This window comes from Malaclemys terrapin, chromosome 2 (assembly GCF_027887155.1).
Source record: "Malaclemys terrapin pileata isolate rMalTer1 chromosome 2, rMalTer1.hap1, whole genome shotgun sequence".
Classification (NCBI taxonomy): domain Eukaryota; kingdom Metazoa; phylum Chordata; order Testudines; family Emydidae; genus Malaclemys; species Malaclemys terrapin.
In genome coordinates this window covers 275824998-276401713 of record NC_071506.1, presented here as the reverse complement: position 1 = coordinate 276401713, position 576716 = coordinate 275824998, and the positions used below count along the sequence as shown (strand labels likewise).

The following is a 576716-nucleotide window of genomic DNA, read 5'->3' as shown; positions in this document are numbered from 1 at the left end:
AGTGCAGCCCCAGAGTTCAGAGGTTCATCCACAAAGTTCACCTGTGACGGGTTGGATCACAGAAACTCCCTCAAGACTGTCACTAGATGTGCTGGAATACCACTGAGAACAAACCCCCCTGCCAGAAAAGGCTTCCTCCACTCCCGTCTTGCTGAGCTAGACACACCAGTCAGCTCCAGCACAGACCACGAGGTTGGGCCACGCTCCCCTGGAGTTCACAGAAATTAAGATTCACTTAGCCCAGGGGCTTCTCAGTTAACAGGGACTTTCCCAGCATCCAGTATTCGGTCTTTCTGGGAGCCTAAGCCCCGAATAAATCTGTTTTACTCTGTATAAAGCTTATACAGGATAAATTCATAAATTGTTCGCCCTCTATGACACTGATAGAGAGAGATGCACAGCTGTTTGCTCCCCCAGGTATCAGTTACTTACTCTGGGTTAATTAATAAACAAAAGTGATTTTATTAAGTATAAACAGTAGGATTTAAGTGGTTCCGAGTAATAACAGACAGAACAAAGTAAGTTACCAAGCAAAATAAAACAAAGCATGCAAGTCTAAGCCTAATACATTAAGAAACTGATTACAGATTAAATCTCACCCTCAGAGATGTTCCAGTAAGCTTCTTTCTCAGACTGGAGTCCTTCCTAGTCTGGGCCAATATTTTCAGACCACGGTTGTAGTTTATGGCCTGGGTCCAACATCTCTTTGGGGTGGAGAGGTCATCTCTTGAGCCAGCTGAAGACAAAATGGAGGGGCTTCCAAGGCCTTTTATATTCTCTCTCTTGTGGGTGGAAACCTCTTTGTTCTTCTGTGCCAAATCACAGCACCAAGATGGAGTTTGTAGCCACCTGGGCAAGACACATGTCCATGAATGATTCAGCTTTTTGCAAGCCAATGCCATTGTTTACACCAGGTATCAGCAACCTTTGGCATACATCCCTCGGCCCATGCCATGTCCCGCAGCCCCCATTGGCCTGGAGCGGCGAACCGCAGCCAGTGGGAGCTGCGATTGGCCGAACCTGTGGACGCTGCAGGTAAACAAACTGTCCCGGCCCATCAGCAGATTTCCCTGATGGGCCGTGTGCCAAAGGTTCCCGATCCCTGGTTTACATGATAGTTTGAACATTCCCGGGAAAGCTCAGATGTGGATTCGTGTCTCCCCAAATCCATTGTCAGTTAAGTGTTTCTTGATTGGGCACTTACTCAGAATAGTTCTTTCTCAAGGAGTTGACCAAATGCTTCACTGATGCTACTTAGAATCAAACACATTGAGATACAAGTACATAGCCAATATTCATAACTTCAAATGCAAATATGATACACATATACAGACAGCATAATCATAACCAGCAAATTACAACCTTTCCATAGACACATTACTTGACCTCCTTTGTACAAGATTTGGTGCAACTATAGGACCTTGGTTTCAACAATGATCTATATGGTCACAGTCCATGTCAATAATGTCACGTATTTCCCACCCTGTGTGGAAGGCGGGGGGAGGGGAGGGGGGAAGGAGGAACCTTACATGCTGCACTGCTCAGGCACTCATTTGTTGCCCCAAAGGCTGATTGCCATGCCTCTATGGGGTTTGGTTCTGGCCCTCTCCGCCAGCTGCCCTGCTGGCCGCATGCCGCGCCTCTCCACCAGCTGCCCTGCTGGCCTCCACCTGCCCTGCTGGCCACTCGCCAAGATGTCTTCAGGCCCCCCCTTAACAGAGCCGTCAGTGATTTCAGCTGTTAGTAGGGCAGCCTCTTGTAATAGAGATACTGTCCCAAAGTAGGTCTAAGTATTAGACCCAAAGTATCAGTGATTCCAGCTCTGTATCAATTGAGCCTAAAGTAGCTCTTTTATTATACCATGAAGAGAGGATGGATCAAATGGTGTCAAGGACTCTTAAACAGGGCCCACACCTATAAGTACCTATCCCCACACCTATGAGTACCTATCCCCACCTTGTCTCAACTCGTTGGGCTTTGGAACCCATGTCACCTGCCTAGCGAGTGCTATTCAGTTGAGGGTGAGTCCCTCCATTGGGGTATGCCAGGTACGGTTCTGCTGCCCTCGGTTCACACAACAAGGATAACAAGCCTTTATTATTCCTGCCCCAATAACAAGGAGACTGGGGATCCAACACCAGCCACAAGTGATCATTTGGGCAAGCAATCTCATCATGCTGAACACCTAGGCAGGGTGGGTGTGTCCATGAAAACAAGATCAGCTTCTGAAGTCTTTTCCCACAGCTCACCACTAGATGTCAGGGGAGAGCTCATTCAGATTCTGCTTACACAACCAAAGCAAATGTGTTTAAAAATTGGCTGAATAGCATTACATTTTATTTTTACACCATTCACCCAGCTCTAATCAGAGTTTCCACCTAATAGAATGCCTTTCCTTCCCCTACCTTCCTGCGTACCCTGTCTGCTTTTACTAAGCACCAGCTAACACACACAGATCCCAATCCTCCCCGTTTGCAGAACTTTCTGTATTTTTTTATTATTCCAAATGAGATCATTACTTCCAGCACTGATAGCTTTACAATTGTAATTGCATAGTTTTATGATGAAGCCTTAGTAGAAAAAAATAAACATAATTGATCTAAATAATATCTATTATAAGAAGTAACTTACTGCACATAGTTCAGTAAAAGCTGAGAAATATCAAGTCATTCATAGGGGTAGGAGGGGTCAGTGTATCAGCTGGCCAGTATAAGATTTCAGTCATGGTGACCACACCAGCGGCTGCACAGCAGAGACAAAGAGGAGTAGCAGGGCTGGGAATGAGACAGGAAAGTTCTGCTGTTCAAAATTGTAGTGTAAACAAAAAAACAGATGGAAGTTGGAAAGAAAATCAGGTGGGGGGAACAGGCAGAGAATCTAGAAGGCTAGTGAGCCCGCAGGCCTACAGCCAAGCTGAGTCTAATAAAGGGACCTGACGTTGATGTGTGTCCAACTAAGGATAGCAATCTTCATATACACAAGCAGCCAAATACCATCCTATTACATGGGGGCAGACCCATTGTCTTCAGTGGAGCTCTGCCCACTTTAAATTAGTTTGGTGTAAGGTTATTCAAACAAATTAGTTGACTTCCGTGGTACTCCTCCAGGGAAGAATCTGATGTAATGTTTGTAGATACTACAGGACATATAGGCCTCTAACAGAAACACTGTGGACCTTAAAGTTCAGTTCTGATCTGAAAAGAGACTCAGTAAAATTGTCATTATGGGGAATCTGTTTCTCTCAGTGATTCCAGACTATATTTGTTCAATTTCCTTCCCTGCCCCATATTTTTTCTGGCTTGCACATCCATCACTCGTAAATTTGACCTAGCAGAATTGTATGATAGATGTTGCGATGATGCAGTCTGCAACTAAACTTAGTTAACAATAGTTATCGTGAAGCCAAGCTAGAATAGTATCCAGCTTACTCTTAGCTGTCTTGGTCTTGCAAGGCTAACAGGAGTAAAAGCTTATGTATGTCAGTCTTCTTCTTTTGTATCCATACATTAGAGCTCAATGTCCAGGTTTTGTAACCATAGGACAGCCTCTCTATCAAGAGACACTATGTATTGTAAAATGCCCTCCAGATGTCAGGCTGGGCACTCTTCCACCACATTAGTTATTGTCTGCAGCTCTGCCCCGACCGCAGAGTGTGGGAAGGAAACCAGGCCAAGCTGGTACATAGTTGTAGCAACTTTGGACAACCCAGAGAATACCCTATCGAGCCTGGTCCGTGATCTGCAATCAAGTGGACAAGGAAGCAGATGCATTGATGGTCTCCTGAATGTACGGAATGTGTTCGATTCTCTTTCCCACTGATCTTTCCACTTGGAAAGAATAGAATTTTCTGCTCCCTGGCGGGGTTGATTGCCTGTGCATAGAAAAGGGCCGGTAGCGGGCTTGTCCAAGAGCACAGGAGCTGCTGTAGCAAAGGGGTTTCAAGAGATCAGCTGTGGTGTGTCATCTCAGTTTGAAGGGGGTGAGATTCCTCCCCTGAATACGAGCAAACCATCAAGTTGGTGCTGCATGTTTCTTGTCTGAAAATGGAGCGCCAGTCAACCAGACATGGTTTCATCTGTCACGGGTTTCCAGGTAGACTTGACCGTAATGGCACCTTGTTGAAGGTCTGGTGAAGCTAAGTGCACTAGCACATACAGACTGGAGGTTGGTGTATAATTCAGGCAGCCGCTAACAAGACAAGTGGCCAAATTCAGCTTCAGGTCAACAATCTGAATGTGGTGACTGCACCCCCAGACCTCAGAGCAGTATTCAGCCGGACCAAACGCCAGGGCCAGTGCTGATATGGAATATCTTTCCAGTGTCAGCAATGCAAATGTCATCAGCATACACATACCATTCAACCAGCATTTCAGGAAGGATGTATGGTATATATTGAATAAAAGGGGAGCTAGAACTGTTCCTTATGGAAAGACATTATGAGGATGTTTAAGGCAACTGATTTTTCTCCCCTTGCAGGGTGAAACTTCAGTTGCTAATCATTTCTTGAATGAACCGCACCATTGCCCTGCAAGGAATAACTTGAAGCAGCTTGGCAGTCAGCCTGACGTACCACATGGGGTCATAGGTTGCCATCAGATCAATGAGGACTTAACCAACGTCCTTTCCTAACTCAGATGCATTTCTTTGTATTGAGACAGACAGAGATACCATATCCCTCCTGAAGCCAGCCTGAATACAAGGCAGGTGAGGCTTGACCAGCTCATTAAATCTGCATCAGGATTAATCTTTCCATCAGCCTGTAGATAACACACACTGGAGAGATCAGTTGGTAGCTTTTGGGGTCTGTGTGTTTCCTTGGCTTGGGAACAGCTTTGACATTTGCCCTGCCCGAGGTGTTTGGGATTCTGCAATCTTGGGTACAATGATTCAAAAATGGAAGACAGCCAGCTTTGGATGATTGGCCCAAAGTGAGAGACAAACTTGTTGTGGATGTTTCCTAGACCAAGAGCCTTATTGGGCTGCAGCCGATGTATAGTCAGGTTGAGCTCTTGCTCAATAAAAGGAGCCATCAGGGCCGGCCATCTCTCAGCAGCCACCATTTTAACTGTACAGCGGAAAGCTTTGTCTTGATTGGGAGCCCTGCCATTGACCACCAGCTGAGGATGCAATGGTGTTTGCTGTGATTCGGTATTCTCTTTCGCCCAGACTAGACTCTCAGCTCAGACTCTGAATCGTTTGCCAGGCTTTGCAACCGGAATGTGTGAAATTCAATTTGGAAACAGTTCCTTTCCAGCACTCTTGCCTGGTTTGATCTAGAAGGTGAAAAAGATTTCTACTTTCTTCAGAAACTTCCTGTTCGTTCGTGGCAGATTTAAATCCCTGATGTAGTCTGGTTGTGTAAGTCAGGAAAGGAAATAAATGTACTGCCTTCATGTGGCGCCCCCTCCTCAGTAGTGGAAAGCAAAGCTAATGTCGACAAAATGCAAATTCAGAGCTCGAGTTCTGATTGCAAAAAGAGAGAGACCTATACAGCCCGAAGGAGTCCTTCAATGGGGCCAGCATTACAAACCCGAGATCTATGGTCAGCTGTCAAGGTGCTGTACTTCCAATATTGAGGAAATCTCAGTGGCCAAAAGGGATATCCTCCTCCTGTTGGCCATACAACACGAAGCACACATCATCTTGCTTTGGGAAACACTATATAACCCATTCCACTACTGACACTTAACTACCAATTCCTGGGTTTGCTGTTGTCTCTCATCTCATAGGGTGTTAGGGACAGGTAGTCTACGTCAGGGAAGGTATTCCAGCAACTCCAGTCTCATCAGGTCCAAATGATGTCATCAAATGGCAGGCTATAAAACTAAAGGACCTAATTCTTATCAACATCTAAAAACCTCTGTGACGGGTTTGATCACAGAACCCACCTTGGGAGTTGCCAACTGATGTGCCAAAACTACTTCTGCCCCTGCTTTCCTGCCCCGTCAGCTTAGGACTTCAGTGCCCTGCCTGGTTTGAGCCAGATTCGCTAGCCCAGACCCAGGTCTGAATCACGTCCCCTAACAGCTGTAGGCTTACCTGAAAGCAGCTTACAGAAGTGTTCTGTCTTTAACACTCAGATGCCCAACTCCCAATGGGGTCTAAACCCAAATAAATCCATTTTACCCTGTATAAAGCTTATACAAGGTAAACTCATAAATTGTTCGCCCTCTATAACACTGATAGAGAGATATGCACAGCTGTTTGCCCACTCAAGTATTAACACATACTGAGTTAATTAATAAGTAAAAAGTGATTTTATTAAATACAGAAAGTAGGATTTAAGTGGTTCCGGGTAGTAACAGACAGAACAAAGTAAGTCACCAAGCAAAATAAAATAAAACACGCAAATCTATGTCTAATCAAACTGAATACAGATAATCTCATCCTTAGAGGTGCTTCAGTATGTTTTTTCCTCAGACTGGACACCTTCCAGGCCTGGGCACAATTCTTTCCCCTGGTACAGCTCTTGTTCCAGCTCAGGTGGTAGCTAGGGGATTCTTCATGATAGCTCCCCCTCTTTGTTCCATTCCACCCACTTATATATCTTTTGCATAAGGCGGGAATCCTTTGTCCCTCTGGGTTCCCACCCCTCTTCACTGGAAAAGTACCAGGTTAAAGATGGATTCCAGTTCAGGTGACATGATCACATGTCATTGTAAGACCCCCAGCCTTCATTCTTCCCAGCCTGACACACAGGAAGGCTTGCCTGCAAACAGAGACATCCACAGTCAATTGTCCTGGTTGATGGGAGCCATCAAGATTCCAAACCACCATTAATGGCCAACACGTTGCATAATTACAATAGGCCCTCAGAGGTATATTTCATATTTCTAGTTTTAGATACAAGAGTGATGCATTTATAGAAATAGAATGAACACACTCAGTAGATTATAAGATTTGTAATGATACCTTACAAGAGACCTTTTGCATGAAGCATATTCCAGTTACATTATATTCACTCATTAGCATATTTTTATAAAATCATATAGACTGCAACATCACAACCTCCATGTGCCAACTGGCCAACTCCTGTATTATCCATCTTCTGAGGACCTGCAGTCTATTGTGGTGATTCACACCATTCCCTTGGGGATACCCTAATGATGATCTGAACGGAGTAAGGCTAGAGGACTGGACATTGACACTCAACCTGCAGATTCTATATGATGTATGTCAGTAAAGGACACTGATACAGGATGTCTCAAAATTCACATGCAAGGAGGATCGGTGGAATAGAAAGGTGCCTTTTTTGCATTGCCACTTTTCTGATTATCACTTCACACTTCACATACTGGTGCTGTGCCGTGTTTTCAGCACCACATTTGATGCAACAGGATGAGTTAAGAAGCCCAGATAGCTTCGACTTGGTGTAAGGATTTATGTCTGATTCAAAACTAGTCTAACAGTTAGAACAGCTTTATTCTAAATTTAAAGAGTTTTAATGGCACTGGGCCATGTGCTACGATTTGCCTTCAAGGCAACTTTTTAATGGACCGTAGCTCAATTCTCACAGCATGACAGTTCTGCAGACCGAGGATTGCACTGCATTAGCTGGACCTAATGGGACAGCAGACTCGAGCTATCTTTCAAAATAAGACAGACTTGTATGCCCTGCCTCAGGAGCCTTTAATGAAACAGAAAATATAAACTATATATTCTGGGAACCTGGACTTGCTGCCGTCCTCCTGCAAAGTGACCCAAATGTTTCCCGGTCCATGGGAAATGTCAGTTTATGGGAAACGATGGAGCTACATGGGTTTACACCAGCTGATAAGCTGGTGCATAATTTCCATTTTAAGAGCAATGAGAGCCTCGCTCGCAAGGAGACCTGCAGTAGTTTAGTTGCAGTCTCATGGGTATTAACCAAGCTGTGATTAGAATGACTGGTTAAATATACACTATATTCTCCTGAAGGTTAACAGAAGAATATAAGTGCATAACAGGAGGGATAGCTCAGTGGTTTGAGCGTTGGCCTGCTAAACCCAGGGTTGTGAGAAGCAATTGCACCACCTTGTTTTAGATATAACACAGCACAAAGAGTTCCAAACCAGTGAATAGTGGAATCTGTAGTAATGAGGATCTCAAAGATATGAAAGTTTAGTGGTGTCTACTGTTTTACCCTGGGCCAAAGTTAGCAGTGAAACATTGTAGGAATTACAGCAGATTATAAAAGGGAATCACGGATTACTTATTACCTCCGTTCCTTCTCTCTTACGCTGTGCCCTCTTCTGTGGCTATATCGCTATCTGTTGATATATACAATGCCTCATAAGTGCAGCTTCCAGGGCTTTGTAAACCAAGAGAACCTCAACTCTGTTCATTGTCTGACACTGGAAGATTCGCACAATTAGGATAGGTAGTTTAGAGGTCTCCTGCCTTTGTTTAGTAATGCAAAGACGGGCAGAACGTAACAGCTTTGATTGTTGATCCAAGTGCATTATCTCCAGTCTTAGGAGTCCTCTTGCTGGTGTAGCTGATGTAGACCACTTGCTGATGTTATGGAGAGCTGATACAGTCAGGGTATGTCTTCACTACCCGCCGGATTGGCGGCAGAGCCGGGTTTATGACACGCGGGGCCCGATTAAATACTCAGCGGCGGTCCGGGACTTCGACAGCACTTGGGTGGCGGGGGGTCCGCTCAGGTTTTCTGCGGCACTGAAGGACCCCCCTCCGCTGAAATGCCGCCGAAGACCCCCGGAGCGGGGCCCCCTTAGGTGCGGGCATGGGGCCCTCTTCAGCGCGGGGCCCGATTCTGGGGAATCGGGTGAATCGGTTTAAAGCCAGCTCTGATTGGCGGGCAGCGATTGAACCAGTGGGGGTCGATTTATCGCGTCTAGTCTAGACGCGATAAATCAATCCCCGAGTGCTCTCCCGTCGACTCCTGTACTCCAGCTCGGTGACAGGCGCAAGCAGAGTCGACAGAGGAGCGTCAGCAGTCGACTCACTGCAGTGAAGACACCGCGGTAAGTCAATCCAAGTACGTCAACTTCAGCTACGTTATTCACGTAGCTGAAGTTGTGTAACTTAGATCGACCTCCCCCCCCAGTGTAGAACAGGCCTCAGGCTCTAAGATACTAGCTGTGCTGCTGTTAATGCTGCAGACTGTCAATTCATAATAACAGCTTTGGTTATAGTCTCAGCAAGAGCCTGCTTCCTAGCTATTCCTGGGAAAGTATAGTCATCGAAGCTGTCCATAGGGAAACCAACTAGGTACAAGCAGGGTTTGCTAGTGATGGGCTGGGAGAAGAACAAGGACTCCATTTGGACAAAGAATGACAAATCCTAACTCAATATTAAATGTCCTGTTTATGCGGCCAGCATTCTTTTATTGCCCGGTCTTTGTGTCACTCACAGCAGTAGCATTGTCATTGTTAATTGGTAAATAAATGCAAAATCTAGCATTAATGTAATATTTGAGATTTGAGAAATCAAGCTCTCAAAAGTTAAGGTTTATGTAACTGCTTTAACTCTTCCACAAACCTTCTCCTGGATATTTTGTGGTATAGATCACATAATATAAAACACTAAAATTTTACATTTAACAAGAAGAAAATGAATAGAAAATACCCTGGATTTTCAAAAGTGACTAGTGATATTTGCATGTCCAACTTCTGAGACACTTTAAGGGCCTGGTTTTTGCAGTGCTCAAGACACTCTGAAATCAAATCCCATTAAGGTGTCTCAAATTGGGCATTTAGAAATTAGTGACTAGTCTCTTTTTGAAAATTTAAGCTACTATTAAGCAATGTAGCAAATTAACTTTTGGGCTGTTCAGATTTTTGACTGTTTAATTGCTTAAACTAAAGATAGTTTTTCATTTAATTTCCTAGCTTTTGTTAGAGGAAAAAAAAAACCTGCTTTAAATCCTTTTGCAGATGCCACAGCATTTTAGATGTGCCTCCTCAGAGCTCATTATCTATTAAGTTATGTCAGCTTCCCTAAATCTGTCCACTAAATCACAAACCAAGGTGTCCTAAACTCAGGTTCTATCTGAGACATCCTTAACAGGGGCATCCTTAAAATGCTCCAGGTTAAACGTGTCATATGAAAATAGAGTGAATGAACTCTGTAAAGTGCTTTTCTTCAAATTAAATACACTGTTTAAGGTTTAATGTATCACTGTTTTACTATTAGTGAATTCGTATTGGAGAATGATGTTTTCATATCATCTTTAATCAAAGCTGATTTGGGGACCCCATATCTCAGTGGAGACCCTTGGTGGGAGTTCACCAGAACTCCATGATCACTACAGCTACAGTATGTAAATCATAGACTCATAGAACTGGAAAGGACCTCAAGAGGTCATCTAGTCCAGTCCCCTGCACTCATGGCAGGACTATATTATCTAGACTATATTATCCAGGCCGCTCTGAGATCTCTTCCAACCTTAATCTTCCATGATTCCTGACTGGTGTTTTTCTAACCTGCTTTTAAAAATCTGTAATGATGGCGATTCCACAACCTCCCTAGGCAATTTATTCCAGTGCTTAACCACCCTGACAGTTAGGAAGTTTTTCCTATTGTCCAACGTAAAGCACCCTTGCTGCAATTTAAGCCCATTGCTTCTTGCCCTATACTCAGAGGTTAAGAAGAACAATTTTTCTCCCTCCTCCTTGTAACAACCTTTTATGTACTTGAAAACTGTTATCATGTCCCCCTCAGTCTTCTCTTCTCCAGACTAAACAAACCCAATTTTTTCAATCTTTCCTCATAGGTCATGTTTTCTAGATCTTTAATCATTTTTGTCACTCTTCTCTTGACTCTCTCCAATTTGTCCACATCTTTCTTGAAATGTGGTGCCCAGAACTGGACACAATACTCCAGTTGAGGTCTAATCAGCGCGGAGTAGAGCGGAAGAATTACTTCTCGAGTCTTGCTTACAACACTTACTTACAATGTAACAGAGTAACTGCAAATTATGTGAATTTTTCTTTTTTAATAAAACATTTCTTAAATTTCTGCATTATGAGCCAATCTACATTCTGCCCCTGCACCTTGGAAATCAATTAAAATATAAATGTTGCTTCTTACAGTCCAATCATTATTACAGTGATGCTGCCCATATGTTTGACTGGAAGGTGATTTGGCACAAATGATAGAATTAATCTGTGATTCATGATTATAGAGCTGCTGTTGCATTTTAAAAAGTCTGTTCCGGGGAGGGAAACACTCCATGTTGCCTGAAAGATGGGCAGGAATTGCAGGGAAGAGCAACTTTAAAAGTGTAAGATAAGACCCAATTACTAAAATGTAGTTAGCACCCACAAAGGGGTTTAGCAATTCTAAAAGGAAACAGCGAAAGCATGCCTCTAAGCCGGTATTAAAACCTCATTGATCAGAAAACAATGACTTTTTCATTAGAATGGGGCTTTCGTATCATTACATGTGCATGGGTTGTTGTTATTACAGAAGGACGACATCATTTATGAAAGCACATGCTTAATTGCCTCGCTTCCAGCATAGCCAGAGAGGCTACTACTTTATGCAACTGTTGGGTTGCTGATAAGAAATAACAATAAGCCCATTGAAGAAACAGTTGGTTTAGTGAAATGACAAGGATATTGCTCCATGGAATGATGGAGATTCAATTTAAATATAAACTGACAACGTCCATCTGGTGCATAGACCACAGCAAAAGAGAGAGACTTGCACACATTCATAGAACATAAGAACGGCCATACTGTGTCAGACCAATGGTCCATGTAGCCCAGCATCCTGTCTTTTGACTATAGCCAGTGCCAGGTGCTTCAGAAGAAATGAACAGAACAGGCAAGCATCAAGTGATCCATCTCCTGTTGTCCACTCCCAGCTTCTGGAAATCAGAGGCGGGGGACAGCCAAATAATGGGGTTGCATCCCTGACTATCTTGGCGAATAGCTGTTGATGAACCTATCCCCTGTGAATTTATCTAATTTATCTAATTCTTTTTTGCACTCTATTATAGTTTTGGCATATTTGCAACCCCTAGTAGAGCCCCGTGCCAGTCTGGGATCCTGCATGTGCAGCAGGACCAGATGCCACAATAGTGGGAATGGGATAAAAATTCAACAAACAATGCGGGAGCAAGTGAGAGAGGGTATTGCAGGGTGGGACAGGAGCGGCATTAAAAAAATAGTCCTCCCATTCTGCAAACAACCTGAATGCCCTGGCCAGCAGCTGCTGCCCTCCAGCGGCCCAGCTCTGAAGGCATTGCCACCGCCAGCAGCAGCACAGAAGTAAGGGGGGCATGGAATGGTATTGCCACCATTACATGTGTGGTGCTGCTGGCACGGCGCTGCCTTCATAGCTGGATGGCTGGAGAGTTGCAGCTGCTGGCCAGGTGCCCAGTTCTGAAGGCAGTGCCGTCGCCAGCAGCAGCACAGAAGTAAGGGGGGCATGGTGTGGTAACGGGACCTGTGCATGGGTTTAGTTTGGGGAGGCACAAGGAGACACTGAGCCCCAAAACAGAGACAAAGTGTGTGTGTGTGGGGGGGGTGTCGCATGGGGTCACATGCCATTTCCCTCCTCCATTTCTGTGAGCACCGAGCTGTCCTGCTGGGCTTGCTCTGCTCAGCCCGCCTGGGAGAGGGGCTCTGTGCGTCCCGCATTGTACCCCTCCCCTCACAGCTTTTGGCTCATGGGGAGCAGAGGGGCGGGGTGGAGCAACTTTTCCCTGGTCACTGACTCAGCAGTTGGACACTGATTCCTCCTCCTCCTAGAGCCCACCTCTTTCCTGTGCAATGGGGAGTGCCCACGGGGGGAGAGGGGGAGGGACAGGGCAAGGGGGGTGGGGCGGGGCTGGGGGAAGAGATAGTGGGATAGGGCAGGGAGGTGAGACGTGGATGGGGGATGGGTTGAGGCAGGGGACAGTGGGGAGAGGAATGGGGAGGGGATGGGAAAGAGAAGGAGATACGGGAATTGGGGGAGAGCAGGAGCCTGGCATGTGGCATCCCCTCGGCAGTAGCGGCAGCCCCAGCAGGGAGGCGGCTGCAGCAGCACCAGAGCAGCGACCTCACTGCAGCAGCCGGTCCAGAGTGGCCACCAGCAGCGGCTGGGGCTCCACTGGTAAGCCAGCCTGTCCCCTCCCCCCAGCACCGGCAGCCCAGGTACCCCTCCAGACGCAGGGAGACAACCAGTGAGCCAAGGGAACAGGCTTCAGCGTGCACGTGTGTGTGTGTGTGTGTGTGTGCGTGCGTGTGTGTGCGTGCGTGCGTGTGTGTGCACTTTGCCCCTGCAATCAAACTACACCCATGGACCCGTAGGATCCCAGTCCCGCTGCAGGGCTCTAACCCCCATCATTTTTTTTTTGGTCCACCCCATTTTTCCACTCCCCCTGGCTTTGTGCCCTGGGCAGCTGCCCCATTCGCCCCGCCCTGGTTACAGCCCTTAATGGAGTTAGGAGATAGGCCAACAAGACAAGGGCCGTTTCTAAATGCTGCCTGTATCGCACATTGTCTGAGAGTACTGATGGAGACATGAGTCTATCGTACACTATGATCTGGGGTCAGATTTAATACACAACTTCCTCTTCAAATTCGCACAAAGTGGCATATGCAGCTTCGGTGGCAAAGGGTGCATGCAGCCAGTTCCTTGTCTGATTTATTCCACTGTCTCTGTGTCAGGGCTCTGGCCAGGAGCGTGTGCCGCTCTAGTATGGAAAAGTGCAGTCAAGTGCCATTTACTGCTCATTTTACTATGAGAATGCAGGGTCTCCGGACTGAGCCCTGTCCTGCAGTGCTTTGGTGTAATTAAGTGCTGTTATACCAGTTGCTCTGGTTGTTTTCTGTCACCTGGCACCATTCACTACAGCTGTTGTAACAAATTCACTGGTAATCATTGTAGTAGAAAGGGAGCCTGAGGCATAAGGCTATGTATCAGAGGCCCTGTGTGAGGCCTGAGGCCTGAACTAAAGTAGTGGTCAAGCCTTGCTAATATAAAGCTACATTAGCAAGAGACAGGCTGTGAGCAGAAGTCAGGCTCTGCCTGTGTGTCAGCTCACAGAATCTGGCAAGAACAGGGCTGGTATTACAAAATTATACACATTCCTGAGGAGTACTAAGCACAGGACACTCACGCAGACACATTCCAGAAGGATGATACCAGAACACCCCGATACCAAGTATGGTATCCACACACTCCAGAGATAACAGGAACACGCTGACCTCTCTTAAAGATAAGGTCAGGATGACAGTGTGATGAATAGAGATGTTTTGATCGAACCAACATGTACAAGGTAAAGAGTGCTAACTAACCATGTCAGAGGGTGGTAACTGACCACGTCAGAGGGACAATATGTACTTTGTATCGGTGTATAAAATAGAGTCTCAGGGGGAGTGTCTTTGTCCAGCCTAGGGGGAAGTGGAAAACCCTGCCACTGACTGAGCTGAGTCCATTGTCACGGGCATATGTGTCTTAATATCCACATAGAGTCTGTCAGGTGCTAGTATTGTGCTTCATCGACAATAAACCTGACCGAGTACCTTTGCTACTAACGGGCCTGTGGTTATTGGGCAGTTCAGTCAGTGCTATCTGGCCAGAGCCAGTGCAGAGAGAACACACACGCAGCCAACATCTGACAACAATTTTGGCCTGGATGAAACAGCATGGTCCTAACTGAAAAGAGCATGCTGAGAATCCCTCTAAGAGCCTCTGTGTCAAGGCTCAGATTGGGAGTCTGGGAAGGAACATGGCACTCTGTCCCATATGCTATGGTACTTCCATATAATTACCACATGGGCATTTCTTTCTACTCCCAGGTCTCCAGTTTTCTGTCATTCGCTGCCATTCACCATGCTCACAGACATATGACAATTGCAGCAGTCCCAGCTGAGAAATGAGCATTAGGCTCTGGGTAATACACCTGTGTCAACTCTCCAGCAAAAATCCCAGGGAAACAGTCACTGGGTCTTTCCCTCTGTCTATTAATGACTGGCACATGCAAAGAGCGGGAGAAGGGGGAATAATAAAAAGATATGTTTGGGCCCAATACAGATATTTGGCCGTCACACGTCCTAATCTGTCAATTCTTCACCATAATCTGTCAGTTTGCTAGTGGCAGCCCATGGTGATTTGTTGCGAAGAAGCAGCAGTCTCTCTTGGAGAAACTGAATGAAAAAAAGCACGAAGTTACTTCTGTATTTGTCTGACATAAATGTTGTTTTGGGACCAAATCAGCTCTAGGTATGGCCCCAAATGCACATCATACACGTGTTAGCGTGAGAAAAGCATCACTCGCATGAATCTTTACCGTTAAGAACGCAAGATCGCAAGCAAGCAAAAGGGAAATAGTTTCTACAGCCCCGCAGTATTAAAATCCTTTCTGTCTGTCTGTCCTCTTTTACAGGAACTCAGTGTTATTCAATGGAATTCACCCTGCAGACCAGGAGTGTTCTGGCTCCAGAACTGTAATCTGCCAAAATGTTCAAAAATACCAGTTCCCACCCATTCATCCAGCTGACCAAATGCACACTCATCCCCACACTAATGCAGACACATTCATTTCATTGGGTACTTAGCCCTCATAAAGCTGTCACATCTTTGATGTGCATAGCACTGTTGCTTTTTCAGAAATGTTCCGAGGAGTTACAGAGCAGAACTGAAAGGGCTGATGGTGTTTTAATGGGACAATGGCTCAGAGGATGGACAGATGTGTGGACTTTGGATCGCAGCTGAGCGGAAACCAGCAGCTGCCCACAGCTTCCCTTCACTGCTCTCATATTAAGAAATGAACAGCGCACACTAAAGGAAAAATATATTACTCTGGGTAAGTCTCTCTCCCTAAAAGGTATTAATTTAGACAGAAACGGTTACAGTATGCCAGTGGATTACAGTATGCAGAGCATGCTATAATAAGAGTAATTAAGATACCAAATATCAGAGGGGTAGCCTTGTTAGTCTGGATCTGTAAAAAGCAACAGAGGGTCCTGTGGCACCTTTAAGACTAACAGAAGTATTGGAGCATAAGCTTTCGTGGGCGAATGATGCATCCGACGAAGTGGGCATTCGCCCACGAAAGCTTATGCTCCAATACATCTGTTAGTCTTAAAGGTGCCACAGGACTCTAAGATACCAAAGGTAGTCAAAATATGGTTAATTATATCCCAGGCATTGTGGCATACGCTGTTCACTGCAGGAGCCAGGCAGGCCTTTTCTCCTGCTTGCAGCATTATGTTTTTGGCTAGAACTATGACAGTGTTTTGCCTTTCTCTGAAGTTTCAGGTACTGGCCATTGCTGAAACCGAGATACCAGACTTTACGGAACAATGGACTGATCAGTTACCACAAATTGTCTACTCCTGAGTCTTAATAAACACAGGGGGCTTGTTTCACCCTAAATCAGTTGGCTGGCTTCTGGTCCCGGGCCTTGTGCTAAAAAGACCACCCACTGGTATCATAATAGGGCAAGGCACCGATAACTCTTGCTCTGCTGGGGGTCTGCAGCTAGCTAAGACTTGAAATTTGGTTCCCTGGACACCCTCTGGCACACATTCCATGCCCTAAGCATTATTCATTTTGGCCAGCATTCTGGGATGTGATGACCTTCTCAGTTTTCAAACAAACAATAACTTCAGAAAGCAACAGAGGGTCCTGTGGCACCTTTAAGACTAACAGAAGTATTGGGAGCATAAGCTTTCGTGGGTAAGAACCTCACTTCTTCAGATGCAAGTCATATTGCAAGTCCTGTAATTACGTGTACAGTCTTTAGTTTATTATTCAGATAACAAGATACAGGAACTGTGACTGGAGAACCCGCCCCCCCACCCCCCCCCCGTTCCCCCCCCCCGCCCCTTGAGTTGATCGTATATAGCCATAAAAGCAGAGGCATTTCACTTCTTGCAGTGCCAAGGAAAACCCATGTTCTGATCCAGATAGTAACGCCCATCTGAAAATTCAGGGGTCATCAGCCACAAAGCTCTAACTCCTGACAGCAACCATGATCATGGGCCTGGGCCTGCCAGATGCTTTGCATGTTTGAGCCCTCTCGCACTTTGCAGAATTGGACCCAGGGATGTGAGGTTTGTATATACCGAGCAGCTTCATGCACTTCCCAGATCTGTCAGATCTACAGAGCATTTCTATCCAGACCAAATGTTGGAGCTGTCACCAGCACTTGATCTTAGACTATGTGCTAATAATAATAATATATTTATATGCCCACTGGTGCCAGACCAAATCAAAAAAATGGACAGAAGCTGTGGAACCACTTCTTTACAAGTGAGGTAAAGCTGTTGCAAGTGAATACTGTAGGTCTTTTAAAAATAGCACTGGGCCCCCCCAAGCAATCAACAGTCAGTCTGGATGAAGAGTCGGAAGGAGAAACATCTCTGAAAATATCCAAGACTATATTCTGGGTGTAATTTAAATATAGTGTGGTTAAAAACAGAGCAGTAGAACACGCCATCCCTTTGAAGAGTTGTCAGGAGCTGTGTTACAATGGTATACTAGTGTTACTTTAACATAATAAGCCTCTCCGTAGGATGTTTATCTCAGTCATTTACAAGAGGATTTAGCTGAAATTTGGGATTGTAAATCATCAACTCCAGGGGGTCAGAATTAGTTCACCCATCCTTTATAATAATCACAACTGAGATGGGAGACGGTTTCCAATTGGTATAATATTCAGAGCCTCCAGGTGGCTTCATGTACAAAACAGCAACCATGTCAGGAAGCCCATTCTCATTCTTCACACGTCTTTATTTGGTGTGAAACCTGTTCCTTCTCTAAGAGTTTGCTGCCCCATTGGGATGACACTACTATATGCTTTGATCAGATTGAGAGGAGAAGGAGCAAGTGGAAAGTGAGAGTGTGAATTTGGCGGGGGGGGGGGGGGGGAGGAAGGGAATAAAAACAGCAATGAAACTTGCTTGTGTTAGCCTGGATATGAAGTGTCTCACCTTGAGACTTGCACTCATTTATCACTCTCATGAGTTGTGATGTGCCATGCTGAACTACAAATTGCAAGGAGGTCAACTTAGAGGGCTAGTGTAGTAAGGCTTAGTTCTGAACCTTGGGCGCGCTTCTAACTGAACTCAAAGTCAAGCTCAGGATTAGGCTGCCTTGCTCTCTCTGATGACCCTCAGCAGGAGTGGAGAAAAAACAATGGAAATCACAAGCTAAGAAAAAAAAAAAAAACGTATTTTTCTTTTACAGTGGAAATTGCATGGCTACAGTTAGCTTTCTTTTCATCTTTGCCAGAGCATGGCAGGACATAACTTTCTCATAAGTTTGCGGGAAGTGAGGGGCAATGAAATCTGGCCCCAGGCAGATCCCTTGTGCTGCCTGAAAGTACCCCATAACTGACAGCAAAGATATAAAAATCATACAATGCTCCTTTCTGGAGCCAACACTAAGGCCTGGTCTACACTGGGGTTGGGGGATCGATCGAAGTTACGCAACTTCAGCTACACGAATAACGTAGCTGAAGTCAACGTACTTAGATCTACTTACTGCAGTGTCTTCACTGCAGTAGGTCAATTGCTGATGCTTGCCCGTCGACTCTGCCTACACTTCTCGCTCTGATGGAGTACCAGAGTCGATGGGAGATTACTTGGCGGTTGATTTATCATGTCTTTACTAGACGCAATAAATTGACCCCCGCTGGATCGATCGCTCCAGAGGTAAGTGGAGATATGCCCTAAGGAAAGCTGCAGAACATTGCACCCACCCTCCCTATCCCTGTTTTCCTATAACCCATTCTGCTCTGGTTCAGGTACCGTATGTCAATTTCACTCCATCCTCCTCTCCCATCCATGAGCGCCTCACAGTAGTAAGACCGGAATATGTCCATTTCTGGCAGTGGTGGGAATAAGGTGTATATAGGGCCTGCTCCAAAGCCAGTTGAAGTCACTGGAAAGTCTCCCATTGACTTCAGTAAGCTTTTGATCAGATCCTTACGAAAGCCAGTGCTGTACATCACATAGAGCATGTGAGATGAACATAATCTTGCCTCCTACTTATTTAATGTGCCCTGTGGGTGAAATCAGCGCCTGTGCAAAAGGCCAACATGTGGCATATGTGCCACTTAAGCCCTCAAAATGGAATTTCTCTCCAGAGAACCAGAGGTCGTGCCTTTAGAAAGATTGTGCAAAGGCAAGAAGGAGCCATTCTTCATAGTACAGCAAGATGTTTACGGCTCAAGGAAAGCAAATGAAAACAATAAAGCAGATCAATATAAACGCACCAGTGACGTCTGGTTGCATGTACTGATGTAAGTTTAATGGTGGCAATTTACAAAAAAAACCTTAAAGAATGAAAACATTTGTTTATTTTGTTTTCCTAAAAGTGAATCCTTCTCTTCAGTGGCCTAACCGACCTCTCACTCACACTGGTGTAAATCAGGAGTAACTCCACTGAAGTGAAGCGTCACCCAGGTGTAAAACCTGTGTAAGTGTGAGGAACACAAGAGTGTACACTTCGTCATTCAGCCAAGATTGAACAAAACTTGTTCTTTCTGAATTTAAATTCCTAATCCTGTGATTAGTGTTGCAATTTTAAAAGTAAATTACTACCTAATGACATACTTTTATGTTGTCCTCATACAATACTTTATTGCCATGCAAAGATTTGCCAGACAATGGCATGGTGTATTTTTTGTTGACGAATCTCAGCTAGGAGTGATACTCCGAATAAAACAGGTTCATACATCAATCACTTTTCCTTTTCATGCAGACAGTTCCTACTGATTTTATGATAAACGTAAAGAAAGGATTAAAACATGTAAGAAATAAAATATGAATGATATCAAGAAGTTATCTTTGTAATTTGTTCCAAAACAAGTTTGTTAGAGATGCAACCATTTTATTCCAACATTTGAAGAAAAAGTTTTCCCAATAATGCATAATATGATAGTCTTATTCCAGAGACAGTTGTGACTGAGTGGCTTGAATCCATGACTGGACGAAGAAGTACGAAATCCTAACGTGTCACAGACTTGGGCGTGTCAGTTAACTTCTCTGCCTCATTTTCTCTCAGTAGTAAAATGGAAACAATAGTAGCTATTTCACAGAAATGGTGTGAAAATATCAACATGTAAGTGAGGTCTGGTCTATCCACAGATTTTGTGCTGTCATAGCTATTTTAGTTGGGGGTACGGATTTCTTATTGAAATAATTCTACCAGTACAACTACTAGGGTGCATGCAGTTATACTGGCATAGTTAGTTCACTTTCCCATACAGGGATAAGCTATACTTGTAAAAAGTACCTTTATTACTATATAACTGTGTTCACACTGTGGGGGTTGTACCACTTTAACTATGCCAGTATAGTGAGAGCAGCAATGCTCTTGTGTATAGACAAGGCCGCTGTCATGTTTGAAAAAGTCCAATGAAAATGAGTCCAATATTACTATAAACCAAGTACATGTTCTATGGTACTGATTAGATTTGTTCAGTTACAATATAGTAGATACCTCTCCCCCACCCTCTTCACTCACCTTGGTCTATGTACACAAATTCATATCATTATAAAGTATATGGGCGTCTGGGTGAGGAGCATATGGAACTTGGGGAGAAGGGCAGGCGGTTGTACAGTGGATGCAGCGGCGGTCTGTGCTCTTGTTGGCTTTCTTGCAGCTCCACCACACTCCTGAGCATGTCTGTTTGCTCCCCCATTAGCCTCAGCATCGCCTCCTGCCTCTTCTCATTGCACTCACTTAATGCTTTCCTGGCCTCTGCCATTGAATGTCTCCATGCATTCCGCTGTGCCCTATCAGTGCAGGAGGACTGCATGAGCTCGGAAAACATGTCATCGCAAGTGTGTTTTTTTCGTCTTCTAATCTGCGATAACCTCAGGGATGGAGATGATAGGGGGAGCATAGAAACATTTGCACCTACAGGGGGATAAAAAGGGAGAGTAAAATTTAAGATGATACATTTCTGAGAACAAAAGGGAGACTCTTTCACAGTGAATCAAGCAATTCACAGCAGACAGCACATGTGCTTTAGGTACAAGGTCGCATTTTGCCTTTTATATTGAGTGCCTGCTGGTATGATGACACATCACACATGACTAGGCAACAGAATTTGGTTTCCAGGCAGCCATGGTAAGCCAAAGGGTATGCGGGTTTGGCTTCTAATGCCTTCATAACACATGGGAATGTTTTCAAACTGCAGCACCCTCCTTTCCCATAGCAAGCAATGCCGGTTGGGTTTGAAATTTAAAAGGAGGGGCTGCGGGTTTTGGGTGGATGTGCAGCACACCCCTTCCCTCACTCCACCGCATGGCTATTTGGGATGATCCCTTCACCCCTCCCTCCGCCACGTGGCTATTCTCAGGGATGATCCCTTTTAGCCAAGTGCAAACAGCCCAGAATAAATGGGGTCCTTTTACTGTTCCCTTACAAAAATTCCCCTATTTCAACTAGGTGACCATGAATGATATCACTCTCCTGAGGCTAACACAGAAAGATATAGACCGAATGTTGCTTGAACATGACCAAAATCCAGGACCATTCGCTGCCATGCTTTGTGCTCAGTGATTCCAGACTACTTGCTACTGGCTTGATGTGGTAAAGTGTCCTACCGTGGAGGACGAAATAAGGCAGCCCTCCCCAGAAACCTTCTTCAAGGCTTTCAGAGTACCTCCAGGAGAGCTTCATGGAGATGTCCCTGGAGGATTCCCGCTCCATCCCCAGACACATTAACAGACTTTTCCAGTAGCTGTACTGGCTGCGAATGCATCCCAAGTCTTCAGGGAAAATCAAACATTAAACACTATTGCTTTTAAACCCTGTAGTGTAGTTACAAATGTGCACTCACCAGAGATGCCTTCTCCGCCTTCAGGGTCAGGGATCCCACCTTGGGAGGGTGTTGGCTCCAGGGTGATGAAAAGGTCCTGGCTGCTGGGGAGAACAGATTCACCGCTTGCCTGCTGCGCATTTTCCCCCTCCTCCTCTTCCTCATCCACAAAATCCTCCTCCGTGTTGCGTGAGACTCCCCCCTTGCAGGTGTCCCCGGACAGTGGTGGGGTAGTGGTAGGGTCCTCCCCTAGAATTCCATGCAACTGATCATAGAAGCGGCATGTATGGGTGATATCAAAAAGCAACTGTAGTAATCTGCAAAACAAGTTTATAAACCACAGCTTCCTTTGCTCCGCCAGGGTGCCACTTGAACCATTTCCTTGGGGATTTACTGTATACAACATGCGGTGATGCATGGAACCAAAATTTACAAGCCGCAGTTGTTTCCTCCCTTCCTTATTTTTGGAAGACAGCTGGTCTCCCCGCGAGTAGCTCATTGGGTATGGAACCTTGAAGCATTGCTGATTTCTGGCACAGGATGCATAGATAAGCGTTGAGAAGCGTACCTTCACAAGCTGTTGACAACTCAAATGCAACGGAAACAACGCTTTTCAGTGACAGTATTTTCTTTGTGGCCAAAACAGCAGCAACTTCTGCAATGAAACACCATCTTTGAGAGATGGCAGTTGGAGCAAACAGAGCACAAGTCGTCCTGAGTGAAGGATTTGGGAAGAAATCTGCTAGTCACAGAGAAAGAACTGGCTGTTGCTGAGATTGCTCAAATAAATGGCTTCAAACTCTCTTGGACATGCTAACTAGATTGCTGTAACATTTTACATACTAATGCAATTTGATAACAGGCATAGCAAAAATACATCTAGGCTGAGGCTTTCACAGCTGCCAAAGGGACTTAGATGCTCCTTTCCCTTTAAAATTAATGGGAATTTGGTGTGAAAATCTTTAATGTGGCGTTGAAAACACCAGCCATATTTTATGAAGCCCCCATATGGAAAAATACTGTGGAAATATCCTACAGGGTTCTATAGGAATTTTAGGGCTTGATTTTAGAATTTGGAAGAAACACGGTGGCCCAATGCATTGGGCACTGGGCTGCAACTCAGAAATTGAACAGATCTCCTGGCTCTGCCACTGACTGGCTTTGTAAACTTGGGCAAATCACTTCCCCTCCCTGTGCCTCAGTTTCCCCTCCCTATGCCTCAGTTTCCCCTCCCACTCCTTGTCAGTCTTGTCTATTTACACTATAAGTTCTTCAGGGTAGGGGACAAAGAGCCCTGTGGCACCTTATAGACAGACGTATTGGAGCATAAGCGTCCCTGGGTGAATACCCACTTCATCAGACACATGCCTCTGACGAAGTGGGTATTCACCCTCTTTGTCGCTTTTTACAGATCCAGACTAACACGGCTACCCCTCTGATACTTCAGGGTAGGGGGCTTTCTCTTATTATGTGCATGTACAATGCCTAGCACACTGGAATCCTGATCTCATCTAGATGCTACTGTAAAACAAATCATAGTTGCTTATTTCTCGCTCCTCGGTTTTACACTGGTATAACTCCATTGTCTTTGCTGCAGTTACTCAGAATTTACAGCCGTGTAAGAATGGCCCTTAATGTGATTCTACAGAAATAAGTTTAAAAGTCTGTAGAACTTAATTGATGTTAATCAACCATAACCTTTCCCTAGCTTTTTGAATCAATTCAGAGAATTCTTTAGCAAGTGTATAATTCTCTCTTAAATCTCACAGGACGATGCGAAAAGACCTATAGAAAGGTTATCATTTTAAATCCAGTTGTACAGGATTGTTCATTTGGGGTTAGAGGTGAACTGATGTCTTTATCAGAGAGACAGTGCAGATCGCTCACACCTCCCATGCAATGCAAACAGCAGAGCTGAAGCATGGCCCCGTGGTTAGGGCACTAGCTGGGGATTAAAGAGGCTGGAGGACAATTCCCTGCTCTATTACAGACTTCCTGTGTGAGCCTGGGCAAGTCACTTAGGGGCAGATATTCAGAGGTATTTAGACATCCAGTGCCCTTTGAAATCAATTGGAATTAGGTGCCTAAGTATCTTTTAGAATCTGGGACCTAGGGTGTGTCTGCAGCTGTGCCACTGTAGTGTAGATACTTACTACAGCGACAGAAGGGTAGGTGACTATATTTCTTAAAGTAAAAATGGAATGGCCTGGGGCTCGTCCAAGTCCACCTCACCAGAGCAGCCCTCCTCATGCTTCCCGGAGCTGGGGCTGAGTGCCCGAGCCCTATGCTGTCCATGGCTGGGTTGGGGCTGACCCGCCAAGCTCTGGGCCGCCCGGGGGTGGGGTCAGCTCTGAAGGCACCGCTCCCCACCAGCGGCGGATTTCTCCGCTCTCCTGCTGGTGGGCAGCACTGCCTTCAGCTGACCCCCTGGGCAGCTGCCACCGCTCTGCCTTGCAGCCAGGACAAATGCCCAGTTTGGGTGAAAAAGTAGGGACGGCCAGGACGGAGCTGAAAAAGGGACTGTCCCGACCAAAAGAGGACATATGATCACCCTGGACGTATGATCACCCTACAGAAGGGGTTTTCTGTTGCGGTAGTAAATCCACCCCATCGAGAGGCAGTAGCTAGGACAACAGAAGAAGTCTTCTGTCAACCTAGCTGTGTCTACAGTAGGAGTTAGGCTGACCTAATTACGTTCCACAGGGTGTGATGATTGTCACTGCCTTGAGCGATGTAGCTAGGTTGACCTAAGTTTTAGGTGTAGACTAAACCTTAGTCTCGTGTCTCAGTTCCCCATCTATAAAATGGGGAGAATAGCACTTTCCTTATGTTACTGGGGTGTTGTCAGGATAAATACAGTAAAGATGGTGAGGTGCTTAGGTACTATGGTAATGGAGAGCATGTATACCTTAGGCCAATGATTCTCAGCCAAAGGTACGTGTACTCCTGGGGGTACGCAAAGGTCTTCCAGGGGGTACATCAACGCATCTAGATATTTGCCTAGCTTTACAACAGGCTTCATAAAAACCACTAGTGAAGTCAGTACAAACAAAACTTTCATACAATGACTTGTTTATCCTGCTCTACATACTAGACACTGAAATGTAAGTACAATATTTGTATTCCAATCAATTTATTTTATAATTATATGGTAAAAGTGAGAAAGTCAGGAATTTCTCAGTACTAGTGTGCTGACACTTCTGTATTTTTGTATCTAATTTTGTAAGCAAGTAGTTTTTAAGTGAGGTGAAATGGGTACACAAGACAAATCAGACTCCTGAAAGGGATACAGTAGTCTGGAAAGATTCAGAGCCACTGCCTTAGGCCATATCTACACAGACACTCAGGAAAGTTAAGGTAAAACAACTAAAAGTGTGAAGTCAATGTGCACTTTATCCCTCCATCCCCTTCTCCCCTCACATGCTCTCATTAAAGAATTAAGTGACCTTGGTTTGTTATAACTTAATCCTCCTTGAGACTGGATTTATGGCATATGACACCAATCTGTAACCCACTAACTTCCTCTTTATGTCCTGTTACTGCAGAGGTTTTAATGGGCCACTCTATGTTGAATGGGCTCTTACAACAGGGGTTTTCAATCTTCTTCCTTCTGAGCCCCCCCAACATGTTATAAAAACTCCACGGACTTCCTGTGCCACAACACTGGTTTTTTTGCATACCCAGTAGATTGAAAGCCAGGGTTGGCATTAGGAGGTAACAAGCAGGTCAATTGCCCAGGGCCCCACGACATAGGGGACCCCGTGAAGCTAAGATGCTCGGGCTTTGGCTTCAGCCCTGGCGGCAAGGCTCTGGCTTGGGCTTTCTGCCTTGGGTCCCAGTGAGTCTAATGCCGGCCCCGCTCTCTGGTTTATTTGGCGGACCCCCTGAAACTTGCTCGCAGCCCACCAGGGGGCCCCAGACCTCTGGTTGAGAACCATTGCCTTACAATAAGTGCTAACTATTATGCTAAACAATCTGTTCCACCTTGCTTTTTGCTGTGACGCTGGGAGTTCCTTTCCCAGACTCGAAGAAGAGTTTTGTGTAGCTCGAAAGCTTGTCTCTCTCACCAACAGAAGTTGGTCCAATAAAAGATATTCCCTCACTCACCTTGTCTCTCCTCCTTGAAAATTAATTTACAACAAACTATGACCACTTTACTCTGGCATGAGAGCATTAATTCTCCAAGGAGGATTAAGTTACAGGGGACTAAGGTAACGAGGGAATCCCCCTGGGGAGAACACACTTTAATTTGTGTGTATTGACTTCACACCTTTAGCTGACTCTTCTTAACTTTCCTGAGTGTCCTTGTGTAGAAGAGCCCTTAAATCAGGACTTCTGAAAATACTGCAAGCAAGTCAGTTTCCTATCACTCTGATTAAAAAGTTGGTTTCGTTTTCCTTATGACTTCAGACGGCCTGTCTTGGCTGGCAGGATTCATGTTGGCACTTACGATGTCAGTAACAATGTCTGACTAGTGCAACCTGTAGTTGTATTCCTTGATCATCGTGACATGGATGTTGTGTCATTCTCTAATTCATTCAAACCCAGTGATTGATTATCCAGTAACACCTGTGTAAATGGATCAAATTAATCAGTACAGAAATGGTGGCAGTTGCCTTACTTTCCTTTCCGTACAGACGATTGGATGCCCCAGTTTGTTCCAGTTAAGATCATATTTCAGATTATCCCGGGATTGAATGACGGTGAAGGGAAGGCAAGAACACTTGCGCTCTTCTTACTGCCATTTTCATCGACTGGCAGCAGCAGCAGCATTGAATAACAGGTGTGCTCCAGCCTTTGACATTCCTCATCAGTTTTTGGTCCATTTGAAGAATTTGCATTGTCCGTCAGTGGGAGGCTGTCCATTGATTTCACAGCAGACTTTGGACAGCACCTGGTTGATGCGTAAGTGGGGCTGGCAAGAGCACATATGCTGAGCAAACTATACTACATGGGTGGAGCACTGCCGCCTTGATACTAAGTTTGCTGGTGGCAAACCGTCCCTTGTCTATATGCACCCAGGTTTGTGGCTGCTTGGCTATGCCATAATTTACTGCTGAGAGGATTTTCTGTCTGACATAGGCTAAAGAACATAAAACCCTTTTATAATTTTTGCCAGTGGCAGTGTTATAGCAGGAAGGGTAGCCTTGTGATGAAATTCAGGTGATGATGTAGGGTCAATTCCCAGCTCTGACATGGAATTCCCGTGTGAGTTTAGGTAAGGTTCTTAATTTCTGTGTGCCTCAGGTCCTTATCTGTAAAACAGGGATGATCATCCCTCCTATTCCCTGACGTTTCTACTGAGGTTGTACATTCTTCAGGGCAAGAACTGCCTCCAGCTATGTTATATGTACAGCACCTACCACTAGGAAGCCCTGGTCTCAGTTGGAGGAAGTAAGCACTGCCATAATAGAAATAACATAACAGTGAACATTTGAGAGGAAGTATCAGAGCTTTCTGTACCTGACTGTGAGTTTTTCGACTGAGGGCACTTTGAAAAGTATCCGTCAGTCAGCCGCGGCAGCAGCTGCAGCCGGTTGAGTTTGTTTTCGACAACGTTATCTGCAGAAAAATGGGGATTCGTTAAAACAATTCATTTTCTGGGGCATCATTTTGGTTTGACTGAAATATTTGGGTTGTGGTGAAAGTTCGAAAAAAATCTCCAGTTTTCAATAAAAACTTGACATTTTTCACGGCGTCATTTCCCGACTGGCTGCTGCTGAAATATTCAGTGAAGCTCGAGTGTCCCCTCTGCGTTCCTGCTGATTCTGTTCAGCTGTCACGCCCATGGGAGCATGCAGTGCGACTTCCTTATGTATGTGCTGCTCTGGAAGATGGACGTGTTAAATGAATAGCAGTGTTCAGTGCCTCCAAACTGGGCTAAGAAGATGAATGCAATTGACTTTGATTTTACCTTTTCATTTCGGGGTGCAAAATGTTGCTCCACTGGCCAGAACCACTCACCGTTGTTCTGAGTTTCAATCGTACACCTCCTCCAAAGAGCACTTGAATATATACACTGCCGTGACACAGGGGGTGACTGCATTATGGATTCACAACTGGCCCCTTGCTCCCAGGATCAGAGCTGAAACCTAATATGCTTTCTACAGCTTCTTTTCCAAACAAATTCAGAAGCAAGGATATCAGTAAGCAGAAAGCTGAACACCTCCATCATTGTTCCTACAAACTTCACGGAACAACCCCGGGGCCCTGGTGCAGCCAGATGGCAGGAAGTGGGAGCTTAAGTGCCATTGTTATTTATAAATTTTCCCAGACTAACAGTTAAACATAAGAACATAAGACTGGCTGTACTGGGTCAGACCAATGGTCCATCTAGCTCAGCATCCTGTCTTCTGACAGTGGCTGATTCCAGATGCTTCGCAGGGAATGAACAGAACAGAGCAATTATCGAGTGAGCCATCCCCTGTCATTCAGTCTGGCATCTGGCAATTAGAGGCTTCAGGACAACCAGAGCATGGGGTTATCTTCCTGACTATCTTGGCTAATAGCCATTAATGGATCTATCCTCCATGAACTTATCTAGCTCTTTTTTTAACCCAATTATACTTTTGGCCTTCAACCATCCCCTGGCAATGAGTTCCACAGGTTGACTATGTGTTATGTGAAGAAGTAATTCCTTTTGATGTTTTAAACCTGATGCCTATTAATTTCATTGGGTGACTCTTGGTTCTTGTGTTATATGAAGGGATAAATAGCACTTTCTTATTCACCTTCTCCACACCATTGTTTTATTGACCTCTATCATATCACCCTTTAGTCATCTCTTTTCCAAGCTGAACAGACCCTGGTTTTTTTAATCTCTCCTCATATGGAAGCTGTTCCATGCCCCTAATAATTTTTGTTGCCCTTCTCTTTACCTTTTCCAATTCTAACATATTTCTTTTGAGATGACGTGACCAGAACTGCATGAAGTATTGAAGTTGTGCACATACCATGGATTTATATAGTGGCATTAAGATATTTGATGCTATTTTCTGTTTTATTATCTATTCCTTTCCTAATGGCCCCTAACATTCTGTTCACTTTTTTGACTGCCGCTGCGCACTGAGCAGATGTTTTCAAAGAACTATCCACTATGACTCCAAGATCTCTTTCTTGAGTTGTAACAGCTATTTTAAGACCCCGTCATTTGGTATGTATAGTTATATTTTCCAACGTGCATTAATATGCACTTATCAATATGGCCTTTCAGCTGCCATTTTGTTGCCCAGTCACCCAGTTTAATGAGATCCCTTTGTAACTCTTCACAATCAGCTTTGGAGTTAACTATCTTGAGTAATTTTGTATTATCTGCAAATTTTGCCATCTCGCTAACAGGGCGGCTCCAGGCACCAGCGAACCAAGCGCGTGCCTGGGGTGGCAAGCCGCGGGGGGTGGCGTGCCGGTCGCCGTGAGGGCAGCAGTCAGGCAGCCTTCGGCAGCATGTTTGTGGGAGGTTCGCCGGTCCCGCGGCTTCGGCAGCAATTCGGCAGCGGGTACGCCGAAGGCGCGGGACCAGCAGATCGCCCGCAGAAACGCCACCTAATCCGCATGACCAGCGGACCGCCAAAGGCCACCTGACTATCATGCTTGGGGCGGCAAAAAACATAGAGCCGCCCCTGCTCACTAAACTAAAACAAACTAACCAAGACAAACAAAGTGGATCAGGAATTGGATGTGCCCGATGCAACTACACATTTTAAATATATGATTAAGTTAGGGTGACCAGACAGCAAATGTGAAAAATCGGGACAGAGGGTGGGGGGTAATCGGAGCCTATATAAGAAAAAGACCCCAAAATCAGGACTGTCCCTATAAAGTCGGGACATCTGGTCACCCTAGATTAAGTCGCGTACGCTTCTTTTTATAAAGTCACTACATATAATTACCAATTTTGTATCCCTACACTAGACATATTCATCAGTGTCTCAGACAAAGATTTTCTCATTTTCTTTTTGGTGATAGAGTATTTATGATCCCTCTAGGAGGCCAGGGTCCCATTGTGCTAGGTACTGTACAAACAGAAAACCAAGACTGTTTTGCCCAGAAGACCTTGCATAGTAACCAAAATCTAACACTCTCTTTTAAAATAAATTCCTTCTACAATCTAGTTACCAGGTAATGTTTGGGATGTTGGTATTTTATGGACTGCCAGCCGGATGTGGGCCTAAGACCACAGTTTCCATTCTGCTACCACTACAAAATTCAAGGGCACATGAATGATACAACAAACAGCACAAGGATAATTTGAAAAATAAGTAGTTAAACAAAAGTTGAAGCAGGCCATCTGGTCCAGTATCCTGTCTCCTATGGGGGCCAGGGCCAACAGCTGCAGAAAATGCAGAGTTGTAAGATAACCCATGCTCACCAAAAGTTTCCTCTTAACCTCCATTAGTTAAAGCATGGCTTATGCCCTGAAGTGAGAATAAAAGAGGAGAAATAATTATTTAAAGAAAGAAGAAAAGATACAAAAGGGAGGGACTTAGCAAAAGGATGGGCAGAAGACAATAGACAAAATGGAAGCCAGACAGTAAATGGAAAGGAAGATGGAGGAGCAGTGAGAGAAGAAATGAAATGAAAATATAGAAGCAGAAAAAGGCATGACATGTGGAGTTTTTAGGACAGTGGGTTATACTTTGATATATTCATGTTATTTCCCACAATGCTGCACCTGTCTTGTATTCCATAGGGAGACATCTGACAGCTCAGATCATAATTTTGCAGGGTGGTGAAAGATGGTTGCTGATGGGGGTTGAGAGAACTTGCTGGTTATTCCCAGACATGTTAACTTAACATTATTACAATTATATTTGCAGATATTCCCCCAACCTAAACCTAATTCAGTGCGTGAATTTCAGTCTGTGTGCACCTCCAGGTGATTCTGGACAATGGGACAGTTATGTCAGATGCAGGACATTTAACAGCAGGGCCTGTACATCTTTTCTGCACTATTCGTTCAGTTCCCAAAGTTTTAATCCAGGGGGTGTTTTAATTCTTTTTAAATGACATACATCATAAAAACAATGTACTTCCTGGTGGAGCTCATCACGCTAAAGCGAACTCACAGTAGAGAAAAGGAAGGATGGGCTTGGACTTAAGGCACTGACTGAGACGGTGATCTGGATTAATTTCCTTGCTCTGCCACAGACTTCCTGTGAAAAGCAACAGAGGGTCCTGTGGCACCTTTAAGACTAACAGAAGTATTGGAGCATAAGCTTTCGTGGGTGAATGCCCACTTCATCAGACGCAAGTAATGGAAATCTCCAGAGGCAGGTATAAATCAGTATGGAGATAACGAGGTTAGTTCAATCAGGGAGGGTGAGGTGCTCTGCTAGCAGTTGAAGTGTGAACACCAAGGGAGGAGAAACTGCTTCTGTAGTTGGCTAGCCATTCACTGTCTTTGTTTAATCCTGAGCTGATGGTGTCAAATTTGCAAATGAACTGGAGCTCAGCAGTTTCTCTTTGGAGTCTGGTCCTGAAGTTTTTTTGCTGTAAGATGGCTACCTTTACATCTGCTATTGTGTGGCCAGGGAGGTTGAAGTGTTCTCCTACAGGTTTTTGTATATTGCCATTCCTGATATCTGATTTGTGTCCATTTATCCTCTTGCGTAGTGACTGTCCAGTTTGGCCAATGTACATAGCAGAGGGGCATTGCTGGCACATGATGGCATATATAACATTGGTGGACGTGCAGGTGAATGAGCTGGTGATGTTGTAGCTGATCTGGTTAGGTCCTGTGATGGTGTTGCTGGTGTAGATATGTGGACAGAGTTGGCATCGAGGTTTGTTGCATGGGTTGGTTCCTGAGTTAGAGTTGTTATGGTGCGGTACGTGGTTGCTGGTGAGAATATGCTTAAGGTTGGAAGGTTGTCTGTGGGCGAGGACTGGCCTGCCTCCCAAGGTCTGTGAAAGTGAGGGATCATTGTCCAGGATGGGTTGTAGATCACTGATGATGCGTTGGAGAGGTTTAAGCTGAGGACTGTAGGTGATGGCCAGTGGAGTTCTGTTGGTTTCTTTTTTGGGCTTGTCTTGTAGCAGGAGGCTTCTGGGTACATGTCTGGCTCTGTTGATTTGTTTCCTTATTTTCTTGTGTGGGTATCGTAGTTTTGAGAATGCTTGGTGAAGATCTTGTAGGTGTTGGTCTCTGTCTGAGGGGTTGGAGCAGATGCGGTTGTACCTCAGCGCTTGGCTGTAGACGATGGATCGTGTGGTGTGTCCGGGTTGGAAGCTGGAGCCATGAAGGTAGGCGTAGTGGTTGGTGGGTTTTTGGTATAGAGTGGTGTTAACGTGGCCGTCGCTTATTTGTACTGTGGTGTCTAGGAAGTGGACCTCCCATGTAGATTGGTCCAGGCTGTGTTTGATGGTGGGGTGAAAGCTGTTGAAATCGTGGTGGAATTCTTCCAGGGTCTCCTTCCTGTGTAAACTTGGGGAAAGTAACTCAGTGTCTCTGCCACTCCATTCCCCTCTGAAAAAGGAGGAAATGACACTTCCTTTCTGACACCCTGTGTCTGGCTTGTCTAACGTAGATAGAGCCAGCTCTTGATGGCAGGGTTTGTCTCCCCATGTGTATATGCAGTGCCTTGTGCAATGCAGCCCTAATCTCTGTTGGGACTTCTAAGCACCATAGAAATACATAGCATAGCTTTGAAAATTCAAGGAAAAATCCTAGAGCTGTGGTTCTCAACCTTTTTGGGCTCAGAACCCATTTGTATTTATGGCCTTCCGTGACTCAATAAACAATCAGAGAGTGGAGGCCCTGGGGTAGTTCAGTTGGGTCCTGCCCCTCCAGGAAGGTTGGATCCTGCCTGGCACTCACCCCCCAGTGGAGGCTCCTGCAGCTCCTATGCTGTGGGGCTGGCTGGGCTTGGGTCTTCGCTCTGGGCATTGCAACCTCTGGGGTTGCAGTGCTGCTCAGGTTTGCTCCCCCCCCCCTTTTCTGACTGGATCAAATGTGTTTGAGTGGAGTTGTGATCTGGCTCATGGGGATGCAGTGCCACTCACTCAAATTTGGCCTACCCGGACTCCTGTCATCATGGCATCTGGGCCAAACCTGAGTGGCGCTGGGACCTCCGAGGTTGCAGTGCCTGGAACAGGGAGGTGAACCCAGCCAGCCCCATGGGACAGGAGCCACAAGACCTGCCACGTGACTCTTTGAAACATTCTGGCGGCCTAGGTTGGATATTAGGAAAGACTATTTCACTGGGAGGGTGGAGAAGCACTGGAATGGGTTACCTAGGGAGGTGGTGGAATCTCCATCCTTAGAGGTTTTTAAGGCCCAGCTTGACAAAGCCCTCTCTGGGATGATTTAGTTGGTGTTGGTCCTGCTTTGAGCAGGGGGTTGGACTAGATGACTTCCTGAGGTCCCTTCCAACCCTGATATTCTATGATTCTATGACCCAATTTTGGGTCCTGACACATGAGTTGAGAAACCCTGCCCTAGAGGACCAGCTTACTCAGTCTATCACCCCATTTGTTCCTGGACCAATGTACACTAATTCAATTCAGTGGACCACATTCTGGATTAGTCTATTGATCACTACAGTATAACTGTGCTCAAATCTGCGATCCACTGGGTGTAAAAGGAATGAAAGAAGAAATTGACATTCTCTCCACAATGTCTTCCCTGGGATTGCTGTATGGTTCTCTGGCTGCATGGTGAAGTATCTTTGGCCTCATCTCTGCCTTGGTGGGGCTTCTTTGTCATCATCGCCTTTCCTTTTTGATAGGGGAAGCCCTCGTCCATGATCTCCCCTGCCAGACAACCCCAGAAACTCATCAGTAGGGCTGCAGATTCGGCATGGCATTTTTATCAAATATTACAGAGTAGTCGTGGTCAATTTAGTAAAAGTCCTGGGTTACTAAATTTACCATGACTGCTCTCTAATTTTTGATAAAAATGACCCCTTCTTTGCCCCATCAAGGGGGCACTAACTACCTGCAGCAGCACCCTCTGCTCCCTCAACCTTAGATCTGGCACAGTATGGAGAAGAGGCCTGGGCTGGCTGGAGAGTGAGCCTGCCACGCAGTCAGACCACAGGAGCGGTGTGTCAAAGGGAGCTAAGGGAGCTGTCATAAATGCTCTCCAAATCCTTCCAGGATGTAGGGCTTCAAACCACAAACTCATATGCTACCAAACCAGGAAATGCCTAGGTAAGGTCTCCCCCAAAAGAATTTTAAAGTGTAACAAGAAGAAGACACACGCCAAAGTTAGAAACACTAGGAAATGCCCAGTTAAGGTGCTGCTTTGCACACAACCCAACCATGCAACCTTAACTCTGTCCCTGGAGGGATACCAGCATCATGAGGCATTGTGCCTTTTGGAGTGGGGGAATCATAGAATCATAGAATATCAGGGCTGGAAGGGACTTCAGGAGGTCATCTAGTCCAACCCCCTGCTCAAAGCAGGACTAATCCCCAACTAAATCATCCCAGCCAGGGCTTTGTCAAGCCTGACCTTAAAAACCTCTAAGGAAGGAGATTCTACTACCTACCTAGGTAACCCATTCCAATGCTTCACCACCCTTCTAGTGAAAAAGTTTTTCCTAATATCCAACCTAGACCTCCCCCACTGCAACTTGAGACCATTACTCCTTGTTCTGTCATCTGGTACCACTGAGAACAGTCTAGATCTGTCCTCTTTGGAACCCTCTTTCAGATAGTTGAAAGCAGCTATCAAATCCCGCCTCATTCTTCAGTGTTCCTCAATGTTTTCCTAAACTACAGGAAACTCATTGAAGGAAACCTGCTAATGAATTGGTAGCCTTTTTCATGGTGAATGTTCATCTGGAAACAAGTCTGAGAGATAGCTCGCTTCGCCTGTCTGTTCCTCAGTTTCCCCTGCTGTAGAGTGGGGATAATGATACGGACCTCCTCAAGATCAACTGATGTAAGCTGCTGAATAAGAGTTGGTATCATTATGCATGCATAATTTCTAGAGGGAAATTGGGTGACTATGGGAAAAACTATTCTCTTTCCTATGTGCAGCCCCTTGACTTCAATGGACTTGTATAGGATAAAAGGAGAACTCAGCTTTCTATTTGAAAATGTGGTCCAAAAGGTCATTGTTCTAACTAGGTAAACAAAGAATCAAACACACAAGAAGCAGCTAACTGGAGTCTGGATCTTCTAAAGACAGAGTGCTCCCCTTTCAACGTTATTCTATAGGTATTAGTCTGCCTTTTTGTGTGTTTATTGTCTGAAAGGTATGAGTTATATTGAAGAATATGCATTTTCCCCCCTTCATAGGAAAATCAAAAGCAACTCCTGGGATACATGTGTAATTTTCTCTGCAAAGTGTGACTGGTGTCTCTTGGCCAGATTTTTAAAGGTGTTCAGGCACCTGAAGATGCAGATAGGCGCCTAGTGAGATTTCCAAAAGTGCCTCAGTGTCTAACTACTGTTGAGATCAGTGGGACTTAAGCACCTTAGGCACTTCTGAAAATCTCATTAGGCGTGTAAACTGCATCTTTAGGGACAGATTTTCAGGGGTATTTAGGTACTTATAAAAACAACAAAGAGGCCAGTGGCCCCTTAAAGACTAGCAGATTTATTTGGGCATAAGCTTTCGTGGGTAAAAAATCCCACTTCTTCAGATGCATGGAGTGAAAATTACAGATGCAGGCATTATTATACTGACACATGAAGGGAAGGGAGTTACCGCACAAGTGGAGAACTAGTGTTGACAGGGCCAATTCAAAGACATAGGTGCTTATGTCTTTGCCAAAGTCTTGCTGCTAGAGAAAAGGGGGCATTTTAATCCAACCTGGAGAGAGTAGGTAGAACAGGATGTTTCCAGTTACAAATAGATTGTAACAAAACTGAAGGAAGGATACTCTATGAAATTAGATGAAAGTTTTTAAACATCAGAGGAGTGAAGTTCTGGAACAGCCTTCCAAGTGGAGAAGTGGGGGCAAAAAAACTGACTTGTTTTAAGATTGAGTTTGATAAATTTATGGAGGGGATGGTATGATGAGACAGCCTACAAGGGCATGTAGCCAATCTGCAGCAAATATCTCCAATGGCCGATGATGGGACACTAGGTAGTGAGGCTCTAAGTTATTACAGAGAATTCTTTCCCAGGTGTCTGGCTGTTGGGTCTTGCCCCCATGCTCAGGTTCTAAGCATGGGGCACTACTCACTTGCAAGTTTAAACAGGTGTAAATGGTGGATTATCAGTAATTTGAAGTCTTTAAACCATGATTTGAGGACTTCAGTAACTCAGGCAGAGGTTAAGGGTCTATTACAGGAGTGGGTGGGTGAGGTTCTGTGGCCTGCAATGTGCAAGAGGTCAGACTAGATGATCATGATGGTCCCTTCTGGCCTTAAAGTCTATGAAACACGGGGCTTCAGGATCCCCCCTTTCCATGGAACTCATCTTCACCCCATTCCCTCAGGACCCTCAACTTTCTCCTGGGACTCCCCTTCTCTCCCCACCCCCAGGAGTTCCCGTTGCCCCTCCACCCCCTCAGAATCCCTTGTAACTCCCTTTCACCCCTCCGATCACCTCAGGATTCCTTCCTGGGTCTCTCGCCCCATCCCAGAAATCGACCTGGGAAACGCTGCTTTGGAGCACCCTCTGCCCACCTGCTCCACCTGCCGGGAATCCAGTACACAGGCATGGTCCTCCCCCACAACGCCCCCAGCTCCACAGCCAGGCCTGACCTCTCCCAAACGTTGCCGTGTGGGGATGCACTGGGAATTCTTATGGAGCTGTGTTCTATTCTATGCAAGCGGGGCAGACTCCCATAAAATGGAGCCATGCCTTCGCTTCTGCGTCTGGGCATTCCGCATCTGTGGAGGAGTGTCGGGATTTCCAGTCTATCGCTGGGATGGCCAAAGTACCCCAGTGAGGCTCAGGAGTCAACACTTACACTAAAAGTACCTTGATTAGCCCAAAGTCTGTTCAGCCCAATAGCACATTACAAGTGAATAACAATTAGCAGCTACCTTATTATGCCCACGTAACTACTAGGGGACGTGATCAGTTATTCGCAGCAGAGCCAGAAGCAGAACACACCACATCTTTCTGGTGCTCCGCGTGGTTCTGGCTGTCTACAGGGCTTCGGAGCAACTTGCTATTTTGGTTACCTTTTCTGATACCCCTGTACAGTAGAAAGTTTTATAGCACCCAGAACTGGTTTTAACTTTTTAGCGGTTTTTATTTACCAACTTTGTGGCTTCTATTTCGTGATTAGGTCAAACGGGTCAAACAAGTTCAGCCTAGTAATTACTTACATCACATAGGTGCCATTTTATATTACAGCAGCCATCTTACTTATGTCAGCCTAGGCCGAGTGACATATCCCTTCAAGGAGGAGCTAGGGTTTCCCACCAGAGTGTAGTTTGAGCAGCTTGCGCAGTGCTATTCTTAGGGCTATGTCTAGACTAAAACTACTACATATGAGGAGAGATTAAAAGACTGGGAAAAGAGATGACTAAGGGGGGATATGATAGAGATCTATAAAATCATGAAGGATATAGAGGAAGTAAATATTTACCCCTTCACATAACACAAGAACCAGGGGGTCACCCAATGAAATTAATAGGCAGCAGGTTTAAAACAAACATAAAGTAGTACTTTTCTTCACACAATGCACAGTCAATCTGTGGAACTCATTGCCATGGGATATTGTGAAGGCCAAAACTATAACGGGGTTCAAAAAAGAACAAGATAAATTCATAGGGGATAGGTCCATCAATGGCTAGTATCAGGATGGTTGGGGACGCAATCCCATGCTCTGGGTGTCCCTAAACCTCTGACTGCAGAAGCTGGGACTGGACATTAGGGATGGGTCGCTTAATAGTTGCCTGGTCTGTTCTTTCCCTCTGAAGCATCTGGCACCGGCCACTGTCGGAAGGCAGGATATTGAGCTAGATGGAGCATTGGTCTGACCCACTATGGCCGTTCTTATGTTCTTACAGTGCCCTGCTGTAGGGCTTCAGTGTAGACACTCAGTACAGCGACAGGAGGGGTTCTCTTATCACTGAAGTTAATCCACCTTCCCAAGAGATGGTCAGTGGGTCTATAGAAGAATTCTTCCATTGACCTAGCACTGTCTACACTGGGGGTTAGGTCGGCTTAACTACATCCCTCAGGGCTGTGGATTTTTCACACCCGTGAGTGACATAGCCGGGTTGATTTAACTTTTTAGCGTTAACCTGGCCTAAGTGAGGATAGGCCTGCAGTTATGGACACTGTCATACTCTGGGAAAGCATAGATCCTGATGGAACTGTTTGCCTCAGCTCTATCTGTAATCAGAAGCAGAATTTTTATTATGCAAAGGCCCCCTTGGAATGACTGGGACCCTGGCATCATTTATTTCAGTAGGACTTTGGGTAAAAGGTTCAAAAGTGTCTAAATCCCATTTTAAACAGTGTCTTAAGCACTTAGGAGCCCAAGTCTGACTGAAAGCTAACAAAGGTCAATGTTTCAAAATTACATCGGTGTCTAACAATGCATGTAGGTACCTCATGTGATTTTCAAAAACAACTCACTTTTTTAATATCAATGGGAGTTAGGCACCTAGCCTGCTTAGACGTTTTGAAAAATCTCACAAGGTGCATACCTGCATCATTAGGCACCTAAATCACCTAGGTGCATTCAAAAATTGTACCCTTTGTGTATTAAGCTGCAGAATTCTGTTCAGGATCTCAAACTGCACAAAGGCCTGGTGAGTTTAGATCTGGAGATTTGGTTCTGGCTGTTGCTTCCCTGGGAGTTGGATCAGTCCCTAATTAAGCACAAGCAATCTTGGACCCATGCATGACATGCCTCCTGGTATGGCTCCTTTTTCTCACCGACAAATTGTTCACTGGCTGCTCTGCTGTCAAACTGACACCATTCCCTTCCCTGCCTGAGTGATTCTTGCATGGCCTTGGTAACATTGTGAGAATGGGTCTGGTAGAGTAATAACTGTATAGAACATTGCATGAGCAGAGGATGAATTAGAATACATAAAACTGACGATGCTTTTTACGAGACAGTAGCAGCAATTAGGGATGCCTTCTGCTCTGTGAAATACAATGGGAGTTTCACCACTGACTTCCATGGCAGCAAGATCAGGCCACTTGTCCATGAACATTTCTTTATACTGCCCCATTAAGAAAGAGAACACTATGTTCAAATAATATTAAGGGTGTAAATTATGTACACGAAGATAGGAATTTCAGTTACACTTTATATGAAACATAAATGGCTAAGAGGCACTTTAAGGTTAAGGGCATCTGATGAAGTGGGGTTTAGCCCACAAAAGCTTATGACCAAATAAATGTGGTAGTCTCTAAGGTGTCACAAGGACTCCTCATTTTTTAAAAAATTATTGTATGTTACATGTTGTGGAGATACATTATTCTGAAATACAGTGGGCCAGATTCTGAGCTAGTGAAAACAGATGGAGCTCTGTTGACATGAGTGAGGTTACACTCATGTACAATCCCAGAGGACCTAGCTCAGTATCTAATAGGTGATAATGTGGAATCTGTTCATCTGACAATTTCCTGCAATATTGAGAATGAACTCTATTGAATTAAGTTAAATGGTATTGAATTAGATTAATACCTTTGTATTAAAAATGCAATTGTGTATGCCTTATTGTGGAATTCTGTGTATTTCCAAGGGAACGGTAAATAGGAGAACTGCAGGGGGTGATTAGGGAAATTCATGTAGCTTGTAACATCTTCAGAGAAATCCTGCCCACCCTCCCAGAAAGTTATGCATATACTGGTTCAAATTGGATTCTCCAGGGATCGACAGATAAAGCAAAGGGGTTTTGAATAGATAGCCTGGTTTTCAACTGGCTTAGAACCTTCTTCCTGATACAGCAAAGGAACAGGACCCCCTGCTCCGCAGAGGGCCCCAATCCTTAGGGTAGGGTTGGAAGCACTGGGCCTGCCAGAATTCTGGTAAGCTTTTTAACATGCGTAGGTTCTTTTATTGTTTTTAATATGTGTGCTTTGTAATGCTTTTTACTGTAAGAATAAAGTTGGATTGCATAGGAACTGCTCTGTGACGAGAAAGCAAGCAGGTGTTCTTGGACAACCTGTCTGTGCTGGGAAATACACAGAGAAGGCAAGGAACTGTGCAGCCTAGGAATACACTGATCAGAAAGGAGAGAGATGAGGGTCTCCACCCAGAAAGGTAACAGCTGGGGAGTTGGAAGTTAAGAGTGGGTGCCCTTGCTGAACTATTGAGGGGAAATACATGTGCAGGTGCCCTGAACTGTGACACTTGGTTCTATCCCTCGCTCTGCCACTGGCTTGCTGGGTGACCTTGGGCAAGTCACTTTAACCTCTCTGTGCCTCAGTTTCCCAGCTGTAAAAAATGGGGTGAAAAACTTTGGCCTTCTTTGTAAAGCAGTTTGAGATCTACTGGAGGAAAATGTTGTATAAAAGCTAGATGGTATTATTTATTATAATTTATAGCACATCTCAAAGAAATGCAGAATAGCTCTTTATAAATATATTACACAATGCCAGCTATGTATGCCCAGAAGCTATATTAAGGTAGAGTGTGATTTAGCAATGATATGGACTAAAGTAGTTGGGCACAATGGGGAAGGATAAGGTAGGTTTCTCTGATAAAGCATCGCTCTCCTCTCAAGTCTGAGTGTCCTTACTTCTGTGTTTTAATATTTCATCCTGTTGCTTGAAACATGTGTGTTGATGTTTAATGGACTCAGTGTTTGTTACTGACTGTGGAGCTACTGTTAATACGATCCAGTTAAACTGGCTGTGACATTTCACTTCAGCAAATGATATGAAAATAATATTCTCTGCGGCAGGTTTAGAATTGAGACCAGGTAATCCTAACTAAACCTGTCACTGAGACCTACAAATTCTGGCACTTCCACAACTGAGCCCATAGTTTTCCTGACAGAAGCTCCAAGCCAGCTGCCAAAAGCAACTTTAGTTCCCATCTATCAAAGGTGAAATACCAGGCCTCTGTCCTTGAGTGCTTGGCTGCTCAGATTTGAGTGGCGCGGCGCCAAATGTCACAAACGGAAGAGCGTGGGCCAAGAAATAAACACAAAGTAGACTTGCCCGCTGCAGCAGGGAGAGCGGTTATGGGAAGAGCTGCTGGATTATTCCAAATGTTTGTGATGCAACCTCGTTATATGCTACTGTGTATATTTTATATACTCTATATTTAGTATATTTGTAATCATGGTATCCAGGTGGCTTTGTCTGGAGTGGTGGAGTTCGCATGAGCTCATTTATGTTTGATGTTTTCTATGGTCTGCTGCAAACCCTTTTCAGTACTAAACTGGCGATGTCATCAGTGGGATCTGTGCTATGTTGGCATTGACAGCGATTCGGATATTAGCCATCTGTCAAAAGAGATTGACATGTGCTGCCAACTGCTGAGTGGAGTTCAGTGGTGGCTAATGATGGCAATGGTCTAGTGTGGAATTGATCTCTGTGCAGAGGGAGCCTGAGAGAGGCTCTTAAGAGGGGGAGGGATAGCTTAGTGGTTTGAGCATTGGCCTGCTAAACCCAGGGTTGTGAGTTCAATCCTTGAGGGGGGCCACTTAGGGAGCTGGGGCAAAATCAGTACTTAGCCCTGCTAGTGAAGGCAGGGGGCTGGACTCAATGACCTTTCAAGGTCCCTTCCAGTTCTAGGAGATGGGATATCTCCATTATTTAAAAAAAAAAAATTAAATTATTAAAATTAAGGGGCATGCAGCCTCTGTACTCCAGTGAATTTTACCCATAATGACACGACAGGCTCAGCTTTTTATAGATTGCACTGTTATTGCCGTGAGATCAAAGGCACCTTGGTCCATGGCGTCAATACACTCCACTTGTGTAGCACGGTGGGCAAAATTCTCCCGTGTGGACACCGAAGTTGCACTTGCTTAAAACTTTAAACACAAGCATTGCCATACTGACCTAACTGGCTGTCCATGTAGTCCAGTGTCTTGTTTATGGCAATAGTCAATAATAGCTGCTTCAGAGTGTAAGCCGGGGACCGAATGAGTTCTCCTCTGTCCTCTAGTTATGAACTGGGGAAAAAGGCGTCAGGTGCTGACCATATTTGCACGGACACACCTACTTTGCCTTGGGGGTTCAGCAGACAGAGTGATCAGTTTGGGCTGTCTAGGGTTACAATTCACTTTATTGAATTGAATGCAAGGGTAATGAAATGTGTTGTCCTGATTGTATGAGTGCCGAGCAGCAGAACTGTACTTAGTCTGCCCTGGTTGAAGAGTGTGGCGGGGGGGCCCACTCACTTGAGTCACTCTCTCTAAGCAGGGGGCAGGGATGCTAAGATCCAAGGGGGGATGAGAGACGAGACCGGTGTTCCTAGCTGGGTCTCGGGATTCTGTTTAAAGAGTCCTCGAGACCATTTGATTCAACTCTTCCCAGTGTTTAAGGACCAAGCTGAACAAGGACCCTGCTTGTAGGGTCTTGTGAGGTCTCATAGTCCGAGCTCCAGACTGTGCCCGAACATCTACATGACAATTTTAGCCCTGCAGCCTGAGCCATGGGAGTGCAAGTCAGCTGACCTGGGCCAGCTACAGCCATGCTGCAGGTCTTTTACTGCAGTGCAGATGTACCCTGAGAGGCGCCCAAATCACGGGGTAAGGGCTTGAGACAATTCTATTTTGCAATGTTAAGAGAAAGCCCTAGACACTGAACCCAGCCCCTATTGCTGCTGACACTACCTAGCAAAAAGGTTACAAGAGGAAAGAGTAAAACCCCCATGATGGACAATTATGCAATGTCAAGGAAGTCTTTTCCTAAACCCAACCAATACGTTGTTGGCTTATATTATTTATTTATCCAGCCCAAAATATCGGAGAAAGACTAATGTGATGATGTCTACATTTGGATCCTGATTATGCTTAGGCTGGGGCTCGGGGTGAAGTCCACACCAAGGCTAAGGCCAAATTCCATGTGTCATACTCATGATATTTCAGCTCCAAATGGCATAAAGCTCAAGAGATTGTGCTGGTGTTACAAGACTCCCATTGTCTTATGAGATAGGGAATTGATTCTCACCATTGTGAGCTCTCTCTGACTCAGATCCAGAAAACAGGAATCTTTTGGATTGGGCTCTGACCGGGAATCAAAGCACCATCCAAGTTCTCCAACATTCTTGGTGGTGAAGATTGATGCAAAGAACGCATTTAGCTTCCCAGCAGTGTCCTTATCTTAATCACTATTTTTAGCCCCTGCGGGTTGAGGAGGCCACTGATTCTTTCCCAGGCTTCCTGTTTCTGCTGTAGTTAGAGAGTATTTTTGTTTGGATTTACACGTTTAGCTATTTTCTCTTCAAAATCCATTTTGGCCCTTTCTAATTTTCCTTCTTGTAGCCTGCTCGAGTTTTATTGGCTTCACTAGGTCAGATTTACCACATTTTGAAGGATTTCTGGTTTTTGGCTTAAATAGCCTCTAAGTGCTTCATCTGCTGCTATGTATTCACAACTTTCAGTTCCTCTTAACAAGGGGTTTTCTGTGGGAATACACCTCCAGTGATCTGTATAGTGCTTGCTCTCAAGAACTAACACTGGACCAGACCCTTAGCAAGTGTAAACTGGAGTAGCTCCAGGGATTTCAACACACCTCGTTTTAATTAGAGAAAGGCTGTTTTGTAAATTGAAGTCGTCTGGATAACACTTGTATAGATCTTTATAGTTGAAATCCAGAATTTTATACACAGCAGTTCCAATGAGATGTTTTTCCTCTGTCTTTTCAGTTCAGCCTCCTAGGGAGAATCCTGTATGAAAAATGTGGTAACCCATGCGAGTCTTTATGGCTTTGAACATAATTGGCTTTAGCCTCATTAGCCTCCTGTCAATATCAGTGTGATCTAGGTATCTGAGTTTTTACCCTCAAATTAATTTGTGAATGAGGGTCACAAATACCTTTGATTGCCTGATAAATGTTTCCTCTCTCTTGAGACATAATGTATGAATCTGCTGTTAGTGAGTAACGGTTTCTATAGCAGTGAGATCCACACTAATCACGCTCATCAGCAATACACTAGTGAGTCCATGAATTCAAGACAATACCAAGCTGGGAGGGGTTGCAAGTGCTTTGGAGGATAGGAATAAAATTCAAAATGATCTGGACAAACTGGAGAAACGGTCTGAAGTAAATAGGATGAAATTCAATAAGGACAAATGCAAAGTACTCCACTTAGTAAGGAACAATCAGTTGCACATATACAAAATGGGAAATGACTGCCTAGGAAGGAGTACTGCGGAAAGGGATCTGGGGACCATAGTGGATCACAAGCTAAATATGAGTCAACAGTGTAGCACTGTTTCAAGAAAAGCGAACATCCTTCTGGTATGTATTAGCAGGAGTGTTGTAAGCAAGACCTGAAAAGTAATTCTTCTGCTCTACTCTGCACTGATTAGGCCTCAACTGGAGTATTGTATCCAGTACTGGGCACCACATTTAAGGAAAGATATGGATAAATTGGAGAAAGTCCAGAGAAGAGCAACAAAAGTGATTAAAGGTCTAGAAAACATGACCTATGAGGGAAGGTTGAAAAAATTGAGTTTGTTTAGTCTGGAAAAGAGAACACTAAGACAGGACATGATAACAGTTTTCAAGTACATAAAAGGTTGTTACAAGGAGGAGGGAGAAGAATTGTTCTTCTTAACCTCTGAGGATAGGACAAGAAGACATGGGCTTAAATTGCAGCAAGGGTGGTTTAGGTTGGACATTAGGAAAAACTTCCTAACTGTCATGATGGTTAAGCACTGGAATAAATTGCCTATGTAGGTTGTGGAGTCTTCATCATTGGAGATTTTTAAGAGCACCTGTCAGGGATGGTCTAGATAATACTTAGTCCTGCCATGAGTGCAGGGGACTTGACTAGATGACCTCTTGAGGTCCCTTCCTGTCCTATGATTCTAAGTTATAAGGTCATGATATTTCTTGACTCATACTTCATGGGGATGAACTCACACATTTGTGTCTGCTTGAGACCGCAATTTTATACTGAAATGAGCAGCTGCAAGAGAATATGGAACTAAACTGGGAGATTTTAGATGAAGACTCATTCCAGATGCAGGTTTCAGAGTAGCAGCCGTGTTAGTCTGTATCTGCAAAAAGAACAGGAGTACTTGTGGCACCTTAGAGACTAACAAATTTATTTGAGCATAAGCTTTCATGGGCTACAGCCCACTTCATCGGATGCATGTAGTTACTTAAGTCATCACTGTCTTAGGCTACAATATCTCAGACACTACAGTGATGGGCATAATATAGGCAGGCAAATAGGCAGTTGGCTATTTAGCTCTATGGTAACATTTTCCAAGATCCCATTTTCAAAAATATCTTAGGGCCAGATTTGTATTTAGGCAGCTAACGATGCAGATAGCCACCTAACGAGATTTACAAAAACGTCTAGTTGACTAACTCCCATTGATTTCATTGTGTTTCAATGGAGCTCTGCTGGTTTGCACCAGCTGAAGATCTGGCCTCTAGCCCACGGGTGTAACCCCTAGATATTGCAGACCCAGGGTTTCCCTAACAGAAGCCTCACTACAGATATGCTGCTTCTAAATGGAAAGTGTGACCTTATCTTCCATGCAAGTGGAGGGAGCCTTTCAGACTATATTTCCCTTGATTTATCTGTGCAAAGGGATTCTTTTTATAGCCCCGGCTGACCTTGTTCTCAGCAGTGACAATCCTTGTGCCATTACTCCTGTCCTACCGCTCGGAGGCAAGACCTTCCTGTTAGCTACTCTTAATGTGGATGCCATTTGAGATACTGCTTTGACTTAGGAATAAGGCTAAGATTTTGTCTCAAATATTTTTAGCAAAATCATGGACAGGTCACGGGCAAAAAAGAAAAAATCATGGAAGCCATGACCTGTGTGTGACTTTTACTAAAAATATCCATGACAAAATGGGGATCTGCAGGTCCGCACAGCGCTGAAGCGGGGCAGCTGCGCAGGGGCTCTGATCCTCCTGCAGCAGCTAGGGGCTGCCGGGTACACATGCCGCCTGCAGATGCAGGGGTCCCCCGCTGCCCATGGGATGCCGCCTCCTGCGTCATCTGGGAGCTCCAGGGTACCCCCCCCTTCCGCCCGCAGCTCTGGGGGCCCATGGCAGCTGGGAGCTTAGGGATTCTCTTGTGGCTGTGGGGGCCGGAGGCTGTGGGGTACCCCTGACACCCTCAGCTCCAAGATCCCAAAGTGGCCAGGAACTCAAGGGTTTCCCCACTGCCCACAGTGGCCGGGAGCTCTGGGGGTTCCCCGCTGTGTGTGAGGGATGGGAGCTCAAGGGTTCCCACGCCACCCATGGCAGCCAGGAGCTCTGGGCACCGCCAGAGGTAGTGGGGGTTTAAATTACTTACTTCGCATCCTCGCAGCGCGGGATCGATGGCCACGACTCCCCCGTTGACTTTGCTTCCGCCTCTCGCCGAGCTGGAGTTCAACAGTCGACGGGAGAGCGATCGGGGATTGATTTATCACGTCTACACTACACACGATAAATCGATCCCCGATAGACGTACCCTCAGAGACAAAACTACATATTCGTATGAGCCAGTAGATGGGGATCTTTCTATTAACTATGTGTGTGTACAGAGCGAAAGAGAAATCTCTTTTATATATAATAACACCAGCAACTACCTAGGTGGGCGTGTAGTTTGCCTGACCAGTGTAAACAAGGCCATAATCATTTCTTTTATTCCTTGGATTATAAAATGGTTATTCCTGGTCTATGCTGGGCAGTTCTAATATCATTCTGTTAAGATGGTTTTACCTCCAGTTGATCTGAAGCCTTTGGAGGGTGAAGAAAATCTGGAAGGACTGAGCAAGAACAAGAAGAAGAACAGTTTTGGAAAGAAATAGATGAGACAATTTAAGAAAAGAAGAGTAGGATGCTGTAAAAAGAGGAGACAGGAAGAGGTGTATTATAGGAGGAAGAAAATTTGCCTATTTTGTTTGCAGGTGGAAATCTTCAAATATCCCCGGCACTCCAAAATCATTCCTTCAGCAGAAAGCACTCGTGGGTCCAATTCTACGATCCTTACACTCAATTGCCAACCTCTGACATTAAACAATCGTCTGTCAGGCCCTCCAAAATCATAAGATTGCCTTAAAAATCATAAAGTGTATTTTCTTTTAAAATGAACAAACCAACGTTGGGGTTCTTTTTCATTGTCATCTGCTCTTGGACTCTTTAGGGGTCACATTTTCAAGCTTGTTTCAGCAACCAAGAGGGTGAGAAACTCCCTTTTTTGTTGTTTTTAAATGAAAGCTGAGATTCTCCCATCATGCCATGAAGTCAGGACTTGGGGCTTTAAAAAAAGCAACACGTTTTTAAATATATCATGAGAGTTTGCCACACTGCAATAGTACCTTACTCACCAAGTAGCTCCATTGAAATCTGTGGGCGTATCCACATAGTAAGGTAATAACATGAGTATGGGTAGCAGAATATGGTCCCTTATTAACAATAGCGTTATTAATATTCAGCGGTGATGGGTTTTGAGTGCTCAACTTGAGATACTTTATGGAGTCTGATTTTTAGCAGGGTGGGTGCGCCACCTTTCTGAAACTCAGATTCCCTTATGGTGTCTCAAGTTGGGCATCCAAACGCCCCAGTCACTTCTGAAAACCTTGGCCATCATTATTTGTACTGGGCTCTGTAAAAGACACATAGAAAAGCCTCTAAAAGCTTTCCAACGAATGTTAAATCGGATGCAATGAGTTGTGGGCACTAGGGAGGAGAGAACGGGTAAGACAGGGAGTACATGCAGCAGCAAGAGAAACTTTAATGATAAATTAACGGCACTGCCATATAATTGTATTCATTCGAGTGGTTGTTTTTAATTTTAACCCAAAACGACAGGATTTTAAATTAATCCCCTGAAGTGCTGGGAGGCTGCTGAGAATGCAGTAAATTTATACCCTCCAGATATGACCTTAATACTAAAGCTGTGAGAACACAGCCCGTGGGCACTTAAAGCAGACTTGGTTTAGAGTTTCCTTTCAAGCCAGGTTTGTCAAAGGAGTTATTAAGCTTTGTGAACTTTTCTAGCAAATCTGGGTACAGTTTCAAGCCAACCCGGACCATTTTGCAGTTTGGTGCTAAAAAACAGGCAGAGTTGTGACACCAAAAGCAGGTGAACCACGACTTGTTTTTGCTTTACCTTTTTTGGTTCATTGTGATTTGGAACTTTATTTTATTATTTGCCCCCAATGAGTTTAGAGCTAAATAGACCGGATGGACAAAAGAAGACTTGCTAATTCAATGGGGGAGGGATAGCTCAGTGGTTTGAGCATTGGCTTACTAAATCCAGGGTTGTGAGTTTAATCCTTTAGGGGGCCACTTAGGGATCTGGGGCAAAATCAGTACTCAGTCCTGCTAGTGAAGGCAGTGGGCTGGACTTAATGACCTTTTGGGGTCCCTTCCAGTTCTATGAGATAGGTATATCTCCATATATATTATTATTAACTCTCCTTTAGAGACGGGGAAACTGATTCACTGAGAGATGAAGGGACATGCCTAAGGTGACACAGAAAATCAGTGGTAGAGGTGGGAATTGATCTGTTGAGCACCAGTATCTTAAATGCAAGACCATCTCTGTTTTCAACACAAACACCAGAGGACGGTCCCTGTAAAGCACAGATATGTGCCAAGATATTAGCCATATTCAGGTGCCACTTCTGTGATAGTTAAGGTATTTACTGACACTTTGTCTGTGCTTGTCAGTGGACACTGTAACTAAAAACAGATGATGCCATCAGAATATATGAGGCACTAGAGCACTTCAAGGAATAATGGTGTGGGATTTCTTTTAAATTGCTTTTGCACTGCAGTCTTGAACAGTGAGTCATGTGTAGCCTCCTGCCAGGTGGCGTAGGCAGCACTCTTTTCGCCCAGGGTGCTTGAGTGATGCTCATCGGTGTCTCCGCAGTCTCCATCGCCGTTTGTCTCTGTCTCTGCCGCTGCGTGTTGCTGTGACTTGCTATCAGTGTCCCTGCTACTGCTTGTCACTGCCACTGCTCACAGCTGCCACCCCCACAGCCGCCTCTCGTGGCAATACTGTACTCTGAGATTCCACCACTTAGCCCAGTTCTCAGTGATTTCCCTGGGGAGTGGGGAACCTCTCTGCTGCTGCCTTTTCCATGGGCTAGTGAGTGCTGAGAAAGAACCAGGACGCTCTCAGGAATCTAGTCAGCCCCATCTTTGTACACTGGTGGAGGATCAAGTGGCTTGCAGGACTTTTTAAACAGATCCACATCACCAGCTACAACAATCTGTCTCCCCTTCTCCTGACTCTTTCTTAAATTCGGTATCACTGTCCCTTGCTTAGTGAGTAAGACTAACCCAAGGTGACCCCCTCCATCAGCTAACACTATGTACAGTCCGGCTGCCCTTTTCTCATACAGTCAGGATCCCAACCTTCCATTACCCCTGCATTCAACACGAAAGTAAAGTGTAACTCAAAACAGCCAAAATCGATCCCTTTGGCAATCAGGGGCATGGACAAGGGGGGATGGGCAAGAAGGGGCACAGCCCCCCCAATATACATCTAAAAATATGTATTTCTGCTCCAGCCCTGGGTGCTGACTGCCATTCCCTGCCCCAGTCCTGGCCACGCACTGCTCCAGACCCAGGCCTGGCTGCTGCTCCGGCCCCGGCCACTGACCCGGGCCGCTGCTCCAGCCCCAGTGGCTGGCTGCCAGCCGCTTTCTCAGCCCCGGGCCACTGCTCTAACCTACCCCTCCAAAAGCAGTCAAATTTAAATTCCTGCACATGCCCCTGTTGGCAATGCAAATCTGTCTGCTGATCCTCTAGGCAGAGAAGGAGTGTCTATATGCAAACACAATCTGCTCCAGAGGTCTTTGCCAGCAGTTCATCACTAGATGTCAGGGGAGAGCTCATCCAGACCCTGCTTACACATGTAACATTGGCAGCACTTGCTGAGAGGTTCGTAAACAGCTCTTACACTGAGAGGGCCGTGTTACTATTTTATTCAATTATCAGTCATTCATGTAAGTGGGCTGCGTCTTAGCAGAAGCAATGCAAGTGGCCACTGGAAGCTCCATTCTTCTCAGTGCCCCAGGTACCTGTGATGTACGTAAGTGCTCCATCTCTGGCAGCGAGACTATTACACATCATAACGCTGCAGGACTTGAGCTAATTTCTACACCCTCTAATAACAACAATACCCTTGTTGCCCTCCCAGCGAATCTATTAAGAAGTGCAGCCGGAGGCTGTATCTGCTTTTCTGCTGAGACCCGTCCACTCTTTATTTTGATTTTAATAATAAAAGCGATGTCTCTATGAAGGGCCCAGGCGCACTCGCTCTAAATGAATATTACAGCACAACTCCAGCAGCATTAAAACAATCAGACAGGAATGCCACCAGACACCTATGCTGAAGTTCTTTTCTAGTCCTTCCTGGTTCTGGACAGCATGCTGTCAGCTACTCCAGAAAGAAACTTATCACACAAATTATCACTTTTGCTGTGTGCCTACAAGGTCGCGAAATCTGGGGCTATTTCAGACCAAGTTGGGGAGCAAGTTCCAGATTCCTGGAGCCATCACAGAGAACAAACACCCTGCCAGCTACCCCCTCTCTTTCATAATGATCCAGCTCCAGTGTCTCTGCGGCTCATAGCTGCGGTGGTACGGCATGAGGAGAGAGGCCCTTATGCTGCTCCCTTTGCATTGCTTCAGGATTCAGAGGTTCTGGGGGCTGAGCCCCGGGCCCATTCTGCAGGGGAAGGGTATCAGATTTCACTCCCGCTCCAACCGAATAAGCTGGGTAGACCCTGGAAAGGAACAGCCTCCCCACAACAAGTTGCTCTGCAGTAGGGAGCAACGTGCCCAGAGGTCCTAAGTGTGCTGAGGAAGAATGGTCTTGTAGGTGAGACACTGGGCTGGGACTCTGCAGGTCTGGCTTCAATCCCCAGCCACTTAATCTCTCTGTGCCTCAACTCCCAAGCTGTAAAATGTGCGTAGTAACGCTTCCTTAGTCAGTATTCGCTATTTGGACTGAAAATTCTTGGATGCAGGGATTGCCTCTTAGTATGTGTGCACCCAGTGCCTTGATAATGGAGCCCTGAGCTGAGTTGAGTGCCTCTGGGCATGACCGTAATACCCACAGTAATTAGAATAGTGTTATCTCATATGGAATGTGTATGGAGAGGGATATGAAAAAAAACAGATAAGTAGAATTGGGGAGAATCATATTATATCCAAATAAGAACATAAGAACAGCCATACTGGGTTAGACCAAAAGTCCATCCAGCCCAGTATCCTTTTTACTGACAGTGGCCAATGCCAGGTGCCCCAAAGGGAGTGAACCTAACAGATAATGATCAAGTGATCTCTCTCCTGCCATCCATCTTCACCCTCTGACAGAGGCTAGGGACACCATTCCTTATCCATCCTGGCTAATAGCCATTAATGGACTTAACCTCCATGAATTTATCTAGTTCTCTTTTAAACCCTGTTATAGTCCTAGCCTTCACAACCTCCTCAGGCAAGGAGTTCCACAGGTTGACTGTGCGGTGTGTGAAGAAGAACTTCCTTTTATTTGTTTTAAACCTGCTGCCCATTAATTTCATTTGGTGGCTCCTAGTTCTTATATTATGGGAACAAGTAAATAACTTTTCCTTATGCACTTTCTCCACACCACTCATGATTTTATAGACCTCTATCATATCCCCCCTTAGTCTCCTCTTTTCCAAGCTGAAAAATAAAAGATAAGGCACTTTTCTACCAGCATATATAATGCTGATTACGGTTAATGACTGTTCTATTGTCCATTTCTGTTTGTTTACAGCTCAGAAACATTTCAGTGCTCCTGAATTTCCTGAAATCCAACCTTATTCACAAAGCTGACGCTGCAATATGTCTGAACTCCTCCATTCCAAAATATTATAAAGGCACACGCAGAAGTGCAGAGCAATGTGATGCAGTATTTGCTATCATGCTGGTTTATTGCTATCTTTTTGCAATGCTAATTGTTGTCCCTGCAGACTATAGCTGCACTGTGGAGAGTTCTGGTGTTTATTAATGTCCTACATGCACGAGTTATATGTTATTTTCTAGGATGTTTTATACGCTATTCCTTCTGCTGCAGAATTATGTAGTAATTTGACTAGCAGCTTCAGCTATACCACTTCCAGCTGTGAGCTTATGTTTCCTAAACCAAGCAGGACTGGGCCAGGCAAATACATAGAAGGGAGTGTCGTAGGGCAGACCTAGGGGGCCAGATCTTTGGGTGTAGCCCAGATGCATTGTAGATCAGTGGAATTGCAAAGGTACTGTCAAACTCACCTTTGCACTGTCCTTAGGGTGACCACACAGCAAATGTGAAAAATCAGGACAGGGAGTCGGGGGGTAATAGGAGCCTATATAAGAAAAAGACCCAAAAATCGGGACTGTCCCTATAAAATTGGGACATCTGGTCACCTTAAGTGTCCTTATATTGGAGCCTCTGTGTACCAGGCTGGTCCTCTAGCATAATTTAGGGCAGCCTGAGGCTTGTACAGTCCTACCCTCCCAGAACCCTGGGTATATACTTGAGTGGCTAGCCTCTTCTGCTGTGGGTTCACTGCGGTTGTTATTTGAGCCAGCTAGATCAAAGCTAGATTGGTTATGTCTACATCTGAGGCAGTCACTCCTGTGATTGCAGTGTAGACATGCCCTAATGCAGATTCCCAGTGCCACCCACCAGGTCCAAAATTGCACCTGGGAATTTTCACAGCATAGGGGTGGCTTCACCCAGAACTCCTTTCTCCAGCCACGCCTCTACCATGGCAGCAGGGAAGGGGCAGGATAGGAACTCTTTTATACTAGCTCTTGGCAACCACATGATTCCTCCAGGGCTAGATTCCACGTGTGGTGCAAAATAGCATGAGTGCACCAGAGGAATTACCTGAGATGGTGCAGGAAGTGATGTTGAGGATTCAGAAGAGGCCAGCATCCCCTCTGGGTTATTTCTAAGCCAATGCTCCAGCAAGATTCTTGCACAGCCCTCTGTTGATGGAGGTACCGTCCATTAGATGAGATGTAAAACCAACTCCTGGTGGCTTTCGGTCAGAAGATCCTATGGAATATTTTGCAAGACTGAAAGGAGATGAACATATTCTAGTGTGGGTAGTTGCAGCCTTTCTGCTTAAAATTGCACCTGACATTTCATTTGGATGGGGTACTCATCCCTTCCCGTCCTAAACAATCACATAGTGTTGCTGTGTACTGTTAGAGGAGGATATTCAAGACTCTTGTCCCTAATTAAGGTTAGCAAAGAGCATGGAGGTCCTCAGATAAAAGCAAATATATATGTGAAATATTATTTTTCCTTTGTGGCAGGCTTGGAAAAACGCCATTTTCCAGGCGCCCAGGACCAGTGAAATTCCAATCTGGATAAGTCAGATTTCATTACCTTCTGTGTGGCAGAGAAACAGCAAACTTGCACTTAAAAATATCAGATGCGTTGGCTGCTGTATCCAAGCCAAAAGTGGGGGCTTCTACTATAGCTTCCTTGTACCAATAAAGAGCAATACAAATGGCTGTTTTGGTCCTCTTACTTTGCTACTTTCTTCCTCTGGCCCCAGTCAATAAAATTCTCCATCCATAATACAAGAGACATGGAAGTATGACTTAAACAGACAAATATCTAATATATGAATGCTAAGACTTGTGATATACAGGAGGTCAGACAAAGGACCTATTGGTCCCATCTGGCCCTAAAATCTGTGTGTGTGTGAGACCTCCTGTATATACACACACATCCCAACATCATGGCTAGTTTGTTACAACCACATATTCTTGCTGGAGAAACAAATATGAGATCCAAGTAATCCTTGAACAAATCCCTTCACATTTCATTCCTTGTCTATTTGGAGTTTCCGATCCAGTTAATAGCATGGATGATCCAAGAAATCACTTGGTGATGATGGAACAAAGCACTGAACAAGGACATAGTTATAAAAACAAATCGATTTTAAATTAAACTGGAGAGGTCTCGTAGAGATGACGCCATTTTATGGAACTAATGCAAGAAAGGAGAAGAAGATGTTAAATTAAAATGATACTTAGAATTACATATAAAATCCCCAATCCCCATAGTATTAACATTGTGATAGCTACACATATTTTGGTTTATATAGTATTTGAAGACATAATCCCTGCCCTGAGGAGTTAGTATTCCAAAAGTGTCATTATACAAAAGGAGGGTAACTGAGCAACATGTATTCATTGATTACAATTGATTTTAGTTGTGATTAATATGGAACTCGGGAAATCCTGAAACCAAAGATAAAATTGATTCAGAAATCCTACGATTGTTGAATAACATTTCGAATGCATTCCCTGCTTACTCTGAAAAATCGATGCTAGCTAGAGATGGTTGACAATTTGTTTGTTTTTTTGGTTTTGTAACTCCTTTTTTTGGATGAAAAATGGGCTTTTAAAAACAATTACATGAACGTTTTAAAAAAAATTCAAAATGATCTGTGTTTTTTTAATAACATCGAAAAATGTTTGGTTGATTGATATTTTTATTTTTCTGATATTTTTTAAAATTTTCAGTTCTTCTGTTCCCCCTCCCCCCCACACACACTTTTTCAAAGGGGAAAAGGAGAACAATGAAAAAGGAGGGAAAGGAAAACAAGTGAGAGAAAGTGTGTGTGTGTTGGGGGTGGGAGTTCCTAAACCTGGAAAATAGAGTTTCAAAGCTGAAAATGTTCTAAACCTGAACATTTTGAATACATGAAAAATTCAGAACTGGTTGAAAATTTTATGGAGGTGTTTTGTCCCCTGGAAAATGCTGATTCAATGCAATCAAAATGTTTCATGGGAAATTATTGAAAACATTTTGTTATATAATAAAAATGTAAATGATTAATTCAAAATGAAACATTTTAATCTGATCAAAATGAAACATTTTCACCTTATATAAAGAAAACATTTTGAGAAGGTTAAACCAAAATATTTTGGAATATTTAGCTTCATGAAAAATTCCAAGATTTCTACTTTTCATTCCAATTCTGGGCAAAATCAAATTTCAAAATATCACGATTTCCCACAGGACAAAATTCCACTTTTCAACCCACTCTAAAACGTTGTTCTCTTTTAAAAACCCCACAGAATCATCACAATTGTCCAACTAGCTGTACTGCTATTGCTCATACATGTGCTTATGCTAATTTATATAGACATATTCGTAGACCATAATGGAATTTGGTTTTATCAATCGCTTCTGGCAGAGATAGCCTCAAGTTCTCCGGAGAAAATCTAAACTCCCATCCAAAGCCTATTAGTGCTGATATGTTTATCTGTGTTTATGCTGATCAGTGGGGTGTTCATTAGCAGGGATCAGACTGGAAATAATAGGCTTTGATGTATTCACGGCGGGATAAGTATTTTGCACATTTAAGTGCAGCTAGGCTGCCGGTGAAAGATTTAATGGCTGGTTGAAATGCTCATTAGTGACAATTTTGTCATGATTATTTCTGCCATTTTGGACCAAAATATTTTGAGATTTCAGTGGCTTTGAATTTGAACCGGAACGCTAGCCCTGATTTGGCGTTTAACTCTAACCACTCATATGCTTACCAAAACCTATTTAGGTTCTGGATCAAAGTGCTGCATTCTCATCTCTCTTTAATTCATAGTAGGAACACTTCCTAATATTTAAAGTGCTTAATAAAATTCCCAATATCCTTACTACTTCCTAAAAATTCCTAAAGTATCCTTACAGCACAAACCTTAATGTCCCCATCTATAGCCCTTGGTCAATGGGAATTTTTACTGGGGCTTCTGATCACAGATTATTGTTCACATTTGTATTTCTTATCACATGTGCTAGTTGTTATAAATATATGGAGATATCCTATCTCTTAGAACTGGAAGGGACCTTGAGAGGTCATCAAGTCCAGCCCCCTGCCTTCACTAGCAGGACCAAGTACTGATTTTTGCTCTAGATCCCTAAGTGGCCCCCTCAAGGATTGAACTCACAACACTAGGTTTAGCAAACCAATGCTTCAAACCACTGAGCTATCCCTCCCCCCTACATTGAAGATGTTTGTTTTCAAACAAGGTCTTTCCCCTTGCCACCTCTTTCTCCATCCTGCAATTGATCCTGCAGCCAAATTGTACGGATGGATTTGTACCATCATAGTTTTATTTGATTTACACAGGCTGTTTGAAGCTGCTTGGAAAGTAGGGAAAGAGGGAGAAATAGTTGGTGAACTTTTCCCTTTTTTGTTGAAATTTCCTGATGAGCCCTAGATGTGACACACACCTATAATGGGTCAAGACTTTCATGACATGACCAAAAGAAGTAGAAAGAGGCCGTGAGAAGGAGGAGCTGCAGGTACAACACAGGCATTGAAAATGACAGCATTAGCCAATCGCTAGGGATCTAAGGCAAACGAGCCCTCTGTGCCATCTGTTGGTAAACCAGAAGCAGACCTCATTTGCATTGGCAACACCCATTGTGCAAGTGTGATCAATTTTGCTCGTTTGAGGAAAAAAATTCACTTAATTTTTGAGTGTAGGGGTAACTAAATGTTGCTTTCCTCCTTGAAAAGGAATATAGATAGGACTAGCCAAGGCAACTGTTTGTGTATAGAAGTCTTCCTTTAAACAATTGGCAAGAGGTAGACAGCAGGTTACAGGATCCTGGATAGGAACTGAGGGGTATCTTGTTAAGCTTTCTGAAGTTCAGGTTTTAGGACGTAAGAGGGATTGGAGTGGCAGAGGGAATGGGGAGCGGGGACAGAGGAAGATCCGCAAGGAAACCCCAACAAACAGATAATCGTGGGGAAAAAGCTGGAGCTGAAGTTTATTCTTTTGCTTAAGTTACCAGTAAGCCCAAACTCCAGGAAAGAGGTATGTTTTGATTACAATACCACCAGCGTGATTCTGTTCCTACCTACACCAGGGTGAACTAGGAGTAACTCCATTAAAGCCAACACCAAGTTACATCAAGGAAAATACAGTGTAACCAGCCTCAAATTCTAGGTATACTCAGTTTAGAGCAGGGTGGGAATTTTCACCGGATTGTCTCACTTTTTAAGATACGTGGGATCTAGTGTTTAGAGCACAGGTCTAGGAGGACTATCAGGGTACTTGGGTTCTATTTCTTTCTCTACCTGTGTGTGAAGCCACTTAACCTCCATTTGTAAAACAAGGATGAGAATAATTACCTTCTTCAAAAGGGTATTGTGAAGTTTGTTTGCAAAGTACTTTGGGAGAGAAAGATGAAAGGTCCTACATGTTAGGTTGGGGGTTGTTGTTGGTTGGATGGAGCTCGGCTGTTCTCAGTGGTGGCAGATGAGAGAAGAAGGAGCAATGGTCTCAAGTTGCAGTGGGAGAGGTCTAGGTTAGATATTAGGAAAAACTTTTTCACTAAAAGGGTGGTGAAGCACTGGAATGGGTTACCTAGGGAGGTGGTGGAATCTCCTTCCTTGGAGGTTTTTAAGGCCCGGCTTGACAAAGCCCTGGCTGGGATGATTTAGTTGGGAATTGGTTCTGCTTTGAGCAGGGGGTTGGACTAGATGACCTCCTGAGGTCCCTTCCAACCCTGATATTCAATGATTCTCTGGTTTTTCCCCTAATTTCAAATTGCGTGCCAATTTTTCCTTTCTGTGAAAGAAAACTCACAGGAAATTTCATCAGTTGTTATGTCTTTTCTCCTTTTAGCCCTGGGGGAAAAAAGTCTCAAAAGGTTGAGGTGGCTAAATATTCTTTTCCTCTTTCCCACCTTTTACAGAGGGGGAAACTGAGGAACAGAGCTGGTAAGTGACTTGTGCAAAGTTTCACAGGCAGTCACTTCTGCAGCATGTTGAAAATATAATCCAGTGCTTTTAGCTTCAAATTCTAGATTATGTATTGTAAACTTTTTCTTAGTTATAGAGCATCTAGTAAGGCTGAATTCAATTCAGATAACTGGATTTGATTCTGTATAATGTTAAAAGCAACAAAGAGTCCTGTGGTACCTTATAGACTAACAGACGTATTGGAGCATAAGCTTTTGTGGGCATAAGCTTTCACATGCGTCTGACGAAGTGGGTATTCACCCACGAAAGCTCATGCTCCTATATGTCTGTTAGTCTATAAGGTGCCACAGGATTCTTTGTTGCTTTTTACAGATCCAGACTAACATGGCTACCCCTCTGATACTTGTATAATGTTAGCATTTCTGTAGATAATAATTTATCAGATAAGTCACAATTTCATTTAATTAAAAGTCTATACAAAACACATTGTCATGTCTCCATGATAAAAAACAACCAGTATGAGAACAAATTAATCAGGATCAGCGTGGTAATTGGATAAAGGATCTTGACTGGTAATTTGAAATACATAATTCAGAAGGCGATAATAACAATCAATCATTTCAAATAACAGGATTAACACATCCGAAGAAGTGGGATGTAGTCCACGAAAGCTTATGCTATAATAAATTTGTTAGTCTCTAAGGTGCCACAAGTACTCCTGTTCTTCTTTTTGCGGATACAGACTAACACGGCTGCTACTCTGAAACTTTGTTTATGTGTGTGTGTGTGTGTGAGAGAGAGAGAGAGAGTGTGAGTGTGTGGGAGAGTGTGTGTGTGTGTGTGTGTGTGTGTGTGAGAGAGAGAGAGAGAGTTTGTGTGAGTGCGCGCACGCATGTGGTTAGACTCATTATTCTGCCAATGCTTTCAGTTTAAACACACAGACGTATCACCTCATTCCCCAAAGGTAACATTAATGCCAGTTTTAATGATCTCTGGAAAAGCAGGAATCAACATTAAGATGATTCATCAAGATTATAAGATAGGTAACAAATAGTTGTAATAGCGCTCAAGGATTCCCAACCAGGCTATATAGCACAGTTCATGGTGCACCTGTCTGATCTGTTAAGGTTGTATCTGTTTAGTGATCTGGAAAAGGGGGTGATGATACTTCCCTTCATTTGTGAAGCTCTGGAGCCAGATTTCCACAGGTATTTAGAGGCCTAGAGATGTAGATAGGCACTTAGTAAGATTTTCAAAAGCATTTAAGGGCCTTAGGTATTTCACTAGGAGGGTGGTGAAGCACTGGAATGGGTTACCTAGGGAGGTGGTGGAATGTCCATCCTTAGAGGTTTTGAAGGCCTTGACAAAACCCTGGCTGGGATGATTTAGTTGGGGTTGGTCCTGCTTTGAGCAGGGGATTGGACTAGATGATCTCCTGAGGTCTCTTCTAACCCTATGATTCTATGATACCTAACTCCCACTGAAATCAATTGCAGTCAATAGGAATTGGGTGCCTAGGCACTTCTGAATATCGCAGCAGGAGCCTTTCTGCATCTTTAAGTGTCTAAATACCTTTGAAACGCTGCCCTCCGGATATCTATGGATGAAAAGCACAGTGTAAAAACTAGGTATAGTCACTGATCAGTCAGAAAGTTGTCCTATTAAAATGAAAGGTCTAAATACTGTTCACCTTTAGTCACCGGTGTGACAACAGAACAGAATTAGTTGCAAGAAGATTCCCTTTATGACTGGCCACATCCTCAGCTGGTGAAAATCAGCATAGCCCTGTGGATGTCAATGAGCAGATGCCTAGCTACCGCAACCAGGAATATGGCTGCACAGTTGAAAAATTCCTGTTTGTTTGTTTTTCTGCACTATTGGCTTCTTTAGGTTGTAAAACTGGATAAGACTAGTAATCAAACCACCACCCCCCTCTTTTAAAAGAAAGGAAAGGAAGTTAAGTATACTTTCCTAGGAATATTTAAGCAAGGCAGCTAATAGATCTGCCATCCCTACTGAATCTAAATCTCCAACTCCTTCCAGTGCTGTCAGGGCACGAACAAGGCTTGGCCATCCCTGTCTGTCCTTGGCTGCTCTTTTTAGGTCCTGTGTTGTGTTAAGTCCCTTAAGTTTTCCCTGTCCGAGTACTGTTAGACAGAGGGATTCTTGTGGTCGGCCTCTTTTGCATGGTCCTGCAGCTGTCTAGTGGCCCGCCTGCCATGGCAGATACACTGACATCATTCTTAACACGTGTCCCAGGTATCTCCATCTTCTTTTCCGGATACTGTTAGCGTTAAGGGGTTGTTAACTCTCTGATGAATCTTGGCACCTGTTAGAGCTTCATTCCACTTAATACCTCCTATTTTTCTCAGGCATATGCTTTCGAAGGCTTTCAGAAGTCTGTCTATACCTAGAAAGGTTTCCAACTTTACTATCCGTATGTTCAGGTCATAGCTGAAATACCATTTGAGTTGAAAATGACAAGCAAGTACTAGAGCAAGCCGTGACTCAGAATGTTTGCACTTAGGAAAATACCACAAAGTGACAGTCATCATAACTAATGTAGGACTAAATGACTGTAATAATTAAGAGATCCCATGCTAATGCAGTGGCATTAGGAAAGGAGTTTCTGTAGAAGTGGCATGGTTTAATTTCATGAGTGGTTACCTTTTTTTTTTTTTTGTTAGTAGAGCAAAGTGGCTGTTATGTAATTTTTTCCCCCTTCAGACTACTCGATCAAATTTGGCCTAGATCCCAGAGAACCGTAAAATGAATGGTGATCTCAGTCCACTTCTCAGAAGATGACTATCTAAAAATATTGCTGTACCGTAGCGTTACCTTCCATGTTGCTCTTTCAAAGAGCCAATTAACAGTTTCTAATTGCTTGGGGATATTCCTGGCACTCTGCCCTGACTTTGCAGCCTCTCTGATTAAGGAAAAGGTCTTCAATTGCATAGAATGGTGGGGATATTTGTTTCTAACAATTCAGTGGTTTGGGCTGGGGCATATTTTTTTTTTAAATGGATCCAAACCCTTGAGACTTCATCGTAAGTGGCCATGAGCACCAAAGATGACTGCTGCTTGGACTGTTTTCCTCTGGGAAAGGATGCAAGGCAGGAGTAGTGATCAAGATGTAACTGGGGCGGTTCAGTGCTCTGACTCCATCCAGCCGATGGCAGTGTGAAGAAAGTAACATTGCGCCCAGATGCGCCTTCTTTCTGAATTTGGACTTTCTTTAGTGACCGACCTGTCTCACTGCAGCTGAAGCAGTAGAACTGCAGGGAGAGAGGCGGGAACAGATGGAGTCCAATCAAGGCATTGGCTTTTTTTTTCTTGTTTTAAACTGGATTACACACAAGCTGGATTATTCCTTATCGAGAGCACAGTTTTGGCTTTGGCAGAGCCCTGATATGGATTGAGTCCTGATCTCAGCTACCTTGTCTCAGCCACAAAGACCAGCTTTCCTGCCTTCAGCCAGTCTGCCCCTTCCAACTTTCTGTGAGTCACCCCCAGAATGACAATTTTCCCCTTCACTGACATTGGTTAAGAGAAAGCAATGGGAGGCCAGCGTCATCCGGTCATGCAAAGGCAAGTCAAATCAGGGAACAATGATTATCAAGGCCCTACAATAAAGCACCCCTCAGGTAAAATCACTAACACTTTAAAAAATAATGATTTATTGACATCATGCTGGACTTTGAGCAGAAAGTCCTCTGAAAACCCATGTTTGAAGTTGAAGAAGATAAAAATGTGGACATTAAAGACCCGGTAACCCACATAATTTCCTCCTTCAAATAAAAATGAGAAGTTATGATAACACATAGACACTGAATTACGATATTGAAGTATAAAGGTGAAGAATTGTTAAATGATAAAAATCAGGGGTTTGTTTCTTTAATAGTTTATAATTATGAATAGTGAAGGAGTGTGGTTGAGGTAGCTTTGCAGCCAAGGCCTCAGCCTAAATTTGCCTGGTGTGAGCGTTGCTTTGCCAATTTTTTTCCTCTTACTTAAATACAGCTTAAATACAGCTGTTGCTGACAGGACAAAGGTGCTATGTTGTACTGGAAGATTTTAGGTAAAAAAAAAAGGTTAATTAGTATGATAAATACACAGACCTGTCATGCTAAAATCCCCTTTACTAGGAAACACAAGGAAGAGGTGACATGAAGCCATAATGACCCAAAAATAAGGCAAATAGCAAAAGTTGTGTGAATTGAAGCTTGCTCATGCCTATTGTGTGGACTATATAAGACAAATGCTTTATGCTCATTTGAGAAGGGCTGTAATGTAGAAATGTATAAGAATCCAAGGGAAGGGGGAGGGGCAAATTGAAGGAACAAAGCTAAAGGACCAAACCAGGGATAAGAGGTTGAGACAATCATCATGAAGTACAGAAGAGCTTCCTGGTACCCCGAGACTTGGTAAATTGGGCCCCTATCTGTTCCATCTTATCTGTTTACTGTCTGGCATAAAATATATGCTCAGACACTATAAGTGACAATAATTCCATCTGAAAATGTATAAATAGAGGTGAAAATTGACTCGTGACTCAGTTTCCTACCTTTACATTCCCAACAACAACTAAGATGGCATTTGCTGTTTCCCATTCACCCTGATGGGAGACTGCAATACTGCATTGCTGCAACCTTGTGGTGCTTTGATAGGCTAAATTAGAAGCACACTTAGGATCTCCTGCATAATTCCAAGATGGTAGTTCTCAGTGGTAAGTGGGCGCTGCTTTTTTTTTTTTTACCCGTGTCCCTGAATCCACAGTCTAAAAACCCTAGGGAAATAGTACTACCTGTCTTCGTATATTATCCATCATTTGTATTACCACCATGCCATGGATCAGTACCCCACTGTGTCAGATGCTGTACAAACACAGAACAAAAGATGGTTCCTGCCCCAAAAAGTTTACAATCCAAGTATGAGACAAAAAAACAACAGCTGTGAATTGTGTACTGAGCAGCTGGTTCTTAATTCTCTATTGTTCCCTTGGGGTTCTGTGTTAGACTTCAGAGAAAGCTGCGGTTTCGTATAATCTCTGGCTTAACCTGTCAATAGGTAGTTCTCCCCACTTGGGTCTTCTGTTAGACTGCTCTCTCATACAAGCAGTTAAACTTTTCTTTGAGCTTCAGGATGAATTTTCAAACATCTGAGGCCCCCATTATAAGAGATCAGAAATTTCCCCAGTTTGGAGTCAGTTGGGGAACATGTCTGGGTCATTTCTAATTGTGATCAAATCATTTCTAACATTCCTTAAGCACAGGTTTTACTGGAGAGCTGATAAATGATGACCCAAAGTTGGATGGTTTTTATGGTAGTAAGAGAACGCTTTTTGTTGTGGTTAGTTTCTCTTCCTATTCATGAACAAGTTATCTGAATATCAATTTGCTGGGCCGGTGTATATGCTGATAGAACAGTGGCATTTGTAAGCATAGGTAATAAATTTTGTCTAGGAGCTGTAATGAAAGGCTGCCTTCTTCATGCCCACTTTTTCCATTTAGAGGGCTGATGGAGAGTTGTGTGCAAATTTGTACATTTCATAACAAATCCATCGCTTAGATGAATTTCACAAGTTGTCGCTGTGCCGCACCCCAGGGATGCTCTGAACATATTGGAAAATCTGAACAAATCAGATCCTCCTGCTCTAAGAACACAAAGTCCTTGAAGGAGAATCTCTGTTAGCTGTATAGGGTCCATGAAACCCATCTGAGCTCTTCAGATTGCATCCTGCCCATGGCAGTGGTGCACAAACTGTATCCTGTTAATTATAATGAGCCAAATTCTGGGGCTCTTATTCTTACTGAGCAATACGCATGAGCCTTCTTTTACGGAAGACATGTTGTTTATAATATAGAACAGATAAGATGTAGCCTTAAATAGAGGGAAGTGGCCAGCCTTTAATCTTTTGTTTTACATAACAAGGAGCTGCTGATTTCCCCAAAGAAGTCTCTGCTAGCTCATTTTGAATCATAGACTCATAGGGCTAGACGGGATCACAAGGGTCATCTAGTCTAACCCCCACCAAGATGCAGGATTTGTTGTGTCTAAACCATCCGAGACAAGTGGCTGTCCAGCCGCCTTTTCACAACCTCCAGTGAAGGAGCTTCCACAACCTCCCTAGGCATCTGTTCCATTGTCCTGCTGTTCTTACAGTTAGGATGTTTTTCCTGAGATTTAATCTAAGTCTATTATAATGTAGTTTGAACCCATTGCCTTTTGTCCTGCCCTCCGTAGCAAAAAAGAACAACTTTTCTCCATCTTTTTTATGGCAGCTGTTCAAGTATAATATAAGGAGATGTACCTATCTCATAGAGCCGGAAAGGACCACGAAAAGTCATCAAGTTCAGCCCCCTGCCTTCACTAGCAGGACCAAGTACTGATTTTGCCCCAGATCCCTAAGCTGCCCCCTCAAGGATTGAACTCATAATCCTGGGTTTAGTAGGACAATACTCAAGCCACTGAACTATCATATCTGAAGACTACTAGCATAGACTCCCTTAATCTCCTCTTTTCCAAACTAAACATACCTCGTTCCTGCAGCCTTTGCTCATATGGCTTGCATTCCATCCCTTTCATCATCCTTGTTGCTCGCCACCGGATCCTTTCCATTTCTCTACATCCTTTCTATACATTGCTGACCAAATTGGGCACAGTACTTCAGCTGAGGCCTAACCAGCACCGAGTAGAACAGTACTATCACCTCCCGTCACTTGCAGGCTATGTCTCTGTTAATGCAGCCTAAAATTGCATTTACTTTTTTTGCAATAGCGTCTCCTTGCTGACTCTTGTTGAGGCTGTGATCCACCACAACTCCCAGATCCTTCTCAGCAGTGCTGCCGCCAAGCCATTTCCCCCCCCCATTCTGTATTTGTGCATATGCTTTTTCTTCCCTAAGTGTAGCACCTTACATTTGTCTTTGCCGAATTTCATTTTGTTGTCTATAGCCCAGTTCTCCAATTTATCAAGATCCCTCGGAATTTTAGTTCTATCCTCCCATGTATTGGCAACCCCCCTGCCAGCTTTGTGTTATCTGCAAACTTAATCAGTCTGCTCTCTCTACCTGCATCCAGGTCATTAATAAAGATGTTAAACAACAGATCCAGAACATATCCCTGTGGAACCCCACTTGAGACCTCACTCCAATCCGGCATCATTTTAATAAATACATTTAATATATGGAGATATACCTATCTCATAGAACTAGAAGGGAACCTGAAAGGTCATCGAGTCCAGCCCCCTGCCTTCACTAGCAGGACCAAGTACTGATTTATTCCATTAATAGTTACTCTTTGTTTGTAGTTGTTTAACCAATTATGTATCCACTTAATGGTAGTTCTGTCAAGCCTGCATTTCTCCAGCTTACATATCAGAATGTCATGTGGGACTGTGTCAAAAGCCTTGTTGAAGGCCAAGTATATTATGTTCACTGCATTCCCCCTATCCACCAAATCAGATACCCTGTCAAAGAAGGAAATCATGCTGGTTTGGCATGATTTGTTCTTGGCAAATCCATGCTCGCTGCTAGGGATCACCCCTTCATCCTCCAGGCATTCACAAAGTTGAATGTTTTATACATTGCTCTAGTAGCTCCCCAGGTATCAAAGTCAGGCTGACTGGTCTATTGTTCCCCAGCTCCTCCTTTGCCGTCTTTTTCTCCAGCCTTCCTGGACCTCTCCTGTCATCCATGAATTTGTAAATATTATTGCCAGTGGCTCAGAGATCTCTTCAGCTAATTCCTTCGGTACCCTGGGGTGAATAGCATCCGGCTCCGCTGACTTGAATTCATTCAAATTGGTCAGAAGATCTCTGATGTGTTCTTTATTTATCCTGATCTGCAGCCCTTCCCCTTTATTGTCTGTGGTAACTTCGCTAGTCATCCGGTCACATGTTATTTTTTGTGAGAAGACTGAAGCTAAGGAGGCACTGAGCAGCTTTTTCTTCCTATCATCTTCCATTACCAGCTCACCTTCTCCATTGAGCAGTGGACCCACGCCATTCTTGAACTTTCTTTTTTGTCTGACATATTTGAAGAACCCCTTCCTGTTGTAGTTAACGTTTCTCGCCAGCTGTAACTCATTCTTTCCTTGGCTTTCCTGATTTTGTCCCTACACACTTGCGCTATTCCCATGTACACTTCCTTGGTGACATGCCCCCCTCCTTCCATTTCCTGTAGGTATCCCTTTGGGTTTTTAACTAGCTAAAAAGCTCCTTGTGCAGAGACATTGGCCTCATGTGGCTCTTCTTTCCTTTGCTCTGCATCGAAATAGCGTGATGTTGAGCCTCTAGTATTATATCTTTTGAGAACTGCCAAACCCCTTCAACTCCTTTTCTTCCTAATTGGTCATGGCACTTAATGTGATGGTCTTTACATTATACCAGTGTTCACATTAGCCTGGGGTAGCTCAGATGCTGTAGATATTTATGGCGGTTTGCAAAACTGCCAAAACCCATCCATTTTTGAGCTGTAGCATTGCTTCGTTGATTAAGAGTACAAAGCCCAAGCTCATCTCTCTTAGGAACTGGATGGCAGTAGCTACTTATCTTTTTATTGGAGCACGCAGAGTATGGCAAGATGGATCACTTCTGAGCGACTGGTCAGTATGGCTCAGCTATATTTCTCCTGTGACCTGCACATTTTGGAAATAAAGGGTCTCAGAAAATATTCTGCTCGGAAAACGTAAAAGGCCAGATCTTCAGGAGCTTAGAGCTGTATAGCTGCATTGAAATCAAAGAAGCTATGAAAATTTGCATCAAATAAGGATTTGATTTGGGTCAAATTGCTTTTTTTTTTAAAACCACTGCCCAAGGAAAAGCAGTGGGGAAGGTGCAGGTGCTTACAAAATGTATGTCGGCTATCCAAGCCGAGAAGGTCTCACAAGAACAGTGCCCCCAGCAAATGACTGACCCATTTGACTGGATGGCCATGCTAAACAGCTGCAAATTAAAACAATATGCTCAGTTTTTACATTATTGACACAAGGCCAGTAAAGTCATCATTGGCCTTATTAAAGCAGCTAAACTTCTACTAGCTGGGCATAATTTATTTAAAAGGGAGAGAGAAAATATTTACCGTCTTCTTTATAATGCAATTGCTCTGCTGCATGATAATCCATCAAATGTGACAGCATCTCTCTTTTCTACACTTGCCTACATAAGTTTAATAGAAGATTAGATTTAAAAAAAAATATTTATATAAGAGCTTCCCCTGTGGAAAGTGAAAAATAACATCTCTATTTCGGCCACTCGGCAAGAACAGTGATCTGACAAGGTCTCATCGCGGTCATCTGCAAGGGACTGATGTGTTATGTTTGTGCCTGGTGGTCTTGTACTCTCCATACCTTCCTGTGTGTTACTCGCTAGGTTTTAGGCCAGTATTTCTTTCATAGGTAAGGATCTGCCATTATAAACACCATAACTTGGTTATAAAAATGTGCTCCAGGCGTAAGCATTGACACAGATTATTTCAGTTCAAGAGAGTGGTTTTGGAGAGGAGTAGGGCAGGGTGAATGAGAATTCTCTAGCTGTGTGCAACTAAAACTTCAATCCTGCAGTTGGATCTGCAGTGTCCAGTAATCGCTTGGAGCCAAGGAGTTTGATCGAGGTTTGTGTCCTTCAGTGTCTGAGTTCTAACTGATCAGCATTGCCTAACACGAGCCACTGCATAACAAAGGGTTCCAACTGGTCCTGGCCAGAGCTTTTTAAAGGTACTGTTCCTCACATCTTCCTTCCCCAGCCAAACATAACAATAATCAACATTACCATATGTAACCCCAGTTTGCTGGGAGTGGCACTCTGTCCCCCTCTAGTGGCGACTAGGCCAGCTAGAGATTAATGAGACTGCTACAGCCTCGGCTGCAAGACAAGTGTCTCTTAGCTCATGCATTAGAGGCTCATGCATGAAGTTCCAGAGGTCCCAGGTTTTATCCCACCGCCGATACCCCTGTGTGGGTCGGCGTTACAAGTGGTACATAGTTTCAAGTGATTAGAACTACTGAACTTGCTAACAATCTTCAGCCTCTGAGGTGCCCTGAGCTGCCACTCGGACCTGTCGGGCTCCTGGAAAATCAGCACTTCTGCTGTTAGAAGGCAGAAAGTCCGCTTGTTCTGTTTGAGCCATGTCCTGGGGCGTCATTGTCTCAGCCTGCTGTTGGCTGTTACAGTTCCCCACAGAATGCCCAGGGTTTATACAGACACTCAGTGACTCCTGTTTCATAGAGCACATTTTAATAAGCAGGGGAAGCTCTTAATAGAATTTAATTCACAATGTAAATGACTTCAGTTGTGCTCTACCTGAGTGCAGGGGTCTGTGTGGCAAGACGAGGGCCTTAGCTGCACCTGGGCCAGAGGTTTCACACTGATTTCAATGGGACTGTTCCCAGCATGAGCTACTGCTCGGTACAAGATTGGCAGAAACTAGGACTAGCCTTATATACGCCAGGTCTGCCTTCTCACACTCCGTTTGCCGGAAGGAGTCGCCAGGCGGTTTTAGGTAGCGGTGCTTTTATTCTGGGAAGAAGGACCATTTACAAGAGTCCCCGTAGCAGCAGAAGCATCGCCACTGTTTGCCCACATTTCACACCAAAAAAGTCATGTCGTGGTGGAAGTAAGAGTTTGGGGCCTGACACCACTGTGGAAAATACAACCATGGGCAGACAACACGGGTCTGACCAATGAGCAAATGGTGACACGTGTGGGTGTCGTTCCACTGCAGAGCTCAGCAAAGCAGGCTCCACTCAGAATGGTCACTTATGGGCTGATAGGGGAGGATAAGGGATGCCTATCAGAATGCTGTGTCCCTGCAAAGACTGAGCCTTGTTAACTGCATTATGCAAGTTTCCCGTAGAAGTGCCGTTGAGCAAAGACTGTCTTTGTGTGTGTGTTTAGCACACGTAGGACAATGGCGCCCTGGTGTGTGACTGGGGCTCCAAGGTACTACCGCAATACAAACAGATAGTCCAGTGGTCAGAGCACTAGCTGGGGCTCTGAGAGGCCTACCTCCCTGCTCCACCCCAGATGTCCTGTATTTCCTTGGCTAAGTCACTTAGCCTGTCGGTGCCTTAGTTCCCCACTGGTAACATGGGGATAGTAGCACTGCCCTACCTTACAAGGCTGTTGGGAGGATGAATGCATTGCAGAGGTGAGGCTCAGATACTGTAGTGATGGGGGGTCATGTAAGTACATAAAATAGATTTAAAAAGTCAGCACTAGTGTCTGTCATGCTACCATCTACATAGTTAAAAGGGATGTTGTGATGGGACAACTGCCCCACCCTGGGCTCTAAGGGGTTAATCGAGCCCTTGGGAGGCTGTGCAGGAGGCAGCCAATCAGAGAGGGGCTGCAAGGAGCAGCCAATCAGGGCCGGGCTGGCCCATATAAGAAGGGCTGCAGAACAGAGCAACTTCAGTCATGCCCTGGAGCTTGAGGAGGGTGGAGGACTGACTGCCTTGCATGCTGAAAGCATTAAGCATCCTGGACAGAACAGTGCTGATGGCACAGACCCAGGGAAGTAAAGGCAGCGCCTGGTGGGCTGCAGGGATCTGCAGGCTGAGACCCAGAGGCAAGGGCAAAGAGGGTGCTGGGGCTTCAGGGAAATGGCCCAGGGATATCTACGGAGGAGTCGGAGGCGGTGCCATAAGTCGTCCATCTCTAGGCTGGGACCCGGAGTAGTGGACAAGCCCGGATTCCCCCCCCTTCCTGCGTCCCCACCCGCCACTGAGGAAGTGGCTGGACTAAGGGACTGGGACATTCCCCCGGAAGGGGGGAGCACAGAGTGTGGCACAGCCGGAGGGCTGTGTCATGAAGAAGATGCTGCAGTCCTGGGAGTGACATGGGTCCATGGAGCAGAAGTGACGGCGGTGAGACACCACCAGAAGAGGGAGCACTGGCTAGCAGAGCTGATCCCTGGCACATCCAGCAGGGGGCGCTGCAGTGGTGAGTCCGACCCCGTCACAGATGTTTATTTATTTATGTAGAAATTTAGCTTCATCATGGAAATAAATAAGTAAAATAAAAAGAGAAAGAAGGTAACACCAGTGCCTGGGATATGCTAACTCCTCATATCTGATCCACAGCCATTCAAAAATACGGGGCACTCAGCCTTTTTTAAAACGTTGAATTTAAAATAAACAGCAAAAGATTTTATTTTTTTTAATCTTCCCTACCTCTCTCGCCCCCAGCATGAGGGAAAACTCTATTTACTTCAGTGGGGCCAGGATTTCACCTTAGGTCTAGTATTGCCTAGAATTTCTCTTCTGCTTGAGGTATTGGGCTAGACAGCATTCACTAGTGTATTGAGGAAGAATAGTTCCTCCCATTGCAGGCATTGTGGGGGTGAAATCCTGTGACCTGTGTGCTATGTAGGAGGTGGGATTAGATGATCATAATGGTTCTTTCTAGCTGTAAACCCTATGAATCTACTACTGATCAAAGTAAACTTGTTTGTAAAGGAATCTGCTGGTGGAAACAGATGCAAGAATAAAGGTGGAAACAGAGGCAAGAGTTTTGAAAACTTCTGTTTTGTCCACTTAACCGAGCGAATGGAATTCTTCTCCAACACATCCAAGAGGTCATTGGCCAGTTTGCTACTGTGAGATTTTGTTCTCCCAAGTGATAACCTGGGCCTTACATATATCTCGGAAGGGCAGATATGGTCGCATCATATGCCAGGAAACAGTCAAGATGTTCTGATGTACCTAATATGAGGGCACATCTTCTGCTTTCTCAGCTGGATGCTTAGCAGGGGCAGGGATATTAAGGAAACAAGCACTGGAATGGGCTACCTAGGGAGGTGGTGGAATCTCCATCCTTAGAGGTTTTTAAGGTCCGGCTTGACAAAGCCCTGGCTGGGATGATTTAGTTGGTGTTGGTCCTGCTTTGAGCAGGGCGTTGGACTAGATGACCTCCTGAGGTCCCTTCCAACCCTAATCTTCTGTGATTCTATGAAACAACAATGCTGCACCAAGGAGCCAAACCCTCAGCTGGTGTAACGTGGCTGCCTCAGTTACTGGACTAGCTGCACCTCTGCCCCTTTGCTGGTCTCTGACAGCATCCACCTCAGATCTTGGGCCTTACCTGTCTTGGGCTGGAATCTTGTGGTTCTTTCACTCCTATACCAAGATCTGTCTGTTCTACCCTGTGTATACCAACTATGTAGCACCCTGCAGGTAGACATGCCGTTTACAAGTCGTAATGGCTTGTCATTTCTGGTCTTGTGGCTGTTTCTACCGCTAGGCAAGGGGATTGAAACTATCAGCTACCCTCTGATAACTGACCACAGCATCTTAGAAATCCAATACAGGAATCACATTTCTGGGATACAGATCAGTAGTCAATACTGAGCTCCACTGCATTCATCACAATGGTGGAGCTCCTTCAATGTAAATGGAGCTGCACCACTTACCACTAGCTGGGGATCTGGCTACACATTGCTTTTCATTATTGCAAGGAAGTATCTTACTGATTAAATTTCATCCATCATTAGTAGGATTCCAAACGGCTTGTGCATATAAAATATCTACTTATCTGAGAACTTATTACTTTGTTGCTCTTTTACCTTGACTCTGTAGATCCTAAATCAAAATCATTAAACTGCAATACACATATTTATACTTTACTCCTGGGGTCAGCATTATAGAGTAAAGCAACTCCGTTTCCAAGCACAATATAAATTAACAGTTTTAATCTTCCTTGATGACATCCAGTTATGTTGGATGTTATCTGGGATCCTTGCCAAGAGGTGGTTTTAAGCAATTCTGTGATTAAGTCAATTGAGAAATGCCTATGAGTAAAGTCTTTCCAGGATGGTCTCTATCTCCAATCCCAGGATTTCAAATCACAGTCTCAATGTTACCATTGTTCATGATTTTATACCTCTAAAAATTGTGCTAGGCTCTGGGAGCCAGTGTGCTTGCAGGAGACAGACAGACAAGACCCTTGCTTCGGATTGCTGTCATGTATTGACATAGAAGTCCTAAGACACATTTGCCTGCAACTGGTTCCATGTGAACAGCCCCCTACTGACGTCAGTGAGGCTGTGGTGGGTTTAGGGATCTGAGCAGCGTTAATCAACCATCAGAGAAGTTGGTGAGAGTCAAGTATATGAAGGGTGTAAAGGCCAAGGAGAGAGCAGGATTATTTAAGTGGGCTGGGAGAGAACTGGGGGTCCTGGAATTAAACTGAGAAATGGGAAACTGCCTAAAAGCTAGATCTATTTGGCTGAGGAATTGTCTCTCCAAGGGAGTGGTTGATGCTCCATCACTTGGGAGATTTAAAACTGGGGTGAGCCATGAAAGTACTGTACAGATCCTGCGCTAGACTGAGAAAGGGACAGACTGGTCTGTGGATTGCATCCTCAGCAAGTTTGCAGATGACACTAAACTGGGAGGAGTGGTAGATACGCTGGAGGGTAGGGATAGGATACAGAGGGACCTAGGCAAATTAGAGGATTGGGCCAAAAGAAACCTGATGAGGTTCAACAAGGACAAGTGCAGAGTCCTGCACTTAGGATGGAAGAATCCCATGCCCTGCTACAGACTAGGGACCGAATGGCTAGGCAGCAGTTCTGCAGAAAAGGACCTAGGAGTTACAGTGGACGAGAAGCTGGATATGAGTCGACAGTGTGCCCTTGTTGCTAAGAAGGCTAATGGCATTTTGGGCTGTATAAGTAGGGGCACTGCCAGCAGATCGAGGGATGTGATCATTCCCTTCTATTTGACATTGATGAGGCCTCATCTGAAGTACTGTGTCCAGTTTTGGGCCCCACACTAGAAGAAGGATGTGGAAAAATTGGAAAGAGTCCAGCGGAGGGCAACAAAAATGATTAGGGAGCTGGAGCACATGACTTATGAGGAGAAGCTGAGGGAACTGGGATTGTTTAGTCTGAAGAAGAGAAGAATGAGGAGGGATTTGATAGCTGCTTTCAACTACCTGAAAGGGGGTTCCAAAGAGGATGGATCTAGACTGTTCTCAATGGTAGCAGATGACAGAACAAGGAGTAATGGTCTCAAGTTGCAGTGGGGGAGGTTTAGGTTGGATATTAGGAAAAACTTTTTCACTAGAACGGTGGTGAAGCACTGGAATGGGTTACCTAGGGAGGTGGTAGAATCTCCTTCCTTAGAGGTTTTTAAGGTCAGGCTTGACAAAGCCCTGGCTGGGATGATTTAGTTGGGGATTGGTCCTGCTTTGAGCTGGGGGTTGGACTAGATGACCTCCTGAGGTCTCTTCCAACCCTGATAGTCTATGATTCTATGCACTAAATGGTCATCCTTATTTCTGATCTCTGTTTCTGTGACAATGTTTTCGAAACATTGTTTTCACTGACATTTTCTAAACAAAACTACAATTATTTAAATCCCTCCAAAAGACTCATGTCTTCTGAGAGGGTTACAAGAAATCAGCTGACAAAGGCCCCAATCTTGCCATCTGTTCTATTCCAGCAGGCCGCCCCGTGGCTGCATAGATGAGTGTGTTCAGAACCTATGTAATGTATGCACCCCCCCATGAATTCACTGCTTATTTATGGGGAAAGGGGGATCGAAAGACATGGGATTTAATGCTGGAACTGAGGCTGAGAACTGGAGTGGTGGAAGAGGAAGGATGGAATTTTGAGTTGCTCTGAGCATGTGTGACAGAGAATCGCTGGGACCCTCTTTGTGGGTAAAGGTCACCTGCTGATGGTGACTGTGTTTGACAAGCAGGACATTTCTCAAGGTGATCCAGTGTCTGGCTAGTCTAGGTCAGCCATGAGGAAGCATTTTGAAAGCAGGTGCCTGGAAGCTTAGAAAAACACCGTATTTTCTCTTTAAACACTTCTTGGGCCAGAACCTCAGCTGGTTTGAATTGCTGTAGCTCAACTGAAGTCATCAAGGCCAGATACTCAGTCATTATAAACTGATGCAGGTTTCTCAGACCCTTCTGGCATCAGAATGCAGTATTTAGTGTCCAGCCATTTCAAAAAGAGCCAATTTCCTACATCCCTAATTTCAATTTCCCTGGACATAGACTAGGCAGCAGCAGCAAAATAAACTGGGGAATCTTAATGAGGCAGAAGGGTCGTAATTTTCATTTGTTTTAAGAGATTCAGACAGCCAGTCTGGAGTGCACTTTACTTGACCTAATGTAATTCAGCAAGACTGGTGTCTAACTCCCTGAAGGTAACAAGAGACTGTAACAAGTCTCTGGTAACTTCTGATACCTTGGCCGGTCCCTCAGGCAAATCAGTCTGAATCTCCTTCCTTTCCTATTCCTTCCTGTCCTGGGAGGATACACAGAATGCATAGAAATAGCGATATCTGGGTTAGTCTCTGTCCAGTATAGGAAGGCAGAGCTGTGGCCTTCTCTGAATCCTCCACGGCATGTTTAATAGCAGCCATTATGTTCATTGTATATGTGAGGATAGATATGGAGGCCAAGCTAAGTGATGGCCAAGCTAAGTGATATGTCCCTTGGCTCACTTGGATGGAAAATTGCCTTGTAATTCATTTCTTTGGAGCCCATGGAGGTTGCAAAGTTGTGGCAGGAGTCAGAAAAAGAGTCCACTAATGGGAGATAATTTTAGGAATGAATGAATTTACCTCCCTTTTGGGGTTGGAAGATGAAAGGTAGCCCCGAATTAATGGTCCATGTGAGCTCTAAGTCAGCTAGTCACATCCATTTACGGTCGGCTCCTGAGGCTATGACCAGAGTTTCAAGGAGGTAGACAGCTAGGATGCTGACGTGCTAGACTAGAAACTGCGTGGATTTAGAGGGAGTATAACAGGACTTTAAGATCACAGGGTCTCATTCACCTCTATATTTACTCCAATAATATGCAAATAGGACTGTGCTGATGCCATGGTGAATCAGGCCGACAGACTGAAAGCCCAAGGGGCTTTAAAATGAAAGCCATGTATTTCTGTGAAAATATGCCAAAAAGCTCCCTCTGCTGACCCCAGTGCCCCGCTGCAGGCTGACGGAGATTGTCCAGTGAAAGGAGCCTGCTGTCATTACATACAGACCACGTCTCTGAGGAAAACAACTCTGATTGCTCTAATTTCTCCACCAGAAAAGAAGAAAAGCACCTGACGTAGTTCTCCAGCCTTAGGAACCCGTGTGTCCAGATTGAACAACAAAATAACCAGCCCCACAGAAAACATTCCCTCTAGGCTTTTGCAGGTAAAGCAATAAGAGCCAGAGAGAAGAGACAATGGGAGCCATCCCCCCTTTGTGTGGGGGCATCTAGCATCTGACCAATGTGATCCCAATTGCGCCGGAAGGAAGAGCCACCTCGATTTCATGTTGATAGAATTCTACTCCGTAACGATCATGTGGTATTTGTATGGGTAAGGACTGCAACAGGCACCACATGCTTGTGCCCCACCAGCTCCCAGGATGGCTCAAAGGCCTTCACAGCCTTGAACATGTGAAGTGAGAGTACTGGGCATGTGTATATCACCCCGATCACCCTCCTTGTGGCCACAATAAAGCTTCCAGGCAAAGTGTGGAAAGCCCACTTGATCTCAATCAAGAGCATTCGCCTCTGTCTACAGTTACAGCAGCGAAACTAAATCCCTGATTGCCCAGAAGGTGGGCTGGTCACCCTCAAATTCCCAGTTTGATCCTGCATCTCTAAAAGTGTTATTCTCAGTCAAATAACATAGGGCCCAGTGGTGCCCCTGAGGTGCGTGTATAGAGGGGATTGTCTGTGGGCTGATCTCCCTGTCCTATAAGGAAGCAGGGTCAGACGCTTCTGCAGCAGCATCCGTCTCTCCCCTGGTCCCTACACTGTGCGTCTTTGGAACGAGATGGGTGAAGGGTCATGTGTGTGTATGCGCATCTTCTGCTCACCTGGTCTGCAGAACTGAAGATGGTATAATATTATTATTTGTATCATGGTAGCACCTCACAATCCCAGTCATGGATGAGGACCCCGTTGTGCTCGGCACTTTACAAGCATAGAACAAAAAGCTGGTCCCTGCCCCCAAGGAGCTTACAATCTATGGATAGCCCCAGGCCATAGCAGACGCACTGCAGTTCCACACAGAGCTGCTTCCTCACCTCTCAGGATCCACCTAGCATAGATCCATGGGAACTGGTGGCCAACCTGTTGGCCTGTTCTGATTGGTGGGGGGAATCTCACATGGATTTCTTCCCCTTTACCCCCTGTTTGCGGGTTTTCCTGAAGGACTTAGTGATAAGGCCCATCATGTTTGTCCTGTGGCTTCAAAAGATCCTTGTGCGGTCCTGGGCCACTTGCACCTACCAGTATTCATTCACCAGTCTGTCTCTGCCTACATCTTAAACCTGATGTGAGTGTATCATAAGATATAGTGGCTCCCTTCAGAGGATCTCCAAAAACTAAACGGCTGAATGCCTTGTGAAATATGGCTCACTTGAATGGAGTCTGAACATAGGATTGCTAAATGACAAATGATTCAGCCTCTAGCTAATCCAATTAGAATAATCAGCATGGGAGGTAGCATTGCATAGTTGATCTAATTGTGGAGTGGACTCTTAAATCAATGGCTCACCTTCATCTAGTTTTAGAAATAAATATATGCGACGTGACCTGCGTAGAGCAATATCATTTTGTCCAAGAGACACTTCACTTTCATTAGAATTGCAGCTTACACACTGCAACAATTAGAAACTTCCATTCTGCATCACTCTAAGCAGAGTTGCTCGTCATCAGACTGGATTCCTCTGGATTCTCCAAATGCCAATCAATGTCACAACTGGGACAAGAGAATCAAAACCCCTTTAACGCCATATTATGACAAGTCAGAGACAACGAAGCTCTGGACCTGCTTGAGCTCAGTAGACTTGGCAAGTAATACCCAAACCCTGCTGAGAATATCTTATACCATGGATAGTAGGGGCATATATATTTCTTAGCACAGAATGATAGTCCTAAACAAAATGTCCTGTGATCAGCATTAATAATCCCTTTTTACATCATTTTACAGACAAAATCACTAGGTCTCCCCAGATTTGAAAGGTAAAATGGGCACAGGGTCTAGACCTGTCCTTTTACTAGACACTCAGGCTTAATAAAGATGGGCATTAGTCTCAAAGCCCAGATGAACATCTAGAGCCAAACTTCTACCAGAGTTCAGGCAGCTTCTGACCCAGAGTTACTACAATTCCACCCTTTGAGTACCTTGAAGTCGGTGTGAGGTTTACTCTTGACTTCAGTGGGCGCAGAATCAAGCCCTTAGAAAGAAGGACAGAGCTCAGATCTGGTATAAATTGACATAACTCCGTTGCTGTTAGTGGATTTATGCTAGTTTACGACCGCGAGGATCTTCGGCCCCCAAATTTTCCTGACACTTGGGGCTGTTTGGCTCCAAGGATTTGGTTGGGGCCCGTCACTTTCATTTCGCAATTCTTTCAGGCTCAGCACTTGTCTCTACAAACACCGTAACACCAATTTATTACTTTGCTACACCAGTAATAAATCACACAGCACCTATTCCAGCCGGAGAAGCTAATAAAAAAGAAAACATTCTACAGTCATAAAACCTGGCAATAAATAGGGCACCAATTGACTAAAGCTGCAGCAATGTAACTGCAGTGTTGCACAGAAATCTAGAAAAGGCTTCTTTCCAGGCTGGCAAATATGGACCTATGCAGTAATCATAAAAGCCAGCAGCCTGATGGAAACTACCACAGGGATACTGAGCGGACCTATGCTTAGGGGGAGGGATAGCTTAGTGGTTTGAGCATTGGCCTACTAAGCTTGGGGTTGTGAGTTCATCCTTGAAGGGGCCATTTAGGGATCTGGGGATTGGCTCTGTCTTGAGCAGGTAGTTGGACTACATGACCTCCTGAGATTCTATGACAAAGAGGGGGGAAAAGATTCAGTCTCGCACCATAATACACAAGGCTTTGCTGCTATAACCATCACTTTATAAATCAGGGAAGGTCATAACTCCAATGCAAGCATTTCTCTTCTCATCCACCAGCTAGTCAAATGAAATACTCGCTGCTGAGCTAGCTAGCTTTTACAATGCTGCCCATCACCATAGTATCTGATTGCCTGCTATGTAAAATTGATACCAATAGCAAAGTCCCTAGTGGACTTCATGCTGGTATGACCACTATGGCAATTTCCTACCACACCTTTAGGAGTGCTCACTGTATTAAGTTTATGTATCATTGTGGGCCATGGACTGTCATTCCATGGGGGATGGTGACCATGGCCCTCCAGGAACTAAGACCAGTGTGGGGCGATTAGGCAAATTCACTCAGGTTGTACCATTTCCCCAAGAGACATCACCTCATGGAAAGACTCACATACACTGGTTCAAACTGGGTTCCCCAGAGAACCACAGACAAAAATAAATAGCCTCAGTTTAAACGGACTCAGGCCCTTCTTTCTGCTCCAGTAAATGGACGGGATCTGCTGTCCGAGAGATGCCACCGTCCATCCTGGGAAGGGTTAGAAGGACTTGACCTATTCCTGGGGCTGTCTGTTCTGAGCTAACAGCTCTCATGAACTTGTAACCTCAGAAAAACCTGTTGGTGGGTATAACAGAGCACAGCTGGCCCTCCTGCCTCTGCTAGGCTCAGATATAGTCACTCAGAGACCCTCTGGTTCTGAAACCACTGGTGCTTTTATTTACAAGTCTATGTTCCCACCACCTTCTCATCATACAGTGTACACAGCTCTGGGTTCCTTGTGTCTGAATCCAGGAAGAAAGGGCTTTCTCCATATCTACACTCCCTCACTCTCCTCCATCCCCCACCTTCCTTCTTCCCAGCCTCTTATATAGCCCTGGGCTAATTGGGTTGGCACCTGGCTCTCATTCCCCAATTAGGGCAGGTTCTTTCCAGCCAGCTCCACTTTATTCACCTAAATGGGGCTGGTGTGGCAGGGGACTGATTCTGCTGTCGTTCTGCTCAGTGCCCTGCCATAGTGGGGTTTGAGGGACTGATCAGAGCCCTTGTTGGAGTTCATGGTGATCTCTGGTAAGCTTATTAGCAGGTGTATGGGTTCTTTTATTGTTTTTAATGTTTTCTCTAATGTTTTCACCTTAAGAATCAATGTGCTTGCTTAGAAAGAGTTGTGTGTTAATTTAACCAAGCTCAATTACACTGTTTGTCACCTCTCAAGAGAAAGCAAAGCAGGACTGCTTAGGCAGTCTGACTTGCTGGGGAATTCACAGTGTAAGCAGAAAACTGGCCTATAAAAGCCCCAGTCAGGAGGGAGTGAGACGTGGGTCTCTACCCAGAAGAGGTGATGGCTGAGGGGTCAGAAGCTTTAAGGGGGAACATAGGTGCACTTACTTTGAACTGTGACATCTGCTTTTCCTTTATTAGGTAAAAATCTTTGTTTGGGGGGTATCTTTGTGGAGGTTGTTTGATTTATTTGTTTGGTGATTAGAGTTTTAGGGGGTGAGGGAAGGGTTATTCAGTCCCAACTTCCCAAAATAGATTTTCTTAATAAAAAATGTTTTAAGATTTTTTATTTGTTTTAACTGCAAGAACAAAAAAGCGAAACAAGACAGCCTGTTCTTTCACCCAGTAAAACCTAACCAAAGCCATAAATGCAAAAGAATGCACATGGTAGGGGACATAACCTTCTACATTTGTGTTTTACATCTGATTATAATCATCACTCCAATTCTATGTATAAAATCGAAATCTAATTGTCTCTACATCTGCTGATAAACTTGTATTTTCTAGGACTGCCTCTTCCCTTTAAAAAAAAAATTGTGCCGATGAAAGATGTCAAATTAGCAGCCTTGGGAACTGGAAATCATCTCTCTCTAGAACAGCTACCAACCCTGCCCCAGGGAAAGGTAGCGCAAGCCACTTTGCAATCTAATAGAATATCAGGGTTGGAAGGGACCTCAGAAGGTCATCTAGTCCGACCCCCTGCTCAAAGCAGGACCAATCCCCAGACAGATTTTTTGCCCCAGCTCTCTAAATGGCTCCCTTAAGGATTGAATTTACAATCCTGGGTTTAGCAGGCCAATGCTCAAACCACTGAGCTATCGGGTACCTACATGGCCCTTCGTATGGTAGTGTCTGATCACCTCCTAATTTAGTTATCTTCACAACACCCTATGCAGTAGAGCAGCCCTATTATCCCCATGTTACAGATGGGGAGCTGTGGCACAGGTTCTCCATGTTATTTAGGAGCCTAAATCCCCTTAATTTCACATAGGAAGGCTGTGGAGGAACAAGGACTTGAACCCAACTCTCCTATGCTAGTGCTTGATCATCTTTTCTACTGGGCGGGCTGATGGTCCTTAGCTGGCAGACCACTTCTAAAAGTCAGTTCAGTCTCTATGCCCATTCGGTCTTCAGACTGCCAACAATGGAACTGCCAACAAGAAGGACATTGGTGGTGGAGGTTTATGCTCTTGATGGTCTATCATGATAGACCAATCTAATTATCTGTCCATTTGTGGGATCTGATTCAGAATAGCGTCTCTATTCAGGAAATCCTATATGGACATGATTAAAGTGAGGTGCTATTCTGAATCGGAGCCACAGTGATCCAAGTTTGAATGTACCTATGTATAATGCAGGGAAGTTGATACAAGGATGCCCCAGTGTCTCTGTGTCAGTCAAGTGGTGGGGCAAATTACCACCTTATACAATGTTTGTGGGATAATATCTAGGGCCTGATCCAATGCCCTTTGAAGCAAATGGAAAAAGCAACTGCCGTCAATGTACATTGGTACAGGACCCTAATGCTCAATTCTGCAAGGTGCTGAGCACTCCCAATTGTCAGTGAAGTCAATGAGAGTTGAGGGTGCTCAACACCTCACACAGTGAGTCCCACAATGCAGCATTCCTGATGCTAGCTCACTACAGTACATACTTGGGGGCACTGGTTCTGCCCCTGACTCTGCTGATTAATGGGTGCGAATTTGTTCTGTTGTCTGTTTTCCAAGGAAAAGTTACAAAGCGAATGGCACTAAACTAAATTTTGGCACTAAAATATTGATGAACACAGAACTTGCGTATTGCAGTCACATGACATGGAAATGTACCGTGCTGCCAATGACATGTTTCTGTTGTATCCCCTCACTGCTTTTGTTTATAAAGTGTTATTGTTTTTTTAATTCAGAATATTTTATAGCACTGCCACCAATTTGCTGTGTTTAATTATTAAGAATCATAGACTTTAAGGTCAGAAGGGACCACTATGATCAGCTAGTCTGACCTCCTGCACAACACAGGCCACAGAATCTCACCCACCCACTCCTGTATCAAACCCCTAACCTGTGTCGGAGTTATTGAAGTCCTTAAAGACTTCAAGGTGCAGAGAATCCTCCAGCAAGTGACCCGTGCCCCATGCTGCAGAGGAAGGCGAAAAACCCCAGGGCCTCTGCCAAGCTGCCCTGGAGGAAGATTCCTTTCTGATCCAAAATATGGTAATCAGCTAAACCCTGAGCATGTGGGCAAGACTCACCAGCCAGCACCCAGGAAAGAATTCTCTGTAGTAACTCAGATCCCACCCCATCTAACATCCCATCACAGACCATTGGGCATATTTACTGCTAATAGTCAAAGATCAATTAATTGCCAAAATTAGGCTATCCCATCATACCACCCCCTCCATAAACTTATCAAGCTTAGTCTTGAAGCCAGATATGTCTCTTGCCCCCACTGCTCCCCTTGGAAGGCTGTTCCAGAACTTCACTCCTCTGATGGTTAAAAACCTTTGTCTAATTTCAACTCTAAACTTCCTGATGGCCAATTTATAGCAATTTGTTCTTGTGTCCACATTGGTACTGAGCTTAAATAATTTCTCTCCCTCCCTGGTATTTATTCCTCTGATATAGTTATAGAGAGCAATCATTAGCTATGGTAATTGTAAGAGGGTCTGGACTCAACCCTGCAGCGCCTCCTGTTGGTCATCCAGGGAATTAGCTCACCAGCCCCTGGAGCGCCCTCTGCCAGCCAGTGATCCGCCTGTCCTCTTCCTCAGGCTCCCGTGTCCCTCCCAGGACCCCGGTGCCCCTTGCTCTGGGTGCTGCCCCCTGGCAATACCCATACGCTAGGTCTCCCCTCCCAGGGGAACCCCCACCCACTAACCCCACCTCAGGATAAGGCCACTGCCAGTCACCATCTAGCCCCCACTCTCTGGGGCAGACTGCAGTATAGGCCACTCATCATTAGCAAGGTTGGGTTTGGACCTGCTGCCTTGGCCTAGCCCTGGGCTGCCCTCTGCAACCCCGAGTACCCCTTGGCCTATTACCAGGCCGCAGCCTGGGGCTATCCAGGCTGGAGCTCCCCAGCCTTTCCCCAGCCCTGCTCCAACCAGGTACCCTGTCTAGTTCCCTGCAGCCAGGCCCTTCTTTCTCTGCACTCAGAGAGAGACTCTTGAGCTCCTGGCTCCCAGCCTTCTTATACAGGCCAGCTGGGGCATGATTGGGGCATGGCCCAGCTGTGGCTACTTCCCCAATCAGCCCAGTAGCTTTTCCCTTTGCCCCAGCCTTCTGCCAGGGCTGTTTTAAACCCTTCAGGCAGGAGCGGGGTAACTACCCCGCTACAGTAATACAGTATTTCATACCAGCAACAGCCGTTTACAATTGTATGATTCAAATTCTCCCATCAGTACGGAATAGTGAGGGGAAAAAATTACCTCATCAACACAATAAGCTGCAGACCCCACCCCTATATCCCCAAGGCTGGTGAAGCCCCTTCCCTCATGGTCTCCAAGATCCCTCTTAATATCACTAGGCCCTGGAGTTTTAGTACTCAGTGTCTGGATGCATAAACAAATAACTCCTTCAACTTGTAGGATAGAGTTCACAGGTACAGGAAATCAAGGACCAACATAAAGATCAACCAAGTTATTCCCAGAAGGTGTAGGGTAAATTAAAAGGGGAAAGAACAGACTGAGGAATCAAAGATGTTAAATAAACAAGGTCCCAACCAATCCCACAACTACTAAATGCGTATCTAAAAGCTAAGTCAGTATAATGAGAAAGCTGCCTCCACTCTTATCTTGGTGTTGGGATGGGAGCTCAATGTAAAAGGCTGGTCTCCCTTCCATCTGGATGGAGTTCCTGGCAGCTGCAAGCCCTGGCAATCCCCTGGCTCTTGGTTCAGGGGAGGCCTTCACGGGCTCAGCTGGCACTCAGTCCTCATGGGTGCAGCAGCATCTTGGGACTTGGTCTCTCCACTGTGGAGCTGAGGAACTCCAGGTTGGCCTAAGTCCTCTAACAAGGAGAGTCAAAATGGCTGTTTTCCTTTGTCCTGCACAGTGCAACTCTGAGCCTGCTTCTCCTAGGGCTCCTCTATCTATCTGAGGTACTTATACAGCCCCCGTTACCGTAGTATCTGAGTGCCTCACAATCTTTAATGCATTTATCCCCTCAACCCCTTTGCATGGTAGGGCAGTGCAAGCATCCCCATTTTACAGATGGGAAATTGAGGAACAGGGCTAGATCCACAAAGGGGAGAGTTAGGTGTCTAGCATGGGAGTCTCAGAAGCCAGTGTAGTAAACTTGGCCCCAGCACCAGCTGCAGTTTTGAGTTACTGAGGTGCTATTAGGGCCTGCAGCTGTGATGCAGCATTCCCCATTGTGGAGCCTGTCAGAGGTAGGCTGGGCCCCAGACCCTTTCACAAGGCCAGCTACTCTCTGACAGGTGATGAAGCCAGGTCAGCCCTTTCTCACCAAAAAACCCAAACGCAAACAAAAAACACCAAGAAAGAGAACCCCATCCCATTACAGCCAAGAACCAGTGACGAGAGCACAGCTGGGATGTGGAAGACCTGGGTTCCAGCCCCTGCTCCAAATAAGGCAGAGTGGGGATTTAGAATCCGGTCTCCCCTATCCCAGCTGAGTGCCCTACCACTGGGATATCCTGGAACATACACACCCCTTGCCTGGTTGTTAAAGGCTTTCCCTTCGCCCTTCCCTGGTTCTTGTCATGCAGACAGAAAGCAGAAGACCAGAAGTCTGACACGCAGGCAATGCAATGTTTATTGGGGTTAATTCAAACAAGCATATCCATTGCTCTGCATGCTGGCAGACCCTTTTTTCTCAGTGTCCCAGTTTCCCCTTCCTTAGCAGGCATAATTATACCTATAATGTATGCCCTTGGGCCCAGCCCTTACAATTTATGGTCATGGTCCATTTTGGAGGGCCTGGGGGCTTCGGTACCACCGCTTTTGTATCCCGTGGGAGGAGTAAGGAACGAGGTTCTGCTTCAGTCAGGGACAGGCGTTTCTTTGGCCTTTTAGTGTTTCTTATACCTCATTCCCCTCACCTCTCCCGACTGGTTGCTAGAGCTTATCTCGGGAGAGGAGTGTGAGGCAGGACGGTCCTTCAAGTGTATGCTCATATATTACACTCCCACTCTGCCCAGCAACATTTTAGCTCTATCTCTTATCTCTTTCCCTCACAACTGCTTGTGGGCAGATGTAACACGCAATGTCTTTGTTCTTTGTTCACACATATTAGTAAGAATATAAAAATATCAAAAAGTCAAATGCGCAAACAAGACCCAAAATCCTATCTCAGGCAAAAATACAGGCCTGAATACTACATTATCCTCACTAGCACGCCTACCACTGGCCATGGGGGAAGGCCTAGTTTGAGACTCTCATAGGGCGCAGGTGTGAGCTAGGGCACTGAGCAGCTAGGTAGTTTTGCAAATGCCCACCAGAGGAAACTTGGGCACCATGGCAACTTTACCAGCAGAAACTTGGTGGCTGCAGGCTTAGGCAGCAGCTGAATAGGGTTTTTGAGGATCCCAGTTGTACTTAAATGTTGGCACTTAATTCCCTTTGTCGATTTAGCCCTTAGGGACTTAAGGCCAGATCTCTACTACACACTTTCTTGGGCATAACTTCGTTCCTCAGGGGTGTGAAAAAACCCACACCCCTGAGCAACGTAGTTATACCAACCTTAATCGCCATGTAGACACAAACTCTCCTGCTGACATAGCTACTGCCTCTTGCAGAGGTGGAATTATTAAGCCGATGGGAGAGCTCTCTCATGCTGGCTTAGAGCATCTTCACCAGAAGGGCTACAGCATCCCAGCTGCATTGGTGCCGTTGATGTAACTTAGGCAGACTTAATTTTGTAGTGTAGACTTGCCCTTGTTTTCTTTTGAAAGTTTCATTCCTTGTTTCTATGGCTCACCCAAGAAAGCAAGCCTCAGAAGTGAGAGTTGTCTCTGTCCATTAAGAGGCTGCACGAATGGCAGAGGAATGTGCAGCTTCCTGGATGGACTGTGGAAAAAACCAGACAAGCCCTTCAAGCTCAATTTGCTGCCATTATCCTCTGCGTTGTGGAGAGGAGACAAGAAAAGAGAGCTGAGAACTACTGCCATTACTAGTGACCTACTTCTGCAAAGCTGTTCTTGACTGCTGCTTATGCAATTTTAATTTGCCCATTAGTAAGATTAAATGCAAGCATATAATGCAGGGACAGTACGGACAATGAACATTTAACCATGCCATGATGCTCTGCTAATACTCAGAACGATACCACCAGGTGGATGGTTTTCGTTTGCGTCGGTGGCTTTCATTGTTTTTTAATGACTCAGTCAGGGACATTTACAAGGATGTTTGTAGGTGGAGGTGGAACAGCCCTCCCATTCGAAGAGATACATGACTCAGGCTCTTCAGTAGAGCCCAGATCTGGGTGGGATCCCCCCAAAATACACGCTCTTATGAGCTGGAGCTGCATAATTTGTTCAGACATTCGTTGTTTACCTTTCTGGCCATCACAATGCAGGTAGTTAGTAAAATTTAGTTCAATCACACAGTTCACCTGGTTCTTCCACTCAACCTGAGTCCTGCTCCTACGTCTGCTGCTCCTTCTTTTCAGCCAGGAGCCTCTGAGGTATCAGCCACCAAAGCACATCTCCCAAGCAACAGCATAATGCTAGCGCTCGCCAGAGAAAGCAAGGTGAACCATTGAAATACTAGGCAGGGCGTTGACCTTGCTTCCTATAACCTGGACATCGAGTCCATCGACGCCCTGGCTGACGTCATCAATGAGTGCAAAGGGGCCGTCATCATTGTGAGCCACGATGCCCAGCTGATCACAGAGACCAATTGCCAGCTGTGGGTGATGGAGGAGCAGAGTGTCAAGCAGACTGACAGCAACTTCGATGACTACAAGTGCGAGGTGCTGAGGCCCTGGGCAAGGTCATCATCAACCGGCCTCGCGATACCTGATATCTCAGAGGCTCCTGGCTGAAAAGAAGGAGCAGCAGAAGTAGGAGCAGGACTCAGGTAGCAAGGTAGAAGAACTGCTGTGATGAGAACACATCATTAAATTGCATCATGCATCACACATGGCAGCAGCAAACAAGTACTACAGTGGGGACTCTTTTGGTAGGTTTCACAGGGGCTACGTCATGTTTTGCCTCTAGGCTGTCAAGTCTAATGGTCACATCATTCATTGCAGCACCACTCCAGATGCTTTAATCTTGGGTTTTGCTTTTGAAGAAGACCCTGTATTTATTTTGGCTCGTGGCATTATTTGTTTGTTTTTATACCCTCCATTGCTGCTAATGACTGTCAGAGAAGTAGCCTGAGGCCTTGTCATGCTGTATGCAAATTCGGAAGAATTTCCCACACGCAAATACCTATTGGATGCTGTGACCTAGTTTCTTTTGGGCAAGGACTCTAGGCCAGGCTAAGGACATGCTCTGGAGAATGACAGCATTGTGGTGCAGTCATGATTGTCCCATTTGCTCCATCCTTTCAATGTGTCTGATGAGAGGAAGAAGTGGAGAGATGGGTCCACTGGACTTGCTGTCCTGGCCAGAATCTGCCTCCCATCGACTCCTAATAGAGGCAGAGCTATAAAAATGGGGTCTTGGAGATCTGAATTATTGTATGAGCTCAGTTTATACTACATTGAATGGAGTAAAGGTGATTTATTGCTCTAAGTAAGATCCTTGCACCAGTGGCCTCTTCTAGTGCTTGTGGGCTTCTAATTGCATTTCTCCATATTTCATCAATAAACATAATGATAGAAGTTAGAAATGGGAAAGCAACCTAGTCCAAGCCACTAGCAGGGGCAGGGTTATTTCTTATTGTCTGTTCATTTAGTTCTTTGTCCAGTCTGGTTTTAAATGTCTCAGATGATGGGACTTCTACCACTCCTCCCCTAACAACTTCTCACGTGACCTGAAAAGAATTCTGTGTTGCTCGAAAGCTTCTCTCTTTCACCATCAGAAGTCAATCCAATAAAAGATTTTGCCTCGCCCACCTTATCTCTCGAATAGCCTGGGACTACCACTGCTACATCAACACTGCAGACAACTTCTCATATCACACTCACGTTTCTCCTGATACCCAGCTTCAAATTCCCTTTTCTGAATTTCATCCCATGACTTCTACTTAACCCTGTCCAAACAACAGATGCAAAACCTGCAGACACCTCTCTACTGCTACAATGATCAACACCCTCAACAGCACACCTTTCAAGTTCCATGTACCCTACACATGCCAAGCACAACGTGTGGTGTACCTCATCCAGTGCACTAAATGCTCCATTAACAACTAGGTGGGTGAAATCAGACAATCACTGCGCTCTCAGATGAACTCACACAGGATAATATTAAAAGACAAAATCTCCCTATCACCTGTGGGTGAACACTTTTCACAAGGCAGTCGCTCTATATCTGATCTATCAGTCCTCCTCCTCAAAGGAAACCTGCACAACGCGTTCAAAAGACGAGCCTGGGAGCTTAAATTCATAACTCTGCTAGACACTAAAAATCCTGGACTGAACAGAGACCAGGGCCGGTTCCAGGCACCAGCCCAGCAAGCAGCAACAGAAGGGGCGGCACGTCCGGCTGTTCGGCGGCAATTCGGCAGCGGGTCCCTCGCTCCCTCTCTGAGTGAAGGACCCGCTGCCGAATTGCCGCCAAATACTGAAATGGCGGTGGTAGAGCTGACCGTGATCGTGGCTTTTTTTTTTTTTTTCTTTTTGCTGCTTGGGGCAGCAAAAACCCTGGAGCCAGCCATGACAGAGACACTGGATTTATGGCTTATTACAACAAGCTGTAATCCCTAACTCCCCCTTTTTGTCCGATGACTGCAGAGATATTAACGGGCCACTCTACTTTGAATGGTCCCTTAGAATATGTGTTAACTACTTATGCTAAACAATCAGTTCCATCTTGCATTTTAGCTGTGATGCTCCAAGTACCTTTCTCAGACCTGAAGAAGAGCTCTGTGTGGCTCAAAAGTTTGTCTCTCTCACCAAGAGAAGTTGGTTCAATAAAAGGTATTCCCTTAACCCGTGTCTTTCTAAGGGCTTGTCTACACTTAAAACGCTACAGCAGCACAGCTGCACCAGTGTAGCTGTGGCACTGTAGTGCTTAGTGAAGATTCTACCTATGATGACAGGAGAGATTCTCTCACCAGCCTAGATGCTCCACCTCCCTGGGAGGCTCCACCTCCCCGAGAGGCAGTAGCTATGGCAACAAGAGAAGCCCTCCCATTGATGTAGCGCTGTCCACATCAGGGATTAGACTGGTATAACTGCATCGCTTAGGAGTGTGGATTTTCCACACCCCTGAGCAACTCAGGGCAGGTCTTCACTACAGGGGGGGTCGATTTAAGATATGCAAATTCAGCTACGCGAATAGCATAGCTGAATTCGACGTATCGCAGCCGACTTAGCCTGCTGTAGGGACGGTGGCAAAATCAACCTCTGCAGCTTCCCATCGACGGCGCTTACTCCCACCTCCGCTGGTGGAGTAAGAGCGTCGATTCGGGGATCGATTGTTGCGTCCCGACGGAACGTGATAAATTGATCCCCGAGAGGTCGATTTCTACCCGCCGATTCAGGCGGGTAGTGTAGACCTAGCCTAAGTTATACCAACATAAGTTTGTAGTGTAGACCAGGACTAAGCCTCTGAATCATTCTAAACAATTCCCTACTTTCCTTTGTGTTTACACCCTTCAGATATTTGTAGACTGGTGTCATGCTCCCACCTTAGTAATCAGTTTGCCATGCTAAAGATATTTTTATCTTTTAACTTTTCTAAGGTTAACCCATCAGGACCTTTATAACATTCAACCTAGTTTCTCTTCTCTGATCTTCTTCCAATGTCTGATATCATAGTGCTCAGAACTGAACGCAATATTCTAAGTCAGATCTCAGCAGAGTCTTATAAAGGAAGGAGCATTATCTGCAGGTGTTTTGAAGTCTCAGCATTTGCGCTTTTTTGCGACCATACCACTTTGCAAACACATCTGCTGCAATTTACTCCCCACTTGCATGCCAAGTTCTCTTTCAGCGTTAGTTTCTCAAGGATTTTTCCCCTCTATTTGCAGATCTGCCCCTTTGATTATTGTTCCCTAGAAGCGTTACCTTGCATTTTGTCAAGACCTGCCTCATTTTCTTAGATAGTCTGGTCACAATAAGTGTCCATCCAAAAGTGCTCTGAGCATTTTTACAGTCATTAAAACTACAGTATCAAGATCAGATAGCACAAACATAGTATAGTGAGCTATCCACATGCTTCTAGCATTACCCATCAATAATAAGACTCCCTCTAGACCTATCAACCAAAATTCCCCTCCACCCTTCAAGTCATACCCCATCCTCCTATCCTATTCCAGATGCCTGAGAGGAGACGACCTTAGCACAATATCCAGAAAGTTAGTAAATCCAGACTCTGGCAGACTGAGCTGGAAAAGCAAATTCCAAATCTTAAGAGCCTTTATGGAGAACAACATGCTAGTAGTACTCTCTGAACTTGGCCCAGTGTTTGAACTTCTCAAGTTTGTAAATCCTTCTGCACTTAAGAGATGTATCTGGCCATCTCAATTCCATCCTCTACCTAATATACCACCACCAGCCAGTTACCAAAACTACATGCACATTCTATACGCCGATGTCCCAGTCAACAAGAAATCATTCCTCTTTGCAAATAATGAAGAGTCTCTCTGTTCAGGATTGCAATCGGGGACGTGAGCAAGCTCCTACTTAACTAAATGCATTTTTAAAATATTTGTGTTAGCAACATTATTCACACATGACATTCCATCGGAAAGTGCCGCAGGATACATTGTATGGTATACTGTACAATTTAATTAGCAATATTTCAGTCTGAAAGGAGCCCTGCCATTGTTGATCTCTGCTCCATTCGTCATCTGAATTCATGTGGAACCACCAGCTTTAATGTTTCTTTTTAATTGAAATGTATGCCGATACACAGTACTGCCCCGCAAAGGGAGCAATGGTCATTGCAGGCAGAGCTCAGACTCTCCATGGCTCTTGGCCCTGTTGGGAAATTGCATGCTTACGGCTCAATCCTGCACGTCACCAGGGCCGGCACCAGCCTGGCAAGCAGGTGCTTGGGGCAGCTGCTCCAGAGGGGGCGGCACGTCCAGGTATTCGGCGGCAATTCGGCGGACAGTCTCTCACTCCCGCTGGGAGTAAAGGACCTCCCACCGCAGATCGCGATCGCAGCTTTTTTTTTTTTTTTTTTTTTTGGCTGCTTGGGGCGGCCAAAACCCTGGAGCCAGCCCTGCACGTCACAAAGGACATTCCACTTGGATTGAAGTCAGTGTGAGCTGAGAACATTCAGCAGTTTGCAGCACCCAGCCATTATTTGATAGGGACTCCTTGGGTGCCTTGGGATTCTTTTCCGGGCCTGTATAATTTTGAATAATGACAAAGGGTCAAGCAGAAGGAAGCATCCTGCGTGTAATTCTAATGCTGCAGAGAAACTCTTTGAATTTCAGGGCTTCAGTGTGGACTATTCTGTGCAGATTTGTTTTCTACTGAATGCTCTACCTTCACTCAGAGTTCCACTTGACTATGTAATACCTACCCCACATTCCCAATGGAAATTCTGTGCACCCCTGTGCATCAAGGGTCCATCCTGCAGATCAGAGAGTAATATTCTACCCCAAAAAATGAAGGTGGGTGAAGCTAATGTTTCCTGCTAATCCACCTCTCCTATATAGAGGGGGTTTTTTTTGGTTGCTTTTGTGGGTATATGTGTGTGCATGAGCAACTATCCTGGCGACCATATAAGCAATAAATGCACAATTTTAAGGCTCAGTGGCACACAGTTTCAAGATTTTGGAGCCTCCGTTTTTGGGTGCCCAATTTGAGACAGCTAGAGCTTGAAACTCCAACTCCCATGAGTCTTGAGCCATTGGTGATCAGCGTGACTGACAACCAGCCACGGGAGTCACAAGTTGGAAAAACAAACAGAATTAGAAGCCGCGTTTGAAAACGGACAGTATAACTGACAGCAGCAACTTTCAAGGAAGAGCCATAAAACACAGGACATTATTCCAGCCACTGAAATGGTTTGTATTCAAATCCATGTGTCCAACTTGTAGCCATACACTCGTATATGTGAGTAAGATAAATGCCCAATCCCTTGCCAAAAAAAAAAAAAATTAACCTTGTGTAATTAGCAGAATTGAAATGACAAAACTTGTTAGCATCTGGCATTCATGTAGCTCAGAGAGTCCAGTTCTTTATAATATACAGAGATATATCTATCTCATAGAACTGGAAGGGACCCTGAAAGGTCATTGTGTCCAGCCCCCTGCCTTCACTAGCAGGACCAAGTACTGATTTTGCCCCAGATCCCTAAGTGGCCCCCTCAAGGATTGAACTCACAATACTGGGTTTAAGAAGCCAATACTCAAACCACTGAGCTATCTCCCTCCATGATTTGACTCTGCCTGGCATTTCAATAAAGGTTCAGACTGTGTCAGTTGATAAATCCAAAAATAATCAGTTCATTGTGTCCCAGCCTCAGGGAATTTTGTGTTAGTACTTGTTTTACTGGTTTTACTGTTATTTGTTTAATCAAAACCTCACAACAAAACATCTACATAATCTATGCATAGTGAAACGCAACCATGAGATGGAGTGAACGGCTCAGAGGATGGACTATGGACCCTTTCATCTCTATGGCACCTTCAGTCCCAGGTCATTAGTGACCAGAAGCTGGTACCAGCAAGGGACTGTTGAGCAGCTTATGTCATGTGATGTCATAGGATGATTTAGTTGGGAATTGGTCCTGCTTTGAGCAGGGGGTTGGACTAGATGACCTCCTGAGGTCCCTTTCAACCCTGATATTCTATGATTCTATAAAAAGAACAGGAGTACTTATGGCACCTTAGAGACTAACAAATTTAGTTGAGCATAAGCTTTCGTGGGCTACAGCCCACTTCTTCGGATGCATAGAATGGAACATATATTGAGGAGATATATATACACACATACAGAGAGCATGAACAGGTGGGAGTTGTCTTACCAACTCTGAGAGGCCAATTAAGTAAGAGGAAAAAAAACTTTTGAAGTGATAATCAAGATAGCCCAGTACAGACAGGTTGATAAGAAGTGTGAGAATACTTACAAGGGGAGATAGATTCAATGTTTGTAATGGCTCAGCCATTCCCAGTCTTTATTCAAACCTAAATTGATTGTGTCTAATTTGCATATCAATTCAAGTTCAGCAGTTTCTCCTTGGAGTCTGTTTTTGAAGCTTTTCTGTTGTAAAATAGAAACTGCTGAACTTGAATTGATATGCAAATTAGACATGTAAGTACTCTCACACTTCTTATCAAACTGTCTGTACTGGGCTATCTTGATTATCACTTCAAAAGTTTTTTTTCTCTTACTTAATTGCCCTCTCAGAGTTGGTAAGACAACTCCCACCTGTTCATGCTCTCTGTATGTGTGTGTATATATATTGCCTCAATATATGTTCCATTCTATGCATCCGAAGAAGTGGGATGTAGCCCACGAACGCTTATGCTCAAATAAATTTGTTAGGGTACGTCTATACTTACCTCCTGGTCCAGCAGTAAGCAATCGATCTTCTGGGATCGATTTATCACGTCTTGTCTAGACGCGATAAATCGATCCCGGATCGATCCCGGAAGTGCTCGCCGTTGACGCCGGTACTCCTGCTCCGCGAGAGGAGTACGTGGAGTCGACGGGGGAGCCTGCCTGCCGCGTGTGGACCCGCGGTAAGTTCGAACTAAGATACTTCGACTTCAGCTACGTTATTTACGTAGCTGAAGTTGCGTATCTTAGTTCAAAGTGGGGGGTTAGTGTGGACCAGCCCTTTGTCTCTAAGGTGCCACAAGGACTCCTGTTCTTTTTGCAGATACAGACTAACACGGCTGCTACTCTGAAACCTATGATTCTATGTGAGTTGGTGTTCTCACTCTTGAGGGCAGCTCCATGCCACAAAAACAAACTAACCTTTCTTGGCAGCCTCAGCAGAGAATTAGAGGATTGAATGTGCCTAGAGACTAATAATGGGATTTTCAGGAGTGCTCAGCATTGACCTACTCTTGCATCGCTGGGAGTTTTATCATCCACCTCAATAGGAGCAGTGTCAGGCCAATGCTAAGCACTGAAAACTCCCTCTCATCCTGGAGTTTGTCTCTTCAGCTCAGATTTTAAGAGGCTAGTGGGGGCAAGGAAGGGAAACTTTCAGTGCTTGTACTTATTCTGTGGACAAACCAAGGACTTCAGTCTCCGATGTTTGCAAGAGTACCACGATTGCTTTTTGTTTTAAAAGGAGGGAATTTCTATTAGCTAAGCTGAACATAAAATTTATGCCTCAGGCTGTAAACAGGCTATTATTATGATGATGATTATTACCACCATATGTTTAATTTCCATTTTTCTAGTGTCGGTCTGTGATGGATGCTGTGACAAATTAATCCTCACTCAAACAGATTACTTACGGAGCACAATCAAGTAATTCTGTTTCTCTTAGTTATTACAGTAAAATCTCCATTGCTCAAGTAAAGTGGAGTCTCATTATCTCATCTCCACAGGTTTAGAAGCTTAAGTCAGAGAGAGTTGGAATAATCTGTTGCTGAGCCTGACAATGCAGGATGGCTTGAGCCAAAATGTATGTGTATTTTCGGAGGTATTAAATGGATTGGCTGCTCGGTGAAGTAACTGGGCTATGTTGTTGTTATAACAGGTGAATTAAAGTTCAGCAAGAAAGACCTGCAGCAAAATATGATTGGTCATAATAAAATGCCAGATGATTTGACTCTGCCTGGCATTTCAATAAAGTTTCAGACTGTGTCAGTTGATAAATCCAAAAATAATCAGTTCATTGTGTCCCAGCCTCGGGGAATTTTGTATTAGTACTTGTTCCCAGATATTCTGGTGTATATCTCCATGTATTGTGAAAAAACTAAGGTACTGCACTCGCATGCTATCTAAACAGATCTCTGTGGGTCACTGTGATGGGCCAGGTGGTTTAGTGGTTAGCACACCTGACCTCCAGCCATTTGTCTCTCTGTCAGGGGGTGGTAGAAGTGCCCAATTCCTGACCTCATGCCGGGAGTGTTTGCAGGGCCGGCTCCAGCCCAGCAAGCAGGTGCTTGGGGCGACCAATGGAGGGGGCAGCACGTCCAGCTCTTTGGCGGCAATTCGGCGGCAGGTCCCTCAGTCCCTCTCCGAGTGAAGGACCAGCTGCCAAATTGCTGCCGAAGACTGAAGGGGCAGCGGCAGAGCTGCTGCCGCAGATCGCAATCGCAGCATTTTTATTTTTATTTTTCTGTTTGGAGCAGCAAAAACCTTGGAGCCGGCCCTGAGTTTTTGGGACTTCACCCACACTCGGACCTTTGCTCTTAAGTGGGGCGTGGTAGGGGAACCTGGGACCTCCCTCTCCACTGGGTCCCAGCCCAGGCCCTGTGGGAAATAGTGTCAGCAGGGTCCCTCCTGCAGAGAGTCTAAGTCTACCGCCCTAGGCGGCTACTTACCTATGTGCTTCTTCAGTTTGGGACATGCCCCTATAATCCAAACAGTCAATGGCTTAACAAAAGGTCTAACTGAACAAGGCCGTGAAGGACCTGCTGGTTCTCAAGGGGGGTGGTAGTTGTAGAAGGCCCTGCCTGTGGGCCTGACATGCTCTGTTGGTCCCTTTAAGGCTCAACCTTCAATCTGGCTTCCCAGAGTATTAATCTCTCCTGCAGTCTGCCCACCACCCTTTGCCTGGGTTTCTGAGCGACTTTAACCTGCTCCTCCAGGTAGAGTGTGCTGGGCAGGCCCAGAGGGGCAGGGCTACCTGGGCCCAGCATTGCCTTTTAACCCCTTCGAGCCCAGGGTGCGGTTTATATACCCCATCACAGTGCCATGTGCAGAGGGCAAGCCAAAGTCCTATGTTACTGTTATTACTTCTTATTTGTATTACTATAATGCCTAGGAGCTTTACATATGGACCAGAACTCCATTGTGCTAGGCCCTGTACAAACACAGAACAGTGCCACTTAAGTCCTCAAAATGGTGGTGCATATGCCTTATGCTGTGTATTTTCACAGCAGGTTTTTCTATTTTAAACTGGGGTGTGTGTGAGAGAGATTAATTTGGTTAAACATGGGTGAATTTCACCCTGTGAGAGTGACTTTTAGCTCCCCCCCAACACTCACTTTGTGCAATAATAGCATTGGTGGCACCAGTCAGCGGTGGTCCCTCTTCATGGTTTCAGTAAGTTATACAGTGCTCGCCACTCACAACTGCACACTGAGTGACTGGGCCTTTACTTATCAATATCATCTGCCCACTTCCAGATTTCGCCAACTTCCACTGGATTAAATCTTAGGCTGGGTCTTCAATAGAACCTCTTGCCAATATAGTAATGTCAACGGGGGGTGTGATTTTTCTTTTTTTTTTGACAATTCTATACCAGCCAAAACCCTGGTGTAGATGCAGTTATACCGGCAAGAGGCTGGCATAGCTTATTTCATTTGGGGAACTGGTATAAGCTATACTGGCAAAACTACTTTTTGCCAGTATAACCTGCATCTATACTAAAAGGATTTGCCAGTATTGCCATATTGAAACCATTTTCTAGCATAGGCCTTCATCTCCCTGGAAGTCAGTAATATCAGTAATGCCAGACATAACAATGAAAAAAGCCATGTTCTCCTTCCAGTTTGCCAAAGTGCTGGTCATAGTGAGAGCTGCAGCTTTGTCAGGACCGTGTTTTAGTGAAATCACAAATAAAGTTATGTGCAGTGTGGTTGTAGCTATATTGGTCCCAGGATATGAGAGAGACAAGGTGAGTGAGGTAATATTTTTTTATTGAGGCAACTTCTGTTGGTGAAACAGTAAAGGTTTCAAGCTCCACAGAGCTCTTCTTCAGATCAGTTGACTATTCCTGATCACCTTCCTCTCCTCCAAGTGCTTCAAAATGGATTCCTTGAGGACGTTCTCCATGATTTTGCCGGGGACTGAAGTGAGGCTGACCAGTCTGTAGTTCCCCAAGTTCTCTTTTTTCCCTTTTCAAAATATGGGCACTATATTTGCCTTTTTCCAATCGTCCGGGACCTCCCCCGATCGCCACGAATTTTCACTACACGACACTACACTACAGCTTATGTCGGCATAATTTATGTCACTCAGGAGGATGACTAAATCACTCCCCGGAGCGACATAAGTTACACCAACATAAGCACCGGTGTGGACAGCGCTATGTCGGCGGGAGAGTTTCTGCCATTCATTGGAGGTGGACCAAGTACTCTCTCTCATATCCTGGGACCAATAAAGCTACAACCACACTACACAGGATATGAGAGAGAGAGTAGTTAAGCCGATGGGAGAGCATTAGAGAGCTTACAGCAGCTCAGCTGTATCGGTGCACTTGCTGCTGTAAACTCTCTAGTGTATCTCTGCCCTAACTCTCTCCTGTCTGTCTGTCTGTCTATCTCTCTTAGGGTCTTATACTGCTGCCCATCACCATAGTATGTGAGGACCTTCCATGTAAAATCAATAGCAAAGCAAAACTAAGTCCCTAGTGGACTTCACAGAGTCACACAAAAATATTACTGTTTTGAAATTCATAACGGAGAGATTTTAGATATGGCGGTTACAGGCTCGTTAAAAGCTCATATAAAATTAGATGTCTAATGAGGCCATTCAGAATGCATTGAACTGCATCTATTGACTACATCTTTCTGTGAACATCAAGACATGAAAGTGTCTCTCAGGGTTAACGTTGACTAAGGAAAATGCTGTCAATATTTACCTTTTGGGTTAATAAATCTTATTCTCCTCAACAGAAGTCAAAACCTGGTGATTAGTCATTTTTAAAATTATCTGAATAAGAAAATTATTTGAGGAGATATGACCTGCCTGCCCTGTGCTCATAACCAACTGGGAAAGATTTCTTATTTTCATTAAAACTGACCTTGAAAAGCTCCAGCAACAAAAAGCAACGGAAATTAAGACAGAGGGAATGATCTGGAGTAATAGTATTAATTAGAGGTGGTCAAAAATCTTTAGACTGAACAGTTTTTCATCAAAACATGTAAATTCATTGAAACTGAAATGTTTTGTGAGAACAATGATGAAAAGTTTAATTTCAATAGTGTCATTTAGATTCATTTCATTTCAACTTCTTAGATTATATTCATTCTAATAGCCTATTAATATAATATTTATATGTAATATTGTGTATGTTATATATTGCTTTTCATATTTTAGTAAATGATAAAAGTTGAAACCAAATGAATCGAAGCAACAGTATTGATACCAAATGTATTTATGCTATCGTTTTTCAGAATTTTTATTTCATGGGACACTTCATCTCTTTGTTCCAAATTGGAACACATTTTTCTTTTTTGGAAATGTCAGAATTTCTGGTAGAACAGATGTTCCAGTTCCCAACCAGCTCTAACAATAAGAACAGCAAACTGTTATATAGCGCTTTTCATCAGTAGCTCTCACAATGCTTGACGAATGAGGGAAGGGTCATTGGCCCTATTTTGCAGATGGGGAAACTGAGGCACGACGGGGTGAAATAATTTGCCCAAGATCATCCAGCAGGCCAGTGGCAGAGCCAGGAATCGAAGAACCCAGGTCTCCTGAGTCCCAATCCAGTGCAGTAGCCACTCGGCCACATGCCTGTCTATCACTGTAAAGGTCTGAATTAAATCAACAGGCACAGAGTGAGTGAGGTTTCCGGCTGCAGGTTGACTCTGCAATTCATTTGCTCCACTGTAGTAACGCAGTGCAGAGGCCAGAGCCACGTATGATCTCGTGTCATATTTACAACAGTAATTAGAGGAGACCTATTTCTTCCCATAGCTCCCTCTAGAATGATGTGGCCTCCGTTTACTCAGGCTGTGTCATAGTGGGCCCGGGAAGGCCCCAGATAAAAGGGCTTTTAGTGCTCAGTAAAATTAGCACAGGTAGTGCTATTTTAAGATGGTGTGTGTGTAAGAGAGTGATTAATTTGATTAAACAGGGCAACATTTCCGAGCAGCTCATGAGGGAAGCCACGCTGTGATATCTTATCCAGACAATCTTAACTGCATGACAGTCCACGCAAATTGTTATTGGCAGATCCAGCTGTTTCTATCTCTCCACTGCTCTGTAGGTTCCTTTATTCTCGAATAGATACAAGTGAAATTATAAGAGAGAGAGAGAAAGCGGGGAAGAATGAGGCAGTGTGATGCATAGACATGGATAGCGGGACCAAAGTCTGTTTTCAGTTACTTTAGTGTAGTTCTAGAGTAACCCCATTCACACCAGTGGAGTTATTGCAGGTTTAGGCTGGTGTAACTGAGAGCAGAATCTGCCCTACTGTTCTAACTGTATGCATGTGCATGGCAAAGGAGAATTACTTGGTGTCCCCAGGTGCAGTGTTGCCAGCAAACTGCTGATATCAAAATAGTAATAACTTAACTGCTGTTCTTGCTCCTCTAACATCACTGGCATGTTAGCACTCTAGGAATTTTCATTCTGCCTTGACAAGTGTGAAAATGAATGAGTCTTTCAGACATGTTTGTAGGCAGATATAATGTTGAGGAATGGCACCTACACGTAATATTCAAAACCAAGCTGTGTCAGGGCTAAAATCGGACTTTAATTATATATTATTTCAGCGGGGTATGGCATTCATCTTCACTTCCTGTCATAAACTGGTGTGTAGTGTGCTCTTAAAAGTGCTGCTGCATTCCTTCTAAGCAGTGGCTGCATTTCAGGGACATCGACAGTGATTCAGACGTAGACTGTGAAGTGATTTGGAATCTTTAGGTATGAATGGATGGTTCCTGTGGGTGGTATTTATGTCATTATTTCAGTCATTATTACAAGCAATTATTTGGCATCCACCTATGTGGTATCTGGGCATGAATAACTTTAAGCTGGAAATGAGAAGATGGTTTCTAATAATCAGAGGAGTGACATTCTGGAACAGCCTCCTAATAGGAGTAGTGGGGGAAACCAACCTAACTAGTTTTAAGAGGGAGCTTGATAAATTCATGAACAGGATAATTTGATGGATTTGTCTATGATAGCAGGACACTGGGCCCAATGACTCAGGAAGTCCTTTCCAGTCATATTGCGTATGTTCCTAAGTCTGGTGTGTTTTAGGCTACATCTACACTACAGGGGGGAGTCGATTTAAGATACGCAAATTCAGCTACGTGAATAGCGTAGCTGAATTCGACATATCGCAGCCGACTTACCCCGCTGTGAGGACGGCGGCAAAATCGACCTCACGGCTTCCTGTCGACGGCGCTTACTCCCACCTCCGCTGGTGGAGTAAGAACGTCGATTCGGGGATCGATTGTCGCGTCCCAACGGGACGCGATAAATCGATCCCCGAGAGGTCAATTTCTACCCGCCGATTCAGGTGGGTAGTGTAGACCTAGCCTTAGAAGACTTAAAGCCAGTCAATGGCTGAGAAGGGAACAGAATTAAGGACTTCCTGGCTCTCAGTAACATACCTAATCTGCTAGTTTGGGGGGGAGGGATAGCTCAGTGGTTTGTGCATTGGCCTGCTAAACCCAGGGTTGTGAGTTCAATCCTTGAGAGGGCCATTTAGGGATCTAGGGCAGTTCTAGGAGATGGGATATCTCCATTAATTAGTTTGTGTAGCAATATTGCTACATCTATACTCACCATTTTTTACATTGCCACGTCCTTCCCCATGAATAATATTCAGTCCCTGAAATTCTGCACACACTGAAATTTCAGGGATTGCAGAACACAAAACAAATTACATGCACATTTCCAAGCCAACGTTTTCATCCGCTTTTGTGTGCTCTGATCTTGCTTATGAAGCAAGCTTCTGATCAACAATTTTAATGTTACCCAGTCTGATAATAAAATACTCCATTAAAATTGAAAATTGACTCTGCAGCGCCATATTGATTTGTAGCCACACTAGAATGAGCCGATGTCCAGGCAGTGTTCCAAGGTCATCATTGTTAGGACGCTCTGTTGGGACCTCTAGGCCAAATTTTTCAAAAGTGAAGAGTGATTTTGAGCACCTCAATTTCTGGATGCCCACCTTGAGGCACCTTACAGGCGCCTGACTTTCAGAGGGTGGATGCTGAGTACTTTCTTCTCCTCTGTCTTTCAAAAGAAGGTCTCAGAGCCAGCTTCTACTTCCTATGAGGCTGCAGAATGTTCTCTCTAGGGGGAAAGTCAAAGCCCCATCATTTGAGAATGTTTAAGATTAGGGTCCACATCCTCAGGCGGTACATATCAACATAGATCCATTTCAGTCAGGTGAGCTACACCAGCTGAGGAGCTGACCCTGGGCTGGATGTTATTAAACGTTCAGTAGACAACAGGCCTGCATGATCTAGAGGACTTACTAGGTCTTTTCCATCTCTAACTTCAGCGCATTTGCAAAGTTTTCAATATTATTTTTAATCCTTGTAGACTATTTTTAAATGTTTGAGACTGGGAGCATATGGTAGCAGAATAATGAATACAAATGGATGTGCTATGTCCCATCAGAAATGGACTCTGTGTCCCACTGCTGCCCATGAACAGTAGATGGCTTTTGATCACTGCATTGCCTACTGGGAAATTCAATGGAGCTGTTTCTTTGAGAATGTAAGAGAGCTGCAGAAGGAGGAAGAGAGAGAGAAAGAGAGAGAGAGAAGGTAAATTAGAAGATATTTAGTGGCTGAGATATGTGCCCAGGCATTCAACAGCTTTGAATAAGATTGGTCCATTGAAAGGGAAGAGTAACAAAATAGTGCTATTTATCTCAACCAATTTTCAGATACAGGTGGGCACTGAAAATTATTACGGAGATATTTGGGAAGGAGTGGATCACTGATGTGCATTTGGAGTAGGGATAAGGCATCTTGATAAGAAAAACATCACTGGGAGCCCTTTCCATGGCTGTGCAATGTGTGTGTGTGTGTGTGTTGGGAGTGGGGTGTGAGGAGAACAGAAAATGGCTTATATAAAGGCCTGCCGAGAATTGCACTGGAGTGCAGGAATTGCTCCCTCCTTATTTCTCTGAAGGAACTCAGCAGTCCATAGATGGCAGGGAGGAGCCCCCCTTCCCACCCCCCAATAAAAACCCAACCCACTGACAAGAGGAGTTGGCTGGCCATGTGTGGGGATAGTAATGGATGTGTAGTAGCAGTCATGTAGCTTCAGCATGGGCCAGGTCAAAAGCTATAATGATACAAAATTGACATGGCACACATTAATGGACTGGTCTTAAATGTAATGGTAAATGGGAATAATCTTCGAGTGGGTATGTTTCTAGTGGGATCTGCTGCTGGAATGCTATGTCCAGTTCTGGTGTCCAGAATTCAAGAAAGATGATGATAAATTGGAGAGGGTTCAGAGAAGAGACAGGTGAATGAGTAAAAGATTAAAAAACATGCCGTATGCTGATAGATTCAAGGAGCTCAGTCTATTTAGCTGAACAAAGAGATGGTTAATGGGTGACTTGATTACAGTCTATAAGTGCTTATAATGGGAACAAATATTTGAGAATGGAATCTTCAGATTAAGAGACAAGGGGGTGGCAAGATCTAACGGCTGGAAATTAGAGCTAGACAAATTCAGACTGGTGATATAACATTTTAGCAGTGAGGTAACTAACCAGTGGAACAATTTACGAAGGGGTGTGCTGGATTCTCCATCACTGGCAATTTTAAACTCAAGAGTGGGTGTTTTTCTGAAAGGTATGCTCTAATTCAAACATGAATTATTACTATGGACTGTGTCGTACAGGAGGTCAGACTAGGTGATCACAGGGGTCTCTTCTGGCTTTGGAATCTATGAATCTATTAAGTCCATTGAGGTCAGTGGGAGTCTTGTCATTGATTTCATGGGAGCTCCAAGAGGCATTCTGTCTTCATGACTCTGGATCAGTGTCACTCTGTGCCATCCCTTTCTTAGGGATGGGCCTAAATAGCACAATCTGGCTCTGGGAGCTGAGGATCAGAACTACAAAGATTGGTACTTAGGAGACAAGTAATACTTGACATTGCCCAATGTCTCAGGACTGAGGGGAAGTGTGAGGTGATGAGACATTCCTGTGCTAGGCTCCAGCCAATCCAAAAGCCAGGAACTGGTCATGTGACCCCCAGACCAGATATATAAGACCCACAGGAGGAACAGCAACTCAGTCTGCTCAACATCACTCCAGGGCTTGGAACTCTCTCTTGCCTGACGGTGGCAACAGACTCCCCAGCCTTAGCCTACTCCAGCCTTGCTCTTGCTCCAGCCCTGTTCCTAGTCCTGCTCCAGCCCTGCTCTTGCTGCTGTTCTACTCCTAGTCCTGCTCCAGCCTTTCTCTAACCCCTCCCCAGACTCCTGATTCCAGCTCTGAGCGCTAGGCCTGGCTATCTCCAGCCCAGTTGCTGACAGTTTGAGCAGACTCACCCTGGTCAGATACAGTGCCCAAGGTGGATTCCTACACCCGCAGGTGCCCTCCACAATTGAAATGAAATCTCCAGGCAACCTTGCCACTGAGATGTCAGAACTAGTTCAGGGTCTCCAGGACCAAGTGGCCCAGCTATAGCAGGAAAATGCCTTCTTACGTACTCAGGTCCCATTGGTCTTGGGCCACTCCACACCATCAGCCATGACAATCCAAGGTCTGGGCCTAAAGATCCCACTACTGGAGAGATTTGATGGGAACCAACAGAAGTTTCAAGGAGTCCTCAATCTATGTTGTCTGCTGTTCCTTTTGTGCCCATCAATGTATCCAAATGGCCAGACGAAGGTACGTGTCATCATCAGCCTCTTGACAAGCAATGCACTGGATTGGGCATCACCACTCCTGGAGCAAAAAGACCTGAATCTCAATGACTTTGACAAATTTGTTTGTGTCTTCTCACTCATGTTTGATGACCCACACCGGGCCCACTCTGCCAAAGTCGCCCTGCAGTCACTGATACAAGGCCCTCATCCCTTTGCAGCCTGTGCATCACCTGGGTGCAGACATGGCCTGGAATGAAGCAGTGCAGATTTACCATTCCTATACCATCCCTGAACGATGAAATTAAATATGAACTAGCCTGGGTTGATCCCCCGCCATCTTGGTTCGGGGGCAGGAAGAATATGTGGTGAGACAGGTCCTGGCCTCTATGCTCCTCCGAGGACCATTGATGTACCTAAAAGACTGGGAAGAGTATGGCCCAGCTGACTGTTCATGGGAACCAGCCAGTAACATACACGCACCCGACCTCCCTCATGAATTCCATGAATTGCCTCCCGACAAGCCAGGCCCAAAGACACTGGGGAAGCACCCTCAACGTAGGGGGTAATGTGAGGTGATGAGTCACTCCCGTGCTCCAGCCAACCCACAAGCCAGGAACTGGTCATGTGACTCCCAGACTAGGTATATAAGACCCACAGGATGAACAGCAGCTTAGTCTGCTCAGTGTCACTCCAGGGTTTGGAACTCTCTCTTGCCTGACGGTGGCAACAGAGTCCCCAAGCCTTAGCCTGCTCTAGCCTTGCTCTTGCTCCAGCCCTGTTCCTAGTCCTGTGCCAGCCCTGCTCTTGTCGCTGTCCTGCTCCTAGTCCTGCTCCAGCCTTGCTCTAACCTCGCCCCGAACTCCTGATTCCAGCTTTGATCACTAGGCCTGACCATCTCCATCCCAGTTTCTGACAGGAAGTTTTTCCTTGTTGATATGGCATTGGAAGGAAACAGGATGTGATAGAGAAATTCACTCTTCTTGATTGACATGCTAACAAAACTGATGTCAGCCTTTAAGGGCCAGATTGCAATACCTCTAACTAACATTGAGAAGTATCATACTAGAGGACTATTCACAGAGTAAGGTGGCACTCATCATTAGTACAGATATCAAAATCTGGCTGAAAGGGATGCAATTTTCCTTAAGACACCAGGGTACACAGCAAAACTACTTCCTCCATCTTCCAGTTCCTGCAGCATGGTAGAGGATATGAACTGAATGCTCTAACCAGTCCCCATAGACTCACCGAGAAGGTTGAGTCCCAAAGAACTCGACAAACTCCTGCAAAATAACCCTGAAATAGACTTAAAGAGCAAAGACATATGTTCAGAGAAAGCAACATTGAATCTTTGGAGACAACTGTCTACCTGATAACTACAGGCTAATAATGAAAGCAGACTTCTGGCAAAGACTCAGCGGATTAAATATCCAGGGAAGAATGCAATTAAGGCAGATGTTTAACAAATGGCTGGCTGTCAAGTTATTCTGGAAATGCATTTAGAACAACTAATTTTATCATGAAGAGATAATGGAAAGAAAAAGAAGGGGAATCAATAGGCTATAAAGTGAGCATTATCTTTGCACTGCATAGACTTTGCATACAGGCCAGCCAGCCACATCCCAACATTCCCGATCTGCTCGCCCCCAGCTGGGTTTGGCAGGCAGTGAGCACAACAACCAGATTGGGCCCTGCAGGTGGAGGAATGCATGGTCTGTGATTCCTGCTAGAACCTGAGCGTGAACTAGGTGCTGAACATCTTGGTTGTGTCAAGACTTAGGCGATTTTGCGCATGTCCACAGGCAGAAATTTAGCTGCCTTGGGCATTTAGGTGGCAGCCCAAAGGGGATTTTGAGAAGCTCTGTGGTACCTAAATGATGGATTTAGGCATCTAAGGTAGCAGTTAGGCCCCAGTCCCTTTGTGGATCTAGCTCCTGGTTGAGCTCTGTGCCTCAGTTTCCCAACTCTAAAATGGGGACAGTAGTACTTCCCTGCCTCACAGGGGTGTTGTGAGGAAAAATACATTAAAGATAGTCAGGCTTAGATACTACGGTAACGGGAACCATATCGGTACCTAGGATAGCTAGACTATACGGGCCTAGAAAATCACGCACCCTCTAAGCAGGAAATTCATGCCTCCCCAGTGCCCTTCATCCCCTATAGGCACCTTCGTGGCATGTTGAAATCCCCTCACATTTAGTTATTCTTAATGAACAGTCCATTTCCTAGGAAAGGCTTTTCAAGGATTAATGAAAACATTGCAAATGATGATTAAAAAGTGATAAAAGAACGTTGTAAAATCTCGGACAGAAGAATGGCTCTACCCACTTTGCGATTTGTTTTAGTACAAAGACAGGCTCAGTGAGATACCAATTTTATCACCCTTTCCTGGATGTGTTAATATTAGCTTGAAATGTGTTCTGTCCCAGTGGTCATTGTCTCCTGAAAAATTCTTGTTGTATGAGGGCAATGTCGTGTTTTTAGAAAAGTAATTAGAAGCCGAATGGCGTGTTGAGAGCAAGCTGTAATTGACCAATGCACGGAGCATTAATTAATAATAAGACACTTACACAGCACTTTACAGCTATCAGCTAGCTAATCCTTATGTGATGTAGGTAGGTATTATTCCCATTTCATAGATAAGGTAACTAAGACACAAATTAATCCCTGGTGTAAGAATATTGAAGTGGATAAAGATACACCAGGGAAATTTTGAGCAGATAATTAAGGGTCCCAGTCCTGCAATATGCTGCGAGCCCTGACTTCAGTGGGAGCAGACAGCACTAGGCTGTGGTAGGAAACATCTAAAGCCAGACCGCAGATCAGTGGCATGGCAGGACTTTAAAGTTGGTGTTGGTCCTGCTTTGAGCAGGGGGTTGGACTAGATGACCTCCTGAGGTCCCTACCAACCCTGATATTCTATGTTGTCAGTCTAGTACAGTGGTTCCCAAAGCCGGTCCTCCGCTTGTTCAGGGAAAGCCCCTGGCAGGCCAGGCCGGTTTGTTTACCTGCCACATCTGCAGATTCGGACGATGGTGGCTCCCACTGGCCACGATTCGCCGCTCCAGGCCAATGGGGGCTGCGGGAAGCGGCGCGGGCCGAGGGATGTGCTGGCCGCCCTTCCCGCAGCCCCCGTTGGCCTGGAGCAGTGAACCGCGGCCAGTGGGAGCCACCATCGGCCGAACCTGCGGACGCGGCAGGTAAACAAACTGGCCCGGCCCGCCAGGGGCTTTCCCTGAACAAGCGGCGGATCGGCTTTGAGAATCACTGCTCTAGTAGACAACACTGCCTTTCTAGTATCCAGAAGTGTCCAGTTGAAATTCTGTCATCATCCGTACAAATACCCTGTTCGTTTTCACCTTATAATAGCAATAGCAGCCATAACACAGAGCATGTCTGGAGGTTAATCACCATCTAAATTGCAGGAGGATAGAAGATCCAGAAATAACAGATGGGACCCACACCATGTCACAACAGAAGATTTTGCCCTTCAGGACAAACCATTACAAAGGTCGGATGAATCACAGAATCATAGGACTGGAAGGGTCCTCAAGAAGTCATCTAGTCCAGTCCCCTGCACACAAGTCAGGACTAAGTATTATGTAGACCAACCCTGGCAGGTGTTTCTCTCACCTGCTCTTAAAAATCTCTAATGATGGCAATTCCACAATTTCTCCAGGCAATTTATTCCAGTGCTTAACCACCCTGACAGTTAGGAAATTTTTCCTAATGTCCAACGTAAATCACCCTTGCTGCAATTTAAGCCCATTGCTTCTTGTCCTACCCTTGGATGTTAAGGAGAACAATGTTTCTCCCTCCTCCTTGTCACAACTTTTTATGTATTTGAAAACTGTTGTTATATCCTCCCTCAGTCTTCTCTTCTCCAGACTAAACAAACCCAATGTTTTCAATCTTCCCTCATAGGTCATGTTTTCTAAACCTTTAATCATTTTTGTTGCTCTTCTCTGGACTTTCTCCAATTTGTCCACATCTTTCCTGAAATGTGGCAAAGACTACCACAGTCTCTCATTATGTCTACTCTGCAGTCACAGGCTGTGATTGGCACTGACAATCACTGAGAGGTACTGGCACAGTGAAGCAGCGCAGGGCTCAGTGTGAATCCAGAATCCTAGTTGCTCTGGTGGCTAGCCCATGCTGCTGCTGCTTCCGTACCTGAGCTAGCTGGCGTAACGCTAGCTTGGATATGCCTACCTGAGCTGCGGTCCTACTCCATGCAATTAAAGTAGGATGTGGCCTCTGAGACAAAAGTAGTTTGTACAGGCAGAAAAGTGGAGTTTCACACACCAATCAGACCCTCGTCTGATGCAACAAAGGACATTCCTCTATGATAGGAGGGCATGCCACACTCTTGGGCTTTGTCTGACATTTTATTGTCTACACTACATAACTGATGTATTTTATGGGGAAAAGCATCAACATTTTGTCAGCTCTTTTTCATCGGCGCTCAGGACTCCATCCTTTAGGTGCTGAGCACTCTGGGCCCAATCCAGTAAATCGCGTAAGCCTGTGCGTAACTTTAAGCACATGGATAGTCTCATTGACGTGGATGGCACCATACATGTGCTTAAAATTAATCATGTCCTTAAGTGCTTTGTTTTAGTGGGCCCTGAGTGATGCCGTCAAGGAGCTGATAAAACGTTGATGCCTTTCCCCACAAAATACATCAAGACTATCTGTTATATACCCGAATCGGCGGGTAATAATCAATCTATCGGGGATCGATATATCGCGTCTCGTCTAGACGCGATATGTCGATTCCCCGAACGCGCTCCCTGTTGATTCCGGAACTCCACCAGGGCTAGCGGTGGTAGCAGAGTCGATGGGGCGCCCCGGCCGTCGATCCCGTGCCATGAGGACCCGAGGTAAGTCGAAATAAGATATGTCGACTTCAGCTACGCTATTCCCATAGCTCAAGTTGCGTATCTTACATCAAACCACCCCCCCAGCAGTGTAGACCAGCCCAAAGCCTAAGTGTCACATGCCAGCACTGAAGTTGTCCTGAAATTAACAGACAAAAATCCCTCTTATGTTCTGTTTCATTGTAACACCAACAAAAATAGATGGCAAGCTGGCTGCAAAGAAAATGAAATCCGTGCTGACAGTCAGCTTCCTCAGGACTCTCAGTGGTATGTATGCATGCGTCCTGCCCAGATCACTGCCTCCAGGCAAATTTCCATCACCCATGTCTTACAGCTGAGGAAGAAAGTCCAACCTAGTAGTGAAGGTCAGAGCAAGGCACGAGGCTTCCTGTTTCAGTGCATCTATTTTCTCTTGCTCTACTGCTGTTGGTATTGCAGAGAGCTGAATATGCTCCCTGGGTTTCTATAAACAAGCAGTTCCCATTAATGGAGGTAATGTATTTTATTCCTGATTTCCATGAACGACCTGGGAAAGGGAAGCAGGTAGCACAATGCAAGGCTCCAAAAGTAGATATTTTGTGTATAATGCCCTCCCCCAGACACTCACACACACACACACACACACACACACACTGCAAATGTTTGTGGCTACTCTAGACAGAATAGGAACTGCCACAAATTGAGGGGCAAGAAAAATCACCGTACAATGCCCCAACAGTGCAAGAAGACCTCATGCAATATGGTCCTGTGCTCATGGAACTAAAGTGAGAAAGGCTCCCACTGATTTCAGTGGCGCAAGGTCAGGATTTATGGGGCAGATTCTGCCACCCCGAACTCCTAATGAGTAGTGTCTTCAATGGGACTGCTTACAGTATAAGGTACTAATCAAGGCATCAGACTAATAATACCACCAAGCTTTTCATTACTAGATCTCAAAATGCTTTACAAAGGAGGTCAGTATCATAATCCCCATTTTACAGATGGGAAAATGAGGCGCAGAGAGGTTACAATGACTTGCCTCAGGTCACCCAGCAGGCTAGCAATAGAGCCAGGAATAGAACCCAGATTTTCTGAGTCCCAATCTAGTGCATTACCCACAGGTGCTGACTTTCATTTTTATCGGTGGGTGTGCCACTTCCCCTCTGCCCCAAGGCCCCCGTCAGCCCCTTCTCCCAAGGCTCCACTCTCTCTCCCCTCTTCCCACCTGCCGCTGAACAGCTGATCAGCAGATGGCTGGTGGGTGCTCAGCACCCGCTATTTGGGTTTTTTTTTAACATGGATGCTCCAGCCCCAGAGCATCAACGGAGTCGGTGTCTATGGCACTACCCAGTAGGCTACATTACCTCTGTTACAATAACAGCCCTGGCCACAGTCAGGAATAGGACATCATAGTGCTGTACAAACATGCTATCAAGACAGTCCCTGCCCCAGAGAGTTTACAATTGATAAAATGCAACTTGTACTCCTTAGGAAGGAGGCTTTATCAGTCCTTTCGAGAGTGGGGGTTTTGCCTAGGTAACTTTATATCTTCTGTCTATCCATCCTATGTTCATTCCTGGGTAGGTCTGCTGTATATGTCACCTTGGTCTCTGCATATAATTAGCTGTGAGGATTAGACCCCATTGGTGTAGTGTGGATTCTATCGTCTCAATTCCTGCACAGTTCTTCTGTACAACACCTGTTTACTGGGGCTGTGTGCACGGTAACCCAGTGCACACAAGCTTTCCCCTTGCCCACCCCCTACCATAATTAAAGTGACATGAAACTGCATTGATGACCCCCAGGTTTGTAGTTTTTAAAGGCTGCACTGGATTGGGCATGTTGCCCAAACAAACTTGAATTTGCTAATAAGTTCATAAGCAAAGGGGCAGCAGAACTGGGGTGGGGATTAGAGCTCCCACAGTGGAAATACTGAGGGAGAGGGCAGATCTATGCTGCTGCCTCCCACCTAGTGTTTCCTGATGCACTGCTCTCTTGGAGGGGAGGTGGCTATGGTGAGCCCCCATATACATGCCGGGGACTGGGATGGGGGGTGGGGAGACAAGAGCTGGACCTGGAGGAAGGGCTGGAGTGTCTGCTGCCGTGCAGGAGGTCGGGCCAATCTGGTGCTACCTTCCAGCCCCTACAGGTCCCAGTGGAGACCCCAGCCCATGGGAGGGGAAGAGCATGTGCTTACCGCTGCGGAGGTGGGATGGGTGACAGGCCAGGGCACTGGCATGTGGGTGGGCAGCAGGGAGGCACTGGTGCACAGGACACCAGCCACCCAGGAGAGAGGGGGGAGCACAAGGCACTGGCCACCAGCTGCCCAGGAATGGGATGCCTCATCCCAGCCTGAAGCCACCTGATTCCACCCTCAAGTCTCAGTACTCTCCTTACTCCCCCTCCTATCCTTCCACCGCCCACCCAGCAAATGGACTCATATGAAGTAGCTAATGACAGCAACTCAGTTATGAGAACAAACTCTGTGACTTGAAGTCATCTGGCTGAGGGATTTGTACAGATTTCTGCCTCGGATCTGATACTCTTCATGTGCAAGCCTGTACAGCTCGGTGATTACAGCAGCCTCCAGAGCACAATAAACCATCAGGACAGAAAACCCTTGTCAGACAACAATGCTACAAGAAGCAATCACCATTACGGCTCAGCTGTCTCCATCACTCATGTGTCTCCGTACAAGCATGAGCATTTCCGGTTTGCCTGTACACAGCAGAGCTAAAAATGGAAGATAAATGCCTAAATTAGCAATCGGAAGAAGCAGCACTCCATTTAATTTGATCAGAACACTGGAAATCGGTGTTGCGAGTAGCATGGAACATACTTTGTTAAGTTGCATGCTCCCTGTCAGTGGGTGTTTAGTATTATTCTCTGGAGGGACAACTCTTTAATTGGTGTTTAGGGAAGAACTGCGCATATTTTATTTTAGGTGAGAGAATGCAGTTATCTGATTGTTCTCCCATGCTGAGATAGTTTTCCTTTAAGCAAAGAACCCTACCCTAACTAGAAGATCTCTCTCTTATATGCTCTTACTGTCCAGCTGCTCCTTACTGTTTATTAAATTCATGGACTAAGTCTTATCAGTTGTCTGTGCAACTCAAGGATTTGACAGGTGCTCCCAAATAATGTCTCCAAGGGTTCATAAAGGCAGGAATTATAAGGGTTATGTTTTTTTGCAGGGCACAAGCTAATCACTAGTTGGAGTAGGGAAGAAATTCCCTCCCTGCTATATTTTGTACAATTAGGACCAAGTACTACACCCACCGAAATCAAAGGCGTTTTGCAATTACTTAATAGGGAATAGGATTGTCCCATGTTAGAGGGCTTTCCCTTCACCTTTTCCCCTGGCTCTTGTCACGCAGACAGAAAGCAGAAGACCAGAAGTCTGAAGTGCAGGCAATGCGATTGCGATGTTTATTGGGGTTAGTTTCCAGCAAGCATGTCCATAACTCTGATGCCGCCGAGCCTTGTTTCCAACTGTCCCATTCCACCCCTCCTTAGCAGGCATAATTATATCTGTAGTGCACACCCTCGCTCCCACCCCTTACCATTTTTGGTCATGTTCCATTTTGCGGGGTCATGCCTCTGGGGTCTTTGTTCCACCTCTTTTGTATCCCATGGGAGGGGTAAGGAGTGAGGTTGTGTTCTGGCCAAGGCAAGACTTTTCTTTGGCTTTTAGTGTTTCTTATGCCTGTCCCGCCATCCCACTTTGCCCCTACTAACTGGTTGCTTGACCTTGGCTTGAGAGAAGAGCCAGGCAGCCTTCCGGTTTATGCTCACATATTACACTCCCACCATACTTAGTAACACTTTAACTCTCTTCCTTATCTCTTCCTATTATACTTACAAACCCATTTGGTCAGGCATAAGCAACACACATAGTGTCTTTGTCCTTTGTTCACACATATTAGTGTAAGATATAAGAATATATAGATATACTTTAGAGCTTAAACCATCCTGTGCTTTGCTGCACATTGGGCTACCCACATTTGCCATCCTTTCCTGTCAACTGCCCTTCTCTCCAAATCTTCCCATTTCATGTTGAGGTGCTTGATATTCAGAACTGTTTGTTTCCATGTTATTTGCAGTCTTCCTCTCTTTCTTCTTGTGTTTTAGAGTATCTAACGGGCAAACAAAACCCAAGGTGAAGATACAGGCCTGAATCCTACATTGTCACTAACACTCCTAACATCCCCCTAACCACAGGATGGGGCCCTATTTTTAGAAGTGACCTCTGATTTTGGGTGCCCACCTCAAGCACTTTGGGCCCCATTTTCAGAGATGGGCACTCAAAATCCAGCTGACTCCGCACCTCTGAAAATTAGGTTCCTGGTATCTCCAGTGGGGCACCCCAAAAATGGAGGCACCCAAAATTAGTGGCCACTTTTGAAACTTTGGCCTGGGAGTTTTGTGCTTCCTTATAAATCAACCTGGGAGACAAGATGCTCAGCCTAGGAAGACCGTTAGTATGTCCCAGCATAGGAATTCCTATGATCTTTAGAATACACTATGAAAGGGAAAAATTAAACAAACACAGATCTTCAGCTGGTATAAACTGACAATGCTCAATTGACCTAAATGGATCTAAACCCATTTACCCCACCCCAGGATCTGGCCCCTATCAGAAAAATCAACTTGAGGTCCATGATTTCTTTTGCAGTATTCAGTTGAGTGAAGAGGTTTCGCAGTTGATAGTCAATCTCCCACATAAGTCAGTTTGAATGGATGAAATGTATAATAAGAAGCTGCAATTTAGGAAGGTGCAGCTTCATACATATGCATCTGGCAGCAAATTAAATTACTTTAAGATACCTCTACCAAGATCTGAAATAACAGTAATAAAGGGACAGTGACATGTGATACATCAAGGCAGAGTGTCCTTGTGCAAATAACTTTTGGCAGCATACTCTTATTTGCCCTTCAGAGTTTCAGTTATTTAAAATATTCATTTATATAAAATAACTACCTGAGGGGAAGCCAGTAGCAGGCACTCAGATACCATAGGGACGGGCAAGTTATAGGGCCTGATCTAAAGCCCACTGAAGTCAATGGAAAAACTCCCATTGACTTCAGTGCCTTTGGATCAGACTCATAATACCTAGAATAGAATAGAATAGAATGTCTTGAAGCTTCAAGCCTTGATCAACAGAGGCTTGTAGTGTATTCACCAAATGATAATGTAAACCATAAAATATATCAAAGCAAATGGGTTTAAATTGTCTTCTGGCTGAGAAGTTGTTGATTGTTTAGAATCAGGTAACTTCTAGCTAAGAGGGGCAGAGGATCATATTGAAAGTACTGTTTGAAATCCGAAGAAGTGAGCTGTAGCCCACGAAAGCTTATGCTCTAATAAATTTGTTAGTCTCTAAGGTGCCACAAGGACTCCTGTTCTTTTTGCGGATACAGACTAACACGGCTGCTACTCTGAAACCTGTTTGAAATCTGTAATCTGACTTTCTCAACGTGCCAGCCCACTGGCAGCTGTGGGACTCTAAATTTAAGAGGGACAGATTGGGAGGACTCTAAATGTGTCCATTTTAAAAACTGTGCACAGTGTGAGTGAACCTGCAGCGTGTCGTATGGAACTATGGCTATCCGGCACAAAAGGCATTTTGGGATGTGCATAAAAACGGCCATGCAGCTTTTCACAGTTTCATAGCTTTTAAGGCCAGAAGGGATGATCTAGCCTGACCTCCTATATACCACAGGCCAGACAATTCCATCCAGTTACTTAGGTTGCACTAATTTTAGACCTCAGGAGCCTAAACTATTTGTATGCCACAGACAGAACAGGAGAGACCGAGGTGCCAGGCCCCAAGGCCCCTGCAATGGCAGGAATTTGATAAGGAGAGAGATGCCCACATGATCCTAGCAGGCAATTCATGCCTTATGCTGCAGAGCCAGGCGAGGTTCATTTTGAATTCCTTGCCAGGACTGATGGTAGGGTGACAGTCACATGGTTGAAGTCACTTGGTATTGCTTCTGGTTCTCTGATTGGCTTAGCTGACCCTATGTACTCAAAAGGATGCTTTCGCTTGGTTTGTGTTTTGTACAGGAATGCTCCTCAGCTCTATCATGCATATATATGTATTGTACTTCAGGTTATTGTTCTACCACATCTTTTAGTTTCCCATATTCACGTCTCACCTCTGATGGCCACTGTGCACATCTCCTGCTTGTCCTTTGCTTAATAGAATTGGGTAGCTGACATCAGTGGTTCTCAAACTTTTTGTATTGGTGACCCCTTTCACACAGCAAGCCTCTCAGTGTGACCTCCCTTGTAAATTAAAAATGGGGGGGTTAATTGAATTTAACAGGGGCTTGGGGCTCTCAGCCACATGGAGCTGACAGCATGTGACCCCCCATGTAACCACCTTGCGACCCCCTGAGGGGTCATGATCCCCAGTTTGAGAACCTCTGGCTTACACTATATCCTTTCTTCCACACATTTATTTTAGCAGCTACTTCAAACTGTTCTGTCCATCCCCTGTCATCTCCATTTGCCATCCACACTATTAAATGACTCCATCAGAACAGTGCATCCAGTTCTGGTGTCCTTGATTCAAGAAGGATACTGATAACAGGTTTCAGAGAAGAGCCTCAAGAACAAAGAGAAGGTTAAGGAGTGACTTGATCACAGTCTATACATACCTACATGGGGGCCAAAAAATTGATAACTGGCCCTTCAACCTAGTAGACAAAGATTGGTGGCAGCGGTTATCCCTTGAAATGAGGATGATGTCTGCCAGGAGATGGCCGAGGAATCCAATCCATGCTCTACCAATTTTTCCACATACGTGACAGGTGGTTGCTTGGAGAGAGCTCAACTGCTGGCCGGGACACTGTACCCTTTCCTTTTCTCCTTTGCCGTTTCTCAAACTCTTGAGCAAGGAGATTCTCTTCAAAACGGGGAGAGGATTGGTGTATGATGTGATGCCATTGCAATGTATGGCCAGCCAGCTCTTCCCAATTCACGGGGTCAATGGCTCCATACTTAGATGTACTTTCACGGTGTCCTTGTAGCATTTCCTTTGTCCCCTGCAAGTCCTCTTACCATGACTACATTGACAAAAGAGGACTTGCTTCGGAAGACGAGTCTCAGCCATACGCACACAATGGCCAGCCCAGCAAAGTTCATGTTTCATGATCTTCACCTCAACACTGGTAATGTTAGCTGCAGAGAGAATGCTGGTATTGGTGCGATGATCTTCCCATCTGATACTGAGGATCTTCCTAAGGCAGCGCTGTTGGTACCACTAGTAGACAAAGGTATAACAAGATCCAATGGCTGGAAGTTGAAGCTAGACAAATTCAGACTAGGAACAAAGGGCAATTTTTTAAACAATGAGGGTAAATAACCACTGGAACAACTTACAAAGGGTTGTGGTGGATTCTCCATCACTGGAAATTTGAAATCAAGATTGAATGTTTTTACACTGTAGACTGTAGCTACTCCTTCTGTGTTGAAAATACAGATCAAGGAGACAGTTGACATTTAAAAGGGACAAAGCCCTCTAGGCTCACCTGATGAAGATCCCAGCTGCCCATCTCACCTGTCAGCATCAGTACAAAGTGCCAGCAGGAACAGTGGCATCTCCTCTCAGTGATCCCGACCCCTTGCAGCCACAGGCTGTATCACGTCATGTCAGCACAGCTTCCATTACGTGAGCTGTCCACCCATTTCAGTGAAAGTAACTGCTAAAGATACCCATCTCCTGATGGATGCCCTCTTCCTAAGAGCAGTTTTTTGCCCAAATATCTTGGCCAAGGTTTCCCCCTCTTCAAACACTCTCACACCCACGCACATGCAACATGCTGTGTGCAATAGTCAACCCCCGCGGCAGAAGACTTTCAGTGCTCCTGTATTAATACAGGACCAAATTCTGCTCTTACTCATAAGCCTTGCCATCCCAAGGGGTGAACTTCAGGCCCATAGTCTATAAAGCACTTTGAGAGCCGAAAGAACTTTTTAAATGAAAAATAATCTTATTACTTAGCACTGAACCGGAGTTTAGACATCCCTTATTTTGAGGGACTTCCAAGCTCAGCCTTCACAAGCAACTATTTGGGGTTCCTGCACTCTTGATCACTCAGTGTAGCCTTTCTATTTACTGCCTGGTCTCTCTCCTTTGGCAGCAAGATCAGAGGGGAAGACCCTGTTCTTTTGGAGCTTTACCAATTGGTGTCTTGCTAATGTTAAGGTTATACTCCCCGCTGCCTGCCTTTCACTAGGAGGGTGGTAAAGCCCTGGAATGGTGGAATCTTCATCCTTAGAGATTTTTAAGGCCTGACTTGACAAAGCCGTGGCTGGGATGATTTAGTTGAGGTTGGTCCTGCTTTGAGCAGGGGGTTGGACTAGATGACCTCCTGAGGTCATTTCCAACCCTAATATCCTATGATTCTATGATTGTAAGCCTGAGGACTCATCCAGCAACACCTCACCAATGTCAGTGGGAGTCATGTGGCCCCTGTGCAATAGGCTGGAAAATCTTCAACTGAAAAATCTTGGAGCAAAATGTTCATCCCTGATCATGCTGCTGCTGAGACCACTGTAACCTCTGTAAATGCAGAATATGCAATGGAGTGAAAAGGGGGCACTTTCCATGATGTAGTCCTTATAAAATCTACTGTTTTCATAGAATATCAGGGTTGGAAGGGACCTCAGGAGGTCATCTAGTCCAACCCCCTGCTCAAAGCAGGACCAATCCCCAGACAGATTTTTATCCCAGTTGCCCCCTCAAGGATTGAACTCACAACCTTGGGTTTAGCAGGCCAATGATCAAACCACTGAGCTATCCCTCCCCCCTTGTTTTACAAATTCAGAATCTATCATGCTTTATTTTAAAATCTGTGACTGTACGGGCACTATGCTAATGAAATGAAGTGCTATTTCCTTCGTTTCGCTGTTCTTCATATCTTTGCTGAACCACTAATCGTGGCCTGAGTTGTTAAATGTGCCAAGTGAATTTGGGTGCCTCCATTTATAGGTGACCAAGCTGAGATACTTGAAAAGGGCATGGTTTTCAGAGGTTCAGTGCTCAGCACCATGTGAAAACCAGTCCCCTTTATGGTACCCACAAGATCACAGTGCAAGATACCCAAAATCCGTAGTTACTTTTGAAAATTTAGGCCATATGCCTTTTAATGGGAGTTTTAAAAAAACAGCCAAAAAGAAGTGCACTTTCTAGTTCCCCAGTGTCAGCTGAGCCTTAACTTGTGTTGACCCATGTGCTTTGAGGTGTGCAGTCATTGCCTACCCAGAGGTCTCTCCTCAAGGGCAGTGAGATGTGAGGTACAGCTGGTGCTGAGTACCAGCGATGTAACTCGGACACCTGCCAGCGTTTTGGCACTTCCTGGTTTCCTGTCAATAGTTTGTTTATACATAAGTACACAACCCAGCAGCTTTGTTGAAAGAAGATTATATCGGGCAGCTTTGAACTTCAAACAAATATATCTTCTTTGTCTGATTGTATTGTGTGAAGAGTTGATCCTATCTTCATATAATCCCCAGTGGAGGATTGACTCTGTGTAAACTCTAAGAGTATAACAACCAAGGAAAGTTCCATGGCTTTCCCTACAGAGAAGGTAACTAACTCACCAGCAGGGGTTTCTACTTGTATCTTTCCACTCTGCTGAGGGCTGAACAGGTTTTCTCTTTATGATTCCTGAGGGGGGGAAAAAAGAGACTTTTGTGTTTGCTATTTTCACCAGTCCCCCAAATGTCAGGTCTATTGGGTAACCACAAAAAGCCATGCTACCTTCTGTCCTTCAGAGAAGGTGTTGGCCAGGTGGAAGGGGACTCTCAGAGCAAAAATCTGAGATTCACATGAATATTGTCAGTTTTGGTCTGCAGGGATTTAATCTCCCCTCCCCACATGAGTTTCACACTGAGGATGTGTTTACACTGCCCAGGGGAGATGTGGTTGCAGCATGTGTAGACATACCTGAGCTTGTTTTGATTGGCCACTTGACTATGAACCCAAGGTCCAGGGTGAGTGGTGCCAGCCCATGTTGCTGTGGCTTCACTGCTATTATTATTGGAGCTAGCTAGATCAAAGCTTGCTCGGGCATGTCTACATGTGCTGCATTCACACCTCCAACTGCAGTGTAGACGTACCCTGAGTCTCAGGTTCGAAAAAACCCAAACATTAAAGCAAAGTTGATTGGAAATGGCTGAGTTTCATCTGGAGTTGCACAGAAACCATGCGACTGTGGCAAACTCCGAGTGGTTTCAATGTGTTACCATAAACCAGCCACTCAACATGGGCCCAGCTTCTTGAAAGGCTCATAAACCCTTGCATACCATTCAGTGAAATGTTCAGCCTTTAGATACCATGTCGATAGATTCTGTATATAAACCCTGGATGAACAGACAGCATAGGAACATGGGTATTTGTATTTGTATCAGAATCTGAAACTAGGTAAGTTCTATGTGATTTCAGGTTTCATAACAAAATTTTTTTTTCAGGATAGCTGAAGTTCAGGTACTTTAGTCCTTGGCTGCTAGAGAAACAGATAAGCCTTTAAAGAGCGAAGAACAAAGGTACACAGATCTGAAATAGTTTTGTTGATTTAAGAATCCTGTGAGCCCTTAAATCTCTCTGAAACAAGCTCATGTTTTTGAAAAGTTGGTGGGGAGAAGGTTGGCAGACGCCATTAACAGCGATTCAAGGATAGTCAGAACATCGTGAAATATACTACAGGTGTGTCCTTTGGAAAGAAACATGCATTGCAAGGTTGAGGCGGGAGAGATCATGCAATTGGCAAAGTCAAACTGAGAAGTTTGACGGCTTCTGTTTATTATTTCTAAGTATGAATTAAGAAATCGACACACTGGCCTTATCAGTGCCCTCCTTTCACATCACCCAAATGACATATAAGAATGAATAAAAGATAGCTAGGACCTGTTGGATCACTAGTCATTCTGATGCAAAAGCTCAGTGCCAGATATGTACAAAATCAAGCCATTAGCAGTAAAGGCTATTTTTGACCTTGTCTTCACTAGCAGAAGGTGTATTTTTAACACAGTACTAACATGTCAAGTAACATGTGACCATCCCAGTAGATGAGGGAATTTGTAGTTTTAACAGGTTCCTAGAGTCACAATACAGACCTTATTGGCCAGGGGAGTGGGAAGGGGCTGTGGTGGTTTGAAGCCACCTTCGTGCTCTAGCGATCCTGGGCTGCTCCAGGAGAAGCCCGACCCCCAGCAAAACTTTGACAGCCCTGTGGGCCTGTCGAAGTTACAGCAGCCTCCACATGTGCAGCAGCACTGCTCCAGAGTCTCCATAGCATGGCGTGTTGTGCCCCTGTCCCCACTTCCGACATGCCTCCTAAACCAGCCTTACAGCCGTTCTCCACAATGTCTGTGCTGAGGGAATCCTCCCCTGGCTACAGTCACAACTTTTAAGGCCCCTCCAGCCATTTTACCCTGTGTAAAGGGGCTGGAAGTGGGGTAAGCATCTCACCCAAGATAGTTAACTATCACAGAAGCATAGAAATGTGGGGCTGGAAGGGACCTCGAGAGGTCATCAAGTCCAGCCTCCTCAAAAGGCAGGACCAAGTACACATAGACCTACATTAGGCACAGGGGAACTTTGACAGGAAGGGAGCATATTTACTGCCAAGATGGGCTCCATCGTAAGCAGAGTGGACCCAGACTGCTGGGACAGAAAGTTAACAAGGTTTGGAGGACTTATTTAAAGGAGGAGCATGGGGGTTTCAGTTAGGAAAAGGTAGGTCTGTATCTGGTAATACAGGGGTAGGGCAGAAGTTACAACTGAAATAGAGGAAGGCCAGGTTAAGATCAGAGATACCTCCCAGAAAAATAGCAGGTTGACCCAAATACATTGTTTTCTATCCGTGCAAGCCGGGAGGGAGGGAATATTCTGATCACTTGTCCATGGGCAGCTAAGACCACAAATATGGTTGTCTAGTAAGAAAATGTGGGGTTGTCTCCATTTTGTCTCATTCTCTCAGGAAATGAAAATGAAATATTGTCGCTGCTGTGGTTGTCTAAAGGGACTGCTCTGCCTTCTGCTTCCTCTGGCTTGATCTATTTTGTCAAGGTTTCTCATTTTTATGCCCTTGTGTTTAGTGTGTCAGACACTCCCTTCTCTGCATGCTTAGTTTTGTCCTGTAATATACATTCAAATGTCTTTGCCACTACCAGGCTGAGACTGAGACATAACTAAGATGAGACTGTGTAATAATTTGTTTCAATCTTGAGTAAAAAAAAAAAATCTAAAAACATATATAACATTGTGGATAATGCCCACATAATTTGAAATCCTTACAGATTGGCATTAAACTGTTTGACTTTCTGGCAAAACCAGCTTCTTTTGACCTCACTGATGTGGTCTCAAGCTTACAAGCGTTATCCTGTTTTTAAAACTAAAGTGCACTGTCTCTGCTTAGTTGGCCACTTCTAAGGCTCTAAACATTGCTACAAAGCCTACTCTAGCTTGGCTGAGAACTAAACTGTTGCCTTTCTGGCAAAATAACTGACTGCCTTTGGTTCAACAAGGACAAGTGCAGAGTCCTGCTCTTAGGATGGAAGAGTCCCACGCATTGCTACAGGCTGGGGACTGAATGGCTAAGCGGCAGTTCTGCAGAAAAGGACCTGGGGATTACAGTGGACGAAAAGCTGGATATGAGTCGACAGTGTGCCCTTGTTGCCAAGAAGGCTAACGGCATATTGGGCTGCATTAGTAGGAGCATTGCAAGCAGATCAAGGGAAGTGATTATTCCCCTCTATTTGGCACTGGCAAGGCCACATCTGGAATACTGCATCCAGTTTTGGGTGCCCCATTACAGAAAGGATGTGGACAAATTGGAGAGAGTCCAGCACAGGACAATGAAAATGATTAGGGGGCTGGGGCACATGACTTATGAGGAGAGGCTGAGGGAACTGGTCTTATTTAGTCTACAGAAGAGAAGAGTGAGGGGGAATTTGATAGCAGCCTTCAACTACGTGAAGGGGGTTCCAAAGAGGATGGAACTAGGTTGTTCTCAGTAGTGGTAGATGACAGAACAAGAAGCAATGGTCTCAAGTTGCAGTGGAGGAGGTCTATATTGGATATTAGGCAAAACTATTTCACTAGGAGGGTGGTGAAGCACTGGAATGGGTTACCTAGGGAGGTGCTGGAATCTCCATTCTTAGAGGTTTTTAAGACCCAGCTTGACAAAGCCCTGGCTGGGATGATTTGGTTGGGGTTGGTCCTGCTTTGAGCAGGGGGTTGGACTAGATGACCTCCTGAGGTCTCTTCCAACCCTAATCTTCTATGATTCTATATCTGACTATAGTTAAAAAGCCCAGATCCAATCTCTCTTTGAAACAGGATTAGACCAGAGTGCATGAACGTACTGTTAATGCATGTCAGCAGAGTACCCATAGGCAACTAGAGCACGTCAGGCTAGTGCAGAGTAGATTAACACCCCAGCTTGCTGAAAATTTAATGTTGACAAGTCCTTAGGCCAGGGGTCGGCAGCCTAGGCACGCGTGCCAAAGGTGGCACGCGAGCTGATTTTGCCTGGCACGCAGCTGCCAGCCAGGGTGCTGGCCGCCAGCCCCGCTCAGCCTGCTGCTGGCTGAGTGAACAGAACTCCAGGCCAGCAGAAGGCTGAGCGGGGCCGGCGGCCAGGACACCAGACCGGCAGCAGGCGCACCCCCCGGCTCCCCGCTCACTGCGCTCGGGTTGTGCGGCTCCCAGGAGTGTGAAATCCCAGGAGCCACAGAGCCCGAGCGCAGCGAGGAGGGAGCCAGGGGGCCCACGGGGACCGCTGCCCGCATGCATCTGCTGCAGGAGCCCCCTGGGGGGGGCACCAGGCCACAGCCCGGGCAGGTGCGCCCCCCGGCTTCTCCGTCCCCATGCTCAGGTTCTGCGGCTCCAGGAGTGTGAACCGCCGCTGCCCCTCCCAGAGCTCCCCTCCTCCCGCTGCCTCAGCACTCTGCGGCGGAGGAGCTGTGTGCGTGGCAGCCTGGCAGCGTGTTTTGTCTCCACATGGAGCCAGCATCTGACCGGCATGGGCATGGTAAGGGGAGTCCCAGGGGTCTGTCTGGGGGCAGGGGTGTGGATAAGGGTCGGGGCAGTCAGGGGACAGATATGGGATAGGGTCCTAGGGGGGCAGTTAGGGTGGGGAGGTCTCAGGAGCGGGCAGTCAGGGGACAAGGAACAGGGAGGCTTAGGTAGGGGGTGGAGTTCTGGAGGGCAGTTAGGGGCAGGGGTCCCAGGAGGGGGCAGTCAGGGGACAAGGAGCAGGGGGGGTTGGGGGTTCTGATGGGGGCAGTCGGGGTGGGAAGTGGGAGGGAGTGGATGGGGGCGGGGCTAGGGCAGGGCTCTCCCCTCTTTTTTGATTGTTGAAATATGGTAACCCTAGATGAGGGAGGAGCCAGGGGGGTGCATGGGGGCTGGCGCCCGCATACATCCACAGCAGCCTGCAGGAGCCCCCGGGGGGCGCTGGGCCGCAGCCTGGGCAGGAAGGGCGGGGGGGTGGCTGCTCCCCGCTAGCGGCGCCGCCACCTTTGCAGGGCTGCTGCCCCCCTGCACCGCGCCGGCTCCTCCATGGCTGCTGATCGCTGCCGCTGCAAGCGGGACACTCTGGCTCTCCGGTGCCTCCGGAAGGTGGCTCCTCTCTGCTGAGCTGCTGCAGCGGGCAAAGCCAGTGAGTGGATTCGGGGCGGGAGCCACCGAGGTGGGGTGGGGAGGGCTCGTGGGGGGGGGCTGTGCACCCTCCAGGGGAGTTCAGGGGGCGGGGAGGGGGGAACCTGGTCTGAGGAGCAGCCCCTGGGCACGGCTGGCCCCTGGGGTCTATAAAGGCTCGTTGAAATTTGCCCCTCAATGAACCGATGTGCAAGGGGGGGGGGGAGGTGGAAGCTTTGCCTAGGGTGCAAAATATCCTTGCATCAGCCCTGCCCCAGGGGGTGCATGCACCCCAGGTTAAGAACCACTGCACTAAACCGATAAGATCTGCATTTTAATTTAATTTTAAATGAAGCTTCTTAAACATTTTAAAAAACTTGTTTACTTTGCATACAACAATCGTTTATAGATTTATATAGAGAGAGACCTTCTAAACACGTTAAAATGTGTTACCGGCCCGCGAAACCTTAAATGAGAATGAATAAATGAAGTCTCGGCACACCACTTCGGAAAGGTTGCCGACCCCTGCCTTAGGCTCAGCTCATCTGTGTACTTGTCCCTGATCCTGCCTCCTTCTCCCAATGCATTATTGTATGGCTCACTTAAGTTAGAACCGCCCACCAACCCTGTGACTGGCATCTCAGTTCTGTTGCTCCACTTAGCCCCTCTTCCTTTCATGCCCTCCCCCTCTGATTGCAAGCCCACTTTTATTGCTTTTCTTTCCACCGCCTCTCTGATAAATGGCAGCTCAGTGGAGCCAATCCCAGGCTCCTCTGTTGTCCTTGCCTGACCCTTTCCTTGCCCAGATAGTTATCCTATTTGTCCTGTGTCCTTCTCTGCAATCGGGATTTTTCCCAGCCTGGATCATTTCTAATTTTTATGATTCAACGGTAAAAGTTGGAATTCAAAAAAACCCAATATATTTAAACAATGTCCCTTAAAATTAAGAGTTCACCATTTATCTGCCTCTGGAGGATGCAATCCATTTAGAAAAGTACAATTTAGATGTGCATTAGCTGCTCACTGAGGAATACCATGATGATGTGACTTCCCTTCATATACCTTTGAAACTGCTTAAACATCCCAAATTCATTTGTATCAAATGCTGTGTTCAGCACAGTGTAAAATAGCTCTGGACAAACTATACAAGTTAATGGTACCAAAGAGAAATCTGTCATGTGGAGAAACAAACTAACACGGGAACGTACATGCACGTCAACAGCTTCCACCTATATCACCTTTACCACTGGGCTGGCAAATAACAAAGAGCCACCAAACATAATGAAACACTGAGATCACCATTCACATGGCTCTGCTGTGCCGAACATGGCTAACTGAATTATGAGTTGCACTTAGGACATTGAAGCATATATATATAGTTGGAACAGAAAGTGATCTCAATTCAAGTGTCCTGGGCGTCTGGAATGAAAGCAGGAAGAGATGTGGGGCAAGTTTCTACCCTGGGATTTTGACTGGTAGTTTAGTCTCCCTACAGATACAGCTATTTTCATGGCTGTAGGGAATAAGAGGAGACTAGAGCTTCTCAGCATCTAAGAACTGAGTTTTGCCCTGTTCCTATAAGAAGTTGTACCCTAATTTAAAGGAATTCAAACGGTAGTGGGAGTTGGGTGGAGAGTCATTGACATTGATGGACTGGCGATTGTGCAAGAGGTGGGAAGAGGGCCGAGTGCTACATCTGTTCCCTACATTGTGTTGAAGGAGATGAGGTCATGGTTAGAGAGAGGGAATGCAGATATCGAGAGTTTAGAGAAGGAGCAGCACTTAGTGAAGGCAAGATCAAGTGGGTGACCGTTTTGATGAGTGGGGGAAGCTGAAAGTCAAACAAAGAGGTGAATGTAAGAATCTTGGGCACCTTGCTCACCAGGGGACCTAAATTGGTAGACACACTAGGTATCTAGCTGAGACTTTAGGTATCTAACATTAATTAGAACATTTGGCCCATGTCTATAGGTGTTTCAGCCTAGTATATGGTTCAGTGCACCATGGGACAGATCTTTAGAGGGAATCTTCCAGTAATTCTTTGTTTCACAGGATGTAAAAAGTGGTTTGAAATTTCTATCTAGGTGTGGGGAGTACAGGAGTGTTTGAGGGGATGGGTTTGAATACCATGGATATGTGCATTAAGGCCCTGATCTCAGCTCCAGGCTTTAGGTACAACCAGAATATCAGTAAATATATTAAATCCCATTCTATTATTTACTGATATTCTGGTTGTACCTAAAGCCTGCAGCTGAGATCAGGGCCTTAATGCACATACCCATGGTAAGAGACAGCCCCTGCCCCAAAGAATTTACAGACTGGACAAGACAGACCAAGGGTGGAAGATCACAATGATTGTAGTCTCTATTTTACAGCTTGAGAAGTAAGGCACAAAGAAATTAAATGATTTGCTCACTCAGTGAGTCGTGGGCAGTGCCAGGAACTGGGCTGAGTCCTATGCCAGGGCTTCAACCACAAGATCCTACATCCTCTCTGTTCTGTATCTACTTCCTTACTTGCATCCAATAATAAGCTTTGAGCCAGCCACTTAACAAACCTTAAGTGCATATTGAAAGTTAATCATGCCTGGTGCTGGCACCCCTAACTACCACCGAAGCTGCTTTTAATCCTTCCATATTTATTTTTTATTTGTAATTGTTCAACAAAAACTAAGAAAAAAAATTTAGTCACAAGCTGTTTGCGACAACTATGTCATTGATTATTCACCATCCCTCAAGTGCTTGGGCACCCGAATTACACAGTACTGCAGGGATCGGCAACGTTTGGCATGCGGCTCGCCAGGGTAAACCCTCTGGCGGGCCGGGCCGGTTTGTTTACCTGCTGCGTCCGCAGGTTCGGCCGATCGCGGCTCCCATTGGCCGCGGTTCACCGCTCCAGGCCAACGGGGGCTGCAGGAAGCGGCGCGGGCCGAGGGATGTGCTGGCCGCCGCTTCCCGCCACCTCCATTGGCCTGGAATGGCAAATTGCAGCCAGTGGGAGCCGCGATTGGCTGAACCTGTGGACACAGCAGGTAAACAAACCATCCTGGCCCGTCAGAGGGCTTACCCTGGCGAGCCGCGTGCCAAAAGTTGCTGATCCCTGCAGTTCTGTTTCTGTTCCCTACATGGAGAGTGGAAACTATATAAACAGCAGATGGTGTTGCCAGTTTATCAGGAGTCACAATATGGTGCTTTTCTTAAATCCCCAGCTCCTGGAGTCATGTGTTATGTGAGAATCTCAGCTTCTATTTTTTTAAAAAGTATGCTATAAAAGAAAAGGGCTTGGGTTCATAGGATGGGCTAAGATTTGGACCCCTTCTTATTTCTTCTGAATGTGTTCACTCTGACTTAATAAAGACCTTTCCCATATATTTTTATTAGCCTTCTTTTTCCAACTTTGAAATTCAGTGTGAATATATGTTTCCAGCATTTTTGGCCTATGCTTACCACTTCATAAATTGTCCAGAAATGATAACCGCACTTGGATTGTCTTTACAAGTTCATGGTATCAGCAGGATTAGTTAAAGTGCTTTACTTTGTCTCTCCCTCCCAAATAATTCTGAGATCAGACAGCTCACTGCCATAAATTTCATACAGAAAATGTAACGAGGCTGGAGCAAGAGATAGGAAATGCTTAAGTCTGACAATGGAAATGTGGCCACCCCTTTTGACTCTGAACTGAATATGTCCTCTAGAGTCCATTATCTCATTTTATTACAGTCTCAGTTAAAAGCAGTAAATACCTTTGAATTCAGATTTCTGGAATCACTTTACATAATATCGGAAAGAAATATTTGAGGATTTGGATGTGATCCTACTTTTATACTAGCCTATGCCAGAATACAGCACAAAGCCACCATTTTTTGTGCATCTCCTTAACTCATGAAATTATGTCTTGTTTCTCCTCTTATTGTTAAATGATAGGAGTTTGTACTTATCACTTTTCCATCGTTAGATCCCAAAGTGCTTTATCAAAGATAGCTAAACATCACTATTCCCATTTTGCAAATGGGGAAACAGAGGCAAAGAGCGGTCACTGTCTGCTGTGGGTCACACAAAGCAATTCAGGACCAGTGTGGAATAGAAACCAAAGAGTCCAATTCACCACTGTGCCATTCCAGGTTTATACTGGTGTAACTATTGGAATCAGCTACTGGTTCCATTGTAATGGTGCTATGCGGACATAAAACAGGAGTAACACATCGGTGAATCAAGCTCAACATCTCCTTGGACTCTCCTTTAAAAGACTGGCCCTCCAACCTCATTCTTCTGTATAATTTTTATTTCTCTGTTTACCTCTGGATGTGATGAATTCCTGGATTGAATCGTTCTCGTTATTTTAGTAGGGCACAACCATGCTATTAACAGCAAGATGCCAACCCCTTTTAGTGTTTCACTATAAAAACCGTTCAGTGAGGTGAAAATGTACAAAAATGGTCATTGCAGGAAAAAAATGTGTGCAGTGGGGAAGACTTTGGCCTACTTTTAATGTTAAATCTTCGCTGAATTGTTTGATGAGTGACATCTAGACCACTTTGGGCAGTTTTTCATTGTGTTAGTTACCAGGGCATAGCTACCTGTAGGAAAATATGGTTTCAATGTGCTTTGTATTTGCACACAGGGTTTTTTTTCCCTGTAACTACCTGCTTACAACCAGGGCTAGCAGATGTTTGTTTCTGTACCCAGCTGCAGACATGTGTACTTCTCTGTAGAGGGGAACAGAGATCAGTTTGTTAATGTGGTTAATCCAGTTGGTCTCTGATCTTCCATTTTTCTTGGGAAAGTTGATCCTAAAGTCATCAAGAACAATGGGTTTAAAGGGCTTCCAATCCCAAGTATTGAAAAATCGTGAGTTGTGTGCATCAAAATAATGAATTTTTTAAAAATAAGTCCCTCATAGCAGCAGGCTTTTGCATATCTCCCATTCGGAAAGAGATAAAAAACAAATAACCGTGTGGCAGAAGCTGTCATCTTCGGAACAGAAGAATGGGGTGACGGGGTGCAACTCACCACTCCAGCTCCTCCTGCCGGCTGTCACGGAGATTAGCTCTTCTCACCAGTGCGCTCTCTTCTGATGGTGCCTCACCACTGTCACTTCTGCTCTGGGACCCACATCACTCCCAGGACCGTGGTGTCCTCTTCAGTGACACAGCCCTCCGGTCAAGTTACTTCATGACTGTGGTGATGGGGGGCAGGGAGGGACCCAGGCCCGCCCACTACTCCGGGTCCCAGCCCAGGGACCCTGTAGATGGCCGCCACTTGCTGCGTCCCCTTCGACTCCTCTGTAGAGCTCCCGGGGCCACTTCCCTGCGGCTCCAGCACACTCTTTTCCCTTGCCTCAGGGCCTCAGCCTGCAGATCCCTGCAGTCTGCCAGGAGCTGCCTTTAGCTCCCTGATTCTCTGCCTGCAGCACTGCTCTGTCCAGGGTGCTTGCTGCCTTCAGCCTGCAAGGCAGCCTGTCCTCCGCCATCCTCAAGCTCCTGGGAGTGACTTCCACTGCTCTGTTCTGCAGCCCTTCTTATATGGGCCAGCCTGGCCCTGATTGGCAGCTCCTCTCAGCCCCTCTCTCATTGGCTGCCTCATGCACAGCCTACCAATGGCTCTATTAACCCCTTAGAGCCCAGTGTGGGGCAGGTCCCCCCTCACAAACGGCCACACTGGGTCAGACCAACGGTCCATCTAGCCCAGTATCCTGTCTTTCAACAGTGGATGGTAGCAGATGCTTCAGAGGGAGTGAATAGAACAGGGCAATTATCAAGTGATCATCCCCTGTCGTCCAGTCCCAGCATCTGGCAGTCAGACGTTTAGAGACAGCTTGGGAAGGGGAAAATACCAGTGTGGTGGATGAGACATGAAACTCCTGAGGTAGCTAATGGAGAACAACAGTGTCCTGATATCCATGCGGACTGAGGGCTGTGACTGGAGAAGGTGGCAGAGAGACCAAACCCAAGCTCCCTATGAGAGCAATGAAACATTTTCGCCAGCACCCTCATTGCCAGCCTTGCAGGTGTCGCCTTCACATACCCTCAGGCATCTCTGTTCCAGCTGTTATCCTTGACACCACCATCAAGTCCAAGGGGCTGGAGTCTCCAGTCCACCAAGGTCACGTTGTGCTGCTCACATGGCACAAAGTCAACTTAAATGGCCAGAGATTCCCACTAGAAAATGCGTAGGAGGAATCTCTGCCAGTGCAAGATGGCAAACGTGGCTTTGATGCCTCCTGGGCCAGCTCTACTGCTGGCTCTGTTACCTCCTATGCTAGAAGCCTCCTCCCTGGCATCACGGGAAGAGACAGGGCCATGGCAGCGTGAATCTCCACTGTGCCCAAGTCTCCTGGAGTTAGGTCCTTGAAGGACCCTGTAAGTTAAAATCCCCCCCACTGCCACCGCCGCTTTGACTTGCGCTGGGGCCAGGCAGCTGAGAATCAGGGAGCTCCCACCAGCCTCCCCTGCTCCTGAGCTGAGAGTGACTGCCGTGGAGAATCATACCCAGGATGTCTGCTTCACGGACTGTTGGTCGCCAAGCTCCCAGCACACACATAAACGTGCCTCTCCTCCACCGTCATCCATAAGAGAAGTCTCATTCATCAGCTCCCAGTATACAGCTGTGGCAGGGTCATAGTAATAAATAACCCCTTGTACTTATGCAACATCCTTCATCCATTGAACCTGAAACACTTTACAAAGGGGGGGGGGGCGCTGCACTTTACAGATGGGGTAGTTGAGGTGCAGAGAGGATAAGTGACTTGTCCAGCATCACACAATAATCCACGGCAGAATGCGGAGTAGAACCTCAGTCATCTAACTCCCAGCTTTGTGCCCTGATGTACTGTAAATTGAAAACAGCTTCCATGTATCACTTCATTTCTCTGTCCATTTAGCTATGTCTTTCTAAATGCTGCAGTTTTGATCCGACCTGCAGTCCACTCCTTCTTTGATCTTCCTAAGGCACTTTTTCATCGTTGAATACAATATTCTTTGTTTCTGTCAGGCTTAAAGCAATGCTGTCAACTTGTTTATGCTTCAGCACGAACCTTCCTTAAAGGAAGAAAGTATCCTATGACATCCCCAGAGGTTGTCGTTAAAGCTCAGAAAATGTTTAATGAAACTTTTTGTTGGTATTTTGTTGGGGAAATGCCGTTTTGTTGAAACCAAAACATTTTGCGGAGATGTATCAATTTTGAGGACGTTTTCTGAAGTCCAGTTTGGACTCTATGAGCAATTTGAGAGAAAGAGAGAGAGACTAATTGAAACCCTGATCTTTCTGTTCTGAAAATGAATGTTTTGACACAATTCTGTTTTGTTAAAACTTTTGAAAGGTTTTTTTTTCCCCTTCAGAATGAAAAGAAATTCTGAAATCTCAAAAGTTGATGCAAAATGGAATTGCTATTCCCTGGCCAGCTCTAGTTAGTATGATATTTTCCATAACAAAGAGCAACCACATAATTTCAGTCAAAATTATCTTTATTGTATATTAAGAAAACAACAAACAAGAAGGAACAAAAGTAATGTCTCCTGGAGAGAGTAGTGTGTTTCTTTACTGAATTGGTCTGTGCTGAACTGTATACAAAAGTGCTGGCTGGTTCTGTAGAGAGATTTTATGTCAATGCAAGGAGGATTGGACGTGGTGCTATTTATGAACTGGGCTTGAAACAACCAACATATTGTTCAGCCATCAAAAATTCCCTCACGTGTTAACAATCTGTGAGCAGTAACAACCTTAGCTGGTTTTGAACAAGTAAGCTACAGTAATTAAGAAAATCTCCATGGTTAATTATTATTCCTCCCGCAATTTTTTATATTGTTTCTTTTTGTTTCAAATGTGAAAGTACCATGGGAGTCTATTTCTATTGCCAAAACTAAAGATGTACATTAAAGAACACCCTAAAGGAATTCAAATATATGTTACTTGGTTCTGTGATAATCTCATCATTAAAGTGGAGACAAAGTGCTAATATTCGAGCACGCCAATATGAGCCCTAGAAACCCCACTCTTCTGCCTATAAAAATGAGCACGAGCAGATGGAATTATAGTATTTAGAATTGGTTCTACAGGGAGTTCTCAAACGGTAGCAAGCTTTGTTATTGCCATTCATTACTGAGGCCTTTTGTTAAATGCATGAAGGAAGCCGTAATTACTAAGTGCTCAGCAGGCTGGAGATTACAGCTATTGCAGAAATACTAGGACCCCTTACAAAAGAAAGGAATAAAATCATTTTTTTCCAGTGTGTGGGTTTATTCTGCAAAAAGATCACAGGGTCATCAGGGAATGAAGGACTGGAACCAAAGTTATCTGCACTCTATTCCCACCTACAGCACCAACCTGTAACATGTTTCTGGTGAGTTGAGTGTTTTGTTAGTTAACTGTGAACATTCAGCTCTAGCAGGTTTGGTTCCCCTTCAGTTACATCAATTGACTTCAGCGAAGTTACTCCCAATTTATACCTTTGTAGGGGAGAGGAGAATCAGGACTTGTGTTTTTGGTTCTCTGCTTATTAGACAGCATACAAACTATAACTATTGCTGCATCAGGAAACAGACCTGAGGCCTGAATTTGCAGCCCCTTACTTAGATAAGTCGTCCTTACTCAATCAATTAAGTTTCAGTGGGACTATTCAGGTGAGTAAGAATTACTGACATGAGAGGGTTTACAGGATCTAGCTCATAACGTTGTAGCAGAATAGCTCGACAAATCACAAAACTGGAAGACATTTTGAAGCTACTTTAAGGATCAAAACACTTGAAAATAAACGTAAGCTGATGGGACTTAAGGACATGTGTAAGTCCTCATTGGATTGAGGCATTAATGATTTAGACCTTCAAGTATGACATTCCACCTTGACATTATTGGAACTTTGATTTCTTTTCAACAAGACAAATGGGGAATGGGACTCAAATGAATTACAAGACTCAGTGCTCTTGATTAGTATGTGAGAATGGTTATTGCAATGTTCTGTGTTCTCCATCTTACACCTTGGATAACGCAATACATCACCAAAAACCATGTCATGTGTCATTCCTCAGTAATTAAGAAATAACATGGATGGTTATATTTGCATCTTACTTTCTTTCTATTCTGAAAAATAAACACTTTTTAAAAAATCTCCTCCTAAATGTCTGCATGATTATTTTATTGGCTGCCTTTCAGACTTTCCTCACATGGGGGACAATAAAATGCTACATAAAAACTCTTATTGAAAACCTACTGATTGACATTCAACTCCATAAATATGCAAGGAAGGTCCAAATGCAATTAACTTTCCCACTCTGGTATTACATTATTTAAACTGTGTAATAACACTTGTCTGCTGTTTATGGAACATCTGTTTCCAAGCTGGTCTTTATCAGGTTAAGTTTAATGGTGCTGTCCCTTTTTATATTTATAATTGAATTGTAGGCAACTTTTAAAAAATAAACAAACATGCAAACTAGAACACATATGGACCAATTCTGCCATAGCTATCCCTGGTGAATAGTCCCTTATTTTCTGAGTAGTAATTGGATTTTAGTGGGATGACTCCTGGAGTAAGGTACTAGGTACAAGGGTGAAGTTGTCAGGGTCACATTTTCCAAAGCACCTAAGTGTCTTAGGAGCCTATGTCTGATTGAAGATTAATGCAGGGGGGAGGGATAGCTCAGTGGTTTGAGCATTAGCCTGCTAAACCCATGGTTATGAGTTCAATCCTTGAGGGGACCATTTAGGGAACTGGGGTGTAAAAAAACAACAACTAGGGATTTGCCCTGGGGGGTTAAACTAGATGATCTCCTAAGGTCCCTTCCAGCCCTGATATTCTATGGTTCTCTGAACTCAAGATCCTAAGGCCCCAATACACAAAGGTTTTAGGCACCTATTTTCTCAATGGTAGTTAGACACCTAACCACTTGGTGCAATCTGGTCCTAAGTGCTTAGGTCATTTTTGAAAAAGGGGACTTTGGCTCCTAAGTCACTTGGGTGCTTTTGACAATCTTACCCATTCCACACAGTGATTATACATCAATTCATTGTTTAGTATAGCATCATTTCTAAAAAGGTAATTAGTTCAGTGAATGATATCAGCTGGAGACTTTGACTTTCTCCAGCCACATCACAAGGGTCTGCTCCCACTGAAGTCAATGATTCATAGATTCATAGATTATAGGACTGGAAGGGACCTCGAGAGGTCATCGAGTCCAGTCCCCTGCCCGCATGGCAGGACCAAATACTGTCTAGACCATCCCTGATAGTCATTTATCTAACCTACTCTTAAATATCTCCAGAGACGGAGATTCCACAACCTCCCTAGGCAATTTGTTCCAGTGTTTAACCACCCTGACAGTTAGGAATTTTTTCCTAATGTCCAACCTAGACCTCCCTTGCTGCAGTTTAAACCCATTGTTTCTGGTTCTATCCTTAGAGGCTAAGGTGAACAAGTTCTCTCCCTCCTCCTTATGACACCCTTTTAGATACCTGAAAACTGCTATCATGTCCCCTCTCAGTCTTCTCTTTTCCAAACTAAACAAACCCAGTTCTTTCAGCCTTCCTTCATAGGTCATGTTCTCAAGACCTTTAATCATTCTTGTTGCTCTTCTTTGGACCCTTTCCAATTTCTCCACATCTTTTTTAAAATGCGGCGCCCAGAACTGGACACAATACTCCAGCTGAGGCCTAACCAGAGCAGAGTAGAGCGGAAGAATGACTTCTCGTGTCTTGCTCACAACACACCTGTTAATGCATCCCAGAATCATGTTTGCTTTTTTTGCAACAGCATCACACTGTTGACTCATATTTAGCTTGTGGTCCACTATAACCCCTAGATCCCTTTCTGCCGTACTCCTTCCTAGACAGTCTTTTCCCATTCTGTATGTGTGAAATTGATTTTTCCTTCCTAAGTGGAGCACTTTGCATTTGTCTTTGTTAAACTTCATCCTGTTTACCTCAGCCCATTTCTCCAATTTGTCCAGATCATTTTGAATTATGACCCTGTCCTCCAAAGTAGTTGCAATCCCTCCCAGTTTGGTATCATCCGCAAACTTAATAAGCGTACTTTCTATGCCAATATCTAAGTCGTTGATGAAGATATTGAACAGAGCCGGTCCCAAAACAGACCCCTGCGGAACCCCACTCGTTACGCCTTTCCAGCAGGATTGGGAACCATTAATAACAACTCTCTGAGTACGGTTATCCAGCCAGTTATGCACCCACCTTATAGTAGCCCCATCTAATTTGTATTTGCCTAGTAACAATGGCAACATGCTTACGGACATCAGCTGAATTAGATCACAAATATCTGCCCCTGTTTACTGTTAGAAGAACTAATGCCTCAGGATCTCCCATAGGCACAAATATATACTCCGGACACAACATGCAAGCTACAAGGTCAAAGAACAGTAAGAAAAGTGTGTGACAAAGCACAGATAAATAAGAACATAAACAACAACAATGAGGAAAGAATTATTCACCAATAAAACTGTTAGATATTCCAGTATCAGGGAGTAGCCGTGTTAGTCTGTATCTACAAAAACAACAAGGAGTCTGGTGGCACCTTAAAGACTACCAGATTTATTTGGGCATAAGCTTTCGTGGGTAAAAACCTCACTTCTTCAGACTATGCATCTGAAGAAGTGAGGTTTTTACCCACGAAAACTTATGCCCAAATAAATCTATTAGACTTTAAGGTGCCACCAGACTCCTTGTTGTTTTTGTGGATATTCCAGGGGACTAGATATCAAACACTAGGAAAATATGAACATTTGCCATACCAAAGGGCACCAGAATCATTCATTAATGACAACTTGCCTTTTTTTGTATAGATATTACTCTGGAAAAGTCTGCTTTTCCCCCTCCCCATTGTAGTGAAGTTTATTCACTCTTATTAACACTCACCTGTGATGATTTGGGAATGTGTCTGTACAACGTATGAATTCTGTGTGAGATTAGGAACTCTCTGTATGTGTCTTTACCAAGCTGCAAACTCCATTTTCAGTGTGAAGGTGTAACAGGGTGGCTTGCCCTGAGGGCTGGAGCTAAGCCAACTGATTACAGAATGATCCCCACCCGAGGGGAATCAGGCAAATTCCCCATAAAGAGCAGAAGGTGGCTGTAATAATGGGAATTTCATGGCAACATCCTAATAAGAGCATCAGGGAAATGGGGCCCTTTAAAAAAAAAGAACAATTTTGCAATTCTTTAAAAATACTGGGAAAGGTGAAAGAGTTTATGGCGTCCAGTGCTTGGTAGTCATAGATTCAGCAAGTGAATCTGCTTTGTCATAAAACACAAGAAGAAGAAGAAGAAGTCAAATGAATGAGAGCTAGGGTTAAGTGTTGACACAGCTCAGCTGGAAAGAGAGGCGGGCAGAAAGCTCAAAGAGTAAGGAAACCTCTCCAGTCAGAGAGAGACATTTCTTAAGCAGGGATGAGACAGAGTGACCCAGAGGAGAACTTAAGATGCTGGGTAGGAAGTAGCCTATGGAAAACTACAGCACAGATAAAGGAGTAGACCTTGGTGTTCAGTACAGGGCCCTGGGCTGGAACCCAGAGCAGAGGGTGGGACTGCATTCCTCCTAATAGCCCCAAGGAAGGTGGTGTACAAGCCCACCACAAAGGTTATAAAGTCCAGCAAGGAAGCTACAAACTGAGGAATAGCCCCAGTGAGAGCAGAAAAATTTTGTGTTTTAAGATGCTTTTGGGACTCTTAGTTTGGGTAATTGTGACCCCACCTGGAGTGGACTTAAGGCAGAGATTGAGTGGGAGGGCTGAGTCACTGGAAGAAAAAACCACCACAGTGCCAGAACAATCATCAGCAGTAGGGTGCTTGGGAAGTACAAGCTGCTGCACCAGACCTGGCCGCAAGAGGATACCTAGTAGTGAGTGAATTCGTTTAAAGAGGGCTAGTTGCCTTCTCTGTGGTCACTTTACCTCCATGTTGGGGTGAAATTCCAAGAGAAGTGGTTCAGGGCTGACAATGGAGGGTCATTAAATCAGGATAGTCCTCTATTGAAATACAAACTCTCTAGACAATTAACTGGTTCTTAACTGGGAGAACTGGTTAATTAGGAGAGGAGGCCTGGCAATGAAGTCACCTGAGGAGGCAAATCTAGGAGTCAGCTGACCGAGGGTCTGGGAGGTTATACCAGGTAGGAGCTGATGTCTTTGACCATTTTCACCAGCTCAAGCTGAGGACCTGCATGTGGGATCCTAATGAGGCAGGAGGAACCCTGCCTTCCTGGACATAGATCATCCCCCAAGGACTCTCAATGGAAAGGTGAGCTAGGGTGGGGCATTGCTTTTGCTGCTCTCTAAATGATCTGAATTCTCTTGTGCTTTATTTCTTAAGAAAAGAGTAATGGCATTAGAATTCTGTGCAAAACCTGTATATTTGCACCTGTCATGTGCTGCCTGAGAGAGCCAAACTGTAACCTAGAAGACTTATTGCAACAGAATATACACCCATGTTCACACCCTGCACAGTATTGTAATGTTTGTAGAAGATGTTCCTTGTGAGCGACCATTAAAAAAACTCATAATTTTCTGATTAATAATATGGCAAAAATGCACATGGTAGTGTTATATGTGAAGTTATAAACATAAGCTGAGATCATGACAAAAAGTGTAGTTTTTTTTTCCCCCAGAAAAATCTGGGGAGTGACCACACCCATTGGTAAGATACAAAGGACAAGTTGATACCTCAGCCAGACATAACCAAGGCTGATGGTTGGCAGGAAAGGGGCAGGGGCAAAATAAAGCTACATTTTTAGCAAAGAAACTATGGATTTCACTTCCACACAGACTGCCTGTCATCTTGCTCCCAGCTGGAAATGTTTGCAAGAGGGGGTGACCGAAACTATAGTAAACCGGCAAATAACCCAAGATACCTCTCTCTCTCTCTCCCCCTGCCCATCACCTTCTTTGTACCTGAAAAGACAAAGGAAGCCGTCATGGGATTCTGGGGGAGGAGTCCTGACCTGAAGAGTTTGGTCAGGAAGATGGCTGAAAGCACATGGCGAGAGAACTTTGTTTTGACTCTAACAGAGTTTGTTAGGCACCAGTAAGTGTTTTCTCTTTATTTTTCTTGTAACCATTTCTGACTTGTATGCCTCATTACTTGAACTCACTTAAAATCTCTTTTTGTCATTAGTAATCTTGTTTTATCTAATCCAGTGTGTTCAAGTTGAAGCATCTGGGTTACTCCGTTTGGGGTAACAAGTTGTGTGCATATTATTCCCTTGAAGGAATAACGGACTCAGTATATTTGTGCTGGGCAGGAGAGGGCTGGGCAGCACAGGACACTTGTTTCTGGAGGATAATCTGAGACAGGGAATGTGTTGGGGTCACCCTGTGATAAGCTTTAAAGCTGGTAAGAGCCAAGGTGTGGCTGGCTGGCTGCAGCACCCACACTGACATAGCTGGGACTGACTTACACGCTGGAGGCTGTCTGTGGGCAGTCCACGTTGGGGGCTACAGTGGCCAGGCATTGTAAAGGGCACCTGAGGTGACATGGCAGGGGTGACACAGCTGCTTATTGGTCTGGGTTGTACCCTGGTATGTCACACTCACTCCTTTGGTTGGAATTCTGGGAGATGGTGTCTTAAAGCCACAGGTGGAGTCTGAGGAGTTAGCGCTGATTCCAGGGGCTTGGTAGTGGACCGAATGGTTGTAGCTCTCAGCACAGGGTGCTAGGTAGAGGGTCTTCACCCTGAGAGTGGGCCCAGGGACCCCAAGACAGGGAAAATATCTGGGCTCTGTTATCCAGAGGATTAAAACACATGGGATCCAGCAGCTGGATGCCTATTGAGATGTAGGGAAGCTTTAAGCATGGGGGGGAGGGGGGAGAGGGGGGTTTGTCTGCATCCTCTCATAGCAGTCTGGTGCACCTCCAGCAGTAGGAGCTCATCCAGATCTCTGACATACCCTCTAGCTTCTCGGGCTCAGAGTCTCAAAGCTATTTATGTCACTTGGTGTTACGGCAATACAAATACTAGTAACAAGAAATCACTCTGTTCAATGGGAATTGAGAACATCCAGCACCTCCCAGGATCAGGCCATAGTCAACACAAAGCTCCTTAAGGCCTATGTGCTGAATTCATCCTCTAGCCCAGAGGTTCCCAAACTTATTTGGCCTACCGCCCCCTTTTCAGAAAAAAAATTACTCAGCGCCCCCCTTTTCAGAAAAAAAATTACTCAGTGCCCCCCTAGAAATCTACCTTCTTTAAGCGAACAAACAGAAAGATGCAGTGACAAATTTGTGTTCTTTTATATATCTATATTTCTACCTACGTCCTACAATATAGTAAAGAAAGATGTGTTATTAGAATATCGCCCACGACATCAGGTATACAGTGGTTTTTGCGTAAGATGGCAAAAGACAACCAAACTAAAATACTAATGAAACTAATAAACTGGGTTTTGTTCTTTGCTCAGCATTAGATATATGTATTTGATATTAAATTGTCAAATATCAAACTAAATTTATCAAGAAATAATTAATTAAAAAATAATCAATATGCAATTAAAAATCAGTTAATAGTTTTAATTTAGTTTGCCCTTATTTAAATGTTCCTTATTAACACACGCCTTATTTACCAATTAACACAGATGATTCGATAGATATAAATAAATGTTAATAGTTAAGTTTTTTTACGATTTCATTCCCGTTTTCATTAATATTGTAATAAAAAATATGACAAATATATTGACTGTACACTTCAAATAGTACTGTACTGACACAAGCCTGCTACGATTTTATTATTAGTAAGCACTAGAGACACAGAAACGTACGGTAGATATGTAAGAAAATGTATAAAAATACTCACGTGTAAATTGCTGTTTTATTGAAACAACAATAATACAATTTGCTTTGTATGTGATCCGTAAAGATCGAAGGTATTGAATATGAATAAAAAATTTTAAATACTTATTGCACTATTGTTAACTGCTTTTTACACAATTAAGAAACAATCTAAATTAGATTTCATACATGTCGCCTATTTATAGTATCGTATTGTAAACAAGTCATTACACGCACTTATTCCTGCCGATGCATGCTGGACTTCCCGACAATGCGCGACACGCTCGCCTGCCAACACTTGCTTGTTAAGAGTTGTTGGCGGACTTGACACCTGATCGGTTATAATTTGTGAATTTATTTGGAAAATAAAGTAATCACTACAACTTTAACTCTGTTACACAACAGATGAAACATGTACGAACGTTTTTTCAAATTTTTCTTATATTCTTTCTTTATGCTTCCACCGCCCCCTTATTTTTATTCAACGCCCCCCCAATTGCACCCGAGGCTACTACTGCCCCCCTGGATCGTTCCAGCACCCCCCAGGGGGCGGTATCGCCCACTTTGGGAGCCTCTGCTCTAGCCTCTTTGGCAGGGATGGGTAGACAACGGAGTCAGGCCAGAGGCTCCCCTTGTGCAACAGACGTTGCACTTTAATTTGCATGTTCCCCCTCCCCCAAAAATGTACAAACAAGATGTCGAGGTCCCTTGCTCAGTTTCCTTGCAGAGCTCCTAGCACCCATTCTTGGTGCAGTCTGTGGTCTGGCAACCCGGCACCTGTGAATCATTGATGTGGTTACAGCCTTAATTGCACACTTAAATGGGCAATTTCAGGCTCCCCTGGAGGAGTGAACCTGGGAAGTGAAAGATGGTGATTAAACCCGTGAGTGCAAAGGTACTTGTTAAATCAGGGCTGCCCAGAGGGGCGGGGGCAAGTGGTCTTCAGCGACAGTTTGGCGGCGGGGGATCCTTCCGCTCCAGGACCCGCCGCCGAAGTGCCCTGAAGACCTGCGGTGGGGGGTCCTTCTGCCCCAGGACCTGCTGCCGAAGTGCCGGGTCTTCGGCGGCAATTCGGCAGCGGGGGCCCCCTGCTGCCGAAGACCCCAGGCCCCCTGAATCCTCTGGGTGGCCCTGTGTTAAATGGAGCTGCAACTATGTCAATTCACAGAGGCTCCAGGTCATGTGCAGGGCCAGACTGTGCCAGTCCTAATGCAGCCATGCAGGAGTATAAGGGGTAGTGAGCTGCACACACATCCCTACCCAGCCAAGCTAGGGGTCTCTGTGTACCCACTATGCTCCCACCCGGTGGGTAGGAAGGGAAGGGGAGACAGGAAGTGGGTGGAGTCTTGGTTTCGGCCCATCTCCCTGTCCATGGCTTTGGGTAGGTGTAAAGCAAAGAAGCAAATTACATAGAAACAGGCATTGCCATACTGGATCTAACTATTGGTCCATCTAGTCCAGAATTCTGTCTCCTACAGTGGCCAGCACCTGATGCATCATAGTAAGAGTCAAGCAGCACCACTGTAGGCAGACGTGGGATAATCTGCCCCCCATTCTAATTCCTAATAGAGATGGTTTTTAAACCCTGTGCATGAAGTTTTCCCCTTCCAAACTGTGTTTGCATTAGTTCTTATGACTCTGGATGATCTTCTTCCCCACATAAATGTGTGGTTTGTCTTTGAATCTTAGCAAGTTCTTTGCCTGAATGACATCATGTGGCAATGAGTTTCACAGTCTAATTACACATTGAATGAAAAAGCATTTTTCATTGGTTTTGAATGTGATGCTTTTCAATTTCATAAGATGTCCCGCTTCTGTGTTTTCTGTTCCAGCCAAGGCCCCTCTCATGGACCAGATCCCCATTGTGCTAGGCGCTGTACAAACAGAACAAAAAGACAGTCCCCGCCCCGAAGAACTTACAGTCTAAGTATGAGACAGACAACTGATGGAGACAGACAGACCAAGGGAACGAGGAGACACAATTGAAATGAGGCATGTCAACTAGTGACATGTTACTGAGATTACCTAGTATTCTTTCTGATAGAAACACTATAAGCAGGAAAATAGCAGATGACAAGTAGTGAATTCTCTTGTTCACACTCAAATAACCTTTTTCACATGTGTATGTGGATGTTCACACAAAGATCCACCATCTCCTGAATATCTGTGTGAACAAAAAAGTTGTTTCCACTGATTCTGGGGTATAATCAATAGTAATGGGCCAGTACCTGGTCAAGCAAGACTTTTTCTGGATTCAAACGACAATCCACAAACTCTGTTTATGCAGTATGCAGCCAGAACAACTGCTGTGTAATTAAAGGGCATCTAAAAATAACAATGCAGGGACTGGTTTGTACACTTCAGTAAGAGTAAGGAGTGGGGAAAACATGAGACCAATTGATATCATTTTTACAGATCTCGGGGTAGTCTCCCTTTGTTTGAGGGGTATATGGAACGCTACAGGTTAACTCAGTCCTAGGGGCCGCTGGAGTACTGCAGGAATGCAGACAATGAGTGTGGTTAACGCCAGTCACCAATACTGGACACACAATACAAGTGTTAGTTCCCTTAATGGAATCCCCACCACATTCAGATCAAATGTCTGGCTGAACCCACTGCGGGGATGACGGGGGGGGGGGGGAGAGGATTCCAGCTCGAAATCACAAGGTCTTTTAAGTGGCAGCTGTCAAACAAAGCTGGAATACAGTTAAAAACCTGAACCCCTGAGGCAACAGGAGTCAGGAGGGTCTGCAGAAAATCAGGCTGCAGGTTGTCCCCAGGAGAACAGAAGATAGGGTTGGGGGGGGGGAGGGGGGGGGGGAGGGGGGCCTTAAGGATAAGATGGGCCTACCTATTTGCATGAGGCAAATGCTTAGGCATTTGTTGTTTGAACGCTGCTGTCCTTACACATTCCTATGGCTTAATAAATAACACTTTATTCTGCAGAAGCTGTTCTCTAGCACTGTGTTTACCAGGTGGTCACAGCTCCCAGAGGCAGTAGATATCAGGGGCCAAAGCCAGTTGGTTCTGATGACATAATAGAGTTGATTAATGGGGTGCTTTAGCTTGGTGATCTAGTCTAAAAGTGGGGTGAATCACAGGATTCCACACTGGGAGAAGTGCAGGAGTGGGCTTGGGTGGTGCATGAACCACCCACTGGGGGAGGCTAGCCCCCAGCTCCACCCCTTCCACCCGAGGCCCCACTCCTCCTCCCCTCACACTGGAGCCCAGAGGGCACACCCTCCCCCCACACACACACTGCAGACACTGGCCCCTACCCTAGGCTAGTCCCCCAACCCCAGCACACTGGGGGGGCCAGCAGCAGCATGGAGCCGCAGCCTCCCCAACCCCGGAGCATGGGGAAGGCAAACAGTGCGGCCCCAGCCTAAGACAGGGTCACCGCAAAGAGGGACTGGAGCCGCACACAGAGCAGGAAGCAGGGTGGGAGGGTCTGGGGGTGGAGCATGGGTGGGGCCATGTCTGGCTGTTTGGGGAGGCACAGCCTCCACCAGCCTATTGTACCTGCTACCCATGGGTGTGGGCCTGTCTCTTAAAAGGTGCCCACAAAGAGAGGTCAAAGGAGCAGCTCACCCCTGAATTGTAACAGGGAATGTGTAGAGGTGTGCAATGGGGATACCGAGCTTGGAGTTCTTCCAAGGTCATTCTGGGGCGTCAAACCCATTTCCTAGCCTGGCACCACCTCTGATATGTTTCCCTGAAATACCCTGTACTTGCAAATGTGACTCCCGAGCTAGAGGAATGCAGCACTGGGAAACTACAGCAATTAGGGGTTCCGTGTAAGAGACCTTCAAGGAAAGTCTGAGCTTACCCTGAACTAGAGGACACCATGTGGATAGATTTCTCTCTCTCTCTCTGCGATTTCCCAGCACCCAGGCAAACAAAAGCCAGGATAAAGACACGTGTTGCTACTCTAAAGCCTGGGAGTAGCCGCAGACGCATTCTCTTACAATAAGCACATGTTCCTAAATCAGGTCAACTGGCCAGCAGGCTATTTTTGCAGCTCGGATGTCACTTTGTCCCACCCGCAGGTTATGGTATCCTTGTCAACCTAGATTTCATTACTACCAACCCTTCCTGCAACGAGCATGCCGCCTTGTGAGTGGGTATAATGGCATCCCAACAGATGGCCAGGAGAGTTGATGTGCCAGCAAAACCAGTGAGCTAAGCAAGTCTGAGTATTAGAAGGCTGGATTCCTCTCCAGGAACTTCAAAATACGAGCCTGTGGGAAGCTTCTATGCCTATGATTTAAAGGATGTGCTCTGCCTCGCTAGCTCAGAGACGGATTTCCTTTAAAGATGGAAAAATAGCTCCTCTAGCCACTTAACGCCGAATTCTCAGACTGGGTGAAATAGGGTTATTAGTGTTGAGCGGAGAAAGCCGAGAAGCTTGTGCATAAACCTATTAATCCCCAGCGGCTCTCCACAGGAGGGGACCTGCAGATCCCTGCAAAAATGCTTACTCAGCCTGCCTCGAAGCTGCCTCCAGCCCCACAGGGCTGCTGCGCCTGCAAAGAGGAAGCATCCTATCTAATTTGTGCTGAATAGCCCTGATCTTATTAACAAGTACAATAGTCCAGCGCTTGGGGAATTATTCGGAGCATATTAGTAGTGCGCTCCCAGGGAGTGGGAGTTTTCCCATTCTGCACTCTCCTTCTTAGCAGATTAGAATGTTCCTTTAGTGCTCATAAGTTTTTTTTTTTTTTTTTTTTTTTAACTCCTCTACTTTTACCCAACATACCTGTAAATTACTGACATCTGACTTGGGGCCAGATCCTCTGGTTTGGCCAAACTGTGGTTGACATAAGATTGGAAGAGGGGAGGGGGCAAAGGTGTCTTTATGCCACCTTTGTTTTTCCTTGATCATTGGGGGAACTAGTCCAGTCCTCAGCATAATTTAGAGCAGTCCTAAGGGGCTGTTCCGGCTGCCAGAGAGGATCAAAGATGCCTCAGAAATGCCTGCTTCCCTCCCTGGGAATGTCCCTTATTCTAGGAATAGGGAGTAAGTGGCTTTGTTCTACCCCATGACAGCTGGCCATCACAGAGATTCTCCTATGCAAATGAAATCTCCAAGTAGCAGCTACATGGCACTGTTAAAACAGCACAAGGCTGGGGGATGGGGTAAGCAGGGTGCAGGAGCAGGGGGGAAGGGGACACCCTGACATTAGTCCCCCTTTTCCTCCCCCCTGCACAGACTCGAATGGCTCCAGCTGCTTGCCTCACACACATCAGTAATCTCCAAGGCTAGTGCTTGACAAGCCATGCATGAGCCAGAGAATGGCACTGTCTTGGAGTTACCTAGCTGGAAGCATTCAGTTCGAGGAAGTCAACTGCACTCTGGTTCTTCAGACCTAGCATTCCTGCCGAGAGTTAGGAAATGTATTACAGTAACGCCTCGCTTAACATTGTAGTTATGTTCCTGAAAAATGCAACTTTAAGCGAAACGATGTTAAGCAAATCCAATTTCCCCATAAGAATTAATGTAAATGGGGGGGTTAGGTTCCAGGGAAATTTTTTTCACCAGACAAAAGACAATATTTTATTTTTATATATACACCTCTACCCCGATATAACGTGACCCGATATAACACGAATTCGGATATAACGCGGTAAAGCAGTGCTCTGGGGGGGCGGGGCTGCGCACTCTGGCAGATCAAAGCAAGTTCGATATAACGTGGTTTCACCTATAACGCGGTAAGATTTTTTTTTTTTTGGCTCCCGAAGACAGCGTTATATCGAGGTAGAGGGGTGTGTGTGTGTGTGTGTGTGTATATATATATATATATACACACACACAGTATAAGTTTTAAACAAACAATTTAATACTGGTACACAGCAATGACGATTGTAAAAGCTGGGTTGAGGTGGTGAAGTCAGAGGGTGGGATATTTCCCAGGGAATGCCTTACTGCTACATAGGGGGACTAGATGTCCCAATTTTATAGGGACAGTCCTGATTTTTGGGTCTTTTTCTTAGGCTCCTATTACCCCACCACCCCCTGTCCCAATTTTTCACATTTGCTGTCTGGTCATCCTACTGCTACATGATGAACTAACAATTGGCTGAGTCCTCAAGGGTTAACTCGTTGTTAATGTAGCCTCACACTGTGCAAGGCAGCACGAATGGAGGGAGGGGAGACAGCATAGCAGACAGAGACACACAGTGTGTGTGTGTGTGTGTGTGTGTGTGTGTGTGTGTGTGTGTGTGTGTGTGTGAGAGAGAGAGAGAGAGAGAGAGAGAGAGAGTGATGCGTGTTACTCCTTTAAGTACGCCGACCCCACTCTAAGTACATTTAAGTAGAGCAGCAAGCTGCTGCCAGGAAGCTCCATCAGCCCTGAGCCTTGTCATGTGTGCCCCCTGCTCTGTGGAGATGGGGTAAGCAGGGTGCAGGAGCAGGGGGGAAGGGGACACCCTGACATTAGCTCCCCCTCTTCCTCCCCTCTGCACAGCAAGCAGGAGGCTCCCGGAGCAGCTCCAAGGCAGAGGGCAGGAGCAGCACATGGCAGTGGGGGGAGGGACAGCTGAACTGCTGGCGACTGATGGGCTGCTGCCGCACAGGGAACTTAGGGGAGCAGCGAGGGGGAACGGGGAGCTGATGGGGAGGCTGCTGGCCCACCCTGATTCCAAGCCCCCCACCAGCTAGCTCCAATGGGCTGCTCTTTCTGCAAGCAGTGGACAAAGCAGGCGGCTGCCAAACGACGTTATAAGGGAGCATTGCACAACTTTAAACAAGCATGTTCCCTAATTGATCAGCAACGTAACATTAACCGGGACGACTTTAAGTGAGGAGTTTCTGTATTTGTACTACCGTTGTGTCTAGAGGCCTGGGACTACACCAAATGCCCAACACGCTAACTGTGTTCAAACAACAGCTCCTGCCCCAAATAGCTTAGAGTCTTAATAGACAAGAGTGATAAAGGATGGGAGGGGAAACTGAGGCACGGTGACATGAAGTGACTTGTCCAATAAAACATGGCAAGTCAGTGGCAGAGCTGCAAATAGAACCCAGCTCTTCCAGGTCCCACCCTCACGCCCTATCCATTAGACCACATTGCCTCCTGTATGTCTGTGTTTTTATTTTTATTTCTTTTGACATCCTGTTTGTGGTAACTTGAAGCAAGTGCCCATGTGGACAGTAAAGCTCTGAGTGTAAACTGCGAGTGGGAAAAGAAGAGAGTCCAAGTTCCTTGAAATGAGAGGGAAATCTAGGGCCGAACTGTAAAAGCGCAGATGGCTTTCTCAGGCTGAATGACACACTAGGCAAGTGTAAGGCAATGCTTTTCTTTAGACGTCACATGTTAGCTCTGGACGGGACCGGCTCTAGGCACCAGCAAACCAAGCACGTGCTAGGGGCGGCACAATTTCAGGGGCGGCATTCCGGGCGCTCTCTGAGGTTTTTTTGGAGCGGCAAAAAACCTAGAGCCGGCGCTGTTTCTGAAGGTTGCATTTTGTAGGTCAGTAAGCAAAAGTAGCCACTTCTGATCTCCCCTCCTGTAGAAGAAGACATGGGGCTTTTTGGTGGCAGAGTCATCTGCCGTGAGTTTAGGAAGAATAGATTATCTTGTATAGGGGAAGGTGATATAGAAACTTTGGCTGGACGCAGCCCACTTTTGCCCTCCGGGTACAAGATGGATATACAGGATCAGGATAGGTGATTGAACAGGATGAAAAATTCAAATGTGATGCCTCCCAGATTGATTTTGGTTTGTTTCTGAGACCATTTCAGAAACAAATGGTTTGGCACCAAGTCCGCCTGGAGTAACAAAAGTTCTGTACAATTCACTTCTTGAATGGTCTGTGGGACCAAGTCAAGTCATTGCAAAACAGCACAAGTAAGGGTTCCAGAATGGAACCCTATGGAAGTACATAATAAATAAACATGAGATAACACATCTCAATCATCAGTTTAAAAATAGAACGATTCCCGGCTCTGATGCTGCCCGTTTGCTTTATTTTAGAATCCTCTCGAGACTCAGATTGTCTCTGTCTCTAACAAGGAGTTAGCCTGGCAGATATTTAATCTGGCTGGCTGGCTGGCTAATTTTATTCCTGAAAGTTAATACTCTGTTGTCTAGGTCTGGATCTCTTCAATGAGCAGACTAATGCATGTCACGAGGTGATGCCTGGTGGGCCAGGTTCCGTGGCTGACCACAGAAATAGGGGAAGCAGGGAGAAAGGAAGCCAGAGACAGTGGCAGTACTTTAAAACAAAAGGTTTATTGGTATTTATTTTGCCAGAGTTTTACACCAATTTATTTTTTGGTCCCAGATCCTACAAATTCCACATGCTCTGAGTTTCTCAAGTGCAATTAAAGCCTTTTCCCTTGTAGGAATAGAAAGGAAGCAGGCCCAGTCTGTGCCCAAACTCTCTCTGGGTCAGAACTTTCCTTACCAAGGGTCTGTCCTGTTCTCCAGTCTTCTGTCCTCCCCTGTTCCTGGGCGTCACTCTGGCCTTCCTGTGTCACTTGTGAGTTTCTATACTTCCAGCTTTCATCTAGCCACCCTTCAGGATGCAACAGCTAGTGCTGGGTGAATAATGGATTTTTCAGTTTACTGGTGAGTCTGAACATTCGGAGTTAAAAATCATTTAGGGTCGAATCAAAAACAATTTTGTAAAAGTTTTTGGAGAAGTGAAAAGTCAAAAAAAATAGTTGCAGGTTCAACAAAGTGTTTCATTTCAAGCTATTTCAAACATTTAAAAAATTATTTAATAAAATTAAAGCAAATCTTGAGACAAAGCCATTACAAATTGAAAACTCAACTGTTTTTTTTTTTTTTGTAAATGTTAACATGAAACATTTTGATTTTTCTGATTTTTTTGGGAGGTAGGCGAGGTGTGTGTGTGTGTGTGTGAGAGAGAGAGAGAGAGGGGGGGTCTGGAAATGAACAATTTCACTAAATTGATACAAATTCATGAAACATTTCATTTTCACCTAATCTGTTTTTTGCAGAAAAACAATTTCACTTAGCTCTAGCAGCACCAGTACCTTTCCTGAAGTTGACTCACCCCCTTCTCCTGACAGAGTGAGCTGGTCTGATTTATATAGGTCCCAGGCCCCTCCCATTCCCAGTAGCCAAAATGTGCTGCCATCCTCTGACTCCTCCACAACAATATGTCTGTGACAGTTGTCAGCAGGACCGGCTCCAGGCACCAGCTTAACAAGCAGGTGCTTGGGGCGGCCAAGGGAGAGGGGCGGCACCTGCGGCAATTCGGGGGCAGCAGGTCCCTCACTCCCTCTAGGAGCGAAGGACCTGCCGCTGAACTGCCACCGCCGATCGCAGCTTTTTTTTTTTCCAATTGCCGCCGCCGATCGCGATCGCGGCTTTTTTTTTTTTTTTTTTGCTTGGGGCGGCAGAAACGCTGGAGCCGGCCCTGGTTGTCAGCAATGGAGTGGAACGGGCCCCTTCCTAGTTACAGGAGCAAGGCTGTGTAACTGCTCCAGCCCTTTTCTCCATCTTTCTTGCTGTCATCCTCCTTCTCATCATTGACAAGCTCCACTCCAGACTTGACATCCAATACAGAATGGACAGCAAGTTCTTCAACCTCATTCACCGCCGATCTAAGACTATCACTAAATCAGTCATTGAACACCAATATGCAGCTGGTTGTGCCCTGTGTGCCCACTCGGAAGAAGATCTTCAAAAAATAGTCAACACTTTCTTTGAGACCTACAACCAACTTGGCCTCATGCTCAACACCAAGAACACCACCAACAGGTTCTGAATCACCAGGATCCTGCTCCCATAATTCAGATCAATAAAGAGATCCTTCAGAACGTCGAGCACTTCCTTTACGTCAGCAATTATCTATCACAGAAAGCTGACGTTGATAAGAAAATTCAACACTGCCTTCAGTGAGCCTGTGCTGCTTTCAGATACTTGAAAAATATGTCTTTGAAGATCATGACCTCAAAAATCAAACCATGCCACTGTCATCCCTGCTGTCTTGTACGGTGCCGAAATCTGGGTCACATACAATAGACACCTCAAGGTTCTTGAACGGTGCCTCTGCAAGAGCTTCAGACTCAAGTGGGATGACTGACGCACTAACATCAGTGTTTAGTCCCATGCCAACACCTCCAGCACTGAAGCTGTGATCATCCACCACCAACTCCGTTGGGTTGGTCAGGTTCTTTGAATGCCAGAAAATAGACTCCAAAAGGAGGTCATGTTCTCACAGCTGAGCCATGGCCAACAGATGAGGGGCAGGCAAAAAAAGTGTTTCAAAGACACCCTCAAAGCCAACATGAAGAAGTGCAATATTGGCATAAACTCATGAGTAACCCAAGCCTTTGACCAACCAAACTGGAAAAGGACCTTGTGGCAAGAATCCCAGTATTGAGAGATCCAACAGAGAAACAGGAAAAGGAGAAAAGAACATACTACAGCTTGACTCAACAATCCAGATTCCCCCCCTTCCATTGGGAAATGTCTGCCCCATTTGTGACAAGATCTGTGGATCCCGGCTCAGTCTCATTAGCCACTTGCAGATGAATCAGTGATAACTGGCTATCATTTTATGGAAGACTATCATCCTTGAACTCCGAGAGATCGCTGACAATTAACCTTTTGTGGAAATAACTTCCTGCTCAATACATCAATGTGTGTTTGTACCCCCCCCCCCTTTTTTTTCTTGCAATAAGTTACTTCAAGGATAACTCCTGAAGCATCAGCTTGTACTATAAATTCAGCTGACTAAGCCCCAGGAATAAACCTTCTATATTTTTCTTTTGGGCTCTAGACAATTGCTCTGAGCCATGGGACCACTTCATTTCCCTAAACAGGGACTGTAGCTCCCCAAGTTCAGCCTCCATCTCTTTATCCCTCTTGTCCAATATTGCTGGAAGAGGATGCTCAAGTCAGGAAATGATTTCTTGAGTCTGAGGGATGGTGTTCTCCTGCCCAAACTCATTTGAAATGCAATGCAGGAGTAGCCAGTCTCTTTCTTCTCCTGAGATTTCTTCTACACTCACCCTTTCTCCTGCCCTCTCTCTCTCCTGTGCATTGGATGCAGTTTCTCTAGACTGAGATCCTGTATCCCCACAATCTCCTGAAACCTCAGTAACCTCTGACTTCTGGTCTCCATCTCCTTTCTTGTCTCCCCACTCAGGGATATCCCAATCTGACACCAAACGTCATCCCTGCCCACCAGGCAATAACCTGGGGACAGGAATCCTATAGAAGCACATTAATTAATTAATAAACATGAAATTACTCATCTCAATTATCAATGTAAAATAGCATAATTGTTCATTGCTTTTTTTAAAATCATCTTGGGCCTCAGAGGCAGACACAGTCTAACAAGGAATTAGCTTGGCAGATGCATTATATGTCTAATTTCATTTCTGAAAGTTAATACTTTGTTATCCAAGTCTGGATCTTTTTAATGAGCAGTCTAATATAGTTAGGTTTTTATCAAGCCAATCAAATAACAATTTCACAATACCTTAATGGACTATTTATGACATGTCCTTTGGTTTCATATAGTAAATAAAGCATAGGTAAGTAATAGCTTAATCAATATCTGGACTAGCCAGAATGCCTTACAATTGAGGCTAGTTGTATACATTTATTACAACAATGCAGGCGGATTATTGTATTGCATAATGGAACAGTACATTTAAAACATAGGTTTGATTTTTTTATTATTATAGGCCATAATCCAGGGTTCATTCTTCTTTGATTCCTATCTATGAGCTCAGCAGCGACAATGGGGTTCAATGAAGTCTTCCACCACTTTGTCTTCTACCAGCTTCACAGTTTTGTTCATCTTTAAACCTTTTTGTTGTATGTCCTTCCTCACTGTGTCTATCCAGCACATCATGAGTCTTCCTCTGTTTCTAGTTCCTTACACTCTAGAGTGTATCACCATGTATAGTATCCTTTTCAGATCCCTTTTTGACACATGTCCAAACCATCTGTCATTTTTTTGACTCCTCTGTAACAGTGTCGTTTCTTGCCCTAGCTGTTTTTATATCCTTTTTTCATTGTCTGTGATCTTGAAACTCCGTAGTTCCCTCAGCTGTTCATTTCAGCCATCAATATATTTTGTTCGTCGGCTTTCCTCATTCTCCAACATTCCAACCCATACAGCAGTATCAGCATGACAATTGCTTCATACCTGCTGATTTTGTTTTTATCAAAATGTGTTTAAACTTCCCGATCTTGTAGACTTTTCCAAATATAGGAGCTGCTAATACAATACTACTTATGTCATCTTCACAATTGCTATGCTTCAATATTAATCCTCCACATGGAAAAATGTGTGTACTTGTTCTACTTCTTTGTCTCCAACTTTGGTCTTTATCTCTTCCTCTTGTCTTCCGACTGCCATAATTTTTGCCTTCCCCATACTGATTGTCAATTTGAATTTTTCTGCTTCCCATCTACCTTTGTCAGTTATTTTCTGTAATTCCTTCTTGGTCAATATCATCTGCTCACTCAATTTTGACCCTGCACCTCCCACCCCATCATGATAGGGAGGCCATAGGCCAAACCTCAGCAGCACTATGGGCATCGGGTTGCAACACCATTCACTCAGTTTTGTTCCTCCCCCCCCCCCCCACTTCCTCCCATTTTGGGTCAATTGAAACATTTCATTTTTATTGTGATTTTTAAAATGATTATTTAGTATTCTAACATATAATATAATAATAGGAACTGTATAAACATCAACACAAAATGTCATTTCAAAACAACATGTTTTGTTCAGAAAATATCCACATGGGATGTTTTGACATTTGTTAGAACTTCCCCCCATGGTTTTCTTCAGAGACGAAATTCTGACAAAATTGGCCCAATTTCCCAAAGTGTTTTGATTTGGACGGAACTCCACATTCCAACTGGATATTGTTCCATTGAAGAGTCTCCAGCCAGATCTATAGGAGGCTACTTTAACTTGTCCTAGGAGTCAATTTGGCTTCCAACAGCCCCAAGGAGTTGGGAGTGGGATGAGAAAAGATACCATAAAACCACCTGTGGACACCTCCCCGCATCCCATTCCCCAGGTGCATCACGGTCTGCTCTGATGTACTTGGGGATTCTGGTCCTAACAGTTTACTCCATTCACTTCCCCACATATACTTTAAACGAACACTAGATCTTCTGGTTTATTTCAAGACAGTGGGGCGCTAAGCCAATGAGAGTTTTCTCTGAGCGTTAATGGTGGGTTCATGCCCTCATTTTCACAGTACCATCATGACTGGAAGCAAATTAAAATAGCCATTCACTCAAACCGCAAGTGTAGTTCTGTGCCAGCCATGAGGACGTATGGCAAGATCCTGTGATTCTGAATTGCTGGCTAAATAAATACCCAGTGTGAGGTTTGAATGCTAGCCAGCTGGGCTGCAGACGTCTCCATCTCGGCAGGAAAGGCTTTCTGATCTTCTCTTTTCCCTTTAAAATCTCTGCTTCTGTCAAAAAATAAACATGAAAACATTTGGAATGAGCCAACAGTAACTGGGCATGATGAAGACGCTCCCCTGATATTTCACTGCTCTAAGGATGGAAAACAATGAGACGCTACATCCTTGAGTGCTGAAGGGCTCCTTCTCTGAACACACCTCCTTCACTTGTAAATAAAAAATAAATATATGGAGATATACCTATCTCACAGAATGGGAAGGAACCTTGAAAGGTCATTGAGTCCAGCCCCCTGCCTTCACTAGCAGGGACAGTACTTGGTCCTGACAGTTTCCCCCAATCTCTAAATGGCCCCCTCAAGGATAGAACTCATGACCCTGGGTTTAGCAGGCCAATGCTCAAACCACTGAGCTATCCCTCCCCCATGTGTTTATTTCATCCACCTGTCATGAACCAAAACGGTAAACTCTTTGGGGGCAGGGGCTGGCTCCTTACTACATATTTATAAGGGTCCCAGCACTAGGGATCCTGATCTCTGTTTGGGCATGTCTGCAAGATAAATAATAATGTAATAATACAAATCAGGCCTCAGAAAGCAAGCCTGCATGACAGTGAGCTTTTTATCCTCAAAGGGTTGAATGATTAATCCTGCAGCCAATCGAGTGACGGTTTAGCTTTCACTGTTGAAGGATTTGAGAGGTCCCTTTTTCTTTTCTTTTTTTAATGGAAGGATCCAACTATCGCTGAAGTCAACATAAAAACATCCACGGATTTTGAATTGGGCCCTGTTGGGTTATTCCAGTTCCTAAAAGGACTATAGATAGTTACAAACTATAAACAATCCTAAATCCTTTAAGTTTGAAAGTTACAAATTAAGGGCCAGAGTGTCCCAGGCTGTGTGGTCACTCAGCCTGCACTGCTGGAGCAAAACATCTTTAAATCTGGCTTGGCCAGCCCAGGACACTCATATGATTCACTCCTCCTCATGTAGAGGTTGTTGCAAAGGGGGTAGGGCTCCCCTGCACCCACTAATCCCCAGCTGCCATATCCCTTGTGGCCACTGGCATGCAGAGGACTGGAGGAGCACATAGATGGTCCTAGATCAGGGAATGACAAAGATGCTGTTAAGCCACCGTTGCGTCCCCTTCCCCCAATGCCCATAGTGGATCTGTATGCTCCCCAGCCACAGTCAAGGTCCTGGGGTTTTAAAAAGCCATTCCTCCTTCACCCAAGTTCAGCATTCTTGCGCAGCGATAGAAACGACAGCATTGTAAAGTGTCCAGCTTCCTGTTCTCTCCAGGTGGCAATGATGTTTCCAAGGAAACGCAAAACTTCGAATTGAGGAGTGAGCACATAAGGATGCTTTTAAGTTCCCCTTGTAACTATGCGAATCTGAATCCTCCCCATGCTCTCAGACATCATTTCATAGAATATCAAGGTTGGAAGGGACCTCAGGAGGTCATCTAGTCCAACCCCCAAATTTAGAGCACAAATAAGGCCCCTGTCATCCCTGTTTATCTCGCTCTTTGTTGGAGTGGCTGCCTTATTATGTTTCTGTCACTTAGCGCTATCGCTCAGTCCCCAACCTGAGGGACCAGTTTTTCATCTGGTCGCTGCACTTTGACCTGTGTGGCTTGGGTGATCCTAGCAGGAATTAAAACTCCCATTGGCAGAGCTCTGAGTCACTGGAACATGTAACCCTCCCTCCCCATCAAGGTGCAGTCTCCAGGGAAAGACTATGAATGATTGGATTGTTTAAAATCCCTAATAATGTGAACCTGAGCTGTGCTGAGCTCCTCCTGTATGGGAGATTCAGGCTTTTGAAGAGTTCTCAGAGGAATGGTGTTCCATGGAGTGTACCTTATCTACCAGCATGAAATCACCAGCATATTTTGTATCTACTTATCATTCAACAGCCTTCTGTTTTAATGTGGACTTCTGCAGAAAGTAGTTACGCATGCGGGGCTCTCTTTGCTAGGGGAAAGCTCTTTGCTAGCCCCTGGCCTGGTAGGGAATATGATCTGACACTGCCAGGCAAACATATGTCAGCTGAGAAGTAGAGCAGACCACCTGTTGGTTTCTCACTGAGAATAAATATGCACGACCTCGTTACAGAAGCACTGATTTATAAATGCCTCCAGAAGCATAACATGGTGGGGCCGGGAGACTAAGTGTCTGCACCTATTTAGAAACGGAGTCCCCACTCACTGCTAGTCCTTTTGTGGATCTAAGAGGTCTCCAGTTATTTTTCAGTTTGGCCTCTCCATACACCTTGGATGATGTCGCTGTGTATAAAGAAAAACAGCATCAGGTATGTGTCTAAGTAAAGTATAGGACCATGAGGAACTAAGCAGTTTGTGGGATTCATGCAGATATTTCTTTGATTTTGATCCGAGGGAGTTCATACTCCTGAATATGGCTTTGAGTTTCAGCTACAAACAAGCCCAACGTCTCAAAGACATATTGAGTCTAAACAGGGGAGTTTCAAGTAGATTTGCAACTGAAATGATGGGATGCAGCAAAGTTCAAATTACTTTAGTACAAATTCACATACTGGCTCAGGCTTGCTTGAAAATACCATGCACCTTAGCAGAGCTTCCGGTGAGCCTACTCGGAGCTTTGAGTTTGTGACAGACCCTGAAACCAAGTGGATGCTGCAGACTGTTGGGTTTTGTTGCAAGCATTTTGCACTGCTCCAAGAAAATGCTGTCCATGCGGACATGTATACGTCAGTTATTCGCACCCACTTCTGGCATTACTAACACTTGCAAAGGAGCACAATTGCTTTGTTCTCAATGCTGCGCACTGTGCAAGGACTTGCAGGATCAAAGCCTGGACTTACAAAGAAAATAGAGCAAGTGATGCTGTTGACAATGGAGATGCCGCAAGATGCTCTTTGTTTCTATTTGGAAGTGTAGTGGGGTGGTCACCCTGCTCCTGCCTGGAGGGAATAAAGCAGCCCTGGAGACGACTGCAGCGGAGACAGGCTGATTAGCAAAGCAGCCACAGCTGTGATCCGCTTAATCCGAGCCCAGCTGGCCCTTATAAGAGGGCTGGGGCCAGAAGCTGAGAACACAGAGTCTCTCTCTAGCTATTGAGAGAGACAGGCCTGGCTGCTGAACAGAGTGCGTAGAGTGGAGCAGGGCTGGGGGAAGGCCAGAGGCGCTGGGGAGCTCCAGCCTGGAAAACCCCCAGGCTGCAGGCCTTGCTAAAGTCCAGAAAAGGTACTTGGGTTGCAGAGGGCAGCCCAAGGGACCTGCTGCCTCTAGGCAGAGGCAGCAGGTCCAAACCCTCCTTGCCGATGATGAGTAGCAATTATACTGCAGTCTGCCCCAGTGAGCGGGGGGCTAGATGGGGACTGGCAGTAGCCAAAGACTGAGGCGAGGTGGGGATAGGGGGTTGAGGGTTCCCCGGGGAGGGGAGACCAGTGAGGCTGCGGGGTACGGCAGGGGGCAGAACCCCGAGAGAAGGGGCACTGGGGTCTGGGAGGGACACTGGGGTCAGCAGCAAGCGAGACACCAGCCTGCAGGGGGCGCTCCTGAGTGTACAGAGCTAATTCCCAGGGCGACCAGCAGGAGGCGCCGCCAGGCGAGTCGTCCCGCCGTTACAGGAAGGCATCAATTACCTTATTCACATATAGTCTGCTTTGGTTGGTGGTAACCTGTAATCTCTGTATGAGATCTTTGGCACAGGGATTGTCAATTAGTATATAGTTGACAGCGCCTAGCACAATGAGACCCAGGACTGGGTGAGGCATGTAGGCACTAAAGACATATACTTCATCTTGGTGGGAGGGTATTCTTCTTTCCAGCCTATGCTGTGACAAATCAAGCAGACCTTGTACACATCTTATTGGGTAATATGTGAGCTGAAAAGGATTATGCTACTGTTACATCCTCCCCATTGTCAAATCTGGGTTCCAGAACTGATGCCTGTTAGGTTGGGAAATCTGATATATTGAGTCAAGTTTCTATAAATTGATATCATCAGAGCTGATAAGAAAAAACAGTCGATAGAGTTCCCACGTGCCTTTCTTTGTGCAAACTTCAGCTTGAGTAACTTAATTTAGCAGGACCGTGCATCATGTGATCTCATGGCATGGCGCTCCTTATTCCTGGCATGTGTCCTTGTCTTAGCAGAGAAATGAAGTGGGAGAAACCACGGAGCGGGGATGTAAATCCTGAAAAATAAAATATCAGTGACTGTGTGGATGTGATCGGCAGATGGAATCAGATTATCTTCAAAACCATTAAGCTTCATTTTAATAAGAACAAATCTATAAAGGAGGACAGAGAAGAATCCAAATACAGTCAGGAGAGTGAAAAATGCAATAGACACCCACTCCTCCCAGATGTAAATCAGACCAGAAACATAGAAAAATATTATGCTTCCCCATTTGGTGTGGCCGCACAGATTGTGATGGAAAGATGCAAAAACTAAACATAAGCAGAATATAGGGGGTTAGGTCAGAAACCTCTCAGGAAGCATGGAAGGAGGTATGAGGTTGGATCTAGAATCCTAAAAGCTCTCACTCATAGCAGGGGTTCCAACAGAAGGTCATTAATGTTGTAGTAGCAGAGAGAGAACAGACTCAAGGAGTAGGATTTTCAAAAGTGCTCAGATTTGGCCCAAAGTTTCTCCCCCTGAAGTCACCCCATTTGCTTCCGTACAGAGCTCGAGAGCTATCTCATTCCGTCACTTTAGTGAGTCTTCCGTACAACACATCCTGGTCTTGTCAAGGAACAGGGAAACCAAATATCCCATCTTTTCATGTGCTGCAATATATATACTTGCCTACTGTATTTTTCACTCCATGCATCCGATGAAATGGGTTTTAGCCCACGAAAGCTTATGACCAAATACATTCGTTAGTCTCTAAGGTGCCACAAGGACTCCTCGTTCCTTTTGCAAAAATTCTATGAATTTAAGTCCACAAACGTCATCAGGCTCTGTTCTTTGTCCTAAATGCTTCTTTTTTGGCTTGTTTAAATCTGTGTTGGAGGGATTGTAAATGGTGTGGAGCAAAAGGTTGGGAGTTTAGGATCTTACAAGTCAACGAAACATTTAGAAATTTATCCTGAGTCTGCAAAAAAGTGGCTGGAAATCAGGTTTCAGAGTGGTAGCCATGTTAGTCTGTATTAGCAAAAAGAATGAGGAGTCCTTGTGGCACCTTAGAGACTAACACATTTATTTGGGCTTAAGCTTTCGTGGTCTAAAACCCACTTCATCAGATGCATGCAGTGGAAAATACAGTAGGAAGATATATATATATACACAGAGAACATGAAAAAATGGGTATTGCCATACCAACTTTAACAAGACTAGTTAATTAAGGTGGGCTATTATCAGTAGGAGGGAAAAAAAAAACTTTTGTAGTGATAATCAGGATGGCCCATTTCCAATAGTTGACAAGAAGGTGAGAGTAATGGTAGGGGGAAAATTAGCATGGGGAAATAGTTTTTACTTTGTGTAATGTCCCATCCACTCCCAGTCTTTATTCAAGCCTAATTTAATGGTGTCCAGTTTGCAAATTAATTCCAGGTCTGCAGTTTCTTGTTGGAGAGTGTCTCTCTCTCTCTCTCTCTCTCTCTCTTTTAAAGTTTTTTTGTTGAAGAATTGCGACTTTTAGGTCTGTAATTGAGTGACCAGGGAAGTTGAAATTCTCCAACTGATTTTTTGAATGTTATAATTCTTGACGTCTGATTTTTGTCTATTTATTCTTTTGTATTTTAGCCCACGAAAGCTTATGCCCAAATAAGTGTGTTAGCCTCTAAGGTGCCACAAGTACTCCTCGTTCTTTTAATCTATTATGAAGCCATACGGTGGGTTGCTAATATTCTCAGAGTAGTTTCAGAAATTCTTGCTGCGTGTATGTAGGTCACCAGTGTAAAATTGCCCCTTCCATTAAGATAAACCTCTGGGTAGATTTTTGCCTCTTCTCTTTACCCATCTGCACTGCTGTGATTTCAATGATCATTGATTTTTTTTTTTAAGAAAACAGGGAAATTAGTTCTAGGAATGTGTGGCCAGACAGGAACTTTATGGGGCACTTGCAAGTAGTTTAGCTTCAAAGTGAAGTTTTCAAACAAAAAGGTTCTGCCAAACCCAACATGAAAAACAATATTTTTATGACCTTTAAAAAAAATCAGTGCATTTTTATTTTAAATTTAAAAATTTCCCTGCAAAACTGGGAACCCAAACACCATAGCATGTTCCAAGAAGAACAGGTCACATGGGTTGTATTGTTCAAACTGAGTTAAATACAAAAAGTGAAACAACACAAAAAAGGTGAAAAGCCAATTAGATTTTTGTAAATTAGTATTAATCATTTAAAGGTATTATTAGTGTTACAGGTAAAGAAATGTATATATTTTTTAATTGAACAGCATCCCTTTGATCAAGCTGTGGGGATGATCAAAATGAAAGAGAGAGAATATAGTCAATTAGTGAAACGGTGCTAATTCTGTATTGAAGTAGTTTGCCTAAAATTGTGATGAATTGTTGCTCAGATTGGTTTTTCGGGTGATCTCATTGATTTAACATCTCCCTCAACATCTTTTATAGTGGCCTGTAACTCCCTTCTTCATCATTTGGATGCTCCTTTACATTCCTTTATTTGGCAGCCTTTTTATTGCCCTGCCCTTAGATTGTCTTTTCCCTTAGTGTGCACCAGCTACAAGGCAGATAGATCCCATTAACTATGCTGGCGGATTTGAAATAATGATCAAGTTTAATATAAAACAAAAAAAAAAACATGGCCCATCCTGCACCCCCCTTAAAGAGAAGCCTGCCTGGTGGAGTGGTAACTTGACTCATACGCTAGGTCCCAGACCTTCTGTGGATTTTGGAAGCCTCTGGGAGCATTGTTACTCAGAGAGGCGCTGGCACAGAATGACAAAATAACAAAGGGACATCAAAGGCAACCTGAGAAAAGACCAGGGCCAGTGAGGGCTGGAACTGTACAATAAACCCTGGATAGATGCATCATTGGGAACAAATGGAAAGCTGAAATGTCAGCCTGCCGTTGGAATTGCTTTTAGTCAAGCACTGGCTTTGATCTTGTCAGTTCTATTAAACTGAGGGTCATATAGCAGGGTCATTCCTGGGTTAGTATTATGTATTTTGCCTTGGTTTCCCCTGCTGAGACACCGTAATGCTGAAAAAACTCAGTTGTTGGCCAGGATCAAACCGGAGACTTTTGGAGCTTAATGCATGAGACTCTACTGCATGAGCTAAAAGCTGCATCTCTCTTAGCCGAGGCTGTAGCAGACTCCTTATTCTCGAACTAACGCTAGAGAGGGACAGAGTACCACACCAAGCAGGCCTGGGTTACAACAGTATAAGCTGTTGTTCCAGCAGGGAATTGAGAGTAACGCTTCTATTAGAGCAGGGGTGGGCAAACTGTGGCCCAGGGGCCGCATCTGGCCCTTCAGACATTTTAATCCAGGCCTTGAGCTCCCACTAGGGAGCATGGTCTGGGGCTTGCCCCACTCCATGCATATTGTGGCTTCGTGCAGCTCCCGGAAGTAGTGGCATGTCCCCCATCTGGCTCCTAGATGTAGGGGCAGCAAAGGGGCTCCATACACTGCCCGGCCGGCAACCACGGGCCAATGGGAGATGCAGGGGCGGTGCCTGCGGATGTGGCAGCGTGCAGAGCTGCCTGGCTGCGCCTCTGTGTAGGAACCGGAGGTGGGACATGCCGCTGCTTCTGGGAGCTGCTTGAGGTAAGCACCGCCTGGCAACTGCACCTCTGAACCCCTCCCACGCCCCAAGCTCCTGCCCCAGCCCTGATCCCCCTCCCGCCCTGTGAACCCCTCGGTCCCAGGAGCACCTTCCTGCACCCCACACCCTCATCCCCAGCCCCACCCCAGAGCCCACACCCCAGCCAGAGCCCTTCCCCCCCCCCTGCAACCCAACCCCCTGCCCCAGCCCGGAGCCCCCTCCCACACCCTGAACTCCTCATTTTTGGTCCCACCACAGAGCCCACACCCCCAGCCAGAGCCCTCACCCCCTCCTGCACCCCAATCCTCCAATTTCGTGAGCATTCATGGCCCGCCGTACAATTTCCATACCCATTTCTAATGCAGGGGTGGGCCAAAAAGTTTGCCCACCCCTGCATTAGAGGCTAGCAATATCTCAAAGGCCATTGCCTCATTCAGCGTAAATCAGGGGAGCTCCATTTACTTTGTTTCCTAGAACACCAGAGTTAGAGTCAGGTTCATCCTCTGCCCCCTTCCTAAATATAAAAGCTCCAACATTGGGGCATCTGTAGTAGGGAGTTTCTACAGCAACGGGAACACCCAGGATGGTTAATAGTCTATCAGCTTTGGTATAAATAGGCTTGGAAGGATTAGATTTTTATCAGTAAATGTCAATTTCACCATACACACAAACAAACGGAAAAAAAAAGTCCATCAGTAATTTAAATTCACAGATAAACAAAATCAGAAAAATGCTACTTGAGAACTAGAGTTTGATTTAAGGGTATTTGCCATGTATATTTTGACATGTGATGTTGACAATGTATGTTTTAACAGCTATAAAGCTTTAACTTGCTGAATCGCAACATGTACTCTCATTAAATAATTATTATCTGGCACCCCCCCATTGACTGATATCCCCCACCCCATTATTTACTGCAACTGTGAAAATTTAAATGAAAAATGCTTAAAATGCATAACTTTCCACAACTGTGAATATTTAAATTGAGGGAAAAAAAAGTTTAAAAATAACTGTTGATGTTATCCATTGAAATGATATAAACATTAAAATTGAATTCTGCAAAGCCAGCGTATAAACTCCAACAACACCTTGTTGGCAATGACTGCATAGTTTGGGTAACTCCTCCGGGCCCCAGTTCAACCAGGTATTTAAGCATGTGCCTAACTTTCAAAATTAGATATCTGACCTCTTAACTTTTCCCAAAGAAAACTCCTTTAATAACTCATTTGATACCCAAGCATCCATGAAAGTGCAAGCCTCTTTAAATAGCTCTTTCCTCAACATGCGGCCTATTTCAGAGTATGACAGGCATGCTTCAGGATTCCCTCAGACTACACCAAAAAGAAAGTAAATGTCTGGCCAGGAAAAGAAAAGGAATGGAGTAAATCCCCACACACTCATTCCAGATGGTGACCCCCATGCACTGACGCTTGGCTCAGAGTCAGGTGTGAGTATCTGGGCCAGGGGGAATATGTGGGGCTCAGAGAGGGCATGTCCTAAAGGGCAAGAGGGGGCCCTAGAAGAGGGTCCAGAAGGATCCAGAAGCAGGGCTGGCTTTAGGCTGATTCCCCTGATTCCCCGGAATTGGGCCCCGCGCCTTAGGAGCCTTTTTAATTTTTTTTTTATTCACCCGGCGGTGGTCTGCTCCGGGTCTTTGGTGGCATTTCGGCGGTGGGGGGGGTCTGCTCTGGGTCTTCGGTGGCATTTCGGCGGTGGGGGGGGTCCGCTCCGGGTCTTCGGCGGCATTCCGGTGGCGGGGGTTCCTTCAGTGCCGTAGAAGACCCGGAGCCGAGTGAAGACACCCCTCCCCCCCCTCCCCCGCCACCGAACTGCCACCGAAGACCCGGACCGCCGCCGGGTATTCGAATCGGGCCCCACAGGTCCTAAAGCCGGCCCTGCCCAGAAGGGGGAAGCTGAAGGAAGGGGTTGTGCTGGGAGAGGGCTAGGAAGTATCTTGAAGAGGACCTCTCGTTTTGGTAGTGTCCCTGTGGCGGGGATGCCTCTATTTATATAGGAGTAAATGGGTGGCACTGTGATATCAGAGTCCACAAATAACAGGGAGAGCCTGAGAACTGGATATAGAACAAACCTTCCAGGAGGGCTAATGGTGGGGGCTTGCCAGGAGCTGCCATGTATGCCAGTGGCAATGGTGTAAACAATGACTGCTACTACAGAGTGATATTTTACATGTCTCTAGCCCTGCAAAGCAGCATAGTCCAGTGGGTATAGCCTTAGGTTGGGGGCTGAAGTCGGTGGTTCTATTCTCAGTTCTGCCCCCAACCCATGTGTGACCTTGGACAAGTCACTTCCCCTCTCCGATTCTCCTGCCGCCCTTGCTCTGGCTTGTCTGTTTAAATTGTAAGCTTTTCCAGGCACGAGTGTCACTTACCATGTGCACATACAGTACCTAGCACACCAGTGCCCCGATTGTGGTTGGGACCCGTAGTCCCTGCTGTGATATAAATGACTAATCATACGCATACTGGAAGTGACATGTATTTTCTGTCCCAGGCATATCTAACACCCAATTCAGGCAGCTACTGGACACCATAATTATAGCAAGCCTTTAAACCCCAATAAATACCACCCAGACAGCTAACTAGAGTCTCTCATGCCTCTCACTCTCCTCTCTGATCTGCACTATGGATTCCTGTTGCACATTCTGCATTTGCTCCATGTTACCGTGCTTTGGTCTCCATCAGAGTTCTGCATCTAAAGCCGGGGTGTCCAATGTACGGCCCACAGGCCGGATCTGGCCTGCAGAACTGTTTCATCCAGCCTGTGGGCTTCCCATAAATCTTTGGGCTTGTCTACACGACCCCGGAGTCTGCACTGTGGTGGTGTGATTTGTAAAGCTCACCAGTGGGTTGTGCTCTAACTCCCCCATGTCAACCCTGGTTGTGTGCATTGATGCAGTCCTATTTCAAACAGGACAACATTGACGTGCACTGAGAAACATTTAGTGCATGCCAGCAGGGTCAGCACATGGGAATTAGAATGCAACACACTGGTGTGTGCTACAAGAGTAGTCTAGACTCCAGCACAGCAATCCAATAAAACTTCACGGGCAGGCATAAATGAACTTGGATGCGTTTAAGACACAATGGAGAGGCATAAGTCTGGTGGAAGCCGGCATGTGTCCGGGCAAGGGGAAATGGCACTGAAGAATGTTTATCTACCAGCTGGAGAGTACATATCCCAACCTGGCAAGTCAAAGAAAAGGAAACTTCAGATAAGTCAACGGGTGAATGTTGATTGCAGCCGGTAGACCAGCAAACTCTCCTTTAAATAAACAAAAAAAGGAGGGGCGGGGGAGATATCCTTCCCTTCTTTCATTTCTTTATTCAGCTTGTGACAAGTGACCATTATGTCTTTATGCAAGAAGAGGACGGTAGATCAAGAGTATCATGCGTTTCAAGAGAAACAGGGAATTTTGTATTTCTTTGTGGACATGAATGGAAAGACCCACATGCTTGATTTGTAAGCAACAGGTAGCTGTGAGAAACTAATACAACAGTCAAAGGCACTCTGAAGCAAACCATGGTCAGAAATTTGAGAAGTACCTAGGAAAGTTACATTGCTGCTTTTTTCAGACAATCGGTATTTACTAATACTGGTCATATGAGCAATGCTGCTGTTAAGGTGAGCTATGTGATGGCCCATGTAATAGTTGTGTAATTGAAACCATTTTCTGAGAGAGAACTTTTGAGGAAACTGCATGCTAAAAGCTGCCCAGATAAGCAGTAAACTGTTTGCAAATATCAGCCTCTCAAGAAACACAATTGCTGAAAGGATCAATGGTGTAGCTGAGAATTTGAACAGTCACTCTTGGATAAAAAATCCTTTGCTGCTTTTTCAGCTGCAACTGATGAAAGCACAGAGGTAAATGGTGTGTCTAAGCTAGCAGTGTTCATTCATGGAGTCTGAGAACACGTGAGTAGCAGAGGAGCTTGTAAAACTAGTGCCGATGAGAGAGACATCAACAGCAAATGACCTCTTCAACAACTAGGTGGAAGCTATGAACAAATTGGATGTGGACTGGACAAGAGTTGTGATTCTGGCCACAGCTGACGCACCCTCTCTAGCAGGCAAGAAAGCAGGAGTTGTGACAAAATTGAAGGCCAAATTGCAGACTATCAACCTTAAGCAGCAGTTTAGCAGTTTTTCACTGCATTTTACATCAAGAAGTTCTCCGTAGTAAAACTTTGAAAATGAATCGTGATGGATGTGGTTGTTAAAACTACATTTTATTTGAGCTAGTGGCCTCAGCCACCAGCGGTCAGCTGACTCTTGGGAGAATGTGACATTCTTTGTGAACTGCTGTATGACATTGAAGTTCGGTGGCTAAGCTGGGAACTGTGTCGAAGCACATTTTTGAATTGTCTGGTGAGATCCAACTTTTCGTGGATCAGGAACAGAAAATTGTCACGAAATTACAGGACACTGAATGGCTTCTAGACCTTGCATTCATGGTGGATATTATGGAGCACTTAAACTCATTCAATACAAGAATGCAGGGGCACAACCGAATAGTTACAGACCACTCTGACAGCATTTGCACCTTTTGAAATTAAGCTTCAGCTGTGGGAGAAGCAACTTTCCCGGTGTCACTTGACATATTTTCCTGCCTTGAAATCAGCATGTAATGCTTTCGGGACTCAATGTGATAATGCCATAGAAAGGTACATGGGGAAAATTGCTGAACTGAGACAGAAATTTCAAGAATGATTCTCCAACTTCAGCATCCATGAAGGAGAGTTTGCGCCTAACTTTAAGGCCGTTGATTTCAAATTAGATATCTGACCTCTTAACTTTTTCCCCAAAAACCTCCTTTAATAACTCACTTGATACCCCAGCATCCAAGAAATAGCTCTCGTTTCTCAACATGTGTCCTATTTCAGAGTATGACAGGCATGTTTCAGGATTCCCTCAGACTACACCAAAAAGAAAGTAAATGTCTGCTGGCCAGGAAAAGAAAAGGAATGGAGTAAATCCCCACACACTCATTCCAGATGGTGACCCCCATGCACTGATGCTTGGCTCAGAGACAGGTCTGAGTGATGAAATTGTCAATGTGCATGATATACCAGAGGAGCGCCCGGTGGAATTTATTGAAGTGAAGTATGATGCTCTATTGAATGGCAAGTTTTCCAATATTGGTGTTTCCAAATTTTATCAATATCTGGGATCAAATTCTCCCAAACTGAAGTCCTTTGCATCAAGAATTCTTTCTGTGTTTGGGAGCACGTCTATATGTGAACACGTATTCTCTGTCATAAATATCAGCAAATCCTATACTACATTTCCAACTAAATGACACACACCTGAACTCAGGTTTCAGAGTAGCAGCTGTGTTAGTCTGTATCCGCAAAAAGAACAGGAGTACTTGTGGCATCTTAGAGACTAACAAATGTATTTGAGCATAAGCTTTCGTGGGCTACAGCCCACTTCTTTGGATGCATAGAATGGAACACACAGAAAGAAGATATTTATACACACAGAGAACATGAAAAGGTGGAAGTAGTGTTGCCGACTGGAAGAGGCCAATCAATTGAGATGAGCTATTAGCAGCAGGAGGAAAAAAAACTTTTTTGAAGTGATAATCGAGATGACACCTGAACTCGATACTCAGGTTAGTCACAGCCCAGTCATTTGCTCCAAATGTTGGTGCACTGGTTCAGGCTATGAGATGCCAAGTATCAGGGAGCAACCGTAGTAGTCACTAAAAACTAAAATACATGTAAGTAATTACCAACATGGTTTATATTTATCTATTTCTATTTTAATAACTTTTGTTGAATGTGGCCCGTGCCCAAATGTCAGGGTATTGGATCAGGCCCACCATATCAAATGAGTTTGACACCCCGTGATCTACAGTGACTGCAGGGTATGCAATACAGATCAACTGTATGGATCTACAGAAGGGGTCGGCAACCTTTCAGAAGTGGTGTGCCGAGTCTTCATTTATTCACTCTAATTTAAGGTTTCACATGCCAGTCATGCATTTTAACGTTTTTAGAAGGTCTCTCTCTATAAGTCTATATATAAACTATTGTTGTATGTAAAGTAAATAAGGTTTTTTAAATGTTTAAGAAGCTTCATTTAAAATTAAATTAAAATACAGAGCCCCCTGGACTGGTAGCCAGGACCCGGGCAGTGTGAGTGCCACTGAAAATCAGCTTGTGTGCTGTCTTTGGCACGTGTGCCATAGGTTGCCTTCCCCTGATCTACAGTGTGGAACTGACAGGAGAATTATGCCCTTTCTCAAGAATACACGAAGCAAAGAAATTTGTGGTTAAGGCTTGATGCTCTGGGCTAAATTCACCCCTAGAATAACTTCACTGACGTCAATGGGCTGAATCTGGCCCATTATGCTTTCTGTGTAGCATTCCAGGAGGGAGTTATTGCTAGTAGTGACAGGTGAATGTCAAAGCTTTTAGAAGTTCCATTCTGAGAAGAACCTAATCCAGAAGTCTGTATGATCCTCTCCTTCATATCCAAACCTGTCTGTTATCGAAATCTCATGAAAGCAGCTGTCCATGTGAGATTTCTCATCTGGTTGCTGCTGTTTTTGAAATTCCAGAACATCCCTCAGCCGCTTCCGGTGGCAGCAGAATCCAGGAAGTACGTCAGAATGTAATGTGGTAAAGGAACATAATGGCTATATTAGATCAGACCAATGCCACATCTAATCCAGTAAGCTGTCTCCAACAGTGGCCAGCACCACTAATTCCTGCAAAGAGGATGGAGCTCGGCTGTTCTCAGTGGTGGCAGATGACAGAACAAGGAGCAATGGTCTCAAGTTGCGGTGGGGGAGGTCCAGGTTGGATATCAGGAAAAACTATTTCACTAGGAGGGTGGTGAAACACTGGAATGCGTTATCTAGGGAGGTGGTGGAGTCTCCTTCCTTGGAGGTTTTTAAGGCCCGGCTTGACAAAGCCCTGGCTGGGATGATTTAGCTGGGATTTGGTCCTGCTTTGAGCAGGGGGTTGGACTAGATGACCTCTTGAGGTCCCTTCCAACTCTGATATTCTATGATTCTATGATTCTATGATAGTTGGAGATGGGTTTAAAACCAGAAGCATGAGATTTGATATCCCCTCCAAAATTTGTGTTATCAGCAACTATTATAACCCTGGATATTATTTTATCCATGTAAATATACAGCTGGTCAGGAATTTTTCAATAAAACATTTTTTCATTGAAACCAAAACTTGTCATGGACATATATTGGGTCAGATGAACATTCCCTAGGGTCCAGGATGAAATTTCTGATCAAAATGACAGCAAGAGATTAGTCTGTAATAGCCCATTGGTTAGGGTACTCAGCTGGCCCGTAGGAGACCTGGGTGTAAATCTGTTTCAGAACAGGGACTTGAATCTGGGTCTTACAGGTGACTGTCTTAACTGCTGGGTTATTGGCTATTTTGGGGTGGGGGGGTGGGTTGGTCTCTTTAAAATACTTCAGCAGGTCTCAGCTTTTTCTTGGTGAGGAAAGAAACCAAATCTCAAAACCTCACAATTTCCGCAAAGGTACTCTTGTTTCCTGGCCAGCCCTATGTAAATAAACTCTTTGTGACAAAGCCCTAGATCTTGTTAAATGTATGTACAGAACCATCAGGCATTACTGCAATCGACTCATAATAAGAGAGCTGCCCAAAGATTAATGGAAAAATTAACTATATTATTTTGCACTTAAAAGATGCCTTTAGTTTAGATCAAGTTTTGGGCGTCTTGCATCGGTTCTTATTTTATCTGGCGCAGTTGGTTCATCCCTAAAGATTACAAAGATTTTAATAAATCTTTCAAATGGTAATGAGGAGTTCTGGACAATCTCCTGGTCTTGCTGCAGCTCCTGTGTCTTGAATATTCATTCCTTCTGTGTTATTTTCATTATAGGCTTTGTCACACACGAGAGGAGGAAATGGGAATATCAAAATTATTTGACTAGTTGTACAGCTGAAGAAGGGCTAAACCTTTGATGGGTTTATTAATATGGATGTTAATAGACTTCAGTGAGTGGAGCTGAAATGTATATAAATTGCCTCTTGCTCCCCTTCCCCTAATCTCTGCCTGCTTGCCTAAAATGTGAGCTTCTCAGGTCTCCATTCTGGAATATTTGGAAGGTGCCTAGAACATCCTGTGTGCTACCACAGCAGGTAGTAAATGATCATGGTGGCTAGATTGTGCCATTAAGGCATAGGTCTGTGTTGGGACGATAGGGAGCCAAGTGGAAATTCAAAGAGGGATTCTGCCTCTGGGGAGCCGAATCCCTTTCTCAGCTGCCTGGTGAAGCTGGAGAGTTGTACCTTGATGATATAGTCTCCCCCATGATGCACCTGGCCCACTCTGTGCACCCCTCAGTCATGCTGCTGCAGTGATAGCAAGCAAAGTATTTTGGAAAGAGTAGAAAAAGGCAAAATAACACTACATTGGTGGAGACAAATCTTACTTGTATGAGTTTCAGTGTTGTAGCAATCTCAGCTCTTCCTTGCCTCTAGACCCCCTGATAGAACATCAAATACCACAAGGACAAACAACTATAAGTTTGACTTTTCAAGGCCTTTACCAAGCTTATTCTACACAACACAGAAATGTCTTCATTTTTCAATGAAGTCCATAGACTCATGGACTTTAAGGCCAAAAGGGGCCATCATGATCATCTAGTCTGACCTTCTGCACATCACAGGCCACAGAACCTCACCCATCAACTCCTGCAATAGGCCCATAACCTCTGGCTGAGTTACTTAAATCTTCATATCTTGATTTAAATACTCAAAATTACAGAGAATCCACCATTTACTCTAGTTCAAACCAGCAAGAGATCTGTCCCCGCTGCTGCAGAGGAAGGTTTAAAAAAAACCCAGGATCTCTGCCAGTCTGTCTGACCTGAAGGGAAATTCCTTTCTGCCCCCAGATATGGTGATCAGTTAGACCTTGAGCATGTGGACAAGACTTACCAGCCAGACACGTGGGAAAGAATTCTCTGTAGTAACTCAGAACCCTCTGCATCTAGTGTCCCATGTCTGGCCATTGAAAATATATACTAATAGCAGTCGTGGATGGGTCATGTGCCATTATAGGCAACCTCATCACACCATCCCCTCCATAAACATATCAAGCCCAGTCTTGAAACAAGTTAGATTTTTTTACCCACACTACTCCCCTTGGAAGATTGTTCCAGAGCTTCACTTCTTTTATGATTAGAAATCTTCATCTAATTGCAAGCCTAAACTTGTTGATGGCCAGTTTATATACATTCGTTCTTGTGCCAACTTTGCCCCTTAACTAAAATAACTCCTTTCCCTCCCTTGTATTTATAGAAAGCAATCAAATTTCCCCTCAACCTTCATTTTGTTAGACTAAACAAGCCAAGCTCCTTAAATCTCTTCTCATAAACCAGGTTCTCAATTCCTCTGATCATCCTAGTAGCCCATCTCAGCACCTGTTCCAGTTTGAATTCATCTTTCTTAAACGTGGGAGACCAGAACTGCTCACAGTATTCCAGATGAGGTCTCACTAGTTCCCTTGTGCAATGGTAATAACACTGGCCTATCGCTACAGGAAATATTTTGCCTAATGCCTCTGAGGATTGCACTAGCCTTTTTCAGGGCTGCATAACACTGTTGGCTCATAATCATCCTGTGATCAACCAATATATCCAGGTTGGTCTTCTTCTCTGTCAATTCCAACTGGTAAATCCTCAGTTTATAACACAACAATTTGTTAGTCCCTAAGTACATGACCTTTCACTTCAAGTTATTAAATTTCATTCCATTTCTATTACTCCAGTTTTCAAGGTTCTCCAAATCTTCTTATATGATATTGGATGTCGGCATGATCATTAATGAAAATGTTAAATAAGATCTGCCCAAGACTGATCCGTGAGGAAGTTCACTAGTAGCCCCCCTCACGCCTGACAGTTCACTGTTCAGTATGACCCATTCTAGTTTAATCTGTTCTTTATGCACCTTTTGATTCTCACATTAATCCGCATCCTCTCCAATTTAACTAATCATTTCCCATCTGGAACTGTATCACATGCTTACTGAAATCCAGATAGATTAGCTCTACTGCATTTCCTTTGTCTAGAAAATCAATTATCTTCTCAAAGAAAGAGATCCATTTGGTCTGGCATGATCTACCTTTTGTAAAACTTTGTGTATTTAGCCCAATTACCACTTACCTCTATGTCTACTCTCCCTTTTAAAATTTGATACAACTAAGGTCAAACTAACAGGCCTCTAGTTTCCAGGATCACTTTTTTTTTTCTTTCTTAATTATAGGTACTATACGAGCAATTCTTCAGTCATGGGGCACAGCCTCCGAGTTTACATATTCATTAAAAATCCTTGGTGTTGGGCTTGCAATTTCATGTGCTAATTCCTTTAATATTCTTGGATAGAAATGATCTCCACCACACTCTATTTGGTTCCATTAAGATGTTTGCATTTGGCTTCCATATCGGATGTGATCATTTCTACTTTGAGACAGAATTTATGCTCAACATTCCCCAGGTCTGTTTAACCTTTCTTGTTTATCGCCTATCTTTTATTTTTAGACTCAGAGAGCCTTAGAAGAGAAGCACATAATAGATCCATCGTCCTTGAAGCACCAAGCGAGAGATTCTCAGAAAACCTTGCAAGCGCATGTTTCTGACACTGGGGAACAACACAAAGCAAGACAGGGTAGTGGCTTTAGGGATTACTTTGGCGGGGCTGTTCCATGCATCAAGGGCTGCATAGAAGGAAGTGTGAGCGAAGGTGCTTGTGGGATGAGCAGACAGACCCGTTATCAAGGCTGCCACAGAGCAAACCAATGAATGCTGTTCCCCAGCATGGTGTGTATTCTCCGTGTCCAGGTCTGCGTCATCCCATTTTTTATCTAGGTGCTGGCTGCTCAGCCAGGCATTTGGGATTAGCAGGTTAGCAGATTGCAAAGAACAGACTGCAGGACTTCAATGTGTTCTGCCCCCAAGGGACTGGCTGGCTCATGGCTTTCATCTGTTTCTGTGTTTCCCCTGGAATATCCAAGCATGGCAGTGATGCACCTTGCTTGTAGCTGTTTGCACTCTAGGAAACTGTTTGCCTGTATGCTCTGGTACCGAATACAAATGGCCTCTCTGCCCTTTCCCCCCTGGATCTGCACATTTTGTTATCAACATTGTTATAAAGCCTAAACCTTACCCTTGCCCAAAACATAAGGAGGCAATGCAATCTGAGACACAAGGCATGTGAGTGGGGCATTCAACAGGCTAAATCTGAGCAGCAAATGGAATCAGAGTTGACTGCTTGTGATACTCTATTCATTAAGCTATGGAGTTGCAGTCTTCAACAGCAGCCCCTGCAACCTCCTTTTGACATAGAGATCAAGTATAATTTCAGTTATCTGACCTCCCACGATACAAACCTCCTTGTCTAAGGAACCATCAGTGCGTTTCTTTGGTCTGTTGATTCCCAGATATCTGAATATCCAATTAGCCAAACATATTTGCTGCCCTCCAGCAGTATGGATTCCCCTGTAATTTAAAGCTTACTGTATATAGAGTTGTATCTGTTAGTTTGTTCTTTCTGATAGGACAGGGTATTTTCTGGTCAAGAACTTTGACATGCTGTAGTGATGACAAATTCAGTCATTAGGTCAGATCCGCAGTTTGTGAAAACCGGCACAGCTCCATCAGAATCAATCGAGCTACAGCCGAGGGAGCTGGTCCATGTATTCCGTATTCCCATTAATATTTTACTATATCATAAATAATTATTATGTTTGGACAAAGGCTGAATTTGTTTGTTAGCTGGAGACGTTTCTGTGCAGAAAGCAGCTGCAATGGTATAGTTTACTTTGCTGGCCAGGGGCCTAGTTTTGTAGTCCCTTCCAGTTTCGCCTGTCAGGGCTGTTGGAGGTGTCCCTGGTCTTCTTTCTTTTTTCTTTACCAGTCTCTCTGAGATAGACATGGTAGCGCATTCAGCAACATAGCATCATCTGCAGCAAGATTTCATCTCCCATGGAGGGCTATGAAGATTATCTTATCCTTACCCTTAAAGAGGTAGCCCAGTGGGCCAGCTTATCTCTATTATATTCTGCTTTATTATATTCAGCAGTAATGAAAGGAAACTACAGGCTTGTATCCTGTAAGTCTCTGGCTTCAGCAGTTAGCATGAGGCTTGAGGCCTACGAACTTTGGCATAGATAAACTCAGTAAATCATATGTTTTGGGGAACTGGAAGTAGAGTGTAGGGGGGAATTTTGTCCACAATGACATCAGCCAACAACAGAACATGAACAGACACCAGCTTCTGGAAGGTTTTGGATGGAACATCCACCCACAAGAGAGTCATGGCAATGAATTGAAATATGATTATGGGGTGAAATTGTCAATATACTAACTGGTGGAGGAAAGACACCTTAACATTGGCAAAGGGAGGAACTACTAATAAGAAAGAAGGGAGAAACCCCTATTGAATATGTGTTAGACATGGTAATGTCAGCGTAACATATTATAAAAGTGGCATCCCAGGGCAGTAGGAGAGAGAGAGATGTAGCCCTTGGGAGGGGCCAGGATGATGGCCACTGGTGAAGATGAGGAAGGTGATGGTGATGAGGAAGATAATGGCTAGCATTTCAGGTGGTTCTGCAAGGGATGGTGTGGGTGTTCAGATGTACTTTCTGCATTATCTCTATCGACCTTACTGAGTAAGTGTGTGAGACTTTGCTAAATGTATTAATAAATTATTTATTTGTAAATATAAAAGAGTTCCTCTAGTGTGAGTGTTGCCCCGGTGCACATTGGGGTTCCCAACTATACAATAATTTTAATAATACTGCGCCTGATCTTGGGACAAGAACGTGTCAACCCTCAAAGGGATAAGTGGGAATTTTTATTCGTAATCTATAGATCAGGCTACAAAGTGTACAACTTTAACAAAGTTTTGCTGATGTGAAAGACTACTGGCTTCAAAGAGATTCTTGATTCTTAACACAGGGCACATTGGGGGAGCCAGTAACATCTCCCAAAGCTGAATAAACTGAAGTGCAACCGAGGCCACGAGCCATACAGCTCACTCAGCTTTCGCTCCTCTGCCTATTTTTGTGAAGCTTCTATTTCTATGAAAAAATGAGATCATGCAAGAGAATGTAAATTATAGCTGCAGCCGTTGCTAAGGGCGCACCCTCCTAAGGATACAATCTCAGCAAAACAGCCCTTATGCAGAGCAACACTGGATTCCACACTCAGAAAAGGAAGCATCTAATGTAGCAATGCAGTGGCTAGGTGCCATGTAGAAAAATGAGATTCTCATAAGTTCTGTCCCTAGAGGCCCCAAACTCCATCCCCGGATTTATCTGGTCTCCTCAGCATGTTGAGTGCATGAGGGGTGTCTTCCAGGAGGATGTTCCTGGTCATTCTGCAACTGGAGAAGACCTGCGCAAAGTGGCCTTGCAATGTGTCCTAAAAGTGAGGCTCACCCTGCTATCTAAACGCTGCCTGGAGCCCTTCCACCAGGAACCTTTTGTTCCCAGCCCCAGCTATTTTCACTTGGAGGACCTGACCAAAATGTCCCATTGATCGTAGCTGTGGTAGGGACTTAGGGAAATGTTGCTATTGAAAGAGTATGTCTGAAGCCACTGAGTGCTTTGAAGATCAGGAGAAACTCCTTGAAGCAGATGATCCAGCATGAAAGCCTGATCCAGCTCCCACTGAAGTCAATGCATGTCTTTCCATGGACTTTCCGGACGTTGGATCGAACTCTTGGATTGGGAACCAGTAAAGAATTTGGAGCAGCGACATGTTTGTCGCCCTTGTGAGGTGATAAATAACTGGTAGCTTCCATGATCATTTCCCTGGTAGAATGCGTTGTGGTGGTCTAGTCTAGAAGAGAAAAAGGCATGGATCACCGTGAGCGGGCCTGTAATAGAGAAGAAGAGCTGCAGTCTTCTGGCTAGCTATAGAAGGAAGACATTTCTAACCACTGTACTAGTGGGGATGTCATGCAGCAGTAATGAATCCAGTAAGACCCCAGCACTCTGACTTCACCCTCTGTTGAGGTTATCTATCTAACCAAAATAGTGCAAACAAAATTATACTGGAAAACTTGGGGAAACTTTAAAATGATTGTTTAAGACACAGGGTTGCCTGTTGGACGTTTCACTGTATTTATTATCCTTATGGTATGAATTATATTTATAAAGCTGTCAAGTAATTCATAACAAATAACTTAACAAAATTACTCTGTTTTTTGAGATTCATCCACGATTTTTTCAAATGAATTTGATAACTTCATTTTTTGTTGAATAACAACAATCTGAGAGTGATTGTCTGTACTTTCTGTTTCTTATGAGTTTGTAATAGTTGAAATTCAGAATTTTAAGATAGCTATCATTGGATGCATAGGTCATGTGGTATATTTCTGTTCCTTGAATGGATGAGAATAACTATTAGAATTAGGTTTCTGATGTCAAGACTGTGTTTGCAAATTAAAAATGTGCTTTCAGCAAATATTCTTTAATGTTCAATGAAGATGTTCAGTTTTGGTAAATGTTCCAGACAATAAACTCACTGGAATATTTGGTCAAAGCAAATGTCATGGCGGTGTGATCGTGAACCAGAGTTTAATTAGAAATCAGGATGAATATTTGTAGAAAATCACTACAATAGTCATAGTTTAATTTATATAATCAAAAAGTTCCAAAGCAGCAAAGTTCAGTTGACTTTTCATTCCACAAGTATTTGATATTGCCTCAAACATCTCTCTTTAATATTACAGTTAGCCCTATATGTAGCCATATCTGCCAAGAAATATAATCATTCTCTCTATCTCGGTGGGACACTGATCTTCCAATGCCTGAAAAGAAAGTGTTTTTGCACTACAGTGGCCTCAACTTCTTAGCTACTCCTGAAGCATCTTTCAGATGATGGGTTAGAATCCCTAGTCCTTGACACCAGTGCAATGTGAGTGTAAAAACACTACCACAGTTGTGATCTGGTAATGGTCTACAACCACTTTCCATAGAGGTAAGTGACTAAAACAGAGATCAGACACTAGGGCATCTGACTGAAATCCAGATCTATGTTATTGTGTGTCCATGTTTCTCAAAATGGCACTGACTTATCAAACTAAAATACCTAGAATCATGCTGAAAAGTTCCAGTGGCCAGATTTTCCAAAGTATTTTGTCACCTAATGATGCAGGTAGGTGTCCCATATCATTTTCAGCAGCGCCTAAGCAGGGTTAGGCACCTAACAACCATTCAAGCCAATTGACGTCACTGGGAGTTAGGGGCCTACTTAGACACTTTTGAAGATTCCATTAGCTGCCTATCTGCATGTTAGGGGCATAAATAACTTGGAAAATCTGGCCCTAGGTGACCTTTCAGCAAGAAGGCAGTTGAATCACCCCATTATCAGGAGACTGTCTGGTCTTCAGGATGCACATTATTGACATAGCTGCTTAAAAACAGTGAATCATCCAAAGGAACAGGGCCACTACTAACACAACAGGGTCCTGCACTGTTATTAACACCCAGCCAGACAAATGTGCATAATGTTCTTGGCGTCAGGAGAACAGGTGTAGGCTTCAATCAGCAGGGTTTTTTTTTCTCCCTGTCTCTGGCTGTGCCTGACAAAGTACAAGTCATAAGCATCAAGAGACTCTACATTAGATCACCAGCCCTATTTCCTTCAATGCTGTGCTGTTCCACTGGCTACTCAAGAGAGGACTGTAGGTCTGCTCTCTGATCAGTTTGCTCTGAAGGCCTCTTGTGTACTGTGTGCTTTCAGAATCATTGCAGTTCAGTGTCATTGAGTAACGCTGTCCTCATACCATCCGTACTTACGCCATCCCAGATAGCGTAGTGCCTCTGTGAATCTCTTAATGAAGCCATCTGATTACCATTATCCTAGATTTCCCGGTGCCCAGAAGTTTCCCTAAATGGCCAATACAAAGTTCACAGTATAGGACTGGGGTAGATTGGGTATGTAAATTCCCTTTTTGGCTGCATGAGAACAGAGTTAACTCCTCTTGCATTTATAGATTTGCTGGCAGAACTCTTTGTTATCTGTGCTACAGCTTCCCCAGTGACTACATCTGGACTAGAATCTTATCCGAGTCCTTATAATTAATCAACTAACAGCAGCAAATAAAATAGATCTAGAAACAAATCTACAAAAAAAGAAAAGTGCCTGGTGATATTCTGAGCTCTCTGCACAATGGATGAAATCAGCTACCTGGTGTAAATCTGGTCTAACTCCACTGAAGTAAATGGCCATACTCTGAATTTATATTGTGTAACTGACAGCAGAATTTGGCCTCCCATTATCCAGTATCATCTAAGAGCTTTTAAAAAGAACAAGCTGTCAAATGCTCTTTCCCTGGTTCATTCACTCTTCTCTAAACCTTTCTCCTCAGCCACCAAAACAGTGCTGGCTTTCTATTGAATTCCCACCAGCAGCCTTTTGTATTAGCTGAACAAAAACAACAGCCAAAAGAAAAGAAAACAAAACCCAAATATAATACCTATAAGAGAGCACAGTGTATGTCTCCCTTCAGCAGGCTCCAGTAACTCTGAGACAAAGATGGCTGCTCTCTCTCCCATCAGGCAGAGTTCTTAGAAACACATCTACAAAAAACATAGCTGGAGTCGACATACCTTAGGTCGAGTTATAGTGGGGTTTGCACCGCCGGGGGTAGATGGGAGAAACTCTCCCGTCGACTTATCTTACTCTTCTCATCAGGGGTAGAGTACAGGGGTCGACTGGAGAGCGATCTGCAGTTGATTTGGCAGGTCTTCATTAGACCCGCTAAATCGATCACCGGAGGATCGATCTCCGAGCGTTGATCCCGGATGTAGTGTAGACATAGCCCGAGCTGTGACTGTACTTAACCACCAGCTGACTTCTAAGCTCTGGTTTGATTGAGAGCTAAGTCTTCCCCTGTGATGGGGGCAGAAAATTTTGGCCCAATAACTTGTACCTTCTTTTTATCTTTCCCAAGCCCACTGGGAGGAAAACTGCACACGTGAAACTGAACCAAATGGGCAAACATTCATCCTCCTGAAAAGTGTAACTAAGGGGATGTGCAAAGCAAGTGCTGGACAGAGTCAAGCAGACTGCACCACATCCATATACAGTTACAATCTAGTGGCTACATCCATTGCAAAACCATCACCAAACATGCCTCAGTGTGGTAACCACTGGGATCAACCAAGAAATAACTAAAAAGCGACAAAGAGTCCTGTGGCACCTTATAGACTAACAGATGTATTGGAGCATAAGCTTTCGTGGGTGAATACCCGCTTCGTCAGACGCATGTGAAATCACTGGTTACCAGTGAAATATCAGGGAATGGCAAGGGGAGACGGAAAAGAGTCCGTGTAGGCTCAGATGAGATCACTGGCAGGAATGGCTTTAGAAATAGCACATTTTGTGTGAATATTGCAGAACGGTCTTGTAAATATTCATAGAAAGGAAGTCACTGGTAACCTCTGATTTTAGATTTGTACATGAGCCTATTTGCACCAAACACCTGATTCATTCTGAGAGTTATCCTTCTCCAGTCAGGGCACAGAAGCATACCATGAGAACTATGTGGCCAATCAAAATGGCTTGAATTTTGAATGTCCAATATTATTATTTATTATTGATTTGTATTACTGACATGCCTAGGAGCCCAGTTTTGCCATAAGCTGCTCATGAACAATCTACAGATCAAGCATTATTTGCGGGAAGGTTTTTGATGAGTTATTTTGAACAATAAGTAATCACAACCTGGTCACAGTCAACTTGCAAACAGAAACATGAGAACTAATTAGTCTTTTAGGACTATTCACCCATTTCTACTGAACGTGCTTTAATTTTCTTCTCTCTCTCTCTCTGAATTGCCCTAGCCAAGTTGCTGTTAACCTTCTTTGTCTTTTCATATAAAGCACTAACTTTGTTTCTATTTTTATTTGACTGACTAATCCCTTTGTGGATTTGGTGTCATTAATATCCCCTGGCTGTTGTCGCAGTGCCAAATCAGTGAGTTGTTTGTCTTTCCAGTCCACGGATACTCTTCTGAGACAGTAGATTTAATTAACTATATGTTTGTCAATTAAGTAATGAATCTATCGGAGGGAAGAGCATCTTTCCAGGAATTCCATATTAACTATTTGTGGAAATGTTAGGTTTGATTAGACTTACAAACTATACCTTCTGACTCAACATAGATACTTGAGACTTAGCACATGTAATTCGTTATACAAGCAAACAACCGTAATGTCTGATTGATAGGTAATAGGGAATTTGTGGCTGGGAAAGACAATGGACACAAAAGGTAGTTTATGGCTTTTCATCTGTAGGATGGCAACTAATACATTTTTGAACAGAAATCTTGGTCCACTTAAATGGAGCATGTCATAGTGCTTGAAGAGTCTGATTGGCATCATCTTACACTCCACCTCTACATTTGGCCCACGGACCCAACAATACTTGGCCTCCTGCTCAGGGAGAACAACTGTTGTTAGTCATAGCTATGACTATTCATTTATTTTTATTGCCTCTGAGTATTCAAGGTGCTTCAGAGAAGACAAACACCTAGTCCCTGCACTAAAGTGCTTGCTATGTAAATATTTTAAATGCTGCCATAATAATAATAATTAATGATAAATAGTAGTAAGAGGAGTGTCTATTGGGAATTGGTCCTGCTTTGAGCAGTGGGTTGGACTAGATGACCTCCTGTGGTCCCTTCCAACCCTGATATTCTATGATTCTATCAGGCTGAGCATTTTGCCTAGCTATTGTACCTATTTTCCCTCACTCTTCATCTATCTTTGTCTTTTAGATTATACACTCTGAGGTAGGGACTGTGTCCTCCTATTATTATTATTTTTATTTGATTGTTTCCCCAGTCTGGCACCTCTGTGTTTGAAAGGTGCCTACAGCATTTGGAGCACTATGGTAATCTTAATATTTACACACAAAACACCCTACATTAAAATAACATGATTAAGAATGCAAAGTGAAGCACTCAAAAATTCATTAATCCAGAATTCAGGTTGCCTGTGCAACCTTCATTTGGCCCCCTTTCTGTGTGTGCATTATAGAATCACAGAAATGTAGGCCTGGAAGAGACCTTGAGAGGTCATCAAGTCCAGTCCCCTGCACTGTGGCAGGACCAAGTAAATCTAGACCATTGCTGACAGGTGTTTGTACAACCTGTTCTTAAAAACCTCTCATGACGGGGATTCCACAACCTTCCTTGGAAGCCTGTTCCAGAGCTTAACTATCCTTAGCAAGTTTTTCCTAATTTCTAACCTAAATCTCTCGTGCTGCAGATTAAACCCATGACTTCTTGTCCTACCTTCAGTGGACACCGAGAACAATTGATCACTGTCCTCTTTATAACGGCCCTTAACGTATTTGAAGACTGTTATCAGGTCTCCCTTAGCCTTTTTCGGAGTGGCATCACATTGTCAACTGATATTCAATTTGTGATCCACTGTAACCCCCCGATCCTTTTCACCAGCACTATCACCTAGCCTGGATGTAGTCTTTAATTACATGGGCACATACTTCCGCTGCATCCATCTCATTCAGTGCACCATATGGACAGTGCTCACAAAATGAGCAGCTAGTCAATATTTTGTTTTCTGCTCATTGTTCAATGTGTGGCCCCAGGCCTTATTTGCTGCACACTATTCAAACCGTGCGCTGAAGACAGAATTATTAATTTCCTTATGGACTTTTCCATAGCACTTGTCACTGCAGTATCTGAGTGCTCCAAAATATTAATGAATTTATCTTCACAGCATCCATGTCTTTGTGTGTGTGTGTGGGGGGAGGCTGTTATCCTGATTTCGTAGATGGGAAACTGAGGCACGGAGATGAAGGTCAACAGTTTCCATTAATTTTGGGTGACTGATTTGAGGCATGTAGGACCTGATTTTTTCAGAGCACTTTGCATTAAATAGTAATGTATGTTCAAGGCCCAGCTCCCCTTCACTTCAGCTGCAGTGCTCAGTGCTCAGCACTTCTGCAGATCAGACCCCAGGGTTTCAAGATGGGCACCCAGAAAATGATGGCATCTGTGAAAAAATTGGTTTAAATGACTTTACAAGCAACACACAGGAACTCTGTGGCAGAGGCTGGGATAGAATCCACCTCTCCAGGGCAACATTCAACTGACTTATCTAGGAGACCTCCCTTTTCTTCCTGCAATCCCCTGCCTTATTAACTGCACAATGTCCAATTTCCGTAACAAATGAGGTAGGGATCCTACAGACAACAGTCTCCTGCACTACATGGAGCAGAGCGGGTCCATCCTGTGCACTGAATGAGGCATGGGACTGGTGGGAAAAAAATGTGATTGTGTAATGAAAGACTGTATCATAGTGCATATGAATAAGGTTGCTCCATCTGAGTACTTGATTTTGCAACCTAAATAATGTTCTTTTACAGAGTTTTTGTGGATGTGTAATTTCCTAGGTTTTTAAAAAACAAATGGACAAATCAAAAATTCCATCACGTGGCATCGTATTGACCCCCCAACATTGTTCATCATCAGAGTTGGAAACTTCAGATCTGCCCCACAGACCTCTGTCACTGGAGCTAATGGAATAATTAATAGCAATGTTAGGTTGTTATCTGCTATGTGGACCAGCGCTAAAGGGGGATGGACATTTTGCCACCAGATTTCACAGAGATTTGCTGAGAGCAGAGGAACGGTGAGACTACGGTAACCTGGGTTCCATTCCAGGCTCAGGAGGGGACTGTTCTCTATTGGGCACAGATTCTTCCACCCATTCCCCACAAGTGTGATCCCTTCTGCCCCATCCCTTCCAGCCTGTCCCAGTCCGGTGTCTTCCTTGTCTTCCTCAGCCATCTGTCTTGGATGGTTTAGACACAACACATCCTGCACTTTGGCAGGGAGTTAGTCTAGAAGACTCTTGAGGACCCTTCTAATCCTATGATTCTATGATCCCTGGTTCTTTGTCCCAGCCCCATTCTCCTTGCCTACCCAGGCCTAGTCTCCCCTTCTCTGGCTTCTCATCCCAGTCCCAGTCTCCTTTCTCAGGAAGTCCTAGTCTCTCCTCTTCAGACTCCCCATCCCAGTCCCAGTCTCCCCCAGTCCCAATATCCCTGCCGAGCCATCCCCAACTCCCCACCACCCCACATGCCAGCTCCTTTGCTCCAGTCTCCTTGCTCAGCCAGTCCAAGTTCCCCCCATACCAGCTCTTCATCTGCACACTCTCTCTCTCCCCCATCCTGGCCTCCAGTCACCCCACCCTATCCTCGCCCATGTTCCCAATCTCCACTGACTCCCCAGGCCAATCTCCCTCCCCAGACTCTTCATCCAATCTTAGTGTCCCCTTCCCCAACTCCTTAACCCAACCAGTCCCTGTTCTCCCTCTAGACCCTGGCTCCCCATCAGATCTCTCTTCTCTCCTCTGTAATCTCCTTCCCCCCATCCCACTGCCTCCCAGTCTCTGTCTCCTTGCTCAGCCACTCCCCTGTCCCCATCTTTCAATTTCAGTATCCCCCCCACACTGTCTACCAACCCATCTTTCCTCCACCACCAGCTCCCAGTCCCAATCTTCTTGCCCAGACAGTCCTAATCTCCCCTCATCCCCACTCCCAGTTACAGTTTCCCTCCCCACCCCCAGCCTGAGCCACCATCCCTCACCACCTGGCACCTTGTCCCAACCTACTCCCCCTACCCACCTTTGGCTGTTGTCCCTTCTTCTTTCAAACTGGGCAGCTTCCCTCCTCATGCTGACTGGACCCAGCAGGGGAGGTATTGAAAGCACAGGAGCGACAGGTTCCCTGCTCTCAGTTCAGGTACCGAGACCCAGACCCAGACCCAGCCTGGCTTGCAGCAGCCCAGAGCTACAGTTACAGGAAACAACTGCTCCGTCTCAAGCTGGAACATTCTCCGTTCAGACAGAATCTTCTGGGAATTTAGCTGCTCAATGCCAAGAAGTCTCTACTGAGCATGTGTGAACTGTAATTTTTTTTTTTTATAACTTGGTCAAATGAGAGCATGTTTTTCCAAGGGATGGCTCAAGGCCACCCCACCTTGCTAAAATTCAAGTCCCTGCTCCAAAGTATGAGCATGCCCGATCTTCTCAAAAGAAAAAGTTGCCAGCATTTTTGAACATGGACATAACAACACATTTTCCCCCTAGCCTCGTTCTCAGAAACAGAGACATTGTTTTGTCTGAAAGATTCCGAAAACATTCCACCCAAGGCAGACCCCTGAGATGGAAAATTTCATCCTAATAAAGCAATGCTACCCACTGCGCCTATAACAAGACCCATCTCTATCAATAATCTACATGCTCCACCTTCTGAACAGAAACAGGGCTTGACAAAGCCCTGGCTGGGATGATTTAGGTGGGGATTAGTCCTGCTTTGAGCAGGGGGTTGGACTAGATGACCTCCTGAGGTCCCTTCCAACCCTGATATTCTATGACAGCCCATTGTGCCAAAGTGTGGCACTGCATGTACATTGATTGGCGATGAAGTTAATTTCACCTGGCAAACTTCAGGTAAAGTTAACTCAGCGCATAGTGCTCAGTAAGTGCTAATTAATTCTCAAGGCAAAGAATCATGCAAGAAGGCACATTGTGTGGAAAAAATATTCATTTATTGCTAATGTTCAATTCTTATTTCCTATTTAGTGAAGAAGGGGCCAAGTTTAATCACAGATTTAGTTATTTTTTAATCTATTCACAATGGATCCTAGGAGACATCTGGCTGGAGGAGCTGCTGGAGCTCTGGGCTAATTCTGATTAGCATTGGAGAATGCATGCCAGAGACAGATGAAATGAGGATGTGGATAGTAATTTATTGTAGGCCTGGTGTAAAACACTCCAATAAAATTGTTGCTTCCCCTAGGAAGTTTTCCACCTGTGTCTTGCTTTGCAAGCTGCTCCGCTGCTTCCAGCGAACTATCTGTCAAGTGCAGAGAGAGAGAGAGAGAGGAAACGGGTGGCGGTTGTGCCAAATGTAAACGTCAACCAGGATAGTAGGTTGCATTAATAAAGAGTAAACACCCACCTGGAATCCTCTTCTTGCCTAGCTGCTTTTCTTTGTAAAGCCCATTATAATTACAGAGTGCATATTGACTTCTCTACCATATCGTTCTACTGCACCTCATCCGTTTTAACCCCAAATTTACCTCCCTCTCATACTATGGGCTCGCATTTCTTTGCAGCTTTATTCCTGCCAGTTGCTGTCACTGGGAATGTGAAGTCTTAGTACTGAGGTTATAAAGCGTATATACATGTTGGAATGGGGTGTGTGAAGTTCCCTACAACATTTCCAGTTTCCCTATTCTGACACCTTTTGGCCCAGTCCTGAAAGGTACTAAATACCCTTCAACTTCAAATAAAGTCAATAATGACTTCAGACCAAATGCATTGTGTCAGCCTTTTCCACTGTGACACAGCCAAAGATCCTGATCCTGAGAGTATGTGCACCCACAACTCCAGCTGAAGTCTTCATTATTGCCACCATGCTTGATCTACTGCATGCTGGGTAATAAATAACATCAGAGGACTCTGCCTGTGAAACCAAACTGGCTCTTTATTAAGAGAACTATTTATGGAGATGCTGTAACTGCAGCTAACATTCCAGCCATCTGCACACAGACTAACTCCCTGTTGCCTCCTCCAAACTCCTACCTCCTGTAAACCGGGGCCCCTTCTTACACCAGGCAGGTTGCTACAATTACTGATAGTTGGCTTTATATGGAGTGAAGGGTGCTCAGAACTTTGCAGGATCAGGGCTCCTATGGTTGCATCCCAAATAAGAAAGGCTGATACTACACATTTGGTTTATGAAGCTGGGCTTAGTTTAGTGCTGGGTTTGCTAGACAGACTGCTTGTGGGTAGGCAGAACAGGCAAAGACTCCCCTTATATTTTCATGGCTCTACGATCTGAGGCAAGAACCACTTAGAATAAGGGGGAAACAAACAAACAACAGAAGGGAAAAGACCCAACTCAGAGAGAGGCAAGTGTTTCTGTCCTCTCTCTCCTCTGCTTTCCAACTTTTTTTCTGTCCTTTTTGGCCAGGCCAAATCTGAGCGGCACTGTGATCCTATGCACTAGGCCACAACATCACTCACTAAAATGTGGAGGGTGAGGGTGTAGGGCTGATAGGCCAGGAGGGACAGGGGCACCTTGTGGTGAAGAGGAGGGTCGGGGGTAAATCCTTCCCATGCTCCATAGCCCCTGATTTGTATTTATTTAAAGGAGTAACAATACTTAATATGAAAGCACTTTTCTGAGGAGAGGCCTAAGGAGAGAGAAGTATGTTGGACTCTCAGTGGGTATATGGCTGTTGGGCTCTCAGCTGAACTGTCATATTCACATGGATAAACCTTATCAAACTATCTGGTTTCGAATGAGAAAGCTTGAAGCTTTCAGCGTCGCTACACCACCTTAACTTTGAACTGCGGCGAGGATGCGATTTTCAGACCATCATTTACACATAGTCCATTTTCTCAGTTTCCCAAGGAGATTAAAAATTGCCATGGTAATTCCAGGATTTGGAAAACAGGCTTTTCAATTACTGCTGTAATTAGTGCCTATTAACCACCCTCCCCCGCAAGCCCTTCAGAAATGCCAAACTCATCCCTGGGTGTGCCATGTCCTCCCATAGGATCATACCAATGCTAGTCTATATGGTCAGTTCTGTACCATTTAAGGAGCCCACGGGATGAAACAGCCTCTGCTCAAGACACTTGGGCAAGTGTCCTCCAGCTTCATTGTAAAAGGCTTTTGATTTCCAAATTAAACTCAGTCATTGATTCTGTAACAAAGAAATAAAGACTTGGCCAGCCGGGAAAACTCCATAGCCCACAGCAATTGATATGCAGATGCTGTAAAATGATGTTCACTTATTAAAATGCATGTCACGCCAATAGTGATATTACTATGGAGTGATCATCAGGAGATTATAGGTATCCAGCAAAGCATGAGAGGAGCAATGAACTCCACCTTCTATGCCCTGCAGAGTACGATAAATACTATAGGGTGAAATCCAGGCCCCATTGAAGTCAATGGGAGTTTTGCCATTTACTTCAGTGGAGGCAGGATTTCACCTGTTGTGTTTGCTGTTGCATAGGAATCCCCATACCAGATTAGATCAAGGGCCCATCTATCTAGTCACTGTCTACTCTCTCTGGAACTGGCCAGTACCAGATGTGTCAGGGAAAGGTGCAAGAAACACTGTAGTGGACGATTATGGAATAATGTGCCCAAGGAGGAACTTTCTTTCTGACCCACTTGTAGTTAGCAGTTGGCTTGTACCCTGAAGCATGGTTTATATCCCTTATAAAAGTTTCCCTATTTAAATGTAATTGTGGATGCTTTTATTATTCATATAAATGTCTAGACTTTATTGGATCTCACCAAGATCTTGATCTCAGTGATATTTTGTGGTTGTGAGTTCCACAGGTCAATTTGTGTTCCCTTCATTTACCTTAATCAGTATTTGAAGGTGTTTCTATCCCATCACATTAAGCCTTAGTGGCTTGAGGGAGGAGGGGTTTCCGTACTAAAGCCTCTCTACATGTGGTCATTGGTTTGAACCTAGGCTGGATCTCAGGTGAACAAAAATTGCTACCTTCTTATGGCTGAGTGGCAGCCTCTGTGAAGAGTTGGTCTTGATCCAGTTTGTAGTGGACAATTGTCCACACAACAGAATCACCACTATAGTTAGCAGCCTTATCAGTGTCAGGACCTAGAATGTCAGGGTTGGAAGGGATCTCAAGAAGTCATCTAGTCCAACCCCCTGCTCAAAGCAGGACCAATCCCCAACTTCTGTTTGTTTGTTGTTGGTTTTTTTTGCCTCTCTCTAAATGGACCCCCTCAAGGATTGAGCTCACAATTCTGGGTTTAGTAGGCCAATGCTCAAACCACTGAGCTATCCCCCTCCTAGGCCTGGATGATTACACAGGATGAACCGCTCTCTCGGGCACAAAGCTGCTTCCTTCAGGTTGGAGCTGAGACACACTGGTAGGGGGATGTGAAGATGCTTGTGCTTTCATTGCCTGGATATATCAAGAAATTCTACCTTCACGGCTGTCAAACTAGCCCTAAAAGTACGACAAGGGCCTTATGTTCAGCCTCTGGTTTTGGGTGCTTCCATATTTTAGCACCCATCTTTAAGCAGCTGAGCACCCGCAGCTCCCCTTGACTTCAACTGGAGTTGTAGGTGTTGAGCATCTTCAGAATCGGGTCCTGGGGGACTCAAGCTGGACACCCAAAAAGAGACACATCCCAAATTTGAGGCCATTTTTTGAACATTGGGACTTAAACATTTTAGGGGTTGGTTTGTTTCCTTTAAAGAAAAATATCAATGTCAGAGTTTTTTATTGGGCAGCATTTCTTGGAGACCCATTTGCTCACATAGGCATTATAGGGCATTTGGACCTTGGTTCAGTTGCGTCAGTGTCAGTGAAGTTGAGGAGAAATGTGCATTATAGAGGTAGGATCAAGGAGCTTAACTGTGACAAAGAGAAGGTTAAGGGTTGACTGGATCACAGTCTATAAACATGTACCAGGGGAATATATATTTGATAATGGGCTCTTCAGTCAAGGAGACAAATTTATAACACGATCCAATGGCTGGCAATTGAAACTAGACAAATTCAGACAGGAAATAAGGTGTCAATTTTTAACAGTGAAGGTAATTAACCGTTGGGACAATTTACCAAGGGTCATGGTGGATTCTCCATCACTGGCAATTTTTCAGTCAAGACCGGATGTTTTTCTAAAAGATCTGCTCTGCTTCAAACAGGAATGAATTCAGGGAAGTTCTCTGGCCTGTGTTATCCAGGAGTTCAGACTAGATGATCACTTCACAGTGGGCCCTTCTGGCCTCAGAACCTATGAATAAGCTCCTCTCAGGAGGCACTCAGCACCTTGCAAGAACAGGCCTTTTTCTATGGCCATTTTATCAATCGAGCTTTTTGGATTATGATGTAGGGGGGGAAATTGCTGGTATGAGATGTGAGTATCAGCCTGAGGCTGCTTGGAATGCTGCCAGTTTTCAGGGCATGCAAATTAAGACGATTACATAAGGGTTCCCTTAGCAATCTCCTTGGCTGGTAATGCTCGATGCCGGGAGCTTGATTTTACCTGCGTATTGTGCATTGGACACATTTAATCCGATTTTATGTGGCTCGTTATGAGTGGTTGGTTTTTGGTTGTTCCCTTCCCCCCTTAAATAAAGGATTTTTTTGTTACTTTGCTACAAAACAGGCAGGATCTGGCTGGAAGAGTCATTAGTTAGAGTCTGCTACACCCTCAGGGCCTTGGCCACTAAGACATTACATGCTGGGAGACTAAATAATGATCTTTAATCTCCTAAGAGGGTGCTGTCCATTGCAAAACATGGCCCAGAGTCCGGGCTGGCCCTTGATTTTTGCAGACTCTATTCACGGTAAGGTCGTGTCTTTACTGCATGAAATAGTGTACTTTTTTACATCAAGGTTGCCATCTCAATGTAAAATCTTAGTGCAGACTGTGGTGCTGGCAGACCAGGTGCCAGCTCATGCCAAGGCCCCTACATCTCAGTGAACACTGACAAAGGCAGAACTGGAAACCAGTCTGGCTCACCTGTGTGGTAGCATTGTTAAAATAGATATTAAGTTCATAATAATGTGGTTAGGGTTTGGACTTTCTCACATGCTTGCATGCACTAATCTCACTTATAATCAGGAGTGCACATAGGGTGGTATGCTCCAGTACGCAGTACTGGCAAGAGGTTTTTAGCGGATACGGGGTACTGGAAAGACTTGGGGAGGCTACCCCCACCCTTAAAGGAGCAGAACATGGCTAGGGAGGGTATTCATTTTTTATATGGGTTTAACAACAGAATACATATGCTAACAAACTTAAACAAAGGCTTTGTTTAAGTTTGTTACTATATATATTGTGCTGTTAAGTTGGTCAGGAGTCCTCAAGAGAGGAAGGGTGGGAGGGACGGAAGGTGTTTAAACAGTGTTTTTGTTTCCTGCTCCAGCCTCTGGACTATGAACATATACTGATGGGAGCATTCTCACCAAGGGACTTTAAAGTAATCTGGAGCCTTCATATTTCCTTGTTCCTTTGCAGATGGACTTACGAGTTGGATATGGTACAAAGACTGTTCTAGCCTCATTGATTGCTGATTTCTCCCTTGCAATGGACAATGCTTGAGTGGTTTTGTTCTTTCCTCTCCAAATATCAAAGCCTGTTCCTATTCAACTCAATAGCAAAACTCCGTTTGATTTCAATGGGAACAGGATTTGGCCCCAAGAGATCAGAGAATGTGAATTTGATCAATTGCTTATCTACCCAGAGACAGTTCTCAGGCACGTTCTGCCGGGCTGATTTTGATTGCCCCTCCTGTATGTCATGCTGAGGAAAATAATAAAACAATTTGGGCTGTAGTTCTATCAAGATGCACGTGGCACACACAGTTCTATGCCTCTTTTCCATCAAACCCAGATGGCGCCGCGTCTTTGCTTTCCTGGCGGTGAGCAATACTTAGGCCTTGTCTACACTGCCACTTTACAGCGCTGAAACTTCCTCGCTCAGGGGGGTGAAAAAACACCCCCCTGAGCGATGCAAATTTCAGCGCTGTAAAGTGCAGTGTAGACCGTGCATCAGTGCTGGGAGCTACTCCCCTCGTGGGGGCGGTTTTACACAGCTCTCTCCCAGCGCTGGTGCCACGACTACACAGCCACATTAAAGTGCTGCCGCGGCAGCAGGGTATGTCTTCACTACCAGTGTTAAAGACGCTATGGCAAGGCACCTTCTCGGTCTCACCAGCCTCAGCTGTTTCTAGTCTTGGCGAGATGGGCTTGGGGTAAAACAGTCCCTCTTAGCTGCACAGGGGCAGTCCGTCCTTCTCTCAGCCAGGGTTTTGGGCTTGTTTTTCTCCCTTCTGGGAGGGAATACAACCTTCCCTCCTGGAGAGGCTCACTGTCGTGCTGCTACTCGCCTACTAGTAGCTTGACTCCGACTCTGATAGTCTCTCTCTCCATTCCCCACCAGGGGAAGGTTTAAAAAGATCTCAGGCAGCCCTTAGTTGGAATCAGCTGATCCTAGCTGATCTCTGGTAACCCCTTCTCAGCTGAACCTAATTGACCTGTAGTCACCCCTCCCTTGCAGCCGTGAGTTTATCATGGTAAGCTGACAGAAGCTAGTTTCGACATAAGGGAGCACTGATAGCGTGTTAAGGGAAAGTGGGGTGATTGCCCTTCCTATCCTTCTTTCATTTAAGAAGTTTTCAATTTTGGGTGCTTCTGGATCCTCAGTGACACCTGGAAGTACAGGTGGGACTCACTTTACAGAGGAATCATTTTACAACTGCATCTGTAGTTGTCAAAGTTTAGACAGGTAACGGGGAGTGTCGGAGGGGACGGGGAGAGTGTGCTGGCCCCGGGCTGGGGCGGGGTGGGGAGGAGACACATGGAGGGTCACGTGGGGAGGTCACGTGGCCCCCCTTGTGTCCCTCCCATGAGTGCAGTACCGGCAAGAAATGATTTTTACTTGCACCACTGCTTATAATATCTGTATCCCACAGAATACCGGGTTTATAATGGTGCCAGTGGCTCCCTGGCACTGGGCCCACAGTCGGGAAAGGCCCCATCATTCCAGGTCAGGTGCGTGCCGAGGGCAGCAGCTGTCTGCCCCTCACGCAGAGGGCAGCAAGCGGAAGGCAGCATCTGGCCCCACCTCCAGACAGCTGCTGGTACCACTTGGCGGAGCGAGCGGGCAGGGAGGCTCGGCAAGCCCGGGTCAGGGGTTTCTGGCTGCCATGCGGACAGCTGGGCTCCCCCGTGGTGCCCGCACGCAGATTGTGCAGCCCCCATCTCATCCCTGGGCTCTCAGGCCCCTGCCGGGCCTGGGGCAGTGCTGGTGGGAGGGTGCTGTGCACACAGCTCCCCCGCCCCGTGCACCTGCCATTATTCGAAGGCGGAGGCCAGGGAGCGTGAGGATCCTGGACCATTCTGGGCAGGAGGCGGCAGCGGTGCCCGGCACACGGGCACCCCAAGCAGTGGGTGCTCATTGCACCAGGTAACCCCCCTCAGCCTCACAGATCAGATGAAGCACCATTGCCCATCCCCCCACCAGCACCCCAAGGGGAAACTGGACTTACCCAAGCACCCCCTGCCCCATAGCCCCACCAGCACCCCTGGGGGTGACTTGAGCCTCCTACCCCTGAGCTCCCCTCACCCACCTGTGCTCCAGACCTGGTGGGGAGCTGCACCCGGCCAAGCTGCAGCCAGGTGTAGCCTGGCCCGGTTTGGTTTGGAGGAGAACAGGGGCAGATCGACAGCAGGGGTGGCTCTAGAATGGGGGGCCTGAGAGTGGTCTGGGGGGATTCGGGGGGGGGTCTGGTTTGGGAATAGGAGGAGCCTTCTTCTGGTAGGCAATGGGGAGGTTCAGGTCGAGAAGGATCAGTTCATAGAGGAGTCTGATCCGGTTCAGGCTGGAAGGGGATCTGGGCCAGTCTGGGGGGTTTGGTCTCAGGGGCTTGGGGATCTGGTCCAGTTTGGTCTGAGGAGGCATGTGGGTCTGGTCCAGTTCGGTCTGAGGAGGGATGCAAGTCTGGTCCAGTTAGGTCTGGGAGGGATGTGGGTCTGGTCCTGTTTCGGGAGTTCAGTTTGGGGAGGGATGCGGGTCTGGTCCACTTTGGTCTGGGGAGGGATGCGGGTCTGGTCCACGTTGGTCTGGGGAGGGATGTGGATCTGGTCCAGTTCAGGGAGTTCAGTCTGGAGAGGGATCTGGTCTGGTCCAATTTGGAGAGTTGGCCCGGTCTTTTGGGGGCACGGCTGGTCCTGATCCTAGTCTCTGTGCCTCGCTACAAGCAAGACTAGTGTGACTAATGATGCTGTAAATAAAACGTCTGAAAGTTTTTCATATTTTTTAAATGTATTAAACTGTTTTTTAAATCTGCCCCAATTTCATACAAAAATTGAATTCAAACCCTGGTAGTTCATCTGAGAAATGTGAAGGGTGAGATAGTGTGATGGTTACTTTTAGTGGGAGCAGCACAGATGCTGTAGCCAGCTTTGGCTTTTGATGGCTGTTTTTACCCACTCTGGTTTAGTTTGTATTTTTGTTTCTTTTAGAATTTATTTTATGCGCTCTTGTATGTTTTCTTTTTGCCCTAGGGCTACCATTGCTGGTCCCCTACTCGCAGCCACCTCAATCTGCAACTTAAACTTGTAAATATAACCTGTGTGTTGGGTCAAAGACAACTCCTGTGTCAATCTCCTGTCTTTTACAATCGTTCCCCATAGGGGCCCATAAATATGTTTGGAGCCGGGCCCCCAAAAGGTTAATCCACCATGACAGGTCCTCTCATTTCTCCATGACTTTCTCCCAGTAAGTTTTCAAAATGCCTCATGAACTTTACCCGTCCCACTTCCATTAAGGTAACTGGTAATCACACCGCTGAGGTGCCGTGCATCTCTTTCGGAGCAGGGGTACCCACACACTGGTGCATGGTGGTGTTCCAGGAGGATTTTCAGAAGGAGCTGGATCACGCTGGCATGTTGCATTGTGCCTAATGAATGAAATCAAAAAGCACTGGGGCTTAACAAAGTGGGTGATCTAATACCTCTCTATGCAGGAGTGGAGCACTATCAAACTTACTTAGAGAGACTCTCGTTTCTTGACTCTAAACAAGCTTTCCCTGTTTGTGTGTTTACTCTTCAGTGTTCAATAAGTGCTCAGAATCTCAGCAAATTAAATCATCCTTTGATGAGTGGTGCTGTCAGCTGAAAAGCAGGAGAGAAACTTATTTCTTTAAGTTTAATGCATGAGATTGGGTCATTGGTTTTTAAACACAAATTGCCATTGAGATCAATGGGAATTTCGGCTTCAAAATTGATGGTACAATCTGACCCAATATTGAGGCAAATTCTGCTCTCATTGACAGTGGTGTGAAACCAGAGTAGCTTTAATGAGGTCAAATGAGTTACTCCAATTGACACAAGCGTAACTATAAGCAGAGTGTGGTCTATTATCACTTTCCAGTTGGTTTGATATGAATCATTTTTCCCTACATAAGCATGCACCATTTTTATGTAACCCTTCTGCCAGGCTGAGTTGACAGCAGCAAGGGCCAGGTTCAGCACATAGGGGTTCCCTTTCAACAATACAATGCAAAACCGGCTCGAGCCCCCACCCAGTGACCTGGGGAAATTACACAGACACCCCTGGGCGCCTCAAAGAGGCAATACTTCCCCTCTCGCAAGCACAGAGTCTCAGTGAGCAAAAATCTTGAATAACATGAGGCAAACAACACAGCATTAAATTGGAAAAACACCATAGCTAGGGTTCATAAACACAAACCATGAACCTGAAGATCCACCCCCAAGCGGATTGGACCATATCCCTTCCCTTTGGTTCTTGAGTCCAATAACCCAAAGTCACCCCTCCCACAGTTTCTGCCCTTAGTCAATGCAGCGCCCCCAAAGTTCAGAAGTTCCTCCGCAGAGTCAACCTCCCAGCATACACGGAAGGTGGGGGAGATGTGGGGGACACCTTACATGCTCTGCTGCTCATGTTGACGGTCGATTGCCATGCCTCTCCATGGGGTTCTGCTGCAGTCTTCACCACAAGCGCTCCTCTCCACAAGCCATCCTGCTAGCCGCTCACCAATATATCTTCAGGCTCCCCCGCACTTAACACAGCTCTCAGTGATTTCAGCTGGTAGTAGGGGAGCCTCAGTGCTGGTGCACCCCTAGCCCAGGTATTGTGATTTCAACTCTGCAGCATATAACAAAACTCCTAATGGAATCAAAATTAGCTCTATTATTACACAGTGGGGAGAAGAGTCTGTTGTTGTTATCTCTCTCTCAATTCACTGGGTTTTGGAACCCATGTCCCTTGCCTAGCAAGTGCTACTTAGTTGAGGGCAAGTCCCTCTGTCATAAAATTCCAAGTACAGTTCTACTGTCCTTGATTCACATAACCAGGAAAACAACACTTTACTACTCCTGCCCCAATAATGAAGATACTGGGGATCCCACAGCAGCCAAAGTGACCATTTGGGCCAACAGTCCCATCATGCTCGGCAGGGTGGGTGTGCCCATGCAAACGAGATCAGCCCCTGAAGTCCTTTTCCACAGCTCACCACCAGATGTCAGGGTAGAGCCCGTTCTGACTCTGCTTACATTTATGATATGTTTCATTATGTTATAGACACTTCTTTTCACCTCTAGTGAGGCCTCTGCTTGCATACACCACCACTTTTAAAGACAAACCTGGTTGGTTCATTTGCAGGGACTGAACCTGAAAATCTGTGATTTGAAAGCATGAGTCTCTATTCTAGACTATGAAGCCCAAACTGCTATCCATGTTCCATCCACCAGAGGGGGACATAGCTACACTTGGCCAAGGTGTTTCACATACATGTTACCAACATGTGTTCTAATGACAGCTGTTTATATTTTTGTGCACTTTACAGCCTTTATTATTGACCAAGGCCTCATATCCCTAACCTTGACAAGAATGACCTTGTGTACCCTCTCAGTTAATCTATTTGTAAAATGGGAAGGATGATATGTGATTGCTTTCTAGGTTAGGGATATGAGGCCTTGGTCAATAATAAAGGCTGTAAAGTGCACAAAAATATAAACAGCTGTCATTAGAACACATACATGTTGTGAACATAATTAAAATCTGGGCATATACTGCTCCATTATATTTACATTCATTACCATAATCCCTAGACTTCCAATGGAAAATAAACATACCATGGCATTTGGGGTATAAATGAAGACATCTACAGCCAGATTCTGATCTTACTCATACTACTATTACAATAACTCCATTGTGGCTTACTTGATGATACTCCTAGTTTAGACCAGTTTTACTGCCATCAGAATCGTGATCTAAATGTCCAGATTTCAGGGGTGTCCACTGTACGTGAATATTGTGACCAAGATTTTAATAAATGGATGCCTACAGTTAGGCTTCTATGTCCGTATTTAGGCACTTGAACAAGTGGCATGAATGCAACTTTAATGTACTATTCCGGAAAAAAAGTGTGTGTGTGTGTGTGTGTGTGTTTACAGCAGGGATAACTGTAAAACCAATGTAAGTGAGATCAAAAACATTATTATACTTATCTATCTGTATCTATTCCTCCAATTCCCCTTTTGGCTTTTGAAAAGCTGAGTGATATCATCTTTGGGACTGAAAGATCTGCAGGTTTCTGCTCCCTTAAAATACCATTACCTGCCACTGCATGAATCTAATTTAAAGAGCTGAATGCAGGCCTATTAATAACATTCTTTGCATGCCTCAATGATTCCAAACAAACCATATGCCTAATCATTTTAAACTGTTTGCAAGATCTTTTTAAAATCTCATTAAGCTGGCATTAGTTGGTCATATTAAATCCAGTTACTTTCTACTTTCTATACCCTTAACCTATTCACTAGTTAATGAAGAATTAACTTGGTCATCTTTAGTCTACTATTCATGAAACCTACTAATCAGCTTCTTACCAGTGCAATGGGCATATCTGTATACTTACCCTTCCATCTCTGAATCAAAATGCTTTGTGTAGTTTAAATCTGCAATAGGCATGCACTTCATGTTCTGCAGGGTTAATGCTTGTTGGGTATTACTTATATTGTGGTCGTGCCCATAATGTGCTAGGTACTGTACATTTTACAGCTTGGAAAACCAAAAGGGAGAGAAGTGATCTGTCTAAAGCTACACAGCAAGACAGCCGCAGAGCAAGATAGAACTCAGGAGTCCTGATTCACAGACCTTCATTAGACAACCGTGCCTTGCTTGATTCTTGCCCTGAAACCAATACTCAGAGAAGTAACTGGAATGCAAGTGGGGGCTTGGTCAACAGATTAGAAGTAAAACTGTTTTTAAAAAGCGGTGAGCATGTTTTGTGAAAACATGGTGCAAATTTTTCAAAGTTGCAAAAAAAGTTTGGTTTTGATGAAGTTTTTGATGACATTTTTAATTTTTCCAAACAACAAACAAACGAACTCAACAACAACCAGTCCCCTGGTTCCTTTTCCCGCATTTTTCTCCCTCTCTTCCCCACATCCCCGCTCCCTGCAGTTTTCCCAGTGGAAATTTTTTAAAGCCATTTTTCATCAAAATAATGTTTTGGCAAAACAAATTGAGCCAGCCCATACCTGTGATGTCAACAGTTCACTCTCAGTTGCTGGCTAGCAGCTCTATAATATTCCATTGCCAAGCAAGCCTGGGGAAACCTGTGTTACTTCTTGTCTACACATGGAGTTATTCAGGAATAGCTATTCCTGATAAACTCCAGGTGTGGACACTCCAGTTCTAGAATAGCAATGCCTTGTACCTGGTTAGCTTAATCCAATCCATCAGGAATGTACTCGGGTCAGTGGGGAGGGGGACAGAGAATGGGGAATGTCAGTGACGACAAGAGATGAGGGATGCGAATGAAGACAGAGGCCATGAGGGATGAGAGAAGTGACCTGGGATGAAAAACGAGAAGTCTGGACAGAAGAGAAGAGTTGATGAGAGGGGCCTCACAGGAGGTGTCTGAAGCCAGAGGTGCTGGAACAATTTTTATAGTGAGGGTGCTGAGAGCCATTGAACCAAACTGTAAACCCTGCATATGATGGAAACCACTTCAAGTCAGGGGGTGCAGCAGCTCCCCCCGCACCCCTAGTTCTAGCACCTATGTTGGAAGCCCTGTCCTGGTGTATCTGTGAAGCGCCTTGAATCCCTCAAATGCTGGGGGAGGGTAGAGCCTTGGCATTATTCTTCGGCATGGCTGTGACTCAGGAGGCAATAAAGAGGCACATCTCTTGTGTTTGTTCACCAGCCCTGGGTGCAGTGGCTCAGCTTCCCTGCTGTTTCACTCCTGAACCTGATAGCACTAGAGAGTCCCGCTCCATCATGGCTCCACATGGAGGATCCGACACTCAGCATGTTATGCGGAAAGCCAGGTTCCGAACATCTCTGTGTATCAATATTTGGTGGCAGGGTTTGAGGCAGGTTAAAATCAGGACATATCTTATTTCACCCGGGTGGCACCAGAGTCTTGCAGGAACTCAATAGATCAGTTAACCTTGAAGGGATCCACCTGGCATTGACAATGATTTTAGCCCTATTCGTGCTTCCTACCAAGCCACCCTCCTCCACTGCAAAACAACTGCCCCTAGCTCAAGGCGGCATGACAATTAAATATGACAATAATAGGTAATTCCCCCCACCCCCATGCTGACCAAAACTATATCGATCCATTTTCTTCGTCATGGGTGGACTCCACTGCAGATCTTTCCACGGTGGATGGGAGGAAGTGGTGTCAATCTCTAAAGTAATGTCAGGCCAAGATATATCACTCATGGTTATATTAATTTTTGCTTCCCACTGTCTAAGTGTGATAACTTGTCAATTTCTTCATTCCTTAGAGGAATGCAGGCTCCTGTGTTCTGCTTCTGTCCCTAACTTGTTCAGCTGGCATTCCAAGAAAGATAAGAACTGCGATTTGATCATCCACTCATCCAGGACATTGAACAGCATCTTAGATGTAGGCACTTGGGGAAATATCCATTTTGTTTGGAAACTTACATCCCTTAGCCAGTAGTTCAAAAAGATTTAAAGGCAAATGTCCTCTCCCTTCTTGTCCGGGTCCAAAGGGAGAGAAACCCTTTTACTAGCTTTGAAGTGTGAACAGTCACAACCCAGGCCTTGGTCTTTGAGGAAGATGTCCATGGTTCCAACAATTGCTTTCCAGTCTGTCACTGATTTGTCACCAGTTTAACTGAGAGCAGAATCCGGTGCATGTTTTCTATACAATCCTTTTGGCTAGAAGTAGGCAGGAGGATTAATATGATAATGGATACCGCCTTAAAAATTACTTCTCAGAACTGTGTTTTGGGATAGATCCCATCATCTTGGAAACTCTCCAGCTCATGGACAGCTTGGTTCTCTATAGCACGGCTTGTCGTCAAACAACTCATATTTGTTCAATGGATGAGCAGACTGTCTCCAAGGAGAGAAACTTGGTGTCGCGACTTGGCTGACCTGACAACTAAAGAGCAGGTAACATTTTGGAGAAAACGGACCTCACAGAAATGTAAAAAGATTTGGTCTGGATTTGATTAATTCCAGTGGATGGAAACAGAGATATTGCTCTTTTCCCCTCTGTGCATCCCTTCTTTCCATTTCTTTCCCTGCCTTTTTCTTTTCTTTTATTCGTTACTTGTTTTTAACCTTTGTTTTGTTCTACCCTTTGCTTTTGTTCTATAATAAAACGACAAACCCGTGACATGAATGAGTCATACTAAGACATTTGAAGTTCAGATGCCTCCAGCACAACCCCACTATGTAGATAGTGTCCTTGTTGGCAAACGACAATTTTCTTTAAGCCAATCCCCAGGGGACTTGATCTGTCAGTGCAGACAGGAAATTGCTAAATGCCAATGATCTGTTAAACAGACATGAGTTCTCCCGCTCTACCTACCAGAACCCATTCTTTCACCACTTTTTCTAATTAGCAGTAACAGACTTGACTACATTCTCTACTGTCCCAGCCTGTCTGTAATGAGAACCTTCCGCCTCACCCCCCACTCAGGAGGAAAGCATTGTGAAGAACTATGGGTCCAAGAAGGTGCATTTCACTACCAGAGCTGATCCTTCATCTTCATAACTATTTTACGGGATGCTGAAGCCCTAGGGGGAAATCCTGGCTCCATTGATGTCAATGGCAAATCCCTCATTGACTCCAGTAAGGCCAAGATTTCACCCCTGGACTCCGGTTCAAAGTTTAGTTTATTAGTCAGGCTCTTCTTCAAAGAAAGGCAGGTGGAGGAAGGTATCTCAGGGGAGAGCTCTATGGCTTGGTACTAATTCATTTCAATACAGTCTGGTAAATAGAATTATGTTTCTGACCCTGTTACTGTTGAGCCCTGAGCTCCCTTGCCCGGTGAGACACAGGGGAAGCAACCACAACAGCAGAGTATGCACTGTGTCCTCTGTCCCAGGGGTGGGTCCACCGTAACAGCCTTCTACTGCTACCAACCAATGGAGTTACTCCTTTAGCTCTAGTGGTCGAGGTCTGCATTGTGATAGGGAAGGTTTTGGATTCAAAACTTAACCCCTGGGGGAGTAAGGGTTATTTTATAAAAGGGACAGCCGAGTCAGAAAAGGAGCAGAAGAGGGAAAAGAACAGCTCGGTGCCACGCTCTCTGTTTCCTCACACTCCTCTGTGGGAACTCCACAGCATCAGGTCTGTACAACTCAGGGTACTGGGGACTATGAGGTTGGGCTGGGCTGCATCTGCTCCCCATGGCTTGCTCCCTTGCCTCTGTGTGCTGACATGTGAAATGGACTAAAAACTGACCTCTAAAGGAAAGAGAAACGGGCTAGTCCAATAGCTCAGCACCCAGGTGCCACAGAAGCGGGTGAGAGACAGACATGACAGAAATGGAAGTTTGGCTGGATAGGTGGATAGAGAAAAGCAAGATGGAAACAATCAACATAAATCTGCTTCCCCCAACAACGAAGGCATAAAGGGGTTTCTGTAGGTGGCTGGCTGGCTGGATTCCTGTTGAAATGATTACTTTAATCCAGCTGAGATGTTACTGTATTTTCAGTGATGGGTTAGGGTGTCTAGAGCCTTAAATATACATCTTTTTATTATTTTAAATCTAAATAAATAAAATAAACAATGAAAAGTTCAGTGGATGTTTAAATTCACTCAGGTTTAATAGTCCAAGGGAACACGGGTAAGAACATTTGTTCTTTCTAAAATAAATCATTTTTGACAGTGACCTTTGAAGGGAGAGAGGACTTGCTAGAGCTGTTCAGACCCGATGCAAGGAACTTCCATTGAAATCAACAGGGACTGGGTGCGTTGTATGGCAAGACTACAGGATTGCGAATGCTGATTCCTGCGTGAAATGAGATAGGGCTGCCAGCATGTCTTGGAATTAGAGAGAGACTGGATTGCACACAGCGATACATTGTAAAATTTCACATTCAAAAGCACCATGTTTGAAAACGTCATTGATAGCCGCAGCGTCAACAAAGGAACGGTCAGCAACAGTAGCGACTGAAAGTGCTTGCTGCTTTCCAGCCAGTGCCAGCTCTTATAGAAAATAAAAGTCACATGGGTGGTCTTGGCTCAGTTCCTGGAGGACAGATGTTCACGTGAGAAAACCACCAGGAGAAGTAGCCTTAATTGGCACTCATGTTAGAAAGCTCAGCAGAGTGGGCAAGAACAAAATGGCCCTGGGAAATGAAAAGCACTCTCATTCCTTAAGACGATCCTTCCAGGTGGGGCTTTAGGCACTTTGGGCCAGATCCTCAACTGGTGTAAATCAGCACAATGCTTACACCAATTTACATCATCGGAAGATTTGGGACAGAGGGAGATGAGACTTGCAATGCGGTCGCCCTCGCTGTGCCTGCTCTGTGGACAGGGGATTTCAGTTTGCTGAGCGCCAATCCAGCAACGTTCTCAGGCACTAGCTTCATATTTAACATAGAGCTTAAATAAACCAACCATGCCAGATTCTGAGATGTGTGTCCTCTACTGGACCCAGGTCCTGAAATATTAAGGCAGCTATCACTTGCCAGCTGGTGTAACTATGGTAGTGTCGATCCTGGCAGCTGGCAACACAAAGTTGACCGAAGAGCTAGCAGGAGAAGGGAAGGAAAAAAAATGCTGCTTGTCTTGCTTTCCTAACAAAAGATTTGTCAGTTTCTTGGCAATACCGTAACATTTTCCCAAGTTACAATATACTAATAAGGACACTTCAAATCCCAGCTATGCACTCATGATATCAAACAGCACAGATAGCTTTTCATAGCCTTATGTCTGATCCAAGGCAAACTGTATCTCACAAATGAACCCAATGCTACACTTTTTGCCTGGGTGCAAAGCTCACTAACTGAAGTCATTGGAAGACGTCTGAAAGTAAGGACATGTATGCAGGGGCTTGGGATGGATTTAGATGCCAGCTTTAGGCACCCAAATTGGCAAAATGTAGCCAGTGTAAACAAAATATATAATGCAGTTATTACTAGGAGACGAGGCTTGCCCATCTGTAGGGACGGGACGGAGTGTTGGGACAAAACAGTTTTCTATCAGAAAATACCATTTGGATGAAACTGAAATGTTCTGCAAAGCTGTCTGGATTTTGACAATATTTTTTTTTTTTAATTGAAAAAAGTTCCGGTGCGTAATTTTCAAATGACTTTTCATGTTGAAATTTACTTGCTAGTAAAATAAGAAAAAATAAAAGGGTTGAAATCTAAATGAAACATTTCCCGTGACCCTGTGGTGGGGCAGATCCTCCCCCCACATGCCAGTCAAGAAAGGGTTAAAGAACTCCTGGGGTCACTATCAGCCCCAACCCGTCCACACCCGTGTGGCTTGTCAGGCCTGAGGGTGGGCCCCGGAAAGGGAGGAACTCAGTCAGTAGGAGTACACTCTGAAACAAGCCAAGCCAGAGCTCCCAGACCGGGACACTGGGTTATTTGCTGAGAAACAGATTGAGACTATTGTACCCTCTAAGAAAGGAAGATGGGCTGGCTTGTTTCTCTTGGCCTTTAGTTGCACAGGAAGGTAAGACAGGAGTGTGGAACAATTTTTATAGTGGGGGTGTTGAGAGCCATTGAAGCAAACTGTAAACCCTGTATATAATGGAAACCACTTCAAGTCAGGGGGTGCTGCAGCACCCCCTGCACCCCTAGTTCTAGCACCTACGAGGTAAGAGCTGAGACTTCCTGGGGATCCTGAAAGACTGCTCCCCCATCTTTGCATGAGGGAGGAGGCCTGGCCCACTGTGGGCCTTGGAACTATATCCATTTTTGTTTGGACTGTTTTACATTCCCCCATAAGGGGGCAGACTTACTAAAAGATACAGGTGGAGGGTTACACCCCTTACTCCAGGACCAGACCAGAGGTCTGCTGTCACCCACAGAATGGTGTATGAGGTAAGTGAGGTGCTGCCCACCTTCACCCCAAGACCGACCTTGAGACATAACCTTTGACAGACCTGAAACAACATTTTTGAAGGGGATTGCATTTTGCAAAAAACCCTGAAATTGTGGGGGTTGGTCATGATTTGGGATGATTATTTTTTCCTGAAACCTTGAAATTTTCCACAGGTCAGAAAATCTATTTTCCCACTGACTCTAGTTGGGGCGTGGAGTTGAGGAGAAAGAGATGGTGCTTGTAGCAGCATTTTGTCAGAGTACGGAAGTGCAGGATTCATTTCTTTACATTTTACAGGTCTGCTTCACCAGTGTGTTACCTTTGTGTTTTGCTGGTGTAACTGCACTGACTTAATGGTGTTACACAGTGTAAAACTGGAACATCAGAGCCACAGGTGACACTGTAAAACTAAATGTAAACTATGACTATTTGGTTAGGCACTCTGTCCCCCTCTAGTGGTGGATACCTCCACTAGCGCTTGAGCCTTGGTAAAAAGAGGTGAGTCTTTTAGCTCAGGCAGTAGAGACACATGCATTAAGATCCAGGGTGTCCCAGGTTTGATCCCTGCTGCTGACAATCTAACCACTGCCATCAGCATTATAAGAGGTGGCCCAAAGTGGGATGTCTCTGAAGCTTGGGAGGCACTTTCCCTCGCCAGCGGGAAAATGTAAGCCATACCTAGTTGACAGAGGACTCTGTCCCCCTCTAGTGGTGGGTAGGCCAACTAGAGATTGATTAGCCTGCTACAGCCATGGTTAAAAGAGCTGAGTCCTTTAGCTCAGGCAGTAAAGGCTCATGTCTTAAGATCCAAAGGTACTAGATTTGATTCCCCTCTGCTGACAGAAACCACCCAGGAGCATTGGCATTATATAAATATTTGTAAAGCTGTTCCTCCTGCACTTACCTGCCAAGTACAGAGTCAAATGTCTGTGGTTCCTTTGCTAATGTCATAAGCATCCTACAACTACATGAAAACAGGAGGGTTATTTCATGTGTTTGCAGTGGTGTATGAGTGCATGAAGAGCTGAAGGCAAATTTTAAATGAGAGATGAAATATTCAAATATTTTGTTTTAAAAATATAAATTTGTAATTGTAATGTTGTCAGATCAAAGAGGCAACTAAAACTAATAAACGTAATGGATGTCACATTGGCAGAAGGTTTAGAGAGTCCGTTTTTCTACATCTTGAACAAGTGCTTCTTAGAACAGCTGGAGCAGTGGTTCTCAACCTGGCATATGTGTACCCTGGGGGCACCCAGTAGTCTTCCAGGGGCTACATCAACTCATCTAGATATTTGCCTAATTTTACAACAGGCTACCTAAAAAGCCTACTGAAGTCAGTGCAAACTAAAATTTCATGCAGACAAAATGAAAAGTAATCAATTTCTCAGTACTAGTGGGCTGTGACACTTTTGTATTTTTATGTCTGATTTTGTAAGCAAGTCATTTTTAAGTGAGGTGAAACTTGGGGGTACACAAGACAAATCCGACTCCTGAAAGGGGTACAGTCGTCTGGAAAGGTTGAGACCCACTGAGCTAAAGCACACACGAGGAAAGTCTAAGGTAACAGATCAATATTCTTGGATCAAGAAGTAACTGTAGTTGAGTCACTGAGTAACTGAGACCATCATATAATTCTGTTCTGCATCCTCTAGGAAGGGATCCAACCAAAAACTTAGCCTTGTGACACAACACTTTAGAAAGCAGGATTTAAAAAAAAAAAAAAAAAAAAAAAAGATGAAGCTTGTCCCAAAAGGCCTGAAAGTCAAAAGAGAGAAAATCAAAATCCTCTGACTCAGCATGGAAGCTATTTAAGCACAAAATAGCCACAGACACCTTCAAACAAAAGAGGAATCAGGGAGGCAAAAATAACCCCGCCAGTTCAAGCAGTTCTTTGAGCCAAACAAGTATCCTTCAAAAAAAATGAAGCCAGTGAAGCAAAGAGAAAGCAAACAGGAAAGGAGGAAGAGATGGGTTGGGTGAATTGCTTGGCAAAACATTGTAGGGGGATGACAGGGTCTAGGCTACAGAGGGCTGTAGGATACGCTCTTCATACCTTCTCGACTCCTTAAGCACACGGTGCAGGAAACGCTACAATTCAGCCCTTGCTTTTTTTAAGCTTTGCAATTGACCTTTAAGGCATTTATTTCCTTAGAAGCATATTTACTGACATTTCGGCCCTCAGGCTTTTTTAAAGCCCTCTAGTTCCACAGTAGCACCCTTGGAAAATGAATATTATTTGGACAGATTACGCGTGTGATTGAAGAATGGGCATGGAACTTGGGAAGCGGCCTTAGAAACCGCAACCTGCAAAAACGGTGGCGTGGAAAAGGACCGATCCCAAGCCTGAGAATAATCAAATGGAATTTAAAGCAGGGTGTAGAAGACGTAGAACTTGATCTTTACAATACACATCTAACCCATTATTATCAGGGTCTTTTCAGTGCTGCTGTGCTGAAACGGAGGCTAATGTAGAATCAGAAACACAATAGACGTGTAATACCCTTATAAGGGAGAGGAAGAGGGAGGCTAAATCAGATATTCCGATCAACTAATTAAAGGGCCCATCTCTGATCCTACTGAGTCAAGGGCAAAAATGACACTGACTGAACAGGAGCCAGTCCAGGATCCTATGCCTTCCTTCAGACAAAAATTGTTGATGGTTCATCGAAATTCCAGCTCCACTGATGAGCTATCGAGGTGGCTTAAATTCCAATTACAAACCAAATGCCTAGTGTGTTAGAATGACATAAGAGGAATTTCACATGTATCTTTAGATTTCAGCCTGAAACAAACTCCACACCTAAAGGTGCCCCTCCGGAGCCCTTGATTTACACTTGGAACCACCATCTCATTAGGTGGCACAAAGCATAGATCTTCTAAAGCAACCGCACATCTCCTTCTTCCCATCCCGCCACACCTCGTTCAGGAAAGCATCCCTAGGGAAAGACTTTCAGCACGTTGAATGGTAAACAGATGCATAAGTCCCACTGAAGTAAACAGGACTTAAGCATGTGCTTAAAGGTACGCTCATGCTTACATGCTTTCCTGAGTAGGGATGGACTGAAGCATGTGCTACAAGTGCTTTCCTGAATCAGGACTTATGTCACCATTCATGGGACCAGTCCAGCTTAACCCCACCCCAAACAATATTACCTAGACTTTCCACCGAGGCACTGTGGAACCCTTCTTTAAGGCGTGCCTATGAGCATTAGCTGGATAGAGGTCCCTGGCTGGCATGGCTCTGAAGTTGCACTGCCAGAAAGCCAGGAGAGGAGCCCAGTTTTGGGCACAGAGCCAATGCAAAGCCATAGGCAGAGGGATCTGTGTGGATCTCAGAGCATTGCCTGATCTATTCTATAAGACGACAATGTCCACAAGCGACAAGGAGTCCGGTGGCACCTTATAGACTAACAGACGTATTGGAGCATAAGCTTTCATGGGTGAATACCCACTTCATCAGATGCATGTAGTGGAAATTTCCAGAGGCAGTTATAAATATGTAGGCAAGAATCAGCCTAGAGATAACGAGGTTAGTTCAATCAGAAGAAGAAGAACTCCATATGGACTCCTACTGAGGGCCGAAATGACAGTCTGGACCTATACATAGAATGCTTCCGCCGACGTGCACAGGCAGAAATTGTGGGAAAACAACATTGCTTACCTCATAACCTAAGTCGTGCAGAACGCAATGCCATCTACAGCCTCAGAAACAACCCTGACATTATAATCAAAGAGGCTGATAAAGGAGGTGCTGTTGTCATCATGAACAGGACTGACTACCAAAAGGAGGCTGCCAAACAACTCTCCAATACCAAATTCTACAGGCCACTCTCCTCAGATCCCACTGAGGAATACACTAAGAAACTGCACCATCTACTCAGGACACTCCCTACACTAGCACAAGAACAAATCAACATACCCTTAGAGCCCTGACTGGGGTTATTCTATCTACTACCCAAGATCCACAAACCTGGATATCCTGGACACCCCATCATCTCTGGAATTGGCACTCTTACTGAAGGACTGTCTGGATATGTGGACTCTCTACTCAGACCCTACGCCACCAGCACTCCCAGCTATCTCCGTGACACCACTGATTTCCTGAGAAAACTACAATGCATTGGTGATTTTCCAGAAAATACCATCCTAGCCATCATGGATGTGGAGGCTCTCTACACAAACATCCCACACACAGATGGAATACAAGCTGTCAGGAACAGTATCCCTGATGATGCTACAGCACAACTGGTTGCTGAGCTCTGTGACTTTATCCTCACGCACAATTATTTCAAATTTGGTGACAATATATACCTCCAGACCAGTGGCACCACTATGGGCACCCGCATGGCCCACAATATGCCAACATTTTTATGGCTGACCTGGAACATCGCTTCCTCAGCTCCCGTCCACTCACGCCCCTTCTCTACCTACGCTACATTGATGACATATTTATCATCTGGACCCATGGGAAGGAGCCTCTGGAAGAATTCCACCACGATTTCAACAGCTTCTACCCCACCATCAACTTCAGCCTGGACCAATCTACACGGGAGGTCCACTTCCTAGACACCACAGTACAAATAAGTGACGGTCACATTAACACTACCCTATACCAAAAACCCACCGACCACTATGCCTACCTTCATGCCTCCAGCTTCCATCCCAGACACACCACACGATCCATCGTCTACAGCCAAGCACTGAGGTACAACCGCATTTGCTCCAACCCCTCAGACAGAGACCAACACCTACAAGATCTTCACCAAGCATTCTCAAAACTACGATACCTGCACGAGGAAATAAGGAAACAAATCAACAGAGCCAGAAGTGTACCCAGAAGCCTACTGCTGCAAGACAAGCCCAAGAAAGAAACCAACAGAACTCCACTGGCCATCACCTACAGTCCTCAGCTAAAACCTCTCCAGTGCATCATCAGTGATCTACAACCCATCCTGGACAACGATCCCTCGTTTTCACAGGCCCTGGGAGGCAGGCCAGTCCTCGCCCACAGACAACCCGCCAACCTTAAGCATATTCTCACCAGTAACTACACACTGCACCATAGTAACTCTAACTCAGGAACCAATCCATGCAACAAACCTCAATGCCAACTCTGCCCACATATCTACACCAGCAACACCATCACAGGACCTAACCAGATCAGCCACAACATCACCGGTTCATTCACCTGCACGTCCACCAATGTAATATACACCATCATGTCCCAGCAATGCCCCTCTGCTATGTACATCGGCCAAACTGGACAGTCCCTACGAAAAAGGATAAATGGACACAAGTCAGATATTAGGAATGGCAATATACAAAAACCTGTAGGAGAACACTTCAACCTCCCTGGACACACAATAGCAGATTTAAAGGTAGCCATCCTGCAGCAAAAAAACTTCAGGACCAGACTTCAAACAGAAACTGCTGAGCTTCAGTTCATTTGCAAATTTGACACCATCAGCTCAGGATTAAACAAAGACTGTGAATGGCTAGCCAACTACAAAAGCAGTTTCTCCTCCCTTGGTGTTCACACTTCAACTGCTAGAAGAGGGCCTCATCCTCCCTGATTGAACTAACCTCGTTATCTCTAGACTGATTCTTGCCTGCATATTTATACCTGCCTCTGGAAATTTCCACTACATGCATTTGACGAAATGAGTATTCACCCATGGAAGCTTATGCTCCAATACGTCTGTTAGTCTATAAGGTGCCACAGGACTCTTTGTCGCTTTTTACAGATCCAGACTAACACGGCTCCCCTCTGAATACTTAATGTCCACAAGCGAAGGGTGGCAGGGAAACTCAGTGAATGGAGCCTATTTTAATACAAAGTGACGATGCTTCTGCTAGTCTTTTAAATTCCACAGCCTAACAATCTTCACAGTTAGGAATCATTTCAAGCTACAGATGTTCCTTTAAGGGTAATCATTTTTCTTCTCCTTTCCACTTAAAGTCACTGTTGAAGCATAATTGCAAGTGCTGGCTTATTGATGGGGGTGGGGGGAAAAAACCCAGGGTGCCTGTCTATTGTCAGAGTGGGGAAAATATCCAAAGAGGCACAAGTTATTGAACGTGACCCTGCATTATTTCTGGAAATCGTTACATTCATTATTAATAGGAGCCCTCAAGCTAGCTTTCCCTACCGGCCTTATTATTATGTTCTTGGTTTCAAATGTCATTGTGTGCCTTTTCCATTGAGCTCTCTCTCTGCACAGCAGATTTGTGCACCTCTCCTTCCCGGAACTGCCATTTTCAGACCTAGTGTAAGCCGCTTTGCGTGGTCACGTAGGTGCCTTTGCAACGGGATTGAAACAGAGGAGGTGAAAGTGAGGATGGAAAATGCAGTTTCCTTTGTGTAACATTTCAGGTAGTGCAGGAGAGTTCTTACATAAGAATATCAGAACGGCCATACTGGATCAGACCAAAGTATCCTGCCCAGTATCCTGTCTTCTGACAGTGGCCAATGCCAGCTGCCCCAGAGGGAATGAACAGAACAGGTAATCATCAAGTGATCCATCCCCTGTCGCCCATTCCCAGCTTCTGGCAAACAGAGGCCAGGGACACCATCCCTGCCCATCCTGGCTAATAGCCATTGATGGACCTATCCGCCATGAATTTATCTACTTCTTATTTAAACCCTGTTATAGTCTTGACCTTCACAACATCCTCTGGCAAAGAGTTCCACAGGTTGACCGTGCATTGTGTGAAGAAATACTTCCTTTTGTTTGTTTTAAACCTGCTGCCTATTAATTTCTTTTAGTGATCCCTAGTTCTTAAATCCTAGTTCTAGTGTTAATTCTTAAACCATAACTACTTGATTCAGCTACTGTTAGGTTACCAATCATCTCTAAAAATAATTTTATTAACACATCAGCTTAATAAAACCCAAATGATTTTAAACAATCTAACTTGCTTTCCCCTGTTTGTGCTCTGTGTTTATTTATATTATTTATTTGTACTGTGGTAGTTCCTCTGAGCGCCAGGCATAGCCCAGGACCCCACTGTGCTAGGAGCTGTGCAAACACAAAACAAACAAAAAAACAGGTCATGCACCAAGGAGTTTACAATCAACGCATGCACTTCACTCAGTTTGGACACTGAATCAATGGAACTACTGCAAGTGAAGCCAAAGTATAAATCTTTTCAGGATTGGGGCCTTAAAATAACCACCCTTCTGCCTGCAAGTATTTTACCTATCATTATTACAATACCTAAACTCACTATGGTCACACTCATGCAGTTGGAGCCACACAGTATATCCCACGCTGATCCCATACGGAGACCGCTTCCCATCACGCTGATCAGTATTGTCTCATTTCCTTCTGCTCCCCCATCTGTCTCTCGGGAGGGTGTTCAGATGCATAGATGCCAAGGCCAGACGGGACCACCGTGATCAGCTAGTCTGACCTCCTGCATAACACAGGCCAGAGTACTCCCCAAAACAATTCGTTTTGGAACTAGTGCATATCTTACGAGGAGAGGCTGAGGGAACGGGGCTTGTTTAGTCTGCAGAAGAGAAGAGTGAGGGGGGATTTGGTAGCAGCCTTCAACTATCTGAAGGGGGGGTTCGAAAGAGGAGCTCGGCTGTTCTCAGTGGTGGCAGATGACACAAGGAGCAAGGGTCTCAAGTTGCAATGGGGGAGGTCTAGGTTGGATATTAGGAAACTAGGAGGGTGGTGAAGCACTGGAATGGGTTACCTAGGGAGGTGATGGAATCTCCATCCTTAGAGGTTTTTAAGGCCCAGCTTGACAAAGCCCTGCCTGGGATGATTTAGTTGGTGTTTGTCCTGCTTTGAGCAGGGGGTTGGACTAGATGACCTCCTGAGGTCGCTTCCAACCCTAATCTTCTATGATTCTATGATCTTTTTAAAAACATCCAGTCTGGCTTTAAAAATAGCCTGTGATGGAGAATCCACTGCGGCACTTGGTAAATTGTGCCAATGATTAATTACCCCCACTGTTAAAAATGTCCAGCTTATTTCCCAGCTGAATTTGTCTAGTTCCAACTTCCAGCTATTGGACTGTTTTAGACCTTTGCTAGACTGAAGAGCTCATTGTCAAATATTTGTTTGCCATATAGGAACTTACGGCCTGTGATGAAATTAACTCCTAGTGTACACTAGGGTTACCATTCGTCCGGATTCCCCCGGACATGTCCGGCTTTTGGAGCTAAAAATAGCGTCCGGGGGGAATTTGTAAATGTCCAGACTTCCCCCCCCCCCCCCCATGCAGAGCGAGCCGGCCGGATGGTGCCACTTACATGGGGCTCCGACAGCCAGAGAGAGCCCCTCCTCTGCTTCCCCTGCAGCAGAGATCACTCCCTCCCTCCCCCCGTCCCTCCCTGCATTCGCAGATCTCCTCCAGCAGTCTGGAGTTCCTCCCCCGCTCCTCCTCCCCTGCTGCCCAGCGTGCCGGGACGAGCGGCAGGGTAAGGGGGCCAGGGGGTCGGAGAAGGGGCAGGGAGGTTCTGGAGGGGGCAGTCAAGAGACGGGGGGGTCGGGAGTTCGGGGCGGGGTTTTTTGGGGGTGTGTGAATAAGGTTTTGGGCAGGGTACAGGTAGGGGGTAGGGTCCTGGGGGGCAGTTAGGGTGGGGGGGTCTTAGGAGGGGGCAGTTAGGGGACAAGGAACTGGGAGGCTTAGGTAGGGGGTGGGGTTCTGGAGGGCAGTTAGGAGCAGGGGTCCCAGGAGGGGGCAGTCAGGGGACAAGGAGCGGGGGGAGGGTTGGGGGTTCTGAGGGGGGCGGGAAGTGGGAGGGGCAGGGGCGGGGCTAGGGCGGGGCTCCTCCCGTCCTCTTTTTTGCTTGCTGAAATATGGTAACAATAGTCTCCACTGGCAATGTTAAAGCTGCCGTGGCAGCGCTGTAACATGCATAGGCTGTGAGTTCCATACCCACGTGGTGCTCTGGCACCAGCAATATTCAGAACCAGGGGCCAGCTCCACCAATATTTGGGGCCAGCGGGGAGACCCGGCCCCACCTGCGGCCTTCCCCGAGTGTCCCGCAGCCCCGACTTGCTGCCCCGACAACCCCGCTCGCCTTTCCCAGGCTCTGGAGCAGTCAGTCCCTGTCTCTTCTGTGTGCAGCTCCATGTTGCCTCCCTGCAGCAACTGCTGCCGCAGGGTCCTAGTGCCTCCCATCTCGACAGCCAGGGCAGACTGACTCTGAGCCTGCCCTTCCCTCTCAAACCCTTTCATTTTCCAATGGGACCCTCCAGCAGCACAGGGCCCCCCCCCCCCCCCCCCCCCGCCCGCAGTCACCGCTCCTGCCCCATGCTGGGCAAGGAGGCAGCCCCATCCCTCACCCCCAGTGAGGCTACAGTCAGGGGCAACAGCAGGGGAGGAGGCGCACGCAGCGCCTCCCGGCACCCACCACGGGGGAGGCAAGGGAGATTGCTGGACCTGAGAGGGGCCCTAGGAGCACATGCAGTGACAGTGATGGGGGTGAGTGTGCTGCTGGGGGGACAGGAAAGGGGGGCTCCTCCCCCAGAGCTTGCTGCTGCCGGCAGGGAAACGGCTGGGGGAGTCCTCTTCTCTGGCCCCTGTCCCGGAGCAGCCTGCCTGCACCCCAAACTCATCCCCAGCCCTGCCCCACCCCAGAGTCCACACCCCCAGCCAGAGCTTTCACCCCCCACACCCTCAACCCTTTACCCCAGCCCTGAGCCCCTCCAACACACCAAACACCTCGTCTCCAGTCCCAACCAGAGCCCTCATCCACCACACCCTGACTCTCTGCCCGAGCCTCTCCAGCACCCCAAACACCTTATCCCCAGTCCCAGCCAGAGCCCTCACCCCCCCACACTCCTACTCTCGCCCTAAGCCCTTCCCACACTCCAAACCCCCCACTGCCAGCCCCAGACAGAGCCCTCACCCTGCACCCCATCCCTCTGCACCCCTCCCCTCCCCAAACTCCCTCCCAGAGCCTGCACCCTGCACCCCAATCCCCTGCCCCAGCCTAGGGCCTGCACCCCAGACCTCCTCCCTCCTCCTCCCTCACCCAAACTCCCTCCCAGAGCCTTGGGCAGGGGGGGCGGAGTTTGGGAGGGGGCGGGTTCTGGGCACCACCAAAATTTCTACAAACATGCCACCCCGTTAACATGGCTTGTGTAGTCATGGCAGAGTACCGGGAGCTCTCTAAAAAACCACCTCCACGAGGGGAATAGCTATCAGCACTGGTGCACGATCTGCACTGACGCTTTACAAGCGCTGAAACTTGCTGCACTCAGAGGTTGTTTTTTCACACCCCTGAGCGGAAAGTTGCAGCGCTGTAAAGTGACCGTGTAGACAAGCCCTAACTTTCTCTTTGTTAAATTAACTAGATTGAGGTCCTCCAGTCAATCACTATAAGGCACATTTTCTAGTCTTTTAATCATTCTTGTGCCTCTTTTCTGGACCCCCTCTAATGTATCAACTTCCTTTTTGATATTCCAGCCATGTGCACAGTCCAAGAAGGGACACAGAACAAAAATCCAACTGAAAGCTCCAGGCTACAGTCAGGTACACCTTTAAGTTCTCATGCACTAGTGCAAATCTGGCTGTGTTCGGGTCTCCCACCCGGCCAGTGAATCTTTATATCCCAATAAAACACTTGGTTCCCTTTTATTTATTAACTGATTTATTTCCATTTTCATTAAAACTTTTCTATTAATAGTGAGTGCACAATTTTTTTTTAACCAAAACAAATATTGAGTTTATCCCAACAGGACTCCTTGATCACAGACTTCTCCTCCGGGGCCAAGCAGGCAAATTGAAATAGAAATAACAGCCGAATAAATAAAGGGAGAGCAGAGTGAGGAAGCAGAGTTGCCTTGTGAAAATGTTTCCCACTAGAGTCCTAAACGGTGTTAGGAAGAGGCTAGAGTTTGAAAGAGTTTCATTGGGTTATCTAAGCTGGATACATGATCTGGTTCAGCACTGCACTGCATTGCTCTGTCCAGAGTGTAGAAATACCTCCCCATCGGCAAAAAAGACCCAAAGGGAGGGGTACACACTATTCATGCTGGACAATTCAAATCCAGTGGGATTCCTTCACTCCAATGGAAATGCTGCTACTGCCTCCCTTGGGTGGAGGACAACCATTACTTCCACCAGTGGAAGGGAGACACCAGGTATGTGTGTGTGGGGGGGGGGGCGAGGTGCCAGCTGAGGGGGACAGTTACTCTTGTGTATGTATTTTGTAGCCTGACCCAAAGTTGAGTATATACAATTGTAACTTGAGGATTAACAGGTTCTTGTCCCAAGATCAGGCCCAGTTAGATTATTGTAAAATTATCATATAATTTGGGAACCCTGATGTGCACAGGTGCAACACTCACAATATAAGAACTCTGTATATGTGTGTGTGTGGGTGTGTATATATATATACACACATGATTTATTAATAATTTAGCAAAGTTATACACACACTTAAACTCAACAAGGCAGATAGAGATAATACAGAAAGTCCATTTGGATGGTCAGACTTAAACCCTGGAATGTTAACCATCAGGGCCGGCTTTAGGAACTGCAGGGCCCGATTTGAATACCCGGCGGCGTCCAGGTCTTCGGTGGCACTTCGACGGCGAGGGGTCCTTCACTCACTCCAGACCCCCCACTGCCGAAATGCCGCCGAAGACCCAGAGCTAGTGAAGGACCCCCTGCCGCCGAAGTGCTGCCTAAGACCCGGACCGCCACCGGGTATGTAAAAAAATTAAAACGTTAAAAAGGTGCCTACGGCGCGGGGCCCGATTCCAGGGAATTGGGGGAATCGGCCTAAAGCCGGGCCTGTTAACCATTATCTTTCTCATCACCATCCGTTTTCTATAGGTTAGTATATGTACGATATTACCCTATTAGCACACACGTCAATTTGTTGTCCTGGCGCCTTTGCGGTCCGACATTCTGTCCAGAACCCTACAGATGCTGGTGTCAGCTATGTTCTGTGGGTGGCCGATGTCGGAATTCTGGACAATATTATCCCTCTGGCGTGCTGCTTTCAGTTCCCCATAACTTATGAGTTACTTAAGTTTATCTATGCCAAAGGTTACAGGCCTTAAGTCTCACACTATCTGCTAAAGCCAAATCTTACAGGATAAATGCTGGCAGGTTCCTTGCATTGCTACTAAATACAGTAAAGCAGAATAATAAAGCAATGACTCCAGTACAGGTACACTGGCTCACTGGGCTACCATTTCTATGTCCTCAGGCCACCCCTTGTGCACAGGACTAAATGACTCAGGGGGCCCTGGGGAACCAGCCCTCCCCCCGCGCCCAGCAGCTCTGTCTCCTGCCCCAGGTGTCCCAAGGTCCCCTTGCTGCCCTTGTGAGTGGGGCGGCGCAGGGGTAGCTCCCGCAGCGCCGGGCTTTCCCGGGCAGGGAGGGGGCGCTGCGCTGGCTCCGAGGCCAGGTCCTAGAATAACCCCCTCCCCCCGGTCCGGGTGCGGGACACTCCCTCCCCCCGGGCGGAGGGTGCCCCCGGCGGCCCCGCGGGGAGGGGCTGTCCCGGCCCCGGCGCTGCAGCAGGAGGCGGGGAGCTGGTCCCCCCGCGGTAGCCGCCTCTCGCTCCCTGCCAGGGCACCAGCAGGGGCACTCGGGCTGGCTCCGGGGGGATGCGCCTGCCGTGGGACCGCCCCGGGACCCGCAGCCCCATGGGGGGCCCGGCACGGCAGCTCAGCGTCCCAGCAGCCGCGGCCACCGCGCTCCTGCTCCTCCCGGTAAGTGTCCGGTGATGCAGGGGGGCAGAGCCGCTTCCCCGGGAGGGACACGCGCCTGGCCCCGCTCCGGAGCCGCCGGGTGGGGTGTGTGTGTGGGGGGGAGGGGGCGCCCCTGGGATCGCACCCCTGAGTCATCCAGCCCGGGCAAAGCGATTCACCCCCTTCTAGCTCCCTAATAGCCCCTCTCCACCCCCAGCTCCCTGCCCCCGGGCAAAGTCACCTCTGATCCCCGGGACCGCAAGTCACCTGCTCGCCCCCCAAACAGAGCCACGGTACCCCAAAGCCCCCCCCCCCACCGGGCACAGTCCCCCCCCCCCCCCCGGCCGTCCCCAGAGCCAGGGCACTGAGCGAGCAGGACCCATCGGGACTGCAATTTACCCCCTTCCAGCTCTAAATAACTGATCTATACCGCACACAGTTCCCTCCGTGCCATTGCTGATCATCCAGCAATGGCACTGAGCCAGCAGGACCCGCTGGGATCACAATTCACCCGCTGTCTCCCAAGTAGACCCTGCTATGCCTCAGTTTATCCACCCTGCAGGAAAATCACCCACCGATCACCCCACAAACCCTCCACACTGAGTGATCAGACCCCCCTGGGGTAGCAGCTCAGCCCCCAAACACCTCCCCAGTGCCACAATTTTATCTCAGCCACTCTCCCCTTAATTCCCCCACTGACCAATGAGCTCAGGATTTGACTCCATCCTCCTCCAGGATGTAGACCGTCCTCCAGTAACTTTCTCTAGTAACCATCCTGAAATAAGTGATCAGAAAAGCTCCCTCCTCAAAGAATCCTTCCGTCATTTTTCAGTATAGTCCCAGTGCCCTAGCAAGCTGATTTCACTGCAGTATCTTTAATGGGCTAACGCAGTGATAGCTGGTCTAGATATCTGAAATTCAGTCTCTGCTTCCCTAATTCCTGGTGGTGGAGTGCCAGGTTACCTTCTCACAGTAGGAATCAGAAATAGCATTGGGCTAAGTCAGTAAATCCACCATTCTACGAAATCCTTCTCAATGTTTGCTCAGAGTTTTCCCCTGGGCAATCTTTACACAGATTCCTCCTCCCCCCTTAATAATAAGCATCCCCTACCGCAAATGCTTTGCCAGATCGATGAGGGAACTGGATTGTCCTAGCTCATCCCAGACTTAAACTTTCCAAGCCAGCTTCCTTATCCAACCTCAAAGCGCATGAAACTGTGAATTGTAATCTGCAAAGCAAATTTTGGGGATTAAACCCCCCAATGATTCTGCATTGCAGACCCCATGGTGAGAAAAGAAACAGAGATGATCACTCCATCTCCTACCTCTCTAAGTTCAGTCTTTAACATTCCTTTAAGATAGGTTTGTTTCCTCTTGCTTTGTCTTCTATTGTTATTTAAATATTCAGCCTCTCCCAGGAAAAAAAACCCATATGTATCTATGAAGAAAACTGTACAATGGAATCATATGGCTGATGTTTGCAAAGTGCATTGAAAAACATTGATTGATATTGGAACACAAATAGGGGAAGGTACAAGCGTATTATCTAAGGCTACATCTTCACTACAGGGGGGATCGATTTAAGATACGCAAATTCAGCTACGCGAATAGCGTAGCTGAATTCGACGTATCGCAGCCGACTTACCCCGCGGTAGGGATGGCGGCAAAATCGACCTCTGCGGCTTCCCGTCGACGGCGCTTACTCCCACCTCCGCTGGTGGAGTAAGAGCGTCAATTCGGGGATCGATTGTCGTGTCCCAACGGGACACGATAAATCGATCCCCGAGAGGTCGCTTTCTACCCACCGATTCAGGCGGGTAGTGTAGACCCAGCCTAAGTCTCTGCCTCCATGCTCTCCTTTCTGAGTCCAGGAAGATTGGCTTCATGGCATCTCTCCTGACCTTTGCCTTCCATTCCATACCCCTTCCCAGACTTCTGCCTCTCATCTCCCACCTCCCAAACTCTAGCCCAGCCAGATCAGGTCAGTTTACAGTTATACACGTTTATATTGTAAATGTTGCTTTTTATACACTTAATAACTGTTTCCTTTTTTTAATGGTCCCACCAATCCACCCCCAAAACAGTCAAAGGCAATTCTGTTCAGCAAGGCTAACGGAGGAAAACAAATCTGAAGTTTCTAGACTAAACCCATTTTAGAGCTATGATGAGCCAAAAAAAAGAAGTGTTTGTTTGTTCCCAAAAGTGATAGCCAAATTTTCGGAACGCCATATCTTTGGATTTATTTTCTTTTGCCAAACTTCCCATAAGTAAGTAAATAAATAATATTAAAATGTAACCTAGGATGAGTAGGAGAATGTACAATTTCAGGAAGATCAGTGTCTTTGCGGGGGGGGGGGGGGGAGTTGAGTGTGTGTGTGTGTTTGTGTTTCTTGTGGGGGAAGCAGAGGTTTGTGTGTGTAGAGAACTGGGTTTATAATGGAGAGCTAACTTCAACCTTAACTATGGAATGGCTGCTGCTGCCCCAAAATAATAATTAATACATGGCACTTACAGGTGTTTTAGTTCTTTAAATCCCTGGATTTCAAAGTGTTTCACAAAAGTGTGACTCGCTATCCCCGTTTTACAGCTGGAGAAACTGTAGCACAGAGAGGTTATGACCAACAATTTCAAACTTCGGCTCCAATCCAGCAAAGCCCTTAAGCATATACTTAACTTTAAACAATTAAGATGTCCCACTGAAGTTAAAGGACTATTTGCATTTGGGGAATTAAGGACATGTGTAATTGTTTGCAAGATCAGGACCTTACACACCTAAATAAAAATGGCTTGATTTACAGAGAGGACTGAGCAATCAGATTTCCACAAGAGTTGTGTGTTCTCAGCACTTCTGAAATGAGGCCACTTTCGATATAGATTTGGGCACACAACTTAAAAAGGATGGTTTAAATGATTTATCCAAGGTCACATAGCAAGTCAGTGGTAGAGCTGGGAATGCAACTCTATACTTACGTTTTCTAGCCAACTGTTATATATGATGTACTAGAAATTTTATATACATAAAGGTAAAGAAAAGAAGAATAAAAAATGGTGACTTAGTCCTTGTGACCTATAAAGCCTTTGCGGAGCACACATGGTTTTGGGGAGAGTTTTCATTTTAAAACAACCCAACAAAGCAGTCTTTGAATCAGAAGAGAAAACATGATGGTCCGTTAAACTTCTAATTGATATGCCCTCCTGTAACTGAAAAACAGCCGTGGCAATTTGAACAATATCTGGTAAGTGATGGTAGTTTAAAACCATTCTTAGACTGAGTGCCAAATTTCAGTCTAGGTTTGAATTAATGTAAAATAAGTGTTTTATAATAAGAACATTGGCAACTGCTTAACCAGCATTGCTATAATATTTTGGCAGGGTTTTCCTTTGTAGCCATAGCATAGCAATTACAGTGCATTCACAGAAAACAGTTTTAAGTGGGGCAAAATTGTTTGCATGACTCAATCAGTAGTTTTGCCTTGAAATGTTTCAGTGAATGAATGAAATCCATGGGTACACTTAGCCAGGGGGGAAATAACCTTCAGCCTTTGTCCTTGTGAGGCATCTGCCAAAAATTTACAACCACTTGGAGAGAAAAAATAATTGATAAACCCTCTAAATTCTTAGGCTCCATTCCTGCAAACTGATCCCCCTGTGTGAATCTTTATGCCCATGGGGAACCCCATTGATATCAACGGAGCTCTGTTCAGGAGCAGAATTCTGTCTAGATCTCATTGCAGGGTCAAGGCCTTTAGAGCCAGATTTGTCCTCACCCCCACACCGTACTTACAGCTCCTACTGCTGTCAGAGAGTCATTGTGCATGCGTATCTGAGGGAAGAATTTTGCCCCAAAGGTGAATTCTGCCTTTTTCTAAGGCATTTCTAAACTTAATCATCATCCTTTCATGTGTTAATGATGAGTACAGAAGTCTGGTATGAATCTGACTATTTTCGATTTCTGAAAATGATTCACAATAAAAATGAGAAGTTAATGGGATACTGTCAACTTAAAAAAAATCACATTTTTGCCCCCTAGTTTATGAAACCTGAAAACATTTTAGAAATATAATAATAGATATGACCTTTTCACTCTGTAGGTAAGTTCACTTTCTGATTTTTGTTCTGAGCTCCGCTGGTATAAATAGACTAGTTAGCTTCACTTTGGAATCTGGTCAGTTTCTAATGAATGTCACTTTGGGTCTGTCTACACTGCAGCTGGGAGGGAGACTGCCAACCTGGGTGGATGGACTTGCACTAGCAGGGCTCGAGTTAGTACACTCAAAATAGCAGTCTGGACACTGTGGCTCAGGCTTGACTTGGGCTCTCAAGTGGCGTGAGAGACCAAGCTCCAGCCGAAACTTCAATGTTCACGCTGGTGCTTTTAGCAGGCTAGCGCAAGCATCTGCCTACCTGGGCTGGGAGGCTCACTCTCAGATGCAGTCTAGACATACCCTTTCAGCTGTCATGGGCTAGCATGGTGCTGCCATGTTTGGATTGCAAACACAGCAGGGAATTTTTGTTTGGGAAAATAAACTCTCCTTTGGAATAAAAAAAAAAAGACAGTACTTCCATTGGGTTAGTATTTTTGCAAAAGCTTATTCTTCTTCTCAGTCAGGGCCGGTGCAACCACTAGGCGAACTAGGCAGTGGCCTAGGGTGGCAAGTTGTTGGGGGTGCCCGGGCCGTCCTCAGGCATAGGCAGCAGGGTAGGGCACCTGAAAATTTGGGGCACCACTGGGTCTTAGTGTCCACCCTCCTGGTTTTCCTATCCCTGTTCTGACTCTTCCTGCAGACTCTGAGTCTTCCTGGGAAGGGGATCTAGTAGTTAAAAGAGAAACAGTCTCCAGCCTGCCAGACCTAAAGCCACAAGACTCTCTGTAGCACAACACTGAAACTGTTAAAGAGCCATTCAAGGGATAATGAAGACATTCAACAGGCATTTGCCAACCCCCAGGTATCTGTCAGTTTCTGAATGTACTGACAAAAACAGTTGTGCATGACTGTAATATTTACTCAGAACATGTCAGTCTACAGGACCTTAGTTTAAAATTTGCTTTAAAAATATTTCATTAGTGAGTTGAAGATTATAAAATCACATCTCTAAAAAATCATTGCATAGATTTTTAGATGCACAATCATCTTTAGCCTTAAATGCTTGGATCTTCAGACATATGGCTTTTAAATAAATTCTTCAAAAGACCACCCTTATCTAAAATACACATTTTAATTACTATAGTAAAAAAACTTACTTCCAAAGTCTTCCTGTCCTTTCTGTCCATCCATTTCTCCCTTCACCCCCTCCCCCATTGAAGGAAGCAACAGCCCTTTGCTTCTAGATAGCTGGACAGAGTTTCCCTTTCTTTACTTCTGACTATCTGATGAACTAGTTTTAAGCAAAATCAGTACCTTAGTAAGATATAAAATCCTTTGTTATGCCTAAAATCTTTGGAAACATATTTTTTAAAGTTGGTGAAATTTCATAAACGTGTATTGTTATGGAGATCACACACCGTAAAGTAGTGTTCCCTTTTTCTAAAAGCAATGAACATTGTTATGAACACACTAAATCTTTGTGACTCAGCACCCGATCCGGCGGGTAGCAATCGATCTATTGGGGATCAATTTATCGTGTCTAGTGAAGACACGATAAAATCCATCCCCGTTGGTTCTGCCATCGACTCCGGAAATCCACCGCAGCAAGAGGTGGAAGCGGAGTCGACAGCGGCGCGGCAGCGGTCGACTCGCCGCTATCTTCACAGCCAGGTAAGTCGACCTAAAATACCCAACTTCAGCTACGCTATTCACGTAGCTGAAGTTGCGTATCTTAGGTCGACTCCCCCCCGTAGTGTAGACCTAGCTTGATTCATTTAAAATAATGTCTATTTCAGTGAGTTAAATATGTAGTAATCTGGAATGATTACTTTATGAAGGCTTAAGAGTACATTTAAAATATAAAATCAGCTTAGAAATACTGATTAAGAAAATTTAAAACAGAGAAGAGCTGCATCATGTATTCCATAATATTTAATGTTGTATTCAGCAAGACAGCTGACTCACCCTTACTACAACATTTTTGCAAATAAATGTCTGACAAACTTCAGGGCATATCAAAAAACCTGTGACTGACATTTTTTATTCCCAAGTTTAGTGCTTTTAATTAGGTATCTTCTGCATGTCCATTCTGCGTGAGGGAGAGGGTACAGGTGTCTCTGCGGGCAACTTTGACTCTCCGCCACCGTGAGGCAGGCCGGGTGTCTTCTTGTTCTTTCTGCCTTGTCCCTCCGCCCCTGCCCCCGCCGGGCTGCAAGCTCAGGCTGCTGTCAGGCATAGGGGCACCAGTTTAATAATACTACATAGGGCTTGCGGGGGCGGTGAGCCCCAGCCGTGGAGGAGCCGGTGCGGCGCAGGGAGGCAGGAGCCCTGCAAAGGCGGCGGCGCCGCTAGCGGGGAGCAGCAGCGCCCCCGCCCATCCTGCCCAGGCTGCGGCCTGGCACCCCCCTGGGGGGTCCCTTCAGACTGCAGCAGATGCATGCGGGCAGAGGCCCCCATGCGCCCCCAGCTCCCCCCTCGCCACGCTCAGGCTCTGCGGCTCCTGGGCATGTGAGCCGCTGCCGGGGCGTGGGGCTCTGAGACTGCTCTGGGAGGGGAGGGGCAGCGGTGGCTCACACTCTCGGGAGGCGCAGAGCCCGAGCTCGGCGAGGGAGGAGCCGGGGGGTGCATGGGGGCCTCTGCCCACATGCATCTGCTGCATGAGCCCCCAGAAGGCAGCTCCTCCCTGCTGAGCTGCTGCAGTTGCCCAAGCCCGGCAAAGCCAGTGAGTGGACACGGGGCGGGGGCCGCTGGGGTGGGGTAGGGAGGGCTCACGGGGGGGGGGGTGCACCCTCCGGGGGAGTTCAGGGGGCGGGGAGGTGGGAACCTGGTCTGGGGAGCAGCCCCTGGGCACGGCTGGCCCCTGGGGTCTATAAAGGCTCGTTGGGATTTGGCCCTCAATGAACCGATGTTACCAGGGGCGGGGGAGGCGCAAGGTGGAAGTTTCGCCTAGGGTGCAAAATATCCTTGCACCGGCCCTGCTCTCAGTACCTATAAACTAAATTAAGTGGGCCTTGCCCTGTTACACACATCTTTTTCTACCCTCTTTTTCTAACAACCCACAGCAGTTCGATCATTCTGTATTCTGCAGATTGCCCTTTAAAGGCTAACTTGATTCTTGTATCTAAGGAGTTGGAGCTGTCCAACAAAACACAAAAATCCCTAGCACTTCCTGATATATGGTGCTTTATATCTTCAAAGCATTGCATAGACATTAACAGCCCCTTTTTGCCTTTTTATAAGTGCCGCAAATCTAGCCTTGGAAGTTCTGCATTTTCATCTAGATTTCCTTATCAACCCACCAATAAAAATATAATTAATGTATTTACTGATAAGTCTTTTGTATCTTGGTAGAGTTGAAAATATCTGTATTATTTTTGAATCAGGCTAGATTTGGATAAACAGCTTTTCCAGAAGAGTTTTATAAACTTAGCCTTAGCCGTTGCTACTAAGAAGAAACTATGTATGTATAGGCGAATAAACAGAAACTGGTCAGTTAACAGTGTGACTACTGTTGAATAAGAGACTTTCTCTTTCCAGTCATTGGTGGCAAAAATTGCATGTTAATGTCATCAGATGGTGTCTACATTTATGCAGATTATATTTTCAGTTTCTGAAGCGGGGAGGGGTTGATAGACATTTCTTGCGGTGTTCTTTCTGTTGATTAAAAGGGGGTGTCTTACCACATCATGCTTCCAGTAGCATTCTGAGTCTGCGGGAATTTGGATCAGACCTTACAAACGGAGGTCCTGTCTGCTCTGTGTGCGTGGACAGAATTCATGTCACTTTGGACATGTGTGATTTGGGGATGCTCGTGTCCTGAAGGGCTGAGACTCGTGATTATCCGGATCTGGGAGTGAGTTCTAGGTTTGAGAGTGAGTTGCTGAACTGCTCACACAAGTTTGATTCTTGAGACTGGCAGCCCCATTGTAGAACTAACTGTACAGAACACTTGGAATCTGTCATCATTTCGAAATGATCTAATTAAAACCAATGTTTGGGATACAATTCGGTGTGTTTGCACCAAACAAAAAGAAAATGCTTTTGGCCTTTTTGGGTACTGAAATGTACACCTTTGACAGCGCTATTTAAATGGTGCAAGAAAACAAAACTAATTAGAACTCTGTAAAGTACAGCGTAACCCTGACAGAATGACTAACAGCTCTCTTGGTTGAGTTTGCAGGGAAAGTAAATAGTGACCAATACAGATGGAGTTTAAAAGACATTTGTTCTCCCACTGCAATATTAAACTCTTGCCCTGCTACTGCTAGTTTAATATGCAGGGGCTGGAATGCAGCCGTCTGCCCCCTGGGGCTGTGTTGTAATTTCTCTTACTGTTACATGAGTGCGTGGGATGGTGGAGGTGTTCTGAGTAGTACATTTCTGCATTGGGTTGTGTGGAGGCTGCCTCCTGCTGGAATGTCTTTTCAGATGGAAAGGCAAGTGGAGTGGCTGAAGAATACAGGAACTCCTCACCTAATATCGTCCTGGTTAACGTTGTTTTGTTGTTACGTTGCTGATCAATTAGAGACCGTGCGCATTTAAAGTAGCCCAATGCTCCCTTCTAACGTTGTTTGGCAGCCGCCTGCTTTGTCCACTGCTTGCAGAAAGAGCAGCCTGTTGGAGCTAGCTGGTGGGGGCTTGGAACCAAGGTGGACCAGCAGCTCCCCCTATCAGCTCCCCGCTCCCCTAAGTTCCCTGTGCAGCAGCTGTCCAGCAGGCTAGCAATTGCCGGCAGTTCAGCTGTCCCTCCCCCCACTGCCTTGTGCTGCTCCTGCCCTCTGCCTTGGAGCTGCTCCCAGGAGCCTCCTGCTTGTGCAGGGGGGGGGTAGAAGAGGGGGGCTAATGTCAGAGTGTCCCCCTCCCCCCTACTCCTGCCCCCTGCTTACCCCCTTCTCCATATAGAGCAGGGTGGGACACAACAGGGCTCAGGAGGGAGTGAGCTTGCTGGCCGCAACCAAGGTTCACACTCATCATTGCTAGGTACAGTATTAAATTGTTTGTTTAAAACTTATACTCTGTGTGTGTGTGTGTGTGTATATATATATACACACACACAGTATAAGTTTTAATATATATATATATATAGTTTTTTGTCTGGTGAAAAAAATTTCCCTGGACCCTAATCCCACCCCCCATTTACATTAATTCTTGTGGGGAAACTGGCTTCGCTTAACATCGTTTTGCTTAAAGTCTCATTTTTCAGGAACATAACTACAACATTAAGCGAGGAGTTACTGTAGGTGAATTGATGATAGTGATTTTGCAGAGCAACCTGCTTTCCTAATCGGTGTTAAAATGCACGTGGACACCAATTAAAGCACCCTGGACAGGCTGTGGGGATTGATCCCAGGATCGAGAAGCATGAGGCCTGCTGCTTGAATTAACGCATCAGATTCATCAACCTAGCGGCAGTGGCAGACTTAAAAAGCTCTTCTATGGTCTGGCCACTATAGAGGAGCAAAGACCCATGCTGGTTTAATGGGGGCTACGCATGCAAATGAACAGTTATACACCATGGCCCAGATCCAGTGCCGTGCTTTGCAGAATGAAGAGCATGAGTGCAGCTTCTCTGAATTCCAGTCCCTAGAGCAACTTAGAGCAGCCCCAGGCCTCCACCACGTCCCTCTGATGGAGCTGTGAATGAGGGTGACGCAGGCAGGGCCGGCTCTGGCTTTTTTGCCGCCCCAGGCAAAAAAGCCTCCCGCCGTGCCCCGACGGGGAGCGCGGCAAGGGAGGGCGCCAAGCCCGGCTGCGGCCCCGCTCTCCCCGGCCGGCCGGAGCGCCAGGGGAGGGCGGAGAGCCCAGCCGCGGCCCCACTCTCCCCGGCTGGCCAGAGCACCGGGGAAGGGCGGCCCCACTCTTCCCGGCCGGCCGGCCGGAGCGCCGGGGGGAGGGCAGAGAGCCCGACCAGGGCCCCACTCTCCCCAACCGGCCGGAGCACCGGGGAAGGGCGGCCCCGCTCTTCCTGGCCGGCTGGAGCACCGGGGGGGGAGGGCAGAGAGCCCGGCCGGGGCCCCGCTCTCCCCGGGTGAGTGCCGCCCCCCCTCCAGGTGTCACCCCAAGCACATGCTTGGAGGGCTGGTGCCTGGAGCCGGCCCTGGATGCAGGGCCACCCATGCTGCCCCTATGCAACCGAGTGCAGTCCCAAGGGGGCTGTGCTGTCCTTCCTATGGCCTCTTTACACTGTAGCCAGGGACAGAGTCGGGGCCAATATTTTAACACATGGGGACATGGTATTTTCTTTTCACATTAGCACCAAGTTACAGTCTCTGCCTGGTTTGAATAAAGCATGGAGTATTATTATGAAGAATTAAAAAAGTGAACGTTGCTAGTTATTGTTCAGGGTCTGGTCTTCAACCCCTGAACATAACTCAAAGCAGTGGAAATTGCTCAGGGAAGTTGTGAAGGACCCATGCCCCTTCCAAGTGCTGAACGTGACCCCGCCAGCCCATGGAGTGAAGGACAAGGCTCCTGAAGGATGTGACAGTGTAACACTGACAGACCCAGATCGGCAGGCGGGATTGAACCTGGGACCTCTGGAGCTTAGTGCATGAGCCTCTACGGCATGAGCTAAAAGCCAACTGGCGGTTCGCTAAGACTGTAGCAGATTCATTTATCTCTCTCTCTAAGTGGTCTTGGTGCCATTAGATGGGACACACCACCACACCCAGGAGGTGTGTGGGTTTTAACAGCACAATCTGTTTCCACTAGATTGTTGGCGTTTGACCTGCAGCCCATGATTTGAAGGAAAAGATCATGGCTCCTTTACCCCCCCCTCCCCCCCGCAGGCAGAGTATGATGAGACTTTTGGGGGTGGGGGAAACTTGATTGGATGAATCCAATATATGGATCAGTCAGAACCGTTCCCCTTTAGAGGCTGTAATTCAGGAAAGCACTTAAGCACATGCTTAATTTTAAGCAAGTTAGGTATTCCATCCCTCTTCAGGGAAGTATTTAAGCAGATGCTTAACGTAAGCTCGTGGTGGTAAGTCCCGCAGGCTTTAATGGGAGCTAAAGAATGTGCTTATAATTCAGCATGTGCTTACTTGCTTTGCTGTATGGTGACCTGACTTAAGATCTTCCCATTCCAGGCAGGTTTATATTCTCTCTTCTGTGTTGTGTGGCTGCACAGAGTCGATCCTGTGTGAGAGCTGAAGAACACTGGCTTGACTGGAAGAACGTACCACACCCGTTAGCCAGTGGTTTGCCTAGCCACCTAGTTGCATGTAAATGAGAAGGAGAGGCACAATTGGAAACGATAATGCTTATTTCTTATAGAGGGCTTTTCATCAGCAGATCTCAAAGCGCTTCACAGTATTTGTCCTCGCAACACCCCTGTGAAGCATTATCCTCTCTACTCTAAACATGGGGAACTGAGACACGGGAAGGCTAAGTGACTTGTCCAAGATCACACAGGAAGTCCATGGCAGAGCAGGGAATTGAATGAGGTTCTCCTGTGTCCTAAGGCAGTGCTGTAACCACTGGACTATCCTTCCCTTCCTGAGAAGTTGCATGAGTTGATGGAACTTAGATAAGAGATGATGGAGAATTTTTTTCTTAAGAGAACTATACTGGCGTTTCTTCTTTTTTTTGCGGGGGGGGGGGTGAGGGTGGGGAGTATCTTTTGAGGCTGAGTGGCACAGTGAGCTAATTCACTAGCTTTTTTCCTCTCTGGGAAGCTGGGTTTGAGTCTTAGGCCACAAATCAAAATGAGTTGTGAGGTCCAGCAGGACATTGGTTTACAGAATCAAATGACTACGTACCGCAAAATGCGGCTATATTAGCAAACTTGGGTGAGTAGGTTCAGAAGGATCAGGGATTCTTGGACCCAGGGCTGAGGTACATCAGCATGCCCATCTGAAGAAGACCTCCTATGCTGGGCTACTGGTGTGTGGCCTGCACTTTAATGAGCCACTCATTCCCACACAGGTGTTCAGTGAAAGAAAACATAAGTGGCTAACGGAAATAGGGGTGGTATAAACCTCATTTGATTTTGCAAAAAGGCAGATGGGCCCCCACAGCTCTGCTGTCATGGGAGAAGAGTAACTGCTCAACCAGCGGGCTTTGCTTTGCTTTTGTTACACTGCACTCTTTAATTGTGTTTCCAGAGGGAAGGAAGACACTGCTCCACTAACCTGTGCTTCTCTGGACATAAACTAGCAATTTTTATATTTAATTGGGCAGTTGCTCTGAGCAGCTCCTTTAGGATTTTGTTCACCTCTGTGTGTTTCAGAAAGCGGGGACTTTTCTTCAAGTGAACACTTGATCTCCTTGTGACTGGAGTGCTTAGCATTAATGAGGTTAAAAGCTGTCTTTGAGTTAGGGGAATTTCTTGAATTAATTTCTTATTACTTGGTTTATTAAAAAAAAAAGGGAAAGTCCTTGCTGATTTGAGTCCTGCAGATCAAACCTACCAGATAACACATGGCTTAAATATAAACAAAGGGCTCAAGTTAGAAGCCACACCACCTCCAGAAATATTATTACAGCCAATAGGATTTCTGCATATGCAAAGCTGCAGCTGGGGGCCTTGAAAATGAAAAGAATCAGCTGATGGATTAAAACATAGGTTGCATGCACTTAAAGTTGTTCCCGTTGTTGCCTCTTGATCTGACCAAAGTGTGGGATAGAAAGGGGTCATTTTAAATTGTTGGACGCCAAGTAATTTTATTTTAAAAATTACCAAATATGTTTAGTTTAGAGAAACAAGAAAGGGTTGACTTTTAGTCACTGTTTCTCTTATTGCCAGTTCAGGGATGTGACTCCCACATACCTAGGGGACACCACAATTAAAACAAAGCAAACTAATCACAATTTTTAACCATGGCTATTTTATTATTAAAGAAAGGTGGGGGGAAAAGCATTCAACCAATACAAATGACAGAACACACGTAATAAACTAGTTACTCCCATTACAATCTCTTCTGTGGGTCTCTCTGGAGAGTTTTAAGAGACATTTCACCGTTGAGAATGAACGGCTTCTGGGGGGTGTTCTTGGTTTGGGAAGTTAAGACCAAAGTATATTATTTCCTAAATTTACTGTGAGCCCAGCTTAGGATCTCATGGATACATAAACTGTTTATAAGTGGGCAAAATAATTTCTTAAAGGACAGGTGGGTCCTGTTTGGCATATCATTGATAACTTAAACAGTTTATACTTGGGCACAGACCCTATGAAACTGAAGGAAATCTTTCAATCAGTTACTTAGAAGATGCTATTTAAGGAGCTGCCTTAAGACAGGCCAATTACAAATATTAAGAATCTTTAATTAAATTCCACTGTTTCTCTATTTACCAATTTTCAGGGGTGAAAGTAACTTAAAGGACTTACCGGTACGCTGGAGTCCTGAGCAGGGGTTGTGGCCTCAACCGGAAGAGGCTGGGCCTTTAAATACCCGGGACCTTTAAATCAAGATTTAAAGGCACAGGGGCTCTGGCTGCAGCTGGGAGCCCTGGGGCTTTAAATCACTCCCAGAGCTACTAGCTGCAGAGGCGATTTAAAGGGCCAATTTAAAGGGCCCGGGGCTCAGGCCACCGCTAGTGCAGCGGAGCTCTGGGCCCTTTAAATTGCCAATGGAGCCCTGACGCTGCTACCCCGGGGCTCTGGCAGCAGGGCTCTGACGGTGATTTAAAGGGCCCAGAGCTCCAGCCACTGCAGGGAGAACCGGGCCCTTTAAATCACCAGCCTGAGGAAGCCGGTCCAATCCGTCACGGCGTACTGGCTCTTGCCGATACGCCATACCAGACTGGACCCAGGGCCAGTGCTACCATTAAGGCGAACTAGGTGGTTGTCTAGGGCGCCAAGATTTGGGGGCGCCAAAAAGCGGTGCCCCCAATTTTTTTTACAGCGTTCCTCCCTGAGTGCGCAGTCGCCGCTCCACTTCTCCTGCCTCCCAGGCTTGCAGCGCCAATCAGCTGTTTGGCACCACAAGCTTGGGAGGAGAATTAGAGCAGGGGCGGCATGCTCGGGGAGGAGGCGGAGCAGAGGTGAGCTGGGGTGGGGAGCTGCTGCATGGCTTCCCGGTGGGGGGAGCTGGCCCAGGGGTGCCTCAGGGTGTGGGGGGGGAGCTGCTGCAGGGCTCCCCACCCCAGCTCACCTCTGCTACATCCCCTCCATGAGCACGCTGTCGCTGCTCCACTTCTCCTGCCTTCCAGCTGTTTGGCACCACAAGCCTGGGAGGGGAGGAGAATTAGAGCAGGGGCCGCGTGTTCGGGGAGGAGGCAGAGCAGAGGTGAGCTGGGGTGGGGAGCTGCTGCTTGGCTCCGCGGTGGGGGGGAGCTGGCCCAGGGAAAGTGCCTCAGGGCAGGGGGGGGGAGCTGCCACAGGGGGCCGCCTCAGGGCAGGAGGGGGGGGCGGGAGCTGCCGCAGGGCTGGGGGGGTGCAAGGTGGAAGTTTTGCCTAGGGCGCGAAACTTCCTTGCACCGGCCCTGACCGGACCGGCTTACTTTCACCTCTGCCAATGTTTAGCTCCTGTATCCTCTCCAAGAATACTTGTTAATTAATAGGCAGAACTGTTAGTATCTTACGTTACAATAGTATTTCCATATCCTACTAAAATCTTCACAAGAGTTTTAAATGGAGTGCCTTGACAGTGTCTTAGTTAACTTCTCACCAATCCAATGTTGAAGTCCTGGAGAAGTTTTCCTTGGTTTGGTTTCTTCTTGGGTCTTTTCTCTGCTTTTCTTAGCTCTCTTTTGTAGCTTGCTTGTAGAGATGGACAAGAAAAGTTGATGAGCATTGTGTGTGTTTGAGCATGATAGCAGGGAGCATGTGAAATGGGTGCTCTCTTCAGAGCTTTTATACTCTTCTTCCTATTTTGATGAAACTATAGGAAAACACACATTTTGGGGGCTTGTTTAGATTCAAACCTGGATGCTGACATTCTTTTTTTCGTTAAGTACCTTCATGGGTTGTCCTTAGGAGCCTCTTCGTCATATGATTATGTAGTTTGTTAATGCATATATGTGCCTTAGGGTTATATTTCTTTCTTTACAGTTCTATTTCCTATGTCTTTGTGGCAGGAGATCCTTACGTTTAGAATTTAACTTTCTTTGTATTCAGTCCATTTTCTCTGATATTCCTTCAGTTTTATTAGAGTTTAACAATCCTCAAAACAATCCTTTAAAATTAAATAATTCTTAAAGAAAGATTTTAGCTTAAATAGTTATTAAAGAAGTTGTTGATTCTGTATGACAATTTTTGGAAAGATGATTCTTCTTGTCCTCCTGAGTTGGGTGAGGTTTGAGCACTGCCAGTAATTAATTGTGTCTTCATTAATACAAATATTCTATACTTAAATGGCTTCTTACATGAGTAATTAGTTCAGAAAGATCATTGGAAAGCATTTTACCATTTACTTAACAATGATATTAGGAAATTACATTAGACGCTTTGCATTTAGTTAAAATACTTGCAAATATGCCATTCAAAATGATTTGCCATTGAAGAAATGAACAAAGGTTTAAAACATTTCCAATGACACATTTTTTCCTAGAAGCTATTCTGTATGAAACTTTTACAGTAATTATAAAATTCATTTCAACAAGTATATTTCTACAATTCTTTGTGTGGGTTTACTTAGTTTTTCTTGGGAGGGTGAAAAGGCCCACTTTACACCTACATTTATTGCTCTGACAACACAACCCTACATTTCTTTTCACAATCACATCCTTTCCTAAAACATTCATGTTTTTCACGGTTTGTTTTCTTGGTACCAGCTGTACCAGACTGGTATTTTATACAAAGTTAGCTGTCCTGTTCTAGAAAAGAAACTCTTTGCAGTTATAAACACGGTTTTATAGCAAAGAAGGGTGATCATCCTGATATTTCGTTTGTTTTGGAGTGACAAAAAACAGAAACTTCCTGCAATATTTTTAATCAGCCTGAACATTTTATAACATAACTAACTAAAACATACACAGGTATTGGTATATTTCCAAGCATCCTGCCTTTAACATACTTGTAGCTATATCTTAATAGTCAATAAAGGTCCAAACAAATTTGTAACAACCTAATATTCAAAAAATAAGTTGTAATAATTTTATTAATACCATTTTTTCATCATCATTGAGGTCTTTCTACCACAAAGGGTGTTGCTCCATGCATTGCTCTTTACCGCCGATGCTGAAAGGAGCTCTGTCACCTGTATGTCAGAGTCTTGGGGAAGATCGTTAGGGACCCTGCAATGAGAGAACAGAGAAGGGCAGGTCGTGGGTGGGCTGCAGGAGTGGATAGCCAGGACTAGGGGAATTTCACATCATTCTCCCTCATACACACGCACACACTCAGGGAAATTTTCTTCAACAAGTAAGATAGCCAGATGCTATGTTACATTACATGCTATGAGTACGATCCTATGGGTGGATCCTAGAGGTAGCCACAGGGCCGGCTCCAGGCACCAGCTTAATAAGCAGGTGCTTGGGGCAGCCAAGGGAGAAGGGCGGCACCTGCGGCAATTCGGGGGCGGCAGGTCCCTCACTCCCTCTAGGAGCGAAGGACCTGCCGCTGAACTGCCGCTGATCGCGGCTTTTTTTCCCCAATTGTCGCTGCCGGGCCGGTCGCAATTGTGATCGCGGCGGCTTTTTTTTTTTTTTTTTTTTGCTTGGGGCGGCAGAAATGCTGGAGCTGGCCCTGGGTAGCCATTGGCTGGCTAATGTAGCACAACTGCCTGGGAGTTGGGGGAGGAGAGTCATCAGGGACACATGGCTGGTGTAGAAGTACAGAGCTTTTTGCTGGATGACTTTGGTATCTGTAGAGTTTCAGAGCCTGTCTAGTAGCCTGTTCCAATGGGAAGCAGGGAATCCAAATGTAGCAATTGGAAAGGCGAACAGGAATCTTCAGTTTGTGAAAGATAAGAAATGACCCTTTTCACAATCCATTGCAGATGCACAATCCATTGCAGATGCATCTTTGATAAGATTTCTGAACGGAAGCATCTCCAATCCCATTCTCTCTGAGGGGGTTCTCTCTGAATTAGATCACCAAGGGCTGGTCCACACTAAGCCCCCAGTTCAAACTAAGGCTACATCTACACTACAGGGGGGAGTCGATTTAAGATACGCAAATTCAGCTACGTGAATAGCGTAGCTGAATTTGACGTATCGCAGCCGACTTACCCCGTTGTGAGGACCGCGGCAAAATTGACCTCCACGGCTTCCTGTCGACGGCGCTTACTCCCACCTCCGCTGGTGGAGTAAGAGCGTCGATTAGGGGATCGATTATCGCGTCCCGACGGGACGCGATAAATCGATCCCCGAGAGGTCGATTTCTACCCGCCGATTCAGGCGGGTAGTGTAGACCTAGCCTTAGATACGCAACTTCAGCTACGTGAATAACGTAGCTGAAGTCGAAGTATCTTAGTTCAAACTGAAAGGTACTTACCGCGGGTCCACACGCAGCAGGCAGGCTCCCCCATCGACTCCGCCTACTCCTCTCGCGGAGCAGGATTACCGGCGTCAAAGGCGAGCACTTCCGGGATCGATTTATCGCGTCTAGACAAGACGTGATAAATCGATCCCAGAAGATCGATTGCTTGCCGCTGAACCAGCGGGTAAGGATAGACGTACCCCAAGTGTTGCTGTCAGGAAGTAAGTGGGTTTGTAAAGCTGAATGAGAGCTTGATAAACAACTTTCAATCTACAGACCTGGTAAAGCGATTGTAACAAAGCCTCTTTTCACTTTCTGAGAGTGAAGGATCTTCTGGAAAGTAGACCCATGGAAACTAGGATAATTGCACGTTTTGTGACCTAAAACCATCCAAAAATATTGCTTTGGGCAGAGGGTCAGTTGATCTTGTTTTGCCAAAAAAAAATAAACTGCAGAGGTCCCAAAGAACTGTTATGATTAGAGATGGTCAAAAAAAATTGGACAAAACATTTTTCACTGCAAAATGCAGATTTGGTGAAAAATGTTGAAACATTTTTCAATTTCATGTTGAATTCATCAGATGGTTTCAATTGAAAACAAACAACATTCTGAACAAGTTTGAATGTTTTGTTTTGACATTTTTGAAACAAAATATTTAGACTTACAGTGTCTGAAAGAGAAACTAGTTGAGGACCTTGAGGTTAATGGCAATTGCGATAAATTACAACATGGTTTTACGAAGGGCAGATCGTGCCAAACGAATCTGATCTCCTTCTTTGAGAAAGTAACGGACTTATTAGATAAGGGAAATGCGGTGGACCTAATATACCTGGATTTCAGTAAAGCGTTTGATACTGTACCCCATGAGGAATTATTGGTTAAACTGGAAAACATGGGGATTGATACGAAAATCCAGAGGTGGATAAGGAATTGGTTAATGGGGAGAATGCAGCGGGTCGTATTAAAGGGTGAACTGTCAGGTTGGAGGGAGGTTACTAGTGGAGTGCCTCAAGGTTCAGTTTTGGGACCCATTTTATTTAATCTATTTATAACTGACCTCGGAACCGATTGCAGGAGTGGGCTGATAAAGTTTGCGGATGATACGAAGGTGGGAGGCGTTGCAAATTCGGAGGAGGATAGGGATATTCTGCAGGGAGACTTGAATGAGTTTGTGAATTGGAGTATCAGAAATAGGATGAAATTTAATAGTGAAAAGTGTAAGGTGATGCATTTGGGGATGACTAATAACAATTTTAGTTACAAGATGGGGACGCATTGGTTAGAAGTAACGGAAGAGGAGAAGGACCTAGGGGTCCTTGTAGACCGCAGGATGACTATGAGTCGACAATGTGACGTGGCGGTGAAAAAAGCCAATGCGGTCTTGGGATGCATTAGGCGAGGTATATCTAGTAGGGATAAGGAGGTCCTGCTTCCGTTGTATAAGGCGCTGGTGAGACCTCATTTGGAGTACTGTGTGCAGTTCTGGTCTCCCATGTTTAAAAAAGATGAACTCAAACTGGAACGGGTGCAGAGAAGGGCGACTAGGATGATCAGAGGAATGGAAAACCTGTCGTATGAAAGGAGACTAGAGGAGCTTGGGTTGTTTAGTCTGACAAAGCGAAGGCTGAGGGGGGATATGATTGCCATCTTTAAATATATCAGAGGGATAAATACAAGGGAGGGAGAGGAATTATTCCAGTTTAGTACTAATGTGGACACGAGAACGAATGGATATAAACTGGCCGTGGGGAAGTTCAGGCTTGAAATTAGACGAAGGTTTCTGACCGTCAGAGGGGTGAAATATTGGAACAGCCTTCCGAGGGAAACGGTGGGGGCGACGGACCTGTCTGGTTTTAAGATTAAGTTAGATAAGTTTATGGAGGGAATGGTTTAATGGTAAAACATAGTAGCCAAGGAATACCAAGCAATGGTAGGTACATAGTATAATGGCTAACAGGGGTCAGGCTAGAGACTCTTGCCTACATGCTCGGGGTCTTACTGATCGCCATATTTGGGGTCGGGAAGGAATTTTCCTCCAGGGTAGATTGGCTGAGCCTCTGGAGGTTTTTCACCTTCCTCCGCAGCATGGGGCAGGGATCTCTAGCAGGAGGGTCTCTGCCGATTGAAGTCACTAAAACACAGGATTGGGGACTTCAACAGCAGACTCCAGGGAAGGGGTAGGGACGGTTTTATGGCCTGCAGCATGCAGGGGGTCAGACCAGATGATCATAATGGTCCCTTCTGACCTTAAAGTCTATGAGTCTATGAGTCTTTTTGTTTAGAACTTTACTTCCGTTTCATTTTTTAAAGGTAATAAAAAGCCTCAAAGAAAATGAAATGTTTCATTTTGGGTCAAACAAAATGTTTTGTTAGTGGATAGTTCTCTGAAAATTTCAGCTTAATGCACAGCAGAAGTCAAAAGGCTAACAATCTTCCCCCTGGGAGAATTCTGCACCACTGTGTGCATGTAGAAGTCATGCCTCCCGCAGATTTCTTTGCTCCCCTGCAGAAAATGATGGAGAAGCAAAGGAAAGCCACAAGAGCGGTCATGTGCCCCTCCCCAGCAGTGCGGGTGCATCATTTTGGGCACCTGGAGCAGTCAGCAAAGAGGTAAATCACCGTGCGGGGAGAGGGCAGGGCTGAGGACACCCTGGCAGGTGGCTCCTATCCTGCGCTGGGCTCAGCTGCTAGTCCTGGCTGGGCTGGGGGAGGGGGAAGACGGGACTTCCTCTTCCCTTGCAAGGAGTGTCCAAGGTCGGGGCCGGGGCCAGGTACGAACCACCCCCAGAAACCTTCCCCAGCTGTAGGAAGCTCTTCCCCCACAGCTTCCTGCACCCATTGCTCCTCAGCCACAGGGGGGAGGGTCACTGTACAGGGAGCTGCTCTCCCATCTGCCCAACCTCCATGCCTCCAGAGCCGCCCTGCACCCAGACCACCCCCTGCACTCAAACTTCCACCCCACTGAGCCCCAACCAGCTGCACCCGGACCTCCACCCAACAAACCCCACTTGCCCCGCACCCAGACCCTCCTGCCAACCCCAATGCCTCCACCCTCAGACCCCCCCAATGAGCCCCAACCACCTTCATCTGGATGCCCCACAGAGTCCCATTTCCCCTGCACCCGGAACTCCGCAACAAGACCCTGTGCATCCAGATTCCCCCCCTGCACCCAGACCCCCCCGAGCCGTCTGCACCCAGATTGCCCCACACAAAACCTCTCACCCCACAGCCGGATCCCCTCCACACTAAGCCTCTCCACACTTGGATCCTGCCTGCCTGCTCCACAGCTGAATCAGTGGCCTGGGCTGGGGGTTCATGTGAGACTCTGTCCCTCTTGCTTACTATCTTGGTGCACCTGTGGAGGGGCAGGGCCTGAGGTGTTTCTGGGGCAGGACTGTGCTTGTCAGGGTCGGGTACAATCTTACCGCCGAGTCCATGTCCCGGGGTAGGGGGCCGCAGCGTGATCTACTCCCCACTGCCATGCTGGAGCCTCCACGTTTATTTATTGACAAATAAAATTTGCAGAATTTTTATTTTTTGGTGCAGAATTCCCTCAGGAGTACAGTAAGTTAGGAACTATTGGGAAAGGGATAGAAAATAAGATGGAAAATATCATAATGCCACTGTATAAATCTATGTTGTGCCCACAGCTTGGACTCTGTGTCCTGTTCTGGTTGCCCCATCTCAAAAAAATGATATAGTGGGACTAGGAAGATTCAGAGATTCAAGGTAACAGAATTGATCAAGAGTATGGAACAGCTTCCATATGAGGAGAGACTAAGAGATCAAGAAAAAGAACAGGAGTACTTGGGTTTTTACAACTAAGGAGGGGGGGGATATGATAGAATTCTATCAAATTATACATGGTGTGGGAAAAGTAAATAGAGACATGTTATTTACCCTTTCCCACAATGCAAAAACCAGGGGACACCTGATGAAATTAATATGCAGTTGGTTTAAAACAAACAAAAGGAAGTACCTCTTCACACAGTGCACAGTCAATCTGTGGAACTCATTGCCAGAGGATGCTGGGAGGGCCAAAGTATAACTGAGTTCAAAAATGAACTAGATAAGTTCATGGAGGATAGATCCATCAATGGCAATTAGCCAAGATGGTCATGGACACAACCCCATGCTTGGGGCGACCCTAAACCTCTGACTGCCAAAAGCTGGAAGGGGAAAACAGGGTGAATCTCTCCAACTACCCTGTTCTGTACACTCCCAGTGAAGCTCTGGTACTGGCCAGTGTCAGAGACAGGATACTGGCCTAGATGGAACATTGGTCTGACCCAGTATGGCCATTTTTATGTTTGTTCAACTTTAAATTGATTATTTTTTATTTTTTAATGTTTGTTGAAAAAATTGAATTTTTTTGTTTCAGGCTGATCCAAAAAATCAGTTATTTGCCCAGCTCTAATCATGATCTATATTTTTTTGCATATAATGTAGTATAAATGTCTTCTTTGTAACAAATGGAAGGGTACTGCTTGTTGGAGCCTTGATCATTGAAGGTTCCAGTCTTGCATCGGGATCTGAGCACAGCTCCTTTGCCTTCAGTGAAACTCCACATGGTCCCAGGGGTATGCCTGCATAGATCCAGCATCAGGATTGGCCCCTAATCTTATACGCTAATATCTGAAGCTTAAATGGGTGGAAAGGGGAGCCCTCGTTGGTCCCAGAACTAGGGAGGCACAAAGATATTCCTGTGGCAGTACAAGGAGGGAAGAATTCGGAATTGGGGACTTTGTCTTCAGAGAGGGGAATTTCAATAGGCTAAAAAAATTCAAAAAGTAAAAGGTGGGCAACACAGAGGATGTCACTGGGCTGGATCTGGCCCCACGGGGGCCTCCAACTGAGGCTGCACAGCCATATATCTTGAAACATAAGCAGTCAAATTCAGTGGCAGTGCACCAAACATGAATTTGGCCTTGTTACCTGGGGTTTTCTGAACCCAAAGCTCTTGATGATTGTACTGTCTGCGAGTCAGTGTCAGGATATAAATCAATGGGGACACAGCACATCCATTTGATAAGTGGTTGGTATAAATAGAATCATAGAATCATAGAATATCAGGGTTGGAAGGGACCTCAGAAGGTCATCTAGTCCAACCCCCTGCTCAAAGCAGGACCAATTCCCAACTAAATCATCCCAGCCAGGGCTTTGTCAAGCCGGGCCTTAAAAACCTCCAAGGAAGGAGACTCCACCACCTCCCTAGGTAACGCATTCCAGTGCTTCACCACCCTCCTAGTGAAATAGTGTTTCCTAATATCCAACCTAGACTTCCCCCACTGCAACTTGAGACCATTGCTCCTTGTTCTGTCATCTGCCACCACTGAGAACAGCCGAGCTCCATCCTCTTTGGAACCCCCCCAAATAGTGCAAACAAGAGTGCTTTCACTTAAAGCTTTTACTTTATTTGGTCTCAAGCACATACACGCATCCGCACCAGGCTAGTAAAGCGCCCCAAACCTATATTTACCCCAAAGTCTGGAGTGGTGTTTGAGTGGTTCAGCAACAGGCTTCTGGTAGCCAGCCTTCCATCTGCTGCTGGGGATCTTAAGATGGGTCCATGAAGTCTATCTAACTCAGACTTTTCTCCCCTTTTATGCATGTTAGTGTGACATAGTTGTCAATCTAAAAAAACAACAACAAACAAACAACCCCCCGCCCCCCAAAAAATGTTAAGCAAGAGTTAAACAGGAATCATAGAATCATAGAATCATAGAATATCAGAGTTGGAAGGGACCTCAAGAGGTCATCTAGTCCAACCCCCTGCTCAAAGCAGGACCAATTCCCAGCTAAATCATCCCAGCCAGGGCTTTGTCAAGCCGGGCCTTAAAAACCTCCAAGGAAGGAGACTCCACCACCTCCCTAGGTAACGCATTCCAGTGTTTCACCACCCTCCTAGTGAAATAGTTTTTCCTGATATCCAACCTGGACCTCCCCCACTGCAACTTGAGACCATTGCTCCTTGTTCTGTCATCTGCCACCACTGAGAACAGCCGAGCTCCATCCTCTTTGGAACCCCCCTTCAGGTAGTTGAAGGCTGCTATCAAATCCCCCCTCATTCTTCTCTTCTGGAGACTAAACAATCCCAGTTCTCTCAGCCTCTCCTCATAAGTCATGTGCTCCAGACCCCTAATCATTTTTGTTGCCCTCCGCTGGACTCTTTCCAATTTTTCCACATCCTTCTTGTAGTGTGGGGACCAAAACTGGACACAGTATTCCAGATGAGGCCTCACCAATGTCAAATAAAGGGGAACGATCACGTTCCTCGATCTGCTGGCAATGCCCCTACTTATACAGCCCAAAATGCCGTTAGCCTTCTTGGCAACAAGAGCACACTGTTGACTCATATCCAGCTTCATATCCACTGTGACCCCTAGGTCCTTTTCAGCAGAACTGCTACCTAGCCATTCGGTCCCTAGTCTGTAGCAGTGCATGGGATTCTTCCGTCCTAAGTGCAGGACTCTGCACTTGTCCTTGTTGAACCTCATCAGGTTTTTTTCTGCCCAATCCTCTAATTTGTCTAGGTCCCTCTGTATCCGATCCCTACCCTCTAGTGTATCTACCACGCCTCCTAGTTTAGTGTCATCTGCAAACTTGCTGAGAGTGCAGTCCACACCATCCTCCAGATCATTAATAAAGATATTAAACAAAACCGGCCCCAGGACCGACCCTTGGGGCACTCCACTTGAAACCGGCTGCCAACTAGACATGGAGCCATTGATCACTACCCGTTGAGCCCGACGATCTAGCCAGCTTTCTATCCACCTTACAGTCCATTCATCCAGCCCATACTTCTTTAACTTGGTGGCAAGAATACTGTGGGAGACAGTATCAAAAGCTTTGCTAAAGTCAAGAAATAACACATCCACTGCTTTCCCCTCATCCACAGAGCCAGTTATCTCATCATAGAAGGCAATTAGGTTAGTCAGGCACGACTTCCCCTTCGTGAATCCATGCTGACTGTTCCTGATCACTTTCCTCTCCTCTAAATGTTTCATAATTGATTCCTTGAGGACCTGCTCCATGATTTTTCCAGGGACTGAGGTGAGGCTGACTGGCCTGTAGTTCCCCGGATCCTCCTTCTTCCCTTTTTTAAAGATGGGCACTACATTAGCCTTTTTCCAGTCATCTGGGACCTCCCCCGATCGCCATGAGTTTTCAAAAATAATGGCTAATGGCTCTGCAATCTCACCCGCCAACTCCTTTAGCACCCTCGGATGCAGCGCATCCGGCCCCATGGACTTGTGCACGTCCAGTTTTTCTAAATAGTCCCGAACCACTTCTTTCTCCACAGAGGGTTGGTCACCTTCTCCCCATGCTGTACTGCCCAGTGCAGCAATCTGGGAGCTGACCTTGTGCGTGAAGACAGAGGCAAAAAAATCATTGAGTACATTAGCTTTTTCCACATCCTCGGTCACTAGGTTGCCTCCCTCATTCAGTAAGGGGCCCACACTTTCCTTGATTTTCTTCTTGTTGCTAACATACCTGAAGAAACCCTTCTTGTTACTCTTAACATCTCTTGCTAACTGCAACTCCAAGTGTGATTTGGCCTTCCTGATTTCACTCCTGCACGCCTGAGCAATATTTTTATACTCCTCCCTGGTCATTTGTCCAATCTTCCACTCCTTATAAGCCTCTTTTTTGCGTTTAAGATCAGCAAGGATTTCACTGTTTAGCCAAGCTGGTCGCCTGCCATATTTACTATTCTTTCTACACATCGGGATGGTTTGTTCCTGCAACCTCAATAAGGATTCTTTAAAATACAGCCAGCTCTCCTGGACCCCTTTGCCCTTCATGTTATTCTCCCAGGGGATCCTGCCTATCTGTTCCCTGAGGGAGTCAAAGTCTGCTTTTCTGAAGTCCAGGGTCCGTATTCTGCTGCTCTCCTTTCTTCCTTGTGTCAGGATCCTGAACTCGACCATCTCATGGTCACTGCCTCCCAGGTTCCCATCCACTTTTGCTTCCCCTACTAGTTCTTCCCTGTTTGTGAGCAGCAGGTCAAGAAAAGCTTTGCCCCTAGTTGGTTCCTCCAGCACTTGCACCAGGAAATTGTCCCCTACACTTTCCAAAAATTTCCTGGATTGCCTGTGCACCGCTGTATTGCTCTCCCAGCAGATATCAGGGTGATTAAAGTCTCCCATGAGAACCAGGGCCTGCGATCTAGCAACTTCTGCTAGTTGCCAGAAGAAAGCCTCGTCCACCTCATCCCCCTGGTCTGGTGGTCTATAGCAGACTCCAACCACGACATCACCCTTGTTGCTCACACTTCTCAACTTTATCCAGAGACTCTCAGGTTTTTCTGCAGTATCATACCGGAGCTCTGAGCAGTCATACTCCTCTCTTACATACAATGCAACTCCCCCACCTTTTCTGCCCTGCCTGTCCTTCCTGAACAGTTTATATCCATCCATGACCGTACTCCAGTCATGTGAGTTATCCCACCAAGTCTCTGTTATTCCAATCACATCATAGTTCCCTGACTGTGCCAGGACTTCCAGTTCTCCCTGCTTGTTTCCCAGGCTTCTTGCATTTGTGTATAGGCACTTAAGATAACTCAACGATCGTCCCTCTTTCTCAGCATGAGACAGGAGTCCTCCCCTGTTGCGCTCTCCTGCTTGTGCTTCCTCCCAGGATCCCATTTCCCCACTTACCTCAGGGCTTTGGTCTCCTTCCCCCGGTGAACCTAGTTTAAAGCCCTCCTCACTAGGTTAGCCAGCCTGCTGGCGAAGATGCTCTTCCCTCTCTTCGTTAGGTGGAGCCCGTCTCTGCCTAGCACTCCTTCTTGGAACACCATCCCATGGTCGAAGAATCCAAAGCCTTCTCTCCGACACCACCTGCGTAGCCATTCGTTGACTTCCACGATTCGACGGTCTCTACCCCGGCCTTTTCCTTGCACAGGGAGGATGGACGAGAACACCACTTGCGCCTCAAACTCCTTTATCCTTCTTCCCAGAGCCACGTAGTCTGCAGTGATCCGCTCAAGGTCATTCTTGGCAGTATCATTGGTGCCCACGTGGACAAGCAGGAAGGGGTAGCGATCCGAGGGCTTGATGAGTCTCGGCAGTCTCTCCGTCACATCGTGTATCCTAGCTCCTGGCAAGCAGCAGACCTCTCGGTTTTCCCGGTCAGGGCGGCAGATAGATGACTCAGTCCCCCTGAGGAGGGAGTCCCCGACCACCACCACCCTCCTCCTCCTCTTGGGAGTGGTGGTCGTGGAACCCCCATCCCTAGGACAGTGCATCTTTTGCCTTCCAATCGGTGGAGTCTCCTTCTGCTCCCTTCCCTCAGATGGGCCATCTAGTCCATTCTCCGCATTAGCACCTGTAGAGAGAACATGGAAACGATTGCTCACCTGTATCTCCATTGCTGGTGCATGGACGCTCCTCTTTCTTCTTCTGGAGGTCACATGCTGCCAAACCTCCTCACAATCCTTCTGTCCCTGCTGCGCCTGCTCTGAATCTTCAGAACATTGTGGCCGTAGAAGCATCTCCTGACGTCTGTCCAGGAAATCTTCATTTTCCCTTATGCAACGCAGAGTTGATACTTGTTTCTCCAGCCCTCGAACCTTCTCCTCCAATATGGAGACCAGCTTGCACTTTGTGCAGACAAAGTCGCTTCTGTCCTGCGGAAGAAAGACAAACATGGCACAACCTGTGCAGGTTACAACAGCTGATCGCTCACCTTCCATATCACCGTCCTCTTAGGAGCTTCCTCAACTGTTGCAGGAACTACTCGGAGAAACCTGCAGATGAAAGCCTCAGTGCGCTCTCCCTAGGCGAACTCCCAGGCAAACTCCCGCTGTTAGCCTCTGCTGTTCGCCGCTCAGCTGGTTCGCTGCTGACTGCCCTTATATACCAGTCAGGCCCACTCAAGGCCCAGCTGGAACAAAGCACTCCCAATTCACACTTTTCAAACAAACAAGCAAGCAATCAAGCACACGGTCAAACTGACCAACTGTCCCAGCAGCAGACACTCAGATACTCACCAACACAGCCCCCCTAATGCAGCACTTAGCGTACCTCCTCTCGGACAGCTCCCAGGCAAACTCCCGCTGTTAGCCTCTGCTGTTCGCCGCTCAGCTGGTTCGCTGCTGACTGCCCTTATATACCAGTCAGGCCCACTCAAGGCCCAGCTGGAACAAAGCACTCCCAATTCACACTTTTCAAACAAACAAGCAAGCAATCAAGCACACGGTCAAACTGACCAACTGTCCCAGCAGCAGACACTCAGATACTCACCAACACAGCCCCCCTAATGCAGCACTTAGCGTACCTCCTCTCGGACAGCTCCCAGGCAAACTCCCGCTGTTAGCCTCTGCTGTTCGCCGCTCAGCTGGTTCGCTGCTGACTGCCCTTATATACCAGTCAGGCCCACTCAAGGCCCAGCTGGAACAAAGCACTCCCAATTCACACTTTTCAAACAAACAAGCAAGCAATCAAGCACACGGTCAAACTGACCAACTGTCCCAGCAGCAGACACTCAGATACTCACCAACACAGCCCCCCTAATGCAGCACTTAGCGTACCTCCTCTCGGACAGCTCCCAGGCAAACTCCCGCTGTTAGCCTCTGCTGTTCGCCGCTCAGCTGGTTCGCTGCTGACTGCCCTTATATACCAGTCAGGCCCACTCAAGGCCCAGCTGGAACAAAGCACTCCCAATTCACACTTTTCAAACAAACAAGCAAGCAATCAAGCACACGGTCAAACTGACCAACTGTCCCAGCAGCAGACACTCAGATACTCACCAACACAGCCCCCCTAATGCAGCACTTAGCGTACCTCCTCTCGGACAGCTCCCAGGCAAACTCCCGCTGTTAGCCTCTGCTGTTCGCCGCTCAGCTGGTTCGCTGCTGACTGCCCTTATATACCAGTCAGGCCCACTCAAGGCCCAGCTGGAACAAAGCACTCCCAATTCACACTTTTCAAACAAACAAGCAAGCAATCAAGCACACGGTCAAACTGACCAACTGTCCCAGCAGCAGACACTCAGATACTCACCAACACAGCCCCCCTAATGCAGCACTTAGCGTACCTCCTCTCGGACAGCTCCCAGGCAAACTCCCGCTGTTAGCCTCTGCTGTTCGCCGCTCAGCTGGTTCGCTGCTGACTGCCCTTATATACCAGTCAGGCCCACTCAAGGCCCAGCTGGAACAAAGCACTCCCAATTCACACTTTTCAAACAAACAAGCAAGCAATCAAGCACACGGTCAAACTGACCAACTGTCCCAGCAGCAGACACTCAGATACTCACCAACACAGCCCCCCTAATGCAGCACTTAGCGTACCTCCTCTCGGACAGCTCCCAGGCAAACTCCCGCTGTTAGCCTCTGCTGTTCGCCGCTCAGCTGGTTCGCTGCTGACTGCCCTTATATACCAGTCAGGCCCACTCAAGGCCCAGCTGGAACAAAGCACTCCCAATTCACACTTTTCAAACAAACAAGCAAGCAATCAAGCACACGGTCAAACTGACCAACTGTCCCAGCAGCAGACACTCAGATACTCACCAACACAGCCCCCCTAATGCAGCACTTAGCGTACCTCCTCTCGGACAGCTCCCAGGCAAACTCCCGCTGTTAGCCTCTGCTGTTCGCCGCTCAGCTGGTTCGCTGCTGACTGCCCTTATATACCAGTCAGGCCCACTCAAGGCCCAGCTGGAACAAAGCACTCCCAATTCACACTTTTCAAACAAACAAGCAAGCAATCAAGCACACGGTCAAACTGACCAACTGTCCCAGCAGCAGACACTCAGATACTCACCAACACAGCCCCCCTAATGCAGCACTTAGCGTACCTCCTCTCGGACAGCTCCCAGGCAAACTCCCGCTGTTAGCCTCTGCTGTTCGCCGCTCAGCTGGTTCGCTGCTGACTGCCCTTATATACCAGTCAGGCCCACTCAAGGCCCAGCTGGAACAAAGCACTCCCAATTCACACTTTTCAAACAAACAAGCAAGCAATCAAGCACACGGTCAAACTGACCAACTGTCCCAGCAGCAGACACTCAGATACTCACCAACACAGCCCCCCTAATGCAGCACTTAGCGTACCTCCTCTCGGACAGCTCCCAGGCAAACTCCCGCTGTTAGCCTCTGCTGTTCGCCGCTCAGCTGGTTCGCTGCTGACTGCCCTTATATACCAGTCAGGCCCACTCAAGGCCCAGCTGGAACAAAGCACTCCCAATTCACACTTTTCAAACAAACAAGCAAGCAATCAAGCACACGGTCAAACTGACCAACTGTCCCAGCAGCAGACACTCAGATACTCACCAACACAGCCCCCCTAATGCAGCACTTAGCGTACCTCCTCTCGGACAGCTCCCAGGCAAACTCCCGCTGTTAGCCTCTGCTGTTCGCCGCTCAGCTGGTTCGCTGCTGACTGCCCTTATATACCAGTCAGGCCCACTCAAGGCCCAGCTGGAACAAAGCACTCCCAATTCACACTTTTCAAACAAACAAGCAAGCAATCAAGCACACGGTCAAACTGACCAACTGTCCCAGCAGCAGACACTCAGATACTCACCAACACAGCCCCCCTAATGCAGCACTTAGCGTACCTCCTCTCGGACAGCTCCCAGGCAAACTCCCGCTGTTAGCCTCTGCTGTTCGCCGCTCAGCTGGTTCGCTGCTGACTGCCCTTATATACCAGTCAGGCCCACTCAAGGCCCAGCTGGAACAAAGCACTCCCAATTCACACTTTTCAAACAAACAAGCAAGCAATCAAGCACACGGTCAAACTGACCAACTGTCCCAGCAGCAGACACTCAGATACTCACCAACACAGCCCCCCTAATGCAGCACTTAGCGTACCTCCTCTCGGACAGCTCCCAGGCAAACTCCCGCTGTTAGCCTCTGCTGTTCGCCGCTCAGCTGGTTCGCTGCTGACTGCCCTTATATACCAGTCAGGCCCACTCAAGGCCCAGCTGGAACAAAGCACTCCCAATTCACACTTTTCAAACAAACAAGCAAGCAATCAAGCACACGGTCAAACTGACCAACTGTCCCAGCAGCAGACACTCAGATACTCACCAACACAGCCCCCCTAATGCAGCACTTAGCGTACCTCCTCTCGGACAGCTCCCAGGCAAACTCCCGCTGTTAGCCTCTGCTGTTCGCCGCTCAGCTGGTTCGCTGCTGACTGCCCTTATATACCAGTCAGGCCCACTCAAGGCCCAGCTGGAACAAAGCACTCCCAATTCACACTTTTCAAACAAACAAGCAAGCAATCAAGCACACGGTCAAACTGACCAACTGTCCCAGCAGCAGACACTCAGATACTCACCAACACAGCCCCCCTAATGCAGCACTTAGCGTACCTCCTCTCGGACAGCTCCCAGGCAAACTCCCGCTGTTAGCCTCTGCTGTTCGCCGCTCAGCTGGTTCGCTGCTGACTGCCCTTATATACCAGTCAGGCCCACTCAAGGCCCAGCTGGAACAAAGCACTCCCAATTCACACTTTTCAAACAAACAAGCAAGCAATCAAGCACACGGTCAAACTGACCAACTGTCCCAGCAGCAGACACTCAGATACTCACCAACACAGCCCCCCTAATGCAGCACTTAGCGTACCTCCTCTCGGACAGCTCCCAGGCAAACTCCCGCTGTTAGCCTCTGCTGTTCGCCGCTCAGCTGGTTCGCTGCTGACTGCCCTTATATACCAGTCAGGCCCACTCAAGGCCCAGCTGGAACAAAGCACTCCCAATTCACACTTTTCAAACAAACAAGCAAGCAATCAAGCACACGGTCAAACTGACCAACTGTCCCAGCAGCAGACACTCAGATACTCACCAACACAGCCCCCCTAATGCAGCACTTAGCGTACCTCCTCTCGGACAGCTCCCAGGCAAACTCCCGCTGTTAGCCTCTGCTGTTCGCCGCTCAGCTGGTTCGCTGCTGACTGCCCTTATATACCAGTCAGGCCCACTCAAGGCCCAGCTGGAACAAAGCACTCCCAATTCACACTTTTCAAACAAACAAGCAAGCAATCAAGCACACGGTCAAACTGACCAACTGTCCCAGCAGCAGACACTCAGATACTCACCAACACAGCCCCCCTAATGCAGCACTTAGCGTACCTCCTCTCGGACAGCTCCCAGGCAAACTCCCGCTGTTAGCCTCTGCTGTTCGCCGCTCAGCTGGTTCGCTGCTGACTGCCCTTATATACCAGTCAGGCCCACTCAAGGCCCAGCTGGAACAAAGCACTCCCAATTCACACTTTTCAAACAAACAAGCAAGCAATCAAGCACACGGTCAAACTGACCAACTGTCCCAGCAGCAGACACTCAGATACTCACCAACACAGCCCCCCTAATGCAGCACTTAGCGTACCTCCTCTCGGACAGCTCCCAGGCAAACTCCCGCTGTTAGCCTCTGCTGTTCGCCGCTCAGCTGGTTCGCTGCTGACTGCCCTTATATACCAGTCAGGCCCACTCAAGGCCCAGCTGGAACAAAGCACTCCCAATTCACACTTTTCAAACAAACAAGCAAGCAATCAAGCACACGGTCAAACTGACCAACTGTCCCAGCAGCAGACACTCAGATACTCACCAACACAGCCCCCCTAATGCAGCACTTAGCGTACCTCCTCTCGGACAGCTCCCAGGCAAACTCCCGCTGTTAGCCTCTGCTGTTCGCCGCTCAGCTGGTTCGCTGCTGACTGCCCTTATATACCAGTCAGGCCCACTCAAGGCCCAGCTGGAACAAAGCACTCCCAATTCACACTTTTCAAACAAACAAGCAAGCAATCAAGCACACGGTCAAACTGACCAACTGTCCCAGCAGCAGACACTCAGATACTCACCAACACAGCCCCCCTAATGCAGCACTTAGCGTACCTCCTCTCGGACAGCTCCCAGGCAAACTCCCGCTGTTAGCCTCTGCTGTTCGCCGCTCAGCTGGTTCGCTGCTGACTGCCCTTATATACCAGTCAGGCCCACTCAAGGCCCAGCTGGAACAAAGCACTCCCAATTCACACTTTTCAAACAAACAAGCAAGCAATCAAGCACACGGTCAAACTGACCAACTGTCCCAGCAGCAGACACTCAGATACTCACCAACACAGCCCCCCTAATGCAGCACTTAGCGTACCTCCTCTCGGACAGCTCCCAGGCAAACTCCCGCTGTTAGCCTCTGCTGTTCGCCGCTCAGCTGGTTCGCTGCTGACTGCCCTTATATACCAGTCAGGCCCACTCAAGGCCCAGCTGGAACAAAGCACTCCCAATTCACACTTTTCAAACAAACAAGCAAGCAATCAAGCACACGGTCAAACTGACCAACTGTCCCAGCAGCAGACACTCAGATACTCACCAACACAGCCCCCCTAATGCAGCACTTAGCGTACCTCCTCTCGGACAGCTCCCAGGCAAACTCCCGCTGTTAGCCTCTGCTGTTCGCCGCTCAGCTGGTTCGCTGCTGACTGCCCTTATATACCAGTCAGGCCCACTCAAGGCCCAGCTGGAACAAAGCACTCCCAATTCACACTTTTCAAACAAACAAGCAAGCAATCAAGCACACGGTCAAACTGACCAACTGTCCCAGCAGCAGACACTCAGATACTCACCAACACAGCCCCCCTAATGCAGCACTTAGCGTACCTCCTCTCGGACAGCTCCCAGGCAAACTCCCGCTGTTAGCCTCTGCTGTTCGCCGCTCAGCTGGTTCGCTGCTGACTGCCCTTATATACCAGTCAGGCCCACTCAAGGCCCAGCTGGAACAAAGCACTCCCAATTCACACTTTTCAAACAAACAAGCAAGCAATCAAGCACACGGTCAAACTGACCAACTGTCCCAGCAGCAGACACTCAGATACTCACCAACACAGCCCCCCTAATGCAGCACTTAGCGTACCTCCTCTCGGACAGCTCCCAGGCAAACTCCCGCTGTTAGCCTCTGCTGTTCGCCGCTCAGCTGGTTCGCTGCTGACTGCCCTTATATACCAGTCAGGCCCACTCAAGGCCCAGCTGGAACAAAGCACTCCCAATTCACACTTTTCAAACAAACAAGCAAGCAATCAAGCACACGGTCAAACTGACCAACTGTCCCAGCAGCAGACACTCAGATACTCACCAACACAGCCCCCCTAATGCAGCACTTAGCGTACCTCCTCTCGGACAGCTCCCAGGCAAACTCCCGCTGTTAGCCTCTGCTGTTCGCCGCTCAGCTGGTTCGCTGCTGACTGCCCTTATATACCAGTCAGGCCCACTCAAGGCCCAGCTGGAACAAAGCACTCCCAATTCACACTTTTCAAACAAACAAGCAAGCAATCAAGCACACGGTCAAACTGACCAACTGTCCCAGCAGCAGACACTCAGATACTCACCAACACAGCCCCCCTAATGCAGCACTTAGCGTACCTCCTCTCGGACAGCTCCCAGGCAAACTCCCGCTGTTAGCCTCTGCTGTTCGCCGCTCAGCTGGTTCGCTGCTGACTGCCCTTATATACCAGTCAGGCCCACTCAAGGCCCAGCTGGAACAAAGCACTCCCAATTCACACTTTTCAAACAAACAAGCAAGCAATCAAGCACACGGTCAAACTGACCAACTGTCCCAGCAGCAGACACTCAGATACTCACCAACACAGCCCCCCTAATGCAGCACTTAGCGTACCTCCTCTCGGACAGCTCCCAGGCAAACTCCCGCTGTTAGCCTCTGCTGTTCGCCGCTCAGCTGGTTCGCTGCTGACTGCCCTTATATACCAGTCAGGCCCACTCAAGGCCCAGCTGGAACAAAGCACTCCCAATTCACACTTTTCAAACAAACAAGCAAGCAATCAAGCACACGGTCAAACTGACCAACTGTCCCAGCAGCAGACACTCAGATACTCACCAACACAGCCCCCCTAATGCAGCACTTAGCGTACCTCCTCTCGGACAGCTCCCAGGCAAACTCCCGCTGTTAGCCTCTGCTGTTCGCCGCTCAGCTGGTTCGCTGCTGACTGCCCTTATATACCAGTCAGGCCCACTCAAGGCCCAGCTGGAACAAAGCACTCCCAATTCACACTTTTCAAACAAACAAGCAAGCAATCAAGCACACGGTCAAACTGACCAACTGTCCCAGCAGCAGACACTCAGATACTCACCAACACAGCCCCCCTAATGCAGCACTTAGCGTACCTCCTCTCGGACAGCTCCCAGGCAAACTCCCGCTGTTAGCCTCTGCTGTTCGCCGCTCAGCTGGTTCGCTGCTGACTGCCCTTATATACCAGTCAGGCCCACTCAAGGCCCAGCTGGAACAAAGCACTCCCAATTCACACTTTTCAAACAAACAAGCAAGCAATCAAGCACACGGTCAAACTGACCAACTGTCCCAGCAGCAGACACTCAGATACTCACCAACACAGCCCCCCTAATGCAGCACTTAGCGTACCTCCTCTCGGACAGCTCCCAGGCAAACTCCCGCTGTTAGCCTCTGCTGTTCGCCGCTCAGCTGGTTCGCTGCTGACGTTTCCAGCCATTCGTTGAACAGATATGTTTTTGCAGAGTCCGCAGTCTCATGGGCCCTGACAAACACACACCAGAAGTCAAATATAAACAGACTTTCTGTTTTTCAAAACTGCATACTTTAGTAGTTTAAAAGAAGCAAGACAGGTTGGCACAGGTCACCCTTATGGTCACCCCCATCTCCTCCTGGCTTGCCTAATTATGCTAAGGTTGCTGCAGAGGCCTTATAGCTTAGCTGCTTTTGACAATCAGTGTAACAGTTGATATTCCAGTTACTGGCAGTGGCTGAGATTTTTTGCTGGGCTGTCAAAATCTCCCCCTACAGCCTATTAAACTAGACCTTCCAGTCGATACCTATAGCATTCAAATATTCTCAGTGGAGCAATTATAGCTGTAGGACCAAGTCAGCTCAAGTTTCATTCTTTCAGACATAACTAAACTCAATCTATGCTCCCAGAAAGAGTCTGAACACTGGAAACTACCACTCTGCTTGGACTTGCTGCGTAAATGTTCTGTCTTGTAGGACAGAAAATACTGTTTCTGCCCAAGCATCCAAGGAAGGTTGTTTTTCAAAATACAAAGAAAATAGGTCTGAGTCTAAGAGCCTTTCAGTGAATGTATTGCAAGAAGATAGGCAAGAGTCTTCAGCAGTGTTTTTCTGGAGAAAGGAATTTCAATATTTGCTTTCTCTCTTAAAATGGGGCTAGAACAGATTAATATTTTAATAATTGAAAACATTTAATATTTGGATGTTCATACAATCATTCCCACCCCTCTGTATCTTTAAAATACTACATGGCTGAAGACTTTTTCTTCTGAAGTTATGAGTTATTTTACCAGCTTTCCCATCTGTACTTTTCTGTGTGTTCCTTTGCAAATTTTATACTTTTCCTTTCTTTCTTTCTTTCTTTCTCTTTCTTTCTTTCTTTCTTTCTTTCTTTCTTTCTTTCTTTCTTTCTTTCTTTCTTTCTTTCTTTCTTTCTTTCTTTCTTTCTTGCTAAATCAAAGTCACACACAAGAAGCCCATTTATTAGGCTAACTGGGCTAGAAATGAAAGCAAAAGTAATATAACATCTGTGCAAGGATTTTTTCCCGACCAGCCAAGTGAACCAAAAGTTGATCCTAAAACAAACATGACATTCAACCTTTTTGTTCCTACACATATTGTGAAATCCCTAATGCTGTCTGGACTCTCCTGTTGTCTCACAAAAATTGGACAGCTGCACATACAGTGTATTTATAGTACATTATCTAAACCAAAAAAACAATGAGGAGTCCAGTGGCACCTTAAAGACTAACAGATTTATTTGGGCAGGACTGGCCTTACCTTGAGGCGAATTGAGGTGGCTGCCTCAGGTGCCAGACTGTGGGGGGGCATCACTAGGACCCAGAGTGTAGAAAATGGTGTCTGCTGCTGGTGCATATGTATTCTCCCTGCTGAAGATGCACAGAGATGGTGGCGTGCTGTGCGGAGGAAGGAGGGCACAAGAGACATAACAGGCAGGCAGGAGAAAAGGGGAGAGGGAATAACAGAAAGCAGCAGGAGCTGCAGGGAGAGAGAGGAGGAGGATCGTCTTATGTACCTCTCTAGCACCCCCAGGAGCCTGGACTGATTAACACCAGCTTCTCAGGGAGCTTCCTGTCTCCTGCTGCTTCCCTGAACCCACTTGAGGAGAACAGGCAGTCAACTGAAGTAGTAGGAGCCAGTTAGGCCCTTAAGACGCTGATATCTTCCCTCACTCAGGCCCTGCTACCAGCCTGCTTATTTGTTCCCTTCAACTGAGTGTTGAGAGCCACTATAGCTGGCACAGAACAGCAGTCATGAGTGAAAGAAGAAAATGCCCCCCTGGGGCAGCATTCAGAAAAAGAAAGGAAGCTTTTCTATCTAAGCAGGAAGGAGCTCTCCTGAGATACACAGACACAAATGTTCACGGTGAGCCTTCCGGCCCCAGTGAGGATGTGAGTGGTGAGGAGATGCCTGATCTTCCAGTTAGTCAGAGTGCAGGTGACCTGGCATGAACTGCAGCATCCATATCTCCATCTCAAATGGATGTAACCGTGCACATTCCTGAAGAAAAGTTTAGATCAGAGAAGAGTGTGGTGGAGGCGCAAGAAACAGCTGCTGCTGAGTTTAGTTCCTTAAGTCTAGATGATCCAGGACTGTGGACCCACTTGAGCAGTAGCATGAGGGACTTTCTTGTACTGCATGGGACACAGCAAGTGAAAAACTTCATGTTCCCCAAAGACAATGAAAATAGAAGTTTCCATCCAACACATTACTGGCGTGAAAACCCCAATGGTGACAAAGTGGAGAGGCCATGGCTTATGTACTCAAAACCCCAAAATGCTGCATACTGTTTTTGTTGCAAACTCTTCCAGTCTAATATTCCAGCCACATTGGATTCTACAGGAACAAAGGACTGGAAAAATCTGGTTAGAAATCTGGCATGCCATGAGAAGGCAGCAAATCACTGGAGAGCTTTCCATAGGTGGAAAGAGTTTGAGATGAGACTAAGGTTAAAGGCCACCATATATGATCAGCATCAAGAGAAGATTGCATCAGAGTCTCTTTACTGGCAAAATGTTCTGAAAAGGCTCGTTGCTATTGTGAGAATGCTTGCTACCCAAAACCTAGCACTGCATGGTACTTCAGATCAGCTGTATGTGCCAAACAATGGAAACTTCCTTAAAATTGTGGAGCTGATGGCTGAGTTTGATGCTGTACTCCAGGAGCATCTAAGAAGAGTCACCACCCAAGAAATGTACACACACCACTACCTTGGAAAAACAATTCAAAATGAGATCATACAGTTACTGGCAACAAAAGTCAAACAGAAGATTATGGCAGATCTGAAGCCAACACGATATTACTCTGTTATTCTGGACTGCACACCTGACATCAGCCATACGGAACAAATGACTTTAATGGTGTGTTTTGTAACAACAACAGAACCTAGTGAAAATGTTCCTGCAATGGTGACTGTCACAGAGCATTTTCTAGAATTGATTGATATTGATGATACTACAGGAGCTGGTATGACAAATATGCTTCTTAAAAATCTGGAAGATACGGGAATTGCGATAGCTGACATGAGAGGTCAGGGCTACGATAATGGTGCCAACACAAGAGGAAAGAACAAAGGAGTGCAGACACGGATCCGAGAGTTAAACCCTCGAGCATTTTTTGTCCCATGCAGTTCTCATTCATTAAACGTGGTGGTCAGTGATGCAGCATCAGCTTCTAGTGAGACCGCTGAATTTTTTAATGTAATTCAAAGCAGCTATGTATTTTACTCTGCATCAACTCATCGATGGCAAATTTTGAAGCAACATCTGGGAACTTCCTCTCTGACACTGAAACCACTGAGTGCCACATGATGGGAAAGTCGAGTGGAGGCGATAAAGCCTATCAAACACCAAATTGGGAAGATAGATGATGCCATAGTTGCCATTATGGAGGATAATGCTATGACAGGAACTGTTCGTGGGAGAACGGTGGCAGAGGGAAGTGGAATCACCAGAAACATACATAACTCCAAATTTCTGTGTGACTTAGTGTTGTGGCATGACATACTGTTTGAAATAAATGTTGTAAGCAAGAGATTTCAAGGTGTTGACCTCGATATATCTGGAGCAGTGGGAGAACTGGACAAAGCAAAGTCATACCTACAGTCTTACCGGTCAGATGAAGGATTTCAAAACGTTCTGAAGAGTGCACAGAAGTTGGCAGAGGAACTTCACACTGAAGCTATTTTCCCACCCATTCAAGAATACAAGAGTCACCAAAGAAGAAGACATTTTGATTACGAGGCACGGGATAATCCCATAAGAGACCCCAAACAACAATTCAAAGTGGAATTCTTTAACCAGGTGCTAGATTGTGCAATACAGTCAATTGAAGAACGTTTCATGCAGCTCAAGAAACACAGCAGTATATTTGGGATGTTGTATGATATTCCAAAACTCCTCACTATACCTGAAGAAGACCTACACCAGCAATGCAAGGCACTAGAGACAGTGTTGACACATGATGTCATGCGCGATATTGATGTGAGTCATTTAGGTGATGTATTGAAAGCCCTTTCAAGATATATTTCAGCAGGATCAACTCCAAAGGCTGTTCTGGAATATATGTGCATAAATAAGATGACCATCCTCTTTCCAAATGCTTTTGTTGTTCTGCACATACTTCTAACTCTTCCTGTAACAATTGCCAGTGGAAAACGCAGCTTCTCCAAGCTGAAGTTAATAAAAACACATCTATGTTCCACAATGACACAGGAGAGGCTGGTCGGCCTTGCAACCATCTCAACAGAGCATGAGCTGGCCCAGACTGTGGACCTTCAGAAGGAAGCAGTTCAAATCTTTGCAACCAAGAAGGCACAGAAAGCACCACTTTGATTATTCAAACAGATAAAAATGCCAGTGTTTACTATGCAGACAAGAAAAGTTACATTTGCTGTTCAGGCATTTGAAAGTTAAGTGTTACTTAAAATTTTTGAACAAGGCATTTTAAGTTGTTAGTTCTCCTTTATTGGGGTAGGTAGCAGAGCAGTAACACGAGAGAAGTAGAACTGGAAGAAGGCAGAATTGAGACCTTTCAAAGGTTTGGCCAAAGCGAGGGGGGAATGGGGGCGTCATTTGAGCTCCCCACCTCAGGTGCCAAAATGTTGTGGGCCGGCCCTTTTCATTTGCAAATTTAATACCATTAATTTGGGCTTGAATAGGGACTGGGAGTGGCTGGCTCACTACAAAAGCAATTTCCCCTCTCTTGGTATTGACACTTCCTCATCAATTATTGGGAGCAGGCCACATCCACCCTGACTGAATTGGCCTTGTCATCACTCGTTCTCCACTTGTAAGGTAACTCCTTTCTCTTCCCGTGTCAGTATAATAATACCTGCAGCTGTAATTTTCACTCCATGCATCTGAAGAAGTGGGTTTTTTCACCCACAAAAGCTTATGCCCAAATAAATCTGTTAGTCTTTAAGGTGCCACCGGACTCCTCGTTGTTTTTGTGGATACAGACTAACACGGCTACCCCCTGATACTATCTAAACCAAGCCCTTGAAGTAAAACCCAGCTCTGCTACATGGCTTCAATTATTCCAGTACCACTACAGGGAGGCAGTGTGGCCTATTTGATGCGGACTCAGGAGGCCTGACTTCTATTCCTGGCTCCTTCATAGAGTCATAGAGTTGTAGACTTTGAGGCCAGAAGGGACCATTATGATCGCCTAGTCTGACCTCCTGCACAACACAGGCCACAGAATCTCACCCATCCACTCCTGTAATAAACCCCTGACCTATGTCTCAGCTACTAAAGTCCTCAAATCATGGTTTAAAGACTTCAAGGTGCAGAGAATCCTCCAGCAAGTGACCCGGGCCCCACGCTGCAGAGGAAGGCGAAAACCCCCCAGGGCCTCTGCCAATCTGTCCTGAAGGAAAATTCCTTCCCGACCTCAAATATGGTGATCAGCTAAACCCTGAGCATATGGGCAAGACTCACCCGCCAGACACCCAGGAAAGAATTCTCTGTAGTAACTCAGATCCCACCCCATCTTAACATCCCATCACAGGCCATTGGGCATATTTACCACTAATAGTCAAAGATCAATTAATTGCCAGAATTAGGCTATCCCATCATACCACCCCCTCCATAAACTTATCAAGCTTAGTCTTGAAGCCAGATATGTCTCTTGCCCCCACTGCTCCCCTTGGAAGGCTGTTCCAGAACTTCACTCCTCTGATGGTTAGAAACCTTCATCTAATTTCAAGTCTAAATGGAGGTAGATATTACCACATCCGAGGTAGAAGCCAAACTCGAACAGCTTAATGGGACTAAATCGGGGGGCCCAGATAATCTTCATCCAAGAATATTAAAGGAACTGGCACATGAAATTTCAAGCCTATTAGCAAGAATTTTTAATGAATCTGTAAACTCAGGGGTTGTACCATATGACTGGAGAATTGCTAACATAGTTCCTATTTTTAAGAAAGGAAAAAGAAGTGATCCGGGTAACTACAGGCCTGTTAGTTTGACTTCTGTAGTATGCAAGGTCTTGGAAAAAATTTTGAAGGAGAAAGTACTTAAGGACATTGAGGTCAATGGTAATTGGGACAAAATACAACATGGTTTTACAAAAGGTAGATCGTGCCAAACCAACCTGATCTCCTTCTTTGAGAAGGTAACAGATTTTTTAGACAAAGGAAACACAGTGGATCTAATTTACCTCGATTTCAGTAAGGCATTTGATACAGGTCCACATGGGGAATTATTAGTTAAATTGGAAAAGATGGGGATCAATATGAAAACTGAAAGGTGGATAAGGAACTGGTTAAAGGGGAGTCTACAATGGGTCATATTGAAAGGTGAACTGTCAGGCTGGAGAGAGGTTACTAGTGGAATCAATTATGAAACATTTAGAGGAGAGGAAAGTGATCAGGAACAGTCAGCATGGATTCACGAAGGGGAAGTCGTGCCTGACTAACCTAATTGCCTTCTATGATGAGATAACTGGCTCTGTGGATGAGGGGAAAGCAGTGGATGTGTTATTCCTTGACTTTAGCAAAGCTTTTGATACGGTCTCCCACAGTATTCTTGCCGCCAAGTTAAAGAAGTATGGGCTGGATGAATGGACTGTAAGGTGGATAGAAAGCTGGCTAGACCGTCAGGCTCAACGGGTAGTGATCAATGGCTCCATGTCTAGTTGGCAGCCGGTTTCAAGCGGAGTGCCCCAAGGGTCGGTCCTGGGGCCGGTTTTGTTTAATATCTTTATTAATGATCTGGAGGATGGTGTGGACTGCACTCGCAGCAAGTTTGCAGATGACACTAAACTAGGAGGCGTGGTAGATACACTAGAGGGTAGGGATCGGATACAGAGGGACCTAGACAAATTAGAGGATTGGGCCGAAAAAAACCTGATGAGGTTCAACAAGGACAAGTGCAGAGTCCTGCACTTAGGACGGAAGAATCCCATGCACTGCTACAGACTAGGGACCGAATGGCTAGGTAGCAGTTCTGCAGAAAAGGACCTAGGGGTCACAGTGGACGAGAAGCTGGATATGAGTCAACAGTGTGCTCTTGTTGCCAAGAAGGCTAACGGCATTTTGGGCTGTATAAGTAGGGGCATTGCCAGCAGATTGAGGAACGTGATCGCTCCCCTTTATTTGACATTGGTGAGGCCTCATCTGGAATACTGTGTCCAGTTTTGGGCCCCACACTACAAGAAGGATGTGGAAAAATTGGAAAGAGTCCAGCGGAGGGCAACAAAAATGATTAGGGGTCTGGAGCACATGACTTATGAGGAGAGGCTGAGGGAACTGGGATTGTTTAGTCTCCAGAAGAGAAGAATGAGGGGGGATTTGATAGCAGCCTTCAACTACCTGAAGGGGGGTTCCAAAGAGGATGGAGCTCAGCTGTTCTCAGTGGTGGCAGATGACAGAACAAGGAGCAATGGTCTCAAGTTGCAGTGGAGGAGGTCCAGGTTGGATATCAGGAAAAACTATTTCACTAGGAGGGTGGTGAAACACTGGAATGCGTTACCTAGGGAGGTGGTGGAGTCTCCTTCCTTGGAGGTTTTTAAGGCCCGGCTTGACAAAGCCCTGGCTGGGATGATTTAGCTGGGAATTGGTCCTGCTTTGAGCAGGGGGTTGGACTAGATGACCTCTTGAGGTCCCTTCCAACTCTGATATTCTATGATTCTATGGAGTTCCTCAGGGATCAGTTTTGGGACCAATCTTATTTAATCTTTTTATTACTGACCTTGGCACAAAAAGTGGGAGTGTGCTAATAAAGTTTGCAGATGACACAAAACTGGGAGGTATTGCCAATACAGAGAAGGACCGGGATATCACACAAGAAGATCTGAATGACCTTGTAAACTGGAGTAATAGTAATGGGATGAAATTTAATAGTGAAAAGTGCCAGGTCATTCATTTAGGGATTAATAACAAGAATTTTTGTTATAAGCTGGGAACTCATCAGTTGGAAGTAACAGAGGAGATGAAGGACCTCAGAATATTGGTTGATCACAGGATGACTATGAGCTGCCAATGTGATATGGCCGTGAAAAAAGCTAGTGCGTTCTTGGGATGCATCAGGCGAGGTATTTCCAGTAGAGATAAGGAGGTGTTAGTACCATTATACAAGGCACTGGTGAGCCCTCATCTGGAATACTGTGTACAGTTCTGGTCTCCCATGTTTAAGAAGGATTAATTCAAACTGGAACAGGTACAGAGAAGGGCTACTAGGATGATCCGAGGAATGGAAAACCTGTCTTATGAAAGGAGACTCAAAGAGCTTGGCTTGTTTAGCCTAACCAAAAGAAGGCTGAGGGGAGATATGATTGCTCTCTATAAATATATCAGAGGGATAAATACCAGGGAGGGAGAGGAATTATTTAAGCTCAGTACTAATGTGGACACAAGAACAAATGGATATAAACTGACTGGCCTCCTGATGATATTAGGTAAGTCACTTCACTGCTCTGTGCCTCACTTTCCCCATCTGTAAAATGGAGATAATGATTCAGGCCATACCAAATTCACAGCCATGAAAAACGCGTCATAGACCATGAAATCTGGTCTCCCCCTCTTCCCCCCCCCACCCCCCGCTGTGAAATATGGTCTTTTGTGTGCTTTTACCCTATACAGATTTCACTGGGGAGACCAGCGTTTCTCAAATTGGGAGTCCTGACCCAAAAGGGAGTTGAAGGGGGGGTCACAAGGTAAGTTTAGGGGGGGTTGCGATATTGCCACACTTACTTCTGAGCTGGCTTCAGAGCTGAGTGGTCGGAGAGTGGCGGCTGCTGACTGAGGGCCCCACTCTGCAGGCAGCAGTGCAGAAGGGTGGTACTACCATACTATGCCATCCTTATTTCTGCGCCGCTGCTGGCAGTGGCTCTGCCTTCAGAGCGGGACTCCCAGGCAGCGCCACCACCAGTAGCAGCGCAGAAGTAAGGGTAGCAGTAGCACAACCCCCCCCCCGCCCCCATAATAACCTTCTCCACACACACACACTCCTTACTGGGTCAGGACCCCCTACAATTACAACACTGTGAAATTCCAGATTTTAATAGCTGAAATCATGAAATTTACCATTTTTAAAATCCTAGGACTGTGAAATTGACCAAAATCGACCCGGAATTTGGTAGGGCCCTAATAATGATACTGGCCTCTTTTGCAAAGCACTTTGAGATCTACTGGTGGAAAGCACTGTACAAAGTATGTATTATTTATTGTTGATGCAGAATAATTTTGTTATTTAGTGATGTCAAAATCAGAATAAAAATGTCGGAAGGGGTTTGTTTGTTTTTGTTCGTTTGTTTGTTTAAAGAATTTTCATTTTGAAAAATACCAAGAAAAAATATAAAGCTATTTTAAAAGGAACGAAAGTTTTTAATGTATTAATGTTCCTGAGGAGTTCATATTTTCACCATCATTTATTCCATTTCTCCTTGTTATGCAACAAGGAAGTCAGTAATACAGATGGTGTTTTACAATCACTGAACACATTTTGAAGCCCATAAATGTAATGTAAACCATCAATGGATATGTTATTTTCCCTGAGTAAGAGCTGTGTGTGGCACTCGGCTTAAATAGAAGATCGAAGCCATTTTGTGAGTTATCAAGGCATTATATACCCTCATAAAGAGTCAGAAAGGTTTGATTTCATGGCCCAGCGGTGTCTGTCAGTAATTTGTCACTTTTGAATATTTTAATTCTCCCTTTCTGTTATGGCATTCAGTAGCAATGCTATTATTCCCTGAAGTATTAAAAACTGGCTGCCATCTACTGATCATTTACAGGTATTGTTCTGGGAGCTACCTCTGCTGAGCCTGCAATGTGCAGTAATTCATTTCCCTTTTGGGGGTGAAAATGAGATTCGATTCTTTGGCCTCAGTAATAAGTGTATTCCTTAAAATCCTGGGGGGGGGTTTGTCAGCTGTCTAAAGAAATATTGTCTTGTTAGGAGGATAAGCAAAGTTCTATCCCATGTTGTATGGCTTTGAACAATTTGAAGTTAAATCACTTCAGCTAATATCTACCAATGGATACTAGCATAAGCAGCTTGCTAAATTCATCAGTGCAAGAGACCCATTTGTTGCTACCTTTTCACACCCTAATAATAAATAAAACATATGGAGATATACCCATCTCCCAGAACTGGAAGGGACCCTGAAAGGTCATTGAGTCTAGCCCCCTGCCTTCGCTAGCAGGACCAAGTATTGATTTTTGCCCAGATCTCTAAGTGGCCCCCTCAAAGATTGAACTCACAACCCTGGGTTTAATAGGCCAATGCTCAAACCACTGAGTTATCCCTCCCCCTCTAGTTGCTACTTAAGTAATAGGTAACCTATTAGAGAAGAGAGAGCTGTGCAGCTTTAGTTTACATGGGGATAGTGAGATGGAGAAGGAATGTATTACAACCCCATGTCTCTTGCTGTAAGAAGACTTACAAGTGAAATTACTCTCTACATCATATCTCAGCTATGTAGGTTGCTTGTTTGGTACACCAAGCTCTTCCTTAACTGTAACTTATTCCGATTTTGTTTGTTCAAGTGAAGATAGATGAATGTAGGGTTACCATATTTCAGCAAGCAAAAAAGAGGACGGGAGGAGCCCCGCCCTAGCCCCACCCCTGCCCCTCCCACTTCCCGCCCCCCCAGAACCCCCAACCCTCCCCCCGTTCCTTGTCCCCTGACTGCCCCCTCCTGGGACCCCTGCCCCTAACTGCCCCCCAGGACTCCACTCCCTATCTAAGCCTCCCTGCCTCTTGTCCCCTGACTGCCCCAACCCTTATCCACACCCCCACCCCCAGACAGACCCCTGGGACTCCCACGCCCCATCCAACCACTCCCCACCCCCTGACAGCCCCCCCCCAGAACTCCCAACCCATCTAAACCTCTCTGCTCCCTGTCCCCTGACTGCTCCGATCCCTCTCCCCACTCCTGCCCCCTGACAGCCCCCCCCAGAACTCCCAACCCATCTAAACCTCTCTGCTCCCTGTCCCCTGACTGCTCCGATCCCTCTCCCCACTCCTGCCCCCTGACAGCCCCCCCCCAGAACTCCCAGCTCCCCACCCCCCTGCTCCTTGTCCCCTGACTGCCCCTTCCTGGGACCCCTGCTCCTAACTGCCCTCCAGAACCCCACCCCTAAGCCTCCCTGTTCCTTGTCCCCTAACTGCCCCCTCCTAAGACCCCCCCCCAACTGCCCCCCAGGACCCTACCCCCTACCTGTACCCTGACTGCCCAAAACTTTCTCCACCCCCCCCAAAAGCCCCCCCCCGTTTCTTGACTGCCCCCTCCAGAACCTTCCTGCCCCCGGTCCCCCTTACCCTGCTGCTCAGAACAGGGTGTTGGGCTCTGTGCGAGCCGAGCCGGACACGTGGCTGCGCTTCCCAGCACAACAAAACCCGGTCCCTGGCCCTGCACAACAAAACCCGGTCCCTGGCCCTGCACAGTGCTGCCGGACCGGGTTGCAGGAGAGGCCAACTCAGAATGCAGGGCGGCTCCAGCTCCTCTACAGCTGCTCAGGAGTCCAGCCCGGGATTTTTCTGCAGCCCTCCCAGCCGCTCGCTCTGCCGGGGGAGGGGGAAATCCCGGACATTGTGAGTGCTTTACAAATTCCCCCCGGACGCTATTTTTAGCGCGAAAAGGAGGACATGTCCGGATAAATCCGGACGAATGGTAACCCTAATGAATGGCCATGAGGGCTGGCGGTCTCCCAGTACCGTTCTGTGACTCTTATTCTTCCCCCCATAACAAACCTGTGACTTTTCCTGAAAGTGCCCCTGACAGTATCACTGCCCGAGTGACAATGTAGAAATGAGCCGTGCAGGAATCCTGACTTTGTCCTTGGGGATTTTAAGTACCGGGGAGACAGTTTTAGCACTCTAAAGGGGGAAATACGCAGATAGTCCTTTTTTCAAAGAGAAGGATAGCTGTATGGAGGACAGCTGGCTGATGATGTCAGGGAATGCTCATTCAGAGGAAGCTCTGACCACATGTCGACATTAAAGACTCCATGATAAAAACGATCGTACTTCCATTCTGTAGTCATTAAGTTCCCCCTGTTGGTTCAGGGGGATACAATATTCTTCATGTCCTATCCTACACTGTTGTGTAGTGTTGTTGCTGTACTCTGTTAAACAGCTGCCACGCTCCGCTTCAGAGGTGGCTGCATTTTACTGAGGGGTGGAAGTGATCCCTGTATTGATTTGCTAACTCCCAGGAGTGCCTTCACCCACAATTGCACAATTGATAAACCATGGCTGGGATGATTTAGTTGGGGTTGGTCCTGCTTTGAGCAGGATGTTGGACTAGATGACCTCCTGAGGTCTCTTCCAACCCTAATATTCTATGCTTCTATAAGTTGAAACTGCTATAAAAGTGCCACGTATTATTATCCTGCTCCCAGGAGAGAGAATTCTGTCCTTCTCTTGCTGCTTGTTAAGTATAAATATTTATTGTGTGTTTTTTTTTCCTTTTCCTTTTGTTCATCTAGTTAGTTCTGCACTGTGAATCCTCTGTGAGCCTGCCCTTGTCTGTTCTGCTGGAAAGGTATTGTGAAGCGTTGTCAGCTCACTACAATGTCACAGGTATATACTCCGTTCACTTCTATCAACAGTCAGTTTTTACACTGCTGCCTATCACTGCCGTCAGAGAGCATTCAAAAATGCCCTCAATCCATTATTGTATATCCCTACAGAGATAAACATAGCTGAGTCACCTGGGTCCTCTTAGCGGCAACAGTCTATAAGGGTTTGGTTTTTGAGCAGGGCCCTCAGATTTTATATTCCTGGAAACAACTGCAGGCATGATTTGGAAGGTACCAATCACTCCAGGAGGACTACATAGCCCTTAAACATCTATCAGTCTGATTGTACCAAACCAAGCAGTGAGACACTGAAGTGCTGTGAACGGTGCCCACACTTACTCCTGGACACCAAACTGTGGCGCAAACTGGGAGCTGACTCTCTTTTCTGTAACTTCAGAACCTAAATGTGGTGAGCCAGTTCTCAGCCCTCAGATTCTAACTCTAGCTTTTCAGTGTGGGACAGAGGACCAATATGAGGCACGCACCACGATAGAGTATAATGGAGAAGTTTGAAATGATATGAGAATCTTTTTTAAATGTGGAGGAACATAGAAGTTACCATTTAGGGCTAGTCTACCCTACCGTGCTACACCAGCACAGCTCTCCGATCGGCATAATTACTCCACCTCCGTGAGAGGTGGAAACTATGTCGGAGGGAGAGAGGCTCCTGCCGCTTAGGTCGATGTAACTTGTGTCGCTCAGGGGGGTGGCGTCTTCACATCCCTGAGCGACATAAGTTACAGCGACTGAAGCGGGAGTGTAGACCAGCCCCTGATCAGGTCTCATGACTCAGTGTAAGCGTGTGTGGGACTCACCCCTGTGGCACCTCCTGCTGGTCGTCTCGGGAATTAGCTCTTCCAGCCTCTGGAGCGCCCTCTGCAGGCCAGTGTCCCGCTGCCACTGGCCCCCGTGTCCCTCCCAGGACCCAGTGCCCCTTGTGTTTGGGGTGCTGCCCCATGGCAATACCCCCACAGTCTCAGGGTCTCCCCACCCAGGGGAACCCCCACCCCCTATTCCTACCTCGCCTCAGTCATAGGCTACTGCCAGTTACCAACTTGCCCCTGCAGCCTGGGGCAGACTGCAGTGTCAGCCACTCATCATAGGCAAGGTTAGGTCTGGACCTGCTGCCTCTCTCTGCAACCCAGTGCCTCTGTGGGGCCTTGGACAAGGCCCTGCAGCCTGGGGAGTTGCCAGCCTGGAGCGCCCAGCCCTGCTTCACTCTAGGCACCCTGAGCTTCCCAGCAACCAGGCCCCTCTCTCTCTGAAGGCAGAGAGAAACCCTTGGGCCTCTGGCTCACAGCCTTTTTATACAGGCCAGCTGTGGCCTGATTGGGGCGTAGCCCAGCTTTTCCCTGCCACAGCCCTCTCTCAGGGCTGATTTCAAGCCCTTTAGGGCAGAAGCGGGTAACCACCCTGCTACACTCAGGAAATGACCAACACCTGGTGCTCAAGAGGAAGGTAAAATCCCCTCTATGATACACATAGCCAGTCATGCCTCACTGTGTGTGCCCGCACGCCCAACAATATCCTCCTGACAGTAATGGGTGATCCACTTATTGCTTTAGCTGTACCTTAGTTTGCATATAAATGTGTGCAATGACCTGCATCCAGCAGCGACATTGAATTCTGCACTTTGTGGCGTTACCTTCTATGCTTTATGCAATGTACTGCTATTTTTTTTTAATATCAATTTACCAGTCATTTATTTCATGAAATGTTCTTACTCTTCCATAGTATGAGACAAAGTACAAAGGAAAGACCGATCCGTTTTCTTGATATCTTTCATAATTTTGAATACTTCATTCAGGTGTCCTTTGCCTCTTGAATATTATTTTAAGTATTACAATAAAACTTGCCATTAATTCATAATGGGCATTTCATGCTTCCCCATCCATGGATTTAATTGCACAAATTAAATTTCACACCAGCCAGTCTGAGATGTTGGCAAACAAGTCACTTCTTAATTGCTGGTATAAATAATGTTCTGGGCTCTTTATGCAAGGCATGAATATAGCAAAACTTATAAAGCAGCTTTCCACTATTGAAACAGCATTTTAAAGAGAGAGGGGACAATAGAAGATACAGAAGGCAAATCAGGAGAACCTAGTTGACCATAGATCCTCATTATAAGGTATCAGCAAAACACCAGCCTCGGAACTAACCAGACTTTCAATCTATAATGAAGCCATCCAACTTACTACTTGTATGTAACACACCACCCTCGGCTCTAGTACGTACTCCTTAAACTTTCTTGGGGCGCGCTTTCTCTCTCACTCACACACATACTCACACTCAGACACACCCCCCCATACAAATATCTTGAATAAACTTTATTAAGAACCATGGAGAACAATCCATATGAAAATCCTTGTTTGGTCTACCTTATCTGTCGCTCAGTCACGAGAGCTCTGTAACAGTCCAATATCTGAGTTTCCTCCCCGCAGAACTGCTAACTTCACATGAAAGTGTATACTTCCCCTTTAAAGGACAAGCTGGAGTCTTCAGCTTGGGGGTTGGACTAGATGACCTCCTGAGGTCTCTTCCAACCCTAATCTTCTATGATTCTATGACGCCTGAGTGTACTCAAGGAGGCCCTGCCCAGGGGCTGGGCTATATAAACAGGAAAATGAAGCTGAAGGGGAGTAGAAGTTGTGCATGGTGTAACATGTGGGGGTTTCCTCTTCTGGGTGGCAGGAGATTAGTCCTACTAAACTCAGCTACTCTGTTTGGTGAATTTTAAGTTTGGGAATGCTGTACCAAGGTTCTGTGGTAAGGACCTTGTAAACTGTGTATTGTGATTGTTCCTGTCCCAAAACCCTGGTAAAAGAGGACGTGCTAATTTGTTAGCATGCGTTGGCTTCTCCTTGGCCTGGGCTGTTAAATTGTACCCAATGTTGCCTCAGCGGGGGGGGGGGGGAGGGAGGGAATTAAGGTGGATCACTCCCATGGCACCACACTGGCACCACCTTTATGCTTCGCTTTCAAAAAAACTTTCTCGCTACGTATAATGAAGCAATGGTGAGAACTGCCTTTTTGTAACGTCACCCGGGCGTAAGTTCAGTGCTACGCTGAATAAATGGCACTGTAAGTAGAGTCTAAATGTGTTTACCTGACCAAAGCCTTTTTAAGAGGGGAGGGTAAACGGCGCTCCTCTTAGTGGGTATTGCTTCTTGGAAAAAATCCCTAGGTCACCTGGCCTTGTCTCCTTCGGGGAAATGTATTGACACTGCTGCACTGTGGCCATGCCTGCACTACAGTGCCTATGCTCGCATAGCCCCCTTGTGAGGCTACAGCGTTTGCCCACAGAAGGAGTTTTTCTGCTGGTGTAGTACCATCACCTACCTCCCTGAACGATGCTAGCTATTCTAGCAGAAGTATTCTTCTGTAGGAAGAGCTGTGTCTGCGCGGAGGTTGACTTATCTGTGTCCCTACGGCCATCTATCTAGGCCAGTATCAATTTTAAGTGTAGACCAGGCCTGTATCAGCTCAAGGTGGGATGTATGTAGTTCTTGCTCTGTTTCTGCATGCAAAGGGGAAACTGCCAAAGTAGCTTGATTTCGCTGTTGTAACTCAGCTGATGTAGCCACTGGTAATCAAGGAGTCTCTGTAATACGTTGGCTACAAGTATGTATGTGCCACACACACGCCAGGATTTTCAAAAGAACCCATGGGAGGCAAGGCACCCAGATCCCATTGAAATTCAATGGGAGATGGGCCCCCAACTCCCTGAACCACCTCTGAAAATCCCACCCTGTGTCTTTGCACCCGATTTTGTCATCTTTGGCCTTTACTGTGTACATCAATGGCCAAGGAGCACTTCCGATGCATTTTTGGTCTCCATGGAAGTCTCTTGCCCGCACATTTTGGCCCATGTGCAATTTGTGCAATATGGCATGTTGTTTCTGGCAGCTTCTTTTGACCTTTAAATGAATCCTCAAAGGTCTGGTTTGAGGAGACCCAGCTGAAAATCAGAGTCGTCCAAAAAATAAAACAGATGGTGGCTGGCCAGTGCTGCTGCCTGGAGTGTTTCTGTCTAGATGAGGTGGCCAAGTTTCTTTTTCCTGAGAGGGCCTTTTTCACTTCATTGGCTGTTATTCTGTGTATAGTGGTTGAATAGACTTTTCTTCCAAGCCACTGGAGGACAGATAGTATGGGTTTGTGGTTAGATGTGTCATTCCATTTAACTTAATGAATTTCTGACATTTTGCTGAAGTAAACGGTGTTATCACTAGTTAGGGTTACCATATTTTGAGTGTCCAAAAGGAGGACACTCCACGGGCACCGCTGGCCCCGCATGTCCCGATTTTCCCGGACATGTTCGGCTTTTGGGGATTTCCCCCCGGACGGGGATTTGGAGCCCAAAAAGCCGGACATGTCCGGGAAAATCCGGACGTATGGTAACCCTATCACTAGTGAACTGCTCTGGTGTATCACTTCCTGCAGATCTCACTGGTGCTCCCTCCTCTTATGTTAGGTCAAAGATCTGGAGCAGCATTAAGAGGCTCTTCCATCTCCAGTTCTGGCAGGGGGAGGATTCCCTTGCTGCAATTGCTGCAGAAGACAGCTGTAAGGCCGTCTCCTGAGGCCCCTCTTGCAATCTGAAGGAACAAAATGGACACCGTGTAGAGTCAAGCACGTGGGTTTATTACGCGCAGTGCTGGCGGAGTGTCACTTTGCTTATTAGGCTCAGAGGCACTGCAAAACAATTGATTACAAAGGATTATATGGATTTTTCATAGGCGGAGGAAAGTGACAGGGTGGGTGGTCCCGAGCCCCTGGGTAGGTCTAGCAGCAAGACAAGATAAGCACAATAGCCAATAGTCAAAGATTACATAATGTCTCTGCCCCTGGTTTCAGGTTAACAAGTAACATACAATTAGTACAAAGGTGTTTTTCTTTAAACAATGTATAAAGTATATTAGTATAAAATATATATGTTGAATTCTGATTTGAGTTCCATAGGAATGAGGTAGCCCTTCTGATTGTCCAACAGGTACATACCTGGGGGTTAAAATAAAAAGACATTTGAAAAGTACCTGGCAATAGAAATTGTTTTCCATGTTGCTCATTTGTGCTTCTAAAGGCAGGCACTGGTATCTGTGGGAAGCAGGAGGGAGGATGTCATCTCTCATACTGAGATGCTTGAACCTCTTCCATAAACTCAAGGTTGATGTGTGGGGAGAGTATGGCCACCTCCTCTGCCAGAGGAGTGGACACAAACCTAATGGCCTCCTTCCATTCCTTTGGCCTGTTTGCAACTTCAGATAAAAGTGCCAATGATTGGTCCCCTTCTGGCATTGTGCTGACCAAGCTTATCTTAGTAAAAAGCAAGGTTGTCTTTTGTTTGCGCTGCTTCTCTTAGCTAATATTGTTCACTGTTTACTGGGCCTCTGGCCTCTTGACCAAACTCTGGACTTTGGGCCTGTAAAAAGAGCTGACATGGTCTGTATCAGGTTTTTACATAAACAGCACATGGATTTTGGCCCTTCACAATCCCGCGTGTGAGCAGTATGACAGGTCTAGGTCTGTGTGGGAGGGGATGTGTCAGGGCAGCATGCAATGCTGCAGAGATTCTGGACAGGACTGCATCTGATGTGGTAGCCCTGGGAGGTGACCACAGCCCCTGGGGCCTACCCATGTTGTTCTGAGTTACCTCAGGAGTGTCTCCACCTCAGAACAGCCCAGGATTGGAAGGGTGCGGAAAGGTAACTTAAAGACACATTAGCCCCTCTTTCCTCTGGGCTGCAAGGCATAGGCTACACCTGTAAGAGGTGTAGCACAGAAGTTTACTCACCAGAACCTCCCCTTCCCTGCTGCTTCCCCAGAGGACCAGAGGACCTGCCCCGCCCCTTCCCCCCAGGCTTCACCCCTGCCTCACACTGCTGCTGACACACTGTCTGTCCTTCGGGCATCTTTTCAATTTGTTTATCAATGTTTTGTTATTAAAAACAGCTCCTTTGTTCTAGATGGCCTGGAGCACAGATCTTCCAACACAAGTTGGTAGCCGTGGATAATGGAATGGAGAGGGAAGGGATATGTGTTCTCCCCTCTCTCCCTTCACAGTAGCTTCATGAGCCTACATTAAAAGATCATCACTTCCAGGGCTGAGGGGAGGCAATGTGGAGTAGTGGATAGAGCACTGGCATTGGAAGACCTCAGTCCTATTCCCAGCTTGCTTGCTGGGTGAGCTGGGACAAGTCACTTGCCCCTCTGTGCCTCAGTTTCCCCATTTGTAAAATATAGATAACAATATTGACCTTGATAGAGCACTTTGAGATCTGCTGATGAAAAATGCCATGCAAGAGCTGGGTATTATTATAACTGTGTGTTTATGGCCTTGCTTTGATGTCATTCCAATCTAATTTCCAAAGGTACAGCCAGATGTCCCTGTGACTCCACAACAAATAGACATAACAGCATTTCAGACCTTTGTATTCAGCCTCAATGTAGAGGCCTTGCCCTAGCTGTGTGTCTTGTTTTGAATATGTCCCAAGACAGACTGTAGCTGTGCACAACTGTGGATGGCTTTAAATAGCCTTTTACAATCCTTCCAGGAGATAATTGACACTGCAGACCCTGTGTCCAGTTCCATTTTTAAGCGATTCCCAGTCACTCGCAGTTCTATCCAAACAATAGCGGGGCTTTGTTTACTGCGTATCCATCCAGGCCAGTTTAATTTGTGGAATCGCCCTCACCGGCTGGGAATCTTTCACCCACAGCACAAAGGACTTTATTCTTTCATCTGGATTGTTTTACACTTGTGTGTTTATGCACACCAAGTACATTTAAAATGATATTGCTCGGTCCAACACTTGGCCAATATGCCACTAATTTGATTGGTGTCCATCACCCTCCCCCGAGTCGTTCATTCGATGCATTTGGTTGCAGCCTCTATGGACATCAAATATCAACAACTTGGAAATATGTAAGATAGACCTGTATAAGCAAATAGTTCAGTGTAGCATTGTGTCCCAGACCAGCACGGCACCGTGCAGATTTGCTCCAAATTCACAGTGCTGGCTTCCTTTACTCAGTTCTGCCACCTGTGGTAGCCCCCATCTTGGCTACAACTCTGGCGATTGAACCAGGAACCTCTCAAGCTAAAAGCAAGAGTAGCTGTTGCTTGAGCTAGGTCACCTTACCTGGGGCTGTACTAGCCTCCTAGCCTCTGTAGATCAAGTCCAGAAGGCAGATCTGTAGCACACACTCACCGGGGGGTTAAATGTGCATTCTGGCAGCTGGTTCCATTTATGGAACTGGAGATATTCTGCTCTGGCAAGAGATTCTGGAGACTGATGCATTGGCCAGAAAAGAGAATCTCAGTGTAATTCTTTTGGCTTCACTAGTGCTGTGAATGCAGGATGCAGTGTAAAGGTTTTACTCCCCCCAAAAGAGATGGTCGGCCTGGTCTACACTAACCCCCTAATTCGAACTAAGGTACGCAACTTCAGCTACGTGAATAACGTAGCTAAAGTTCGAAGTACCTTAGTTCGAACTTACCTCGGTCCACACGCGGCAGGCAGGCTCCCCCGTCGACTCCGCGGTACTCCTCTTGTCTAGCTGGAGTACCGCAGTCGACGGCGAGCACTTCCGGGTTCAACTTATCTCGTCCAGACAAGACGCGATAAGTCAAACCTGGAAGTTCGATCGCTCGCCGCCAAACTACCGGGTAAGTGTAGACCTACCCGGTGGCTCTCTGTTATCTGCTACACTATTAGTGTCAGACTGCTCCAGTCTTTCAGTGGATTATGATTCCCAGGCCTCTGAAACTTGCTATATATTTATAACCACAGAGGAAAGACGATCAAGGGAACTCTATTTATTCTGGTACATTGCATGGTATCAGCTATTTGTGGGCAGGGAATTTGACTTTCTTACATGTCTACAAAGCACCATGCTCTCCAGTGGCACTGCGCTGGCGATAGCAATGTCCCCATCTGACTGATCAGAAGCTGCTGCACTTCGCACGGGGTGAGCATTTCTGACAATGTGGCCATTTGGAATGACACATGGCCACATGCGGAGGGCAGAGAAGTCTCTTGCTTTCTGCCTGCTAGCTGAACTTGCCTGCTTGTCTCCTCCTGCTGGAAGCTGAGGCCCAGATCCTACAAGGTATTTAGGCATGTAATAGCCATTGCTGCCAATTCCCGTCCTCTGACTACTGGGCTTGTCCTGGCTTAGTGGAAGTATTTGGGCAGCCCCGTCCATGTGGTGGCTTATCCTGAGAGTGCAATTACCATAAACACTTGTTCATAAGCCAAATATTTTTGGTAAAAAAGTGACGCATCAAAGAGCGGGGGTCGGCTTATACACGGGTCTACACCAAAATTTGATGATTTTAAACTCTATGGAATCCTTGAATTGAATATCTAATACATTGTCGTTTTGTTTACCTGGAACGTCTGCAGGCATGGAGCCCCTCAGCTCTCTGTGGCCACGGTTCGCCGTTCCCAGCCAATGCGAGCTGCGGCAAGTCGCGTGCCACTTCCCGCAGCTCGCATTGGCTGGGAACGGCAAACCACGGCCACTGGGAGCTGAGGGGCTCCAGGCCTGTGAACACTCCAGGTAAACAAAACATCCAGGCCCGCTCAAGGCTTACCCTAACGGTCCAGGAGCCAAAGTTTGCCAAAGAATTGCCCTGAAATACAGGGTCAGCTTATGAAAGGGTCGTACAGTTTTTGCTATTTTTACCTAACCATCTTTGGGAGTCGGCTTATAAACGAACGGGCTAATGAACGATTATGTACAGCACTTACCCTAGCACGTCACTCTCAGGCTCCTGACGCAGTTACTTTCTCCTCTTCTTTCATCCGCTATCTGTGTCGGACACCCAGGCTCGGCAGACATTTTGGGGGCGGCTCCTGGGCAGGATCTTTCTTCTCTCTGAAGTCACTGATTGTCAGCCTTGCCAGGCAAACCTTTTACATTGTCATTTACCTCAGCTGGTGCGTTTAGGCTGGTGCCAGTGGCAACTGCTTCTCATAGGTCCCTCAAGATGGCACTGGGGGGAGAGGGCACCACTTGCTTAGATTAATAATAATGCTGCGCCTGTACCTCTGCACTGCACAATAGTAATTAACACATCCCAACAATTTGTCTTGTTATAATTGTGTGCAGAATATTGGGGAGGGGGCCCAAGGGTAAAGGACAGGAAAGGAATTGTGGTGGTTAGATGCTGCATGTGATTATTAGAACTGGGAGCACTGGCTGTTGGGAGACTGAAAGGACAGGAAACAGGAAGGAGGGGGGAGGAGTTGAGGAGGCTGGGAGAGTTACAGAGTGTGCAGCTACAGCTTAGGGTTACCTAGGGTTACCATTCGTCCGGATTTACCCGGACATGTCCTCCTTTTGTGTGCTAAAAATAGCGTCCGGGGGGAATTTGTAAAGCACTCACAATGTCCGGGATTTCCCCCTCCCCTGGCAGAGCAGAGCGAGCGGCTGGGAGGGCTGCAGGAAAGTCCCGGGCTGGACTCCGGAGCAGCTTCCTCCTCCCACCCCCCCCTCCCTGCATTCTGAGCCGGCCGGCAGCTCCTCCTCCTGCAGCCCGCTCCGGCAGCCCTGTGCAGGGCCAGGGACTGGGTTTTGTGTTGTGCTGGGGAGCTCAGCCATGTGTCCGGCTGGCACAGAGCCCAACACCCTGTTCTGAGCAGCAGGGTAAGGGGGGGCAGGAGAAGGGACAGGGAGGTTCTGGAGGGGGCAGTCAAGAAATGGGGGGGGCTTTTGGAGGGGAGTGGAGAAAGTTTTGGGCAGTCAGGGTACAGGTAGGGGGTAGGGTCCTGGGGGGCAGTTGGGGGGGGGTCTTAGGAGGGGGCAGTTAGGGGACAAGGAACAGGGAGTCTTAGGTAGGGGGTGGGGTTCTGGAGGGCAGTTAGGAGCAGGGGTCCCAGGAGGGGGCAGTCAGGGGACAAGGAGCGGGGGGTAGGGGGCTGGGAGTTCTGGGGGGAAGCTGTCAGGGGGCAGGAGTGGGGAGAGGGATCGGAGCAGTCAGGGGACAGGGAGCAGAGGGGTTTAGATGGGTTGGGAGTTCTGGGGGGGGCTGTCAGGGGGTGGGGAGTGGTTGGATGGGGCGTGGGAGTCCCAGGGGTCTGTCTGGGGGTGGGGGTGTGGATAAGGGTTGGGGCAGTCAGGGGACAAGAGGCAAGGAGGCTTAGATAGGGAGTGGAGTCCCGGGGGGCAGTTAGGGGCAGGGGTCCCAGGAGGGGGCAGTCAGGGGACAAGGAACGGGGGGAGGATTGGGGGTTCTGGGGGGGCGGGAAGTGGGAGGGGCAGGGGCGGGGCTAGGGCGGGGCTCCTCCCGTCCTCTTTTTTGCTTGTTGAAATATGGTAACCCTAGGTTACCATATTTTGAGCCTCCAAAAGGAGGACACTCCACGGGGCCCTGGTCCCGCCCCGCCCACGCCCCCTCCCCAACTCCGCCCCTTCCCCAAAGTCCCCACCCCAACTCCGCCCCCTCCCCTCTTCCCGCGAACATTTGATTCACGGGAAGCCTGAAGCAGGTAAGGGAGGTGTGGGGGGAGGAGGCGCTGCCCAGTCTGGCCCCCCCCGGCGCCCCTGGCCTCCGGCCCCGCTGGCCCCAGCACCGCAGGCCCCCGGCCCGGCACCGCCAGCCCCCGGCCCCCGGCTCAGCCCCCAGCCCAGCACCGCCGGCCCCGCATGTCCCGATTTTCCCGGACATGTCCAGCTTTTTGGGATTTCCCCCCGGACGGGGATTTGGAGCCCAAAAAGCCGGACATGTCCGGGAAAATCCGGACGTATCGTAACCCTACTACAGCTTGGAAAAAAGATTTCCGCTGTAAATAAAGTTCTGTTGAAGTTGTTAATACTTTGCTTGGTGGATGCAACATTTTGGCAACGAGGATGGATCTTCTGCCTCTGAACCCACCTGCACCCTTTCTGCAAAGCCCAGGTGAGCGTCCAATTGCTTTTACTGCCTGGATCCGTATGTTTGAGACTTATCTGCTTGCAGTCAGTGCGACAGAGATTTCTGAAGTAAGAAAGCGTGCTCTGCTAATCCACTGCCTTGGAGCAGAAGGGCAGCGTATATTTTACACTTTTCCCCTTGCAGATGATAAATATGAGACTGCACTCACTGCATTAAAGAACTTTTTTGTGCCAAAAGTGAATGTAGTAGCTAATCGCTACAGATTTCGCCAGCGTGAGCAGAAACCAGGGGAGACTATAATGCAGTATATGGCTTCCCTGAGGAGTCTGATTGTAACTTGTGACTTTGGGAATATGGCAGATGAGATGATTAGAGACCAGCTCATTGAGAAAACAACAAAGCTTCGTGTAAGAGAACGCTTACTTCTAGAACCACAACTTACACTAGAAAAAGCAATAACCATTGCTACTCAGATTGAGTCAGCTACAGCTGAAGCCGAAATAATGAGCCAGGGCACAGGAGGCCCAGTCCAGGCTGTGACTCCTTTGCAGAAAAGTTCACTATCACTGCAGACAAACAATTGCAAAAGGAAAACTAATGAAAAGCCACTGAATCAGCAAATGCAAAATACAGTAAAAGCATGCTTTCGCTGTGGATTCCCACATCATCTTGCAAGCTACACAGGATGTCCAGGAAAAGTAGCTCAGTGCAATCATTGCAAAAACATTGGGCATTTTGCTAAAGTATGTCGCAGTAGCCAGTTCAATCAACAGGCGCATGCAGTTACAATACCAGATGTTACTGTGCTGAGTGCAGACAAAATCACTACTGCACATATTCCAGAACAGTTAAAGTGCACTGTAAATGTTTCTGCCATACCCTCAGGCAAATCACACTCTATTCAGCTAATGTTGGACACTGGCTCAGCAGTATCTATACTACCTGATTCCATCTATTTGCGTTACTTTAAAGATGTTCCTCTTACTGAACCCAAACTTCACTTGGTGTGCTATTTGAAAAACCATATTCCAGTACATGGCTGCCTGCCAGCAATAGTTACTTTTGGTGATCGCTGTGTAACTGCGGAGTTCTACATTGTTCACAAAGGCACGCCTATCCTTGGCAGAGATTTATTAGCTGCTTTAAATCTCAGGGTAGTTAATGGACGATTGATCTTCCTCAGCAAAGCACTCTTGCGGCACACACACCAGTTTCAGCTGGGACCCAACTCCAGGTTGAGGAGAAACTCGGTTGTGCTTATGGGTTTCTGCATAAAGTTAAAATGCGGAATAATGTGTTGCTTGTACGACAGAAATTACGGCGCTTACCATTTTCAGTCAGGGAAGCTGTTTCAGAGGAACTTAGAAAACTTGTTCAAAAGGACATTATTGAAGAGATTAACTCCTCGGAATGGGTTTCACCTATAGTAGTGACGCAGAAGAAGGGTGTAAAAAGCAACAGAGGGTCCTGTGGCACCTTTAAGACTAACAGAAGTATTGGGAGCATAAGCTTTCGTGGGTAAGAACCTCACTTCTTCAGATGCAAGACAAGGGTGGAGACATTCGCCTTTGTGTGGACTTAAGGGAGCCAAATAAAGCTATTGTGATTGACAGCCATCCTCTTCCTCACATAGAGGAAGTATTTGCAGAACTCCGTGGAGCAAAGATGTTTTCTACTCTTGATTTGCAGAGCAAATACCACCAGGTTATGTTGCATGAACATAATAGAGACCTCACAGCATTTATTACACACGAGGGACTATTTCATTTTAAACGTGTTCCATACGGTCTCGCATCAGCCCCAAGTGCCTTTCAAAAAATGATGTCATTGATTCTGAAGAATCAACATGGAGTTCAGTGCTATTTGGATGATATTATTGTGTTTGGAAATACTACTGAGGAGCATGACAATAACCTGCAGTCTGTACTAAACTGCATCAGCAAAGAAGGCCTCAAGCTCAATAGATCTAAATGCAAATTTAGACAAACTGAACTCTCCTTTCTGGGGCATACAATTTCACAGGCTGGACTAAAACCTGATCCAGATCATATCCTGGCAATTTCAAATGCTCCTCCTCCAACAGATTTGCAAACCTTACGTTCCTTCGTGGGTCTTACCTCCTGGTATGCAAAATTCATTCCCAATTATGCTTCTGTCATTGAACCGTTACGAGAATTACTACGGAGAAGTTCAACCTTAGTGTGGACAACGGATGCACAAGTTAGTTTCGAAAGGGTGAAAGACTTGATTGTACATAGTCCAGTACTTGCATTATTCAGTCCCGCATTGCCCACAATTGTAACTACTGATGCTTCTGATTATGGACTTGGGGCTGTCCTCACACAACTTCATGAGGACAACACAGAGAGGACTGTTGCATTTGCTTCAAGGACACTAAGTAATGCTGAGAGAAAATATTTTACAGTTGAAAAAGAAGCACTTGCTTGTGTCTGGGCCACTGAAAAATGGAGAACTTACCTGTGGGGCTGCACGTTCAAGTTGCGCACAGACTACAGCCCTTTGACAATGTTGCTCACCACAAAAGGACGGGGAAGAGCAGGATATCGTATTGCTAGATGGTCTGCAAGACTACTCTCTTTCAATTATGAACTGGAATATAAGCCTGGAAACAAAAATGTGGTAGCTGATTGCCTTTCTCGCCTGCCTTTGCCTTCACCAGATGGTCCACCGGAGGATGAGGGTGTAGTAGTTGCGCTTATTACAAGCACTCTTACTGCAGTTACAAGAGAACAATTTCAAGCTGCTTGTTCAGCATGTCCAATTCAACAAAAATTACGGGAATTTCTGACAAAGAGATGGCCCAGTAACCCTAAAAACCTTGACCCAGTTTTGCTGCCTTATTTTAGAGTTCAGGATGAACTTTATTTGCTCGATGGCTGTGTGCTACGAGGTACACACCGGCTACTTGTGCCAGAAGAATTACAGTCAAAACTCATACACCTGGCACACGATACTCATCAAGGAATTGTCAGAACCAAACAACGACTACGGGATCTGTATTGGTGGCCAGGGATGGACTCAAACTGAAGCACTCATAAAATCCTGTGTCACTTGCCAAATGCATGATAAGACAGCAGTGACATATACCCCTCCATTACAGCCTGTTCCTCTTCCTGAATCTCCATGGGAAAAAGCGGCGATTGACATTGTAGGACCCTTTGATACTGCTCCACTTGACTGTCGTTATGCCATCACTTTAATAGTCTATTTCAGCAAATGGCCTGAGGTGGCGTTTACATCGCAAATTTCTTCTGCTACAGTAATTAAGTTCCTCTCTTCAGTTTTTAGCCAGGAAGGTAACCCCAAAGAACTGGTTTCAGATAATGGTAGTCAATTTACTTCCCTAGAGTTTGAAACTTTTCTAGCAGAGAGGAACATTTTACACAGGAGGTCATCCCTATATTACCCTCAAGCCAATGGGGAAATAGAACAGTTTAACAAAAGTTTGAAAGAGAGTTTGCAAACAGCTAAACTGGAAGGGCGATTGTGGATACCCTTCACTACTGATTTCTTGCAAGCATACCAGGCTACACAACAGGCCACAAAGCAAAGATCACCCGCAGAGTTACTTCATGGGAAACAGATGACTACTATACTGAACATTGCTGAATTGTTAAAGGCACAACCTGATGCCCCACACAGGGATGATGTGAGAAAGAAAGTTTAACAGAACCAAGCAAAATCTAAGGCTTTCACAGACAAACGGCGGGGTGCTAAGGAACCAAAGTTTGAGTGTGGTTCCTTTGTTAGAATATGAAAACCTGGACTCTTACGCAAAGGGGACCATAAATTCACAGCCCTCTTAAAATCATAGAGAAGAAGGGACCTTACACCTATCGACTTTCTGATGTGCGGGTATGGAATGCTTCTTATCTTGCACCTGCCTATGCACCAAGAGGAGATTATGCCAACACCCAGTCTGCATTGGATGACTTCACTGTAGAACCAACATAACAAGACATTGCACTGGAACCGGGGCTTGAGAGACGGCCTGTCAGACTCAGACGGCCACCTGCCTGGACTAAAGACTATTTTATGTAGTATCTACAGTATTTTCAGTGTAATATTCCTGCCAACAGCATAGTGTCTTGTTTCATATTTGTTCCTGTGGTTAGAACAACAATGTTTATTTTAATTTGGAAAGTTTCTTAGGAGAGGAGGGAATGTGGTGTTTAGATGCTGCATGTGATTATTAGAACTGGGAGCACTGGCTGTTGGGAGTCTGAAAGGACAGGAAGGAGCGGGGAGGAGTTGAGGAGGCTGGGAGAGTTACAGTGTGTGCAGCTACAGCTTGGAAAAGAGACTTCCACTGTAAATAAAGTTCTGTTGAAGTTGTTAATACTTTGCTTGGTGGATACAACAGGAATTTACCTAGTAAGATTGTTGCTTGCAAGAATGCTGTTGCCATTCTCTCAGCCTCACTGTGCCTCATTTCTTCTTTAAAATAGTGAAATTAGGGTGGCTGGAATTGGAAACTTACCTGCATAAATACAAGACTTTCTTAGTATCTGAGGGGTAGCCATGTTAGTCTATGTCCACAGAAGCAACGAGGAGTCTGGTGGCACCTTAAAGACTAACAGATTTATTTGAGCATAAGCTTTCGTGGGTAAAAAACCCACTTCTTCAGATGCGTGGAGTGAAAATTACAGCTGCAGGTATTATTATTCTGGCACATGAAGAGAAGGGAGTTACCTTACAAGTGGAGAACCAGTGGTGACATGGCCAATTCAGTCAGGGTGGATGTGGTCCACTCCCAGTAACTGATGAGGAGGTGTCAATACCAAGAGAGGGAAAATTGCTCTTGTAGTGAGCCAGCCACTCCCAGTCCCTATTTAAGCCCAAATTAATGGTGTTACATTTGCAAATGAATTGTAGCTCTGCAGTTTCTCTTTGAAGTCTGTTTTTGAAGGTTTTTTTTTTTTTTGAAGGATGGCTGCTTTTAAATCTGTTATAGAATGTCCAGGGAGATTGAAGTATTCTCCTATTGGATTTGTATGTTACCATTCCTGATGTCTGATTTGTGTCCATTTATTCTTTTATGTAGAGACTGTCCGGTTTGGCCAATGTACATGGCAGAGAGGCATTGCTGGTACGTGATGGCATATATCATATTAGTCAACCCATCTGCTTTTTGTGGGCCTGATTTTTTCAGAGGTGCGACTCCTGCCCTCTAATTGAATGAGGTGCCTTCAAAAATACGTTCAAAAATCCAGCCCTGTGTCTGTGACAGAGATGACAATTTCTTGCAGTATCCTTGAAAACCTGTATTGAATTCAATTTAAAGTATCTTTGGAGTCTGTTGTGTTAAATCTAAAGGGGTTGTGTGTTATATGGAGTTATATGTAACCTCTCTAGGAGGAAGATGTGATGTGAACCTTGGGGAGTGTTATGAGTTTCAGAGGACTGTATTGAACAGTATGCCAGACAAGAATGGACTTTTGGGAAAAACAGTATCAAGTGGTTTGCCAGGGGAACTTCTAGCACAAATTGAATGTAAATTGCCCATCTCCTGGTTATGCAAAACCCCAGCCTTTTGAAGCTACGCCCTGAGGTGGGGCCCCTTGTCTACTGATCACCAGTTCATGGAATCTCAATATCAAAGGCCCAAGCTGTATAAAGGAAAGCCTACCCTGTGCATGTGGGTGATAGTTCTGAGCTAAGGCCGTTGTGAACTTATTACACAGAAGAACCCTGGATGGGGTTTGAAGGACTGACTCCTACCAGAGCCCTTGCTGCAGTTGGGGGTCATCTCTGCTGAGCTAGTTAGTGTGCATGTAGGTTCTTTTATTGTTTTAATGTTTTCTCTGTAATGCTTTCACCTGAAGAATAAATGTGCTTGCTTAGGAAGAGCTGTGTGGTAACTTGTAACGGCTGGCAATTACAGCTGTTCATAGCCATTGGAGAGAAAGCAAAGCACAGACGCTGGCCGGGTTAGGCAGTCTGGCTTGCTGGGATTATCACAGTATAGGCAGGGTACTATGTAGCCTGGGAAAAACCCCAATCAGGAGGAAGTGAAATGAGATGATGGCTGAGGAACTGGGACCCTAGAGTGGGTGCCCTCTAAGACCCTTGGAGGGGGGAAACACAGGTGCTGTTGTCCTGAACGGTGACAATATCTATCCATCTAAGGTATTTATATGTCCCCTACTACTATAGTATCTGAGCACCTCACAATCTTTAGTGTAGTTATTCTCACAACTCTCATGGGAGGTAAGGAAGTGCTATTATCCCTGTTTTACGGATGGGGAACTCAGGCACAGTTGGGCTCGAATGCTCAAAAGGAGGTAGACTCCTAACTTCCATTGGTTTCAATGCGCAGTGTTGTGGTAGCCATGTTGGACCAAGGATATGAGAGAGACAAGGTGGGTGAGGGAATCTCTCTTACTGAACCAACTTCCGTTGGTGAGAGAGAAGGGTCTGACCTGACGAAGAGCTCTGTGTAGCTTGAGGACTTCTCTCTCACCAACAGAAGCTGGTCCAATAAGAGAGATCATCTTACACACACACACACACCCCTTGTCACACTGACATCAATGGAAGTGAGGAACTTAACTCCTGTTGCGCGTTCCACCCTTAGAGCCAAATTTTCAAAGGTTTTTGAGGCCAGATTTTCAAAAGGTGTCCAGGCAGCAAAGTAACTTGCCTGCGATCACATAGGAAGTTTGTGGTGGAGCAGCAATTTGAACCAACATCTCCCAGGTCAGTATCCGAACCACTGTCAGGCACATGTGCTTAGTTTACTGACAAACATGAGTAAGGAACTCCTCCTGTTCCTCTGGATGAATGAACTGGCTTCTACTGTGCCTTGTTCATCATCAACAAAAATAACAGCTACGTTCCAGCTTTATTGGTTCTGATGGAAGGGACTGAACACAGACTTGCTTGGGGAGCTTGCAGCCCTGGTAGGTAGAAAAAATCAACCTTCGACTTGTAAATGGAGCCAATTTGATCTAGAAGCTATGGAAAGAGAATCAATATGGGACTCTACAATGTCATATGATAGTCATTTTTCTTACAATACCCGTATGTCAAGGCAGTTTGATTGTGCACAAAACTGCCACCCTAAGGCTCCTAACTAGCAAACATTTAGGCATGTACTTTGCTCACATTCATAAAATTAAGCGACTACTCATGGGCATAAAGTTAACCATGAGCGTAAGCATTTGCAGGATCAGGACTTACGGTGAGAGCAGTTTCAGATGCAATGATACCTCTAGTTAAAAGTGAAGCAATAACAGTGGGTTACTTTCTCATTGCCTCAAACTATCTACCAGACCATCTGCCTCAAATAGGCAGCAGTAGTTTGCACTTCCTAACATAAAGTTGATTCTGAAGTGTATTTATGTATCTGTCTGTGTGCGTAGTATATCAATGTCTTTTTTTTAATCTTGTTTCTTATGACTTCAAGAAAGGAAAAAAACCCCACTCTTCTTAAGCCTTGGGCAATTCAAAAATAGCGACATTTTTGAGGGAAACAGACGGGAGAAAGTGATCACTGCTGTTTAAAATATGTGATAGATTGAAAATCAACATTGACAGTTCTGGCAAGGTTCATTTTACTCTCCAGAATGTTGTTTGACAGCAAGTGATTTACATTTTGGAGCATCTCTTTCTAAACCATTTGCGGCTTATTTTGCAAGCGATGTATTCCTGGGAAGTAAACATGTCTAATATTTTAGGCGCCCTCTCTGAAGTTTCTGGTCATAAAAGCAAAGATGAAGTTATGTTAAATCTGCTTTTTTGTTATTAGAAACCACACACTGTCCTCCAAGTTCTTTTAATTTATTGAGATTAATAGTAACGGTAATAAGCCGGTGAATTTTTGACCTGACATTTGTTTCATCTAGGGTCATCGTACCATACAAGCCAGTGTTTGGCCTCCCCTGATTTAAAAACAAATGGAAACAAAGGGTGGAAACCTCATAGATTTAACCACTGACTGCAGAGTTAAGCTGGGACCAGCCTCCTTGAGATATTACCTTCCCCTCCTTTCTCTTCATGTGAGTCCCCCTCCGTTGTGATCAGCTGGGGTGCTCTAGCTGCAGTTTCCCATGTCTTTTAAAAGGGAGGGTGAAGCTGGCAGGGTATTTTCTCTCAAAGTTGGAAATCTTTGCTTCTCTTCCTCCACCTTTTTACCAAATTGGTTCAAAACAGCCCATTTATTGATCTTCGGATCATGCAGCAACACCCCTTCACACCCCTTCAGTTTTGGCATTTGGTGGTGGTTGGAGTTTTTTGGGTGGTTAGGGTGTTAGAATTCAGGGCAACTGCACCTGTACCCCCATCTGTGGTCCAGCAATGGCACTCACTTCCCTAGATCCCCAGCTGTCAACTCTCTTGGGCAAAGACTTGCCTCTCTCTCTCCAGACCAGGATTTTTCCAGGCTGCCCAGTTCCCTTCTTACGCTGTGAATTCCCCAGCAGGTCAGACTGCCTAAGTAGCCTGTTTTGCTTTCCCTTCAGAGGCTATAAACAGCAAAATTTCCCACAGTTATACGTTACCACACAGCTTTTCCTAAGCGAGCACATTTATTCTTAAGGTGAAAACATCACAGAGAAAACCTATTACAACAATAAGAGAACCTACATGCATGCCCATAAGCTTACCAGAGATCACTCCAACAACACCTGTGGTAGGAGTCAGTGTTTCAAACCCCACCCTGGGGCTTTTCTGTGGTAACAAGTTCATAACTGCCTTGGCTTAGAACAAGTACACCCGTGAATCTGTGAGTCACTCTTTTCTCCTGTTTGGACATTGTTGATCTGTCCTCATGATCCAGGTGATGAGCAGTCAAAGGTTCCCTCCTTAGAATCATAGAATATCAGAATCATAGAATATCAGGGTTGGAAGGGACCTCAGGAGGTCATCTAGTCCATCTCCCTGCTCAAAGCAGGACCAATCCCCAACTAAATCATCCCAGCCAGGGCTTTGTTGAGTCTGAACTTAAAAACCTCTAAGGAAGGAGATTCCACCACCTCCCTAGGTAACCCATTCCAGTGCTTCACCACCCACCTAGTGAAAAAGTTTTTCCTAATATCCAACCTAAACTTCCCCCACTGCAACTTGAGACCATGACTCCTTGTTCTGTCATCAGGTACCACTGAGAACAGTCTAGATCCTTCCTCTTTGGAACCCCCTTTCAGGTAGTTGAAAGCAGCTATCAAATCCCCCCTCATTCTTCTCTTCTGCAGACTAAACAATCCCAGTTCCCTCAGCCTCTCCTCATAAATAGTGCTCCAGCCCCCTAATCATCTTTGTTGCCCTCCGCTGGACTCTCTCCAATTTTTCCACATCCTTCTTGTAGTGTGGGGCCCAAAACTGGACACAGTACTCCAGATGAGGCCTCACCAGTGTCGAATAGAGGGAAATGATCACATCCCTCGATCTGCTGGCAATGCCCCTACTTATACAGCCCAAAATGCCATTAGCCTTCTTGGCAACAAGGGCACACTGTTGACTCATATCCAGCTTCTCGTCCACTGTAACCTCTAGGTCCTTTTCTGCAGAACTGCTGCTTAGCCATTCGGTCCCTAGTCTATAGCAGTGCATGGGATTCTTCCGTCCTAAGTGCAGGACTCTGCACTTCTCCTTGTTGAACCTCATTAGATTTCTTTTGGCCCAATCCTCTAATTTATCTAGAGGATTTTTATGTTAGAGGAGTTTACATTTGCATACATCTTCATGGAGCAACTTCCTGGGAAATCCACTTAAGTATAAAAAAATCATCATTTCATAGAATCATAGAACTGGAAGGGACCTTGAGAGGTCATCTAGTCCAGTCCCCTGCACTCAGGGCAGGACCAAGTATTATCTAGACCATCCATGACATGTGTTTGTCCAACCTGCTCTTAAAAATCCCCAGTGATGGAGATTCCACAATGTCCCTAGGCAACTTATTCCCGTGCTTAACCACTCTGACAGCTAGGAAGTTTTTCCTAATGTCCAACCTAAACCGCCCTTGCTGCAATTTAAGCCCATTGCTTCTTGTCCTATCCTCAGCGGTTAAGAAGAACAATTTGTCTCCCCCCTCCTTGTAACAACCTTTTATGTACTTGAAAACTATTATCATGTCCCCTCTCAGTCTTCTCTTCTCCAGACTAAACAAACCCAATTTTTTCAATCTTCCTTCATAGGTCATGTTTTCTAGACCTTTAATCATTTTTGTTGCTCTTCTCTGGACTTTCTCCACATCTTTCTTGAAATGTGGCGCCCAGAACTGGACACAATACTCCAGTTGAGGCCTAATCAGCGTGGAGTAGAGCAGAAGAATTACTTCTTGTGTCTTGCTTACAATATTCCTGCTAATACACCCCAGAATGATGTTTGCTTTTTTTGCAACAGCATTACACTATTGACTCATATTTAGCTTGGCCAAACTGGACAGTCTTTACGCAAAAGAAAAAATGGACGCAAATCAGACATCAAGAATTATAACATTCAAAAACCAGTCAGGGACTTCAACCTCCCTGGTCACTCAATTACAAACCTCAAAGTCACAATAGTTCAACAAAAAAACTTCAGAAACAGACTCCAATGAGAAACTGCAGAATTGGAATTAATTTGCAAACTGGACACCATTAAATTAGGCTTGAATAAAGACTGGGAGTGGATGGGTCATTACACAAAGTAAAAACTATTTCCCCATGCTAATTTTTCCCCCTACTGTTACTCACACCTTCTTGTCAATTGTTGGAAATGGGCCATCCTGATTATCACTACAATTTTTTTTCTCCTGCTGATAATAGCCCACCTTAATTGATTACTCTCGTTACAGTTGGTATGACAACACCCATTTTTTCATGTTCTCTGTGTATATATATCTTCCTACTCTATTTTCCACTCCATGCATCCGGTGACGTGGGTTTTAGCCCACAAAAGCTTATGCTCAAATAAATTTGTTAGTCTCTAAGGTGCCAAAGTACTCCTCGTTCTTTTTGCTGATACAGACTAACACGGCTACCACTTTGAAACCCATATTTAGCTTGTGATCCACTATGACCCCCAGATCCCTTTCCGCAGTACTCCTTCCTAGGCAGTATTTTCCCATTTTGCATGTGTGCAACTGATTGTTCCTTCCTGAGTGGAGTACTTTGCATATGTCCTTATTGAATTTCATCCTACTTACTTCAGACCATTTCTCCAGTTTGTCCAGATCATTTTGAATTTTAATCCTGTCCTCCAAAGCACTTGCAACCCCTCCCAGCTTGGTATCATCCACAAACTTTATGAGCATAATCTCTATGCCATTATCTAAATCATTGAGGAAGATATTGAACAGAACCAGACCCAGAACCAATCCCTGCGGGACCCCACTCATTATGCCCTTCCAGCATGACTGTGAACCAGTCCTTTTGTGGCTTGGAACACTTGCTGGAGTTTACATTAGTCAGGCCATCTCCTCAGGGATGTTACAGTCAAACCCACAATAGTACGTATTTATTTGCAGTTTTAATACAATGAACTCCTAAGATACTTAAACTTAATTCAGTAATTAATTCTTGGGGAGGATGGGGCATTTGTTTTATTTATTCTGTACGTGGTTAATTCCAGAGAGGAAGGAGGGTTCAGTGGTTAGGGCTGTTTGAGGACTGTTTCCATTGCTTTGGTTATGTTTCTGAAGTGTATTTAAGTAAAAAGTGCCTAGAGCCAATGTGTGGGTGCTTTGCTCTATAAACCTCAAGAAATAATAAAATGAACTGGCCTTGTGACAGATGAGACCTCCATCCACAGGACATCATGATAGGATTTCACTTGGAATTGATGGTTGCATGGAAGTCAATGGCAAAACTCCCTTTGGATGGGGGGGTCAATATTTCACCCGCAATCTGTGCCTCCTTGGAAGATAACAATCCTTCAAAAACCTCTGCGTGTTCAGAGCTTGTCAGTGGAGCTTCATGTGGGCACAGCACTCTGCCAGTTTGGAGCCAGGGGTGGCTCCAGGCACCAGCGCAGCAAGCACGTGCCTGGGATGGCAAGCCGCGGAGGGCAGCGTGCCAGTCACCGTGAGGGCAGTGGTCAGGCAGCCTTTGGTGGCACGCCTGCGGGAGGTCCGCTGGTCCCGCGGCTTTGGTGGTAATTCGGTGGCGGGTACGCCGAAGGCATGGGACCGGCAGATCACCCGCGGAAACACCGCCGAATCCGCATGACCAGCGGACAGCCCGCAGACGTGCCGCCGAAGGCTGCCTGACTGCCATGCTTGGGGCGGCGGAAAACATAGAGCTGCCTCTGTTTGGAGCTGTTTGCAAGAGCAAGTCTGTAACACACCCCTGCCAGTGCAATGATAGCCGGAGGCGCTGAGACATGGCGCATGCTGGCTTTTGGAAGGGATGTAGAACAGCACTGCTGACTGCTTGTGCCCGTTAAAGATTCCAGGAGCTTTTTTTGTAAAATGGCAGCATTAACCACTGTGTGCGGGCAACATTTCCCACATGGGTGATTTCACTCTGCTTGCCTGAACCTCCCAGGGACTCTAAAGATAATAATCAGAAAGAGACTAAAAATGGCAAAAGGTTTGAAGAAGAAAAGAAAGGTGGGTGCGTGTCGTAAAGAATACACGCAGTAGTTGGGGGAACACTATTGAATTTTTATTGCCTCTTATTTAGGAAGACTTGTATCCCATAATCCTAGCTCTGCTGCTGCTGAGTGATTGTGATCTCCCCAAACTCCTGGCAATAAAAATATTATGATGCCACACATCACCAAGCACAACGTGCAAATAAATGAATTCAAAGATTGGAGTGTATCTGGCATACTATAAGCCATTTCCTGAGTGCGTCTTATAAATTAGATTTTGCTGTTGCACTGTCTCTGGATAAAAATATACTCTGCGAAACTCTTGATTCTGGAGAGTTCTGCTAAACAGATGTGATGTGGTTTTCATTTAAAGGAAATCATGGTCTTGGATCAAAACATGTACTGTCCTTCCCCCAAGATCAGTGTTTCTGAACCTTTTCAGGTTGGTGACCCCTTCTTTGAAGTCAAAAATGTTCATGACCCCCTTACTTTGATAGTAAATGTAAGAGTAAAAAAATGTATCAAGGATAAGCCTTTGGCGGCATGCGTGTTTTGAGAGTTTGACAAAGAATAGTTGACCTTACAGGATAAAGGTGTGCAGAGGAAGGGAGAGCAATATTTTCTTTGCATTTAACTGTAATGATTTTCAATGCTTCACCTCCCCCCAGTTGCCTTTTGTGACCCCCTTCAGGTTGCGACTCACCAACCGACTGCCGATGCTGCATGGTGTTGTCCATAGAGATACAACGCTGATACAGAGTCGGTGGCCCTCTTACTTTTGCCTCCAGCCTTGGGGCTAATGGATAAAATCCTTAGCTGCTGTAAATGGGGGAAGCTCAAAGTCACCAGAACTGGCACTGGTGGTTATTCTGCACCTGCTCAATTCTTTAACAGAGCACATGCACCTCAGGTTCTGACCCTCATCTAAGTCAAGGCCTTTTTGCTTGAGGGAGATGTTTCAGACTCCTATACGCCTAAAATGCAGATTCCATATTTTAAAGTCAGGTTCATGATAAAATATCAAAGCGCCGAAGTTAACAAAAACACAGCTGATTCCCAAACTGCCTGCTATAAGCCTCTGAGATCGTGTGTTCTATTAAAAATTAAAAGATCTATGAATTTTTCCTCCAGGCTTGTCTCTTTCCCGTCAACTACTGTACCGTGCCGTCTGCATAGACCACATCTGATCTCTCTGGAGACTCACGGAATTTGTAATATGGATCTTTTGCAAGGCAGTATGGGCCCCATCCTGCACATATGTAACTTTAGACTTAATTTTACTCAAGTGAGCAGTGCCATTGATTGCAATGATTTACTCCACTGAGTAAATTGACTCAGGTATGTAAGGGTTTGCATGATCAGATGTCTTACCAGTGTAAAATACTGTTGACAAGTGCACTTATTAATTATAATTGACATGAGAAATAAACACTGATATATGTTCTTTAAAGACTGAGAAGGAGATTTTTACAAACACAAATGCCAGGTAGGTGAAAATCAAGAGGCAATGGTTGTCTATCTCCCATCTGTGCCTTTTGGAATGCTCTCAGCGGGAAGAGTTTCAATCTAGACCTATAAGGAACATCTACACAACAGCGGGGAGGTTGTTTCCCGGTTCAGGTAGACATACCTGTGCTAGCCCCGGCTTAGCACGTGCACTGAAAATAGTGTACTCACGGCAGCATGGGCAGCAGCTCATGCTAGATGCCCAGGTACCTACCCAGGGGCTTGAGCGCGTTTGTATTTCGGCAGCTAGCTCAAGCTGTTGTCCGTGCCGCCAGGATCAGGTAGATCAGGATTAGCGCTTGTACATCCACCCAAGCCGGTAAGTGCCCTCCTTACTGCTCTAAAAGAACCCACCAACCCATCCTTTGATGCAGTCATTCCCTCTGAGACTGCCTAAAGGGCTTTTGATTTAGACTTTCAGGAAATCTCTCAGGGAAACGTCTTACATGAATGGATTAAGTCAAATGTAGACGATTTCCCTCTAGGTCTTTTGCGGTATATGTCCCATGGCTCCTGCACTGAAAAGCATAGCCTCGTCTTACATTACCGGCTTATGAATTCCATGCACAAGAGAAAGCCTCCTTTGGCATGTGCTGCTAAGTATCATACGCCGAAAGCATCACACTCAGGAACTTGGCAAACTCCAAAAAAGGGGTGTGGCTTGCCAGAGCCGCAGGACCACCTCATATCCTGGAAAAAACAATATGAATTGCTAAAGGAAACTGATAGCCAGGTTTTTGCTGCTCTGAATAGCCTTAACTTACGGTTGGCAGGGAAATCCATATACAGTACTGGGGTGAGACCTATACGTGTTTCAATATATACCGACCTTATAGGGGGACAACGGCAACTAATAGTGCATAGTTCTTTTTCTCACCCCATGAAGACTTGGAAAAGGTAGCTGCTCACTGCTGGATGTGGTAGCCCTGTGATTGCTGTATTTGGCCTTTCGGGTCAGGGAAGAACTTTTTTAGGCAGACAAAACCCTCTTTGACTGGCCTGTAGGGGAAAGGAAACATAACAAACACCCCCTCACCACTATCCTTGTATCCACTGGAGGGTTGTATGGGGTCAAATGACTGTTTACTTGGCAGGAGGCCAAATTCCCTTCTCAATTAATCCAATAGGAATCACAGAACTTGCTGATCTTCCCTGAGAGCTCAGATCAGCCCACCCACATGCAATGTGGCCTGTAGGCCAACAAGCTAGAAGGGGTAACTCTTCCATGGTGTTGTTACCATTATTATTTTACATTCTTTATAACTGATGCTGCTGAGGGAGATGGTAGTGGAGCTGAGGCGGGGAATTCTGTGGTTCGGCCTTACGTTTTTTTGGATTGTTTTGTTCTATTGTGCGCCAAAAACAAATACAGCACCCCCGGAGGCAGGGGAGGTTCTATTACACTGAGAGTCGGGTATCTCTGCTATGGGCGGGGATGGAAACTGGACTTGGCTGCATGCTCCCAACAGCAGATGCTGCTACATGGGGAGAAGCGCCGGACTCTGTTTTCCTCAACACGGAATCTACAATGTCTTTGATTATTAACCCTCTTCAGTCATTTTGGTGTTAGCTGTGCTCTCCAACAGCAGCAATGACTTTCCTCTGTCAGCCGGATGGCAGGAAGGATGGCTGGGTAGTTAGTGCCCTGCACTGGGACTACCACAGACTCCTTTTGTAACCCTTCGGCAAATCACCTGAGCGCTCTGTGTTTCAGTTCCACAGCTGTAAAATGGGGTTGATAATACGTCCTCTCTCCCTGTGACAATATCTGATTAAACTATGACGATATAGATCATTGTCGCAACCACTGTCATATATTTGCAGCAAATATATAACAGTGGAAACACCTCCATTTTGTCTTCAATCCTGCTTCTTACCTCTGGAGGAACTTTGCTACAAACTGAAGCTCTGGACAAAGGACTGAATGAGCCATCCAAGCTGTAGATATATTCCAGGGGCTTGATTTAAGCCAGCAGTTTATTCCATCACTGCTACAAGCCTGAACCAAGAACTTTGCAATTACTGTATGTAATTGATTCCTTTAACCAATTTCAACTCTCACCTTTCTTGCTTGCTTTTTATAAATAAACCTTTAGATTTTAGATACTAAAGGATTGGCACCAGTGTGATTTTTGGGTAAGATCTAAGTTATATATTGACCTGGGTATGTGGCTGGTCCTTTGGGATCAGAAGAACCCTTTATTTGATGAGACTGGTTGTAAAGAACCACTCATCTCTGAATCCAGTGTTTTGGTGGTGATATAAGAACTGGAATGCCTGAGAAAACTGCCTTTCTGTTTTCTTTTTAGCCAGTGTGGTGAAACAGGAGTTTACTTTTGTGGCTGATTTAGTATATCTTATAAAAGAATAACCACCAGTTTTGGCAAAAACAACGAGGAGTCCTTGTGGCACCTTAGAGACTAACAAATTTATTTGGGCATAAGCTTTTGTGGGGTATAACCCACTTCATCAGATGCATGGAGTGGAAAATACAGTAGGCAGGTATAAAAATACAGCACATGAAAAGATGGGAGTTGCCTTACCAAGTGTGTGTGTGTGGGGGGGGGGGGGTCAATGCTAACGAGGCCAATTCAATCAGGGTGGAAGTGGCCCATTCCCAACATTTTTATACCCACCTACTGTATTTTCCACTCCATGCATCTGATGAAGTGGGTAATAGCCCATGAAAGCTTATGCCCAAATAAATTTGTTAGGCTCTAAGATGCCAGAAGGATTCCTTGTTGTTTTTGCTGATACAGACTAACACAGCTACCCCTCTGAAAGCTGTCACCAATTTTGGGCTGTGTTTGCCCTATTTCTCAGCAGTTCGTCCTGAATGTGGCATCTTCAGTTGTGACTAAGGCACGGTTACACTCCCACCTTAGTGTGTCTTGTCTTTTCAGACTGTAAGTCCTTTGGGACAGGGCCTATCTTTTGCTCCATGTTAGTACGGTGCAGTGTCTCTCACGAAGAGGCTCCGATTTTAGTTAGGGCCTCCAGATGTTACTGGAATACTCATTATATCAAGCAGTGAGACAGTGCAGCTGAGCAGACAGAGGACTGAGGTGGGACATTGGAGACCTGAATCCTATTCCCAGCTCTCCCACTGACCTGGTGGATGATCTTGGGCGAGTCCCGTCACTGCTCTGTGCCTCAGTTTCCCCATCTATAAAATGAGGGTGATGATCCTGACCTGCTTTGAAATCTACTGATGAAAAGAGCCTGTCAGAGCTAGGCATTATTAACATATACCCCTTTCTTTATAGTAAACTTGTGGGCCTTTCTGAGTCATGTGACCCATTAAATTTAAAATCACAACAGAAACTGGGTCTTTAAAAAGGCACTATCAGAGCAAGAAAAGATGCCCGGGGAGATCTGTAAATGGCACAATGGCAGTTAGGCCCCTAAGTGCCCCTGAAAGTGAATGGGAGATGGGCTTTGACTCACCACATGTGACTTTTGAAAGTCTTCTCCACTGTAAACAAGAAGGGGCTGCAAACCTGCCTCTGGGCTCTACCCTGTAGACTAGGAAGGGCAGGGTGTTGATATATTTAGTCGAGGTGCTGAGATGTTATGGCAATGCGGGATGCCTATAGGTATCTGTTTATTTCCTAGGGCAGCGGTTCTCAAACTTTAGCGACCCCCAAGTCCCCCCGCTTAGCCCCTCCCCTGCTCCCTTTCCTGCCCTTTCCCTGAGGCCCCACCCTTGCCCTGCCCCTTCTCCACGGCCCCACCCCCATTCACTCCATCCCCCCTCCCTCCATCGCTCACTCTCCCCCACCCTCACTTCCTTTCACCAGGCTGGGACAGGAGCTGGGGTGCAGGAGGGGGAAAAGGGTGCAGCCTCTGGGAGGGAGTTTGGGTGCGTACTCTGTGCTGGGGAAGAGGGTTGGGGTGTGGGAGGTGGCACTTACCTCGGGCGGTTCCTGAAAGTGATCGGCACATCCCTAAATAAATGGAGATATCCTATCTCCTAGAACTGGAAGGGACCTTGAAGGTCATTGAGTCTAGCCCCCGGCCTTCACTAGCAGGACCAAGTACTGATTTTGCCCCAGATCCCTAAGTGGCCCCCTCAAGGACTGAACTCACAACCCTGGGTTTAGCAGGCCAATGCTCAAACCACTGAGCTATCCCTCCCCCCATCTCCCCTGTGAGCTGGGGGTGTGATTCCCAGCTAGAGGAGACATGCTGGCGCTGGCTCTGATTGCGCTAGTGCACTAACAAAGTGTAGCCACAGCAGCGGGAGGGGCTAGCTGCCACGAGGGCATGGATTGTACTCAGGCAGCTAGTCCTTCCCTCCGCTGGCGCCACTGCGGCTACCTGAGCTAGCATGGGTATGTCTCCTCGAATCACACCCCCAGCTCCAAGGGTAGACATACCTGGTGGCAGTTAGCTCGAGTTAGTACGTTCAAGTTGCTCCACTTGAGTTAGCCTAGCTTGAGTGAGAGCAACCGCACTGCACAGTAACACTCCGGCTACACGGAGTGATTGGATTAACAGCTGGTGAGCTGTAGTCATTCAAATGGCAGCATCCCCATTACATTACTAGCTCCAGCTTCAGTGGCGTTCGACCTCCAGCTGTCTCCACCCTCATCGCCTGGGCCAATTAGCTTGAGCTTTAAGCACCACTGAACTTGAGCTAGAAACATTTTTGGGTGTGGACAGGAGTTGGGTTATGGGCAACACTAGATAGCTCAATTTTTCCAAGCCATTGTGAATCCATCACCATGAATCTAGGCATGAGACCTCCAGATAGTTCTCTTACTAGATGAGCACCTGACATACAGACTCTTCTACTGAAGGTTGAGCTCTTTAAACTTCACGAGCTATGGGCACCATTCCTGCATTTGCTGCACTTCAAACACGATTTGTCTTCACACGTGAGTCGCGTACTCTTTTTTCTTTTAGATATACAATTATTGACATGAGCCGTGTTTGGGGATTTTTTTTATGTCCTTATTGGCCACGAAAGCTTTCATTGCTGCCGAAGCGGAATCGTCTGGAGGGCTTTAAATGGTGCATTTTGAAAAAAGAGTGCTTTGTTTTGTTTGTTTTTTTCCCTCCAGAAAACATGAAATCTCCTCCTTTGAACTGCATTGACAATTCACATTGAAGTCTCCAGTTTTAAGGAATTACTCTAAAAACAAACAGCAAAACCAAATAAACCCCCGAAAATAATGTATGCAGAAATCTTGTCACCGTTTTTTTTTTCTTGTTGTTTTTTAAATATCTCAACTTCCAGAAGGGAAAATTATATCAAGTGTATAGTAGCTTCTTAATGTGCTTGTCTTGTAACAATGTACGTTTCCGCATAATGAGGCAACCTATGCTGTTTGCTAGGACCTTCGTTCTCTGGCTGTTTAGTTGATTTTCCACATATTCCCTTGTCAGGCTCCATCAGTGAATCTTTTATTCAGTATAAGATTTCTGGCAGCAGCTGTTTACAAAAATATGCAAATGTTCTGGTTGTTATAAAAAAGATGTAAAAGTTTGCTAGTTACAGACCGAGCCTCTGAGACAGGCTATGTAGAAATTCTGCACTGTTCTGACATTTTAAAAAAAAGCTGTCTAATAACATGGTAACCAACAAAATGATGGGATTTTTTAAAATTTTTTTGCTGCTATAGCACAATCCAGCCAATTAAACCTTACTGTTTCCTTAAGCCAACTGTATCATTGCTCTTTTTACATAGGCAAAGATCACACAGGAAGTCAGTAGTGTAGAACAGAAATAGTCCTCTCGTCTAGTTTCCTGTTGTCAATACTAGAATTTCACTGACATCAATAATGTTGAAAAAGAAATGTGTGCATTGATTTGAGAAAGGGCAAAATTATGCTAAGCAGTTGGTATGTTGTATAGTATAACTAGGCTTCACTATTCTGCTCTTTGTACGTCCCCACAGGAAGTAAGACAGAATATTGGATTTCCGATTGCATTGCAGAGCTGAGAGCAAACTTTTATTCTTCATCTGGCTTCTCTTACAAGCCCCAGATGTATAGGCCCTGATTCTGATATCAATTACTCTAATGCCATTCACTTGGAGCTACGCTTTCTTTACCCTGATGTAACTGAGATAATTTGGGCAGCTGTACATAGCTCTCTGCACCATGTAGCTAATTAATGCTTCCAATGCCCCTGTGAGGTAAGTGGGTGAGTATTATCGCCATCTTATACATGAAGAAAATGGGCTCTTCTGTCTAGTGGAGAAAGGTCTAACACAATCCAATGGCTGGAAGTTGCAGCTAGACAAATTCAGACTGTGTAAATTTTTAACAGTGAGAGTATTTAACTATTGGAACAATTTACAAGGGTTGTGGTAGATTTTCCATCATTAGCAATTTTTAAATCAAGATTGGATGCTTCTCTAAAAGCTCTGCTCTGGGAATTATTGTTGGGAAGTTCTCAGGCCTGTGTTATATGGGAGGTCAGACTAGATGATCACAATGTACCCTTTTGGCCATGTAATCTATGAATAAGCTAGTCTTGCAATTGTGACGCAACCCCTCAACAAATAGGGCACTTATTCTTCCTAGAAACTTGTATTTTAAGTGGTTCGTTCTTAAGCTCCCTCATTATCTCCCTTCTTAACGATGCAATTTGATTCATGTTTTCATTCACTTCCTACGCTCTGGTAGCTTGCCTGTTATTGTGCCATGTGCATTTTCCAAACATAGGGGGCTGAATTCTGTTCTGTTACATAAGCATGAAATCTGGGGTAGAGCCCGCTGCATTCGGCAGCACTACTCTGCATTTATGCCATGGTGTCCAACAGCAGAATCCAGCCCAGAGCTTCATGACCTCTGACTCCAGGCTGGTGGAATTTCTTTCCACATCTTGATTTTTTTTTTCTGTGCCTCCTTTATTATTTTCAAGGTCACACAAAAAATGTTTCTTGTTCTCTAGTTTTATTTTTTGATTTGCTGTCACATGGATTGTTATAGCTGATGTTTGGTTTGTGCACTAGCCTGGAAGATAAATATAAAAGTGCTTTGTAAATCAGTCCTTAGCTACTAATGTGACATAAGTAGAAAAATGGTCCCTTCATTACAAAGATGTATTTTTTGAGATGATCTTTCCTTACATTACACTGTTACAAATTCTCATTGACCTTGATAATGGGCTTCCTCTCCCTCTGCTAGGGGATGGAAAGGAAGTCTCCATAGTTGTGGTGCTTCCTATAGCATGTCTAGGGTCACAGGTGCTTCTGTTTGAGACCTCTGGTTGCATTAATTAGGTTGGACTTAAAGTCAAGGTAGTCTTGCTTTGATCAGTTGGATAACCCCTAGTGTTAAAATTTTTTGCATTGAGAAACAGCAATACTGTAGGTTCATAGATTCCAGGGCCAGAAGGAATCATTGTGATTATCTAGTCTGACCTCCTGTATAACACAAGCCATAGAACTTCCCCTAAATAATTCCTAGAGCAGATCTTTTAGAAAAACATCCAATGTGGATTTAAAACTGGTCAGTGATGGAGAATCCAGCATGACCCTTGGTAAGTTGTCCCAATGGTTAAATACTCTCACTGTTAAAAATGTACATCTTCTTTCCAGCCTGAATTTGTCTAGCTTCAACTTCCAGCCATTGGATTGAATTAGACCTTTCTCTGCTAGACTGAAGAGCCCATTATTAAATATTTGTACTCCATGTAGGTACTTACAGCCTGTGATCAAGTCACCCCTTAACCATCTCTTTGTTAAGCTAAAGAGAGAGACTCAAGGAGCTCAATCACTGAAAGGCTGGTTTTCTAATCCTTTAGTCATTCTTGTGACTCTTCTTTGAACCCTCTCCTGTAGAACCTGTCCAAAGTCAGGGCCCTGTGTTCCTCACAATTCTGCAGTCCCAGACCTTGTTGCAGAATTGTGCTGTAAAACCTTAGTAAGCATTTAAAAAAACAAAACAAAAAATCTAGGTGCCTCACTGCAGTATGTGCCTAGCAGAAGTTGGTCAGTCCTGGTACCTTTAATACACACCAAGATCCACCCTCTGAATAAGGGAGGGCTTCCCTCAGGTTAGGCCTGTTCTCTCCCCTCCATCCTACAATCTGCATGCAGTATTCAAGGTGTGGCTGTAGCATGGATTTATAGAATGGCATTTACTGTCTTCTTAACTATCCCTTTCCTAATGATTCCCAACATTCTATTCGCTTTTTTGACTGCCGCTGCACATTGAGCAGATGTTTTCAGAGAACTATCCACAGTGACTCCAAGATCTTTTTCTTAAGTGGTAACAGTTAATTTAGATCCCATCACTTTGTATGTATGGTTGGGACTATGTTTTCTAATGTGCATTACTTTGCATTTATCAACACTGAATTTCATCTGCCATTTTGTTGCCCAGACACCCAGTTTTGTGAGGTGCCTTTGTAACTCTTCACAGTCTGCTTTGGACTTAACAATCTTGAGAAGTTTTGTACCATCTGCAAACTTTGCCACCTCACTGTTCACCCTCTTTCTCAGAGCATTTAGCATTATGTTGAATAGCACTGGTCCCTGTACAGATCAATGGAGGACTCCACTATTTACCTCTCTCCACTGTGTAAACTTACTTTGCTTAAATGCCTTTGGTAATAAACTTCATCAAAGGCTTTCTGAAAATCCAAGCACACTATATCCCCTGGATCACCCTTGTCCACATGTTTGTTGACCCCTCGAAGAATTCTAATAGATTTCCCTTTACAAAAGCTTTGTTGACTCTTCCCCAACATATTGTGTTCATTTAGGTGTTTGATAATTCTGTTCTTTACTACAAATTCAGCCAATTTTTACCTGGTACTGAAGTGAAGTTTACTGGCCTGTGATTGCCAGAATCACTGCTGGAGCCTTTTAAAAAATTGACATGACAGTAGCTATCTTGAAATCATCTGGCGCAGAGGCCGATTTAAGCGATAGCTTATATACCACAGTTAGTAATTCTGCAGTTTCATGTTTGAGTTCCTTCAGAACTCTTGGGAGAATACCATCTAGTCCTGGTGACTTAGTACTGTTTAATTTATCAATATCTTTGAAGACCTCCTCTATTGGTACCTCAGTCTGGAACAGTTCCTCAGATTTGTCACCTACAAATAAAAGCTCAGATGTGGGAATCTCCCTCATATCTTCTGCAATTAAGAACAATGCAAAGAATTCATTCAGCTTCTCTGCAATAGCCTTGTTGTCTGTGAGCACTCCTTTAGCATCATCCGGTGAACCCACTGATTGTTTGGCAGGCTTCCTGCTTCTCATGCACTAAAAAATATGCTGGTTGTTTTTCTCTTGTGCTAGCTCCTCTTCAACTTCTTTTTTGGCTCGCCTAATTATACTTTTACACCTGACTTGCCAGAATTCATGCTCCTTTCTATTTTCCTCAGTAAGATTTGACTTCTAATTTTTTAGAAGATGTCCTTTTGTCTCGAACCGCCTCTTTTCCATATTGTATCCAATATTTCTCAACAACAGTGTGCGTCTGCAGTCAATTTACTTGCTATTTCTGTCCGCTCAGACGAAGCAAACTGGAAATTGTCAGAACCAGTTAATGTAAAACCTCCTATAAGTTAAAAAAAACCAAAACCCAAAACTTAACACTTTCTTTGATTAGTAACGGATTTGCTAACAAAGGAAAGAAATGCTACCTTTATGAGAATTTCATATTTTTAAATGGTTTTGCAGACTCCATTTTAACATATTAAGATCTCAAAACATTCATGAAATAAAATATATCCTACTTAATTTTTTTAAGCAGGTGTTAACGCTGGGGAAAGGTTCTCTCTTCCCCCTCCCCCACCCCCCAAACCATCCATTCCTCTATGAGAGGGACATCCTGGGCAGTAACAGCACGAGCTTTCCACCCATTGCCCTGTCAATACGATTCAACACTGAGCTGGAGTCTCCTCCCCTGGGTTTATTTGCTGTTTGCTGACACGTTTCTGTTTTTCCTGGTCTGCACTGACAGCCAGAGCATGTTTGGCTTTGTGTCTGTGCTCAGAGAGAGTACTAGGAAAAGCACCGTGTAGCCCTGACCTCAGTCCTAGATGAATGATCGGCTCGTTAGACCACAGCTTCCAACATCCCAATTTGTGGCTACTTGTCACCTGGCCATTGTGGTACATGCAGCTCTGTGCAGAGGCCAGAAGGGCAAGTGAAAAGAGATGAAAGTAGTTCAGTGCTTACTCCACACTCTGAGCTTACTCCCTAGTCATCCTCTCTCCATGACGACCTCAGTCTGAGGGTACATCTGAACAGCAAGTGGAGGTCTGATTGTAGCCTGGATATGACCAACTGCGCTACAATCACACCTTCACTTGCAGTGTAGACCTACCCTGAAGGTCTTGGGAGCCAAGTTTGGATCCTCTCTTGTGATTCATTTCACTGGTATTAGACCAGCATAAACGTTGTGTTTGTCATCTTGGGTCTCACTCTTTGTGTGTTTCTCACATAATTGTTCATAATTATCCAAGGAAACTGCTGTTTAGAAGAACTGTGTGACTCGGAAGTGTAAGTTGCAGACACAGTGCTAAAAATGAGTTTACTTTTCCTCTATGATTGCTACCTGCTCTGTTCAAATATTCCACTGTTTTTGTGCCATTTGAGGATTGCTCCCAGTGATTCATCATTAAGTCTTGAAAAGATCTTATCAGTACATTAGAGGGGTAGATTATATGGTACATAAACATTTATCTCGCTCCGCTCAGGGGCAGAAACATCATCTGTAAACTTAGGTACTGATCATCCAGCCAACTTTGCCCTGATTGTAATAGTTCTTAGCCTGCATATAGGTTAGCTTAAATAACATGACACAATATATACATTCTTTAGAGAGAAAAGGGCATATTTCACACTAATTGTGACCCATGTGAAAAACATAGAGGGCCCAATTACGTAATTGCAGATAGAAGAGTAACATGCATATGGTATATGGGGAATGCACTGTGACCTAATGGACAGACCACTGAATTGGGACTGCTGGAGAACTGGGTTCTATTCCTGCCTGCTGCGTGACCTTGGGCCAGTTGCTGCACCTTTATGCCTCAGTTTAGTTTTCCCATCTGTAAAAATTTGGCATAATAATGCTCACCTCCTCTGTAAAGTGCTTTAAGAAGTCCCAATAAAAAGCACTGCATAACTGCAAAGCATTATTATGAAATTAGAAATTGGGGTGTAGCCTTTTGTCTTGTATTTCCAGATCAGCACCCCATTGTGCTAGGTGCTGTACTAACCTATAGTGAAACAAAAAGTTACAAATTGGGAGCTAGTAGCAATTTGTAACTTCCTGAACTGTGCACTGCCTATGTGTTTATTCATATACGCTTAGAGTTGTTAAAGATGTGATATTGTTAGCTAACACTTTTCTTGGCTACCTTGAAAAATGGGCTGATCCCAATCCAATGTAATATATTTTTGGTGGATGTTTAAGCTCCAGAAGGTCACAGATGGTATCTCCATCCAGGCCAATCTAGTCAGCATAAAGACCATTACTCAGGGCTACATCGTATTGGTATTGTTTTGTCTGAACTCAGTGCTTTTTCAAATGGCAGTGGATTCACAACCCTGCTGAGCAAAGTTCTCCTGCATCTCCACCAAACAGGTACAGAACAGACACCATCCATGAGGGTGTAACCCACTGGTCAGTGCGTTTTACATTCCTCCTCTGGGCCTGACCACAGTGGATGAGTCTGTTGCAGCCGCCAGCTACAGAGCCTTGTAGCTTCAAGCTGCAGAGCCTTGTGCTTGGGCGGTCCCCAGTTTAACCAAGATGGCGGCCGTCATACAAGCTTCCTCACAATACCTTGCTTCTGTGCCTTGACCCTCAACTAGTGGACCACAATGAAGGGTGAGGTAGCTTCGTTTCCACGTCCATTCAATCATAGGCCAAAAGCCCTCCAAAGGAGAATCCTCTAGGGATGTATATCTGCTGTAGTGGCTTCACCTATGTTGCCTGTGCGGGAGGCATATGGCTGAAATGGGCCTGTGTCCAACAATCCACGTCACATAATATGCAAGTTAGAGAAGACTGAAGACCGCTCTAACTTAAGCCAAAGGGGTGCAGACAGCTGGTTAAGAGACAACTTTCCACCCAGCCATCTTGGTTTTGCCCAAGCATTCCTCAGGCAGAAGCAAAGGTTGGGGGTCACAACGTGGCTTCTATAAACTCCTGGGGAATAAAGAAATGGACTCTTCTGTAATATATGTGGCCACCATCTTGATAAGTCCCTTACAGTTCACAGGTTTCATTTATTCTTAAAATAGTGAATTTTCAAATGTACTGAGATTAGTCTGGACTGACTGTACCAGTTATATAAGAAAATGGCTACATAAGAAAATGGTCATTAATAAAGTCAAAGGTCACCTATTGGATAACAGCTTCTAAGGCAGTCTCTATTGGTTGGTGTGGAAGGTTTCTTCCATTGGGAGTTGCTGAACAGAACAGGTTTCAGGGCAGTAGAGCCAGTGGGACTTGGCTGGAGTTACATGTGTATAGGGCTGGTGGCATGGCTGGAAAACAAATTAATGAAAAATGCTGAAGTTGTTTCTGTTTCTTGGGGTTTTTGATTGACTCCGTTTCCACTTTTTTATTGTTTGTTTACTGAAAACCAGGTCTTGCTGTAAAAAAGATGATAATGTCAGTAAAAATTGGGGTGGGAAATTTCACAAAGAGCAAAAAATGTAATCATTGATAGTGGTCCATGGAAAGCTCTTTCAGAAAAGAGGCTATTTTTAGATTAAAAAAACCTTATGCATATAGTGTTTGTTGTTTTTTGGTCATCTCTACCTGTGTGTAAGTGAATTTGGCCCGAGCATTACAGGACATGAATCTGTCCACTTCCTAGTGAGTAAGACTGCTTATGTTTTCTCCTATTTTTTTGTTGATGGCAAAGATTTGCAGAGACTAGGGTCCACAGAAACTAGCGCAGTTTAAAGCAACAGAGGGTCCTGTGGCACCTTTAAGACTAACAGAAGTATTGGGAGCATAAGCTTTCGTGGGTAAGAACCTCACTTCTTCAGATGCATCTGAAGAAGTGAGGTTCTTACCCACGAAAGCTTATGCTCCCAATACTTCTGTTAGTCTTAAAGGTGCCACAGGACCCTCTGTTGCTTTTTACAGATTCAGACTAACACGGCTCCCCCTCTGATACTTAGCGCAGTTTAGAGGCAATAAAAACACTTCTGAAAAAGCAATCTCTTTTGCCATTGAAATGCAGCTGGTTGCCCAAAAATACAAATCCCCTCTTATCCTTGGGTGTCTCCTATAAGGAGGTTAATGTTTGCATTGGGGGAAAAGTTAGACTGAGCAAAAGAGGGTCAAATCGTCTCGCACCATAGAAGAAGATGACATGTAGGATGAAACCCTGGCTCCAGTGGTATCAATGGGAGTTTTGCCAGGGATTACAATGGGGCCAAGATTTTATCCCCGGACTGCCAGGAGAGCAGCTAAAGCATTCCAGGTACATCGAGGAAGAACATACCTGCTGGTCTGCAGAATGGACAAGGACTAGGTTGTGAGATCTCTGGGGCAGGGACTGTTTACAGCATACCTGCCAAAGGCGGCACGTGAGCTGATTTTCAGGGGCACTCACACTGCCCGGGTCCTGGCCACCAGTCCGGGGGGCTCTGCATTTTAATTTAATTTTAAATGAAGCTTCTTAAACATTTTAAAAACCTTATTTACTTTACATACAACAATAGTTTAGTTCTATATTATAGACTTATAGAAAGAGACCTTCTAAAAAGGTTAAAATGTATGACTGGCACGCGAAACCTTAAATTAGAGTGAATAAATGAAGACTGGGCACAGCACTTCTGAACGGTTGCCGATTCCTGGTCTTGAACAATACATTTTTAATTCCCCTCATCTCAAGCACTTTCCTCTGTCACCTGGCAAGCTAATATCCCCATGTGATTTTTTTAAAATAAACTAATTAACATTTAATTAGCACTGCCCTGAGTGCACCCAAGCCCAGCCATAGCTCATCTGCTATTCAGCGGTGGAAGTAGATGTCAGAACACACAAACCCAGTTTTGGTGGGGGATTTTCTGTCACCTATGCAAGGAGAGCTCTCCTGCTCAGGACTGTCTCTTCAGAGCTATCCTCTGACGTTCAGTGGAAAGAAAACATCACTGGCTAAACCTGACCCGGGGGCACCTAAATCGCACTCTGATTGGAGTCAATGGGAAGTGATGCAGCTGAACTCAGTGGCATTACACCACTGTAACAGCCGAATTGGGGCCTGTAGCAAATAACAGGCTCACCAGTGCAGCGCCTCCTGCTGGGGGAATTAGCTCTTTTCCAGCCCTCAGAGCGCCCTCTGTTGCCTGTGGCTCGCCTGCCTCAGGCCCCCGTGTTCCTACCAGACTCTGGTGCCCCTTTCCTCAGGGCTCTGCCCCAGCAATACCCACACACTCTGGGTCTCCTGTCCCAGGGGAACCCCCACCCCTCTATCCCCACCTTGCCTCAGTGGCTACTGCCAGTTGTCATCTAGCCCCCACTCACTGGGGCAGACTGCAGTCTGTCATGGTCACTCATCATTGGCAAAGGGGTATGACCAGCTGCCTCTGTCTATCCCCAGGCTACACCTCTGCAGCCTCAGTACCTCTATAGGCCTTCACCAAGGCCTACAGCCTGGGGGTTTACCAGGCTGGAGCTCCCCAGCTCCTATTGCCCTTCCCCAGTACTACTCTACTTCAGGTACCTTGCTCTCAGGCAGCTAACCCTTCCCACTCCAGGGCTAGAGTGAGACTCCTTGTCTCCTGGACCCACAGGACTTTTATCCAGGCCAGCTGTGGCTTGATTAAGCCAGCCACACCTGGGGCCAATGAACTGGCCAGCCTCCCTCAACTGCTCTTAATCCCTTTTAGCTTGGACTGGGGCAGTTGAAGGGCCCCTCTCCAGTTACAGATTCACAGCAAATGGTGCTGTACGCAGAGCAATGGCTGGGTCCTTCTTGAACTTCCTGAGTTTGTAAGGGCTAGGAGCACTGTGGATTTTCTGAGCCCCTGAAGGAAACTTTCTGATGCTATTGCCTCCTGATTACCCATTACTGCTTAACCAGAAACAAAAGGATCAGACAGAGGTGGGACTTTGGGTTGGGGGATACAGTGGAAAATAGAAAGCAAGGGTCTGGAAGGACACTTAGCTAAAAAACGTGATGACTAGAATAGGGTGACCAGCTGTCAAAGCTGAAATATCAGGATGCGGGGGGCGGAGCAAAAAAAAAAACCAAAAAAACGCCGGAACGCCCCCCACCCCCGCCGGTGCAGTCCCATGGGCGGCCCTGGAGTGGGGGCAGCAGGCCCCAGCCCCCCCATCCCGCTTGGGTCCCGCAGGGAATGAACCGGGCTGCCGCTGCCTCCGCCCCGGGGCCGCCCGCGGGATTGCACCAGCTGGGCAGCCAGCCCAGACGTGACTGGCCAGGGGCTGGGAGCAGCGTGCGCGCTGCTGGGTCCCCGCAGCAGGCCTGGGCTCGGGGGGGTTGCGGCCCGGGCGCCAGAGCCACAGCTGCCGAGCACCACGTGCTTGGCCAGCAGCCGCTCCCCCCGCCATGGCAGTGGGAGCTGCAGCAGTGGCTGCTCCCGAGTCCCACTGGATGCTGCCCAGGTGGGGAGAACAGCCACCGCCTGGCCCCGCGGGCCGCCTCCCTGCTCCTCCTCCAGGTACCGCCCCGCCCGAGTCCTGCCTGCGCTCGGGGCCAGGCCGGACTCACACTCAGCCCGGCCCCGCGCTCCCCTGCATCTCCCGGGCCTCCCTCCAGCGCTTGCAGAGGGAGGAGGAATGGCGTGCTTGGGGAAGAGGCAGGGATTTGGGGAGGGATCCAATCCGGCAGTGAGGGGGTGGGGCTGGGGGCGGGGATTTGGGGAGGGATCCAATGGGGGAAGGAAGGGGCGGAGTCGGGGCGGGGCGGCGAGCCCCTCCGGGCTCTGCCTGTGCGCAGGAGCCTTTGCTTGTTTGTCCAGTGTCCCGACCTAACATTGGTCGGGCCGCGGGACAAACAAGCAAATATCGGGACAGTCCCGATAAAATCGGGACGTCTGGTCACCCTAGACTAGAATGATACAGTGATTTGTGGCTGGGGCATTTTGTGAGCAAGGGGGGCTATTCCCCGTTCCTGACTCCATAACCCAGCTGTATCCGGCAAGTAACAATCTTGTGCTTAAGGAGAAACTTGCTGTTCAATGAAAATTTTTCCTCTTCTTGTTGCACTGTTTTAGCTGTAGAAGCAGAAAGTGCAGTAATGTCTCCATTGCACATCTCTAGATCTAAGAAGGAGCTAGGAAATGCCTACTTTGAATGTTGTAGTCTTTATTATGCAGGGAACAATTTTTTCCAGTCATTTCCAATATGTTTCCCTAGCATTAATGGAGAATTATGGGAGCCCTCCAATGGCTAACATGGGAAATATATGTTTCCACAGAGGCGAGCCAAAAGACTGTGTAGCCTAGTGGGAAAAGTATGTACTTAATATTTCAAAGGTAGCCACTGCAAATGCTGGTAAGAATGACTTTGCCTTTAATCCAGAAGTCAAACTGTATCTGTATCACTGGATGAGTATTGTTATCTGTATTTTTTTCATCCTTTCTAGGGATGGATTATTTATATGAAGGAGTGGAAAAATACTTGGTGCACTAAACTAGAGTGGGTTATAGTTAAGACTTTTGTACATGGAATATAAGTGATGCGAGCTTGCTACTTGTTCAGTAATTCTGAGTTTACAGACTTTAATAGCTTCAGACAAATCAGCCCAGAAACAGTAGTTAATTCTTCTTTAAATAGACCGTGCAAAAGAGTAAAGTTGTGACTACCAAATACTTTATGGCAAATGGCTGCTGCATATAAACACTGCTGTAAATGATGAGCTGGATAACTTTATTAGCCATCGGAAGGGAAGAAATGCTGAAAAATAGAGTTTTCAGGGCATCAATCCACCTATTGAGTCATCTGCTCATGGCAATTTCAAGTTAGCGGAGTCACGTAGGCTTCCCTGGGTGCAGGTACATTTGCAAAACATTCTGAAAACGTTGATAAAGATGTTGTCAGTCTGCAGAATCTCTAATAACAGCAGCAGTCTTCTAGCAATAAAATTATAAGTCTTATGCTTGTAATTCAGCGTGAGAACAGATTGAATGGCGAAACATTCGAATTGCACTGCCACACATTTAAGTAAAACTGATTTTTTTTTAAATATTCATTGGAGCGAGACAAATAGCGTATCAAATGCAAATATACCCCATTCGTCATCATAAAAGCCAGCGTGAAATAATCAGTCAAATGTATTGAAATTGTCAGTCTCGGGGGGTAGATAACTGTTTGCAGCACCTGTTGTTAAAAATTCCAGCACACATTGTCTATTTTTAATTTTATATTTTAATTTCATTTTTTGTAATATCCATGTGATGGGGTATACCTGCCCCACACTGGACAAGAAGGGGTTAACCCCATACAGGTCTGTCGCATCTTACGCTGGGGTTACGTTCCGCAGTCAGCGCGTAAAGCGAAAATCATGTATAATCAAAATTACATCGAGTCTAATGGTGGGCGGAATCACCTGCACTACAGGTACAGTATTAAAATAGTTATTTTTCTCTTTTTTTGTTGTTGGTTTTTTTGTTTTTGCCGACCGCGTAAAGCTGAAATCGTGCATGTTAAATGCGCGTAAGATGTGACAGACCTGTATTGTGGGCTAAGGAATCCACACCCCCTCGCCACTGCTGGGCATGCTCCAACTGGAGCCTCAGTTTAAAAGGGAGCACTCAGTCTGGGCTGACTGCTGAGGGGAGAGGATGCGTATTGCAGGCTCCTGCCTGGGGGCTGCTGGAGCCCCAGACCTCAGAGGACACGTGCACTGAGACCCAGAGTGGATACCCGGCTGCCCGCGGAAGCCCAAGAGGGGACAGAGTAATTGGGAGCTTTGCTGGCCGATGACCCCAGAGGCCCAGAAGACCTGTGAATGGCAGCTTTGGAAAACAGGGTAGGGAGTAGCCCCCAGGAACGAGATATTGGTCCAGTTGTAGAACTGGGGCAAAGTCAGTATGTTTTGGATGGATCCCTGCTGACATAGTGGTGAATACAGTAATCACTGATAGGCCCCTGGGCTGGGACATGGTGGAGTAGGGAGGACCTGGGTCCCCCTACCCTGGCTGCCACCCACCCCTGGGTGGTGGCCCACTTCCCTGCTGGCCACTGGGCCACGCAGCTCTGTATAGGAGGGCAGCTATATTGATTCTGGCCACTGGGCCATGCAGCCCTGCATGGGGGGAGGACTGTCTTATTGACTCTGGCCATTAGGCCATCCTGCCCTGAGACTAAGGGTGGTTATTTGGACTATGCCCCAGGGCTATAACGCCCCCTTCTCCCTCCCAAAAGGGTGACAGGGTATACCTGCCCTATGACAATCCATCTGTTTAATGTAGGAAGTTACATCATTTTTCTCCCAGCTGTCCTGCCTTTGAATCCTCAGGCCTGATCCTCAGCTTGCTTAAATCACCTTAGTTCTGTTTAAACCAATTGTTCTACACTGATTGACAGCACCTGTGGTCCTGGCTCTTCCTGTCTAAGCACTAGACTGAAAGCAAGCACTTAAGTCATTAATAATGTCTCCTGCTTTACAGAAACTAAATCCGATACACATTAAACTGCAAAAGTTATGTATTAATTAAATTGACACGGTCAACTTACATTTGGCCAAACTACACATTTTGGAATAACAAGCTTCTTTAAAGCTTACTGCAAGATCAAATCTAAAACATCAAATGTCCAATGAAAGTCGTCATTTTCAAGTAAATATGCATGCACTTTCTACCTGCACTCAGGCAGGTACGTATTCAGCAGTACGTATCCATTCACCAAAGCTCTGAAGCATTTACTTAACCTTGAAGTCAATGGAAGGAATGAAGTACGTGCCTGAAATTAAGCTGGTGTCTAAGTTCTTTGCTCAACTGGCATCTAAGATTTACCTGAAAGTGAAACTGACTATAAATAAAAGGGAAAGGGACTTATTGGTTTTGATTGTCCAGCCTGAGCGAAATGCAAACAGTAAACAAAAGTTATAAATAGTGATAAGTGGATTTCTTTATTATTTTCACTTTTAATAATTTAAGGTGTTACTAGAAACATAAGCAAAGCAATGTTTGTTTACAACAGAAGATTTTTAAGCTGTGCCCTTTAAGTAATTAAAGATTTATAGCGTGTTTTCTCTGCTATGTAGCCTATGGAAAGCAAATGAGATCACACCAGCTAGTTCATTCAGAATCTGCTGCGCTCCTCTGTATATCTCTGTATGCTTGAGTGAGCATGTGTGTTTATGTCTGAGGAAACATCATCATAACAATTAATAGTAGACAGCATTCAAAGAGATAGGCAGGATCTCTTGGCTTTCAATGCAATTCAGCCCTACTCTGGATACCGTTAAGCCATCTCGATGACAGATAAATTTTAACTTCGGCTCATAAAGCTATTTTAGAGTGGCCTGTTATTTGTCGTGGCGGCTGCTTTGGAAGACACTAGATGGCATCAGTGCTTGATTTGGTGCAAACTCTTGTTGTTTTTATTGTGACTCCTGCAATATTTAATGTTTTTCTTAAATCACCAGCTGATGGAGTCAAGAGATCTCATGAGACTGACTGACATAGAGGATGGGATCAGCTACATTGGAATTTGGCCAGGACACTGGCATTCACACCTCTAGTTTTACAAAAAGTGTCATCACATCTTTAATAACTACAAGAAGCCAGGACCAGTTGTATCCTGGATGGCACCTGTAAGACACATCCCCAGCAGATCTGATGATGGCAGTGTAATGACCCAGCATAGCAGCAAGGGCATAGGTTAGTGCTGACAGAGGGAAAGTGGCACCTGCTGACTTACCACCTACTGCTACTTCCTTGACCTCCTAGGTATTCCTTTAAAAGTTTCCCAGAGTTAGTGACTTCTGGCAGGAAGACACCATCAAATGTTATGTATGCAAAGTACACTTTTAATTAATCCAGCTTCCCCCAAGCCTGATATGATTGTACATGGTCCTATTAGTTTTCCTTCCTGATTGTGGAGAAGATGTACTTGAGAACTACTAGCACGTTTCCAGAAGTTGGCATGATTGCTGATATTTTCTTCCTGCTTAATTTCCAGGAGTTTCCTGTGCTGTCTAACTGCCACAGAGTTCTTATAATAAGCAACTAGTTATCAACAGAGAAATAGATCTCACTGGGATTTGGCATTCTCCTTTCATGTGTTGATTTTTGTTAACATTCAATTATATGAAATTTACGAAGCAAAATCACTAAGCACATAATGATATGTTGCTGGTATCTTAACATTCCTAGCTCAATGGGGCCTTTTCAACTTAACGGTCAATCTGTTTTGTTTAAATAGCTACATTACACGACAGGCTCCAGGTTGGTACATCTTTAGTTTTCAGCTCACGTGGCTCTCACTGCAAGATGGCTCTGTCAGACAGAGGATTGGAAGACGATTTGGATCAGTGGATAGGATATTTGACTAGGACTTGGGACACCTTCCTAGCTCTGCCTCTGAATTGCTGGTTGATTTTTGGGCAAGTGTCTGTGTCTGTTTTCCCCTCCTATCCTAACTTTATTTAGATAGTCTCTGCCCCAAAGAGTTTACAATATCTCACTACTGTTTATACTGTGCCCTATGGAATAGGGCCCTCGTGTTGGTTGGGTCTTTTAGGCATTGCTATAATACAAATCATGGTACTGTAATAGGGAAGTGCTATGTTACAGTGCAGCAGAAGTAGGTATAATAATAATTTGCGATTTTTAAGGTCTATAAATGTCAACTAAACTAACCTTATCTAGGGCTACCATATGTCCGGATTTCCCCGGACATGTCCGGCTTTTCGGTCTATAAATAGCCATCTAGGAGGGGATTTTTAAAAATCTAAAAATGTCCGGGATTTCCCCCCGGTCAGCTATTTATAGACAGAAAAGCAGCGGCCAAGCGCCGCCGGGCACCCAAAGCCCCTTCCTGGCTCCCCCCATCCCCTACAGCCTTACCACGCTATCCTGCCCCACAGCTGGCTTCCCCCTCCTCCCCTTCCCTGAATGCTCCGCCCACCTGCTCCTCACCCTCCCCTGCTTCCCGCAAATCAGATCTTCACGGGAAGTCTGAAAAGAAGCAGGAGCAAGCAGGAGACAGCAGCAGGTAAGCTGGGGCGAGGGTGGGAGGAGGAGAGCTCCGGAGAGGCGCGGCCTTGGCCGAGCGGCTCCCTCCGGCCCGGGCCGAGCGGCACCCAGAGGCCCCAGCGACTCCGGCCCAGCTCAGTCCCCAGCGGCTCTGGCCCCGGTTCCAGCCGAGCGCGCCGGCCCAGCCCTGGCCAAGCACCCCTGGCCCGGACCAGCTCGGGCCCCAGCAGCACCGGCCCAGCCCGGCTCAGGCCCCAGCAGCGCCAGCGCCGGGCCCGGCTCCGGCGGCTCGGGCCCCAGCAGCGCCGGCCCACCCCGGCCAAGCACCTCCGGCCCAGCCCCAAGCCTCGCAACCCTGGCCGGAGTGCAGCCCGATTCCTGGGCTCTTTAAAGCCGGCCCTGATCAGGGGACAGGGAGGGGGGGGTTGGATGGGTCAGGAGTTTGGGGGGGCTGTCAGGGGAGCAGGGGTGTGGAGAGGGGTTGGGACAGTCAGGGACAGGGAGCAGGGGGGGTTAGATGGGTCTGGGGTTCTGGGGGGGCTGTCAGGGGAGCAGGGGTATGGAGAGGGGTCGAGGCAGGCAGGTAGCAGAGGGGGTTGGATGGGTCAGGAGTTCTGGGGGTCCTGTTGGGGGTGGGGAGCAGTTGGATAGGGCATGGGAGTCCCCGGGGGTCTGTCTGGGGGCTGGGGTGTGAATATGGGGTGGGGGTGTGGATAAGGGTCGGGGCAGTCAGGGGACAGGTAGGGTCGTAGGGGGTTCTCAGGAGGGGGCAGTCAGGGGACAAGAAGCAGGGTGGCTTAGATAGGGGGTGAGGTCCTAGGGGGCAGTTAGTGGCAGGGGTCCCAGGAGGGGGCAGTCAAGGGACAAGGAGTGGGGGGAGGGTTCTGAGGGGGGCAATCAGGGGGTGGGGAGTGGATGGGGGTGGGGCAGGGGTGGGGCTAGAGTGGGGCTCCTCCCCCTCCCCAGTGTCCTCTTTTTTGCTTGTGGAAATATGGTAACCCTACCTCATCAGACCCCTGTGAAGCTGTTAAATATGAGGAGCTCCATTTTATAGATGAGGAAACTGTAGCACAGCCAGATTCAGGGTTTGTTTACACAACAGAAATTGTCCAGTGCTGACTATGGCTGCAGCTGAACCGAGGCTGAACATATAAGAACGGCCAGACTGGGTCAGACCAAAGGTCCATCTAGCCCAGTATCCTGTCTTCCAACAGTGGCCAATGCCAGGTGCCCCAGAGGGAATGAACAGAACAGGTAATCATCAAGTGATCCATCCCCTGTCACCCATTCCCAGCTTCTGACAAACAGAGGCTAGGGACACTATCCCTGCCCATCCTGGCTAATAGCCATTGATGGACCTATTCTCCATGAATTTATCTTGTTCTTTTTTTGAACCCTGATTTTTATTGCAAGTAAACAAAGGCTAAATAAGGACGGCACTGTTTCAGGGTCCCCAAGTAAAACCTGCTATGAAATGTGGGTGCAAGCAAACTGGCCCAAGGTCATGCAGGAAGTCTCTGGGAAAACCAAGAACAGAACTCCTGGTCCTTACACACGACCACTCGGCTCTTTGCTTAGCCACCACCTAATGTCTGTTTTAATTCTGCCTGTTGGCTAATGCATGGTCTGCTCTAAATATTCTGCCTCTTGAGCTATTATGATGATGTTAGAAAATAGGGATTTTTCTTAAAGAGGATTTTAATGCTTGTGTAATGTTCAGATTTTAGTCCAATGAGACCAAAAGTCTCTAGGCAAAGACCAGCCTGGGCAGCAGCAGGGCAAGGTTCCCCAAATGCTCTGCCAATGTGTCCCAGCCCAGTTCTGGAACGCCCACCTGTAATGCAGCCTGTGAACCTCTTTAGGCAATCAGAGGTCAGACTGGTCTTTTCTGGCCCCTAGATTTATGAATGAGGAGTTGAGCTGGTTGGGATAATGGGTTTTGAGAAGCATTGTCCACCATAGGACTTCTGAGTTTGTAACCAGGGAGTGGCCTGGTTTTGGTCCACATGCAGTAGAGTTATTTCTCATAGCGGCTAAAAGTGCCTTGCCCGTTGCTACAGGGTTGTCTGCCTGATCGTGACGTGTGTAGTCAGACACCCTAACTGCCTGTGTAACCAACGGACTGCAGGATTCTTGTGCCTTCCTCTGAAGCATCTGCTGGAAACAAAATACTGGACTAAAATGGACCATGGATCTGATCCAGTCTGGCAATTCCTATGTTCCTACCATTTTGTCAGCTCCTTTTTTCCTCCCAGGTTTCTGAGTGCTAAGGCGTTCTAGAGTCCCTTGCCTCACGTCCTGCTGGGTGTGTCCGTGTGCTCAGTGCCCCAGCAGGGGACAGACTGCCACCTGGGGTAGCTGGCCAGATTGCATTGATGCAAAGAAGTCGTATGGTATGTGTAGACAACAGAAACGCGATTGACACACAGTTTTCTTGTGTAACAAGCTGCAGCGTGCACACAGTTCCTCTATGCATGTTATGATGGGTATTGTGCAACCTGGTAACAAAGCCATATTTGCACTTAAACTGTACACGGAGCAAGACCGTCTGATCCTGCGCTTTTTATCCGACGACACTCCAGTGCGCTCCAAAAAAAATAGCGGGACTAACAAAGCGCTTGACAATTATCGGGGCTCTGGGACCACCCATCGTCTGTTTCTTTTTGTCTGTACGTTGTTTACATTTTAACCTTTTGTGCTAGATCCACAACTGGTGTCAATCAGTGTACTTCCACTAGCTGATGATCTGACCCCTTGTTTTCATATTTGTCTGTGAAGCACCTACCTTGTTGTTGGCACGGTGTGAATAAATAAGTCTGTTGAAATGAGTATCGCTGTGGTCTCTTACTGTGTTCGGTGATTCAAATCACCTTTTAAAAAAAAATCTTGACAGCTTACAAATGTGCATAGGCTGCCCCCTTTTTTTTTTTTAAAGTGTGTTCTTCTAATCCTCTTGCAATGTCTCATCATTTTCCTCATGTCTCATGGTTCACTTCTACAGCTTTTATAGCTGTAGAGAATGACAACGGTATTAATGTTCTGGATGAAATATATCAGCATGTAGTTAGGAGCCATATATTATTTATGCTGTTAGGATCTTTTTACACCTGCAGTAAATATTTCCAACTTCAACGAAAGTTGCAGATTCATCACTGTAAATCTGCATATTGGGTTTTTTGGTTTCTTGTTCGCTAGAGTCATATTTCATTTCCGCTAATAAGGAAATTGTCTTCTGCTTAAAAATGATCCTATCTGCTGAAACAGAGCTCTGTCTTGATTTACATTTAATATCTATCTGTCTAGAGCAAAACTCACAAATCTGGACCCTATGTAGCTTCTGTGAATGAATGTAAGGAGCAGATTCCGATAAAATGAGTAGCACTTTGTTTATTTCCAAGGGCGTACTCTTGGAGTATGGCGCTGTTCAGTGTGAGTAAGAGTATCAAAATATGGCGCTAAGTTAGCATCATCGGGTGTGCTTCTCTTCTAGATGTGTAAGTGAATGACCTAGTGAGGTTCATATATGGAGCCCATCGCTGTGGTATTTGAGTGCATTGCACGGTGCCATCTGAGCATGCCCCATTTGCCTTCAAGTCTAGGAGTTTTGTCTTCCCGTGCTTTGTATCATTGTTGGCTTGTCTGAAGAAAAAAAATAGGGGCAAGTCCTTCACCAGCTAGCATCAGGTTGCCCTTGCGTTTGAGCTGAGAGTACTAGGACCAATCCTGAAATCCTCACTGAGATGCAACCCCCACAGTTATTGGGTCTAGAGGCGAGTCAGTAAAGTAATAGCTTTTATTAAGGGTCTGATCCTGCAATCCTTACTCAGGCGAGGAGTAGCACCGACATCAGGATCAGGCCCTGTGAGCTCTAAATTCCACCACATTCACACGGACTGCTGAGGGAAACTTTAAAAGCCACAAAGGAGAAGTTGGGGATCTAGGTTCTCATGGTGCCTTTAAAAATCATATTTAAATGTATGAAAGAACAATCAAGGAAAGATAGGTAAAAGATCCAAATATACCTGCAGTTCGGTCTCACATTGCACTTCCAAAATCAACCTTCAACAGCTGCCCATCAGCTATCTAGCAGGGATATGATTATACTGGTGTGGAAAATCCATTGAGAACAGATGAAAATATAGTACATATTTAGTTTACCAAAGAAGGATAACATGCTGGTCTTTTTGATGATTGGTGTACATGCTGGTCTGTAGTCTAGGCTGTATGTGAAGAATGGATTGGAAGACTGATGTGTGTATGTGGAAGGTCGATTCGTTGACTTGCATTGGGAAGTGGAATAGGGAAGGTACAGTGGTATGTGCAGTCTGTATAGGAGGTTAGATGGGGCGATGTGGGCTTTGCTTAATAGTGAGGTAGGGGAGGGAAGGAATGCTAAATAGTGGGATGGCAACGGAGTTGTTTGTTTGACTGTATATAGAAAATAATGTCTGAGATTTGTGGTTTCTCGACTGCGGTGGGTAGCTGGAGAGAGCGGAGTTTTTGAAGACAAGAGATTGGCATGTCTGTCTAGTAACGGGTGGGTGCATTGAAGGCTGCTCAGAGTTTATGGACTATAGGAGGTCAGGGGTGGGGAGGGGAGGCTTCACAATATTGTAGTTCATATTCTAGTCCTATGTCTTGTGTTCCTACCATGGAAATGCACATAGTGATGAGAGGGGATAAAAAGGTTTCTGGTCTATAGGCTGTTGCTGGGCTGCGGCGTGGGGCCGGGATTAAGATTTTTGGGGGATATGCACTGGGATATTCTACATGTGTATCTCCTATTTAGGAAGCTGTGAACTGTGATGAGTGTATCTGGATATTTCTTAATCGTTATCTTCCAACTCTCATGTTTCATTTTCCTAAACTGTTATATACACACCGAGCATCAACCTTAAGCGTGCAAAGTCTTTTCTGGCTGTGGTTTGATAACCAGTACAAACTTGCACTGGCTGATTGGAAATTTTGTCCCCTGGCAACTAGTGAGATCTGAATAACCTTTTTGAGGGCATCAGGTGCACCACAGAACGGTGCTGTATCATCAGCTTCTCTTGCTCCCTCTAAATTGGTGCTGATATTTAAATAACTCCATTGATTCCAACATTTGATTATATATTTTTTGTAAATTCTTGTATAGAAACATTTTATAATAATAATAAATGGAGATATCCCATCTCCTAGAACTAGAAGGGACCTTGAAAGATCATTGAGTCCAGCCCCCTGCCTTCACTAGCAGGACCAAGTACTGATTTTGCCCCAGATCCCCAAGTGGCCCCCTCAAGGATTGAGCTCACAACCCGGGGTTTAACAGGCCAATGCTCAAACCACTGAGCTATCCCTCCCCCTTTGTTGCTGAGGGAGTCAGAATGAAATGCTCAAGATTAGACTAGACCCAGAGAGGCAAACATATGTCCTTTCTTATATGGGGATGGTATCCGAGAGCAGTTTTTTAGATAAGAAACCAACTTACAGCTTATTTCAGATTTTCGAATGATGATGCTAATGTGCTTTCAGAAGCATCAGTGTTACCCTTTTTCCATCCATATTTACTTATGGTTAATTAATTCACTGTTTCTTTTCCTGCTTCTTTATTACTTCTTATTTTATTTGTTGTGCGGTAGCGCCTAGAGATCCCAACCAGGTTTTGGAGTTTGCAGTCTTGTAGCAGTGTGGACTCACCCCTGCAGCGCCTCCTGCTGGTGACTTCTGGGAATTACCTCTTCCAGCGTCCAGAGCGCCCCCTGCAGGCTGTTGATCCACCTTACGTGTGGCCCCATGTACCTCCCAGGACCCCGGTGCCCTTGTACCTGGTGTGCTGCCCCCTGGCAGTAACCCCTCAGTCTTAGGGTCTCCCCTCCCTGGGGAACCCCCACCCACTACCCCCACTTCACCTCAGTTTTGGCTACTGCCCAGTCTCCATCTAGCCCCATTCACTAGGGCAGACTGCAGTATCAGCCACTCATCATAGGCAAAGGGGTTCGGACCTGCTGCCTCTGCCTGCCCCCTGCAACCCTACACCTACTAGGCCTTGCCAGGCCTGCAGCCTGGGGCTTTCCTAGGCCAGAGCTCCCAGCTCCTCTGGCCCTTCCCCAACCCTGCTCCCAATCTAGGTGTCTGGTAAAGCTCCCTGCAGCCAGGCCCTTCTCTCTCTGAACACAGAGAGAGACTCTTGAGCTCCTAGCTCCCAGCCTCTTATATAGGGCCAGCTGAAGCCTGATTGGGGCGTGGCCCAGCTGCAGCCACTTCCCAATCAGCCCAGCTTAGCAGCCCCCAGCCACAACCTTCCCCCAGGGCTGTTTTAAGCCCTTGAGGGCAGGAGCGGGGTAACCACCCCGCTACAAATCTAAACAGACAAGACAGGTGGGCAGGGAAACAGAGGCACCATTACAGTGAATTGCCCAAGGCCACACAGCAGGTCTGTGGCAGAAGCACAAAAGGAATCCACGTCTCATAAATCCCAGTGCAATGCTGTATCTACTAGACTACACTTCCTCAAACAAATAGAAGCTTTCCTCTCACAAACTAAAAGCATACCCACGCACTCCTCTGAGAGTGCATGGCCTAAAAAACGCTAACTACAGATCAGTGATGATCTGCTTGAGGATTAAATAGTGCAGAAGCCTCCGTTAAGTGCTCTTACAACCTTCTTCAGTCTGCCCTCAGATCACCTTCGAGGACTCAGGAGTCCTGCAGCCTGTAGGTTGGGAGTATGCGGACAAAAAGTTTTTTTTCTTTCTTTGGACAATGCTAATTTGAAGAAACCAAACCCTTTTGGGGTTTTGATTAAACTCTTGTCGGAAATGTTTCTCAGTTCCAGGATATGAAAGAGAGAGATTTGTCCCAGAAGACTAGCCAACAAGCTGGTGGTTCGGGCATTCTGCTGGGATGGGGGATACCCAGCTTCAGCTCACTGCTCTGCCAGATTTGGAGCAGGGAGTTGAACCCAAGTCATCTACATCCCACGTGAGTGCCCCAACCACCAGGCTACTGGCTATTCTGGAGTCGGTAAACACCCCCCAAAAAAATTCCAAAGAGCTTGGCTTTTGCTTGACGTGGAATGGGAAGTAGTTTGAAATCTAAAAGTTTTGTAGACTGGGAAAGCCATCTCCTGCCCGGTTCTACTTAGGAGTGTCCAGTAAGGTTTTGTCCTGAAAGCTCTTTTGAAGCATACAAATGCATTGATGATGGTCATATTCCTCCTGCACTTGGCTGCTTCGCTCATGCATGGAGCTGAAGCAGCCGAGGTGGGGAAGCAGAACATAGTAGGGCGAGAAAGGAATGATGTGTGTGGTACCCACAATTAAAGAAGGATATTGATACATTGCAGAGGGTTCAGAGAAGAGCCACGAGACTGATTAAAGGATTAGAAAACCTGCTTTATAGTGATTGACTCAAAGAGCACAATCTCTTTAGCTTAATCAACAGCAGGTTAAGGGGTGACTTGCTTGCAGTCTATAATTACCTACATGGAGAACAAATATTTAAATAATGGGCTCTTCAGTCTAGCAGAGACAGGTTTAACACAATCCAATGGCTGGATCCACGCTAGGCAAATTCAGAGGGGAAATAAGGTGAAGATTTTTAACAATGAGGCTATTTAACCATTGGAACAATGTACCACGAGTTGTGGTGGATTCCCCATCACTGACCATTTTTAAATCAAGATGGGATGTTCTTCTAAAATCCGTTCTAGGAATTATTTTGGGGCAGTTCTCCGGCCCCTGTTATGCAGGAGGTCAGACTAGATGGTCACAGTGGTCCCTTCTAGCCTACGGATCTATGCATCCCCTTTGCTCCAGTACCCTTCTTCCTCACGGCTGTCCTCCAAAGTCCCCCTCCTCCACCCACACCTCCAATTTTTGTCACTTTTCCTCAAGGTCTGGCCCCTTTATAGATATTACTCCCGCTTCCTAATCTATCTCTCCCCATGCTTCTGTCTAAGCCGTCCCTCACCCATCCACACAGGAAAGGCAGGAATTGCTTCGCTTGCAGATGGACGAGAGGTTAATTTCACTGTGTCACTTTCCTTTGAGATTTCATTGCTGATTTAATGTACATTAAACATTCTTGCTGAGGGGTAATAATCAAGCCAGTAACAGATGATGATAAACCTGGGTGCATGGAGAGAAGGGAGGGAAGAAACAGAATAGCAAGGCTGACAATGCCAGCAGGAATTGGCAAGCTGCCAAGTGAGGGGGGCTAGCTGAGAGAGGCCTGTCCTTTACTCCGCACTCGCTGGGATTCTATTGGTTACCGAGCTGCTGTTTAAAGCAGAAGCGCTCGGAGGAATTAGCTGCAGAACCAGCCACCGGATTGCAGCCCACCCTTCAGTGCACCGAGAGGGGGAGAGGCGCAGGCAGGAGCTTGCAGAGTGTTCAAATTTTGATTTCTCTTTGCAAGAGAAAAGAAGGGAGGGAAAGATCCCAGACAAGGAGCTCAGATCCCACAGCCCTGGGGGGTGAATAATGGATGCAACCATACTTCAGATCATCTTTGGCGAATTTGATGCCAACTGCAGCCGCCTAGATTTTCAGGATACTTTATTCGAGAGTTCCTCTGTTCCCTTCCTTGGCTTTGATGGTAGGATGTGTTAGCCTATAACAGGGCTTGGAAAAGCCTGGGGTTAAGATTCTTAGAGTCACACTTTGCTTTGTGATTTGAACGGGCTTTCTCAATCGCTTTTCTTTCGTTTCTCTTTTTTTAATGTGAAGGTCCATATTGCAATGCCACCACCGATAAGATAGGGACCTGCTGGCCGCGGGCCACTGCTGGGGAACTGGTGGAGAGACCCTGCCCGGAGTTTTTGAACGGGATCAAGTACAACACCACCCGTAAGTACAAACTCCCCTCTTCTCTGTCTGTAGCTTATGATGAGAAAAGTGCTCTTATGAAGCCCCTTAATGCGTCCTCATAAAAAGCAGTTTCTTAAGTGTTTGGCTGGGAATTGATACCTCCTGCACATTCTGAGTGAGGCATACAAATTCCTATTTTGAGTGATACCGATTTTAATGTAAACTTGGCCTTTTAAACACTTACATATGTTTCTTCAGGCAGATGTGGAGAAGAAAACACACTGTGTCTTTTAAGGAGACAAGGACATTTAAACATGCCCACTGAATTTCTTAGGTATTTATAAGTGTGATCCTGGTTTGTGCACATGTTTCAATTAAAGTAATTATCTCTCTGGCTTGCTTAGTCCTCAGTCTTAATTAATAAATTGGTGATGTGCTTGGGAACAACCAACCCTCTGGAGGGAACAATGTGCGTCTGAATAGGGCTTAGAGTGGACCGGAAAGCCCTGAAGTCCTGATTTAACAACAGAGGCTGAGGTGCAGAATCTACTTAACTCCACTGGCAGTTTGCTTATTAATCAGGAATGGATGCAGTGCCTTAAGCCGGTTGCATCAGGAACTCAGGTGAGCCTGTACTAGGATGTCATTAGACAGATCAAATTTACCAGCACGGTAAAGTGCAGTCTTATGTGTATCGTACAAATTGTTTGCAGCTGGCTATAAATATTTTAATAATTACACAATAGTGAGTCACCGGCACATGTTTGAGAGGGGTTTGTTTTCAGGCTGTGGACTCAGGCATTCATTTCCCCTCATTCTGGTCAATATTGATCAATCCGTTTAGGAGCTTTTGGATGATTAAGTGCCCTGAGTGCTAGCTCTGCATATGCATAGGACTTTGGTTAACAGCCTTTTTCAGAACATTTTTGATGTCTGTTTCTGCATCCCTGGAAGGTTCACTGTGCCCTTGTCCTTGTGGGGAACTAATTCATGTTAATAAGGATTTAGTATTTTCTTAGGCTCCAAATTCACTTGGCTTTCTGTCAGTAAATCTGAAGCGGGAGGGTCTCCGGGAACCTTGTGTCTCTCTTAGAGGTTGATTTTAACTTGTTGGAAGTGGATTTCCTCTCCCCCTTCCCCTCTTTTATGGGTTAATAGCCAGATTTGCGAAAGGGCACAGCACCCAGTATCTCCCATTTGAGAACCAAGGGAGCTGCTGGAGGCCCAGCACTCCTGAAAATCAGTGTAGGATCCTCCTTCTGCAGCCCTTCCTTGGGCAAAGCACCCAGTGAAGTCAGCCATAGGTTCACCTGGGTAAGGGCTGCAGGATTAACCTTCTGCAAGCCGTGCTCTTTGTGGTGAAATGTGCTATGCCCTTCCAGGGGCCAGATGTTGCCATCCTTCCTCAGAATGAATACTCTTTTACTTCACAAGCAAGTACCATTGACATCAATGGAACTATTCAAGGAGCCAGGAACAATTCAGCAAGAGTGGGGGTATTAGGAATCTGGCCCTAAAAGCTGCCGATGTGCCTTCCGTGTATGTGTATGTAAAAGAAGAACGGGAACTATTAATCTTCCATTTTCCCTGTGTGTATGGGAAGTTGGTTTCATTGATTTTTCTGAGTTTTTATACTTCCCAAAGGGCTTGATGGAAACAGCATGGTATGGTTATTAACTAGTTGCATCCTTAAAGACAAACGGGAGAGATGTTAAATGGAGTTCCTGTGCCCCAAACAAAAAGACCTAACACCCCCCCCCCTTTTTTTTTCATGCAGATACTCTTCATAACTGGTCTTTTCAACATTTCTTAATTTAACTGGAAGCTCGGTCTTTTCTGCATAATGTCTCCGGGTGGTGATTATTTACCTTGCATTCGCGGTGAACTTCCTCTAAATACCTGGCTCTAAGATCTATGGCACAGTTATTACTGCTCAGCATTAGTTACATGCTGTTTCCAGGATAACATGCTCACAAATAGATATTCAGATACTGCATGGGAAAATCTATTTGCAATAGTCATGTGAAATGGATCATAACTTGTGTCTAAATTGGAAACATTGATATGTGTGCAAAGGAAAGGTGGGGTATGTTTGCAGCACTTTTCAATAACGCCTAGAGATGTTTGGGTTCTGCATCAGTGACAACTTGTAGCAGATGTCTAGAGAAATTCTACTCTTCCGTGTATTTAGCTATGGACCCGATCCTTCAACTCCTCGCTCACGTGAACAAAGACAGTTTGCAGGATGAGGCCTGGGTTCAAGACAGCTTGTAAAAGCAACTGCTTAATAACCAGCTTCCTAAATATATTTCAACAGGAAACTGTTACTTGTTAACCAGTCTGCTACAGTTAAGATGCAATTACTTCTGGAATTTGAAAGAGATGTCCAGGAATAGTCAGGGCATGTCTGATATTCCTGGAGACTCGTCTGCTTCCCACGTTTTGGCTACTTCTGCTTGAGATGTTTCACTTAGGGTACGTCTATACTTACCCGCTGGTTCGACGGCTGGCAATCGAACTTCTGGGTTCGATTTATCGCGTCTTGTCTGGATGCAATAAATCGAACCCAGAAGTGCTCGCCGTCGACTCCGGTACTCCTGCTCGGCGAGAGGAGTACGCGGAGTCGACGGGGGAGCCTGCCTGCCGCGTCTGGACCGTGGTAAGTTCGAACTAAGGTATGTTGACTTCAGCTACGTTATTCACGTAGCTGAAGTTGCGTATCTTAGTTCGAATTGGGGGGTTAGTGTAGACCAGCCCTTAGATAGTTGATTAAATGTACTAGGACACCCTTTGCAGCAAAACCCCATCTGGGAGTAGATTGTGTACATTATGCAAATAGTAAAATAAACCCAGTCAGCTGAATGTAACAGTAACTCAATCTCACGAATAAGGGCAAATAGCCGACCGTAGAATGAATGATTGCTTTGGAGATACCTTGCATTGACACAAGAGATTTCTACCCTAAAACGCTTAGTTCAATTCTTTTCTGCTTGTGGCACAACATCATGATCAATTTTAAATCGAACCAAGAGGTACAGATAAGAAATAGTTTGATGTTATTCCCCAGTAAGTGTTGGTGCTGCACTCTTATCTGGTTCCTTGGACTATAGACAAAAATGCTCATACTGCAAAATTCACTACCTCAAATGTTTGTCTTAGCTATTATCCTGTTGACATGATGAAGGAAGATACTTGGTTATTGGTTTGAGGGCAATTACCCCTTAGGAACCATTCCATATTTTTGTGTTGCATATTTAATCTCTGTAAAGTCTTGGGAATCAAATGATGAAGTCGTGGATCTTGGTCTTCTAAACACAGTGGGTGAGATCCTCAGCTGGCTCGAATCAGTGTAGTACCACTGATCCTCTGAGCCAAACTGGTCTTAATGGAGTTACCCCAGAGGTGAATTTAACCCCCTAGTTGCCACCAAAAGAAGGATCATGCAGGAACTCCAATATATAATCCATATTCCTGAATCCTAATGCCTCAACTCCAGCCTTGCCTATTACAAAAACCCATGCACTCAGGCAGGGAGGTGCGGTAACAATGGAAACCCTCAAACGATCCAACAGAATTGCTCCAAAAGGCACAACAGACAGGAAGATGAAAACTACCCAGAGTCAGTACACAGACATTTCCATTCAGCTACGAGACAGCGAGAGCAGCTTGTGATTGTAACTAAAATCTTCTCCTGTAAGTTACCCTCTGATTATTTTTTTTCCTGAGAGCTATCAAGTGGCATTGCTAACTTTCAGCTGGGTTAATAAAGCAGCAGGTCCAGGTTTGCTCTCTTTATTCTGTGTGCTCCATTATGGGGGCAAATTCTTTTTTCCCTACGTATTTCATGAAGCCAAGACATGTTAACAAACACAGTTCTACCCACCCTACTCGCCAATAAGTACCAACAAGAGCGAATTCTGTGGTCAGGGTTCTGGAAATTCCATTGCCAAGTTGCTTTTCATATACTGAGCTGCCATTGAATTTACAATGAAATATGACCCCCCCCCCAAATTAAAATAAAAGCCCTACCGGTTTATATACGTGTGTGTGTGTGTGTGTGTATATATATATATATATATATATATATTCAAAGGCAAAAAAAGCTACGTTAATGTGGACTTAAGCTAGCTTGATGGCATGTCATCCTTTGCAGAATACTAAAGGGGTACTGTCATTAGCAAGCTGGGATATGAGTTGGCTTTATTATCAACATAAATGCAAGGTAAAGTGACTGTGGTCGGTGTTACGTGTAGCTATACTGAATGGTGGAGGCAGTAGTTAGCGCTGGTCAGTAGAGGGTGTCTGGGAGATGTGTGGATTAGTGTGAAGTGTGTGACAGAGCTGTGACTGTGATATGAGATGTATGTTTTCCACCCTCCAAAGTGTGTGTGTGTGGGGGGGGAAGGGAAGCGATGCTGTTTGTTTTCAGAATGCAGCATGCCTCATTTCTATGGATAATTGGGCAGGTTCTGTCAGCAGTGGGGCAGATGACTTTTATTTGAATGGATGCTATCAGCAGTGAGGTGGAAGATGACAGGCTTTGAATGCTTTAATGATGGGGAAGGGAAAGTGTAGGTCTGAGATGGTATCCTGTGAAGAAGCGTGGGGGGCTTTAAGAGGTTGTGGAGTGGTTCTTAAATTGTCCATCTATTGTATTATTTCTAAGGACGTGGCTAATGGTGAGCATACACCTTTTTGTCCTTTAATGGTGTTGGATGGAATCCTCTAAGGGAGAGTGAATGGGCTGTAAAAGGAGGCAAATCGGGGGTATATGTGTGAAGGAGACATATGGGCGCATTGCTGTACAAGGACAGAGTTCAGCTTGCATGGGTGACCTTGCCTGTACATCTCCTAATCTTCAGACATTGAGCTTTGCTCAGCTCAGTGTCCTGCAAGGGGACGACATGCTGCCAAGCAACCTTAACTCTGAACTAATAGAGGTGTGTGTGTCGGGGGGTGTCATTACATTTCCTAGTTTGTTTGTTTTTTAACAGGAAAGGATGTGGTGTTGGGAAGAGTTGTTCAAGCAGTTGTAGGTATCGTGTCCTGCAATTTGCATACCAAGCCAAAGCAGTCTGTAGTGAGCCATTCCTATGCCAGGGGTGCTCGGTGCTCTGCCGCTAACTTCTGCAACCGTGTGATCCAGGAATAGCCCAGAATCCACAGCCAGCCTGGCATTGCATGTATTTCTTTCCCCACAGCAGTCACGGTGCCTGTGCTTGAAGGCCAAACCTCTGCACTGGGTATCTTTGGGAACACCACATTAATTCGTAGCCACTTGCTACACAATCCCCTCCCTCCCCAGAGCCAGGAAAATACAGATTTTTCTCAAACAACCGGCCCAAGTTTTGTCTACCACCCGTTCTCATTGCCTAACCCCTCCACAACCGCTCTCCCCATGCTGCCCACCCAGCAAGTCCTCTGTCTTAGGCGCATCCCCACACAATATAATAAAAGGTCTGGTTAGGTCGGCTGCTGACTGTTCTGTTGTCTTCAGTGTAAACCTCCCTGTACCATAAAAACACCCGCTATTAAAACAGACAATGTGTAGCAAGGAACATTGCGCAGGTGTACAAAGGTTCAGACTAGAAATAGCAGCAGCGGGGTCAAGGCATCCACATATTCCCTCAAACTGCCTAGGTAACCATAGAGTGGCTGCATATAAACCCTCCCGTGCTCCTTTGCACATCACTCCGCAGCATAGGAAGCTCTGAAAGGGAAGCGGTGGCCCATTCATCTCAGTGGATATTCTCAGCTGAATGAGAACATCCCCGGGGAGATGTATTCAACCTGAAATAACAGCTCTATCCGTCTCAATGGGGGTTCCTATCCCTGTCCTGAGTGCTTTAGAGCCTATGACATGCAAAAAGGATACCCATCCTCAGCTCCCCAAATAGAGGGACAGAACGTCCCCAGATTCTGACTCACATGGGGGGTGGATGGGCAGGGAGGAGACCTCAGACCCTCCCAAAAGGACAATCTCCCCCGAACCTGGCTCAAATGAGAGGAGCAAGGGGGGGGGGAGTCCAATCCAGGAGCCCCAGATCTTGGCATTCACATGGGGGCAGTGAAATGGCTCAGATATCCCCAGATGCGCAAAGCCTCCCTTATCCCAGATCATAGAAATGTAGAGTTGGAAGGGACCTCAAGAGATCATTTCTAGTCCATTCCCCAGCACTGAGGCAGGACCAAGTAAACCTAGACCATACGTGACAGGTGATGGTCCAACCTGTTCTTCAAAACCTCCCATGACGGGGATTCCACAATCTCCCTTGGAAGCCTATTCCAGAGCTGGACTACCCTTAGGGTACGTCTTCACTACCCGCCGTATCGGGTACTTAACGTGGGGAAATAGATTTAATTTGTTAGAGTTGGTATGGCAACTTCTGGGCACTACACTTAGGAAAGATGAGGGCAAGACCAGACCCAGGACTGACCCCTGTGGGACCCCACTAGACACAACCTCCCACTTTGAGAGTGAACCATTGAAAACTACTCTTTGAGAACGGTCTTCCAACCAGTTGTGCACCCACCTTCTAGTAATTTCATCTAGACCACATTTCCCTAGTTTGCTTATGGGAATGTCATGTGGGACTATGTTGAAATTCTTAGTAAAATCACAATCTCTCTCTCTTTATCCTATTCCCACACTTCCTACCCCCTAATTACCCCTCCTTTCCCAGGAACCATTCACATGTCTTATTTTTTCCTCAACAATATTGAGAAATGCAGGGGGGTTGAGGGTGCAGGGGGGTTGGGGTGCACTGGCAAAGCAGGGGGTGCAGGGTGGTTGGGTGCACTGGCAAAGTAGGGGGTGAAGGGGATTGGGGTGCACTGGCAAAGCATGGGGTGCAGGGTGATTGGGTGCACTGACAGAGCATGAGGTGCAGGGGATTGGGGTGCACTGACAAAGCACAAGGTGCAGGGGGTTGGGGTGTATTGACAAAGCACGAGGTGCAGGGGGTTGGGGTGCACTGACAAAGCACAAGGTGCAGAGGGTTGGGGTGCACTGTCAGTGCTCTGGGTTGCATCAAGACATCTGTGTAAAGGTCCATCTTTCTAAGGGTACATCTACACTAGCAGTGGCTTGTAGAGTACAGGCACTGCATGGCTAGCTAGCACGGCTATAAATAAATAGCATTATAGACAGTGGGGCACAGCTTAGGTGAGTAAAGCAGAATGCCTTACACAACCCCCAGGTCTGCACACTACCTAGGCTCTCTACACACCCAAGCAGTACCTCCCATGTCAACACTGCTATTCTAACTGTAGTGTCCTGCTGCCTTTCCCCTGCCAGAGTCTTTCACTGCAATGTGTAGCTACACATGTAGCGCTTCTACTCTACTCACCGCCGTAAGGATAGACCCAGCCCTAGAGTCATTATGATCTGATCACTGTTTGGCAACATACTGGGAAGCCGATTCATGGTTTCACTTCAGCAGATTTCCACCTCTTGGAAACCTTCTCCATGACTGGCCTGAAGTACTGTTCTCATTTGCAGGCTGTGCACAAGATGCTGTAAAAGGGGGATTTTCTGTAGCTGTACCTGTCCACAGAGCACGTCTGGTTTTGCTCTTTGTAAGCTTAGTGGGCATCTCTGCATTGATGTTCCTAAGAGAGAAGGGACGAGAAGTAGCTGCGTTAGGAGATAGAGCAGGAGCCAACAGATGTGGTTGTGTATCAAAATGGTACGTGGGATGTCAAAGCTTCCAGAAGGTTAGAGGAGTATTTTGGGAGAAAATACAGAAGACTTGAGTTAGCATAGATAATTGGGGTCTTAGCAAGTACAATTGTTTTCCTTTATCTCACAGCTCAATTCAAACCAGCCCTTCAAGGGACTCAAGAGAACTTAGAATCATAGAATATCAGGGTTGGAAGGGACCTCAGGAGGTCATCTAGTCCAACCCCCTGCTCAAAGCAGGACCAATCCCCAGACAGATTTTTACTCCAGTTCCCTAAATGGCCCCCTCAAGGATTGAACTCACAACCCTGGGTTTAAGGCCAATGCTCAAACCACTGAGCTCTCTCTCCCTCGCAACTTGTCTGTCATGCACACCCACAAAACAAGGTATTTGCAGATGGCTGTTGGTTTCTTATCAGAAATTAGTTCAGCCATTAAAGGCATCACCTATTTCATGTTCCATCGAGAATTTCCCACAGTGCTTTGTTTCGTCACCTTTGCCTTGACCATAGATAAATAATCTTTTGTGTGTGTGTTTATAGGGGAAGGAGGGCATTAAGGGCCCTTTTTTTCACCTTTCTAAAGGAAAATGTAGGAAATGTATTGTTTAACTGGGTCAAAGAGACTCACCGGGATAATTGTCATCAGTTAAGCAACAGCACATTGAATGGGAACAAATTGTTGCTGCTTTTCTTTTGAATAAGGAATTGCTGAAAATGTTTCTGTAATGTGGGTTGTAATTAAGTGCATAAAAACAGGAGTCATTCTAAGAAATCATCAGTCTTAGAGCCATGTTCAATGCTTTATAGCACAGTACCTGTTCGGGTATAGATCTGTTCATTTTATAAGTGGCTGCCCTGAATGCTGTACTGGTATTTCTACTTACGCTCCCACCATCTTCCTGTAGCCCAGAAGTTGCTCCTATGAGCCCTTCTATTCATAGTTCAATTTTGCCTGGTCTCCTTTTGTAAGAGGTTCTTGGTTAATGGAGAGTTTTCTTTGAAAATTGAGCACCATGGTAAGAGATTTTCACCTTATGTTCTGGTAGCCTCACTCTGTGTCAGGGAGAGAAATGAAATACCCATCAATGCAGCTTGATCGATTAGGGTTAGTTGGGTGCCTTTTAAATACAGTTGGGTGCAATGCAGAGATACAGAAGATGTGTGGATTGGAGGGAGAGGGGGAAGGCAAGAGCTTCCATCAATGCCTGAAAGCCAACCTGAAATTAAATCAGAATGACAATATACCAGAGCCTTTTTATTTGTTTAAGGTAGATTTTGAAGAGTAGGGCCTTGCCGAGAGAGAGCTGGAGATAACATTTGGTTTTGCAGCCAAATGCAAGTGTCCCTCTCTTTACCCTGCAAAGTCAATGCATCCACTGGACATAAAACATTTCTGCAGAGACCCAGCACTGTCCACCTGTCCCTCTGTCATTCTTGTCATGCTTCTGGCCATCCCATGAGTGTTTTTCATTGGATTTTTAGGAAAGGGAAATGAGCAGAGGTCCAATAAGAAAAGTTGACTTCCAACAACCCTACAGAATGGACTCCTTGTATTGGAAGGATAAGATTACCCTGTGCTTAGCCAAAGGGACCAGGCCCTATCGGTGCTCTCAGGGTGAGCAGCATTGGGAGCAACCTACATAAGGGGGGCGCCTTTAGAGAAAGCAGGTGCAGCTGTAGAGTTAGGTTCTTCTTTCATTTACAGCGCTATAAATCAGGAGAAAGTCCAGCGAAGTGGAATCCGTGTGAGAAGAGAATCAGGCCAGAATAGCTCATTTCCAAGGACGTTGCTGGGATGCTACCTAGGTGACACCTGTTCTGCAGGTGTGAACTGTGCTGCACTCAGAACAGCTCTCCAGTCACTGGCTGGTGTGTGGGGATGGGAACAGCAGGACATTGCGAGGCCCTTCTCAGATAATACACCCTCGGGACAGGTTGCTCCATTGGCAGGGTCCCCAGCCTGCTTACCATGGTGCATTCAATCCAAACAATGGCTGCCTTCTCCAGAGGTTGCATTAGGGATGGAGGACGTGCCTCCTGCCGTGGGCAGCGCAGCAGCACTACAGCAACCAGGATTCAGCCCAACAAAATCATTACAGCAGGTGCTGGAACTAGGGGTGCAGGGGGTGCTGCTGCACCCCTGTCTTGAAGTGGTTACCATCATATCCAGGGTTTACCATTTGGTTCAGTGGCTCTCAGCACCCCCACTATACAAATTGTTCCAGCGCCCCGATCATTACTGCAGTTTGGGGAGTAAATTTGTATACCTTAAAGTTAAGTGAGAGAATGGTGGTGGGGAGGGAGATAAAGGAGATGGGTGAGAAATAGAGAAAAGAATGAGGCAGAGAAGAGGTCAGATATGGAGAGAGGGGATGTAGATTCTTAGGCAGATGAGATTTATGGGTTAAGATCTGAGAAGAGACCCTGAGCTGGTGTCAGTTGGCTTGACTTCAATGGCGCTATGCATGGCTGAGGATTTGACCTATCACATGGATATTCCCTTTGGTTGCTTGACAGTTTTAGATCAGGTTGTACCCTGGCTGTGATGGTCTGAGGCTATGTGTTTGAATTCATGCACAAATGTTAGGTATCATTTTTTCCCCAAGGCTTTTGCTCTTTCTTTCTTTCTTTCTTTCTTTCTTTCTTTCTTTCTTTCTTTCTTTCTTTCTTTCTTTCTTTCTTTCTCATAATTTTTGCTAAGATTGTCCTGATGGGTGCTGCAATTTGGAAAGTGCATGTTGAAAGCAACGTTTAAAAAGTGAATGAAAACAACCAATTTTTCACCCTTTGAAATGTGTAATCTCCCCATTGAGTATAAAACTGCAGTTAATAGCATGTGGTACACTAAGGAGATTATTAATAATGGGTTTCAATCATTTTTTCAGAATTTTCTCCAGCTAATCAAATGCTAATTGGTGTGGTTTTGTGTTGGGTTATTAGGACGGTTTTCTGTGCGCTAATCAGATCATGCCTGATTAGGTTTCTGTTGATGTTGTGCAGACTCGGCAAATCTTCCAAAATCAGGTCCTGATCCTGTTGTTCGGATTCAGGCACAACTCCCACTGGGCTTGAGCTATGGCTGACGGAATTCGGGATCAACTTCCGTGGTGTAACACTGATGGATACCAGCTGGGAAACTGGTTCCTTGACTTCACTGGGAAACATGTCCTTGGCCACTCTGACTCAGACATCCAAATATTTAGAGAAGTGATTCTCAACCGGTTGGTCAGGGATCACTTCCCACTAGTCCCAGGGAAGATGTCTATGTCACATTGGTGGAATATCTGTCAGTCGTCAAGCAGCAGTGTTTGTCACTAGTCATAGGCTAAGCCAGTCCAGGGCACTCTTCTGGTTTTCAGAGGCTTTTGGGACCAACCCAGTGGGTGTAGGAAATCATCCCTGCACTCTGCATGGCTACTCCATATCTTCCTTTGTCAGGTCTTTCTTTGGTGCAAAGAGAATGGTGCATCACTTTTTGATTGATCCTGGACGAGCACCTAGAATCAAACTGCAAAGCAGCCAAGAAATTGGGGAAGTGGAGCACTGAGGACATAATCTGGCATTAAGGTAAATCCCTACCCAGAGGGATAGGAAATGAGCAGCACAGATACAAGAGGAGTGTGGGAGGAGGGGGAGAAGCCAAAGCAAAACAAAATACTACGCGCACAACTCTGCCTGGGGAGACAATGAGCGAGGGAATGAACCACATGTGACAACACTCGTCCCCTTGCTTAGAGTATGTCTATGCTGCAATAAAAGACTCGTGGCGTGGCTGCGGCTGGCCCAGGTCAGCCGACTTGGGCTGCGGGACTATAAAATTGCAGATGTTCGGCTTTGGGCTGGAGCCCAGGCTCTGAGACTCTGCGAGGTGGGAGGGTCCCAGAGCCCGGGCTCCAGCCTGATCCCAAACGTCTACATGGCTATTTTTAGCCCCGCAGCCCAAGCCCTGCAAGCCAGAGTCAGCTGACCTGAGCTCTGATGCTTGGTGCTGCAGGGTTTTTATCACAGTGTAGACACACCCCTAATGCACTAGTGAAAGCTGTTGATACTACGGAGATGAGGGCAGTATAAGAACCTACATAGAACAGAATGAGTGGATATTACCAAATACCCGCATCCAGTATGTTACGCTCCTGATCCCAAATCTCCCATTGAGTTTAATGAGCTGTCGATAAGGTCCAGCGTGACATTTATTTCCTTCCTTCGCCTCCCCTACTATTTCATGTAATCCAGCACTTGCCTGAGGGAAGCTTTGGAATTGGGATGAAGAGGGGAGCTGGCCAGGACACAATTTCTCTCCTAAGAAATGGCCTACCACGTGAGATCAGCTGACGACAGTGGTTTACATTGCATGTATTCCAGCCACCACCTTTAATGTAACGGAAAAGAGAGCCCCATAAAGACAAGTATATTCAGGGTGAACATACACCTGCAATTTCTTTGCTTGGCCCCTAGGTGTCACTTAGAGTGCAGGTAAAGTCAGTCTCCTAAGGCCAAATGTATTGGTGATTTACACTGTGGTGTAAATGCCATGTGGTGGAAAAGTGGGTCAAAACCCTGGTGTTGAGTAGTAGTCCTGATTTTTGTCCTCTGCTCTAATTAATAGGCCATGCTGCCTTTGCCACTAAAGATGGGCAAAAGGGATGCTGAGGTAGACGGTGAATCCAAATCAAGGGCTACAATGGGGAAAGGAAGCACCTGGAAAAAGATATGGAAGGAACTCCAGGCTTGTGCTCGCTGACCTCTGAGGAGCTGCTCCATGTGGGAGGAGCAGGGAGAACTCCTCCAGAGCATCCTGTGGATATGCACTACAGTCATGGGGAGTAACTGCAGGTCTTGCCAACGTACGTGAGGTAGCTTTAATTTAGCTAGCATGACACCCAACAGCGGTGAAGCTATGGCTGTGCAGGCCGTCCAAACCTGCCTGGGACCCTGGGTAATTACTCGTGTGGCTGGCTGATGCTGGAACATGTGCTGCCATGGCTTTACTGCTATCAGTATGGGAGATAGCCAGGATAAGTTAGCTTGGGTATATCTGCACATGCTGCAGTTGTACCCTCCAGTTGCATTGCAGACCTATCCTGAGTCCCGGGAAGAGCTGATCCCCTGTAGGCTATTGGAAAACTGCAGTTAAGCTCACAGGAAAGCTTAGACATACAGGATGGATGAGGAGGAACTTCTCTTCGGGCACCAAGTACAGGAACTCACAAGGGGAGAAGCAATTCTCCATATAGTCCTGAGTGGAGCGCAGGATCTGGTCCAAGAGGGAACTATAACAGGACCGCTTGGAAATAGTGACCATAATATAATAAGATTTAACATCCCTGTGGTGGGAAGAACACCTCAACAGCCCAACGCTGTGGCATTTAATTTCAGAAAGGGGAACTATGCAAAAATGAGGAGGTTAGTTAAACAGAAATGAAAAGGTACAGTGACTAGAGTGAAATCCCTGCAAGCTGCATGGACACTTTTCAAAGACACCATAATAGAGGACCAACTTAAATGTATACCCCAACTTAAAAAAACACAGTAAAAGAACTAAAAAAGATCCACCGTGGCTTAACAGCCATGTAAAAGAAGCAGTGAGAGATTAAAAGGCATCTTTTAAAAAGTGGAAGTCAAATCCTAGTGAGGTAAATAGAAAGGAGCATAAACACTGCCAAATTAAGTGTAAAAATGTAATAAGAAAAGCCAAAAAGGAGTTTGAAGAACAGCTAGCCAAAAACTCAAAAGGTAATAAAATGTTTTTTAAGTACATCAGAAGCAGGAAGCCTGCTAAACAACCAGTGGGGCTCCTGGACGATCAAGATACAAAAGGAGCACTTAAAGATGATCAAGTCATTGCGGAGAATCTAAATGAATTCTTTGCTTCAGTCTTCACGGCTGAGGATGTTAGGGAGATTCCCAAACCTGAGCCGTCCTTTGTAGGTGACAAATCTGAGGAATTGTCACAGATTGAGGTGTCATTAGAGGAGGTTTTGGAATTAATTGATAAACTTAACAGTAACAAGTCACCGGGACCAGATGGCATTCACCCAAGAGTTCTGAAAGAACTCAAATGTGAAATTGCGGATGTAACCTGTCCTTTAAATCGGCTTCTGTACCCAACGACTGGAAGATAGCTAATGTAACGCCAATATTTAAAAAGGGCTCTAGAGGTGATCCCAGCAATTACAGACCATAAGTCTAACGTCAGTACCGGGCAAATTAGTTGAAACAATAGTAAAGAATAAAATTGTCAGACACCTAGAAGAACATAAATTGTTGGGCAAAAGTCAAAACGGTTTCTGTAAAGGGAAATCATGTCTTACTAATCTATTAGAATTCTTTGAAGGGGTCAACAAACATGTGGACAAGGGGGATCCAATGGACATAGTGTACTTAGATTTCCAGAAAGCCTTTGATAAGGTCCCTCACCAAAGGCTCTTATGTAAATTAAGTTGTCATGGGATAAGAGGGAAGATCCTTTCATGGATTGAGAACTGGTTAAAAGACAGGGAACAAAGGATAGGAATAAATGGTAAATTTTCAGAATGGAGAGGGGTAACTAGTGGTGTTCCCCAAGGGTCAGTCCTAGGACCAATCCTATTCAACTTATTCATAAATGATCTGGAGAAAGGGGTAAACAGTGACGTGGCAAAGTTTGCAGACGATACTAAATTGCTTAAGATAGTTAAGACCAAAGCAGACTGTGAAGAACTTCAAAAAGATCTCACAAAACTAAGTGATTGGGCAACAAAATGGCAAATGAAATTTAATGTGGATAACTGTAAAGTAATGCACATTGGAAAAAATAACCCCAACTATACATACACTATGATGGGGGCTAATTTAGCTACAACAAATCAGGAAAAAGATCTTGGAGTCATCGTGGATAGTTCTCTGAAGACGTCCACGCAGTGTGCAGCGGCAGTCAAAAAAGCAAACAGGATGTTAGGGATCATTGAAAAAGGGATGGAGAATAAGACGGAGAATATCTTATTGCCATTATATAAATCCAGGGTATGCCCACATCTTCAATACTGCATACAGATGTGGTCTCATCATCTCAAAAACAATATACTGGCATTAGAAAAGGTTCAGAGAAGGGCAACTAAAATGACTAGGGGTTTGGAACAGGTCCCATATTAGGAGAGATTAAAGAGGCTAGGACTTTTCAGCTTGGAAAAGAGGAGACTAAGGAGGGATATGATAGAGGTATATAAAATCATGAGTGGTGTGGAGAAAGTGAATAAGGAAAAGTTATTTACTTGTTCCCATAATATAGGGACTAGAGACCACCAAATGAAATTAATGGGCAGCAGGTTTAAAACAAATAATAGGAAGTTCTTCTTCACACAGCGCACAGTCAACCTGTGGAACTCCTGGCCTGAGGAGGTTGTGAAGGCTAGGACTATAACAGGGTTTAAAAGAGAACTAGATAAATTCATGGAGGTTAAGTCCATTAATGGCTATTAGCCAGGATGGGTAAGGAATGGTGTCCCTAGCCTCTGTTTGTCAGAGGGTGGAGATGGATGGCAGGGGAGAGATCACTTGATCATTGCCTGTTAGGTTCACTCCCTCTAGGGCACCTGGCATTGGCCACTGTCGACAGAGAGATGCTGGGCTGGATGGACCCTTGGTCTGACCCAGTATGGCCATCCTTATGTTCTTAAGACGGAATGAGTCTTACCAGAGCATGCAGCATTGTGGGAAAACCTAATTGAGTCCATTTAGTAACATCCCAGTCATGGGAGTTCCCTAAATAAACATAATGAACCTGAACCTGCTGACCTTCCAGGGATGCTACAAGATCCTTTTTTAAACAGGTTATTGAAGAGGTGGAAACGCCCATGATAAGGGACAGCATTTGTGGGTGACAGTGATGGGGCCGTGTTGAACGTAGCTTGATCTAGTATCAGTGGTCACCTCTAGGTTTTAGGAGGCTGCTGGGGTCTCTCAGTTGTACTTTCTAACTTGTCAAAGGTGCCAAGATCCCACAGAGCACTTCCCCCTTGTCATTATATGTCTAAATTACAGATCTAAATCAGACATGCTAAACCCGCAAAAAAACCCGCAGAAATTGGGCTTGGTTTTGGCTTAATTGGCTTGTGAGTTGCTTGTTGGCTAGCTTTTGGCTTGTAGCTCGTTGCTTGTTGTAGCTTGTTGCTTCTTCTTTTTTTTGATCAGCTCCCGGCAAGCAGGGGCAAGGGGCAAGCAAGGGCAAAGGGGGGAGAGATTTGGGGTGCAGCGGGCCCACCACAGTCCCAGACTGCACGCCGGGGGGAATCTAGTCACATAGTGTTGGGGTTCTTAGGGATTGGCTTGTTTTGGCTTTGGTTTGAAATCGGATTAGCTTGATTTTTGGCTTGTTGTGAAAGTTGGGGTGCTTATTTACCGCATGAAGGTTGGCAACTGTGATCTAAATTTTAAGGGATTCTTGTTCCCTTTACGATCTTCTTCAAGCATGTTTCATTTTGCTCTTCCTTTCTGTTTTGTCCATGTTGGAATGCCAGCTAATCGTGGAATAAGATCTGTTCCAGAGTCAGTCCACCCATGCTCTGGCGTTTTCCTCTGACAAGCTGCAGGGGCTACTCCTGTTCACTTCAATAACGCACCTCCAATGGCCTGGTTCTCCATGGCCTTGTGCAGACTGGGAATAAAACATACCAGGGTGCAAGTCAGTGTGGAATCAGGGCCTAAAAGTCCCACCCTTAGGCTTGGTCTACACTGGGGGTGGGAGAGGTCGATCTAAGTTACGCAACTTCAGCTACGTGAATAATGTAGCTGAAGTCGATGTACTCAGACCTACTCACTGCAGTGTCTTCACTACGGTGAGTCGACTGCTGCCGCTCCCCCATCGACTCTGCCTGCACCTCTCGCGATGCTGGACTACAGGAGTTGGCGGGAGAGCGCTCGGGGGTCGATTTATCGCGTCTAGACTAGATGCGATAAATCAACCCCCACTGGATTGATCACTGACCACTGATCCGGCGGGTAGTGTAGACGTACCCTTAGTCTGTCCTTCAGCAGGACTTCTGGGGATAGACATGAAAAGAAACCTGTTCTGTGCGACTCAATGAGCCCCCAGTTTTTTATCCAAATTTTGTTTTGTTGAAACTTTTAAAATAATCTCTGGAGTCCTAAAGTTCTCTCTCTTCTGTGGGAGGCAGGGTTATTTTTATTTATTTATTTTTTAACAGGAACTCAGTGTTACTCATTGGAATTCACCCCCAGGAGTCCTCCTAGCAAGCCCTATAGAGGTCTGCCAGCCCCTTCAGAAGGCTCAGCCTTGCTGCCCAATTGAGATCCAGCTCACTGAACTCACCACTGAAATGCAGCCGCTTCTGGAGCGAAGTAGTTCAGCTATTCATGCTAGTTTGGGGTAGGCAGTGAAAAACCCAGTGTCCAATTGGAATTGCAGAGGGGTTTATTTTTAATACACAGAATATTTTTGCTGTACGACTCCATTTTAATTCCTATAGACCAGGAGTCGGCAACCTTTCAGAAGTGGTGTGCCGAGTCTTCATTTATTCACTCTAATTTAAGGTTTCGCGTGCCAGTCATACATGTTAACGTTTTTAGAAGGTCTCTTTCTATAAGTCTATAATATAGAACTAAACTTTTGTTGTATGTAAAGTCAATAAGATTTTTAAAATGTTTAAGAAGCTTCATTTAAAATTAAATTAAAATGCAGAGCCCCCCCTGGACCGGTGGCCAGGACCCGGGCAGTGTGAGTGCCCCTGAAAATCAGCTTGCGTGCTACCTTCGGCACGTGTGCCATAGGTTACCTACCCCTGCTATAGACTATAAAACATACATTCTTTCATCCTTGTCTCTTGGGAAAAGTTCTCCAAATCCACTAAAACTTGAAAAGATTTATACTCCCTTCTGTGCCGCAATGAAGTTACTCTGGATTTAGACCAGTACAAATGAGCTCCGAATCTGGCCCTAGGAGGCCAGGGTCTGAGTTTCTTTCTGCTCCTGAGTCAGTGCTGTATAATGCTGCTGCACTATCACACTGGACTGGAAAATGGCTTTTAGACACTGAGCTAGATCAATTTTTTGCAATTGCACACAGCATCAAGGATAAAAGGGAGCAGAGGCAGGATAATTTCTCTGATAGGAGAATAAATACTCTGGTGAGAAGATGTTAAAGTGGCTTAGAAAGAGGATCTGCTCCTTCTGAAAGGCATTGGATTGCTCTTGCAACCCCAGGGACTGACAGAGAGAGAGAGAGAAACAATGGAGGGAAACACACAAAGGTAGGAATTAGGATGTGGATTCATTTTTGGACCTTGGGGATGTGACAATAGATTTCACAGACACAAAATACACCTAATTATCCTTAAGGTTCAGGGTTTTAAAAAGAACTAGATAAGTTCATGGAAGATAGGTCCATCGATGGCTATTGGCCAGGATGGGCAGGGATGCCACAGAATGCTCTGAGTGTCCCTACCCTCTGTTTGCCAGAAGCTGGGAGTGGGCGACAGGGGATCACTTGATGATTCCCTGTTCTGTTCATTCCCTCTAAAACACTTGGTGTTGGCTACTGTCAGAAGACAGGATACTGGGCTAGATGGTCTGACCCTCTATGGCCATTCGTATGTTGTTATGTAAGGTTGGAAAGAGAGACAATCCAGAAAATTCACTGAAAATGCCGACTGGCACTTTCTTCTTTACTTTACATATATTATTTACAGCCAGGAATGGAGAATTATTAATAATAATATATTTGTATTGTATTGCGGTAGATCCTAGTAGCCCCAGTCATTGACTAGGACCCCATTGTGCTAGGCACTGTACAAATGCAGAAAAAGATGTTCCCTGCCCTAAAGAGCTTATAATCTGAGCATAAGGCATAAGACAACATGCGGATGCAGGCAGACAGACCGGGAGTCCAAAGAAACAATGAGACAGTATTGGGCAGCATGGTAAGCCGTGGGCTCCGCACACTCACTGAGAACAAGGTCCTGTCTTTGTCACACAGCATATACTATGGGGCAGCAGCAGAGAAAACCCCTCCCACACTACCCCACCAACAGTACCTCCTCTTTCAATTGGAGGCACAAGTCCTGAGTCACCACTGCATTGCTCCGGTTCTATGCTGCCCTGGTGCCCCTGATTCCAGTGGCGTTACAAGGGTGGAAAATTGGAGTAACACAACAGTGAATCGGCCCTGCGCTTTCTTGAGGGGAGGGTACTTCACCACTTCAGCCAAATGGACTCGTTTCAGTTCTGATCTGGACACCTGGGGACTCATTCTCCTGCTATAAGCAAAGGGGGCGAGTTATATGGGCCTGTGGTGCCCATGCTCCACCAATATTTAGGAACGTAGGCCCAGCTCCACCAATGTTTGGGCTTACTGCGCTTTGGGGGGCCCCGCGCTTCAGGGGGACGTGGGGTCCAGGGTGGCCTGTGGAGGTTAGCGGGGGGCCTGGCCGGCAGCAGCAAACAACCCGGTCCCAGCCTGCCCCTGCTTTGCCCTTCCCCGCTCCCATTCCATCCCTTCCCCCAAGTCCCCGCCCCCGCCCTGCCTCTTTCTGGCTTCCGCCCCATCCCCCGAGGGATGCCGGGAGCTGGCGGAGTGGAGCGGGGTGGGCTGGGGCCGGGTCGCTCGCTGCTGCTCGCTGCCCCCAAAGCGTTCCTCTGTGGCAGACAGGGAACAAAGAGAGGCTTGGGAACCTGAAGCCCTACTACAGAGTCTGGATATCTCGCAGGCAGCTGTGCTAGTGAGAGATGAGTAATTGATTTTTCTATCCAACCTCAGATGTAAAAAAACTGGGAATTTACTACTAATCAGTTTCTAATTGCAGAAGAGTGACATGGGCATAATAATAGTCCGTGACACTCTTGTAGCCCCATTTGTTTGCAGGTCTGAAAGAGCACAGGGAACATTCATTAATTCTCACGTCTCTGCAAGCTCGGTGAGCATGCTCAACATTTTACGAGCGGAGCAACTGATGCACACAGAGCTTAGGGCCCACATTTTCCAACACATCTGCCGATTTTTGAGGGCCTTGGTTTTTGGGTGCCTAACTCGAGGACACCTAGAAACTGGTTGTTCGGAGGTGCTGAGCACTTGCAGTTCCTGTCTGAAATCAGTGGGAGCGATGAGTGCTCAGAACTGCAGAAAATTGGGCTGTGGGTATGTCAAGCTGGGACACCTCAATAATTGAGGTGCCCAGAATTAGTAGAAGCTTCTCAGTGTTGACCTAGGAAACTTACCCAGAGCATCCAGACCTGAGAATAGAACCCAGAGTACCGATTCATAGATCCCAAGGCCAGAAGGGACCATTGTGATCATCTAGTCTGACCTCCTGTATAGCACAGGCCATAGAACTCCCCCCAAAATAATTCCCAGCGCAGATCTTTTTCAGATAAACATCCGGTCTTGATTTTAAAATTGCCAATGACGGAGAATCCACCACGACCCTTGGTAAATTGCTCCAATGGTTCCAAATATCAGAGGGTAGCCATGTTAGTCTGTATCCATAAAAACCACAAGGAGTCCGGTGGCATCTTAAAGAATAACAAATGTATTTGGGCATAAGTTTTCATGGGTAAAAAAACCCACTTCTTGAGATGCATGGAGTGAAAATTACAGATGCAGGCATAAATTTTCTTTCACCGAGACTTAGGCTCCTATGTCATTTTGAAAATGTTGCTTACTACTCTTTGAACATTCAACCCCTTTTAAATGTCTTCAGTTGAGCATCCGGCATCACTAGTCCCATTTGGAAGTCCTGGCTTTGATGTCTAAGAATGACTATGTTGCAGGGTGACATATCACATCAGACCAAGACAGCCTATTCGCTTGTTTTTTATAATAATTCTTTAAATGACATATTGATTCTTAAGAAAAGTTTCACTCGTTGTTTTAACTATTACTTTTCCAGTACTCCAGGGCAAAGACCTCAGCTTTCTATCTCTATTGGAAAGCACCTTGCATGGTTTTGAGTGGTGTAAAAATAATAGTAATTTAACTGGAAGATGAAGGGCATCTGGGAATCATAATGTCTGATTTTGTCATTTCTTTTCAGTTGCTCAGAGCTAAATGTAGAGACCAGACATTTTCAGCTAAGTGGGACTGATCAGTTTTGTCTGGTCTCCAAAGCTAACTTCTTTGCGAAAAAGACAGGGCTTGGCAATGAGTGGTGATGGTGGAAGTGGATGCAGAAGAAAGGCAAGGGATGAGGGAGCACCGCGGTGGCGAGAATGGGCGTGTGGAAACCCAGCGGAGACTGACTGCTAGAACCTGGGGAGAAAGCAAGTTAGATAGGGGAAAGCAATGTAGAGGAAAATATAGGCTAGACTTGGAAGGGCTCATAAATGAGGGGTGACGGAAGGTAAAATCATAGAATCATAGAATATCAGGGTTGGAAGGGACCTCAAGAGGTCATCTAGTCCAACCCCCTGCTCAACGCAGGACCAATCCCCAACTAAATCATCCCAGCCAGGGCTTTGTCAAGCCTGACCTTAAAAATCTTTAAGGAAGGAGATTCCACCACCTCCCTAGGGAACCCATTCCAGGGCTTCACCACCCTCCTAGTGAAAAAGTTTTTCCTAATATCCAATCTAAACCTCCCCCACTGCACTTGAGACCATTACTCCTTGTTCTGTCAGGTAAGTCTGCTGTAGAATATTTTAGGAGTAGAAAATAGCCATCCTAGGTAGGATCTGGGAACAGTATCATGGGCGTAGAGCATGGTTGACATGGACGACTTGGATTGCTCATTGGGTTGCTCAGGGTCATGGAAAGGCTGGAGGAGAAGAGAGAAGGAGTGCTTAATGAGCTGTAGGAAGAGCCAGGTAAGAGGTGGTTGATAGGGGAAGGCGAAGGCTGGAGGAAAGCCTGTGGGAGGGGAAGATGGAAAGAGTAAGGAGCTAGAGATGTAGAGGAACCATGTGTGGGAGCTGAATGAGAGAACTGATGGCAAGCAAAGCAATGGGGAAAGTACAAAGGGTCAGGCAAGCAAGCTGTCAACAGCGAGTGAGACAATGAAGGCACAATCATCTGAATTGTAATTTCAAAAGAACAGCAGCTGGGAAGGGGGAATTGTTAGTTAAGCTCAGGATGCAAAGAACGAATGCGATAAATGCTTTACTGCAGTTGGGGTTGCACAGCCAGGGAGAAGAGCCGCAATTAGCAACTGCAGCGCAACCGACGTCTCCAAGCGATGAATACAGAATCCCGTGTGGAAGCAAAGGTGTCTGTGTGAGAAGCAAAGGGAGGCGTGTGATTGGGTTGGATCACTCGGCACTCGTATGAGTGAAATGGACCCCCACCTAGGAATCGAATAGAATGCTTTCTCCTTCTGTGCTAATAGGTAGGGCAGGAGTTATTCCAACTTACATCATTATTATTTATTATTTGTATTAGCATAGCACCAAGGAGCCCCAGCCAGGGACTAGGACCCCGTCGTGCTAGGCACTGTACAAACACGGAACAAAAACACAGTCCCTGATCCAAAGAGTTCTGTTGATCTTGTGAGTGCATGTCCTGGTGCCTGGATCAGGCGACCGACTGCTAGGACCAACTACATCTAGTTCCGACTCTGCTGCTGCCCTGCCAAGTGACCTTGGGCAAGCCACTTATCTCTTCTGTCCTTCAACCTAGCCATCTGTAAATGGGCATAACAATAATTAGAGATGAGCCTGAACAAGAACTTCGACCAAATCCCTCAGACATTGTAGCTAAGGCCCATCTGTATTAGGTAATCACTTACCTCACAAGGGCATTGTGGTAGATGCCTTATTATTTACTGTGAAAATTTACTCTAACTTATTTCCTGGGTCACTTTGATTTCAGTGGGGGCTAGATAGGATACCTCAAAGGACAGAATTTGGCTCTTAATGTTTATAATGCCATTTAAAATCCTTTTAGAAGATTGCTAGAGAAATGCAAAACTCTATAATGTGTAGAATTTGTTTTTAATCTATTGTTACACTGGGAGTGTAACAAACCAGGATTAAATTCTTTCAATAGTAAAAGGTACTTTTACTCCCTGAATGTCAGTGCAAGGTGAATTAAAATAAGCCTTCCTGTTATGGCCTAGAAACAGTCATTAAAGTTAGAGATGGATTTGGAAAATAGCTATTGAGATGAGACAGATCTTCATAGCTGCATCACCAAAAATATACACACACTTGCAAGTCTAATCTGCACATGGTTGTACATACAAATGATCCCTTTGCTACATAACCATGAATTTGCATGCCTTATCACCTCTGTGCATGTAAATGAATGGGACAGTTGCATGCACATTTTTGTATGTGCAAAAGTGCATGCACAGTCTTAAAAAAGCCGGTTTCCTAGGTTATCCAGGTTATTTCGCTGCAGTGCAGGACTGGTTCCTAGGTTACATTTTCTAGTACTATGCATAGTCTGGTTTCAAATAGCCCACAAAGTGGAGCTTCTGCCCCTTTCCACGGTGCAATAGAGAGGAGCCTTCGAACTGCCCTGACTGGGAATGGAGGTATATTTTTGGTGAAGGGTTTCGTTTTGTAAATCCTAATATAGTAACATTGCAATATGAAAATGACTTTTCAGATATAGGAGCACTGTAGCATGTTAGTGTAACCCCTTTGGGGTTTAGAGAGCATGGCCCCTTTAAATCTTTTTCCTAAGGGGGAGGGGGAGAGTAAGAAAAAAGGATGGAAACTCCAGGGGGCAGCGCTGGAGCTCGGAGGAGAGGGAGAGGCAGCCTGCAGGCCCTGGAAAAGTGAAGCAGCAGAGAACCTGGCTGAAGCCTGGGAAGGACAGGGCCGATCGGGGGTTACATTAATGATAAACATAAATTCTGGAACCCAGATGCACGTTTAAGGATTATGATGTTAGGAATTTACGAAGGCTATTTTCTTTTTCCTCCACAATGGCACCCTAGTGCCAATCCAAAACCAAGTTCCAGTATGTTGACTCTCCTACGGATTTCTGCCTGCTTGAAGTATGTGGTGTGTTTAATGTAGCTGCGGCATGTCTGTCTCTGAGCAGTGCAGATGAGTGATGTAATACATCAAAGACCGGGGATGCTGAAAGGCAGAAGAATCAAAGGGACTAGAAATGGATTGGGGTGAATATAGATAAAATAAAGGACACGTCTGGACTCATGCAATTAGTGGAAGAATAGATTTTGGTTTGTGGTGTGTTCAGGACGAAGGTGGGTTGTGAGAGAAGGGAATCTGAGAAAGAATTGGGGCATCAAGTTTTTACTGTGCACCTTAGGCAGACTTTCCCTTCTCTTCAACCTTCTGAACTAGTCCTGTTGCCACTGACCACGGTGATCAGCGAACATGGATCCAACATTTTTTGAATCACACCCGGCGATGCAGAGTTAGTGGTTTGCTATATCAATGTAATTCTAAACAGTGGAGTAGTTATTACCATTAAAGTCTTGCTTGAGATGCAGCATTTAGGTGTCTGACCTTTTGGATTTATTTAGGCCTGGATTCAATTTTCCAGATGCTAATTTTTCAATTACGTTGATCATGGCAGCGGCTCTGGAAATAGTGGAGCATCCAGCGTATTTGTGAAGGTTTCAAAAACAGTCATGAGCCATGTTCAATATGATAGATTAAATCAGAATCATATCTGTAAAAGACTCCATGTCTGATTATCCTTGTGTAGTAGTAGTAATAACACCCCGCTTTTATAGAGCACTTTTCATCAGTAGATTTCAAAGTGCTCAGCAAAGTAGGTCAGGGACATTATCCCCATTTTTCAGATGAGGCGGAGCAAACTGAAGCACAAAGAGGTGAAATGATTTGCCCAAGGTCACGCAGGCTGATGGCAGAGCCGGGACTAGAATCTGAGTCTCTAGCATCCCAGTCCAGTGCACTGTCTGCTATACCACACTGCCTAATCATGTTCACCTGTACAGAGAGGGTGTAAAATGCTACCCAATCAGAAAGGTCATGTCCTCCACCTACTTTTGCATCAGTGTAGATGACTGCACAAGTTGCAAGGCAGCGGAGAATCAGGGCTGCTCTTCTCCTTGCCCAAACAATGTTTTTTTGGCTTTAATGCCACAAACAAGAAGAAAATACTGTGTCCCTGGTTATTTGTCGTTGTGGGCATAGTCTTTACAGGCACAATTCTGCCATGAGGTTTGAAGGCACTTCACTAGTTGATGTTCAGTGGAACCACTACGTGCATGGATGAGAAGTGTTTGCAAGGCTACGGATTGCAGGATTAGGCCCCATATTAACAGGCACCTCCCTCTTTGGAAAAACAGACGGTGGCCAGATCTCTTTGCACACACTCTCATCAATCTATGTATGTAAGAGGTGGGATATATATTACACAAGGTACAAGGCAGAGGGGAGAACTGGACCCAGACATCTGTATTGGAAATAACGTTACACACAGTCTTTTGGCTATTGTAAAAGGAGGTGTCTGGCAGAAAGCTTTCCACAAGTAATTTTATATGAAGAAAATAAATGTAACTCAAGTTGATGATGAAGGAAAGGATTCACAGACATTTCCAGGCACTTTTCAAGGAAGTAGGTGATAATATATGTACAGAAATGTCAAATAATTACAAATGGTTGTGCAAACACCCAAGAGTTCAGCTCTGATACCAGCAAGTGTCCAAAAGTTTGGATAAGTCTCTTAAAATGTATCCAAATTTGAAATAACAGAGGGTCCTGTGGCACCTTTAAGACTAACGGAAGTATTGGGAGCATAAGCTTTCGTGGGTAAGAACCTCACTTCTTCAGATGCAAGTGAAGAAGTGAGGTTCTTACCCACGAAAGCTTATGCTCCCGATACTTCTGTTAGTCTTAAAGGTGCCACAGGACCCTCTGTTGCTTTTTACAGATTCAGACTAACACGGCTACCCCTCTGATACTCAAATTTGAAATGTGTGCGATCGTCTTTGGATTGGAGATGAGACTGCAAATCTCATATCGTCAGGGAAGATTTTGCAGTTTTGTCCAGGCTGGAAATTATTGTTGATATTTATTATGATGTAATGAATTTATTTGCATCGCAGTAGTGCCTAGGAGCCCCCATCATGGACCAGGGCTCGATTGTGCTAAGCCCTGTACAAAAACAACAAAAAAGACAGCCTCGTCCATAAAAACATGCTAGGATCGCTTTGCTGTTAATTGCTTCTGTTTTCACTGCTGGTCAACCCCAGAAAATGTGGAAAGTAGAATGTAGCATGTAGGAGAGTGGGGGGAGGGGGAAGAAAATGAAAAGAAAAAATCAAAACAAAAGTTATTTTAACTCTTTTTTTTTTTTCAAATCTTAAAAATAAATTCAAGGGGACTGTGTGATCCTGTGTACTGGTTGCAGAATGCAGTCTTCCACTCCTAGGCAAAAGGCTGAAATACAAGGGAGGTGGGACATGACTAAAAGTCATTACCATGGCATGGCTCCTTGGTGGCTAGCGTAAAATCATTTGTGGTCTCCTCCCATTTTTCACTGGACAGGCGTCGGCATCACAAACTGGCCTTGAACTATAGCAATAGGAACGAGGAGTACTTGTGGCACCTTAGAGACTAACAAATTTATTTGGGCATAAGCTTTCGTGGGCTACAGCCCACTTCATCGGATGCATGCAGTGGAAAATACAGTAGGAAGATATATATATATACAGAGAACATGAAAAGATGGGTGTTGCCATACCAACTCTAACGAGACAAATCAATTAAGGTGGGCTATTATCAGCAGAAGAGAAAAAAACTTTTGTAGTGATAATCAGGATGGCTCATTTCAAACACTTGACAAGAAGGTGTGAGTAACAGTAGGGGGGGAAATTAGCATGGGGAAATAGTTTTTGTTTGTGTAATGATCCATCCACTCCCAGTCTTTATTCAAGCCTAATTTAATGGTGTCCAGTTTGCAAATTAATTCCAGTTCTGCAGTTTCTCATTGGAGTCTGTTTTTGAAACTTTTTTGTTCGAGTATTGCGTCTTTGAGGTCTGTAATTGAGTGTCCAGGGGGGTTGAAGTGTACTCCGACTGGTTTTTGAATGTTATAATTCTTGACGTCTGATTTGTGTCCATTTATTCTTTTGCGAAGAGACTCTCCGGTTTGGCCAATGTACATGGCAGAGGGGCATTGCTGGCACATGATGGCATATATTACATTGGTAGATATGCAGGTGAATGAGCCCCTGATGGTGTGGCTGATGTGATTAGGTCCTATGATGGTGTCTCTTGAATAGATATGTGGACAGAGTTGGCAACGGACTTTGTTGCAAGGGTAGGTTTCTGGGTTGGTGTTTTTGTTGTGTGGTGTGTAGTTGCTGGTGAGTATTTGCTTCGGGTTGGGGGGCTGTCTGTAAGCGAGGACTGGCCTGTCTCCCAAGATCTGTGAGAGTGAGGGATCGTCCTTCAGGATAGGTTGTAGATCCTTGATGATGCGCTGGAGAGGTTTTATTTGGGGGCTGAAGGTGACGGCTAGTGGCGTTCTGTTATTTTCTTTGTTGGGCATGTCCTGGAATAGGTGACTTCTGGGTACTCTTCTGGCTCTGTCAATCTGTTTCTTCACTTCGGCAGGTGGGTATTGTAGTTTTAAGAACGCTTGATAGAGATCTTGTAGGTGTTTGTCTCTGTCTGAGGAATTGGAGCAAATGCGGTTGTATCTTAGAGCTTGGCTGTAGACAATGGATCGTGTGATGTGGTCTGGATGAAAGCTGGAGACGTGTAGGTAAGTATAACGGTTAGTAGGTTTCCGGTATAGGGTGGTGTTTATGTGACCATCGCTTATTAGTAATGTAGTGTCCAGGAAGTGGATCTCTTGTGTGGAGTGGTCCATTAGCTGAGGCTGATGGTGGGATGGAAATTGTTGAAATTTTGGTGGAATTCCTCAAGGGCTTCTTTTCTATGGGTCCAGATGATGAAGATGTCATCAATGTAGTGCAAGTAGAGTAGGGGCGTTAGGGGATGAGAGCTGAGGAAGCATTGTTCTAAGTCAGCCATAAAAATGTTGGTGTACTGTGGGCCATGCGGGTACCCATAGCAGTGCCGCTGACTTGAAGGTGTACATTGTCCCCAAATGTGAAATAGTTGTGGGTGAGGACAACGTACTATAGCAATGACGCCTTTATTGCCAGACTCAGCAAAGAGACCAAGGCTCAAAAGAGCATGGGGACTGGATGGCACTTACATCAATTGGCATGTTAATGAGGACACAGGTGGAAGTGCCTCTTGCCTATAGCACTTGTGTTCCTTCTCAAAATGGAAAAACTAAACTAAACTAAATTCACTTGCTTTTTATGTACCGATGCTGAGTTCCGTTTCTGTCCTTGAAATCCAAAGGTTGGAGTCAATTCTTATTTCTTTGTAACCAGCCTACCTAACCCTACTGATCACCATTGCCTAACAGTACTTTCAAACTACTACTACTTGATCCCTAAAATTCCCAGAGGCTGTGCAATCTTAACATGCTCCACTGTTCTGTCTGACCCCATTCCAAAAATAAAATATTCTGTTTTTATAGTGACTGGTGCCATTGGCTGGTTATTAAGGCATTGTAAACAAATTGCAGTGAGATAAGTTTAGCCTTTGATTCAGTACTTCTGCTTCATTCACTGCTCTTGATGAACTTCAGCTTTCGGCAGCATTTATATTCGGAATCTGCTTCTGTTGCCTTTATCTCCAGACAAATTGTACTTAGCATTGTGTTTTCACAGGGTATTGTAAAGGACTGGTGGTTAAACTCTTGCAGATATTGGTTTTAATCAGCTGTGACTTTTCTGAAGGCATTCTGAATTTCACAGAAGGAAGTAACACTGACATAGAAATGCACGGACCACTTATCTATCCACACTTGATCTAGATGTTTCATCTGGTTATGGGCTGAATAAGCAGTCAATGAATCTAGAAATGAGGCAATAATATGCAAGTATAAGTGTTATTTGCATGGCTTAAGACTGCAATGCATGCTTCGCCTTCTAGTATGAGGACTCTTCTCTTGCCTGATGATCCACCCCCATTGTGGCCCTGATCCCGAGCTGGCCCAAACTGAAGTCAATGGAGCTACACTGGATGTGCTTGAGCAATAGTTCTCCAACTGAGGTCTTGCAGCCCGTTCCTGATCATCCGTAGAATGAAAAATGTTAAGACCGGAGAATTGTGGGTTGGTCCCTGTGGGGTTTTAATGCACCTTGTGCAACTGTTGTGCTACATAATTGTCACATTGCATCCCTGGGTAGGTTGACAGAACTGGGGATTGAACCTGAGCCATGGGGAGTTATAAGCTTGGGCCTTCACTGCTTGAGCTAAAAGACCCTCATTTGTTAGTTCAAAGCCAGTGACAAACTCATGAACCCACCACTAGCGGGGGCCAGAGCCATACTGTGTAAGCACAGGTTACATGCAGAATAAATAATACATTATATCAAATAATGATGCAGTAAGCAGCTATACATACCGGTCCTATTATGTGGCTCACAAAATAATAATAATATATCCTGACCCCGGTCTATTACACCTAATTTTTTGGATGCATAATAATTCTAATTTCCAGTGCACTCCTGTTGCAGGACCTTGGATCTACCATATAAATACAATAATATTTTAAGGGGGGAAGGGAGAAATTATGCAGAATTATGCATGGAGACAACATCTAAATTAAAAGTATGTTTTAGAATATTTTTGCTTTAGGTATAAATGGTAAAACTGAGCAATTGGGACATTTTTGTTTTTGATTTTAACTGGGAAATTTGTAAAAACTGGCATCTTAGCACTTCCCATAGAGTGTGATAGATCCTCTGCAAACAATAATATTAGGTTAGTCATTTTCATAAGTGAGTTTCAGTATTCAGTTGATTGAAAATTGAACCATCCCTAAACAACATTGTTGCTGGATGTGATATTACACATAGATATAATGGGCCAATTTTTCAGATCATACTGGAGTTTAAATATTTTAGAATTTCCTATGTCCATTATGGTCTGTTCCTGAATAGAGGAGAATGGAGCCCATAGTCTGTTTAAAAAAAATACTTTGGGATAAGAGGTTATTATTATTACTATTGTTTGTATTATCGTAGCACCTATGCGCCCTAGTCATGAACCGGGATCCCATTTTGCTAGGTACTGTACAAACACAGAACAAAAAGACAGTGCTTGTCCCAAAGAGCTTAACAATCTAAATAGACCAGACAGACCCTGAGTGGGGGAAAGGGTAGAACACAGACGTACAGTGAACAATGTGGTGACAGCAAAGGGCATGTTAATGCCACAGTTTTGCAGAGTAGCGTGGGGAGAGAGTTAAGTTAGGCAACAGCTAAAACAGGGAGCTGTGAAGGGAAAGCAAGAGGGTGAGAAGAACAGGGCAGGGGAGAGGAGGGTAAAAGGGGAGGCATGAGTGAAGCTGAGGTGAAGAGACTATATGCATTCAAGGCATTGGATGGGATTGCCAACGGGACCTAAGGGAGCTAGGCACCCAGCTTTCCTTGGTCCCTTTGAAAAATCCCATACATCATTACTGTATGTAACACAGAATCCCAACAACCAATTTTGTTCACATGGAAGAAAAACTTCTTATGAGTAAAGACCTTCTGCACTATTGCGTGTCAGCCTGGGGAGAATTTGTATACTAAGGTTAAAACCCCATGAAAACAGGGGCTTATAGTAGCAATCCCGACCCCACGAATATTTTTGTCGTTGCTGTGTGCAATTCTATAACAAAGTTGGACAGTGTTCCAACGTATGCAGTCTTGCCACTCAACTTCTCCTGTAAGTTAACATTTTTTAAGAGCACATTGAAGATGTGCCGAGTTTGATGGCAATTAATAAGAAATATGTTAGTGACATCTCTCCTGGAGTGTCAGTGATCTTTACTAGCAATGTCCAGTGGTTCCTGCTTATTACACTGCTCACAGTCCTCTTGCTGTTCGTGTTAGCTAGTGTATAACTCACTTGGTTGTTTCTACCTGTTGTCTCCCATCACTGCCCTAAATTGTAAGCTTATTTCTTTTAAATTACACGTGTGTGCAGTGCCTAACACAACGGGGCCAGAATCTCTGACTGCGGCTTCGAGGAGCTACTAACATACAAATAAACGATTAATATTAATAGTTGTAATAAATATAATCAATGCCACTCCGGCTCCAAATAATGCTTTAGAAGGAAAGAGCTGATCCTGAAAGATGCCGATTATCCCTTGTGAGCTCTTCAGCCCCCACAATTCTTGCTGAAGTCAGCAAGGGACCAACGACTAGTTTGGTAAGTGCTCTTTCCCAACTTTTTATCCTGGAAGTAAGGTTTGTTGCATGTCATGCCGTGCCCAAGTTGAATTTCTCGCAGATCCCTTTCCTTGAGCATGGCAGAGTTGGGGTTAGCTCTCTGAAATTGACCAGTTCTGTATGTAAGGGCTTAGCAAAAGGCCATCCGAGTCAGTGGAAAACTTCATTGACTTCAGTGGAGTTTGCATCCAGCCCTTGGATAGCATCCTGCCCTTAATTTACCAGAGCCCCCAATGCAATACTGCTGCCAGGCATAGCACCCTGATAGGGTATGCAAGCTGCTTCCTTTCTGTGGTTTGTAGACTCTTAAGAAAAGTGGCAACTTGCAGTCTAAGCATAATGTTAAGTTGGATGGACTGTTGAGACAAAAAGATTGCTGGCTAATGTTATGAGTATTGGTTACACAGAAATATCCTCTAGGTATCAAGTCTGAAGTGACATAATCTATTGGGGGAGAGGGAAATATCTATACCGCTGATATCTTTCTTTTTATTATAGCAGTAGTGACCTCAGTGCAAGGCATTTCTGGGGGATTTGCTAAGATCTGTCCTTCAGTTCCTCCCAAGCAGTCGTTAATCCTGCAGACAATATCATTTGCCTTGATTGCCGTTGCTTAGTGATTGTAGCCCCATCAGCTTTCTCCAGAACTGCCATACAGTCCATAACATTTGTCCAGGAAGTTTCCATCCCAGGTCGCTTGTGTTCAATCTCTCACAATTAAGCTCTGTAATTTTACATACTGACCCGTTCTTGGCTTAATATTGCATCCAATGTCTGAAACTGTATCAGCACATCTCAACCGTTACTGTTTTGTATGCTGGCTCATTGCATTTCAGTCACAACCATTTCCCATTTACTAAAAGGTTCTCGGTGCTTTGTTAATGTAAGCAGCATCTGAATGAGCTCTCCCCTGACATCCAGTGATAAACTGGGCTAAAAGACTACAGGAGCTGACTATATTTGCATAAACACGCCTACTCTGCCGAGGTGAGCAACAGCTGGAGCTGCTTGGCCAAAATGACCCTTTTTGGCTGGTGTTGGGTTACAAATCACACCTTGGCACGCCCACGGGTTTTCTCATCCAGCAGACACCTGAGGATACCATTGTGGAGATCCTACGGGACATGGCCAAGATCGACTCCTCCCTACTGGCACCTTGGCAGAAGATCAATGGCTTGAACACCTTCCTAATCCCCTGTATTTCATTTGTCCTGATGGGATCTGCCATGGCGAAGGTACCTAGGGTGAGCAAGTGTGAAAAATCAGGACAGGGAGTGCGGGGGTAATAGGCGCCTATAAAAGAAAATTCCCCAAATATCGGGAATGTCCCTATAAAATAGGGACATCTGGTCACCCTAAAGATACCTCTCAATAGGACGGACACCACCATAAGGCAGTTAGTGAAGAAGTGGATGTTTCTTCCCTAGAGGGCCAGTAATGAACTGGTGTGCATCTCACACAGGCAGGGGGCGCCAACATCCCTCAAATGGGTAATGTATGCGACTCAGTACAGGGTATTGTGAGGCTTAATTAGGACCTGATTCTGCCATCCTTACTTTGAATATCATTTACTGGAGTAAATAACTCCACTGAAAAAGTTATTGGAGTCACATGCCCTTTAATAACAGCTTGCACCTCTACAGCACCATTCAGCAAAGGATCTTGAAGAAGTTTTGCAAACGTTTGGGAACCAAGGGCCCTATTCTGCCACCTTAGTCTTGCTGAGTCATGCTCACAGGCTAGCTCCACTGGCTTCTGTGTGTTCCTCGGGATGAAGTACCACATAGAAGGTGCTCGACACATTATGGGATTTGGACCTTTTGTTTTGCATGCTCTTAATTTTGCTTGTAACGATACCTGTACCAAACCATTGTCTCCATCCTATGGAGCATCTACTCCATTTATCTGCATAAAATCTTCTCCTCTAGCCAGCATTGGCCAGCAGTACTCAGTGTTGTAAGTTTTCTCCAAAGCACACTCCGCTTTGGTGAGACTAATGGGAACATGCTGAATAATCATCTTAAAGCCAAGAGCCTGCCTGTTGCCTGCAGCAGGTCTGAAGCAGACAGCGAAGGTCTAAAGCAGACAGCGAGGAGAGGGGCAGTAATGGAAACTGCATCCACAATTCCCACCAGGAGCATGAAAGGAAAGGCTATTTATGGGTCAACAAGATAACTGTTCCCATCTTCTACATACAACTAAACAATGAGAGCTGCAAGCAACAGGACACCAGCCACCACTAAGTGCCACTGAGTAAAACAAAATTGTCAGGCATCAACAGAGCAGGACATAATTATCCTGAAACCAGGACCGGCTCCAGCATTTCTGCCACCCAAGCAAAAAAAAAGCCGCGATCGGTGGCAGCAGTTCAGCGGCAGGTCCTTCGCTCCTAGAGAGAGTGAGGGACCTGCCGCCCCTGAATTGCCACAGGTGCCGCCCCTCTCCCTTGGCCACCCCAAGCACCTGCTTGTTAAGCTGGTGCCTGGAGCCGGCCCTGCCTGAAACACAATGCCTTGACTTCCCATTAATGGCCTTTCTCATTGTCTACCTACATACTTATGTAGGGCAGATAACTAGCAACAAGAACTAGGACAAAACACAACTACGTTTCCTTTACCCTTTCTGTCAGCAGTTTCTTTTTTATTTCACGTTAACTGGCGTCTCCAGAATAGATCTTTTTAGCTAAGAGCAGATCTGTCATCTTGTGACAGATGCATAGTCATGTTGCTTAATGCACTACTGGAAGGCACTCAGATATCATGGCAATGAACGCAGTATAAAAACCTATATAGGATAGAATAGAAGAGAGCTGCCATCAGTGGGTTTTATTGACTGATGTGCACAATATTTGCACTGAAAGCCAAAGCCATGTTAAAGTGAGCTGGGTTTCACTATCACCTTCTGGAAAAGTCCTATAGAATTTTAAGAGATTGTAAAGATGATGCTCTAAAAGCCTATAGAATTTAATAGGGAGTTAATTGCCCTTTTCTAGCTTTTCTTTCATTTTCTCTAGAATTCGATAGCAAGGATATAAAGCTTAAATTCTATAACGTGATACAAATGTTCTGTTATAGGCAGCACAGGTACTGCACTGAATGAGGCCAGTGTTCTAAGGAAAAAATAGTGTGATTTAATTAGCCTTGATCATAATGCATTTGCACAAGAGGTCTGAATTAAGGTTGCCCAGGCAACCTTAACACTGGCTTATCCTAACTTTTCAGAGCTTGTCTTTGCAATGTTAACATTATTTAAACATAGGTGGTTTTTTCTGTCTGTAGTATTATGATTTATTATTTTTATTGCAGTGATGTGTCCAGGCCCCAATTGAGATCAGGGCCCCATTGTGTTACTGTGCTTTTATATAGTATCTAAGAGACAGACTCTGCCCTGACGTGTTTACAGTCCAAGTAGACAAGACTTACAAGGTGTGGGATGAGACAAAGTCATGGAGAGGGGAGGTGACTTGCCCAAGGTCATACGGCAGCTCAGTGGTAGAGCTAGGAATTAAACTCAGAGCTGCTGCAACCCAGTCCAGTGCCTACCCACTGGCCAATCTGCCTTTCGATTGAAAACGTTGCTATTTTCTATCAAATTCTGAAAGACTTTTCCATAAGGGCAAGTTTGAAACTTGAGAACATGAAACATTTCAGTGATGACGTCTGAACCACCTGCCCTGAATGGAGCTACATCGATTCACCTCAGCTGAGGATCAGGACTGGTATGCACATTTCTGATGAAAATAGATCTAGACGTGGAGAAGCACTGACGGCTTCCCTCGCAGAAGAGGTCAAGTCCTGCACTCCTTACGCAGTCCTTACACAGGAGTATGGCCTGCCGGTGGAGTTAGTGAAGGCTTCAAGATGTGGTCATTTGTTTGGAAGTGGCTGTCACTTTATCTGCTTTGTAAAACTGAGTGTCTGTGGGCCAGAGGTTGAAGTTGCAGTGAAGAACTCCTCCTCCCATGGAAATCAACTGTAGAAGAATAGAACACCGCGTGATTGTGGCAGCAGCCACCATATTGTTAATAACTTGATTTGTTTCCCATAAATGTGTCATTTTCATATAGCCCTGATTGTAACACATGCAGCGGGGTTGTGTTGCCATACATAATGTTTCATCGCTTGATAAAGGCAATCAGAACTACCTCCCTGCACCAGGGTGTATAGACTCAGGCACGAGCTCAGCACCCTGTCACTCAACTCCCCACCAGTTTATATCAATTGGGCGCTGATTAAAAGACAGGCTGCTGGTAGAGGAGTCCAATTCACTAAGTAGAGCTACAGCTGAGAGGCTAATTAAGGGGGAAGCAACCCCAGCAGCTGGCACTGTATAAGCAGACAAGAAGGAAGTGTTAGGGAAGAGTAGGGAACCTGAAGGAAAACAGATAGTCAGGGCTGGTGCTACTACTGTTCCCTGCCCTTCCCTTCCCCAGAGGTAAGTGGGGAGAGCTGGCTAGGGACTGTAGATAACACTACAGGCTGTGGCCTGCTGCAAGAATAGACTAAAGCTTGATGGTGGTTAGGTTGTTGTGGTGAGTGACTGAGGCAGGAAAGGACTCTCAGGGCACCACCCTCAAAACACAATATGTGATGGAGCTTAATCTCAGTGAGGCAATGGAAGGAACCTAGTTAGTTATGCTCTGCATGAGGGAGGGGATTAATTGCCTCCTGGCCAGAGAAGATGGAACTAAGCTGTAGAAAGAGTTGAGGGAGTTCAGCTGAGGGTGAGGAGACCCATGAAGGAGGAGTGAGGGAGAAGTCCCTCTCCCTGGGAAGGTCTGGAGGAAAGGCCAGTCGTTGGGATAGGCTGTGGGCCAGAAAGCAGAGCTGCAGAAGCAGGTTAACTCCTGTGATGGAGCCCTGAGCGAAGGTCACTGAGGACCAGGGAATGAGACAAAAGCCCATGAAGGGCGGAAGGCTAATGGTACTTGGACTCCCAGCAGGAGAGAGCTTGGGGGAGGAATCGAAGTTGAACCCAGGAGGGGCAAAGAACCTTTGGTTTAGAGCTGAGCCCTGTAAGGGGACTGAATTGTTGAGTGACTTGGCCAGAGGGCTGAGCCACAGAAGAGTCAGCAAGAGAGTCTGGCGAAGAGGGATTGGTTGTCACAGCTCAGAAAGTTGCTACCAGAGGGGTATGAGAGGCTTGGTCTTGTATAGCAAATTAAATCCTAGCTGTGTTCCTGGAAAAATCTCCCCAACCAATGATCTGTTTTTATTTTAGATACGTTTCTGTCCAATGCAGTTAACCTGGCAGTGTGCACAGCTTGATTTTCTTTGTTACTGCATGGTAGTTACGGGCACTTTGTCTTGAAGATTTTGTTCTGTGTCAAACTGCATGCACATTGAATGGTCTTAATTTGTGTGTTCATCAGTTCAATACTGCCTGCCCTATTCATCCTGAGTGTAACTCAAATGGCTTCATTGGAGTTATTTAAAGGATGGATTTGGAGCGATGCCATTGCTGTATCTGGCCCAATATAACACACAAGACTTGTAAGAAAAAAATCACTGACTATTTCTAAGACCACCTGCTACCAATCAGAGTGGCAAGTATCTGAAGGGTAGGCTCTAGACTGAATGGGAGCGAATGCCAAGATTTTAATGCTGTTCCCAAATCAGCGAACATCCCATTCAGAACTGACTACCTAAATTACTTGACTGATCTTATGCATAGAAATCCTCTGTCTTTTTGTCAAAGGAAATGGTAAATCTGCATAAGTGTGTCTTTTCTATTTCTTCTCCCTTCTGTAAAGCCCATCTCCTGGCATGAACAGGTGCTCTCTTTGTGCTCATCTTTGTCTGTGTTACAGTGCAATGTGGCAGAAAGTCTGCAGTTAATTAACTAAATACATGTTAGAGGGTTAGGGGTTGTCCATATGTACAGTGCTACAGCTGGACAAGTTCAGCTGTGCCGCTGTAGCATTTCAGTGAAAATGCTCCTACACCGATTGCAGAGCTTCTCCTCCGTGTTGTTAATCCACCTCCACAACAGACGACAGGAGACACCCTCCCATCGACTTAGCACTGTCTACACCGGGGCTTTGGTCAATTTAACTGTGTCGCTCTGGGATATAGATTTTTTTTTTTCCACATCCCTGAGCAACTGTTATACCAATCTAAGTTTGTACTGTAGACCTGACCTTAGGACACAACAACCAAAACAACTATCTTCTGTCTTCCATCTGTAGACATGTCTCTGTTTAGACTGTAAGCTTGTCACATTGTCATCTGACTGATTTTTGAAATGCATGGATCTTTTTTGGAACCGTATAAAAAATGAAATAACCAGTTTTGTTCTGAATTGGTATTTTTCACTCAGACTTCCCGAAGGAAGGAAAAATGCCAAATATCTCTGTTGTGTAGGGAGGAAATATTTCTAAAAATGGATGTTTCCCCTCTGACTAAAAATCTTTCTCTCAGAAATGAAGGGAAAGGTCTGCATTAGCCATTTGGGACATGAAGGTATAGCTAAAAATGATCACTAAACCTGCAGGGGTCTGAAGTAACCTCCCTATTTTGCTAGTTTGCTGGCATGGGAAAACTGCAGTGAATTTCTGTAACCAGAAGATTAAAAGGAAAATTTAAAGCTGAGCCAAATACAGAAGTACAAATGGCAATAAAATGACTTGGAGGCAGAGCCTAACAAAAGCTTCTAATTCAAAAGGGGGGGTGGAGAAGGATGTGCTTTGAAATGAAGTGTGAGCAGTGAGAAACCTGGACAGAAGTGAAGTGATTAGAAGGGACCCAGAACGCTTCAAGAAGCCGATAGGCTGTTACGGAGCTGATTCTCCCCTTATGTCACTAGCGTGGTTTGAGCGGAGTTATGCTGTAGTTCAGAGGAATTATTTCAGCGATGTTCGTTCTCTGGCCTGTGTTATGGAGGAGGTCAGACTATGAGATGATCACCGTGGTCTCTTCTGGTCTTAGAATCTGTTCATCATTTACCTGGCATCAAAGCCAAGCTCTGTATTTATAGATCTGGATACAGCCCCTTACAAAAGGAGACTGAGAAACAAAATTGCGGGTAAAGCAAAAGCCCTGTGTCCAGGACAAAATGTGTTAGTGGTTACAATCTAATTTCCAATGGTTGATAAGCCACATGACAAAAAGCACCATAGTCACTGGACCTTGTTGCAACCCTTGGCAGCAGAAAGGTTTGGGCATGGAGAACGAATTGTGTTCCCATCCGGGCACGTGCTCCTTCCTGGTCAGGGTTGAGGAACCCTGTGGGGCTTGTATAGTGGAAGCTGTCTAAATGGGCTGTCTGCTAAATTACAGAGAGCATTTGCTATTACAGTCTGCCAGTGCTCTTGTTTTCCTTTAGGAGTATCGTTGTTAAAACAGGACTAATAGCCTTCTCCCCGGGGGAAGGGTCTCTTTGGATTTTGGCTATCCTTGCAACATCTTAGCTTCTTCTATTTGGATGATTGCTTTAGGAAATTTTGATAACTTCTTATTAATCATGTTTGTTTCGGTAGTGCTGAAGAGCCAACCGAGAATGAGGCCCCACTGTGCTAGAGGCTGTACAAACACAGAGTAGTAGATAGTCCCTGCCCCCAAAGAGCTTACAGTCTAAACAGACATTAGGAAACTTGCCCTCGTATCTTTCTAATTGGTGTGCAAGCTCTGCCAGCGTTGGATCAAATTTCTCCCTGGCAGAGGGAGGAGTAATGTAGGTCGCTGTCAGCATCACCCAAGCCCATTGCACTAAAGGAAAGATTCACGTCTCTGCAGGGCAGCAGTGGTGTCCAGCACTTCCTTGGACTGGGAATATGCTAGGAGGCAGCTCTAAATTGTGTGGCAGGGGAGGGAGTGAGTGCAGTGAGCATACACCTTGAAATTAGACGAAGGTTTCTGACCGTCAGAGGGGTGAAATATTGGAACAGCCTTCCAAGGGAAACGGTGGGGGTGAAGGACCTGTCTGGTTTTAAGATTAAGCTAGATAAGTTTATGGAGGGAATGGTTTAATGGAAAAACATGACTTTAGTCAAAGGAATACCGTGTCATGGCAGGTAAATAGTATAATGGCTAACAAGGGTCAGGCTGGAGAATCTTGCCTACGTGCTCAGGGTTCTACTGATCGCCATATTTGGGGTCGGGAAGGAATTTTCCTCCAGGGTAGATTGGCAGAAGCCCTGGAGGTTTTTCGCCTTCCTCCGCAGCATGGGGCAGGGATCGCTAGCAGGAGGATTCTCTGCCAATTGAAGTCTCTAAGCCACAGGATTTGGGGACTTCAACAGCAGAGTCAAGGGAAAGGATAGGGATGGCTTTGTGGCCTGCATCATGCAGGGGGTCAGACCAGATGATCATAATGGTCCCTTCTGACCTTAAAGTCTATGAGTCTATCTCTTTGCATGCTGCAGCCCATTTCCTTGAGGGTGCCTGACTAAGTCTGTGGGCTGGTGGCCTCACCCCTTCTTGCCCTTTTTGAGGTGGGTTGCTAAGGCATGGCTGCAGTACGGTGTGGGGAGGGATAGTTTAGTGGTTTGAGCATTGGCCTGCTAAATCCAGGGTTGTGAGCTCAATCCTTGAGGGGACTATTTGGGGATTTAGTTGGGGATTGGTCCTGCTTTGAGCAGGGGGTTGGACTAGATGACCTCCTGAGGTCCCTTCCCACCCTGATATTCTATGAAAGCAGGGTTTACTTTTGTTTCAGCCTTCTGCATGGGGTGTGCAAAGGGAAGGATTGGGTTGTCAGGTGTCCGGTTTTCGACAGTAATGTCCTGTGGAAAAGGGACCCTGGCGGCTCCAGTCAGCACAGCTGATTGGACCCTTAAAAGTCTGGTTGGCCTCAGCGGCCCGGCATGTATTGTATTATGCTTAATATATTGTAATATTTAGAATTGCATTACTGCATTTCCCTACATCTGTAGGGTTTTTTCTTTTTGTTTTTTTTCTCTACAAACCATGAGTATCCTCTGTGACCATGTACTTGCTTATATCCAAGATTGTTCTATCCATCTTTGAATCAGCAGACATATAATACCCCGTGTTCTTAGGGTTATTGAATATTTTGTTCATCCTGTGGTATAATAACATGGGGGATTTTATAACAGGAAAATAGACTTGACTTTACAGAAATTGAGAGTGTTAAAACCTTCTTAAAGTTTAAATTTTGAAAACAAAAACTGTGGCTCAGGATATCAGACTGGTTTAAAGCAGATGTAGGCTAAGAAGAGTCCTGAATATTTAACTCTTCAGTCTGGAGGCATGATTTTGACAAGTGACTTCATGTTTTGTGCCTGCAGCTTAGACAGCAAGTTACCTGGCTGCACTCACAATTTGAGTAGTCAGACGTCTGGATGGCAAAACTATACCCATGATTACGTGTGCCTACCAAATTCAGCAGCGAGTTGACTGAAATGTCTGCAAAGTTTTGTCCATACACTGACATCCCAGAGTTTGAAAATGTGATGCGACAGCACAGGCTGCAGGAGCTGTTTGTGATGAGAGTGACATCCAGGAAGGATTTAAATTTCTAAAAGGTAGCAGCTTTCAGGGGCTGCTAGATTTAATGTCACAGGCAAGGTTTTGCTGTCAACACAACAGGGGTAAATCCAGGTTAGAGCCCTGCACAGGACTATTTTTTTTTTAATCTCGCTCCAGTCCCGCCTTGCAATACCCACTCCCACCCACTGCCGCATTGCTTCTTGCAGTTTTATCCCACTCCCACCTGCAAAATCCTTAGATCCTGTAAATCCCTCAAGAGAGAGATTCCCCCATGATACTAAAAAAAAAAAAAGCCAGTTAATATATTATATACATAAACAGAATTCAGACACAATTTTTACCACTAAAAGAATAAAACAAATCTTGCTTAAACCACGTAAAAAATACTTTAACTCCCATTATAATCGACGTCAAATCTCTTTCTATCCCTCACTTAAATTTACATATTAAAATCTGTATTTAAAAAAAAAAAAGATTTTGCATTTTCCAGCAAATTACCAGAGTCTGTTTTGTTTGTTTGGGGTTTTTTTGCCCACCCAATGCTGCCTGCAACAAATCACATTTTATGTGCTCCCACTATTATAGCAGCAGATTCTGCGGGAATCCTAGTCCTGCCGCAGGGCTCTAATCTGGGGTAACTGCACTGGTCTCCGTCAAGTGTAGCTGAGATCAGAATCTGACTTTATTCTTGTGGTTTTTTTGGTGGTGGTTTTTTTTTTTTTTTTCTCCCTGCTGTCAATGCCCGGGGCCCAATTCTGATCTTGCATTGGTATAAACAGTGACTAACTCCATTTAATTTCAGACAATGGGTTTACATCTTTCAGCCCTTCCCTCTCTCCTGCTTTTGGAATGGGGATTTCCAACCACGGCTTAGTGAGTTAGGAACACACAAACCAAAGTCAATGGGACTTGGGTGGGAGATGTTCAAAGGCTCAAGTGTTGCACCGGTGGCACTCAGCATCTCTTGGCTGTCACTGGATTTAGCCCCCTGGCTGCTATTTGACGTGTTAAATGTGCTCTTGTGGTCCTAAGTCACTCAGGCCCAGCTCCTCATAGGTATTTATTGCTTAACTCCCAGAGATAGGTGCCTAAGGGCTTTGAGGATCTTGGCTTCAGGTGGGTCCTTTTCTCCTTTCTTTCGCTTCACTGTCTAATCCCCAGCCATGGCTCACTCCTTACGTGTGCTACCTACTGAGTGACACCAGAGGGAAAAGTCAGCGCAGACACTGGCCTAGGTTATTGGCTTTAGCTGAGACCAGAGGGTTTATTTCCATTGAGCACCAGTGCTTTGCTCAAGTCCTGACATGGTCACATTCCCACTGACCCCACTAGAAGTTTTTCTGATTAGAGGCGTCCGCCTCTGACCCATTCCCTTCAGGCATGATGGTACAAATATTTTTTTTCTAGGTCAGGGTCCCCTAATAGAATTCCAGCACACACGCCTCTCTCCCTGCTGCTGTGTAAATCAGCGTGTATTGTCTGAGTTCTATTCTGCTTTATTGGCAGGTAATAAAGAACAGCTACGCCTGCCATTCTTGCCACTCATCTCTCTGTGTTCGGCAATTGCAGCGAATGACTAATTGAATTCTGAATTTCAGTGGAGAGGCAATTACGATAAAGATCCGGCATCATTATCAGGCAGGGGCTTGAAGACATTAGGGACGGGGTTAGTCACTACATTAGACATCTCCGTGGCTCTTGTATGCTTTCCGAGCAAGAACTGTGATTCTGAATTGCACTCGAAACCTGGATAATGAATTTTTCTCTCCCAGCTTTAATGCTGTGTAATTGCCCAACACCATTAATTGAAAAATTTGAAGGTTAATGAGATACTGGGCCAGTGAGAGAACTGTTTACTTTGATTTTAATCTCGCCAATTTTCATTTTGATATATATCTTGTTCATGAAAACGAAAGGAGACCTATCTGCAACTTACAGTCATGGTGAATATCAGGACCTCAACTGCTAGCCTATAACCATATTGCTATGGCAGGGGAAAATTGAATGCATTAACCTGGAAGAAACACCCAGTGTGCTTAACTGATCTGTACAATTAAGAGGGAGGACCTTTGGGGGCCAGCAGGGGTTCCACAGTCTTCCCAGTGTTAAGATTTGAAAAGTTGTGAGACAGAGACTCGTAGATAGTTTAGGCCAGAAGGGGTCATTGTGATTATCTAGGCCGGTGGTTGACAATCTCCGGCCCAATCAGCACAGAGATGCAGCCCATGTGATATCCTCAGAGCCATAGAGGTAGTATTGGATGAAGCCCACATAACACACATGCGACCCACGATGGTAAATAGGTTGAGAACCACTAATCTAGTCTGACCACACAACACAGGCCATGGACTCATAGAGCCATAGGGTTAGAAGGGACCGCAGGGGTCAGCTAGTCTAACCCCCTGCCAAGATGCAGGATTTGTTGTGTCTCAGCCATCCAAGACGGATGGCTCTCCAGCCTCCTTTTGAAAACCTCCAGTGAAGGAGCTTCCATGACTAGTAATTTCTGCATCAAACCCGTAACATCTGTTTGAGCTAAGGCATGTCTTTTTAGAAAGACATCCCATCTTCAAGTGATGGCATGGTTAAATCAAGGCTCTATATTGTTCTAGAAATCTGTCTTTCCGAATCTTTCTTAGGGATTCAGGAATTTGACTGGTGTGGAGGGGTCCGGTTCCTGTGGGAAGGAACTGTTCTTTACATTAGGGCCAATAAAGTTTTTGTTGTTCTACAAATAGAAATAAGTAACATGAACTTTATCTGGAATGAATCTTGGGAACAGCCATGTGGACTTACATAGATGTGGTCACGACGGGGTAGCAGTGCAGGGGGAGCAAAGGATCCTATCTTAGTAGAGGATCCCTAGCGGCAAAAGTTCATGGAAGGGGGTGGGAGGGATGGAGATGTTGGCAGCAGAAAGCCACTTTTCCCTCCTATGTGAGGAACTAGCACCGCCCAAAAGGGGCCAGCGCTGACTGGGAAAGCAGCAAAACCCAGTGACTAGGGAGTGGGCTAATTCAGCACGTTCCTACACCAGACCTTTCTACTTTTGAAATTGTCGCCTAGCCTAATAATCCTGGAATAAAACAAAACCAAAAGAATTAGGGAAATGTTACCAATTCCTCGTGGCAGTGGTTGGTTAGTTGACTCTCTTTGTGCCTGGCAAGTATTGACAAAGAAAGTGGACTTGGTTTGAGCAGGCATGTGGGGAGGTCTGGACTATCCAAACTACTGTCAGGCTAGAGCTCTGTTGGGGGGTTAAATAGATTCTAAGAGATCATCAGTTAAAGCTGATAGTGCAGAGAATGGTTCTTTGGCTTTCAACTGTTTACAGTGAAGCAATGGGAAGAGGTAATGGCATGAGGAATACACCAGCTACAAGAAGTTGCTGACTACTTTCCTTTTCCCTGGTTTTAGTTTGTGTGTGCTGGAGAGGCGATAATGCAGTGGGGAATTGTGAATTACGGTGAGGTGATAACAGCTAAAGTGGCACGGTTGCTGTGCATATCTGTATCTTTAGCATAATAGCAAGACAGATTGTTTTCATTCATTAGCGGCAGATGAGTCTTGCAAGACATTGTTGACTCTATTTGTCAGGAGAGCACTCCAACATCTTAAGCGATGGCAGTTTTCTGCCAGGATCAAGGAGGTGCCATTTATTTTAAACGCTGTTTTAAAAATCTTCTTCATGCTTCAGACATCTTCGCTCACACTCTTTATGGATGTCCATACATCCATTTTTGGTGTGCATTTGCATGGCTGCTGTGATCAAGTACTGACACGTACAGGTTTTAACAGCGTGTCTAACTACTACTGAGTGCATTCCCCTGATTCTTTTGGTAGAATTACTGTAATTGTGCCTATCTGTGTGTCTCCCAAAGGGCCTTTGTCCATTGAAATGCTGGCTCTAAAACTTTAAGCATTAGAGCCTTCTTCTATTAGGCTGTGGAATAGTTTCTCAAGGCACCTGGTAATGTGTAAGGATAGGAATATGGTTTCCTTAAATCTGCAACAGGAAGTGAGCCAGAACGGAGCTGGAGAAGGTTCTAGGCAGGAGCTGTATAGTGAGGAGAGAGACAAAATCACTTCAGTGATAAATCTGTTTTCCTTGTTCAAACGTCCCTTGTCCTGTGCAGTGGTAGCTCTTGTACAGACGTGTTGGGGCTCCACCAAAATACACAAAAGCACACATGGGTGTCGGGGTTTGTAGGGGGAGGGGGAGTGGGACTGGGCTGTGAACACAGAATAGATACACTCCAACTGCCCTGGGTAGAGAGAGTAACACTTCAGTGTGCTGTACAGTCACCACAGACTGTGGCTTGGGTGGTGAATCCAGACTCCACATTCCTGCAGTTTGCTTCCCATCAGTCCTTGTTTGCATAGCCTGTGGGGGAGGAGAAGCTGGAGGGCAAATTGACAAGGAGCTGGGGGATGCTCTGGGGAAGCAGGAAGATAGGCCAGACAAGCCACTCCACTGAGCTGGTAAATCTGTCACTCCTGGCCCAGAGGAGGGCAGGGGGAGGCCTAGGGAGTTTGGGAGGTGGTGAAGCCTGTGTGGGGAAGGGTCAGGGAGTAAGCCCCAGGGACTAAGAGAAGGGAGGAGTTAGGGTGAAGGGAGGAGAGAGTCCGCCAGGGCTAAGCAGCATGGGAATTAGGGGGAAGAGGTCCCAGAGGTCTGGGGCTAAGTGGGGAGTTCTGGTGTGGGGGAGCCCCAGGGGTGTCTGCAATGCCCCACTTGCCCCAAAGTTCACCAACCACCACTGGTTCAGTGCTGGGAGAAAGCGACTCTTTCTGTGATTCTTTACCTTTGCCACATGACTGTAGGAGCCCCAAATCTGGAGGCCTTTAAAATTAACTGCAAAGTGTATTTTATGGCACAATCTTGAATTGACACCGGGTGACCCAATAGGTTTTGAGAGTTGATCAACAACCAAAACTATTTGGATCATTTTTATTAAAAATGTTCTAGGGTTTTTTGTTTGGAGGCAGGGTAGTTTTTGATTAATTTAGATTATTTTCAATGAATTTTAAAACATTTTGACCGGCTCTTCTGATTTCTGTGACATTATATTTAAAGGCCATGTTTTTGAAGGACCCTTAAAATGCACCCACAATTTTTATGGGCATTACTATGAGCATTCTTGCTTTTGAGCACTTGTTTGAGAGAGGGGTGTCTCTGGCTGTCCATAGCCTAGTATGACTGCGATACTCTGGGTCGATTTTATAGGCCTTTGGAAATTTGGCTTCCATGGTTTTAGGCACTGATCCTGAAAACACTTATGCACCTGCTAAACTTTATTAATGGGTGTAGTTCCCATTGAGTTCAATAGGACTGCTCAGGTGAGTAAAAGGAGGCATGTGTATAAGTGTTTGCAAGATCAGGACTCTGAGTAATTTGCTTCATGGAATAAGTCGAAGGCTGGGAACTGTAAGTGTAGACATACCTTGGGTTTTATTCTTAATTCTACTACTGATGTGCTATCCAACCTACGGTGAGTCCTTTTAATTCTTCCTAATCTCTAAAACGGGGATAATGATGCTGATCTACTTTGGGTAAAGAATTTAGGCTCCGTGGAGGAAAAGCACTCTAGAAGGATTAAGTATTTTTTTTAGAATTTTAGAAAATCTGCATGTGTGTGCAAATGTAAAGCTATGTTGTGGTTGGAAATATTATTCCAGGGGATCATGTGTTGCTTACGTTCCTTAATTGACTTCTACGCAGTTCTTCTTTTCTGCAAGCTGATTATGTCCTCTTAACTTCACTGTAAAACAAAATTAGAATATATTTAGAACAACCCTTCCTTTGTGCAGAACATGGGCTCTGGGTAGCAGCATCTTAAACGCAGGGAGTGTGCATTATTGATATGACTACTTTGCATAGCCGCTGGGACTTTCTTCCCACCCCCACAACTTAAAAAAAAAAAAAAAAAAGCCCTTTAAATCCAAACCCCTCACCTTTTGTAAGAAATAATCAAATCAAGACAATTCTTCCAGCTGTTGCAATTATGGTAGGAGGCTGCTGCCCTCACCTTCTGTCTCCTGGAATTGCCGGTAACAGACTGGAGCCATAGATCCTATTTGGATATGCACAATTGTTCCAAAAATAAAAAGAACTCAACTGAATATAGCATGCGGGGGGGACGGCACCTGTGAAAACAACTGAAAGAACATGATTTGGTTCCTATTTTTAGCCTACAGATGTTGCAGTTTTTTTCCAAAGCTTCTAAAAACCTGCCAAGAATAGTATACAGTGGGGAGTGCAAGGTCCTTTTATGTGATGCAATTTCCTATTTCAGTCTCCCTTTGGGCCTGATCCTGCTAAAATACGAGCCTCCCTTGCGAGGTGCACGTAACTCAAGCCCCACTGACTTCACTTGGAGTTGGCATTTGCTGAACATCTTGCAAGATTGGGCCTGTTACAGGTGAGAGCTATGACATGCATTCACAGGAGACTAGCCGCCCGAATCGTCTCTGCTGTCCTCCGCTTGTCCCGTTGTCCCTTGCTAGGCAGAAGAGCAGTGCATAGTGTTACATATCATAGGACTGGATTTCCACTCAGTTACAACTGCTTGACAATGGTGCAGCAACTCAATTGGTTTCAGTAATACAGGGGTGAAGCCGGGGTCATAGATCGGTATATTACTGCAGCATGTGCTGAGCCGAAATTGTCACGCTCTGGCAACAGAGGCGTGTGTGCTGAATAAAGGTGGTAGCAAGTTAAAGGGCTGACAGCCTAAGGCAGCTGGAGCTGAGAACTCCAGCAGCCAATTGTGTGTTGGTCTTGGAAAGATGCCGTTACTGTTTGAAGGCCTTACCGCAGGTGGGGGAGGGGCTTTGCATTTAGACATGAACCTGGTGGTAAGACACAGATGTAACTTAATTAACTTGATAAGTTTTATGAATGGGATTATATGACAGGGTGGCCTGCAGTAGTAGTACTTTGGATTCAGTGACCCAGGAGATCCCTGCCCATCCTATGTTCCTTTGCTTGGGTTCAAACTCAGCCTGGCTTCCTGAGAGTCTCTGGAAAGGGGTCAGCTGGGATCCTACCATTGAAGATGCCCTTTTGCACCTGAGGATATGTCTACACTGCCCACTAAGCCCAGAGTCTGACTCCAGTTTGAGCCCGTCTACACACAAATCAGTCTGACTTGGGTCAGCAAGCACCCAGGATCCAGGTCCTCAGACCCTCCTGGGGGTGTGGGTGAGAGTCCAGGTCCCACTGAGAGTCAGGTCCAACCCCTGTCACTTTGCAGTGTGGACGCAGCTCAAACCACAGACCCAAGTCAGAAGGTCTGAGTAGTGCACTGTGGATGTGTTAGCACAGCTGTGAGACCTGGGTCCAGGAACTGTAAACCTGGGCTTACAATGCAGTATGGATGCTCAAATCTGGGTTTGGAAACATGAAGTCCACAAGCCTGGATCTCATAGACTCAGGTTTATAATACAGTGTAGACATACCTTCAGAGTCTTATCTTTGCCAATGCAGGGAAAGTGTGCCTGTAGATAACAGCTGTCCCGGAGGGTTGTGATGGGACAGGTGGTCTTTGAAGTAGTTTCATCCCAGCCTGCTCAGTGCTTTCAAAAACCAGGACTAGAGGAACTTTAACCTCTTTGCCTCAGCTTCCCCATCTGTAAAATAACATTAACAGTCCTGGGTGATGGCATTAAAAGAATGGATTAATTAATGGTTGTAAAGTATTTTGTGAAGCTTGAGTGAAAGGTGCTGTATAACTGCAGAGTGTGGCTGTTCTAGGCATATGAGGCTTGATTCTCATTTACATTAAGGCCCCTTTACTCCCCTTGGGCAGTAAAATGAATTTATGCCTGATTTTTAAGGCCCCATAATGCTACCTGAGAGGCTTCAAGGAGCCTTAGGCCTGGTCCACACTAACCCCCCACTTCAAACTAAGATACGCAACTTCAGCTACGTGAATAACATAGCTGAAGTCGAAGTTCCTTTAGTTCGAACTTAGCGTGGGTCCAGACGTGGCAGGCAGGCTCCCCCGTCGACTCTGCATACTCCTCTCGTGGAGCAGGAGTACTGGCGTCGACGGCGAGCACTTCCGGGATCGATTTTATCGCGTCTAGACAAGGCGCGGTAAATCGAATTCAGAAGATCAATTGCTTACCGCCGCACCCAGAGGTAAGTATAGACGTACCCTCAGTGTAAATTGAACCTGTTGGTGGTTCATGTGATAGAAATTTCAGCCCAAAATGATTCCTTTATCCTCAGTCGGAACATTAGCTCCCTCCCTTTGGCTTTAATCTGTCATTTTTCCAAATTGAAAACTCATCCCAGCTGTGTTCTGATCTTTTTTGCTTTACTGCTTCATAGCACTCATGCTGCCAGAGATGGACAGGCACCCTGATGCTGCAAATGCAGACCCTGCTCGAGAGAAAAGATTCTCGCACAACACTGAACACGCCAAAAGAGAGAGAATTAACCACGCAATCGTTTCTGTTCTGCTTTTATTTTCCTTTTGATGGGTTTACAAGCAAGCTGTTTTCAGTCTAGTTTCCCTGGGTTGGTGATTCATGTATAGTGTGGACACTTGATACTTCAATATAGGTTGGTCCCTTTTTTAGTTTTAGCTCTGCAGTGTCTTAAGGCTGCTTCTTGGGCAAAATTCTCCCCTCAGATCCTTGCACTCACTTCCGGTGAGTTGTGCATGGGATCCAGACTCCCATTGCCATCAGTGGTGGACTTGTGAGGAGAGATTAACTTGGTGAAGTGGGACTTGATGACTGTCTACAAACAGGGTGTAACTGCCAAGAAGAAAGGTGAATTATTTAGCCTGGTTTGAAGGGGAATACATAGGAGAAATGGGTTGACATTCCTTTTAAAGAACTCATTTGGGCTATCAGGAAATCTTCCTAACAGTGCATGCTATTAGACTGTGAAATGGTCTCACAAAAGCAACAGAGGGTCCTGTGGCACCTTGAAGACTAACAGAAGTATTGGAGCATAAGCTTTCATGGGTGAATGCCCACTTCATCAGACTCAATATGGAGATAACGAGGTTAGTTCAATCAGGGAGGGTGAGGTGCTCTGCTAGCAGTTGAGGTGTGAACACCAAGGGAGGAGAAATTACCATTACTTGCGTCTGATGAAGTGGGCATTCACCCACGAAAGCTTATGCTCCAATACTTCTGTTAGTCTTCAAGGTGCCACAGGACCCTCTGTTGCTTTTTACAGATTCAGACTAACACGGCTACCCCTCTGATACTTGGTCTCACAAAGGTACAGTTGGAAAGTAAAACTGTGGAAGCCATGGGGATCTGGACTGAATAATTCAGGTTGGTGGGGAGAGTGGGTTAAATAACCCATTGTGGGCTCTTCCATCTGTAACGTCTGACTCTCTGAGATCACCTGAGCCACAGTTAACTCCTCTTTCCAAAACTTTCTAATTTCAATAGCTGGATTTTCTTCACAAGTCTTTATTTTCAGCTTTTCTGAGCCTATTGTCAGCCAGCTGTCCAACCATATGGTTGTCTTTTAATATGCGCAAAGCTCTTATTTAATGGGCTGCATTTGATCCCTGGAGTAACTCTGCTGATTACGCCGGGGATGAATCTGCCCCAGTATTTGCAGGGCATTGCTCTCCATGCGTATGGAATCCACGATAAAGGAGGTGAATGGCTGGGGAAAGATGCTTTTTGTTTTAATTGTGATGACCTGAAATAGAAACCCTGTCAGAAAATCATCTGTGTAAAACACAACGAGATGACTAAACTCAATTCAAAATTAGCTTAGTCCCTGTTGTCAACAATGCAAGATCCATGGCGGTAACACTAGTGCACATTGTCTGGACTTGTCTATCTCCTCCTAATGATTGGAAGGATGTGCTTAACTGAACGCCAAGAATTACATACATACAAATAACAGCCTTGAGCTAGTTTTGTGTTTGTTTTAGGTCTTTGATGGGGTTTCACTGAATAAATAGAAGCAAAAAACCCCAATGAATATCTTTTGGATTATTCCTAGCTAAAAGGCGTATTGCTCTTTTAAGGTACAGCCAAATGTCAAGATGCTCCTCAAATATTATTCCTTGTATTTTCCAACTATAACCAACAAAATTAAGATTAAAGTCTCTGACTATAAAATTGATGTAAATTTTGCCAGACCTAAAAATCATTTCCCATGGCTGCTGAGCTAGTGTTGGGTAGATACAAATGTTTTCTGCCTAGCAATTGCTGCAAAACCCAATGGAATTGTACTGGTGCATCTTGTCAATCCACTATTGCATACAATGGACAGTTTTTACGTAAATCATCAGCTGTAACGAGGATCCACTTTCAGATTAGGACTGACCATAATGTAACCCACACACCTTATGGGTGTGCTGTTCTGTCCCATTTGGGGGGGAGGAAGGGGAAGAGAGAGAGAGAGAGAGATTGATGAATGAGTTTATTCTGCAGCCTTAGCGAAGAGCCATATGGCTTTTAACTCAGGCAATAGAGGCTCATGCATTGAGGTCCCAGGTTCAGTCCTGCCCACCAATAACCAGGGTCTGTCAGTGTTACAAGACTTAGCCTATAGCACCCTAGACCAGGAGAGGGGCTAGAAGAGTTACAAATACAGTTTGTTTGTTTTTCCATTTGCCCACTGGAAAAGGCACAGGGGTCCTTGATCAGTTTAGGAGCTGTGTTGTCAGGAAGTGAATCATTTTTCATCCCGTTCTCCTTGCATGGAAATTAGTAGCTACTGTGAGAGACCTTATAGATAGAATCTCCGCTACTTGTTCCAGTACTTATATGGCCCCCATCGTAGTAGGAACTTTACACTGAGGTCATTCAGTGAATCTGTGGCAGAATTGAATTGAGGCTGAATTGAATTGAGGCTGTGCAGAGCGGCTGGAAAAAGAGGGCTTCAAGCCTGCACACTTTTCAGATATCCTTCTAAATGAGATCAGAATCGCATTGCAAGCTGTCTACGTGGGATAATGGGATGCTCTTTGGGTAGCTTTCTTATTTCTGGGTTAACCAACTTCTCTGTATTTCAAGAACTAATAGCCTTGGTCTTTTTTTTTTTTAACTCAATTGAAAATTCTTTAGTTTTCTGTTGCCTTAAATAGGATTGAGGATGTTATGATCACACGGTATATAACAAGCATAATTAAAGAAAGATTTTTGCCATTCAAGATGCCTTTAATCTATGTTTTGAAATATCTTGCTGGCGCTTAAATCATTATGCTCCATCAAACCAACTTGAAGGTTTTATATAGTTGTATAATTTTTTTGAGGCGATTTCTGTTATTACCTGGTTGTTTCTCTAACTTAATTCACCAAAGAGCCATAAAACACTCTCCTGCGTTGGCCACAGCATCCTCATAAATGCTAAAACTGCAAATGGGCTGGTGCTTTATTATTTCCTGCATTATGCTTGTCTCATTATTCATCTCTGGAAACTTACTGATAGCTCCACATGACACTCCTGAAGTGTTTGATCAGGCTCAAGTTAGTTCCTCCTCATCCACTGAATGAACCCACGCTTCACATGATAGGAAACTTAAGGGAAATGCGTCTTTCGGCCCTTAAGGTAGGAGCTACTTGAGATGCCTCCCTAAGAGTGACAGGATAATGTACAGGTCTGGTCTGTGTGATCATGTCACCCTCTAAGGGCTGGTCCAGCATGGCTCACTCCTAAGACTGCTGCACAGAATGGAGATTCTCCTTTGGTTCATGTATAGGTTGTCTGGGGTAAGGAGCATGGGGTTCTGTCCCTGATAAAGACTCATCACTAACATGTTCAAGTCTGGGTACCTAAGTTTAGGTGGTCTAATATTTTTGTTCAAAAACTGCTGATTACCCACAGATCCCATTGGGGTCAGTGGGGGCTTGAAATGTTCAGCACTTCTTGCTACCTCTATTTAGGTGCCTAAATATACATTTAGAAACCTAATTTTGAAGGTTTGAAACTTTGCCTGGTATGTATATAAAAAAAAATATATATCCCTGCTGTCAGAAATGGAACTCCTGTGAATACTCCAGATGTAAGTAGAACTGGGAGTGGGGTACTGTAATGTATTGGTTTAGGGCCCATTTCTGACACATTTACTCCTACCTTATCCAGGGTTTAGCCCCATTGCAGCCAGTGAGACTAGTAATGGAATAAGGTACTGCTCAGCATGAGTGATTGTCCTTAGAGTGAATGTGGTGATACAGACTACTCTAGTAGCCAGCCCGGAGAGAATAAAAACTCTTCTATTGAAAGCTAATCAATGACCTTAATTGGAGTTTGGACATTAGTGAAAATGGACTTGTATGCACAATTCCTTAATATTAATAGTCAGGGTGTCACTTGCACTTCCCTGCCCTCTAGCTAAGTGATGGTGAGGCAGAAATAATCAAACGCTGCAAACACCATTAATTGACAAAGATATTTAGGTCCAGACTTAAGAAATTAAAGTCCAGAGGTCCATGGAAGGAAGTGTGCATGTGTTTGCTTGTTTACATTTGTGTGCAGTTGCATGCAGAGTTGAGCAGTTGTCTGTCCAACAGCTTAGACATCCAAATATCCATTTACTCATAGACTTTAAGGTCAGAAAGGACAATCATGATCTAGTTGAACCTCCTGCACGTTGCAGGCCACAGAACCTCACCCACCCAGTCCTGTAATAGACCCCCTAACCTCTGGCTAAGTTACTGAAATCCTCAAATCACAAGGGCTAGAATTGCATGATGAGCTGCAATAACTGTATGTGCACAAATCTAGGTGCATGCATGATTAAATGTATACCATCGGTCTCTTCAAACAAATCTGTATCCCTTAGTATAAAGTAAGCCACAAAGGAGAGGCATACAGGAAGGAAAATATATTACAGAAGTAATATAGAATCATAGGACTTGAAGGGACCTCGAGAGGTCATCTAGTCCAGTCCCTTGCACTCATGGCAGGACTAAGTATTATCTAGACCATCCCTGACAGGTGTTTGTCTAACCTGCTCTTAAAAATCTCCAATGATCTCCAGTCTCCCTAGGCAATTTATTCCAGTGGTTAACCACCTTGACAGTTAAGAAGTTTTTCCTAATGTCCAACCTAAACCTTCCTTGCTGCAATTTAAGCCCATTGCTGCTGCTTCTATCTTTAGAGACTAAGGTGAACAAGTTTTCTCCCTCCTCCTTGTAACAACCTTTTATGTACTTGAAAACTGTTATCAAGTTCCCTCTCAGTCTTCTCTTCTCCAGACTAAACAATCCCATTTTTTTCCAATCTTCTCTCATAGGTCATGTTTTCTAGACCTTTAATCATTTTTGTTGCTCTTCTCTAGACTTTTTCCAATTTGTCCACATCTTCCCTGAAATGTGGCACCCAGAACTGGACACAATACTCCAGTTGATGCCTAATCAGCATGGAGTAGAGCAGAAGAATTACTTCTCATGTCTTACTTACAACACTTCTAATACATCCTGGAATGATGTTCACTTTTTTTTTTTTTTTTTGCGACAGTGTTACACTGTTGACTCATATTAAGCTTGTGATCCACTATGACCCCAGATCCCTTTCCGCAGTACTCCTTCCTAGGCAGTCATTTCCCATTTTGCATGTGTGCAACTGATTGTTCCTTCCTAAGTGGAGTACTTAGCATTTGTCCTTATTGAATTTCATCCTATTTACTTCAGACCATTTCTCCAGTTTGTCCAGATCATTTTGAATCATAATCCTATCCTCCAAAGCACTTGTAACCCTCCCAGCTTGAACATGTCTTGTAGTTCAGCACTGTAAGTACATGAAAACTACTAATAGTCTGTTTCACTGGAATGAAACCACATTAATAGCTACTGGTAACTATCATCACCCTAGAGGACACGTTCACCTACTCTGAACTTTCCAAACACTGTGTTTTTCATACCGGAGTTCTCCCTTGCACCTTTTTTTTCCTGGCTATTTTTTGAGTATCCTTCAGGAATATGCAAATTTAATTCGGTCTCTTCTGGCACCTGATGCTTCAGAGCAAGGGCCAGATTCTGCCTTCCCTGCTCTGCAAAGTTATTCTTAAGGGGGATGTGAATTTAAGAAGTCTTTCCCACCACCTAGACTATCTGAGGAGGATTACAACTCCCCATTCAAGGGAGTGCAACTTGCCCATGATTGCAGAGCTGGGAATAGAACTCAGATCTTCTGACTCCTTCCCTGTACTAGACCACTCTCCCTTGGCTCATTAAGGGTGCTCGGCTCCACTGTCTTAAAGTTCCAGCCCTTCTGAGATAATTTTCCTCTTCATAATCCCCACCCAACTGCTGGGGTGATTTCCATATGGGCATTTCTTTGCAGTTCCTCACAGAGAGTCCATGCATTCCTAGTCCATCAAAGGGTTTAGCCAAATCTTCAGTTCAAAGGAGACAGTTTCTTTGGGATTCACAAGCTGACATGGAGATCACCAATGTGACTGTCAAGCAGATACCCATCTCTTCATCTATCTTTGAGGGATGTCAGAGTCAGCAGAGGAGCAGATGTTGTCTCGGCTCATTATCTTTTAGTGGCTACGTTACAGCTTAAACTCAAAAAGATCACAAAGACTGACAAAAAGACTGTTGCAGCAATAGAAAAGTTCAAGGACCAAGAAACGGAGATCAGATTCAAGATTGCACTTAGCAATTGTTCCAGTGTTTTACTGAACCAGACAGTCTAGAAGACAAATGGTCAAACTGGAAGAAGACGGGAGTTGAGACAGCAGAGGAAGTAATGGGCCATCGAAGAGGGTGGAAGAAAGAGGTATAAAATACATCTGGAATCTAGGCAGTGATTGAGTGGAAAGTTCCGAAGGGGGAAAAAAGAACCGTGCAAGGCACAAGCAGAGCTCTTAAAGGAAGATGCAGAGGGCCAGAGCAATAAAGGCGAGATGCAAGCAAGATAGAAATACCTAGGAGCACATGAAACCTGCAGAGGAAGAAATAGCAGCACAGAGGGAAAACTTCTTAAGCAGCTCTATAGAATAGTGAAAGACTTCTCTGGGAGAACCAGACTGTCACAGGTAATGCCTCTCAGGAGCTTTCAGGAACACTAATAAGAAACAAGCCAGACAATGGACAGAACATTTTCATTCTGTATTAAACTGTCTGGAGGAGAGGCCTATCTTGGGAGATCCTGAATAAGGGTACAGCAGGAGTCCTTCCTGCAAGTGGCAGCTACCACAGGTCCTAAAGGGAGGGTCAAGGGAAGAGAACCAAGTGAGAGGTACATGGGGAGCTTTCTCCCTTAGGCTGAGGGCTGAGAGATGCCTGAGAGTCTGAGCTGGAAGCCTGACTGGAGATGGGACCCAACCAGGGACCACAGCCTGCCTGACCCTCTGGGTTGAGGGGGAGTGTGACCACCTTGGATGTTGGGAGTGAAACCCGGGAAGTTGAGCCAGTTGGAAGCTGGTAATAGCCTGGAAAGAGGACTACCATCTGGGCTGAAGATTCAGTTGTTTTTTGCTATTTTTCTGTTGGACTTTAAGTGAAGGACTTTGAGGCCTTGTGAAGAAGCAAGTGGTAGGAAGTGGCCGAGGGAAGCAGCCTCGAAGCATTCCAGAGTGTTGGATATCACTGCCTCTCATAGGGCCCTGGCTATCAGCCTGGTAGAGAGGGAGGGGCTGGGCTTCCCTACCAATGACCCTTTTTGTGGAAAGGGCATAAACCCCTTCCCACTCCCCACTGGACATAGGGTGACCAGATCACACAGGTGAAATATCGGGACATAGAGGGTTGCTGGGGGGGGGGGGGGGGAGGGAGGAGAGCAAAAAAAAAAGCCGGCTGTGGAGCAAAAAAAAAAAAACCCCATCCCCCCGCACCAACTTGCCTCCGCTCCGTCTCCACCTCCCCCCTCCCTCCAGCGCTTGCGCCGCCATACAGCTGATCAGCGCAAGCCTGGGAGGGAGTGGGGAGGAGGAGGAATGCGGCATGCTTGGGGAAGAGGTGGGGCCAGGGCGGGGATTTGGTGAGGGATCCAATGGTGGAAGGAGGGGGTGGAGTCGGGGGGGAGGGGCGCGAGCCCGTGCGCCGGCCCAGAGCGGAGGCAAAATATCAGGACAATTCCCGTCCTGACCGAAGGTAGGTCGGGACGTGGGACAAATAAGCAAATATCGGGACAGTTCCGATAAAATTGGGACGTCTGGTCACCCTAATTGGACAGGAGGAGAGGATAAAGACATTGTAAGTCTGAATTCAAGGGTGTGCCATCCACAGGGATCTGGAGATGGGCTGAAAGCCCTTTTTTGGGGGGGATGTTGGACTGTATATTTTGTTGGACTCTGCTACTCTGGAAGGGGGCAAACTTGATTGGTGACCTGATCAATGCGGTGGCAGTCCACCTTTTGGTAGGTAGTGAAGTGATAGCTGGTGAGGGATGCTGGAGACAGGGGAGAGCTGGGACCCAGTGAACTAATAGAATTCAAGTAGAGGTAGCAAGGGCAGGAGGTGAAACTCTGATGGAGCAGCTAACAAAACTCTAATGAAATACGGGTGGAAGAACAAGTGACTTGCCGGAAAAGGGTGACTTTATTCAGTGCGTGAACTGGAAAGGTATTGTACTGCTATCAATCCCATGTAAAGTATTGGCCACTGTTATGCTGAACAGAATGAACAAGATGCTGGATGAAATATTACTAGAAGAAGAGACTGGGTTCTATCCAGGTAGATCCTCAAAAAAGCCACTGCCTGCAAAAATCCATCTTAATCGACTTTATTGACTTAAAGAAGGTATTCAATAGTGTCCCCAGAGAGACCCTGTGGATATTGCTAGCAGCTAAGAGATGCAAGACAAACTGATCAACATAATAAGGAGTTTATATGATGGAAGTTAGATGCATAGTAAGATTGGAAACAAGCCTGGGTGAGTGGTTTGATACTGTGACTGGAGTTGGATAAGGATGCACGGTGTCACCGACACTCTTTGCATTAGCAATAGACGGTGATGAAGTGGGTAACAAAAGGCATTGTGGATGGTGTAAAATGGGTGTGAACTAACCCCTAGCTATTAAGGATTGGAATGAGACCATCAGGGAGGGCAGATTATCCCACATCTGCCTGTTGCAGGTTTTCTTGCACTGACGGAGACAGGATATTGAACCCAATGGACCATGGGTCTGATCTAGTCTGGCAAAGCCAATGTTCTTATCCTTCAGTTTATTCATCATTGAAGAGCTCACGAGCGCTGGGGATCTCAAAGGCAGCCCTCAGTACCCAAAGAAGAACTGTATAGATTTTAGGTGCTCCTGCTCATGCATTTTCTTTCTCTGAATATATAGCAAAAGGCCTGTTTTATTGTTTCTAACCTTAAGTGGAAGATTCATTTATTTGAATGTTAGGTTGCCCTTTTATATTGATCCTTTTCTTTTTCTCTTATTCTGCCTGATGAGACAGCATGATAAAGTACATGGGGAATCAAAGCGCTCAATGGTACAGACTGTGAATCCCTGACTCCCATTGGTGAGCAGTTCCTCCATTTTCCCTGGAACTACTCATCAAGAGATCACAAATTGCCCCTACAAGCCGGCAAATAATCATGACAGTAAGATGGGTGTAAAATTACATGACCTTTAATGGGACTTTGTTGTTTATACAATGTATTTGTATTAAGGTAGGACCTAGCGGCCACGGCTCTGTTGTGCTGGGCACTGTAAAAACATAACAAATGCCCAAAAGAACTTTCAATGTAACTGTAAGTCAGGAGATAACAGAGGACGGTGAGACGACTGTGGACCTCACGTTGGAAGGGAAGCTTTTAGAAATTTAATGACTTACTGCAAATTATGTAAATTCAGTGTTTTGCTAATTTTGATGCTAATTAAAAGTAGGCCTCTCTTGTGCAAGCTGAGTCCATTTGAAGGCTAGTGGGATTTTCAAGCCACACTTACAGTGCTGTAGTATTTTGAAAGGAAAGGGAATCTGCTGCTATAAAAAGGAGCATCCCCAAAGGGAGTTGAGTATGAAAGCAGTGAAGGTGATATTGCACATGGATTAGCCAGTTAACTGGGTTGACCTCTGACAATCCATACATTCTAGTTCAAATCAAATAATTTTTTTGAGTGAGCTTTGGTGACTAATTACTTTTCTCTCCTTCTTCTTCCTACTGTTGGCCTTCCCTGGCTCTCAGTCCTGCTTAAATCCCTTCATCCTGAATCCCTCTGCCTCCCTTCCCACCTCCTGCTCTCCCTTGCTTTTTCTCACATCCCTTGCCTGTTATCACTAACTGCTCTCACTTCTTGAGCAGCAATCCCCAGGGTATTTTGGCCATAGGCAGCTGGATGAAATTTAGGGCACCCCTGAGGCTGTTGTATGTCGCCCCAGGATTAAGGAACTGAGTTCAGGGCTGCTGTTTTTCAGGGTTTAATTTTGGCAATTTTTTAGTTCTATGTAATGTCCAAAAAAAATTTTTTTTTCGGGGCTTTCTTCTTCACACCATTAACGAGAGGATATCTTTTTCAGGTACTTCCCAAAGTTTTCATCTAAATGAGATCTACTTGTATTATATGTCTAACAATGACTTGGTTGGGTGAGCTGAGCAGAAGTATAGGTTTCTGTAATTACTTTTTTTAACGGGAACAGGTTGTTAGCCCAATCCCAACCCCTTACCAGGAGGGCTGGCGGGCTGTGTTTGGTCTGTCTGTCATGGGTGACCAATTGGGAATTATACTTCTGCCAGCATAGCTCTTGGGGTCATGGGTGCATGCATGGGGTGTGTGGATGGAGTTCATCCATTATTACTTCACATCCTTGCTTTGGAATGAGGACCGTGCTCCCCATAATACACACCCATCTTGCATACTGAGTTCACGGTGTCGCTTTTAATAAGGTGTGAGCTTCTAATCAGCTTTGGTCTGGGGCCATCACCTTAGCACAAATTCTCAAACTTTTGTGAATCATGGCCTGGTACAGATCCAGTACTTTTACCTGTAATGGTGTCATTGGAGGTGTATGAAGACAGTCCATTAGTAACACTCTCTTCCCTTTTTTTTTTTTTTTTTTATCTTTTTCGTGTCTCTAGTAAAAGCAACTGGCTTAAAGCACCTGTATTTCCCAACTTCTGACCAGTTTTGTATACAATGGTATATTCATACTCTCTTAATGTCACTGGCCATCTCTGGATCCTGAGTGATGCCATCTGTGGCATAATTTTCATCTCATTAAACAATGTGAGTAGGGGTTTCATCGGTGCAAATTATAAATCGGTGCCTATATATAATAGAAATATCTTCTGCACCCCAAAGAGAACAGGTAATCCCTCTCAATCTAGCTATTAATAATTATGACCAGCAGAAGACCGTCTGGGATGCAAATGCAGTTAGCTTTTCTTATCCATTCTCCATCCGGTGAGCTAAAACGGCTCCAATTCTGAAGATGCATCACAAATCAATATCAGTTGTTTGTCAGCCTCATAATGGTCCAGGACTTATGGGGACTGCAGCAATAGTTTAGACTCCTGAAGCACTGGTTCGTGAACTGATTTCCAATACTGTTTAACCCCCTTTTCAAGTAGCCTATACAGAGGCATGAGAAGTATTAAGTTTGGCAAAAACTTACTAGGGAAATTCTGCAAGCCTCAGTAAACTGTCAGCTCCGAAATATTCTTAGGTGCCAGAGCATCTCTAATTGCTTTGACTTTATCTCTCACTTGCTGGAGTCCCTGGGCATCCACTTTACAGCCCAAGGATATCACTTTGTATGCCAAGAAGGAACACTTATTCCGTTTTTGGTGCAGACCTGCTTCCTTTAGCCTGTTTTGCTCTTCTGCTAAATTTTGTAAATGTTCTGTTTCTGTGGGACCTGTGATTAATATATCATCCAGATATACTGCCACCACGTGGAATTCCCTGAATCAATCCCACCACGGTTCTTTGGAAAATAGCAGGGTCTGAGGACATACCAAACAGTAACTGATCATATTCAAACAGTCTTTGAGATTTTACAATGACCTACTGCTTGCAGGCTTCTTCCAGGATGATCTGTTAGTAGTCATGGCTCAAATGTAACTTTATGAACAATTGCCCTCCTGCTAAAACTGCAAAGAGCAGTTCAGTTTTGGAATTGGGCACTGTTTTAATTGAGACCGTATTGACAGGCATATGGAGCCATCCGGCTTCTTCACTGGGACTCTTGGGGCAGCCTATCTAGAAAACTTTACAGGTTCAATAATGCCAGTTGCCTGTAGTCTTTTTAACTTAATTTCAATGTTATGTTTCATGATACAGGGTACAGATCTGGGTTTGAAATAGCAAGGCGTGTCATTTGGGTTTACATAGACTTTAGCAGTAGTGCCTTTTTATAGTATCCAGTTCATCTTTAAATACTTCTGTAGGTGTATTTCAAAGTTTCCAGAACTAGATCATGTTCTGATTTCAAGTGAAATCAGTGAATCCAGTGAAAGGACAGCCAGTCACCCTCTTCTGAGCCAGTCAGGCCAGTGCCTGTGACTCCTAAAAATGGTAGATGCCTTACTTGTCTCTGGTACCAAACATTCACATTGATGGCTTGCAGTGTCTTTATCCCTTCTCCAGCGTGGTGGTAATTTTGTCCTACATTTCTGCAGTGGAGGTGGCTCACCATCTTTCCACAAGGTCCCATATGCTTCTTGGCTTATAATAGTTACATTATCTCCCATGTACAGCTCAAATCATATGTTTTGTTTCTCTTTACAGACAGCCCAATATGAATGGGACCTATTTCAGGAATACTTGTTTGTTATACTATAGAGAGTATAAGCTGCTATTTCATCTTCCTTTTCACTACTTTTCACCTGAAGTACATTAAAAGTACCAAGGCTATGAGGCTGCTTTTTATCCTGGTTTTGTGTCTCTGCTTTCCTGGTATTGTTTTGACACACTTCAGATGTGCCCTGTCAACCTGCAGATGTGACGTTTCTCATTTTTTTTTCAACCCACGGTCCATTGGGTTGTGTTTGCCTCCATGACTATAACACTCTCTGCTAGCTGATTGGATCTGTTTCCCAGGTTGCCTTGCATATTTTTTTTCCCACCTACCTTCTATTTCTTGTGTGCTGTTTCCATCTGCCCTGTGTTTTGTGTTTTGTAAATCCTGTAAAATTGTATTTGTTGATTCCATAGGCTGTGCCAATTTCAGAGCTGTTTCGAATGTTAACTGTTGTCCAGACAGTAATTGCCTTTGCCTTTTTGTCCTCATTAATGCCACAAACTAATCGGTCTCTTAGCACTTGTGTCAGGGACACACCATAACTACAATCTTGAGAAAGCTTTCTCGGTTCTGCCCCAAATTCCGTTACTGTCTTCCTGCTGCCCTTGACCAAGAGTTAAACTTCAATCGTTCTACTGTTACACTAGGTGTTGGGTTGAAACATTTTTTAACAGATTTCCTAGCTCATCAAGTTTTTGTCTACAGGCTCTTCAGGGATTAACAGGTTTCTCATTAACCTGTAAGTCTTGACCCCTACACTGTTGACTGTGATAGTTTACTTTTTAGCATCATCTGAAATATCATCATTCCCATCATTGGGAAAACAAAAGCTCTTTCACGGTATTCTTCCCAAGTTTGGTGTGGTGGATTAAATCATGGTGAAATAGTCCCAGAGGCTGCAGTCATTTCCCTTATGTTTGTAGGCCTTCCTTACAGATGACTTCCCAAATCTGTCTTTTTACAAGAATGGAGAAAAAAAAAAAAATTCAGCTTTGTCTCATCGCCATATGTTGTATTGTAAAACCATCACCCGTCAGCCTCGTTAGGTATTAAGAGTCTTCACTCAGGCCAGAAACAAACACGTCTGCAGTGGGTCTGCAAGTGTAACCCACACACCGCCTGGGTGTGGTGTTCTGTCCCATCTAGTGGCACCGAGACCACTTAGAGAGAGAGATAAATGAGTCTGCTACAGCCTTGGCGAACTGCCAGTTGGCTTTTAGCTCATGCCGTAGAGGCTCATGCACTAAGCTCCAGAGGTCCCAGGTTCAATCCCGCCTGCCGCCGACTGGGGTTTGTTGGCGTTACACAGGCACCGCACTTCCCGCCATTGCTAACAACAAACACACCTAAAACTAGATAGCCATATGTCTCCTGATTTAACTATCTGTCCCCTCTCCCCTAGTGGCTGGTTTATTACACGCAAACAAGAAGGAGAATTGAAAGCTATCAAAATGACCTGGGAAGAAGCGAAGACTGCAGCAAGAAACCATCAAAGATGGAGTATAGTGGTGAAGGCCTTATGTTCCACATGGAATAGAGGCATAGGGCAGTTAGTTTAAACTTTGTATTCTTGTTACTGAATCCCTGGTTTAGGGCATTTTATTCCCTAAGGCAGATTAACATTGCAGTGTATATAGAGAGGATGTTCCTGTCTCACATTAAGGACTTGTCTACACAGACCAATTAATGCACAACATGTTAGTGCGCTTTAGAAATCACATCTCTGTTGCCTGCATTATTGCTCCGTATAGACAAGTCCTTATTGCAAGACAGGGACATCCTGTATATACACACTGCAATGGGAAAGGAGGGAAATCAGCATGAATTGAGTAACCATGCCTGCTGTTTGTTGGATAACTCCCCCCACCCCCTTTTCTTTTTTAAATCAGGGGTGTTGATCAGTTAAAACCTAAAATCAGAAGCCCTCTGTCTCCCCCTCCAATTTAGCCCACCTCAGGCAGACAGGAGAATTTGGGTCACAGCCTTGTGAAGTGTTTTGAACAGAGTTGACCAGGAAATGACAATCCCATTTTGTGGCAGAGAGAGAGAGCGAGAGAGAGAGCCACCTAGTGGCTCGAGCACTGGCCTAGGACCTGGGAGCCCCAGGTTCAAGTCCCTGTTCTGCCTGATTTGGAGTGATCTGGGATGAAACGCTTTGCTCTAAATCAAGAGAGTGCAGGGAGTTGAACCCAAAACACCCACATTCCAGCCCACTGCCCTAATCATTAACTTATAGAATTACTGTCACCAGTGGCAGTGTTGCCCTTGGGGAGGGGGGGGCCCGAAGAGCTCAATTGTGGGGCCCAAACTGTTGTTGCTCCTGCCCCCACGTGGGGCTCTGATGTCTGGGTGGCCCTGCTACTCAGCTCTGGATCCACCCTGGGCTTTCCTTACACTCTGTCCTTACACTCTCTGGCCTTCTCCTGGCTTGCAGTGTCCCTGTGCTGACCTGTGTCTGAGCACCCCCACTCCTGGCCCAGCATCCACAGAGGAGTGAAAGAGGACGCCTGGCATGGGAACGCAGGCGCGGGCCTTCCCTTTGGCCTGACAGGTGTCCACTGTTCCTTCCTGGTCCCCACTAGGGGTTCTGCTGTAAAGGCAGCCCCCCGAGCTGGCTCCGGTTGGCCTCGGGCTCCTGGTAGTTCCGGCCCTATCCCTCCTGGCTGCAGAGCATCATTGGAGCTGGCAGGACTGGGGGGCACTCAGGCAGGTCATCATGGAAATGCTACAGCCAGGGCTGGGCAGGGAACCACAGTCGCTTGGAGCCAGGTATCAGGGCCATCGCTACAGTGGAGCCCTCAGTGGGAACCAGGATGGAGCAGCTAATGCCTGGCAGGTAAAACAGAAGGTCTTCATGGACTGAATCTGGCTTTCAGGGGACTCCCCTTGGTTCCTTGGGGACCCCCATTGATTGCATGGATTGCAGGTGCCTAACCCTGCCACAAACTGTCACCCCACATCTGGAAACCATTATGTCTCCCTGAAACAGTTCAGTAAAAATGTTCTGACCAGCTGTAGTTTGAGGTCCTTCAAAATGGAAAGTGCTGTACAACTAAGCCTCTGTTTCATTACTATGGTTTTTAGAGTGCCTTCACTTACTACTTCATACCCACTTTCAAATGGGATCACTTCTGGTGCCAAGAAGAGTTTTCTTTATGCTCATCACAGGAACGTCTCGGGGAAGATTTGAAAAAAAATCACGTTTCTTCAAGGATCATTTCCCTCATTAAGGGCCTTGTTTATAAGGGGCATTACTTGCTCAGCTAAGGTTGATTTTCAGCTTTGTTAGCTGAAATTTAACCCACTGACATTAACCAAATAAATTTCTCTCTCTCTGAGAGCCACATGTGACAAATGAAATAATATCTCCTAGGCATAGGTTTGAATCTGTGAAAAATACTTTTCCCCCATGCCAGTGTCCTCTTGAGCCATCCTCCAAAAGGCAAGAAACCCTGTGAAATGGTTTTGTGGCCGATTAAGACAAGTGCATTCAAACCGAGGGTCAAATATCTGAAGTATTTTTGTGCTCATTAGCTGGAAGTTTGTATGTGACAGAGAGGATTCATGATTAGTGACCCTTCAGTCAGGCCTTTGAATGAGTATGTAACTCCTACACCAGTCAAGTGCACTTTTTGGGTACTTATATGGCCCCTACTGCTCTTTGCAATTTTTAATGCATTCATCCTCACACACCCCTGTGAGGCAGGGCAATGCTATTATCCCCATATTTACAGGTGGGGAACTGAGGCACAGAAAAGCTAAGTGACTTGCCCAAGGTCATTCTCATAGATCGGGGAATTGAAGTGGGGTTTCTTCACATCCTAGGCTAGCACCCTAGCCACCAGGCTATCTATCCTCTTAAGGGTTAAAGTGGATCCTACATGCTGATATTAGTTTCCAACCATTAATAAAGTTCTAGGATAAAATCCCAGTTCCATTGAAATCACCGGCAAAACTCCCACCGATATGAATGGGGCTGGGATTTCACCCCTGGTGTCTCTGTATTTCTACAAATTATTGCTTTTTCCCCAATAGCCATATTGGCTACTGTGGAGATACTGTGGTAATGGGGCAATAAATAGAAGGATGAAGGGGTGACATCTCAGGGGTGACTTTCTCTTTGCCTCTCTCTTCTTAAGGGAACGCCGAGATAATCTGCTATAACTCTAACATTTTGCCCCCTGGGTGCATGTGCCTGGCAACCCTTGAAGCCAGTGGCAGGCATGTGCAATACTGAAGGGTTTCCCAGCAGCACAGTACAGCAGGGGGGTTATAGGGTCACTGCAGCTGTGGCAGCGAGCCCTGCTGGAGACTTCAGGCTCCATCTATGTGGGCTGATGGGTGGGAAGTACAGCTTCCATAAGGAAAGCGCACTCTGCGGCACTGCCGATCCTATAAGATACAAACGAACATCTTCAGCTGTATGTTTAATGGTACAGCTATGCCATGCAGCTGAGTTAACACTGCTCCTGGAGTCAATTTTAACATAGGCAACCAAAAAGTGAGTGGGGCTGGCTAGGGGAGGGGCAAGACTATGGCAGCTGGGAGATTCCGTTACTCCGCACATCCCTGGTGCAGCCTCTGCTGGCAGAATTCTTACAGACCCCATGGAAAACTTAAAGCTGCCTTGCCTGGGAGTTCACTGTCCCTGGGGGCAAATGCTTCTCTCTGACTGTCTCCCCCTAGCAGTGCAAGATGGACATGGCACTTGAGGCCAGACTTTCAACTGAGCTGCTGCCTGGACTTATTGTTCATGCCCAGAATGTGCATGCACCTGATCTCTGCAGATATGGGTATCTGCCATCTGCATTTTAAATATTCCAGCATCTGAACATGAGCAAGTGTGAGAATTTGCACTCATCAAGCCCTTGGGTGAAGTGGGTTTTGCAGCTGAAACATCTGTCCTATATGCACAGGTATGAGAACCATTAAGGGCTTGCACCTACAAAGTACGTGTGCAATTTTGTGTATTCACAAGCAGAGCCCGGGAATGGAAATTCAAGCCATTTAAGTGGTTCCTTAAAGAATATTGTCTGCTGCAATATGTTCAGGACACAATTGTCCAAGCATCACATAATTATTAAATCCAAAGCCATTTTTTTTTCACAGTGTGCAAAATAGAAGTCCTCAGTGAGGATATAGTCATGCCAAGTTTCAGATGCCAAGTTTCAGATGCCAAGCTCCAGTAGTCTTTTATTGTAGCACTACTCAAGAGGTGTGGTTAGAATTATTTACAAAGGAAAATGAACATATTTTTACTGTCCTATAACTCAAAAATTGCCAAAGTTTTTGTCCAAACTTTCAGAAAATATAACAAATAAACCCTAAACCCCTTTATGATTACAGCATACACACAAATGTAAATAAAAAAACATAAAATACTCTTTCTGGATGTTGGAATGTAACACTACTTTATTTCTTAGAAATAACACACAAGAAACCAAAATCAAACAAAACAGGCTGCTCCCTAAGACAGAGGGACCCACCTTGCTTTAGGCTAGCTCTTTGAAGACTGACTGACTGGAGCCCCAGATCCCATGCTTCCCTACAGTGCAAGCAGGACCTGGAAACCCCTTCACTTAAAGTGATAGCTTGTAATTTTTAACACAATTTTCAATACACCCCAAATTCCATTGGTCCGAAAATAAGCATGGAAAATTTCATCCCCCAAAAAGCTTATGCTCCAATACGTCTGTTAGTCTATAAGGTGCCACAGGACTCTTTGTCGCTTTTTACAACCCCAAAAGTGAATGTTTTCAGTACTTATGTGTGTGAAAACAGAGGGTAATGGAATACTGTTAAGTATCTTCTCAACCAGTGCCTACTGTAGTGATGGCTCATTCCCTCAGGTGTTCCCAGCTGGTATCAGATGCAGCTAACAGAAGGATAAAATTAACTTCCATTGACTTTTATAGTAAGGCCACTTCATACAATATATGCGTGCTGGAATGGAGAATAACATGAACATTTATGTTGAGAGCTGAGATCAGAGCTATAAAATCATCCCGCCTCATTGGCTTAATGCACTGGCAATGTTTCATACCCATTGTATCCACCCTGTTGCTATGGGAGAAAGCAGTGAATCTGCACACGTAGGTAACCAAGTTTCAGCTGCGTGCAACACTGTGTGAAATTGAATGGTCTTCTACAGATGTAGCACATGCCATAAGCAACGAGGTGATCCATTGTGTGTCACTTCACACTCCGATTTGTGGCAGTTTTGCATCTAGGTGTCATTCCTTCCAGCTCTGTTGAATACCCTGAAAGTTGTCAGTAATGCTAACTAGCCATCAGTATCAGCAGGAGATGTCAGTAGCCATCCCTGAGATTCCCCCCACCCCTGCATCACCTCTCAAATGATCATAAATGTCTTGTAACAAATACATGTGGATTCTAAGCCACATGTATTGCCCTCTGTGAACTATCCTACTGTTAACTTAGGTACTGGTAGATTTAAAGAGACTCACGGCATAAACTTCCATTATTTAAAAATACTAAAAAAGACCCAACCTACCCTATCCTAGCAACTGCTTCAGTGATTTTTTAAAAAGGCATTTTAAGCAGCATGTAGGCATTTGGGCTCTTGGTTTGCTCCTTATTCCCACCATCCATACTGCACAGCTATGTAACAGCTGGGCTGACGCAGCGCCGTATGATGAAGACAAATGGACAAAAGGAAGGATGGGGGTAAAGAGAGGAGGAAGGTGAGATGAGGAGATGAGGATGCAGTTGGTTAGCTTTGTCCTGGGTGCATTTTAATGAAGTGTCTATTCTTTATTTTATAAGAAGTGAGCTGTAGCCCACGAAAGCTTATGCTGAAATAAATTTGTTAGTCTCTAAGGTGCCACAAGTACTCCTGTTCTTTTTGCGGATACAGACTAACACGGCTGCTACTTTGAAACCTAATTGTCAGTGACTCTCTCATAGGCTATCGCCTGCAATAGACAAAGGGGGAAATGTTGTAGTTACACAAAGCTTTTGTGTGGGGTGGGGAGGTGAGAGAATTTATATACAATAAAATAGTTTGTACTTCAAAGTCGTCGTTTCCTCTCAAGATGCCACGGAATTATCTGGCATATTCCCCACAGCTAGAATAGATGCATGCTGTTTTGCACAGCCCATGGGTCCCTTAAGGCTATATTTCAAATGAACATGAAAATGAATTTAGCAACTCATTTCTTGGCAAGGACTTCAAACGTTTGGTTTACTGGTACCCCTTCAGGGGTGGGGAGGAGGTGTGTGTGAGAGAGCGTTAACTTTCACAGCACAGAATGGTCTCCGGTCCACTGATGTGCGGAGCAGGAGCTCTGTAGTTCCTGTAGGTGACACAATACTTTTAAAATAAGGAAGCTGGACGAATTGGCAAGTAATTCGGTGGAGCTCTGACAGGGGCTAGATGATATTATTATCTGCTTTCAGAGAAGTCAGTGAGAAGAAAGCAATTATATCAGAGGGGGGAATTAAAAACCAGAGTGACTGGAGTCTGTATTGTGTTAACTCTCATTAACCAAATGGCGGCCTTTGAGACATCCAGAATGTTTGGGCAAAAAGGCAGAAGCAGTTTGGGCTTCATTCTGATCCCGCTCAGGCCAGTTTTGCGCTGGCGTAACGCCACTGACTGCCCGGCAGTTACTCCTCCTTCGCGCCCGTGTTCCCCAGTGGACATTCAGACTCTTTCTGTGGGCGGTTTGTTTTTTAAAGGACGGGTGGCTGGGCCTGAACAACGCTCAATTAAAACTGAAATCAATTCAGACAAAGTTCATGTGTTGCTTTCCCAGCCTCACTGAAATGTTGTTTTGTCCCCACTTGTGGCATCTCATGCAGCTGACTGTGAGAATCTTAACAGCCAATGGGAAAGCCAGCTGGCCTGAATTCAGCCTGCGTGACTAGTTTGACTGGTTTGTTAGGAAGGCCAGAAAGCTTGATCTAAATCCTGAATCGTTGAGTCGTTTGCTTTATATGCTGCTGTATAGGAAGGCGGCACGTATGAAGAGTCAGTGGCTCCAAGGGAGTTAGGCCTTGTCTACACTCCATAGGTTTTGCTGGTGTAGTTATGTCAGCAGAGCTCCATAGTGTAGACAGGGCATAGGCCAACACAAGGAGGATTTCCTGCCAGTGTAGGACCACTACCTCCCCGAATGACGTTAGCTATGCTGATGGCAGCACTCTTCTGTCAGAGTAGTTGCGTCTATGCTGGGAGTTTGACTTCATAGCTATGTCAGCTAGGGGGTGTGGTTTTTTCCCACTCTTGACCGACAGGTATGCCATCAAAACTTTGCAATGTAGACCTGGCCTTACTCCCAGTTTACATCAGTGTAAGGGAGAGGGGAACAAGGCCCTAATCTGTAGGGGGGAGGGATAGCTCAGTGTTTTGAGCATTGGCCTGCTAAACCTAGGGTTGTGAGTTCAATCCTTGAGGTGGCCATTTAGGGAATTGGGGTAAAAATCTGTCAGGAGATTGGACTAGATGACCTCCTGAGGTCCCTTCCAACCCTCATATTCTATGATTTCTGTGTATAGTAACAACTTTGTAAACTACATGACACACTCCAAGTTGTGGCATTAGGCACCCAAACAGCCACTAAAATTTTTGCACAAATGTATTTAACCTCCTTTTCATAAGGCTGAGAGAGGTATGGCAATTTCCTGCAATATCCTTGGGAAACCTTATTGAATTAAGTTTTAAGTGTGTTCTGGGTCCGTTGTATTGAATGAACGGTTTGTGTATTCTAATGGGTGAGATTGTATGTAAACTCTGTGAGGGGAGATGTGCTGTGAATCCTGGGAAGTGTTCTGAACTTCAAAGGACTGTACTGAACAAAGTACCAGAGGTGAATGGACTCTTGGGACAAACAGTATCAAGCTGTTTGCTTCGGGAGTCTCTAGGGAGAGGTGAATGCAAATCCCTCACCTCCTGGCTATGCAAAAACCAACCTTTTGAAGCTATGATCTGAGGATGGGACCACTGTCTGCTGATGATCTGTTCCCAGAGTCTCAATATCAAAGGTCCAACTGTATAAAAGAAAAACTAACTATGTATGGGGGTGATAGTTCGGAGCTAAGGCTGTTAAGAACTTGTAACCACAGATAAACCCAGTGGTGGGGTTTGAAGGAGTGACTCCTACCAGAGCCCTTGTTGGAGTTGGTGGGTGATTTCTGGGAAGCTAGTTAGCGTGCATGTAGGTTCTTTTATTGTTTTTAATGTTTTCTCTGTAATGTTTTCACCTTAAGAATAAATGTGCTTGCTTAGGAAGAGCTGTGTGGTAACTTGTAACTGCTGGCAATTACAGGAGCCTAGAGTGACTGCAGAGGGCAGATACGGGCACATGCGAAAATGTACTTTATTTTTAAGCTTTTTTTTTCTGTGTCCTTCAAAGTCCTTTCCTGTCTTACTGAGTGTTGCAGGTTATCTATTCTGCAAAGCCCACAGAGGCAGAATTCATTATTTACCCAGAGAAAACGCTCTCATTTAACATCTATACCTGTAAAGCTATCACTGTGTGGGGGTGGGGAGGTTGGTTAACTTGCAGATTTATTTATTTATTTTGGTCCCTATTAGGAAACGCCTACAGAGAATGCCTGGGAAACGGGACATGGGCTTCCAAGGCCAACTACTCTCAGTGCGAACCTATTTTGGATGAGAAGGTCTGTATCTCTCTTTCTCTCCATTTTTCCAAATGTTGTCATTTTTCTCAGTATACTGGAAAAGAAGGAGGGTCTTGTGGTTAAGGTGCTAGTCTGGGACTCAGGAAATTGGGATTCTATTTCTGGCTCTATCACAGGTCCCAGTGGGATCTTGGGCAAGTCATTTACTATATGTGTCAATTAAAAAGCGGGACGGGTATAGTAACACTCCCATTCTTTGGTTATGTCTGCACTGCAACCAGTGACGTGACTTCAGCACATGTAGAGGTCCTCAAGCCAGCTTGGATCATGCTCACTCAAATAACAGCACTGAAGCCACAGCAGCACTGAATAGCCGCTCAAGTACATACCCTGGGTCCTGGGTGGGTCCAGGGCCGTGCACAGGAATTTAAATTTGAATGTTTTTGGAGGGGCGCATTAAACACCCACAAAAGAAAGGTTCACGTGACACCCCTTCCCCTCTAATGGGGACACCCAGGAGCAGCTCCCCATGGCAGCAGCACTCTCCCTGTCTCTGCAGTCCAGGGAGGGAGGAAACAGCAGAGCTGCTGGCTGAGATCCTCCTCCCGACATCCTTACGGCTGCAGCCTCCTGCTTTTCCTTCCCTGCTGCTGCAGTCCCAGTGCTTCTGCCTGCTTTGCAGACCCCCTCTGAGGTGAGTGGGGGGGTGTGAAGGCAGAGGCAACGTGGGACTCCAGCAGGGGGTGAGGAGCTCAGCTTTCTCCCTCCCCGGGCTGCAGGGACACATGGAGATTTTGGGGCGGGGGGACCATGCCCCTGCTTGCCCCTCTCTCTGCACACCCCCTGGGTGGGTTTGTGCAGCCTGTGCTGCCACGGCTTCCCTGCTGTTGTTGCTCAAGCTAGCTAAGGAATGTCTACACGTGCAGTCCCTGCCCCAAAGAGCTTACAGTCTAAGTAGCCCAGTCTGTCTGGTAGCTCTTTGGGGCAGGGACTGCCTCTTACTCTGTGTTTGTACAGTCCCTAGCACAATGGGGACTGAATGTCGTTTGGGGCCAATAGCTGCTACTGTAATACTATTATTACTACTACTGTACTAATATATTCACTGCTGCCTGATGTGTTTTTACCACCTGGTCCCGCAGGGTAAATGGCATCTGTCGGTCCCAAGCATTCCCAATCCTCAACCTCATTTTATCATCAGCAGACACAGGGAGAACTGACAATAATGTAGTCCTGTAGCAGAATGGTTGGACTGCAGAGCCAGCACACCCTGTAATACACAAGAGCTTACGGAAATGTTATTCCTCTTTGTTAAATTCTACAGTCTCATTCAAGAAGGCTGGAAGCTTTGTGTGAAATTCTGTGTTCTCAGATTGGCAACCTCCCCTCGTAGATGAAAGGGAAGTTCACCCTTGCACAGAGCACAGGTACAACACCCATGTGCCAGTTTAATCCTTTCTATTCTCCTGTTTGTAAGTGGTACGTAGGCATTGTGCTAACCTCTGCCCAGGGGTGAATTTCACTCTAGAAGCACAGGGATTTACGGATATTTCTTTGTTTTTTCTCTCCTTTCCTGGAGAGATGCAAGACCCTTTACAAACATATGAAAGTCCCACCTGCCTGAGGAGTTTATAATCAAAATTAGCCCTCGTTCTAGCAAAGGAGGAGGGACAGGGAGGGAAGCACCAAAAATAGCTGGCTCGTGTTCAGAATTCGGTTGTTCATTCCGACTTTTTGCTTTAGTTTAATGTGACTTGTATGTTAAGGTGGATTAAGGGCAGGTGTGAAAGCAAGAATAGACGGCACAGGACTTTCCGTATTGCCAACCCCAAGTATTCAACATTCATGAGTCAGACAGAGCCCCCAAAATCCTGAGAGTGCCTTAGGGTATGTCTACACTACCTGCCGGATCAGCGGGCAGCGATCAATCCAGCGGGGGTTGATTTATCGCGTAGATGCAATAAATCAACCCCATAGCGCTCTCCCATCGACTCCTGTACTCCAGCGATGCGAGAGGCGCAGGCGGAGTCGATGGGGGAGCGGCAGCAGTCAACTCACTGTGGTGAAGACACCGCGGTAAGTCGATCTAAGTACGTCAACTTCAGTTACACAACTTCAGCTACGTAAATAATGTAACATAGATCGATCCCCTCCCCTAGTGTAGACCAGGAATTAGAAATCATGATTTGTTTAAAAACATAAATAATGGGCTGCTTTTCATTTCCCTTTTGGTTGGTTTCCAAGCTTTTAGAGTGCACTCAGGTCACGTTTTCGAGCTCTTCCCTGCAACCTTGCGGGCTAGAAACTAACATTTATTTTAAAAATGAACCCTGAGCTTCTCTCACATCCCATGACTCCGGGAGTTGCGGCCCGAAGAAAAGCACTGCATGTTGTGAGACCTAGTAACGCAGCAGAGAGGTGGTTAGTGGTGCAGTCACAACCCATGACTTTTGTAGATCTATCCTGAGACTGACTGGTGCACTGGACAGGGGAGACTGTTAGAGGTATCGAGGGTGGCTTAAGGAAAAATCAGTCACCAGTGGAAGGAGACCAGGGACTCATTAAGGGCTGGTCTACACTGGGGGGGAGATCAATCCAAGATACGCAACTTCAGCTACACGAATAGCGTAGCTGAAGTCGAAGTATCTTGGATCGAATTACCTGGGGTCCACACGGCGTGGGATCGACGGCCGTGGCTCCCCCATCGACTGCGCTACCACCGCTCGCTCTGGTGGAGTTCCGGAGTTGACGGTGAGTGCATTCGGGGATCAATATATCGCGTCTTAACGAGACGCGATATATCGATCCCGGATAAATCGATTGCTACCCGCCGAAACGGTGGGTAGTGAAGACGTACCCTGCGATTAAAAGAGTTAGAGCCTAGTGCACAGGGATAACTAATGTAGGTGGGAACTAATGTTCAGATGGAGGCAGGAACAGTCGTGTGCAAAGCCTTGAAGGTGATTTTAGCGCAAGAAATATGTTTCCTTTAATTTAGGTCAGGCAGGTGTGGTGCCCAAATAGTATCGTTTGCTGTTCCTGTCCAGGGAAACACATTCTAAACCCACTTCTCCTTTTTCTTGCATGACGTTGAACAGTTAACATCCTTGTAAAGGCAAATGCAGATGAGTTTTGTTTGCAGGGGTTGGATAGGTGTTGCCACTGCAGTAGGGGATTTTCTCCTTTGCTCTTTGCTTTAAAATCCTACAGCTATGATAATATGATAAAACTTCTTAAACCACCTATTTCTTCAGTATATGAAAGTTGTGATTCCCCCCCCCCCCCAAACCTTCTGTGTTTGCAAAAGCTTAAAAACTCATTTAGTAGATCCTTAAAGGGCAATGACAAACTTTACAAGTATTAAAGTTTATGAATATTCCTCAAATACCTAAGAATAAAACCTGGATTGATTTGTGAACAAATGTGTTCCCCACAGATTCCTTGTAATCTCCTTTTTGATTAAAAGTGAGATGCACCCACATGCATGCGCTATTGTTACTGAATAATCTTAATAGATGCCACAGATGGGCGAGTTGGTGCCAAGTGACCACATCCATCAATCTGGTTTTAATATAAAAAAGTCCCATTTTCAGGCCTGGATGTTATGCTTGGGAGCCTAAATCCTTATCTTCAAAGCAGGCTGGGCCCTGATTCCTCAAATGTGACTGGTGCACCAGGAACGGAACTGGAAACCTCAGAGCCAAAAAGCACAAGCTGCTACGCTTTTTGCTAAAGCTAGCTTCTAGCTGGGGCACTAACAGACACACGGGGGTGGGGGATGGCCTTTAGCACACACTCACAAGGGAGTTCCACAAACACACATGCTTAACTTTACTCTCACGAATAGTCCAGTTGAAGTGGGGCCCCTTATGTAAATGGGGATGGCTAGTGCATCATACTCTGGCCACTCAACTTCCAAGTTCCCCCTGAGTGATGGGCAGTGCCCCTCCCCCTGCACTGTTGGGTGACCAGGGGTCCTTATGATGACTGTTCGGTAGCATCCTGGGAAACTGATGTACAGTTTCAGCTCAGCAGGTTTGCGCCTCATGGAAACCTTCCCCGTAACTGGCCTGAAGTAACATTCTCGTTCGCCGGCCGTGCGAGAGTGCACAAGGCGCTGTAAAAGGGGGACTTTCTGTAGCTACACCTGCGCACAGGGCATGTCTGGTTTTGTTCTGCATAAGCTTGGTGGGCGACCATGTTCTGACATTGCTAAGAGAGAAGGGACGAGAAGTAGCTGCGTTAGGAGATAGAGCAGGAGCCAACAAATGTGCTTTTGTATCAAAATGGTACATGGGATGTCAAAGCCCCCAGGAGCCTAGAGGAATATTTTGGGAGAAAATACAGAAGCCTTGAGGTAGCATAGACAACTGGGCTCCTACTTTTCCTTTGTCTCACAGGTCAATTCGAACCAGCTCTTCAAGGGACTCTAGAAAATGTGTGTGTTGTGTGCAGTAAGACCAAGGCAGCAGACAGTGCCAGCACTAACAGTCAGGGCTCCTAGACATGATAGTTCAGTGCAGGTACGGGATGAAATCTAGACTGACCAGACACTCTGCAAAGGGGTTCAGTAGGGAATCTATTAGAGATACCTGTCCTTTCTGCAGGAACTGTCTGGGGACTCAACCAGCAGAAAATGAGACCCAGCTCAGGCTGGGGAGATGTGCTCGGTTAAGTGGAGCTATGATTACAGTCAGATGTTGAGTCATTGGCCAGGATGGTTTGGAGAGATTAGGGAATCAGACCCCAGCTGGGACAGGGAGAGTCTGTTGAAGGAAGAAAGGCATCTTGCGTTTGTTTGAACTCTGGCTGTAAAGAGACCATTTGGACCAGCCCTGTGAATCCAAGACACTGAATTGGTTTTCCTGCACCTGGTCCCAGTTTAACTGATAGAGGCTGACTCGAAACAATGTCGCTATATGTGCAGCACGACCACGTTATCAGTAATGATTGTCACTTTGTCATATCAGCCAATTGGTCCCATTCTAGTGTGTGTAGCGTGAGCTGTGCCTGTCTGGTAGGCATGGCTGCTATGACATGGCCATGTTATTCTGTATACCACATGACTCTTCATTCACTTGTTAGTGTTAGGAGCTGCCTCATGAGCTAGCAGCTGGATTTTATCCTGGTAACTTCAGCAGTGCAAAACTGACATCAACGACTTGAACTGAAGGCGTAATCTGTCTGGCAGCAGTAGTAGATTATTATCCTCTATGTGAATAAGACATGGGGAAGGGCGGAGTTGGGGCTGCAACATACAGTTTACCAATGTGTTACATTAGCAGAGGGGGTTTGGGGTGTAGGAGGGGGATCAGGGTATGTTGGCTGTAGGAAAAAATGTGTCAGCGTGTTGCAGCACTGGTGCTGTTGCTCCAGTTTCTACACGAGATGTGAACTCTGGCATAGGCGGACCATGGGTGGCTTTACCACCAAATCAGTCCAGTGTTTTATAGGCATTAATACCGTGCTTCTCTCTACGGGTTCTGAGTTTGCCTTGGGGAAAACCTGAGTCTGTTATTAGCATCACTGACAGCAAAGACTATCCTTTTTCCTCTCCGGTGCCAGTGTTTGAAAAAGGAGTTCATATTTTCAAAGTTTGTCTTCAAAACTGTAACACTGTTCAATATGTGCAAAGTTAAAATAATAGTCATGACGCAAATGAGATGAGTAATGTCTAATTTACAAGGTAAGCTCTTCTGGGCAGGAGGAAATATTATATTATTTCCAGAAAGTGCTTAGCACTCAAATGGCATTTAAGCAAAAAATAAAGACTGTAATGCATCGGATCAATATATTTTTACATGAATGATGTATGCGAACTGCCATTTGATGAGTTAGGTACAGTTCAAATTATAAGACATCCCCTCGCCCTTTGGTTATCTGGTGACATTGGTAAAATAAAGGTCATATTGTTCGATTCTTGTTTCTGTTCTTCCTCAGGGCTATTCAGAAATGGGCAGGTGAGAGTGAGAGTTTAAGGGATTTCAGAATGCACTTAACTCCCCTGCCACATATAACTTAGTTCTCTCAAAGGACAGCATATTATGCTATCTGCTGAAGACTCAGGTAGATTTGATCATGAAAATGTTGCCTGCAGGGCAGTCTTTCTAGGTAGCTGCTGCGGGGTGTGTGTCATTTTTCAGCCTTGAGAACGCTATTTACTTCAGCTGGTGGGAAAAATCATTCCTCAAAACCTGTATGTGACCACAAAGGATTTTTCAACTGAAATGAAAATTTTTGATGAAAATTTTCATTTTGGCCGAAGGGCGTTTTGATGGGACACTGAAATTGTTGGGTTTTGACAAACGAAAAAAATTGCTTTTCATTTTCTGAAGCTTCCTTTTCCTTTCTCTTTTTTTTTCTTTTGCCTTCCAGTGGGACCAAGTCTGGGGAGGGAAAAAACGATAGAAATGGGGGAGAAACTGAAAATTTTCCATTTAGTCAAAAAACTTACAAATTCAATGAAAAATTGGAACAAAAGGAAAATATTTCTCTTTATTTTAAGATTTTTCAATGGAAAATCCTTGCTGGTTTTCTACCAGTGCCAGTGTTCATTTTAATACTGCATTCCTGCCACCCACTAGCATGAAGTATGGGCTGCTTCTTTCTGACTACAGCTCACAGACAGGCAATCTTTTATGTATTTATTGTGAGAATTAATCAGTTAAACACAAAATTAATCCCATTTATTTCAATGGGCGTATTCACGTGCTTAAAACTAAACCTTTGTCTGCAGGATCAGGGTCTAGCTGATCTATTCTTACAATACCCTGTGACAGAGAGAAATGTACATTAAAGTTTGCCACAGAGTAAGTCACTGTCAAAATTGGGTGTAGAATTTGGGGGCTCCCAGCCCTGTGCTCAGATCACCAGATTCCAGCTCTTTATAAATTCAAATACAAGTTTGAAGGATCAGGCCCTTAGTTTGCACAGTGCTTCAATGACACAGAATATTATTTATTTTTATTTATTTTCATAAGAAAACTTTAACCATTAGAGTTAATATTAGGGAAACCAGCCTGACCTTAACACTGGCTACTGAACAAATAATATCTGGACATCTAACAAATGTTACCGTCTCGTTTCCTGTCGGAATCGTGAGAAGTTTGTCTTTCCAGAGTGTCCCATGCCTTTGACGCCATGGCTGGCTTTAAGGTGTGAAGATTTAAACAGTATAAGCCAGGTAATACTGAATCCTATTGAAATTCCACAGAAAAGTTCTATTTGGCCAGATCTATATGGAAAAAATTCCAAACTGAAACACATGTTGTGGTTAGAAGAACTGCTTGTTTATGTCTGGACAATATGATTGGCTCATCCATAAACTGTAGCCCTTGGGTTACTATAATAAGATCATCTTAAAATCAAGAAAAGTAATTATAGTTTCCTAAACTGATTAACTGTTCCTTAATGTCAGAGCTCCGAGATTCTGCTGATTTAATCATGTTATCTCTTTACCTCCAGAGGAAGTATGCACTCCATTACAAGATTGCTCTCTTCATAAACTACCTGGGGCACTGTATATCTATAGGAGCGCTTATTGTTGCCTTTATGCTTTTCTTGTGCTTGAGGTGAGTAATCTATTCATTTTTGGTTAATTTTCTTGGATGTGTGACTATCTCACGTTACTCAGTCCCTGTGATAGCATTCTCCGGATTGCGTATGGTGTTGAAAAACTATATAGATCCAATTCTTCTGACTGTGTATGGAGTTTCCACTGATTAGTGTCCATATAATATATCAGTGATGTGCTACTGCTCTGAGGGCTAAGAGCCCTATTGGTATTCAGAAGTGAAACGGAATGATTTAATGCTACAGCAGAGGACCTGTGACTGCAAAGAACACTTGATAAGGGAAGGATACGTGAGCTGGTATTTGAGTGGGTCACCTTGCAAATTGCTATGCAAATGCATGGAAATGAGGTGTGTTACATGCTAGCTGATGAGTAAGGTCCTGCTCCGAAGCCCACTGGGGTCGTTGGGAGTTTTTCCCTTGACGCCGGTGGGTTTTGGATCAGGCTTTACCTGTTCCATCGCCCCCGTTAGATGGGAGTGTTTGGGATTGTCATCCCCAGTGACCAGCCTGCAAAGAATAAACCTTGATCCTAATTGCAGCTTCCCCTGGCTCTCAGAGGAAGCACTGTATATTGGCGCTTGAGAGAGAGATGCAGGAGCCTGCCCGTGAGAAGGAAGGGAGCCTCCCACTCAGGGTCCTGGGACTGGACTAAGTCTCTGTTTTGGCCACATGTGTTGTCCTTTGATGAAAACCCTTGCTGGCACCATCCGTGTTCATTTCTGTTAAGTCCCTCCACCAGCCTAGCCAGCGTTCTGAATGGGTGGGCGCATAATCATCTGCACGTGGTCAGGAGCTGCATGTGCGAACTGGGCGGGAGCCAATGAACTCAGTGGAGTCTTTCCATTGACTTCAGTGGATCGAGCCCATCGTGGCAACTATCGACTTCCACCACCTTTTACGGTGCTCAGAAATTATCCTGCTCCCGTTGGAAATCCTTAGGAGTTCACCTAAATAGGGACTGTGCATAAACTGAATAAGGACCTTCGGATTTTTCTTCTGTGTAGGTTCTTATACCACCATCAGCACTGGGCAGCCAGGGCCCAGGACTAAGGGGAGGTGAATCACTGAAACCAGATACAAGCTCTCCTCTATGCTGGGAGCAGAAGTTACCACCGGGAGAGCAAGGCCTGGGGAGAGGATATGGGACTGCTGGGAGACAGGGCTGGCGCAACTCATTAGGCAACCTAAGCAGTCGCCTAGGGCACTACAATTTGGGGGGCGGCGACCGCGGCGGTAGTTCGGTGGCGGGACCGTCCTCCACCTCTGTGGGAGGCGGCATTTCGGGGCGGGACCTTCTGCCGCCACTCCTGCTGGGAGAACACATGTGTGAGGGGAGAAACAGTTGAAAATTACCACTGGTTAATTTTACATCATTGACTGTTTTCAACTGGGAGCCATAGTTGTGTGTGGCTTTTGTAGGGATTACATGATGGCCATGAAGGGTGTTTTTCATGAAGATGGCATGAGTTAACATTGCTGCAGAATGTGGCCCATCATGCTGCTGAGCCTACTCGAAGCTCTGCTCTTGGGTCACCCTACAAAGAGTAACAAATTTATCAACATCTGACCCATCATCTCCTCCTCCCCCTAAATTCTTTCATGGAACATCCATACTAGAATAGTGGAAGAAAAAAACATTATCGTCCAATATATCTGAGAGCTCTCCAAGAAGGGATCTGACATTTTAACTTTCCAGACTCTTTACTGTTTCTATATCACTAATCACCATGATGTCTGGGCACCTTGGTTAATTTATATCTAATAAAAGATGCAAATAATTCATTTTAACTACATTCCCTCTCTGAATCTAAATCTTTTATAAATGCCTAAGTAAATAAGGAAGCCGCAATTAGATAATTCTTCATAAATGTATAATTTGCCTAGCTTCTAATATAGAAGTAACCTAGTTGCTCTCTTCTAAATTAGTTTTTTGCCTTGTAAATCTTGAATTCAAGCCTGAAGCCCAGCAGTCAACTTCAGAGTTTTGTATTAAAAACTATTGCAGTTTTTTAGTGGTTTCTGTTCTAGATAGGCTCTCATACCATGTTCATCACCATAGTATCTGCTACCTTTATAGATGCCATGAATTAATATATTACCTAATACTAAAGTGCTTTAAAATGATCATCTAATGTTCCGTACAGCACACATCCGGGTCATTTTAGTATCAAAAGTCCCTACGAACATTACACCAGATCCTTAGCTGGTGTAAATCAGCATAAGCTCCATTGATCTCAGAGGAGCTGCCCTCACAGCAGCTGAGGATCTGGTCCATTGTCCGTGATCCAGATTCCTGTTGCACAGTTCTTTTTTGGACCCAAAAATATTTCACACATTTTCCCTGAAAATTTATTCTACAAGCAAAACAACGGGGCTTTTTTCTATTATTTTTTTTTTTATTATTATTCTGGATGTATGAGGACACTGATTCAGTAGGGAAAATAAAGGAATTCAGAATATTCTCTCATAAAATAAGCAGGACTAAATGCTACAAGCAGTAGTAGAACCAGACCTGGTCATTTCTAGCTATCTTCCTCTTCTCCCCTTCCCCCTCCCACCACATGTCCTTAGCTTTGTGACATGCCTGCTCCCAAGCCACAGTTGCCATGGAAGGAAGGCTCCAATGGATGGGGAGTACGCTGTGGAGCTCCATCTTCTCACCCCCAGTCTGTCAGCTTTTCCTTTGCTCTGGCAGGGCAGGTAGAAGGGAGCATCAGGACCAAAGCTAGTAGTGGCTTACAAGTCATTACCACCTAATGACTCTTTAATGGCCTGTGTGAAATAGGGCTGTGGGCTGTCAGTTGAGTACTCAGTGAACCAGATGTCCCTATCAGAGAAGCCAATGCTGTAACTGGCAAAGAGGTTAAACTACCGCCTCATTCCTTAAGGTGGTCCCTCAAGGTCCAGGCTGAAGCAGCGCCAGGTAAACCTGTGCTGTTTTATGGGCAGAGCAGCGGACCTCCTTCCCTGGTGCTGCCAGCCTGACATCTGTTCACGAGGAATAATAGCCATTTAAAAGAAGCAGCGGGCTGTCTCTGCAGGGGCCAGGTGTATTTGTTCCATGGTGCTCGCCTTCTGCACTGTGCTTTGGAGTCTTACTCAGTGCCGATTGCATGGTGCCTTGCTACTGTGTTAACTCAAAGGCTGAATATTCTGGGCACAGATATTAAAGGCTTAAGTCATCCCTCTGCAGACACAGATCCTACCCACACATAACCAAGGGCACCTCCTCCTGCACCCCAACCCCCTGCCCCAGCCCAGAGTCCCCTCTTGCACCCAAACATCCTCCCGGAACCCACACCCCGCAACCCCCCCTCATACCCCAACTCACTTCCCCTGCCCTGAGCCCCCTCCTACACCCCAAACCCCTCATCCCCGGCCCCACCCCAGAGCCCTCACCGCGCCCCCTCCTGCACCCCAAACCCCTCATCCCTGGCCCCACCCCAGAACCCACACCCAGAGCCCTGACCCCCCTATACTCCAATCCCCTGCCCCAGCCTGGAGTCCTCTCCTGCACCCTGAACCCCTCATTTCTGGTTCCACCCAGAGCCCGCATCCCCAGCCCAGAGCCCATACTGCCCCCGCACCCCAACCCCCTGCCCCAGCCCGGTGAAAGTGAGTGAGGGTGGGGGAGAGCGAGCGACAGAGGAAGGGGGGATGGACTGAGCGAGGGGCGGGACCTCGGAGGAGTGGCAGAGCCTCGGGGAAGGCCAGGGCAGGGGTGTTCAGTTTTGTGCGATTAGAAAGTTGGCAACCCTATGAGAGCAGCAGCTGCCCGGGTAGCCAGGAGCTGCAGAGACGCTGAAGCAGCAGCCATGTGGCGAGCTGGAGAGAAGCTGAATTCGAAGCAGAAGGCCCAGGACCCATGCGCAGAGCTGCGTGTGGACCAGGCTGTGACTGGGTGCAGGTCTGTGTGGGACTTGTGGGGGAGCAGCAGTGGCTGCGTAAGGAGCCAATGCGGAGGGGCCCCAATGAGAGAGACTAACTGAGCCTGGCTTAGAAACCCGCAAGCTCCTATTTGTTTGTCTAGAGACTGGACTGGAGCGGGCATCTCAGGCACTAGGCCTGAAAAGTCCTGTCTCCACTAGACTGCCCTTCCCTTTCCTACCAGCCCTGGTAAATGACCCTTTCCCTTAGCCATGTGTCTGAGTGGTTTTTGGGACCCAGCAGGGCTAGCACCTACAGTGCTTGCCTTCAAGTGGTAGTACACCTGACATGTGACTGGCACTCTGGGGGGGGGGGGAGGGTTGGCAATCATTAACTCCCTTATACAACGCTTTCCTTCCCGTAAGACAAGGATGCCGTGAAAGCTTTCAGCTAGACAGCTGTCAATGACCGTTATTAGCACTGACCAACCCCATTGCCATGATCACTGAGGAACCAATGTTGTTATAACTTTTGCTCTCGGGAACGCCTGCATCGTTGCTGTGCCAAGTGTGGATGGTAAAACTCTGTGAATGTTAAGAACTCTAGGTGGAAAAGGGAAAATGTGAGCTCGCGTTTGAATGAGTCAGGGTACAGGTTTTTACATGAAAATGAAGAAAGTCTTAATGCGCTCATTGCTGTTAACGTGCGGCCTTGCAACATTATCATGAGACTTTATCAGCCCAGGCACAAAAATCTTCTTGAGACCACCCTTAATGCCGTGGTGGTGACTGGAGGGAGGGAGGAGGTTTTGCTTGCCTGACAAAGTTACTGACCTGGGGCAAACAGAATTTTACAAGGCCGGTGTCAGCGTAGCCAGGCTGTCCAGGGGTTGGAATAAGATGCTCTAAATGTTTGTAGAGCTGGTCTCATTTTTTCTAACTTTCAAATTTTTGCCTTTTTTTTTCTTCAGAATATTTCAAATGTTTTTCATGAAAAATGTTTGCCGTTTTTCAGCCAGCTCTAAGTGTCTGTGGGTACGTCTGCACTACAATAAAAGACCCATGGCGTGGCTGCGGCTGGCCCGGTCAGTGAGCTCGGGCTGCGGAAATAAAAATTGCAGCGTAGACATTTGGGCTCGGGCTGCCGCCTGAAACCCCATGAGGGGGTTTTGTACGATTAGAAAGTTAGAAACACCCCTGCCCTGGCCTTCCCCAAGGCTCTGCCACTTCTCCAAGATTCCCCTTTAGCTTCTGTGATAAGAGCCTGTGGTTTTGGAAGCAGAAGGACCTGCTCTCCAATCCCCCAAGTCACAGGAGTCCCTTTGACTGTCTCTTGATCTGTAGGCTGCTGAGAAAACTCTGCCAGCTGATGCAGTATCGCTGGTAAGGATGAAAGAGGATGATTGAGTGGCATACAGAAACCAGTCAAGGGAGAGGCAGCGCATCCCTGGAGAGATGGCTTCATAACGTGGAGTACTAGGACATTGCATTAGCAAATAACGAACACTGGGGAATTGACCAAATTGCGCGGAGATCTTGCGCAATTAATACTGACTGAGACTTAAAAAGTTGGCCACGTTTGCTGTGATCATAGGAATATAGGCTCAGACATTTACGCATCTGAATGTACCTTTCTGTACAGCAGCACTCAGACTTGCAAGGGAAAAGAGCAATTCCCTGTGATGAATGCAATGTAGCAGGTGTGTGCATTATGCCATTCTCTCACTAGCCTCATTTAATCCATTTCTGTCTGTCAGTTATCACAGCAGGGCATGAAAAATGCTCTTAAATGGTGACTTAAACAAGAGGCGTATTTGAGACTCTATTGCAAAAGCTGGCGGTGCCAAGACATGTGTTAAAAAGATGCTCGGGGACAGACTGAAGCTGAGCACTCAGATTGTAGGTTTAAGAATGCAGAATTCGGCACCGTCCATTATGTGTTTATGCTGAAGGTTTCCTTCCTGCTGCAAGACTGAAGGAAAGATCTCTGCAAAGAAACGCTACCTAATTAGATACTAGATAGGCATTGTTACAACCTTTTGTATTAGGGAACAAAAGGGCTGAAGCTCCTATAGTACGTCAGATGCAGTATGATCTAGTGGCAAGGGCACTGGTCTGGGAAACCTGAGTGCTTGTCCTTGCTCTGCCACATATCTATTCTGCGACCTTGGGCAACTCACTGTCTTCCTCTTTCCTCTCCCATCCTTTGTCTGTCTAGACCAGGGATGGGCAAACTTTTTGGCCGGAGGGCCACATTGGGGTTCCAAAACTGTATGGAATGCCAGGTAGGGAAGGCTGTGCCTCCCCAAACAGCCTGGCCCCCGCCCTCTATCCGCCCCCTCCCACTTCCCTACTGACTGCCCCCGTCAGAACCTCCAGTCCATCCAACCCCCCCTGCTCCTTATCCCCTGACCACTCCCTCCCGGGACCCCCTGCCCCTAACTGCCCCCCCGGGATTCCACCCCCTATCCAACTCCCCCTGCTCCCTGTCCCCTATCCAGACCCCTGCCCCCTGACAGGCCCCCCGGGACTCCCACGCCTATCCACCCCCCCCTTCCCTGTCCTCTGATCCCCCCTCCCCCGAGGACCATCCAACCGCCCCCTGCTCCTTGTCCCTGATCACCCCCTCCTGGGACTCCCCACCCCTAACCCCCCCCGGGACCCCACCCCCTATCCAACCCCCCCTGCTCCCTGTCCCCTGACTGCCCCAACCCCTATCCACACCCCCATCCCCTGACAGGCCCCCTGGGACTCCCATACCTATCCAACCCCCCCGTTCCCCATCCCCTGACCGCCCCCCCCCGAGGACCTCCGCCTCATCCAACCGCCCCCTGCTCCCTGACTGCCCCTTGGGACTCCCTGCCCCTTATCCAACCCTCCCGCTCCCTGCCCCCTTACCATGCCACTCAGAGCAGCATGTCTGTTAGCTGCACCGCCGGGCTGGAGCCAGCCCCGCAGCCATGCTGCCCAGAGTGCTGGCGGCACGGCGAGCTGAGGCTGCGGGGGAGGGGGGACAGCAGGGGAGGAGCCGAGGGCTAGCCTCCCCAGCCAGAAGCTCAAGGGCCGGGCAGAACAATCTGGCCCACAGGCCGTAGTTTGCTCACCTCTGGTCTAGACTGTATGCTTCTCAGGGCAGGAATTGCCTCTTATTACGTACAGCACTTAACACAGTGGGGTTCCAATGAGACTTGGGGTATCTAGGTCCTACGGTAATACAAATCATTAATAGTGTATGTATGCAGGGCTGTGTTAATAAACTACACGCTCATAAGCCAAGTCTAAAAGAAGGAGATTTTTTTTAAAAATTTCCCTGTTATTGCTAATGCTGGTTCAGCACTACTGGTATTAGCAGCACTGGGAGCCCTAGTGTAGACAGGGAGCCAGCCTTTTAAGCACCATATTGAATAGATCTGCTTTGTGCAAAATTAGATGACATGTTTCCTAAAATGCCAGAGGCCTATCTACCCCAGTCCTCCCTCCATTGCTAATACCCATGGAGGTCAACTAGACTTGGAAATGCTGGGAAAGTTTTTGAAATATTTCCCTATCGCAGACAAAGTTGAAATTTTAGTTTTTACCATGATAGTGGTAAGTGTAAATCAGCACCTGTAAGCATCATTTACTTTACAAAAGACACTAACATAAGGCAAAAAGAATGAGGAGTACTTGTGGCACCTTCGAGAGTAACAAATGTATTTGGGCATAAGCTTTCGTGGGCTAAAACCCACTTCATCAGATGCATGCAGTGGAAAATACAGTGGGAAGATATATCACACGATCCATTGTCTAGAGCCAAGCTCTAAGATACAACCGAATTTGCTCCAATCCCTCAGACAGAGACAAACACCTACAGGATCTCTGTCTAGCATTCTTACAACTACAATACCCACCTGCTGAAGTGAAGAAACAGATTGACAGAGCCAGACGAGTACCCAGAAGTCACCTACTCCAGGACAGACCCAACAAAGAAAGTAACAGAACGCCACTAGCCATCACCTTCAGCCCCCAACTAAAACCTCTCCAGCGCATCATCAAGGATCTGCAACCTATCCTGAAGGAGGATCCCTCACTCTCACAGATCTTGGGAGACAGGCCAGTCCTCGCTTACAGACAGCCCCCCAACCTGAAGCAAATACTCACCAGCAACCACACACCACACAACAAAAACACTAACCCAGGAACCTATCCTTGCAACAAAGCCTGTTGCCAATTCTGTCCACATATCTATTCAAAGGACACCATCATAGGACCTAATCACATCAGCCACACCATCAGAGGCTCGTTCACCTGCACATCAATGTGATATATGCCATTATGTGTCAGCAATGCCCCTTTGCCATGTACATTGGCAAACCGGACAGTCTCTACGCAAAAGAATAAATGGACACAAATCAGACGTCAAGAATTATAACATTCAAAAAGCAGTCAGAGAACACTTCAACCTCCCTGGTCACTCAATTACAGACCTAAAAGTCGCAATACTCCAACAAAAAAACTTCAAAAACAGACTCCAAGAAGTAACTGCAGAACTGGAATTAATTTGCAAACTGGACACCATTAAATTAGACTTGAATAAAGACTGGGAGTGGATGGGTCATTACACAAAGTAAAACTATTTTTTCCCCTACTGTTACTCACACCTTCTTGTCAACTGTTGGAAATGGGCCATCCTGATTATCACTACAAAATTTTTTTTTCCCTGCTGATAATAGCCCACCTTAATTGATTTGTCTCATTATAGTTGGTATGGCAACACCCATTTTTTCATGTTCTCTGTGTGTGTATATATACATCTTCCTACTGTATTTTCCACTGCATGCATCAGATGAAGTGGATTTTAGCCCACAAAAGCTTATGCCCAAATAAATTTGTTAGTCTCTAAGGTGCCACAAGGACTCCTCATTCTTTTTGCTGATACAGACTAACACACCTACCACTCTGAAACCTGTAATATAAGGCAGTGGTTCTTTACCAGGGGTACACATACCCCTGGGGGTATGCAGAGGTCTTCCAGAGGGTACATCAACTCATCTAGACATTTGCCTCATTTTACAACAGGCTACATAAAAAGCACTAGTGAAGTCAGTACAAACTAAAATTTCATACAGACAATGACTTGTTTATACTGCTCTATATACTATACACTGAAATGTAAATACAATATTTATATTCCAATAGATTGATTTTATAATTATATGGTAAAAATGAGAAAGTCAGCAATTGTTCAGTAGTAGTGCGCTGTGACACTTCTGTATTTTTGTCTAAGCAAGTAGTTTTTAAGTGAGGTGAAACTTGGGGTACTCAAGACAAATCCGACTCCTGAAAAGGGTACAGTAGTCTGGAAAGGTTGAGAGCCAATGACATAAGGTATTTATGAAAAGAGCAACCAGAATGAATATTTTCAAACCTGGGTCTCTAAAATTAGACACTTAAGTAGAAAAGTCCTGATTTTTCCCCAGAAACATTGAGCACTTGCAATTCTCATTAGCTTCAGTGTCAATGTAGATGTTCAGTGTATGTGCGCACACAGTGTTCTATTTTATCTAATCTAATTTTAGGGTTTTGTCCTGCCGCCCATCACCATAGTGTCTGGATGCCTTCCAAGTAAAATCAAGAGCAAGTGCAAAGTCCCTGTTGGATTCTATAGCATCTCTGGCACTTCTCCCTTTATAGGGTAAAAACAAATCTACTTAGGGTATTTATTGCTTGTTTTATTTGCCTGATTTATTTGTGTTAGTGTTTCAATTTTATTTTTCAGGGGGTCTTTGAGTCGCTGGGGTATCAGTGTGAAGAATTACCTTGTACACATTTCTTCTGTAGTCCTTTAAAATTGTGCTGTATTTTTAGTAGAAATCATAAGACAGATGATGACACACTCAAGAATTTCCTGGGGAGGGGGGTGTATATAAAAACATGAGATGTTATCATATAATTAGTGATGTACGTATTGAGAGCAAAAAAAATCTGTGCAATCACTGCTTAAGTATGAAATTAACTTTCTCTGATCCATTTCTGCATAGAACGAGGAGAGGATAATGAAGCAGTGCCATGTCATGCACTCAGATGCAGCACATTAACTAAGCCCTGGGACAAAACCTGCCTCAGTGTTAGCATACTGGGTTTCCAGCTTGTCTATTCCAGCTTTATAAATCATGCTTTCTAAAAATATATGGTCATGGATGCTACCTGGACTGGTGACGACAGTGTACGGCAGCCGTGTCATGTATTAGATAAGTCTCTTGGAGTACATCCATCGATGCTGCCTATATGACCCTGATACGTTAAAACTCCTTACACACTTCGTGGTTACAAAAATTGAGACCTTGGAGAAGGTGTCAGGATTTTGTAGTTCCATAGATTCTACTCAATAGAATTACTTAGGCCATTTCAGGAGTGTTGGTTTGCTTTGAATAGATCATGGCCCTGGTTCAGCACTGAACATAAGCAGCTGCTTGAGTTCTTCTCTATTCAGCAAACCACTTGCACGCACGCTGAAGTGCTTTGCGGAGTTGGGGACTGTGTTTCCCAGGCTGATTGCTCGGGTGGTGACTGTGAACGTGTTTTCTTAGCATTTCCCATCGTAAAAATCCATTTGTTTGGGAGTTGCTACTGGAGCCGTACTCCGCTGTTGGACTATGTATGACATGCCTAAACTATGGGGAAGATTGAAAGGCAATTTAACCCTTTAGTTTCCAGAAAGCAGTTTCAGAAACCCTCAATGCATAGCCATCCCCAATGGTCTGTCCTGCTGAATTCCTCATTGTTCACCATCCTTCACTGTCCTCTTGGCTGTTGGCACATAGCTTCTTCCTATTGCATACATGGCCCTGTGCTCTCCTATTGGCTGGCACGGAGAGCCAGCAGTTCTTCTGGGTCTCCTTGTCTGCCTTCTTAGCTCCCGACCCATTCCTCCGCACATGCTTCAGTGTTCCGGTTCTGTGCCTTCTTTCCCCCACTCCTCCTCCTGCCAGAGATTGCCTCCCAACCTTCAGGCCTGGAAAATTAAAATCAAGAGCGAGGGGGGTTAATCTGGATAAGCATAAGCATGATAGTTACACAGCCACAATTTGAGACATTGGGAATCAGGAAAACCAGAAACTGATCAGTGGATCAGACCACGAACTAAGCCAGCTTTATGTGAGAACTCTATACCAGTGGTCTCCAAAGTGGGGTGCGTGCACCCCAGGGGGGGCGCCCAAGGTTCCTTAGGGGTGTACAGCAGGAGGGGTGCTTTTTTTTTTTGCTTCGTCAGTTCGGGCAGGAGTCCGAGCAGCTTTTTTTTTTTTTTGCTTTGGCAAAAATAGTAGAGCCGATGTGGCAGGGAGTGCGTGCTCAAAAACTTTTTACTGATATGGGTGCGCGATCAAAAAAGGTTGGAGACCACTGCTCTATACCATGGAACAAGGGCACGTGAAGGCATTTCCTGTCATGCATAGAGGACTGGAGCCTGTATTTTTATCAAATCCCTAGATTCTTCCCTTTTTAAAATTCCATTTTTCTTCCCTTCCTTTCTTCATGTGCATTTTATACTGTAGCTTTACTGAACATTCCCACTATTTTGTAAGTTAATTTTCTTGTTTTGTTTCCTGCATTTGCCGAAATCCAAAACTCTAATTCTTTTTTTCCACATATATCCAGGAGAAAAAAATCTTCAATAAAGGTAACAACCTTGAAAGACTTAAATTCATGATCAAATAACCAAACCAAACCAAAGCCACCTAGGAGCCAGACCTGACGGCTGCTTCTGGGGTGCTGCAGGAAGCCTGCCTTAGCGCTGCAGCGCCGCCGACCGGACTTTTAATGGCCTGGTCGGTGGTGCTGACCGGAGCCGCCAGGGTCCCTTTTTGACCAGGAGTTCCGGTTGGAAACCGGACGCCTGGTCACCCTACATGGTGACCACACCAGCCGCTGCTCAGTGGCCCCGGCTGCTGGGCCCGGGAACCACCCGAGCAGCGGCTAGTGCCGCTGGCCATGCAGATGGGCTGAGCAGCAGCTGGCGATGGCGCTGATCCCTGGGACCCCCCAGAGCAGTAGCCCCCTGCTTACCCCCCAGAGCAGTCGTTTCTTGGGGGCCCCCCCAGCTAAGATTTAATCAGTGGTGTTTATAGTAAAGGTCATGGACAGGCCATGGGTGTGAATTTTTGTTTATTGCCCGTGACTTGTCCATAATTTTACTAAATTGTCCATGACTAAATTGTAGCCTTGAGCATAATATCTGGCTCGAATATAGCACTTTTCATCAGTAGACCTGAAAGCGTGGTAAGGATCATTAGCCCCATTGTACAAATGGGGTAACTGAGGCACGGGGGGGAGGGTGAAGTGACTTCCGCAAGCTCATCCAGCAGCAAAGCCAGAAATAGAACCCAGGCCCCCTGAAGCTCAGTTTGGGGCCCTGTCTTAGGTCACACTGCCGCCCCGATATTCAAACATTGCACTAGCCTACTGGCAACCCTATAGCTGTCTCCTGTGTATTCCTCCTCCTTGTCCTTTCTTCCCCAGTGTCCTTGTCATGATCACTTCGGATTGTCAGATCATTAAAGCAGGGACTGCGGCTTGATTTGCTATATGCTGGCTTGTGATTTAGGCTTACACATCTCTGGGACAGTAAGTACCCCCTATACCAGTTTGCAGGCCACCTGCACCTCGGTTCTGGATGTACTGTGTTCCTGCTCCCTAACACCCCTATGCTGGAGCAGGTGGCTGGGCGGGAGGGGGAAATGCGTCAACAGTTGCCCGCTTTCCCCATCCCAATATGCCAGACACCACAGCTGAACTGGTGCAGGGATGGCATACTTTAATGCTGGTATATTACTATTCTCCTATAGACACACACTTCCCCCACTTACCCTCCAGGGCAAAGAGAAGGCAGGGAAGATACTGGAGCTGCCTCCTGGAGTTACTCCTGGGGCAGGCCCGTTTCACACGTCATCTCTTGCTCAGGCTGTACTCCTAAGTACTGTGCCACCCAGCCCTGCAATGCTCCGCACTATTGCTAACAATGAACATTTACAGTCACCGAGTGCTACAGTTGTTCTTCGTGTTGCATTGTTTACACGGACATTTCGAAACTTAGAGTACTAGCGCGGGAGTCTTAACACGTGAACTGCAAAACAGCGACCACCCTCGGCATGTGGCGGTCGAGAATCAGCTAGAATGCAGAAGAAATGAGCTTCAGAAAAGGCAGCAGAACTCAGCTGCCTGCCCTAATCCGGTCACTGGGAGTGGTTTAAAATACTGTAAATATGAAGTATGTTGAGCCCTGGCCTGTGTGTGTGTCGCAACTAAACCCAAGGCTTGTTTATTATTAGTCTATTTACATATTAAGCCTTGACTTAACTGGCTCCCTCTCCCTTCCTCCAGCACATTACGCTCTAACCTCAGTAACTGGCCCATTATTCTCCTGCAATAGAGAAAGTGTCCAGAATGAGCATCTGCAGTGCTTCCCACATGACTCCCCTAACCTTACATTTGGGAATATTTCTGCTCTCCTAGACAACTGTCACCAACATGACCATTGTCCTTTCAAACCACCCAGATGCTTTCGCTGTCTGCAAGCTGTTAGGAGTACCAGAATACACAGACAGAGCAAATCATATGTACCCTGGGGAAGCCCCAGTCTACTTAAGGATGCCTGGACACAGGCTAAAGAAAGTAGTGGACCGAAACAGGTGTTGAGCCTGGGAAAGGGATGGATGTAAAGGCAGCCTTCCCAATCTGAGCCATTTATGGTTTGCCCATTAGCTTTGCATAGCCTAGCAAAAGCAAAAGAGGCCAGAGTCCCATCTGTGAAGTGGCTTATTAAATATTGCTGAAGACTTCCACTAGCAGCTTGTAACATTCAGTGAACGCGAAAGTCCAGCAAAGCTCTGTTCGGTTTCTCCTGCCAGATTTTTCATGGCAGACTTCTCAACAGATGCTTTAATTGGACATCATTATAAATGGAACGGTACATGAATTAATAGGAGGCCACCAGGCGCCTTCAGTAAAGTCATTGTTTCCAATTAATTCCATGCAGATTATTCTATTAATTCAACTAGCTTTCTACATCACCGGCACATTTGTATGGTTGCTAATTTTAATTATGTGTGTCCTCACTGAATCGGGCTCGTTTGAAAACAAGGGCTTCACAGGCTCCATATTAAAATCACAAATGTATGGATACAATGATGGAGGGAACCGGGAATGAATTAAAAGGATACATTTGTGATACAAACATTATTATGTAAATCCTTTTTAGGGGTCTGATTCTGAGCCATTGAACTTAATGGGAGCTTTCCCATTGATTTCAACAGCTCCAGGATAAGCCTGTAGAGAAATAGTATAGTCATTTAGCTCCCACCCCATAGGGTATGCCAAGTAATAGTGGGTTTTCCAACCCTGGCTTCAATTTTTGCCCATTAAATTTAGGTTCGTTAAATGTCTTAAATGCCTGATTGTGGTTTTGCATCAGCCAGTCTGATACTCTGCCATCTACCTGCCTTGAAGATGGACTGGAAGAATTTTGAGTGTGTTATGCTTGTTAGCAGTTTTGTGGGCACTGAAAATGGAATCCTTGTTAGGGCACTCAGCACAGTGCAGGACATTGTAAATATAACACAGATGGAAAAGAAGGAATCCGGGTGGGAGCATAAAAAATAGGCAGGATATTTTTTAATGGAATAAAAAAAGTAATTAGTATTTCGACAAAGAGGGAAATCATATATTACTGGGGCTAACATGAAACACATGCCTGCCTTCACCTCAATCGCTTTGACTTTATGGGTATGTGGATGCAGCCAAAGCTGAGCACGGGCTAGTTTACCTGAGCGAGCTTGAGTCCAGCTAGCGTGGGTAACAATAGCATAAGAACATAAGAACAGCCATACTGGGTCAGACCAAAGGTCGATCTAGCCCAGTATCCTGTCTTCTAAACAGTGGCCAATGCCAGGTGCCCCAGAGGGAATGAACAGAACAGGTAATCATCAAGTGATCCATCCCCTGTCGCCCATCCCCTGGCAAACAGAGGCTAGGGACACCATCCCTGCCCATCTTGGCTAAGAGCCATTGATGAACCTATCCTCCATGAATTTATCTAGTTCTTTTTTGAACCCTGTTAGTCTTGGCCTTCACAACATCTTCTGGCAAAGAGTTCCGCACAGGTTGACTGTGCGTTCTGTGAAAAAATACTTCCTTTTGTTTGTTTTAAATCTGCTGCCTACTAATCTCATTTGGTGACCCCTAGTTCTTGTGTTATGAGAAGGAGTAAATAACACTTCCTTATTTTCTTTCTCCACACCAGTCATGATCTTATAGACCTCTATCCTATCCCCCTTAGTCGTCTTTTTTCCAAGCTGAAAAGTCCCATTCTTATCTCTCCTCATATGGCAGACGCTCCATACTCCTAATCATTTTTGGTGCCCTTTTCCGAACCTTTTCCAATTCCAATATATCTTTTTTGAGATGGGGCCACCACATCTGCACATAGTATTCAAGATGTGGGCATATCAGGGATTTATATAGAGGCAATATGATATTTTCTGTCTTATTATCTATCTCAGGGGTAGGCAACCTATGACACGCGTGCCGAAGGCGGCACACGAGCTGATTTTCAATGGCACTCACACTGCCCGGGTCCTGCCCACCGGTCCAGGGGGCTCTGCATTTTAATTTAATTTAAAATGAAACTTCTTAAACATTTTAAAAACCTTATTTACTTTACATACAACAATTGTTTAATTATATATTATAGACTTATAGAAAGAGACCTTCTAAAAACCATCAAATGTATTTCTGGCACGCGAAACCTTAAATTAGAGTGAATAAATGAAGACTTGGCACACCACTTCTGAAGGTTGCCGACCCCTGATCTATCTTTTTCTTAATGATTCCCAACATTCTGTTCACGTTTTTGACTGATGCTGAACATTGAGTGGATGTTTTCAGAGAACTGTCCACAATGACTCCAAGATCTCTTTCTTGAGTGGTAACAGATAATTTAGACCCCATCAATCTTATACGTATAGTTGGGATTATGTTTTTCAATGTGCATTACTTTGCATTTATCAACATTGAAGTTCATCTGCCATTTTGTTGCCCAGTCACCCAGTTTTGAGAGATCCTTTTGTAGCTCTTCGCAGTCTGCCAGGGACTTAACTATCTTGAGTAGTTTTGTACCATCTTCAATTTTTGCCAATTTTACTGTTTACCCATTTTTCCAGATCATTTATGAATATGTTAAATAGGACTGGGCCCAGTACAGACCCCTGGGGGACACCACTATTTACGTCTCTCCATTCTGAAAACTGACTATTTATTCCTACCCTTTCTTTCCTATCTTTTAACTAGTTACCAATTCATGAGAGGACCTTCCTTCTTATCCCATGACTGCTTACTTTGCTTAATAGCCTTTGGTGAGGGACCTTGTCGAAGACTCTCTGAAAATCTAAATACATTATGTGCACTGGATCCCCCAGGTCCACATGCTTGTTGACCCCCTCAAAGAATTCTAGTAGATTGGTGAGGCATGATTTGCCTTTACAAAAACCATGTTGACTATTCCCCAACAAATTATATTCATCTATGTGTCTGACAATTTTGTTCTTTACCAGTTTGCCTGGTACTGAAGCCAGGCTACGGCCTGTAATTGCCGGGGTCACCTCTGGAGCCCTTTTTAAAAATTGGCATCCCATTAGCTATCTTCCAGTCATTTGATACAGAAGCTGATTTAAATGATAGGTTACAGACTACAATTAGTAATCCTCCAATTTCACATTTGAGTTCCTTCAGAACTCTTGGGTGAATACGATCTGGTCCTAGTGATTTATTACTGTTTAGTTTATCAGTTTGTTCCAAAATCTCCTCTAATGACACCTCAATCTGGGACAGTTCCTCAGAATTGTCACCTAAAAAGAATGGCTCAGGTTTGGGAATCTCCTTCACATCCTCAGCCGTGAAGACCAATGCAAAGAATTCATTTAGTTTCTCTGCAATGGCCTTAGCGTTCTTGAGTGCTCCTTTAGCATCTCTATCATCCAGTGGCCCCACTGGTTGTTTAGCAGGCTTCCTGCTTCTGATGTATTTTAAAAAAAATTGCTATTACTTTTTGAGTCTTTGGCTAGCTGTTCTTCAAATTCTTTTTTTGGCCTTCCTAATTATATTTTTACACTTCATTTACCAGAGTTTATGCTCCTTTCTATTTTCCTCACTAGGATTTCACTTCCACTTTTTAAAAGATGCCTTTTTGCCTCTCACTGCTTCAGGGCAGGGCTGGGCTTCAGCACAGGCGAGTGAGCCAGGCTCCGTGCTGGGCTTGTGTTACCCACTCTGCTCTAACATCGCTGCTCTTGTTACCTCCTCTAGCTGGATACACGTTAGCTTCGGTAGCTTAGCTGGTGCACAGCTTTTGCTGTGCAGACATACCCTGTGTTAAACCTCCTGCTTCAGGGCTGTGAGGAAGGTTTTGCTTCCTGTTAGTTAGGCACATGTGATGACTAGTGTTAGGGAACCATTTCCTCCCTTGCCTTCAGATTTCTTCTCGGCATAACTTGCCTGGAACTGCCATCTCTCCGATTTGTTTGCAGTCACAGATTGAGGGCCCTGCATTGTCCATTTAAGTGCTACTTTACCCTGCTCAGCTGAGATTGCTGAGTGCCCTGCCAAATATGTGTGTTTCACTGGGGTAGCCCAGGGTTGGATTGTGTGTTTAGGCACATACCCGACCAATGGTGGGGGCATAAACTGCACCACACCGCAAGTAGCCCCAGCAGGCAGCGTAACTAGAGCTGCATCTCTGATTTCAATTCATAGAATCATAGAACCATAGGACTGGAAAGGACCTCGAGAGGTCATCTAGTCCAGTCCTCTGCACTCATGGCAGGACTAAGTATTATCTAGATCATCCCTGACAGGTGTTTGTACAACCTGCTCTTAAAAATCCCCAATGATGGAGATTCCACTGCCTCCCTAGGCAATTTATCCCAGTGCTTAACCACCCTGACAGGTAGGAAGTTTTGCCTAATGTCCAAACTAAACCGCCCTTGCTGCAGTTTAAGCCCATTGCTTCTTGTCCTATCCTCAGTGGTTAAGAACAACAATTTTTCTCCCTCCTCCTTGTAATAACCTTTTATGTACTTGAAAACTGTTATCATGTCCCCTCTCAGTTTTCTTTTCTCCAGACTAAACAAACCCAATTTTTTCAATCTTCCCTCATAGGTTATGTTTTCTAGACCTTTAATCCTCCCCTGCTTCCTCCTGGATCCCAAAGTGTTAGTGACTTACTGCTGTTCATCTCAGCTCTGTTCATCTGTTCATCTCGGGGTTGGGCAGGGAAAGGGAAGCCAAGGCTGTGTTCCTCCCCCACCAAACTGTTCCTATGGCGGGGGGGAGTAAGCAGGCAAGTAGTGCCAGGGATAGCCTAGGTCTGGGTAGCTTGTGTAGCATTGTAAGAGGGGTTCTTCTTCCCCCGCGTGGCCATGCAGTCCAAGTCACTCTCTACCCTGCTGTGAGCACAACATGATGGCTAGACTATGCCGCACTGCGAGGTAGGGGAACCACTGCGAGGCTTGAGGACCTCAGTCTGAGGGCATGTAACTCTGTCCCTCAGGTGGCTGTTGCTCATATGGAATAAGACGACTCCTGCCACCAGCTAACAGAGTTCCTCCTTTAACACAGGTTGTAGAAGCTTGTGCCTTTGGTCCTGAGTTCTGTTCCCAAACCTACTGGCGCTTGCAGCTGTACGCTCTTAGCGTGCAGTGTATACTGTTGGCAGCAGTGAGGCACGGCCACGCTGGCCACCCTGCTCCTGCTCAGGTTTGGCCAGGCCGGCCCTCTGTCGTGACCAGGGGGAATAGCAGGGCCAAAGTTGAGTGAGTGGTGGTGCGATCTGGTTAAAGGAGGTGTCAGAGCTGCGCTGCTCAGGATTAACCCTGCGGCCTCTGTGCACCAGGTCGCAACACCACTTGCTGACTGTACATGCCTCCCCCCCACCCCATCACAACAAACGGAGGGGCCGCGGGGCCAAACCACAGTGGGCGCACTGGGCAGTGGGGCAGCCAGTGCTGCTGTTCCTCACCGCTGCTGTGGGTCTGGCTCCTGGGTCAGGGCTTTCCTTCTGGGGCCTGTGCAGCCTTGCACTACTTTCTGCAGCCTGTGTGCCCTCTCAGGGATGGGGAGTGATGCTGCCCCAGGGCAGGCTGGGAGGGAAAGCAGGGGCTGAGCGTGATAGCGCCTCACCTGCTGAGTCTGTGGGGCCAGCAGCTGCAGTGGGAGTGTCTCCACAAGGTTGAGGGAACGTACCACGGGAACAATTTCTTAGGGTGCCCCTGCCCACCCCACCATTCCGCTGAACCTGGTGGACTGCTATGAAGTGGTTCTGCAGTGTCACTTGTATTAGAGAGATTGAATTCATAGATTTGAGGTGAGAAGGACCTGGCTTCAGATCATCTGGTCTGATCCCTGCACATCGTCAATTATTACAATAGGCTTTTCCCAGCTCCTCAGTAGTCTCGATAGCTCTGCTGTGATGCTAACTGAATTCCTGAAGTCTGTGGATCACCTCCTTTCTGATTCCTACCGTTCATAGGACTGTGCAACAGGGAAATGTGAAGGGAGGGGAGAGCATCTAAACCTTTGACTTAATTATCCTTAACTAAGAAGGAGCAGTAAAGGACATGGATATAAGGATGGAATTAGGCAGAAGACATTTGTACCCTAGATCACTGGATTGTCCCTGCTGAAGGGAAAGGAGAGACATATTTGCACCCCAGGCTTCTGTAATTTTAAACTTGTGCTTTGGTTCCTTCCAGTGACAGGGCTGTACAGTTCCTATTCCAGCCACTGGCCTGTGGATACGTATCAAGGGTGGTAAACGGAGTAGAGAGGTCAGCAACTTCATTAGCAGTTTGAACAGGAGATTTCACTCTGACATAATGGTGACAGCTTTCCTCGTAATCCTTATGTTAGGCCCCGGGGGTTAATTATACACCAGCAAATCATAGCAGCGTGCTAACAATTCTGCAGCTGCAGCTGAGATGGCATTTCAGCGATGAGCCCCTGATCTCCTATTTCTTCCTAGTCCTCCCTCTGACACGTCCACTGTCATCCTGGGAAGGTATTTCCTGTGTGCCGCTATCCTGATTTCCCACGTATCTGCAAGCTGAGCTAAATCCTGCACAACGGCCATTGTCTACCCAACGTGCCGTGCTTCCTATTGACACAGAAAGGGACTTCGCTTGCCATGGTGCTTTGATTTTTTTTCATGTCATTTGTGCACAGGGTTTTGTAATCTACCATCTGTTGCTGGCTTAACCCATTTGGAGCTCCTTCTTTCTTTTTAAAATTCAATTTAATTATCTTTAACCCCTTGTGCCAGGCTGCAGATGCTGTCCTCTGTGTACAGGATGAGGAGGAATATCTCTATGGCCCAGCCACCTTTACCTTTGGGCCCAGCAGACGAGGATACCTGACTGGGGAGGAGATGGCTGGGCAGGAGCAGGGCCAGAGGAAGTGTGGAACTCATGACCGCAGGAGTTTTCTCATAGGAACATGGAGGGGAAGGATGGTCATGTGGTTAAGGCTTCCATAGAATATCAGGGTTGGAAGGGCCCTCAAGAGGTCATCTAGTCCAACCCCCTGCTCAAAGCAGGACCAATCCCCAGACAGATTTTTACCCCAGTTCCCAAATGGCCTCTTAAGGATTGAGCTCACAACCCTGGGTTTAGCAGGCCAATGCTCAAACCACTGAGCTATCCCTGCTCCATGGGGAGCAGGCTATCCCAAATTCCACTTACTGTGGGTTTTGTTGCACCTTCCTCTGAAGCATGAAAGCATCTATTGCCGGCTATTGCGAGGGCTGGGGCGTTGGACTAGATGGGCCAGGGATCTGGTTGAGCCTGCTAGTTCTCCTAGGCTAGGCCTCAGGAGATCGGGGTTCAATTCATGGCTGTGCCACAGACTTTTTGGGGCAGGTCATTTAATCTCTGTGAGCCTTAGTTCCCCATGCATTAAATGGTGATGATAATACTCCCTTTGGCAGTCTTGTCACTTCAGTGAGGCAGGGGTTTTCTCTCGTTGTGTCTGTATACGGCATCCAGCATACTGCGGCCCTTCTCTCAGGTGGGCCCTCTAAGTGCTACTGTTCTGTAAATACACAATCACATGCAATTGCAGTAAATGAGAGCACCTGTTGCATGTATCTGGGAACAGAACTCCCTCTGTATTATTGTGTTTGACTTGACTTCATTAATTTTCTATTGTTCTGCCCTACCATCTCTATACAGTCTATCTATTCCTCTGATGCTTGCTTCCTAGTGCTAATTTGTCACTGGTATTTCTCATCTTCTTCTGCCCCTGGCTACGCATGTTGCATTGTCTTACCGCTCCTGTGACTTTCAGTGGAGCAGTGTTTGGATTTTTAAAAACGCCAGTGCTTCTGACCCTCTGGGGACATAAACGTCATGCCTCCAATCAAGGAATAAAAATATTCAGCGCCCCAGGCTGTGTCTCGCATAAATATATTTTAAAAGTCTGTGCTGCTTTTAAAAATGTTCCTCACTCTAAATACACAGCAGGTTCCGTAAAGATCCGAACCGCAACATACTCCAGCAGATTGTGAGTGCGCCACACATGCTACCAACACCCCATCCCCCGAAATGCATTCTCAGTCTTGTTAAGGCCCAGCTGTTGCAAATTCTTGTGCACGTGCTCAACTTAAAGCATGTGAGCAGCCCTTTTGACGTCACCCGAGCTGCTCAGCGTGGTTAAAGTTAGTCAGGATCAGGGCCTTAATCACGCTCATGCACTCTTGATATTGTTTAGTTAGTTCATTATGATTTGTACTGGGCTAGCACCCTGGAGAAAGGATCAGGGATTCAGTATGCTACGTGCAGGGACAGTCTTTGCCCCAGAGACGTTATGGTCTGAGAGGCAGCAGGTGGACAGGCAGGGGGGGAGGATGAGGTAACAGTGAAGAGTTTACCAGAAAAAATGGAAGTCTCGGCACTATTGTTTATCTTCTGATCATGTGGGTGCTTTCTTTCTCCATCTTCCCCACCGCGCCACAATTCCAGGCATGCCCACTCATGCTTTCTCTCTCTACAGATCCCTGCACCAACCTGTCATTCGGTACTCATCCTTTCTTAACAGGGTGTGTTTTGAAAACAGAGCGGGGAGAAGTCTCACTATTTTATGTTGTTGTGGTAGCGCCTGACAGCCCCAGTCGTGGGCCGGGATCTCTCTGTGCTAGGCGCTGTACAAACAGAACAAAGACATTCCCTGACCAGAAGAGCTTGCAATTTAAGTATAAGGGAATGTCTACACTTAAATTGCTACGGCAACAAGTGCAACTGGAGCACTTTAGTGTAGACACTATGTATGCCGCAGGTAGGGGGTCTCCCGTCAGTGTAGGTAATCTACCAGACCAAGAGGCGGTAGCTCTTGTAGTGTACTGTCTACACTAGGGGGTTAGGTCAGAATAGCTGCATCTCTCACGGTTGCGGATTTTTTCATATCCCTGTGACACATAGCTATGCCAATGTAAGTTCCAGTTTAGACCAGCCCAGAGACCGTCAACAGGTGGATACAGGCCAGCAGACAGAAGAGCAGAAGGAAAATGAGATGACACTGGTGAGCATCATGGGCAGTCGTCTTAGCACCCCAGCTGTCTAACCATCGTTGGGCTTTTTGTTGTAGGCATCTTGGGAAAGGAGTTTTAAGGAGGATTTTAAGGCGGAAATGAGGTGGCTTTGTGGAGGGTTCTGGGGAGTTCCTCCCAAGCATGAGACACAGCATGGGAGAAAGCACAAAGGTGTTTGTTTGAAGGTTTAACAAGTGGGCATTGAAGGCTGGCATTGTTGGCTGATCAGAGGCAGGAATCAATGTTTCAGTAGCATGTGAGAAGTGTTAGGTAGCTTGGGATAGGCTGTGGAGGGCCTCGAAAATAAAGGTAAGTAGCTTGTGTTTGTTCAACTGATTCTTTAATTTGTTTGAATTATTTCTATTGGCCAGCTATTCAAATGGCTTTGCATTTTGAACTTCCCTCGGTAGTTTTCATATAGAATCATAGACATCTTGCACTGGAAGGGATCTCAAGAAGTCCACTCCCTAGCTGAGGCAGGATTAATGCACATGTGCTATTGACACATGCCACAACTTACCAAAGGCAAACAATGAAGATTTGCGGTGAGCATTGTATACTGACTCATATCTTTCCCTTTTTCCACCGTTAGGAGCATCAGATGCCTGCGAAATATTATCCACTGGAACCTGATCACCACATTCATTCTGCGGAATGTGATGTGGTTCCTGCTTCAGATGATTGATCATACCATACATGAAAACAATGAGGTATGTGATGTGGCTACGGTATCCACTTGTCATGGGCACACTGAATTATTTATTTAGATGTATAAAAATACTACAAAGGGTAGCATCCATATGTTCTCTGCACCCTTAAAATAACTTTAAAAAGTTTGAGTGCATAAACAATATGTGTTGATCGGATAAATATTCATACCTTTTCACTGTTGGTTTCCTTGCGTATTCAGTAACTTCATATAGTGCATTATGGTCTAAGAGAATGTAATACAATCTAGTGCATTGAAAACAGATTATGGAGAGCAGTATACCCTGTCCATCTGTCTATCCCATTATATAGAAGCATTGATGCCTCTAATGAGTAAAGTGGTTTTATATTTACTCCTGTGTCTTTAGCAAATTATCTGATACTCTGGCTCATGCAAAAATCTGCATTAAATTCAAGTATCAGGGGGTAGCTGTGTTAATCTGTATCCACAAAAACAATGAGGAGGCCGGTGGCACCTTAAAGACTAACAGATTTATTTGGGCATAAGCTTTCGTGGGTAAAAAAACCACTTCTTCAGATGCCCCCACATCTGAAGAAGTAGGTTTTTTACTCACGAAAGCTTATGCCCAAATAAATCTGTTAGTCTTTAAGGTGCCACCGGACTCCTTGTTGCATTAAATTCAGACATTGTCATGTCAGTAAGTGATGTGACATTTATCAACTTGGTCATTCGGGGCCTGATTCACCTCTCATGACTGACTTTGAGAAGGACTTTACCCATTGGAATCACTGGGATGATTGCAGAGTTAGGAGTCATTCAGCGTGAACAAGAGTATGAGTATTGGGCCCTTGAATAATAATAATAATACATAGCTCTTTTATGGGGATTTTCATCAATACATCTCAAAGTGCTCTATAAAGGAGGTCAGTATCATTCTCCCCAGGTTACAGTAAGGCTTGGAATACTGGAAAAGTTCCAGAAGCCTGGAAGAAAGATAATGTCGCCAATATTTAAAAAGAGTAAACAGGGTGACCCAGAGAATTATAGGCTGGTCAGTCTGATGGTGATCCTGGGCAAGATAATGGAGCAGCTGATTTGGGACTTGATTAATATAGAATGAAAGGAGGGCAATATTATTGATGCCAGACAACATATTTTTGATGAGACTACAAGTTTAGTTGATAAAGGTAACAGTGTTGGTGTAATATACTTAGACTGCTGTAAGGCATTTGACTGGATACTTCTGACAGTTTGTGTAAAAAAGCTAGAAAAATAAAATTAACATGGCATACATTAAATGGAGTAAAAACTAACTAAATGATAGGTCTCAGAACGTAATTGTAAATGTGGAATCATCATCAAACAGATGTATTTCTAGTGAGGTTCCGCTGGGGTCAGTTCTTGGCTCTATGCCATTTAAAATTTTTAGGAATGATTTGGAAAAAAACATAAAAGAAAGTTTGCAGATGACATAAAAATTGGGGGAAGTGGTAAATAACGAAGAGGACTGGTCACTGATAGAGAGTGATCTGGATCACTTGATCAGCTGGGCTCAAGCAAACAATGTGTTTTAATATGGGTGAATATACACATCTCGGAAGAAAGAATGTAGGCCCTACTTACAGGATGGGGACTCTCTCTTGGGAAGCAGTGACAATGAAAAAGTTCTGGGGGTCGTGGTGGATAATCAGCTGAACATGAGCTCCCAGTGTGATGCTGTGGCCAAAAGGGCAAATGCAGTTCTTGGATTCATAAAGAGGGGGATATCGAGTGGGAGTAGAGAGGTTATTTTACCTCTGTATTTGGTACTGGTGGGACCACTGCTGGAATCCTGTGTGCAGTTTTGGGTCCACAAAGCAAGAAGGATGTTGATAAATTGGAGACGGTTCAAAGAAGAGACACACAAATAATTAAAGGATTAGAAAACATGCCTTTATAGTAACAAACCCAGTCTAGGTCTACACTACGGGGGGGGTTTCGACCTAAGATACGCAACTTCAGCTAAGCGAATAGAGTAGCTGAAGTTGCGTATTTTAGGTCGACTTACCTGGCTGTGAGGACAGCGGCGAGTCGACCGCTGTCGCTCCCCCGCTGACTCCGCTTCCGCCTCTCGCTGCGGTGGAGTTCTGGAGTTGACGGCAGAGCGATCGGGGATCAATTTTATCATGTCTACACTAGACGTGATAAATCGATCCCCGATAGATCGATCGCTACCCGCCGATCTGGCGGGTAGTGAAGACGTGCCCTTAAACACTTCAATCTATTTAATTTAACAAAGAGGGTTAAAGGGTGAGTTGATTACAGTCTATAACTCCAAAATGGGGAACAAATATTTAATAATAAACTCTTCAATCTAGCAGAGAAAGGTATCATACAATCCAATGGCTGGAAGTTAAAGTGAGACAAATTGGAACTAAGATGTACATTTTTAATGATGAGAGTAATTAACCATTGGAACAACTTACAAACAATTGTGCTGGATTCTCCATCACAGACCATTTTTAAATCAAGATTGGATGTTTTTCGAAAAGATCTGCTCTAGGAATTATTTTGGGGCCGTTCTCTAAGCTGTATTAGACAGGAGGTCAGACTCGGTAATCACAATGGTCCCTTCTGGCCTTGGAATCTGAGTTTTGACTTCATGGGAGTAGAATTAGTCTAATGCTGAGTGATTTAAAAACAACAACAAATCATCCAGGGTTTAAAATGGACTTGTATATTTTTGTTCCAGCTCTGGTGTCGGTGTATTACAACAATCTACAATTATTTTATGGTGACCAACTTCTTCTGGATGTTTGTGGAAGGCTGCTATCTACACACTGCGATAGTGATGACTTACTCCACAGATAAGCTGAGGAAATGGGTCTTCCTCTTCATAGGATGGTGTAAGTGCCGTGTCCTTTTAAACTCCTGTACTATAGGACAGTCAGTGTTAAAGAAGCGATATAACCAAGATTGACAACAACAAAAAATCCCAGAGAAGTGATATTTTTGTCATTCAAATCTCACCCCATTTAACAAAGGCAAATATCAGAACAGGTTGAGTTAAATGTTGATATTTAAATATACTTTAATGTCACAGCTCAACGCGGGCCAATGAGTGAAAGATTATGGCTGAGGTCTGCGTCTTTCACTCAGATCATTGTGATTTTATTCCCAACCATGGCTGGGGTTAAGGCAGGAGCATCAGGTGCTGTGTGCATGACTCAGCAGTTTCAAGGGGCAGCAGTTCACAGTGGTGTTGCTTCCGGTTGATCAGCCTTCCCTAAATTGTCTGTATTTGTTTAACACCACAGTGCTCTCAGAATAGCGGGAAACAGGAGACATTGTCCCTGGCCTTACAGGCCCTTACAGCCTTAAAACAGACAAAACAAATCAGACACAAGGAAAAACACTTCAGCATGGAATTAATTGGGCCGCTTTCCGTGCAGGAACAATGTTGCTGCTGCATTTGAGGTCACTAGGGGCTAGATTGTCTTCCTAAAACACAGCCTTTAACAAAGGGTGGTATGTGCCTGTGCAACCCCAGGAGAGGCATGGGGAAGGAAATGTGGCTCCTAGCTTGTTCCCAGGAATTAGTAATCTATGGGTGTCCTAATTAAATTACTACCCCCAGCTCAGCTCTGCTGGCCGGAGCATGAGGTTGCAGCCTGGTAATACAACTCAGATAATAAACCCCCCAGAAAGCTCAACCTGCCTTTAAGATATCGCGTGGAACGAAGAAAACCTTTTATGATTCGTCCAGAACCTCCTGCTGTTTCTTAAGTAGCTTTTCAATTTTTCTGTAATTGTTGTCATAATCTGCCTCTTATAGAACAATGGCACTAAAACTGTGAAAAGCTCTCGTCTTGCTAGGATTTCTATTCCTTTTACATAAAACTAGTTAGCAGATGCATGAGGTCTATAGCCCATGGCCAAAGGCAGGTATCAATGTTATTCCTTATATTCCCCGCCCCCAACACACACATACTGACTGACAGTGTTCTGTATGTGTGTGTGGATTGTGACTTACTCTTGATCTTTTTTTTTTTAGGTATTCCTTGTCCAATCATTGTTGCCTGGGCCATTGGCAAGCTCTATTATGACAATGAACAGTAAGTAATGTTAACGATTTTATTTACATAAACAAGTTACCAGACAGCATAAACATATCCAGTGCCAGAAGCAATTATGCTAAAAGTTACATAGACTGTGGAGATGAAAACTAACAGATGTGGCTGTCTCATTCCCACTGATCTTCAGAATCGACAACTTCAAAAAGTTCTGACCTCAGCTTGAGTGAACACCCCGAAGTTAAAAGGCTTATCTAAAATTCCTGGGCCAAATCCCGAAATCCTTCCTGAATAGCTTTTATTCAGGTAAAACTCCTTCAGTGGGACTGAGTTAAAACTACTGAGTTAAGGATTTGGCCTTTTGAGATCACAGAACTAGGTTGTAAAAAGAACAGGAGTACTTGTGGCATCTTAGAGCCTAACAAATTTATTTGAACATAAACATTCGTGGGCTACAGCCCACTTCATCGGATGCATGTAGGTTGTAACGGTTCCAAGAACAGTCTTCATGGTATTGCAGCTTAATCATATTAAACAAAGGGCCCACATACTGGCTTTGATCCCACGCAGCGCTGGTGTTATACATATAAGGACAAGGTAAAATGTGACGGGCAGGATGGGAAGCACCAGGGAATCTGATTTTACATTGAGAGCAATTGTACAGAGCCAAGTTATCCCTGCCTAGTAGCAGGAATAATTCTGCTGCATTAACAAATAGGAATCACACTTAAACTCCATATCCTCACAGATGCACCCATTCCCTATCCATGCTCCATTCCTTTTTGCCCCGTATGCTAGCAAATAAGGCAGTGGCCACACAAGGGGGTTGCATTAGTATCACTCGGTATGGAGGATGATACCTAGTGCTTAGTCTTTCTTGCCCTCCGATATAGCTAGCTTCCATTCACATTTGCACTGGCGTACCATAACCTTGCACAACCTGCAATGCCCCATGAACAGACTTTTGAGATCAATGCCATGACTTCAAATGATTTTATATTGGGCAAGACCACAAAGCATCCAGTCCTCTGCCCACCCGACTAGTATCCGGAAATGCTTATGAACTGGAGCATGAAACATTCTGTAATGTCAGGCACCCATCAGAGAGGCTGAGGATATATGTACTTCTGCACTCTATCAGAGACTGAGATATCAGGTGCTGTTCTCCAGGAGATCTTACCCATACAATCCTGCAGATACAATGAAGCTCATATAAATGAATAGCTGATAAGGGAATAAAGCTGTTCTGTTCTTCACATTTATATTAATGGTATACACAGGGTAAGACTTAGCATATCTTAATGAACTAAAACAAAAGCAAGAGATGAATTGTTTGCCAGTGCTTTGCTGATTGCTATAAATATGCATGCATTTTCTACGACATTACGTTTGTTTAATCAGGTGGTATAGCTAATAACTCCTACTAAGCAGAAAAATTAAAGCACAGATCAAAACGTTTTTTAATCAAAAGTCTACTTAACTCTAACTCCTTCTGGATGAGTCAGCCCAGATGTTCAGACTACATTCTGTTCGTCACGGCTCCAGAAGTCTTTCCATGTGCTGAAAAGATACAGAAATAATGGCTGAAATGTGAAATACATAAATCTGTGCCAATGTAAGGCTAAGAGTAAAGCTTGATTCTTTGTTTTTGAGAAATTAAGTGGAATCAGCTCTGCCAAGCCAGGCTGACTCTTATGATCACATGGGATGTGCTCAGCCTATTCAGACATGGAGAAATAACATGTGACTTCTCCCATGTGATCTAACCTAACAAACCAAATTCAGATGTGAAATACAGAACAAACAGCAGCCTCCAAAAATGTTCAGATAAACCGGGGCGGGGGGGATCTCCAAAAGTTCCTATGGACTGTTCAAAGTCAAGGACAAAATGTGACTATATTGCTATTAGTTTGGGGAAGCAATTTGAAATCTAACCAAGGAGGATTGGAAGTACTTTTGTGGTTCAAGCTGTGTAGCTCTAAAGATAATAAAATCAATAAGATTGCAGCCACAAGGAAGAATAGATATGCTTAAATAATGAATGATTCCATGAAACCAAATGAAAAGCTCCTGATTTCACCTGCATTACAGCCTTTGATCAATATAGGGAAAAATCTGATTTAGGATTATTGAGAACATCTTGTCCAGTGATTAACTCTGTGGTAGAATCTGGCTACCCTCCAGAAGAGAAGTACTATAGGCACCATGTAAAAACAACCAACAAGTGATGAAGAGCTACTTCTATAGCAATTTCAGTGATGGACAATCTGTAAGGATAAGAGCAGTAATAAAAATCCCATTAACAATGATGAAAGGACAGTGATATTTGAGTTATGTAAAGTCCTATCAGGGAAGCATGGGGGAATATTAATTAGCATTATTCAGTGTGCAGGTGTTCCTATTTCTTTCATCCTAACGAGATCTACTCAGTGGCTTGTCCTCCCTGACATTGAAAAAGCTTTTGTTTGTTCTTGGAGGAGGGTGGAAGGAGGCAGGGAATGGGGGGAATGCATATGTTGTTATAGCAGTTTTTTCATGGCTCTCCACTACAGATATAATTGTCATACCCACCCTATCGAAAAACCCAAATAAACAAAATAATAACTTCCCTGGGATTAGGAGGTGGAAGTCCCAGGGGGGTTGGTTGTTTGTTGTACAAAAAAAAAAAAAAAAAGCCCCAGGATTGGGGCCTTAGTTTGGATTTAAAGGTGAAAATTAATGTAGGTAAAGGGAGAAAATCTAGGTCACTGAATTATATCAGTTGCATTGATATATGCCACCTGATATCTACTTAATTATAAATTCTTTGGGGCAGGGATTGTCTTTTTGTTCTGTATTTTCACAGCACCTATCACAGAGGGGTCCTGGTCCATGACTGGGGCTCCTAGATACTACCTTGGTGTAGATAATGCTTTTATTCTATGAAATATGAATTCTACACTAGAATGGATGTATTGGTTCCAAAGAACTGGACCAGTTGCATTGGCAGTAACTTCTTCCCCAAAAATCTCAGGGCATTAGCTGCTGGCTCTCCACTGGCTACTCCTTGGTCTTTGAGTTCCTTCATAGGCCTCAGTCAAACTCATTATTAGTCCCACTGGGATTCCTTGACCAGCACAGGCTGCTTTCCAGAAGGTCCTTTCCTGAAGGTCTCAGACAGTTCAGTTCTTTTTCCTTGATAGCTTCCCCAAACTCCTCCAGGTCCTGGCAGCTTCACTGAAACTCTTGTTTCCTTTCCTTGATACATCCCACAATACCCTTCTTTGTCCACACACTGCTCCAGCAAGTCATTCTTTTTGTCTTCCATGCCATTTTTTGAGGAGAGTGGGGAGGTCTCACTTCCAATTGGATAATAATTTGGGCAGCAAGAAACAGCTCTTTCCAATTGCTTCTCTCAGTGTCAAATTTTGGAAATGTTTTTGCAAATAGTTATCAGGTTGCACAAAGCTATATTGTGTGCAACCAGGAATAACATTTTAATAACTTATCAGACAACTTAGTGCAAATGATTCAAAATGATCTCATTCAATCTGATTTTATTGTGGATATCAAGCTGAGAAAAGGCAAGTAATTGTAGGACAGCCTGAATTCTGGCGTTTGAGAACTATTGCACCTGTTACATTTTTGAAATGTTTCTCTAATAAGAAAATGTTCTTCTCGATGTGTGCCATGAATGCTGTGCCATCGACAAATATATTCTCTTAGTCTAGGAGTCATTAGCAGGCCACCTCCATATCAGAGAAGATTTTTTTTTTGCCACTGCAGTTCTTAAAGTAATTCTGCTTGAATCATGCTTTCCTTCAAACCAGCTCATTTGTCTCATTTGCCTGTTATTTCTTTCTTGTCTCCTAGACTATGAGCTCCTCAGGATAGAATCATAGAACCATAGGGTTAGAAGGGACCACAAGGGTCATCTAGTCTAACGCCCTGCCAACGATGCAGGGTAGAGATTGTTATTTACTATATGACTGTTTTGTACTATATGATTGGGGCCCCAACCTGTATCTGTCTCTGTCATCTAGACTGTAAACTCCTTGGGGGCTGGGAATGTCTTTATTTTCATGTCTTGGCTTTCTAAGCATTGTCTGTGCTTTACACATAATCAGATGTTGCATTGTACCATGGCCATAAACCAACTGACAACGTGGCCGTCTATGAAATCACCGTAGCAAATGGGAATAGAAGTCATAACTCTGAACTCCAAAAAGAACACATCACTTGACTTGGGTTACAAACTCCCATGACCCATGTAGGAGACCTTAAAGGGCTTGTGACATATTGAGGTCAGGGTTCAAGATGTCATACCCTCTTGTCTGTTAGACACTGGAAACAGGAACTGGGCTACTTGGATTCCATCCACTAAAAGGTATACACAAAAGCCAGTATATGGCAGTATGAAAGTACAGGTTTAGTTTGCCATGTATCAAAGAAAGAAATTAGTTGTTCATCATTAACATAGGATTGGAAGTGAGTTCCTGGGTCATTGACACCAGTCCCTTGATATCTAAGGCAATCCTGTCATATAATCATATAACAGAAATGAAGACAAAGTAAACCCTCTGCAACGACACTGCAGTACGTGACTCTGGTTTATTGACCTTCCGTTAACTCCCGTTGCCTTTTAACTGAAGTTCAGTGAATTTCCCTGGAATTATATTGGATGAGAATGCTTGTCAGACCAGCTAGCTTTAAATGGGTATGTCTTTGTTGCACTCCGGGGTTGGAAACTTTGCCTGTTCAAGGCCCATAGGTTGGATTCCCTGTTTACACACAACCAGGGTTTGGAAAAGTCTTCCTGTGGATTTAGAGGCCTTTGCATAAACAGACTTTCCTTGAATCATTTGTGAGCACTGATTTAGGAAGCTCAGGGGACAGGAGGTTTCATTCAAAGGAAGAGCCCTCTTTCTGACATAGCGGGTTACAATTTGCAGCATAAGTTCTGCATCTGCACTGAGGATGCTCACATCCTCCTTTATAGCTGATCTCAAAACATTCTCATGTTTCCAGGCAAATGTTTCAGCCAGAAACTGAGCGGGAACATGCCTTGGCTGCCCTCAGCAAAAACTGGGGCTCGGATTTGTGTCCAGTGAAAGCTTTGAGAGGAGAAAAGTGGCGCAGTTGCATGTTGGCTATGTAATTAAACACACAAGCATTTCAGGGGTATAAGTGCATATCTCCCTAAAGGGGTACATAATCTGAATATGGGATATGCATGAACGTTTGTAAACCATAGTTTTTCTCTTACAGATGCTGGTTTGGAAAGGAACCAGGGAAATACATAGACTACATATATCAAGGCCCAGTGATTCTCGTTCTTCTGGTAAGACCATGCGTGGGACTAAGAGGCAATAATGAAATGATCTTATAGGCACTTGCTGTCTTCCAGGTGTAATTAACTAAAACAAAACAACCGGTGAACAAAACCTGGGGAAATGATCTGAGGGTTTCAGGAGAGAGCTCTGAAGGCAGGTGCGTTAGGTAACGTGTTGTGTGAGCTGGCACCTAACTGGTTAATGAAGAGCCCAGTGTAGTGTTAACAGGCTAACTTATTGCTGTCTTACAGCGCTTCCTACCTGCAGACCTTTAGCTGCTGCTAGCCTTGGTTTACGCAGCAGCTGGTGCAAACAGGGTTGAGTCCTGCCTGACAAACATAGAACAATCTCTCTTCCCCTCCTCCACATACGCATGGGGCTAGGTGGCACTGGATGGGAAGGGGGCACAGCCAGGATAACAGTGATGTGCAGTTTCATCACATCCCGGCTACACCTCCTGGGGTGGGGATTCTGTGGAGCCCTCGATGGCCTGGGACAGAATTCCGCTTTATGCACAGGGAGCCTGGATGGTTCGAAGAGATGCAGCTGGCACCTGTGCCAGCCAGGATGAATCTAGCCCCTCGTTTGTGTCCATCAGTTAATTACTGAGTTCTTGCATCTTCAAGCTGGTGGCAGTCGTGTCTGTAATGAACCTATCCCCCTGGGAGCTGGAATAAGCACTTAGAACGATATGACTGGTCACGTGTGTGAGCCGTGTGCTGCTTAAGCCACACTGCAGTGTAGGTGATGAAGCTCAGTATATTGCTGTTAAGATTGGAGGGTATGTCTACACTCCAGTCATAGGTGTGATTGCAGCTCGGTTAGACGTACCTGAGCTAGCTTTGATCTAGCTAGTTCGGGTACCAATAGCAGTGAAGTCTCAGCAGGGGCTGTTTCAGCATGGGTTAGCTGCCAGAGTAACTACCCCGGGTTCCAAGCAGGCTTGTACAGCCAATGCTAAACTTCATGCTGCCATGGCTTCACTGCTGCCTGTACCTGAACTAGCTAGGTTTAAACTCACTTGACCCGCAGTCACCCGCCTTACTTCCTTGATTACAGTGTGGACGTTCCATGAGGGGCAAAGAATATCAGAAATTCTCTCCAGTATTCTCGGGGCACCCATCAACAAGTTTTTATACTAAATAAAGTATCAATTAATCTCCCTGAAACGACTTCCTCTAATTCAGCTGGCTGTCCATGTCCTTATCAGGTTTCCTCATATTATTTATACAAACAGTGTACACATTATATTTCCCACTTAGTTGTAACTGCGGTATCAACACACTTCAGACACATTGGGCCGGAGTTTCTAAAGAGCGCATCTTTAGAGCTGCTCCGAAATTTTTAGTTTAAATGTTTTTTAACCAAAAATGCTGGGTTTGTTGAAATCGAAACTTTCAAAATTGTGACCATTTAGACAACATTTTGTTTTAAAAAACTGAAATGAAACACGTCAATAATGTGAAAAGCATCCAATTTTAGTGTTTTCAGAATGGACCTTTTCGATTTTTTGTTTTGAAACAAAATTCGTTGTTTTTATATAAAAAGTCAAGTTTTGTTAAAAAGTCAAAATTAAGAACTAAATGTTTTAGTTTTTATTAAAAAAAATGTTTGGGTTGACACCACACCAAAGTAAGTTTTTCAGAATTTTGTCATGTGGGAAATAATGAAACTTTTGGTTTTGTTCCATCCTGGGATGGAAAAAAAAGTCAAAATTGCAGCATTTCCTGTGACAATCCAGTTCCTGCCAAGGTCTCTCAGCTCCCATTGGGACACTGAAAAAAAGTAGCTAAGTTCTTTTGGGAAATGACCTTTTTTTAAAAACAAACTTCTCCTTCCCCCTCCATGCTGTTGGCATTATTGACATTTTTGATTTCTCATGACTTTTGTGTGTGTTTTAATAGATGTGTTTATCAACATTTGTACTTACCAAAACTCTGGTTTTTGTTAAATGGAAAATGTGCACACTTAGCAGAAGTTGCTGCAAGTGCTCAGTGCCTGGGAGTTCTCACTGCAATACTTGTGGCCATATTTTCCCATCCAATATACCAAGTTCTTCTGAAAATCTGGCCATAGATGTCACAATGGGAGCTGCTAGCTGACTAGCAGTTTTCAGAACTTTTTCCAAATGTTCACATTTTTCCTTTACTGGAAAACAGCTTTTTGGTTAATGAACAAGTTTGATTAAAAATTTCTATTGGAAAAATAACACCCAAAATCACAAAAACTTGACAGACTTCCATACAGTAGAGCCCCCATTTCATGAACTGATAGAGGAGTTCAATTTTATGAATTTCTCAGTGTTATGAACATCTCAAAATTACGGTAGATGCGAAGCTTAAGTTGCTGTATGGTGCACTATGTTGCTTTCTTCTTGTCCTGCAGACCAGTGCAAAGCAATTTCCAATGCATGGAAGGCATCGGAATATGAAGGGATGTCAATTTGTTGTTCACTGACCTCACTTTCACTATGTGATATTTATTTTTACTATTTTTTCATTCATAAGACGGGTGTTTGTAACATCGCGCTTCTCTTGTAATGTCAGGTTTTTTTGCAAATTATTTCCATTTAGAGAAAAGTCGATTTTCCAACAACAACAAAAAGCTTTTTGTTAACCTTCTCTAATTAGTATCTTTCTGGCAATGCAGAATAAGCTAATGTGTCTTTGTAGCTGAAGCATGCCACTGGACAAAGTGTCTTAAACTGGGACCCTGCAAACAAATGAGACTGATACCTTTTATTATCTTTACTTTTACAGCATTTGTAAACGCTCAGATGGGTCATGATCCTGCAGCTGACTTTGTGCAGACACACATCTTGGCCTGTGCAGAGCCCCTCTGAAGTTTGTCCACATGTAGTCAATTGTAGGATCAACGCCTTGGGCTTGTGACAATTAGAAGATTGACACCTTTTGTCTCCATCCTCTATATAAAATATACTTACTTGCCATTCATAAAGCACTCTGAGATCTTCTGATGAAAGCAACTACATAAGTGCAATCTATTTTGTTGCTGTTGCGTATGTTTTGTTTAATAGCCTTTGGCAAGTACAAAGTGGATAATTATAAAATGGCAGACATGTAATAGGAAGTTTAAAATTGAGTTTTCAGCTGGTGATTAAGCAATTAGATCATTAGTTATTCCACTGCATTTGCAGGCATCTAATCAAGTGATGACTAAAGCTCACAAGTGTTGTGTCTTTTGTTTGTTTGTTTTTAGATAAGGGAGTGCAGTAGATCTCATATACTTGGACTTCAATTAAGCATCTGACACAGTAGCACATGGGACGTTATTAGTTAAATTCGGGAAGATGGGGGTCAGTACAAGAACTGTAAGGTGGATAAGGAGCTGGCTAAAGGGAAGATGGCAACGGGTTGTGCTGAAAGGTGAATTGTTGGACTGGAGGGAGGTTATTAGTGAAGTTGAAGGATCAGTCTTGAGACCAATGTTGTTCAATATTTTTATTAACAACCTTGGCACAAAAAGTAGGAGTATTACTGATGATACCATGGTGGGAAGTATCATCAATACAGAGGAAGATAGGAATGTTCTACAGGAAGATCTGGATGGCCTTGAAGATTGAAGTGACAGAAACTGGATGAAATTCAATAGCCCAAAGTCCAAAGTCATGCATTTAGGGTTTAATAATAAAAATTTCTGCTACAAGGTGGAGGCTTATCGGTTGAAAGTCACAGAGGAGGAAACAGACCTGGGTGTGTGGACTGATCACAAGATGACTATGAGCTACTAATGTAGTGTGGCTGTGAAAAAGGCAGATGCAATCCTAGAATGTATCAGGCAAGAAGAGAGAGAGAAGTATTAATGCCATTGTACACTGCACTGGTAAGACCTCATTTGGAATGTTGTGTAACATTCTGGTCACCCATGTTCAAGAAAGATGAATTCACAGTGGAAAAGGTTCAGAGAAGAACTACTAGGATGACCAGAGGAATGGAGGGCCTATTTTATGAGAGGAGACTGGAAGAGCTTGGCTTGTTTAGTGGGGGTGAAGAGCTAGTTAAGCTAAAAGACAATATTGGCACAAAAACAAATGTGACAAACTGGCCATGAACAAATTCAGGCTGGAAATTGGAAGGTTTCTAACCAGCAGAGGAGTGAGGTTCTGGAACAGCCTTCCGAATAGAAGTTGTGGGGGGCAAACAACTTAATTAATTTTGAGAGAGCTGGACAAATTCATGGGTGTGATTGTATGATAGGGTTGCTTGTGGTGGTAGGGGGAGGGCTCAACAACCCTGTGATTCTTTTAAGGTTTGTCTTATGTTCCTAAAAGCTCATGCTTCAGGATTTTAGCTGGCCACCTGCAGGGGTCAGGGGATTTCCCCCTCCCCCCACATGTATTCTTTTTCTTGTTTTGTTTTTAATCTCCTTCCTCTGAAGCATGGGAGATGGCCACAGCTGGAGATGAGACACTGGGTGAGGTAGGCTGGAGCTCTGCGATGGTACTTTGCTGGCTGGTTCTTGCTCACATGCTCAGGGTCTAACTGATCACCATATGTGGGGTCAGGAAGAAATTTTCTCCCAGGTCAGACTGACAGTGACCCTGGGGTTGGTTGGTTGATTTGTTTTTGTGCCTTCCTCTGCAGTATGTGGGTCACTTGCCAGGATTATCTGGGTATAGCTCACTTAATTATTTCCCTGCCATTGCAGGGCACTGGTGCACCTTGGGCACTGGTGCACCTTGGTCCCTCCTATTCCCTTCCTGTGGCACATAATAGTCTAGTTTCCTGTGGGCTGTGATACTTTGGTCTAATTTAGATTGGTGGGTTTAATGTGCAGATGTGGGTGGTGGTGGTGGCCTGTGACATACAGGAGGTCAGACTAAACTATTTGGTGGTTCCTTCTGGCCTTACACTCTGGCTCAATCTTAATTGAGTACAAACCTCTCCAACACCATGGATTTTTATACCATCTCCCTGGTGCTTTTTGGTGCAATTATATGCTTGATATAAAAACAAATCAGTAAGTGTCTGGGAGGCAGGGTGGTCGTGCGGATAGCACACTGCTCTGGGAGTCTGGAGACCTAAGTTCCTACCTCTTTTGCTGATTTTAGTGCAAGTCCCTTCATCTCTTTGTGACATAGTTTCTTCTTCTGTGATGAAGCTTGCCCTCCTTCATAAATTGTTTTGCGGTCGACAGAGGAAAAGTGACATTAAAGAATTAAATATATTATTATGATTTAACGTTACATTTCTGACTTTTCCATGATCATTCGATTGACCATGAACAAGTTGCTCACCTACATACGTTACACCCTTCTGCAAACATGAAACCTGGGATGGGCAAGTAGAGCACAAAATAGCAAGTTCTTCCACAAGGAGTTTTCCTTGTGGGTGCTCCACTTTAGGTGAATCTGCACCCCTGCTCTTGTAATTGGACATTTTTAGTAGCAGTGCCTCATGGTTTGCACATGCACTGTGTCATCTCAGGCGGTTACATAGCACTTTGCGACCAACCCTCCCTCAGTTCCTTCTCTACCGCCCTCAGCTTGAATGGACTAATTAGCAGCACCTCTGAGCTTTATCTTTAGTCTAGCTTTAACTTTAGAGTACTTGTTAGTTAATAGTGAACTACCCTATCTCTTCCCCATTTATCTATTTCTTTAAAAAAAATTCTTATGAATTTAAGTTTCAGTTATTCGGATACCCCTTAGTGCAGTATAGATACCCTTCCTCATGGGAGAAACCCTATTCTAAGGGGCATGCCTGGCTCCCTAGGTTTTAAACGTTGCCTCACTTGCTGGTCACCACTCCCAGTTTCTGAGAGGCATTCACAGTGTGTCCACTACCTTGGCAAGACACACACACCAAAAGTACTCCCACTGCCACAATCTGAAGACCCGTGCCAGGAAAGCAAGGGGCCTACAGCTAAAACTCCTCATGGTGGAGAAGTCTCTGAGCCGGTGTCCAACCCAGGATCACGAACCCCTCCTGGACAACGGTCTCCAATGGTGGTGTCTGACAGAGGTTCCCCACCACTCCCTGAGGAAGGAGCACTCCTCCAAAACGGTGACAAAGAAACAGGCTCTGACCTCCCCTTCTTGGGAGCCTGTCAAAAAGAGATGTTCCCCGACCTGTCAGATCCCATCAGTACCAACTACACTGAGAGTGTCCACCTCTGAAGTAGCAAGACCATCCAGTATCATGGGTACCATGCGAGCCAAAGCCCGTAAGTGGGCTGGCTCGGAAAAAGGCACAAAAGGCAAACCTACCATCCCTGCTTCGGTAGTGCCTGAGCCTCTCAAACATGCAGCACCGATAAGCTTGGCAGCGCTACAATCTATGGCGCCACCCTTCTGCCTCTATAGTGCATTGCACACGACCCTCGGCACCAACAACCACAGTAAAGGCACCGGTACCGCCAACAACACCCTCCTCAGTATCGACGCTCTCGGTACCGCAGCAATTTCTCCAACATAAAGACTTTTTGGTCTCCTTGACACCAGAATCTCCACTCCCCTGTACTGATCTCACTCCAGCATGCTCGGTACCATGCCAACTTACCACACCATCCAGATCAGCTCATCCTTTATTCAACGACAAGGAGGAGGAGGATGAAGGGGAAATCTACTCCTCCCATCACTTCTCGCCTATCCACACAACTACCAGACCAGGTCCACTAAACCAACATGAATGCCACCCCAGACCTAAAACTCAAGGATGGCACTGACACCCATGGATGCTGTCACAAATGCCATTCCCACAGTGACCTTATTGGGATCCATGGGCAGCGTACCACCAAAACTATCCTAAGTTTCCCAGTCCACACAAGGAGAGGTCGAGACATTCTCCATCGTCCTCTGTACCTGGACCCTCTGAACCTCCAGAAGAGGCAGTCGAGGAACTGGAGGAGACTTGGGATCAGGAAGTCGCCCCAGCTGCCAATTTTTCATCCTCTTCTCCGGATGAAGCTATCACGCCCACACCACCCACTGGAGATTCCACAGGAAGAGGTTGTGGAGTCCTAGCATAAGTTGTTGGACATCCTCCAGTCTTCAATCTCTTCCAAGATTGCCCTCCCAATAAATGAGGCCCTTATGGACTGAGTAAAGGCCACCTGGCAGACCCCAGCAACAATTCTGCTCACCTGCAAAAGAGTGGATAAAAAAATACTATGTCCCTTCCAAGGGGATGGAATTTCTATTTTCAGATCCACCCGATATGACAAGGACTGGAAGAGATTGGACCTTTTTGGTCATAAAGCTTATTCTTCAGCAACCCTACAGTTCAAGATTGCACAATATGAAGAATTTATGGCCAAATACAATCATTCCAATTTCTCAAAAATCTCTGACTTTATTGAACACATACCTGAGGACAAAAAAGAACAATTTAAAGCTTTCGTATCCAAGGGTCAACTCCTAGCTCGCACAGCTTTACAAGCTTCATTGGACGCCGCAGACATGGCAGCATGCTCCTTTGCCACAGCCATGGTAATGTGAGAAGCTTTCTGGCTCCACCTCTCGGGTTTCCCCAAAGACGTACAATCAACTGTCGAGGACCTCCTGTTCGAAGGCCTCAAGCTGTTTGCAGCCAATACGTATGAGTCCCTTCACACATTGATGGACTCCAGGGCGACTCTGAGATCCTTGGGCATATACACGCCTACACAAAAGAAAAAACAGGGGAAGGATTATTCGATGCAAAGATCTAGATCTGTGCCTTACACCCAACCTCATAGGCAATATGACCCATAAAGGCAGAGGCAGAGACCTGCAAGATGGTGACCTCTCCTTTCTCAGCCCTCGACATCTCAGCAACCTCCCTCTAAACAACAGGGTCGAGACCAGACACATCTCCCACTTTTTCTATTGCTGGACCCATCTGACACCATCCATCCATTCGGAGACCGTCTGACTCCATTCCACCCAGTGTGGCAAAACATCACATCAGACAAATGAGTATTAGAAATCATCGAGATTGACTATTCCATCCAATTTACCTACATCCCTCTTCAGGGACCCTTTTCATGAACACCTACTGCGACAGGAGGTAAACCGTCTCATACACCTAGGCGCTGTAGAACCAGTACCAATACAACACAAAGGGAAGCATTTCTACTCCCGTTATATTCTAACCCAGAAAAAAACGGAAGATGGAGGCCCATTCTTGACTTAAGAAGACTCAACAAATTTGTGAAGACCCAGCGATTCAGGATGATCACTCTAACAATGATAATTCCAGCCCTAGAACAAGGGGACTGGTTCTCAGCCCTCAACCTCCAGGATACATATTTCCACCTGATACATCCCTCACACAGGAGGTTTCTCAGATTTGTTCTGGGAACAGATCATCACCAGTACAAAGTACTCACTTTCGGCTTATATACGGCTCCACGGGTATTCTCAAAAGTCCTTGTGGTTGTGGCAGCTCACCTGCACAGATGAGCAGTCATAATAGTCCCCTATCTGGATGGTTGCTTACTCAAAGCCTCAACTCGAGAAGAGGCACTTGAAGCTACCCAAAAGACAGAACAAAAATCACCTATGCAGAGACTAGAGTTCATCAGGCCTACCTTAACCCTTTGGAAGCTACAGCCTCTCTGCCCCAGCACAGATTCACCACCCTTGGCAACCTAATCACTATAACTCAAGCCAGCCCACAGACATCGGTCAGGACCTGCCTCCAACTATTAGGCCATATGTCAGCACGACATTTGTCAAGCATGCCAAACTACACATGCAATGTCTGCAAGGGTGGCTCAGGAGAGTATATATTCCACACAGACCTGTTTACCACCCGAATCTGGCAAGACTTAACCTGAAGGCATGGCTACTCCATGGTTCCAAGATAATAAAATGACCTGTTCAAAGGAGGTAAGGGACATTTTTTTTAAACAGCAGAAGATCTACTTCACAGTATACCTATCTCTGCAAATGGAAGAGATTCCATACATGGTACCAGAATAGGCAAACAATAGCAACTACCTCTCTTTTATCAATGGTATTGGATTACATACTGGAACTCAAGAAACCTGGTTTCTCAATGAGCTTGATCAGAGTACATCTCGTGGCAATCATGGCGTTCCACCATGAAGTGGACAAGTTCTCAATCTTCGCTCACCCTACCACTAAATGCTTCCTCAAAAGTCTTTGTAACCTTTACCCTGAAATAAGAGCCCCTTATTTCCAACATAGGACCTCACTCTGGTGCTGTGATGCCTTATGGGGGTGCCTTTTGAACAACTAGAGAAGTGTTCACTTCTCCACCTTTTGATGAAGGTGGCCTTCCTCATCACTATCACATCCACCCCACAAGTAGGAAAGCAGGGGGCCCTCATGGCAAATCCCCCATACACAATATTTTTCAAAAACAAAGTTACCCTATGACCACACCCCAAGTTCCTACCTAAAATAGTTCCATCATTCCACTTGAATCAACACATCCATCTACTATCATTCTTCCCAAATCCTCACGGGAACAAGCAAGAAGCAATATTTCATACCCTGGACATCCGAAGGGTGCTAGCGTTTGACATTGAAAGGACAGTCTTTCAGAAAGTCACCAAAGTTATTTCTTTCCATCACAGAACAATCTAAGGGAGACGCCGCATCCAGACAAAGGCTGTCAAAATGGATCTCCAGCTGCATTGACTTTTGCTATCGCCATCAATAGCTACAACCCCCACCAGGGACCCACAGAGCTCCACCAGAGCGCTCTCTACATCGATAGCTTTCCTCAACAATGTGCCCATTGTGGACATCTGCAGAGCAGCACCTGGGCATCAACCCATATGTTCACACAGCACTATGCCATAGAGCAGCGCTCGACATCACACACTGTACTGGGACTTGTGGTTTTATCATCTGCCATGACTGCAACTCCAAAACCCCTCCCTTCCACTGAGGGGCACTGCTCTACCGTCACCTAAAGTGGAGCACCCACAGGGACATCCCTTGAAGAAGAAGAGAAGGTCACTCACCATGTGCAGTAACTGAAGTTCTTCAAGATGGCTGTCCCTGTGGGTGCTCCACTACCCTCCATCCTCCCCTCTATTTCGGAGGTTTTTTTGCACTATAGACTCTGTGGTAAAGAAGGAACCAATGGGGGATTGGTCACACAGCACTATGTAACCGTCAGAGGCAGTGTGAGATGGGGACAGCACATGTGTGACCCAAACAGGCACCACTACTACAAATTTGCCGTTTTCAAGCTCAGGAGTGCAGATTCACCTAAAGTGGAGCACCCACAGGGACAACCATGTCACAGAACCTCAGTTACTGCACAGGGTGAGTGACCTTGTGCTGGTCGATAAGCCCCACACTTAGTTAAAACCTATTGATGCTTCATGGGGAAACTTCAGGAAAACATCCTCTCTAGAACGAAGGATGCCAAAGGCTTGGAAGCAGATTCTCTTCTTCATCCTTTGCAGCACACTTATGGTACACAAGAGTCAAAAAGCAGGCAGATCCCCACCCCTCAGGATTCCCTTAGCTTGGGAGACCCTCCAACTGACGTAGAATGGGCATAGCTGAGCCCTACCCCACTGTGGTCTACAGACTTCCTCAGGGTAAACGGTAAGAGTAAGTGGCATGCTGGGGATCTGGATGGTGCATGGTTGGCATAGAACTGGGCCCAGGATGTGTGAGTGGTAACCCGCTCTTTGGAGCCCCGCAGACAGTGGTCTCAGTGGAGAACCTAGCTCTGTCCTTTTCTCTTTTTCATTTAATTTTGCATTAAACCAGCCTCTCCGTTGCCTAGCAGTTCAGCAGTTGCCGCGACTGTTTCCTCACCTGAAATCAGGAGAGTTAATTGCTGTGTTAATTATGAAGATACCGCAAACAGATTATTGTGTGTGCAGGAGAGTAAAAACTCTCTCAGCAGGAGGGGATAAACTCTCAATAACACAGAGCCTATTTTCTTGCAAATGTTCTTAGCCAAACAAATCAAGAGAATAGATATATGTTGCCAAGAAAGTCAGCAGAAATGATCTCTCAGTAAACCATTTAACACAAGGCAGAGGTAGTTCCTAAGCTGACTTGCTTGTGACTCTACAGTGGTGAGTCCTATTTAGAAATCAGTAGTTAGGTTTGCCAGACTATATGGTATTTTCATTTTGTACAGCATCACGTTGAGGCCTGAATCGTGGGTCTGTTATGGCCCCTTTACGCTGTATGTCAGTGGTCCCCAACCTTTTTCGTCTGGCAGGCGCCAGACGATGAGCCACAGAGGACCACGGCGGCAGACAAGCATCTGCCGAAATGCCGCCAACAAGCGGCAACGTCAATAGGTGTCGCCGCCAAAATGCCGCCGACAAGCAGCAGCATCCAGAAGCGGCATTTCGGCGGTGACGCCTCTGGATGACGCTGCTTGTCGGCGGCATTTCGGCGGATGCTCGTCCGCCGGCCAGTACGCGGGCGCCATGGCACCCATGGGCACCACGTTGGGGACCCCTGCTGGATGTAAATAGGGTGATTACCTGTCCCTTAATTTAAGGGACTGTCCCTTATTTCATTGGGGTGACCACCCATCCCTTATTTTAAGGGATGTCCCTTGACCATTTAAACATTAAATCGAAGCTTATAAGAATTGCTTTGTATACTTGAGGGTAGTACAAATGTACACTTGAGAGAAAAAATACATGATATGCTAAGAGGAACGGTATTTCCCTAAAATGTCGCTTACAATAAAGCATTGTCTCTTGTTTTTCATGTGTTTTTTCCTGAACTCCATCCAACAAAGGTGGTCACCCTAAGTGCCAAAGGGCTATAAATTGACTGTGGAATGCCCTGTGCGACATAGAGTGAGTGGAATAGCCCCTCGCATCCCTCAGCATGTTGGGGGCATAGCCAGGGAAGTGGAGGTACAGCTAGACTGCCTACTTGTGTTGCCATAATAGTCCCTTGATGGCCATTGCAGCTGGCTGAAATTTAGAAGAGCCCTGAGACTGCTCTAAACTGAGCCAGAGGCCAGCCTGGCCACCATACAGACCATAAATCTGGGGAGCGCCATGCTAGATAGAGCTCAGGTATTCCTTCAAATTGGGCCCTTCTCACTGACCTGCCTGAGGGCTCTAATTAAGGCCCAGGTGAATACAACAGTAATTACGTTGTATAGCTCAGAAAGTGTGAGACATTTTAGGAAATTAGGTGAGCAAAACTCGCCATCTTTGTTAATTACATAAGAGGCCACAGCTGCACCTTTGTTTGGTCGAGAGATGAGGGCACGTTGTCTTGGAACTTAAAATATATGTCTTAACACTCTTGCTAAATTAGTCCTCTGATTGCATAGTTGTGGTTTTTGTTTCTGAGTCTGCCTCATAAAATGCATACCCATTAATTGTGCTAAAGCAACGAAATATACCGTCATTATATGATGTATATTGAAGTCAATTCAAGCGAATCACAGCCCAAACGTCATTTATCACTGCACCTTTAAAGGGACATTATGAGAAGTGCTGGACTGACAGCACTGAAGACTGAAGTCCTCCATCTAAGTGGGTGCTGTACAGGTAATGGTAGGACAAGCTTCCTCACCAGTGTGCCAGAGTGCCTTTGCCCTGATACAGATAAGGATGAAAGCATGGCTCAGTCTCCATGCCTATTCAGTCTTGTCTTTGTGTGTGATGTGGATGCCTGGCCCCCTAAAAAGGGAAGAAAGACCACAATAAAGTTTCAGAGTAACAGCCGTGTTAGTCTGTATCCGCAAAAAGAAGAACAGGAGTACTTGTGGCACCTTAGAGACTAACAAATTTATTAGAGCATAAGCTTTCGTGGACTACAGCCCAAGAAGCATCCGAAGAAGTGGGCTGTAGTCCACGAAAGCTTATGCTCTAATAAATTTGTTAGTCTCTAAGGTGCCACAAGTACTCCTGTTCTTCTTTTCACAATAAAGTTGTGCACACACCACCATTAACCTGTGTAACAGCTTTCAGTCATTACTGATGAGAGGTGGATTTGAACCAATGATGAGTTAAAGACTTTGGGTAAAATGTTCCTATGTGACTTAAAAGCCGAAGAGCTTGTCTATATGGAGAAATTTGCCAGCAGAACTATACCAGTATAATTATACTGCTATTATTGTATTGGTGTCAAATCACATAAACTGTACCGGGAAAATGCACTCTTATTCCCAAAGAAGAGTGTCCAAATGAGGTGTTACACTGGTATAACTATAATGCTATGATTATACTGGTACAGTCCTGCTGGTAAATTTCCGTGTAGATAAGCCCTAAAACCCATTTTCAAAAGAGATGTAGGCACTTAGGCTCCTAAGAGCATGTCTACACTACAGCTACTACACCAGCACCGCTATGGTACTGCAACAATGCTACTGTAGCGCCATAGTGGAGATGCTTCTGACATCAATGGAAGGGGCTTTTCTGTTGATGTAGCTCATCCATCTCTGAGAGGCAGTAGCTAGATCTACCGAAGAATTCGAGCCGCATCTACGTTGGGGCTAAGGTCAACCTAATTATAGCACTTGGTGCAAAATTTTTCACAGCCCCGTGTGATGTAGCTAGATCCATCTAATTTTTAAGTGTAGCCCAAACCAAGGTCATGTTGAAAGGCAATGGGACTTAGGCTCCTAATTCACATTGGGTGCGTCTACACTGCAATAAAAGACCAGCTGCGTGGTCAGCTGACTCGGGCTCATGGACTGTGGGGTTAAAATTTGCTGTGTAGACATTCAGACTTGGGTTGCAGCCTGGCCTCTAGGACCCTGTGAGGTGGGAGGATCTCAAAGACCAGGCTCCAACCTAAGCTGAACATCTACTCTGCAAGTTTTAGTCCTGCAGCCCAAACCCTGTGAGCCTGATTCCATTGACCTCGACGTTGAGACTTGGTGCCGGCGTTTTTTTGGCTGCAGTATAGACATAGTCTTAGGCATTTTGAAATTTTTTTACCCTTTGGACCTGATTCACCGTTGTCCTGCACCATGTGCAATCAATCACACCAGTACAAAATGAATGCAAAGGGGGTGTGCAAATTGCTACCATTCTGATTTTGGATTCACCTTTACTGGTGTAAATAACTGCAGGGCAGTAGAGAACAAAGTCATCTGAGTCTTGTTCCCGAGACAATGATGTTTGATTCTTGAGTCTCAAGGCACTATGGTGCTGAATGGTGCATGAATCATGATTGTTTAACTGCTTTCTTTGTGGTTTTGGAAGCAATAGAAATGTTTTCATCAATTAAAAATTGGAAGATGGGATCCAGATTACTCTTTGCCAGCTGCTTTCTGTTTGGATCTCAGAGCCAAAGGAACCCATGAATATAAAATGCATAGCCTGTATCCTGTTCCCCGTAGCCTATCTCTTTATCTAGTAAATTACGATAGAGAAATTGTAGTTCATCATATTTTATATTTCTTTTTTGTCCCTTGATGCATCCCAGTCCTGGCAAAATACCAAAAGATGCAGCCCTGCAAACGTGTTTGATACTCTGAAATTCAATTTCTTGTGGTGCTGTAAAATAGGGTTCTGCTAAATGTTTTCAGTTGGAATGTGTAGTACTAATCCCATTATTGCTGCTCGGACTAGCCTAGGGTGGTTTTAATCTAATGTCTCTGTCTGGGGTGGGGGTAGCACAGGAGGCGAAGGGTTGAGAGTCCATGCCAACGCATCAAATTTCAACATGAATTTCCTGAGAAATCATAAGACTTTATTTGATATAGTGTCTTCCACCCAATCCATCTCAGAGGCGAGCCGTCAAAAGGTTACAAGAATATTGTAATACACGCATGGCTAACCATCAGTAAATGAGCAGCGGATTCAATTGATTCAGCATCTGATGGTATTAACTAACTCCCGGACCTGGATTTGAATCACTCTGCAATATTTCTGGGAGCTAAGAGTTTGTTAACTTTCGGTATTTTAAACCACTAGACCTCAGAGCTTCCCTGCTGATTGGTTAATAACATTTAGACTGTTCAAAATGTGCTTTAGCTTTAACAGATTTTTTTTTTTTTTGATTGAGAATTAAGCAATTTCCTGGCCTGTGCATTTTGGACCTAATTGAAAATAATTCACAGGGATAAATTCACTACCAGTGTAAGTAGGTAGGGAGACCCGAGTTCTAGTCTCAGCTATGCCACTAATCATCTATTTGGCTTTGGGCAAGTTACTTCACTGTTATGTGCCTCAGTTTCCCCATTTGTAAAATGGGGTTAATGCTACAGACTTTCTTTTGTAAAGTGCTCTGAGATCTATGGATGCCCAGCACTAGAGATGAGCTAAGTGTTATTACAATTATGGAGGCAGGCTTGCATACAGCAATGTGGAATTTGACCCTTGTTCTCCAGGGTTTGCTTGAGATAATTTAAATCCATTTTCAAGTGGTCTTAATGATTTACAGCTCTGCTATCAATTCCTGTGTGCCATCTCACTTTGTCATAACATAAGAAGACAAGAGCAACATTAAATAGACTGTTTAATCGATGTACAGAGCGGTGTAGCAAATCCTCCATCATTTGGCATCTTTAAATTGAGCAGCGCAGATGTCTTTCTAAAAGAGACACTGTAGCTCAACCCCAAGTTACTGGCTTTGTTCAGGAATCACTGAGTGAAATTCTGTGGTTTGTTATGCAGGTCAGACAAGATCATAATGGTCCTTTCTGGCCACAATCTATAACATTTCAGCACTGTGAAAAATAGTGATCCAATGAGCTTATTTCTCTACTAGTTTTTAGGGTTAGTACAGCACTGTTTAACGGAGATCCCAAATAGGTCAGTGTTTGTAGGAGAGAGCACAAAATACAATGAAACCTCTTAGATTAATCAGGCCGGATAAACCCTGACTGAAGATAGAGCTAAAGCCAGGTAAGCAAAGCAGAGCTTTATTTATTGCCTCACCAATAAATCTCACCAAAAAGCCTCATGCCATTTTAGTACTTTCTGTCTGATCCTGGATGGAATAAGGAAGTGAATTTAAAAAAAATTTCAGAACCTCCAAAAGTTTTAGTTCAATGATGATTCTAAAACTGGACAAAGGAGGGAATGGGGGAGTTGTTTTAAATAACCTGGTTCTCCCATTCCCTATTGCCAGAGATACTGAAGAAGGAGTCACCAACTGACTTCCGGAAAGGGATGTTCCCATGTAGACAAGAATCTGCATCATATAAGCCTTCAACTGGAGTTTCCTAAATTAGTTCTTGGTAGGATGCTTGTTCACTTCTCCTGTAGATGGTTTTGAACAACGCAACACCTCACTGCTGGCATTCTGATCAGACCCATCCTCTTCATATTCCAGAGATCTTGCTGTTCTAGAGCCTGCATTTTATAGGTCCCCCTCTGTTTTAGATGTAGCGTCTATGCCAAGTACAAATGGCTGGGCCACCCAGAGGATTCAGGGGGCCTGGGGTCTTGCCGCCGAAGACCCGGCACTTCGGCAGCAGGTCCCGGGGCGGAAGGATCCCCCGCCGCAGGTCTTCAGGACACTTTGGCGGCGGGTACCAGAGTGGAAGGACCCCCCGCCGCCGAATTGCTGCTGAAGACCCGGAGCGGAAGAAGCTCCGGGGGCCCGGGCCCCATGAGAGTTTTCCGGGGCCCCCGGAGCGAGTGAAGGACCCCGCTCCAGGGTCCCCGAAAAACTCTCGTGGGGCCCCTGCAGGGCCTGGGGCAACTTGCCCCACTTGCCCCCCCCCCTTCGGGCGGCCCTGACAAATAGAATCATTAAGTCAAGTAGAATAGTGAGTCAGAGCTGACAAGTTCTGTACTTTAAAGTCTGGTCACAGCTGGTCCACTGGCAGAACAAGGGGCAGCATTAGCCAGGTCTAAGAGAATGTCTTCACTGCACACTAATGCTGGTTCTTACCCCAACTCCCTATAGCACCCACACAGAAAAACCTCTGAGACGTGTTTGGAGGTGCTCTAAGCCAAGCTAGCTGATCCAGCAAGGAGTATCGGTTAGAACCTGGCCTCCAGTTTAACTCAGGCTGGAGGACACAGGCAAAAAATCCTCAAGTGCTGATAGTCATCTAATCCCTTCCCACAATTCCTCCCAAAGGACAGACAAGTTCAAATGCAACTGACACAATTGTCTGATAAAGAATCCTAGAGAGTCTCAGCACAAAGAACCCTGGGATATGCCCCAAGCGACCATCGGTAAGTGCAGAAATGGTGAGCACGGTGGGGCCCTGCTGGGGCGATGCTCACACCTGGGCTAGGCTAACCAGAGTGCTCAGCCCCAGGTGCCGATCACTCAGGTTACCTGTGCAGTGAAGACATGCCTTAAATGTGAATTTCCCCCCAAGGATTGTTCCTAAGGCTCTCAAGCAGAGTTTTGATTCTAACTCAAAGGGAAGAGTGCCACCTACTGGACCATAAGTAACACTTCCTTAAGCATCTGCTCTGCAGTAGGTGTTCCGTGGATGTCTCATAGGGTATGTCTACCTTCCAATTGGACGCTCGCAGCTGGTCTGTGCCAGATGACTCAGGCTTGCAGGTTTTGGGTACAGGGGCTGTTTAATTACAGTGTAGAGGTTCAGGCTTGGGCTGCGAGGTGGGAGGGTCCCAGAACTCGGGCTTCAGCCATAGCCTAAATGTCTACACTGCAATTAAACAGCCCTATAGCCCGAGCCCTACGGGGTGTCTGATGGCAATGTAGACATGCCCTTAGTCTAACACTGACCTGGCTTAGAGCTGCTTTGCTTGTGAAAGCATTGGGTCACCACACCAGGTGGTACAGCTATCTGGTCAAATGGGGTTGGATAAAATAACAACCAAACCTCATAGCAAACCAGTTTGAAGACTGAAAACGTTTGGTTAGATTTCCTTTCTGTACCTCACCCAGCAGTAGCAATAGTTCTTCTGCCAGAGTTAGAACTCAGTGACTATACACCTGTACAGCCCCATTGCTTTCTGGCTTCAGTGACACCTGAGTAGCCCCCTTGACTTCATTGTGGTTGCACAGGGATAGTTGACTGGCTCTGTCATTGGAACTGAATTCCATTGATGGTGTATGAGCTAGACTAGAATCCAGCTCTCTTCTTTAACCACCCAGAGATTTCAGTGAAGACTACCATGTAGGGAGAGCTGGCTGGGAAGTGGTTTTCAAATCCTGTGAGTTATTCATTTTCAAATGATACCTTACAAGGTGTATTTTGTACAAATATTATTACAATAGAGTGTAGGGTATGAATACAGTGGTGCTTTCGGTCACATCTAGGTGCATACCACATACCCTGCAGAACCAATAGCAGTAAAGAGTTGTGCATGCTTACTTTAGTCACTGTGGTAAGCAAATATGATTCTGAGCACAAGTCTATTAAAGTGGAAGGTGCCCTCTTTGTACAGTCTCATTTCCTAATAAAACCATGGTGCAAAATCTGTTACCTGCCTAGGCCATCACTATTAATGCATTGGGGGGGGAGATGTAGATGTATATTAAGGGTTGATAACAACAGAGGGGCCAGTACATGCTTAATGGCAAATTCTCCCCTACAAAAATATTGGTCTTCGTCCCACCCCACTGTCTGCATAGAAGTCAGTTGCATTATGTATTTTAAGGCTTTGCAATTCTTGAACGAAAAGCATTACCAAGCTACAATGTAGTATATTAACTAATGGTAATTTTTGTATTAACTTTTGTACAGATGTGTCACTGCTCCGAATGGATTGTGCAGTGCCTCTGAAGTCTCCTGTTTATATATTTTATAGGCAGAACACTATCAAAAAGAAATTTGTAATGTACTGCATTTCTGTCACCACCTGCATGTTATAAAGCATTGGTGTGAGTTGTTCCCTTTCCGTTAATGTGCATTAAGGGTTCAGCTCAGTTACCAGCCTACCTCTTTGTGGAGTCTTGAATAGAGGCAGACAAGCAAAATGAAAAACTAAAGAAAAATATTGATTCGGGACACTGCTGATGGGTGATGCACTACTAATGTAATATCAGTAATGTTTTTGGGGATTCAGCAGTTCATATGTAAATAATGCACCAGAATAAACCCTGAGATAACAGCAGATATGTGTGGGGTGGAGGTAAATTTAGCTCTAAAGTGAGGGACAGTTGAATGGACCCAAACTCTGTCACCAATCTCAAACCCAAAGACTCAGAGGCCGAACAGGTTTGGTTAACTTTCCCCTACACGTTCCTCTCATGTCTCTGGGATTTGTGGTTAGGCCCAGGGCTGGAAATGCTGAAATATCGCAAATAAGTGGTTCTTTTGGGATGTTCTTTCACTGCTTGAGACTAAGAAGCACTGGAGAGACCAAGTAGGAAATACGGTATAGCTGTGAATAATGGGATTAAATGAAGAGGATGAAAATTTAGGCTGAATAGCTGGAAGAGATGGTGTCTGTTACATCGTGGAAACATCTGATCTGAGATTGTTTTTGCCCAATGAAACTGACCATGGGGGGTCTGATAAGTCCCTGTTTAAGCAATGGCGTGACCCAGGCAATCGGAAGCATCCCTGCCATTCCAGTCCAGCATTTCTCATGGTCAGAGACAAATGTGTATGTTCTGAAGCCTAGAATAAAAGTTTGGGAGGGTAAATGACGGTTTGTTCTGTTTATTCTATCCCCTAGCCAGTACCAGTGAAATTTTCCACTATATTCTCCAGAAATTGATCTAATCCGGTTTTAAATAATTTAAGCATTGGGGCTTGTTTCCCTGGGGAGATGATTCCACATCCTGCTAGAAGCCAAAAGGAGTCACTCTGATGCATGTAAGCTTTGAAAGGGGCACTCTTGTAATGAAAGAGCTCCATCTAATAATAATGTCAAAGCAATGTGGCAGGGCAATTAAAACGGGAATTAAGAAGCTGGCAGAATATTAGTTCAGTGAGGTCAAGATGACAGTATATAATGAGATGACTGCTTTGCATTCAGCTTGGGTTACTAAATCATAGGGTGGATTTTACTGCGTTTTATAAAATGGCAAAGAGCGGCAAATGGATTAATATTTAAATTTGATGCAAATGAAGAGATAGCAAGTATAGGGAGTTTTTTATTAGATACATTATACAAATTATAGATGGGAAAAGATGTGTTTGAGGGCATCTAGTCAATGTGGCTGCCAGGATTGGATTGGCAGGGGGCAGGCAAGATGCTCTCATAGGGAGTTTAAATACCTAATTTCTCCAGCAGGTAAGATAAAAATATCAGGTCTAAGTAGCTGAACTGTATAAAGAGGTGAAGGGAATCAAAGGAAGCCAAACCCTACCATAGACCAGTGGTTCTCAGCCAGGGGTACATGTAGCCCTGGGGGTATGCAGAGGTCTTTCAGGAGGTACATCAACTCATCTAGACATTTGCTTCATTTTACAACAGGCTACATAAAAAGCACTGGCGAAGTCAGTACAAACTAACATTTCATACAGACAATGACTTGTTTATACTGCTCTATATACTATACACTGAAATGTAAGTACAATATTTATATTCCAACTGATTTATAATTATATGGTAAAAATGAGACCATAAGCAATTGTTCAGTACTAGTGAGCTGTGACACTTTTGTATTTTTATGTCTGATTTTGTAAGAAAGTAGTTTTCAAGTGAGGTGAAACTTGGGGGTACGCCAGACATATCAGACTCCTGAAAGGGGTACAGAAGTCTGGAACGGTTGAGAGCCACTGCCATAGACAATGCCTTGAAGAAATTCATGCATTTCCCCTACTTTTATACCTCCTTGTTGGGTCTTCTGTATTCAACCCTCAGGTAATTCCTCCTCATGGTATTCTTCCACATGGGGTCCTGATAAGACATTCAACCCTCCTTTTTGACCTGATGTACCATCTTCACAGAGTCACAGAGGGAAATCCCAGCCCAACTGAAGTCAGTAGCAAAATTCCCATTAGCTTCAGTGGGGTCAAAATTTCACCCGTAGATTTTAAGGCCAGAAGGGACCATTGTGATCATCTAGTCTGACCTCTGGCGTAACACAGGCCATGCAATTTTGGCCAGCAATTGCTGAATTGAAACCAGTAACTTTGGTTGAACTCAACATATCTTTTAGGAGGACCTCCAGTCTTGAATTAAGCCCTGATTTAGAAAAAAGCATCCATATGCAGGAGAACACATTAAAGATAAGGGGACTTAAATACATGCTTAAAACTAAGAGTGTTCTTAAATGTTTTCAAGTCAGTCCTGAAAGCACAATTCTTCCAAGAAGATCATGAATCAAAATCTTCTCCTCAAAGTGACCGTATATTTTAAAAAGGAGACAAAGTGCAAGAATAATTTTCAAGCAGCAGGTGTCAGGGCTATGGAAGACTGAGGCCACATTTTCTGTCCTACCGAGTACAGGTAGGATATTACTATCCTAGAAACATTTTCAAAACAATATTACATTGAGTTTAGCATCTCATTCAAAGGGGAAGTTGAAATGGGAGGTGGAGTTCCAAACCAGACCACTGTCGGGACCTATTCATTGTGGGCCCTATCGGACAATCTAACATCATCAGCCTGGGAAATAGGAGAGTGGATGTGGACAGGAAAGCTCACTCACAGGGAAAAAATACAGTGAGATGTAGGAGCTAGTGAGAGTGTGGAGAGATGCTTTAGCATCTCTGTGAGAGACTTTTCCCTTTTATTGGCTCAACTGATGCTTAGTCCAAGAAACCCCTTCCCAAAGGGGTTCAGGAAAAATCAAGGTTAACAATAGCGCTGTGCAAAAAGGAAAGCTTTGGCTAGCAAAGTTAATGATGGCCCCACTACAAGATGTGGATTGAACCTTACTGCAGTAAGTTCTATTCAGCATCCCAAGAGGTGCCCCTACCATCCCTTCTTTTCCAAGTGCAACTCATGTGCAACTGCCTGAAGTTACTGTTAACCGTTGTCCTTCTGACCCCATGGCCCCAATCACTGGTATTGGCTGGCATCCAGTTGAATATCTAGACTCCTTCGCAGGTTCATAGTGAGATGTGCCGCTGCCACTCTATCCCAGGAACTCCACTGTCACTTGCTTTAAGACACAGCTTGCTTAGTTGTTTGGCACAACATGCATCAGGCCACAAAGTTTGGAGAAGCAGATTTTGTGCAGAACAGAACCACTTACACAGCCACGGGCTGCATCTCTACGTCATTTGAATCACTGGGCTTTTTTCTCTCTGATCCACGGCAGCTGCTTCAAGTCTTTAAAGCTCCTCTGTCCTTCTCCCTCAATTCCTCTAAAATTTTTGGCAAGGCTGTTTGCAAAGAAATGATCAATTTTTATTAAACTTCTACTGTGTCTCCCCTCAAGAATCACCAAATGCTTCCTGGTAATAGCTGCTTTGCAGTGATAAAAACAGGTATTAATAACATATATTACCAATACTACTTACTACAAAGCACCAAATTTATGCCAAATCACCAAACAAGTTTTGTATTAAAACACATGACACCAATACTCCTGGGACAAAGAAACAGCTGGAGATCCTGCTATGAACCAGGAAAAGATATTAAACTGTGTGCCTAATATCCAAATATTGATTTCACCCCAAAGGGTTTCAAGGAAAAATGTTTGCAATTAAGCTATTTATAATAATTATTTCTGGGTAGAAAGGAGCTTGGGGGTTTGGAGGCATAAATGATTAGATGACAATGCACCACAATGGATATCTACACCAAATAGACTATCAAGAATGGGAGGCCGGGCGGGGGGAAACACATGCAATTATAATATTACTGGAATGTATAGGCACTGCAAGGAAATCATTCTTCTTCAGAAATCTTACGCTAAACCATTTTTTATCTCAGATAAGTTGAAACCTCAGTCACTATTATTATTTACATAGGGCCATGGGGGGATCTGGCATGTTACACGAGGTAGACAAGTTGCATAAGTAATACATTGGCTTTTAATGTGTGGTTATATCTCCTACTGGCTGGAATAAAGCCCACTATATACCCACAGCTGATGGAGTTATTCCTATAGTTCAAATGGCAGTGGGCTGTGCTAACAGTTCAGGGTTCTATCTCCACCGGTGTGCATGCATGTCTGAGGCCACAAGTACATTTCACTGTGGGAGAACATCTTGTTTACAATGTCCTCTGAAAGTGAGAACAGGCGTTCGCATGGCACTGTTGTAAATATCTAGCAACACCGGCTACATGCCAGCAGCATTAAAGAGTCATATGTCCCTTCATGCTTCAACCACCCTTCCAGAGGACAGGCTGATAACAGGTTCTGCTCAATAACGATCCAAAGCAGTGCGGACCGACGCATGTTCATTTTCATCATCAAAGTCAGATGCCATCAGGATTTCTTTTGTGGTGGTTCAGGTTTTGTAGTTTCTGTATCGGATGTTGGTCTTTTAAGACTTCTGAAAGCATTCACCACACCTCGTCCCGCTCAGATTTTGGAAGGCTCTTCAGATTCTTAAACCTCGGGCCGAGTGCTGTAGCTCTCTTTGGAAATCTCACATTGGTACCTTCTTTGCGTTTTGTCAAATCTGCAGGGAAAGTGTTCTTAAAACGAACAACATGTGCTGGGTCATCATCCGAGACTGCTATAACATGAAATATGCGGCAGAATGTGGGTAAAACAGCAGGAGACATACAATTCTCCTCCGAGGAGTTGAGTCACACATTTAATTAATGCATTTTTTTTAACGAGTGCCATTAGCATGGAAGCATGTCCTCTCTACTGGTGGCCAAAGCCTGAAGGAGCATACGAATGTTTAGCATATCTGGCACATAAATACTTTGCAATGTCGGCTACAAACATGCCATGCAAACGCCTGTTCTCACTTTCAGGTGACATTATAAATAAGAAGCGGCAAAATTATCTCCCATAAGGGTAGACAAACTTGTTTGTCTTAGCAATTAAGCATCCCCCAGATCCAGCACCCCAAGCCCCCTCCCGCACCGCAATCCCTTACCCTGAGCCCCCTCCCACACTTTAACTCCCTCCCAGAGCCCGTGCCCCACACCCCCTTCCACATCCCAACACCCTGCCCCGAGCCCCCTCCTGCACCCAAATTCACTCCCAGATCCCACGCCCCAGCCCCCAAACTCCCTCCCTCTCAGTTAACTGGAATTTTTCACTTACCGGCGCCCCTGATTCCCTTAACATGCTGGATAAGAAAGCTTTTACTGTATTAGCTACCTTCCAGTCATCTGGTACAGAGGCTTGTTTCAACAATAGATTACATACTACAGTAAGTAGTTTGATATTTGAGTTCCTTCAGAACTCTTGGGTCAATACCATCTGGTCCTGGCAACATTACAATTTAATTTATCAGTTTGTTGTAAAACCTCTTCTATTGACACATCAGTGTGGGACAGTACTACAGACTTGTCAACCAAAAAAAATAGCTCTGATGTGGGAATCTCCCCCACGTCCTCTGCAGTGAAGACTGATACAAAGAATTCATTTCGCTTCTCTTCAATGTCCTTGTCTTCTTTGAGAGCTCCTTCCAGGGGCATGGATCAGCGTTCATGTCACGCTTCCCGTCAGTACCCAGCCCGGGTCAGGGAAGCTAATGATCCAACCAGCGGACCAAATTTGGTGATGAATCCTGGTCGAGTGCCACCTGAGACACGTTGTGTATACACTAAGAAGTGCTTCTTTAGCACCTTTGTTGTCCAGTGACCCCACTGCCTGTACGGCAGGCTTCCTGCTTCTGATGTACTTTAAACAATTCTTACAGTTAGTTTTGTGTCTTTAGCAAGTTGCTTCTCAAATTCTTTCTTGGCCTGCCTTATTATATTTAACTTGCCAGATTCGGTGCTCCTTTGAATTATCCTCACTAGGTTTTCACTTCCAAATTTTAAAAGATGCCTTTTGCCTCTCAAGGCATCCATTATTCCATTGTTTAGCCATGGTGGCATTCTTTTGGTCCTCTGATTGTCTTTTCTAATTTGGGATATACATTTAGTTTGAGCCTCTCTTATGGTGTTTTTAAATAGTCCCCATGCTGCTTGCAGGTATTTAACCCTTCTGATGGCTTCTTCTAATTTCCATCAAACAAACATCCTCATTTTTTCATAGTTCCCTTTTTTAAAGTTAAATGTATTTTTCCCCCCTACATGGATGATAAATTTAATACATTATGGTCGCTATTACCAAGCGGTTCAGCTATACTCACCTCTTGGACCAGATCCTGTGCTCTACTAAGGACTAAACCAAGAATTGCCTCACCTCTGGTGGGTTCCAGGACTAGCTGCACCAAGAAGCAGTCATTATCGGTGTCTAGAAATTTTATCTCTGTATTATGGCCTGAGGTGACGTTTACCCAGTCAATATGAGGGTACTTGAAATCACCCCTTATTGTTGTGCTTTCTGCTTTTGTGGCCCCCCCTAATCTCCTTGAGCATTTCACAATCATTGTTACCATGCTGGTCAGGTGTTCAGTAGTATATTCCTACTGCTATACTCTTTTTATTCAAATATGGAATTTCTTCCTGTAGAAATTCTATGGTACGGTTTGTTTCATTTAAGAGTTTTACTTCATTTGACTCTGTGCTTTCTTTTACATATAGTGCCATTCCAGCACCAGCGTGAGCTACTCTCATTCCCATACATTTCATTCTTTGGTATTACCATTTCCCACTGGTTATCCTCATTCCTTCAAGTTTCCATGATGCCTATTATATCAAAATCCTCATTTAATGCCAGGCACTCCTGTTCACCCATCTTAGTATTTAGACTTCTTACATTTGTATATAAGCACTTTGTACATTTTGTCACTACTCAATTGCTTGCCTTATTGTGTTGTTTTTTATGAGAAACTCTGATGTGCTGAATGAAATGAAGGAGCTTCCTCTCTCCATGCCTCTTGTCAAGGCAGAGTGACTTTGTGTTTGGAAGCCGTTGTTTTTGGGGAGGTTTAAAGTGTCACCCAGGCGCGTATGGCCTTCTATGTGAGGGAAGTACAGTATCAGACAGCCACTATATCACTGTTGCAGGGCATTTCTGAAAAGAATTCCCACCTTCTTATTCCTTATTGTTCCAGTTTATCACAAAGCCTTATATTGACAGTACTAAACTTTAAAATACTTATGTATAAAATGGCCTACATAAGAGGCAGTATCATTCCCCCACCACGGTGTGTGGTTCAATTGGTTGTAGCCATGTTGGTCCCAGGATATTAGAGGGACAAGATGGATGAGGTAATATCTTTTATTGGATCAGCTTCTGTTGGTGAGAGAGACAAGCCCTATAGCCGAAGAAGAGCTCTGTGTGGCTCGAAAGCTTGTCTCTCTCACCAACAGAAGTTGGTCCAATCAAAGGCATTACCTCACCCACCTTGCCCCCCTTGTGTGAGACATTTTGATTTGTGGCTATAGCAGATCAGGGTTAAAGATGCAAAATGCTACAGGCAGGCATACATTGTTAATGTGTTACCAATAGGGAAAGAAACATGCCCACCCCAGTCAACACCAACTAGAGATTATATCCTCTGTGGTAGTTTGTTTTCTTTCATTTGTGAAAGTTAATATTGGGGCTGATTTGGATTCTGTGCCAACTATAAGTTGGTTACACAGTAGAATCCCTCACAATTCATTTCAGAACTTCCAAATAGGATGGTAAGAAGAAGGAGCATGAATGAATTATGAGATCTCAAGCTACTAACTGTGCTTGGGCAGTGATGCAGGATTCGTAATTTGGTATTGCATTTCATAGAGTCATAGAACTGGAAGGGACCTCCAGAGGTCATCTAGTCCAGTCCCCTGCACACGTGGCAGGACTAAGTATTATCTAGACCATCCCTGACAGGTGTTTGTTCAACCTGCTCTTAAAAATCCCCAATGATGGAGATTTCACTACCTTCTTAGGCAATTTATTCCAGTGCTTAACCACCCTGACAGTTAGGAAGTTTTTCCTAATGTCCAGCCTAAACCTCCCTTGCTGCAATTTAAGCCCATTGCTTCTTGTCCTATCCTCAGAGGTTAAGAAAAACAATTTTTCTCCTTCCTCCTTGTAACAACCGTTTATGTACTTGAAAACTGTTATCATGTCCCCTCTCAGTCTTCTCTTCTCCAGACTAAACAAACCCAATTTTTTCAGTCTTCCCTCAAAGGTCATGTTTTCCTGACCTTTAATCATTTTTGTTGCTCTTCTCTGGATTTTCTCCAATTTGTCCACATCTTTCCTGAAACGTGGCACCCAGAACTGGACACAATACTCCAGTTTCTGAAAGTCTGTCTAATTTCTGCATGAATAACCTATGCAATAATAGTAATCAATACTAATTTATTTATTTAGCATGTGCATAGTCATCTAGCCAAGCGATGGCATCTTCAGTGGCGTGATGCAGTTCTTCTAGGCCACTGCTGAACCTAGTCAGCAGGCATTCCTCGACAATGTAGGTGCCTGAGGTTAGACACCCAAATCCATATTTAGGCACCTAAGTAAATGCCTAGTAAGTAAGTGGCCAGATTTTTCAGAGGTACTGAGCAACTATAGCTCCTATTGAAGTTACTGGACTCGTAAACATCCACAAAACTACCTTGTCGTCCTTCAAATCCCTTCATAAACCTCTCCTTTGCTGCGATGCCTACAAAAAACTAGGCGATGGTTAGGCAGCTGGTGTGCTGAGATCACTGCCCACGATGCTGACAAGGACTGTCTCATTGTTTCCTTGTGCTCCCTCGTCTGTCTGTCTGTATCCATCTGTTGTCTCTTGTCTAATATTTGGGCGCAGGCTGTCTGGGGCAGGGACTGTCATAGTCATAGAGTTTATGGCCAGAAGAGACCATCAGATCATGTAGTCTGACCTCCTGTGTTTCACAGGCCACAAACACCACCTGCCCACTAAACCCAACAATCAAAATTAGACCAAAGTAGTACACCCTGCAGGAGACTAAACTAGTGTGTGCCTCATACAGGGAATAGGAGGGGTTCAGGTGCACCAATACCTGAGGCCCCTGCAACGGTAATGGAATTGATTAAGTAAGATAGACCCTGATGTTCCTGGTAAGCAACCTGTGCTCCATGCTGTAGAGGAAGGTGAAACACACTCACCCACCCACCCCATCATGGTCACTGCCAATTTGAGCTGGTGGAAAATTCCTTCCTGACCCCACACATGGCGATCAGTTTGACCCTGAGCATGTGAGCAAGAAACCACCAGCCAAATATCTGAGAGAGAGAATTTTCGGTACCATCTCAGATCACCAGTCCACCCCACCCAGTGCCCCATCCCCAGCTGTGGCCATCTCTGATGCTTCAGACGATGCCTTTTTGTTCGGTGCTTGTATAACACCTAGCACAACTGGGGTCCTGGTCCATCACTGAGGTTTCTAGCGACCACAACAATAACCACTGTCAATGAGGAGTGAATCCACTGAAGTCTGTGGAGTTGAACCAGTGTAAACTTGTATAAGTGAGATCGAAATCAGGAAAACTGTATTTTGTGGCTGGCTGAAAACTTTCTAAAATGGAGCACTATGAACGCTTTGCCTTGATATTTTGGGAAGATTTGCTGTTTAATATTTTACTTTTCAGGTACATCCTGTATGAGGTCACTGCAGCAGTGTCCTTGGTCTCTTACTCTGAGTCCAAATACTGCAGTGCTTCCAGTTCCTTAATATGCATGGAAAATGTATATCGGGCCTGATTTCTAGGTGTTTCCAAATCTGCATCAAGCTCAGACATGATACTCCAGCAGAAAGCAGGCTTGTGAAGGGAAGGAGGAGTTTACAGGCTTAGAAAATAGCTCTGGAGCCTCCCATCCAGATTCCTGACTAGTTCCTGGCACCCCAGCTGGCTGGAATGGTTCTATTTGTCGGGGCTGGGGTGGGACCAGCATGGCCTCAGGAAGAATTCATGGCCTCACAGTCCGTTTCACAAACCTCTTTTCAGATGGCACCTGCTTCCGCTGTCCAAACGTGACCAGACTCCATGCGCACTGATATGACGTGGGAAATCCCAGCCCCATTGAAGTCAGTGGCTAAACTCCCGTTGACTTCAGTGGGATCAGGCTCCCTGTAAATGACTATTGATGTCTCTTCTCTGTAGATCTCATTTTTTAACTCCAGTTTTAGCTCCCTGATCTTTTCCTTTCCCTTTTCCAGATAAATTTTGTATTTCTATTTAACATCGTTAGGATTTTAATGACAAAACTGAGAGCTTCAACCACTTCAGAAACAATACAATACAGGTAAGTTGGCCAGTGCTTTTCACAATTGTTATAAGAAATGTTCTGACCTTTTCTATGCAGTATGTACGCTGTGGGGTTTTTATTAATTAGATACCAAAAACGCTGCATACTCCACCGCTTGCCCTGACGTTGTTCTGCCTTTGTATTTTAGGATTGTACACCTAGGCTTGGTAACTGTATCTCCTTATGCTTTAGACATGCCCTGCTAGGGTACAATATCATTGTTCATGGGGCAGGTTATTTTCAGGGTTTTTTTTAAAATGCATCTACAGAAATTTGCATACATTCTTGCACCCATTCTAATTATGTGCATGGATGAAATCAGGTACACCCAGCTGGAATTTATGTGCAGATAGATATGCGCTGTTGCATCTCCTAACCTGTTTACATGCTTCAGGGTGCTCATGGCCTCTACTGTACATATGCAAAGGTACCTATTTCAGAATTTGGCCCAGTGTCACTAGCTAGGTCAGTTGGTGTAAAAGTGATACATCAAGAAGGCCACTTTTTCCTCTCCAGTAAAATACGATTGGTTCATGGGAGGAGAGCATTTAACTACCGGTTTCAAAATATATTACAATAGCTATACAAATGACATTTTTCTGTAATCCACTACTCTGATGACTAGACTATTTATGGAGCTTAGTTGACTGATGAGTGTAGAAATGCACAACCTGTACCAAATTGCCTCTCCGCTTATGCACACAATTTTGTGGGTGCATGTAATAATACTTTGACTGCCAAATAAATAGTTGATGTGCTGGCATAAATTCGGATCCCTTTTCTGCATTCCTAAATTCCCAGCGAAGGCAGTAGGCATTTGAGGGGAAACAAGGAGTACAGGATTGGGTTATAGTCTTGAGCTCACGGATCAAGTAGGTGGACACAGAGATGTTTCTGTTCATGCCCACAGATTACTGTACATCCAAATACAGGGAGCAATGTGGAGGCCGTAAGCACCTTGCAGGAAATGCTGACTTGAACGCCTTGTAAGACTGGACCTTTAGAGTACAGCGTGAGGTCTTGTGTGGTTATGCAGGTCTCCCAAGCTCTGCAGGGGTTTTATGGCAGGCACAACTGGGACTCCCAAAGTCACCTGTCACTGCTGTGTGAAATCTCAGGTTCCCAAGCTGAGCGCTGAACCCTGAAGTCTGACCTGCTTGTGTCTTGAAAGGGAGTTTTGCCTGAGTAACGTGGCTTTGGTGTCTGGTCCACTGCTTTTCTTTTGCTTCTGACCTTGAAACATGGTTTCAGGGTAAGCTGTGAGGTTAATGCACTGGCCTGATGCTCTTGCTTCAATTCCCCTCTGCACATTCACTGAGAAATGAAGCCCATGGTAGAAAAAAATTCCGTTCTCCCTGCTCATGCCTCATGCAATGGTTCCAAAACCAAAAGGGGGAAAAGACTGAGATCTCAGCTCCTTGCTCTCCCTGGAATGAATGGTGGGGCATGTAAAAACATTCCCAGACAGCTTGAATAAGACGAGCTGGCTTTATCCCTGCACAAGTGGTGATGATCAGATTTTTGTCACAAAGGGTTTTTGTCACAAAGCTGCAAAGCTGCTTCTGCACATGATGAATAAAAAAACATTTAAATTTCATGCAAGCCTCATGCAGTGCACGGGGGGTCCCTCATGTTTCACCTAATCTTTTAAACTTCACAGTAGTAATGTCATGAAAGAATCTGCCCTTTTTAAACGGTTAGGCAGCTGTGGGTTGAGACCACTGCCTAGCGTGCTGACCAGCATTGTTTCCTTGTGCTCCCTGTCTGTCTGAAGAGAGAGAACTGGACTGAGATTCAAGAGACCTGAGTGCTATGCCTGGCCTGCTGGGTGACCTTGGACAAGTCACCCGGTCGCTTTGTGCCTCAGTTTTCCCATCTGTAAAATAGAGAGAATGATACTGCCTTTGTAAAGCACGTTGAGATTTACTGGTGACAAGCACTATATAAGAGCTAGGTGCTATTATTATTATACGCCTGTTGTCTCTTGTCTTACACTTGGAACTTGGGGGCAAGGACTGTCTTTTTCTTCTGTGTTTGTACAGCACCCAGTGGGGTCCTGCTCCATGACTGGAGCTCCTATATGCTATTGCAATACAAGTAATATCTAATAGTATTGCCCCAATAGTCACTTAAACTTGAAGAATACCCCATATTCGTATTGTTTATTGGTATTGTGGTAGCTCCTAGAGGCCCTAGCCAGCTCTATTGTGCTAGATGCTGTACAAACATACACCAAAGAGACAGCCCCTGTCCCAAAGTGCTTACAATCGGAGTATAAGATGATTAACAACCGGTGGATACAACAAACAAGCAGGAGCACAAGGTACCAGCGGGAGGATACTGGATGGGCATGCGAGCTGCCTGTACTGGAAGGAAATCACTCACTAGACCAGAAAAGAATCTCAGGGTGTTCGCTGTGCTCAGGCTTCTAGCTAGTGTGACTGAGAAAGTGGGTCAGAGAGTGTCTAGAGAGAGAAAGCAATGGAGGTAATGAATGTTTCCACCTGACCTGCATGTCACTGCAGAGCTGCGCTGGGTTCAGAATGCAGTGTTCGTTGGCAGGGATGGCCAGCATGATCAAAAGCCTTTCACAGAGCGCCGCCTCTCCCAAGTGTTTGTGGCCAGGAGTCGGAGTCACAATGGTTAGCAGCAGCAGCAGACAGAAAAGCCACATGGTATTTCATAACCTGGTGCGATGGCGGTTGTTCTTTCCCATTCCCCCTGCCCTCTGCTAACCTCTGCCCACACTGCACTGCCAGTAATTGGGATAGACAGTTAACTCCTTGCCTGCCAGATCAGAGTAGGGGCTTAGCACCCTGTTACATGCAGGGATTTCTATTATTTCCCTTCCTTTTCACTGAGAAATGGCCATGGGTTATTCTTTATTTTCTTCTCCTTCTTTTTTCTTGTACATAATGACAAGCATTTCCTTGAAGTGACGGAGCATGCCATCTGCCTGTCCTCCTCTTACATGATTATCCTTTTCCCTTCTGTTTGTCTTCACGGGGAGGAGGGATAGCTCAGTGGTTTGAGCATTCGTCTGCTAAACCGAGGGTTGTGAGATCAATCCTTGAGGGGACCCCTTAGGGATCTGGGGCAAAATCAGTACTTGGCCCTGCTAGTGAAGGCAGGGGGCTGGACTCGATGACCTTTCAAGGTCCCTTCCACTTCTAGGCAACAGGATATCTCTATTAATTATGGTTCATTTATGAGGACCTTAAAGACACATAGGAACGCCATGCTGGTTAAGTGCTAGTTTGACTCGCAACAGCAAATAGAAGGATTTTACCTGTCTCCTGGCAGACAATAATCCATCATCTGTCCATAGCAATTGGAATCCCAGGGCAAGATTAGACATTAACCCATATTTTCAATCCATTGTTATCTAGCTTTCCCCAGTTTAGCCCAAATGTTCCTGAAATCAAAGAGTAGAAGGATGATTTTAATCCTTATTTCAGGAATTTTAGGGATATGGGGGCCAAATTCCTCCTTGGCGTAGAGGAGGTGAGAGGAAAAATGGTCTTGTGATTAAGGTGCTAGACTGGGGCTTCCTAGCTGTGCTGGGCAAGTGGGCAAGTCACTTAATCTCTCCATGCCTCAGTCTCCCCGCTGTTAGGGGGGATAACACCAGCTCCCTACCACTTAGGGGTGCTGTGAGATTAGATACATCAATAACGGTGAGTTGCTCGCATACCCATGCTGACAGGAGCTGTGTAAGATAGTGTGCATAGCCAGCACTAATCACCAATACAGGGCTTGTCTATATTACCCACTGGATCGACGGGCAGCGATCGATCCAGCGGGGGGCGATTTATCATGTCTAGTGTAGACCCAATAAATTGACCACTGAGCGCTCTCCTGTCGACTCCGGTATTCCACCAGGGCGAGAGGTGCAGGTGGAGTCAACGTGAGAGCGTTAGCCATAGACTTACCGCAGTGAAGACACCACGGTAAGTAGATCTAAGTATGTCGACTTCAGCTACATTATTCACATAGCTGAAGTTGCGTAACTTAGATCGATTCCCCCCTCCACCCCCAATGTAGACCAGGCCTCAGTTGTTTAAATACAGCATCTTACTCCTGAAGTCTGATAGGAAGAGACACCAGTCGCATATTGTTTTCAAAATCCCTATCAGCCGTGCAAATCCAATCTGGCTGTTAAATTTACACTCTGTAATCTCCCTTAATATTATAATTATAAATCAGTAATTTCTTGTTGCTTAATTAACTAGCAGACTGGAAATGACACACTAATCACAGTGCAAAGTTGCTGGAATAGACTGACTGTAATTTGATCATGTCACAAAATCTCACCACCACAAATCATTTCACAGTTTACTGCCAGCTTCCTTGAATATCACAGTGGTATATTCCAGTCAGTTCTTAGACTCTGCTTAGGAATTTCTCCTAAAAATACACATTGCTAAAAATATGGGACTGGATCCAAACCACTCCTCCCAACAACTCCTCTGAACTTCAAAGTAGTTTCAATCCAGATGTCAATCCAGGCCCATCTTTAATTGCTAGCAATGTTGAACCCCATTGAACTTGCAACGCCTATCTAGTAAATGTAGTAGTAAACATGAAACATACTGTCGAGTAGCATGTACTTCTCTGTCGGACCTTTCAATTCATTTTCCAGCACTGAGAAGGTAAGTAGAAGCACCAATATCTATGTGGGTTTCCCACCACCACTAGGAAGAGCGGGTGTGGAGAGAATCCCAACACAAACCACTTCCCAGCTGCCAAAATGCCTCATCGATCTTCACCATTGCTCTCCCTGGTGGGAAACCAGATGGGAGTGCAGCCTGGGGTGCATGTCGAAGGCAGGAACTGGAGGGAACTGGTGAGGAGGAAAAACATGGAGGTGGCCTGGTGACAGAGTAGAGGCAGGGGGGAACTGGCTTGGAGCGGGGAATCTGGGATGTTAAGGGAGTGCTAATGATTCAGGAAGGGGCTTCATAGTGTGGGTTGGAGAAGATGGGAATAACTTCTAGGAGGGGGAGGAGTGTCTGTTGGGAAAAGATAGAAAGATGATACTGATCTCACACCAGTGTGACTCCAGTAAGCCCTGTGGAGTAATGCCTGGTTTATGCTTGTCTCAGGCCTCCTCTCTCTAGTTCTTCATTGTAATTCCCTGTGGGTGAGTGGTTCTCTGAGGGTTACATCACTCAGCCTGGTTTTCCTCTCCTAATAACTTTTCCTCTCTGCTTGCACCCTGCAGGAAGGCAGTAAAGGCTACGTTAGTCCTTCTGCCTCTTCTGGGTATTACCTACATGCTTTTCTTTGTCAACCCCGGCGAAGACGACATTTCCCAGATAGTCTTCATCTACTTCAATTCCTTCTTGCAGTCTTTTCAGGTAGGAGAGAACGCTTAATCGCAAGTATTGGGCACTGCTAAAGGGATCCCCGGTGCTCTTGGCTGTGAAGCTTGGGGCAATGAGAACCCCTTAGTAGAAATAACTCTTGAAACAGGTTTTGGCTTAGCATGTAAACTCATTGGTGCCGGAGCTGTCTTTTGCTTTTGTCTTTGTACAGTGCCTGGGGCAATGAGGTCTTGCTCCATGCCTGGGGCTACTGGGTACCATTGCAATATATATAATTAGTCATTTTCTTTAAATGCTTGTTTGTTTTAATGACGTGGTTGTATATAGTATGTCGCATGCGGCAGAGACCCCCTGTTAAGTAAGCAAGCATTCACTTGATCAAGAGTTTGGTTGTACCAACCGTGGTCCTGCCCCACTTCTTGTGCGATGGCGCATGCTCTAATCTGCAGTGGAACTTGGTCCGTCCCAAACTTTGTTGCTGATTGGCGCATGCACCCCTGAGGATTGTGTTTCTCTGTCACTGAAGTCAGTGGGAGTTTTGCCAGGACTGTGACGGGAACAGGATCAGGTTTGAATGGGCAATGAGCAGAAGTAGTAACAGCACTCCGGGTCCAGCACACAGACTCATCATTGAATGCTCGATTCAGGAAGGCACTTCAGCGCATGCCTCATTTTAAGCACTTCACTGGAGCTATGCATGTGCTTAAAGTTTATTCACCTTCCTGACTAGGGGCCTAAGTTCAGTATTGCCACTGACTTCCATGGGATCAGTCCCTAAAGTAGGGATACAGCCAAGAACACCAGTGCCGATGATTGGGAACTACTGCGGAAAGGCAGGGTCTATGACTGTGGGTTCTTAAAGCTTTCGGATATGGATAACGATTTCATATTTGTATTTGAAGTCCAAAGTGTCACTCCAGGAACAGAAGCACAAAAGCAAAGGAGAAAAACAGCCCCTTTTAAACTATTAAAGGAGGGATATTGTTCCTAAGCAATAAGACTCACTACATTTTTCATTGTGTAAAGTAAATTGCATATTTTACCTGGTCATGCTCGCTGCCCGCAGAAGAACGATGGCGCTGCAGAGCGGTATGTGAAAGGGAGAGCAGCTGGGAAGTAGATCTGTGTTACCATACGAGGTAGTACACCCCATTGCTGAAAGTAAAACTCAATCATTGCACTAGACGGTATATTTCTCTCTATGACTTTGTAGCGCAAGGATCTGATTCTGCGCACACTGAAGTCAATGGTTTCAGTAGGAGTAAGCCGTTGCCCTACAACCACTTGGGCATTGCATTCCCTTTTTGGTCAGAATGGGACTCTTAGTAACATGATGCTCTCATGGAAAGAGCAACCGTCATAGGCTCATTGGGACTGTAACCAACCTCTGATCTGTGTTTGTACAGGGCCCATGTGGTGGGGTCCTGGTCCATGACTCAAGCTCCTAGGTGCTAGCACAGTACCAATAAATAATAACAGTAGTAGCTGAGACAGTAAACGGGATTTAAAATACTCCTTTAGAAAATGCATATTATCTGCTATGTCCTGCATCAGGGGACTTCATGCTGTGATTGCGGGTGATCTAATAGGCATTTTCCATTTGTAACGTCAATGGTTACATAACTATGGGTGAAATCCTGGGCCCATTGAAGTCAATGGAAGCTTTGCCATTGACTTCAGCTGGGCAAGGAATTCACCCTGTGTAGCTAGATCAGATATCTTTAATTCATTCTTATTTATTAAGGGTGCTATTTTACCACCCTGACTTAATGGAGTAGTATATCATTCCCAGCATAATCCCACCAAAAGCAGTGGGTCTACTTGCAGTGTGAAGCACCACTGAACGCAAGCATAGGTATGTCTAGATAGCAAATGAAGGTGTGATTGCAGCGCAGGTGGGCATACCTGTGCTAGCTTTAATCTAGCTAGCACAGACAATAATAGTAGTGAAAACATGGTGCCATGGGCTGCCGCGCAGGCTAGCTGCCCCAATACAAGCCCACCTGTGACCCTGGGTATGTACTCAAGTTACTAGTTTGCACCGATGTGCCTATCCATGCTAGAATCACATCTTTAATTGCAGTAGAGACATACCCTGAGGGTGGCAGACTCCAGCCCTACGTCTTTAACTCTCTGGCCCCACACTCTACTGAGTAGCAATGGGGCCACTCTGGTAAGTGCTTTTCGACATGACTGTGGCTGCAGAAGCAGACCCCAAGGAAGTCTAACGAACTGCAGCCATCTTCCTCTAAGAACAGTAACAGAAAACAGAGATGGGTGGTAAGTTTCTGTCAGACATTGTGGCAGTACAACTCTGGGACACATCTAAACCCACTTTTCTACATGTTTCACCATGCTTTATTCAAATAATGATCTAATAATGATTCCCTTTGTTTTTTTCCAGGGTTTCTTTGTGTCAGTATTTTACTGCTTCTTGAATGGCGAGGTAAGTAGCATCCTACGCTGTTAGTGCAATTAATTATCATAAGGTGTAAGCTGCTTGAGTGTCTGACTTTAGGGAAATGAAATGCATTTGCACTGCACATCACCTTTGGTACTCTTGAAGACATCTCCATTGATGTGCTTCTGAACTTTACAACCCGCTACATGTTTGCCCTTTGCTTACAATGCCTTTATCAAACAGAGGTTGACACCTTAATGCAATGCTGACGTACCTATAGATGCTGATTTTTGTTCTTCACTTGAATAATTCATTGCATTTAATTCAGTGTATGACTTCTGAGCTTGTTCAATAGACGATTGTTTGTTTATTTAATTGTGATTCAATATCTTTTGTGTCACGCATTGGTTAAGAATCCACAGTACATGACAGCACATTTCACATAGGAATTGCCCAACTGAACTGGTCTAGTGGTCTTTCTTATCCAGTATTCTGTCTCTGAGTGATCCATACCAGATGCTTCAGAGGAAGAAGGGGGAGGGAAACAGCATGGGGAGCAAGGGGGCAACCCATAATGAACAATTGTGGAATAAGCTGCCCATACAGGAAGTTTCTTACTAATTCCTATCAGTTAGTGGCTGACTTAGGCCCTGAAGTATGAGGGTTTTTATTCCTTCTCCATTTTTTTCTTATCCTGCTTACTCTAACGGTGGATGATCTCATTATTCATATTAATGTGTAATCCTGTAGTAAATACAGCTAAGTTTTTGGCCTCAGTGACATCTTGTGACAATGAGTTCCACAGATTAATTATGCATTGTGCATAAAAGTATATCCTTCTATCACTATTGGGCCATATATGACAACTTTATGCTGCTACTACACAGGGCAAATTCTCCAGGGGGGCACAGTGGCCTGTTCTCATCACTGCAGTAATGAACATGGAATCTGGCCCACTGATTTCATTAAACACCCCAGAATCTCACTGATTGGTGCACTATGTTACCATTGCCTTGCATATCCCAGTAGCTTTCCACTCTATGGACTGGACCAGGAGCAGGTGGGCCGTCCTTGCTGTAGTTCGTTTTAGCAGATTATTCTGGGGATATTTCCGTTTTCTAGAGGTGGGAGCAATATTGCGTGGACAAAGATGCATCTTCTCTATAGCAGGGTTCCAAGAGCTTTTTCCAGACCCTGAGCCAAATTCACTCCTCCTGTAACTCCATTCATTTCAGTGGGCTTACACCAAGGATGACCTGGTCCCTAGAAGAGCTACCCTATACTTCTCTGTAAGTCTTGATAGCTGTCTATTGCCAGATCTGGTGTGTTTTCCAGGTCTGTGTTTCTCCCAATTGTGGCTCATCAGTACTAGGGTCCCTATCTGGGTTTCTGTGTCTTTTTATGTCTCCTGTGTGCCTTGTTTTTGACTGCCTAATCCCCAGTGGGCTTCCTAGCTGTTTCTTTATCAGATGTAACATAGACCAGGTTAGATAATGATACTGACTTCCAAGCTGTAAAGTGCTTTGAGATCGAAAGATGAAATGCGCTACATAAGGGCGACGTGTTATTATATGACAAATGCAAACTTTTCATTTGAAACGGAAGGTTCCAAGCAGAATAGCCAACCTAGATACGAGCAAGAATTGCAAGAAGTATTCATATTTGCCACTAGTTCTCAAGAGCCTCTCTGTTGCATGGAAGGGCTAGAGCAGAGGTAGGCAACCTATGGCACACGGGCCGAAGGCGGCACGCGAGCTGATTTTCAGTGGCACTCACACTGCCCGGGTCCTGGCCACTGGTCCAGGGGGCTCTGCATTTTAATTTAATTTTAAATGAAGCTTCTTAAACATTTTAAAAACCTTATTTACTTTACATCCAACAATAGTTTAGTTCTATATTATAGACTTATAGAAAGAGACCTTCTAAAAACGTTAAAATGTATGACTGGCACGTGAAACCTTAAATTAGAGTGAATAAATGAAGACTCGGCACAGCACTTCTGAAAGGTTGCCGACCCCTGTACTAGATCATGCCTCATCAATTGTAGCATTTTGCAGTAGGGATTCAGCAATGCCTCTTTGTGATGAGAAAGGCTTATCAGAAAGCTAGTTTGTCAGCTGTGCCATGCCACCTAGGCTGCGGGAGGGCCTGAGTTGTCAAGCCAGTGTGTGAGATGCTTTCCCTTCACTGGCAGGCATGCCATACATCAGATCTTCTCACACCCCTTATTCCGCTTTGTGCAAGCATTCTCCATTCATTTGTGCTTGGCATTACCCAATAACATGAAAAATAGTTCAGGCTTCTATTAACTTGAATTGAATTCCACTTGATCTATTCAAAGAATGTCACAGATGGGAAAAAATACCATTCAATGTGCGACAGAGTGTAATTCATTCATTGCCGAAAGGACCCACCGTGCGATCACACTTTGATGCCCTGCACTTTCAATCCACCTGTGAGTGCTGATTCTCTTCCATTCTATTAAATTACTTAATTCTGTGCAAGTCAACTCGTCCTTGATCCTTTTATTTCTTCCTTTTTTACCTCCTCTTGTAGATAATCATTTTTCCTTACCCAAATGGCTGCTGCTCTGAGTCATTGATTCAGCTTTATTTTAGGTTTGGGGGGGGGGTTAATGGTGAGACGAACCCAAAGATATGGTGATAGGTAAGAGAAAGGCAGTTTTACATTCACATCTTGAAGTTAGTTGGGGAATATGTACAATCACAAGCTAGGCAAAGAACTCCCCTATTGACAAGGAAGCCAAAAGCACCTCTTTGCACATTGTTTATTCCAGCCGCTCCCTGAAATAATTTGTGCTCATGAAAAGAATCACAGGTGAGCTTGTTTCTCATGGAATACGTGAAAGAGTGGAGCTCAGTGGTGCATGGTGACTCTGAAACTGGGCAGGCAAAATTGACCTGCAGATGTCCGCTATGAGCCAGTTAAGCTCATATGTATCTGATATTTAATACAGGGCAGGCAAATCCTAACCTGAGGAGACTTCACTGTGGTAGGCATCCCTGTAATCTTCCCACCTTTCAGGAAACCACACTCCTTTATTAGGATACTCAAGCACTAGCATGTTAGGTGCTTGTTGACACTTATGGATACTGCATTCATTCTGTAGCAGCAGTAAGAATTGGATAACATCCCACAGCATCTCCTGCTATGAATAGAATTGTGCCCTAGGACATAAGTAAGGCTCTCATTGATTTGGGATCAAGGGAAACCTTGTGTATACATCTGAGAGCATAATTTAGCCCTATATATTGTAAGTATAGACAAGAGGATGAGGGAAAGGAAAGGATGGAAGAATATATAATGTAAAACCAGACACGTAATATATTGTTCCATGATCCAGTCCGATAGATTTCTTTCCAGTCATGTTTGAAATTCAACATGCATCCATCTTGCCACCTTGCCTGCATAATGCGTGTGTCAGTTCTTTGAAATCTTCTTAAGAATGCTTCTTTTAAAAGATAGCTATTATACCTGCTTTCTGAATTTGTATTGTCCATTATTTAAATCCAGATCTAGAAAAACATTATTGGTAAAGCTGTTTGATAGGTTTAGGCTTTCAAAAGCCGCAGTGCAGTTGGGACAATTTGAATCTCAATGCCTTAGCAGGTTGGCCTAATCATTGCCAAAAGATAGTCAGCTATTCAAACGTATGCTAATTTTTCATGTATTAGACTATTCTCTCTGTGATGCATTTTTTTTTTTGGCTGTGTATATATATGCTTATGATTAACCCCTTCCATGTCTAAACAGTGACAGAAAGTAATAGTAATATCACATACTGCTACATTGGCTTGGCCACACCTTGATATCAACATTATTCACGTGTCTACTATAGAAACATAATATTTCTCAGTGCACATGAACAGAAATAATGACATAAGAAGGGAAATACAGAAATATGGTTTGCATTCTTCTGACATCATCCACATATTTAGTGTGTCATATTTACCCCAGTGTAGATCAAAGGAATTCCATTCAAACTAGTGGAGCTGCACCAGTTTACTGAGACCAAAAACATGCCCTCACTGGTTGCTCATTTGATTGATATTAATTACATCCTTCATTAATCTTGTGATGTTGCTGCACCCACCTCTCTTTTCAGTGACCTCTGCTTTAGAACCTCATTCTCAATTGCTATATCTAAGCTTGTTTATATAGGGGAATTGACCAGGAAAACTATTGTGGAATCCACTGTTCTGCAATAGCTATTCTGGAATAGCTCCCCATGTGGACATTCTATTTTGGAATAAAAGTCACTTAATTCCAGAATAATTAATGCATATCCAAAGCGGAGTAATTATTCTGAAATAAAATCCACCTTTTTTTCCAGAATCGTGTGTCCCTGCCGAAAGTTATTCCAGAATAGCTAATGCAGTCAATTTCTCCATACGGACAAGCCCTAAGCCTTTTTAAATGTCACTTTGTGCCCTGCTGGATTGCTACTTTACTTTCTGTGATAGATGGGACTTACAGTACCACATCTCCAAAGGTTGTATGTGCCCATTCTTGCCCAGACACTATGGTATTGGGAGCCTTATTGTATCCAACAAACAATCCATCCCTTAGATGGCCAAACCCACTTTTAGCAATGACAGGAGTATGGAAAAATCATTGCTTTAAAGCTCTTGCAGTTCCGTGTTCTGATCTGTTCCTCTGTCCCCGCAGGGTACTGATGAAGTACTGACTGTCTGTAGCAATTCTCGAGCAATATGGACTGGAGATGAAAATGATTGAAGTCCCTGACTTGGTGAAAAACTGTCATCTGTGAAACTTGCCTGCTGATAGGGGATTTATCAGGCAAAATGTGTTATGTGTTTGAATACAAAGCTGGATGCTGAAGTGGATATGGTGGTGTCCGTTGGTCTCTTTCATGTCTAGATCATTGGCTCTTAGACTCTTCACCTGAAAACATTTCATCCCAAGTTTAATCATTCCTAAATCTTGTCTGCTTTACAAGTACTGAATATTGCTTTGCTCCTGTAGTACTCTCCAGAGTGCCTGCAGACAGATGCTCCTTCCTCACCAGTAGTGCTTTATGCAATTACTTGTATTATCCATCTCTCTCCCTGCTGTAGGCTTTCCTGGTAATTTTCACAGGTCTTCTAGCTGTTTCTTCATTCCCCAGACACCCCTGGAAAGATCATAGAGAAAAGGCTCAGAGAATCCAGTCTCTCTACTCCATCCTTTCAAACATCAGCTGCAACATTTCCAAACTCAGAGAGTGTTGGGGATTTTTCTGAGATGATTTTTCTGAGATGAGGTTTCAGAGTAGTAGCTGTGTTAGTCTGTATCTGCAAAAAGAACAGGAGTACTTGTGGCACCTTAGAGACTAACAAATTTATTTGAGCATAGGCTTTCGTGGGCTACAGCCCACTTCATCGGATGCATAGTATGTTTCATTCTATGCATCTGATGAAGTGGGCTGTAGCCCACGATAGCTTAAGATGAGGGTCTTTTTGTGCCTGTTTTAAGGATGGTCTCACTGCTTTCAAAGAAAGGTGCATCTTTGAGTGCCTTATTCATCTGGGGACAAGTTCTGCCTTTGTTACTCTGGAGTCAATCTGGAGTAACGCTGTTGACTGCAGTAAAATTACTGCAGATTTACACTCGTGTCATCAAAGGGTGGATTGGGGCCTATATTTCTCAGAGCTGAGCCTTTCTGGGCTTTGTGGCAATCTTCTGCCCAGATAATCCTGGGCATAGTTTAGCAAAGGTTTGCTAGAAAAGGAAGTTTAAGTGATGCTTATTTTTGCTCATCTCTTCTCTCCAAACTCATTCTTTGTTCAAATTTAATTTTAAAAAGCCAATTAAAATGACATTTCAATTCAGCCTTCTGTTCATTTTGCTATATTAATCGATGTTAAACTTAAAAGGCATAATGTTGGGGAACTATGGATACTAATATCTCTCTCCCTCTGTCTGCCTTGTCTGTTTAAACCATCAGCCTTTTGGGGTAGCATCTGTTTCTTACTCTGTATCTGTACAGCACCTAACACTCTGACACTACTCTATCACAAACTATAAGAATAACAAGTGGGTCAACCATAAATCCTAATGGGAAACAAAAAGTACAGTGCAGCTTTTGGTGATCCATATGGCCGCTTCTTGAGGCCATGAGGTTTTCTTGTGCACCTTGCTCAGTACAGGTTGCCTCTTAGGAGCTTTCTGGGACTGAGTGATCCAGTACCTTGTGCCCCCTCCTGCCTCTGACCAGAGGCCAGAAGTGAATTTCCCTTGCCCCCAAGGAGACCTGCCGGGGTTGCCCAAATAACAGCCAGAATCCAAAAGCTTCTTAAGAAAAGCAAGTTCTGTTGTAAGTTACAAGAGCAAAGGCAAGTGGCATCTCTAGCCTAAGGCCTGGATAACAGCCTTCGCCAGGCAGGCTAAAATCTTGTAGTTATAGTTCGATTAAGCAACTATGTCCTTAGGTCTTAGAGTTTAGTGTCTCCTGGGCAGTAACTTAGAGCATCACAAATAGGACCTGTCTTTATTGCCACTTCTTCCTTGAGAAAGCTCCCTAACTCCGCCCTCCTTCTGACATGCCACATCTGCGAGATCAGAGGTGGGCAACCTGTGGCTCCGGAGTTGCATGCGGCTCTTCAGATGTTAATATGCGGCTCCTTATAGACACCGACTCCAGGGCTGGAGCTACAGGCACCAACTTTCCAATGTGCCAGGGGGTGCTCACTGCTCAACCCCTGGCTCTGCTACAGGCCCTGCCCCCACTTCATCCCTTCCTGCCCCTCCCCTGAGCCTGCAGTGCCCTCGCTCCTCTCCTCCCCCCCCCCCCCCCAGAGCCTCCTGCACGCCACAAAACAGCTGATTGAGAGGTGCGGGGAGGGAGGAAGAGGCACTGATGGGCAGAGCTACCGGTGGGTGGGAGGCGCTGGGAGCGGGGTGGGAGAGCTGATGGTGGGCTGCTGACGTATTACTGTGGCTCCTTGTCAATGTACATTGGTAAATTCTGGCTCCTTCTCAGGCTCAGGTTGGCCACCCCCACCCCAGATGTTTGCACGGAAGGGGTGCGAGAGGGGGGAGCTTGACACACAGCCACTGCTTCCTCTTTCCATCCTCCCCCACCCATTTGCAGCACTCTTTTGGCCCCCTATGCTCATGTTTAGGGGCGGGGTCAGCAGCTAACCCATGTCACTAGGAAGATAACTTTTTCCCTAGTCCCTTTCAAGTCATCATACTGCTGCTGTAGTGCTCCAGAGAGGAATGTTCACTACACCAGCCAGGGCACTACGGCAGCTGCTTCATATGCCATGTTGCTAATTTGTGCAATATATGGTTCTTTTCTTAAAGCCCCAGCTACTGGAGTCATGGGAATACATAAGAATTGCCGCTTTCTTTAAAAAAAAGACGTTTCCAGCCCTTGTGGTTGTGGAGAAAAACTTGAAAATGTGAGAAAGCATAGCCTAACGGCTCAGAGAGCAGAAGGCCTATAAAAAGAACCCCAACTTTATTATTTTCTAAAAACTCAGTTTGTGGAGGGGGTGGGTTGACTCATGATTTGTCAGTACTTAGGGTAGGCAGTAGTGTATATAGATCCTTCACATGGAAGAGCTAGGCTATTAAATTACTATCTGTCAATAGTGCCTGGAATTAGGTGAAGGAAGTCTCTTTTTACTCCTCTGTTTCCTCACGTTTTAGCGTGGGACGGTGCCCCAAGCACAGAACTACCATTGCACCTACAACCGTAGGGCCAGTGGTGGCAGGTGTCGTTTCATTGACTGCAGTGAGAATTGAGTCCTTGGGTCAGATCCCCCCGCTGGTGTAAATTAGCATAGCTCCATTCATAAGGATCTGGCCCCATGTATCTGAGGGCAAGAAATGGGCCAAATATGGTTCCAGCTAATTATCTTATCTATTTAACTGGGCCCCTTTACTGTAGTTCCCAAGCATCTCGCAGTCTTTAATGTACTTATCCCCACAAGGCCCTGGTGGATAGGGAAGAGCTCCTGCCCTCAATGTATAGAGGCACACGTATGCATTTCAGTGGGATTTAGGTACCTAAATACCTTGGAAGATCTGGGCCAAAGAATCTAAGGGTACATCTACACTACCCGCCGGATCAGCGGGTAGTGATCGATCTATCGGGGATTGATTTATCGCGTCTATTGTAGACATGATAAATCGATCCCCGATCGCTCTGCGGTCGACTCCTGTACTCCACTGCAGCGAGAGGTGGAAGCGGAGTCGACGGGGGAGCGGCGGCAGTCAACCCCCGCGCCGTGAGGACATGAGGTAAGTCGACCTAAGATACGTCGACTTCAGCTACACTATTCTCGTAGCTGAAGTTGCGTATCTTAGGTTGATCCCCCCCAGTGTAGACCAGGCCTAAGTGACTTTCCCAAGATCTCACAAGGAGTCTCTGACAGCACTGGGAACTGAACCTTAGTCTCTTCAGCCCCAGACGCACACTCCGCCACGCCTCACCCATGAGGCCTCTCCCCTTCCTTTCTCCCCTGGTTCCAATTTGTAAGATGAGAACTTCATTTTGCCATGGCCTTGACACAGATTGCGGCTCGGCTGGATTGTTCAATGTCTATGCATCAGCCCTCGGGATGGCTAAAGCAGTTCAAACAAAACAAGCTCTGACCCAAACCTTCGCCCAAAATACTAGGCCAACTGAATCCAAAGTTATGTTGCGATTCATAAGCGTTTGGCTAATGTGTTTTTAACACACAGTTTTGTAGCTTTCTGCATATCCTGGCCTCCCCTGGGATGGAAAGAGCATGAGAAGAGATGACCCTGTGATATTTCAAACCTGACTGAAATCAGGCGGCACAGGGAGGGGGCCCCTAAAACAACCCATTTTTGTGGGATTTCAAGCCTGCTATTTCAAACCTCCATTAGCAAGCTGCTCTCAAATGTGTAGGTGCAAATTCACCCCTGGCACAAGGCCTAAATACCACTTAAATCCTGAAAACAGCACTTCCGGGGGATGTTAAGTGGTGCATGGAGCTGAATTCTACCTGTACACTTCGATGCAAACAGTCCTTGCATATCTGTGAACTGGATTCAGCCCTGTGTGTTTAAATTAGTTTTTTAATCTGATAGGCAGATTTGATATATTCTTTGAGAAGCTATGAATTTATGAAAAAGGACACAGCATACGCAGATGCCTGCACTTATGTTACAAACCACTTAGCAACAATAAACCTTGATTGCAAACTTTTATATTTGTCAATCACAATATGGATCAAGATGTTCCAGAAAGACTTTTCTAAATTGACTGACAGGTCACAGCAGCACATTTAAGTTTATGTAACGTGTTTGTTTAATTAAAACGTCACTGCCGCATGTGTAGGCGGATTGGAAGGAGGTTGTTCTGGAGAGAACTGCTTATCCATACAACACTTCTACAGGGTAGATTTGAGCGTACTTTAATTAAAAGAGCTTTATTATTTCAGAGTTTTTTAATTGATGGAGCTGTGGTCATCTTGTACTTCCCAGGGATGTGTTTGACTTCTATATACCTATGTATTTTGGTGTTAATGTACAGCAAAACTGCATACTGCCAGGTGTATGCTTCCACTATATTATATACGTATTGAGTGTGTGTGTGTATGTATGTATATATAGATTCATAGATTTTAAAATCCAACAGGACCATTAGATTAGCTAGTCTGACCCCCTGTATAACACAAACCATAGAATTTCACCCAGTTACCCCAGTGTTGAGTGCAATAACTGGCGTTTGACTAAAACATAACTTCCAGAAAGGAAGACCTCAAGAAATGGAGCGTTAAACTCTGCAACCGTTTCAATACCTTGGTTCAGCATTGATTCATGATGGGAATATAAATGCAGATGTTAAGAGTCACATGGAGCGCTCTTGGTATAAATGGTATGGGTTGATAGGAATTCTCTGCAATAAGAATAAGCCAAGTAAACTAAAGAGCAAAGTGTATAAGATCATAATCGGCCAGCCCTGATGTACGGGTTGGAATGCTGGCCAATGAAGGAGAGAGAAGAACAACTATATTACACGGCTGAAATAAGCATCCTCAGGTGGATGCAGCGTAAGATGAGAGCTGAGGACCGCTTACTTTGCTTAAGAGCCTTTGGTGAGGGACCTTGTCCAAGGCTTTCTGAAAATCTAAGTAGACTCTATCCACTGGATCCCCCTTGCCCACATGCTTGTTGACCCCCTGTGACGTTATCGATCCTGGCTTTGGACTAGCCCTTAGCAGGCATTCAGAGCGCTTTGGGATCGCAAGCCTGCAGGTCTCTCTCTAAGAGCTGCGCTCTGGCTGCACCACCAGTTACCGGCTCAGCGCAGGGAGCGCCGGGGGACATTCTCTGACCTGTGCTATGCAGAGGGTCAGACCAGATGATCGTAACAGTTCTGTCTGGTCTGGACACCTGAGGCTGCAGAAGCCTCTCTCTCACGTTGCTGTTGAGCGTACGCTGTAAGAGCCAGGGCCCCAAGAACCACGGCACTGAGGAAAGTGCAGGATGGTGCCTGTCTGAGACCCACGTCCCTTGGGGGGCAGCCCAACAGGCTGGCACGACAGGAAACATTACCTCCAGGAGGGCTTGGCCGGCAAACACTGTGTCCCAGAGCTGGGATCCGTTGGTGCCCTGGAACAGAAGAGTGTGCACTGAGAAGCTGCTTTTCAATCCGCCCTAGGCTTCCCGCTCACCCCTACAGGCCACGCTGCCTGCAGGCACCACCATGCTGTACCCATGGGCCCCACAGACAGAGAAGGCTATAGGGCACACTGGCTGGCTGCAGTCACGTGGCACAGGCACCGCCACGGTGCACCAATGGGCCCCGTGCACAGGGGGCTGCAAGAGATAGTCAATTTCCTGGCTACCGGGAAAGGGAAAAGGATGCTGCTTTCTATGTGTCCTACCCAGGTACCCAAGGATTCAGTTTGGCCTTGAGACAGTAAACCACACTAGAAAAGGTATCCCATAGACCATGGTGAGAAGAGCGGTATGAAGCCTTGGCTGGGTAGATAGAAAGGGATGGCATTACACCTGGGGCAGGTGAAGCACAGAAATGTAGGATTGGAAGGGACCTCGATAGGTCATCTAGTCCAGTCTGCTGCACTGAGGCAGAACTACCAGTTATCTAGACTATCCCTGACAGGTGTTCGTAATCTCCTGGAGGCCTTGCTTACACATTGAATGGGAGAGGTGACAAAACTGAATCCTGCTATATCCCACATTTGAGAGTCTGTGGGGAAGAAAATTACATACCCAATACCCCCCTCTAGGCTCTGCCAGAGGACCCCTCTCCTCTCCAATGAGGAACTGTAAGCGAGTGGGCTAAATTACTCCCAGTAAGTGGTTTCAAGGGCTGCTGATAGATCTGATAACCAGTGTGGATGCTTTTTCTGGCATCCATCTTCTAGAAATGGATCATCAGACAAAAATGTCATGGTCCTCTCCAAGTCATAGCCTGGTTTCAGATCTAGCTAATGAGGATCCAGGAGCTTCATAGACTCCAGATGCAACCAGAACAGCCTCCTAACTATTGTCTCCATGATCTTCCCTAAAAAAGGGAGTTCTGAAACCCAGACAATACTTGGCGAGACTGTCAAAGTTAAACGATGCTTTCTTGTGTCAGGCTGAAGTACTGCTAGTTGAAGTCAGCTGGTGTCTTGCCTCCTCAAAAGGAAGCATGAAGGGAAACCCACAAAGAACCCAGGACAAAACTGTCAAAAGCACTTCAGTAACTTACAAGCCTAAATTCTGTTGACTTTCAAAACATTGTCCCCAGTGCCTTCATGGAGTTCTTTTTTCAGCCTCGAGGTAGGTAGGTCCCTTCACAAGCAATTAGATGCTGAATTCCCAGAATATCTTCTGCCTCGTTAAGTGAGGCTAGATAAAACCCTACTAAAAGAAGATTGCGCTTTTACCCTCTTCTTCTCCAACACGAGAGAAGTTCTTCAACACTTCTCCAACACGGTGTCAGCCTGACCAGCTTGAATACAGTCTGTCTCCTCCCAAATGAAAGTCGAAAACGTCAGAAAAGAGAGAAACTCTGCCCTGCTTCACATTCTGAATGTATCAGCCTGTCCACTACTCCGATCTGTTCTGCTCGCCTAGACCTCATGGATGTGATGGTAGAGGAGAAGATAATATCTTGGACTCCCCCACCTCCACAGCACAGGAAGAAAAAAATCTCTCCTGGCAATTATTGATCAGACTCCAAATGAGTTTTCCACCAGTGGGACTGGCCTCTGACTTTGCTGCCTCATCAGTTGTATGATGGAGACAAGGGGACCTGCTAAGATGGTGAGGAGGAAGGATAATGTCTCTTGTAGATGCCAGTCCATGTATGCTTATGTTTAAGGGTTTTATAATATCTCAGAAATCCATCAGAGGAGTCGTCGAAGGATTGAGAAACCCAGTCCCTCAAATTCTGGAACCCTTTGGAGGGGTGTTACCAGCTTTCCTGGGAGAATAACAACTCCATCCCCATAAAGTAGTGATGGTCCAATAGAGTGCCATAGAATAGATGGCTTAAGAAATTGATAGCACCAGATTAAGAAATTACATCATTAGACAGATAACAGACGAGTTAGCAAAGAAGGATAATCAGGGAGGATGGCTAATCTCATTGGCCTTGGAGTTAGGTACAATGCAAGGATAAATTTGTCCAATTTTTGGATTCAGAGCATCTTCCCCTTTTAGCCCAAGCACTATCTATCTCACACAATCTATTATGCTAAAAGTGGCCTATTGTGAATTTATCAGCTTGGAAGCCTGTTCATTATAGCAGCCAGCTATGAATCACCATCTAAATGGTTAGTCATCCACCTGGCCATCTATCAAAACAGTCTTCACAATATTCATTCTGAACCTGAGGGACATGCATGAGGAGTGCCTCAGAACTGCTGAATGAATGTGACTCTGTGGGTGGAGGTTTAATTGTGTATCTAGTATTGGTTTCACTGCCTGATGGCTGGTGGCCTACAAAGAGAATGTAAGCACCACTACTGGAGATTACCCTTTAGTGCAAGGTCATGCGAGGGACAAAATCTTCCCTTTCAGGCCCCAGAGTAGCAGCACCGCCTCAGGGCTGCAGTAACCTCTCCTGCAAATGAAGATATGACTGCAGCGTGAGTAAGAACACCCATGCCAACTTTAAATCTAGCCGGTGCGGGTAACAGTGGTAGTGAGCCCACACCACCCCATCTTATCTGTCCTAGTACAAGCCCGCTGGGGACCCTGGATACATACTCAGGGTCCGTGCCGCTACATATTCACTACTACTGTTACTCACGCTAGCTAGATTAAAGCTAACACAGGTGTAGCTACCTGCGCTGCAATCACACCTCCATTTACAGTGTAGACATACCCTAGATCCTGCCTCTCCCCTAGACAGGGATGTTGTGACTAGTGGAACCCCAACCCTTGACCCTGTCACTCCAAACTGTACTAGGGTAGAAGGAGCTTCGTGGCCCAAAGGAGGTGCCGGTGCCTGGAGTAGGCTCCCTGCGCTTTTGGCCCCCATTTGTGGAACTGGGCTAGTCCTACTGTCTGCTGGACATTCTATACTCCAGTGGAGAGGCGCTGGGTTTGTCCTGATGTCTGCACCATGTGCTGTGTGTCCTTAAAACTGTGCAAAACCCACACTGTCTTCATGAAGATTTTCATGCATAGAAATACATCGCTCTAGTTATCTTAGAATATAAACCCCAGCGGTCCAGTCTGATTAATGGCAAACACCCATCCATTCATTACCAGGATTTGCTAAATTGGTGCCAAAAGACTAGTTTCCTGAAAAATGATTAAATTGTAATATGATGAACTGGAAAAAAATATTAGAAAAAAAGGAAAGAATGATGTGACATAAAATTCTTGGGTCACACCATCTGCAGACATGAAAAAAATGGCCACGTGAGCTGCTTTTCTTAAGATTAAATAATCAATTGCATTGATTCATGTAGGAGCTTTGACTTTTATTAAATTTAGTTACTTCCCTTGCAACATTTATGTGTGGCTATTAACCAATGGCAATATTTAATCGGGGGCTCCTTTAAATAGAGATGATGCCACAGTCCACTTAGCTCTGACCTGTCATGTGGCCTATTGCCTTGGGCAGTAGACCTCCATTGTTTGCAGCAATGTATCTTTACTACATGAACATGCTTAACTGATCCCACTGTTGAGCGTGAATCAGTATGCTTGGCACACCCATTGGCTTTGATGACATGTGAGATTGTCTTTCATCATAACAGCAATGATCTGTACTACCAAACAGAAGACTTGGGTCGCCCCCAGGACAACTGATTCCGGGGAAGCCACGGAGGTGTATGCTCATCGACAAGAGCTAGTGAACATTTCAAATCTAATTGCACTTTTCCTTGTTTGCCCAGTTAGTGTACTTTTTGCCCTTTACACGGTTTGGAACAATTGAACGTGATTGCTCAGTTGACAGGGATTTTATTTACTGCAGATGGTGCATTCTTTGACATTGTAATGCTGCAGGGGACTATTTCAATTATAATTTTAATGGGGTTTTTAAGCCAAACTTTATATTTTGAGCATAAACCAAGAATCCAGAATCAAAGACCTGCTTGTTTTTCTAATTCCTGTAGGTCCTCAGTTACGACGGTGAGGGACTTAGACAGGCAGACAGTATACTGGCAAAAAGAGCCCGCCTAACACCCAGACTGCTGCAGCTGCAGTCAATGCAAATAAAGGAGAGGCAATCTGATTGGGTGCCGGGGGAGATGAAAGAAACACTAAGGGCATGTGTATACTTACCTCCGGAGCAATCGATCCAGTGGGAGTTGATTTATCGCGTCTAGTGAAGACATGATAAATCAACCGCCAAGCACTCTCCCGTCGACTCCGGTACTCCACCGGAGCGAGAAGCACAGGCAGAGTCGATGGGGGAGCATCAGCCATCGACCTACCACAGTGAAGACACTGCAGTAAGTCGATCTAAGTACGTCGACTTCAGCTAGGTTATTCATGTAGCTGAAGTTGCGTGACTTAGATCGATCTCCCCCTCCCCCCATGTAGACCAGGCCTAACTGAATATTTAGTTAATAGCTTTGATTCTAACCTAGAGGATCTTCCTGCATAACTGTCAGACACTCTTCTGAATCTCTTTGGTGCATAGAGAGAATGATGAAAAAAGTCAGAGACTTGGTGCCGCACAGCTTGTCCTCTCCCCTAGATTACAGGGTGAATTTAATGGAACTTCCACTCAGCTTCTCCAGGAGTCATCCCCCAAATCCATTTGTTACCAAAAAGCCAAGTTGCAAATTCAGTTATCTCAGTTCATAGCACAATGCTGGGAACTGGAACATAGCATGAGCTCATTCCATGCAGAAGGCAGATGGAACTTGTTAGTGAATTCATCGCTTGGACTTGTTTTTATGGAAACATTGGGATAACTCTTGGCCAGAGCCAAAGCCCATTGAAAATCAGTGTGAGCCTTTCCATTTACTTCAGTGGCCTTTAGTTCAGGCACTCTGAGTCTAGAAGCTGTATCGACCTAGCCACTAGCAAAGCAATGTTGAACAGTCCAGAACCATATACAATCAGGTACAATGGTCATTACTGTGGTCATCCCATCATAACTACTGCAGCCTGTTCCTTTCTTATCTACCCAACACCTATATCACCTCCCTTCTATCCATATGAAATGCAGCTGCCAAGACCATTTCCCATTGTTCTCACCAAGCTGCCCCTTCTTCGAATGCATCCATTTGCTCCCTCTTTTCCACCAGATCATGTTCAAGCTTCATGTCTTCAACCCAAGATCCTTTCCACCCCTTTACCTATTTTATTATTATTTATGGGTTTTGCCCTAGCACCTAGAGGCCCCAAGTGATTGGGTCCCCACCTGGTCAAGGATGGTACAAACATATCTAGTTTTCTTTCATTCTGCCTACGACACATGAAACGTCCTCCCAAAACAGATCTGTAAGGCCGCTACACTCTTCTACTTCCACTTCTTCCTTAGCAAAAACTTCTACTTGATGGCTGCAAGAAATTAGCCGACTACTATGGTCAAGGGAGAGTACTGCAGGTTTTATCCCTCTTTCTTCCCCTTCCATGATGGTCCCTATGGCTGGTAGTGGGAATGGGGGTGTCCACAGGAGTCTCTCCAGTAAGATGTGTTCCATAGTATGCAAAGGTTTGAGAATGCCTGGGGTAGGTCATTCAATCAGGAATCCGAAACCATAATCAGGTGACTTCCGTGACCAATCCCACCGCCCAGATTCTACAAACTGAATAGTGGACTACTCACAAAGAACAAACCCATGGTAACCCATAGGCCCAAATGTGTTGGTAAATAGTATTTGACAAACAATTCCAAGGGATGAACAAATTCAGGAAGGGCATGATCAGTTCGCAATTTGCAAAGGGTAGAAAGGATCAAATCACATGGCTAAATTGTTTGCAACACATAGTTTGACCAAACAGTTGGAGCCTGGAGCACTGAACTCTGTGATCTAATAACACAGACAACCTCTGTTATCTCAAGTGACTGATGCTTATAGAGACAAAGGTGCTAATTTCTCTTTCTCCGGGTGTTTGTGCGCGCTTCAGCCATTGATGCTGGTGTCTGTGTCTTTATGCCTCCGTATGCTATGATAGGCTAGTGTTGTGAATGTCAGGTCACTGATATACTAATGCTGTTGCTAGGAGCTGGTGATTGGCTCCAGACATGCTAGATAGACAGGCACAGCATCTGTCGTAAAGAGATCAATTCAGATGTCAAGCAGATTATTTTTAAATGTCGGTGCTATTTTTCTATTGTCCTCTCACCATGAGCTTTATTAGTTGTTGTTGTTTTTTAACATGCTGCTGTACCCACCCCAGCTATTTTTTCCCTGAAATGCTCCATACAAAAGTTCGGTTTTAGCTGAGCGCTGCCAGAGTTTCAGTTCTGAGCATAGTGAGGTGAGGTAAATTTAGAATTACCCTTTTCTGCTTGGGCTTTAGACACATCGGGCTAGATGCACAATAGGCTTGAGGTACCTAACTGCCACTTTAAGTACCTAAATCCCAGAAACAGGCCCCACAGGGATGCACAAAGCCCCCGCTCGGCTGCCCCCAAATGCCATAGGTGATGTCTACACTGCATTGTAATCCTGGGTCTGTGGGATCCGGGCTTTTGGACTCAGTGTTTCCAAGCCTAGACTTCTGCAGTAAAAGTTCCCTAGGTGCCTATATTTCACCTCCGAGCATGCGCACGGCCACCTCGTGCCAGGCGGCTGGCCCCAGACCCCTAGCACTGTGCGCAAACTGAGAGAAGACAGCTGTTCCTCACCTAACTCTCCTGTGGGACCTGAGCCCATAAAAGTTGTCAGACCTCACCTCCAGGAGCAGGCCCCTAGAGGGTGAGCTTACACAAACAGCCAGAGGAAGAGGTGATACTGGTACCCACCATATAACTTTCAGCCCAGTGGTTACAGCACTCACCTAGTATGTGGGAGACCCCAGTTCAAGTCCCACCATTGCCTGCAGAGAAGAGGTCTGAACAGGGATCTGTCCCCTCTCCAGCGTGTGCTCTCTCCACTGGGCCATGGGGTGTTCTGATATGCAATGCCCTCAGTCTTCAGCGCTGTATAAATGAAGTGGGGAGAGCAATTGTGTGGGCTGCTGGTTAGAGCTCTGCCCTGGGAGCTGGCTGGCCCAGTGCTCCAGTGACTTTTTTTTAATAATCCAGGCTGGAACAGCTTCAACAGGAGAGACTGGGGCAGCCCCACCTCAGGATATCCCGTAGCCCAGGGGTGAGGGTGCCCCTCTGAGAGGTGGCAGATCCCAACTCACATCCCTGCTTCCCCTCAGGACTTGACCCAGGTGTCTCCCACTGTAACCACTGGGCTGAAAGTGAGAAGGTGGAGAGTGGCATCATCACCTCCTGCTACAATGACATAGGTGCCTAATGCCTAAAGAGGTTTGCAGCTGAGAGTCCCAAGCTCAGGCAGGCGCCTCCCGGCAGCCCAGACTTTAGGCGCCTATCTCTGAGAGGAGAGGGGCTTATCATGTATCCTTCTCCTTGGCATCCCCATTGGCTAGCTGAGGCAGCTCCTCGCCTAGTGTGTTGGCTTTTATGAATCCCATTCTGAGGCACCCATCTCTCTCCATTCATGGTAGAGGGAGCTCAGGTGCTGTGAATCCCAGTGATTGTCCAGGTGCCTAAAAGTTAGGCCTGGTGATGCTCAGTGGCACCATGTCTATTTTTCCTTGTGACTCTAACCCATGCTGGGCATTGTTGGATTCAGCGTGGCACTGCCAAGTGTGTGTCGGCTCATCTCCTTAAACATTTACACCCGTATGGCCCATAATGGCAGCTTCAGCTGTACAGCTCGGCACTGCAGTTATTGCCCGTTGTCCTGTCTCAACCGTCTCAAGTAAAGAGCGGTCTCGCGAATGCGTGCAAACCACTGCTTGTTCAGATTCACGTCTTTATCTCCAGGTCACTCTATTTGACTTGATTGGCTTGAAGCTCAATTGATAAATCTAATCTGGCTTCATTATCCAGGTAAGTATCTGGTCAAAACAGATTGCTCAGAAGCATTCGGGGCCATTTTATAACTTATTATTTCCATGACCCACCAGCGTGCTGCTCTGCAAGCACCTGGGATGCATTAGTTATGTCAGGACTGTCAAGCTGTCTGTGAGATAATTATCAGGCTACACAGGACAGCCACTCAAGCGTCCTTCTGTATTACAGGGGATGATTCACTGATTGGGTGGGCTTAAGTTGGCCTCCTGCACAGGGATGGATTTCACTCCGGGAGGAATCTCTTCCCTAACGAAACCTAGGCATCTGGTGACATTTTGTGTATGTGTGCGTATGGAATGTGCAAAGGGAGGTCTCGAATGTGCTGCAGAAGGAAGGAAGGGGAAAGCCCACATTCAGTTCAGGATAGTTCCAACTGCCCCATTACGCTTTAGATTCTGTATGACCCACAGCACGTTTGGGTGCCATCCTTGTGTTATCACAGAAATGGAAGGGACCTTGAGAGGTCATCAAGTCCAGCTCCCTGCACTGAGGCAGGGCCAAGGAGACCTAGACCATCCCGGGCAGGTGTTTGTCCAACCTGTTCTTAAAAACTTGCCATGACGGGGATGCTCATAACATTATTGTGTGTGTTCACCTAGAAACAGAAGGGGGGAAATATCCCTTCACTGCTCTATATTGAACCACCTTGGGCTGCCTACAGGCAATATCAGAGGCATAACCAAGACCCCAGGTTATGACTTGACTTTCTCACCACTCTGCATCTGTGTAGCACACGTCAGCATCTGTCTTTCTGCCGCTCCCATAGGCCAGGGGGCTCTTTTTGTATGATACACGGTCAATAAAAAGAACCAACTAACCATTATTGGCCTGCTTCTGACATAACTGCAGAAGACCTACTCCATAGAATATCAGGGATCGAAGGAAGTCATCTAGTCAAACCCACTGCTCAAAGCAAGACTAATTCCCAGACATATTTTTACCCCAGTTCCCTAAATGGCCCCCTCAAGGTTTGAACTTATAACCCTAGATGTAACAGGCCAATGCTCAAACCACTGAGCTATCCCTCCCTAGGGAGAAGTTGATAGTCTCTTTTATATGGGTAAAAATCACCATTTCATAATTCAAGTCTCTTTTTATGACGGTTATGGAAATGAGACTAGGAAAACAAGGAATGTGGGTAGCACCCAATTTGTAGTGTGTGCAAGTTTCAGAGTGGGCAGCAACTTACAGGGACACTTCAAACTCACACTGCTGTCTGAAGACGTTTTGCCTACGATTGTTACATACAAGTCTTATGATTTTGTATTAGCGCGGCACGTAAAATCTTCAAAAGAAACCGTGGCCCCATCGTGACGGTGCACACACAGAGTAAGAGACAGCCCCTGTTGTGAAGAGCCTACCCTCGAAATAGACCAGACAAAGGGTGGGGGGAAGGGAAGCATTATCAGCCCTTTTACAGATGAGGCACAGAGACACTAACTCATTGCCCAAGGTCACACAAGAAGTATGTGGCAAAGTCAGGAATCGAACCCAGGGATGAGACCCTTGTTGCCACTTTACACCTGATAAAAGGGCTGGAGCGGCATAAAGAGGCTCTAAGGGTACAGCTACACAGCAGCTAGACACACGTGGTTGGCCCGTGCCAACCGATTTGGGCTGCAGGGCTGTTTCATTGCTGTGGAGACTTCTGGGCTCGGGCTGGAGCCCAGGCTCTGGGGCTCTCCCATCTCACAGAATCCTAGAGCCCAGGCCCCATCTTGCGCCCGGATGCCTACATTGCAATGAAACGGCCCCGTGAGCCCAAGCCAGCCGGCACAGGCCAGCCACAGGTTTTCCATTGCAGTAGACACATACCCTCTCAGCCCCGGTTCTGGCTGCCGGAGTATCCCCGGCTAACGCACTGTGGAAGACAGCTGAAAAACAGCCTTCCACTTACCCACTCATGAGCCCCAGTGGAGAAGGGCACCGGGGCCGAGCTGATGGTGAGAGGGGTGTGTCAGGAGAAGGGCCACACTGCGACAGAGTTTCCAGGTAGCACTGCCGCCCTTAAGGCAGCCGCCCTGGGAGGTCCCCAGGGCTCTCTAAACTATGTCAGGAGCTGCAGGGCAGTTAAGGATCAGAGGGCACAAGGTTGGCTTTAAAGCCACCATCGCCCCCCTCCCGTGGGCTGCAAGGTCGCTTAGAGACACTGCTTAGGACTCACCCCAGATCTCTTCAGTGCCAGCCCAGTGCCGTAACCATACGGCCCTCTTACCCCTTCACCTAAGGTGACTATCTCCAGAGCACTTCTGGTCACGATTCCCCCTTCCTTCTCCCCCCCACATCTGCTGTATAGTCAGAGAGTCAGTCTATTGCCCTTGTAGTATGTGTGGACGTCCCACGCAGCAGCAGCAGACAGAAAAATGTTGTTAAAAAATAGGAAAGTCAGACTTTGTGTGTGAGCTGGGACGAGCCCCGTACCCTCTCCGGGCCTGAGTTCCCCATCTGTACAAGGACAGTATCACTGCCCTGCCGCACCGGAGGTCTGTGGGGATAAATACAATAGAGATTATGAGGAAGGCTACTATTTTGTCATGCAGATTGCAGAAGTCATGGAATCAGTGATTGTTCCAGAGACTTCCGTGACTTCACGGCGGGGCGGCGCTGTGGTCCCCACATCCCCACGGGCAGGGCCCCCTGCAGCTCCGAGCCACCGCGGGCAGCAGGGCCCCCCACAAATCGCAGCTGCAACAGGCAGCCGGGGATCCCAGAGCTCCAAGCCACGGGCGGCGGAAGGACCCCGCAGCTCCAAGCCCCGGGCGGCTGGGGGACCCTGGGAGCTCCCAGCCGGGGCCCCCACAACTGCCCAGCTGCCGCGGGTGGTGGGGGACCCCAGAGCCCCAGCAGCAGGGATGGGTGCCGGAGCCTTCTCCCTCCCAATTTTGTCATGGATATTTTTAATAAAGGTCACAGACAAGTCACAGACTTCTGTGAATTTTTCTTTATTGCCCGTGACCTGTCCGTGACTTTTACTAAAAATCCCTGTGGCAAAATGGGAGCCTTAATTATGAGGTGCTCCGGTCCTGCGGTAACGGGGGGTTGTAGAAGCACATAAGCTAGATTGTAAAACCCCCAACGTTAGCAAAGGAGACTCTGGGTCATTGCAGAACCCGGAACGCCCTCTTTTGAAGTTGACAGCATCCCCGTTAGCAGGTTCCTTCCAAATACTCACACCCTTCCCTCTCTCCCCTCAGGTCCGCTCGGCCGCGAGGAAACGCTGGCATCGCTGGCAGGACCACCACGCCCTGCGCGTGCGCGTGGCTCGGGCTATGTCGATCCCCACCTCCCCGACGAGAATCAGCTTCCACAGCATCAAACAGACGGCGGCAGTTTGACCATGCAGACGTCCGGCCACCTTCAAAGTTTTCCCCTCTTCCCCCTTTTTGTCTGTCTTGCCTCCTTTTCTCGGCACTGTGCTCTTGCAGCGAGACGCCCCCTTGTGTCTTGGTGGACATTTGTCCATTTATATATGATGCGGCTTTAAGGCAACCAGCCAAAAATATAACAAAGAAAGGAGCGCGGGAGGGAGGTGGGGGGTGCAGGTTTAAGGACGAATGGGATTTAAAACTGGTAGCCCCATTCGGAGATTTTCAGCTTCTAACGGCAAAGTGGAAAACAACCTGGCGGAAGGAACGATCGATTTTCTTTTTCTTTAAGGATTGTGGTTAAAGAGACTTTTTTGACCAACTGCCCGTCTCATTCCACACTTCAGCTCCCAATGATTTGAACAGGTTTGTTCTGTAGATTGTCTATCTGTCTCCTTCTTTGAGCTTGGTAGAAGTCTCGCCTAGTGAGCAAGGGAGCAGGCAAAAGGGGATCTGGCAGGTGTTTGAGGGGATCGGGATGTGTATATCTTCCCCACTGCTCCCTCGGCTGGGTTAGGGAATCACTGAGCTATTTAACAGCTGGTTATGTGTCCTGCTGGCGCCCAGCCTTGTTCACATACGAGGTTTTGAAATGGACAAACTCAGCGGTATCTCTGGATCTCTCTATAAATTACTGTGTTTCATCTCTGCTTAGCCGAATAGTTTTGAAACTGTGTAAGCAGCCATTGGACGTCTTTGTTTTACCTGGTGGCGAGGAAAGGACAACTGAGGATTTGCTCGGCTGTATTGCTCGGGTTTCAGAATCATAAAATAAAAGGGAAGCTGTGTAAAAACGAATAACGCCGATGGTGCCGGGGATGATATTTGAGTTACGAGGAATGTGCAAAGTGCTGCACAGAGAGTATCGATTTTGCATTTTGAACTAGAGCAAACGTATCTACAAGGCTTTTTATGTGATGTTCAGAAATATTGTATATTTTCAATAATAAACACGATTCTGGGTTGGTTTCTATTGCTCAAAAGGTTGCTTTAGATTGGGGAGGAAGAGGAAATAGGGCCTGGGTGTTAGTGAGAGGGTTTGATACCTAAGCACGGGAAATGCAAAACAACAAAACGTCTTGGACAATGAGAACCCACTTGAAAAGAACATACCGCAAAAGGGCCCTTCAAAGGAACAAGAAATTCCTCCATTCTCAGAGTACTCTCCTTGCATCAGATCCCTGAAGAGCAGCGCCTACATGACATCCCGTTGCTGTGCACAGTTCCTTTCATCACACTCAGTTTCAGTAGTGAAGAAGAAAGCAGGTTATAAAATATCCTCTCTCGCCCAAGAAAAAAGAATCTCTCCCAGCATCTGGGTGACTTGTTCTGTTCAGGTGAGCGGCAACACAGCTGCCAGGGGTTTCGTGGAGGGAAGCTGCGTTTTTCCTTCTCGGGTTTGTGGAGCTCCAAAGACTTCCCTGCCGTGTTCGATCTCTAAGCCCACAGACCTCTCTGCTCTCTTCAAACTGGCATCTCCTCTGTAGCAAGCCAGATTCCTTTAACGTTCTAACATGTCGTGGGTAAAGGCTGGGACCGTTTTAGCCCATTAACATGGTCTGACTTGCCCACACCCTGAATGTTTAGATTCATTTCAGGGAATGAGCTGTGTGCGCCAAGAAGAAATTGTGTTGCTTCCTGGGAGTATCTGATTGGAGAAAGTACTCACCCACTTTAATTAGATCATATCCTTAAAGTCCCTCCGAGGCTATAAAGCACAGAGGTGTGCAAGATATTTGCAAGAAAAAGCAAAACTATTCAAGGTCAATTCCGTTTTCATCTCCTTCCAAACGCAGAAATGGTCCCATTTTCATGGGGAATTTCAATCAGGTATGTGGCTATTTCAAGCAGTCTGGCTTCCCACAGAACGGAGACCAGACAAACCCCTAACAGTTCAGCTGAAATAAGCACCCGAACGTACAGAGGCTTGTCCAAACTCTCGGAACTTCCTGGGTCCGTAAAACCCACCTGGAAGTCTCCTGGGTGCTTCTTTGAGCTGAACTGCTAGAGGTTTGCCCAACAATCCTGGGTGTGTATTCATCCAAACCATCCATGTGGCCTTCAAAAGGGTTTAACATTTGGAGCCAAATATGGTCTCAGATGAGTGTAAATGCAACGTTTACCGTTACTAGCCCTAGTCTATTGTTACCAGTCACAGTAAACTTCTAGAACTGCTCCCTTATTGTACAGTGCATGTATCAGTATATGCCCCTTTCTACAGCCCTTCCTCATGCTGGGCCAAATTATCTGCAGGAGCAAATGGATGCAGGTCCATTGACTTCAACATCGTTTTGCCCACTTACACCAGCAGAATATTTGTCCCTCATAGTCAGACTTGGGTAATAATCCCACTGAGTCAGGTCGAATTACTAGCAGTAACGGCGACTCACCGTGAGTAAAGGCTGCGAAATCAGGTCCAATGTGTCGTAGCAGTTCCCATTCTGAGAGTTACCTAGTTGATCTGATTCCCTGTGTCAAGATTATGACAGCACACAGTTGCCTTTCAAGGTTGTCTACCGAGGGGGAAGCAGTTTGTGTCATTTCTCTGCAGGGGGGAGGTACCAAAAAGACCAGTGCTGGTTTGTTTCTGTGGTCTGGCAGTGGAAGGAAACGATGGGCTTGCCATCAAGGAAGGGTTTCTGAGTTAAATTTATGGAGATATCCCCTCTCCTAGAACTGGAAGGGACCTTGAAGGTCATTGAGTCTAGCCCCTGGCCTTCACTAGCAGGACCAAGTACTGATTTTGCCCCAGATCCCTAAGTGGCCCCCTCAAGGATTGAACTCACAACCCTGGGTTTAGCAGGCCAATGCTCAAACCACTGAGCTATCCCTCCCCACAGAGAGTTTTCAGATTGCTCTCTGGATATGCCTGGGCTGCAATCAGGCAGTGTGGTTGCTGCTCGCGTGGATGGACCCAAGCATAGGCGCCAACTTTCTCTGGCACCGGTGGGTGCTCATGCCCCCCTGGCCCTGCCCCTGCCTCACCCCCACCATTTCCCCACCCCTGGCCTCACCCCCATTCCAACCCCTTCCCCAAAGTCCCCACCCCAACTCCGCCCCCTCCCTGCCCCTATTGGATCCCTTCCCCAAATCCCGGCCCCGCCTCTTCCCCCAGCATGCCGCATTCCCCCTCCTCCCCCTTCCCTCCCAGTGCTGGGAGGGAGGGAGGGGGGGGAAACGGGACACGGCGGCGTGCTAGCAGAGGAGGCGGAGCGGAGGTGAGCTGGAGCAGGCAGGGCGGGGAGATGCCGGTGGGTGCTGAGCACCCACCAATTTTTTTCCGTGGGTGCTCCAGCCCTGGAGTACCCACGGAGTCGGCGCCTATGGACCCAAGCCTGCTTTAATCTAGCTAGCTGGGCTCCCGGACTAGCAAAGCCGCAGCAGCATGCGCTTCACCACAGGCTAGTCCCATGGATTTAAATACATCTCCACCGACTATTAATGGGGGCTTGATTTTCAGTTACACTAGACCCCTTTGGCCCACGCTGGTGGTGTCACCGGGCCTGACAGTGGGTGAGAATGTTACACCCAGGAAGCTTTTATTGGGATGAAGTGCAAGGAGGATGTTTGCAAAACATAATCACTGCTAGTACCAATGCCGGTGCAGAGCATGGATTTGCAAACCTTCCGCATGTAATTGTTTCAAGTCAAAGCTAAGCACATGCAGGTAATTCGAACTGGGAGAAGGTTTATTTATTCGTATTTATTTTGGGTTTACCATGCAAATGCAAACGCACTGTTCCTTGGTTTGATTTCCCATGAAAGATTTCTGCCGTTCCCACCCTCTGAGCCCTGGAGGCAGAGTTACATTTATTCAAAGCGATGCCACCTGACTAGGTCTTGCTTCCCTTCCAGCTGCCTTCTTAAGAGCAAGATTTTGGAGAGTTCCTCAAAGAGCAGGAAGAGAAGTCTTGGCAGTGGCATTTTACCAGAGTGTGTGGAGTGGGTGTCGGATACAATGAAGGCACGGGGCAGCATAGCTCTGCAAACGTCTTCATGAGCACGAATGCCAATGATCTGACAAAAAGAGGACAAGGGCAAGATTTCTGTCATTGCCAGCAGATCCCCAGCTGATGTAAATTAGCCCAGCTCTATTGAAGCCCAGGGAACTAGGTTCATTTACATCAGCTGAGGGTCTGTCCCTGACCCGTCTGCTAAAAGACATTTGCTAGGAAGTGCCTGCTTCAAAGCCCTTTAAAGTCAATGGAAAGAAAGACTCCCAGTGAATTCAGTGGGCGCTGGAGGAGGCCCTAAATGATTTTGTAATTATTGACATCATAGAAGCCAAAACATCTGAATTTCTTGCCAGCACCAGAAACAAAGAACAATTAGTGCTTAAACTGTGTGGTTAGCTCTGCTTACAAGCAGGTGGGATCCCTGCAGGAGAAATAGGGAGTGGAATATAGCAGCTCTAGAAAAGGTATGCTGTTACGCTGATCAGTATTGTCTCGTTGTTTCCTCGGGTTCCCCCGTCGGTCGGTGTGCATCCACCTGTTGTCTGGCTCAGACTTAGATTGTAAGCTCCTTGGGGCAGGGACCATCTCTTTGTCTAGCACTAAGGGGACCTGATCCATGTTTGGGGCGTCTATGCAGTAGGGCAATACAAATAAGGATCAAATGGATGTTGGTGTGATCAGAGAGGACGGGATGGCTTTATAGATTAAGCACTGGCCTGGGACCTTGGAAATCTAAGTTGGGTTCCCAGCTTCCTCGGTGACAAGCATGTCTCTGCTCCTTGGTAGGTGCTGTGTACAGATAATGAATACTAATCCAAACTGCATGTGTTCTGTATGCCGAGAGAGTGAGCAGGAACGTACCGAGGCAGCTTAGGAGAAGGCAAGTCGACACTTGCATTGACCCCTGGAATCTAAGCTGTGGTTTATTAGCTTAATGAGCTGGTTGCCATATAGACAAATGGAGGATTTCTTTTGCAGACTGTGCAGTTGCAGTCACTGCCTGAGTCTGACTGGAATTGAGGTTTCTCCTAAAACAATATGTAGTGGGGGGAACAAAGAATGTATTTTCCCTACAATGAACGTCAGTGGGCCCGGGTCATTGTCTGGTGGCTAATGCAGAGCACTGGGAGTTAGCACAGCTGGGTTCTAGTCCCAACTCTGGCACACATGTGCCACATGACTGTGGGCCAATCACCTGACTGCTCTGTGCCTCAGTTTCCCCACTTCTCAAAGGAAGACAGCCCTTCCCACCTTAGCTTGCTGGTGCCTTTCGGTGGGTACTGGAGAAAAACACAGCCCTGATATTCAGTTAGGATTAGATGCTGACTGTAGGCACAGTCTGAGCAAAGGCTGGTGTGTAAGTTGCTTCTCTCCAGGCGTAGCACTGCGGAGTCTCATGCCTCATAAACACACCTTTGGGCCCCAGTTCCTCCTCAATCCCAGGCGAGGTAGTAACTCACTGCCAGCCTGCACCAGTGCTCCATTATTAGCCACCCCCCACAACACTGGCTCAGCTACTCTGGACAGCAAGGGGAGGGGGGAGACAAAGCCCTGTCCACTTCCCCCCCACCCCTTGCCGTGGGCAGGAAGTACCGAAGCCAAGCAGCAGTGTAAGAGGCGTGGTTACTCCAAGTGACAGTCTAGGCCTCAGCCATCCTTAGGAAAGAATTCAAATCTCTGGCACCAACAATGCAATTCATCAAGAAGAGTTTCCTTCCTGGGGCCCCGTGTAGCTTGGATGTACTGTCCTTATTACAAACCACTGCTCTGTAATAATAATGAATAACACTTTGCAAGCCAAAGCATTCAGCTGGTTGTTGTATCAAATGTTGTATCAACCAGGCAAGGTACTAACGAACTGCAACAGGACTTGATTTTTACAGTGGAAACCTCTTTACCGAGCTGCTGCACCCTCTGTAACGCTCACTCAGCCTCCTCAACTCTTCCCCCCTCCTGTTTCCTGTCCTTTCAGACTCCCAACAGCCAGTGCTCCCAGTTCTAATAATTACAAGCAGCATCTAAACACCACACCGGTAGCAGTTTCCGTGCTGTCCTGCCCTCTCCTTGTTTTGAAGTGGTCTAAATGTTACAGACAGATTTAAGATCTCCCCAGTGTCGCCTTTTTACCATGAAGGGATGAGAAAGCTAAACCGCCAGGCATTTGACTGCTGTCTTTATTACAGAGCAAATCCTTCTTAATCTACCAGTTCATCCCAGCAGCTACGCTGGAAAGGAAAAGCAGTTGTTAACCAAGGGTTCCCATTGAGCCACATGCAAAGTCCATTGAATAAGACTTCAGTGGGCTCTGGAGCAGGGAAGATTCCATTGGCAACAATGGTTTGTCGACGCTGCAAACAAACACCCGCTGACCAGGACTCGCAGGGCTGGGGCGACGGAGCTGTTTCACTGTGGTGGCTCTGGGGCACTCCCCCCACGCAGGGTCTCACAGCCTGGGATCCAGCCCACGCTGGAACGTCTACACCGCATTTAAACAGCCCAGCAGGAGGCGCCCGAGTCACCTGGCACAGGCCAGTCGTGGGTGTTTAATTGTAGTGTGGACATACCCGATGGGTCCCAAATGAACTGTGGCTGACGCAGTGCAGTGTGTGTGGAAATAACCCCAGAGGAACCATGGTGCCAGCTGTCCCTGCTGGTACCACACTCCGGCTGTGCATTGCATGGAGCAGTCAGACCTCGGGGGCGTGGCTGGGGCTGGGGTGAAGCAGCAAGGGGGTTGTGTTAAATGGGGAGTTTGACCCACGCCGCCTTTAGAACTCATTGTATTGGTTCTGCTTCCCCCTTTCTAGAAATCAGTTTTGTAATTATCGTTCCCTAGAAAAAGAGCAGGTTTCTTTATAAAGCACCAGTATTGCCTTTCCCCCACCCTTAGTCTGCTTGGCCCCTTGAGCGTGTAAACGCTTTGGGCAGGGCTCAGCTCTTCCCATGGGTCTGTACAGCATCTAGCACAGTGCAGCCCCAATCTTAATTGAGGTCTGTAGGCGCTACCATAACACAGCTCATCAATGGTACTAATCTGGCACGGGAGCCGGTTGGAGGAAGTTGGGACTGCCCTGATGTGCAAGGGGAGGGGACAGTAACTGCACTAGGTAGCAATACTAGCGGTCACTTTCTGTGGGCCATGTTCTTTCACTTCCTCGGTGAAGACGGATGGTCCAATGGTGACTGTGCTACCGTGGAGGACTGGGTACATGTCCTAGCTTTGTCATAAGCTTCCTCCATGCGCATGGGTAAGTCACTTAGCTGCACCGTGCCTCACCTCCCCATCTATAAACCGGGGGGCTGGAGGGAGACTAGCCCATCCCAACCTCCCACAGGTAGAGTGAGGATAAATCATTAAAGCCTGGGAGATGCTCAGATATTATGGGGGTGATGGGGGCTTTGTTATCTTATACAGGCCTCAGATAATGGCATTTTCCACAAAAAGAGTGGGAAGGCCGACAGAGAAACCAGGGAAAGGGACGCACGCTACAAGTTCACTTGTTGCAAATTCCCTGTGCCCTGTAAAATTATAGCTCTGAAAAATGCACCGGTTAGTTTCAGTGGGCCTGGTTCTGCTCCTATTGAAGTCCTTGCTATTGCTTTTCCTCTACGCAGGATCAGGCCTTATCTTCTCTTAAGTTATATCTATGCAGCTACACCAGCTGAGGGTCCAGCCCAGAGTTTTGCGTTATGTGGGAGAGTACTGGTGGATTTCCTCTGCCTGGCTGTTCAGCTAGTTACAAAAAAATTAAAAGCCTCCTGCACTTTCCAAGTTTACCATGGGCATGTTTCCAAGGGCAATTAACATGTGTGGGTTTTTCCCATTTTCTCAGCTATTAGGCAGTTTTCAAAGCAAATGTAGGTCTTTCTTCTATGATTGCCAGCCATTCACGAACAACAGCAACAACAAAAACCCCTTATTCCGGTTCTACCGAATGTCACTCCTAGGCACAGCTGTAACTGCCCGGTTCTCCCTTAATTTATAACAGTCTGTAACTCTCCTCCAGACCTGATGGAGAAAAGCAAGTGTCAAGGACCAGCGAGATGCCGCACATAAGAGTCTCTGATAGCTTCAGAGATCAATGCAGAGATGTTTACTGTTCCCAGGGCAACCAGCAAAAGCAGCCTCTGAAGCCGCCTCCCTGGTTTATCATTAGATTGGCATCCACCAATCCTTTTGTGGAGGAGGGTATCTCAAGGAATCGTTGGGAGACCCAACACTCAGCACTGAATTTGTTTGGCCTAAACTGAGCTGAGGTTCAAATGTAAACCTCACCTGAGCGCATCGCTTCAGGAGAAAACTCAATAGAGGAACAAAAGAGGGAGAGCGTTTCCTTTCCCCCCCGTAGCGCTTCGTAAGATGCTGCTTGAAATAATGATGCTCCCTTTGGTTAAATCCTAAGCATTTTCAATACAGTACAAGACAAAATAAGCAGCATGAGACTAGAGAATAGAGAAAGAGGTCAAAATCTGACCCCTAGTGGTGGTTACTGGTAATGACTACAGTGCAGCTGCAATGAATGACTGAATGAAAGCAAGAGAACATGAGGGGTCAGAGGGATGCTGTCCCATGACGTGGAAGCATATGCTAGGGCAGGGTTTCGTTGGGCTGCATGATGGTATCCTCCCTTCCAAGCATACAAAGGAGCTATCAAAGCCCAGTTCCTAAGCTTGTTTTCAGCTGAGTTCTATCTAGCGACCGTGAGGCTTAGCTCCAAGAAATCCCTTCCAGGTCATAGAATCATAGAATATCAGAGCTGGAAGGGACCTCAAAAGGCCATCCAGTCCAACCCCCTGCTCAAAGCAGGACCAATTCCCAGCTAAATCATCCCAGCCAGGGCTTTGTCAAGCCGGGCCTTAAAAACCTCCAAGGAAGGAGACTCCACCACCTCCCTAGGTAACGCATTCCAGTGTTTCACCACCCTCCTAGTGAAATAGTTTTTCCTGATATCCAACCTGGACCTCCCCCACTGCAACTTGAGACCATTGCTCCTTGTTCTGTCATCTGCCACCACTGAGAACAGCCGAGCTCCATCCTCTTTGGAACCCCCCTTCAGGTAGTTGAAGGCTGCTATCAAATCCCCCCTCATTCTTCTCTTCTGGAGACTAAACAATCCCAGTTCCCTCAGCCTCTCCTCATAAGTCATGTGCTCCAGACCCCTAATCATTTTTGTTGCCCTCCGCTGGACTCTTTCCAATTTTTCCACATCCTTCTTGTAGTGTGGGGCCCAAAACTGGACACAGTATTCCAGATGAGGCCTCACCAATGTCGAATAATCACCAATGTCGAATAACACATGAATACCATGCACGCGTTCCATGCTCTGAACTGCAGCGTGTGCTTTATAATGGCAGTTTGCCTTCATGCTGTGGTCTGCAGGGAGACTGCCCAGTCATTCATTAGTTTGTGTATATGTGAACAGCTGCCATTGGCAATATATAATCAGAACTGCTCTGCTGTGTATCATAGACCCTGTACTGTTAACACAGAAGGGAGGGGTGTTCTTTTTCAGTTCAAGTGGTGAGGTGAGGTGCTTTTGAGTGGGAGGGTCTGAGGTCTATCCCTGCTGCTGCTATAAAGTTCCTGGTGGTACTGGATTTGCTAGCCTCTTGGGGTACATATTGTTCAGTTGTCATAAATGGTCTTGAGACTGCTTTCACTACCCTTTACTCCATCTCATCCTCCCGCCATGTGCTTCTGCTCCCTCCCCTCATCTCTCCTCTTTCTCCTATTCCCTCCCTTTATCCTCTTCTCTTCCTTGCTGTCCTCACCCCTCTCCCACCCCCTCCATCTCGCCAGACAGGATGTGGCATCGTACAGATTACTGTAGTTGGCAGCATTTTCCCACTGATACAGAATCAGGAAATATGGGGATCATAGAATCATAGAAGATCAGGGTTGGAAGAGACTTCAGGAGGTCATCTAGTCCAACCCCCCTGCTCAAAGCAGGACCAACACCAACTAAATCATCCCAGCCAGGGCTTTGTCAAGCTGGGCCTTGAAAACCTCTAAGGATGAAGATTCCACCACCTCCCTAGGTAACCCATTCCAATGGGTTTCCTAATATCCAACCTAGACCTCCCCCACTGCAACTTGAGGCCATTGCTTCTTGTTCTGTCATCTGCCACCACTGAAAACAGCAGAGTCCATCCTCTTTGGAACCCCCCTTCAGGTAGTTGAAAGCAGCTATCAAATCCCCCCTCATTCTTCTCTTCTGCAGACTAAATAACCCCAGTTCCCTCAGCCTCGCCTCGTAAGCCATGTGCCCCGGCCCCCTAATCATTTTCATTGCCCTGTGCTGGACTCTCTCCAATTTGTCCACTTCCCTTCTGTAGTGGGGGGCCCAAAACTGGATGCAGTACTCGAGGTGTGGCCTCACCAATGCCGAATAGAGGGGAACAATCACTTCCCTTGATCTGCTGGCAATGCTCCTACTAATACAGCCCAATATGCTGTTAGCCTTCTTGGCAACAAGGGCACACTGCTCACTCATATCCAGCTTCTCGTCCACTGTAATCCCCAGGTCCTTTTCTGCAGAACTGCTGCTTAGCCAGTCGGTCCCCAGCCTGTAGCAGTGCATGGGATTCTTCCTTCCTAAGTGCAGGACTCTGCACTTGTCCTTGTTGAACCTCACCAGATTTCTTATGGCCCAATCCTCCAATTTGTCTAGGTCACTCTGGACCCTATTCCTACCCTCCAGCATATCTACCTCTCCCCCCGTTTAGTGTCATCTGCGAACTTGCTGAGGGCGCAATCTCATTTCTATCCCCGCAGGTCTGGCACGTTCCACTGGGGAGCAAGCTTACATGTGCTTCGAGCTAACTCATCCCACACGCATTGCAATGCTGCATAGTGCTGCTATCTTCTATTAGGGAAAGAACCACTGGGGCCGTGTTGCTCTACAGTTGGCTGGGAAGGCATGATGGGTCCAAAGACAGATCCAGTCCATACTTATTGAGTGAATTACTTCCGTCCCCTTGCTGAGCTCTCCGAGGGCTCAGGTATGACCCTTTGAACAAAAGGACTTGGGAGAATTTGGACCACACGGCAGCAGAGACTTGGAGGTGTGATGTGTGGGGAGGGGAGAAGCAGGCATGATGCCTCTAGTGGTCCTGGGAGGGAATGCACTCACCAGCCCTGTCTGCACCCTTGGCAAAGGTGTATTGCACTCCCTAGCACAGCGAGGAACCATGGCAAGCCTGAGCCCTCCAGGACTTGGAGCATTGCTAGCAATGCTAGCAGCTTCCCTTAGCCTCAGGAAGAAAATTAAAGCAACCACCTGGATCGGGGTTGGGGGGAAGGAAGTCTCCCACACGACCACTCCTGGCAGCTTTGCCCACCTCCGTGCTCCCAGGCTGGGGTAGCTATAAATCGCCCCAAAGCATTCAGCACCCCAGTGCGGTTATGAGCAGAGGTGCAGGAGGTGAAACCATCCAGGAAACGGGAGGGCAGTGGAGTGGGCAAGATGAGAATACATGGGAGACACTGACAGGAAAGCCCCTGGGCTAGTAAAAAGCCGCAGGAGGGGCCCCTACTCAGAACTGTCTGAAAGTGTGATTACATGCCTGGGGGGTGGGGTGGGCACACCTCGCACTTGTCCAGGCAGGGGAAGGGCTGATTCCTTGTAAAGAGAGCCAGGTGCCCACCAGCCATGAAGTCTGTATGGATATGACAGCCACCATCTCGGCTGACACCTGGGGGACTCCTGCCTCGGGGAACCTCCGGAGCGAAAAGCAGGAGCTGCTGCAGCTTGAGCGAAAGCTGTCCAACTGGGATGGGCACAACTCCTACCCTTTGTGGGTCAGGCACAGCTAGGGACTGTAACACACCCGCATAAACCCCTCTGGACCAAGAGGGAGGCCCCCGAACTGAAGGACGCAGCGAGGGCAGGACGGCCAGGCTTCCTTCTCTGAGGACTGTTCAGCCCCGTCGAGGAGGGGCATGAGCATCGCCCCCCCCCAACGGGGTACATCACAGAGGTGACGCATGGAGGGGGGGCACCCAGATTTCTCCCTTAGCCCTGCTTCCCCCTCGTGGAGGAGCGTGGGGGGAGCAGGGCCTGCAGTGACACTAGGTGCTCTGTGCCTGCTGGTCAGTTTGCCCACATGGGCTGTGTAAGGAGAGGGCAGGGAGCAGGTCCTGATGACTCACTGCACAGCCCATGGAGGGAAGCAGGCACAGAGCACCTGGCATTGCTGCTCGCCCCCGGGGGACACGGAGGACCAGCCAGGTGTTCTCTGCTGGCAGGTCAGTTCCCCCTCATGGGCTGTGAAACGGGAGGACAGGAAAGCAGCAACCCAGGGGGCTGAGTTGCTTCCCATGCGTCTGTGCAGGGGGCAGCCCAGGGGAGTGACGGGGTGAATTACTCCTGGGGGAATTGGAATTCTGCCCCTGGCTCAGCCGCTGGACGGGGGAACGGGACTGGGGCCAGGTCAGACCCACTCCCAGGAACCTTCCCAGCTCCAGGAAGCTCTGCATCTCTCCCCTGCTTCCTGCCCCCATCACTCAGGGTCACTGTATGGGGAGCTGCCCCCAGTGTCCGCCCACCCCCCTTTCATTCGGACCCCCCCACTGAGCCCAGAACCTCCCCCACTGAGCCCCCACCTCCACCAGGACCCCCCTGTCAAGTCCCCTCCATACTTGGATCCATACCCCACCAAGCCTCCCCCCCTGCATTCAGAGGCCCCCCGCTGAGCCTCACCGCGCCTCCCCCCAAATATAGAAGTCAAACAACACCTATGGGTGGGAGTTTGCACTCAAAGGCATGAAAACTTTCCTCTAGGCTCGGAGTGGCTGCTAGAGAAGCCCTCAGATGACCATGGACTTCAGTTACCCTGGGAGCTTTTAACTGGAGCCGAGAAATGCTGCAGGCCGGGTTAAAACACAGCCAATGAGCGAGAGAAGGATTAGAAAGCAGGAGTGCAGCTGGCCGCAGGGCTGTGCAAAGGGGAGTTCAAACAGTACCAGTGGGGTCAGGCCCAGAAATAGTCTTCTATTTTTTTTAATTTTTTATCTCTCTCTTTTCTTCCATCCTGGGGCCCATCTCTGTAACTACTGCCTTCGAGTGACCTCACCTTCATTGGCCTGATCTGCATTCCTGATCTGGGGCTCATTAGTTTCCCCTGAACTAGCGCTCTGAGTTTCACAGAGCTATTTTGGGGCTGGCCTTTCACCTGATTTCCCCCAGAGTTTCACAGAGATATTAGTGTGATCATTCACCTGCTACAGCATCTTTCCAAGCCTAGGAATTAATTTGTGAAGAGCTTGGTGGGCGAATTCTTCCACTCAACCGTGATTTCCACCAAGGATACCTACAAGCACAAGCGCAGAGCTCAACCAGGCCCATAAAAAGGAAGATTAAAAAAAAGTGCCAGTGGTTTATAAAGGTTCTTGAAACATGCAAAAATGTGACCACGTTCCTGGTGAACAAGCCACAGAGGGTTCTGCTACTCGCAGTTCTGAGCCTTCTTTAGTTAGCGAGGATATTGATTTGGGTTAGTCACACTTGCTGGGTGATGAAGTCTATGAGTCCAGCACAGAGTGTGGCATTGACTTGTTGGGTTCTGGAATCTTTGATTCCAGGACAGAAGGTTGCCCGTTGGTTACTACTCCAACTGTTATGGAGGCGGACACTGGAAACGGTTTGACTCTTGAAAGCATGGGGCAGAACTTTGCCTTTGACAAGGCAGATCCAGCAACTTGGCTACAAGTGATGGATTCTGTTCACTGATTTTGGTGGAAGTCCCATTGTTAATTTGCAACAAGACTTTTCACCAAGCAAACTCAAAGGAAGACAAGTATTAAAATTGTGGTTCTTTGGCAAACTCCTAATAGGGAGTTATGCCAGTTATCTTGGTCATTGTACAGTTCGACTGTTGCCTTCTTGTTCTGTTTCACTTCTTCACTTTTCCAACCAAATTCCTCGTCTTCCTTTGCAAACCATAAAACTAGATTCATGGACTTTTTCTGCTTTACTGAGTGAGTGTGCCAATACTACTGTTCAAAGAAACACATGGAGGCAATCACATGCTGGATGGAATTTGCAGAATGGTTGGAAAAGGGTCACATAATTGACAAAGTTATGCAAATCTGCTGTTAGATATTGAAGGATATGTAGTGCAATATTTTGCATTGACTCAGACATTTTGCTGTATTTATACGAGAGGTTCAGACATGAAATTAGATAGTCCTAGGAATGCAATTATGGCCAGAGAAAGTGCACAGATGGTGGAGCAGGCAAGGTACCTTCTTCCCTGGGTGGGAGGTGAACTCACACAGATTCACATCTGAACTCTGGTTCCTCACAGACCAAGGACAACCCCTGTGAGCGGGGTGTGGTGAGAGAGCAGAATGGGGCACAGAAAAGGAACTTTTGGTTGTAGAACTCAAGAATATGAGGCAGAAGACTTGGCCCCAAGCACTCCGGGGTGGGTGATCTGCTTACAGTATTTGGTTTATGAATCCTACTTGTGGCATTTTCCCTAATTAATGTCAGGTGACTTCCCTCCTTTCATTAAAAGTTTATTTTCTACACTCGGACTCTGTGCTTGTGAGTGGGGCAGTATTCCCTCTCAGAGGCCCCCGGGGGTGGTGTGTAATTTTCCCAGGTTACTGGGTGGGGAATCGAGCTGGTTCTGTGTTATATTGTTCAAAAGGAACCCCTAGATATTGAACCCGGCCCTGGTTGCTGCCGGCTCCACCTGGCAGAAGGGTTACACGTATCTTCACAAAGACTGGGGCCAGATCCTCAGCTGGTGAAAAGAAATGTAGCGCCATTGACATCAATTAGTCACTTTCTATCATTTGAAGGTCTGGCTAAGTACCAGCAACAGGTCTGCAGAAGTCACCACTGACTGGGCTCCCATAAGCCCCACTAGGTTTGCATTAAGAGAAGGGATGGTCCCGGGGTTAGGCCATTAGCCCTGGACTTTGGACTTGCTCACGGTCACATAGGACATTTGTGATGAAGCAGGGACTTTACCCCATTGAAATCAATGGAAGTTAGGCACCTGGGTGCTTTTGATAATCCTACTAGGTGCCTGTCTCCAGCCTTGGGCATCTAAATGCCTTTGAAAATCTGGCCCTAAGCCACTCTGCGCCTCAGTTGCCCGTCTATAAAATGGGGGTAATAGTGCTGTCCTTCCTTGCAGGGGCATGGTGAGGATAAATATATTAAAAGAGCTCAGATACTGTGCTATACGTAATTTAGATAGATAGATTAGATTAGATAGTCAGGCACCAGCTTGGCTCAGTCATCCCTATTCTAGTCCTTGTCCATGTTTAACATAGCAAAATCAGAATTTAACAAGTTCCTTAGGGAAAACCGTAGAAAAGAAAGACGGAAAGAAACTAAATGTATCTGCAAACTATGCATCAATTACTAAACGTACGTAGTTTTTGACAAACATACACCAGCTGGTTAACATTGCTGGGGCCTACACTTGCTTCTCAAGTTTCTCCACCTGCTAACTCGTGTGGCAGGAAGAAAATGTTTCTGATCAGTATAATTGCCTGGGAGTTGTGCTGTACTCAAATCAAACTGTAAGAGGCAAAAGCATTTTTTATATCCATTTATAAAACTTTAATGAATTTCCCAGCCACTAATGACCAAGCCAGCCTGCACTCTGCTGACCCCGGGAACCCATTGACCCTACAATCACATGACTCCTGCATGGCTACAGGCGGCATATGGGTTACATTGAAGGGTGAGCTGATTAATTGCCCTGTGACTAGCAGAGTGACAGAGTATTTTTTGGATGGAAAATGACAGCCAGTGAAGCGGACCGCAGAGTCGGGTTCTAGGGTTTTCTCCGACTTTTAATGGCATTTTACTGATCACTCAGGCGGTGGTTAATAGGGTAGCAAATTGAATCTGAAATCTGCAGTAATTGAAGAGGACGTCGCTTTTTAATGAGATGCGTGGTAGGAGGGCACGGACTAAATAGCATCGTAAGCAGCCAAAGTGAAACCTGTTAATAGTGCCTATTGCTGGAATGTCTGTCTGGTTGTGTAGCCCACTGCGTAGAACACATGGCCACTGTAGGCCTGACCCTCGGCCGACAGGAGTCAGGCCTCTGCCAGTTAGGGATGGTAGTCCCTTAGCTCACTCTGTCGAGGATCCAGCAGGTCGGGAATTTGTCAGCGAGAATCTTTTTTTCTTCTGAAAATGCCGATTTGTTGAAAGTGGTTCTCAGCTCCAGGAGGGAATTTCTGGTGACACCTGGGAGGGGGTTTGGGGGAGTAGGGGTTGAGAATGGCCACCAGCCCAGTGGGTAGGACGCTCGTGCCAGACCCAAGTTCAAGTCCCTGCTACAAAGCAGGTGCAAGTCCTAACCACTGGGCTATTGGCCATTCTGGGCTGGGTTTCCCTTTCAAACATTTTTTCACAAATCAGTTCTAAGGGTCTTGGTTTCATTCCAAGGCAGAAGTAAAAGAGCTGCCCACCCTCGACTTGTTCCAGCCAGTCCTGCTAGAGGATCATGCTTTCAGTGCTTCAGAACAGGCAGCGTGGTCTAGTGGGTTGAGCACTGGATTGGGACTCAGGAGACCAGGATTCTGGCCACGTGTCTTACCTGCTCAGTGCCTCTGTTCCCCTTCCTGCAGTTTGTCTTGTCTATCTATACAGGGAGGCCTCTAGGGCGGGGACTGTCTCTCACCATGTTTGTACAGCACCTAGCACAGTGTGGGCCTTATCTCAATAGGAAAATTGTAGTACAAAGAATAATGATCTTTGAGGTCCCCAGATCAATCTATAGTGGCAACCAAGATGGTGGCCATTCAATTCGGCGGTTGTTTTTTTAGTTACAATTATTTAGTACAGGCACTATAGAGGTGGAAGGTGCTTTACAGATGAATAACCATTGCAACAGGTGACTGCCTAATACAATGTTAGCCAAACAACCGTTCAGACCCAACTCATCCTCCATGCACTGTGGGCCAGATTTTCAAAGACATGTAGGAGCCTAAACATGCAGATGGGCACCTAGGGGAGTTTTCAAAAGCACCTAAGCAGGTTAGGCACCTGAAAATCATTGGGAGTTAGGCGCTTAACTCACTTAAGTATTTTTAAATCACACAAGCTGCCTATCTGCATCTTTAGGCGCCTAAATACCTTTGCAACTCTGGCCCTATGGGCTTGATGGAAATGCCCGCTGAAGTCAATGGAAAGATACTCATTGGCTTCAATGGGCTTTGGATTGGGCCCCGTGATCACAGTGCCAAAATTAGTCTTTAGATAACAGCTTTCTTGGAAAGTGTTTTTCAGAATGTAAATAACATGTGGCATCGCTGGGGTCTGTCTCTAGGATGGGATCAGAAATCTGGGCTTTGTTCAGATTTCTGTGCTATGTTTTGACAGCTATTCTGCCTAGGTTCTTATACCACACTCATCAGCGTAGTAGCGAAGTGCCTTCTAGTCGTGCATTGAGCAATGACTAACATCTGTCACGTGTTTGTTCTCTCATCCACGCCTCCGGTGGAGAAAAGCGTGCACGGGAGTGTGGTTTGGGGATTTTTTTTCATAATACACACACATCGCCATGTGTATTCATGTTAGAGATGGCAAGGTCAAAGAAATCCACCCTGCCCTTGGAGTGGAAGGTGGTGACGTTTGGGATGGTCCTTAGTTGCTGCCGGAGTTCATTGCACTGTCTCTGACCGGCCCTTGAGAATGCTCTGTCTCCTCAATGGATGAACTTTAATCTTATGGTCGATCATTCCATTCATAGGTGCTGACTTCCTCTCTAGCCAGGACGTGCTCAACCCCGCAACTCCACCCCAGGCCCTGCCCCCACTCCACCCCTTCCACCAAGCCCCACCCCCGCTCCGCTCCCTGCTCTGCCCCAGCACTGCTCCCCCTCCAACCCTTCCCCCAGGACTCACCCCAGCCCTGCCTCTTCCCACCCCCCACTCCACCCCACCCTGCCTCTTCCCCACCTCTTTCCACCCCCTCCCACAAGCGTGCCCCATCCCCCTCCTCTCCCTCCCTCCCAGCGCCTCCTGCACGCGACAGAACAACTGATCCATGCTGGGTGGGAGATGCTAAGAGGGAGGGGAGGAGTTGATCGGCGGAACTGCTGGTGGGTGGGAAGCAGTGTGGGGGAGGGGAGCTTGGCTGCCAGTGGGTGCTAAGCACCTGCTAATTTTTTTCCGGGGGCGCTCCAGCCCTGGAGCACCCACGGAGTCGGCGCCTCTGATTCCGTTCTGCCAGAGAAGCAAAGCTGTCTACCATGGTCTTCATCCCAGAGCTTTACTCATTCTTTTAGCTACCCTGGGCCCGCCCAAGGAGTGCCTTGAAGCTAAGGACCAAGACTCTGAACTTGATTCAACATTCTCTGGGAAGCCAGTGTAGAGAGTGGAGGACTGGTTTCATCTCTCCTCAAAGCCATTTGACTTGGGAGCCCCATCTATGGAGGCCTGTATCGCTCAAGTCTAGAGAAGGACCCCTTCTTTCCTGTCTGTCTTTCAGTTTAGATTACTAGATTTAAGGCTTGATTTTTCATACGGGGCCTGCCCTTTTGCAGGAGCAATTTTGTGCATTCAGTTAATTGCAAATGGCACCATTTCTACACCTAACCAACTGAATGTGTCCTCAAATCAGGTTCTTAGAGTCTAAGCATCTGCAGAGGTGCAGCCTTGTACCTGCAGATAATGGATGTGCGAACGGACTATCAGGCCCTGCACTGGATCTTAAACTGTGGTAGCTGTTGGTGTGAGCCGGAAAGTTGGTAATAACGACCAAAGGGAGGGCAGGAAGGAGTGAAATCCTGACTCCATTGAGGTGAGTGGCAGGTCCTGTGTTCTAATCCCAAATCTGCTGCTCAGTTGTCATTGACTAGCTCTGCTGCAGTTTCTCCCTGTGTCAAACGGGAATGAGAACACTTCTCTACCTCAGCAGGGGTGTTGGGAGAATTCATTCATCCGTGCTGAAGCTCTCTTGAACATACAAACCCAGTCTCAGTTCTAAATGCTAATGGCTAGGATGCAGCGTGTGAAGTCTGCATCTTTTGTGTATATAATAGTTTCTCCTTGTATCTTTCACAGTTTGCTCCATTTAGGCACCAATAGAAGAGTCCTGCTGCTGCTAATTTAAGCACCTATGATTTCTATGGATCTTAACGGAGATGTGCAGTATGTAGCCTTGGGAAATAATTGTCTGCCTTCCATTGCAAAGGTTCATTCTGAGCCTGTATGAGGAGCATAGTACTCGGTACATTTCGTCCATTCTTTCTTACCCATCAGAGTTGAAAACGACTTACTGTCATCTAAGTCTATCTGGCAGCCACCGAATGTTTGTTCCCTACAGTACATTTTCTAATGATTTATCCCACATGCTTGTAAGTGTCTGAAGCAATGAGGCTTCCAGCACGTCCCCCTTCTCCCGCTGTAAGATGTCAAATGGATTGCTGCATTTACTTTTGTCATCCAAAAAAGCTCTGCAGACAGAAAATACTGTCCTTCAAATGACTGGCACGGAAGAGAGAAGAAATAAGTCAATTCCAGTTAATTTGCTGGCCGATAGAGCTCTTGAGTGGAGAAGGCGACATAATATTTTCATACGTGACTTAGGAGCCTAAATCCCATATCCAGCTACATTTACCTCTTGGACCAGATCCTGTGCTCCACTTTGGACTAACATAGAATTGATTCAGGTTAGTGTAATAATAACGTCAAGCCATTTCAGAGTTAAGCACGTTTCAAAGGTTAAGCAAGAAGTTTTTCTTAAACCATCAATTAGACAGATGGGGGGTTTTGTGGGGTTGTTTTTTGCAGAACTCACATGTTTTGAGGACCCTGACAAACACATCCCAAAGGGCAAATATGGGTAAGCTTCCTGTTTTAGCAGGAAGGACAGAGAGACAGGCTCCCCTTCCGGGCCCCCTGGCTGCTTGCTTAGTTATGCTAAGGCCACTGCAGAGCCTTCTAAGACCTACCGATTTAGCTGCTTTTGGCACTAAGCATGATTGATATTCCAATTATCAGTAGTAGTCCAGGCATTTTGCTGGGCTGCCAAGATCTCCCTGTACAAAGTCTCCCACACGGCCACATAAGAACAAAAGTAACTAAACTTGTTCTGACTCCAGATTCCCGTGGCTCCTGCGTCCGTTTTCTATAATGGATGTCAAATGTCATTTCATGTTATAGGGCAACATTTTTCTTCCTGAAAACTATTTTACTCCATTAGAATGAAGCTTGATTTTCCTCTTCACGGCAGCAGCACTACTCCAATGAGGAGCGTGAACTCTGCAATAATGCATTTTCTGAATTCAGCATCCAGTTTATCAAGTAGTTCTGCTTCCCTTTCTTTAGAATGAATTGCCAGTTTCAAGAGCAGATAATAAGAAGCGTCATTAACCATGTACCCTCTCAGAGTTACATTACACCGTCTTATTCAGAATGTCACAAGCCAAGTCTCTGAGAAAGACAATGGAATATTGAGTTTATTCAAACGACTGACTTCAACGTGGATGCTCTCCATTAACTGATAATTAATTACATTATACTGGTAAAAAAAAAGTTCATTTCTACCATCAATCCTTAATTGAAACTCTAGGTAGATTAACCTGATGAGATCTGAATGGCAAATATAGGGCTAGAGAACGGATGCCCTTGTCTTAAGGAGTTAGAGACTCAAGGAGTTCTAGTTATTTAGCTTAACAAAGAGAATGCTAAGGGGTGGCTCGATTCTAATCTATCTGTACTTAAATGGGGAACAAATATTTGATAATGGGCTCTTCAATCTAGCAAAGAAAGGTCTAACATGATCCAATGGTGGAAAGCTGAAGCTAGCCAAATTTAGACTGGAAATAAGGCATGCATTTTTCAGTGAGTAATTAGCCATTGAAACAACTTAATGAGGGTCATCATCGATTCTACATCACTGACAATTTTAAAATCAAGATTGGATGATTTTCAAGTGCCCCCTTAGAAATCAATGGCTATTAGCCGGGATGGGCAAGGATGGTGTCCCTAGCCTCTGTTTACCAGAAGCTGGGAATGGGCGACAGAGGATGGATCACTTGATGATTACCTGTTCTGTTCATTCCCGCTGGGGCACCTGGCATTGGCCACTGTCGGAAGACAGGATACGGGGCTAGATGGACCTTTGGTTCTTATGTTCTATGTTCTTCTGTTCTAAAGTATATGTGCTAGGAATTATTTGGGGGAAGTTCTAAGGCCTGTGTTATACAGGAGGTCAGACTAGATGATCACGATGGCCCCTTCTGGCCTTGGACTCTATGAAACTATGCATCTTCTCACCTGAACAGGGAACTCAATTTCCTATTTCTAAGTCACTGACAATGCAGAAGAAAATGATCTTGAATGCTTATGGATCAATGCCCTCAATCAAAAGCAAAAGATGGGGTGCTACCAAATCACCGTAGGGAACAAGACTGGCTCCTTAAGCACCTTCTATAATGTTTAGGGGGAGCGGAAAGCTGTGTGATCATGGGGGACTTCAACGTGAGTAACATATGCTGGAAGTCGGATGCTTCCAGTACTAAAACATCCTCGGAATTCCTAAATATTATTGATGACAACTTCATAACTCAAAAAGGGTTGTATCCAACGTGGGGGAAGTCTATATTAGTCCTTGTCTTGACAGATAAAGAGGACTTATCACAGACCTAAAAGTTATTGGTAGCTTAGCTATGAGTGACTTGATCACATTTGTTGTGTGCAACTGAACAAAGTCCAAATCAGAATTTAAACAAACAAATGTGAATGATGATAGGGGATTGTTTAAGAACATTTTTACTACATGCCCAAAAAGTCATAATCCTACTTATCAAGAAAAAAGGCCACACTGGTTAAAAAACAACCAGCCTTAGATGGGAAGTGAAGGTAGCTACCAATAAATAAATAAATAAATAAATAACAAATGGAAGAAAGCGGGTGTTGATAATAATTGTGATGGGCTGTACCAGTAGGATGACCAGACGTCCCAATTTTATCGGGACTGTCCCGATATTTGCTTGTTTGTCCCGCGTCCCGACCAATGTTAGGTCGGGACACTGGACAAACAAGCAAATGCTCCGGAGCCCGGAAATGCTCGCGCCCCCCCTCCCCCGCCCCGACTCCGCCCCCTCCTTCCCCATTGGCTCCCTCCCCGAATCCCCGCCTCTTCCCCAGGCTCGCCATTCCTCCTCCTTCCGCAAGCACTGGAGGGAGGCCCGGGAGACGCGGGGGAAGCGCGGGGCCGGGGTGAGTGAGAGTCCGGCCTGGCCCCGAGCAGGCAGGACTCAGTTGGGTGGTAGGGAGTGTAGGGGGGCGGCCCGCGGGGCCAGGCAGCAGCTGTTCTCCCCCCCCAGGCAGCGGGACACGGGAGCAGCCGCTGCTGCAGCTCCCACTGTCGCGGGGGGAGGAAGTGGCCGATGGCCAAACTCAGCGGCTGCGGCTCTGGCGCCCCCGAACCTCCCGAGCCTGGGCCTGCTGCAGGGACCCAGCAGCACGCACGCTGCACTCAGCCCCTGGCCAGTCGCGTCTGGGCTGCTGCCCAGCTGGTGCAATCCCGCGGCGGCCCCGGGGCGGAGGCATCAGCAGCCCAGCCCCGTTCGTTCCCCTGCGGGACCTGAGAGGGATGGGGGGGCTGGGGCCTGCTGCCCCCACTCCGGGTCCACCATGGGATTGCACCAGCTGGGCAGCAGCCCAGACGCGACTGGCCAGGGGCTGGACACATGCAGCGTGCGCGCTGCTGGGTCCCCGCAGCAGGCCCAGGCTCGGGGGGTTTGGGGGCCCCAGAGCCACAGCCGCCGAGCTTGGCCATCGGCCGCTTCCTCCCCCCAAGACTCAAAAGCATTACAGTGTGAAAGGAAAATTGCATCCTTAGCTCGGCATGTCTTTCTTAGCATAATATACGAGTGGTAACAATTTTACAGGTGCTTTTTATTTAATCTTAATGGAATAGCAGTAAGCATAGAAAACAAATAGTTGTAAAAAATATCAATGAGCTCAAAGGGAATAAGCTGGAATTAGTTTCCATTGATGACAATAATTTCTATGAGCGAGGGAGCTCGACCGTGCCATTTTCTGGTGTCACTGCAATCCCTTTCCAGGAAGGAGACTGCAGAGTGTGAAGCCCTCCTGTGTGATGTGAATATCAGCAAGATGGGGGGAGGGATAGCTCAATGGTTTGAGCATTGGCTTACTAAACCCAGGGTTGGGAGTTCAATCCTTGAGGGGGCCACTTAGGGATCTGGGGCAAAATCAGTACTTGGTCCTGCTAGTGAAGGCAGGGGGCTGGACTGGACTGGACTTGATGACCTTTCAGGGTCCCTTCCAGTTCTAGGTGATGGGATATCTCCATTAATTAATTGTTGGCATTGATTCCTTCATGATTCTGTGTAATCTGTCTGCTCTTTCATATTCCCAAGCCCACCCCCCCACTGCAGAATGTGAAATGGATCACTAATGACCCAGTCTCATTACAACTTTAAGCCTGTAGTAGTACAGGTATTCAAATGCACTTGCTTCTGCATGCTCCACTGTGCTGACTCAGGCTTGCTCTCCACTCCACAGTTAGGTCAATGTAAGGCAGCTTATGTTGACCTAGTGATGTCAGTGTACACACTGCAGCCTTGTCCCGCTGATGTAAGTACCCTGATACACCGACATAATATGCCTCCACAAGAGGCATAGGGCTTATGTCAGTGAAGTTAGGGAGATGCAGTGTTTGTGTAGACACTGCTTTCCTTACATGTTAGCTGTCTTGTCAATTTCAATTTGAAATTGACGAGAAATCAAGGTGCCTGGCTCCCAGTGGCTGCCCTCAAGTCTCCATTCCAAGCTGGGCTGCCACCCAGGCTCCAGGCTTGGACTGTCACCCGAGCTCCCCAATGGGAGCCCAGCTGCACCAAGGCTTATGGCTGGGAGCCCCGTGGCACCCTGGCTCTTGGCACCCCGCTCCCTGTTGGGAGCATGGCAGCCAACCAGACTCCATGCGTTGATCTCCCCACTGGGAACCTGGCTGCCCCCAGGGGTTATCAGTTCCCCTCCGGGAGCACGACAGCTGACTGGACTCTGGGCGCGGATCTCCCTGCCAGGAGTCTGGCTCCCTCCGCCCCCAGGCTCTCAGCTGGAATGCTTTTGAGTCTTGATCAATATAACTCTCTCAGGGATTCATAGAGATTTCATCACTGAGCCAGCTGTAGTCTAGTTTCCATTGTCCTTCAGGTATTCCACCACCACCCTGCTTACCTTTGGCTAGGCTGTCAAAGTCACATGTGGGGAGTAACATCCTGCCTTATTTTCTTGCTCTTCTCTGTGATTCAGGATGCAGGGGGGAGAGCAGGACCCTAACTTCCCCTGTATGGGTGCTCTATGCAGCAGCTGGAATGTGTCATTCCCAGCTTGGGTGGACATATACACACTAGCTAGTGCCTAAAAGTAGCAGTATAGCCACAGGGGCATGGTCTAGACACCCGAGTACGTACCCAGAGGGTTGGGCAGGATTGTAATGGGGGCTAACTTGAGCTGCCACGTTTGCCGTGGCACCCACACTACTATTTTTAGCATGCTAGCTCATGCAGATGTAAGCAGAGTCAGGATGAGCTCTACCCTGACATCTGGTGGTGAATTACGGCGAGTGTGGAAAAGAACTCCAGGGGCTGATCTTGTTTGCATAGACACACCCACTCTGTCTAGCATGAGCCCACGGCAGCCCAAAATGGTCACTTTGGCTGCTGTGGGATCCCCAGTTTCTCTGTTATTGGGGCAGGAGGAATAAAGTGTTGTTACCCTGATTATGTGAATCAAGGACAATGAAACTGTTTTATGACAGAGGGTCTCACCATCACCTAAGCAGCACTCGCTAGACAGGGGATGTGGGTTCCAAAACTCAGTGAAGTGAGAGAGGATGGGGGCAGATATTTGTACCTGATAGTATGGGTCCCCTTTGAGGGCCTGAAACACCACTTGTAGTGTCTCCTTTTTCCACTGTTGAATAGTAAAGCTAATTTTGATTCTATTGGAAGTCTAGTTACAGGCTGCTATGTAGAATTCATTTTGGGCCAATGGTGCACCAGCACTACAAGCTGAAATTGCTAAAGTTACTAAGTGCTGAGATCACTGAGTGCTGTGTTAACCAGTGGGGAAGCCTAAAACTATATTGCTAAGTGGCTGGCAGAGCGAAGCAATTTGTGGGACGGTTGGAGTAGCACACGGAACGGTGAGCTGAGCTGTTTGTGGGGACGGCTTGAGGAGCAGAGTGGAGCGGAGCGGCTGGTAGAGCGGAGCAGTTCGTGGGGCGGCAGGAGCGGCTCACAGGACAGCTGGTGGAGTGGAGCGGCTCGTGGTGAAGGCTGCAGTGGAACCCTACGGAGAGGCGGGCAGTCGGCCTCGGACCATGTAAGGTGCCCTTTAACACCCTGCATGTCCCCTTCCCCCCCCCCTTTCCACCCAGGCTGAGGGGGGGGTGTAAAACCCTGCAGATAAACTTTTGAACTGTGGGGCTGCACTGACCAGGGGCATAGACTTTTGGGTTGTTGGACTTTTGGGACTTTGGGGGATTCTTGGGTTGCTGGACTCAAGAGACTTTTGGGGTGTGGAACTTTGGAGACTTTGGGTGATTTTTGGGTTGCTGGATTCAAGAACCAAAGGGAAAGGACATGGTCCAATTTGCTGGGGTGGGTCTTTTGCTCATGGTTTGTGTTATGAATCCTGTTTGTGGTGTTTTTCCAATTTAATGCTGATGTCATTTACCTCATGTTATTAAACATTTTCTGCTACACTCAGACTCCGTGCTTGCGAGAGAGGAAGTATTGCCTCTTAGAGGCGCCCAGGAGGTGGTATGTAATTGTCCCAGATCACTGGGTGGAGGCTTGAGCCGGTTTTGCATTGCGTTATTGAAACGGAACCCCTAGATACAGAACTCGGCCCTTGTTGCTGCCAACTCAGGTGGGCAGAAGGGTTACACAGAGCTAGCCCATGTCTGTCTGCCTGCGCTGGGAAGCACCCTCCCAGCTTGACACATGCTCTGGATTCAGCAGGGAGAACAGCACCCCAAGACTGCAAGTGGGCAGGGAGGGGTATCTGGATCCATTTTCCCCTGTCCTCATACACCGCCCAGAGTAGCTGGCCAGGTGCACAGAGTGGAGTAAGTTGTTCCATGGAAAAGGGTTGAAATTAGCCCTCTGGTCTGTGCCTGGGGTAGCACAATGACCCACTTACTCAGGGCAGAACACTGATCCCTTTCTGCAGCAAATTAAATTTAATAAAATAATCCCTGTTCCTTGCCAAACAAACACGTTAAGGTTGCAAAGTTAAGCACTGGGGAACAAAAGTTAGTTGTTTGCGATATCTTCATTCTGCCCCCTTGTGTGGATGCATTATGATACAGTCTTTAATTAACCAAATTTGAAAATAATACAGTATCATACGCAATGTGTCCTACAGCCTGAGCTTCACACCTGTAGCTTCTTTTGTTGTACTACAAAGTCAGACCCAACACTGCCATGTGATGAGTACAGTTACCTGGCCCTTTTCAGCCCAAGTAGATTTCATTTGCATGAAGGAAAAATATTTCCTGAAATAGCAAAATAAATACATACATACATAAAACTCTTTACCTATGTAGATATATGCAGAAATAGGTTTGAATTACTTCCTGTTGTTTAGCATCTCTGCTAACTACAGCTAGAATACAGTTACTATGTATAGCTATTATTATTATGTATGAATGCACAGACACCAGAATTAACTTGTCACACTTAATTTTAGTCAAAGTCTTTCTTTCCATCCCTGATTCAGAAAAGCACATAAGCATTAAAGTCAGTGCAATTTACGCACCTGCTTAGTGTGGACTTAAGTGCTTTGCAGAATCAGGGCCTACATTGGCTCCAATGTACATTAGCCCAAAAGACCTTTTCCTTGCAGCCATGTTGTCAGACCTTATTACACAACCAAAGACCATTTTCCTTTAGAATCCTTCCACCTCTGTAAAAAATATTCCCCGCAAAAAGTGGTTAATATAGACTAAAAGCAGCAACACTTTTTAACATCACTCAGACTCTGAATGGTGAAATTTAAAATGGAGCAAAAGAGATGGTACTGGTTTTTACCGACCCTTTTTATTCTACCTTTAATTCAGTTCAGTACGAGGCTCCGAGTGAAAATGAGGCATGCATTTACAATTCCTCTCTTTATAATTACATGGTCCACATCACCACAGTATCTGAGCATCTCCCAGATATTTATGGATGTAGCCTCATGACCCAGGATCAAAGTAGGACAGAGCAATTAGCCCCATTTTACAGAACTGAAACAGGAAGAGACGAAGGCTCAGGTCTCCATAGTGATTTAGGTGCCTAACTTCCATTGATTGTAATGGGCATTAGGAGCTTAAATACCTTTGAGGCTCTGGTCCGAAGTGATATTCCCACGGTCACACAAGGGGTTTGTGCAGAACTGAGCCCAGATCTCTTGTGTCCCAGCCTAGTGCCTTGATCACAGCTTTCCTCTCTTCTCTTTTCCCTAATTTCACTAAGGGGACAGCATTAAAGTATGGAATGATTCTGAACTTTGCAAGTAGGGTGTGGCCACCCTGGGCTTTATAATAACAGCTGTTTCCCCTTTCATTCTTCACTGTGGTTATGTACTCTAATATAAACTCATTAAATAATGAGCAAGCTTTTGTTGCTTTTATTTTTTCCCTACAGTAGCTGATTTTCCAACAATATTTTAAATTATTACAACCTTCAGAAGTTTTTCAATCTAATTTTGTTCACAATATACAACTTATTTATTTTTTATTACATTTCACTTGGTATATACCATTTGTCACTTTCAAGGTCTATTTCCAGTCAGTTTCATTTTCTGCCTCTCCTGCAATTACCCTCCTATTTCCCAGCTAGGGTTTCTGGAGCACCCGCTGTGGATCTGAGAAGAGGTCGGTCGGTCGCCACATAGCATTGATTCTCTTCCTTGTTTCCAGCTGCTCCTGCTCTCCCTGTTGGTATTATTTTAATGAGATTATTTCACTGACCTTTCTCTATCACACAATGGAGGGTTTTAGCAGCACCAGTCTTTCCTTTTGGTTTGCCTTCAATATCAGCATGATGCCCCATCTGAGATGGTGTCGGAGATCATATATGGAGATATACCTAGCTCATAGAGCTGCAAGGGACCCTGAAAGGTCATCAAGTCCAGTCCAGCCCCCTGCCTTCACTAGCAGGACCAAGTACTGATTTTGCCCCAGATCCCTACATGACCCCCTTAAGGATTGAACTCACAACCCTGGGTTTAGCAGGCCAATGCTCAAACCACTGAGCTATCCTTCCCTGTAAGCGGGCAGCTCTCATATGAATAATATACAGAGACAATGGGAAAGTGCTGAGACTATCACCTGTATCATGAGGAAATTCATATATGAACCACCCCAAGACAAATGAGACCTGGGGTGAATGCTACATGGACAGTGTTCTGTCTGCTAAATCACTGCTTAACAAAGCTGGAAATGGGCTGACTGTGTGTACAGGACACAAGCTCTGCTTTGAACTGGAATGTGCAATAACGGTGCATCTCTGTCAGACTGAGGCCTGTTTTTAAGGGAAGATGAGGCTCCTCCAGGGTTCTGTTTTCTGTGATTTGTGCTGTGGAATCAACACCCATTTTCTCTTTTCACAACAGCTCTGGGGAAATTGCATCCGGACCAGGAGCTGGCTGTCCAGGCCGCTGTCAGTAAAGCAATTGGCTTAAGGGAACTAAGTCCGCAGGACCCATTTGTAATCATTTTGTGCAGAACTGGGTCTCATGAGGCACGGGATCAAATTGCAATGGCCTTTGAGGGGTTTGCCCCATGGGGTACAGAATCATCTCATGTTAATAACATCCCTTGAGAGACTCTGCAGCTTTTGATGCAGCATCCCTTTCAGATGGAATCTCCCGAGCATGTGCGTACCGCCAGGGGCAGGATCCATCACACGTTACTGGGATCACTGGCTGGAATTCTCTGGCTTGGGTTAGACAGAAAGGTCATTCGAACTTATCGCCAATGGTGCCTTGTGCGCTGAATATCTGTGAATGAACTCTTGGAAACAGCTCCCTAAAAGGAAGAGTGAGAGATCGAAACACAGAGTAAGAAAAGATCTGAAAGGGAGAAGAGAATGAGGGGGAGCCATAGAGAGCAAAGGGCAGAAGATGAGAGCAGTTGTCCAGAAACATTCCCCTCCCCCAACCTTTGTAAATAAACTTTGCTGAAGCCCAGCTCTGAGATTAGTTCTCATCAAAGGGAAAGAGAAACTCAAGGTTTGAGCATCTTCTAGCCCAGAGCAGCCATGGAAATTGGCAGAGGGCCAAACTGCGACAGAGGGGACCACATTTCTCAGGGGCCTTGCGATGGGGTGCACTCCCCACCCCAGCCCTGTAAGAGCTGAATTAGGCCAAGTGGACCCAATCAGCCAATTAAGCTGCAAAAGGCAGACATTTAGGCTGTGTGGAGGGAGTTAATTAGAAGGAAGCTCAGCTGTGAGGCATCAGGTGGGGTTTCTAGAAAGCCAGGAGCAGCAGGAAGGAAGCCGGTAGTTCCTTTCCCTGAGGTAAGGGAGAAGCAGCATGGTAGGAAAGGTCCAGGGCTGAGAGCAGTAAGGTTGGTGTAGATACAGACCTTAACTCTTCACTCCAGGGCCCCGGACTGGAACTCAGAGTAAAGGGTGAGCCTGGGTTCCCCTACCAACCATTGCAGAGTGGTGTTACCAAGGGCAGTGAATACAAAGACCTCCAGAGTGACATACTCAGGGTGGTAGGCATGAGGACTGCCTGACACTGCTTGTGGAGTCCTTGAAAGACCACCCCAGAAGGGGAACCCACTGAGTGACCGGGCTGGAGGGCCAAGTCACGAAGAGGAAGCAGCAGCTCCTTGCACGAGAGAGGGGCTGCAGGCTGAGAGAAAGACACAGAGCGATGGTGTGCAACCACAGGAAAGGATGTTGGTCTTGCAGGGCTAATCCCCAGAACTGCCAGGAGAAAGTGCTGTCCTGCGGTGCATAGAGCACCCAGTCGCAGGCCTGTAATACCCCTGGGGCGAGAAGGCTTCACTAAATACAACAGGGTCTGAAGGAGCTCTCCTCTGACATGTAGTGATGAGCTGGGGAAGAGGACTTCAGGAGCTGATCTTCTTTGCATGGACACACCCACCTGATGGAGCTGCTTTGTCCAACTGGTCGCTTTGGGTGGGCGTTGGATTGCAAGCCACTTTGTTATTGGGTGCAGGGGTACTAAAGGGTTGTTATCCCTGTTGCGAGAATCAAGGGTAGAAGAACTGTGCTTGGCATGCCCTGATTGAGGGGTTCACCCGCAACTGAACTGTGCTCGCTAAGCAGCGGGTAGGGGTGTTAAAGCCTAGTAGAGATGAAAGAGGGTGGGGAGAGGTGCCTGTACTGGAGATATGGGTGCTGCCCAAGAGTCCTTGACACCATAGACTCATAGACTCATAGACTTTAAGGTCAGAAGGGACCATTATGATCATCTAGTCTGACCTCCCGCATGATGCAGGCCACAAAAGCCGTCCCAACCCCTTTCCCTTGACTCTGCTGTTGAAGTCCCCAAATCCTGTGGTTTAAAGACTTCAAGTAGCAGAGAATCCTCCAGCTAGCGACCCCTGCCCCATGCTGCGGAGGAAGGCGAAAAACCTCCAGGGCCTCTGCCAATCTACCCTGGAGGAAAATTCCTTCCCGACCCCAAATATGGCGACCAGTAGAACCCCGAGCATGTAGGCAAGATTCTCCAGCAAGACCCTCATTGGCCATAGATACTATTTACCAGCGATGGCACACTATTCATTTGACTAAAATCATGTTATCCCATTAAACCATTCCCTCCATAAACTTATCTAGCTTAATCTTAAAGCCAGACAGGTCCTTCACCCCCACCGTTTCCCTCAGAAGGCTGTTCCAATATTTCACCCCTCTGACGGTTAGAAACCTTCGTCTAATTTCAAGCCTAAACTTCCCCATGGCCAGTTTATATCCATTCGTTCTCGTGTCCACATTAGTACTGAGCTGAAATAATTCCTCTCCCTCCCTGGTATTTATCCCTCTGATATATTTAAAGAGAGCAATCATATCCCCCCTCAGCCTTCTTTTGGTCAGGCTAAACAACCCTAGCTCCCCGAGTCTCCTTTCATACGACAGGTTTTCCATTCCTCTGATCATCCTAGTCGCCCTTCTCTGTACCCATTCCAGTTTGAGTTCATCCTTTTTAAACATGGGAGACCAGAACTGCACACAGTACTCCAAATGAGGTCTCACCAGTGCCTTGTACAACGGAAGCAGCACCTCCTTATCCCTACTAGATATACCTCGTCTAATGCATCCCAAGACCGCATTGGCTTTTTTCACTGCCACGTCACATTGTCGACTCATAGTCATCCTGCGGTCTACAAGAACCCCTAGGTCCTTCTCCTCTTCCATTACTTCTAACCAATGCGTCCCCAGCTTGTAACTAAAATTATTGTTAGTCATCCCTAAATGCATCGCCTTACACTTTTCACTATTAAATTTCATCCTATTTCTCTTACTCCAATTTACAAGGTCATTCAAGTCTCCCTGCAGAATATCCCGATCCTCCTCCGAATTGGCAATACCTCCCAGCTTTGTGTCATCTGCAAACTTTATCAGCCCACTCCTACAATTGGTTCCAAGGTCAGTAATAAATAGATTAAATAAAATCGGACCCAAAACCGAACCTTGAGGAACTCCACTGGTGACCTCCCTCCAACCTGACAGTTCACCTTTCAGTACGACCTGCTGCAGTCTCCCCATTGACCAGTTCCTTATCCACCTCTGGATTTTCATATCAATCCCCATCTTTTCCAATTTAACCAATAATTCCTCATGGGGTACAGTATCAAACGCTTTACTGAAATCGAGGTATATTAGGTCCACCGCATTTCCCTTATCTAATAAGTCTGTTACTTTCTCAAAGAAAGAGATCAGATTTGTTTGGCACGATCTGCCTTTGGTAAAACCAAGTTGTAATTTATCGCAATTGCCATTGACCTCAAGGTCCTTAACTACTTTCTCCTTCAAAATTTTCTCCAGGACCTTGCACACTACAGATGTTAAACTGACAGGCCTGTAGTTACCCAGGTCACTTTTTTTCCCTTTCTTGAAAATAGGAACCACATTAGCTATTCTCCAGTCCAATGGTACCACCCCCGAGTTTAAAGATTCATTAAAAATTCTCGCTAAGGGGCCTGCTATTTCTCGTGCCAGTTCCTTCAATATTCTTGGATGAAGATCATCCGGTCCGCCCGACTTAGTCCCGTTAAGGTGTTCAAGTTTGGTTTCTACCTCGGATACGGTAATCCCCCCTCCTGTATTCCCCTCTGTCATTTGATCCTTCCCCTATTGCTACTGTGTAATAACAGAGCTGATTAAGACTCAATCGAGCCTTTTGTTGCTGAGCAATAGAGCTGAGATCACTGATAACCATGTGTAAGCATTAGACCTGCTTTGGGACAGTGTGTCTGACGCAAGAGACGGCCCAGCCTGCATTAGCAGTAAGGTTCCCCCACTAAGAGCTGAAATCACTGAGAGCTGTGTGAAGTGGTGGGACCTCAAGACATCCCAGAGAGTGCACAGCAGAGCTCAGCGCCCCCTGCGACCCCAGCGCCAGGCAGCTGCTGCTGCGGGCTGTGCAGTTCCTGGACCGCAAGCGTCCACACAAGGTCCCCGCCAGCCTGCTTCACTCTCCGCTCCCCTTGAGCAGGTACAGAGCTGCCCTCCCCCAGGCATGTTGAGAGCTTGGTCCCGCCTCCCCTCCATTCCTGCCAGCAGGTGGGATCTGTGGGTCTCTCCTCTCAGGCACGACAAGAACTTCCTGACAGGGAGGGAGCCATCTGTTAAGCAACTCGCCCCCTCCCTCCCAAACACCAGGGCTATCGTACCCCAGACTCCGTGTGCCATTAGTAAAGGCATCCCTCCAGGAAACCAGCGGGAGCCAGCGGTTCATCCCCGTGCCATGGGGCACTAGAAAGGGGTCAGTGACTCTGCATCGGCCTGAGAAGCACCTGGGGTTGTGTGCTGGCCCCAGCAGTCAGGCGGGAGGGCGTCTGCTTTCATTCCTACACCCACCCCCTGGCCTCAGGCCTCCCTTTCCATTCTCGCGGTACCAGCCAGGCCCAAAATGAAGCCCAGCCCGTAAATGGCTGGCAAAAGATTGCCTGAGAAATGGGGACTGGAGATGGCATCACTAGGGCCCCAGTCAGGGAAACAGGAGGGTTACTGCTGGGGGAGTGAGGGGGGACTGTGCAGGAGGAACGTAGGTGTTACGGTGGTTGACTGTGTTAGCACCAGTTTCCTATAAGGTTAATGCACAGTCGCTGGTGCCTTTAGGAACAGCTGAGCTAGGGAGAGCTGGCTCCAGTAGAGCCCTCCCGCCTGGCCAGTGTCTCTGCTTCTCCCCCCAGCACTGCAGTTGATTTGTGGAAGGTTCTCAGTGAGGAACCAGCCACCTCCACCAAGGTCCTGCAGCTGCTGCTGGTGGCGAGGCTGTCCATGGCCTCTTCCCAGGGGAGCCAACCTAGCTCCGCCCGGACACTCTGGCACGTGCCGCTGTCCGTAAGTAACAATCCAACCTCCTCTTTCCTTTCCCAGGCCAGGGCCAGCCCCAATATGGTACCTGAGTTGTGTGGGGCACGTTGAAGAGAGAAGCTGGAACCAAACACGGGGGTTACAATCCGCATCCCGGTGTGCAGCTGTGGCCCTTTCCTAGTACACTGCAGTCCCTGCTCCTCCAGCCATGCCCTGAGTTGGCGACTGTCTGTGTGGCCCAATCTCCCTGTGTGGCTGGCGCTCAGGGAAGCCTCAAAGCCCAGGGATTGCTCCGCTCGGAGAACAAGAGGCTTTTAACTGCTTGTGTCTTTGTCACCCGCAGGCAGCGAGTGCGCTGAACGAGACGTTCTCCACCCCTGGGTGCAGACAGAGGATGCGCAAGCTGTATCCCCAGCTGCTGCTCACCATCCTCCGACATCTCCCCGCCCTCAGGGAGGTGCCTCTGCTCCCTGGGACCAAGGCCACCGGGACAAGGGAGCCCAGCTAGTGTGACGTGGCCCTGGGGTTTAACCCAAGCAGGTAACTGCTGAGGAAGTGGGTGGCCCGAGGAGAATCACACTGGTGGGGAACTAGACCACATATGCCCAGGTGTAAAGAGTTCAGGGGGTTCTCAGTCTGGGCTCCAGGGCTCCCCCGGGTCCGTGCAGGTGGGGCAGGGGCTGTATTAACCCAGTGAAAGCTGCATGTGCACCACACTGATCTGGGACCATGTCGGGGGCACCAGGATTCCCCTCCCCCTAGAAAAGGGCCCTCAGCCTCAGGAAGCCAGAGGGAATCTCTGATTGATGCCCCACCAGACTCAGTGATATGGGGTGTTTCTGGTCTAGAGCATTGATGGGCATGAGCCTTGTGCATATGGATGTGGCCACTAGCCCATATGGTGACTGGGGTATCCCCGAGGCTTTAGGGGAAATGGGCTCTGACTCACCCTCACAGGAGAGTTTCCCAAACCCACTTGCACTGTGCTTCAGTAACCCTTGTGGCCTGCACCACCCCTGAGCTCTGCCCCATTTCCCTGTGTCCCCACCCGGTGAGTGTATGTGCTACAGGCTCCCTATGGGTTCCTAGAACACTATCCCCAGCCACTGATCACTGCCCCATTGCCTTCTGCCCCTATACAGTCAGAGTATGTGCTGTGGGCTCCCCCTACATACCCTGAGCCTGGGGCCCCTTGCTTTGAATGCAGCTGCCTGGGGACAGCGCTTCAGACACTGCTTGTGAGCGTGGGGAGCGAGGGGGTGGCGGCCTTTGTGGAGGAGCAGCAGGGCTGAGACCTGCTGGTCCAGGGCCACGTGGAAGGAGTCAGCCTGCTTGGAAGATGAGGTGACAAATATGTGCTCTGCAATTTGCATGGACAGCAGGGCCGGGGCCCTCACCACTGGGCTGCTGCTTCCAGAGTGACTGTGCCACTCCCCTGACAGGAAGGGTTCTAGTATTTGTTTAATGTTTCCGAGGCCTGGTGAAGTATTTCACTCCCCAGCTGCCGAGGATCTTGAACCGCCTCATCCCAGTCCTCGCCAGAGCCGAGGGGAAGCTGAGGGAGATGGGAATGGCCTTCCTCACTGAGGTAAGGCTCATTCGGTGAGGGATACAGTTGGGGTCCCAGAACGTGGCTCATTGCCAGCTGATCCCCAAGCCTAGGGCTAAGGGGAGAAGGGCAGGGAGAGCACCGAGTGTGGGGGACCTGGGCACCGAGTGCGGGGTCTCAGCTGATCCGTGCAGGGTTCCCATGGTGGGAAGGGCAGCGGCAGCACTGGTTGTGGGTTCAGCTGCTCAGTGAACTCTCCTGCCTGCCTGCACCCAGAGGCAGTAGCTGTGCAAATGCTCACAAGCCCTCAGGACTGACCTCCCCCATACACACACCCCCCGCCAGGCGAGGGGATGGGGGCCTCAGGGTCATTTCTATGTGTCTCTGGCTCACCACAGCCATGATCCTTTCCTCCCTCTCTTTCAGGGTCTCTGTTCTCCAATTCCTGGGGCACATCTCCATGCAATGACCCTGCTCATGAGACCCAAGGAGATCTGGAGAGTCCCTCCTCCCTGGGGCATTCTAGTGCCAACCTCTGTCAGATCTGGCTCTTCTGCCATCCTGGGCTGCAGCACTGAGGTGAGTGGTGCCAGTGGGAGGCGCAGGCCTCTATCAGAGGAGTTTCTATCCGAGAGGAGGCCAGTGGGCGCTGCGGTCTCTGCAGGGGAAGAGCAACGCTGGGAGCTCTGTGGTTCACTGTGGGGCAGCCATGCTCTGCGGGGACATGCTAGGGACCATCGGGAAGAAGCACCAAAAGGCTCTGCAGATCCAAGTCCTCACTGGCCCGGTCTCCCAGCTGCTGCAGCTCTGGGACAAGAGTCCCGCCAGGGTCCAGGTGAGTCTGAAGGACCTGAGGCCTCAGCAGCTCCTGCTAGTTCTGTCCCACTATTAAATGCCGGAGGTCTCGCTCTCTCCTGCCCTACGCCCCAGCCTACCCCTAAAGCCTCTGTGGATTTCCATACGTGGGCAGCGTTGTCCCCTGTGTTTCCCAAAGCTAAGGGATTCTCCCACTGCTGGAATCAGCAGCCCCGTCCCACAGACCTGGGAGGGCGAGAGCCTGTTGTGGGGTGCGACTGGGGGTAATCCTTCACTCTGCAGGGGTGTCCCTGCTGCTGGGAGGGTTTGACAGAGCTCTGTGGCTCACTCTCAACCACCTCCTTCCTCCTGTGTCTTGCAGGCTTCCAGCTATGCCCTGAAGAGGAGCTTGGAGGCATTAAGGTTGGACACAGACCCAGCAGGTTCTGCACCAGGTCTCCCAATTCATAGTGAGTCCACCTGAGGGGTGTGTGAACATGAGGCTCAGAGGTGTGTTTGTTGGGGAAGGGAGAGGGGTGATACAGTCAGTGAATCCCTCCCATCCAGACCTCTGCTCTGAGATCCCCTCTGCTACCTGGAATGGCTGGAAGCTGCAGGCAGGAAGCAAAGGTCTGATTTATCATGTCCTGACAAACTGTCCTGGAGTTAGCGTGACCAGGCCTTTCGTTTTCACCAGGACAGTTCCCTTTTTAAGCCCTGTCCTGGGCATTTTTTTGGCAAAACTGGGCTTTTGTCCCGTTTGCTCTTGCCAACTGATGATCAAATGCCCAGTTTTGCCCAAAAGGTGGGGCATGCCCCCCTAGTGGGGTGTGGAAGAACGTTCGGCAGGCGGGAGTCGGGTGAGTGGTTGTAACCCACATACCTCCTGGGTGTGGTGTTCTGTCCCATCTAGTGGCACCGAGACCACTTAGAGAGAGAGATAAATGAGTCTGCGACAGCCTTAGCGAACCGCCAGTTGGCTTTTAGCTCATGCCGTAGAGGCTCATGCACTAAGCTCCAGAGGTCCTAGGTTCGATCCTGCTCATCGACAATCGGGGTCTGTCGGCGTTACCCAGTGATGCCAGGTGGCTCAGGCCAGCCCCGTGCATGGGAAGACGGGGGCCCTAAGGCAAGCCCCACGTGCAGGAGAGGGCTTGGGTGAGTGACTCAGGCCAGCTCTGTGCAGGTGCGGGGAGCTCGGGCATGCGGCTTGGGCCAGCTCTGTGTGGGTGGGGGGCTCGGGCGAGCCCTGCATAGTGTCCTGTTTTCCCTTTGGGAAATACGGTCACCCTACTTAGAGTAATTGCCCGGCAGAGCACTGCATCCAGAGCACTGCATCCAATCCTCTGCCCTGGCAGCATGAGCAGTGGGAGAGGCTAGCCACCCCCAAGGACTTATCTAGCGACTCAGACGGGTCAACGCTAGGGGAGGCAAGTCCTTCCTGCCACTTGCACTGCCAGAGCTACCTTTACTATTAGCACCCCCGCTCAATGAGATCTAGCGTGAGTACGTCTCCTCCAAGTGTAGACATCTGGGTGGTCCGGCTCAGGCTGGGGGAGCTGTGTTGGCTGGATCCTGCTCCCACAGGGTTATTAGCCCATGTGGATGTGCTGTGTGCTCTCCCCAGAGGACCCCCGACACTGAGCTGACTGCCAGGCCCATAGGAATATCTGTAACACTGCAGGGGGGGTTCTGGTTTCTCCAAGAAGCAGCAGCACCCTGGGTGGCTCCCCAGCTTCATCGTTAGCAGCCTGGGCTATGTGAACAGCCCCCGACTGAGATCAGGGAAGCAGCCTCCACACTCATAGGTAAAAAATCAAACCAGCCTGTGATAATTCCTCTCCCCGCCCCGTCCTTGCATCGCTGTAGTAATTGAGTCGTCTCGGAGCTCGCTCGCTCTCACACCCAGGACACCTGCCCGTTCCTCCTCTAGAAGCTGGGGAACTCCTCTGATTCTCTTGGGGACAGCCCGCTATCCCCTGCGTACAGCCTCTGGATAGTCTTCTCCACTTCCTGCCCTACACGCTTGGGTTATGTCCCTGTCCAGCTGTCCTCTAGCTGCTGCATCACTCCTCCCTCCTTCCATAACTCCCCCCACCCCATGTGCATCCACTGATCATGCCCTTGGTATCATCCTGGTCCTTGCACTTTCCTTCAACTCCCATATCTTCTAGGCCCACAAATTGCTTTAACACTGCCCATGTGCATCGCTGCCTCACCCCCGTCTCTGCCCAAATCCTCTCCCAGACTTTGGTCTCATCTCCCCTAGACAGTGTCAGTTCCCTTTCCTCTCATGTCTCCAGGCCCCGGTGCATGCAGAATGCGGCTCTCGCCATCCACCTCACAGGTACAAAGAATCAAAACCCTGTCACCCCTTCCTCCAGTAGCCTCACTGGCTTCCCAGACATTTCCGGATATGTCAAAATGGGCTCCCTTGACCCTCAAACCTTCTATAGACTCATTCCAGACAGACTTAATGTTTCTCTGTATCTCTCCACATCCCTCCCAGTTATTATCTCTTCACACTCGCTGCTGTTGGTGTGAAAGCCTCTTCCTCTGCAGCTCACACCTTATGGAACAGCCTTTCTGCATCTCTCGTTGTCTCTCTTGGGTGTTTCCAAGGTGCCTCACATCTTACTGACTCGGCATCTCATTTCATAGCTCAGCTGAAAACATCCCTCTCAATACCAGTCGATTTCATTCTCCTTCTGCTCTTGTCACACACTTTAACTCTGTTAATAGTCTGCTTAACGCTGTAATTTTTGGGGACATGGCTTTTCAGGAAGACCCTGTACAAAATGAAGCTGTATCAGGCCGTGTTGCTCTACTGCACCTAGCGGCAGGATTCTGCTGGGCAAAGGTCACTCCTCCCGCATGTAAAGTGCATTGAGAGTCTTACCTGACAACGGATCAGAACTTCACAGATTCTCCCGGTAGCTAACTTAATGATATAGGCCAAGTCCATGCACTTCACTGCATCTGGGTCTGCTAGGGAACCTAAAAGCACTTGGCTTCATGTGCTTTTAGGTTCCCTAGCAGACCCAGATGCAGTGAAGTGCATGGACTTGGCCTATATCATTAAGTGTACGTGACAAGCTCCTGTTTGCAGAGGGCTGTGCTAGTTATGTCTCATTACAGATAATCCCAGGACAAAAGTATTCCCAGGCCCAGAGAACCATGAAGGGGAAACTGTCTCTCTTCTCCAGGAATTGAAGCCGTGGGCCCATGCAGAACCGTTTCTCCAAACTTCTGGGCCTCAGATCTGAAAGCAAAATCCAGCTCCAACCTCCGAGGTTAAAAAAAAAAAAATTAATGGAGATATTCTATCTCCTAGAACTGGAAGGGACCTTGAAAGGTTATTGAGTCCAGCCCCCTGCTTTCACTAGCAGGACCAATTACTGATTTTGCCCCAAATCCCTAAGTAGCCTGCTCAAGGATTGAACTCACAACCCTGGGTTTAGAAGGGCAATGCTCAAACCACTGAGCTATCTCTCCCCCTAAGGTTTTGTAAAAGTGAAACCAACCTGCCCATCCCTAAGGGTTGGTAACTCATGTACCTCCTGGGCCTATTTTGCTCCCAAACACAGGTCTCTCCCCCACCGATGGCCTGTGGGCAATGGCAGGAGACAGGAAGCCTCCCCTGTGTGTGTGTCCCAGGAGAGAGGCAGGGAGTTGGGGCCCAGGACACAGAGAGGCTGGTGCATCTGTGACTAGAGGTCAGGCTCTGAGCCCATGGGATGGGAAGCTGTTGGCAGCGTGATGCACAGCTGAGCTGTGACAGTCTTGAGGTGAAGGTGTGGGGGGTGAGAGATACCAGCTGCCCCCACGGGAGCATGTTATCTCAGGTAGTTCCTAAAGCCATTGGGCTAATGAGTGAAGTGTGCAGGTTACAGGCTCAGTGACAGCCTCAAATCCCTGTCTCCCAGTCAGATGGCAAACCCAGCCCCCTGTGCGCATTGGTCTGTTTGCGCACAAGGGTATCATTGTACAGAGTCTATTACAGTGGCCATTCAATACATCTCTGCCTTTCTCTGCAGGTCCACATTATCACCCAGTGGAGTGTCTTACTTACAGTACATCTACGCCTCAAAAAAAACCCCAAAACATGGCAGAGAGTCTCCGGTTAAGTCTACACTTAAACCGCTACATCGGTACAGCTGCGGGCGTGGCCGTGTAGTGCTTCAGTGGAGCCGCTTACTAACGGGAGGGGTTCTCCCGTCAGTGTAGTCAATCCACCTACCCGAGAGGCGGTTGCTAGGACAACGGAGCGTTGTCTACACCGGAGGTTAGGTTGGTTTAACTATGTCGCTCGGGTTGGATTTTTTTCACCCCCCTCAATGACATAGCTGGGTCGACTTACGTTTTTAGCATAGACCAGGCCTCAGAGCCCAGCTCAACTGCCAGGGGCTTGCCCGACAGGACTAAAAACAGCAGTGTAAACATTCCCGCTCGTGCTCTGACACCTGGTAAGGGAATGGGGAGTTCTCAGAGCCTGAGCTCTAGCCCGAGTGGGAACATCTACACTACTATATTTAGCCCCGTAGTGCAAGCTCTGTGAGCTCAAGTCAGTTGACCTGGACTCTGAGACTTGCTGCTTTGGGTTTCATTTTGTAGTGTAGACGTACCCTTAGTGACTCCAGCCTTTCCCTTCGGTCTGCATTCAATCTCATCTCCCTGAGATGATGCTAGAGCTTCTGTTTGAGGCAGGGTGTCTGATCGAGAGTATACTGAGAAAATGAAAGTGCTGAGACTTTCACTTGTACCTCTGCGTTTTCACAAGCAGAACACACCCAGCACAGAATGACCCGTGTGCAGTAAAACAGAAATCACATTCCCTTTCAGTGCCTTTGTTTGATACAGCGCCACCTAGCTAAACTGGAACTGGGAAAAACCTCTGTACTGGATCCCAGTTCTATCTAAACTGGACTCTGCAGTAATGGGGTGACCCAAGCAGTTTCAGGCATGATTTCTTCACAATGTAGCTTTTTACGGAGGTCACATCCATCTATCTCATACCAACTAGACTACCCATAAGAAGACACATTTCCGAGATTAATGCACAAACTGAACATATCTTGGATTCTCTCTGTGCTGTGATTTCTGGTTAGTGGCGATTGCAGTTTGTGCTCTGGGACGAACACCCCTTTTCTCTTTTCCTTTTAGCCTTGGCCTCATTGCTACAAGACAAGGAGCCATCTGTCCAGGTTGCTGCCGGGCGAGCCATGCAGCACTTCATGAAGGTTGAATGAAGGGGTCTGGAAGCCGGTGGACAGGGTCTCCAGCTGGAATAGGTAAAAATAAAGCTCCGAAGACAAGACAGTGTAATTATCAAAGCAAAGATCCCACCCTGAGAGCACATTGCACCCAATTACTTGGTACTAACCTCCTGTTACACCTTCTGACCTAAGCTACTAGTGAAAAATTCTGGGTCTTGTAGCACAGTTTGTTCCAGTTGGGGGAGAAATTGAAGATGGCTGAAGATCGAGTCTGGTACCTTTGATACGATCTTGTTTATTTATAAGGAATGTACCAAGTCCTGTTTTCCTGAACGCAGGAGGAACCAAAATAACAGGAGACAGCATCAATGCTCACAGGACCAAGCCTCTTTCAGCCAGCAACTGCAATGCAAAGCCTCTCTTTAGGCTCCTACCAGTGCTCCTACACGGTGCTCCTTGGCTTTCCTTCTCCGCTTCTGTGTCTTGCTGGTTTCTCCCATCATCTATACACTAGTTCCTCTTTGAACACCTAGCAGTCCCATTGTGACCGAAAAACTTGGACAGTGGTAACCCGAGGGGATACTGTGCTCCAGGGTGGCTGTTTGCCAACTGATTGTCCAGTCACACACACTTCTGCTAGCCAGATCCTCTGTTGGGGAAGCTTTTAATTGTTCTGAAGCACATTCCTGCAACCCCACATCCCCTGTCCCAGCGGATGAACCAGGAACTTGTGCACTTCTGCAGTTCATAGGACCAGAAGCACACCTGTCCCCTTGGGCAACCTATTCCTTCCTCTCTTGCTTGAGGGGCTAATTGCAAACAGTAAGAACAAAAGAATGGCCATACTGGGTCAGAACAAAGGTCCATCCAGCTCAGTATCCTGTCTTCTGACAGTGGCCAATGCCAGGTGCCCCAGAGGGAGTGAACCTAACAGGCAATGATCAAGTGATCTCTCTCCTGCCATCCATCTCCACCCTCTGACCAACAGAGGCTAGGGACACCATTCCTTACCCATCCTGGCTAATAGCCATTAATGGACTTAACTTCCATGAATTTATCTAGTTCTCTTTTAAACCCTGGTATAGTCCTTCACAACCTCCTCAGGCCAGGACTTTCACAGGTTGACTGTGCGCTGTGTGAAGAAGAACTTCCTTCTATTTGTTTTAAACCTGCTGCCTATTAATTTCATTTGGTGGCCCCTAGTTCTTATATTATGGGAACAAGTAAATAACTTTTCCTTATTCACTTTCTTCACACCACTCATGATTTTATAGACAGGGCTGGCTCCAGGCACCAGCCTAGTAAGCAGGTGCCTGGGGCGGCCAATGAAGAGGGGGGCGGCACGTCCGGCCATTCGGCGGTGGGGCCGTCCCTCCCTCTCGGAGCGAAGGACCTGCCACCAAATTGCCGCCATAGAATGAAGCGGCGGTAGAGCTGCCGCCGCTTGCGATCGCAGCTTTTTTTTTTTTCTGCTTGGGGCGGCAAAAACGCTAGAGCCAGCCCTGGTTATAGACCTCTATCATATCCCCCCTTAGTCTCCTCTTTTCCAAGCTGAAAAGTCCTAGCCTCTTTAATCTCTCCTCATATGGGACCTGTTCCATACCCCTAATCATTTTAGTTGCCCTTCTCTGAACCTTTTCTAATGCCAGCATATCTTTTTAGAGATGAGGAGACCACATCTGTACCCTAACAAGGCATCAGTATTAATATGCTTATGGCCAGGCCTGTGTGTAATTGTGAACTCACAGCACTGCAGTTTCTTCAATCACCTCGCAAGCTCTCCCTCAGGGTTCCTGAATCTAAAGAGCCATTACAGGAGTGCATAATCTGGCCTGACCAAAACTTTCCTCCTATACAGATAGTGAGGAAAATGTTTTCTAGATCTAACCCCGGGAGGAGTTCCTTTCAGATGGTACAGTTATTTCTTTCAGGAGACCTTAGACTTTTGCTCTGATAAGCCACCACCCTCTCAAGTCCCTTGTGTCAATACTACCCCCAGCCATAAACACTACCATCTGTAAAAAGCGACAGAGTCCTGTGGCACCTTATAGACTAACAGACGTATTGGAGCATAAGCTTTCGTGGGTGTATAACCACTTCGTCAGACGCATGCTTATGCTCCAATACGTCTGTTAGTCTATAAGTTGCCACAGGACTCTTTGTTGCTTTTTACAGATCCAGACTAACACGGCTCTCCCTCTGATATTTGACGACCATCTGTGTATGAGAAGGGTTTGAAACATGGAGAGGCCAAGCCAGCTGCAGTCACCCGAGCCTTCTTCCCCCTCTGCAATTGCTACATCACACTCTGCTGAGCGCTGAAACGGCTTCCCTTTCACCCCCAGCTATGCAGTGATTTAGTAATATTGGCAAACCCACAAATGAACCTGCTGTAATAGGAGCAGAGACCTATAACTCTGCACAACTGTGAGTGTCTGGGGAGTTGGCCAGCTCTGTACAGTCTCCGTTTTCTTTGTCAGTGGAAATTCCCTGCTCGCTGATTGTGTGGCCAAGGCAAATTACCTCTTTTTGAAACAACTCATGTTTCTTTGGCGGCAGTTTCAAACTGGTCACCTTCTGCTCATCGCAGACTGTTTGTAAATAGTTCAGTTCTTGCTCCAATGTTTTAGCATGAGCCAGGATATTATCTATGTGCAACAGCCAGGCTGTGAGAGGCATGCCCTGTAATAGCCTCTCCTTTCGTCTCCCAAATGTGGCTGGCACATTGCACAAGCCAAAAGCCATCGCTTTAAGTTGCCACAGGCCTTACCCTGTTGTGAAAGCAGTTTTTTTTCTCCTGTCTTTTTTGGACCCATTTCCATTTGCCAATATCCACTTCTAAAATCCACTGTGGAAAATGAAATTGAACCTGCTACAGCATCCAGGCTATCACCTATTTCATGGTAATGCATAATAATCCTTTAAAGTGACTTCATTTCGTTTGATATGGGCCACACAATCTGGTGCTGTCATCCTTTTTCTTAACCAGCACTACAGCTGAGGCCCAAGGACTTCCTAAAGAACTTCCTAGATGGCCTGTATTGTGTCTGCCCTCTTTGCTACTGGTAAATGGTGACTGGCGGCTATTTAATAAGTTGCTTTCCCCCACTATCAATCTTGGGCTGTACTGCACTGGTCCAGCACATCTCTCTCTTGGAATGGGGGAACACCTCCTGATTCCTAACCAGGAAGTCTCTTAGACCATTCTGCTATTCCTTGTAAGCAGCGGCATGCGCAGGAATTTAAATGTGACTGTCTTTGGAGGGGCATGTTGTGTGCCCCCATTGCCGCCCTGAGGCCGGAGCTCGCTCTCCCCACCACAGCCCCAGGGCCGGAGGAGCTCTGTGTCCCTGCCAATTATTGGGGGGGGGGTCGTGGCCCTGCTTGACCCCCTCCCCCAGTCTTGTACACACCCCAGCTTTTAAGTGTATCGCATTGTGTTGGAACCAGTCCACTAGATACTCTAGATCAGGGGTTCTCAAACTGGGGGTCCCAACCCCTCAGGGGGTTGCGAGGCTATTTCGTGGCAGCCATGAGCTGTCAGTCCCGAGCCTGGCCAGGTGGTGGAGCTGTCAGCTCCCAACTCCGCTCCGCCTCCAAAGAACGGGCTCCAAACCAGGGGTGCCATTTCAGAGTTTGGTGGGGGGGAGGCAACTATAACCGTGATTCCTGGGGCTACTTAAGCACTTGAAAACTCTAGTTTTTTGGCAGATAACTTAGCAATTAGCTGACAGGAGCCCTGTATCTAATCCTTTATGAAAGAAAGAAAATTAAATAAATATTAGACCCACTCAGCTCTAATAACAACGTGGCAAGTCACTTAAGGGACACTGGTTAGGTTTAAAATGTTAATGTATATTCTTACTTTATTGCTAACTCTGTGGAGAGAGAGACCCCGTCAGGACTCCTGGGTTCTATCCCAGCTCTGGGAGGAGATCGGGCTCTTAGTGGGTTACAGCGGGGAGCAGATACATCTGGGTTCTATATAAGAACATAAGAACGGCCATACTGGGTACGACCACATCTGCACGCAGTATTCAAGCTGTGGGTGTACCATGGATTTATATAGGGGCAATATGATATTTTCTGTCTTATTATCTATCCCTTTCTTAATGATGTCCAACATTTTGTTCACTTTTTTGACTAATGCTGTACACTGAGTGGATGTTTTCAGAGAACTATCCGCAATGCTCCAAGATCTCTTTCTTGTGTGGTAACAATTAATTTAGACCCCATCATTTTATATGTATAGTTCAGATTGTTTTTCAATGTGCATTACTTTGCATTTATTTAACATTGAATTTCATCTGCCATTTTGTTGCCCAGTCACCCAGTTTTGTGAGATCTTTTTGTAGCTCTTCACAGTCTGCCTGAGACTTAACTATCTTAGTAGTTTTGTATCATCTGCAAATTTTGCCACCCCACTGTTTACCCCTTTTTCCAGATCGTTTATGAATATTTTGAATAGGACTGGGCCCAGTACAGATCCCTGGGGGACACCACTATTTACCACTCTCCATTCTCACCTTTTATTCCTCCCCTTTGTTTCCTATCTTTTAACTGAAGTGCCTGGCAGTTCTTTAGGATCATCTAATGATCCTTAATTAACTTTAATGACAAGCTTTTTGTTATCTTAATCGCCCTGCCTCTGTTTATAAATGAACTCCCTGCCGCAAAGGCTGCACTGCTCCCAGCTTCCGAACTCCACATATCACACTCAAGCTATTGCCGTTAAGAGCTCCGTCTGGGGCTAGGGTGAGTAGACCTCCCCTATGAAACTCAGGGCGGGGGCTAGAGCCCTTCCCTTCCCCCCCTAAATGGCGCCCCTGTTCCAAACCCCATGTCAAGGGCTTGTTCCAGTTCTGAATCATCAGTCTCTTTTTTGGACGTAACTTCTGCAGCTCTATCATATCTGGGCCACTCTCGTTGGCTGCTAGAAACCAACCTTCCCCACCATTCAGTAGGGCTATAATGTTGAACTGAGCCAAATAAGCCTTGCAGGGAGTTTTTCCCTCAGTGATAGTGGCTTTTTCATTATTTGAGCTGGGACAGCCCCACCTCTCCCCTCTTGGGGTCACAAACACGGTAGAAAACAACTGTAAACCTCTGGTCTTACCCAAGTCCTCTGACTGGCTCAATTCCTCATCCAGGTGGCTGCCTTCAATCTGGCTCAGATGGTGGGAGCTGTATGGGCTCGATGCTGTGCCTATTGGGTTATTAGCCCATGAGGATGTGCTCTCTCCCACGAGGCCCCTTGCACGGACTGCCAGGGAAGGCGATGTCTATAACTCCGCATGGGTCTTTCTGGGGTCTCTTAGAAGCAACAACACCCTGAGTTGCTCGCCAGCTTAAATATTGGCAGCCTGGGCTTATCTGAGCAGCCCCCAGACTAAGGTCAGACACAGGCTCCACACTCCCAGGTTAAACAAAAACAAATCAACCTTTGAAAATTCCCTCTCAGCCTCCCCACTTTGTTCCTTAATAATGAACTGCTCCAGGTGCTGTCACCCTCACCCAAGCTCATTGCCAACTCCTCAAGGAGCTGGTGAATTCAGCTCAGTCTCCCTTGGAAATCATCTGTTTGGCACTGTCATCCGGATTTGACCACCTCCTGTCCCAAACTGTTGGGTAATGGTGCCGGCCAGCTGTTAAACAACTGCTGCATTGCCTCCTTTGCTGTCCCATTCACATGTGCTAGGATCTTACTCTTTAACTCCTGACTATTTAACTTGTTATACCTTTGGAAGTAATGTCGTTTCATAGTCCCTGGCCAAACTGAAATTTTAGCATGGTGTTTTGCTGTCTTCACCCATTTTAAGAATGCAGTGGAAGAGGATTCCACAGTTCTCTGTAAAATAAGGTTAATACTTCCTTTCCCCAACCTTTGTCAGTCTTGTTTATACTGAATGCAAACACCTTGGGGCAGGGACTGTCTCATGTTACGTGTATGTGTAGCACCTGCCACAATGGTATTGTCATAAATATAAAGGGAAGGGTAACCACCTTTCTGTATACAGTACTATAAAATCCCTCCTGGCCAGAGGCACAAAATCCTTTTACCTGTAAAGGGTTAAGAAGCTTAGGTAACCTGGCTGGCACTTGACCAAAAGGACAAATAAGGGGACAAGATACTTTCAAATCTGGGGAGGGGGAAAAGGCTTTGTTTTGTCTGTTCTTGATTTGTCCATTCTGTGTGCTTGCCGGAGACAGATCAAGAAGGCAAGTAATCCAACTCAATTAGAATTAGTAAGTAATAATAAGGGAATGTGTTAGCTCACTTTTATTTTGGTTTGTGATTTTCCTTGCCTAGAGGGAGTTTTTGTCTAGAGGGAGGTTTATCCCTCGATTTGTAACTTTAAGGTTTTGCCTAGAGGGGACATCCTCTATGTTCTTGAGTCTTTTGTTATTCTTTAAAGTACTTACCATCCCGATTTTACAGAGGTAATTCTTTTACCTTTTTTTAATTAAAATTCTTCTTTTAAGAATCTGATTGATTTTTTCATCATTTTAAGATCCAAGGGTTTGGGTCTGTGTTCACCTGTACCAATTTGTGAGGATATTATTCTCAAGCCTCTCTGGGAAAAGGGGTGTAGAGGCTTGGGGGGATATTTGGGGAAGGTAGGGCTCCAAGTGGCCCTCCCTAAATGTTTGTTTAAATCACTTGGTGGTGGCAGCGTTACTTAATCCAAGGAATAGGGGAGTTTTTAACCTAAGCTGGTAGAAATAAGCGTAGGGGGTCTTCATGAGGGTCCCCATGTCTGTACCTTAAAGTTCAGAGTGGGGTGGGAACCCTGACAGGTATGCTAACCTTGGTTGGGTCTTATTATTTGTTGATTGTGTGTATTGCCTATAATTCCTAAGCATGTTAAGATCTGAGATACTTATCTGGCAGCAAATCAAAACTTCATAGTCTTCCCTGAGAACGTGATAACGGATAGGGGTTTTGGTTTAACCATATAGGTAAGTTTCTTCATTGAGTGCATGGACCTGTATGAAGGGATGGCTGTGGATTTTGATGATATCAAGTGACAAGTTCTCATTTGCAGAGGGCTGTGCTATTTATGGTTCAATGTAAATAATTCCAAGAGAAAATTACCCCAGGGTTTTCAGAGATGGACCCAAAGTATAACCATTTTGGTGATCACCTCAACCCCGGATTCTGGGGGCTCAGAGCTGAAAGCAAAACACAACTTCAAAAAGTAAGATTTAGTAGAACTAAGCCCCTCCTGATTCTGCCCATCCCTCAGAGTTTGTAGCTCATGTCATGGGCCCATTTTTCTCCCAAACTCAGGTGTCAAATGCTTGGCATGTGGATAATGTCAGAAACTGGGAAGCCTCCCCTCTGCATGTCCCAGGAGAAGGGAAGGGTTATGGGTCCCACGGCACAGGCAGGGTGTTGAATGTGTGACTAGAGGTTGGGCTCGAAGCTCCTAGGATGGGAACTTGGGGGCCTGGGTGAAATAAAGGAGAGCTCTGACGTCCTGAGATGTGAGTGTCTGATATCCACTGCCCATGCGTGGGCATGTTATGGGTGCCATTGTGTCGTTACGGGGGTGGTTTAACTAAGGAGTTCTGGTCTATGCAGGTTAAAGCCTCAGTTGTTTGTGCACTGGGATTAACACACCTTCTCTTTCAATTTTAGCTCTGGACAAATTGCTGGAGGACCATAAACCATCTGCCATCAGGTAAACTAATGCACTTCCTGAAGACCAGATAACAGGGATCAGGGCCCACAGGAAGTATTTACAAGATCAGAGGCAAACATCCTGTGGCTCAGCATATCTATTGGGGTGGGGTAAAGCGGGTGATGCTGTCAGTTGTGGGATCAACCCATAGCAACATTTCCGCAGGATCCTCTGCCACTAAGCAGCAGATGGTAACAAATCCTGAGGAAGCCTGTTCCATCACATACTGCTCCAGCTCTCAGGGACATCCCTGCTAGGAAACTTCCACAAAGCGAGTGAGCAACAGGAAGAAGGAATCCGAGGAGGAAATCCAAGGAGAGAGAGAGGTGGATAAGAAGGGGACATGAAGGCCACAGAGGCAAAGATGGCAGCAACTGTCCAGAAACTCTCCCCCTCCCTGTCGTAAATAAACTTTGCTAAAACCCAGCTGTGCAATGGGAGTTCTCTTTCCCTTTGACAGAGACTGAAGGTTTGAGCATCTTCTAACCCAGAGCAGCAATGGAAGTTGGCAAAGGGCCAAACTGCGACAGAAAGGCCTGAGGCCCCAGATCAAAGGGATTTAGGTGTCTAACTCCCAATTAAACACCTCAATACCTTTGAGGATCTGGGCCTGAATCTCTTGGGAGGGGACCATCACTGGGTTATCAGCTGCAATCATCTTTACCATCCTCCCGAGGGAGTGTGTAACTTCACTCGTTCATGGGCTGAGAGACCCTAGGAGGGAAGGGGGCTGGGTTCTCATTATCAGAGTCCGGGAAGCTCCTTCCTTAGCACTTGGAGTGGGGCACCAAGCTCTTTGCACCCAAACACGGACAGGGGCCGTTGAGAAGAGAGGGGCTTCTGGCCCTAGTGGGCACGGAGGCCAATGCTGCTCCCAACCTGCAACTGCCGGCCAAGTGCTCTCAGCTGGTCGTTCTGCCCTTTCAGGCTTTGGGTGAGCTAGTTTCTTTTGCGCGGGTTTTGGGGATTCTGGGACGGATTCACTGCTGTAGAGCCAGTGGCTAGGCCAGGTCTTTCTGCTGCCCCGTAGCTGGGCAGGGCTTCTCAAGCCAGTAAAATAACGGGTTCCTGCCCCATGTAGCTTATAGTCTAACTGGACTCAGGAAGCAGAATGGGGAGGATGAGGATCATGAAGTGGGCTTCTCCAACTAGCCCCCAGAGACTCCTTAAACCTATCATTAGGCAGCACAGCCCTCCCTAAACAGTCTGGTCCTTTGTTTACACTCCATTTATCCATCCCTCAGCTCAGGATATGCTGGTGGGGTGAGCTGCCTCTCCCCTGGGCGCATACAGCCCTCAGCATTTCACAGGCGTTGCTCAGGCCGTGCACAGTGTCCGGCTCTTAGTTAGCTTATCCAAGACTCTGAAAGACTGCCTGAGCCACACCCACTGCCAGGCCAACACAGCGCAAGGAGCTAAGCTGTGGGTATAAAGAGAACATGGGGAGGAGCCTGGGGAGTCACGGGAACAGGCGTAGTCTCTACAGAGAGAATGGGCTCTGCCTGACCACACCAGAAGAAGAGAAGATTGACAGAAAGGCTTAAGAGAAGAGGACAGCTTGGGAGATGTGTTGTCCAAGGGCTAGGGCAAGACCTTTCTCTGCCACCTTGTGGAAGCCACTTAACTCCTCCCTACCTCCTCGTCCCCATATTTAAATGTTAGCTAACATGTCCCTACTCCTCACTAGGACAGAATGCATTAATGTCTGAGTGTAAAATGCTTTGGATGCAAGACTCCGCTTAGGAGTGTTAGCCAAATGGGCTCGTTTCCCCCTGGAGCTGCCCAATTACCCCAAGGAGGCACGGGAGTCTAGAAGACGGCTTCAAGTTCTTTATTGATCAGTCAGCTGAGCGGGTGTCCCCCTCGACTCATGCCAGAGGGAGGAACACACCTTACAAGCGTAGAGCAAGCCTTTTTATACCCAGTAACAAATGACTTAACGTGCATACATTCTGCTGACCTAAGGAATTTTAAATTCCTTTCTAGGGGTAAATAGGATACATCTGTCTGGGTCCCCTTGACTGATTGCCTTTCCAGGGTCCAGGGGTAGGGGTAATGGGATACATCCGCTGGGCCTCCTTGCTGTTGGGCCTCTTTGATTGATTGTCTTGCTATACCTTTATATATGGGAAAAACAGCTGGGGTAATAGGCAAGTATTTGGCCTTTATTCTAACAAGGTTCTCCCCCCTTAAAAGCATTTTGAGAGCCTTATGGCCCCCAATCCTCAGCTTTTACCGGTTGATATAATGCCATCATGCGTTGGCGTACAATTTGATTAGCCATTCGTCGGACTAATGCAATTACACAGGGAGCCACTCTTGAGCCCCCCACTTTTGGGAGCTTCCAGCAATCAATGCGGAATCAACGGACCGCCTCTTCCTAATCAAGTCGTCATATACCTTAATTCCTAACTTATTTCCCAGAATTTGGGGTAGTAGAAAGAACAAGGGCCTAATGTACCCAACTTAACATATTCCTGACCAATTTGGAGGCAATCTCCGATAAGCGTGTTGCCCACATATCCAGTAATGGCCTTTTAGGGCCCATTGTCCATTCGCAAAGGGGCCATCCCAGGCTTCGGGGTAGTCCTCGGGGCCCGGTTCTTCGTAATACAAAGAGTTACCCATCTCCAGGGGTCCCCCTAATACAATAGATGTACCGTCAGGATTACAATAGTCACACTTCCAAGGCCCAGCCCCTTCCTTCCAAGCGCAATTACAACCAAATTTAGGGCTATTGGTAGTAGACCAAAAATGATTAAAATGGGTTACCCGAGTTCCATTAGAATGTTGCCATGCCCACTGATACCAGCGTACCACATGATCCTTACTGTCGGTATTATCTCGCTGGCAACTTAGAAAGAGGGCATCAAAGAACCCATCTTGTCCAACTGCCTAACAGCCCTTGCCGGTATGCTGTTGGTAGGAACAACTTACCCAGCTATGATTAGTGAGTTTTACGTGGGTTTGGTTCCATCGTCCCTGATATTTAGAACAGTCATACGTATGGCAACTAGGGTGATCATAGCAGTCAAATCCTAGAGATAGGGTCCAGTCACATTGGCTTTGGCCCACATACACCCCTTCTGGTTTTGTTCGGTTTAGACAAAGGATCCCCATTTCAAGGAATAGAGTCACCAAGGGCTACTATCCTCATCCCAAACTTCTGTTCCTTTGTGGACTATACTTAAATTACTGATCCACCATTTAGCTTGCACTGGCTGGGCTACCCAAGGCCATTCATTCCAATCCCCTGGACCTCCACAAACCCAGCAGCTACTAAGATTGAAGGAACTCGCTATTATTTCTTCCAGTTGTATAAACCTATTCTCCCAACCATAGCCGTGATAGACACCTATGAACAGAAATATCAATAATGAGTTCATTATTGCTTTTTCCTAAACAGTCCTTTTAGCCCATCGAGTCCTTGATACTCCCAGACGGTGTCTTCGCCCGTGCCACCCCGGGCTTCCGGGGCCGGGGCAGGCAGAGGGCTGGTGTCCTCTTCCATGGGATTGGTTCCCTGGTCAGGATTCAGAAACCGCTTTACCCGTGTATGGTGTGTCCATTTGTCACTCCCGAGAACTTTGACCGCAGTTTGGCTGATGAGCGAAACAGTGTGCGGGCCGTCCCACCGTGGTGTAAGGGGGTCACGCCTCCATTTCTTGACAAGGACCTGGTCACCGATCCGGAACGGATGCACGGTCTGGTCCAAGGGGAGAGCCTGGAATGGCGCCGCGTCGATGCAGCTGTAACAAAACAGATTGCAACCCGGAAACCTGTTTCCATAGTAAGTCATTTCCCACTTCCCAGGTTACATCCTCCCGGAATCCTGGGATAAGTATTCGGGGAGGGAACCCAAAGACCAGTTCAAATGGTGAAAGCTTAAGACCCTTACGTGGGGCCCTTCGAATGCAGTTAAGGGCGAGTGGTAACGCATCAAGCCACTTTAAACTAGACTCTGTGCATAGTTTAGTGAGGGTATCCTTGAGAGTTCTATTCATTCTTTCTACTTGACCCGAGCTTTGCGGCCTCCAGGGTGTATGTAGCTTCCATTGTATACCGAGTGCCTGGGACACCTGTTGCAAGACTTCAATACAGTCATGAGTGGGGCTGGTCTCATAGGAAACCCAAGGGTCAGGCAATAGGGTAGCTGGGTTGAGGGAGCTAACTGTCCTAAAAGTTAAGTTAGGGGCTAGCAAGAGCCCTACCTCATATCTGGTATGTCAACTGGGATTTAAATGCTTTTCCCCAGCGCCCGTCCCCAGTATTTGAGGCACCCCGTGGGGGACCACAACCTCAGTGTCCCCTCCCAGGGTCAACTTTTCAGCCTCCTGTACGAGGAGAGCGGTCGCTGCAACGGCCCGTAAACAGGCAGGCCACCCCTTGGCGACAGGGTCCAACACCTTTGAGTAGTATCCAATGGGTCGCCAGGTTGGTCCCGACCTTTGGCATAGAACTCCAGCAGCCACCCCTCCCCTCTTGTGAACGTATAGAGTGAACGGCCTCCGAGGGTCAGGGAGGGCTAGAGCGGGAGGCTGAACCAAGGCTTCTTTTAGCTCTCGAAATGCTTTTTCCATCTCTCTGGCCCACTGGAGCAGACCTTCTTTAGTTAAGGATTCATACAGTGGTTTGGCTCTTCCCCGTAGTCAGGGATCCAGAGCCGACAAAAGCCAGTCAGTCCCAGACAAGCCCTTAATTCTCGGGGGTGCCGGGGTTGAGGGCTATTAAGTATAACCTGGATTCTTTCTTTACCCAGACTACGACTTCCTTGGCACAAATGATACCCAAGGAAAGTGACCTGCTGCTTAACCAGTTGTGCTTTTTCCCTTGAGACCTTATACCCCTGTGCCCCAAGGTAATTCAGGAGCTTTACAGTCTGCTCTTTACAAGCTGTCTCTGTTTCAGTACTTAAGAGCAAATCATCGCAATACTGGACTATGTTACATGAGGGGTGTCTAGCCAGGAATGGGGCAAGGTCCCTTCTCAACTGGCTGCCAAAAATCTCGGGTGCACAGGTAAGTCCCTGTGGGACCACGGTCCAAAGGTATTGAGCTTTGTAGTGGGTATCTGGGTCCTCCCACTCAAAGGCAAACAGTCTCTGCTATTAACTTGTTAATTTGTCTTAGGTCCTGGGCCAACCGATACTGCCCATTAGGCTTAGGCACCCCCATTATTGGAGTATTGTATGGGGACGTGTCTTCCTTTAACCACCCGCACTGCAAAAACTTTTGAATCAGGGGTTTTAACCCGATCCGAGTGGTTAACTTAAGGGGGTATTGTCGAATTCGGACTGGGCTGCTTCCCTCCTTAAGAGAAATATGCACTGGTGTAGCATTCCTGGCTCGGGCCACGCCTCCTTCCTCCGCCCAGACCTTGGGATTTACCCCCCTCATCCCACGGCAGCTGGCTTCCATCACTTCCCTTACATTCCAGGGAGTGATCTCTAGCATTTATGAAAGCCATCTGGTAATTAGAGGCTTGTTGCTTAGGGATTCTGACTTCCATTGTCCCGTTATCAAATGAGATCTCCGCCTGTAATTTAGTGAGGATATCTCCTCCGAGCAGCGCTATGGGGCAGGAGGGACTGCAAACAAACTGATGGGAAATTTGACGGTCCCCTATTTTTTACTAGGAGAGGCAAAGTTTTTTTTTTTTTTCCAAAGTTGTAGTTTGTCCCTCTATCCCCTGGACTATGGCACGTCCCCAAGCTCTATCTCGGGGGGCCTTATTAAGGGGGAGCAAACTAAGAGTGGCCCCAGTATCAATAAGGGCTTCAATTGGGCGGCCCTCCACTTTAATTTTTACCGTGGGATCCAGGCTGGCAGCTTGTGCTGTCAGGAGGGGCCGCTGGGTCCCTCGGCTTCTCTATGGGGAAGATCCCTCCCCTGAACGTCCCGTGTTATTGTAAAGGAGGGGAAGGACCGGGTTTTGTTTTTACGTTCCTTTCCCATAGCCTGTCGCCGGGGGCATTCATTCTTCCAGTGCCCCTCTTCCCTACAGATAGCGCACTGGTTTCGACCCAGGCGGGGGTCCTGTCCCCTCCCAGGTGGCCCTGGCTTCTCCTTAACCTTGTCCCCCCTTTCTGCATATCCTTCTCTCAGGGCCATGGCCAAAACACGGGCCCCTTTCTTTCGCTCCTCATCATCCCTCCGATCATAAACCTTCATGGCTATTTCTAAAAGTTCCTCTATATTCTTGCCCGAAGCCCCTTCCAATTATATAGCTCACTAGTGGTAAAGGGAACATATACCATAGTGAGATTACCCTCAGGGGCTACAGTTTCCCGCAGTGGACACAAATAATTCTGTTGCAGGGGCCCTTGGAGTACCGGGCCACCCTTGCTCCTGGTGTGGTTAGACACCGGGGAGCTCAGAGAGATCGGAGGGGGCTCCCGTTTGGAAAAATCCTGGTTGCTTGGCTCACCCCTTTCAGCTGAGGCATTATCCTCAGAGATGTGGGGGGGATTTCAATTGAGGGTACCGGAGCCGGGAGGCCAGGATACAAAGGGGCAGGGGGCATAGGATCAGAGGCAGAGGGAATCACAGCCCGCAGACAAGATTTCTTAACAGGGAAACAGGGTTTCCTAACAGGGGCACGGGCCATTAAGGTTTTAATAGTTTGTGATCTACATTTTTGCAACCATGGGGGATGATTGGCCACAAGGTCCTGCCAAATATCTATATAGGGATATTGGTCCCAATGCCCATCCCAGGTCACAATGCTATGTACTGCTTGTACAACCCCTGGTTTGAGCGTCCCTCCCTCGGGTCATTCCACCCCGAATGTCATCCATTCAAGAGTACAGAATTTTACAAGCTTGTCTTTACATAATACAATTCCATAATTAGCCTGGCGTCTAAACGCCTTCCAGTTATCCAGCATACATCCCAGGGGTGTCCAGGAGAAGGTGCTTTGTCCGGACCCCATTATGCTTTACCCAGAGTTTTCCGAGACAGAGATATCAAGAGGGGGAAGAGGTATAGATCTAGTTCTAACTCAGATATCCGCTGGGTCACGAGGTTCGGCTGACCCCCCTTGCAATCAAGATATCCTGGTCATCGGGTTTCCCCTCGCAGGAGTCTTGGGGCGGCTGAAGTCAGCTTAAGCCTCAGACCTGTCAGCAGCACTCATTCATCTTTCACACAGATCCTTTAATCAGTTACAATCTCGGTTTCCAACACACCATTAAGAGGAGAAACAAGATTACCCTTCCTATAAACAAGAGTAATCCCTGAGGTTGCTCCAAGTCCCAATAATTGTTAAAAACGGCCCATGGACTTGTGGAGTTAGTTACGTTACTCATTGGCCGTTATTTGCTTACCCTTTAACCAAAAACACAACAACAAGACATTTACAAAGCTACAATAATGTTAACATACCTTCCCGTATACAGGCTGCCTAGGGGATTTCCACTGTCCAACCCACACCTCGGGGGCGTTATTCCTCAAACCCAGGAGGTAAACGCACTTACCGCCCGAAGTGGCCGCGTCCGGCAGTCAGACTTCCCCTTCTTCTGAAGCCGTCTTGCTTCCGTGTCCTTCAGAGTTCTCTTTAGAGAGGACACAGCCGCCCCGGCCGATTGTGACGATCCGAGGCCCGAGCAAAGCAACAGCTCGAGGTGGCCACTCCTCGGAATCGCCCTCGGCCGTCGGTCAGTGCCCTCTACAGGGAGAGAAGTCCCGGCGGAGTCGCCATTTGTTAGCCAAATGGGCTCGTTTCCCCCTGGAGCTGCCCAATTACCCCAAGGAGGCACGGGAGTCTAGAAGACGGCTTCAAGTTCTTTATTGATCAGTCAGCTGAGCGGGTGTCCCCCTCGACTCATGCCAGAGGGAGGAACACACCTTACAAGCGTAGAGCAAGCCTTTTTATACCCAGTAACAAATGACTTAACGTGCATACATTCTGCTGACCTAAGGAATTTTAAATTCCTTTCTAGGGGTAAATAGGATACATCTGTCTGGGTCCCCTTGATTGATTGCCTTTCCAGGGTCCAGGGGTAGGGGTAATGGGATACATCCGCTGGGCCTCCTTGCTGTTGGGCCTCTTTGATTGATTGTCTTGCTATACCTTTATATATGGGAAAAACAGCTGGGGTAATAGGCAAGTATTTGGCCTTTATTCTAACAGGAGGAAGGATCATTTTGTGTAATTGGCACAGGACTGGAAGTCACGAAAGCTGGTGCTTCTGTGAATTTACCTCCATGACCTCGAACTAAATCAGCTCATCTCCCTGTGCCTCAGTTTCCCCATCTAAAAATGGGGATAGTGCTTCTTCCCACCCACGCAGGAGTATTGTGAGAATTAGTTCACAAAGATTTGCGAAGTACCGCCAGATCACGGCCTGGAAGGAACTGCGTGCGTCAGCTAGGTCCAAGCTACAGAAGTGGAGTTGTGTTTTGCTGCCCTGGGCAGCAGAAAACAATATTAAAGCCACACGATCCAGGAACTTCCCTCTCATGGTTTCCCTTCTATTGTGGGGGAGAGTGGTAAATACAAAAATAGGGGGCCTGATTCACCGTTTATGTCCCACTGGTAGCATAAAGGAGCCTTAAAGTGGGTGGGAACAGCTCCCTGAGAAGATTCCCTTGTATAGGGACCACCTTAGCTGACATAAGGGTTATAACCCATTCCTGCTAGCAACACCTGGGTAAAGGGCAAATTAGGGGCATGGCCAGAGTACAATGCCCTGGGCCTAGTCTCTGCTCCCCTGGGCCCACAGAGGATGAGAAGAAACTGAAAAGTTGAAAATTAGAGCAGCCCTGAGGCTGCTCGAACTTACACCAGAGGGCTGGATAGATCCATGCATGACCCCAGAATAGAGTATAGAGAGTTTAAAGCCACTTTTCCCTTCCCATGCAGGAATGAAATAACTAAGAATATGGGCCTGGGGGGTGGGGGGAGGGGAATGGAGCAGGCCACATCCTCGAAGATGCCTAACTCCCATTGAAATCAATGGGAGTTAGAGGCCTAGATACCTTTGAGGGTCTGGGCCTAAGTGCCTTGTTTGGCCCCATCCTAGAAAGTCAGCCATGCTTGCTTGCACACAGCTGTTGGCTAGTTGCATTCAGCAACTACACGCTGTAGAACCATTAATCAAATGGACTCATATGAGGGGGGAAAACACACAGGAACCTGACCGCTGGGTGCTCTCTCTAATGAGAGCGGCTACAAGGAATACACCAGCCAGAGTGGCACCATTCCATTAACCTGTCCTTCAGAGCTGACTCGCCGGGGGAGGTATTTTGAATTTTGACAGTGAAATGCTCCTTGTGGCTTTATGCAAACACTGAAAGCACCTAGAACACGCAGCCTGGTTACCTTCCTCTCTGTGCACGTGCGATCTGAAAACTGTTCCCCATTGTTCCCTCACAACAGCTCCACTGGCGCAAACAGCCCCACTCTCCCCCTGCCGTCGGCCTTGAGACATGTCTCTCATTTCCATGAATACACTCTGACTCACTCGGCCGATTCAAACGCGCAAAGACACACGCCAAGCCCAGCCGCCTGCTGGCGCTGGCGTCATTTGGGCCCACTCAACTCAGCGAGGAAACCTTGATGGAATGGCCTTGTCAAGTGCTCGGGGCTCCTTTCCCCTCGGCTCGCCAATGACTGTGTCTTTCAGAGCAGGACACGGGCCGTCTCTTGCGCTCACGGAGTTCTTAACCCCGGGCCATAGCCACAGCGTGCTCGGGGCGCCTGGGGTTAGAGCCACAGAGGGCCCAGGGCTGCGCTCCTGAAAGGGGCTGAGCTCCCACTGAATTCAATGAGCGTTAGGCACCCAGATACCTTTGAGCCGCTGGACCTTAGGCCCCTACTGCCACTTTAGGCACCATTAAGCCCCTCAAAGAGCCTTGCTCTGCTGTGTCTAATCTTGGAGGGATCTAAATTCCCTAGCTGGCTAAATTTCTGCCAGTAAAGTCCCCATGCTTCAGTTGCCACTGCAGGGCATTCACAAAGCAGGTGGTTCTCAACCCAGGGGGTCTGTGAGCCCTGAACTCCCCACCATGAGGCTAAAGTTGGGAGCGTGGGGCTAAAGCCTGGAGCCCTGGCACCCCACAGGGCAGATGTCCCAAGTCCCGGCGCCCTGCAGAGCTAAAACCAGGAGTTCAAAGCCCCAGCATCCCACGGGGCTAAAGCCAGGAGCCCTGAGCCCTGGCACCCAACAGGGCAGAAGTCCCAAGCCCGGCACCCTGCAGAGCTAAAGCCAGGAGCCCCGAACCTCAGTGCCCCATGGGGCTAAAGCAGGGAGCCCGGAGCCCCAGTGCCCCACAGGGCAAAAGCCCCGAGCACCCTCCCTTCCAGTGACAGAAGCCCCCCCCAATCCCCCTCCACTGGACCCTGGGATTTTTATAGCATGTTGGAGGGGGAGGCTCAGAAAGAAAAACGTTGAGAATCACTGCACAAAGCCATGTATGTCCTGATGCCACTGAGTTGCTTGACAGCTGGCTCACTCTTAAGCCTCAGTGGTAGGATTGCCACCCTCCCGGTTTTGCCAGGGGTCTCCCAGAACTGGGGTCTATCTCCTGGAGGCTACTGAAGCCAAATCGGGAGATTTTAGCCTGCTAAAAGTCCGGCAGCACATCGGGGCTAGGGCAGGCTCCCTGCCTGTCCTGGCCCCGCGCCACTCCTGAAAGCGGCCGACACATCCCTGCAGCCCTGGGTGGGGAGAGGAGGTCTCCACGCGCTGCCCCCGCCCCGAGCACTGACTCTGCAGCTCCCATTGGCTGGGAACTTTGGTAAATGGGAGCTGCTGGGACGGTGCCTGTGGGTGGAAACAGTGTGCAGAGCCCCCCTGCTCTCCCGAGGGGCTGCAGGGACGTGCTGGTTGCTTCCAGGAGCGGTGTGGGGTCAGGGCTGGCAGGGGGCCACCGACCGGGAGCCACCCAAGGTAAGCACCTCCCAGCCAGAGCCCTCCCCCCAAAACCCCTCCCCCAGCCCTGAGCCCCCTCCCACACCCAAACTCCCTCCCAGAGCCTGCACCCCACACCCCCTCCTGCACCAAACCCCCCTGCCCCAGCCCTGAGCCTCCTCCAGCACCCAAACTCCCTCCCAGAGCTTGCACCCCCTCTTGCACCCTAACCCACTGCCCCAGGCTCAGCCCGGCACCCCCTCCCACACTCGGAGCCCCTCAGCCCCAGCCCATGGCCCGCTCCCCCTCCCGCACCCCAACCTCCTGCCCCAGCCCGGTGAAAGTGAGTGAGGGTGGGGGAGAGCGAGCAATGGAGGAAGGAGGGATGGAGCAAGAGGGGGTGGGGCCTCGGAGAAGGGGTGGGGCCTCAGGCAGGGGCAGGGCAAGGGTGTTTGGGTTTGTGTGATTACACAGTTGGCAACCCTACTCAGTGGGCTTCTCAGTCTACCCAGCCTGTGAGGCCTGAGGCAGTAGGCGTTCTCAGAGCCCCACAATGCCTTTGTGGCTTTAGCTCTTTGTGGCTAATCATTGCGTTAAGCGCCATATGTTCTGGCTAAAGCTTTGGCACCAGCCCGGGGTGGATTTTACGGAGAGTCAAACTAAGCGGCACTCTGTGGCCACCACAAATTTTGTTGTGAGAAACCTTGATCTCCGGGACACTAGATGCCACTCAAAAACAGAGGGGAATGAGTTCTCTAGTCATGTAAGCCTTTTGCTTACATGTAACGAACGTAGATGAGCTTTGGTAGAGTTTAAGGGTAGGTATGTTGGGCCAGAACCCCAGCTGGTGTGAATCACCAGCACCAATGAAGCTATGCCCATTTACACCAGCAAAGTGTTTGGCCCAAAGTTACGCATACGGTATCCTTTGCTGAATATGGATTTTCCTCTCTGTTCTCAATAGATGTTGCTTTAGTACAAACCATGTGGTGGGCGACTAGGAATCTGACCCTTTTTTGCCTTCCTCTGCAGCGTGGGGCACGGGTCACTTGCTGGAGGACTCTCTGCACCTTGAGGTCTTTAAACCACGATTTGAGGACATCACTAGCTCAGACATAGGTCAGGGGTTTGTTACAGGAGCGGGTGGGTGAGATTCTGTGGCCTGCGTTGTGCAGGAGGTCAGACTAGATGATCATAATGGTCCCTTCTGATCTTAAAGTCTATGAGAATCCTAAGGACATAGAACAGCCTGGAAACCCACAAGAAGGTCTGTCATAAGGAGGGTGTCTAGACTCTACTGTGCCTGGGATTCTCAGTCGAAGAGGCACAGAGGTGATCATGGAGTCATACTGGGTATATAAGGAGTTTACGGTGTCAAGGGCAAAAGCCGAGCGAGGAGGAGGAAGAGGGTGTAAGACATCAAAGGCGAACTCCTCAGCACGTGTAACTAGTGTTACACTGACTTATAGCATGGGAGGTGCTGGCTCTGGGTATAAAGTGGAATTAATTGTATGAGCGTTTTGGGGAATGGCTGATTTCAGCTGGTTATTATTTTTAAAAACCTTTGCGAGTTTATACAGAAGCAGGGAAAAGCAACAGGTAACAATGAGATGAAATATTTTTCTCCTCCAGGGACTTTTATTCTCAATCCCTTTCTCTCTCTTCCCCTATTTATATTAACTGAAGCTGAGATGAGTCACTGCATTTGCAGGTGCATTGGTTACCTTGAAGTAAATCTGAACCATCTGCTTCCTAGTGGCTTATTGTGTTTGTATGGGGGCACCGTCAAACAAGAAGCACTGGGGGCCTGGTGGAAGAAGGTGGATTAGCTGTATGGGACAAAAGCCTGGAGGTAGTGCAGTGAGGTGGCTAATACAGGCCAAGGTTTCAAACAAGCCAGCACAAGAGGAGATATTGTAAGCTGGAGACGAGTGGGGAGAGAACAAAGAGGGGGAAAAAAAGGCAGGCTAATTATATCTAGTCAGTGCAAAGCCACAAATTTCTTTAGCATCGTTCAGTACTGGATTCTGCAGGACTTGAACTTCTGTGGCAGCAGGAAAGGTAGAGAAACGTGGAGGAAAGCCAAGAATTATAATGAATTGGAGATTGAGATGGCTACAGAATTGCCTTTGTGAAACCTCACAACTCAAGGTTGCAGTCAGTCTCTAGAGACAGAAATGAGACCAAACGTGGGGGGCACCTGCTGAGTACGGGGGTCTTACACATTCTTCTGAACCATCCGTACAGTCCACTGCCAGACACAGGATGCCCCTCAGGCCCACCAGAACTGCCAGATGGGATCACACCTATCTGGGGGAGAATGTGTTCCCAAGCATTCCACATGGCTGCCCTATGCCCACTTGGATGAAGAATTCAGCACAGATGTGAGAGTGCTGGGATTTCCTGTTCTCTCATTGCTCTCTCCCCAGGGCTGAGGAGAGCATCTAATAGCTACTGCAGGTGAGAAAACTGAATAACAGCCACTCCCTACAGGGCACAGCTAAGCCAGCCATTCCCCAAGCTCGGGTTGGGTTCAGCCTGGCCTGTCATCTTTTCCCACGCACACCCTTGATGTTGTCATCTCCCTTTTCCAGGAGCAGCACAAGACGAGAAGAAGCATAAGGTGACAACCCACTCTAGACGTTGAGCCAAAGAACTATGGTCTGGAGCTGGACTAGTATCATAGGAGAGTCCTCCAGGCAAATTAGTGGAGACCGTTAAAAAGTTAACTCTTCCTTTTAGTGCTGTTCAGGCAAAAAGCTTGAGCTAACGTGACAGCTGGCTAGATCATCGGGCTCAACGGGTAGTGATGAACGGCTCATTGTCTAGTTGGCAACCGGTATCAAGCGGAGTGCCCCAGTGGTCAGTCCTGGGGCCGGTTTTGTTCAACATCTTCATTAATGATCTGGATGATGGGATGGATTGCACCCTCAGCAAGTTCGCAGATGACACTAAGCTGGGGGGAGAGGTAGATACGCTGGAGGGTAGGGATAGGGTCCAGAGAGACCTAGACAAATTGGAGGATTGGGCCAAAAGCAATCTGATGAGGTTCAGCAACGACAAGTGCAGAGTCCTGCACTTAGGAAGGAAGAATCCCATGCACTGCTACAGACTAGGGACCTACTGGCTAAGCGGCAGTTCTGCAGAAAAGGACCTGGGGATTACAGTGGACAAGAAGCTGGATATGAGTGAGCAGTGTGCCCTTGTTGCCAAGAAGGCTAACAGCATATTGGGCTGCATTAGTAGGAGCATTGCCAGCAGATCGAGGGAAGTGATTGTTCCCCTCTATTCGGCATTGGTGAGGCCACACCTCGAGTATTGCATCCAGTTTTGGTCCCCCCCACTACAGAAGGGATGTGGACAAATTGGAGAGAGTCCAGCACAGGGCAATGAAAATGATTAGGGGGTTAGGGCACATGGCTTACGAGGCAAGGCTGAGGGAACTGGGATTGTTTAGTCTGCAGAAGAGAAGAGTGTGTATGGGGGGATTTGATAGCAGCCTTCAACTACCTGAAGGGGGGGTCCAAAGAGGATGGAGGTAGGCTGTTCTCAGTGGTGGCAGATGACAGAACAAGAAGCAATGGTCTCAAGTTGCAGTGGGGGAGGTCTAGGTTGGATATTAGGAAAAACTATTTCACTAGGAGGGTGGTGAAGCACTGGAATGGGTTACCTAGGGAGGTGGTGGATTCTCCATCCTTAGAGGTTTTTAAGGCCCGGCTTGACAAAGCCCTGCCTGGGATGATTTAGTTGGTGTTGGTCCTGCTCTGAGCAGGGGGTTGGACTAGGTGACCTCTTGAGGTCTGTTCCAACCCTAATCTTCTATGATTCTATGAACATGCCTCCAGCCCAGACAAGAGTCGGGGCGCCAAGTCTCAAACTGAGTTTGAGCAGTAGGTTCTGCTCTCACTAAATCATCGGGCAGCTGGTGCCCATTATTCAGTGCACCAGCTTCACCATGGGGTTATTATTCTCAAGCAGAGTTCCTTTTGGGAGGTTAGATCCTAGGACATGCTCCTTCACAAGCTCTGTAACATCATTCACCACCAGGGAAACACAAGGTGAGGAATGGGACAAGCTCCTGGCAGATCACAATTACCTCCTGAGAGGTGTGTGTTTAATTATACTCAGTAGAGGACATGGCATGCCCAGGGGATGTGTGTTTTGCAGGATTCATCCAGGTCTTGTGAGAAGCAGCAAATCACCACCCCATTAAATAACGGTTATTTCTACCTCTGATTACAAGGTGCAATAATCCAAAATTCAAAACGGCACATTTATCAAGAAGTCTTTGAGCTCCAATTCCAGCACTCTGTAATTATCGAGTGTGTGCTGGGTAGCATTTCTCCACCCACTACTGTGACTGCTAATTATATTCCCGCCCCACATCTGCCTACCCTGAATTAAGGAGACATGGCTCACATGCACCAAGGCCTCTGAATCCCAATGGGCATGGTGAGGGGGTGGTGGTAGGAGATGAAGAGGAGAGTTTCTTGGCAATGAGAAATTAAGGCCAACTGTAAAATCACCCATTAACAGCCTTGATGCTAGTGGAAGCGAACAGAGAGGCTGTGAGTGACACAGGGCCATCCTTAGGCATACGCGGCATACACGACTGCGTAGGGCACCTGAAAAATTGGGGCACCACCGGACAATAGGCGCCGACTTCTCATCTTGCCAGGAGGTCCTCGACCCCCCTCTGCCTCAGCTCCAGGCCCCGCCTCCACTCTACCCCTTCCCCCAAGTCCCTGCCCCCGCCTCTTCCCTGCCCCGCTCCACCCCCACCCTGCCTCTTCCCCCTCCCTCCTGGAGCTTGAATGCCATGAATCAGCTGTTTGCAGCACTCCAGAAGCACTGGGACGGAGGGGGAGGAGTTAATAAGCGCTGGGCCGCCGGCGCGTGAGGGCGGGAGCTTGGTGCCAGTGGGTGCTCCAGCCTCAGAGCGCCCACCCACAAAGTCCACCCCTACGACCGGGACAGCAGGTAAGAACGGGTCAGCTGCCACACACCCAACACACTCTGCAGCTCCTTACTAGGCAGAAGGTAGGGGCCGTATTCACAGAGCCAAATATGCCGGCATAGGGGCACCAGTTGTGCTGGCATAGGGCCAACAGTATAGGGGCAGTATAGGGGCACCAGTATTCAGAGAGCTGAATGCACCGGCATAGGGGCACCAGTTATGCCAGCATAGGGCCACCAGTTTAATAATCCTAAGGATGGCCCTGGAGTGATGTATTGGTTTTCATTACTGATCTTGCCTCCAGGGGTGGCAGGTTTGTATAATTTTTGGTGGTGGCCAGAACGGGTTTGGGTGCAGGAGGGATGCAGGCTCTGGGAGGGAGTTTGGGTGCTGGGTGCAGGCTCTGGGCTGAGGCAGGGGGTTGGGGTGCAGGAGGGGGTGTGGGATGCGGGCTCTGGGAGGGAGTTTGGGTATGGGAGGGGGTTTGGGGTGTGGGCTCTGGGCTGGGGCAAGATGTTGGGGTGTGGGAGGAGGTGATGGGTGCAGGCTCTGGGAGGGAGTTTGTGTGTGGGGTGCAGGCTCTGGGCTGGGACAGGGGGTTGGGATGCAGGAGGGGGTAAGGGGTGCAGACTCTGGGAGGGAGTTTGGGTGCGGGCTCTGGGCTGGGGCAGGGGTGCAGGAGGGAGTGCAGGGTGCGGCGCTTACCTCGGGTAGCTCCCGAAAGCGACCAGCACACCCCTCTGGCAGTGGCTCCAGCAGGAGGAAGTGGGGGGTCTCTGTGTGCCGCTGCCCGCAGGCACCGCCCCCATAGCTCCCATTGGCCACAGTTCCCGGCCAATGGGAGCTGCGGAGTCAGCACTTGGGTTGGGGGCAGAATGCAGAGACACACACACAAGCCCAGGGCTGCAGGGACGTGCTGGCTGCTTATGGGAGTAGCGCAGAGTGAGGGCAGGCAGGAAGCCGCCTTAGCCCCACTGCGTTGCCGGTGATGGTGGTGGTGGCGGCCAGGGGCCCCTGGGCCCTTTTAAATTGCCCAGGGGCGGCAGATGAGGCCAGGAGACGCTCTGGGCGAGGCACGCGGGGATGGCAGGCAGAGCTGGGAGAGAGACCCAGCCCCGAACATTGGTGGAGCCTGGCCCCCGAGCTCTGAATATTCCTGGAGCACGGGCACCCCGGTACCATATGACTCACCGCCCCTGCTGGCCTCTCCAGTACCGGCGGATAATAGATTCGCTCAGCAGAGAACTGGACTGTACCACTGATGGAGCCAAAGCCAAAAGTCCTCCTTTGTCATCTAAATGTCAAGGCCAATCTAACTGTAACTGGGCATCCTGTTTTGTAATAAAATGAGCGCCTGCACAGGGATAGAAACCAGGATGCCCATTACGGGCTGGTACACAAGAGACCTGCTTCAAATTTACGGGGGCAAGACTGCTAAGTTTGGCTATTACAAGTTTTATTTGGCAAAACTAGATATTTTAATGGCATCTCGAATGGATACAGGTGCACAGAGGATCAAAGAGAGGCCCTCAGTTACTGCAGCCCTCTTCTACATTGCTAAAACTTGGGGAGGAGATTAACTTTATCTGTGTCTCTTGCATAGGATGAGCACGCGGGCTCTTAAATAACAATAGCAAGCAGACCCCCTGGCAGAGTGGGACAAGACATGTGGCAGCCCTCAGTCTCCATAGAGCCAGAGGGGCCAGGTGAAATCAAGGTCCATTGTTGTGGATCTCATGGTCTCAGTGTGGTTATGCTGCTTAGTGGGACCCGGACCCAGCCACCTAAACCACTTTAGGAGCTACCCACTAGCCCCCTTCCCCCTCCCTGAGCAGGGGCAGAGTGGCGCAATTACTATTCACTCCTGCCGAGATTGCTGTCGGTGTCTGGTGGGACGTATGCCACACAGCCTGTGCTGTGAAGTTGATGGGATTCACTCCCAGGGTCCAAGGTTGCCTTTAGAAACAAGAGCATCAATCACTCCAATGTTAGCGGTAGTAATGCCCGCGTATCTGACCATAGAAATAGGCCTCATTCTGAACCTACTTATGCCCACCGAACTCCAACGGGGCCCCAATTCACTGCTGAATCACTCCACTTTTATGCCAGTGTAACGCAGCGGTGAATCGGGCCCCCTGACTGCAGTGGAGTTACTCCTGATCCGCAGCGTGGGAGTGGCAAGAGAATCGCATCGCACTCAGTATCATCTTCCCTTTAGAGAAAACATTCCCATAGACAGAGTGTCACTATTGTCACTACTGGACTGCAACCTGCTGTGTATTTTATACCTTAAACATTTTTATTTGTAAAAGATGTATTAAGAATACCCAACAAAAATAAATCTGTTTTCAAACAGAGTGTGTGGGCGGCGGGGAAGGGGGACGGGTTAACTAATATCATACCCCAAACATTCAGCGAAAAGAACCAATTAACTATGTTATCTTGGATGCGTTTCTATGAAAGTCTACAACATAAGCATTGCTTTCATCTCTAAGCACACAGCTCCCTCTGTCTCCTGCTGGAACACATTGTTGGAACACTGAAAGGAGAGAGGACAATGTGCTGTATGAATCTTTTCACTTTCTCTCTCTACATACAGTCCTGGGCTTGCTGGCACATTTGAGAATCAAGCCATTTCTCAGACAGAGGCGGCTTTTCACGTTTACAACTATTAACTCTTTATTGAAGTAGCTCCCAGAGAGGCCAGTCAGGATCCAAATTCTTACGCCAGCCCTGTACAAACATACAGGCAGATACCAGGCTCAGCTCTTTTCTCACTTACACCAGTGTTACCCCACTATAATACTGATGGCCCCATCCCGCTCTCGCTTGTACTGGTGTAAACTCAGAATGCTCCATTTGACGTCAATAGAGTTAGTCCAGATTTAGGCTGGTGTCAGTAAAAACAAAATCTGACGCTGACTTTAATGGGGTTAGTGCTGGTTTACAGGGTGTAAGCAAGAACAAAGACAACCCTGGACTGCCACCCTAAACAACTGACAATCTTAGATTTACAAAGCATTAAGACAATACTGCTGACCTGAGCCAGGGTAACGGATCAGAATCTGGCCCTGCGTCTATGTATATCATGTAACGTCTTAGTGATCATTATGATGATGATATCCAAGCCAGACATTAAAGAGTCTGATTGCAGAATTTCCCCTTTACCATATCCAGCAGCTCCCTTTCGCTGGTCTATATAGGACGCTGTATAAGGCATGGTTACTCATGTAGAATTCACTGCAGGTTTAACGAGAGGAATGACAGATGATGGAATGACATTGAACTAAAAACAGTCAGGAGCGTAGGTGACCTTGCAAGCCTCCTCTGACTAACACAAGCTATTTATTATGAAATAATGGAGTTGAAGAGGAATGATGTTTGTGGAATTGCTTTGCCTATAACTAGTGTGGGGATAGGATGCTCAGAATTCTCACCCACCACAACAAAATCAACTGTTCAGAGATCTCTTCTTCCCATACTTCGTGTGCAAGACAGCTGAGTGTCTCCCCTGAACGTGTGGGATCCAAAGCAGGGCAAAGTTTGCCATTTGAGAGGGGTGTCCTACTTAACAGGATTCCAGACTGTACTTTGGGGCCTGCAGGAAGAGTCACCTATAGGCCCACAGCACTGGGCAATTTCAGCTTCCTCTCTGAAGCTTCCACCTTTTGCTGCTAACTTGAAAGTTCATGGGCTTCTACCTCGGGTCTGAGCAGCCACACCAGAAACTCAGCCCCTGATTCCGATCAAAAATCAGGCCTCTTTTGTGCCACTTTGGCAGGGTAAAGGGCTTAAAAGGCACATGCAGCCCCCTGAAAATAACCCCTGTGCACGAGGCTTCTTGAGCCAGCACAGAACTGCCGGGAAGGCTCTGTAGGAGAGAGACAGTGGGCAGGGTAATCTCTTTTATTGGACCAATTTCTGTTGGAGAGAGAGGCAGAGCTCTTCTTCGGGGCTCGGAAGGGACTCAGTGTCACAGCTAGGTACAAGGTGGGACAGATTGTTTAGCGTAAGTAATTAATGCGTATTTCAAGGGACCACTCAAGGTGAAGAAGGCAGGTACAGACTCTGTGGCAGCCTGGCTCCTGCCCACAGCTGACGGGTTGTGCTGGGAACAGGCGTGGCTGCAGGACGCTGCAGTCCAGCTTCCCAGTGGGGGCCGTGGGAAGAAGAGCTTGAGTGGGGCTGCTGTAAGTTACTCAGAGGGTGAGCAAGGAAGCCCAAGTATGGCTTTAAACCACCTTTTCCCGCATTCCCGCTACAAAGGCGGACAGCAGGAAATGGAGCAAGACTTGGCGCCGAAAGGTCCTCCCAGTGAACACCCTTCCGGCTACCCCCTCTTGTTTATAGCGAGTGAGCGTCGCCTCAAGGCAGCCGCTGACTTCAGCTACAGCAGTGTGGCACAAGGAAAGAAGCGATCTCTATGGTTGCCAGGTGTCTGGTTTTCGACTGGAAAGTCCAGTCAAAAAGGAAACACCTGACAGTTAAACCTGACACTGACACTGATTGGACACCAAAAGTCCAACTGCCGCCTGCAGGAGCAGGGGCGATGCATAAGAGGGGGAGTGGGGGGGCAAGTGTCCCCCCAATTGGCCTTCAGGGCGGGGAGAAGAAGGGCTCTGTCCTCCCACTGCTGCTGTCGCCGCCTCCCACAGCCAGGCTCTCGCTCTCTCTCACAGGCAGCCGTGGCACTGGCTGGGCTCTCACGCTGACCCAGAGAAGAGTGGCCAGTGGGAGAAATAGGTGGTCTGGTCCTGCCCCTTCCGCTCCCCGCCCAGGCCCGGCTGCCAAGATCAGTGGCCGAATGAGCTGGAAACGTCCCGGGCAGCAGAAGGGGCAGGACTGCCCACTTCTCCCGCCAGTTGTTCCGCGGGAGGTAACTGGTGGGGTGAGGAGAGTGCGGCGGTCCCCAAGCTGGGGGGGAGGGAGAAGAGTGGAGCAGAGGGTGGAACCTAAGGAGAGGAGGTGGAGCAGGTGTGTCCAGTTTCCAGAAATTGGAAAGTTGGCAACTCTATCTCCCACTCACCTACGGCTCTACAGGTCAACAGCCGCACCTTCAACTCCAGGGCCAACGCAGCACCTTGTGCATTGGCATCGCGTGCCCCCTGCCTGACCCACTGCTGGAGAAGAGCAGAAGCATTTTGCACCAGCAGTGGGGGCAAGAAACCCTTCGAGACCTCTCACGCAGGAATGAATGGAAGCACTCAGGGGCAACCCAGCTCAAGTGTGCCTTAAGGGTAGATCACTGCACTGGATATAAGGAGACTTTAAGTGAGGAGTTACTGCATTTAGATTGTAAGCTCTTTGGGACAGGGGCTGTCTTTTTTGTTCTGTTTGTACAGCGCCTAGCACAATAGGGTTCTGGTCCATGATGAGAGCTCCTAGGCGTTACCATCATGCAAATAAATATTAAAAACCAATCAGAAGCCAAAGCAGCATAGCCCTAATATACTAGTGTCATTCACGCAAGTTCAGGCCCCAATCCAGCAAAGCAACCAAGCTTCACTTTGAGAAGTCTCAATAAACTTGTGCTTAAGTGTTCTGTTGACTCACAGCACTGGTGAGAGGAAAACAGCCTCTCAGTCAAGTTTTATGCATGTTGACTGATATACTAGTTAAACATTTTCAATTCAACCAGGAATCAATGCAGCGATAAATTGGCCCTGGGAATCCATTTTCCTCTCTATATCAACATGCTGTGTGCTAGAATAAAGTAATAGCTTTCTGCACAATCCCAAATCTTTTAGATGTGATTGCAGGTGCAATTTAAAAGCCATTATCCACAAATATTTTAGCTGTGTTTTTCCCGTCCCATCTCCACCCCCCCTCCCCTCCCGGTATTCATATCAAAAGTTCATATCAAAGGCTGTCAGCTGTCAAAATGCTTTGATCCACATTTAATTTGCCTTTCTAAAGTTACATTTAAATTGTAAGCTGAATCACTATATGAGAAACTTCCCCAGCTGACGTACAGTTGCCAGCATTACTGTTTACTGTACGTTTACAAATCTACGGAACATGATGTTGGGGTCACTAGGCATCACTCTAGGTAACTCGGGGGGGTGGAAGACCACGAGAGTCGATGAAACCCCCCTGCTCTAGGCCAAAGTGAACCAAAGCCCCTGCATGTTAAACTTTACTAACCTCACAGGCCAGCAGCTGGGAAGCGGTAGTAATAAGGCCTGCATGCTTCTGGCTGAAAGGCAAGATAACAGATCAAAGGGAAAAGGACAAAATAACGGTTCAAAGAAGAGTTACTAACGAGCTAGACTTATAGCCGCCAAGATGACTTAACTGCTTAAATGTAATTGCTACTGCTTAATGTAACTACTGCAGAGGGAGGAATGGGGGAGGTAGGAAAGGAAAAAAAAGAATAAAAAGGGAAAAACTGCTTGTCTCAGTGCTCTTGATTTGAGACATGCTGGTCTCCTAGTGCCTATTCAGAGCTCTTGAATAAATTTTGTCTGCTTCTCCACCCTGGTGTGTTCATTGGCGCGAAGCACACCGAGCAACGAACCCCGCTGTTGCCCCCTCGGGCCCTCTGTGCCGGCAACAATGAGAATGGTCAAGACTGGAGTCTAAGCTTGGTCCATCGAGTCCGAAGTCCTGTCCAATGCTGTATCCTTCAGAGGAAGGTACTTACCCACCAGCCTGGTTTGTGGACCGCAGCAGAGTCTACACAGGACATTACTGCGAGGAAAGCTGGGGTGCTGTAGATTCACACCCTGGCGTCCCACACAGTAATGTCCTATGGATCCAGAGAAATTGCATGGTTGTGTAGGGGGCCTCAATTCAGAGGGAATCCCCAAGCCACTCAGTGGGGAGACTTGGTTTTATTCATATTAATTAATTCAGGGGGGAGGGATAGCTCAGTGGTTTGAGCAGTGGCCTGCTAAACCCAGGGTTGAGTTCAATCCTTGAGGGGGCCATTTAGGGATCGGGGGGGGGGGGGGGAATCTGCCTGGGGATTGGTCCTGCTTTGAGCAGGGGGTTGGACTAGATGACCTCCTGAGGTCCCTTCCAACCCTGATATTCTATGATTCCTCTTCATAACAATACTTAGTACAAGAGCAGGATGAAATCTTGATACATCTCTCCATCCCCTCCCCCCAAAAAAGCCAAGGGAAAAAGTTTCAATAACAAGTTGGGAATCCCCTTCCCTCCCCCAACATTTTCTCATCAGCCCTGCTTGGCATTTAGCTAGCTTGTTTCTTCTGCAGAGCTCAAATCATTTTACAAGGAAGGCCAAGCATCATGATCTCCATTTAACAGATGGGGAAACTGAGGGACAGGCGTTAAAGCCAAAAAGTGACCTCAGGCTGCATAGTCTTATATGCAGAGCCTCTTAAAGGGGCATGTTAAGGGTTTGGGCTCATCTCGCGAACAGAGGCTGCTAACAGGGAGTTTCGCAAGGGAGTTTGGAAGGGGAGCAGGAAGGGGGCAAGGGCCCCTTGCTATTATTTTTGTTTTAAAACCTATAAACTAAACTACACTCAAAATGTCTGGCCTTAAACAACCCTTTCATTAACTTGGAGATCATGCAGGCAGAAGCCCAGCAGAAGAGTGAGGGCTATCCAGTTTATTGCGCTGAGTGTGGCATGTATGATTACCTGCCCTGTGGGTATGGGAACCCACAAGGGGAGAGGCAACTCTAGATTTAGTCCTGAGTGGAGCGCAGGAATTGGTCCAAGTGGTAATAATAACAAGACCGATTGGAAATAGTGACCATAATATAATAACATTTAACATCCCTGTGGTGGGAAGAACATATCATCAGCCCAACACTGTGGCATTTAAAATTTCAAAAAGGGATATATATGCAAAAATGAGGGGGTTAGTTAAACAGAAATTAAAAGGTACAGTGACTAAAGTGAAATCCCTGCAAGCTGCATGGATGCTTTTTAAAGACGCCATAATAGAGGCCCAACTTCAACGTATACCCCAAATTAAAAAACACAGTAAAAGAACTAAAAAAGAGCCACCGTGGCTTAACAACCATGTAAAAGAAGCAGTGAGAGATAAAAGGACTTCCTTTAAAAAGTGAAAGTCAAATCCTAGCGAGGTAAATAGAAAGGAGCATAAACACTGCCAAATTAAGTGTAAAAATGTAATAAGAAAAGCCAAAGAGGAGTTTGAAGAACGACTAGCCAAAAACTCAAAAGGTAATAACAAAACGTTTTTTAAGTACATCAGAAGCAGGAGGCCTGCTAAACAACCAGTGGGGCCCCTGGACGATCAAGATAGAAAAGGAGCGCTTAAAGACGATAAAGTCATTGCGGAGAAACTAAACAAATTCTTTGCTTCAGTCTTCACGGCTGAGGATGTTAGGGAGATTCCCAAACCTGAGCCGGTTTTTGTAGGTGACAAATCTGAGGAACTGTCACAGATTGAAGTGTCACTAGAGGAGGTTTTGGAATTAATTGATAAACTTAACAGTAACAAGTCACCGGGACCAGATGGCATTCACCCAAGAGTTCTGAAAGAACTCAAATGTGAAATTGCGGATGTAACCTGTGCTTTAAATCGGCTTCTGTACCCAACGACTGGAAGATAGCTAATGTAACGCCAATATTTAAAAAGGGCTCTAGAGGTGATCCCAGCAATTACAGACCATAAGTCTAACGTCAGTACCGGGCAAATTAGTTGAAACAATAGTAAAGAATAAAATTGTCAGACACCTAGAAGAATATAAATTGTTGGGCAAAAGTCAAAATGGTTTCTGTAAAGGGAAATCATGTCTTACTAATCTATTAGAATTCTTTGAAAGGGTCAACAAACATGTGGACAAGGGGGATCCAGTGGACATAGTGTACTTAGATTTCCAGAAAGCCTTTGATAAGGTCCCTCACCAAAGGCTCTTACATAAATTAAGTTGTCATGGGATAAGAGGGAAGATCCTTTCATGGATTGAGAACTGGTTAAAAGACAGGGAACAAAGGATAGGAATAAATGGTAAATTTTCAGAATGGAGAGGGGTAACTAGTGGTGTTCCCCAAGGGTCAGTCCTAGGACCAATCCTATTCAACTTATTCATAAATGATCTGGAGAAAGGGGTAAACAGTGAAGTGGCAAAGTTTGCAGACGATACTAAATTGCTTAAGATAGTTAAGACCAAAGCAGACTGTGAAGAACTTCAAAAAGATCTCACAAAACTAAGTGATTGGGCAACAAAATGGCAAATGAAATTTAATGTGGATAAATGTAAAGTCATGCACATTGGAAAAAATAACCCCAACTATACATACAATATGATGGGGGCTAATTTAGCTACAACAAATCAGGAAAAAGATCTTGGAGTCATTGTGGATAGTTCTCTGAAGATGTCCACGCAGTGTGCAGAGGCAGTCAAAAAAGCAAACAGGATGTTAGGAATCATTAAAAAGGGGATAGAGAATAAGACGGAGAATATATTATTGCCCTTATATAAATCGATGGTACGCCCACATCTTGAATACTGCATACAGATGTGGTCTCCTCATCTCAAAAAAGATATACTGGCATTAGAAAAGTTTCAGAGAAGGGCAACTAAAATGATTAGGGGTTTGGAGAGGGTCCCATGTGAGGAGAGATTAAAGAGGCTAGGACTTTTCAGCTTGGAAAAGAGGAGACTAAGGTGGGATATGATAGAGGTATATAAAATTATGAGTGATGTGGAGAAAGTAAATAAGGAAAAGTTATTTACTTATTCCCATAATACAAGAACTAGGGGTCACCAAATGGAATTAATAGACAGCAAGTTTAAAAAAAATAAAAGGAAGTTCTTCTTCATACAGCGCACAGTCTACTTGTGGAACTCCTTACCTGAGAAGGTTGTGAAGGCTAGGACTATAACAGCGTTTAAAAGAGAACTGGGTAAATTCATGGAGGTTAAGTCCATTAATGGCTATTAGCCACGATGAGTAAGGAATGGTGTCTCTAGCCTCTGTTTGTTTGTCAGAAGGTGGAGATGGATGGCAGAAGAGAGATCACTTGATCATTACCTGTTAGGTTCACTCCTTCTGGGGCACCTGGCATTGGCCACTGTCGGTAGACAGGATACTGGGCTAGATGGACCTTTGGTCTGACCCAGTATGGCCGTTCTTATGTTCTTATGTTCTCTCTTAAAAAGGCAGCTGCAGGTCTGGACAGCTTTGGTAGCATGGGTCTGGTGGGGTCACGATACCTGGGAACCCGAGGACCCTAGAAACAACATAGGGAAGTTTATACAGCAATTAGACACCTGTGATTGGCCTGTGCCACCTGACTCCGGCTCAGGATTGTTTAATTGCAGTGTAGACCAGGGGTGGCCAACCTGTGGCTCCGGAGCCGCATGCGGCTCTTCAGGAGTTAATATGCGGCTCCTTGTATAGGCACCGACTCCGGAGCTGGAGCTACAGGCGCCATCTTTCCAATGTGCCAGGGGGTGCTCACTGCTCAATCCCTGGCTCTGCCACAGGCCCTGCCCCCACTTCACCCTTTCCCGCCCCCTCCCCTGAGCTTGCCGTGCCCTTGCTCCTTCCCGTCCCCCCCCCTGAGCCTCCTGCACGCCACAAAACAGCTGATCGGGAGGTGCGGGGAGGAAGGGGGAGGCGCTGATTGGCAGGGCTGCTGGTGGGTGGGAGATGCTGGAAGCAGGTGGTGAGGGAAGCTGCTGGGAGGCTGCTGACGTATTACTGTGGCTCTTTGGCAACGTACACTGGTAAATTCTGGCTCCTTCTCAGGCTCAGGTTGGCCACCCCTGACGTTCACGCTCAGTGTGCAGCCTGAGCTCTGGGACCCTCCCACCTAGGGTGACCCGATTTTATAGGGACAGTCCAGATTTTTGGGTCTTTTTCTTATATAAGCACCTGTTACCCCCCCACGCCCTGTCCCAATTTTTCACACTTGCTGTCTGGTCACCCTACTCCCGCCTCACAGGGTCCTAGAGCCAGGGCTCCAGCCAGATCCCAAATGTCTACACCCCAGTTAAGCAGCCCCTTAGATCAAGCCCCTCATTCTGAGTCAGCTGGTACAGGCCAGCAGCAGGGTTTTTAATTGCAGTGTAGACATAACCCTGGAGGCCCAGGGGGAAAAAAGAGTCTTTTGTAGTTTTGTGATCATCTAGAGGTGGGTGGAGAGATCCGGCTCCATCAACCTCAGTCCTGATGGGACCAACATTACCAGTGGCACTGGGCCTGTATTTATTTAGGGCTTGACAGACTAAGAGTCAAACCTTGGAGTGTGACTGCTGGACAGTAGACCGTTGTGGTTTATTCCAACTCTGGAAAAATTCAGAGCACCAGACTTTCTAGATCTTGAAGGCAGAGGTCATTCCCAAAAAAACCACTGCTTTGAGGAAGTGCTTTTTGTGCTGGATTTTCTTTAATAAGTATAATTCTCTCTCCCTCCTTGCCCTCTGGAACAAAAGATAGAAACTGTAGATACAATGAAGCAGCGGAAGGCAATTAGTTCCCAATTCAGCAAAGCATTTACGCATGTGCTCAAGTCCCACTGCCTTGTCAAATAGGAACATACCACTGAAATGGGGCCTAAAGGAATTACTCAGTTTTTAGATGGCAAAGTAGTCATTCCCGGTCTCTTTGGTAGGGCTTCCTCATCTTACAGGGACGCCATCAACTTGAGATCTAGTCAATTACTCTGAAACTTATTTTTTAAAGAGTTTAAAGTTGTTTCCGTTTCTGCTCCACCGACCCCCCGCGAGTGCCCTGGCCAATCTCTTAAAATAATGTTTCTCTCTCCGCAGTTGCTGTGAAAAGAGCCACACAAACAGGGGGAAGTGTGAGACTGAAGAAAACAGAGACATATTGGGGAGCTTTTACCAATAGCAGGCAGGAAAAAATGGAGAGGGAAATGGGATTTTTCATTTGACCAGCCCTTTCCAGTGCAGTTATGGCTGAGGTAGGTGCCATTTCTCACAGAACAGGGGGGCTGGAACAAGTTGTATAGTGGGGGGGGGGGGGCTGAAAGCCATTGAACCAAACTGTAAACCCTGCATATGATGGAAACCACTTCAAGTCAGGGGGTGCAGCAGCACCCCTCGTTCCAGCACCTATGTCACAGAGTGAGTAAGCCGTGACTATCTGCTCCCTGTGATTATTTCATTATATTAAGATTGTACCTCCCGATGCCAGCCAGGGATCAGGTCCCTGTTGTGCTAGGGGTCTCTGAGTGGTACCTACTTAGTGTTCTTTACTAGCAATGCCAGGTTTTCCATCTGCTAGCACTGCTGGTGCAACTCAGTCACACGCCACCTAGTGACATTACAGGGAACTGTGACTTCGCTATCAAGATTGTGTCTCTTCGACATCCCCAAGGCCTTTTAACCCAGAGAAAGAAGCCTTGTGCAGTGGGATGCCAGGGTGGGATATGGCCAAGTAAGGAACCCACTGATTCACCTTGCAGGAGTCTCTAAGACTACCAGAGCTGTTCTACTGCCTTCCAGATTGCTGTGGAGCAAGGGACACTACAATACCTTCTGGACAAAGAAAGTCAGCCAAAGGCACCTGTCCTTTCACAACGCATCTGGAGACTAATTCAGGCTTGAGATGGGCATACTGGGAAGCTGCCGAGAGGTGCACACAGAAGTCCCAGGTCACAATTTAGCCCCTAACGTGTTTCCTCCATTAATCATCTCAGCTAGAATTAGGCTAAAGCAGATTATATTGGCTATCTAGGTCAGACCCGCCCCACGCTGTTAGCACACTCCAGTTTAATCAGATCCAGAGAATGGTATGGGTTAGGCTCCAGTGACCCATTTCTACATGGCAATTAGACTTACAGGTATTAAATGCCATTGTGCTCCAACTCCCAAACTTACAGCTTTCAGTGTCTCCATTTCACACTGAACCTAATAGTTTCCAGGATGATTTCTCATTGTGCATTAGAACTCTCCCGCTGTGCATGTTCACGAGGACACTATGCCTGGACATACCAGTAATACAGGAATTGAGAGAGTCCGGACAATGTGATTATTATTTGATATTTCTATTATCATAATGCTTAGAGACCCCAATCAGGGATCAGAGCCTTGTTGTACTAAGCACTGTACGGAAGAGTGGAACAAGCTCACAATCCTGGTTTAGGACAAAATGTAACAGGTGGATAAAGAGACAGACAACTTGGGGTGAAGGACAAGGTAACGATAAAGCTGGGTCAGTTTTGAGTATGTAAGTCATGTCAGGGTAAAGCAGTCACCAGTGATCACTGTCTTAGCCAGGCTCCAGGCACCAGCTTGGCAAGCAGGTGCTTGGGGCGGCCACTCCGGAGAGGGGCGGCAGGTCCAGCTATTCGGCGGCAATTCGGCAGACGGTCCCTCACTCCCGCTCGGAGCGAAGGACCTTCTGCCGAATTGCCGCCGCAGATTGCAATCGCGATCGCGGCTTTTTTTTTTTTTTTTTTGGCTGCTTGGGGCGGCTAAAACCCTGGAGCCGACCCTGGTCTTAGCCATTGCTGGTCAGATCTAGACACCACCAGAGCTCTAGCTCTGAGTTCAGATATCCTTTGTGCTAAAGGCCTATGGCATTTAATAGAGACGCACCTTTCTATAGGCTTCCCGAATCATCCTATAGAATTTAAGAGAATTAACACCAGGCTATAAAATTCTGTAGGGTGGCTTTAAAAATAACCTATCAACGGGATCTAATTTGCTATTAAATTCTACCTGTTTAAAAAAGAAAATTCTGTAGAAGCCAATCGGCTTCATCCCTATGGAAATATCCTACAGACTTTAATAAGGGTCTTATCCCAACCCCAGCGGAGAATCTGATTTAATTCTGATACAACAACTGATCTTGCAAGATTTCTATCTCCCCTCCCCCCACCATTATAGGAACATAGAAATTGCCAAACCGGATCAGACCCAAGGTGATTCTAATCTAGCATCCTATCTCCATCATGGCTAACACCAGATGCTTCAGAGGAAGATGCAAGAAATCCTGTAGAGGACAATTATGGAATAACCTGCCCTTAGGAATAGATTTTTGCTACCCTCATCAGTTACTGGCTGACTTGTGCTCTGAAATATGAGGGTTTAGATCTCTCTTTTTTTTTAAAATCAATACCTCATCCATTATAACTATGGATGGTTGCATTTTCCATATAAAATGTCTAATCCATTTTTAATCCCACTAATCTTTTGGCCTCAGCAACATCCAGTGGCAGTGAGTTCCAGAGTTTAATTATGCACTGTGTGAACGTCCGTTTCAGATTTGCTACCCTTTGCTTTCATTGACTGCCCCCCTGTTCTTGAGTTATGAGAATAGATACTTCTATTCACCCGATCTCCGTTCTCTATGCCATTTGGTATTGTGTATAGCTTTAACACGTTCCCTCTTCTTCATCTCCCCTCTCACTAAGTAGTCCCAATCTTTTCAGGCTCTCTCCTCCCAGGAAGTCTCTCTGGGCCTCTAATCATTTTCATCACCCAGTAAAGAAAGGACACAGTAGCCATCTACAAATGTTAATGCCAAGGAAGGCAGAGGAATCTTAGCACAATGAAAGGCTGCATAAGGGGGTGAAGTCAAGAATGTTCACAGGTAGGGTGAGTTATCCGGGAGCAGTTCCCAACAGCGAGACCTCTTGGAGGGAAGCTTTAGAACCCACCTTCTACTGACACAGCTAAATCCAGAGCTGTAGAGGTGGTGTACAAATGGGGAGGGGGAAATTGTGAAAATTCCCCTCCTCCCCCGCCCCCCAAAAAAGTTCAATGGGAATTTTCAATTGGAAAAAAAATCAAAATTTCAACCAGCTCCTCTAGACTGGACAATGCCCCTGTAACTCCACATTAGGAAACGATCCTGAGGGGAGATGAACCAGGTGAATATACCTGGGCTTTTCCATCCCTATATTGGATCATCTGGAAGTTCTGGGCTCCGTTTCCCAGGACCTTCAAGTAATCAGAGTGGGTACAGAGTGGCTAGGTCTCCGAAAATGCAACAGGGTGACTGTTTTCATCTCTCTAATCCTCAGTCCCATCCACCGCCCCCCCCACACACACTCTGGGGTAGTCCTCGTGGCAGTGAGTCAGTACAGCATCAGTCTGAGAACACCACACTAAATGCATTGCTATGTATGTGTCTATCAACCAGCTGTCACTCTGCGAAGCCAGCAGCACCTCACTGAACAAGCTACACGGGAGGGAGGCCGTGCAGCCAACCTTGGCTAGAAGCAGATTTGGGAGAGGCCATGTGGGTGGCACCACGCTGGCCCGCATTCCAGGGATGGCAGCATTGCCGCGGTGCTGGTTCTCTGGTGCAGAGACTTCCCCTGGCACGGCTGCCATGGCTAGACACCTCTCCCTTCTGCTCGCTGCCCTGAGACATCTGTCCCCCATAGGCATGATCCCTTCTCCCAAGCCCTATAGCTGCTCCTCTTTGAAAGAAACCCTCATGAATGTGTCTTACTCTGTGAAACCACCACCCCTGCTCTTCCTTCTTCCAAGGACAGGCACCCCCTGAGTCTTGTAATATACCCACCCCTCCAAATACAGACCCTTTGAGATACACATTACCTCTGCATGATCTTTTTGGTTCTGGGGCGGTACAGCTATGCACGTGACCCACTGCTCTGGGCTAAATCTACTCCTTTAATAAGAGGCACACATAAGGCTAACAGAACTACAGGGGCAGAGTTAAGGCTGCCTGTGTGCTAGTCTATGCACTGCTAGACGAGCATGCACTGGGTTCTGTGGCGGAATGGTTTATATGGGGGATGTTCCAGCTCCGGAGCACCTATAGAGTTGGTGCCCATGTGGAGATATTAAAAGGTAGGATGCCACTTCAACAGAATGTTCGTACATTTCTGCTTGCGGAATGGAGCCAACAGGTGAGGGCCAGGGGCCTTTGCATTTGTGAGAAATGGATTAAACGAGAGGCTGATCAGATCAGCCTAGAAATGTTACTATTATTATTGTTTGTAGTTCAGTAGCACCAAGAAGCCCCAGCTGACCCCCTATTGTGCTAGGTGCCGTACAAAGAGAGTGAGAGACACTCCCCACCCCAAACAGCTTACAATCTACAGACACAAGCATGACAATGGAAGCATTGCCTCCATTTGACAAAGAGGGAAGAGGGCCAGAGTGTCAAAGCGACTTGCCCAAGCGGTCACACACAGAAAATCTATGGCCAAGTAGGGACGTGAACCCAGAATTCCTAAGGGCCAGACCAGTGTCTTAATCACACCATCAGCCTTCCTCTGTCAATGGAGACACGGCATGGTTCTTACTGCCTTCCCTAGAGGATGCTCCTCTTTGGCTCACCTGGCAAAGCTGCGTGTGCTGGACCACAAGAGTCTTGGCTAGGGTGAAATGCAAGACACACCAGGGGCAAATGCAGGCCTGCTTTAAGTGCGCTAATCTCCGGCCACTGAAGGACTCCACTGCCAGATTGTGTGTTGGGTATAGCTGGACTGCAGCCAGCTTCCCCCACCATCTCAACCAGGTGGTGGCCTTTACAGGCACGCTGGACCCTCCTTTCCTTTCACGAAGTCTTGTCGGATTATTGCCATTTCCTGGACAGTGAGTCTCTTGACCCTTTCCGTTGTATTTCCTCTGAGGTTAGAAATTATGGACCAAATCCTGGGACGGCCCGTGCCTGGGACGGCCAGCTCCTGTCAGCTGCAGTGGACATTGCAGGTGCTTGGTGTCAGGATAGCTCTACTTCACAAGCCTTAGTTGGGCCACGTGACAGGCTGTTAGGCAGCCATCTTTGTCCTGGAGAGTAGGAGATACAGGGACACATTCACAGAGTTGTGGGGCCTCATGGCCTACGCACCGGGATGGGAGCCTCCCAAGCTAAGAGCATGAGCTGTTACAGCTTGAGCAAAACAGCCCCAGCTCTGTAGTTGGGGGCTGTAATAGATTCAGATCCTCTGCAGATCAGACATGGGGGGGGACCTGTACCACCTCACACACCCCCCACCTCCCCCCGCAATGGGGCACGGCTGCATTTCCTGTATCCTCCTGATACAATAAGGGCATGGTTCGGGAATCTCGCTGTCCATCCCTTTGCTAACACAAAACACTCCTCTGCCAAAAGAGGGTCTGCTCCTCATCTTACTTATGTTTGGTGTAAATCAGGTGTAACGATATTGAAGCCAGCATAAGTAAGAGCAGAATCAGGCCCCAGGGGCTACAAAAACATGGGACTTCAATGGAGCTGCGTTAATTGACATGGACATAGAACTTGGCCAAGGTCCGAGCAGAAGGCTGAGGCAGAGGGCTTTGAAGGGGGTAATCACACAGGAAGACTGTGGCAGAGCCAGGAGTAGAGCCCAGTCATGGGAGGCAAGCCAGGGGGCCCCACCCCTACCATATACCCCCATGGTCAGAGGAGCCCCGGCCAAACCACCCTGGGCCACCAGCCAGCCCCAGCACCACTCCCAGCCCGGGCCGCCCACCACCACTCCGAGCCGCCCATCGCTACTCCTAGCACCAGGCTGCTGGCCTCCAGCTGGAGCTGAGTTTACACCAGCTTCAGGGAGAGGGTGGAGCATGGGCAATGCCAGGACATAGCTTAGCCTTGCCTATTATACCAACCGCCCATGAGTCCAGTGCTGACCCTCAGGCCTGAGTTTTAGCTTCAAAAGGGAGAATCTTCTTGCACCCAAATGTTCGCTTTATTTCAAGAGAGATTCTTTGGAGAGAGCTCTGCTTTTTTAGGGGCTAATCTCATTCCTATTGTGCCCAATGAGAATCTTTCCCCTGAGTTTAATGGGAGTTGGATAGGGTCATTAGGAAATGCATTTTACTCTGATACAGCCTGCCAAAGAGGGATTTAGATATTTCTTTTCCAAGGTCAATTTTCTACTACACTTCACTTTGATGCACTAGAACTTTATAGATACTTTAGCAAGTGTATTCCTTTTATCTGTTAGTCCTTGGAAAGGATTTTCACTCTATTTCTGAGCAGAATTGAGTTTGTTGCTTGAAAAATAATTAATCTTTTTTAAAAATGGGTCTACAAATTTAAATAGAGCTAATTTAAATAATGAAACAGTTTGTACAGTGACACCGAATAATGGGCCTTTCCCGTTAGTAGGAGATTTTATATAATAACATTATTAGTGTTTGGGGAAAAAGTGACTCTAAATTATGCCACCCTGGGGGAAAAAAGATTCAGTCCCATTCAAAATTCCATTGAAAGTGCTTGTTAAAAATGTTTCCTTTCTTCCATGCAATTATGCTGTTTGGTTCATTTTTATTATTGTGAACTGATGTTAGCATTTGAAAAGCATGAATGGTTCTCCCCCCGTGCCACGCACTTGCTTTGATACTTTCATCAAGGTCAAAGCAATTAACCATTCCTGGGCTCTAGTCTCCAGAATTGATCATCAGCTTCAGGGAAACCTGAAGGATGCTTCTCCTGGTTTCAGTGTTGCGATACCGGGGGGGTAACCTGAGAGAAAAACATTAGGTGCTATTTGTCCAGATAAGAGGAGGTTACTCACCCTGTGCAGTAACTGACATTCTTCGAGATGAGTGTCCCTGTGGGTGCTCTACTCCAGGTGACTTAAAAGCAGTGTGTCTCAAGGAGGTAGGGACTTTGGATCTGATAGGAATGCAGTAGATAGTACAGCTCTGCCCAATCATGTATCAGAGAGAGGGCCTTGAGTAAGGGCATAGTGCTTAACAAATGTGTGTTCAGAGGACCAAGTGGCTGCTTTACAGATGTCAGCCAGGGGAACTTTGCGTAAGAAAGCCACAGAGGCAGCCAGTTGCAAAAAGGTCTATGACCCCAAATGCGGAATGTGTTGTGAATGGTTCTCTTGTCTATCTCCCATTCGTGATCCCAGGGAAAGCGTCTGCTTAATTCGTCCACTGTGGTGTTCATCACTCTGGGAAGATAGGCAGCTGATATCCAGATGTTGTTCGCAAGGTACCAATTCTAGAGCTTCATAGCCTCTGTGCAAAGCGAGTGGGAGCGAGCTCCTCCCTGCCTGTTTACATAGAACATGCAGGCAACGTTGTCTGTCATTATGCGTACATGTTGATTCCTGATTAGTGGGAGGAAGTGATGGCACGCATTGCGTATGGCTCGAAGTTCTAGGACATTTATGTGCATGGAGGTTTCGGTTGAAGACCATAACCCCTGGACTGTGTGGTGAGACATGTGTGCACCCCATCCTGTCAGGGATGCATCGGTAGTCAATATGAGGGATGGAGCCTCCTGGACAAAAGGGACTCCAGAATAGAGGTTGGAGTGAACTGTCCACCACAGTAGAGAGTCTTTGACTCGGAAAGGTATGGAGAGAGGCTTGTTTAGAGAGTGCACATTCGGTCTGTAAACCGTGGCCAACCACGTTTGGAAGCACCTCATGTATAGTCGTGCATTTCGGACCACGGAAGTGCATGAGGCCATGTGGCCTAGTAGTTGTAGACAGTCTCGAGCAGTGACCTAGGGACTGTTGCAAAGTCTTGTGGCCAGTAGGCTTATGGAGTTGAAGCGGTTGGGTGGGAGAGATGCCAACCCCGTCTGGGAGTCGAGGTCTGCTCCTATGAACTCCAGGTGCTGGGTGGGGCATAATGTGGATTTGTTTTTGTTTATTTGTAGGCCGAGAGATAGGAAACAATTGACGGTGAGCCGCATGAACCGGAGAGCTTTGTCGAACGTTGAGGCTTTGAAGAGGCAATCGTCGAGGTAAGGAAATATTATGACCCCTTGTTTCCTGAGGTAGACAGTAACTACGGCTAGGAGCTTGGAAAAAACACAGGGGGCCGTGGACAGTCCAAAGGGTAGAACCCTGCATTGAAAATGTGTCGAGCCGAGAGTAAATCGAAGGAAGCGTCTGTGGGCCGGATGTATAGTCACATGGAAATAGGCATCCTGTAGGTCGAGGGCTGAAAACCAATCGCCCTGCTCCAGCACTGGGATTATGGTGGTGAGAGTAACCATCTTGAACTTTTGCTTTTTGACAAATTTGTTGAGCCGCCTGAGGTCGAGGATCGGGCACCATACCCCAGTTTTCTTTTCTGTTAAGAAATAATGGGAGTAAAAACACTTCCCTTTGTGTCGTTCGGGCACAATTTCTATTGCTCCCAGTTGAAGGAGATGTTGCACTTCTTGAAGGAGCAGTTGCTCATGAGAGGGCTCCCTGAAGAGGGACGGGGAGGGTGGGTGGGTGGGAGGCAAGGAGAGGAAGGGGATAGAGTAGCCAATTGTAACGACCTCTATAACCCACTTGTCGGTGGTAATGCTCTGCCATTGATGGGAAAATTGTCATAGGTGGTGTCCAAAAATGGGTGCATGCGGTGTACGCGCTAAAGTGGGAACACTGTTTTCTAAACCCTCGACCAAGGCTTCAAATCTGCTTATTAGTTGGAAGGGGTTGAGGCGCCCCCGAAGCATTGGGACAACGGCGCTGGTATCTCAGTCTCTGGCATTGCTGTTGTTGTTGTTGTTCCTGTGATCTATGGAAGTGCTGTGTATATGCAGGGTAGCGTGGACGGTGGTAAGGTTGGTATCTATATTGTCGCCTTCTGGTCGTAGGGGTTTGGATTCCTAAGGACCGGAGGGTTGACCTTGAATCCTTCTTTGAATGAAGTACGTCGTTCGTGGTGGAAGCAAAGAGTTTGTCACCATCAAAGGGAAGATCTTCAATGGTACTCTGGACCTCTCGAGGAAAGAAAGAGGAGGAGAGCCATGAACCTCGGCGCATAACCACTGCTGTGGCAGTGGATCTTGCTGCAATATTGGCTGCATCGAGGGTCGCTTGAAGAGCGGTACGTGATATGATTTGTTCCTTGGAAACTAGAGCTGTGAATTGTTGTTTCTTTTGTTCTGGAATGTCATCAATAAATTCCATGAATTTGTTATAGTTTCTGTGGTCATATTTTGCAAGAACTGCAGTATAATTAGCAATACGGAATTGTAGCGTTGAAGATGCATATACTTTACGACCAAAGAGGTCCAAGCGTTTACTTTCCTTGTTGGACGGGGTGGAGCAGGAATACTGCTGTTTGGTCCTCTGGTTGGCTGCGTCTACTACCAACGAGTTTGGTGCTGGATGGGTAAAAACGAATTCAGAGCCCTTAGAAGGGATGAAGTACTTGCGGTCCGCTTGCTTACAGGTAGGTAGGCTTGTAGCTGGAGTCTGCCAGATGGACTTAGCAGGTTCTAAAAGGGCTACGTTGATTGGTAATGCCACCCTAGAGGAAGAAGAGGGTTGTAAGATGTCCGTTAACTCATGCTGTTGTTCGGGAACTTCCTCCAAGTTAATTCTCAACTCATTGGCAACTCTTTTAAAAAGGTCTTGAAATTTTGAGAAGTCATCTGACGATGTTGGAGGAGGGGGAAGTAAGGCTTCTTCAGGCGTTACTTCCGGCTCTACTGGGATAGGAGCAGGACTTGATTGATCCTGCAAGTGTGACGGTGCTGCCTCGTGTCTTGTGTCATTGGCAGGTTCGTCAGGTGGTGGTGCTAGGCAGGTGTTGCGTCTGGCTGAGGTGGACCGTCAGAGGGGTGAAATATTGGAACGGCCTTCCGAGGGAAACGGTGGGGGCGACGGACCTGTCTGGTTTTAAGATTAAGTTAGATAAGTTTATGGAGGGAATGGTTTAATGGTAAAACATAGTAGCCAAGGAAAACCAAGCAACGGTACGTAAATAGTATAATGGCCAACAGGGGTCAGACTAGAGACTCTTGCCTACATGCTTGGGGTCTTACTGATCGCCATATTTGGGGTCGGGAAGGAATTTTCCTCCAGGGTAAATTGGCTGAGCCTCTGGAGGTTTTTCGCCTTCCTCCGCAGCATGGGGCAGGGATCACTAGCAGGAGGGTCTCTGCCGATTGAAGTCAGTAAAACACAGGATTGGGGACTTAAACGGCAGAGTCCAGGGAAGGGTTTTGTGGCCTGCAGCATGCAGGGGGTCAGACCAGATGATCATAATGGTCCCTTCTGACCTTAAAGTCTATGAGTCTATGAGTAGCGCATGTGTTCTCGAGGGAACGATGCCCAGGGGGCCCAATACTGCCATGGTGGTGGAAAGGGCATAGGTGGTGCCATCCAGGGGTTCACACACCAGGGGGCAGGATCCTGTGAGTAGGATGAGGTAATTTTTCTATGACCTCTATTGGCTGGGGTCTGGGGATGGGAGTCTTGGTGTGGTGAAAAATCCCCCTGTAGTCCAGCTTCCTCCTCACTGGAGGAAGGCTGTTCAGACCCTGACTCAGCCATTGGAGAGAAGCAGGCATTCAGCAAGGGGGACTGCAGGATAGGTGACACCAACAGATCTCTTGCCTGAGTAAATTGCAGTGCTGAGGCTCCTGTGTGAGGTGAAGGCTGTGCAGGAGGAAGTTGCTGTGAGGAAAAATTCCTCTGCACCGGTGCTTTGAGCCTGGGCTCACTGCCAGTCAGCCCAACGGGTGTCGGTGCCGTGGCCGGTGCCAGGAGATCAATATCAGCCTGCAGGGGGTCAGGCAGGTTGTGGAATGTCGGCACCGTGACGGACGCGGTGCCGAACGGTGCCAGAAGAGAGGCAGGCAGCTGGAAGCCTGAAGCCTCAGCACCGGAGCTTCGCGCCACCGCCGCAGCCTCAGGCGGTTTTCACGTGGTGCCGGAGGAGCCCGGCTGGTCAAATGTGCTCAAGTGGGGAAGCACAGGGAGGGAGGCTGTAGATCTGCCCGGAGAAATCTTGTGTCTCATGGTTTTCTATGGTGACAAAAGGTGCCCTTTTTTTGAAGGGTTTTTTTTTTTCTGTGCTTCTTTGAGGCGGGGGGGCTGTGCCGGGCGGCTGAGCCGGAATCAGCGCCTGGGTCTGAAGCTGACCCTAGGGATTTCTGAAGGAGGAGCAGTTTCAGTCTAAGCTCCTTGTCCTTCTGTGCCCTGGAGCTAAGTTTGCTGCAGTGGGCACATCTTTGGGGGATATGGGTTCCCCCAAACATTTTATACATTGTGAGTGGCCATCTGACAGAGGGATAGCCGCCTTGCATGTAGAACAGTGCTTGAAGCCTGTGGAGCCGGGCAGGTCCGAAGCAGCTGCGGCTGACAGGAATGAAGAAAAAAAATTTTTTTTTTTTTTAAAGAGATAGAAATGGTAACTAACTATGACTAACAACGAATTAACAACAAACTAACTAGAAGGGTAATTGTAACCAGAGAAAAGAATTTCTTAACGAGTCTGCTGAGCTCTGTCTCAGGCCGGGGACGGTAAAGAAGGAACCGAGGAGACCGGCCGCGCATGCATACTATTAAGCTAGACTCAGAGCGGGGAGGGAGAGGGGCAGGCTCTGCGCATGCGTGGCTGGTACGAGTACTGCTACAAAAATCTCGGAGCAAAGGCGCAGGGACACACCAACGCCTGGAGTGGAGCACCCACAGGGACATCTCTCGAAGAAGAAACGAGGGATCTGCTGACAGCTAAGTCCCGCTCCAGTGGAGGGCTGTGAGAGCAATCTGGTGAATTTGAATGTTTATAATACCACATTGGTGCTGGCCACTACTTTGGCCAATAGCTGGCGGCAGTGGAATTGGGGATCTCCAGAGTGAAAAGCATGAGTCTCTAAAACTATAGAGGTTATTGCTTTCAGCTTTCGAAGTCGTCAGTTCAGTACCTGGTGTTGGCCAAGATGGTGGCTGTCACATAAATAAGCATCTAAATAAAAGTGGCCGCATAGTGTTCTATTAAATTACTATATATCATAGAAATGTAGGCTGGGAAGGGACCTCAAGATATCAAGTCCAATTCCTTGTGCTGAGCCAGGACCAAGTAAATCTAGGCCATCCCTGACAGGTGTTTGTCCAACCTGTTCTTAAAGACCTCCGGTGACTAGCATTCCACAGCCTTCCTTGGAAGCTGGACTACCCTTATAGTTAGAAAGCTTTTCCTACTATCCAGCCTAAATCTCCTCTGCTGCAGATTAAGCCCATTACTCCTCCTAACTTCAATGGCCATAGAGACCAGTTGATCATCATCCTCTTTGTTACAGCACTTAATATAGCTGCAGACTGTTATCAGGTCCCCCCTCAGTCTTCTTTTTTCAAGACTAAACATGCTCAGGTTTTCTTAAACCTTTTCTCATAGGTCAAGTTTACTAAACCTTTGATCGTTTTTGTTGTTCTCCTCTGGACTCTTTCCAATTTGTCCACATCTTCCCTAAAATGTGGTGCCCAGAACTGGACGCAGTATTGCAGTTGAGGCCTCACCACTGCTGAGTAGAGTGGGACGGTTACCTCCCAGGTCTTACCTCCAACACCCCTGTTAATGCACTCCAGAATGACCTGTATATTTGAGAAAGAGGGACATTTTCATAAGCACCTAAGAGAGTTTGGCTCCCAGCTTCCATTGCCTTTCAATGGGAGCTTAACCTGTTTAGGCATTTTTGAAAAACCTACCCTAAGTAGGCAGCATAGTGCACTGGATAGAGCATTGGACTGGGGCCCAGGGGATCTGGCTTCTCTTCCTGGCTCTGTTTCTGACCTGCTGTATGACCCTGGGCAAGTCCTTTCACCTCTGTATAACATGCATGCATGATGTCTTACACAATGGAATCGATCTCAGCTGGGACCTGGAGGAGTTACAGTTAAACAAATCATTATAAGAAAATGCAACCCATCTAAATGAGCTCAGATGTCTTGGATATCACCCTGGTCCAAACACCTCTCCTAAGTCTTCCACAATTAAAAACAATGAGGAGTCCCTGTGGCACCTTAGAGACTAACAAATATATTTGGGCATAAGCTTTCGTGGGCTAAAACCCACTTCATCAGACGCATGGAGTGAAAAATACAGGAAGCAGTATTCACTCCATGCATCTGATGAAGTAGGTTTTAGCCCACGAAAGCTTATGCCCAAATAAATTTGTTAGTCTCTAAGGTGCCACAAGGACTCCTCATTCTTTTTGCTGATACAGACTAACACGGCTACTGCTCTGAAACCTGTCTTCCATAAGAGTATTTCCCCAAGCAATTCTAAACCCCTTTTTCATATGTAGATCTTGCTTCAAAACCCTCATTTCAGTAAAGCCACGTGACCCTTGCATGAGGCTAGTTCTGGAGCAGTGGTTCTCATTTGTATGTAAAAATATGATAAACTGTGCTGCCTTTAAAAGAAAAAAAAAGGATATTGTGTTTTCATGCTAATGATTCTTCTCATACGATTCAGCGACTGTTACTGTCACAGTCATGTAAAATAGAGCCAGACGCATCAGCAAATGCACAAAAAGCCTGTGAAATCGCAAATCGCCTAAAACAAAAGCAAAGGAAAAAAGATCCCAATGGATTTCCCTGCGGTTTTGTGCTGGTACCTCACGAAAACTTGTGAAATTAATTGTTCACTTGAGATTTAATAATCTTCAACAGAAGATGTGATAATCATTTCTGAAACCAGCTTTCCAATGTCTTCATATCCTCTCTGGTACACCATGCTACTGTAATTATTAGCTCTTCAATGGAAAGCTAAAATACTGAACTTATCATTATAATTCATGAGTTTCTTTGTAATCAAAAGTGAAATTACTCCTTAAGTGAAAAGAAACCCCAAGAAATCACCTCTTTAAATAATGTCGTCTAACCCCAATTAGAAATCAGATCATTAGATGATCTCAATTTTGAATACAATTTACAAAAGAGAACAAAAAACATACATTTTAAAGTTTGGACTCTATACCAGGGTGTATATTCATGTAATCCAGGTGTATATCCATTGTCCCAGCTCCCTCTGTGTAGGGTGACCAGATAGCAACTGTGAAAAAACAGGACGGGGTGAGGGGTAATAGGCGCCTATATAAGAAAAAGTCCCAAAAAACGGGACTGTCCCTATAAAAACGGGACACCTGGTCAGGGCCGGCTCCAGGCACCAGCGAAGGAAGCAGGTGCTTGGGGCGGCCAATGGAAATGGGTGGCACATCCGGGTCTTCAGCGGCGGGTCCTTCAGTCCCTCTCTTCCTCTTAGAGCTGCCGCCAAAGTGCCACCAAAGAATGAAGTGGCATGATTGAGCTGCCGCTGAAGTGCCGCCGATTGGCTTTATCTTTTTTTTTTTTTCCGCTTCGCTGCTTGGGGCAGCAAAAAAACTGGAACCGGCCCTGCACCTGGTCACCCTATCTCTGTGCATTCATGAAGTACAAGTAAAGAATTGATATCTAGGGTTCCCAGTTTCTCCTCTGAAGGGGATATACTGTTTTCGGCTCATTAATACATAGCCTATAGCCTGCAGAATGCAGATGTTCCCCAGCACATCTGATGGATTCTTTAAGCAGTAACAAGAATGGCTCAGTGCAATGAACACTGGGTTTCAGATGACTGCTTTCCCTGTAAATGCAGCGTCACGCTGGGTAGTTCAGACTCAGCCAGTTGTCCTTTTTGAGGTAGTAAATTGCATACTGTGGAGTTCACTGTTGGGGGAGCTTTCAGATGAAACCCATGGATTTTTTAATCTGAGCAAGGGTTTGCCTGTCATTAACCCTTCCTCCTTTCTCCAGTGTGCTAATTGCTGGTTTGATTACTGGGCTTCTGCCTTTGAGGTTGCAGCGTTTCAGTGGTGCTGTAAGTACATTGAAACCCTTTCCTCAGCCGGTGTATATCGGAATAGCTCCACCAAAGCCAACAGAGCTCCACGCATTTCCACCAGCTGAGGAGCTGGCTCTATCTGTCTCTTTCGATTTATATGGAACCCATCACCATGGCAGCTGAACGCTAATGATTAACGGATCGGTTAATTCTGTGGTTTTTCGTTATTAAGCCTGAGTGGCAAAGTTCAAATCTAACAAATTTATTAGAGCATAAGCTTTCGTGGACTACAGCCCACATCTTCGGATGCATATGCATCCGAAGAAGTGGGCTGTAGTCCACGAAAGCTTATGCTCTAATAAATTTGTTAGTCTCTAAGGTGCCACAAGTACTCCTGTTCTTCTTTTTGCGGATACAGACTAACACGGCTGTTACTCTGAAAGTTCAAATCCTCACTTTGGGACTCCGAATGGGTGAGTGCCCGAGAAAGGTTTAGCCAAGCCTGTGTTTGAAACCTGGGTTCCTGAAATGCCACCCAGCAGCATCATGAGCTAAAAGGAAGGCTGATTAATCACGTATTTCCATTTGGGGTTGAGGTTTTTTCCTGGCTTTCCCATTTTATCCAACTGACAATAGGGAGGAGGACAGCAGGCCTGCAATTTCCATAATGGATGTTTGTTGTTTATCGCTGTAAATTGCTGCCGGATTAGCAGCGCTTCTCACTTAATGGACGTCAATTAATGCTGAACGGCAACGAGTTCCTAAGAAATTAACGAATTACTGCTGGCTGCAGAGTGTTGTCTACGCAGACCTAATGAAATCCCCAGCAGCAGGGCCTCTCTAAGATATAAACAGAGGAAGAATGGGGGTAGGCCCAGATTTTCCAAGTGATTTTGGTAGCCTCAGTCTTGGGGTGCCCATCTACAGCCACCTTAAAGGAGCCCCATTTTTAACACCAACATCTGGACCCAAACACTGAGGCATCCAAAACCACTACTCGCTTGGGGAAATCTTGGCTACATCTTCTGTGCTACATAAACACAGCTGCACTCAACTGCCTGACATTTTCAGCAGCTCTTCGGCCCTTAGACTTCCGATTTGCCATTGACTGAGGCTACACTTCTACTGCTACAGCAGCACACCTGTAGCCAGAGGGGTTCCCCCATCGCTGTAGTCAATCCACCTCCCCGAGATGGTAGCTAGAATGCTTCCATCGATCTAGCACGGTCTACTCAGGGGACTAAGTTGGCTTAACAACGTCACTCAGGTGCGTGGATTTTTACCTCAGATCCATCTCAGGTTCTAGTGTGATAAGCATACACAGGCTAACCATGTGCAAACACATGCCAACAGGGACCAGGGCAGGAGGGTCAGCAACCTTTCAAAAGTGGTGTGCCGAGTCTTCATTTACTCACTCTAATTTAAGGTTTTGCGTGCCAGTCATACATTTTAACGTTTTTAGAAGATCTCTTTCTATAAACCTATATATTATATAACTAAATTAGTGCCATTAAAAATCAGCTTACGTGCTGTCTTTGGCACGCGTGCCATAGGTTGCCGACCCCTGAGCTAGGGTCTCCTGGAGAGTTCAGGCAGGTGTCAAACACCAGAAGCAGAACAGCTCACTATTGGGACAGACTCTCCGTTGTCTCATGGCACTTCCTGATTCCTCCTGGTTGGACAGAACTATCGGTAAATTCCCTTTGAATATTCTAGAGGAATGACAGCGTCTTATGTTCCCCTGCAATCTACTCGTAATACATGCGGTGGGGAGGATATCAGACATGCCCTATGGGTATTTATACCTTGTCAAGAGCAGCTAGACACGTCAGCTACCAAAGCTGACATAATGAGC

The 576716-nt window shown here is 46.1% G+C and overlaps 1 protein-coding gene and 1 long non-coding RNA gene across 6 annotated transcripts; one reads left to right on the top strand and one right to left on the bottom strand.

Moving 5' to 3' along the window:
• Window positions 1-212180: 212180 nt before the first annotated feature.
• CRHR2 (corticotropin releasing hormone receptor 2) lies at window positions 212181-484859 on the top strand. Of its 5 annotated transcripts, none has more exons than XM_054016601.1 (14): window positions 212181-212361; window positions 259737-259830; window positions 314573-314692; window positions 385159-385244; window positions 392670-392776; window positions 415849-415966; window positions 418658-418811; window positions 419960-420020; window positions 425226-425298; window positions 454199-454284; window positions 459512-459647; window positions 462019-462060; window positions 480449-480514; window positions 483733-483820. In XM_054016601.1, the coding sequence occupies exons 1-13, from the start codon at window positions 212257-212259 to the stop codon at window positions 480485-480487; spliced, it is 1221 nt and encodes a 406-aa protein (XP_053872576.1). In that variant the 5' UTR covers window positions 212181-212256; the 3' UTR covers window positions 480488-480514; window positions 483733-483820. The 5 variants fall into 5 exon arrangements, with proteins under 5 accessions (XP_053872576.1, XP_053872572.1, XP_053872574.1 ...); XM_054016598.1 differs by lacking the exon at window positions 480449-480514 and adding an exon at window positions 256346-256454 and having other exon boundaries at window positions 212293-212361; window positions 483733-484859; XM_054016597.1 differs by lacking the exon at window positions 480449-480514 and having other exon boundaries at window positions 483733-484859.
• Window positions 484860-534448: 49589 nt separating this feature from the next.
• On the bottom strand, window positions 534449-540756 carry LOC128830812 (uncharacterized). The gene is made up of 2 exons (XR_008443693.1): window positions 540016-540756; window positions 534449-536382 (listed from the first exon to the last, which is right to left on the bottom strand). It is a non-coding gene; the product is annotated as an uncharacterized LOC128830812 (long non-coding RNA).
• Window positions 540757-576716: the final 35960 nt, after the last annotated feature.

Excerpts from the sequence above, each read along its gene's own strand:
- CRHR2 (XM_054016597.1), top strand. The coding sequence starts at position 212,257 with ATGCGCCTGCCGTGGGACCGCCCCGGGACCCGCAGCCCCATGGGGGGC. Across the intron at positions 392,777-415,848 it reads ATGCTTTTCTTGTGCTTGAG|GAGCATCAGATGCCTGCGAA; the intron begins GTGAGTAATCTA and ends TTCCACCGTTAG. Across the intron at positions 425,299-454,198 it reads CAGTGATTCTCGTTCTTCTG|ATAAATTTTGTATTTCTATT; the intron begins GTAAGACCATGC and ends TCCCTTTTCCAG.